The following is a 576,716-nucleotide window of genomic DNA, read 5'->3' as shown; positions in this document are numbered from 1 at the left end:
AGTATCTAAAAACATGTTCTGAATTCAGACTGATTAATCTGTCCTGCCTTTTCTAAGAACTGCATATTCATTAGTTGTTCATTAGCCCCAATGGGCCTGGGTAACATCAGTCTAAATACCAACCCTGTAGAACAAACTCCGAATTCTTCCATGGAAAGATACTATTACTTTAACAGAGGCTAATGTTTGTATTATGCAGTGTTATTGATTTCTCTGGATGAGCATCTATTTAGATTACAGGAAAAACACACACTGTTCAAGGCATTCCGAAGCTGAGAGTCAGGAAGTTGGAAATTGACAGATTACTGAACTTGCTGGGCAGGATTGCACACAACAGCATGATGGTTGCTTCCCAGAAACATTTCTTTTGGACCTGTGTGCTATATAAAACTCCATCAAAATCATTAGAATGACTTTGAATGTTGTCACCTCCAGTGATCTTTCTGGGTTGATCCACTGAGAAGGATAATGGGCTTCTTTTGAAACAGGGTGGGGAATGTTTGAACCTTTTTCATTTCCTTCCGGGAAACAGCCTGAGGCCCGCATACTAGTGGTAGGAGGAACTGGAGGCAAAAGTGGGTGAAACTATAAATGTCATACCCGCCAACTGCCCCAGAAAAACTGGGACATCCTCTTTTCCCCCTGCGAGAGCATGGCGGCCATTTTGGATGCCTTGTTCTCGTGCGTTTGGGGGCCAAGATCTCGTGGGTCATGTGACTTGTATGGGATTTTGGACCCGGAAGATGGCGTCCCCAATTTGGGCCGTGTTGTGTTGGAGGGTATGGCACGTAAACATTACCTTAGTAGAGTGGGCTACTTTCTAAACACACTCACATGCTCCTCTCTGTCATCCATCCAAACAAGGAAGAGGCATGAACAGAGTTCCATAATGCATTCTTGCCAGGCAAAAGCCTGGAGATGCCATTAAAGTACAGTGATTAAAGTACAGGGTTACATACGCTTCAGGTTACATACGCTTCAGGTTACACACTCCGCTAACCCAGAAATAGTGCTTCAGGTTAAGAACTTTGCTTCAGGATGAGAACAGAAATCGTGCTCCGGAGGTGCGGCAGCAGCAGGAGGCCCCATTAGCTAAAGTGGTGCTTCAGGTTAAGAACAGTTTCAGGTTAAGAACAGACCTCCAGAATGAATTAAGTACTTAACCCGAGGTACCACTGTAGCTTGAAAAAGGGAATACGGGATCAGAGGTCAGAAAGAGAGGTGCAGAGGGCTGGATTTGGCTCCTGGGCCTGTTGTTGCCTACCCCTGGCCGAAAAGCAGTGAATCATCAACTCCCTTATTGCAGCCCTAAAAGGAAACTAGGTAAAAGGAAATGTGCTTAAGCTCTTTTCATGTGATATACTGATCACATAGAGAAATGGAGGGGGTTCCTATACAGTGCCCCTGCCCTTGTACTGTGTGCATTCTATGCATTCCACTGACTGCATAGAAACGATGTTCATATAAGTGATTTGTGCGTAGGGCTCTCTTTATGTAGATGAGAACTGAGTTCTCTTTATGTAGATGAGAACTGGGAAATGAGTTTCCCCACAGAGGGAGAAAAAGAGCTGTACCTGCATGACCTCTAATATGTCTCTTGCTTCAGTCTTGGACTTACGGATGTCTATTTCAGATTCCCAATTTTTCAGATCTTCAGTTCACTTCTCTACATTTCCACTTTAGTTTGCATTTGAAAAGTCCTCATGAAAATTCATCTGCATTTTAGTGTGAATTTCTCCTCTCACACACATTTTGTATGCAATTTTGCATACTATGCACATTTTTGAAAAGTAATTTCCACTAATATGATGTAGTCTTGCATGCTGGCTTGTCATCTTGGATGCTAAGAAATTTTCCTCTAAGAAGTTGCCATGGGAAATTTCATATTTCCTAACTCCGTACGCTACATTCATGCATGCAGCGGGACTTTTCAAGTCAATTCAAATGAATGAAAAAAAGTAATTTAAACATTCTTATTTATTATGCTGTCTTCCTGACTAAAAGCCTACAAATTCTCTAATAACAGAAATAAGTGCCATCAATAAACAGTTAATAATCTATAGACCTTGGTTAGCTGAAAGCAGCCAAAACGAGATAAAGTGTGAATATTTGTCTGAGAAGTCACAACACATAGCCAAAAGCTCTCATACAGCATATATGTGCACAAATTGTAGCACAGAGGTCTCCTTTAAAAGTGAGGAGAGAAAAAAGGCACATCATTAGATCTGGGAAGTTTCAATTGCCCTAATGAATGTTTGTTGATTTAGCTCCTCTGGTTTTGCTTTCCTGCTCTTAAGAATGAATCAGAGCCAAGGCTAAATAGTGTCTCGGTCAATGTGAAAGACGAAAAAGCCAAGGTCTTGTGCAATTGGGTTTTTATGCACACACACACACACACACACACACACACACACACACTCCCTAGAAGTTACCAGGGAAATGCATTTCATTTCATTGAGAGAAAGAGGTTAAAAATATAAGCAGCAGCAGCAGCAACAACAACAACAACAACAACACACCCACCCACCCACAAACACACACACAGACAGAGAGAGAGAATCCTACAGTAAGGTCGAGATCTAATAAAGAAACTCAGTTATTTCCATCCTTAATATGGGGGTGGTCAACACTGTGCCTGCCAGATAAGGATGAGAGAATCTGTCAATACTGGTTTCTCCCCATGTCTCATTTTTCCATCTTGTTTTCTTCAGTTCCCCAACTGCCACATCGGTTTCTGATTTTTTTAAAAAAATCCACATGAAAATTCTCTAACGTGACAAGCCTTTGTAGGTTATTTTTCCCAAATGAACCCAGCGGGCAGCTGCAAGACACCATTTTAAACTGCCCCCAAATATGTGTAATTGACAATTGCACATTTGCATGTGGGATGGCCCTGGCCTCAAGCTTAGAGGAGAATGGGCCAGCTGAATCCTGAAGAACTAGACCACTTTCTTGATACCAACCAGGAGGCTAGCAGTCAATAACCCGTGGTACCCTTGCTAGGACCCTCACAGACACCTTCCCCTAAGCCCAATTTGTTTGAGGAGTCTACACCTGTCCAAAGGAGCAGAGAGCACATGAGATAGGAGCCCCCAGCCTATATCACTTTCAAGCTGGGGGCAGGGGTTGACCCTCTAAGGAATCACACTCTTTTGGTAATAAGGGAGGGATCATCTGGGCTCATAAGGTTCAACTCTACTCTTGAATGGAGGAAATTGCTCACTTAGAGCTTGTCATGGTATTGCCTTGCCTCAAGGGTAACTGCAGGGGGGAAAGCAGGATAGGAGCACAGGACAGGTAGCAATGTCCCCTCCTCAGGTGCTCAAGCTCCAGCATCTGTCTGAAGGTGCTGAGTCTTGTTATCAGGCCTGCCTGGGTCATTCTGGGTATTAAAGTGTGTAGGTTGATCATTAGGGAAGTTGGCGAGTAGATGATTCTGACTTAAGGCAGGAGAATTTGCTAGATGGCCTTTGGTTTCTTTCCAACTCTTATGATTCATTTTCTGAACACACCTGAAGCTGGAAACAAGGCTGTAAAGTTAGCCCTGAAGTCACAGCCTGAGCCTGCAAAAGATAAAGTGGTGGTGACAATAACTTTTTATTAGGCCAATCGATGGTAGTAAATGTGTACAAGCACTGGAGCAAAATGTGTGCTTTGAGGACTTCTACAGTCTAGCGTCAACGAGACTGCAATTCAGTGGATGTTGTGAGAAAGATTCTCAATCTTAATGATGAGAAAACTCGTTGAGAGCAAGCGCAGCCCACAGGAATGTTGGTAGGATGTGAAATATGGCCCAGAAGGGGTGATGGGAAAAGCTAGAAATATAGAATACTTCACACAGAACTTCCTTGCAAATTGGTCAGGGTCATTGCAGGTTAGGGTCAGTGACATTGAGGCCACACACACATTTAATGCACCACAATACTACTTTAAACAGGCATGGCTCCCCTCAAAGAATTCTGGGAGCCATTCCCCACCAGTATTTTGTTTTAAGCGGGACATCCCAGATCACGGAAACCAATCCTGGCTTCTGTTTGGATCCCAGAATGTCCTGTTTTTTGGCCTGGTACTCTGGTGTGAGCCTTCACCAGAGATGATCGCCAGAGCACCAGACTGGAAGGTGTACCCCTCCTGACATCCCGATTGTGGGGACGAAAATGTTGGAGAGTATGAGAAACTATAGTTTGCTGTGGTTGTTGAGAGACATTAGGAGACCTTTAATCCCCTCACAGAGTTACAATTTCCATAGAGGTTTAACAATCAATCACTCTTCACAGGGAATTCATGGAACTGCTGATTTGTGGGGGGGAATAAGAACCATGAATGTTTAAAGTGTATCATAGTGTTTTTTATATGCCTGTTGTTATTGTCCATTGAGTTTTTCTTCTTGGGAGAAAAGTGATGATAAACCTAGACAACATCTCAAAAAGCAGAGACATCACCTTGCTGACAAACGTCTGTATAGTTAAAGCTACGGTTTTCCCAGTAGTGATGTATGGAAGTGGGAGTTGGACCATAAAGAAGGCTGACCGCCAAAGAATTGATGCTTTTGAATTATGGTGCTGGAGGAGACTCTTGAGAGTCCCATGGACTGAAAGAAGATCAAACCTATCCTTTCTGAAGGAAATCAGCCCTGAGTGCTCACTGGAAGGACGGATTGTGAAGCTGAGGCTCCAATACTTTGGCCACCTCATGAGAAGAGAAGACTCCCTGTTGGGAAAGACTGAGGGCACAAGGAGAAGGGGACGGCAGAAGACGAGATGGTTGGACAGTGTTCTCGAAGCTACTAACATGAGTTTGACCAAACTGCGGGAGGCAATGGAAGACAGGAGTGCCTGGCGTGCTCTGGTCCATGAGGTCATGAAGAGTTGGACATGACTAAATGACTAAACAACAATCACAGTGTTTTAAATGTGTGGTGTGAATGTGGCCAAAATTTTTGACCCAACAGGTTTTGGTTCATCTGGGAAGGGTAAAAACACCCTTGAGGAATGGGTTAATCTTCAGGGGCCAAAACTGGAGCGATTTTGTGTGGACTTACCTTTAAATACGTGACACAAGTAAAATACAAGTAAAAATACAAGTAAAAACAAATGCTTGGTCAGTGCTTGGCTGCGTTTAGCCTCCTGGCGGTGTTTCCCCTTGAAATTTGGGACGGAATGGCCAATGACAATGGCAATGCAATGTCAAGTAGCACACTTCCTGGGAGAAATCTTGAGGAGGGTGGGAAGGTGGCTGTCCCCACTGGCTGCTGCCCTGAAGGTCAATAATATTCCTCTACTTTCAAGGAGGGGGAGTGGTCCTGTGAAAGTTGTGGTGGCGGTTTAGTCAGCCTTGAATTTATGTAGACTAGTGGTATTTCCTGGTGTGCATTGCGAAAAAGACACACAAGCAAGCGTCTGGTTCAATATATAAAGTGGAAAATAAGGAAGTGCCAAGGTACAATCAACCTTTCATTTCATACCAGGGCTGGACCGTCAGCAGTTTTAAACCAGATAAGCTCCATTGTCTGGATATCTCTAATCCCAGTTGTCTGGAATCCATCGTAGGGTGGATGGCAGCCAATAAACTGAAGCTCAACCCAGATAATGGTTATATCGTTTACCACAAAGCTAGGATTCATCATGGTGGGGTTACACTTACCTTAAAGGATCAGGTTTTCAGCTTGAGGAAGGGATATGGGGGTAGATGCTTAGATATCCTCTGTGGCTGATAGCACTTTCCTCCTCACAGCTTCAGCTGATTTGCCAACTGCAGCCTTTTCTGGAAAAGGAGTGGCCGTGCGCCTCCTTTGCAGTGCACAGGCCTCTGTTTGAAAGGCTGTCCAATCATGTCCAATTTAACAATAAAGAACAATAAGAAGGGAGACTTGGACTCTTGAAGTTGCCCATCTGGATAACAGACTGAGCAGGCATTCAGCTTATCTTGATACAGCCTTCCCCACTATGGTGAGATAGACAGTGTTTTTATTTCAATTCAATTGCATCCATACATATAAACTGGCAGATGCAAACATTATGCAAATCAGCATCTTATTTCATCATTTTTGTTGTTGCTTAGTAAGTAACCTGCTTTGCATGACCTGCCACAGTTATGGATCCCCTGACTGGTGCTTTTTTTCTAGAAAAAACAGTGCCAGTACTCACCATGTAGTTGTTGCAGTAAGTGCCACACTTTTTCACACACACACAATGGTGCCGGTACTGTGTGCCTATAGTACCCCCTGGGGAAAAAAGCACTGGCCCTGACAATGGCTAGATTGAGTGATGACAATGCACTCTGTATGGAGTGTCAACAGTAGATTCTCTCCCATCGCTAGCAGCAGCAGCCTTGACAAAGAGTCACATTTGTCAGTATTGTGGTAATGGAATTAATGTTAAACTTACTGTCCATACCTGCTGGATTCCATGTTTCCAATCCATCCACTAGCTGATTTTCTTGGCTTTTTTTAAAAAAAGAAATGCATGCAATGCTATGTCTAGTTTGGCTGTAAGTGAAATTCTGTGTACATGCAATGAAAAATGGATGTAAACATTGAAACCCTGTACTTCCCCAATCCCCTTTTTCATTCCCTCACCACAGACATCTTTTCTTTCTTTTGGTTTCCATTGGTTGCAGTATTGACCACTGCCCATTGCGGCTAATAGGGCAGAAAGCAGGGAGGCCAACAGTAGGTGGCGCCAGAGCCAATGGCAGTCAGAGCCAACTGATACTTCTTGGGTCCCCATTCTCTTCCCTGCTGAGTTCTACAACACTTGGACTAAGGAGGAGGAAACTGGTATCCAGGGCCACCCTCTTGACCGTAGGCCAATAGGCAGGTGGGGGCTGGCTAAAGTTGGCTGGGCAGTGCTCTACCAGCCTACAATGGTTGGTTGGTTCCCCTTAAAGAAGGGATGGAGACCCCTTGGCCCTCCAGAAGCTACTAAACTCCAGCTTCTATCTTCCCAAACCATTCTTCATGCTGGCCAAGGCTGATGAAAGCTGGAATGCAACGACATCTGATTCCCCACCTCTGCTTTCAAAGCACCAGAATTTTCTCTGAGAAATTCTCCTGTGGCCAGAAATCAACAAAAGCACCACTTTCCCTGCTGGGCAACGAGGTGACTGTGTGAAAAGCGGGAACTTCCCTGTAGTTCTGGCCATTCAATGTATTTATATTAACCACAGTTGGATTTTTGCGGCTACAGTATCATAACACAGCAGTGCCCAAGATGAGGAAACTGCAAACAGACCAGACAGCCAAGCCAAGCCCTGACTAAATAAACTGTCATAAATTGACAACGGTTGAATTTGTCATGTTCTTTTATTCTCTAGCCTCAATAGGGACCATATTTCCCTTTTCCTCTCTACCCAGCTTGCAATATTCGGTTTGTCTATAGGTGTGTTGTATTGTATGCTCTAGGTATCAAAGATACGCAGCCATAAAGCAGTGCAATTGCCTCCCAAACTGGTGATCGTTGTGGAGAAATTCTCCACCAGTCCTCATGAATTTCCTATTCAAAACTTCTCTGCCTGTGAAAAGCCATTTTCAATTCACTCAGCCTGTTTCTTCAACCTGAGAGTATGCGTCCCTTTGTAATTATGCCCTTTCCCATAATATATAAACAAACTCCTTCCCCACTTGGGGAAGTGAATCTGTCAGTTTCAGTTCCACTCGGTTTCTCATTCTCACTGTTTCAATTCAGTTCTTCACAGTTCCATGTTAGTTTGGGATTTTTTTATATTTTAAAGTTCTCATGAAAACCTATCTGCATGGTGTGAATTTCTCCTTTTCAACCAGTCCTTTTAAATGTGTTTGTGGGAAGGGATGGAGAAGGGGGTTATTGGTTTGGTTTGTTGTTGTTAGTTTTTATTATTATGCATTTTGTGTTTTTGTGTTGTATTTTTATGCTGTAAACTGCCCTGGGATCTATAGATGAACAGCAGTACAAAAATGTAATAATGATAATGATAAAAAAATTCTGCATGCAATTTTGCCTAATATAATGCATTTTGATTAATACAATGCATTCTAGAGAGATAAAAAAGAGGCAATAAGGCTGTTGATAGTTGCCATCCATGCACCTTCTTCACTTCGTGTTTGAAGAAGTATCGAACAAGGTTCAGTCTTGGAGATCTCATCCTGTATTGTATGGAGAATTGTACTATTTTCATTGTGGCCTTTGCTTGTTTCTCATGAAAAAAAGGTAAAAGGTAAAGGATCCCTGGATGGTTATGTCCAGTCAAAGGTGACTATGGGGTTGCGGTGCTCATCTCACTTTCAGGCCCAAGGAGCCGGTGTTTGTCCACACACAGCTTTCCGGGTCGTGTGGCCAGCATGACTAAACCGCTTCTGGCGCAAAGGAACACCGTGACAGAAACCAGAGTGCACTGAAACACCTTTTACCTTCCCACCACAGCAGTACAGTGGTACCTCAGATTACATACGCTTCAGGTTACAGACTCCGCTAACCCAGAAATAGTACCTCGGGTTAAGAAATTTGCTTCAGGATGAGAACAGAAATCGTGTGGCGGTGGCGGGAGGCCCCATTAGCTAAAGTGGTGCTTCAGGTTAAGAACAGTTTCAGGTTAAGAACGGACCTCCAGAAAGAATTAAGTACTTAACCCGAGGTACCACTGTACCTATTTATCTACTTGCACTGGCGTGATTTCGAACTGCTAGGTTGGCAGGAGCTGGGACAGAGCAATGGGAGCTCACCCCATTGCGGGGATTCGAACCGCTGACCACAGCGCCACCCGCGTCCCGATCTGTTTCTCATGTATATGCATATTAATACCACTCTTCATTGGGTTCCTGTGAGTTGGCCTTTGGGTTACCTTTAACTGGGGACCTCCTCTTTTGTTTTTTTGTCATAAGGAACCCTGTGCCAGTGTAATTTATGGGCATTTGATCTAGATGAATACTTGTCCTAATAAGAACATAAGAAGAGCCTGCTGGATCAGACCAATGTCCCATCTAGTTCAGCATCCTGTTCTCCTGGTGGCCAACCATATGCCTGCAGGAAACCCTTAAGGAGGATCTGAGTATGAGAATACCCTCCCCTCCTGTGGTCTCCAGCAACCAGTGCTTTTCTTCTAGAAATAAAGGTGCCAGTACTCACCACGAAGCTGTCACAGTAAGTGCCACACTTTTAACCAGTGCTTTTCTTCTAGGAAAAAAGTTGCCGGTATTGCATACCCTTGAATATCCCCAGTAAAAAAGCACTGTCAGAAACTGGTATTCCGCTGTGAAGGCAGAGCATAGCCATGGTGGCTAGTATAGGGTTACCAAACATCCCCGGTTCCCGGGGACAGTCCCCGGATTCACCAATCTGTCCCTGGAGAAAATCTGTCCCTGGAATGTCCCCGGATTTTAATTAATGTACCCAGATTTATGCCTGGGGACTTCCGGCGAGGCAACATGGCAGGCGCCATGGCAGGGAGCAGCACCAGAGGTCCTGGTTATGTCAAAGTTCCAGCCAGCCAATCTGGTAAGCCTATATTCTCTCTCCCCACCACCACCAATCTCTTTTTTGGGGGGACGTTTGTGTGTTTGTAGATGGACTTCTCCGCCTGCCTTGTGTCGAGGTGCGCACCCGACAGCTTTGGGGTTCCCCCCCTAAAAAAAGGTCAAGAACCTAAAATAATAAGGCATGAAATTAAAAAAAAAGTGTCCCCAGATTCCTTGAAAAAAATCTGGTAACCTTAGGCTAGTACCCATCAATAGCCTATCTAGTAGGTCTGTGATGTATCCACTGCAAGAGCCATATCAGGATTAGGTTTTAACCCTGAGTGGAGTGTGTATTCTCTAGCCTACAGCCTGTGAGGTCAGTTGCTTGTCCTGAACAAAATCTGTGATTTGCTGACAGATGTTGCAGAGTCTAGCAAGCAATAATAAAAGCTGCCACCCTTCATTTACGACTGAGAGAGAGACTGCTGACAACAACAGAAGAAATATGGGCTGCACACTCGCAATCAAATTACCCATAGCTTTGCGTCATGTCCAATTAGCAGCAAAATGTTATTCCATGAAAGCAAACTTCTCATATATCTTCATAATCATGCGCATTGAAAACATGCAGGCAGTAAGAACCGGTGAATCTTGATAGCACCAGCAAACCCCGCATGAGTTTTAGCGAGCTGGGAAACAAATAATAAAGCCAAATGCAAAAATAATAAAACAAAACTATAAAAACATCAGTGACGTCTTGCTGGTGTTGTATAAACATCTTAGCTCTGGGAGTTAGCGTGGCGATTCTTAACTTCGTGACGTAAGGAATGATAATGATTGGATAGAGCAGTTGTCATCACTTCTGCAATGGGGAAGTAAAGAGTGAGGTTACTGGGACAATCAATTTAATAAGATTCAAGAGTCACTTTTCATTGCAAATGACATTGAACAAATCTCACTCTCTAAATACATACACTGCCCCCCCCCCCGCAAAATGATAAGGGAATGCTGCTGTATAAATAAGAATGCATAGATATCTTACTATATATTTAAAATCTAAGGCTGTCATCACTCTCTGCAGTTTGCATGTCTGCCAATAGAGGGCCAAGCCAACTCCAGGGCAGGGGACTCAAGGGAGCTGTTTCATGGAGGGGGAGGGTACTTCACCAAGTGGTTTAGCAAGGCCCTCTTGGAAGTGGCACCCTCTATTCAATGCAGCTGCAGTGAGTTTTAACAGGGGGGGAGAGAGGTGCTTCACAGCACCGTTTAGCAAGTACCTCTGCGAAGTGCCTCCTATCTCCTTCAAAAGAGATTGGGGTGAGCTGTGTAGGCAGTGGCTTGGAGCAAGTATTTAGGGGAGGGGAGATTTGCGAGGGGTGGTGATGTGTAGATTGGTCAAGTGGGTAGAAAGAGTGGTTGGCACAGGGGTTGACAGACAGGCTTGGCAGGCAGAACAAACTATTCCTAGAGTGGTTTTACAATCAATTCCTCTTCCCCTGCAACTTTGGGGACTATAGGTCTGTCATATGTCTGGATGACCAGGGGGAATTTCTGAAAGGCAGTGCTTTGCCCTGGATCTTAGAGAAGTCAATAAAAAATGGTTTTTTGGCTTTGGGGCTTGGAAAGAAAGGAAGGAAGGAAGGAAGGAAGGAAGGAAGGAAGGAACTCAACTTTTCTTTTTAGGGAACTCATTGCAATGCCTATTGGAGGGTAACCCCACCTAACATAAACAACTTGAAAGCCAAGTGAGCTGGTGTAAAACCACTGGATTTCCCTCCCTAAAAAAGTGTACAACCAAAGATAAACACCACTCAAACAAGGGGGGTGGGGAGTTTCTGATCAAGCTGGTTGCTGTGAGAATTTTGGGCTTTCAGAACTGGTGTTCAATCCTGAGTTTGCTTGTTTTCCTCATCTCTTCTCATCCCTTTTTTTCCTTTTGTGCCATGCCTTTTAGATTGTTAGCTGGAGATCGGGGACTGCCTTGCTTGCTGTTGAACTTTTGTAAGCTGTTCTGCGAGACCTTTCTGGCTGAAGAGTGGGCGAAAATGTTCTAAATACGAGCTAATAAGTTATAACTGGGAAAGGCCTTAAGGTGAAGAAAATGATTCCCTCCCTATGGTCTCCATATCCCACTTGTAGGCTTCCTAGAGATATTTAGTTGGCCACTGCTGGAAACAGGATGTAGGAGTAGATTGGTCTAGTCTCCCATTCTAAAATCCTTTTGTCCACTTGCAACATAAACAACTCTCTCCCCCTGGCATAGATGCTGAGGCCAAGGGGAGAGCAAAATTAATTTTTACCCATGGCAGCCAGATAGTTTCAGCCAGACCTGGCTGCTCTACTTTTACATCTTTATTATTACTATCTGAAAGCACCCAGACTGTTGGGTTGTTGCAATTGAGATGCATGCTTGGCTTGTGGGACTTCTGCTATCTCTTCCAAACAATGTGGGCTTTTAAACCTTAAGCTATTAGTTGGCCATGGCGAAACCATTTCATGTGGTTTCTGCTCTAGCAGTTCTCTTCCCAAGCGATTTTCAACATGGGGCGTCCCTTTTGTGTTTCTGCTCTGATCCGTTGCCAGTCAAATTACTCCATGAGTATTTTATCCATTTGCATCTTTTATAGCCAGAGTTTAATATGGTTCAAAGCTGACTTTTCCAAGCATCATTCCACGAGTAACGGACCAATTATTATTTTTCAATTGTGTAAGAAAATACGCTACATAATGAGGAATGCTACAGAGTTCCAGCTGTTGGCTTTGGGAGAATCACCCCCACAATTATTTTATTTGCTGCGGTCATTAGCGTCATACCACTTTCATTTGCAGCTTAACTTTCGGGCTAATTCCTGCGAACAAATAGATTTTGCGTCCATTTCTCAACTCCATTCTGGCGACATTTCCTGTAACTGGACAACCCTGCGAATGTGTTGATGCAATGGTGCTGACAAGGGAGATGCACGTCTGTGATTCCCGTAATAGGAACTTGCATTTTGATTTCTAGGGTCATTGGGAATGTTGGACTCTCATCAGCATCACTTCCCATAATCTATCTGAACAAGAATCCCAGCATGGAAAATAAAAGGACAGAAAGAGCATATTACTTACACAGGCCTTAGCTTCCCGCTACCTCAAAGATCTTCCTAAAATTTGTGAAATTGGACTTCTATTATACTGTATTTTTTGCTCTATAAGACGCACTTTTCCCCTCCTAAAAAGTAAGGGGAAATGTGTGTGTGTCTTTATGGAGCGAATGCAGGTGGGAGGCTCTGCTCAGTGCGTCCTTTAAAGAGCTGCATGGAGCGTGTGTGCGGCTCTTCGGGGCTTTTCCCCGAGGAAGGAGAAGGGCTGCCCTTCTCCCTCCTCGGGGAAAAGTCCCCAAAAGCCGCACACACACTCCACGCACACTTTAAAGGGAGCACGGCTCTTGGGGGAACCTTAGCCGCGCGCAGCCTCTCCTGGGCAGGGGGATGAAGGCTCCCCTTGCCCGGGAGAGGCTGTGCGCAGCTATCCCATAAGCCAGGACGGCCAGTGGGATCGCTGCGCTGTGATCCCGTTGGCTGTCCTGGCTTCTTGCTTGGCCACACGCAGCCTCTCCCGGGCAAGGGGAGCTTCCTTCCCCTTCAGAATATTTTTTTTCTTGTTTTCCTCTTCCAAAAACTAGGTGCGTCTTATGGTCTGGTAAAAATATGGTAATTCTCAGCATACTCACCCAATCAGTTCCCAGGATTCTTTGAGGAGAGCCATGGCAGTTAGACTGGCATAAAATGGATATAAGTGTATATCATCAGTAGATGCATCAAAGAAAGGATCTAGTGCAGGGTTTCTCAAAACTGTCTCCAGCTGTTTTTGGACTACAACTCCCATCATCCTTAGCTAGCAGAACCAGTGGTCAGGGATGATGGGAACTGTAGTCCAAAATCAGCTGAAGACCCAAGTTTGGGAAACCCTGGTCTAGTGAAAGATGGCTCCTTAGTCACTTAACACTGTGTGGCCTTGTATATTTAGACGTATGAGAAGTGCCTGTGTTACTTGTGAAGGATCCTTTTTTTATTAACATAGACAATGCTCTAAGAGGACTCTAGAAAGAAAAGCTCAGGATACATATGACTGCATCAGTGCTGTGGCCACCATCTGTTTTTTAGCTTGTTTATCCATTTCTTTGGCATGCCGTCTTCTCCACCTCAAACTTTCTGGAGGAGGACAACGTGTTTGAAACATAAAACTCTTAAAAATATTAAAACATGGATCTGAACCACATCTGAATAGCGCTTGGGCTCCTTCTCGGGGAATGGCTACATCAGTCTTTTTCCAGTCCATGACTTCTAGCCAAAGCAGCACTAACTCACAATCTCGTAAGTGCTGTGGGTTTTGGTTGTGGACTTTCTCCCTTCTTCTCTCCAGACCACCACATGCTCCCTAAATTGGTTCTTGAGGTTCCCCCATTTCTGCATTAACCTGTGATTTTTTTAAAACAAACTCCAATTAAAAAACCCCCTATCTAGATATCATTTTATCACACACACAAATTCCTAGCAAAAAATGAGGGGGGGGGGACACACACTGGAAGGTCTAAAGTGGGTTTCTAAGCACATTCTTCTCCTCCTCCCTGAGCTTGGTGGGGGCAGCACTGAGAGGGAAAATAGGGACATTTCAGGATCACATCAGACGCAGGGGTGGCTTTCATAATTCTGGGACTGTTCCTGGAAAGTCGAGACACTTGGAGGGTATGCATTGTGCATTTCACTGACCATCGTATTATTAGTTTTGGCTCATAAATTCAGAGAAAGGTGATGATGTCCTAAGAATACAAGGCAAACAATTTTATACGTTATGGGGAAGGAAGAGAGGAATGAAGAAAAGTAGGGGTTGTTATTTGAGCTACTGTTGAATGTATAGGTAAAGGTAAAGGGAACCCTAACCGTTATAGTCCAGTTGTGGACGACTCTGGGGTTGTGGCGCTCATCTCGCTTTATTGACCGAGGTGGCGTACAGCTTCCGGGTCATGTGGCCAGCATGACTAAGCCACTTCTGGCATACCAGAGCAGTGCACGGAAATGCCGTTTACCTTCCCACCGGAGCAGTACCTATTTATCTACTTGCATTTTCGACGGGCTTTTGAACTGCTAGGTTGGCAGGAGCAACGGGAGCTCACCCCGTCATGGGGATTCGAACTGCCAACCTTCTGATCGGCAAGCCCTAGGCTCTGTGGTTTAGACCACAGCGCCACCCGCGTCTCTTGTTGAATGTATATTTTAGGTCTATTTCAGTACTTGAGCATGTACATAAATGGGAAACTTTCTCCCCGGGACACTTCTGTAAATAGGCCTTGGGTGACATACAATTGAGGAGATAGCATCGCTGTTATGATCAAGTTAATTAGAGTGCTTTAGTTTTCAATGAAGCAGTAGTAAATCAGAAGCGAGTGGTTCTGAGGATTGCAAATCTAGTGATCTGGGGAGTGGAGTACACTTAAACTTCTGAGTCATAGCAAGTTCTGGAGTGACAAGGGAGGTGCTACAGTTTAGCCTGCCAAAAAAAGCCTGGCGGTCTGCTGTATAGCTTGAAGAAAGAACTTTTTGTACAATCTAGTCCAATAATTTATCATCTGGCAGCTATACTGATGTGAATCTCAGTAGTCTGAACAAGCAGAGAACCAAAATATAAAGGAGAGCCAACAAAACGGCAAATGTTCCTTCACTTTTGGATCAAACCTGTGAGAAGCCACTGGGTTTCACAAGCTTCCATCCGGAAGAGATGAAGAGATTCCTGACTGCTCCCCATTACCCTCTTAACAAAGGGCCACACTCGCACACTTCCCTACGTGAAGATCACATTTGTGAGCACATCACTTTATTTGCTGCCTCATACTAGGTCAAACTATTTGTCCATTGAACCCTGCACTGTCTATTCCAGATGGCCCTTCCCCACAATCGCAGGGCATTTCTAAATAATAATAATAATAATAATTTATGTCCGTCCATCTGGCTGGGTTTCCCCAGCCACTCTGAGCGGCTCCCAAAAGAATATTAAAAACACCAAACATTAAAAACTTCCCTAAACAAGGGTGCCTTCAGAAGTCTTCTAAAAGTCAAGTAGTTGTTTATTTCCTTGACATCTGATGGGAGGGCATTCCACAAGGCGGGCGCCACTACCGAGAAGGCCCTCTGCCTGGTTCCCTGTAACCTCACTTCTTGAAGTGAGGGAACAGCCAGAAGGCCCTTGGAGCTGGACCTCAGTGTCCGGGCTGAATGATGGAGGTAGAGACGCTCCTTCAGGTATACTGGGCCGAACTATTTTCAGGTGGGTTCTAGACTCATTCAGGTTGCACAACTATAGTTGATTGGGAGTTCTGGCACAATAACCCCCCCCCCCCCAAGAATCTTGGGAACTGTAGCTTAACCCTCACATCACTACAATTCCCAGCACCCTTAACAAACTACAGTTCCCAGGATTCTTTGGGAGGGAGCCTTGTGTGCTAAATGTTCTTTAAACATATGACATGGATGTGACTCTGATTTGTTTATGCAATGTTTGTGGCGGGGCTACAACCCACCCCCCATTTATGGAGCATTCATTTTAAATTGTTTGTGCTTAAGTTATTCAGTGTCATTTTACCAAATCCATTTTACTGGCACAACCTGATGCCACCTGGCTGCAATTAAATCCCACCTGCAAAAATAGCAACAGTCTTGGAAGCAGCCTAAATTCAGAACATCTCAGCTCACACAGGCAAAGGGCACTTCTTGACGCACCTGTTTATTGACCATTCATCTTGATTTATTTGCAGGGAGATTAGATGACACTAGCTATTTATTGAGCAAAGGTTAGAAGAGGCTGCGTCAAAGCAAGCGTGAGCCTGCAATTCCCATTGTATTTCTCCCTCACTTTCCTTACTGCAGAAAGTCTGATCTTTGGGGCGTGGGGAGCAGGTTTATTGCAGAAGACCTCCCAATCAACTTTCATCACACAACCTGCATTTGCCAGAATACACTTGAATCCCACCTGAAAGCAATAACCTTCTGGAAGTGCCCTTAGCCATTATAATCTCCCAGTTGGCCCTGGGGAAATTTGTGCGTATATATAGATGTCTATTGTTTCAGTCTCTCAAAGTCTCCTCCTGTGTGTTTTCTCCTGGATCAAATAAAATAGCAGGCAGATAATCAGCTGTGAGATTCAGCCTTGGTCTGCACTCTAAAGTCTGGGAGTGGCTATTGAGAGTCCATCGGACAAAGCGATAAATGAGCAAACACGTCAGTGTGTTCATGTCACCCAAAGAACACACACTGCACACACAATGTCTGAGTCATTTGAGAGATCCAACCTTGTGATTGCCTCTCTGGTGTTGAGCTCAGCTGCACGAATATTCTCTTGGCTTTTAAAAAAAGAAAATCATTTCATAGGATTGTGTGTTTTTTAATGGTGTTTCCTATCTTTGCCAAGTCTTGGGCTTTCTGACACCCTCACTCCCAAATGGATGATACGAAAATTACTGTCCTAAACCATTTGCTGGCTAATAGCATCGGTGGCACCAGTCATAATAATTTTTAATGCCTTCCCTGCAGCTATTCTAGAAAAACACAAGCATTTGGGGGCTGTTGTTCTGATAATTTTGTAAAACAGATTAATCATAAAGCATTAACTCGAGGTGGATTCAAAAACTATTGATTTGGTTTTATGCAGTTGTATTCCAGTGGAATTGAAAACCAAATTATATGGGCGTGACTGATCTGCAGATGCATGAAAAGCTTTCCCTCTGTTCCCAATTACTTCATCCACCTAGCTTTCAGATGAATAGTTCAGCTCACAGAGCAAATGGTATCTATGTATTCTATACAATATGACCTGGTACATATGCACCAGCCCAATCCAAAATTTATTGGTCAATCAAGTTCAGGTTATAGCCAAAACAGAGAGAGGGGGGAAAACAAATGAGCAAAGAGATTTTAACAGACTAGCGTAGATAATAAAAACAGCATAATAAAACACATATAATACAAATGTGCCTATATCTCAGGCTAGACTTAGGATTCATCCATACTTCCATTTGATCCATAACTTCTAGGCACAGAACCTAGAGGTTTCTCTTTTGCCCCACAGCTCTCCCTGGAAAACCCCACTGTTTTCAGCTCACAGGTTTTCTGTGGGTTAATGTTTGTTCCAATTCAGTGGTAAGCAGCAGGTTTCCCTGGGGAAAGCAGTGGGACAAAAGTAAGACCTATCAGACCAGTGCCTGGAAATCTCAGGACAAACAGGAGTGTGGATGAGCCCTCATAGGCTTTCCTGTGTTGGTGTCAGGAGTGAGTCAGCAGTAAATCAAATGAAGTAAGTCTTCATTAGAAGAGAGAGGATCTGCACAGTGTCGGACCTAATGAGCACAGCAACTCATCTTTGGTACGTCTTGCCCCTATGAAGCAGTTGTGGAGACTAAAGGTCCCCACCTCCTCACAGCTATCTAAGTCTCCTCCTCTTCAATCTGAGACTGCGCTTACGTGCCTGTCTTTGCTCTTCCCACTTCATGCCTCTTCTGGTTCTGGGAGACCCAGGGGAAAGGGAGCTTGTCGCAACAGGAGGGGGACATCCCTGTGCCTCTTCACCAGCTGTACTCCTCTGTGCCTCTCCCCCCCCCCATTATTTTTATTAATTTTCCAAATTATTACAAATCAAATTAAATTAAATCAATACAATTTCTTAAAACCAGGTTTCCCTCTCCGGTTCCGGCCTCCTCTGTGCTTCTTGGCTTCCTTCCTCTCCTACTTCACCTTCTGATTCTGAACTGCTCTCTGCCCCAGACTCCCTCCTCTCACTAAGCCCTGTTACCTCTTCAGCTTCTGACACCTTCCTCTGACCACTCATCATTGTCCCACCACCAATCCCCAGGCTCTAAGCCTTCTTCCCCTGGGGGTTCTCCAGCTGGTTCTTCCTACCATTCCTCTGCATCCAACTCGCCTGTGACAGTCGGGATGCTTTTACAGCAAACCTAGTTGTATTAAACACGAAAGGCTCAGCCATGCTAGACAGCAGGTTTCAGTTTTATCAATGTCACTGAGGGTGGCAGCTGGCTCCAGAATTTTCTTTGAACATTTCCCCCTTGGTATTTCATATAGCTTGCAATGTAACATATAATGAATAATATCCACCGCAATCTGGCATCCACAAAGGCAGAAGGCTGTGTGGCTTTGCCCAGAATTACCTACAGATGGTCTCTCATTACAGTATTATCTCCAAATTCCTAGGTATGATTATCCTCTCATCAACTTAACTGCATTGGGATGGCACAAGCAGTGAATGTGTGAGCAAGAGGAACCAACTTCTGAGTTAATGTAAGGAGTTTGCCAGGGAGCAACCCAGAAGTTCAGATTGCCTGGGAAAATGAGAGGCATATATGTGCCGAAACATTAATGCCTTGAAGGCAGTCAGTTGCTCAGATGTTTTCCAATTCTGCTGCGGCCAGAGTCGTTCCATTATTTTCCAGTAAGTGGTCTGAGACTGATATCTTTCAAGCAGCAAACACTAATGCAATGCAAAAGAATATTAGATTATTCTTGCAGAAGGAAGTGTTGCCACGGGGCCAAATTAGATTATTATATTTTATCCATCATGACTAGCTCTTGCAAAACGAAGGGAGCGCAGCCAACATCGGAGCAGCAGCAGCAAATTGCCTAAAGTGTTTAATAGCACAATCCTACGCAAGTTTACTCTGAAGCAAATCTAGCTGTGTTCAATAGTTCTTAGGACTGCATAGTGCATCTCTGATTTTAATTTCTTTAATCCATTTGCCAGTCACTCAGTCATTAAAATTCTCTGGGTGATGTATTGGGGGGTTTTTGTTTTTGTTTTTATTGTGTATTTTGAGACCTGTGGGTATATGGCAGTATACAAATTTAATGAAAAATAAAATACCTTCTTCTTCTTCTTCTTCTTCTTCTTCTTCTTCTTCTTCTTCTTCTTCTTCTTCTTCTTCTTCTTCTTCTTCTTCTTCTTTGCCTTTTCAATATGCATTTGGGCACCTCTTATCATAGCCAAGCTTTGCATGGTGGTTCCTGAGATGAAGGGACAAGTTTCCATCTATGTTTGGACACAATTTGAATTCATTTTGAATCAAGATGGAGGACTGAACCTTTCAAAACTGCACAGATATTTGGGGTTTCTTACACTTGCTAAGCAGCACCAGATCAGAGGCTGTTATTTTAAAGTTCAAGGAGGATTATAGAAAATTCTTACCAAGATGTTAACATCAAAAGAGAAAAATTGCAGATAGGAGCACAGGAAATAAAACATCATACCTAGGGAAATGGGGAGGCGGATTGGAACTGCAAAATATGATTGAGTCGCACCCCAAACTAGCCACATTCTAGAACTGCTGTTTAACTGCAGTGGGCATGCTCACTGAAAACTAGACTTCCACCAGTGTTAGGCATGAGGCCTGTTTGTTCTCACTTTTATTGCAGAGGCTATTTATGGAATATGAAATATTTCAAGGACCAGGGCCATCTTAAGCATATCCGGCACCGTGGTGCAAAGCTCCCTCTGGCGCCCCCGCCCCAATTTCCCAGAGTTTTTTAGGGAGGACGGCGCTGCCAGCAGGGCTGGAGGAGGCGGGCAGCGGCTGGAGGGCAGCTCCTCTGGCAGAGAAGAGGTGGTGGCTGGACACGGCGCCTCCTGGCTCAGCTGGCCGCTTTGTGCCATGATGGCCATGGCAGACGGAGGCTCCGGGCGCGGCGCTGCTTTGGCGGCAGGTGGGCGAGGGCGGTGAGCTGATGCCAGGAGGCGCCGCGTCCAGCCTCCGCCTTTTCCCTGGCGCCCTCCAGAACTTGGCGCCCCGGCGCCCCGCACCACTAGCCTCTATGGGTAAGACGCCCCTGTCAAGGACCACCTCTCTCCATATGAACCTACCCAGACTCTGCCATAATCATTGGAGGCCCTTCTTCATATGACTCCTGGAGCAAGAGGCTTTGAGGGCGGCAATACAAGAATGGAGCTTTTCTGCACTGGCTCCCTGTCTGTGGGATGCTTTCCCCAGGGAGGCTGAAAAAGAAAGGAATGGGGGAAAAGAAAGGAATGGGGAATTTCCCCCCGTTTTTTACGCAGGAAGCCGTAAAAGTGTCTAAAAATAAGCACTGTCCATAACCGCTGGTGTATGTTATTACGCAGAAAGATTTATTGCCTAGATTATTCAAGGGGTTAATGTCAAGTACTCAGAGGACTACAGTTCATTAAATTTTAACTCACAAGTGGTGTATTTTGTCTTGCAGACAATTTCTTCTCCCTATCCTGTCTCCCAGCCAATTATAATTGCCCAATCTGAGTTTGCCGATATGTGATTAAATCCTACCTGAAAATAGCCGCAGACTGGAATCCCCCTAAGAGGATGGTATGGCTGGGTGCATGCATTAGTGGCCTGAAACAGCTAATAGTGTGATGAAATCCCTTTTTAAATACTTCACAAAATAACTGTATGCAATGGGGGGGGGGGGGGAAGGCTGGTTGCAATTTTCTGCACAATTCCCTATGAAGGTGCTGCTTTTTTCATGGTGAATATGGCTATCAATGGCTATGTTCTACCTCCACTGCCTGAGACAGTCTGAGTGCCAGCTGCTGGGTTCAAAAATGGGGAAATTGCTGTTGTGCTCAGGTTCCTTGTGGGTTTCCCACAGGTATCTGGCTGGCCACCATGAGAACAGGGTGCTAGACTAGATGGGCCACTGACTTGGTCCAGCAGATCTTGTCTTATGTTCATATAACATACAATCACATCCTGGAGCATTTTAAAAGACATTTCCAATGAAAAAGACAGTCCTCAGGCCACACGTAAGTAAAAAAACAGAAATAATTTTTTTGCATGAATTGGATTGTAGCTATGGCTAATTAAAGGTAAAGGTAAAGGGACCCCTGACCATTAGGTCCAGTCGTGGCCGACTCTGGGGTTGCGGTGCTCATCTCGCTCTATAGGCTGAGGGAGCTGGCGTACAGCTTCCGGGTCATGTGACCAGCATGACTAAACCACTTCTGGTGAACCAGAGCAGCACACGGAAGCGCCGTTTACCTTCCTGTCAGAGCAGTACCTATTTATCTACTTGCACTTTGATGTGCTTTCGAACTGCTAGGTTGGCAGGAGCAGGGACCGAGCAACGGCAGCTCACCCCGTCGTGGGGATTCGAACTGCCGACCTTCTGATCGGCAAGTCCTAGGCTCTGTGGTTTAACCCACAGCACCACCCATGCCCCTTGTGGCTAATTACCATCCCCCAATTACCAACGGGATGTAGAAGAAAGAGCTTTATGGCTGCGAGAAGGGCGCAGCAGGTTTGCTGATTTATTCCAAGGCCCCTGGAAGAGCATAGAAGGGGCATTGGTTCGATCAGATGTCCCTCTCTGACGTTGCAGCAGAGCTCCAATATTGGGACCACCATCTACATTAATATATCCTCTCTGCACTGGCATAACTGGCACCAGTGCTTAGATCTCAGTAGGACCAAGAAGGTTAGAAAGTGGTGTGCTGGCATGCCATGAGAAAACCAGGAGGTGCCTTAGATCTGAAGGACCGAAAGCATCTGACCGAAACCAGGACACAGTCAGGAGAATGTGTTGTGGTCTCACTGCTGAGCAACGAAGTAGAGAGCTCAGTGGAGACCAGCCAACCAGAAGAGTCTCTAAGGAGTACTTGCCTAAAGGCAGAGCCAGCGTCCAAAGTCAGGTCCAGTCTGAAGGTCGGGGAAACAGCAGTCCACATGGCCAGATGGTCCACGGGTTATGGAATCCAATGATCAAGGGTCAAGACGTGCCAGAAGCAGCAAGGTAGGGCCCAGGAACTACCAGCATTGTTTCCAGCATCTGACTGCTGCTGGAAGCTCTGCTTAAAAAGGCTGAAGTCAGCTGGTTCTCACCAGTGCCTTCTCATCTGTGTTCTTGAAGGCTGATCAGCAGCAGGTGGAATCACTCCACCTTCTCCCCCTTCAGGCTGCTGTTCAGCAGGCAAAGCTGGCCCATGACAGGATGACTAAATCCTTCCCTACCATTGTTTCAAATAGGAGGATAGAAATATTAACAGCCCATAAATGGATGGAAGAACTCGGCACAATCCTCACCACTGCCCAACATCACACATGATAAGGTGCCATCACTACTACCCAAACAAATGCTTATGATTGCAGCCTTAGTGATTGTCATGGTGAGTATTGTTCCACAGGTACAACTTTTAGGCTTCCCATTGGGGCATCTACTTGACCACTCTGAGAACAGGCTGCTGCTGGCCTTGGTGGACCTTTGGCCTGATCCCCCAGGTTCTTCTTGCATTCTTATGTGTATATGAAAAGAGAAGTACAAGGCCAAAAGGCTTTTAAAAATATCTATTTATCTCCACGTTTAGCCTGGAGAAGAGAAGGCTGAGAAGTGATACGATAACCATCTTCAAATATCTGAAGGTCGTCACATGAATGATGGAGCAAGCTTTTCGGCTGCTCCAGAGGGTAGGACTTGAACCAATGGATTCGAATTACAAGAAAGGAGAGTCTGACTGAACATTAGGGAGAACTTTCTGATGGCAAGAGCTGTTTGGCAGTGGACCGGATCACCTCAGAAGGTGGTGGACTCTCCCTTATTGGAGGTTTCTAAACAGAGCTTGGGTGGCCATCTGTCAGGGATCATTTAGCTGTGATTCCTGCATTGCAGAAGGTCGGCTTAGAAGACCCTTGTGGTCCCTTCCAACTCTACAAATATATGATTGTATTATTTAAAAGGCTTTTTGTACCACATTTTGGGCAAGAGTGCCTCTCCAACTGGTTTACGATCAAATAAACACACAACAATGAAACACTGAGCATTCAGAAAATAGCCAATTCCATCCACTTAAAGGATGCTGGATGGGAAAATCAGGACTGCAAAATTAAACAGGGGCTCATAACCTAGGAAGGATTTTAAAGTTTCTGAGACTCACTGAAAACATGTGCACACGAGCTGAACAAACTGATTTGTAAAAATGTTACATGGAAAAAATACAAGAGACATTACACATACTTCTGTAAAACAAGAAAATCTTTAATGATGATGATAATAATAATAATAATAATAATAATAATAATAATAATAATAATAATAATAATAAAGGCTATTTTTGGCTTCTGTCCATCATCTTTCTGATCACATTCTTCAGAGGGCGCCCCTACTCTTCTCAGGTGGTGGTGGGGTGAAGATGTTGAGAGAACGAAAGCAAAATCCCAGTTGATGTGCATGATTCGTCCTTGCAGACTCGGCAAGAAAAAGCAGCTTTCCCATTTTCTTTCTTTTTTAATACTTTTTAATTAAATTTTCACTTTAACCAAACAACAATAAATTTCCACATTCATTTGTACAACTCTCCCCCCCCCGCTCTGCCGAGTAATAACTTCCCTCCCTCCCGCCAACAGTTTTCTATTTCCAATCTACATCTCACAGTTTCCTCTTTATTCAAGTCCATGTCGTAAGATTTATTTTAATCCTGCTAGTGTCTTCAAACTTCTACAGTTCTTGTTTAAATAGTCAATAAATTTACTCCAGTCTCTTTGGAATTTTGATTCATCCAGGGTTTGGATCCTGCAGGTCAGTTTTGCCAATTCCGCATAATCCATCATTTTCGTCTGCCACTCCTCCTGCCTTTGTAACCTTATTAGGCTTTAGTCCTATTTCAAGTTTCATTTATCATGGACATGGGCTAAGTTGATTACCTGGAAGGCAGTAAGAAGTATCAGATCATCACACAGATGTTTATAAGGCTATTAACATGAAGCTAATAAGCTCATCACTCACCGGTCAATACACTTTTAGGTTTAGCTCTAGATACATCACCCTTGGTCACATGGACACCCTCGGGTCAGCCAGTTTGTGGCTCACCTAAACTCTATTATCTCCAGCCAATGTCATCAACATTACTGCTGCTGTCTCGGAATCAGTCATTTACGACTCTCTAAAATAAACACTTAAGAGAAGTATGACTTTACCCTGATTTGCAGCAGCTAAAGTGGCTCTCTCTCTAGGGAATTGCACACGGAGTAATTTTTTCAGTGGGACAGAGCTTAAGAAGTATTTGGGTTTACAGTGATTTAAAGCCAATTCCTGATATTGCTTTGAAGGCAGATGGTTTTCCAGAAGATCGGATCTTTGTTCACACATGACTCAGCTTGTGTACGGGTAGCATCACACAAGCCAGCAGCATGTCTGAGATGAGTCAGCTTCCCTCCATCAAAGTTAACCAGAGTATCATCTAGTTTACATATCTTCTAAGAGGGGCCTCGGAGAAGGTAAAGTTGCTGAGACCCAAGATTGTAAATTTCAGGATCTAAATTTCAGGACCTCTCCCATATGAACAAGTCCTCTCTCTAAGATAGCCCTGGGTGGAATTTCCTGCCCAGGAGATTTTGTTCCTTCGTTCCTGATTATCAATTCAGTTGAGATTAAATGCTTTCTGTTTCAAGAGGCATTTAGGAGCTGAGATCTCTAGAACTTTTGTCCCTGTGTTTATGTTGTGGACCAATATAGACGTATTAGGTGACAGAACGGTGAGAAGTGAATCTTTTTAGTATTACTTTAACCCACTGATTAAATGTTACTTTCAGTGGGCCCAAATGAGGCATGTGGATTCCGTGTGAGGTGTTTAAACCCCATCCCCACAAGGCAAAGAGAGGGCAATTGTTCCACAGTTATCAGGCTTGGCATCTGCAAGGGATACCCATGGGCAGCTATCGGGGCCTCAACATCTCAGGAGAGCCCACTGCTAATGCTTGCAGTGCCCGCTTTAATGTCCCCGCTCCCTCGACCCAGCATTCTAAGAAGTGCAAGGAAGCTATGCATGTTCTCCATTTTAATACCCTACTATTTTAATTTGTAGAAGGGACGCGGGTGGCGCTGAGGGTTAAACCACAGAGCCTAGGGCTTGCCAATCAGAAGGTCGGCGGTTCGAATCCCCGTGACGGTGTGAGCTCCCGTTGCTCGGTCCCTGCTCCTGCCAACCTAGCAGTTCGAAAGCACGTCAAAGTGCAAGTAGATAAATAGGTACCGCTCCGGCGGGAAGGTAAATGGCGTTTCCATGCACTGCTCTGGTTCTCCAGAAGTGGCTTAGTCATGCCGGCCACATGACCCAGAAGCTGTCTGCAGACAAATGCCGGCTCCCTTGGCCTATAGAGCGAGATGAGCGCCACAACCCCAGAGTCATCCGCGACTGGACCTAATGGTCAGGGGTCCCTTTACCTTTATCACTTGTAGGACATTGTGGGGAATTAAAATGGCAGCTAGACCCACAGGCCCTTTGCTGTTTGGAGTAAGCATGCCAGGGCCGACTGATAAAGGAGAGGCCCAACAAAAGGCGCCATCAGATCCCTCTCTGAAACCTGCTTACAGCAGCACCTCATGCAAGAGAAGGCCCAGATGGGCTATGCTAGTTTACTCACTGACATCCTCCCTGATGCTGAAGAGGTTTCTCTTTCTTCTGGCTCATCCTCTCATGTTTCGGAGAACAAGGATAAGATAAGGAAGTTGCCTTACACCAAGTGAACTCCTCTATTTTGTACCAGAGAAGAGTTTTTCCCCCCTCTAAGACAAAATAAGGGGTAGCCCCAAAAAACCTGAAATGTAGCTCAGAGAATCCTGTTTTAACTGATACAAAATTCTGCTGGGATTGTTTTCCTCCATGGATTATATGTGCCCTGTTGGCACATGCACTTTAAACTAAACATATTCTTAAAAATAATGTGGGATCTCTTTTTTATTTAATTTCTAGTGCCATGGGGGTGGGGAACCTCCCCATTTTAGAAAGAGGATGCATTTAAGCACCAACATAAGGGTGGATCTTATTAAACCCAATTCTCTTCCTTTTTCCAATTGCCATCCAGGAAACCAAAAGGCCTTCCATCTGTCTGAATAATGGACGGGGGCCATTTCCCCAGTTATTACCTCAAACTATCCTCCTCCATTATGACAACTTCATTTCTGAAGGCACAATTAAGAGGCTAACAAATATAAAGTTTAATACTCTGTCGAGGAAATAAGCAGGCAATTTCCTACATTTGATAGCCGATCTGGTTTATAAAAAAAACACATGACTTCATGTGCTTTGATGCCGGCACCAGCTCATTCTGCGCAGAACTCTTTGTCGCTGCTGTCAATCTGTGTTAACAACAGTATAGGAACAGCTTTATAGTATAAAATGACTCAGCCTGCCATGATGCGTCCTGGCCTGACCCTGAATTATTCTTCCTCTGACAAGGGTTCAGACTGCCCAGAATCAGGACAGCCCAGGTAGCAAAATGGAGACCCCTCCAAAAAAAAACTCTGGCATTGACCTGTAGAAAAACCCCATTCTGTGTCAGAAGAGGAGGCCAAATTGCCTCCCAACCCCAGGGAACATAAATGCCAGAAATTCCTAGAATTCTCTGGGAAGAGGATAGCTGAACCACTATTTTTTGTGACAGGGATAAAAGGTAAAGGTAAAGGGACCCCTGACCATTAGGTCCAGTCGCGGACGACTCTGGGGTTGCAGCGCTCATCTTGCTTTACTGGCCGAGGGAGCTTCCGGGTCATGTGGCCAGCATGACTAAGCTGCTTCTGGCGAACCAGAGCAGCACACGGAAATGCCGTTTACCTTCCCGCCGGAGTGGTACCTATTGATCTACTTGCACTTTGACATGCTTTCGGACTGCTAGGTTGGCAGGAGCAGGGACCGAGCAACGGGAGCTCACCCCGTCACGGGGATTCGAACCGCTGACCTTCTGATCGGCAAGTCCTAGGCTCTGTGGTTTAACCCACAGCGCCACCCGCGTCCCTCGTGACAGGGATAGGCAGCACTATTTTTCTAGAAAAAGAAGAGGTGCAAGAGCTCACTGTGAATGGCTATGGGGATAGGGGTCTCCTAACAACTCTCAGCACCCTTAACAAACTACATTTCCCAGGATTCTTGGGGACCGTTTAAAGTGGTATGACGTTGCTTTGGATATATAGTACAGACAAAAGCTTCCTCCAAACCGTTCTGTGCAAAAAGTCTCTTGATCCTTCGGATGATTCACCCCTCGAGTCTCCTGCGGGCCATGTTTTGCTTTTTCTCATTTGTACCTTTTACGATGCTAATGCCTGTCAGAAAGTGTTGCTAATATTTAAAATCTTAAGGTAACATTGTTTCATTGCCTTAAGCCGGGGGGCAAGTTATGCAGATTGACCAATGTACTGTAGCGGCTGTTGTTCTTCCATATGTCGTAACATGCCTGCAAACTTGTAAGTTATTTCTGGAATACGCTTTGTTCCTTTTCGTTTATTTATCCAACCTCTTGTTAAAAATGTGTGAGGGTCCGTCCCCCCCACCGTTCAGAACATCTGAACGTGTCTCACCACCTTCTGAAATAACACTAGCTTCTTTCTCTTTTGGTTGTGATTATAGCGGCACAAATCCTTTGGACTCATTTTTTGCTTTTATGTATTTTTTCATTTCACATATACCGCTTTGAGACTTTCTGAACACAAAGCCGTTTATAAACACAGTCATACCTCCGGTTAAATATGCTTCAGGTTGAGCGTTTTCAGGTTACGCTCCGCAGCGACCCGAAAGTAACGGAACGCATTACTTCCGGGTTTTGCCACTCATGCATGCACAGACGCTCAAAATGATGTCACACGAAAGCATCGTCCATCCAGAGGCATTATCAGTGTGGAAGGACATGTTCCACCCAAGCGAAAACACCCAAGGAACCCTCCAAGCAAGCCAGTGAAGGGGACCAGCCTGGGGAACAGGGGTGTGATGTGAATGAAGTCCCGCAGGCCAGATTCAGATGCTAGGAGGGCCACAATTGCCCCTTGGGCCCTCGGTTCCCCAGTATTTGGTGGACCACCTTCTGTTCACTTCCAACCATTTCCATACTGAATGGAGGGAGATCAGTGCAGACGAGAACCAACCTATTTCCTCAGTTGCACTTGCAGGTTTCTCCTCTGCTGCCAGGCCTTATTTCTCCCTGAAACTGATTGAGGAGGAGATTCTCTGTGTGCTTTCCGTCTGGCAGAACCTTTTCATCTCGAGTGAATGTTTCCAACTTCCTAATGTAAGTTATTAATGTAAGCCCTTTTAACCTCAGGACAAAATGCACAAGTGGATCCATTTTGCTGCTGCGGACCATTACTGGCAAGAATGCCCTCCTGAGGCAAGAATGCCCATGTATAATTAAAAATGGCTTTATTCATTAGCTGGTATATTTCCTTCTCGGATTGTCTGGGGTGATGGGAGGTCCAGAGGTAGCATTCACCTAACAAGCCCCATCAGCAATACATTCTGTTTATCCAATAGAGTTTTCCTTGTCCTCCCCCTGCACCCCCCCCACAAGTTGGTTGGGGGTGGGGGTCAGGAGAACCCCCAGAACAGGGGGAGGATAAGGGGAATTGTTCTGTCTGGCAAGCAGAAATGCTTATGCTGATGAAACGATCAACTTCGTGCAATGTTGAATTCCTCCCCAGGAATAGTTGGAGGGCCACACATTTCCTATCCCCTGGTGTTTGAGCAGAACACAGCTCACCATTAAACAACCAGTGTGGTGCAGTGGTTGGAGCACTGAGCTAGGACTTGGGAAACTGGAGTTTAAATCCCCATGAATCTCATCTTGGGCCAGTCTCTCGCTCATGCTCTATCTCACAGGCTTGATGTGAGGCTAAACTTGCAGAGGCGAAACGCAGAGTTCCTTGCAGGGTAAAAGGTAAAGGTAAAGGTACCCCTGCCCGTATGGTCCAGTCTTGACAGACTCTAGGGTTGTGCGCCCATCTCACTTAAGAGGCCGGGGGCCAGCGCTGTCCAGAGACACCTCCGGGTCACGTGGCCAGCGTGACAAAGCTGCATCTGGCAAGCCAGTGCAGCACACGGAAACGCCATTTACCTTCCCGCCAGAGCGGTCCCTATTTATCTACTTGCACCCGGGGGTGCTTTCGAACTGCTAGGTTGGCAGGCGCTGGGACCAAGCAACGGGAGCGCACCCCGCCGCGGGGATTCGAACCGCCGACCTTTCGATCGGCAAGCCCTAGGCGCTGAGGCTTTTACCCACAGCGCCACCCGCGTCCCCTTGCAGGGCACACATGCGCTAAATGGAAACATAGAATTGCAGAGCCTTCTGTCCCCAGGGCAGAGTAGCTTTTTCCAACTAGAGAAGTAGGTGCGCCTCGTAATGACTGCTTGTGCATTCAAAGAGGTAGAACCTCAGTTTAGAATCACTTAGACTAAGTGGTCCTGGTAACAACACAGCAAGCGCTGCAGAAGAGGCCTCATTAACACACTGTGGGCATATAGAACAAGACGTGAGAGATTTCCCATCAATTCAATGTTCCATAATTTCCTCTATTAATTCTGCCGACGCACCTCAGTCGCACACAATGAAAGGAGACGGGAACTCTTGCAGCACTATTTCCCGAGCAAACCAAGATTACATATGAGGATGAGGTTCAATTGATGCTTAATACTTGTGAATTTTCAGTGTTCCTTAAAAAAAAAATACTGCTTACCATTTAATTGGTAGCGTTGTGTTGCGGCACGTCAACGTCCTACTGCCCCCTCCTTGCCAGGTCCACAGTTCTCAGGAGATTCAATATCCTCTCCCACCAACTGGGGAGCATTGGGATTTGGTCTGGCTGCTCAATTGGCCAATGACAGCTGGACCAGGGGACGGGCATGCTCTGGGGGGCAGTCTTGACCAGGTCCCTCAGGACTTCACTCAGATCTGCTCCCAGATTATATATGAGAGCAGGTCCCTTACACAGCATTTCACCATTTTCATTTGTCCTTCAGGTCAAATGGCCAACCTGCTGGTTTGGGGTAAAAGCTTAGTCATGCTTGGTGAGGAGGCTGCATGCCTTGCCTGCTCCTTCGAGGACTGGCATATCCCGTTAAAGGGATCCTGGAAGAGGTCTCCTGTCCAGACACCCAGGCGGGGGCTAAGGGCCACAGCAGACCTCAAGGTGATCTGTGTGGGGTCTTTCCTACCTGATGTATGCCATAGGACTCCCTCAGCATGGATGGAACCCCTTGGGGGATCAACCCGCAAGTGGGTTGGTCGATACCAGTTATACCCAGTGCCTAAGCCAAAGCCACCTACATCTGAAATCAATAAAGTTGTGGTCTAATTTGAACCAAAGAATGTTGTTACAAGTGGTCATTTACTTCTTGGTATGGGAAGGAGGGCAGTTCATGGTGTATGGGCATGCAAATTGTCCTTATTATTATTGTTGTTTATTAAATTCATATACCATTCTACATCCATAGATCTCAGGGCAGTTCACAACATAAAATTACAATTTAAAAATACAAAAATAAAATAAGAACAAAACAAATGTCCCTTTCCCACAACACATTTAAAAGGGCCCTGAATTTCAATCAACCCAAGACTTGGTTGCATTTGTTAGAGATGTGTATCAACTTGTGGGGGCAATCCTGTCTGTTATCTGCATAGCTGTGTTGGTTGGGTTTTTAGTGGTCATTTGTTATACTTTATTTTAGTGTTTATTGTTTTTGTAAGTCACTCTGGGTCACTTTTTGTCAGTCATTCTTTCTTTTGGATAGGGAGAGCCAGTCTGCAGTAGTGGGTCTGACCTGGCCTGTAGCAGCACTGTGAACTTTATAGAAGATCTGGCAGAATATTTTCACACACCGCTGCTTACTTCCAAAGCCAAAGGCACGAGAAATTCCACACTTTTGTGTCATATCTCTCCTTGCATTTTGTACATACTGCTCTGGCCAAAGGAACCTCATACAAATTTTATTGGTTCTTGTGTTTGTTCCCAAAAGGCAAAACCAATGCCAAACTACCTTCAGACAAAAATTATGGGAAGAAATTTACTCCTTATTTTTCCAGTCCACGAGTACACAATCCATCTCTATAACCAAGAGGCCTGTAATTCTAGGTGGTATGGCATTGCTGTACATGCAAGGACGCAGGTGGCGCTGTGGTCTAAACCACTGAGCATCTTGGGATTGCCAACTGGAAGGTCAGCAGTCTGAATCTGCAAGATGGGGTGAGCTTGCGTTGCTCTCTCCCAACTTCTGCCAACCTAGCACTTCAAAAGCAAGTGCAGGTAGATAAATTGGTACCACTATGGCAGGAAGGTAAATGATGTTTCCGTGCACTCTGGTTTCCGTCACGGTGTCCCGTTGTGCCAGAAGTAGTTTAGTCATGCTGGCCACATGACCCAGAAAGCTGTCTGTGGACAAACACCAGCTCCCTGGGCCTGAAAGTGAGATGAGCGCCGCAACCTCATAGTCGCCTTTGATTGGTCTTATCTGTCCAGGGATCCTTTACCTTATTTTTACCTTTACATGCAAGGAGGATGTTGAGTTGTGTAGCAATGAGAAAGACAATGAGGATTCTGAGAATGCAGAAGTTGGTCCTCCCTAATCTAGGAGACAGAGGATGCTGTCTCCCATGGGCTTGTGACCCAACAACATTTTCTTGAGGGAAATTGGTGGAGAGTCTCGCTAACTGACGTCTATGAAGCCTGGGAAGTGATTTGCTAATGACTATCTGGGTTTTTTAACTGTTGCTGGACCACATGCACCCATATTATCATGCCTGCTCACTGAGAGCTCAATCAGGTGTGGTGATGATGATGACGATGTCCACCTCCTAGCCCTGTAAGATGTGTGACCACAAGAGGAAGAGTGCTTTTATGGTGGCTCCACACCTTTGGAATGTCCTGTAGATCTGTGGTTGTAATACAACAAAACCAAAACACCTAACCGGCTTGCAAATATAAAGGACAATTTCACTTATTTCAGCAAATTAAAGTGCAATGTGACCCTTTCTTGCAACCGTTCCCACTTACAGGACTTTGCGCTTCCAGTAGATAACTAACTGTAGAACGATTTGCTTGTTTCAACTGTGCTATGACACTATTAAAAAGGTAAAGGTACCCCTGCCCATATGGGCCAGTCTTGACAGACTCTAAGGTTGTGCACCCATCTCACTCTATAGGCCGGGGGCCAGCGCTGTCCGCAGACACTTCCGGGTCACGTGGCCAGTGTGACAAGCTGCATCTGGCGAGCCAGTGCAGCACACGGAACGCTGTTTACCTTCCCTCTAGTAAGCGGTCCCTATTTATCTACTTGCACCCGGGGGTGCTTTCGAACTGCTAGGTTGGCAGGCGCTGGGACCGAGCAACGGGAGCGCACCCCGCCGCGGGGATTCGAACCGCCGACCTTTCGATCGGCAAGTCCTAGGCTCTGAGGCTTTAACCCACAGCGCCACCCGCGTCCATGACACTATTACTATAATGTATATAGTAATAGTGTATATGGCACTATTACTATATACATTATTGGCAGAGTTGTGCCACTGGTTGACTGTATGTCTTTAAGTATCTCCAGGCTTTGATATGCACGTTGCACTTTAATTTGCTGAACTAAGTAAAATTGTCCTTTATATTTGCAAGCCGGTTTGGTGTTTTGATTTTGTTGTATTACAATCATTATAACACCTGATACTTTTTTTGTATACCCAGTCGATCTGTGGTGCGTGGCTACACTTCAGGCTTTTTTGGAAAGCCTCCAAGACTCATTCATTTCAACCTGAGTTATTTTCTGTCTCACCCGCTGAAAAGAGGCTGGGATTTTACAATGTCACTGGAGTGCTGAGTCTTTTTTTAATCTTTGTGAATTCTGTTTTATTTTTTGTCTTAGCTTTTTGTAGCTTTTATTGCAACCTACTTTAGATAGACTGTGCCCAGAAACGCAGCATGTATATATTTTTAAATAAAGGAGTGGTGGAAAGGGAGAGAGAGAGAGACCCCTAAATTGGGGGCCATCAACATGGTGCATGTGGGCAAACGTAAGCTTAAAGAGGCTGACCCTGGCACCAACAGGGTTCCTTTCCTCAGCCTTCCCTCACTGACATTCAGCTTGGTTGTGATGTGAATACTGAATTTTATTATTTCTGTCACAGACCAATTCCAGCCCACATACAATATCAAGGAAGTTATAAAACACGATAGGGATACATTTGAATTTGCAATTAGGTATAGCAGGGACAATACAAATACAGCAACAGTTAAAAAAATATATAAATTAAAACTCAGTCACTAACATATAACCTAAAATTATCATTTAAAACCTTAATCATTATGATAGCACAGCTTGTTCCCTAAGTTTTATGGCAATTGCACAGAATTTGGCTACCCTTAACATGAAAGGGACGCGGGTGGCGCTGTGGGTTAAACCACAGAGCCTAGGTCATGCTGATCAGAAGGTCGGTGGTTCGAATCCCAGCGATGGAGTGAGCTGCCGTTGCTCGGTCCCTGCTCCTGCCAACCTAGCAGTTTGAAAGCACATCAAAGTGCAAGTAGATAAATAGGTACCACTCCGGCAGGAAGGTAAACAGTGTTTCCGTGCGCTGCTCTGGTTCGCCAGAAGCGGCTTAGTCATGCTGGCCACATGACCCGAAAGCTGTACACCGGCTCCCTCAGCCAAAAAAGCGAGATGAGCGCCGCAACCCCAGAGTCGGTCACGACTGGACCTAAGGGTCGGGGGTCCCTTTACCTTTACCTAACGTGATCTTAGGATCCTTGTCCTCTGCCAGGGATTTTTAGACATTGAAGTTCGGATTCATTTGGAGATTTTTGCATAGCAGGGGTAATAAATACCGAGCATATATCCCCATAGAAATGGCAGCATAACAAGGCATAAGAGACAGTTTCTACCTCCATCAAGTCGCAGGGGCCTCATTCCGCGTAGTTGTGATGTGTTTGTGGTGCCGGCAAGGGTTTCTCCTCTTTACAAATGTGCTCACAGGCCCAAGAATTTTGCCTACCCAGGATACATACGGTAACTATAGACCTGAGAACTACAGATGCAGCACAGCCACTCACTGAAATATGAGAGACATTCCATGCAATATCCCAGTCATCTGGAGCAGCGTGCAGTGTGGTTTGCACAAACTGCAAAAACACAAATTTGAGTTGGACCAGATTTGTTCCTGAGGGTCGTTTCAGGAGTCTTATGTGCGTGTGTGTGTGTGTGCGCGCGTGTGTGTGTGCATTGCACCATCCCAGTATGTAAATATAAGAAAAGGTAGATGATAAACTAAATCTATGAGCAAGCAGTTAGAAATCTTCTAATAAAAATAGCTCAGCACAAGAACGGAATTGTACAAGGCAAGGGCAGATCGGCATTCTCTCCTGCTGATTAATTGCTTTGAGTAGGAAAGAAAAACACGGAGAGCATGCCAGAGAAAAGGCACATTGAATGAAACAAAGTTAATAAGACACCTCAGTGTCGATTAATTGTTCTGGACTCCCACATCAAATGACACAAGTTAATAGCAACTGGCTCAGATGACGGGAAGAGTCTGCAAACGAGGAATGTTGCATGGTGATAAAAGCTGAAGGGATAACAAACAGAAGAAAAGAACATGACTGTGTGTAACGGGGGAGCAGCAGAACACCCTGAAGACGCACCACTGCAGATGGAACAGATTTCTGTCCATTGTCTACCAGTCTCGCATTGCCAAAAATATCTGTGGTGATTGTCGCAGATTGACTAAATATGGTGAAAGTATGTAGAATGGACACCGAGACCCTCTGCAATATCACCACTCCTGGGTGACATGGAAAACCCAGAAAGCTATCATTTCTGGAACCGAAATGATGAGTCATTTGTCCCTGAGTACAAACACAATGGATCCGGCTTAGACATGCTTTGAGCAGCTTCACTGACATCAATGGGTCTTAATATAGTCGTGACCAGCCTGTTCCATTGACTGTATTGGGCCTTCTCTGAGCGTAAATGGGTCTGGATTCCAGACCCTGATGGTCACTGTCAGGAAACAACAACAAGCAACAATTCTTGAGCATTGCCAGCTGCTTACTTTAAAGACAGAGGTGACCCCAATGTTGTCATGGCAAATTTAAAGCAACCACCCAATTGGGCTGAGGTTCTCCCAAGCCCAACTTCTTTCACATTGGAGTTAAAATACCATCTGTAGCTAACACAAGGAGCAAAGTGAGAAAGCCTAACCTAGAAGCTTCACAGGGCTCAGTGTGAGTCATGTGACCACATCTGGCCTATTGTGATTAAGGATGCCATTCCAAGGTAGACCACATGAAAGGTCCCAGGTACAATCCCTAGCATATCTACGTAGGCCTGGAAAATGCTCCTATCTGGAATCCTCTGGAGCTGCTATCAAAGTATAGACAATGTCAAAGACCATGTGGTGTCTTTCAGATGTTGTTGGATTCCAACTCCATTAGCCCTAACCAGCATAGCCAGTGGTTAGGGATGTTGATAGATGGAATCCAACGGTCCAAGTCTACTTTAGAGACAAAGAACCCTAAGAAGGGAGAGCAGTGGAGTTGAAGTTGCTCATCAACACTTAGCACCTGGATTGCAGACTGACTAGACGCCCAATGGCACTCAACTTTTTATTCAGATTTAGACCCATTGAAATTAATGGAAACTTAATTGAATGCCATCTATATAGGTTACCTGGTAACAGTCTTCCTCACTGATTATGAAATGTGCTATACAGTGGTACGTCGGGTTACAGACGCTTCAGGTTACAGGCTCCACTAACTCAGAAATAGTACCTCAGGTTAAGAACTTTGCTTCAGGATGAGAACAGAAATCATGTGGTGGCAGCAGGAGGCCCCATTAGCTAAAGTGGTGCCTCAGGTTAAGAACAGTTTCAGTTTAAGAATGGACCTCCGGAACGAATTAAGTTCTTAACCTGAGGTACCACTGTGTTTCTAAAGTAATTGTTTGTAAATTTGTATATAAATGAATGCACTCAAAATTTACGCAAATCTGTGCCTTCTTCTGTCTGCCCACTAATAAATAAATAAATATTGGTGCATTGTTTCCATTGTGTGGAAGTAGCACAGTCAACAGGTTCCTTTCTGGGAAAGTCAATCATGGGAAATGCTTACCGTACATACTTCAACACCCTAGCCGGTTCCTCCCTTTACCACAGAGATGAGGAACCTGCAGCCATCTTGATGTTGCTGGACTACAGCTCCCATCATCCCTGACTGTTGACTGTATGGACTTGGGGCTGATGGACCTCAGAGTCCAACAACATCTGGACAGCTACAAGTTCCTCGCTCCTGCTCCCAAGGTCTTATTTTCCTCCATGTAAACCACTTTATGTGACTGTTGGCTATTAAGAAATGTATTGCGGGTATGAGGTGCAGGAATTGACACCCATAGGCCAGGAGCAGAGTCTGCCAGAGGAAGGAACCAGGCTACAGGTGGGTGGAAACTAGAGGCGGAAGGACCTGTCAATTTCAGTTCTCTCAGTTTTTCAGTTTTTCCAGTCTTGACTTCAGTTCTCCACCTTTCTTCTGCATTTTGCAATTTTATTTTACTTTTTAAAACCTTCATGGAACTTCCTCAGCATGTTTGCATGAATTTCCCCTTGTAAACACATTTTTTTGCAAGCAGTTTCTCCTAACATAATGCATGTTATTTCATTAATAAATTCACTTTTATAGACAATTCCCCTAAAATATGTATTTTTGTAAACACTGCTTGGTTGGAGAATGATGTCCCAAGATTTGGGTAAGTGTGAATTTCAACGGACAGCTGTGTTTCAGCTCTTATACCATTTTGAACAATGTGAACTTGATAGATTTGTATTTAAATGCAAACTGAATCGAATTTCTCCTGCATCCATACTAGAAACTAAAGATTGTCCTTTTCCAAACCTGCACAACAGTCAGCCATCAAACTTGAAAGTTCCTTAATTTCTGACAAATCAAGCTCTAAAGGATACATTATCAGAGCTGTGCATGATTTGGCACTGTGTGGTCCTTTGCAGTATAACAAGAACATTGTTCCTTCGGAAGTCAGGAGGAAGTGAATTGTTGGGCTAAAATCCTGTAATGAGGACAAGTTCTATCAGGACTCTGTCAAGACAAGGAAATAATTTGGAAACGATATTCTTTGTCCTGGATTCTTGACCTGACACTTGACATTGCACTGAAATTAGTGCAAGGAGCTAAATAATGCATCTCAAGAAAAAGAAATATTGACAATGCATGACTCAGCCCAAACATTAGATTAAGTCATGAGAAGCCAACCAAATTGCAGCCAGTGGCCTTTTCTGTTTCTATGCCCTCACTGTGGAAAAAGGGGTGATTGAAGCACACACAAAGGAGATGAATGACTGAGGCCCGTGTCCTTGGGTTACGTATTCCTAATTATATTTCAGATATACTGCAGGATGCATTTAGATTGGGCACTCAGTCACATTGTCTGCAAGCAGGCTCAGGGGTGTAGGCTGCTTAGCAGTGGAAGGGCTTGGAAGGCAACAAGCTCCGGTAAGGGACAGAATTTTGCAACACCTCTTCGGTTGCTGCAGGGAAACTAGTCACGGTTTAAAAACAAAAAGAAAGAAATCGAATAAAGCTGCAAACATAAATATATTAAATAACCCACCTAGTTCTTTAGGGGAAGCTTTATTGCAGCCTTTTGCAAGCTGTGGATCTTTCAAAAGTTAAGGATGGGCAGGTTCTGAAGTAGATTAAAGCATTTGACACTTACTGAATTTCTTCTCTTAAAACCCATGTCATAGCTCAATGGGAGAGCATCTGTTTTGCATGTACAATGGTACCTCAGGTTACATACGCTTCAGGTTACATACGCTTCAGGTTACAGACTCCGCTAACCCAGAAATAGTACCTCGGGTTAAGAACTTTGCTTCAGGATGAGAACAGAAATCGTGCTACAGCGGTGCGGCAGCAGCAGGAGGCCCCATTAGCTAAAGTGGTGCTTCAGGTTAAGAACAGTTTCAGGTTAAGAACGGACCTCCGGAACGAATTAAATACTTAACCTGAGGTACCACTGTACTGTAGAAGGTTCCGTGTTCAATCTCAGACACCTCTAGGTAGGACTGCGAAAGACCCCTGCCTGAACCCCTGGAGCAGGAGTGACAAGTGGGGGGCAGCCCCCCCACTACTAATGAAAGAGCTGCCCCTCCTATGTTCCACGGCATTTGCACATTTCCACTGATGTGGAAATGTGAAGAACTGCACATAAGATTGGAAAAATAAGGGAAAGAAAAGTTGATTGATTTACCAATCCCTTGCCACACATTGAACTGTGATCTCACCCTATAAAGTGCCCAGCATTTACAAAACTGTTTAATGTGAATAAACAGGAGAAGGTAGCCTTCTTGTCTTGCTTTCAAAGAGGGGGAAAAGGAATGGTCTCAGACTCAGTGTTATCCAAATAAATAATCAATGAGAAAGATCATTAAAAGGGCAATTGTTCTAGTAATCACACCAATTTTTTTTTAAAAAAGAAAAGATTAAAGATATGTTTGTAGGCTGGTTTAATCTAGAGCCTTAAAAGCTAAGTATAGATTTCTCTCATTGTGTAACTCAGACAGGTGAGAGTGAGAGATCAATGTGCTATAAAGCACATGAGGAAGGAAAGGCCATAACAGCTCATAGTAGAGAATCTGCAGAAGGCCCAGGTTCCAGCCCAGGCATCTCCAGAAAGGTCCGGGAATGTCCCCAGTCTGAAACCCTGGAGAGCCATGGGGCTCAAAAGGAGCTGCAACCACTGTCTGAGGTGGTTTGCTCTCTCTGCCTAATAATAGGGCTGGTTCCAGCCTGGAAAACTGGTGGAAAGAACTCATGCTCTATGACAGGCTTCCTCAACCTCAGCCCTCCAATTGTTTTGAGACTACAATTCCCATCATCCCTGACCACTGGTCCTGTTAGCTAGGGATCATGGGAGTTGTAGGCCAAAAACCTCTGGAGGGCCGAGGTTGAGGAAGCCTGCTCTATGACATGATATTTTTGCTGCTTGAAATGAAGGACAAGATGGTGGCCCCTCCTGTTTTACCACCTGAGGTGAAATGGGAAGATACCCCCCACCCCCATCAAAGTCTCGCTTACCAGGGTCATGTGGTGGCAGTGACATGTGGGGTGCTCACGGGGGGCATTGCCTCATGGGATTTTGCTACCCAAAGTGGCTGCTTCAATCCGTCTTTTGGGTGGACCAGCCTTGACGCCTCCATTCTCCCATACAAAAGTCTGCCAGGCTGGCAATTCAACACTGGTAATGGGTTACATTACAGTGGTACCTCGGGTTAAGTACTTAATTCGTTCCGGAAGTCGGTTTTTAACCTGAAACTGTTCTTAACCTGAAGCACCAATTTAGCTTATTGGGCCTCCTGCTGCTGCGTGATTTCTGTTCTCATCCTGAAGCAAAGTTCTTAACCCAAGGTACTATTTCTGGGTTAGCGGAGTCTGTAACCTGAAGTGTATGTAACCTGAAGCGTATGTAACCCAAGGTACCACTGTATCACTCATTATATCAAAGGGTAGCAGAATAGCTTTATCATTGAACAGCCAGTACACTTCAATTGAGGATTAGGAGAAATGATGACAGGAAACAATGCAGGAAGATAAAATATTAGAATTCCATTGTTTGTAGTCACATTTCAAAGGCATCCTCTCATTTAAGTAAGTATACTAATAACTCAGGTAGCACTCGGCTGCTTGGGGTCCATGGCTGCTTTGGGATGTGGATGGTGCTGTGGTCTAAACCACTGAGCCTCTTGGGCTTGGCGATCAGAAGGTTGGCGGTTCGAATCCCCGCAATGGCGTGAGCTCCCATTTTCCCAGCTCCTACCAACCTAGCAGTTCAAAAGCACACCAGTGCAAGTAGATAAATAGGTACCACTGCAGCAGGAAGGTAAACAACGTTTCTGTGCGCTCTGGCTTCCATCACGGTGTTCCTTTGCAGCAGAAGCGGTTTAGTCATACTGACCACATGACCCAGAAAGCTGTCTGTGGACAAACACCGGCTCCCTCGGCCTGAAAGCGAAATGAGCACTGCAACCCCATAGTTGCCTTTGACTGGACATAACCGTCCAGGGTTCCTTTACCTTTACCTTTTACTTCTGTGCATACTGCACATATCTATACATCCTTTCCTAATTCTGCCTAATGGTAGATCCAGCCTTGTTTCCAGCTACCATGAGCTCCTTTCTTCCCAGTTTCCAGTAATTGTCCTTGCCTAACCACAAAGATAACTCCGTTTTTGAAGTCTGGGTTTTCAATAAACTACTTCAGCACTGAATGATGTTCAAATAAATACCATAATTTTATTTGTCGTTCCCACCCCCCACCCCACCTGGGAGAAAAAAGCTTGCTTATTTCCCCACCCACCCCCTGCTCTTCCAGCCTTTCCAGAAGTACAAAATCTCCAGTCATGACTATCACCAAAAGCAAACTATCTGGCTGGCTGTAACTTCAGAAACCTTTGCATCATCTCTGAATCACACCATTCTTTGAAAGTTCTTTTCTGAAACAGTGCCAGGTTAATTTATTTAACCACTTGCAGAACATGACTAAACACTCAAAATGCAGATTATTTGATTCACGCTTTCATCACCTTGAGAATTTTCTGTCATGGAATCATAATGGATAGTTCTATGCCCCTTTGGCATCAGTCAGCAAAGGGTTTGTGTCGCTGAGTCAGGAACTGGTGCCTTAAACTCATGAATCAGCACAATCCCCCGGGTGTACAGTTAAAGACCTGTTAAAATCATTGGTTGCTTTGCTACTGACTTCAGTGGAGAGGAGATTAAAACCCATATTGGAAATGCTTTGCTTTGATTTTTGATTTTTTTGTAAAAAAAACAAGAAACAGTTTACTTCTAGTGCCATATGGAAATCTTCTCCTCTGTGCTATAATAATAATAATAATAATAATAATAATAATAATAATAATTTATTTGTACCCCGCCCATCCAACTGGGTTTCCCCAGCCACTCTGGGTAGCTTCCACAAAGACCAAAAATACACTAAGATGGCACGCATTAAAAACTTCCCTGAACTTCCCTTAAGATGTCTTCTGAATGTCAGGTAATTAATCAATTACAGTGGTACCCCGCAAGACGAACGCCTCGCAAGACGGAAAACCCGCTAGACGAAAGGGTTTTCCGTTTTGGAGGCGCTTCGCAAAACGAATTTCCCTATGGGCTTGCTTCGCAAGACGAAAGCCCATAGGGAAATCTCCGGGACAGCGGGGAAGCGCAGCGCGTCTTCCCCACTGTCCTCGGACCTCCTCCGAAGCCGGGCGGAGAGACCTCTTCCCGCCGCCAGGCTTCGGAAGGATGCTCCGAAGCTAAAGAAGCTAAAGCAGCCTGCCGCGACCCTCTCCCGGCTGGAGAGGTGACGCGCGCCTATGGCAGGAGCCTCCATAGCCGAGCGTCACCTCTCCAGCCGGGAGAGCGCGCGCAGGGCTAAAGCAGCCCCCCGTGACCCTCTCCCAGGTGACGCGCGCCTATGTCAGGAGCCTCCATAGCCGAGCGTCACCTCTCCAACCGGGAGAGCGCGCGCGGGGCTAAAGAAACCCCCCGCGACCCTCTCCCGGCTGGAGATGTGACGCGCGCCTATGGCAGGAACCTCCATAGGCGCCCGTCACCTCTCCAGCCGGGAGAGCGCGCGCGGGGCTAAACCAGCCCCCCGCGACCCTCTCCCGGCTGGAGAAGTGACGCGCGCCTATGGCAGGAGCCTCCATAGGCGCCCGTCACCTCTCCAGCCGGGAGAGCGCGCGCGGGGCTAAACCAGCCCCCCGCGACCCTCTCCCAGCTGGAGAAGTGACGCGCGCCTATGGCAGGAACCTCCATAGGCGCCCGTCACCTCTCCAGCCGGGAGAGCGCGCGGGGGGCTAAACCAGCCCCCCGCGACCCTCTCCCAGGTGACGCGCGCCTATGGCAGGAGCCTCCATAGCCGAGCGTCACCTCTCCAGCTGGGAGAGCGCGCGCGTGGGGCTAAAGCAGCCCCCCGCGACCCTCTCCCAGGTGACGCGCGCCTATGGCAGGAGCCTCCATAGGTGCGCGTCACCTCTCCAACCGGGAGAGCGCGCGCGGGGCTAAAGAAACCCCCCGCGACCCTCTCCCGGCTGGAGATGTGACGCGCGCCTATGGCAGGAACCTCCATAGGCGCCCGTCACCTCTCCAGCCGGGAGAGCGCGCGCGGGGCTAAACCAGCCCCCCGCGACCCTCTCCCGGCTGGAGAAGTGACGCGCGCCTATGGCAGGAGCCTCCATAGGCGCCTGTCACCTCTCCAGCCAGGAGAGCGCGCGCGGGGCTAAAGCAGCCCCCCGCGACCCTCTCCCAGGTGACGCGCGCCTATGGCAGGAGCCTCCATAGCCGAGCGTCACCTCTCCAGCCGGGAGAGCGCGCGCGGGGCTAAAGAAGCCATAGCCCCGCGACCCTCTCCCAGCTGGAGAAGTGACGCGTGACTATGGCAGCAGCCTCTGAAGGATGCACCGAAGCCTGGCGTGGGGGGGGGGTGAAGAGACCTTCTCCCCGCGCCAGCCTTCGGATGGCTGTCCTGAAGACTTGGGGTGGGAGAAGGGTTTTCCTTCCCACCACCAACATTCAGAATGCTGTTCTGAATGTTGGCGGTGGGGAGGAAAAACCCTCCTCCCACGCAAGCCCCGGGAACAGAGGGAAAGCGCTGCACGCCTTCCCCTCTGTTCCCTTACCTGTGCTGAAGGCTTGCGGTGGGGAGAAAAGCCCTTCTCCGCACCGCCAGCCTGGCAAGCGGTTTCCCTAGGAACGCATTAATTGATTTTCAATGCATTCCTATGGGAAACCGTGCTTCGCAAGACGAAAAACTCGCAAGAAGAAAAAACTTGCGGAACGAATTAATTTCGTCTTGCGAGGCACCACTGTAATGAGAAGATAAATTGCATAAATTCTCAGGCCCAAGTGCCATCTCATCCAACATTCTGCTCTCATAATGCTTATAGGAAGTCAAGAAGAATAAGTGCCAACTCTTTGCGGCCCTGGTCCCTTTGGTCCCCCAAAGAAAAAATTTAAGGGAAGTCAGCCCCCCCCCCCCAATATTTTCTACAAGTTGGCACCTCCTACCCTCCCTCCCCTGGGCAGCCACCTCCCTGCCAGCTGGGTGCCTCTCCCTCTTCTCCCATCATGTCTCCCATCTTTCTGCACAATTTCTGAGCACGTCTGAGCCAGCAGACAGGTAGGCGGGTAGGAGAGACGAGGGGGCAGAAACCGATTGTGTATGGACAGGGGGCAAGAAGCGAGTGGGTGGGTGGGTGGGTGGGTGGGTGGAGGGGAGGCCTGCACCCTGACATCTGTTAAGGTTTGGGAGGTTAAAGTGAGGCCTTTTTACTATTAAATAAATTAGTGCAATAATATTTTTTACAATGACAAAAAAGACTTTCCTTGGAAACAAGATCAGAAATGAGATAGAAACGAGATAGGAAGTGGCTTTGTTGGGTGTTATATTGAAGTGGATGAAGTGAATATTGTTTATATATAGTGGACAGATGAAGAATCGGAAGTCTCTTTCTGAATTTTATTTTTCTCTCTTTCTATTTTAACCTCTTTTAAATTTCTTTTTCTTTATCTCTCGCTTTCTCTTTCTTTATTCCTTTCTTCCTCTCCCCCACCCTTCTCTTTCTGGGTTTTTTTAAATATTGTATTTAGATCAAAGTCCAAGTCTGGACAAAAGAAGCGGAAAATATATTTGATATAGTTTTGCATTTTTCTCTATAAACCCTAATAAAATTTATTTAAAAAAACAGAGATCAGCGAGTGCACCACATCTCAGACAGGCTCTAACCTGCTTCTTTACCTTGATTAAAGTCTCATGGAAGACATTATGAGAGAATTCCCACGGGGCATTTTTCAGATCAGGAAGTGCAGGTAGACAGGAAAGCGCTAGAGTGCTGGGAAAAGGTTAAACGAAAACAAAAAGACACACAGTTCTGAGCTCCAGAGCTATCAAAATTCTAAAGACATTCTAAGGTGCCTTGTGAATAAGACAGAAAGACAGGATCCTCTTTTTCAGGGAAGAAAGTTTTCAGGAAATTGGAGGACAAGTTTCAGCACCCTGGTGAAACATGGTTGGTGGTGAGGTGGGGCTCAGCCTACACTTGAGTAGGACCCTGGCAGAGACACATGCCCGACTGGCATGTTCTCTCCCTCCTGGTTGATTGTTCAGGAGCTTCAAAAGCTTTCTTCAGCCCGAACATCACAGCGACCGATGCCAACAGACATCGGCACACTTAGGGTTCTGCAGAGTTTGCCCAGTTGTGTAACAGACCTCAGCAACTCAGCATTTTGGCTAATCTACTTTATTTACATATAAACACACACGGAGCACTGCAACATGGCTCCCTCCCTCCCTCTCTCACACACACATCAGACAGCAAAGAGAATGAGCAAAGGACAATAAACCTAGTAACACAAACATCCTGTCTCCATCACTTCCCACTCTGTGGAGTCAAAACATATACCGTTATGTGAAAGACAACAATTCCATGACTGCAGTCATGGAGCAGGAATTCTAAGAGAATTCTAACAGAAACAAGGTTGGTGGCGAGGTGGGAGAGATGGAGACATGCAGGCAGAGAATCTTGCCTGCACCACTTTCTTCTCCCCTCCTCTCCTTGCTGCCCAACCACCACAACCCCCTTTAGCAGCCCTGAATCACTCCAGTCAATAATAATAATAATAATAATAATAATAATAATAATAATAATAATTTATTATTTGTACCCCGCCCATCTGGCTGGGTTTCCCCAGCCACTCTGGGCGGCCTCCAACAAAGATGAAAAATACACTAAAATGTCACATATTAAAAACTTCCCTGAACAGGGCTGCCTTCAGATGTCTTCTGAATGTCAGGTAGTTGTTTATCGCTTTGACATCTGATGGGAGGGCGTTCCACAGGGCGGGCGCCACTACCGAGAAGGCCCTCTGCCTGGTTCCCTGTAACTTGGCCTCTCGCAGTGAGGGGACCGCCAGAAGGCCCTCGGCTCTGGACCTCAGTGTCCGGGCAGAACGATGGGGGAGGAGACGCTCCTTCAGATATACTGGACCAAGGCCGTTTAGGGCTTTAAAGGTCAGTACCAACACTTTGAATTGTGCTCGGAAACGTACAGTTATCTATGCTTGTTTTGGGGAGCCCATGTGATCGCATAAGACGGATCTGGAAGCAGATTGAAGGTCAGCTCTGAACATCCTCTAGCAGGTGGAAGGGTCCCAGAAACCCAGAACCACCAGCACTCAGGGTCCTGCCTGGCCCACTTACTCCTAGTTGAGTCTGCAAGCCATTATTTTAAATTTCCCACAATGCTCCTGACAGAGCATTGCTCCAGTGAATTGCAAGAAAATTCCAACGTTCTGTGGCTGCCCACCACTGCTGCTAAGGAATCTCATCACTGGGACCCAATCAGTGGGCATTTTGCCAAGTGTCTTCTTGAACTTAGAGCCAGCTTTGTCTGAAAGACTTGGTCATATTCTTTTTCTCTGCTGCAGAACAAGCAGGGATTTCCTGTTCACCTCATTGGAGAGGACAAGTGCAGAGATTCGCCTTGAAATGTCAGAGATTATCATTAGGGTGATTTTTTTTTAGCCCAAGCGCTGGTTGGTATAGCACATTCAGGGCATTTATTTGCTAATGCAGATATTCATTTCTTGCAATGGTAAGATTTCCTGAGGGTGTGTTGTTCCCCATTGAAAGTGCTTACCAGTGTGCTATTTTTTCCTGGCATCACGCTATTGTAAAAAAACCACACCAATTTGTTCCATATCCTTCCCCATTCTGTGCAGGGTATGTTGAAAGATTGGGGATGGGGGGAATGGGGTTATTGGTTTCGTTTCTTCTTGTTTTTATTGCATATTTTGTGCTTTTTATCATGTGTTTTTATGTTGCGAACTGCCCTGTGATCTTCAGATGAAGGACAGTCTACAAATCAAATAAATAAATGCCAAGAATGAGAAATGAACACCAAACGACATTAGTGGCGGTGTGAGCCCTGACCTCACCACCAATCTGCCCCAGCACCTAAGCAGCTCTATTGCATCACACATAGCAGGACTGTGTTCTGATATCTGAAATAAGAATAAAGCAAGCATTTCGGGGGAAAGCAGTACAACATCACAAGGCTGACCATGTCTACTCAGATGTAAGGAATTTGGAAAATTCTAATGAAAACAGAAACAACAGCAGAAATGGCAGGTGTTCACTTGTTCATCCCATGTCCAGACTGGGAATCAATGCAACGAATATGATTGGCTTCAATCCAGTTGTGCGTGCAGCACTCAGGAATTGTGTGCTTTCAGTCCACAAACAATACTTAGTTAATAGTGTGTGTCCCTCCATCTCCCCAAAGGCATTGTGTTTCCTTTGCACTGAAATGAATGGGGTAGAATAACTTAATGACCACATAACTTACGTAATTTAGGTAATTACAGTGGTACCTCGGGTTACAGATGCTTCATGTTACAGATGCTTCAGGTTACAGACTCCGCTAACCCAGAAATAGTACCTCGGGTTAAGAACTTTGCTTCAGGATGAGAACAGAAATCGCGCGGCAGCAGCAGGAGGCCCCATTAGCTAAAGTGGTACCTCAGGTTAAGAACAGTTTCAGGTTAAGAACGGACCTCCAGAACGAATTAAGTTCTTAACCTGAGGTACCACTGTAATGACATAAACTACGTAAGCTGTGAAATTTCACCACAGTGGGAAGTAAAATGAATGATGTGCTTTCGGGTGGAAGATGAACTGCAGCAGAATGGAAACATGTGATAAATACAGAGCAAAATGTAAAGCAATGCCATACACACACACACACACACACACACACACACACACACACATATATACATACATCTACTCAGGGCTAAATCCTATTTATTTCAATGAGGTTCAGGAAAGTGGAGTTGGGGTTCCAGTCCAAGTCAAGTCTATAGCCTGCATCTTTTGCATCACCAAGGGAGGCATTCAACTAACTTGTTAGATGCACAGAACAAGGTCTGCTTGAGCAATGGGACTTCCCCTGGCTTTCCTCCACCCACGCCCTCTAAATCTACTCTGGAGGGTTAGAATAACTCCAAGAAGAGATTTAGCAGGCAAACAAAGGCCACATAGCAGGAGGAGAGGGTGGAAAATCTCATTGCATCAGCAGACCTCATTACCCACATGCACACCCCCACGTAGGGCTAAGCTGAATTCTACCCTAAGAATGTGGACAGTCACACCAAGTTCTTCCCCAATTCACTGATGGAAAGGTCATTTGTCTTTATGGGGTGAAGTGTGCTTTGGCGCTGAAATGAGTGACCTTGATCTGACTAGCTGAAGACCTTCACTTGCAAGCACAAATAAAGTTTAATTCCATATTCCTACATAAGACGCCAACTTACGTGATTCGAACATGGGAACATTTTTATGTCCACTGGGCCTTATCAAAGTTAAAACGACTTGTTTGACATTTCTCTTCCCAAAACTAGGTTAGCCAAACATAGAAAGGAATGTGCAGGTTCTTTTGAAGCTGTCCCCTCCCCACCTCCAGCTACTAGTGGCCAAGTCCTTTCAGAAAATGAGGAGCTTGGCAAGAAAACCCTACTTTCAGAGAACGGGTGCTCTGTTTCAGCACTTCTAAGGCTATTCCCTGCAAGCTGGACATGGCAGCCTAGTATGGTTCTTCAAAGACAAGTAATGTAAAGGTAAAGGGACCCCTGACCATTAGGTCCAGTCGTGACCGACTCTGGGGTTGCAGCAGTCATCTCACTTTATTGGCCGAGGGAGCCGGCGTACAGCTTCTGTGTCATGTGGCCAGCATGACTAAGCCGCTTCTGGCGAACCAGAGCAGCGCACAGAAACGCCGTTTACCTTCCCGCTGGAGCGGTACCTATTTATCTACTTGCACTTTGACATGCTTTCGAACTGCTAGGTGGGCAGGAGCAGGGACCGAGCAACGGGAGCTCACCCCATCACGGGGATTCGAACCGCCGACCTTCTGATCGGCAAGTCCTAGGCTCTGTGGTTTAATCCCCAGCTCTACCCGCATCGTATATTGTAATGTCTGGAGAATGCTGAAAGGCCATGCAGTCAGGTACTGGTTGGCCACTGTGAGATCAGGATGATGGACTATATAGGCCATTGGCCTGACCCAGCAGATTCAAGTTATGATTCTTACATTCTTGTTTAGTTCATTTATATACCACATTTCCACAGTAAACGAAAGCAATCCACAATTGCTCTACAGTGGTACCTCTGGTTACGAACTTAATTCGTTACGGAGGTCCGTTCTTAACCTGAAACTGTTCTTAACCTGAGGTACCACTTTAGCTAATGGGGCCTCCCACTGCTGCTGCACCGCCACCGTGTGATTTCTGTTCTCATCCTGAAGCAAAGTTCTTACTATTTCTGGGTTAGTGGAGTCTGTAACCTGAAGCGTTTGTAACCTGAAGCGTCTGTAACCTGAGGTACCACTATATTTCACTAGCTCTACTGAAGAGGCTCCTCATGAGGCTGGAGGAACATCGCCTGGCTAATGTTTTATTGATTGATTGATTTGAATATGCTGTACAGAGCTTTGAGATTTTTGTTAAAAATATAAAGCGGTACATAAATAAATAAATAAATAAATAAATAAATAAATAAATAAATATCATTATTATCCCAATACACAAAGTGGGGGAAAGCCCATTTTATCGAATCATATAAATAAATTTAAAACCAGCAATTCAGCCAGGCCTGGTACCAGAAGTTAACCAGTTTGGACACGGAGTGGGGGCCACAAGAGCACAGGATTTCTCATTGACCCAGCCCAGTTATCTTACTTGCTGCCCTGTTGGCAGACTACTTTATAGCAGTGGATGGACAGCAGAGTCACTTTTGAATAGCAGCAACAGAAATATATAGTTTGACCACTTTGGAGGTGTGTGTGTGTGTGTGTGTTGGGGGCCCAGGGGCCCCTGAAATTAATAAAGTAAACAGAGGATAAATTCAATATTTCAATAATCTAGACCTTGTACACAGGGAGAACAAAAACAAAATTAACAATCCAAAATCATCATCACTCATGTTACAAGTCCTTGTCTTGCTGCATTCCAGAGGGCCACAGTATCCTGGCTTAAATGAAGCTGAGAGGGTCTTCTCACCAGGTTAGAAATTTCACAGTTGCTTCCATTATCTCTCTCTCTAGAGACTGGAGTGACAATGATGGTAAATTCGTCCTCTTCCCCAACCTTCCTGAAGGAGCGGCTCCACCCCCATCGTTCTGCCCGGACACTGAGGTCCAGCGCCGAGGGCCTTCTGGTGGTTCCCTCACTGTGAGAAGCCAAGTTACAGGGAACCAGGCAGAGGGCCTTCTCAGTAGTGGCACCCGCCCTGTGGAACACCCTCCCACCAGATGTCAAAGAGAAAAACAACTACCAGACTTTTGGAAGACATCTGAAGGCAGCCCTGTTTAGGGAAGCTTTTGATGTTTAATAGACTATTGTAGGGTATAAATAATAAATTATTATTATTATTATTATTATTATTATTATTATTATCCTGGTGTTTTGGCTGCCAGTGCTGATCATACTGGGGAATAAGCCCCATTAGACACAAAAGGACTTATTTTTGTGCAAAACACACATGAGATAGCACTGCTAAAATTCACCAGATCCGATTCAAAAATGAAATCGTCACAAGAAACATTCAGGGTCATCGTGCTATTACATCAAAGGCTAGAGTTACCGTAACAGCGTCTCATCCTGATTACCTTTATTTCAACATCACATCTAATGGACTTCCTTCCAAGGAAGTGATTAGTACTTAGGCTTGAGAGTTTCTAGGACTCGTGTTCCAGAAAGGCTAATATATTCCTTTGAGTCATTTCAGCAAGCGATCGTTTGACAGCCAAGTTTGCTCATCTCTTCCAGCGAAACATCTCAGGTGTGATGATGACAACATCAAGGGTCAAAAGCTGAGAAGAAGATCCTTGCATCGCACGCAGGAAAAGCTTTGATCAATGGAACAGTAGACAAACACATTAGAGGTATTAAGTGATGTGCTCTTGGATCATGACGCCACAGCTGGATGTGCCAGATGTTTGGAATGATTACACTTGCCGATATAAGGCACAATTGGCACGTGGTCAGTGTTTAATCAAAACACATGAGATATATGCAGGCATTATAGACTGGAACAGCCAGAAAAGGCTTCCCTGATACAATGTGGAGGGGTGGGGGGGGGCGGTGTTAATTCATAAGGAGAGGGAAGCAAGAGGGACTTGTATATGGAGTTGTGGCTTCTGAAGGTAGGGTTGCCATATTTCAAAAAGGAAAAACCAGAACACCTGCTTTTTAGGAGGACCCCGAACTTGCTGGAAGATCAATTTCACAGAGCTGAATAGCATGTGGTTGATGTAACTGCAGCCCATCAAGACTCCCGCAGAACAGAGTATGAACATATCAGAAACCCATCCAGAGAGAAAAGAAAGCCATTTTGTACAGCTTTACTATTTGGAATCCTCTGAGACTCTATGACCTAATTGTTGGCAATGCAAATACAGATTCATGTTCTGTATTAAGAATTTCCTCATTACTCCCTGGTGAGTATATGCCAGAGGCCATTAGCTTCCTCCTCTGTGCTTTGTTTGTTGTCTGAGGCCTAAGCTGTGTGCATTGGATAAAAGCATTGAGCGCACGCTGCTATTTTCTTCTCCTTTCTTTCTTTCTTTCTTTCTTTTTTTAAAAATTGAGTTTGGTATTTTTAATTTGTCAAAGAGTCTTTCTTCCAGGAAATCAGCATTGCATCTCCAAAAGCATCAAAGGATGTGAAGGCGATATTCCCCCAAAAGGAAATTCTGTATTCTTGGAGAGTGATACTTTCATAAAAGTGGCACTTTGGTGTTTAACAAAGAATGAGATGACAAAGAATCTCCAAAGAACTACTCCAGGGGTAGCTGGAGACAAACAGCGGGAGGTGACCAAACTTCAAATTCCATGTCTTGTGATTTGCCAGAAGCCTCTGGTTGGCGTTTTTCACAGGCTAGAGATTAACTATGCCTTGCTGAGCATTTCAAAGCAGGGGCAGAGGAAGGGGGCGTGGTGGGGGTGGGTCTCCCCAGGTGTCACCACTGAGGGGGGTGACAAAATGCCTGGTGGCACTCACCACAGGGCCTACAGCACACCAGAGCCACCGGTCTTTCCTGATGGTGACACATGGGCTTGGGTGCCCACAGGCTCTGCACTGCCCCAAACTGTCTGCCCACTGCCTCCCCCCCCCCCAGCTATAGGGTGGCTGAGTGGAAGAAGGCAGGTAGACTCCTCTGAGTCTCCGCAGAGCGTCCTGCCCTGGCTGGCCCCACCCCTGAGTGCAGGGCATGTGTGCTGCCCCAGGCACCTGATTGGCTTGCTCCGCCACTGTTTACAAGTTGTTTAGTGGTGGCCCATGTCATGTGACAGGCCTACCATTCCAACAATGGGATTGCTGAAGGTTACTAGGATGGGGATGAATGGGGATGGGTTGGGCAGGGCAGGCCAGGGATATACAGAACCATATTTTCTCCACTGTTGCACCAGCACAGCCCCAACCTTGCCACTTGTTGTTTAGTCATTTAGTCGTGTCCGACTCTTCGTGACCCCATGGACCAGAGCACGTCAGGCACTTCTGTCCTCCACTGCCTCCCGCAGTTTGATCAAACTCATGCTGGTAGCTTCAAGAACACCATCCAACCATCTCATCCTCTGTCGTCCCCTTCTCCTTGTGCCCTCCATCTTTCCCAACATCAGGGTCTTTTCCAGGGAGTCTTCTCTTCTCATGAGGTGGCCAAAGTATTGGAGCCTCAGCTTCAGGATCTGTCCTTCCAGTGAGCACTCAGGGCTGATTTCCTTCAGAATGGATAGGTTTGATCTTCTTGCAATCCATGGGACTCTCAAGAGTCTCCTCCAGCAGCATAATTCAAAAGCATCAATTCTTCGGCCACTGCCACCTTGCCACTGCCCTGCTTTAAATGGTGAAAACCTATGTATGTTGAAGCCATTCATGCATCATGGGTGGCAGGGATTCAAAAACTGAGGTGCTACTATGACACATACTTCCCCTTTGGGTCCCTACACAGTGAGCAGTACTCATCGGCAGAACCAAATAATCATAAAATCATAGAATGGTAGAGTTTGAAGGGATTCCAACAGTCATCTAGTCCAACCCCTAGTAATGCAGGAATCTCAACTAAAGCATCCATGACAGATGACCATCCAATCTCTGCTTACAAACCTCCCATGAGAGTCCACAACCCCCCAAGGGAATCCGTTCCATTGTTGAGCAGCTCTTACTGTCAGAAAGGTCTTCCTGAAGTTTAGTTGGAATCTCCTTTCTTGTAACTTGAAACCATTGGTTCAGGTCCTAGCCTCTGGAACAGGAGAAAGTAAGCTTGCTCCATCTTCCATGTGACAGCCCTTTAGATACTGGAAGATCTAAATCATATATCCTCTCAGTCTCACCCCACCCCTTCCCCCAAGGTCTGGAGAGATCTAAGCCACTTTTGAGGACCCAAGCCTTCATCAATATAAAGAATGATGGCACTAAAACAAAATAAGGCACCAAGACATAATATGATTTTTTATACTTAGCAATTGCTTCTCTGGCTTTTATTATGTACAAATGTCCTAACTACTGAGAAAAAATCTACCTTTCACACGGTGTTGATATTTAGCATGGCAAGCCCATTTAAACACCCATGATGCATTCTCCTTGCAAAGAAGCTGATCTTGTTAAAGAATATCCCAAAGTCACAAGGCATGGCAACTTTGCTGAACTGAAGTGAACTAGGTCTGGATCTGGTTAGTTTTCAGACCAAAGACCAATTGGGAACCCCACCTACAGCTCTTTGGTTTCTACTCTGGAGAAAAGGTGGACTATAAATGTAATATTCTAAAAGCCTGGCCTGGAACTTACTACCACGGTGTGTTTTTTACAAAGCCTTTTAAACTGAAGCAGGAGGGTGAAATTTAATTTTAAGGGAAAATTTGAACAAGATTGGGAAGCTTTTAGAGGATGTCAAAATGGAAGCTTCATTGCCTATGACAGACAGGGCAGCCCAGCACACTTGCAGAGCTCAGAAGATTCGAACGTGGATTAAATTATCTTCATTCCAAATAACCCAAAACGTTTTAGCATTTAGGATAACAATAAAAATAATGGTAAAGCAAACCTTCCTGCCCCGTGAAGCAGTGCTCTGTTACAGTTTAATTAAATGATCCCATCTTCGGCGGCGTTTGGGAAACCAATTTTGCTCTATCTTCCAATTTCCTGTGCTTGAAATTGTGCTGAGATAGCAAAACACAAAAAAAAATATTGAGAGAGAGAGAGAGAACACTACCTGACATTGTGCCTTTATGCCTTTTTATTGCATTATCTGTCAAACAGGGAACATGGAACCCCCCAAACAAACTCGATTTCCCAATCTCTTAAAAGTAACTGATTATTAATTAGATTCTGGTGCTGGTGGATGTGCGCATAATCATTTATGAAGCTTCTTTTGAAGAGAAACCAGAACCTTTTATTATTGCAATTATGAATGAGGGTTTGCTTTCATTTCATATTGCTATAGTTTATTACTAACCTTTCAGGCAGATGGTAGAACATTAAATTATTCTCTGCAGCACACTGATGGTCTTTTGTCTGCAGCCAAGACTTTGTGGATAAATATATATCCTCCTGATTAATATGTCTGTCTGCAAGGAGGGTCTGATATCTCTAACGTTACTGTAGGTTGCAGGAGTCATTGTGCATCACCCTTTGAGCTTACATCACAACCATCACCAGAGCCACAAATGTTTCCACTGATCCCTGGAGCTGAAACAGAAATTTCATTGCCTTCTGAGCTGCCTCTTACTGGGCATTTCTCATCAACAGGGAGGCAACCTTGCTTGATTTCATAAAAGAAGGAGAATCTTCTTCTAGGCTGGAGGTCTTCAGGGACAGAGCTGTAGCAGAGGGGGCATTGGTCTAATTTCAAATGGGTGAGAGAACCCAAAGGGAGTAAAGGCAGGAGGGAAGAGGGGGACATGGGGAGGTGCCTGAAAGGGATGGAATAAGGAGTGAGGGGAAAGCCCTCTGCAACCAAAAAGTTCATACCTCTAGCAAGAGTGATCAGGAAGGAAGAAGGAGAGAGAGGGAGGTGGGGGGGGAGAAGAGGCTGGAGCAGAAAAGAACAGAACAAATTGGCCTTGCCCATTGGTGGTTCTGATGCTGTGTACAAGTCAGCTAGATAGCTCAGTGGATTGGACCGTGGTGCTGATAATACCAAGGTTGCAGGTTCGATTCCCCATAAGGGATAGCTGCATATCCCTGCACAGCAGGGAGTTGGACTAGATGATTCTCAGGGTCCCTTCCAACTCTACAATTCTTTGATTCAAGTCACTTTTATTCTTTGACTCTGGCCTCTCCCACCACAAGCACTGTCCTGCTCCCTGCCAGCATGTGGTACCCAATACTTTACCCCTGAGGAACTGTAGAAGTTTCATTCAGAAGGATGCTCTGTGTTTGAAGGCCATTACTGTGCTGTGATTTCCTCTCCTCTCCTCTCTCTCTCCATCTCTCTCTCTTTGGGGGGGTGTTCTTCCACGGGACAAATCTCTTGATGCCAAAGAGCCCTACAGGTCCTTCAGCAATGAGGAAGGATTATGGGGATGTTAGCCTAGAGGAGAGACTGACTACATTTAAATGAGAAACTACCCAATTTACAGTTCTCTAACCAATGCATGAACCCAGATTCAGCTGTCCTGCAAAATTCACCGTTCACCGAATGTTGTGTCACAGTTGTTCTGCCAAATAATAGGTACATAAATACACAAATAAGAAGAAATGTGTAGAAATACTCATGTATGAGTGAAGATAGCACACAAAAATGCATTGTATTAGTGGAGGTTGCTTACAAAAATGTGTCTATCAATCATAAGTGCACCTAAAAATATGCAGAAGAGAAATTTTGCAAGTATCAAAAAATAAATGGATGGATGAGCTGTTAAAATGGGTTGAGCCGATCTGCTCAGTATGCACCAAACAGATTGTGACATCACTTTACCCTGCAGCCACCTGTCAGTGCAACTCATTGCTACCACACAATTGCTCACTCCACATTTGGCAGCCTCATGGTGGAACAGTAAATGTGACTTGAGCTGGGATTATGCTGTAGCAACCACCCCATCCCTTCCGATTCATTTAATGACATAGACACTGCTCCAGATGCTAAATGAGCCTAATTAAGGGTGGAAGTCAAAACAGGTTTACTTGCTTTGTTGAACGTGCATCGCTCTGTGTTTGTGAATGCTGCAACCCACAACACATCTGGGTTTAATCCAAGTTCAGACAATTTCACAGGAAGAACTGAGTCATAGCTTGGGCATATGCTGAATCCCGGACAAGATGGGTTCAATAAGTGCAAACTGGGCTGGGCTCTAATTTGTGATATGGCGTCCATACTCTGGACCTTGGTTGGTAAAAAAGTTCAAAATACATAATTACCAGACTAAATTTTACTCAGAGTAGGCCCCCTGAATCTGTGCCTATTGCTTTTTATCGGGTGGTATCCAATGAAGTGCTCCTGCTAGTGAAAGAAAAATTGGCTATGCTCTCCTTCTACTGTGTTGGGGTTTTCCCCAGCCTTTGAGGGAAGATTTGGAGAGATTGCAGGGGATGTGTGAGGAAAGGAGAGGGAAGAACAGCCCCATTGCACAAATGCAAAGCTTTGTGCTAGGGGAAGCACTTTGTTGCCCAATGGATCTACTCTATGACTAACATTAGCTACAACCTATTATTCTCATAATGTCACTTTTGTTTTTTAAGGGAATGGGATTATGATGCCCTTTCTTTAAGACGGGGTGCCCAAACTTTTTTCAAAGAAGTGAACATGTGTTCTTTTTTTTATGATTTTACCCCAAAGTTGTTGAGCTTTTACCCCTGGAAATAAACTGCCACAGGGGCTGGATTAGACCGACCGGCGGGCCGGATTGGACTCCTGAAATGAACTTTGGGCATGCCTGCTTTAAGATGAAGGACCTGTTTGGTTGCAAGGTGGGGTAGAATTATTAGGAGTAACTGAATAACCACACTCAGCCATTCTTTGAAACTTGCTGTTTCATTCTCTTTTCAGTGCTTGACATTGACTTTTGGGGAAGTTACCATAAATATAAGCTCCTCTTTTGGTTTCAAACATTTGGTGGTCTAGTATCTGAATAAGCCATAAATCATCAGCTTTTCCTGTCGGCTGTGGAATGGGGACCATGTTGCCCTCTGGGTGCTGAAAACCTTTCCTGCCCATTGGTTAATGGGATTTGGAGTACAACAATGTTCTGCACCCTTCACCAAAAAGAGCACCAACAGACTACAGCCCAAGAACATGGCTGACAAACTGTACCCTTGAAACATGTCTACAAATCAGTGGAAGTTCAACATTTATTTATTTATTTTCACAATATTTATATGGCTGCCCAATAACATATGTTCTTGAACCGGACTACAAAAAAATTGAAAGAGAAAAATACAATATTAAAATGCATCCTCAAAATGGCAAAAAAAAGCTACATAGAATTGTTCCATCTAGTAGAGCACAGTATCTGAAGAATATAAAAGGCATTTATTTATTAACTTCATCGAACTTAGCTGCTGAAAGTTACTTGCATGCTTAACTTTTGCACTGAAATCACATGGGCTTAAAGTGATTACCTTTTGCTGAATCATGCCCTGCTGATTTTGACTGTCATTTAGAAATCAAATGCTCAGGCTATGGATTTGTTTTGTGGGTTTCCCCCAGTCAATTTAGCGCCATCTGCTATGAAAGGTAGTTATTTTTATCATGGAATATCCCAGTCCACTGACATCGACTTCTAATGGGCTATTTGGCAAGTGTAGCGCACTGTCATGTAAGCATGGCATTAAAGCAAAGGTTAACATTGACAACATTAACCCTAATTGTTTATTTTGTGCTCTGCAAATAAAAGTCAATGTTTGGGATAAAAAATAATGGGATCTGAAACACACAGTGGAAATGTTTGCAGAAATTAGTGAATAGTGAATAACTCAATTTGAAACAGAAAGTCAAAAACTGGAAGTATCTGTACGCAAAAGAATGAGGAAAGTCTGGTTTGTAAAATAAAACAAAGCAATCGTGATGATTTGGGACATCCAGTGTCCATGAACCCTCTGAGGTTTGCAGAAGTAAAAAAAAACTTGAAGGCATGGGTGGGGTGAGACATCTCAAAATAGCCCAGTGAGAACTGAGCATGCTGACAAGTTGCTCTTTTCCGTGAAGTAAAGGGACTATTCTAGACTCCTTTCTGTCAACCCACATGGGCAGGCAACAGTTTTGGGTGCCATGGGAGCAACAGCAACAGTACCAACCCTTTGGTTAAGTCAGCATCCCAAGGGATCGCAGAGCCAATCTAAACATACAGTGGAATTGCATTGGTACATGGTACTCGTTGGACTATACCAGAAATGGGAGCAGATGATGGTGGCAGGGTCAGGGTCAAAGAAGAGGTCCTTGAGGTATTGTGGCCCTGAGTCATTTAAGGCTTTACAGGTCCAAACCAGCACTTTGAACTGGGCCCTAAAAGTAATTGGCAGCCATTGCAGTCAGGCCAGGATTGGTGTTGTAATGTTCAAACCATCTTGCTCCGGTGAGCAACCTGGCTGCTGAATTCAGCTGCGGAGGAAGCCTCTCAGGCACCTGGCACGCCCAGGGGTGGAGTGAACTGCCCATAGGGGTGGGGCGAACCACCCATAGGGGGCATGCTGCCCATAAGGATGGACCATGTGGCACTCTTAGGGAGGGACGGGACAGGATGTGCCGTGGGGCCTCCCTCATCCGCCCTACAGCACGGAGCCTGTGGCTGGTGCCCATTGGGGGCGATCGGCACCCGGGGGTGGCACAGCGATCTGCCCGGGGGGATTTTGTCACCCCCCTCAGAGATGACACCCGGGGCAGACTGCCCCCTGTCCCCGTTACGCCCCAGCTGAATTCTGCACCAGCTGAAGTTTCCAGATTGCCTCCAGAGGCAGCCCCTATTTCCTTGAAAGTAAATTCAATGAAACTTATTCCCAAGTAAATGTACCTAGGACGGCGGCTGCAATCGTTAAAATCTATCAAAGTGTCAAGAAATCCTATTTCACAGGGGTCTTAAGTTAGTACTTTATGCCCTCACTAATTGCTTATATATAGAAACACTTCAATCGTTCATGCTAGAGAGAGTATAGCATTTTCCTTTTTCACATAGGCTTGAGATGCCCCAACATCAGAAAAACTGGAGATGCTATAGGTTGCCTATTGAAATTAGGGGATGGATTGCAGCTCAGTTGTAGAGCATAAGGTGCAATCCCCACCATCTCTGAGTAGGACTGCCTGAAACCCTGGAGAGCTGCTGCCAATCTGCAAAGACAATATTGAGCTGGATGGACCAATGGGCTGACTCTATACAGGACAGTTTCCTATGGTCCCAAATTGTACAGCCTACTCTAGTTTCTGCCGTTAACAAGTGTACCTTGTGGACTGTTAACCAACAGAGGCCGCTTCCATTTCATTTGTACAAAGTGTGCTCCTTTGCATTAACCATAGCATCCTCTGATTGGGACAAGTTGTTTACCTCTGCTAATTTGCGAGCTGAAACGTCACTAAAACTGAAATGCAGCATGCATGCGAGAGTCTTTCCAACCACTGCGCGCTCGAAGCCATCTGTATACGAACACTTGTGGTTATTGTTAGGTAAACCAGCAAGTTGTGGATGAACAGGATAATCTACTGTGCGCATTAATGGTCGAGTGTATTTCCTGTGGCAACTACAACATTGCGTGCTAAAGGTCTTTAGAGGAAGCTTGCAGGTTTGCTGCTGTGCAAGGACTTCTGCTACATATAATGAATAAACAAATGCTAGCAGGGAAGGCTGACCAGACCCATGCCTAGATCTTGAAAGAGGACAAGGGCAAGGCCAGTGGAGAATTTTTCCAGGGAGCAGGTCTTTCTGTGGGTGGCCAAAGAGATGGGAGTGATATATGGACAGGTTTCCCAGAAGGGTTAAAAGGCCCACACACTCTCTGGTCAATTCAGATGCTCTGTAACCCTAGGTTTAAGCAGAAGTAGATCCAACTGACTTCAATGATGACTACGTACAAGAAGGCAGTAGGTGCTCAGCTTGTAGCTTCTTGTTCCTTCTTGGTGGAACACTGACTCTCTGGGTTTCTGAACCATTGTGCCTGTATCAGAACTTGAATTCTGACTAAAACAGGACTCGTGACTATAGCCTATCCAGACTAGCAGCATTCTTGCTTATCATAGGAGAAGGAAGGTCACTGATGCGGGCTTAGTAATTTGGATTTCCCCGTCTAGTTTTCCTGAAGACCAGCAGCCTGAAGACGTTTTCCTGAAGACCAGCAGCCTGTTCTGCTCCCAGTCCTAAGGCACTCTAAGCCACACTCATTGCAATTCAATGAAACCTAGAGTGGTCTTTGATGGAGGGGGTGCTTGAGAGAGGGGTTGGGCAAACCACTCCCTGAAGCACCGCCCCTCTCATGTTAACATTGCTCCAGCAAGGGATATTTGACAGGTTAACAGGGCTGCCTCCCTTTCTATGATGTCACATGATTGACATGCGTATGACCTTGCCCACCAAGGTCAATCCTGATCAGGATATGGCCTATGGAGCACAAAGAGTTCTGTATCCTTACTAATATGCACACTTTCCCCCCATAAATGCATTTTTGTGTGCGTTTCTTGGCTGGAGAAATGAATTGCAAAATTCAGAGAAAGTCTTGCTAGCTCAGTTGGTTAGAACATTGTGCTGATAATGCCAAGGTTGCAGGTTTGACTCTGTATAGGACAGCTGCATATTCCTGCTTTGCTAGGTGATCCTCATGGTCCCTTCCAACTCTACAATTCTACGAAGTGCAAACTTTGAGGGATGGCTGAGTTTTGGTTCACATATTGTTTCGGAACATGTGGATTAGGTAAACTCACCTCTAAACGCAAACTGATTCAAATTTCTCCCTCATTCCCTAGACCAGAATGACAGGTACAAACCAGAGCGAGGCAGAACGCAATGGTGTGGCTTGGGCTTGACTCATGAAGGAATGAGTGAGAACAATTCAGAGATAAGTAACAACAAAGGTGCTTTCTTTTCTCTTCTGTAATTGACACTTCCATAAATAGCAGGACTGCAACACCTGAACTTTCAAACTGAAGCAAAGATGTGTCTTCGTCTGTTTGCTCTACAAATCTTTCTTTGTTGTGAATACAAACTGTTACATCCGGGAAGAAGATACAAAGATTGCCTGCAAAGCGACTGACCTTTCTGAGGCACGGCGGATATTCTGAGCAAACAGAATAAACTCACATTATATCACCTGTTTGCCTGTAGCTGTCAGCTGCCTTGATTTTCTCTGCCAAGAGCTAGGAGTTCTGTACTTAAGAGAACAAAATTCTAGAGATGGGGCATCAGAAGCCATTTAGACCAACTCTTGCTTGCTCAATCTGTGATCCAGGATGCAATGGCGAGGAACATGGGATAATTAGGAAAGCAGAACCCAAATGGCTTTCCAAGACACTCAATTTCCATTTTCTAGATTCCCATATTTCTGGAACAGTGCTCCTGCTAAGGACCTGCCATTAATACCAGCAGAAATTATAAAGGAGAAGCTTTAGCATACTCACATTACACGTACCAGGGTTCCAAGATCTGGGGAAATGTTTGGATCACATCAGCAGGACATGCATGCCATGGTTGGGACTCAAAACACAGCCCCGCAACCTCACTCTACAGACTTTCCATCTTCACTTGAGTGGTATGGGAAGAGAACTCTGGTGTCAGGAAGGAAAACTGGAGGATTTAGACAGGTTGGGGCAGTGTGCCAAGACGACATTGGCACAGATCTGACGTACGGATCCAGTAATAAGAGCAAAAAAGTTGGTTATGAAAGGGATGCAGGTTTTAATAAAGAAGTGGTGACAGAACAGGCCTGGGGCAGCTGTGGAACCTGAAAGTCTGCTGCAGCCCAAGTGTCCTAAGGGGTTGCAAGACAGCCCAGATTGATGCCTCTTTTAGCTCAGGACAAAGTTAGATGCCTGGAAATCCATGCAGGGCACCAGCCTTGAGGGGTTCCTTGGCAAAGTGTCCACTGGCACCGCAGTGGACCTTGGCTACAAGCTCACTGGATGGGCTAAGCTAACTATTTAATTTTCCCATAACATCCCAGAAACACTACCTAAGGAGCCCTCTTTGAAAACTCAGGTGCTAAGTGATAATTTCCTTCTCTCCCTGTGGCAATATCATTTCTCTCTCTCTTTGAAGTAAACTATTTGGCAGAGTTAATGTGTCCCCTCTGTGTGTGAGGTGCAGAGCAGTTGTCTCCACTTCTCCCCAAAGCCGAATCCCCAATATCACATACATGTACAATATGCTAGAGGCTATCACACTGTGGCTGTCCATCAAACTACGAAGCCGAAAGGAACTTAAGCTTCACAGGGATGGTGAAGAACCTGCTGCATCTTCTTTTTGTATACTATGGGCAGATCTGCACCACACCTTTAAAGGGCATTCAATGCACACTTAGAGCACATGACTTCCTTCAAAGAATCCTAGGAACCATAGTTTTCGCCTCGCAGAGCCTCAACTCTCAACATCCTTCACAAACTACAGTTCCCACGATTCTTTGGGAGAAGCCATCAGTACTATTGTCACATTTCCCAAACATCCCTTGGTTAGGCTGATTGCTGGTTAACAGTCCTGAAGGATCATTTGCTATTTTGGCAGTGGGAGCTAATACCTAAGGAATGGTCTCCTGATAGGGGAAACCTCTCTGTGTCTTTCAATGAGACATCCATCTGGATTTGGAATTAGGTGACAGTGCTCTAGCTGAGAGGGAGGGCAAAGGCTTACTAGAGACAGAAAGAAGTAAATGTTAAATTTGCATCCTTGCCTCCCTACACTTGCATCATGCTTGCTGCAGGTGCAATGCTACAAATTCGCCTAGAGGTATTGGGTTTTTGGGTTTGTTTTTTCAAAAAGGAGGCTTGATATGAATGACAAAGGTTAGAAAGATAAAAACCAGGAAGTGTCAGGGCACAAGATCCTTGTTCCTTTTGTTTTCTTTTTTGCAGAGAAGCAAGCTTTCGCACAACAAAACCAGGAAGCAGAATGCAAACAGCAACTATTCATGAGATGTGGCAATATGAACACAGCATTGCCCGCACACACAATCAGCAGCTGCACACGCGGCAAACAGCTGGTTGCAGACATCTTCTCCAATCTTCTAGGGGAGCGTAGGCTGCATTTTGACATGCTGGCTGCATTCTTCCTGCAACCGACTGCATTTGACATGCTGTGGATCCCATCCCACTGAAGTCAGTCCCTCGGCAGTATAATGTACACCCATCGCTGTTGTCGTTATTAAGAGGGGGTTTTTTGTTTTTTTTAAATGATTAAGAGCTTTCGATGAAGCAAAACAGATGGGTTTGGGGAAAAGAAAGCTATATTCAGAGCGAGCATTCCAAAATTAAGTTTGGATCATTAGGTGCAGGATGTTTGCTGGACAAAGGCAGCTGGATGAAGCATCTGACTGCCCAGCTCATGGTTAATGATATCTGAGCAAACATCAAGTGTCAGTCATTTGGTAGTCCCTTACTTATTGAAATTGTGACCAGCAATGCCATTTCCAAAATAGTAGCCTACCACTGAAATGTGGGGCTTTTGCTTGGTGCCTTACTGCCCAGTCATATTTAATGTTTTATCCAAGCTCTTCTTTTTGTGTTCATAAAAGGTGGTGGCAGTAATACTCACAATAATCATATTAGGGTTGCCCTATTTCAAACAGTGAAAAGTTGATGTGCTTTTTTTAGTTTTGCCCAAAGTTGATGAACAAAAAAGAAGTAGTTGTTTTTGAGTTGTTTTAAAGGAAAATTGCCAAAGAATGGGAAAGCGTTATCATTGATTTAGGAGACCACTGTAGGCAGATGAAAACATTAGCAGGATTCTAATAACACTTGTAATGTAACAAATACTATGGGCAATCTGGAGAGATATAAAATATGGACGATGAAATAATATGCAGTTGAAAATGTTGACAATAGGACCCACGGAGGGGATGGTGGGAAGTCTGGAGATTCAGAGAAATCTCTAAATATGAATATGTATTTGGTACTGTTATAGCTTTATACTTGTAAAATCAAATACTATTATTTTTAAAAGGAAAATCACCCAAAACAACACTGCCAACTTGGGTTGCCATATGTCCGGGTTTTCCCAGACTTTTTGTTGTTGTTGTTGTTTTGTTTTGGGGGTTTTTTGCACTATTTCCATCCAGGCACTGCTTACAACTGCAGTATTCTGGATATGTCTGGAAAATTCCAGATGTATGCCAACCCTAATATCCTCACGGTGCATTTTATGCCCACCCTTCATCATAAGATCCCACAGTGGGTTATAGCAATATAAAAAGATGAGATTAAAGCCAGTTAAAATGATTTACAATCAGAAGAATAGAGTGGCTCTTAAAACACCTTTTTTATTATTCAAATTTTGGTGGGCAAAGCTGCCTTGTCCCCTATAAGTTGATGAGAGTTTAAGCAGTGAATGTTTTCACTGCTGTCTACGAGAAATGTACAACAGAACACAAATACCACACCTGGTTATATCTGCTTCACATTTTCTTTCTCTGTTTTAATCAAAATGCATTTGCTAAGGCTGGTGCAGCAGCAAAAAAGAAAGTAAAGTAAGGCTGCTGGAGATGCACACAAAACACAAGAAAGAGGAAAGAAACCTCAGATCCTTAGTATCTATTGCTACTCAGCAAAACAAAAGTTGTTTATTTGGTGTTGTTTATCTGTGTCTCCTAGCAGCAGCTGATATTGAAAACACTTCTTGTTTTCTGTAATTCCCCCTTTCCCAAGCCTTCACATTCGGAGTCAATAACATATTGCCACTTCATCATTAGAAAGCCATTTGCTAGAATTTAGAGCAAGTCACAGATCGGCTCTGCATAGCCATGTCCCTTGAGGAAGGGTTTGCAAGGCTCCACATCAGTTTGTCCACATCTCTAGGAAAGCATGTGGGCAACTATAGTGGTCTCCAATGTGGACTGTCTGATATGAAGTAATTCATTCATATGTAGTGGTCATCATCATCATCATCATCATTTATATCCCACCCATGTGGCTGGGTTTCCTCAGTCACTCTGGGTGGCCTCCAACTAGAGATTAAAAATACATTAAAACATCAGTCATGAAAAACATCCCTAAATGGCTTCTAAACGTCTTCTAAATGTCAGGTAGTTGTTTATTTCTTTGACATCTGATGGGAGGGTGTTACACACTACCGAGAAGGCCCTCTGCCTGGATCCCTGTAACCTCTGCTTCTCGCAGGGAGGGAACCGCCAGAAGGCCCTTGGCGCTGGACCTCAGTGTCTGGGCTGAATGATGGAGGTGGAGACGCTCCTTCAGGTATACTGGGCCGAGGCCATTTAGGGCTTCAAAGGTCAGCACCAACACTTTGAATTGTGCTCAGAAATGTACTGGGAGCCAATGTAGGTCTTTCAGGACTGGTGTTATATGGTCTCGGCAGCCGCTCCCAATCACCAGTCTAGCTGCCGCATTCTGGATTAGTTGTAGTTTCCGGGTCACCTTCAAAGGTAGCCCCATGTAGAGCGCATTGCAGTAGTCCAAGTGGGAGATAACTAGAGAAGGCACCACTCTGGCAAGACAGTCTGCGGGCAGGTAGGGTCTCAGCCTGCGTCCCAGATGGAGCTGGTAGACAGCTGCCCTGGACACAGAAGAGGCCATTATAACCAGTTGCTGTAACGTGTACAGCAGATCCATGCCTTGGTTCATTCTTGGGTTCCAGATTCTGGAAGAAAAGAACATCAGTCTGCATGTCACTGTGAGCGAGGAAAGTATTCTCAACTAACCCTCCTCAGCCTCAGTCCAGGTTCTTATTTATAGAACTCTGCTGGAAGCAACATAGATGTAAAACAGGTGAATGCCTGAGGGCAGGAAGGACACCTCACAATCTTCATAACAATAGATTTGTTTCTACATTACACTGAACAAATGTGCAAGCTGACTTCACACATGCAGCTAATGTTTGAGCTGCACTCGGTTGTGGGTTTATTGTGTTTGTTTTCCTGGTTATAATGCTAGTGTTTCTGTCCCAATTTCTATCATTCATTTTACACTGCAATACTTGGTTGTGTTATGGAACGGTGGCTTTTTGGTCAATAGATAGCCATGCCACTCTTCAAATTTCAAATGGTGGGAAAGAACTTTACACCAGGATACTGCCCCAAATTTCATCATGTGAAATTGCAGTGCAGAACTCCCACAAACAGATTTCTTTTTCAGGAAACAATTAAATAATCATTAGATATACACCGGATTCCACTAGGTTTCCAGAGGTGGTTTTTACAGCATGTGACATATCACATGAAATGCAGAAATGATCAGGTAAGGAAACATTGGGAAAATGCGACTTTTCCTACTCTAAACTTCTAAATGCTTGTTAATTTTTTTGATATCCTTGTTAAACAAATCCAGCCTCTTTATAATATTATAAATATTCTGTTTACTTCACTAGGTGCTTCATAATCCTGTCCAAATAAGAAATATTTCATCTTCAAATATCAGAACATCTGGTATTTTTGTCAAAGGAGAAAAATATTTTAATAAGTTTACTAGCGCACAGTATAAATGTGCTCACTCGCATGCACTTGAGGTCATCTGCCATATATTTTTAGAAGTGTTAGAGTGTCTATCTTTTATGAGAGACCTCTTAAACATTTAATGGCTATTTCTTTGGTATTCATATCCCAGAAGGGGAAAGTACCTTACTGGATAGAACTGCAAGTGTATTCGCTTAGCAAACAGCAAAAATGAAAATAGTGACATTTCTGGTATCTGTAAAAGCAAATGAACATGTAAATTGGTAACTCCAGACATATTTATGCCATTGCAACAGAGTTGGTTACTCCAGATATAATTACAATCTCTTCCATTGCAACATTGCTGTTTATGTCTGCAAGACAATGGTGGCCACAATCCAACAAAAAGTGAAGCTCACTTAAGCATGTTGCCATCAAGAGGCTTAAGAGCACTTAACTCTGCATTAGATTGTGGTCATCCCCCCCCCCCCAATGAGAAGATAGTCATCACTGTTTCATTGTTTCAATCCCCATAACGTCCCATAGCAAAGCTCTCTGAGAAGTTTACAATGAAGGACAATAAAATCCAAAAGTGAAGCAGAACAGGTACTACCAAATACAGCATAAAATAAACAACAAGAACAGCATTAAGAGACAGAAAACAAAACAACCCACCCACCCACCCACCCCAACTTAAAACCAGACTCAGTTAAACATCAGATTGAAATTATAAGGATTTCATCTGCCATTTGAAGGTCAGTAAGGTAGAACTTCTATGCTCTAACAGCAACACAGGCAGCAAAGAGGGAGAGAAGAAATTGTTGCCTCGGTCACTTCTGCAACCAGGTAAGGAGATTAAGGTCTATTTTATATAACATCTATTAGACCTCAGTAATATACTAGAAACACGAATTCCCGTCACCAAAACAGCTGCACTCACTTTGAAAGCAGTCTTCCATTCTAACAACGAGCAGCCGCCATTATTTGTTAAAATGTATGTCCTTCAATATAAGCATTTGTCCTTCAGTATAGAAAATATATGCATGTTGAGGTTTGGGGGTACATCCACATTTCTTTAAATGTAATAAATAAATACAGATCAGTCAACTAAAACCTCATTAATCTGTGCACAGCCGTAATGGTCTTCTCAGCTTGGCTGCTGAAGATAAACAAGAGAAAGTTTCTGACATTGAGTTTTGGGACAGAAACTGTCCCACTCCTGTGTTGTTTTAATAAAGCAATGGATTGCTGTGGAGGGAGGACACAAATTAATGAAGGCTTTTGCCCGACCTCAGCAGTGTTCTTCACAGTGGCTTTATAGTGTCGCATGGTGGGAAAGCAATAACATTCATTCGTGGCAGGGCATTTCAAGTTCAGCTGCAACGGAAGGCTGCCCACAGATACCACTTGTTTTTCCAAGCAGAGGAGGGAAAAACAGAAGAACAGATTGCAGGAAGAGGCATCAACCGAGCTTCTACAGTGCCAGGGTTGTTTCCCAGACAATGACTGGTTGGCAGACCTCTAGTAAGATGTTCATGGTGAATCGCTACTGCTGAATATGTCGGAGGGGAAATTGTAATGGGTGCAGGGGTGCATGCACCAGTCCAAGTGGTGGTTCCATTCACTTTTGGGTGTTCAGGACTCCCACTTGTGGGGAAGATTCTAAGACCACATGCACACCATGCATTTAAAGCACTGTGATACCACCTTAAAAAGTCACGGCTTCCCCCAAAGAATGCTGGTAGTTGTAGTTCGTTAAGGGTACTAAGAAGTGTTAGGTAAAAGGTAAAGGGACCCCTGAGCATTTAAACCACAGAGCCTAGGACTTGCCGATCAGAAGGTCGGCGGTTCGAATCCCTGTGACGGGGTGAGCTCCCGTTGCTCGGTCCCTGCTCCTGCCAACCTAGCAGTTCAAAAGCACGTCAAAGTGCAAGTAGATAAATAGGTACCGCTCCGGCGGGAAGGTAAACGGCGTTTCTGTGTGCTGCTCTGGTTCGCCAGAAGCAGCTTAGTCCTGCTGGCCACATGACCTGGAAGCTGTACGCCAGCTCCCTTGGCCAATAAAGCGAGATGAGTGCCACAACCCCAAAGTCGGCCATGACTGGACCTAACAGTCAGGGGTCCCTTTACCTTTCTTGTTTCATCAAGTGTAAATTTGGCATGCTTTCCTTTAAATGTTAATGGAATATAACTTCTCCCCCATCTCAACAAGGGAGGGAGACATTTCTCTCTTATCAATTTCTCCATAGCGTGGATAATTCCATACACTTTTGTCATGTGTCCCCTTATTGCCTCCCCACCACCACCAAATAAGAAAGCACCAAACACCTCACCTCTGACATGAATGCCATCCTTACTATACTTTAAAAGTGCAGGGCCTCCCATAAATAATCCTGGGAACTGCCGCTTGTTCGGCGTTCTAGGAAATGTAGCTCTACATGAGGTAAACTACAGTCACCAAGATTCCTCACTGGAAGCCATGTGCTGTAAATATATGGTGTGGGTGCAGGATTAATTTGTTGATTCCTTCACCGAGAATGCTGCTCTTTGGCCTTGCAGTGCAGCGTTTTGCATAACAAGCTCCCATCGTTTTAATCATGATTTGCCATTCAAACACTGTGGAGCTTCCTGATCCATAGGAATTGAACAACCAGAGACACGCCAGTATTTGCATTTTGTCAATTACATGAAAAACACGTCGCCTACAGTTTAAAGAATCTTCCACTGAGGAGGTTAAGCCGCTGCAGATTACAAACCTTTTGCTGCAGGTACAGAAACTTCTGTGAACCAGGCCAAATGCAAGCATCTGTCCCAGTTACCTAATTCCCCCACCCCACCCCACTTATGGACGTTTATTTCTCAGCATTGCCTTCAGATCACCAGCACAGAATGTATTTTAAGAATTATCCTTTTGTTGGCTTCTGAATTTGAAGTCAATGAATCACGCAAGCCAGTCACTTTCTTCATGAGCCATAGCCAGCTTTTCGGCCAATCCACTTCACCACATCCAGTCCTGCAGAACCAATTGCTAATCAGGTTCTGGCCAAGCTCATTCATTCATTCATTCATTCATTCATGTAATGACCAGTCTTCTAAAGACCAGTCAGCATACACATGCAAGTCATTACGTTATTGTGCAACTGTTCTATCTTCAGGTACACACGGGAAAGGGAAGTAAGATTCTTGCAGCACATCTTTCCGAGAGGCATGTGTTTCTGAACCAAGCTGCTTATACGAAGCAGGATGTGGTAGACTAGCAAACTGGCAGCGAAACCACGTGGGCCAGTTTGCAGGTGAGGTTTCCAAGTAAAGAAACTTATTGACCTTTATTATCTAATTTAAGCAACAACAACAACAAACAGGTTTTCTTCCAGCTTCTCTTCTCCGTAAATGGGAAACGTGTAACAGTTGTCAATTTTCTTACTTATGAAATAGTTACTGAATGTAATCACTATTGGCATTCATTGCATTACATTAATGTCATTACTATTTACTAGTTAGTTACACGTCAGTATAATAGTGCAATTAAGTAGTGAGAAAGTCTGGACTTAAATAGTTGTAGCAGCAGCAGCAGCAAAAATCTCTATACCCCTAACATTAATAAAAAGATTTTTAGTGATGAACAAAAAAAAAATCAAGAATGAAATTACATCCAGAGACTGAATACAAAATATGTTTGAAATCAGTAGATCAGCTTTAAACTTGTTTGTAACTCTTTATGATTTTATCGTCTTATGTTGTAAACCACTGTGATGTATATTGGCACCTATACTGAAGGTTCCATGGTATACAATTTTTGCAAACTTAACTTAGGAATAGAATAGAATAGAATAGAATAGAATAGAATAGAATAGAATAGAATAGAATAGAATAGAATAGAATAGAATAGTTGAGTTGAGTTGAGTTGAGTTGAGTTGAGTTGAGTTGAGTTGAGTTTAGTTAGCAGGACTGATTAGCAAGAATATCTTTGCATCTTTATTATTGTTGCCTGTTGCCGAACAGGCAAGTTATTTCCAAGTATTAACTGGTCCAAACCATTCTGATCGGTTTTATAGCCAGCATCTCTCCAGAGACAACAATGTCAAAAACCTTCTGACTCTCCTTCCTGTGTGCTATGAACAACAAACACTACAAACTTGTCAGAAATCAAGGAAGTTGTGAATGCATGACAGCGAATCTACTGTTCTGTAGTTCTCTGTGTTGGCATAAGCAGTGAAAGAAGCCAGGTAAAAGCTTCGCTGCTTCTTCCAAATATTAATTCTGTTTGCAATAAACCACAACCCTGCATAGCTAGGGGAGGGGATGGAGGGTGAAAGGAAGGAAGGTCACCTTGTTGGTTTTGCATTCTTTCCACTCAAAGGACTCCCAAGCCCTGCTCAGCCGAATCTCAGGTGACAGGACAAACAAAAACCATTTGCCTGTAGTGTGACATTTCGTAGGAAATGTTAAGTGTCATTCCATCATGCTGCAGCAGGAGAAACAGGGAACAGGACCACCAGCTGTTTCCATTGCAGCCAGCCATTGTAAGAGCTACTGTGTTACATTAAGAATTGATGCCTGGGTTTCTTGTTATCCTCTCCCTTTCTCCTTTTATGTTCGCATCCCTAAGGGCAGGGAGTATCTTTCAAAAACTGAACTTATGTCAGCCACCCTACTGACATAACTTCTGAACTTATGTCAGCCGCTTATGCTTTAAATAAGTAATGACTTTTAAAAAGACTAGCCGGTCTGAATAACAGCCTGCAATAAATATTCTGAAATATTTCTGGATCTTTTGCAATGCTCACAAACAAGCACTGCTCTCACTGACGCATAACTTAAATTTCCCAGAGTTTTAAAGAAGAGCTACTGACACCAATTGCCTTCCAATGCCAAGTTCCTAACCGACACAATTTCTCCCAAAATGTCTTGCTAGCTCTCTCTCTGAGACTTTGGTTAATCATCCCTCCAGTCAGCTCTCGCATACATGCATTTATTACTGTCTTTTTGCAGAATGCATGAGCGAAAACAGGCTACCCAAGTGCCCATATGATTGATGATGCCTTGGTCAGGCACAGGCTCATATTCATAATACAAGGTGAAGGTTGAATCATCTATTTATACAGCAGGGAGCACCTACTCAACAAAAGCTTTGGAGCTGCACCCTCATGGAAGAGAGGGATGGCAGGAAGGAAACAAAAGCAGCATACTCAAATATTAATGGGCATCAAATCCATTTGGCAAGGAACTCTTAAGTCCAGATGCATTACCAAGCAATATTATCTGTATTTACTGATGGCTCCCGAAACTGGTATCTTCATGCCTCGTGTCAGGACCATGGCAATTTCGAATATTTCCACAATACAGTAAGCCTGCTTATGTGGGGGTTATACATTCTGGGGATCGTGCCTAAAGCCAAAATTGTGTACAGTCAAAACACATTGGGTTCAGTGGTGGGTGGGATTGCTGAAATATTTTCCCCAAGATGCCTGCCCCCTTCCCGCACCCTTTTTATTTATTTTTCAGTTTTGTGTGTAAAGCTGAATGCGCACAAGTTAAATGTGTGTTGAGTCGCAGGCTTACTGCATGTCATCACAGCTTTTCGGTAACAACTGAAGGAGGATCCTTGGAAGATGTGCATCATTCCATGGTGCCTCCCAAGCAAATGCTCTCCATCTGTTCACAAACTTAAGAATCATAGAATTGTAGAGTTGGAAGGGACCCTGAGGAACCATCTAGTCCATCCCCCTGCAATGCAGGAATACATAGCTGTCCCATACTGGGGTCAAACCTGCAACCTTGGTGTTATCAGCACCATGCTCTAACCAACTGAATGCAAGAAAAACCCTGCTGGAGCAAATGAAAGGCCGAATCCAGCAAAGGAGAGTCATGAATACTATTGATACTCATCCTGATCCTTGTTGAACTTCATGTCCACACCTGAATCCAGAACCATTAGTCCTATTCAACACAGAATTGAAGAGTTGGAAGGGACCCAAAATGTCATGTTGTCCAACCCCCTTGCAATGCAGGAATCTCAGCTAAAGCATCCATGACAGATGGCCATCCAAGCTCTGCTTAGAAACCTCCAGGGAAGGCGAGTCCACCACCTAACAAGTGAGACCGTTCCACTGTCAAACAGCTATTACTGTCAGAAAGTTTTTCCATATCCTTAGTCAGAATCTCATTTCTTGTAACTTGAAGCCATTGGTTTGAGTCCTACCCTCCAGAGCAGGAGCAAACAAGCTTGTTCCCTCTTCCATGTGACAGCCCTTGAGTTATTTGAAGATGGCTATCATATCTCCTCTCAGTCTTCTCTTACCCAGACTAAAAATACCCAGTTCCCGCAACTGTTCCTCCTAAGGCTTGGTTTCCAGACCCTTGATCATCTTGGTTGCCCTCCTCTGTGCACATTCCACAACCTTTGTTCTAACTAATTAAGAGAATGGATCTAGCATCTTTGAGAGGAAGGACAAATTCATGTTCATTTATATGTAGATCCTTACTAGCAAAGGGTGTTCTCACTCCTTATTAGAGTGGGCAGGCTATTAATAAACGTAGGCAACATTCATTCTGGACATCTTTACCACCCAATAATTGGTTTCCGAATGAATCATCTGTGCATTAGGTCTCTCACAGCATAACAAGATGAACCAGTGTGGCAAGTTCATGTACAAATTCCCTGAACTTCTTGTCCTTTCTTCTAGGTTTGACTCACCACATTTTCTGCACGTCTGCAAGAAACCTCTTTATCCGTAAAACAAAAATGATGCAACGATTGGATGGGATGCAGCAGTGAAATCTGGTTAAATGTGTAAATGAGAACTCTCCCTTAAGATCAATGGCACTTTCATAGGTACAGTGGTATCTCAGGTTAAGTACTTAATTCATTCCGGAGGTCCGTTCTTAACCTGAAACTGTTCTTAACCTGAAGCACCACTTTAGCTAATGGGGCCTCCTGCTGCCACCGCGCCACCGCTGCACGATTTCTGTTCTCATCCTGAAGCAAAGTTCTTAACCCGAGGTACTATTTCTGGGTTAGCGGAGTCTGTAACCTGAAGCGTATGTAACCTGAAGCGTATGTAACCCAAGGTACCTCTGTATTCAAATAGCTGCATAATATGCCAATATTATCAAAGCTTCTCTTCTACCTAAGAAACACTGATGACATCTTTATTATCTGCACCCACAGTCCAGAGAATTGACCATCGATGTGAACCTGGACTAGTCTACACTACAAATCTGCTAGTCTCCATAGTTTCCATGAGACTTCTGTTTGTTCCTCAACATGGCAGCAAGGCAATTTTTCTCAACATATTTTGCAGCATGTACATTATACAATGTTTGTTTTGCAAATAACCTGTTTATTCATGCGATGCTCACATGCCATATTGGAAATAATTAAAGAGATGGTTTTCTATGGTCATTTGCACATGATTTTGTTGTTGTTGTTCTGCTATATTTATTATCCTATAAGAATACAGGACACAAAGTGTGACCTCGTAAAATATGTGAATGATATGAGTATTAATCCTAAATGACCGTCCTTTAAATGTGTTCGGTAGTTGAAAGGAGTGGCTATAAACAGCCAAGGTTAAGGTGACAGAGCAAACATGACTTCCAGGAAAGGTTGTGTTGGTTAACAAAATGGACTCAGCAGATTGTTTCACAAAGGGAAAACGTTCATGACAAAATGAAAACTATCTATTGATATTTAGCCAGGATCATGTGCAAGAGAATTTTCAGGTGTGAAGCATTCTTGAAGAAATGTGTTGAAGAATTTCACCTCTCCAAACTACCATTCCCATTTTGGAAACTTATTCTCACTCCTATCGGATTATTTGTCCATCTAACACAGAATGGTCAACTCTGATGGGCAATGGGTCTCAGGCAAAGATCCGTATGTTTTGCTACGTGATCCTTCTAAGTGGAGATGATGGGTACTGAACTTGGTACCCTTTTCATGCAAGGCAGCTACTCTGCCGCTAAGCTAAAGTCTCTTTCTGGACTGAAGCTTATCATCCTATTAGAAATATGTTTACAGTACAGTAGCAGGTACCTGATAGATACATCAGGAATGGAAAACCTTAAAACAGGCAAGTGTAGAAAATGCTGGGTTGAATTTGAACAAACCCCTTTAGAATGTACAGTTGCAATTGAAATTATTCAACACCCCCCACTGCAAATAGGGTTTATTATGAAACTTTACAGAATTTGGGGGAGCCACTTGAAGCATCCGTTGTGTTGAGCTATTTCAATTGCTTTTCTTTGATTTGCTCATTGCAAACAGCTGAAATTCTGTAAATCCAAAGTTTCAGTGTGCTGTTTTCAAATTGAAATTCAGATCTGTTCTGTCCACACCTTGTGCCCTCACATAATCATCATCAACATCATCTGGCCCAGGGTTCCAACTTGTTTTTTCCCCAGAAGTGATTTTCAGGATGTTGTAGGAAGCAAGACATGTTAGAGCCTAGTTTCACCAAGTCTAGAAGCAGGGTACTGAAAGGAAATGTCCAAGCAGATCATAACATGAAAGGAATAAATATTGTAAGATTGGTGAGGATAGGACAGGAGAGGGCTGAGAGAACTGCCTCAAAGCCTTAGCAAAGTTGCCAAGTGTTGACAGATTGGCTGATTGCTCTCAATAGCTGCTCATTTGGATGGCTAGGAAATATTTGAAAGGGGGATATCTCTTGCTGCAAAGTGTAATGTCACTTTACATTAATGGAATGCCATCTAGGTGATCATGTGCAAGGAGATGGGGGAAAACATTTTCATAGAATCATAGAGTTGGAATAGACCACAAGGGCCATCAAGTCCAACCCCCTGCCAAGCAGGAAACACCATCAGAGCACTGATGCTTAAAGCCTCTGCTTAAAGACCTCCAAAGAAGGAGACTCCACCACACACCTTGGCAGCAAATTCCACTGTCGAACAGCTCTTACTGTCAGGAAGTTCTTCCTAATGTTTAGGTGGAATCTTCTTTCTTGTAGTTTGGATCCATTGCTCCGTGTCCGCTTCTCACGGTCAGGTTTAAGACAAAGACACAACCAGAAGAAAGCACAGAGTTTGAGCTCTGTACACACCTTAGAATACTGCCTTATTTTGAGAGGTCTGATGTTGAAGCAGTGAACTATGGAGTGTTTAAACTATACCTCTTCCCAAGTGGAACGCATATATTGGGTTGTTGTTTTTCTAAGGAAACATTTCACAATGCCAATAAGCCTACAGTGCCCACCTTCCAAAGGAAGCCCAACCTGAACAAGTATTGCACCCCTCTAATTGCTCACCTCTGGAGATGAGAGTGGTGAGCAGAACAATATCACAGCCTTCTAATTAGGTTTCTCTGCCTCCAGCAGGGGACTGACTCACATTTCATACTTTTTGTCCAGAAAGGATATGCCATATGCATAAAGGACACGACCTTCCGGTATACCTAAATTGGCATTTCCTGCTCCTTAATTTGATTCTATGAATATAGAAATAGCAAATCTCCAGGACGGTTGTACTAGCTGCTTCAAGGTACATGGGAACAAATAGATGATTCATAAATCCTTAACAAGGCCTATTGCAGAGAAATTAATTGTGACAACTTCTGGACATTATTACGGTAAGTGCTAGGGAAGGGGTGATATGAAGGCTCTTTTATTATGAGATGTTGCACTTATGGAACATGCTAACAGAGACTGTGAAAAAAATAGGGATACATCAGAAATTGGATTCTGTTTACATTCAAAGGCAAACCTACCTAATCCTCACTTTACAAGACAATGCAAGAACCGAAACAAAGCCATCCTTTGAAAATTGCACTTCTGTGAATTTTGCAATGCAGTTCTCTAGCCAAACAGTGTGTACAAAAATGCACATGCTGATAAATAAAAATGCATATATTTGTGGCAATACTATACAGAAATGCATTATATATGGGGAATTTGCTTTGCAAGAAGTGTGCATTTGGTAAAAAAAGCATAGAAGCATGTGCACGTTGGGAGAACTTTGTACTAAAATGCTGATAAATAATCATGACAAAAATAAATAAATCACAAACTGATGTGGAAATGTGGATACCTGCTTTGTATCCTGTATCCTCATCCTACACTGTCTCATTGCTGTCACGCCTCTAGGAGGAGAGCTATGCACCCAGAATTGTACAGGATGCAATCTAAAACTTTGAAAATAATTTTATTCTATTTTTGGTTGCGATGACTGATATTCATAAATTCTGAAATCATTCAATCAGTCATGTCATTGCATGGATGCTATCCAGCTGACGTTAAGCACTTTTAAAGCCCATTAGTGCTGGAGGCAGGCGTACATCCTTAAAGGTTTTCATTAAAATCAATGAGACTTAAAGCTTTGACTGGATTCTGTCTGTCGTATATCCCCCATTTTCCTCTGGAAGCCCACTCAGCCTAAGCGGCTTGAGGACCAAATCTTGAGTAGCCATCACAAGCATTTTCTTTTGTGGTTAATCGACAAAAGGAGTCAATCATAGGAATGCAACAACACTCTTTATTTGGGGGGTACTATATATTCTAAGGGGACACGGGTGGCGCTGTGGGTTAAACCACAGAGCCTAGGACTTGCTGATCAGAAGGTCGGCGGTTCGAATCCCCACAACAGGGTGAGCTCCCGTTGCTCAGTCCCAGCTCCTGCCAACCTAGCAGTTCGAAAGCACGAAATGCAAGTAGATAAATAGGTACTACTCCAGTGGGAAGGTAAACGGCGTTTCCATGTGCTGCTCTGGTTCGCCAGAAGCGGCTTAGTCATGCTGGCCACATGACCTGGAAGCTGTACACCGGCTCCCTCGGCCAATAAAGCGAGATGAGCGCCGCAACCCCAGAGTCGGTCACGACTGGACCTAATGGTCAGGGGTCCCTTTACCTTTACCTTTATATATTCTAAGGGGTGCACATACTATTATATCTTGAGCTTTGCAAGGGAAGAGCCACGTCTGTCTCAAATTCCCCCCTCCCACTCAGTTCTACATTTATTTGGCACCTCCCCTTGAAACGCAGGTCAACGTCTCCTGCGCCTCCCTTGCCCTCGGGCACTGAAAGTTGCCGCTCCACTTTCTGAAAAGGCAAACCTAAGATGTTGCAATGTTTCCACTTAATAAGAGCATTCCAGACCAGGCATCCAGCAAACACCCCTCCAAGCCATGATAAGCATTCCATTCTCCCTCGTTAAGACTTTGTGGTATACAATAACGCCAGATGTGTCACACCAGCTATCATTTGCTTCTCTCCGCGCCCGAGGAGCAGTTCACTGTCTCAAGCAGGTTGAGTTGGCTTGGGAAATCAGGACAGTAGTTCAAAACGAATGTCAACCTACACTGGCAAACCTACTACTCAGTCCCTCACACTCACTTCTACTCCTGATGTTGTGCCTTCAACTTCTGAGCCCTCTTCCTATACCTGGCACCCAAGTGTAACTTGCCTTCTCGGTTGTAGATAGTTTGTTTGGATCTTTTAAGTTAGTTCCACCCCCATCGTTCTACCTGGACACTGAGGTCCAGAGCCGAGGGCCTTCTGACGGTTCCCTCACTGCGAGAAGCCAAGCTACAGGCAACCAGGCAGAGGGACTTCTCAGTAGTGGCACCCGCCCTGTGGAACGCCCTCCCACCATCTGTCAAAGAGAACAACAACTACCAGACTTTTAGAATACATCTGAAGGCAGCCCTATTTAGGGAAGCTTTTAATGTTTGATGCATTACTGCATTTTGATATTTTATTGGAAGCCACCCAGAGTGGCTGGGGAAGCCCAACCAGATGGGCGGGGTATAAATTATCATTATCATTATTATTATTATTATTATTATTATTATTAGTCTAGGGCAGGGGTCAGCAACCTAAGGTCCATGGGTCACTGCCCACGGGGGTCATTTTACCGGCCCACAAGCCGCCCCCGAACCAAGCCACCCACTCGGTGAGTCCCCATGCACTGCGCCAAACCGGCGCAGCGCGGCATGGGGACTCAACGAGCAGCACAGGAAATTGCATCTGCACAGACGCAGACGCCGGAAATCGGGGGTGCACACACTCACATGCACCCATGATCTGGCCCACGGAGGGGGCTCCGCGACAGTGAACTGGCCCGGGCAAGGTAAGCCTTGCCAGCCCCTGGTCTAGGGCCACCAAGCAACAGGATTTTTTCAACTTGGACACATAAGGGACCAACCATGGAGAGATGCACACCGCACCTCTTGTTACACTCCCACTGGTACACTATCCTTACTGGGAGGATGATGGGAAGGGGTGCCTGTTCCATGTGATGCAGGCATGATAGTTATACCTCCACAGCACCGCAGATCTACAAAGTCCAGCTTCCATGCATTTATCAACATTTGAAGAGCAGGAGGTGCCATTTCCATGCAATGCAGGAGTGTGCCTCCACAGGACCACAGATCTATGAAGTCCCACAACCACACACTTGAAAAGCAAGAGAGACTTGTATTTCCGGGGTGGGTGGGTGGAGAGATGTGCCCATAGGCAAAGCAAATACAGTGGTACCTCAGCTTTTGAATGTAATCCATTCCGGAAGACCGTTCGAGTTCCAAAACATTCGAAAACCGAAAACTCAGTACAGAAAACTCAAAACGGAAAACTCAATATGGAAGCCGCATGGCATGTTCGACTTCTGAGGCGAGTTCAAAAACTGAAGCATTTACTTCCGGGTTTACGGTGTTTGAAAACCAAAACATTCATCAATGGAGACGTTTGAAAACTGAGGTACCACTGTACTTGGAAAACAGTAAACTCTATAATGGAAAAGGTACCAATATTTAATCCATTTGGGCCCATCGTTCGTTCTTCCTTACATTGATACTTTGCTACCAATGCTAGCAAAAAAATAGAGATACCTGTGTTAGAGGTTATCTTTTTGGCACCTATTGAAAGTCTTCCCCTTTCAACAAGCCTTTGAGGTAGAAATGTTTATCTCAGTCTGCATCAGTATTAGATCTGAAATTGTTGTTGTTGTTGTTGTTGTTGTTGTTGTTATAGTTGGTGCTTTTATTGATAAATCATTTGATGACATGAAATAAGTAAGAAAAACTAATTTATCTATCTAGTACCCATTGATAGCCTTATCCTCAATGAACGTACCAATCTCCAGTTACAGCTGCCTGTGTTGGTGGTCAAGATCATGTCATTACATCTTGTTCCATAATTTATCTCCTGCGTGAAAACCTGCTGGACTCCTTTTATTAATTAATATAATGCTGTGTTGTATTATGATGAGCAAAGGTCCTTCACTTCCTTATCATTATAATATAAAACCAGCCCTCCCTCAACCCCAAAAACCTCCAAATGTCAAACGCACAATATGTATGATTGATCAAGCAAGATGGTGGAAGCCTGCCCATGGAACAAGGACAACTGGGAGAACAGAATCACTCTTCCTTGTCTTGGGGACAGCGGCCATCACTTGACAAGCACGTGTCCAATGCCAGACTTCATTCACTCCTCCCAGCATATGCACACATGCACATTTAGCTACTTATATTTCATCAAGAATCTCCAAGCAGTTAGAAAAACCAGGGCAACTAAGAGATTATGTTGCATCACAGCTGCTTTCGCACAAAGATCTGTAAATGAGGTCAGCCAGCCCATTACCACAAACTGGTAGCATTTCTTTCAGAAGATGTCTTCTGTAAACGCTTCTTCTGAGGTGTGGCCACTGATGAACATTGCAATGTCCTAATTCCATTCAGACTCAGTGTGTTCTGCTTGGGTTTCGAGGTTTGCAGGAAGGAACCACAAAAAATCCCAAAAGTCCTTCTATGTAATTACTTCACAAGTAGCTATTATTAGAATGACCCAAGAAACTTGGCCCTTTTCTGAGGAGCTCAACAAAGCTTAGCTTCGTTTCTGTTCTGTGGCTCAGATAGCTGCCATTGTTTCCAGACTTGTTTATTATGGCTGTGGGGTTGCCAACTGCTTTTACTGGCCTCTGCTCCTCTGCCTTGATCTTCAGACATTATCAAATGATAACATTTTTCAACTTGCCCTCCCACCTGGCAAGGTTGCTGGTGGATACCAGCTCAATGTTTAATAAGAGCCTGATTCATGATTTCATCATGGATGAGGCAGCTCACCTGGTGTGGGTTATGGAGACCTGGATAGATAAGATGAGTGGGCATGACCTGGCCCAGTAGTGTCTTCAGATACTCAGTGCAGCACCAGTACAGGTTGAAGGATTGGGTTGTCATCACCACTCTAAGAAATTCCAGCTCTTTCACCAGGAAGACATCAGATTCAAATGACCTCTACAACTAAGCAGCGGTGTTGCATCCTTCGCTGTTGGAGAACCTCCAAGCTAGGGCTGCCATACATCAAAAATGGCACTCGGGGGGAAATTGGCAAAATATCTGGAAAACAATATAGCCGTCATACTGGGGGAAGGCAGGGAGAACTGGCAAAGAGAACTAGGTAGTGGTAGGCACAGAGCAACCCCATTTTATGTTGACCCATCTCTAAAGGGGTGGGCCCTCCTCAAAATGGAGGCAGACTTTGCAAACTGGCAGTGCTTATATTCTCAGCTTCTCCCATTTACAGTCTGCATGCCATCCACAGCTACAGCTACCTCCTCTTGCCAGTGCATTAGGACAGGGTTGGGGAACCCACAGCCCTCCAGATGTAGTTGAACTACAACTCTCATCGGCCTCTGCCAGGGTGACCAATGCTCAGGGATTTGGCAGGCGTTGCAGTGCCAACAATATATGGAGGGCCACAGGCTCTCTAACACTGCATTAGGGGACTCAAACATAACTGGGCATCTCACTTGGCAACTGTAAAACTCTATGAACCGTTATAATTCTGAACAGGAGATACTGCAATGGCCTGGAAGACAAACTTCAGAGATGCAAAGCTTCAGAGATGTCCTCACATGGCAATGATTATATATTATTAGTGTTAGCTAACTTTATAGTAGCTTATACAGGATGTTATGCCAGTGCAGAGTTTTGGAAGATATCCCACAATGACCTGGATCACCGGAGGCAATGAGCACTTTTGCTGTAGGATGTGGGCCTAATGGTTCTGAATTATGAATGGTCTCTGGGGTTATTTGTTACCAGCTACAACTTTTTATATGTACTTGTTCCAAACACCCAAGGGAGAAAAAGAGCTTTATAATTCCAAGCAAAGCATAATCTATGGCCTTAGTGATGGTGAGAAACTGTCTAGATTGATCTGGAGAGCCTCTGAATTAAGTATGTTACCTTGCTTATTTATTAATACTACAGATGGGGAACCTGTGGCTCTCCAGATATTGTTGGACTCCCAAAATTCCTGACCACTGGCCATGCAAACTGGGGTTGATGGGAGTTGTAGTTCAACAACGTTTGGAGTGCATCAGGTTCATTATCCCAGATTTATGCGTGCCACTTATGCATTTCACTTTTATGAAACTTGCCCAAAGGCAGATTGTAAATTAAAACAATAAATGTTAACCTGGCACCCAGAAACAATTCAGTTGAAAATCGCAGCAACAAAAGATTAGGCACCAATAATCAGAAACCAGTTTTAACAGTCATATCAGTAAGAAGAACTGGAAGCTTCCATAACCTTAGTCATAGGTTATTTACATACCACATTTCCCAAAGACTAGACATGGAGGAGGAAATCAGTTAGCTTTTTAATGTAAACCTCCCTAATTCATACCTCCAAAACAATACCAAAACTAAAACTCAGCAATCCTTTGAATATTGTATTTGTCCAAAGTTTGTGGTACACTTCTCAGGCTAAAATGTGCGTTCGAAAATGCATATAGTAGGGGGAAGTATGTAAATAACAACAACATATATTAATGAAAGCAACATACAAAAATGGATTGTCTTAGGAAAATTTGCATCCAAAAATGTGTACATTGTGGGAAATCACAAACAAACAAAAAATATGCCTATTGGGAGAAATGCACAATAAATACTGGTGAATTTTTGTTGGGGGCAAACAACTGAAAGTTCAATTCATGGTCCCTAAACTTTCTCTGCAGCTAGGTCATATTCTGTTTGGCACTTGGTATCACATATTATTAGCCTTGTGGGCCAGAGCTTCTGAACCACTGTCCTAAATAATCACTCCTCTCTTGCCTATTGAGACTGCAGACACATCAGCATAGGAACCTGTACAAAACCATTTCTCCATGATCTGTCTCAAACTTGGGTACCCAGCTGTTGTTGGACTACAACTCCCATCATCCCTGGTGACTGGTCCTGCTAGCTAAGGATGATGGGCATTGTAGTCAACAACAGCTAGGGACCCAAGTTTGAGAAACACTGATCTATCTGAACAAAAAGGTACAAGTCACATTTGGTTTATATCAGGGTGGGGGGAAGCTTTTGAAAAGATTCATACTTTTTAAACAGAATTTCTATGCCATTTAATCATCAAAACCTCTCAGCAGTTTACATATAACAAATTTTCATTAGAAATACCAATAAAATCAGACAGTAAACACAAGGTGACCTAAACATTTTCAAAAAATAGGTAAAGTCAGCATTGATTTGAGATAATGATAGCAGTTGTGGCTCTTCTTCAGCCATGTTTATTGCCTGCAGCTTTACAAAGTCACTGTTAGTTGATAAATGGATAAAGAAAAACGTTGTCCTTGAAAGTTCAAGTGAAGAATTTAGTTTCTCGATTCAGCACAGATTACGTGAGATTTGGTAACTTGTTTACATTGTGGCTCATTTACTCCCTTCCAATGGCAGGGATAATTATTACCTCCCTCACTTGTAGGTGTTTTCCTGAGGGTAAGTACACGAAAGGACTGCCCCACGCTCATGCCTTATTAATGAAAAACACACACCAGAACCTAAAATGAGCAGGTTTGTGATAGGATTGCCTTGTTTAGACTCACAAGAAAGGGAGAGAAATCTAAAATTAATTGCTACATTTTGTCAGAGCGATGTCCAAGTAACTGCATTCATTTCTCCATTTATTTACTGCATTTATGAACAGGCTCCTAGCAAAAAATAGATGATACAGCCAAACTGAGCTTCGCTGAGCACACAGTGGAAACAGGTCTGTGGCTCTCCTTTTGTGAAAGTTGTTGAAATTAGCCTGCTTTAAAGTTACACAGAATTAGAATGAAGGAAACCAGAACCAGACGATAATTCATTCTGGTTTTAAATTTCACTATTTCCCATCATGATTTGCTTTAGTTTCTATATTTCTCATGTTCTGGTAAATCTTGACTATTCGTTTATTTAGAATGATTACATCCTGCCATGCAGCCCCAAGAGACTCTCAAAATGGCGTTAAAAAAATCTTTTACACAGTACAATCGGTAGTGGCTGGCGGTGGGGTGAGGGTTGGGATCTGTTGGTTTCCCAACCCAGCAGGTTGCTGCCACTCAGCGAGAGTAAGGGAGCAAGGTGTGGGGATCCTGGGATGGTGCATGGGGAGTTTGGTACAGTTTCAGTAGTCAACAGTGACTTGCTGTCTTGGTAAGCCAGGAGAGCAATGGAACCCCATTTGTGCCACCCCACCGGGCATTACTGAACATTATCATATTAAAATGATGTTGTCCATCAGCCCAGTGGCATAGCATGGGTTGCCAGCACCTGGCGCTGTGGGGAGGGGGTGGGGAGGGAGGGAAACGGATGAATTACTTGTGTGCATTCAACAGCCTAACAGCAGGATTATGAAAGAAAGTGAATCCCTCATTCCAAAGCCTTTGTACCTGCAATTGGGCAGACCTAATTCAAACTGGAGGAGCTTGTATGCCTGCAAATTTCATCCGCTTCTGCCAAACGGAGAAAAATTTGGCCATTAGATTCCCCATAAGGGTAACTGGAGAGAGAGAACTTCATTTTACACTGAGCAGCTTGGAACCTTGGTTACAGGTCAAACTGGACAGAGAACAGAGCAACTCAGAAAGAGATTGGATTTATTTTTTGAAAAGAAAAGAAGGAAACCACAGATACAGGTATAGATATTAGGTAAGTCTTGGGGTCCATACATACTTGTACTAGATATACCAAGCTCCAATTACTCGAGCTTAATTGAAGGACGCGGGTGGCGCTGTGGGTAAAACCTCAGTGCCTAGGACTTGTCGATCGTATGGCCGGCGGTTCGAATCCCCGCGGCGGGGTGAGCTCCCGCCGTTCGGTCCCAGCTCCTGCCCACCTAGCAGTTCGAAAGCACCCCTAAGTGCAAGTAGATAAATAGGTACCGCTTTATAGCGGGAAGGTAAAGGGTGTTTCCGTGTGCTGCGCTGGTGCTGGCTCGCCAGAGCAGCTTCGTCATGCTGGCCATGTGACCCGGAAGTGTCTTCGGACAGCGCTGGCTCCCGGCCTCTTAAGCGAGATGAGCACGCAACCCCAGAGTCGGTCACGACTGGCCCGTACGGGGAGGGGTACCTTTACCTTTACCTTTACTTGAAGGTTGCTCTTAACCATGCTGGGACTCAGTAGCAAGAAGTAGTGTTGCTGGAATGAACTTCTAACCTGATTTGCTTCTGGTGCAGGATTATCAGAAGCTAACTGCTGTGCCAAGAGTCAAATGTTCTCTGAAAAGAATTAGCCCTCAAGCTTCAATTCATGGGAGATCTGAAGGAGCAAGTTTGTGCTTTGCCTTCTGCAAGCCAGTCAACTCTGAACATGAAAACAGCATGAGCAGTGCAGATTATCAATTCAAGATCTCTAAATAACAACACCCTGACCTTCAGAGTCAAGCTAGATGTTATCTCAACGAATGCAGGGGCCCGATCTAATGCTGGCAAGATAACAGAAAATGTGGGGGTTACATTGATAGAGCAAAATCAACAGCTGTAAATACTTAACCCCTTCTTTGCCTCTGAATTCTCCCATGCAAAAACCCTCCCCGCTTTTCAGGTTATTTGTTCTCGAAGCTACAAACATGAGTCTGACCAAACTGCGGGAGGCAGTGGAAGACAGGAGTGCCTGGCGTGCTCTGGTCCATGGGGTCACGAAGAGTTGGACACGACTAAACAACAACAGCAAATCCTTAGCCAGGCTCACCTCTAGTTTCAAAGCATGGCTAGAAACAAACATTTCTTTAAGCCCATTAACTTGGAGGAGCATTTGCAAAGGAAAATGAGCAGTGGGGAGGTTGAATGTTCCTACCATTCCTCTGCTATAAATCCAACAACACTTGCCCCCATTAGAGTTACAGGGGAAATGTAAATTTAAGCTGGGAATTGCTGACTTTGCACATCATGAAACTCAAAACCCTGTACGATAGTAATTCAAGTGGCTGAAACCTGTAAGAATGATGAAAGCTGAACACATTTGCATCTTTCAAATGGGGAAGGGCAAGGGGGTATTGGAGTCTTCCCCCATGGTTTATTCAGCCAGCCCTCTGGCTTTTGAGATGCACCAGACATCACAGGCCGAGTCAGGCACAGCAAAAACAAGTCCATAAGATCAGGCTGAAAGACACTGCTATTTATCCATTCCTCAAACCAGTTGCTTTGTTAAGTAAACAGCATTGTCCAGGTCTGTTTCTCTCTTGTTATGTAAGCTTGGACAAAGGTGTTGCCATAGAAACTAAATAGCTGGAAACACTTCTGGAAGGTGAGCTTCCTGCCCGCTTGCCTGGCTATGGGTGATTCCATCCATCAAATATGTTTGTGAAAGAAACTGAGAGGCCTGACTTGCTTTCTGTGGAGACCCAAAGCCATGGTTTTGGTTATTGTCCCCGCTCCCCCCCCCAAAAAAAACCTAATAGGGGAACAGAGACTTTTATTATTTTGTTTTGAAAATCTGCATACCTCTTAATTGTTGGAACTAGCGGGTTCATCGTCTGCAGGTTCTCCTGGATCCATTCCTGACATAAAGGCCCAGATGGTCTCTGTCAACATGAGTGCCTTTTACAAGCTTCAGTTAGTAAGACAGTTACGGCTATTTCTGGATTGGGATAGCAATAGCCTGACCACTGTCACCAGTGCGCTAGTCGCCTCAAGACTGGATTGCTCGAATCCACTTCCAGAAGCTGCAGCTGGTGCAAAATGCAGTGGCTCAACTGCTAACTGGAGCTAAATGTTGTCATTTTCTGATGCCACTGCTGAAAGAATTGCACTACAGTGGTACCTCAGATTAAGTACTTAATTCGTTCTGGAGGTCCGTTCTTAACCTGAAACTGTTCTTAACCTGAAGCACCACTTTGGCTAATGGGGCCTCCCACTGCTGCCGTGTCGCCGGAGCACGATTTCTGTTCTCATCCTGAAGCAAATTTCTTAACCTGAGGTAATATTTCTGGGTTAGTGGAGTGTGTAACCTGAAGCATATGTAACCTGAATTGTATGTAACCCGAGGTACCACTGTAGTTGCTAATCTGCAACTAAGCTAAGTCCAAGGAGCTGGTACTGATCTACAAAGCCTATATAGCTTTACCTATATACAGGATACCTAAAAGATAATCTTATCCCTTATATAACCAACTGATAATTGCACTCCTACTGATACCATCTCAACAGAAGGTCCATTCCATATGATTCAATAATTGAGCCTTTAGTTTAAAAAAAGCATTTATTCTTTAAAACCCTCTCCTATTTAATATCAGGTAGGCACGTATTTGAACGGAGATTTTTAGCCCAGTCTGTACTGAACTTTAAATCCCCCCCTTTTTTAAAAAAAAAACTTTTAAATTAAATTCTAAACAATATTCCCAAAAAGGAGCTGCAAAACACCCAAACTGGAATTTCTGTACTAGCAACATGTACAGTAACCGATTTGATGTTAACCCAATATAACATGCAAAACTACAAAAGAATATGAGAACCAATGCAACTGCAATTAATATACACTAAATCATGATACACATGAAAAATGAAACAAAACGGTAGTGCAAAGTCTTAAAGTAAAGAATGGTTTTTCTATATGTTCTCATTGTTGAATCGCTTTGGGATATTGGGAAACAACTTGACAATGAAATGAAATGGATGAATAAATAAGCCTTCACCACGTAAACACCAGCAGTCTCGATGGTGTTCATTCCAAGGATGGCAAACCCAACAGACATGTTGATTCCCCTTAAAAATCTCTCACCACTCAGAGACTGGGGTGCTAATGATAACAATGTACGCTTACAATTAATACATTCATAAAGTATGTTTTTAATTGTAATTGCTTTCAGAATGTTTTTAAACTGTAACTGCTTTTAGATGTGTTTATTGCAATGGTTTTCAGAGTGTTTTAATCTGTTTAAGAATGTTTTTGTTTTACTTTTTGCTTGTTCATTGTATATCTGTTTGCTGCCCTGAGCAACTCGGAAAGGAAGGGCAAGATATAAATTCAATCCACTAACTAACCAAGCAATTAATAGTATGTCCAGTTCTCAGCATACTTAGAAGGGAAATGTCACACCGAGTGCGACTCTTTGATGAGCAGCACAATGAAGCAACCCAGTCAAGGGACCTTCCATTTCATTCTTGTTATGTGAGTCAACTCTGGCACATGTGCCATGTGACTTGACAGCCACTGACATACCGAACATGTTGAAACCACCAGTCATTGACAGCCCATCCCCTGAAGTCAACGCTGAACTAGTTTTCGACTTTGTTTTCTTGGTTTTCCAGGACTGTGTCAAACCTTCAGTTTGGTTTCATCATCGCATTGTGGTTTGGCTTACATGTGGGAGGACTAACGGTTTGGTTTCTTGGAACAGAATCACATGTGTGCCAGGATGCTACTGCTCCTGAATCCCCATTGGGGACTACCGTATTTTTCTGTGTATATGCCGCCCCCTATTTTGGGGGGACTCAAAGTTAAGAAAATATGAGGAGATTGCCCATAGTTGTTGAACTTTTCTGGGGGTGGTGGCGGCCCACAGTTGTTATGCCTTTTGGGGGGGTTTACATGCGTCTCAAAGGCCACCTATCATCTGTCCCCTCGCTGGCAGAAGCCACCAATCGCTCACCCAATTGCCACAGCAGCAGCCAATAAACACCAGCCCTTGCTGCAGCCACCAATAGTACATCCAATAGCCGATGACAATCTCCGGCTTGCACCAGCAACCAAACCCACGTCCCCACTTTGCACTATTTGTGTATAAAGGTAAAGGGACCCCTGAACATTAGGTCCAGTCGTGACCGACTCTGGGGTTGCGGCACTCATCCCGCTTTATTGTCTGAGGGAGCCAGCATACAGCTTCTGGGTCATGTGGCCAGCATGACTAAGCCGCTTCTGGCAAACCAGAGCTGCGCATGGAAACGCAGTTTACCTTCCCGCCGGAGTGGTACCTATTTATCTACTTGCACTTTGACATGCTTTTGAACTGCTAGGTTGGCAGGAGCAGGGACCGAGCAAGGGGAGCTCACCCCGTGGTGGGGATTCTAACCGCCAACCTTCTGATCAGCAAGTCCTAGGCTCTGTGGTTTAACCCACAGTGCCACCTGCGTCCCATTTGTGTATAAGATGAGCCCCAATTTTAAACATTATTTTAAAAGGGGGGGCCTCGTCTTAGGCACAGAAAAGCATGGTAAATGCCCACCTACCATTTCTAAGCATTGGTTTTTGTCTTTGAGTGTTCGTGTTCAGTTGTGTGGCTCTTAAATTACTTGTGCTTAGCGAAAGGATAAACTCCCACTATTTTGGATTTCCTGTCTACTACAAAAATAACAAGAGACAGGAGGAGAAGCACTTTTAAAACGGTCGTGTCTTTAATATAAAGCTACAAACGCATGCAATCAAGAATACTAATAATAATTAAGTTTTGCCAATTTAAGAATCTGCTTAACTTTACCGCCGAAACCATTTGAATTTCACCAGGCTGATTTCTGGCTGGAACACACTCAATAAACTCTGCAGCAAGGACTTGTGTTCTTGTCACATTAAACAAGCTGAGAGCATCAGCAAACATTTAGGCTATAGTGATAAGCTGAGCTATTGATTTGCTAAGGTGTTTTCCGACAAAGTTTTTCAGCAAGAGCTCCTATAGAAATCAAGAATTTGTCTGTATGGGTAATTTTCTCACTGCTGATTTGGCAATTTAGTGCCAAAATCAGAAGCACAAGAAAAGTTAACCCCCACAAGACCATGTTGTTATATGAAAGGGGCCTAACATCCCATTTCACCGCCTGAGTTGAAACAGAAAAGTGTCCCCCCGCCTTATGGCTAGGCCGGCTCCGTACGAAAATATCCCATGCTGTGGATCTTCAAACTTCATTGGTTTCCATAGCTCAGTGAAAGAGCACATGCTTTTCAGGTTCAACCCATGGATTCTCTAGAGAGGACTGGGAACAGAGCAGGAAAGAGCAATCAAAATGACACCCAGCTGAATTCAAGACTGAGTGCTGACCTTTCAGAGATCACAATGGAACAGAATCCGAATCTGAATTTCAATTTGCATTTTATTGTTGAAAAGTGCAATTAAGTTCAGCCCTAAATTTGGATAAGAGCTTAATATAAGGTCACACACATAGCTATTTGGTTGTAGTTTATTATGTCAAAAGTTGACACAGCACAGAGGTTATCTAAGGGTACTTGAGGAATCTGGTCTCAACCTCATTGTAAAATGAGCACCAGATTAATTTCACCCCATTTTCCATTTAGAGGGTCATTCCTTTGTGGGTGCTGATCACGTATACCACTCTAAAGGTTGTGAAACAATTTCCACCATAACTCTTTGTCTGAAACATCCTCATACCTGTGTCTGAAAGATTCACCTTAGGGCTCAAATGTTCCATTTTGAGTCTTCACCATTTAAAAAATAATAATACTGTTACATAAAAAGAAAAACTTTGACATTTGCATCTTAGAATATTTCTAAGGAAAAGCAGTTGTCCACCAGCTTAGAAATCAAATTTCCATTTAAAACAAAATTCAGGAAGATTCAGCTACATTTCTATTCATGTAAGATCTTTGAAGTTGAATGTGCTGAGTTTTCTGTTGTGGCTCAAAGACAATATCTTTTGCATATCTCAAAAATGAGATTGCTGCCCACAGTGGTACCTCTGGTTATGAACTTAATTCATTCTGGAGGTCCATTCTTAGCCTGAAACTTTTCTTAACCTGAGGTACCACTTTAGCTAATGGGGCCTCCCGCTGCCACTGAGCAGCTGCCGCCCAATTTCTGTTCTCATCCTGAAGCAAAGTTCTTAACCCGAGGTACTATTTCTGGGTTAGCAGAGTCTGTAACCTGAAGCATCTGTAACCTGAAGCGTCTATAAACCGAGGTACCACTGTATTGATTTAAAACAGAGCTGAGGAACCTGTGACCCTCTAGTTGTTGTTTCGGACTGCAACTCACACTGGATTTTGGACCTGAAGATGTGCCCCATATTTGGGTCATTTTGTGTTGGAGAGTATGCCATATCTGAAGCTATGAACCAATTCAAACCCAAAAAGTGCCCATGTTGGGGCATGGACCCCGAAACTTTGTGAAAATGTCCCATCCATGGATTAGATCCAAAGATCACTGAATGACATTGGATCACCCTAAAATTCTTCAAGTCTTTAATCTGCACAATGATCTTCACTCAAAGCTCTCCAGCATTAAGGGCATTAGTTTTTCTGAAGCCATCTCCTCTTGCCACTCCTCAATTCTTTCTCTCTTACACCCACACGCCGTGCCGGATATTTTAATTATGGAACTGTTTGCTGTGTTAATTAGCTGGGTGACAGGGAAAATCAATGTACTGCTGGAAAACAAATGGTATATCAACAGGACATGCTCTAGTCACTACATCCACAAAGGGCACAGGTTTTAATAAATAAAAAGTTCATTAGTATCAGATCCTTCTTCTGAGGGCTCTCAGCTTCCAGGAAAAAAAGCTGACACACACATATTCCGCTTTGCCATTTCGATTCCATTTTACGGCCTTTGATTATTCACCCTTTGGAGTAGAGGGAGTTTCCGCTTGCGCCAATGGGAGCTCGATTTCAATGCAAATAGCCAGCAGGTGGGACTCTCTCCAGATCTGAGCCACAACAAAGAGAAAAGTGTTAACCCCACCACCACTTCCTCCCTTGCCAGGATCCCAATCCAGATCAGGTCCCTGCACATACTACTGGCTTTCTAAAAGTTGCTGGTTGCATGAATGGCATTTCATCTGCCCTGGTTTCAGGCTTTGTAATACTGTGGTACATTGGTTCTCGAACAGCTTAGCTGTCGAACAAATTGGCTCCTGAATGCCGCAAACCCGGAAGCAAGTGTTTCGGTTTGCGGACGTTTTTCAGAAGCCATATGTCCGACGTGGCTTCTGCTGGAGGGCAGGAAGCTCCTGCAGCCAATTGGAAGCCGCGCCTTGGTTTTTGAGCAGTTTCGGAAGTTGAAGGGACTTCTGGAACAGATTAAGTTTGATAACCAAGGTACCACTGTATCATGTAAACTTTGTACTTCAGCCCCTAAGACAGGTCAAGCAAAAAAAAACAACCCATGGAGAAATATATATACTGTATTTATTGACTCTAGCACAAGCTTCATAAAGACTTATTCATCGTATCATATGTGAGCAGCCGTTGTTCTTGTACATTTCGAAAGAATTAGGTTGAAAAATATATTTGAAGGCTGCCCTGACCATAGCTGTCAACTTTTCCATTTTCTTGCGAGGAATCCTATTCGGAATAAGGGAATTTCCCTTTAAAAAACGGGAAAGTTGACAGCTATGGCCCTGACCATTATTAGTATGGTACAGGACTGCTTTGTCATAACAAGAATGCTGCTGACCTATAGTAGAGGCTGGGAAATCCCATGTGATCCCCTCCTCTTTTCAGTTCCTGGTTCCCATGACATACTGGCTTAAATATTTCCTGCTTCTCTTTACTCAAAGCCTCAGACGTTATGCTATGAGTCTTTGAGGATCAATAGTAATGAAAACGATGTAACTAGATCTCTGAACAAGCATCCAGCACTCTTGAGGATTTTAAAATATTTTCATTTCTTTTTTTAAAAAAACTGGGATTTTCAAATATTGCCTATATCCCTTTAATCCCTCCTTCTCCTTCCTTCAGACCATCTGCCCCCTTGAAAAAGCACTCCAAGTTGGGTTCCCTGATACAGGTTAAGACGGTTCACACTTTACCAGTAAAAGTTGTTCCTACTGTATGTTTCTAATTACCAGCACTCCTTCAGGGAGGAAGAAGAACATTGGGATATTCATAAAAACCACAGGCTGATGAATTAAAGTCAGGACAAAAGAAGTTGCAAAATGGGATGGAAGACTACAGGGAGCAACATTGTTTTTCGCCCCAAAACATACACAAAGCCAGAACAAAATGTTCTATGTATGCTTGCTTGCTGACATAACTCTAGGAAGCTATTTTTCCTGCTTCATAGACGTGCACCTGGGAGGTTGTGGACATGGGTGGGCAATGAGAACCTGTTGTTTAATGGACCTCTTTCCAAGACTATTTGATGCTCAGGCAAAACCAGTTCCCCATTCAGATCAGGTGTGTGAAGAAGAGAAGAAGAGTTTGGATTTGATATCCTGCTTTATCACTACCCTAAGGAGTCTCTCCAGCGGCTAACAATCTCCTTTCCCTTCCTCCCCCACAACAAACACTCTGTGAGGTGAGTGGGGCTGAGAGACTTCAGAGAAGCGTGACTAGCCCAAGGTCACCCAGCAGCTGCATGTGGAGGAGCAGGGAATCAAACCCGGTTCACCAGATTACGAGTCCACTGCTCCTAACTACTACACCACACTGGCTCTCAGTGGATCTATCCAGCTTTGCAAATACTTTGAATTAAATCAGTTGTTGGTTTTTCTCCCAGATTGACCATGTTTGGAGGATAAGGCTCTCCGTGGCTTCCAGCCATGATGGCATGCATGCCTCTGAACACCAGTTGTCGGCAATTGCAAGTAGGAAGAGTGCTATTAGGTTCCTCTGGGGATCTAGTTGGTCTCTGTGAGAACAGGGTGCTGAACTAGGTGGGCCTTTGGCCTGATCCAGCCTGGCTGTTCTTATGTTTGCATGCAACACTAAGCCAGTGTGTCTCGCAGGTCCCTAACAGTTGCGCTTGTTTGGTGCATGTGAGAAATAAGTACCAGTTGTTTCGTGGACCTATTCTCAAGACAAAATTTCTTAGGGTCCTCACTCAAAATCAGTTCCACATAGGGATCAGGTAGCTATGTAAATCTATCCAGGCTTGCACATTGTTGTTGTTGTTTAGTCGTTTAGTTATGTCCGACTCTTCATGACCCCATGGACCAGAGCACGCCAGGCACTTCTGTCTTCCACTGCCTCCCGCAGTTTGGTCAAACTCATGCTGGTAGCTTCGAGAACACTATCCAACCATCTCATCCTCTGTCGTCCCCTTCTCCTTGTGCCCTCCATCTTTCCCAACATCAGGGTCTTTTCCAGGGAGTCTTCTCTTCTCATGAGGTGGCCAAAGTCTTGGAGCCTCAACTTCAGGATCTGTCCTTCCAGTGAGCACTCAGGGCTGATTTCCTTAAGAATGGATAGGTTTGATCTTCTTACATAGTCTGCAATCCTTTATTTTCAAATTGGCCATGTGACCTAACACTAAGCCCCAAACCCTGGATTAATAAATCAGAATATACACAAATTGCATGCAAGTGTGCATAACTCTCTTCATGAAGTAGTGGGATTAAGCACTTAGCTGATCACATCTTACTGCCACATGTGAACCCAGAAACTATAGTTTTTGTCTTCTAAACAAGCCAGGACATCAAGCCAAGGTTTGAAGCTAGCTTAATGTCCTGGCTTGTTTTAAAGACATGAACTGTATTTTATGGGCTCTCAAGCAGCAGAAAGCGACTAAATGCCAGATCCTGGCTTGTTCAATCACTCACCCGAAGGGAGGAGTGAGGCACTTAAAAAGAGGCTCTGCGCACTCACATAGAATCATAGAATCTTAGAAGAGTTGGAAGGTACCCCAATGGTCATCTAGTCCAGCCCCTTAAAGTGCTGGAATCTCAGCTAAAGCACCCATGACAGATGGCCATCCAACTTCTGCTTAAAAACCTCCAAAGGAGGAGAGTCCACCACCTTTCGTGGTGTCTCAGGATGTGGCCTATATTTTGTGGGAAAGAATACAGTGATACTTTGGTTCTCAAACTCCTTGGTACTCAAACAACTTGGAACCCAAACACTGCAAACCCAGAAGTAAGTGTTCCGGTTTGCAAACATTTTCCGGAAGCCGAACGTGCTCAGCTTTGAGTGCCACACTTCCATCTTGAGCAGGGGTCAGCAAACTTTTTCAGCAGCGGGCTGGTCCACTGTCCCTCAGATCTTGTGGGGGGGCTGGACTATATTTTTTGGGGGGGAGGGGAATGAACGAATTCCTATGCCCCACAAATAACCCAGAGATGCATTTTAAATAAAAGGGCACATTCTACTCATGTAAAAACACACTGATTCCCGGACCATCCATGGGCCAGATTTAGAAGGTGATTGGGCTAGATCTGGGACGCGGGTGGCGCTGTGGGTTAAAGCCTCAGCACCTAGGGCTTGCCGATCGAAAGGTCGCGGTTCGAATCCCCATGGTGGGGTGCGCTCCCGTTGTTCGGTCCCAGCGCCTGCCAACCTAGCAGTTCGAAAGCACTCCCGGGTGCAAGTAGATAAATAGGGACCGCTTACTAGCGGGAAGGTAAACGGCGTTTCCGTGTGCAGCTCTGGCTCGCCAGAGCAGCGATGTCACGCTGGCCACGTGACCCGGAAGTGTCTCCGAACAGCGCTGGCCCCCGGCCTATAGAGTGAGATGGGCGCACAACCCTAGAGTCTGTCAAGACTGGCCGGTACGGGCAGGAGTACCTTTACCTTTACATTTTTGGGCTAGATCTAGCCCCTGGACCTCAGTTTGCCTACCCATGGTCTTGAGTGTTACGCTGAGGTCTGTCTGTTTTTGCTATTTATTTTGTTTTTTTTGTTTTTGCGGCTCTCTTTTTTTGTGTGTGACTGTGTGGAACCCAGTTCAGCTACTGATTGATTGATGATTATGTGACTGCAATACATTGTTTATTGCTTTCATTTTATGGATCAATGGTCTCGTTAGATAGTAAAATTCCTGTTGAATTGCTGTTTTAGGGGTTGTTTTTAAAAGCCTGGAACGGATTAATCCATTTTGCATTACTTTCTATGGGAAAGCGCGCCTTGGTTTTTGGAACACTTTGGTTTTGGAACGGACTTCCAGAACAGATTAAGTTAGAGAACCAAGGTGCCACTGTAATTCCTGTGAGAGGATATGGCCCTAATGGAAGTCACTAGCAAGAGTGGCTTTTGTTTCCTTCCTGTAGTTTCTTGCCCTAAAAGCACATAACTCAGTGCTATTTAACTGAAATATTGGATAACGCTGCCATTTATAGAATTATGGTGATAGTTGTGAAGAAGCATAGAGCTCCAGTATGGAAATCCAACAAGGTTTCTGGAACACCACCTCAGTTTCCTGTGCATCAATGAAGCTATTATCCCCAGTGCCAGATGCTCTTTTGTCGTTCGTATTGTTTTCTCGCTTCCCCTCAAGATCTAGTTTAAAGTTCTCCTGATCAGATTCTCAAGACTCTTGGCAAACACATTCTTGCCAACTGCTGTAAGTTGTAGCCCACCTCTCACCAGAAGTCCTACCTTAAGGTAGGCCATGATCCAAGAAGCCAATTCCTTCCTGACGACACCACCTGCGCAGCCAGTGGTTTGCCTCAAGTATTTCCCTCTCTCTTCTTGGGCCACGACCTTCAACAGGAAGGAGTGGTGAAAAGACTACCTGTGCCCCAAGTCTCTTCAGCTCCCTGCCCAGTGTCTCATAGTTCCTTGCTTTGTGTTGCAGGCTATGTGTGGTACTATTATTTGTACCCAAGAAGAGGTAGATGTCAGTGGGCTTTATAAGTAGTGGAAAGTGGGCTTGGCAACTTCTCCGTCACATCATGAATCTTTGCTCCCTGAAAATAAAACAAATATGGTTTGTTTTTTTAAGGCACAGCTGTTACACAGCTGTTACAAATATAAAAAGATTTACACAGAGATACCCAGTGCATTCATAATTAACCCGAATTTGGCACAAAACAAACTAAAACACATTGGATTCCACAGGGCTTTTTGTAATAAGTTGTGGCTTATTTTCTTTCATTGACCCATAAAAAGGCAATTACAAGTCCATCTAACAGAAGCTGTCTTCATATTTTGCTCATCCCTAAGGCATGAAAAAGCAGGCGAGGTGGGAAAAGTAAAACAGCACTCAATCCAAATTTACAAATTAAGTACCAGATCGTGCAAGTCTCCATCTGCCTCCTTTTAGGATAACATAATCCCTTCAATAAAGTAAGCTTGGATGCATCAGAATGTATGTAGCACACAGACAAAAAGGTTTTATCTGCTAATCTTAAAACTTTCATAAAATGCAGTTTCAATGATACCTTTTTCTCTTCGGGGTGGGGGGGTATGGATTACAGGGTATAAATTGCCATATTTAATACACACATTTTTTTATTCTCTTCTCATATCAAACCATTTTGGCAAAAAGCTGTGCACATAATTTAAAAATACCAGATATGGTAGTCTATTAAATATGCAAGAATTGCTTTGGAGACATTTGCAGGATCATATATCTTCTAGGAAAACTTAGCTAGTTCAACATTCTGTTTCCATGGTGGCCAACGAGACATCTATGGGAAACCTACATAAATGTCAAACATCACTCTCCCCTGTTACGCCTCCCAGCAACTGATAGGTAGGGGCATACTGCCTCTGATCTTGGAGGTAGTACAGTGGTACCTCAGGTTACATACGCTTCAGGTTACATATGCTTCAGGTTACACACTCCACTAACCCAGAAATAGTGCTTCAGGTTAAGAACTTTGCTTCAGGATGAGAACAGAAATCGTGCAGTGGTGGCGCGGTGGCAGCAGGAGGCCCCATTAGCTAAAGTGGTGCTTCAGGTTAAGAACAGTTTCAGGTTAAGAATGGACCTCCGGAACGAATTAAGTACTTAATCTGAGGTACCACTGTATAGCCATTATGACTAATTGCCATCAGTAGTATTATATTCCGTGAATTTATCTAACCCCCTTTTAAAGCCATCCAAGTTGTCATACGTCAATACATCTTGCAGCAAGGAATGCCATCATTTAACTAGGTGCTCTCTGAAGAAGTGATTCCTTTCGTCTGAATTTTCCAACATTCAGCGTCATTGGGTAATGCTGGGTTCTAGTATTATGGAGGGGGACGCGGGTGGCGCTGTGGGTAAAACCTCAGTGCCTAGGACTTGCCGATCGTATGGTCGGCGGTTTGAATCCCCACGGCGGGGTGAGCTCCCGTCGTTCGGTCCCAGCTCCTGCCCACCTAGCAGTTCGAAAGCACATCAAAGTGCAAGTAGATAAATAGGTACCGCTTTATAGCGGGAAGGTAACGGCGTTTCCGTGCGCTGCACTGGTGCTGGCTCGCCAGAGCAGCTTCGTCACGCTGGCCACGTGACCCGGAAGTGTCTCCGGACAGCGCTGTCTCCCGGCCTCTTAAGCGAGATGAGCACGCAACCCCAGAGTCGGTCACGACTGGCCCGTACGGGCAGGGGTACCTTTACCTTTACCTTTAGTATTATGGAAGAGGGTGAAGGAACTTCTCACTATTCACTTTCCCCGGGCCCAAGCACACTTTTATACGTTTCTCCCATGTTCCACCTAACTTGCCTTTTTTTCTCCCCTAAACTATAACTCCCCCAAAGCTGTAACCTTTCCTCATAGTAGAGGTGTTACGTTCCCTGGCTCATTTTGGTTCTCCTCATATAACTTCTCTGGAATAGTCTGGATAGTTGGCCTTGGTGAAGATTTGACATTTTCATCCCCCAAAAGTTTTTGATTTGAGTTTCTATTGAAATGAGGCTGCATTTTAATGTTGTGTTTTAATCTTGTTTTTAAGTTGTATTTTAATCAATTGTTTTTATACCTGGTGTTAGCCACCCTGAGCCCAGTCTTGGCTGGGGAGGGCAGGATATAAATAAAATTATTATTATTATTATTATTATTATTATTATTATTATTATTATTATTATTATTATTATCCTTGCCTCACTTTCCCCCAGGATCAGCCTGAGACATTCTGCTGCTATAGACAAAATTTCCCGATGCTACCCCCTCCCCTCATTCTCTTCTCTAACATGAAATTGTTGTTTAGTTATTTAGTCGTTTCCGACTCTTCGTGACCCCATGGACCAGAGCACGCCAGGCACTCCTGTCTTCCACTGCCTCCCGCAGTTTGGTCAAATTCATGCTGGTAGCTTCGAGAACACTGTCCAACCATCTCGTCCTCTGTTGTCCCCTTCGCTGTGTGCCCTCCATCTTTCCCAACATCAGGGTCTTTTCCAGGGAGTTGTCTCTTCTCATGAGGTGGCCAAAGTATTGGAGCCTCAGCTTCAGGATCTGTCCTTCTAGTGAGCACTCAGGGCTGATTTCCTTAAGAATGGAGAGGTCTGGTCTTCTTGCAGTCCATGGGACTCTCAAGAGTCTCCTCCAGCACCATAATTCAAAAGCATCACTTCTTCGGCAATCAGCCTTCTTTATGGTCCAGCTCTCACAACATGAAATTACAAGCTCTTTTAAACCTGCATTTTGTTTATGCTGTTCTGTAAATCCCTATGCACATCGAAGCCACTAAAGGCATTTTAGGATGCTATCAGCATGGTGCTCAGTTGCACTGAAACCTCCACTCAGTCATGATGCCCACTGGGTAACCATGGACCAGTTATTCTCTCTCGGCTTAACCCACTTTGCAAGGCTGTTGTGAAGACACAATGGGGCAAGGGGTAGAACCACACAACCTGCTCTGAGCTCCTTGGGGAAAGGGTAACTCCTATAAATCATCATCTTCAATGTCTAAACATTAAGTGGATTTTAATCACAATGTATACATGGGATTAAGAATTTCCCCCTCTCAATATTTTCCTAGCGCTTTTACTTTTTAAACATTTCCTTTTGTAACAGCAGACACTGAATCACTCTGGTTTCCACTGAATTAGGACCTGTACTTTCCCAAAATTAATATCCAGTTACAAATGCACTTTAAATGAAGGGAGGAGTTTTTCAATGAAAACAGCTTGCTTGTTTTCCTTCTTGGACAACACAAATGCATCAATACCACATTTCCAACAAATAGCCAGTGCATGCCAAGCTATTTATGAATTCCACCCGCTTGACCTTTCCATCTGAAAAACGAAAGGCATATGCAGATTAACTGCATTTTTAAAATAAATTAAAAAATCTGCCAATTCACCAAGCCATTTAGTTGGGGTGGGCTACAATTAAAGTCCAATTAAATGAGCAAACAGTTAAATCCAATAGAATGGTGGTAGTTTGGAGATTTCCATTTGTGTGGTTTGGCACACAGATCAGGAAATGTTCGCCATGTCCGTCACAGCCCACCAAAAAAAGGGGATATTAATTTCCCCAGTGAAACCTGAGGCTAAAGAAGTAACAGGCAAACGTATTTACATATGTTGGGGCACCGAGTTTTATTTGGACGTAAACCTCTTCTGAGTGACAATGCAAAGGATTAGGTGACTCTAACGTAAATCAAAGCCTGCATGGATTTCTTTTTTTTGCCAGCACTATAGATGCTTGAGGATTTCAATCTTTTGCTCATTCTGGTATGAATCAACCAGATCCAAACCTCCTAGGCACATGTACTATCAAAACTTAACTTATCCACTAGACTTCACCTCTCCATTGTTGCAGTATGGTTCACATAGTAACGTAGGAAGCTGCCATTGGTCCATCCGTCTCAGTATTGTCTATGCTGACTGGCTGCAGCTCCCCATCATTTCAGACAGGCAAGGCTAGCCCAAGACATTTTGGCACCTGAGGCAAACCACAAAATGCCCCCCCCCCACACACACACACATACTGGAAGAAGGGGTGGGTGAAGATCTACATCAAGAACAGGATGGGGATGAAATAAATCTTCCCTGACGGTGGAAGTGGGAATCAAAGGGAATCAAAGGAGCCTGCTCTGAATTCTGCTGGGTGGGTGCAAATCCCATGAGCCCCCAAATGCATTCTTTAGAGAGCTGGTTTGGGACACAGATCAGGAAATGTTCGCCATGTCCGTCACAGCCCACTAAAGAAAGGGGATATTAATTTCCCCAGTGAAACCAGAGGCTAAAGAAGTAACAGGCAAACGTATTTACATATCTTGGGGCAGCAAGTTTTGTTTGGACTTTTAATGTAGCTGGGACTGGGCATGTGTCTTCTTCTCCTTCTATGGTGATCACTCGTAGCCAAGGAAGATTGTCTTCCATAAACACGGTTTTGAAAGTGAGTCCGTAAGTGACTGTGGAGGCCAGTTCTGGATCCACACGTCCTTCCAAAGTGGGGATGTAGGTTTCCAGGTGGGACTTGATCACGGTGAGGGTTTGCCAAGCGTGCCATCCTCTTAGCACATTTCTCCCTTTCGTCCTGATTTCGAGCGTCTTCAAAACCCATGACCCCTTTGGTAAAGGCTACGCTTTCCGTTTTTAGGTTCGGAGTAGAGTAGTTGCTTTGGAAGACGATAATCAGGCATCCGCACAACATGACCAGTCCAACAAAGTTGACAGCAGAATGGGAGAAACTGTTTAATGAAAAATGAGCATGCTAAGTGGGCATGACATAGTGACTCTTATGTAAGACTGGGGGAGGTGGGGAAAGTGTGGGACCCCAAACAAGAGCACTTCACGCTGCAACATTTCATTTCACAGCCCCATATTATATTATTATACGGGGAGGCCATAACATACATAAGTATAATTAGATCTATATAGCCTAGGGGATCATTTTCAAGACTGCTGTACATGAAAACTGTCCTCTCCCTTTTTTGTTACAACATCCTACATTACATGGAGACTTAACTTGTATAATAGTTTCCCAAATGGCCAGAAACACCAGCCATTTGGGGCCCCAAATGGAAGAACTGTCAGCCACATTGTGAATGACGCATTCCGTACTGATGTTGATGCTCCAAAGCATCTATTATTGTCAATATTTTGGTCTGGCAGCACTCGTCTGGTTTTTTTACTGAGCCCCCAGAGTTTACTTAATCTGGAGAGGCAATGCGAAACATATTTATTTTATTGCTCAATTTATGACATTTTCATCCTTATAAAACAGTTTGCCACATTACCCTGCTGTTAGTATCAGTCATGTGTGCCCCACAGTTTGCTCAAACGTGCCATAGTTAGGCTCCTCACCACTGCGAGGGACTGCAGCTCAGTGGCAAAGCGCATGCTTTGTATGCAGAAGAACGCCAGTAATCTTTCCAAATCAAGAAGAAAGGGGGGTGTGCTGGTCCCGTGGGTTACCCGAGAGGCGAGGTCCAAGTGGTCAAAGGTGCAACGTGGAGGCAGTCCGTAGTAGCTGAAGCTGGGTGCAGGGCAGGGTGTTGGACTGGGGCTCACCGGCTTTTATCTGCCCTGAGGCATAGGGCGGCCCCGATCCTTAGGTGACTCGCCTCTCCTGGCCTGGAGGCGAGCACTCCTCCTACAGGAACTTAGTTCCCTCCACCTCTCTGCCCTGAGCCTCTGCAGCTCAGGAGAGGCTGGAGGGTTACCGGAACCATAGGAAACCTCAGCTTCCTCTGACAGGGCTGAGAGTGGAGCACCTGCAGGCAATGGGTCCTCCATCACCTCAGGAGCCAGAGCAGACTCAGCTGGTGCCTGTACCTGAGGATCCAGCACAGGTGAGGACCCTTCAGGCTCATGCCCCAGCCCCGACTCAGCTGGTTCTGGAGGCGGGGAATCCTGTGTAGGCTGGGATCCCTCAGGTTCAGCATCCGAGTCCGAATCCCAGGCCATCACACCGGGAAACTGAGAGCATCAGTAATGCGCCAAGTCACCATCAAATCTGTGAGACACCATTAGAGTTGCATCAAACTCCAACTTGAGAAGAGGTCCCGATGCTGGATTTTGTACCCACTCCTTTCATAGCCTGCTCTCCACAGGGAGGTGCACCTAGCATTGCATTTTATGTTGCACAAAAGCCAGGCAAAAACTTTTTCAAAGTTATATTTTCCTGGGCCTTTTCCAATGACCATGTTTGCACGATGCTCCCAGATTATGACCATTATTTATTAAATTTGAATACTGCCCTATATACCCATTGATCTCATGGCAGTTCACAACAGAGAATTACAATGTTAAAAAATGCAAAATACATAATACAAATGAAAACAAAGATGACTCAACAATCCCCCCCCCTCACATTTAAAAGGGCACCAGATGTTAATCAGCCAAAGGCCTGGTTGAAGAGGAACATTTTTCGCCTGGCACCTAAAGGTGTATAATGAAGGCATCAGGTGAGCCTGTTTTCTCCTTTGAAAAGAGGGACATCCTATTCCGTAATAGTGATAATAATAATGGTGATGATAATTTTATTATTTATACCCCACTGATCTGACTGGGTTGCCCCAGCCACTCTGGGTAGCTTCCGACATATATAAAAACATAATAAAACATTAAACATTTTTTTTTAAATTTCCCTATTCAGATGTTTTCGTACCTTCCAACATTTCTCCTATGAAAATAGGCAGGTCCTAAGGAAAAACAGGACATTCTGGGATCAAATCAGAAACTAGGACAGCTTCTGTAAATCCAGGACTGTCCCTGGAAAATAGGGACACTTGGAGGGTAAGAAAATTAATAGGTGGATGTTGTTGTTGTTTTAGATACCTGATCTGAATAGAAGGAAGAGCTGGTACGCTCACTTTCCCACATAGCATTAGTAGCTGTGAATTGCAGCACGGTCTTCCTCTGGAGTAAAACATTCATGATTCTTTCCGCCATCCAGATAAAGACAGCCCGCTTTATCACTTTTGAATACTCTACCAAGGCTTCAGTGTATAATCCCTAGAACCGCTTACGAAATTCACACAAGCAGCAAAATTTATATACTGACCCCTGAGCTGCTTAACATTTATTCTTGTAGACAAGGAAGCCAGGGAAAGTCCCCACCTGAATACGAGGAAGATCCCAGCAGGAAGGAATCTTGAACAGTTTGTGCTTTTAAAACCCCCAGAGCCGCTTTTGGGAATCTCAAGTATTTTCCTAGTAACACATCTCAATTTCTGTAGCTAAAGAGTACTGTGGGAATCGTTCATCCCAGTGCTCTTATTTATTTATTTCACATAGGGTGATAGATAGATAGATAGATAGATAGATAGATAGATAGATAGATAGATAGATATAGATAGATGATAGATAGATGATAGATAGATAGATAGATAGATAGATAGATAGATAGATAGATAGATAGACAGACAGACAGACAGACATATGCATATACATATATATATATATATATATATATATATATATATATATATATATATAAAATGTTTTTAAATATGTTTTAATTGTTTGCAAATTCGTGTTTATTTTGCTTTTTTAAAAGCATGGTCTTGCCCTGCTGGGTTCCTTTGGAAGGATGGAAGGGATGAGAAATGCAGTAACAGAGAAATAATATTTTACTCATTTAAAGCCCACTGAATACCATAGTATCTAAGTGGTGTGACCCTTGAATGGTTAAGTGCAGTCAAAGGCGACTATGGGGTTGCAGCGCTCATCTCACTTTCAGGCCGAGGGAGCCAGCGTTTGTCCACAGATGGCTTTCTGGGTCATGTGGCCAGCAGGACTAAACCACTTCTGGCGCAACAGAACACCATGATGGAAACCAGAGCACACAGAAACACTGTTTACCTTCCCTCTGCAGCGGGACCTATTTATCTACTTGCACTGGCATGCTTTCGAACTGCTAGGTTGGCAGGAGCTGGGACAGAGTTCACTCCGTCATGGGGATTTGAATTGCCGAACTTCTGACCAGCAAGCCGAAGAGGCTCAGTGGTTTAGACCACAGCACCACCTGCGTCTTGTGTGCTAGAAAGGGGATACAGAGCATTACATAGGGCCATCTGGCCTCAACTAGAATTCAGGGATTTTATTGTCGCTGGTCCCATGCTATAGAACACTCTTCCAGTAGAGATTCATCAGTCATCCAATCTGTTGACTTCTGGGGGTGTTCTGAAGACCTTGCTGTGCCAGCAGGTCTACACAACTGTTTAGATTTTCTTGATTAGTTGGTCATATAAATGATTACTTTGTATTGTTTTCAAGGTGTTTTATATTTGGTTGCATTATTATATACTTAAAAGTATCGCCAAACCAATGATTATTTCCAAAATCTCTAAGCAGTGTGCACATTACAAAAACAAACCAACCCAATTTCCATTAAAAGAAAAATGCAAATTAAAACCAATAAAATAAGATTATAAAAATACATGAAAGCAAATAAAACTGATTCAAAAGAGCATCCAAAATTCCAGGTTGGGGAAAGTCTGGGCAAATTGCCCTTAAAGATCTATATTTTCTATCCATCTTCTTGTACGTTGCCTTGATAATCTGGTGGTATATATGTTTAACATATGAAAAGCAACAATTGGCTCTAAAGACTGCAAGAATGTTTATAAGAAAGGGTAAAGGATAAGCTCCAAAAAGCAGAAGGTGAAGATTTGAAATAAGGAGTGAGCAATAAGCTATGGTGGTGTCACGGAGTAAGAGAAAAACAACACAATTGCATTATTTTCAGTTTAGCACTTCTATACAATAAACACTGTCCCAACAGCCTGGCTGAAAAATAGTAATAAAGAATCACAAGCTCATTTATTTGTGCATTTATAACATTTGGCATGAAAAACAACACATTGGTGGCTATTTGTCGTCCCTCCTTCCCTGTTAAATTTTTATTAAGAGACACCGCTGTTCGGCAACCCATATTGACAAAATAATGACTTTGTAATGGAAGTCCACTCTCTGCCTAAGCACCCAAAGTTGTTGGAAGATGTTCAAGAGATATAAATTGGTGTGCTTCGTAGTCTGTGAAGATCCCATCTGTTTTAAATTGATCTGTCTTGTTTTGCTCTTTTCCAGCTAGGTCTTTTTCCCAGCCAGTAAAAATCCTTAAATAATAAAATGCCATTCCCGGACCCAAAGCTCATAAAAGCTTACAAGCTACCAGAGCTACAAAACACAAAGACACAACCATGTGACGATGAAGCATAGACTTGCATGAAACATACCACGATTGTGCTCGTCTCCTCCTGATCCAAAGTTGATATTCTGTCTCACAAGGCTGTTGCAAAAAACAAAATGGGATAACCCCAAGTCATCTTGAGGTTCATAGAGAAAGGGCAAACCACAGGAGAAATAATCGTTGCACACATCAACCCTAGTTTTAAAGATACTGAGATATAGGGAATGTAGATGTCCTTCACTATCTGTCTTAATCTATGGCTGGATTTAGGGCTGTGTGATAGTGCGCATGCATTGGGTGCTGAGCCAAGGGGTTGCCGTCTTTTAAAGCCCGGTAAGCAAGGTGCTGGGCTTTGGGAAGGAGGTGTCAGGCTCTGGCAGGGTCCTAGAGTCCTCCATCTGCCTCCTAAAAGCCTAGTTAGTGCTTTCCCAGCTTTGGGAAGGAGGTGGAAGGGCTCTAGGACCCTGCCAGAGCCCTCCTTTCAAAGCCAAGTGCCTCCTTACCCACCTTTGGGAAGGTAGCACAAGGGCTGGCGAGGAACACCCAATTTTGGCTTCGCATGGGGTGCCATAGTGTCCAAGTCCACCACTACTTAACCCCATGTAAGACCCTCTTCTGCAAGTTGAGTTCCACCAAAATTTCCAACATTTTTCCTTCTATGAAGGCTACCTGAGAGCACCGTGTGTGCACGGGAGCTTTAACTGGCATCAGAGAAATCATACATGATTTCTGCACTTTATCAGATCCAGGGATTTGCAGAGGTAGTCAGAGAAAAGATGACTATAAAGGGTTCAATACAAACTGGAAATGTAGATTAAACCTAGCAGAGTCATTCATAGCTTCCTGGGCAGGTTTGCAGCAGCAACTTCTGCATCTTAAGTTTCAACTACTCCAGATTCTGGCACATTAAAACTACCACAAAACAAAGAAACAGAACTCATGCAGAAGGTTTATGAATATTATGCATGTATTTCTTAACTTGTTCGCTTTGGTTATCATGCTGAGTTTTGCACTAGATATTTTCTGAATAGGCCACTGTTTACTTGTAACTAACTGATGTGGCACATATATTGTTGGGCGAAAGCCAACAGGTCACAATCTATTTGAGGACAGCAGTCCTACTAATGCAGTTTGTCACAGCCCAAAATCAAACATCCTGTGTTGTTGGTTAATGGGCTGATAATGATGTGCTGGAAATTGTAGTCCAAAAAGATGAAGAGAGAAAGAAAACGTTGCTAACCTGGAAAGGACATCAGGAAGTCTGGGGGGAAAACCTAAGTCATCAGTTGCTAGTGGTTGCTAGGGAAGTCATAAAAGTGTTCCAAATGAGGGCCCTCATTTGCAATGGTCACAGGAAACAAGGTGTGTATGGAGTCATTTCTTTTTGTATAGCAGCACCTGTTCTGTGGAACTCCCTGCCTATTGACACAGGGCAGGAACCATCCCTATTCTCTTTGGGATGCCTGCTGAAAAGTTTTCTGTTTCAGCTTGATTTGGTTACATCAAACCCTCCATCTAGAGGTCATGGCCTAAAGAGAAGAATTCAGTGCCTTAAGGTTGTCATGATGAATTCTGAAGAAGTTCTGATTGTCTTTGGTGATTTTCTCTCCCTACCCTAAGCCAAGTAGCAAGGCACTGAACTGAAACGCTTATGGGAGAACAAATTCAGGCCAGACAGTTGTTAAATATCGAAATACAGATAAGCAATTTCTATGGTATTATCTCGCTCACCCCCTCTCTCTGTAGTGAAGAAACTATTTATGCAACGAGGCTGAAATATATCAGAATCTGGAGTAGTATCAAATTATTATTCTTTTGTAAAAAAAAACCAAAAACAAACCAGGTCAATTCAAGCATTGCTACATCTGGATATCAACCGAAATGTGACATTGTTTCTTGCTATAAATGAGACTGTTGTTAAGATAATGGAAAAGTAACAATAAAAAAAAACTGACTGCAATAAAGTGGTGTGCATGACTACCAGTAAGGTACAGGTAAAGCTATGTGCAAGATGAAGAATTCCATATGAAAATAAGCAGTCCCATCCACTGCAAGAGAGAGTTGGGATTGTGTGTCTGCATTTGCACTATGCAAGGAAGATGAGGAGCACATTTGGTCCAGGAAATGATCTGAGACAAGAGATGCATTGCTAAAGCTAAGTGGGTACCAAAGCAGTTACTCTTTTATTCTGGGTGCTGGGAATCCCATTAGAGAAATGTAGCTGGCTCACAAAACCACAGGATCCCAGAGGAACTGAGATGAGTGCACTGCTAAACCAATCCACATCCGTAGCATAGCTAATATGCCTTCAAATAATTCCCTAGTGTGGTAATTTTGGCTGCTTGAAAACCAACCTTCCTTCTTTACTAGAGAGAATGCACCGACCAAGCATACAGGGCCATCTTTACCCGGGGGTGCAAGGGGTGCGGGGCACCCGGGCGCCGAATTCTTGGGGGGCACCAGGCACCCGCCGCTGCAGCCGCCTAAGCTCTTAACTATCTACCTGTTATGAAATAATAAATCATTTTGATCAAGCTAGAAAAACAAAATACATATATACCTAGGTATTACCAAAATGTATACCTACTGTTTCACTAAAGGACTTTCGACTTTGTGCGCTCAGTTACCAAAGCCGCACTGCGGTGCTTGTCATTCACAATGGCGGCGCTTGTCAGACTTGGGGGCACGGGGCGGATCTTTGCACCCCAGCGGCGCATATGCTAAAGACTCCCCTGCAAGCATACATTATGCTCAAACAGCATAGCACATGCATGAACAAACAGGGTTTGCTTAGAGGATGGAGGTATCATGACTAGCTGTTTAGTGAGCATTTATATAATGGATTATCTGCCTAAATTTAGCCATCTCTTGGTTTGCGTAAATAAGGCTTACTGAGACCACATAAATGCGTTGGCTCGCAGAGTGGCGGTTGCAGCCACATTGCTCCTCCTCAGACTTTTTTCACATCTGTGCTGTGCTGAGCGAAGCCAAGATTTGGTTTAATGTGATGTGCAAACCAGGTCAATCTGTTATACAACAAACCAACACACATTAATAACACACCACTGTATATTCCACATATCAAATTTTCAAACAGGGGAGAAATTCCCATCACAGATCATGTTTGTGTCATCTGACGAGTGCCAACAAGTCAACATTTAAACAAAGATGGTCATTAACGTGCCACTATCAAGTCATCAGATTTGTAACGTGGCCATGTGGAATGGTTGCAACATCCGTAAAGCTCATTCTATGGATGAATAACAGGTCAGAATACTCTTCCTTATTCCCAGTGTGTAACAACAACAACAACACAGAGGAGATAATGAATCATGTCAAATGATCATCTTTGTGGTTGGCAAGAGTGTCATCAAACAATAGTGTTTCCTCAAAAGCCACCCAACAAAAACTTTCTCTGTTATTAAGAGGATAGAATCAAAATATTTTGGAAACTGTGTGGAAGTCTTTCTGATGGCTAATGTGGAATTTGGATCAGGTTCTTGATGATGATTACCATTTTCATGAAAAACAATTCTTAGAATGACAAAAGTAACAGTTTCATTTGTGGCAACATAGATCTTATGTACCAGTGAGAGTGATGTAGGGGTAAATCTTGAAGAACAGGAGCTCATCAAGATAACCACCACCATGCTCCCAGGAAGAATCACAAATGCAAACAGTTGTGTTGATCCAATTACACACACATCCCTTCAAAAGCAGGACTAAATAGTATAAGACCCAATGTCTTGAGCATGATTAAGAATTAGCATGATTGCAGTTCCATGCTTAGTTTCTTTGGGCCTGTTGAATGCAACAGGTCTTACTTCTGGCTGCACTGGTTCATCTTATAAAAACCCAATGAACTATGGGAACTATGTATGCCCCACGGAGGACCTCACGGTCTACAAATAACAACACCTTGAAGTTCCTGGGCCCCAGGGAGATTAGACTGGCCTCAACCAGAGCCAGGGCCTTTTCGGCTGTGGCCCCAGCCTGGTGGAACACTCTCTCACAAGAGGCCAGGACCCTGCAAGATTTGACATCCTTCCACAGGGTCTGCAAGACAGAGCTGTTCCACCAGGCCTTTGGTCAGGGTTCCTTCTGAATCATTTTCTCTTTGTATAAGAACAAGCATGAAGGAGGTTTCCCAGCCCACTCACAGGTCCTTATAATATCAGTGGAAACAGTTGGTCCTGGAAAGTATTAACCGCTTTCAATTTTAACCTGAGGATTGTCATTTGCTCAGTTTTAATTTTAATTTATTTGAATTAATTTTGGGGTGCATTTTAATCGATTGATTGCGTACAATTATTATTATTATTATTATTATTATTATTATTATTATTATTATTATATTAAAGTTTTAGCTTTTGATTAGAAATGTGAACAGCCTTGCAAGGAAGCATAATGATTAAACTGCTAGCATGAAATAGTGACCCCATCAAAGAAAAGGACAGAAGTATATAGCCTCTGCTTGATTATTTTCCTCTTTACTTCCCCTGTGCTAATCTGTCACAAACATATCGCCAGTGCCAGGAGGGTCTGTTAATGCCTCTGGCAGATGATGTCATCAAACCTACTGTGAATAAGTCCCAAGATGCAGTCCCCTTTGTTCCCCTTCCATTACAACCCATCTCCTCTCTTCAGTCTTTTGTGAGATTTATGCTGAATTCTGCATTCAGCATCAAACTAAGGGCTTTATTTATAGCCGTGCAGAATACAAGCTGACCTGACTTGGCTCTGTTTCATAAACCTCTTAGCTGGTGCTCATCAATGATTCTGCCCTCTCAGAATATATCAAGTTTTAAAAGAAGCAAATACTTCTGTAAACTTCTGCTTTTCATACAGTCATGCTGGCAAACTGAGGCTTCAGCCACTGGAACTAAGGCCTGAGGCAGCAGATTCATGTTTCCAATGGAGCCATTCCACTTTACTATCTAGAGCAAGAGGAAGGAAGGGGGAAAGTTGGAAAGAGCAGAGCAATTCTGTGGAAATACTAGGGGGACAGATGCAGTTCATGAACTCCCAGCTTAGTCTGAAGATAATGGTTTTGAAATCTGGAAACTGAACACATCTGGGCATTGAAAAAAATGATAGTTTTGCATGGTTATAAATCAGGACTCATGTGAAATTCAGTGCTCTGGGGAAGGAACTTGGGTCACAATCCTCTGCACGTGTTTAAGTCATCCCTATTGAGCTCAATGCAGCCTAAAAAGACACTAAACTTTGGGTCATACGTTCCTTTTCTTCAGACTTGTTTGGCTGCTGCTAGGAATGGAAGACTCTGTCTCTCAGTTTCTCATTTTTTCAATATTGAATTCTGTTCTTCATTTCGTTCTTTCTCTTTCAATCCCCGCGAAAATTCATCAGCATTGTAGTGCCCATTCCTCCTAATATACACATTGTAATATACTGTTTTGACTAATACACATATTTTCGCAAACAATTTTCCCTAGTAGAATGCATTTTGTACATCATTTTCACTAACATATGTGCTATTTAGAATGATTATTATTAACAGTAGTAAATTTATTACCTGCCCTCAACACGACAGTCCCAGGGCGGCCCACAACAATGTAAAATACAACATTAAAAACAGTTAAAAGCAAATTACAATCACAACTAGAGTGGGTCCTAAAATATAAATCTCTCAAGTGTCAAAGGCTAGGGTAAAGAGGTCATCAGCAAATGACAAAAGTTGTATAATGAAGGTGCACAATTTCTCCATATATATATATATATATATATATATATATATATATATATATTTGCTTTCGTAGATTTTCACGGGTACAGGAATGCAGGTTTTGGTGTCCTCGGGTATCTTCCCGTGTAAAAGTTGGGGTGTCTAGGCGACGTTTCGACGAGGTCTCACTCGTCATCTTCAGGCTGGTGCTTTCGGCTTCTTGTTACTGGAACAGAGCAGGATCTCAGTGTTTGAGTTCCTATAAATACTGTTGAGGAGGTGTGGCCTCCAATGTTCTGGGCAGAGAGGAAGTTCCCAGGCTAGTGTGCCTTTTCTTCTTTTGTTCCTTAATTGCTTGAGGGATATCTTGAGTGATTTCTTGAGTGATATCCTGAGTACCACTTAGGTGGGTCATTAGGTGTGGATTAGTTGCTAAAGCCTTTGTGTCTTGACCTCTTGAACTTTGTGAAGAGTTTTTCTGAGAAGATGGGTGTACTACATTTAGTTGTGCTCTGGCTTGGCTTCGTGTATAGGGGCGAGCTGTGGTTTTGTGGCCTGTGCCAGCCAGATCTGTGTAGGGATTGCAGGGGGGTGCAGCATCCGGAGGTGCCACCATGGTTTGGCTACTGGATGGTGTCTGTAATTTATCTGTGGAGAGGGTCTGGGTTTGGGTCTGGTGTGGTTGATTGGTGATGGCGTTCTGTGTGCCTCTGGATCTGGTGTCAGTTTTTGTGGGGAGGGCTAATTTCCAGATGTCTGGCAAGCGGGATGTGTCGTCACGCTTGTTCATGTTGTGAGGGTGTTTCTCTATCTCGATGGCTTCCATGATTATTCTCTTGTGGTGATGTTCCATGTTAGAGAGCAATTTGGAATCTGCAAAATTAATTTCGTGTCCTGTTTCTTTCATGTGTTGGAAGAGAGAGGAAGTTTTTTCTTCTTTTTTGACGGCATTCTTGTGTTCTGCGATACGTGCATTTATTCGTCTGTTTGTTTGTCCAATGTACGTGGCTGGGCAGACTTTGCAGGGTATTTCATAGACCCCTTGGTTTTCCAACTGGATTTTATCCTTGGGGTTTCTGAGGATATTGGCTATTTTTTGGTTGGCGCAAAAGGCTGTTTTGATATTGTGTTTATGGAGGATTTTGCTAATTTTATCTGTAGTGCCCTTGATATAAGGAAGGAGGGCCATGCCATTGTTTTCTTCTGTGTCTTGGTTTTTGGGGGGTGTTTCTTTTTGGATTAGCTTCGTAACCCTGTTTTGCTGGTATCCATTGGCAATTAACACATTTGAGAGATTCTGTAACTCAGTTGTCAAGTGGTCTTTGTCAGCCAGGCGTTTGGTTCTGGAGATGAGAGTCTTGGCTACGGAGTTTATTTGTGCAGGGTGGTGGTGTGATTGTGCATGTAAGTAGCGGTTGGTGTGTGTTTTTTTCCCGTAGATAGTGTGTCCTAGGGAGCCATCAGGTTTTTTGTAGATTAGGACGTCAAGAAAGGGAAGTTGGTTGTTGGCTTCTATTTCCATAGTGAATTGTATTTTGGGGTGTAGGCTGTTGAGATGTGTGAGGAAGCTGTCCAGTTTTTCCTTCCCGTGTGGCCAAATTACAAAGGTGTCGTCAACATATCTGAGCCAAAGTTTGGGTTTGTGTTCTGACTTGTCTAAAGCATTGGTTTCAAAGTGTTCCATGTACAGGTTTGCGATGACCGGTGAGAGGGGTGATCCCATAGGTGCTCCTTCTATCTGTTTGTATCTTTGTCCATTGTGGATGAAGTACGTGTTGGTTAGGCAGTGGTTGGTCAGGTCCAAGATGTATTCGGGGGGATTGTATTTGTTTTGAATGGCTGTCAAGGCTTCATTAATGGGCACTTGTGTGAAGAGAGATACAACATCGAAGCTCACAAGTAGGTCATTGGGATGTAGGTTTTGCTTCTTTATTGTTTCTATGAACTGGAAGGAGTTCGGAACGTGTGAAGAGATGGATTCTGCATAGGGCTGGAGTTGCTTGGCGAGAAATTTAGCGAGATTTTGTAGAGGTGAGCCTATGGAGCTGACTATTGGTCTGAGTGGTGTTCCTTCTTTGTGTATCTTGGGGAGGCCGTAGAGTTTGGGGCATCTGGATGATTTTTCTCTGGGGATGATTCTTAGCTGGATTTCTTCACTGATAGGAGAGGCTTTTATTTTGGATTTGGTGGTTTTTTCCAGGTAGGTGGTGGGATCTGTTTTTATAGGTTGGTAGGTAGGGTCTTGGAGTAGATTTGATAGTTTTGCTTGGTAGTCCGATGTGTTCATCACAACAGTGGCATTACCTTTGTCTGCTGGGAGAATGATTATGTTGTTGTCTTTCCTCAGGTTGGTGAGTGCTTTCTGTTCTTCTTTGTGTAAATTGCTTCTGGGTGGTTTGCTGGAGCAGAGGATGTTGGTGACTTCAAGTCTGATTTTATTGGCTTCATCTGGGTTGATTTTGGTTAGGCTAGCTTCGACTCCGCATATGATGTTTTCCGTGGGGATGCGTCTCGGGGCGACTGCAAAGTTGAAACCTTTGGAGAGTACTTTGGTTTCAGTTGAGGTGAGGATCCTGTCTGATATGTTATGTACTGTTTGTTTCATGGGTTGTTGTGGAGGGTGGCTGTGGAGGGTGGCCAAGATACACAAAGAAGGAACACCACTCAGACCAATAGTCAGCTCCATAGGCTCACCTCTACAAAATCTCGCTAAATTTCTCGCCAAGCAACTCCAGCCCTATGCAGAATCCATCTCTTCACACGTTCCGAACTCCTTCCAGTTCATAGAAACAATAAAGAAGCAAAACCTACATCCCAATGACCTACTTGTGAGCTTCGATGTTGTATCTCTCTTCACACAAGTGCCCATTAATGAAGCCTTGACAGCCATTCAAAACAAATACAATCCCCCCGAATACATCTTGGACCTGACCAACCACTGCCTAACCAACACGTACTTCATCCACAATGGACAAAGATACAAACAGATAGAAGGAGCACCTATGGGATCACCCCTCTCACCGGTCATCGCAAACCTGTACATGGAACACTTTGAAACCAATGCTTTAGACAAGTCAGAACACAAACCCAAACTTTGGCTCAGATATGTTGACGACACCTTTGTAATTTGGCCACACGGGAAGGAAAAACTGGACAGCTTCCTCACACATCTCAACAGCCTACACCCCAAAATACAATTCACTATGGAAATAGAAGCCAACAACCAACTTCCCTTTCTTGACGTCCTAATCTACAAAAAACCTGATGGCTCCCTAGGACACACTATCTACGGGAAAAAAACACACACCAACCGCTACTTACATGCACAATCACACCACCACCCTGCACAAATAAACTCCGTAGCCAAGACTCTCATCTCCAGAACCAAACGCCTGGCTGACAAAGACCACTTGACAACTGAGTTACAGAATCTCTCAAATGTGTTAATTGCCAATGGATACCAGCAAAACAGGGTTACGAAGCTAATCCAAAAAGAAACACCCCCCAAAAACCAAGACACAGAAGAAAACAATGGCATGGCCCTCCTTCCTTATATCAAGGGCACTACAGATAAAATTAGCAAAATCCTCCATAAACACAATATCAAAACAGCCTTTTGCGCCAACCAAAAAATAGCCAATATCCTCAGAAACCCCAAGGATAAAATCCAGTTGGAAAACCAAGGGGTCTATGAAATACCCTGCAAAGTCTGCCCAGCCACGTACATTGGACAAACAAACAGACGAATAAATGCACGTATCGCAGAACACAAGAATGCCGTCAAAAAAGAAGAAAAAACTTCCTCTCTCTTCCAACACATGAAAGAAACAGGACACGAAATTAATTTTGCAGATTCCAAATTGCTCTCTAACATGGAACATCACCACAAGAGAATAATCATGGAAGCCATCGAGATAGAGAAACACCCTCACAACATGAACAAGCGTGACGACACATCCCGCTTGCCAGACATCTGGAAATTAGCCCTCCCCACAAAAACTGACACCAGATCCAGAGGCACACAGAACGCCATCACCAATCAACCACACCAGACCCAAACCCAGACCCTCTCCACAGATAAATTACAGACACCATCCAGTAGCCAAACCATGGTGGCACCTCCGGATGCTGCACCCCCCTGCAATCCCTACACAGATCTGGCTGGCACAGGCCACAAAACCACAGCTCGCCCCTATACACGAAGCCAAGCCAGAGCACAACTAAATGTAGTACACCCATCTTCTCAGAAAAACTCTTCACAAAGTTCAAGAGGTCAAGACACAAAGGCTTTAGCAACTAATCCACACCTAATGACCCACCTAAGTGGTACTCAGGATATCACTCAAGAAATCACTCAAGATATCCCTCAAGCAATTAAGGAACAAAAGAAGAAAAGGCACACTAGCCTGGGAACTTCCTCTCTGCCCAGAACATTGGAGGCCACACCTCCTCAACAGTATTTATAGGAACTCAAACACTGAGATCCTGCTCTGTTCCAGTAACAAGAAGCCGAAAGCACCAGCCTGAAGATGACGAGTGAGACCTCGTCGAAACGTCGCCTAGACACCCCAACTTTTACACGGGAAGATACCCGAGGACACCAAAACCTGCATATATATATATATATATATGCTTTCGTAGATTTTCACGGGTACAGGAATGCAGGTTTTGGTGTCCTCGGGTGTCTTCCCGTGTAAAAGTTGGGGTGTCTAGGCGAAACCTCGTCGAAACGTCGCCTAGACACCCCAACTTTTACACGGGAAGACACCCGAGGACACCAAAACCTGCATATATATATATATATATATATATATATATATATATATATATTGCCTATTGTTCCACATACTGATTCAAGAAGTATAAATGAGATAGTTTCTCATTAAAGTGCAGACAATTTATTCCCTATCTCTAGCTAACACACTGGTGCTTCATCTAGTTCGGGTTTACTCTAGTTGTAGTCCAGGCCATATTAATTTCCTAATCCATACGTTGCTTCTTTCTTTAACCTGTTCATACCTTCACAGCCATTCTACTCTGAACCAAAAGCCACTTTTGCTCAGGACTTCCATGAGGGCCGTATCCTCTCACAGGAATTATTCTTTTCCACAAAGTATAGGCCACACCCTGGGACACCACAAGAGTTGGTGGACCCCTTTCTTTGGGGGTTTCAAAGCAGAGGTTGGATGGCCATCTGTCATGGATGCTTTAGCTGAGATTCCTGCATTGCAGAGGGTTGGACTAGATGACCATTGGGGTCCCTTCCAAATCTACGCTATGCCTTGTGTTCTGGATTTTATTTTTTATTTGTTTACATGTGTCTTCTGTGAGGTTTGCCTATTTGACCTCATCCGTCACTTCCCGTCTCTTGCATCTCACTGGGGATATTCCTTCTTTATTAACTTCCAGATCGCAAGGAATCCCGCCACTACAGAGTAATTTGTGGCTTGGCTAAATCTTACCCATTCAAAAGCTGCTCCTTTGCCAGCTTGGACTTTTGACAGTAACTACATGAAGGTACTTTTTTGTATCTTTTTAAAAATCTTTCTTCCGGTTATTTGTTTAAGGTGAACTTAAGGGCAAGTCCAGGAACACTGTTATGGAGCAAGGATGACCAACTTTAATTTAAAAACTGCAAGGAGGACGTACTTTAGACCATAGCTGAAACTGCCCTGTTCTTCTATCCCATCAGAGTTCCTCCTTCCTGTTCATTTCCTCCGTAATTTTCCTGGGATTTAAAAACGTTTCACCCCTTCATCTTTCTATGCTGTTTTGTAACAGCTAGAAGAGGCGGTGTTTTATCTGAACAAATTGTTTGATTCTTCCCCCTCCCCATTTGTATGGCTCGGGGGGGGGGAGAAGTCCCCTCTCACAACTGTCTCAGAACAAATTGGTAGGTTTCTATCATGTACTGTATGGCCAATGGTCAAGGATGATGGGAGTGGTAGTCCAACAACATCTGGAAGGCAACAGGCTTCCCATCCCTGTAAATAAAGCGTTCATCACAAGGCAAAAGTAAAGTTGCAAACAGATCATCAGTTGTTAATGCATGCTATATGCTGGTCATTATTCCAAACTTAAATTGCTGGATCATTGCCAGTTGAGTACTAGGTAACCGTAGACCAACTATGAGCTTCTGTAGTTGGGTTACTGGTTATGTAAATTGGCATCGGATAAATTCATTTTGCAAACGGCACATGCAGATCTGTAGCTAGATATTTTGCCCTCTTCCGTTCCTTACCCAAAGCCAACCTTTTCCCAGAATCAATGAATCCCTTTTCTCCAAGCTTCCTGGCAACACTTTTCCTGCAAGACTAAGAGCCCTACTTAGTGAACTGTCACTACGATGAATGTCAAGACGATGGAAAGGGAACGCAAACACCATGTCCTGAAATAAACACAGCTTCCAATCTGAAGTTAAATAAATGTCAGCGGAATGGCTTTTATGCAGATTGGAAAACTAAATATTACTAATTTATTGCAGTAAAGCTGTCAGCAGCTCTCTTGAAGGCTAAACTATTCCTCTACCTTCTTCATCAGTGATTATGATAAATTGCCTGCTATTTTATTTCAACAAGGGGGGAGGGAAATAAAGCAAGGTTGTTCTCTTCATTTGAAAGTTATAATTATAGTATTTTTGTGAAGGTGTCAGACTCTCTGCTCAAGGGATATGGGCAACCTTATTCCCAGATCTGGACAAGCCATTGATAGCAGCATGAAGGAAGATAGTGGATTTCTGGGTACTGAGCAGCAAGAAGCTTTAGCAGGAAAGAGAGCATTGATTGGTTACCGAAACAAATAGAGCCCACACCAACCCCAATGATCAACTATCAGGGAAGAACACCTGGTGGCTAGGTGCAATAAGCTCTTGCATTCACTTGTATTCACAGGAAACAAAGAAAGCACAAGCGGTTGGAATAGGGGGTTCGAGGGGGGAAGGAAATAAACAGCCAAAGAGGACTGCCCCACAAACTCCCCAGAGTGAGATTGGGAGAACAAGATTCAAGGATGCTTCCCATCTTCTCTACATTTAGGCAGCAATTTTCAATTTCTTCATTTAAAAAAACCAATCTCTCGAAAATTCAGCAATATTGCAAATTTCTCCTGATAAACATATTTTTGTTTGCAATTTTGCCTAATATACACATTATTTTGTATAGCAATTTCCCCATATGCACTTTTGTAAGTTACTTTCATTAATTTATGATGTTTTACACACACTTTACTCCACTGTATGCATTTTTGTACACATTCGTTGGCTGGAGAACTTCATTGCAAAATTCGGAGACGTGTGAATTTATAAGCTGACTGTGTTTCAGTTTGCATATTGTTTCAAGAAGATGAATGTGGTATGTTCTCCTTTAAATGGTAACAATCAATTTTCTCTCCCCATCCCTAGCTGTACCCCTTCCTGCTCCACTTGATTTGAGGGCTTCTTGGGCAGGGCTGTAGCCAGAATTTACAATGGTTAAACTATAAGCTCCATTGCTCTCAGATCTCAAAATAAAATTAGAATCAGTTCGTCTAAAATGCTCAAGAGAATAAAAGTGTCTTCAACTGGTGTCTGAAAGACAACTGTGTAGGAAATATATGAATTTCCTTGAGAGGATCATTCTACATTTGGGTCACCTCACCGACAAAGTGAAGCACTTCAGAATGTTCAACAAAGCATCATCTCCTTCAGGAGAACAGGCACTATCTGTGCTAAGCCCACTCCAGTCTCCTCCAGTGTTTGAGCGCCAGTGATTAGCAGGTCAGAATATGTCTTCTTATTTCCCAAGTGATCCAAACTGTTCCGGTCTTACTTGTTTACTGGCAATGGCGTGTTTGCTTGTTTGTCATAGCTGCAGATGCCACCACTACTGAAATAGGTGGTTACCTGGGCAACTTTAAAAAAGAACGCTTGGGAGACCAGCTCCAGCCTGCAGGCTGGCAGATCAGCACCCGTGATATACATAGTATTATTATTTTTGCTTTTGTTTGTGTTAACAGGCACTGAACACAGTGTGGTTTTGTGGGCTATTGATCTCTGCATTTGTTTAATGGGCATTCGGTTGTGCCAATCATTAAAAATCTCATTGCTCTCAAGCCAGTGAGCCTTGTGCATTGTTAATGGTAGACAACCTTGGATTCTCTGGCTTGTAGTTTGAAATTAGGTGTTCTAAAAGCATTGCTTCTGGTGCACAGCTATAGTATGCGATCCTTGTATTAATGACGTAACCAGTAACATTACCTGGTGCGTTTTCCAGGGTGCTGTCAAAAGTAATTAATTGCTCTTTTAAGGGAGCAAATTATTCTGAAACCTCAAAACAGCCGTCTCCTTATCTGCACCTACCGCTGTAAAGAGGAAGTCAAATGGCATCTATTCCTAGGCTGCTTTTTACAACTTCTCAAAATTCTAATATAAAGCGTAAATCACAGGAGATCAATATCTCCAGTGACGCCGATATTAACAAGAGCATTCGCCAGCTCCAAATTACAAGCTATATTGGTAGCCTCACTATGATTACAGGGACTTACGCACATAACTCCCATTAGAGGCGATGAAAGATAGCATGTGTAACTCCCCAGGCACCGCCGATAAGAACATCCACCAAAATCAGAGGGAGGCTTGATGGATTGAGATCTCCAGGCTGATAGTAGATTAAGACTGATGGACACTTGTTGGGGGCTTAAACCGGGAAAGGGGGGGTGGAGTTTGGGAATCCAAAGGGTTTATAATTACAATTTATTTTGTTTTTATTTTGTTTGTCATTGGTATGTAAATTGGGAAATTCGTGGAAGGGAATCTTGGTCGATCTTAGAAAAAATGTTTTAAGAATAAGAATTGATGTATGAGTTTGATGTTTAAGTTTGGATAAGGTAAAATTGGATTTTAAAATGAATTAAATTAAATGAAAATAAGGTTAGCAAAAATAAATTGAGGAAAGGGCTGAAGGAGAAAAAGTAAAATAATAATATGTTAAGATAAACTATTAAGTTAAAGTTGAGAAATAAGTAATAAGGATTTGCTGAGCTAATAATTAGAATTGGAATACAAGAAGGGGAGGTGTGAGGAGGTCTGAGAAATAAGTTAAAAGAAAATAAGCAATTGAAATTTTATGTGTTTTTAATTGTTTTTTAAGTTTTGTATTTTTGTATGTTTGTTAATTTTTGTTTTTGTTTTATTGTAGAAAATGCTAATAAATATTCATTTAAAAAAAAACACAGAGGGAGGCTTGATGGAGAAGTTGCCTAGAATTAACCTTTATGGAGTTTACGCAGTACAGTAAGCCTTCAACTTACGCGGGGAGGGGTGGGTGGGTGTGTTCCAGGCATTGTGCCTAAAGCCAAAACCGCATATAGTCAAAACACATTGGGTGCAAAGGCGAGTGGGATTGCCAAAGTCTTTCTCCCCGGATGCCTGCTCCAAGATTTATCTATTTATTTTTGCCAACCGCGTAAAGCTGAATGCACACAAGTTAAAGGTGTGCAGGTTGCAGGCTTTCCGTATGGCCAAAGAGCAGCAAATGACTCAAATGCCGCCCTCTAGGTAACACATCTGTCTGGTGGTGACTAGGTACATTTTGTCATGAGTCCCATGGAGATGTCTCAGAGGGGGAGGTCCTAAAGAGGAATGGGAGGAGCTCAGATAATTAGATCTGGATGACCTTGGGGAGGGTCCTAGTGGGATGAGGGGGTTGAAATCCAGACCCTGAGAAGTGTCTGGGCCCAGGGAAGAGCACAGTAGTCTAGGGAATGGGACCAAGTGGGTTGGCAGAGGAGTATTCCATCCCTGTAACATCAGACACCGCATGTCAGATATCTCCTGCTGCTGCTCGCAGTGCCTTCTCTTGTCAGTGAGGAACCCGACCCTTCGGGAGAGGCAACAGAGAGTGCATCAGATGCTGAATCAGCATTGACCCTGTCTTTGTCTCCAAGGACATAGAGACCTCAGCACAGATGAACCTCACAGATCCAACCCACTAGAAGGAGAATTCACTGGCTTGTCCAGCCTCAGGACTCTGGCTCCTTGCCACTCTATGAACTATGGCCACTTCAAAAGGAAGGTTCTGGGGACATGTTGCTTGTTGGGTCAACATCTTAGCTTGTATAGTGGTACCTCGGATTACAGACGCTTCAGGTTACAGATTCCACTAACCCAGAAGTAGTACCTCAGGTTAAGAACTTTGCTTCAGGATAAGAACAGAAATCGCGCAGCAGCAGCTGGAGGCCCCATTGGCTAAAGTGGTACCTCAGGTTAAGAACAGCTTCAGGTTAAGAATGGACCTCCAGAACGAATTAAGTTCTTAACCAGAGGTGCCACCGTACTTAGCTATGCATGGACCTTGTAACCTGTGCCTTCCCTGGGTACTCATCTGATTTACAGAGTAAAGTCTTTGGCAGAAACAGAGCTGGGACTTTGAGTACTTCATCAACAAGTGAAGGTCCAGGCACATTTTAAGGCAGAAGTGCCCAATCACAACATACCGTGTGAAGCATCTTTGTCCTGTTGGATCATTGAAGAGTATCTGTACCAATGGACCAGTCCTGACATACTGAAGATGCATCAGAAGGTTCCAGTAAAATATTGTGCATGTGTCCAGGTCTTTAGTTCCTTGCTGATCTTTGCCTTGATGGTATTTCATGGGTTTTTACTTTGCCCGTATCTCATTCTTGGCCTTGCAACATCCCACAAGACTTACAGCTCCTATCAGATTCCTGGGAGATATTCTGTATAAACAATTCTCTCTATCTTTAGATAGAGTTAGGTTTTCTTATTTATAGATAGCCTGTGCTGGCTGAGTCACCAGCAGGGATGGAATGCATTTTTTTGTGTTATTTTGACTAACATATGCATTTATAGGCACACTTTATATGCATTTTCAGACACACGGCTTGGCTGGAGAACTGCCCTACAAAATTAAGAAAAGATGACTGAGTTTCAGTTCACAGCCTCTCTGCATATTCCTCCTATATGTCTTCTCTTGCCTAGCCCAGCGGCTGTGATCCACATGCGTTCAAACAACACCCAATGAACTTCAGCACACCACGTCCAAAAAGTTTGTTACTTCCTGAGTGTTACTTCCAGCATGTTTGATGCTGGTTTATTGTTTTCAAAATGAAAATGCTTTTAAAAAGTTAATAGATTTTAAAAATGGATTTTGTGGAGGCGCTTAATGTTCCTTGTGGGACACCACAAAAATGTCCATGCTGACTCCAAAATCTAACATTGCAGAATGTCCCAAAACAAAAATCAGAACAAGTATTGGAAAACGACTCATTCATTTTAAATATTTTTCCATGTCCCCATAGAAACATGACACCATCCTCATTTCTCCCTCCCTAAACAGCTGGTCTTTATCAAAACATGTCCAGATCAGTTCAGGAGATGTTAATTTACAGCCACTTCTTCTTTTCAGACGGCAGTTCCACGGCTCAGAGTTCATCTTGTTAAAAGCAGATAAGCTTTCAAAGCTGCTGATAAATGTCCAGGCCTTATTGTTATTTCAAGTTTAGAGTCGTCTCAAGAAATATATATGTATCTTTAAAAACATACTAAAAACAATTATTAGCTGCTTCTTTCAGACTCAGCTTTTTCATGTAAACTTTTAATAACTCCGAGTTCATAAATATGTGTAGATATTTCATAGCAAAGATGGCAGCTCAGTTTCATTACTTTAAAAAACCTGACATTGGGGGAATTTCTCTTGTCACCTGCGGCAGAGATGACTGGCAGAATTCGAGACCGGGGGAAAGAGGCGGTGGATGAAGATTGGAACAAATTCAAAGTTTATCTTAAAAACTGTTGTAATTTGGAAAATTAGGGGCTCAGGGTAATAAGAGATAAAGAACTACAGTTGTATTAATAACGTATAGAAGTTAAATCTATGAAATATAAACAAGTTTATTGCGAAAGGGTTGCTGAAAAATCTTGAAACAAGAATGCAGAAAAGGGGTGGTACGGGGAAGTCGATTTTGTGTTTGTTTATGTTTATGTTTTTGCTTTGTTTCTTTTTTACTTATGGAAAACTAATAAAAATTTATTCAAAAAAAAAATTTCTCTTGTCACCTGCTACAAGTGGCCTCAATGATTATTTTTAAAAAGCATTTTTTAACACTGAGAAAGGGCCCTTCAGCCAATTTGTATAACACTATGGTAAGGCAACACACACACACACACACACACAGAGAGAGAGAGAGAGAGAGAGAGAGAGAGAGAGAGAGAGAGAATGTTGTAGAACTTCACCACTCCAAACTCTGGAAGCTCCCAGCAGAACCATCCACCATCCTTAGCAAATCACCTGAGAGCTTTCCTTTCTCTTTCATGACTAACTGCCAAAGTGTGCTATACAGTCATGTTCTAGACCACATAGCAATGAAGTTGTCTTCAGGGTAAGCTGTGATATCGGAGCCAGCTGGATGAGACAGCCATGGAGACCGGAGGTGTCCTTATGAAAACAAAGACATGTTTGATCTTTGGAACCAGATATGAATCTATGGCCACTTCCCAAAAGTGCACTGTCAAATCCAAGGTTAAGAAACAAGGAAGTGGAACGAGGTGGCAAATTAGAGGTTTAGATAAGCAAGGCCACTGCAGCTGACACTTCCTGAGATAGTCAAAACCACAATCTGTTGACTATTACAAATCATATATTTGAAACCCAAAATGTACCAGTTCCTGTACACAACATAGACACCATGTGGCCTGCTACTTCCACTAGTATGCTAGATGGACTAGGAAAGGGGGAAATTAAGGTCTCCTCAGTGGTGGTGCCCAAGGCATGGAATTCCTGACCTCAAGAGATCCAGATGGCCTCTTCTATCCATGCAGTTCAAGGAGAGTCGTTTCTGGGCCCCATTCAGGAGATTTAAAGGGGCTCTTGTTTCAGTCAGTTTGCAGTTTGTGTTGTTTTTTTAAAAAAACCAAATACTTTGACCAGAAGGGCTCACTGGCATTACAAAAGCCTCTCCTCTATAATCTTGCCTGTCTTAACATAAATAGCAATGGAGACGGCTCAGACTCCATTTGTGCCCCTTGCATCTGAAAAACATGCCTATAACAACAGGCTCTGCAAGAAAAAAAATTGACAAAAGCATTGCAGAAACACGTTAATGAAGAGTACTGTGGCTGGGTGGTTTATTGTATTAAAAAAAAAAAAAAGTTAGATAAAGATGCCAAATACAGGTAAACAAATTCAGGCTTGCTGAGCCTCTCCCATTCTACCTGTAGCCAGTGGGCATATTTTTGTTCTTCTTCAGCAGAGTTCTCAGAAATTAGGGAGCGGGGGAAAACAGGAGACATGCCAAAGAAATGTCAAGATATGGAAAGGTGGGAGAAGACAGAAAAACCTGTGGTACCTAAGAAATTAGGTTGTTCATGTTTCATGTTCTACCGCTTCCAGTCAGGCCTGCAGACCCTAAAATTTCCTGTTTTCCTTGAACATTCATTCATACTGTGTGCCATCACCACTAGGAAAGCTAAGAGAGAGAGAGAGAGGGAAAGGGTGGGAGCCAACAGATCAGGACATGTTTATTTCCCTGCCTCCAGTGAGCAAAGGATTCTTCTACTTTTTTATGGAGAGGCAAAAATAGATAGGCAAGGCCAACGCAGCCGAAACATCTGAGATTCATAGTTAAACAGGCCTTTGTACTGGTAGGCCTGAGCTAAGAGGATAAACCGTACCTGATGGTTACTCAAAAGATAAAAACTAAAAATAAGCTAAAATGAAGAAACACAGAGGGCTGAAGACATACTTGAGCAGATGAATGGGCAGATGTGTGATAAGGAAAGCAGAACAATGTGGATAGCCCCACTGGAGAATGAAGGGAGGAACGCCCAGGCCCTTTACCTCAGGTGGCATAATGGAAAGAGCAGCGGGTTTTTCCTGCATTTGCCCAACTACCAGCCAACCATCCATTGCCACTTTTCCACTGCAGCAAAGCAGTCAGTAACATACTCAGTGCCAGAGTCATGTCTAAGCTAAACAAGCTATAGTTTAGGGCCCCACTCTCTTGGGGGCCCCAAAAAAAATTAAAGGAAAAAAACCTGGATGTACATTTCCAAAATATAAAATAAAAAACAAACAAAATAAAACCGACACACAGCAATAGTGTTTTGTGTTGTATAGGCTCCTATGATGTCAGTAATGGGCCCCGCCTGCTAGCTTGCTCTATAAAATATCACTGGTTTGCTCATTTCTATATACAGGGTACCTACATTCTTCATGGATTTGTTGCATGGCAACATGTGCAAATGGCTTTAGATACCTATTAGGTCCATCAATTACCATATAGCATATATGACAGCTGGACATATAAAGGGCCCCATTACTTTCAGTAGCTTACAGCCTCATCAAACCTAAATCTGGCCCTGAACATACCCACAGGGTTCTCCACTAGTGAACATGCTAAAGCGCATGACTGAGAGTGAGGCATTTTGGGCGAGGGATGCTTTACTCCAATAGTTTCTCATCTGGAATGGCACCCACACCACCCCATATTTCAGTGGAAGTTTTAGAAAATCCCCATGCTTACTGGAACTGTGGAATTAGAAGCTGGAAAGGGCTTTACCTTAGAGGAAAGACTTATTCTGGTTGATTGCTATTCAAAATATACAAGGCTGGTTTGCTTAAGGGTATCACATGTAACTCAGTAATCAAAAACTGCCAATCTCTATTTCCAAGACATGGTATCCCAGAAGAAATTTCGAGTGACAACAGACATGAGTTTTCCTCCAGAGATCTCCGAATATTTGCAAAAGGATAGGATTTTGTTTATCCTATCTCAGCTCCACTATTTCCTCATTTCAGTGCCAAGGCAGACAGAGTGAACCAAGCACAAAGTAAGTTTCTGAAGAAATCTCGTAGGTGACTGGGCAGGATCTCCTGCCAATTTTTTACTGAGAGCATGTTTGAGAACAAGACTGTTTATCCCAGCACTGTTGTTATGTGTTTAAGCTGTTAAAATGAGATATAGACACATATCTGAAATTGAGACAATAAAAACATTAGTAGAACAAAGCCTTTATCTCCATGGGGAATCCGTTTAACACCTGTAACTCAAGAGTGCAGAAACCTGGGAACGTGTTTTGAGTAATCTATCACTCCCGAGATCATGTTTGGTTCAGGCTGACGGTGCAGCAGGCAACAGGAGGACTGCAAGAGATGCAGATGGATCAGTATCATAATTAGGTTCAGAGAAGACCTCTCCTCCTCCTCCTCCCAGAGGGGAGGAGTTGTGTGAGGGAACCGGCTCCCACGTCAGCAGGGGGGCGTATTCGGCCCCCTGCATCAGCCTTCCCTTAGCTGCCGCGCCAAGCCCAGCTGACAGCCAATAGGGCTGGCTGTGGGCGGGGTTTAGCCGCGCTTAAGAGGCAGCGGCGGCGCTGGGGCCCCATTCGGCTTCCTGCTTCCTTTGGATCTCCCACCCTCCCTGTCAGCATCGCCCTTGAGCCAGTGCCACAAACTGGACTCATACACTTCAGCCCTGACTGGGCTAGGCGAGCTGGGTAGCACTTCCAGAGACCACCTTCTGCACAGGAAGAGGTCAAAGTGCTATGGACTCACAGCTTAGAGTTGTGAGCACCGGATTCACTTCCACAAGAAGACAGTCGTCGCACAGCAGAGTTCAGCAGAGTCTAGCAGAGTATATAAACAACTCGGAGAGCAGCTCTGTAGAATATCTTCTTTATTCTACAACTACAACTATAATACAACTATATACAGAGCTAAGTAGGTCTAAGCATAAATGAATGCTGAACCGCACTGAGTGTCTGCAGCTGCTCTTAGCAGCAACCTTATCTAAACACACAATCTCTCTCTAACACTCAGTCTCTCTCCAACACTGACTGACTGACTGACTCTTTGATGTGGTGCTGGAGCAGAATAAGTAGAGAGCAGAACACACCTCCTCCTCTCTGGAGAATCAGCAGACTCCTCAGGAGATTCTTGGATATGGGAGGGGTGAAATCTCCTCGCTCCCTCTGTGTTTTTTGACCTTGCTATGGACTTCGGTTGGTTGCCTTGGTTTCCCAGGGGGCCTGGTAGGAATTTTATCCATTTGGTAAATTGGCACCAGCCTCTTGGTTTTCGCCTACCTCATAGCAAATCATCACAACTTTTCGGGTATTGGCGGTTAGGCATTGGAATTTGTGCGTTGTGTTGGAGGGCAGGTTGTGGCCATTGCCTACCCCTCCCCTTATTTGGGTATTCCGTTAAAGGAATCTGGTGGTCGTGGATCCCGTCCGATGCCCTGCTAGTGGCTAGGGCCATGGCATGACCCCCAGTGACGTCTGGGGAAGCTTTCAGTTGTATTTGCATCAAGAAGCTCCTACCATTGGCTGTTAACCCTTGATTGACCCCCGCTGAGCAGGGTGGTGTCATGTATAATTGTCTGATCCAATGCCTAAGCCAATACCTCTCACATGCTGTAACCAATAAGGCTGTGGCCTTATTTAGCCCATTAACCCAAATACATGTGTTCTTGTGTCTTTCTTATCTCCATGCGGGTGGCGGGTCCTCGACACACGTCAGAAGCTCGGAACTAGTCAAAAATATTTTTCTGCACAAGATGGTGCCTCAACTCCATTCCCTGCGTAAAACCCAGGCAGACAGGCAGTCTGACAGGCAATGAAGCAGGGTCCTTTGCTGTACCGAAGCACGGCAAGTTATGTGTAAGGCAGATCACATGGCGCCTGGAAGGCCACAGGTTTCCCATCTTCCCATGAAGTAGAAAGTCATTTCTATGGCTGGCTATTGCCAATGCATTTCAAATTTCAATAAGGAAATGTTCCAGTAGCAGAACGACATTTCATCTCGGTGCATTGCACAAGAAGGGAAAGAATTCGCCTTGATCAAACAGGAAGATCAAGCAGAAACATGCTTTGTTTTAATGGCTTATATTCATAAATATAATATTACATGTTTATATATGGTAAGGTGACTGTGTGATGCCATTGAGCAGTCTGAAAGGCAAGGGCTTTTATGCTAAACAAATAAGAGATTTCTATCATGCTTGCTAGTCATGCTGAGGACTTCGCAACCTGAAGCGTCTCTGGGTGACATGAAACTTGCATAACAATCTTTTCTGGCATTAAAAAAACCCAACCACCTATCCTTTCTGGCTGATTTCTGTTTCTCTAGAACTACACTGTAAATGTAATATAAAAAACAATACAAATTGGAGATAAGTTTCCTAAAAGCTCTCAGCACTCTTCACAAACTACTATTCTCCAGGAATCGGGGGGGGGAGGGGGAGAGAGCGAAAGCGAGAGAGAGCCATGACTGTTACAGTGGAATAATAGCACATTAAATGTATAGTGTGTGTGTCAGTGTGTGTCGCACCAGTCTCCGCTTCAAATGGATTGTGTGCTTTGAGAATTGTTGTTGTTGTTTAGTCGTTTAGTCATGTCCGACTCTTCGTGACCCCATGGACCAGCTTTGAGAATTAGGCACATAGGAAACTACCTGAAATATACTCGGAGCCAAGTGTGAATTTCATGCTCTTTATGCAGCTTGTAATAGCAATGAATGAATCTTTCCCCAAAACATCTGCTATATATACATTGTTTACACAATGGGCCCCACGTGATTGGGAAATTCCGGGCTGCTCCTGTAGGCCAATCAGGTTGCAGATTCACTTCTTCCAGAAGCCTGATTGGCTGCGCCTGCAGGCCAATCAGGTCGCTGATTCACTTCCACCTGGAGCTGGATTGGGTGGCTCCTGTGGACCAATCAGACTGCTGCATTCTGGATCCTATTGTTCTAGGATTCAGCTCAGTACATAACACTAACTATTGCCAGGTCAAATTATTTGCACCTCTCTTCTGGCTGACAGTTGGTTCTCCAGGGCCTCAAGCTAAAGTCTTTTCCTTCACGGACTGCTTTCAGTCCGCATTCTCTTTCACTAGGGCTACATTCATATGAAGCCAACTCATGAATTATCACTTTCCCTGTCTCTTTTTGGAAACCGAGCTCAGCCGAAAGGAAGTTGTAAATTTCCAGCCTTTCCAAAAATAGTACATAAAAAACCCCCACAAATCTAACAGCCAAACTTTCCATTCTGAGAAGTGTGAAATTAATTTACAACACAACTGTGAGTACAAAGAATGACACTAATTCTGGGGTGGTGTGCATTATGTAACTGATTTATGTCTCACTTATGACTAATTCACCTGCTAGACTTCAGCTCCGCTGCATCATAAAGTGAATGTTTATGTTGCAAAAAGAAAGGACATTAAATCATGCAATGCAAATGGAATCAATCTCTCTCTTTTGTATTTATAAGATTTTATTGCAATAAAAAAAATCCTAAAAGAGGTTCTCCAGTTATTTATTATTATAAGTAAAAGTCAGCAATAGTCTTTCTCCAATCCAGCATCACAACTTTACCTCCAAGTGACAGAGGCTCTCAAATTTCAGCAGCGCTCTCTGTAATGATAAATTTTGGCATGTTCCCACCTCTCGCACTCCATTCTACACCATTGTTGTGGCGCCAGTGCCCAATGCAGCCAAACTGGTCACGATGCCCTAAAGCCGCCTCTGTGGTGTTTAAACTTTTTATCTGCAGAGAATTCTTTCTCTATCATCAATGTTCCTGTTGAGGATCCCTTCCATGCCTCCAGTATGAACATTACAATAGAGGGCTGTAGCTAATGGTGGGAGGCGCCCGATTCAAAAGTGGGTGGAGACAAAGACAAAGATGAATGGAGTTTTCAGCACTGTAGGCTTGACCTGTTCTTTCCACCTTCGTTCTTTCCCACCCTTTCCCTATTTTTCACTAGAGATGGGAGAGAAAGTCAATTCAGTTCACACTTAAAGGCAACCCTGCCAAACCCACACATTTTACAAAACAACGCACAAACTGAAACACAGTCATCCTTCAACATTCTTGTTTCTACATATTTTTTAAATCCAGTTCTCCAACACAAGAATGTGTACATATTAAGTTAAAATGTGCATTAAAATGTATATATTAGCAAAAACAATGTTTTTAAATGTCTTATATTCAACAAGGTTGCGTCCAAAAACTCATAGATCATGAGACATTTGCACTAAAACGCTGATGAATTTTCAGGCATGATTTTTTTTTTTTAAGCCAATTGATGTGGAAATGTGCAGAGCTGATTGGAAAAGTAAGAAACTGAAAGCAGAGGAGGCAGCGATTCCCAAAGGGATAATCCAGAAAGAAAGAGGGGCATCCTTGCAAAGTTGCATAGACCACCTTCATTGTGTAGCTTCAGTTGCACCTCTTTACCCCGACCTTCATAGAGATATATTTTAGGGCCACCCTATTCCTTTAACTGTAATTTGTTTTACATGTTTGCAGTGCTTTAAAATATTGCATTTTTAAGTTGCTGCAACTCACCCTGTAACCTCATGCTTAAAGGAAGGGCATGCAAAAATCTAATTAATAACAACCGTAACAACCAGGGCCGGATTTAGGTTTGATGAGCCCCTTAGCTACTGAAGGTAATGGGCACTTTATATGTCCAGCTGTCCTTCGTCAGCAACAAATTGTCACTGTTTTGTGTTGAATATATGCTATATGGTAATTTATGGACCTAATAGCTATCTAAAGCCATATATAGGCACTCTATATATAGAAATGAGCAAACCAGTGATATTTTATAGAGCAAGCTAGCAGGCGGGGCCCATTACTGACATCATAGGAGCCTACACAACACAAAGCACTGTTGCTGTATGTAGGTTTTATTTTATTTGTTTTTTATCTTATATTTTGTACATCCAGGGTTTTTTTTCCTTAATTTTTTTTTTTGGGGGGGGGGGCAAGAGAGTGGGGCCCTAAGCTATAGCTTGTTTAGCTTATACATAAATCTGGCACTGATAATAACAACAGCAACAACATTTTTTTGCATCCTTGGAATTGCTCTCATTGAAAAATATTGTTTTCATGTGATTTTCCTTTTTAATAATGAATAGATAGATAGATAGATAGATAGATGATAGATAGATAGATGATAGATAGATAGATAGATAGATGATAGATAGATAGATAGATAGATAGATAGATAGATAGATAGATAGATAGATAGATGATAGATAGAGATAGAGATGATAGATTAGATAGATAGATAGATAGATAGATAGATAGATAGATAGATAGATGATAGATAGATAGATGATAGATAGATAGATAGATAGATGATAGATGATAGATAGATAGATAGATAGATGATAGATAGATAGATAGATAGATAGATAGATAGATAGATAGATAGATAGATAGATGATAGATAGATGATAGATAGATAGATAGATAGATGATAGATAGATAGATGATAGATTAGATAGATAGATAGATAGATAGATAGATAGATAGATAGATGAGAGATAGATGAGAGATGATAGATAGATAGATGATAGATAGATAGATAGATGATAGATAGATAGATGATAGATAGATAGATAGATAGATAGATAGATAGATAGATAGATAGAGATAGATGAGAGATTATAGATATAGATATAGATGATATAGATATAGATATAGATATAGATATAGATATAGATATAGATATAGATATAGATATAGATATAGATATACTGTATGTATGTGTGTATATATATATATATCTGTGGTGCTTGGTCTGTGGTGGTGGTTTCACATATGCAATTGAGCAATTCACATTGCAGGACTCATTGGCTGATGAGCATGTTTCCAGTGACCTTACCCTTGAATCTGCTTTTCAAATTGCTACCAAATGCCTTTGCAGATAGTCTCATGCTGATTGGCGTTTGTAAAGTGAAAGTAACCACTTCTTGTGTGATGGAGACCGACAAGCCAATGTTGGCAGAGATGATTCAAATCACCAAGGCTGAACACAAGCACTGAAAAGGAGAATAAGTTCAATGGGTACTTAAAATAATATTTTACTGAGAATTAAAAAGAAGAAGAGGGGGGGCAGAATCAAAGCCTATGAGCCAAATCAAACACCTATTACTGACTGATTTCCCACCCTGTCATTTCATTACAAAACGGCTTAGGGAAACGTTTGCTGGAGTTGAAACCTCAATCTAGATATGGAGTTGTGGATGCAGGAGAAATTCAATGCAGTTCATAATCAAAGGAGAACCCACACGTTTTCCAAAGCAATATGCAAACGGAAAAAGCAGATACTTTGTAAGTTTCACTTCTCTGAATATTGCAATGCCGTTCTCCAGCCAAGCAGTGAGGAATGTGTACAGAAAGGCATATGTGCATCCATGTGAAAGTGAGAAACTGAAACTTCTCTCTTTTTTTGTGCCACCCCACCTGGTGTGTTCCCTGCACTCTTGGGCGGACATAACGGTGTGGGATGAGCACTACTAGGGGGGGGGAAGGACTTATGAGGAGCCTGGATCCATTTTTATGGATCTAGATGACATTGGGCGAAGAGGTGCCTGAGGCAGTGCCTCAAATTCATCTCCAGAACCTTAGCAGCAGCCAGTGGGGAGGCGCAGGTGGTGTTATGTTGTCCACTCAGCTTTCCAACACCATGTGCTGTTGCCAATAACCGAGAGGAGGAGGAGGTGCAAGGGAGCAGGGCAGCCCCACCTACACCACCCCACCAGCTGCTATTACCTCTGCAGGTCATTCCATTTCCTCTCTTTCAGTTCTCCACTTTTCGTTTCCAATTGGCAATCAACATCCTTTGCTATGGAGACACTCAACCCATTGTTGGGCTCTATGATTCTTTTCGGAGCTGGGTTGTCACTTCAGGGTTTTGATTTAAAACAAAAGATTTGTCTGCAAACCCCAGGGGTCCCCTGATTATGCTGCCTCTTCTTTCTCGATTTCTGTCACACCACCTTGTAAGAAGGAATATATGTTATATGCTGTGCTTTATTTATTTAATATTGCATGCATTTATATACTGCTTAATACTAAGAGGGTCTCTAACAAATTGTGTGTGCGTGGTGATAAACTAAATATAATGCAAATGACCGTACTTTTCCATGTATAAGATGAGGATTTTTTTACTGTAAATTAATGGGGGTTGTGTTATACACAGATAGTACATAGAGGGGGACGGGTGATTGGTTGCAGCCGGGATTTGCGGCAATGGCTGCTGTGAACTGGCTGCCGCTGTGACAATTGTGCATGCGATTGCTGGCTGCAGTTGGCGAGCGGGCAGACAATGCAATATAAAATTGAGATGGGGTGAGAAAACAAAAACATAGCAGCATACATAACATTTTCAAAGCATCTTAAGAGCCAAGGTTCCCTAATTTTTATATATACAGTGGTACCTCCGGTTGTGGACAGGATCCATTTCAGAGCTCTGGTTGGATCCCAAGGTTTCCGCAACTGGAGGTGCCGCTTCTGCGCATGCAAGCGGCACGGTTTAGCACTTCTTCTCATGCGTGCAGCACATAGAGCGCTTCTGTGCATGCGGCAAAACCTGGAAAAATACTTCTGGGTTTGATGCGTACATATCCTGAAGGATACGTAACCAGAGGTGAACGCAAGTAGAGGTACCTCTGTAGTAATTTTATTGTGTATTAATAATGGATTCTTTCCCTGTGGAAGCCACCTTGGCAACATGATAAAGGCAGGCTTCGAACCGATTTATGCCCCTGGAAAAGCATCTAGCACACCTAAAGTACAATGGCTGTTTATTCAGGGCTGGACTTTGTCTCCTTTTGTCCGCTTTCTTTGTGGGAAGCCTTTTGTATTTCATCAAGCCAGAGAGTTAAATGGATTAGGAAAGGGCATGTTGCTTAACTTCAGCATTTCTCATTTAATCAACTGCTCCGCTTCATCCACCAACGCTTTTCACAACAGGATATCTATACCTTAGCCTTCGCTTAAAAAGAAAAGAATGCCTGCTAGAGGAAGCATTTTTAGCACCTATTGGCACTGTGACAATTGGCTTCTAATCTCCATGTTAACACTTCCCGCAGGTTGCTTAGCTCTTTACAAGAGAAAAGGACCCTTATCATTTGACAGTGGACCACATTTTGTTTCTTCCTCCTGAAAGTTAGAGACAGTTCTTACGGGGAGAGCTTTTGCTGTAAATTCTCAGCAAAACAATGGGGTCGGAGAGGAGAGAACAATGGTTTTGTAAACAGCTAGGGCAGAATATTGTGGTGGGGCTCCTCCATACCCTTTTGATTCCTTCCCACTGCCTCCAAAGGAACGGAATTAGCTGAAACTAAGCGCTGTGGGTTAAACAACAGAGCCTAGGACTTGCTGATCAGAAGGTCGGCGGTTCGAATCCCTGCGACAGGGTGAGCTCCCGTTGATCGGTCCCTGCTCCTGCCAACCTAGCAGTTCGAAAGCACATAAAAGTGCAAGTAGATAAATAGGTACCGCTCCAGTGGGAAGGTAAACGGTGTTTCCGTGCGCTGCTCTGGTTCGCCAGAAGCGGCTTAGTCATGCTGGCCACATGACCCGGAAGCTGTACGCCAGCTCCCTCAGCCAATAAAGCAAGATGAGTGTTGCAACCCCAGAGTCGTTCGCAACTGGACTTAATAGTCAGGGGTTCCTTTACCTTTTTACCTTTACCTTTAAGATTCAGTTGCCACTAGCATGCCTCCATCACCTTCCTACACCACCAGGGGCTGACTACAGCAGCAGAAAGCCCTACCACCAACCAGTGGGGTCTCCATTCATCACAGGAAGACCTCCCTCCACAATACTCTGTGCCCCCTGGGATGCCTTCCCAGAGACCCCTGGACTGCCCCCTGAATTGGTGAAAATGAATGTGTATAACAAGAAAGCTGATGGCTGCAAACTTTTTAAGGAGCATCTCCAGACAAGGTGGGGTCTATCCCTTGAGTCAGAAGCAGCGACACAGAACAGAAGCAAATGTTGACCGAACCTGGCTGTCTTGGTCTCCTTTTTTGCCCTTGTCATTGTAGCATTGGGGCAAAGGGGGGGGGGGAGACTATTTTAAGTATCCTAGACTGCCCTTCTAAAAAATTGACCAAAAAATAAATTGAGGGCGATATGCCTAACATAACTGAATTGTGACTAAATCAGCCGTTAGCAAGAAAAATCACTTCTAGCGTTCTTGGAAAGCATGCAAGTTCCTTTGAACAATTTAGCAACACTTCCCTTGTTTTAAGCCTTGCTTAAAAAGCTAACAGGCTATTTTTTTCCTGTTTATAGGGTGGGGTGGTTTTTTGGCTCAGATGATACCAGTTGGGTAAAAGAGGCTTGATCTAGATATGACTCCTGGCTTATTCTCTTAATGTGTCTTCCTGATCTGCGTTTAGGATGTATTTGCTTTGGATTAGTAAGCCAATAAGAGGTGTGCAGCTGGACAGTAAGATGATACGGGTCCCCTCACACACACACACACCCCAAGGTGGGACATATGTGGGGAGATCCAGCCGCGAGACTGGCAAAATCCTGATATTAGCAGGTTTATTTGATCAGCAGGTTTATTTGTTTGACTCTGTAACAATAGCTCAAGAACAGCCTGCACCATCTCATCTGCTTCAGGGACAAACAGCACGTGATGCAAGTAACGTGTTTAAGCAAGCATGCTTAACATGCCCGTTTTTTATTTTAAAGGGAAAGAAGCCACAAGCCCCTGAGCTGGAACATAGCCCTGAAGCAAATTAGGCCCTGCACCACCTTTCTGCTGAAAAGCCACTCTTCTTTCCTGGCTGCTTTTAGCTCCCAAACATGCTACTTACTGCAAACAGTGCCTTTGGATTTGATATCCCGCTTTATCACTACCCTAAGGAGTCTCAAAGCGGCCAACAATCTCCTGTCCCTTCCTTCCCCACATCAAACACTCTGTGAGGTGAGTGGGGCTGAGAGACTTCAAAGGAGTGTGACTGGCCCAAGGTCACCCAGCAGCTGCATGTGGAGGAGCAGAGACTCGAACCCGGGTCCCCAGATTACGAGTCTACCGCTCTTAACTACTACAGTCAGGGATGGGCGGGGGAATGTAGTTCATTTCTCATTTATAGGTGAATCTACGTAATCTACACTTTCCTGAAACAATACATGAACCAAAACCACCATCCTTCAAAATTTGCACTTCTCTGAATTTTGCAATGCAGTTCTCCAGTCAAGTTGTGTGTACAGAAATACATATACTAGTGTAAAGTGAGCATTAAAATGCATACCTTAGTGAAAGTAACATACAGAGATACATTAGGTTAGGAAAGTATGCTTTGCAAAAAAAAAATGTGTATATTGGATGGCCCCAACTTGGATGGCTTTAAAAGAGGGTTGTACCATCAGTGGTAGGGGCGCGGGTGGCGCTGTGGGTTAAACCACAGAGCCTAGGACTTGCCAATCAGAAGGTCAGCGGTTCGAATCCCCGCAACGGGGTGACGTCCTGTTGCTTGGTCCCTGCTCCTGCCAACTTAGCAGTTTGAAAGCACGTCAAAGTGCAAGTAGATAAATAGATACCGCTCCGGCGGGAAGGTAAATGGCGTTTCCGTGCACTGCTCTGGTTCGCCAGAAGCGGCTTAGTCATGCTGGCCACATGACCCAGAAGCTCCCTTGGCCAATAAAGCGAGATGAGCGCCGCAACCCCAGAGTCGGCCACAACTGGACCTAATGGTCAGGGGTCCCTTTACCTTTACCATCAGTGGCATCTAGCCACAATAGCTATGGTTTGCCTCCATGGATGGAAGCAGGAATGCTTCTGAATACCAGTTTCTGGAGACCAAAGGAGGGGAGAGCGGCTCTTGTGCCAAGGTCCCGCTTCCTGGTTTTCCACAAGCATCTGATCAGCCACTGTGAGAAAAGGATGCTAGATGGGCTATTAGCCTGACCCAACAGGCTCTTCTTATGACAGCACAGAAAGTCTTGTGGCACAGAGGTTGTTTCAATATGTGACTGCAGTTTGGCCCTTAGTCAGAACTTAAGAATGCAAAAGCCCAACTGTGAAGATCACCGGAAGAATTCCAAGAAGCTTTAATTAGCTCCTACTGACCCACAAACCTCGCTACAGCTTACATGTTCCATTCTGACCAGCAGTTCAGGGCCGGAGAGGAAGGAAGAGAGGGTGTTAGGTCAGCACTATCACCAATCCTATGGAGTAACTCATACAGAGGGGAACTCCAAGAATCTCAAAAACAGTCCTGTATGGACTGACCATGCTCAGTGAATGCAGAATGCTTGAATGGAATGGAGTACTGTGGAGAGGGGCATGACTGGCTGGCACAAGAAACACTCCACACTGCTTCGCTTTGCTGTAGGTCCTACTAGTGGCTAATAGCTGCTGGCAGAGGGAACATGGTAAAGGTAAAGGTACCCCTGCCCGTACGGGCCAGTCTTGACAGACTCTAGGGTTGTGCGCCCATCTCACTCAAGGGAAAATGGTAGTTACCTGTAAATTACATTTGGAGCCAAACTGCTTCTAAACATGGTGGTCTCCTTTAGCTAGCATGGTTGAGAGCAGGGAAGGGGGCCAAATCCATTCCAGTTCTACTTGATTCTGCAGCAGGAAGCATATTCATCTTGTGTGAAGACCGGACAACTTTCACACAAGCGCTCAAAACTCTCACCGATTTTGATTATTATTTTTTTAAAGGTCGGCAGACTTTATGACCTCATTAACAAAATCAGCTCCGTTATAATGCTGGTTTTCTTCCATTTTCATAAGCTTCTCCAGGTTTCTGTCACAACGTCACTAAAGGATACTGCTGTTTAGAAAAGTGGTGCTTGAAGCGAAAAGCCTGAGCACTGTGAAAGTAGCAGGGGTGTGAGGCTTGGGCCATTGCATAATTGGACTGAGAGAAACTGAAGCATAACAATTAACGAAATGTTCATCTGTGCTGGGGGACTGTGTGTTTTAAAACTGTTTACAAGCACGAATAACAATTACACAAACATTAAAATATGAATATTCATAATCAAAATATGCAATAAAACAGAAGATAAGTGCATGCCCTTATAATTCTAGTTAATTGTACTAGTCCTGAACATGCTTTTCTTTCCATAATGGCTAACTGGGCAATCCTGTACATATTTACTCAGAAGTAATTCCCATTATGTTCAATTGAGCTAACTCCCATTTAAGTCAATTAAGGGTTGCAGACTAACTTGTTTTTTATTCTACTGGTTCTCCCCACATGGAATAATAATAATAATAATAATAATAATAATAATAATAATAATAATAATTTATTTATACCCCACCCTCCCCAGCCAAGACCGGGCTCAGGGCGGCTAACAACCAATAATAAAAATTGGTTGTAGAATTTTTGGGGTTGGCTGGGACCCCAAGACTGACCTAGTCCAACCCCTTGTAATGCAGGAGTCTCAACTAAAGGATCATGGACAGATGACCATCTAACCTCTGCTTAAAAACCTCCAAGGATGGAGAGTCCACAACCTCCTGAGGAAGTCTGTTCCACATTATCTAACTGCTCATAAAACCAGATAAATCCTGTCTCTCTCTCTAGATCTTGAGGGAGTATTGCTTTCAGATAATGTATATTCTGTTATTAGGAAAATCCAAATCAATGTATGCTTTCTAACCATAACCCATCTTTTAGTCATGACTATGCCATGAAGCTCAACTTGTGATGGTTAAAAATTTGAAGTGTGTCTACCTCACAGGGTTGATGTATGGCGGCGGCTGGGGTGCTCAAAGACCAGTAAGTGTGTCACACACTCTTAAGAGTTAGATGAGAAGAACACAGTGCAGAGGTTGCAATCCAAAACATTGAACTACATATTTAGGAAAGTCATAAAAAGACAACAGAATTGCTGCTGCTGAAAATAATCAAGTTGGAGTTGGCATAAGCTTTCCAGTTGACCCCTTTTTCAGTGTCGCCACAAAAGATAGCTTAGGGTTTAGAGTTTCACCATTGCAAGACACTTAAAAAATAATTCTGTCCAGCTCTGCTCGTCTTTCATCTTCATCACCATTGGGACAGCGGAATCCAACCTTGTATGGCGCTTGCTGTCCTTTCATCACTCATGCCCCAGACAGACAATAACCCTGCAAGCAGATGGCTACTTGATGGGCAATTAGCTGGCTCATTGATTTGCAAATAGAAACAATCTGGAAACATATGGAGATAGCACCGGCAGCACTGGAAGTTATGTTAGATACATATGTAAGAAATCACTGAGCTATCCTTAGGCTAGACATCAGCATTCAATTCTGCCATTATAACTTGGACAGGAGGGATACTGAAGCTGTAGCTTTGTGGGTTGCAAACAGCCATGAACCAGGAAATAATAAATGGTGCATTAGATAGCACCTGGGATGAAAAATATATGCACAAATTCATTCCTAGATGAGATCTATTGACAGTCTTGACCACCCTGAATCTGTGCCTTTACTGAATTTGTGGAATCCTGTTTTAAACCCATCTAAGTTGAGGACCATTATCACATCTTTTGACTGTGTATGCCATGCAACTTGGCCCTCCAGCTGCTTTGGTACTACAGTTCTCATCATCCCTGACCACTGGTCCTGTTAGCTAGGGATGATGGGAGTTGTAGTCCCAAAACAGCTGGAGGGCCAAGTTTGGCCATGCCAGCCATACACTGTGGGGAGAACTACACACAAGAAGGGCTCAAGATGCCCCAATATTTGGAGCAACAACTCACTTTTTCTCAGATTAAAGTTTATTTATTTTACATCCAGGGTCAGGCCACCCATAAGTTAGGAGGAGGCAACTTGTGTCCCAAGGACGCCCAAAATTATGAACCCAACATTCTCCCCTCCTGCGGTTTCCAGCAGCTGGCATTTGGAAGCATTGGTGTATCCAGCTGTGGACATAGCTCTCAAAGGGCATGGCACGCCACAATGGTGTGGCAGGAGACTATGGCAAGCATGGCAGAAAGATTGAAGGACCATCAATATTACATTTTTGGAATGATTCATGTGCTCATGTAACTCCACTGTTTTATACTTCCTGGATGTCCTATGATCCTATTATAAAGTGGTTGTTTTCTAAGTTATAAATCAAGCACTGCTGGGAGCTGTTTCTTTTTGTTTTCCAATTGATGTATGAGAGCAAGAGGGGAAAAACTTTTCTCTATCCACTTTCTCCATTCCACACATAATTTTATAAACTTCTATCATTCATTTGCAATGACATACCTAGACATCATCTTAAAAAGCAGAGACATCACCTTGCCAACAAAGGTCCGTATCGTTAAAGCTATGGTTTTCCCAGTAGTGATGTATGGAAGTGAGAGCTGGACCATAAAGAAGGCTGATCACTGAAGAATTGATGCTTTTGAATTATGGTGCTGGAGGAGACTCTTGAGAGTCCCATGGACTGCAAGAAGATCAAACCTCTCCATTCTGAAGGAAATCAGCCCTGAGTGCTCACTGGAAGGACAGATCCTGAAGCTGAGGCTCCACTACTTTGGCCACCTCATGAGAAGAGAAGACTCCCTGGAAAAGACCCTGATGTTGGGAAAGATGGAGGGCACAAGGAGAAGGGGACAACAGAGGACGAGATGGTTCGACAGTGTTCTCAAAGCTACCAGCATGAGTCTGACCAAACTGTGGGAGGCAGTGGAAGACAAGAGTACCTGGCGTGTTCCGGTCCATGGGGTCACGAAGAGTCGGACATAACTAAACAACTAAACAACAACAACATCATTCATTTGGGAGGTGCAGATCAGGTCAGCTGGTATCAGAATCAACAAAGATCAAGCATCCTGACCAGCCTGCAACATTCATTTCAAGGAAGACCCTCACTGAGGTGGATGGATAGCATGCAACAGCAGTACTTGCCAGTTTTAACAGTAGACTATGTCCACTGTAGGGGCGCGGGTGGCGCTGTGGTTTAAACCACAGAGCCTAGGACTTGCCAATCAGGTCGGCGGTTCGAATCCCCGTGACGGGGTGAGCTCCCGTTGCTCGGTCCCTGCTCCTGCCAACCTGTTCGAAAGCACGTCAAAGTGCAAGTAGATAAATAGGTACCACTCTGGCGGGAAGGTAAACGGCATTTCTGTGCGCTGCTCTGGTTCGCCAGAAGCAGCTTAGTCATGCTGGCCACATGCTGTCTGCAGACAAACGCCGGCTCCCTTGGCCTATAGAGCGAGATGAGCGCCGCAACCCCAGAGTCAGTCACGACTGGACCTAATGGTCAGGGGTCCCTTTACCTTTATGTCCACTGTTGGATGTTTCTATGTTGGTAGCTTCTCACAAGACAATGATACTTTAACTTTGATTAACAGTGGTGATGCCTTGTAGAAGACTGGGTTGTGATATGAAAGCGGCTACTTCTTCCCATTTCAACCTGCTTGTACGCTGATCATTGGTGGAGGCCCTGCTTCAGGTAATTCCACTTTCAGAGATTGGTTGACTGGCAATCACAGATTGAGCATTTCCTCAAATGGAATTAAAACTGAAATTGTAGAAGCCAAAGTTTATTTTATTTTTTAAAAGTATATACTGCTTGATTGTAAAAGAACCTCAATGGAGTAGTTTAGTCTTCATCAGCCTCCACAATGTTCTGGTAAAACACTCTTTTCAAACAATTGTTAACCTTAACACCTAAGGACTATTTTTAAAACCAATCTCACACCAGTACATTAAGAACTAATGAAAAGATCTCATTAAGGCCACTGGCAATCCAGTCGTCATCAAAATGTCTTCTAAAGGTGCACCTACGATTTGGCACATGATAAAATTACATGATGTTAACTGTTCAAAATATATTTTTTAATAAATGAATGCAACTCTATGACCTCAATCACACCAGTGCTTGCTGCATATTCCAAAAGCTTGAAGAACATTTATTTCCGGAGCCGTGGCTATGATTGCACAAATCTGCCACTGGCAAAAATAAGCAAGCTACTTTATGAAACATTAAGATGGGCAGAATGTGGTTTTTGGACAGCTGGATGCGATGTTCTAAAAGCATCATTGCCCAGGATGAACATAATCATTTTTTATCAGCAGCCCCTTATTTTTATCCTTCTTTATCTATGAATATTTTTACCCTGCTCTTCAATCCTGAAAGAGCTCCTGGAGCAAATAACATTTAAAATCAGCAATTTAAAACAATAAACTTTCTAAAATAATCATTTAAACCTGAGCAATACACATGTTTAAACCGGGGTGTTCAAAAGGTAGGTTGGGAGCTGCTGATATATATCTAGGTCAGGAGTGCCCAAACTTTTTTCAAAGAGGGCCAGATTTGATGAAGTGAACATGCGTGATGGCTGACCAAAGTTGTTGATCTTTTTTTTAAGATTGAAGTTGTTGAGCTTTTTTGGGGATTGATGTTGTTCAGCTTTTTTTAGGGTTTTACCCCAGAAAATAAACTGCCATAGGGGCTGGATTAAACCAACCGGCAGGCCAGATTAGGCCCCCAAAACGGACTTTGGACATGCCTGATCTAGGTGATTTGGCATAGATTGGCAAGCATAGATTGAGAGCCAGTGTGGTGTAGTGGTTAAGAGCGGTAGATTCGTAATCTGGGGAACCGGGTTCACGTCTCCGCTCCTCCACATGCAGCTGCTGGGTGACCTTGGGCTAGTCACACTTCTCTGAAGTCTCTCAGCCCCACTCACCTCACGGAGTGTTTGTTGTGGGGGAGGAAGGGAAAGGAGAATGTTAGCCGCTTTGAGACTCCTTCGGGTAGTGATAAAGCGGGGTATCAAATCCAAACTCCTCCTCCTCCTCCTCCTCTTCTTCTTCTTCTTCTTCTTCTTCTTCTTCTTCTTCTTCTTCTTTCTGGGCATTTCTGGGTCCTACAAAGTCATTGCGCAAGCACAGTGCAACTTCCCCTCTTTTCCCCAGTGAGATGACCTCTCCTCCTCAAAATCTGCCCTGAGTTTTCCCCCAGGGACAGATGTATTGTGAAATTAATGAAGCTTAAGCTTCAGGGCCCCTGATTCTGGAGGGTCCCTTGAAGTGACTTTAGCCCACTTAAGTTTTTGGGGTCTAGTAGACCCAATCTGAGTCACACAACTCAAGTTGATTAGCTTTTTTGTTGTTGGTGTGTGTGTGTGTGTGTGTGTGTGTGTGTGTGTGTGTGTGTGTGAACAATCCCAAAGTTTGAGAGTCAGTAGGACAGATGTTGTACTTCCCTCCTTTTTAACAGAGGTCAAGACCCTAGACGAATAGCGATGAGTTCACGAAAGGACGTAAGTGCAGGGCTTTTTTTCCAGCTGGAGCTCAGCTCTGGCACCTCTCAGGTGGGTGCCATTGCCATTCTAAGAGAACAAGGGGAAAGCTCACGGTGAGCTCCAGCACCTCTTTTTCTAGAAAAATAGCACCGAGTAAGTTGATGCCAATAATACAAACTCAGGGGGAAGCGATCTGTCGAAATTTCTAAATGTCGAAAACTATTTTGCAGTGTCAAGTGTGTCAACACCGACCATTGAAACAAGCCAAGCCAGCAGCAGTGCACAAATGGTAGCAGCTCTTTCTAGGAATATTTAACCCACTTTTGATACAGATGACGATCACTAGGCTTGTCAGGAAAATTCCTGATAAGTCCTGGTCTTCGGGTGTAAAAATGGTGTCAGCGGGAATTTTGCTGAATGAGCAAAATGTCCGGGGGTGGGGGAGAGAGGAAGCATGAAACAGGAAGCAATCCAGTGTTTTCAAAGAATACAATGACCACGGACACTGGCCCATAACAGTTGATAATGATTTTATACAAAACTGTTTAATGCAAGACATAGGTTTTTGTGTGTGTGTTTTTCCAAAATAAAAAAAACCAGATGTACAGTGGTACCTCGGGTTACATACGCTTCAGGTTACAGACTCTGCTAACCCAGAAATAGTGCTTCAGGTTAAGAACTTTGCTTCAGGATGAGAAGAGAAATCGTGCTCCAGCGGCGCGGCGGCAGCAGCAGGAGGCCCCATTAGCTAAAGTGGTGCTTCAAGCAGGGTTTACAAGGAGCAAAAAATAAGTTTAAAAAATGGCCAGACTGTGAGGAGATCCTGGTATTTATTCTTGACTCTGTGCCTGACCTGACACATGTTGACCAGCTGGTAACTGTGGCTTGATAGTGCTATAATGGAAACCCCTGTGGGACATTTTTAACATTTTTACCGATAGAAAACGTTTCATCCACGACCTTGTTCAACAAAATGCCGCAAGTCCTGGGTGAACATAAGCTTTCACTTGAAAAGATCTGTGAACAGCTCTGTTCATAAGCCCAGATATTGCTCAACAGGAAACAGGGGGGAAAGTCTGATATCTACAAATAGTAGCCACAGAAGATATTTCTATTTTTTTTCAGGAATTGGAATGGATACTGGACCCATCAGCAGTTTTACCCTGATGACAGACATGAAAATATGACTTCATTTTGGAACAGATTGTAACGGCTGGGAACGAAAACAGTATTTCAGAAAGAGGCTTTTATGTAGAAGTGGTTTGGGGGTCAAGTTAAATCTAACAACTGTGGAATCTGGGGAAGGAGTGGGACAAACCTGCACTCCTCCATCAGCCACAGCCAGCATGGCCAATGGTGAGGGATGAGAGAAATGTTGAATATTCATGTGATGTGTTGTCTTTGTTTTGATAGCCCCGGAGGAAGGCCTTTGCACAATAACCTCATCCAGATGTTCTTGACAACTCCCATCAGCCCCAAGCCAGGCTGCTCTATATGGTCCAAATCTTAGGCATTCTTCAGCAAGGTAGAATGGATCCATAACAACCCATCTCCTTGTCTGGATAGGGATGCCTGCAGGGGTGCCACCTCTTGTTGTTCCGCCACCTGAGGCAGATACCTCAGACTGCTTCATGTCCCGGCCCTGCCAGCTTAACTGAATGAAGTTTTTTGTTCCTTTGATTTGAATGCAGATGCATTATGTTTAAAAACCAGCGGGTGTATGAAATATACTCAGAGTCGAGGGTGGATTTCATGTTCTTTATTCACCTCATAGTGGTGAGGAGGAATGGAAGTTCCCCCAGAATGTCTGCTTTATAGACACTATTTACACAATGGGCCCCACGTGATTGCCTAATTCCAGGATTCTCCTGTAGGCCAATCAGGTTGCGGATTCACTTCCACCTGGAGCTGGATTGGGTGGCTCCTTTGGACCAATCAGACTGCTGCATTCTGGGTCCTATTGTTCTGGGACCAATCAGACTGCTGAATTTTGGATCCTATTCAACTCAGTACATAATAGTGTAGTGGTAAACTAGGAAGTACTGATCCTCTTCACGACAACCCACAGAGCCATACCCTGTCCTAAGTCTATGCAACAAAAATGAACTTTTTGACTAATGCAGACAAGTAAGCCAGATATTTCTCATTCCTCCACCATGGCTTTGATTTACATGCAGCCTGATGGAGGGCTGTGGTGAACTCCAAAGCTTGCTCACCATCTTGTGACATTTTCGTTGCGTCACGATAAAGAGGTTTTGGTTTGTTTTTTGGTTTGTTTTTTCCAAAATAAAAGTGGCATGTTTAACCGCTCACCATGCATGCTACTGCCTCTTCCTCTACTGAACTTCTTTGGTGGGTTCCCTCTCTGAGAACAGCTTATTTTTGTGGCATCCAGAAGATTGGCTAACGGCTCCACAGAAGATGACATCATCTCCCTGCTGTGAGATAGATGTTGGCGCTTCCTTCCTTGCCCATCACTTCTCCATTGCAGTGCTGTTAAGAACTGTTTTAAAACCACAGGAAGTTTTGAGTTTAAAAAAAGAGAGCATGAACTGCTGGTTTCACTACTCCTTTTTTTGTTTCTGGGTGGGCACCAGCTAAAATCCTGGGTTTGTCTGTGGATTTCTTCGGACATTTCTTTCTTTCATTTATGTATTTATTTCATAAAATTTATACACCACCTGATTGTAAAACAACAACAACCTCAAAGCGGTTTATGAAAATAAAATTTTAAAAATCAGTAAAAATGGTTAAAAGTAGCAATTATCTTTTAAAAATTAAAATCAGCAAGAAGCGAAAAGGTGCCACCCTCGCTGCCCTGCCACAGAAGCCAGTGGTGTGTGGTAAGCCTCACTTACTTATCTCTGCCAGCTAGATCTCATGAAACACTTGTGAGATGACACAGAAGTTCTGCAAGATCTCACAAGATCTTGCTGGAAACCACTGCCACTTCTCTAGCAACTGCCTCAGTCCGTCTCATGAGAGCGTGGGCCCTGCTTGCTGAGATTCCAGTTTGTCTTTACTCATATTATGATTCTATATTTCTAAGTAAAGGAAACATTACAAAGACACTTTCAGTCTCTACTACTTCCTCATGCAAAGGGAACCAAACCTAGCCACTTTGCCTTAGAACATGGGTAGGCAAACTAAGGCCCGGGGGCCAGATCCAGCCCAATTGCCTTCTAAATCCGGCCTGCAGATGGTCCAGGAATCAGCGTGTTTTTACATGAGTAGAATGTGTGCTTTTATTTAAAATGCATCTCTGGGTTATTTGTGGGGCATAGGAATTCATTCCTTTTTTTTCTTCAAAATATAGTCCGGCCCCCCACAAGATATGAGGGACAGAGGACCAGCCCACTGCTGAAAAAGTTTGCTGACCCCTGCCTTAGAACAATGGTTTTCAACCAGTGTGCCACGGCTCCCTGGGGTGCCTTGAATGATGGTCAGGGATGCTGTGGACAACACTGGCCTCTGTCCCTCTTTCCTTCCCTCCCTCCTCTGATGCTCTCTTGCATCTCTGCCTCCCAAAGGCTTGCACAGCTGTTTGTTGCAGCAGCCCTGGCTACAAGCTCCACAGGCAAATGGTGCCTCTGGGGCTGGCCAGGGCGTGCTGGTACCAGGAGCTGAGACGGCCTCAGAGTAAGCAAGCAAGCGGGCGAGGGAGCCCAGCCAACCAGTCTGCCAGCTCTTGCTGGGGAATGGGCAGACAAGTACCAGGCCCCTGTGGGGCACTGTGAGGCAGCATCTCTCTTTGGGGCAGTGGGAAGCAGCTCAGAGACAAGGGGTGGCAGCAGTGGCTGCCTAGAGGATTCCCAAAGAGAAGGGAGAGGAGAGGAGGCTGAGGGAACACTCCACAAGGGAGGCTGTTCGAAAAGGGTGAGAGGCTGCCAGCTCTGCGGGCAAGGAATGACATAACTGGGCTCCTGAATCCCACAGGGGTGCCGCAGAAATAATGTCAGGGGAGCCATGGACTCAAAAAGGTTGAAAACCTCTGCCTTAAACATCTTACCATCACCACTCAAGGAAGTGAGAGGCAGAAACTATATAGTAAGAAAAGGCACTTTTTCATTTGACCATGGAAACTAAAGAGCTGGTAAACTTTGACTTACCTGTCACACCTCCCCCCATTGCCCTAACATTTGCACACAAAGACTATACAGTTTTCGAGAAAGAACATATATGGGAGGAATGAGCCATACGGTATCAAACGAATTATTAGAAGATTGCAGATGAGGTTTCCTAGGAAGTAATTCACACCTTGATCCACTGGTTAAACTGGAATCCAATGGATTTAAGGTGATTGAATTGGCTTAAATCCAAGCTCTTGAGTAGTTTGGAGAGCTGGCAACCCGCCTCCGATAATCAGCCAGTCTTTGAAAGGTATTATTATGTCAGGCAGGCCTAACTCTTTGTTTTTACTGAAAGTAGGTAATTCAAGCCTTCAGCACTATTCCTGTTCACTTTACTGCTCCAACTCAGTAGCTCTATCCCTTGAAGTGCTTTGCCAGGAAGAGGTATAGGCGATGACAGAAACCTGTGATATCCAGGCGCAATTTAGTATCACAAATAACTATTGGTAGTAAATAAAAAGAAAGATAGCCTGCCAAAGTACACACAGTAGGTGTTCCTTAGAAAAAGAAATGGAATTCTTTCTGAGATTTACAAGTCCATGATTTCGCAAGCTAAGGGTGTGTTTAAACCTAAGTCTGCCATTCTGATTATAAATTACACAAACATTCCCTCCCGTATATCAAACAAGTCTCTCTCTCCTTTTTTGGCAGCAGATTTTACAGGTGGGCAAGAAAATAGCAGTACTGGACATTGTTTAACTATCAAGCCTTTTTTAAAAAACAAAAGAAAACCTGAAATTTTATTTGTTCCAAAAATTTCTGCCTCGCTTTTGATGAAATGCAGCAAATACAACCAGGCTGAGCATTGCGCTCCTTCCCGTCTCTTCACCTCTGAGACACTACCTGCGGAAAAGGAGGAAGAAGAGGAAGAGGAGTTGCCACCAGCGGCTGCCGCAACGCGGACATGCAATGTCACATGCACTACATGCAGCCGTGTTCATGTGCCATCTCACTCCCGCATTGCAGTGATGGACACCCACAATCCTGAGGGTGAGATGGCAACCCTGGATTAGGAAAACGTGTGGAGAAGCCATCTGTCAACAATCCTTGGCGACAAAAGCCAAATGAAATCACTGTGTTCAAAAGCTGTGGACTTCTGAATATAAGATACCAGGGCCAAGGACATACAAACTCACACAAACAAATACACACACACAAACACACACAGAAGAGCTGTTGACTTCGCCTCCTCTTCGTAGGCTTCCCAGAGGCACTTAACAGCTGGCTTATATTGAAAGCAAGGTGCTGGCTTTGATCTGATATTGTGCTCCTCCCCTCTGAATGGAAGCCTTGTACCGCAAACAGCAAGGGAGACACATTTTGAATTTCCTGTCAGTTTCAGCATGGCATTCACCCGCCAACGTCTTCCAGAGCCAACAGGCATGAATCATCCCTCACTCCGCTGAAAACCACAACAGTTCTGAGGCCCACGGTGGGTGGCGCAATTCTTCTGCAACTGACGGCTCCCATTGGATTAGACTTTTCCACAAAAGGATAAACTGTAGTGCCCAGCCCAGAGATTTTGTGGGTGAAAAGTGAGCCCTAGAGTAAGAGGCCAATTACAGGCAAGAAGCCGAGAACAGCTTTTGCTGCACTGGGGCCTGTAATGTGCATTCCTATCCTATATGTTGGCCAGAACGCACATCAACATTACAAATGCCTCTGTCCTACTTTTGGCTTCTGCTTTCACTGGAAAAATCAGGAGTTGCAATAATCCATTCAAAAGCAACCGAAGGGTGATTTAAGACACATGTAAATAGAAAACACCCCAAACCACCAATGACGCAAGAAGCTCAGTGACATGAGCATGACTTAATTTGTCCATGGACTCACCCCTAGAACCAGTAAGGATGAGAATAGTACAACTGCTGTGTACAGAGTACCACTGACCATGTGCAGAGTGACTGCAGGGTACAGAGAACTTTCAAAGCGGAAGAGATGGCTCTTAGAAGTGCTTCAACATGGGGAACATTACTCTCAATGTGCATTATTCATTCAAAACATGAAAATATATAGATATATATAGATATATATCCAAAGTGGTCTGCAAAAGTAGTAAAGCACTAGAAAAACCAATGCAAAACTAAAGTACAGGATTTCAGTGCAGCATCTGCTGTAAACCATGGTTTGTGCCAAATCAGTATTATTAGTTATGCAATGCCTGGGCGAACATATATACTTTTTAACTAAATGCAGGGAACATAATGTAATTGTTGCATGCTTTATTATGCATTGCAGATGGCATGTGGCTCGGTGACTGGGAGTTCTCCCTAGACTGAAAAATATTCTTGTTACTGCTAAGCTAGCGACAACATCTGTGGGCACCTAGCTATCAAATGTTCCATAATAATAATAATAATAATAATAATAATAATAATAATAATAATAATAATAATAATTTATTATTTATACCCCGCCCATCTGGCTGGGTTTCCCCAGCCACTCTGGGCGGCTTCCAACTGAATATTAAAAACAGTACAGCATCAAACATTAAAAACTTCCCTAAAGAGGGCTGCCTTCAGATGACTTTTAAAAGTAAAATAGTTGTTTATTGCTTTGACATCTGCTGGGAGGGCGTTCCACAGGGCAGGAGCCACTACCGAGAAGGCCCTCTGCCTGGTTCCCTGTAACCTTACTTCTCGCAATGAGGGAACCGCCAGAAGGCCCTCAGCGCTGGATCTCAGTGTCCGGGCTGAACGATGGGGGTGGAGACGCTCCTTCAGATATACTGGACCGAGGCCGTTTAGGGCTTTAAAGGTCAGCACCAACACTTTGAATTGTGCTCGGAAACGTACTGGGAGCCAATGCAGATCTCTCAGAACTGGTGTTATGTGGCAGCTGTTGGTTCATTTCCAGGAAGGCGGATGAATTTGAGTTCTCTGGCGGTCCTGCTGTCATTTTAGCATTCTGCATTACCAGTTGTGCTATAATAACGGAAGTAGCTGCCCTGTTCACACTGCCTGGTTTCCAAGAGTAATGCTCTCTAAGAGTAATCAACACAACTGTATAGGAAACGATACAGTATGAGCGAAGGGAAGGCAGAATCTTTATGAATCTTCATTTTCCTCTATGTTAAGCTCAGTCTACTTTCCTCATTTTAATTCGTATTTGCTAACAGCCAGCATAATCTCTAAAGTGCTACTTTTAATCTTATGACTGTCCATGCATGTTTATTTACACTATGAATCATTTTTTTGTTACCTAGTTTCTTTTAACTTCATTAGAATTCTCTTGATTCGTTTAAGACTATGATTCATAAGAATTTGTTTTGCTGTATCCATCAAACTATTCAGTCTGTAACCATTGCCCTTAAGATAAGTCATTTTACATTTACATCCATTGTGATTTTTTTATATATTAAAAAAAGTATTTATTTTTAAAGGAACGTTATGGCTTGAAAGTTAAAAATTCCAATTAGTGCTGGGCCAAAATGTTTAACAGATATTTCTTTTCAGTATTTCTGAAATTGTGTTGAATCATAGAATTGTAGAGTTGGAAGGGACTCCAGGGGTCATCTAGTCCAGCCCCCTGCAATCCGGGCATCTCAGCTACATCATGCATGACAGATAGCCAGCAAATCTTTGTTTCAAAACCTCCATAAAATCATAGGTGTGATCCTAGCTTGATATCTGAATTGAGTGTTTCTTTGGCATGGCCTGAAAGGGGGAATTCAGAGTAGGGCTGGGATCTGGGTGGGTCTCAAGCCTATTCAGCATAAACTTATTTTCCTTCTGCCAGGCTTGAGCCAGCAGGAGCCCTGCTCCTGAATGGAGTTTGGATTTCGTGGCTTAATTTACCATCTTAATTTGTTTGGTTTGCTTTGTTTTCTTGTTTTTGTTATGCATTTTGTGTTTTTATCTTGCATTTTTATGCTGTGAACTGCCGTGAGATCCATGGATGAAGGGTAATAAATAAAACAACAAACAACAACAACAACAATATTTTTTTGCACCAGCTTTGGTCCTCCAGTTGTTGCTGAACCACAACTCCCATTAGTGCCATAGCCCCGTCCGAGTCCCGTTTCCAAGCAAGCAGAGGCTAGGAGTCTTCCAAGGAACACTAACCTGAGAGCAGACAAAGTCAGGCAGTCTAGAGGTCAGGGAATCCATATGAACACAGAGCCAAGGGTCCTGATGGAGTGCAGAAAGCAGCAAAGTAGTGCCAGGAACTACAGGTGCTGTTTCCAGCATTTGACTGCTGCTGAGAGCTCTGTTTAAGAAGGCTGGAGCCAGCTAGTCCCCATCAGCGCCTTCTCCTCTGTGTTCTTGAAGACAGATCAGCTGCAGGTGGAGTCAATCCACCTTCTTCCTCTTCAGGCTGCTGTTCAGCAGGTGAAGCTGACCCCTGGCCCATGACAAGTAGCCCTAGCAAGCATGGCCAATGGCCAGGGATACAGGGACAAATCTGCAAAATTTGGAGGCCCACAGGTTCCTCACAGATGGCATAAACTACCCTTTCCGTTTTTGTCTCTCCCGACCTGTGTTTAATAACAAGGGACACTCAAGATGGCTTGCAAGAGATTGTCCCGTTAAGACTCATAAGATCAAGTGGTACAATTTGAAAATGTTTAAGCAAACCTAACAGTAAACACCTTAATTAATGCAACATGAAGATTCAGTGGAGATTTCAGGGACAGTCATCTACCAGCCTGACATTCTGCAAGTTCTTCAGATGCTTCCCTTGCGAAATTGGAAGAGATTGAGCAATAAGGAGGTCTAGACCCCCTCCCTCTGTTATGCTCTCATTCTCTGCAAACACAGAAGTGGACTCAGCGAAGCACATTTGCTGAGAAGCATGGAGCTTGGATGAACCATCTTTCAGGAATGCCTGTCTTCTAGGGTGTAGACAAAGCAAATAATAGTACTAGTCTATTTGTCAGAAGCTATTTCTTCTTTCCATGAATGCATTCAAATAGCGGCTGGACAGTCGCCTGGTCAGGAAATGATGGTTAGGTAGCATGCCTTGAGGCAGGGATTGGACTCAATAACCTGTGATGTGCCTTCTGGCTATGATTCATGATGTTTCTTGTGAGCACCAGAAGAACACAGGTAAATGGACAACTAAGGAACAACGATTTTTCTTCATGAAAATTGGAACCACAGTCAAAACGATATATATTTCCCCCCCAGTAAGATTCCGCAACAATTAACAGTAAGTTTCCTCCCCAATGCCTGTATGTTCTTGTAATAATGGACAGCCAATGCTGCTGCAAAGCAGCTCAGACAATAAAAATCAATCCTTTGATCCACAGCTTTGTCCACTTCCCCAGCTCAGGAATGCTGGAGTTTGGAAAGAAAGCTGACATTTCAATAAACAAAAAGCTCAGACTGGAATTTTATATAGGAGGTGCAGGTTCCACCTCTTCTCGGTTGTCAGACATGTTCAGTTTCTGTTAATTGGTTCTCGTGGGAAACTTGCAGATTCTAGCTTCGCACAATTAACTCAGGCTGGTGTCAATTTACTCTTGGCAGAAAGCCCAGGTCTGCTTGACCTAGAAACTACTTACTCTGATTGGTTAACGACCAGCACTCTGCTCTGTTATCAAGGGATTACTAGCTCAGTTTGATGTGAGGTGTGTTAGGAGTAGAAGTGCTGTGTATGGTTTTGAGAGAGAGAAAGAGAGGGTTTATTTTGCTTTGTTTTGTATGCAGAAACTCTGCTGGTTTTATTTTTTCCTTTTTAATAAATCCTGTAAATAGTTCTTCTGAGTCTAGCTGACGAGTCATTACCGCCGCAACTAGCTTCTTCGCTGTGCAGGAAAACTCTGCTACGTTTGGGCTAAAGCCAATAGGGCTATGCCTGACACTTCAAAGTTCCATGAGGTTATGGGCATTGTGCTGCCAGCCTGAGTTGCGGTGGTGTCAGCATCAACGGCGTTGGTTCCAGTAGTTCCAGAAGTTGTTGTTCCTGCTGGTGCAGCAGATGGACTCTGGCTGGTTCCTGACTGTAGTGAGCTGGTGACGCAGTGGACACAAGGACAACAGCTGCAGCGTGTGAGTGCTGGGTGCTGTGGTTCCTGTTTTCTCTCTCGGTGGTCGTGAGTAGCTGGTTCCGGGTTCCAGGGACATCGCTCTCAAGATGGCCTCACAACCAGTTCAGATGGCTTTTGAGCGTCTGAATGACTCCAATTACTTGCTGTGGTCGGAACGCATGCAGGCAGTGCTGCAGAGGGATCATCTCTGGCAAGTGGTGAGTAAGTTTCCTGCGAAGCCTGATGATGAAGACCTCGACAAAGACCAAAGAGCAAGGGCCACAATTGTCTTGGGGCTGGAAGATTCCCAGTTGCCGTATGTGAGGGGAATCAAGACAGCTAGAGGTGCGTGGCAAGCACTTAAAGAACTCCATGTGTGTGAGACAGCGGTTTCCAAGCTGTTCATTCGCAAGGCATTGTACAAGGCAATGTTACAGCCTGGGGTTACAATGCAGGAACACCTACACAGTTTACAGTTAAAGTTTACTGCGCTACAGGAAAGAGACTGTGCGTTAGACCAGCAGGAGAAGGTGGCTATTATTTTGAGTTCTCTCCCGGAAAGCTGGGATAATTTAGTTTTGTCTCTAGAAGGCATGCAGGAGCATGATTTATCAGTCAGTTACGTTACTGGGCGTTTGATTGAAGAATGGCAGAAGAGGCAAGAAAGGTCGTTGGCTGCAGAGGTTTCTACAGGTGGGCGGTTTGGAAGGAGTTCTCATGCCGTGCCAGAGGTGAAGCAAAAGCAGCGTACCGGTGAGGAGTCAGCGTTTGCTGTTAGGCGTTGTTTCCGATGTGGGTCTTCAGCGCATCTAAAACGACAATGTCCGGAGTTGGTCAAGTCTCAGTTGCCGGTGCAGGAGCAGAGACGAGATCAGCAGCAGCAGCAGCGTAAAAAGAAATTCTTCAAACAAAAACAGTCGGCTCAGCTGGTGACCGGCGAGGTCAAGATTGCTGATGAGAAACAAGCGGTCTGGGTGGTCGATTCGGGAGCGTCTCGCCACATCGTAAATTCAGATGAATTGTTTGTTTCCAAGAACTCAGCACAGCGCAGCCAGGTGGCTCTAGCAGACGGAAGTACTTCCGAAGTGATTTCGGGGGGTGCAGTTTTTGTTCCTTGTCTTCGTGAATGCCTGCAAAATGTACTTTGTGTGCCGTCATTAAGGAGCAATCTGATGTCTGTAGATTGTTTGCTAAAAGCTGGGTTTAAAGTGTATTTTGAAGGAGACAGTTGCATTATTAAGAAGGCTGGTGAGATTTTAGGCACTGCTAAGTCAGAGGGAGGCTTGTTTTGGCTTAAAGCAGGATCTCAAGTTGCAGCAGTAGTCAGTAAATCTCAGCCTGCAGTGAATAACAAAGCTATACATGACAACTGTGTGCACTTATTGCATAGGAAAATGGGGCATGCTTGCTGGAAAAGTGTACTAAAAATGTCTGAATTGGCTGATGGGGGTAATTTAAAGAGTTGTAACAAGTACCTTGATTGTAATGTTTGTAAAAAGGTTAAAACCCACAGAGTCTCTTACCCCAGAAGCGACAGAGTTAGTGAGGCACCGCTACAGCTGGTTCACATGGACGTAATTGGTCCATTTGCTGTAAGTAGGGGTGGATCGCGCTTTTCACTAACAATTGTGGATGACGCCACGCGTTACTCCTGGGTTTTTCCCATGAAGAATAAGGGTGACGTGTTCACTAAGTTTAAAGGCTGGGTGGCATCTGTGGAAAGATTTCTGTCCATTAAACTTAAAAGGATTCAGACGGACAGAGGTGGCGAATTTATGTCAAATGCCTTTAGAGATTGGTTACAGAAGCGTGGCATTGGGCATAGAAAAACGAACATTTTTTCCCCAGAGGAGAATGGCGTTGCAGAGCGAAAAAACAGATCTTTACAAGATATGATGTTTGCCATGCTTGATGATGCTGATTTGCCCATGTCTTATTGGGGGGAGAGCATGCTCACCGCGTGTTATCTCCAAAACAGGCTCTTTCATCAAACAATAGGTACAACTCCGTACTTTAAATTGTTTCAGAAAAAACCCAAAATTGACCATTTGCATGTGTTTGGATCAAAAGCCTGGGTATTAATTCCAAAACAAATGAGGAAGAAGGGAGATCCTAAGACCAAACAGTTAGTGTTTGTGGGTTACCAGGAGCTGGGAAAAGGTTTCCGCTTTGCTGAAGGGACAAATGGCATTGTGATCTCCAGGAATGCCAGTTTTTGTGAACATAGTGGCTGGGAGAGACTACATGCCAATACTGAGGTTTGGTTTGAACCTTCCCAGGAGCTCCATGACTCTGAAGGTAGACACAGAGAATCAGAGTCTGAGGGGGAGGAAAGTTCAGATAAGAGCTCTCAAGAAAGTGGAGTTAGCCAAAGACCAGTTGCTAAGCAACAAAAGAGAGGTCGTAGTTCTGAGGAGGAAAGTGGGTCAGAAGAAAAATTTTCTCCCAGAAGATCTAAAAGACAAAACAAAGGAGTGCCTCCGGTGCGTTTTTCCCCAGATACTGCAAATGTGTTTAGTGTAATTGCAGAACCCAAGAGTTTTCAGGAGGTGTTAAAGTTACCAAAAGAGGAGGCAGAGCTCTGGAAACAGGCAATGGAGGAAGAGATGTCCTCTCTGAATGAGCACAAGGTTTTTACACCAGCAGCAGCGCCTGAGGGGGCAAAGATTGTAGGCTGCAGGTGGGTGTACAAACTTAAACCTCTGGTGACAGGAGAGTACAAATACAAAGCTCGTTTAGTGGCACAAGGATACTCTCAGAGGCCTGGAAAAGATTATGACGAGACTTTTTCCCCTACTGCCAAGGGGGACAGTGTAAGGCTGATTTTAACTCTTGGAGCAAAGAGAAAACTCCTGTTAAACCATTTTGATATCCAGACTGCATATTTACATGCATCAATATCAGAAGATCTGTATCTAGCCGAACCGCCTGGTTATGAGACAGGTTCCAATAGAGTGTTAAAATTAAACAAAGCTCTATATGGTCTCAAACAGGCTGCAAGATCTTGGAACAAATGTATCCATGAGGCCTTAGTGTCATTTGGTTTCAAGCAGAGTACAGCTGACAATTGTGTTTATGTACGTGGTACAGGCAGTGATCAAGAGTTTTGTCTGATTTATGTAGATGATGTTTTGTATGCCTGCAAAACAGATAAACAAACTAAAAGGTTTGCCAAGCAATTGTCCAGTAAGTTCAAAGTGAAAGACCTAGGCCCGGTTAGGACATATCTAGGGTTGGAAGTATGCTGGGCCCAAGATGGCAGCTGCCTAATGAGTCAGCAGAACAAAGTTAAACAACTACTGACTACATACAGGATGCAGGATTGCAAAGGGGCAGCAGTGCCTATGGATCCAGGTTTCATAAAAACACTTCATATAGATGAGAGTCCTGAATTTGAACATCCTGATGTATATCACTCTGTAATTGGAAGTTTATTGTATCTAGCACAGTGGTCCAGACCTGATATTAGTTATGCAGTAGGCATATTAAGTAGATTGGTCTCAAAACCCACACTAAATGCCTGGAAAGGGGTAAAACAAGTTCTGAGGTATCTCAAACAGACAATTGGCTATATGTTACAATTAAATTCTTCAGAGGATGAAATGTTGAGCTGCTACTGTGATAGTGACTGGGGAAATTTGCCGGATAGAAAATCTGTCACAGGACTAGTCATAATGGTCGGTGGAGCTTTAATCAGCTGGCGGTCACGTAAGCAAGACGTTGTAAGTGTGTCATCAACGGAATCAGAGTACGCTGCATTGAGTGAATTGTGCAACGAGGTGATTTATTTCAAGCATTTGTTAACAGATTTAAATGTAAATTGTGGAGAACCAGTACAAGTTTACATTGATAATCAAGCTTGTATAACCTTAAGTAAAACAGAGGGTTTCAAATCGCGTTCCAAACATATCTCTGTAAAATACCAAAATGTACGTTGCTGTGTACAAGACAATGTAATCACCTGTACTTATGTATCAAGTGAAGAAAATGTAGCAGATGTGTTAACTAAACCATTGGCAAAGATAAAGAACAAGCGAATGTGCAAGGGTTTAGGTTTGCTGGAAAAATGATCTCCTACATAGGTGTATTTGATGTTAATTGTTCAGCAGAATCTGTGAGGGGATGTTCAGTTTCTGTTAATTGGTTCTCGTGGGAAACTTGCAGATTCTAGCTTCGCACAATTAACTCAGGCTGGTGTCAATTTACTCTTGGCAGAAAGCCCAGGTCTGCTTGACCTAGAAACTACTTACTCTGATTGGTTAACGACCAGCACTCTGCTCTGTTATCAAGGGATTGCTAGCTCAGTTTGATGTGAGGTGTGTTAGGAGTAGAAGTGCTGTGTATGGTTTTGAGAGAGAGAAAGAGAGGGTTTATTTTGCTTTGTTTTGTATGCAGAAACTCTGCTGGTTTTATTTTTTCCTTTTTAATAAATCCTGTAAATAGTTCTTCTGAGTCTAGCTGACGAGTCATTACCGCCGCAACTAGCTTCTTCGCTGTGCAGGAAAACTCTGATATAGGCATGTGCTTCCATGCGCTTCCCCCTCCTCTAGAGTAGCCGCATGTGCAGCTAGCTCCTGCCTGCCTTGCTGTCTCATCTGTCCCTGTGGGAGATGTTTGAGTGTTTGAGAGGGAGCTGGGCTCCTCCTGGTAGACCTCAAGTTCCAGGTATAGGTGGGGTAGATCCCCGATTATCTTTCAGGAACAGGCCCTGCTTTCTGGGCTACAGCAATGATTTCTGCATTGACTTCCAACTCTACAATTCTATGATTCCTTATGCCAATGTTGTTGTTGTTTAGTCGTTTAGTCGTGTCCGACTTTTCGTGACCCCATGGACCAGAGCACGCCAGGCACTTCTGTCTTCTACTGCCTCCTGCAGTTTGGTCAAACTCATGCTGGTAGCTTCGAGAACACTATCCAACCATCTCGTCCTCTGTCGTCCCCTTCTCCTTGTGCCCTCCATCTTTCCCAACATCAGGGTCTTTTCCAGGGAGTCTTCTCTCCTCATGAGGTGGCCAAAGTATTGGAGCCTCAGCTTCAGGATCTGTCCTTCCAGTGAGCACTCAGGGCTGGTTTCCTTCAGAATGGAGAGGTTTGATCTTCTTGCAGTCCATGGGACTCTCAAGAGTCTCCTCCAGACCATAATTCAAAAGCATCAATTCTTTGGCGATGAACCTTCTTTATGGTCCAGCTCTCACTTCCATACATCACTACTGGGAAAACCATAGCTTTAACTATACGGACCTTTGTTGGCAAGGTGATGTCTCTCCTTATGCCAATAAAGACCAATAATAACAACAATTCTATGATTCTATGTTAACTGTTCTGCAGGTTACAACCAGGAATTCCATTAACTATAGCAGGGATGGAGTCTGTGGCCTTTTTGACACTATTGTACTACAACTCACATCATCCCTAACTATTGGCCATGCTGGATGTGGCTAATGGATCTGGAGTCCAATGACATCTGGAGGACTTCTAGTTCCCCATCTCTGGCCTTAAGGTAAACACCCAATTACGGTCAATAGGGCTGACACCCAGCTATGTGTGCATAAGGTTGAAGCCCTGCTATGCAAACATACATGGGAATTACCACAGTGGGGCTTTGTTCCATCCAAGCAAATATGCACAGGATTGGGCTGCAAATCACCTTAGAAATGTGGGTAAGTTTGAGCCACCACCAGCGTTCTACACTCAATGCAATCTTTTCATCCCAAGGGTCTGGTGTTGTAAAGCTGCAATGAGTGTGGGGACAGTGGTCTAAACCACTGAGCCTCTTGAGCTTGCCAAGCGGAAGGTCAGCGGTTCGAATCCGTGTGACAAGGTAAGCTCCCGTTGCTCTGTCCCAGCTCCTGCCAACCTAGCAGTTCGAAAGCACACCAGTGCAAGTAGATAAATAGGTACCGCTGCAGCGCTCTGGCTTCCATCATGGTGTCCCGTTGTGCCAGAAGCGGTTTAGTCATACTGGCCACAGGACCCGGAAAGCCATCTGTGGACAAGCACCGGCTCCCTCAGCCTGAAAAGTGAGATGAGGGCCATATCCCATAGTCACCTTTGACTTGATTTAACCATCCAGGAGTCCTTTACTCCTCAGGAGTGCAATAAGTGATGTTCACACTCAAACAAGTCTCAATTCTTTTCTGCCATGCACATCCACCCTCCTCATGTTTAGCAACACTTTACAATAATTAAAATATTCTTGAGACTCTGCCAAATGAAGGGGATCATTGAGTGCAGATGCTCACTCTGCAGTGGGAAGCTGATCTCATCTCAGCAACAGAAACCACCAAAGTCGACTGCTTGGGGCTTTGAGTATTTTTGCCAGGAGTTCTGCCACTTCTCTTCTTGGCAATCTTAGAAAGCTGAGATCACTTTTTTGGCTCTTGGGAAACGTTGAGCAACCTCGGTTTCCACATGCCCGTCTTTCCCTTTTATGGCACCCGCAGAAGTGGCATCCTCTCCACCTCCTCGTTAGCTAATTTCAAGGCATGTCATCGCTACCTGTACACACCTTTAGCAGCACACATTCCCCCTAAGGGAAATGGGACTTATTCCAGCATCGCCCTATGACATTTGTTTTATTCAACGCTGCAAAAGCACACTACCTGGACCCCAGTAGAAGGGGAACTGGTGCAATGTAGGGCCTTGCAGCCTGATCCTCATATGCATGTTCACTCAGAAGTAAGGTAAAGGGACCCCTGACCATTAGGTCCAGTCGTGACCGACTCTGGGGTTGCAGTGCTTATCTTGCTCTATAGGCCGAGGGAGCCGGCGTACAGCTTCTGGGTCATGTGGCCAGCATGACTAAGCCGCTTCTGGCGAACCAGAGCAGCGCACGGAAACGCCGTTTACCTTCCCGCTGGAGCGGTACCTATTTATCTACGTGCACTTTGACGTGCTTTCGAACTGCTAGGTTGGCAGGAGCAGGGACCAAGCAATGGGAGCTCACCCCGTCGCAGGGATTCGAACCGCCGACCTTGTGATCAGCAAGCCCTAGGCTCTGTGGTTTAACCCACAGCGCCACCCGCGTCCCTCACTCAGAAGTAAATGCCACTGAATTCAACCATAGGAACACATGGAGATGTCTTATAATGAGACAAACCAATGACTCATTTTCGCTTAGCAGCTTTCCTGGAAATGCAAGGGATGCGGCCTGGGTGCAAAGATGCTCTGCCACTGAGCATAGAATTGCAAGCTAACAGGCGGAGCTATGAACAAGGCAGGCAGCTATCAGCATGTCAGCAACCTAATGTGTGAGCAGGGCTATTGAGACTTATTGGGCACAGGGCAGGCTATGGCCAAGCCAAAACTTCTCAGGAAAGCTATGGGACGCAGCGCAGCCTTATGCATTGCTGGGAACAATATAAGAACGATAATATATTTATGTGCTCACATTATTACGTGTTTAATAATTTAATGGGTTGCAGCGCAACAGTACTGAGATCTTTTTCATATACTGTTTCCACTTTGGGGCCATTGTTTATTTTTACGGATTCAGCAGCATTTTACATCGTATCCGGGACGACGTCCTATTTAAATAAAGCTTATTGGTGAAGTGAAACTCATTAAAGGAAAGAAAAAAATTGCCGGGAAACCGAATTCCAGAAAACTCAAGTCAGGGGTGGGAGGTTCAGACCACATACAGTGGTACCTCGGGTTATAGATGCTTCAGGTTACAGACCCCGCTAACCCAGAAATAGTACCTCAGGTTAAGAACTTTGGTTCAGGATGAGAACAGAAATTGCACGGCGGCGGTGCAGCAGCAGTGGGAGGCCCCATTAGCTAAAGTGGTACCTCAGGTTAAGAACAATTTCAGGTTAAGAACGGACCTCCAGAATGAATTAAGTTCTTAACCCAAGGTACCACTGTACACAGATAGGGAACATGTGGCTGCATCAGGTAGCTTCACTCTTGATGTATAAACTGTGCCAAACCAGTGAGCTGGCCAGAAATATACCTGCCCTGGAGGAATTACATGACTGCCATTCCCACCCCTTCCCTAAATATCTGCTTTGTTTTCAAAGGTAATCCGCTCAAGCCTAGCCCTCGAAACTGCACGTGGATCAGGCGTAATTTGAACTATGCCTCAGCCCCGGAGCTTGCTTCAAATGCAGTGGGACATTTGAAATAAATAATAATCAGGAGTGTTCTTTCTAAGGGACACTCCCTTCATCAGCTATGCAAATTACATGGCTGTAAAATGTAACTACAGCCAAAATTGCCATCTGTTGGTATCTGTCAAGATACCTGTGCTTTTAATAGCTGTGTGGCACTCCATCACCAGCTGCATTTAAAAAAACAAAACTACTTTGCACCTGATCAGAATTCTTCATTCATGGTTTTCCATCGCCACCAGATCTCTGTTAGGTTTAAGGTCTCTCTTGCACTCTCTCTGCAGGAATGGGGATGCAAATGTCCCCCTTCTCACTTATCAGAGTTGGACAATGGTACTTCTAGATCTATATAATAACATATGATAGTGTAACTGATTCTATTTATTGCACTATGCTGTATCTTTTTTCTCTCGTGTTTTACTTGCACTTTATTTTCTATAACTGGAATTTTCTTACTAAAATATTAATAAAGAAATAAAACAAAAAGATCTGCACAAGGGAGAATTGTAGGTCCTGTATGTTTGTATGTGTGTGTGTGTGTGTTGTCCACACCCACCGACATGTAGGCCCCAGAGGGTTGGTCGAAGATGAACATGATCCTTGGGTCAAGAAAGGGCTGCTTGTTGTTTAGTCATTTAGTCGTGTCTGACTCTTCGTGACCCCATGGACCAGAGCATGCCAGGCACTCCTGTCTTCCACTGCCTCCCGCAGTTTGGTCAAACTCATGTTGGTAGCTTCGAGAACAGGGAAGGGCTAGCCACACCTAATTTAGGTTGCATAGAGACCATACATTTAAAGCACATCTACCCTCCCAAAGAATCCTTGGGGGCTGTAGTTTACTGCCCACAGAGCTACCAGTCTCAGCATCCTTAACAAACTACAGTTCCCAGGATTCCTTCTGTGTGTGAGAAAATATGTTTTGAACATGTGGTGTGTATGCAGCCTTAGTCCAAATCCCTTTTCCTGAATTTGAACCTGTGCTGGCCCCAGAGCAAGAGCTTCTAGTTTGGCCCCGAGGGTGTTCACATCCTGTGCACCTCAGTCCTTTCAACAGGAGATGCTGAGAACTGGCCTTTCGCATGCAGGGTATATGCTGCGGCCTTTGCCCTCAAAGTCTCAGGTTCAGCTTTTGCAGTGCGAAGCTTGGGGTGAGTGGAGTCTGCGCACACCCAAAGCTCAGCAACTTTAAGCCCCGTTTATTTCAGGGGGAAAGATTTTAAGCGCATGCCTAACTCTTCTATTGAAATCAACAGGACAATCAATCAATCAAAAGTGCTTATCTGTGGCTGGATCATGCCCTATTAAGAGAGGGTGCTGAAGGCAGCAAAGACCTATAATGTAGCACGGTATTCCTTGTAAAAATAAAGAGTCCCGTTTCTGGAAATTGCAGAAGGGGAATGTGCTTTTGTGTTTGGGTCCTGCTTATAAGACTTTCTGCACTGTGAAAATAGATGTGCCTTATCCAGCAGGCTCCTCTTATGTTTGCAGCTGAGGCTCCAGTACTTTGGCCACCTCATGAGAAGAGAAGACTCCCTGGAGAAGACACTGATGCTGGGAAAGATGGAGGGCACAAGGAGAAGGGGGCAACAGAGGACGAGATGGTTGGATAGTGTTTTCGAGGTTACCAGCATGAGTTTGACCAAACTGTGGGAGGTAGTGGAGGACAGAGGTGCCTGGCGTGCTCTGGTCCATGGGGTCACGAAGAGTCGGACACGACTAAATGACTAAACAACAATGACAGTAATAATAATAATGAAGCACCTAGAGTAGTCAGCTGTCTACCTGGACACACAAATTAAAGAACCTCCATCAGCCATGTCTGTTAACTTCAATAGGTCTACTCAGAGTAGGACTTGCGCTGAATATAACCACCCCTATTTCCATATTTAATACTTAAAAACAGGAGGCCATTGCTAAATGCCCCCAATTCTATATGGTGACTGTAAGGCTGCAGTCCTATCTGCACTTCCTTAGAAGTCCAGCCGAATCAAGACAAGCTAATTCTGTGACAGCTCAGTCGGTAGAGCATGAGACTCTTAATCCCAAGGCTTTGGGTTCGAGTCCCACGTTGGGCAAAAGATTCCTGCATTGCAGAGTGCTGGATTAGATGATCCTCATGGTCCCTTCCAACCCCACAATTCTGTACAGTAATTCTAAGTCCTGCTTATACTTGCAGGAGGAGAATCAAGCAGCAACACTTTCCTTGGACTATACCACTTCACCCTGCAGGGGGAGGATGGCATGTTTGAGTATTTCACAGGATCGGGGAGGGAGGCATTGCAATGACATTAAAAACCTCCGATTATGTGCGAAACTAGCCTGCCAGCGGGAAAGGTTCAACTTAGTGTTTGTATGCGGAAACCTTTTCACAGAACGGTACTGAAATAAAAACAAACTTGTGTCTGCAGTATGAGACAGTACAGACCAGGGTAGGGAAGTATTGCCGCTTGATTCTCTTGCAAGCTGCCTTTCCAAGTCAGCACGCAGAAGATTAAGCTGGCTGCGTTGCCTTTGCTGAACTGTTCAATCGATCACCAGGGCACAGGGAAAGGGGTATCCCGAAGCAAGCGGTAGCAATCATATGTTCCCTGGACTGCAGCACCTCAGGTTTAGGCGAGAGTCTGTGCATTTCAACGTGGCATGAAATCTCCATTCCCCGTCCTGTCTCTCCCTTTGTGTATTAGTTTGCGTTTGCGGGCACAGCTAAGTCTGTGTGGCTGAACTATACGGTACAGATGCTGGTGGATGGCAAACAAGCTTCTTTGTTGCGGGTAGGCTGAAGTCCCTTTGCATGATTAGAAAAGAACCAAACCTTTAAATAAGCTCCTAAAACCTTTCTTGCTGGCATGCTAGCTTTCTACGCGCAAAGTATCGTTGGAAACGTTCTCGCGCACGTGCCGAACTCCCAACTGCAGACCTGCGGGGGGGGGGGGTGGGCGGGTGCCGGAAAAACTTCGTTTAAGTGGAGGCCACAGGGGAAAAAGCAGGAATGCACCCGATCCATCTGCATCACCGACGAGGCCTTTACTTGAGAGTAAACGCGCAGAGACTCAGGCGCGCCACGGCCCTTGCTCGCCCTACACCACCGATTTCGCTCAGCTGAACGAACTCGCGGGACGGCAGGGCTGCACCCATCCTTTGCCAGGATGGAGGGTGGCGATCGGGGGCGGGGGGGACTTAGCTGGAGGGAGAGGGAGGATCCCACCCGCCCTCCTCCCCGTTTCTACTATCGAGGGAAGGCGCCCTTTTCGCTCTCCGGCGTCCACCAGCTCCCGCGCCCCGCGCCTTCTCCGTGCGCTTTTGGCAAGCCCGAGCGCGCCGCCTTCGCTCCTGCGCGGCCGCGGGGAAAGGCCCTCCGGGCGCTTCCCGAGGCGGCTGGGCTGCACCCACTTGCCCCGTGGCCAATGGGGCGCGGGGCTGGGCGGAGCCGGGCCGAGCTGCCTCCCCGACTGGAGGAGCTCGAAGGAGCGAACTTGCAAACGGCGCTGCGAGCGAGTGAGTAATCCGCGAGCCAGGCGGCGGGAGCACATGGTGGCAGCAGCGGCGAAAGGACGCGCGGGCGCCGGGTCCGGGTAGCGAGCGACCGTCTGTCCGTCTCTCTCGTCCCCGCGCTCCTCCTGCTCCTCGACCCGGCTTGGCTGCCTGGGACGCCGGGCTCCCAGCTGCCCTCGGAAGCGGCTGATGAATTCTCCCGAGAGAGAGACGCCCGGCGCCCCGGCTGCGCCTCTCTGCTCCCGGCACGCCGCTGAAAAGAAAAAGACGCGCAGCGGACACTTGAGTCGCCACCGCTGCTAGCGGCAGACGGACTTTCCGAAGCCACGGAAGGGCTCTGGGGGGCGTCGAAGCTTTTTGAATCGGCGATCGGCTTTGAACTTGGCAAAGCGTTTGGAGGAGATACAGTTCGGATTATTATTATTATTGTGTATATATATATTGGAGAGGAGGGGATTCATTTCATGTTGACATATTGCATATGCATACGTAGGTGAAGACTTGCATCGGAGTGACAAGTGAGGTGGGCGGGGACTGGCCGAACTAGAAGAGAGGGATGGAAAGTCCCACTGAGGCAGAAGGCAAAGACCAGTTTGCAAGCTGAACTTTGAAAAGCGCGAGACCTGGCAAGAAAAGAAAGCCAGCCTAACAGACAACTGAGAACGCTTTTATGCAAGAAAAAGCATCTTTTGCTGGCTAGCCAAATTGCACTCGGCTTCTAAGAGCTCTTTTTGCTATTACTGGCCACCTTTTTTCTAACCTCCCCACTTTATGAATTTCTCCGAAAAAGCCATCTGCTTTCCTAGCTCTGCCTTTGAAATGCAGGATTCTTCAGTTCTCTCCGATTTGGATTTCCATCCTCTTCCGGCTGAAATCTGGGACTCTTGACTTTTGCTGCTGTTTTGTTCTTCTTTGACCCACGCACAGTTGGCTCCTTGCAATTGTCCCACTCTCACCATGTCTTTCAACATGCTGCCTTCTGCCAACGGCTCCTCCAATGGGACCGGAGGGGCACCTGAGGGCAGCAAACCCTTGACCATCCCCGCTGTCATGTTCATCTTTGGGGTGGTGGGGAACCTCATTGCCATTGTGGTGCTCTGCAAGTCCAGGAAGGAGCAGAAAGAGACCACCTTCTACACGCTGGTGTGCGGCTTGGCCGTCACGGACCTCCTGGGCACCTGCCTGGTCAGCCCGGTCACGATCGCCACATACCTGAAGAACGAGTGGCCGGGCGGCCAGCCGCTTTGCGAATACAGCACCTTCATCCTCCTCTTCTTTGGACTGTCTGGACTCAGCATCATCTGCGCAATGTCCATTGAGAGGTACCTAGCCATCAACCATGCGTACTTCTACAGCCATTATGTGGATAAGAAGCTGGCAGCGCTCACGCTCTTTGCCATCTATGTTTCCAACGTCCTCTTCTGTGCCTTGCCGAGCATGGGCTTGGGCAGCACAAAGCTGCAGTACCCCCAGACTTGGTGCTTCATAGACTGGCGGACCAACGTCTCCACGCACGCCGCCTATTCTTACATGTATGCCGGCTTCAGTTCCTTCTTGATCATGGTCACCGTGGTTTCCAACGTCTTGGTGTGCATGGCCCTGATCCGCATGCACCGACAGTTCATGCGGCGCACCTCCCTGGGGACGGACAATACCGCCAGCCGTTTGTCGGACTTCCGCCGGCGCAGGAGCTTCCGGCGCATGGCCGGCGCAGAGATCCAAATGGTCATCTTGCTCATTGCCACCTCCTTGGTTGTGCTGATCTGCTCCATTCCTCTCGTGGTGAGTACTGTTGGCTTAGCCTTTTCTTTGTCAGTTTCATCATTGCAGCTACAGATTCCCCACAGCAGAAAAATCCAAAGCCTGCTTCTGTGGTTGGAAAGGGGGGGTCCTAACAGCGATATTTTCATGCAGGTGATCTATAATGTTCTCTCACACACACACCCCCCACTGCCATCCACAAGGGAAAAGAAGGAAGCGACTCTGTCCCAGCCTTCTTCTTTGACACTGTTTATTCCTAGGCGGGGTAGGAGAAGGCTGTGGCCATTTTCATAAAGAAACTAAGAAGCACCTTTGAACTTGCTCTTTGTGTCACATGTTAATGTTTTGTCACCTGCTCACGTGGGACAGGATGCAGAAGAGACATTAAATGCACATTGTGGGCCAGTCCAAATGTGAAATACACATTGCACTCAAAGTTAAGTGGTGGGTGTGTCTGTGGGCGTATGGTAGAAACTGATTGAAGCCCAGTTTCTGAAAAGTCCCTTTGTGGCCCATGAATTGCCAATAGCTCCCCAAATATAAAAGCAGCCCTGCACATGGAGTAGTTAAATAATACTTGAATTCTATACCAATGCGTTGCTTGAACTAAAGCTCATAGAAACAGACATGCACACACAGATACTTCCTAACCTCAAACTTACTGAAACTGCGAAGTTTGTGGCCAGCACGGGAAGTTGGGTGAATTTCTACATGTTTATAGGGCTAGCGTGAAATTTGCAGAGACCCTCACATGCCAGAAAATAAAATGACTGTTGAGGTGTTTTTTAAAATCCCCAGCTGTTAGTGATACGTGTGTTGCATAAATATTTCTGGACGGGGATTTCAGGCTGAAACCTTCACAGTCAGCGCCTTACAGTCTGCTGGTTTTAGCTGGTTCCAAAAAGAAGATCTCCCTTTGAGAAATGCAGAGATGTTATTGTTGCACAGATTGCTTCAGTAACAGTTGTGTGGTTGATGTCAGGAGGTAAACCTTCAACTTCTAGAAAAAAAGCACACTCTTAAAGAAAGACCAGTGCCTGTCTTCCTTTCCCCATTGACTGGGGTGGGGAGGGTGAAGGTGTGTGCCGGGGGGTGGTGGGGGAAACCAGTTGTGAGCTTAGCTGAGACTTGTACCAATAAAACAGAAAGCAATGAAACATGGCAAACCACTTCTTTCTTGGCAAGGGTACATTAAACAAACAACTGACAGCACATACTTGCTTATCGCCCCGCCCTTTCACCCCGGGAGCTAAGCCGTTGTTGTTAGGGGAGAAGTGTGGTGAATCCAGCTTGGTGCAATGGAGTTTATTGTAGGCGATAATCGTTCTGAAATAACTCCCTCTCGAGGGTGTAGCAAAACCAGGGAGGCTCATAATTAAGAGGGAAAGAGGACTGGGCTGAGCACAATCCTGAACTGTTCAGGTAAATGGTATACTTTTACAAGTCAGGCCAGTTTTGCTACATAACTAGCATAATCCAGCTGTGGTCTGGGTTACTAGCACTTGACAAGCTGTCCGGCTGGTGTTTTCCGGTGTGTAACTGGACACCTTTGCATGCGGTGCTGTTTACAGGGACTGTACCAGAGGCTGCGTTGCACAGTCTTTTTCTTACACCGAAACCATCTCCATTTAAGGGGGGGAAAGTGCAATCGACACATAGGAGAGGCATGCAGTCGGTGCTCTGCAAAGGTTGCCTCAGCAGAAGAGACACATGTGCCTTCTACCTTTGTGGGTGGAGATGGTCTCTGTGTGTAGGAAGAAGCATCCTTTTAAAACATGGAATGGATTGAGTCAAAAACATCTTAGGTCACAGGGTATTTCAAGTAGAATACATTCACAAACCGAGGGAATCTGAGCCTACCGAGTTGTGTGCTTTTGGACAAAAAGCAAACTCTGAACAGTGAAAATAGACTTTGTTTACTGCCCAGGCACTAGCCTGTTTTCGTTTCAGCAGCAGATGGACTCCTTGGGCAATAGAATAACCCAAGCATTTTGACATTGCTGCAACGTGTATTAATAGGCACTAATTGGAACGCCTGTTTGTCTACCTAAACATATTCTAAATGCCAGTGGTTGGTCCTAGAAGTTCAGCTATAGTGAGTGGGCCGTGCTGGTGCCTCCTACACATTTTGAGATGAGAGAATTCCGGACCGTACCATTTCAGACTGCATGCTGGGGACCGCTATAGTTTTGGATGCAATCCCTCTACAAAAGCTCTGTTGCAACTAGTAAAACTAGTGTTCTTGTTTTTAAGATATTAAGAAATATCTGTCTATCATCTATCTATCTATCTATATCATCTATCTATCTATCTATCATCTATCTATCTATCTATCATCTATCATCTATCATCTATCATCTATCATCTATCATCTATCATCATCTATCATCTATCTATATCTATCTATCTATCTATCTATCTATCTATCTATCTATCATCTATCTATCATCTATCTATCATTTAACTCTATCATCTATCTATCTCTTGGAAGATGTTGTTGATACCTATTTTATCAAAAATACAATAATCTGACTTGCCGCCTGATGTGCAACAGTCCAAAACTGTTCCAGCTCTTAAGAGGTATAGGCTCGTACTTTAATAGGCATCTGCCAGCTTGCCAGCTCCCAGGGCAAGTGTCCTCTTGCAGACACCTGGTACCACACTGATCCCTACCTCTCAGGTCTCGTTTATACTTTTCAAGCAGGTAAAAGACAGCATCAGAGAGTCCCACTGTTTCTTACCTCTCTCCATTTCCCACACAAATCAAGAGAACCTGCTTCTTCCGAAGCCCTCTGTGCATGCCGTAGGATGCAAGGGAGGGAGTGGGTGAGTTCCACAAGTTAGTGGATAGCAAAACCCTGGCAGTCCACTGGTGGGTCTACCGGGATGCAGAATATTGGGGGGCAGGGGCAGGGAAGAGAGACACTTCGGGAAGCACTGAAGGTTAAGATGGTTTGCCACTGTGGGAACAGGCTGTTTGGCTAGATGGACCTTTGTTCTGATCCAGCAAGGCTATTTATATTCTTATTAAATCCATCTGAGATTCCAAAATGAAACGGGACATGTGAAATGGTTGTCCAGATTTTCAATTGGAAACAGCAGTTGGATACAAAGATGGGATAATTGTGTAAGAGTCGGTGAGTTCTAAACATGGGTACATAAATTCTGCGGGGTTTGCTTCCCAGTAACTGTTTGGAGGTGCATACTTTATTTTCTTTCTTTTTTAAGGAAAAGATGCACTGATTGAGAATGTTTGCATCTGATTTAGAGGGGAACTGAGTTTACTCCAGTGCTAGCTCTATCTATCTATCCATCCATCCATCCATCCATCCATCCATCCATCTATCTATATCTTTCGTCTGTCTATGCTATTGGGCTAAGAGAAAGTGACTTACCTAAGACTCCCCTGTGTGCTTAATGAATGAATATGGATTTGAAATTAAGTATTTCTGGTCCAAACCCAACACTCATGCATGTTGATTGTATGTTGTGTTTGGGGAAAGTTGAGGCTGATTGTGGCATTGGTGACGCAACGGTGACTACATAGCTGTGAAGTTTGGTGAAATTATTTACTGTGTGAGGAGCGGTCCCACAGCGAAGGACAACTCTGCCCTCACAGGGCTGACACAGCCAGTCTAGCGCACAGTGCTTGTAGCAAAAAAGGGGGGGGGGAGTATGGGGAATAGATAACTAAATGAAAAACCACCAGACTAAGTTATGCCTTGCAATTTAAACTGGCTAATGAATATGAAAGTAGTTTAATGGTAAATGCATGTAATTAGTGGGAGAATCCCCCTACTGAGCTTGTTTCAGAAACTAGTGCCCTGTATTTATTGAAGCAATGGAAGAGTCAAGTTACTTGGCTAAAATTTGACAGAAAACTGGAAGAAATTAAGAGCATAATAATAATAATAATAATAATAATAATAATAATAATAATAATAATTTTCTTATTTATACCCCACCTATCTGTCTGGGTTTCCCCAGCCACTTAAAAAGAGCACAGAGACAAATAAAAGCATGCTGCTTCCACACATTTGGAATGGTTGTATATTCATGGTCAAACATTGAATGAAGGCCTTTAGTGTACCTTTAAAGTGAAGAGGCAAGTAATAAACTCAAAGAGGTGTATATTTAGCAAACAGCACATTCCCTGCTGAATGAGATCATGTCATAATAGGGTTTATTACATGTGTTTTTTGGAAACAGCAGCAACAATGTATTTGCATCATGTCCTCACTCCAGTAAGTTATGACAAGGAGTTTCTCGTGATTTCTATCTTCGACCTGCTGCCTTCCAAACATTTTGGACTCCAACTCCCATCATCCCCAGCCAGCAGAGCTCACTGATGGGAGTTGAAGTCCAACAACATCTGGAGGACCACAGGATCCCCATAAGAGAGAATGGCTAGCTTAAGACCAACTCAGGAATTTGAACCCAGATCCGCCCAGTGAGAGGCAGGCATTTTCTTCCACTAGGCTGAGGTATTAAGAATAACAGTGTCTTGCATTTGAAGGAGCAGATCTGATCCTCTGTCGAGCCATTCTTGGTTTGACCAAAAGCAGCTTAGTGATTTACACTGTGGTGACAAGTGATTTCCCTCCACTAAAGTGACTGTTTATTGAAGTTTGGCTCAAAAGAAGCCGTGATTGTCAGTTGGACTCTTGCACTGATTTTAGAGCAAGCAGTCTTTCCCCTTTTCACATCCTGCAACATGGAACTGACTTGAACGACTTCTATCATCCCTGTGCACTCAGGGCTGATAGGAGCTGGGAATCTACCAACATCCCTGCTCTGTTCATCTGTGATCACCTGGGGTCTCCGAACAAAGCCCCCCATGTTCTCTTTAGATTGGTTTCAGCTGGCACTGATGAGATAGCAGCCCAGATTTTGGAAGTGCACGGAGGCTGCGTAAGACAAGTACCAAGTTCTTCTGGGCAAAGGTTACTTCGTAAATATTAATATTAACTGGCTGGCTATATATAGCCGTGTATCAGAATGTGATAGAGGGACTTTTATGAGCACAGGTGAAGACTTGGTGGAAGGAGACTCCTTTGTTTGTTGTGGGAGGTAACTGCTATAAAAGGGCACTTTATGGTAAGCTTTGCTGGGTAAGGCGTATATAATGTTTGCCTTGAGTCAGGGCAGGGAAAAAGAAAAACCACCCTTTCCCTTAAAGTATTGGATAAAAACTAAAGCCCGTGCTTGCACACAACACATTTAAAGCATATCCCTCTGACCCCATAACAGAATACTGGGAACTATAGATTACCCCTCACAGAACTACAATTCCCAGCACCCTTAACAAACTGCAATTCCCAGGATTCTTTGGTGGGGGAATGTGCTTTAAATGACTGGTATGTATGTAAGCTCATTGTTCCGGGCTGGCTCACAATACTGTCTCTTCTTAGCATTGCAAAACCTCAGAATCACACCGGGAGCTAAATATCTTATCTGGATATGGAAGCTTTCCACGTGGAGGGAGATTTTGACACGGGGGCGTACTCTGTCACCCATTCTCATGTGCATTCTGAGGTGACACAGCCACGTGGAGGACTGTACCGCATGGGAGTCTTCATAGCTGAACTTCCCGTTTTGAGCTCCGGAGGGAGACGGTTCCACTGTCAAACAGTTCTTACTGTCAGAAAGTTCATCCTAGTGTTTTGTCAGAAGCGCCTTTCCTGCAACTTGAAGCCATTGGTTTGAGTCCTACCCTCCCGAGTGGGAGAAAACAAGCCCTTGAGATATTTGAAGATGGCTATCATATCTCCCTCTCAGTCTCCTCTTTTCCAGGCTAAACCACCACTGGAATGTGGCCTCCAAAAGGTTGTCTAGAAGGCATTCTGGCCCCCGAGCTGGAAAAGGTTCCCCACCTCCGCTGGAAAGGATTTCAATGGAAGCAATTCCCATTGAGCTCAGCTGAATTTGCTTCTGAGTCAAACATGGGTTGGATTGCACTGTTTTGAGTTTGATTTCCACCAGCAGCCCTGCTAGTAAAGAGGTCTGGGTGGAGCTTCCTTTGGGAATGAAGTCATTTGTTGTCTCCTGTGACCAGGTTCCAAAATATGAGCACCTTTCACTGTGTACAAAGAGTTAAGACTGGCAGGCATCACTAGCACACAGCCCCTACAAATATCCAGCAATTAATGCAGCTTTGCGATAAAAAGGAAGGATATCGAGTTAAGTGTCCTAGTTTGCTTAGTGACAGATTGGGGTTTTTTTTATTTAAAAAATCGGCATTAGTCAGGCGTGCTGTGTCAACTTCGTATGAGTTTTAGGAACAGCTGGATACACACTAATATTTCCCTGCAGCGGTCTCTGCATCAGAACGCTTTTATCCGAACAAGCTGTTCGTCTGAGAGTGGAATTTAGACCATGACTGCATTTCCCTGGAGTAGCTGTGTTAAAGCAAGAAGCAACTTCATTTGTGCAATTACAGGGAGGGTGGTGGGTGGGAAGACATTTGTGAATTCAGATAAGCTTATCTGGTTGTGTCTGGCACTTAGACTTGCATAGGAACTGCCCGGAAACAAAGGTTTTGGCATCTACCAGCAGGGCTGCCAGATGGCCATTTTTGGAGAGGGTTGTCCAGAACCTCGTCGGACAGCTGTTTCCAACCTGCTGCCCTTCTGATGTTGCTGGACTACAACTCTGGCTGTCTCTGGCCATTAGCCATGACCTCTGGGATTTGTGGACCAGCCACATCTAGTGAACATCTAGCTTGCTGCCAACTCACTCCTATTCTGTAGAAGTGGCACCACATCTCAGAACTGCCCATTTGTAAGATGTTCATTTAACTAAAAAGGTAAAGGGACCCCTGACCATTAGGTCCAGTCGTGGCTGACTCTGGGGTTGCGGCGCTCATCTCGCTTTATTCGCCGAGGGCGCCGGCGTACAGCTTCCAGGTCATGTGGTCAGCATGACTAAACCGCTTCTGGCGAACCAGAGCAGCGCACGGAAATGCGGTTTACCTTCCCACCAGAGTGGTACCTATTTATCTACTTGCACTTGACATGCTTTTGAATTGCTAGGTGGGCAGGAGCAGGGACCGAGCAACGGGAGCTCACCCCATCGCGGGGATTTGAACCGCCAACCTTCTGATCAGCAAGTCCTAGACTCTGTGGTTTAACCCATAGCGCCACCCGTGTCCCTCATACATTTAACTAGGGCTGAGCAATACCTGGTTTTCAACATTGTGATATATAACCAGCTGAACATCGCAATGTACCGATATATCACAATGTCTGAAATAAGGATGCAGCTATGTAGAGGCATCGGTGGGCTCCGCAGTTTTCCCCGCTTTGTGATTTTTGCCAGTGATTTGCTGCCCCCAGAAGGAGGCGGGGGGGGGGGAGCTGAGCCGGCAGAGTTAATGGGGGCTGCAGGAATCGAGAGATGCACTGGCTGGCTTCATGGTTTCCCCCACATTATGATTTCTGCATACCCCCCCCCCCTATCATGATTCACGATATATTCCCAGGTCAAAAATAATGAAATCAATATCACAATATGGACTTCAAACTTTGGTTTTAGATTATATCTTGCCATATCCCCTAGCCCTACAGGTAACATACTTTATGTGGGTGAAATGGATGCTTTCAACTATGTGTGCAACAGGTAGATTCCCTGGAGTATGTGGGATACATTTATCCATGACTGTCCTAGAATGTAGCCATGCATTTGGCACCGTAGAACACACAGCGAAGCTTCTAGGTTCCCTTGGGGGTGGGAGTGGCTGTCGGTCTGGCTGGGTTTTTTTTGGGGGGGGTGTTGGTCTCCAAATGGTTCTTAAAGAGAGCCAGTGTGGTGTAGTGGTTAAGAGCAGTGGACTCGTAATCTGGTGAACTGGGTTCGATTCCCTGCTCTTCCACATGCAGCTGCTGGGTGACCTTGGGCTAGTCACACTTCTCTCAGCCCCACTCACCTCACAAGAGTGTTTGTTGTAGGGGAGGAAGGGAAAGGAGAATGTTAGCCGCTTTGAGACTCCTTTGGGTAGTGATAAAGCAGAATATCAAATCCGAACTCTTATCTTGAAGTTTCTTTAGCTCAAGGGTGGCTAACCTGTAGTCCTCTGCTTGTTGCAGCACTACAGCATCCAACAGCAGAGGTAGCTTACTTGGTAGAACATGAGACTCTTAATCTCAGGGTCATGGGTTCGAGTCCCGGGTTGGGCAAAAGATTCCTGCATTGCAGGGCGTTGGACTTGGGGTCCCTTCCAACTCTGCAATTCTCTAATTCTACCCCATGCTGGCTGGGGCTGATGGAATCCATCAGCATGTGAAAGACAACAGTCTGGCAACCCTTGCTTTATATATTTGTTACCAAATAATAAAATATACTTCTTCTTTATTTAGAGGTGAATGTACAAAGCTGTGTACAGGGTCCCTCTAGCCCAGTATTGCCCTACTGTGACTGGTGACGGCTCTCTAGGGTCCAGGTTCTCTAGGGCCCTGCCTTCTTCTGCTAATTTTTTAAATATTAAACTGGAGATGTTTGGGTTTGAACCTGGGACTTTGGGCGTGCAAAAGCTGTGGTCTTTGGCTTGTCACCTGTGGTGAGCGAGATTTGCTCTAGGGGAGTCAGTCGAGGGAACAGTGCAGTTTGTTTTCCTCTCACACCACAAATGAATAACATAGGCATGTGCAGGCAGGCAGGCTCAGTCAATATTTTTGTGGGCTTTATTTGCAAGACTGCAGAACATTAAAGCATATGCAAAAAAAGAGGGCAGTGAATATGCAGTGACTTCACCCCTATGCAACCTATAACCAGGATACACGGAATTCAGCCTTAACAGAAAATTGTCGCAGGCTCCCAAAATATGCCAAGATGCATCCTTTGGTGAGTCACCAAGGAAAGGAGATCCAGAGTACCTTAAAGCAGTGTTTCCCAACCTTGGGCCTCCAGCTGTTTTTGAACTACAATTCCCATCATCCCTGACCACTGGTCTTGCTAGCTATGGATGATGGGAGTTGTAGTCCAAAACAGCTGAAGACCCAAGGTTGGGAAACACTGCCTTAAAGGTCTTTTGGAGGTAAGGGAATAAGCCTGGTTGATTACCATTTCCTATGGGATGGTGATTTTCTTCTTCTCCCTTAGCAGTATGAAACTGGAGAGCCAACATGCTGCGGTTGGATTTGGCACCTGAATTTCAAATCTGCATTCTCTTGAGGACTCCTGGCATAGCTATGGATAAACCCCTTTGTTGCTTGCCTCCGTTTCTCACTCTGTAAAATGGTAAATGCAAGGTAGCACAGATGAGGAAATATGGTTCCCCTCAGCCTTCCTCGTACTGAAACACTTGCCTGGTGGCTGCAAGCAACCAGGAATTGAATGTGAAGGGGCTGGGAAGCCCCTCCTCCCTCTTGGAAGAACATAGGAAACTGCCTTATACTGAGTCAGACCATTGGGTCTATCTAGCTCAGTATTGTCTGCACGGATTGGCAGCAGCTCTCCAGGGTGTCAGGCAGCCCTACCTGGAGATGGCAGCAATTGAACCTGCATGCAAGGAAGATGCTATGCCACTGAGCCATGGTCCTTCAATAAGCAGGACAGAGCTCCTTATTCCTCCTGCTAGGTTGCTTCTTCTTCTTCTTTTTGCAGGCTAGTAACTTTTGTGGGCTTATTTACAAGGCTGCCTTAAGCCATCAGCCTTCAGACTTTCTTCTTTCAGGAAACACTTTCCACATCCATTTGTCTGCTAAGGATTTCTTTTGCATCTGCTCTGTATTGCAATAGGTACTTGCAAATATTTGAAAGCTCACATTCTGCACTACGTTGGCCAGCCCTGTTGGTTTGAAAGTGCACACCCAGATCTCACCTGAGATGCCCTTGAATTAACTGCAAAGATCAGAAGTGGTGGGCAGCCCCTGAGCTTCTACAATGGCCAATCTTCTCACTGTAATAAATAGAGAGGTCCCTGAACAGCTTCTAAATAATTAGGGGCAGCGTGTTTGTTGTCTCTAGCAACAAAACCAACAAAACGTCTTGGGGCACCCTAAAAACGAATACATTTTAGTACGGCATAAACTTTTGTGGACTAGAGCATCTGATGAAACAGAAGGCTAGTCCGCAAAAGCTTATGCCAAGTGTTAAAGGTTAAGTTTCCACAAGACATTTTGTTTTTTTAACTCCTATGCAGGTAAGTGGTGAGCTCCTCATTAGATGCAAATCCGATGCCTGTGATTTTAATTTTCACAATCTAATTTTATTTGACTTTTGCCGCACTTTCTTGCTTCATATGAAACCAGCTTTCATTTGGGGCTACAGCCCTCCAGAGTCAAAAGCAAATTCTAAAGGCAGCATCGGGAAGCATAGTCTCTCTGCCACCTAGTGGTCTAAACTGAATGCGTCCAGTTGAATTCAACCGGCAACACCTTCAGGCCAAAGAAACTACGCTCCAGCAGAGCTGAGGTGCTTCTTGGTGGGGGCTTATTCTGCAAACAGGTCGTTGAGAATTTGCAAATGCAACACTGGCACAGATTTGCCAGTTAAATGGGGCGAAATTTGGGCTAGTATTTTGATGCCAACAATGCTGTGTGGATGCTGGGGGGGGGGACCCCCACTTTGCATACGCAAAGAACACCAATCCCACAATGAAACATTTGTCTGGAAGCATCCTTGTTTCCATAGAATGAGAAGCAGAGCGAGTGAAAACCTAGGGCGTAAGATGTGAGCCTGCTACTTTTTCAGGAAGCTGCCTTAGACCAGCTAGCCCAGTGCTGTCTACACTGACTGGCAGCAGCCCTACAGAGTTTAAAACAGGGAAATACCAGAGACTGAGCCTGGGACCTTTTGCAGACAGAGCAGATGCCCAGCCATGGAGCCAAATCCCTTCAGGTGGATGTTTAAGAAGAGTTTGTGATAGCGGGGAATGGCTGCTTTTATCTACAAGGTTATGTACAATATGTGATATCCATATTGCCAAAAGTTCGATATAATAGCCTTTTGTGGCATTGCAGGAAGTGTAAGATAATTTACAGTGCAATAAACAAAGGCTGTTATTAAGTACTATTATTAATCAGCTCTTACTCATTATTAGAAGAAAGCTTAACTATTTTCTTTCATTTCTCATTGCAGTCAGATACTAGAATCTGCTCTCAATCACCACCACCAAATTGTCCTTAACTCTCTGTCCCTTTTATTAATTTTTGTACCCACCCATTAGTCAACCGAAACTTTAGTTTATTAATCTGACAAATGGAAGTTTGCAGCTCTGCCTAATACTATCTGGAATTTATATAGCATTTCTTGAGTGTTGAAAGCTTCAACTTTTCTGCAAATCCCGCCTGTATGGTAAGGCAAATTGGGGCAAGTGAGGAGCTGAGAGTGACTTCCTCTCTATAACAAGAGGTGAGATTTGAACTGCAGACTTTCTTGATTTTGCAGCTCAGTTTCTTAGCTGCTATGCTGTAGCAGCTCATTCCTAAATGGAAAGTGCAATCGCGTAGGTCACAGGGATGCCCAAACTTTCAAAGAGTTTTGATGAAGTGAACATGCGTGAGGGCCGACCAAAGTTGCTCAGCTTTTTTTAGGATTGAAGTTGTTGAGCTTTTTAAAGGGTTTCCCCCCAGGAAATATACTGCCACAGGGGCCGGATTAAATCGATCGGCGGGCCGGATTTGGCCCCCGCAACGGACTTTGGACATGCCTGGCTTAGGGTGCAGCTCAAGCCCAAAGTTCAGCGCTTTCAGGTCTTGTTGACTTGAATAAAAGCATAATTATCTCACAGTTAAAGCCAAGCAGGACTTTACAAAGTGATTACCGGTTTTTTTGCTCTATAAGACTCACTTTTTCCCTCCTAAAAAGTACAGTGGTACCTCGCAAGACGAATGCCTCGCAAGACAAAAAACTCGCTAGACGAAAGGGTTTTTTGTTTTTTGAGCTGCTTCGCAAGACAATTTTCCCTATGGGCTTGCTTTGCAAGACGGAAACGTCTTGCAAGTTTGTTTCCTTTTTCTTAACACCGTTAATACAGTTGCAACTTGACTTCCAGGAGCAACTCATCGCACGCGGTGTGGTAGCCTTTTTTGAGGTTTTTAAAGACTTTGGTGATTTTTGAAGCTTTTCCAAAACTTTCCCGACACCGTGCTTCGCAAGACGAAAAAAATCGCAAGACGACAAAACTCGCGGAACGAATTAATTTCGTCTTGCGAGGCACCACTGTAAGGGGAATTGTGTGTGCGTCTTATGGAGCGAATGCAGGCTGCGCAGCTATCCCAGAAGCCAGAACAGCAAGAGGGATTGCTGCTTTCACTGCGCAGCGATCCCTCTTGCTGTTCTGGCTTCTGAGATTCAGAACATATTTTTTTTCTTGTTTTCCTCCTCCAAAAACTAGGCGTGTCTTGTGGTCTGGTGCGTCTTATAGAGCGAAAAATACGGTAACTTTGGCTGGTTCATGCCCTTAGGGAGATATACAACGAAAAGGTTGTGCTTGCATAAGGATTAGCACAGGCACAATGGGATATTCCCCCTTTCCTCCCCACCTTTGGGGTATCCCCCAGATCTGCTCCAAAGGGTTGGGGAAACCCCAGAACAGATTTGGGGGGGCACCCAGAGGGAGAACATCACATTGCACAAGGAGAAATCCTTGCACTGACAGAACATTTTGCTTAGCTCTGTGTGAAGTACAGCCCAAAGCCTTTAAGACCTATGAACACCTTTTAAGTATCTGGCCATCATTCTATGCCATTGTTGTTCAACTTTAAACTATCTGTCCAATTGCTGCCAGGATTTGTGTAAAACATTATAAATAGGACATCACCAGATTCACATGGGAAGATTTCGGCTGCATAATTTGATGCAGCTCATCATTTTAAGTGGTGTACATTTCTTTTTTATTATTAAAAGAAAAGGTTCATTCCAGGCAAGCTGTTGTTAAAGCAGAATATCTTCCGACAAGCTTCTACAGGCAAAATTTGGAGGGTATATATCTATAAAAATCCTGGAATACTCAAGTCTTGGAAGATACTAGCAAAAGTTACTTCTAACCTCAAAGAGCATACAGTTCCAGGCTTGTCCCTAAAAGAGAATTTGCCTGTGAGGTGGAAGTTTGGGTCCAATTTTTTTTATTTTTTTTTTTGGAAACATATATTTATGAGGAGGCTGGCTGGATTAGGGCGATTGGCTGGATCTCCCGAAATGACTCAAGGCCACATTCTGCAGCTCTTACGCACCCAGAACAGTTAATAGCAGAGTTGGTTGTAGAAGGGAGAGAAAAAGAAGGCAGCTGAAATAACAAAAACAAAACTGGGAAGAGGCTTAATTGTGAGCTCTAAATTAGGGAAGAGAGATGAAACGCCAGGGAGTGCAGAGAGCATCAGAAATAATTCACAAAATATTTGATATAAGAATTTTAAGGTCTCAAATATAGAATTAATATTCATAAATGCACACATATCTAAATATATGAACCATGTGTCTGAAAAAGTAATGGAGAGCAATCCTGAAGCCATGTTGTCTCTCCAAATGACCTCAAATATTCCTCTGCAGTAAGGGAGGCAAATGAGGGAAAGCCTTCCCGTTGTCTTTTTGCTTGCAAATCCTGTCTTAAGGGTGCATTTGTGTATAAATAGGGTGAGCCTGTGACCTGGATTCAGGAACTAAAGTATTAACCATCCCAAAAGAATGGCCAGGCTACCCAGGTAATACAATCAGTGACCATTATCAGGTATCCTGGCAGGCAGGATTTCTGCTGTAGACCGCCTCCTTCTGTGATGTATGTATGATGTTTTAGGGGAGTGGTCTTGGGCTACAGGGTGGGCAATTTCAAAAGTCTATATAAGGGGCTTGTGCACCGTTGTTCAGGGTTCTCCTCCCTCCTGCGTGCAGTAAGTGGGGACCCTGTTGCAACTACCCGCTTTGCTTCTCAATATACTCTGGTTGGCCTCTTACTTTCTCCTACCGATAGGGAACCCACTTAAAGACTCTGTACAGTGGTACCTCGGGTTAAGAACTTAATTCGTTCTGGAGGTCCATTCTTAACCTGAAACTGTTCTTAACCTGAGGTACCACTTTAGCTAATGGGGCCTCCCGCTGCCACCACACGATTTCTGTTCTCATCCTGAAGCAAAGTTCTTAACCCGAGGTACTATTTCTGGGTTAGCGGGGTCTGTAACCTGAAGCGTCTGTAACCTGAAGCATCTGTAACATGAGGTACCACTGTACAGGCTCTGGAATACCCCATAAGGGAAAGGGAGCAGTTTTTCTTATACAGTGGTACCTCAGGTTTAAGTACTTGATTCGTTCCGGAGATCTGTACTTTACCTGAAACTGTTCTTAACCTGAGGTACCACTTTATCTAATGGGGCCTCCTGCTGCTGCCGCGCCGCCGGAGCATGATTTCTGTTCTCATCCTGAAGCAAAGTACTTAATCCGAGGTAATATTTCTGGGTTAGCGGAGTCTGTAACCTGAAGCGTATGTAACCTGAGGTACCACTGTAACATGTTTCATTGGCCTGCTTATATGCCAGTATTTTAGATAGCACGGAAGGCGAGGCACAAAGGTCTTTTTATCTCTGCACTGGAAATCTCTTGGTTCTGAAAACAGCTCTCTTTTGACATGACACAAACCTTCGCTCTGCCCATCACTCTGCCTGCTGTAATATGCGGTTGCTAAGCCAGCTGTTAGCTTTGAAATGTCAGCTTGGCCCTCGCTCATCAACTTTATATTTCTCTCCCTCCCTCCCCGCAATCTCTCTTCAGGTGCGTGTCTTTGTGAATCAGTTGTACCAACCGCCTTTGGTGAAGGACATTCAGCAAAACCCCGACTTGCAGGCCATCCGCATCGCTTCGGTCAACCCCATCCTGGACCCCTGGGTGTACATCCTGCTTCGCAAGACGGTGCTGAGCAAAGCCATCGAGAAGGTCAAGTGCCTTTTCTGCCGTATCGGCGGAGGCCACCGCCAGCACTCGGGAAGCAACTTCAACTGTGCGGACGGTCGCCGGGCTTCCTCTGCCACGGCCACCCATTCGCCCTCCTTCATTTCCCGGGAGCTGAGGGAGGTCAGCAGCACCTCGCAGACGCTTCTGTACCCACTGGAGCCGAGCGAGGGGGCCGCTGGGGACCGGATGCTGTTGCCAGGGGCCAGCAGCCGCCCGGCCCAGTCAGACACTACGTCCATAAGGACACTGAGGAGCTCAAACACCTCAGAGTCGTCCCAGGGCCACGAGTCGGAGACGGTGTTTTTGGTGAACGAACTCAGGCCCGGCGCTGCTCAAAAGGGCAGTTCTCTTCAGGTCACCTTCCCCAGCGAGACACTGAACTTGTCGGAGAAGTGTATATAAAGGAACGGAGGATGTTTGTGAGGTGCAGAAGGTCCTTTGGAAGAGGACCGGAGAGGAACTCATACAGCGGACATATCAAATGCCATCCGGTCTGCTCTGCCCATTGTGGTTAAGGCACACCAGAGGCCAAACAAGGCCGCCTTGCTGATCTAATGGGACTGTGTAGCCGTTTAGGGCAAGGTGAGGTGTAAATGGGCATCTAGTAAGAGAGCTCATTTGGGTACGAAATGGCAATGGGGTGGAATTAAACATCCTGGCTGCAAAAGATGGTATGCCATCTTTCCTGAAAAGCTGGGCGGTGGAGCTGTAACTTTGACCGGATGTGCATTTGAGTGTGATAAGCACAGTTCTTGCAGGTGACTAAGGATCACTCCACAAATGCATCAGACTCTGTCGATGTAACAGGTGAATTTATGGCGGTGGCAGGTGTGCAGGCTGCTGCTTGTTGCCTTTCCTTGCCCTGTGACCCAGGACTGTTTTGCAGAAAATCCAGGGTTTGGAAAGAGTTGCTGATTTTCCCCACCCAGACATGACCGAAGCATACTTACCCCCTATTCCTCTCCCCTCCCTTATTACTTAATAAGGTTTCGAGAGAACTAATTCAGGCAGTTGCTGGTAACTGTGTAAACTGCTCCAGTCAATGGTGAAATTGAGAATCTCTCCTGTGGCGTGGAAAAAATAATAATGTGAATTTCTCTGGCTGTGTATAGCGTGACTGAATGTATTTAAAAAATGCTGTATTCTTCTCTGTGAGAAGGTTCGTTATTAATACAAAGTATATAAAAAGAAATATTGCCAGCCCTCTCTTCCTCCTTACACCTGCTGATAGATAGTTTTACGTTAAATTTATTTTTCAGATATGCAAACTCAGCAGGCCATAGCAGAGCGAATTCCTAAGGCAGGAGTGGAGGGATTTGGAATCAAATGAGGAAAATGTTATGAAACCACTGGGGGAAATAAAGGAAAAGGCTTTTATGTTTTTAAAAATGTTCCTTGTATTGTATGTGTGTGTGTGTGTGTGTGCGTGTTCTAAGAAAGAAAGCGAGCAAGAAAGCAGAGTTTATGTGTTGTGAATGTCTTCTCAAAATGCAGCGGCGTCAATGTAGGCCAATAATCCAGTCCCCTAAACATTTTATCCGAACTTTCGGCACAATCCTACTCAGGTTTACTCAGAAGGAAGTCCCGCTGTGTTCAGCGGAGCTTAGTCTCAGGCAAACAGGAAGAAGCTTTTGCAGCCTTAATTATGATAGTGGGAATTCTTGCAATCTGGAAAACGTTTCCCGGATCATGGCTCAAAACATCCATCTCTGGCCCCATTTGCTCAACTTCAAACTTCTTTCCTCAGAAGCAACTTCTGAGTGGAGCCTAAGCAAATATGTTTAGGGTTGTAATCCTAGGACCAGCTCATGTAGTTAGCTGCTCCTTTGCCGGAGGTTGCAGGGCTGTCAGCGGTCTAACAAGCATTGTACAGTGGCAAGTATTGTGGCAAGTGCTGCTTCCACTTGGGATATGTATTTGCAGCTGTTGCTGTGTGTGTGCTTGTGGCAGCTTTAAAAAAAAGGCCACTGTCATTGCATATATTTTTGGGCTGCAGGTATTTGGGGGCAGTAGATGGAAGTTCATACAGCCGTGCCATGAACATCAGTTAGAGGTGACCAAGTGCATGAAGAAATGCATAGCCTTGAAAAAAGCTGCTAAAATATTTTGACTTGTTAAATGTTTTACCATTGTACAGTGCCCTTGGCTTACAGGATTGTACTATTGCCAGTTGCCTGCACAGAATACTTTTTCGATTGTCAATAGACGGCCCCTTCCAATTCTACCGTTCTAGTTACCATTGCTTTCTGTATTAAGGGTTGGACCACTGTACGAGATGTGGAGCAGCAGGGAAGCACAGGACCGGGTGCCGTATTGTGTCCATGTGCATGTTTTAGGATTGAACCTAGAGATGATCAGTATTCCACCATGAGCAGCCTGGTGTGGGGGCAGCATGCCAGAGGTGGGTGGGGTCAGGGCCAAAAATAGATGGAGCAACTGATGCAAGTCTTACCTTTGTTGTACAGTAGTTTTATATTCCACCCACAGGAAAGTGAGAGGCTTCTGATATCCATACACATTTCTCCATCTGGCAGGCAGGCAAGCAAACAAGCACGCAAGCGTGCGAGGGGCATCGTCCTAATTCAAGGGCATGTTTCTGACAAGTGAAGGAGGATGTGAAGCAGGACTAGTGAGAAGTGTGGCCTGAGGAGAGTCCCGAGGACCAGACAAGGAGGGCTTGCAGGCCTGTGGTTCTCCATCCCTGCTCGACACCACCCTCCCCAGGCTCGGGTGTGGGTCTAAAGCAGTCTCTCCCAAACTTGGGTCTCCAGCTGTTTTTGGACTACAACTCCCACCATCCCTAGACAACAGGACCATGGGTCAGGGATGATGGGAATTATAGCCCCCAAACAGCTGGAGACCCAGGTTTGGGAAACGCTGGTCTAAAGGCACATAAGGCCACTACCTTGCAGAATCTAAGCAGGTCTAGGTCTCCGTTTGGTTGGTGTCTGGATGGGTGAGTGCCTGGGAACCATAGTCTACCGCCTTGGGTTCCATGATTGAAGAAGAATGTAAGAAAAGAAGTTTCAGCTCATCTGAAGTTAGACTGCTCAGTTTGGCCTTATACACTCCACTTGTTATATGGGAGAAAGTAAGTTTGCACTAATACATGGGGAAAAGAAGAGTGCCTCACATTTAAAAACCAATACACTGATTTTTAGACCTCAACAAAAAAAGGGAGACACGAAGTAATGACCAGTAAAATACTAGGGGGACTATTAGCCTTAAGATTTCACTTCACTAGAAATAACAGGTAAAGCTAGAGGGGATTTTATGTCTGTGTGCCATGTTCAAAGGGTTACACTTTGCCTCCTGGTGTTATCCTGTACAGCTATTTGGGAGGCCTGGTTTTCGTCAAGGAAAATATTAAGCATGTTATGTTGCTCAACATGTTTTCATGTGCATTGCTTTCTGTTGGAATTAGAATTCTGAGCCTGAATGTCAGCGATATGTTTTACAAAACTGTTTGTACTGGCACAAAATCTCTTCTGGCAATCACCATTAAATGCAGGCATGCCACTGGAGTACAGAAGTCTGTGTCTGTCTACTCAAAGTCTTTTATTATCTTGCCTTTTATAACACAAACACCACATTCAACAAGTATAAATGCACACATCTAAGTCAGGTGGGTGACTTGTGACCCTCCAGACTACAACTCCCATCACCCCTGATCATTGGCCACACTTGGCTGGCTGGTGGGGTGAGAGGAGGGCTGATGGGAGTTGGAGTCTTTGAAACTACTGAAGGCACACAGGTTCCCCATTCCTGCTTTAAGGGATTTAGCTATGTCCAGACAGCCAATGCAAGACATAGCTAAGCAGTCCTTTTCTTGATACTCCTAAGTTTTCATGTAAATTTATTGCCCCAAAGAATTGTCATAAATCTAGGCTCAGGTGTGGAGGGGCAGGCTAAGCCAAACTAAGCAGGCAAAACGTAAGTAGTTTTGCATATTTACATCATAGAACTCAGCTCTTCATGGTTCAGAACTGCCTGGATACATAATTTATTTAGTGTGGAGCACACACACACCCCTGGGCACAACACTCAGTGACTACTGAATGACAACTCAGATTTTAAGCAAAGACTTCGTTCTCATAGTAAGCCAACTTTAATTACAACACAGGAATATTCAGTGACAAACCTAGGCATGCAAAACATAATCAGGGATATGAAATTAGGATAAAACGAATAAAGCCAGTAGAATGGATAAAATATCAGTAGCTAAAGAACAGTGACCGACGGCTACTTCTTCATGAGACTATCTGATGAAGTTACATATCTGAGAGGGAAGTCTTGATCTTCTATCCTCTTTGCTATCATACTGTGGTCCATATATGAAAGTCACAACACTGAAACAAAAAAGTTCTGGTAAGTTTAAATTAACTCAGGATGACACTTTCCATGTTCAAGCTGGCAGGAACAAGGACACCACCAGCAGCTTAGATTCTCCTGAGGTCGTTTTTGCAAACTCACTGTAGCTCCCAGGTTCCCAGTCTCTCATAGGGTACAATCCTATGCATCTTTATTTGGAAATAGGTCCCTTTAAACTCAATGTGACTTACTCTGAGTGATCATGCACAGGAATAGGTGGATTAAAGTGATGGCTAGGTAAATTAGAAATGTGGAACTATTATGGGAACAAGGTGATTTGAGTTGAAGACTTCATTGATCTGTGGGAAACTATATGAAAAACCTTTCATATGAATCTTATGACAATCAATGGACCTTACAAAAGCAATTTTTTTCAACCTGTTATGCACTTATTCAAAAGATTATTAATTCAGGTTTGTATAACTGAGTTTATTCCAAATTTTACTGTCAAACAATTTCTTAATAATGGCTTTTTAAAAGAATTTTAAATTAAGCGTGGCTACCAAGATTTCATGGGATGACCTGAGAAGTGCTACTGTGGTGCAGATCTCTTTACAAAGAAATTTGGTTCCCAGTTACAAGGAAATTTACAGAAAAGAGCACACTTACACATACACCTTATTCAATATACTAGAATTTCATCAACCCTGACCCAACAACTTGGACAAATGGCATGAACACAAGGGCAAATATTATGGAGGGCATTGCATTTTATCTTGTTTCGTTGCAGATTCTATTTCATTTCATTTTAAAATTACAGTAGTAAAAGCTAGTTGTTTCCACAACCTAGTGCCCAACTTGTTCCACACCCTGGAAACAAGCAGATGGGCAGGACAATCCAGTTTATGAACATATTTGGGTAGCCATAACTACAATATATGTACTTCAAACTTCTGTTGACCGTTACTTTATAGTGCACTACTTTTTGTGAAGAAACAAACCTGTTTCTTGGAAGGGAACAATTTGCACCCTGTACTCCTCACGTGTAGCCATTCAACTGCAAACAGGGAATTCTTCTGTAACTGGATTTTTTTTAAAAAGAAAAGAATTGAAGCATCTTGTATCAGAAGCAACATCTGATACCATAAACTGCTGCAGTAACAGTGGAATCTGATTAAATCAGATCTTGTCGCCAGAGGCTTTAAGTTGAAACATGTTTGGCATACCACGTACTGCGAAAGGGTTTTTTCCTAAGCATCATTTTGAGGCTCGGCCTCCACCCTTTCCCCTTTCTTTGTTTTGTGTTCCTGTCCCTTTGGTGCTGCCTCCTTTTCCCTCCTGCTCATGACAAGAATAAAGTAAGGCAGAGGAGGAAAACCTAACCAAGGGCTGTTTATGGGACCAGGAATGCACATTTTCCTAGCTTCCAGCTCAAAACCATCATCTCCATCTCTGGAAACCCAACATGTCCAGGAGAAGCCACCTCTGTCTCCATAGTGCTCTGTCATATTTCCAGGGCACTGCTGTGGCCCTTAGGCCCTTTCTCTCCTTCCTTGAGATATCGGTAGCAAGGGGTTCAGGAAGTAAAGTGAAGCAACTGCAGCTACTGTAGCTTAACTTGTTGGGGGCAGATGAACTCCAGTGCAAGATGATCCAAAAACAGGCTACAGCATGGGGGAAAGTTGGAAATCAGGATTTCAAAGGCACAGCTGTCAATCAGCAGAGTCGGTGCCCTTTACCGTGCTTTGATAAAAACGGTACCGTCAGGGGTGGTTGTTGCACATTCCTTCTTTTCAGTTACGGTCTCAACCTCGCCGGAAGCAGAGACGATGACAACAGTTTTAGAGGCCAGTGTGGCTTTCTCTTTCTCGGCAATGGCTGCACACACCGCTAATATCTCGTCACTTTCAAAATCGTAATCCGGGATTGCTTCCTCTGAAGTCTCTCCCTGAGATGCCGTGCTTTGCATCCCTGTCTCAGCTTTGGTTGCTTTCTTCTGCTGCTGTAATTTCCTCGCCCAAGACAGATCTTCATTCCACAGTTCAGGGCTTAGTGGACAGATATGCAAGGCAACCTGGAAACTTCGGATGGCCTGTAATGATGAGCAGGGACACAGCACAGTGAGAATTTGCCCACGTGAAACAGACACACTGGGCTCAAGAGATTAAGTCACATCATTGAGTAAAACACAGGTGATGTTTCATAAATGCCAACAGCAGTTGTTACAGAACCTGATTATTTTCAAAGAGTAAGGGTCCACAGAACTGACTGCTGAACTTATGGGATGTGGCCAAATCCTTGCCACAAACTCACTGGGGGCTTTGGATAAGTGTAATAACAATTCTTCACATTTATAAAGAGCAATTCAAGTCTTAGGGCTGATGCCCAAGGTCAGCTGCAAATAATGGGAGAGCTGCGAATTCGTGTGAGACTGTGATTCTGAAATCTGCTATATTCCCAGATCATAGAAGGGAAACCACAACCTGCACTTCTTACCTGTAAAAGCTGAATAAAGCAGCAAGGGTGAATGAAAAATTTAAAAAATGCATTACAAAAATAAACACATCTTGCACATGCATCTGCTTCTTCCAGTTTTAGGGTATAAGCACCAGCTGTTTTGGATACTTCCTTACAACGCAAAATAAAGAAGGCATTGTTTTGCATGTTGGTACACTGGCATTTAGCAGATTTATACTGTTTGGTGACTCAGAAGCTTCCACACATAGACATTGACAGAAGGTATTTCATTGTACAGGCCTCTGTTAAAGCTATTGGAACTGCTTATAACAGAGCTTTCCTTCTGTCACTCCAAAGGCAGAAAAACAGAGCCAACTAATTCCTGCCCCAGTTGTCATTGCAACATATGCATTCCATATGGAGATGGATTGGTCCCAGCAGAAAAGAGCTGTGAACCTTGTGACTTCTGTGAAAGAAATGCTGAATCCCAGATAATAACTATGGCATGTTTGTTTTTCGTCTTGATCAACTGCCTTTGGTTTCCAAGGGAGAAAGGAAGAAAAGTGGGCGGCAGGGATTTGCATTTGAAGGCTACTTGCCAGCACTCAAGTTTCTGAACATGCTTGACACGCCAAATGTTTGAAACAGTGTAGCTTAATTATTTCAATGTAGCACCAGTCAACAGCTGTTAGCATCAAGAGGCTGCGGAACTGTGAGTAAATATGAAAATATCCGAAGTATTACAAAACAACTCAAGAACGCTTTGATTTCTTTCTTTTTTAAAAGTTCCTCAGGGCATAGGTTTGTCACTGTATAACTTGGTCAGTAAAGTACCATTTGCTTTTATGAGGCTATAAATTGTATTGCTAAGCACCTTTGTTCTAACAGCACATTCTAGACTAATGCCTGCTATTGGATAAATGGACATTTCCATAGTCAGATGTAAGTCAGCCAAGGATGCTAAAATGTAACAGGATTAGCATAGCATTAAATAACCTGACTCCCACGAGTCAATTAACTCTAGCCCCTGCCAAAAACATCCTGTAAAAATCTGAATTTTCAGAATGAAGAAACTTTGTTTCAGGGCAATGCCTGAAAGCTAAGATACATCACAGAGAAGGGCTGATTACAAAATCAAAACTGGGCATCATTTTGAGAGAAATCCTGAAATTATATTGATAGGGTATCTACAAGAATGAATTAGAAGAGCCAGGTGCTTTATTGCAAATTTACCAGCCGCGGCAAAAGCAATCCTTGCCAACGGTTGAAAACGGAGAGACAAATTTGGTGGGGAGACAGAGTACAGTTGGCTACGTGAATGGTAAAATTGCTATCTGTTCCAGAATTCATTCCTGCCATAATTTAATGGAATTTAGAATCCTTAAAATTAAATGGCCAATTCTCTCTCTCACACACACCACCCACTTTCAGTTTCAGGAATAATATAGGAAGGGAAAAGCTATATAACATGGCCTGATGCAACATCTGTGTTTGAGCACCCAGGACTCTGCTTGGCACTACTAATCCATCGGAAGTCACACTAGTTACCTATTTCATAGGGAGAAAGACGATCTCCTTGCAGCTCTATCTCCCCCTACTTTCTGCTGAACTACTATCAACTCACCATTTCCCCAACAGTTCCAAATGTGCGTGACCCGCATGGCTGGGTCAGAGGATGGGCTCCACACAAATGGCCACACCTGTCTGCATGAGAGATACCTCATAGAATGTATTCAATAGGGAGTGTCTTTTGCACAGTGTAAACAGAGCTAGGAGACTGATTACTAAATGGCTTTGTATGCATCACTTACAACAATATGTTTACTTGCATCTGCAACTCAGATTATTTAATGTACTGTTTATTATTGTTCGTTTATTATGTTTATATCCCACCTTAGTAAACTATTTCTTCTGCAGGACCCCGAATAACCTGTACAGTGGCTATAGATCTATCAGTAAATGGCTCCCCGCAATACAGTGGTACCCCGCAAGACGAACGCCTCGCGAGACGAAAAACTCGCAAAACGAAAGGTTTTTTCGTTTTCGAGTTGCCTCGCAAGACGAATTTCCCTATGGGCTTGCTTCGCAAAACGAAGCTTGCCCAGGGGACAGCGGGTCTTCTCTTTTGAAGCAAGGGGCGGCGGGGAGAATCGATCTTCTCCCCGCAGCCCCAGGTCCGGGGACAGCGGGAAGCGCTTCCCGCTGCCCCCGGACCTCTTTTGAAGCAAGGGGCTGCGGGGAGATCACTTCTCCCGGTGCTCCGAAGCCAGGCGGGGGGGAGGAAACACCTGCCCCCACCGCCCGGCTTCGGAACGCTGCCCCGAAGCGGGGCGGGGGGGCGGGAACACCTGCCCCCGCCGCCCCGCTTCGGAACGCTGCCCCGAAGCGGGGCGGGGGGGCGGGAACACCTGCCCCAGCCGCCCCGCTTCGGAACGCTGCTCCGAAGCGGGGCGGGGGGGCGGGAACACCTGCCCCCACCGCCCCGCTTCGGAACGCTGCTCCGAAGCGGGGCGGGGGGGCGGGAACACCTGCCCCAGCCGCCCCGCTTCGGAACGCTGCTCCGAAGCGGGGCGGGGGGGCGGGAACCTCTCACCCCGCCGCCGGGCATCGGAACGAGGTCCTGGACCTCTTCTGAAGGCAGGCGGGGGCAAAAGTCTTTGCTCCCCCCGCCTGCCTTCCCGGGACAGAGGAGACTTCTCCGCTGCCCCGGGCGATCTTAAAATGCTGGCGGGCGGGAGCGAAGCGTTCGCTGCCGACCCCCAGCATTTTAAAATCTCCTCGGGGCAGCGGAGACTTCGCTCCCGCCCGCCAGCATTTTAAAATCGCCCCGGGACAGCAGGGGCTTTTAAAATGCTGGCGGTCGGCAGCAAAGCCCTCCTGTCCCCGGAGCTTGCGGGGCGGGAGGTGGGAAGAAGGGCTTTTCTTCCCACCGCCAGCCTTCAGAACAGCCTTCTGAAGGCTGGCAGTGGGAAGAAAAGCCCTTGTCCCCCCCCCCCAGCCTTCAGAAGAGGTCGGGGGACAGACTGTCCCCGGACCTGGTCTGAAGGCGGTTTCCCTAGGAACGCATTAATTGATTTTCAATGCATTCCTATGGGAAACCGTGCATCGCAAGACGAAAAAACCGCAAGACGAAGAGACTTGCGGAACGAATTAATTTCGTCTTGCGAGGCACCACTGTACAATGGTAATACGGCCAAGCAATTTTTCTGTTCTCTATGTTACTTCGTTGTCGTAATCTCTCATCCCCCAATCAGTATGATTAGTTTTATCATGCTGTCAGATTAGCAAAACTTGACAACATGCACATTTGATCTGAATCATTATTATTTTTACACACGCACACACACCCTTCAGAGTTTTCATTTATATTTACAAATACAGAACCACAGAATTGTAGAGCTGGAAGGAACCCTGAGGATCATCTTAGTTCAACCCCCTGCAATGCAGGAATATGCAACTTGTGCCATACAGTGATCAAACTCGCAACCTTGGCATTATCAGCACCACACTCCAACCAACTGAGCTATCCAGCTTGCTTATAGATAGTAAGACAGTCCCCTTTGTGCACAGACAACAGATTTTAAGACAATTATGTTTTCCTGCGGTATCTTTGCAACATGTAATGTGTATGTGTGGTTTGGGCATCAAGCCAGGGCATCGAATTTGACTCTTATGCCGGTGTGCCTATTTTCACCTGTGAAATATTGTATGGCATGGGAAATTAAAGGTTTCTGAATCCAGAGTCACCAGCCAGGCAAATGGATCAAGTTCAAGACTCTGAACCAGCTGCTGGAGATCAGGAGAGCACTGCACCTAAGACTATCAGGCAGGAAACTCCTGGACCAACAGGGGCTGTAGGGCTAGGGTTTAGACCCAAATTGGAACTTTCCCATGCCACCACACGCCTCTTCATCACACTTCACTAGTCCCTGCAGGGCAGAGGACACACTGGGAGGGAGGCTATGGAAAGAAGGAGGATGGTTAGTCTTTAGACCTGAGGGTTGGCCCTTTAAAGGGTGGAGCTCAAATGAGGCAGTGCAGATAATGTGGTTTAAAGGGTCTCAGTTTAGTCTCAACCTCAGCGAGTGGCTCACTTGGAGCTATCCATGGTACTGCAACTTTTGACCATCCTTGCCTTGCCTTGCCTCCTCCTTCTCAGTGAGATCCAGTGTGGGACAAGAAAACGATACTTAACATCCAATATATATTAATAATGATAATAGTTGAAAATCATAACTTGACTAGGAATCCCTCATGTTATCATGTTCCAAATCTGCTGCTAGGGAACTGCACTCAAACTGATGTGAAGATGCTATTCAACTTCCTGGTTTATGCTGACTTTTTCTTTTGGCCTACTTTCACACTTCTTCCTTTAGCTCTACTACAGCAGAGCCAATGCAAATAAGAGGACTGCCTTTACATCTGTTTCTTTCTAACCTGAGTAGCTTCCCCCCCCAAACAAAAACATCCAAAAGGGTTCGTCAACGATATTAGTATAAAAATCACAAGATGCTGAAGCTGATCTCTATCTGTTCCAAGAACAGGTCTGACGTATTTTGAGAAAGCATTTTTATTTCGGATAATTTCCAAGTTGCTGAAACAAATAAAATTTCCTTTGTTCTGCTTGCCTGACAAATGGCAGAACAAATAGCATCCATTTCTTCGAATAATGCATACATTACACTGAAGCAAAGTGCTTCTTTGAAACACAAGGGATATTTTCTTATTACTTTTCAAATAGATGATCAGCAGAGAACTCTGGGATTGTTTTTTGAATTCTCCCATAAAGGCAGCCTTTGTCCCAAAAGCTTTTGGCTATTTATAAAAATGAGAAAAATTGCTACATTTCATCAAAAACATCAAAAGCCCTCTCCATTGTCGCCCAAGGCTGATTAGTGGAATCATCTATCTATAGTTCTCAACTTGCTTGCTTTTAAAGTTTTTTATTGTTCTCTTTGGGATATCTGGCATTCTGATCTAAGGAAGTTTAAAGATGATTTCATGCACTGTGAAGGCCACAGCAAGATATAGCTGTATGTCTGTAAACAATTTGGAGTGGAAGATGAGCCTTTCTCCTTTTTCATACTTACCAGTGTGATTTCTCCTAATCCAAGCTGGGCACGTCCCAAAGTTTGCCATGCCTCCCAAGAATGGGGATCTCTTTGGACAGCCATTTCTGCAGCATGCACTGCAGGGAACATTTCATGCAGAGACATCAGCACCTAGTAAGGAGATACACAACAGAACAAACCATAAACTAACCAATTATATTGCAAAAAAAAAACCCCACAAAAAGAGTCCAAAAGGCGAGTATGCAGAGGGCTTGCAATGTAGATGGTTCTGGAGTCAGTTATGAGCTAGGTAGAAGGTAAAGGGACCCCTGACCATTAGGTCCAGTTGTGGCCGACTCTGGGGTTGCGGCGCTCATCTCGCTTTATTGGCCGAGGGAGCCGGCGTACAGCTTCTTGGTCATGTGGCCAGCATGACTAAGCCGCTTCTGGCGGACCAGAGCAGCGCACAGAAACGCTGTTTACCTTCCCGCTGGAGCGGTACCTATTTATCTACTTGCTTTCAAACTGCTAGGTTGGCAGGAGCAGGGACCGAGCAACGGGAGCTCACCCCGTCGTGGGGATTCGAACCGCCAACCTTCTGATCGGCAAGCCCTAGGCTCTGTGGTTTAACCCACAGCGCCACCCGTGTCCCTTATGAGCTAGGTAGTTACCTCCAAAAGAACTGTCACAGAATCCTAGAATTTTAGAGTTTGAAGGTACCCCAAGGCTCATCTAGCCCAACCTCCTGCAATGCAGGAATCCTGCTCCCAGCCATCCCTGAGTGGGCTTGAAGCACCAAGTTTCTGGTTCAGTAAGATGCACTGGCCCACTGCGCCACAGGGAAAAGGGTTGACTCTGAACTGCACTGATTTTTAAAAGCACATAAATGGAGTCATACTTATGCAATTTGCTCTTGTTCTAAATGCTCTCTTAAACAGCAACACGGTAGTCAGTTTGACAATCCGCTTCATCAACCAGTTTTGTAAACAACGTAAACCCAAACTCATTCCCATGCAAATACCAGTTGGGATTCCAATGACCACCACTCACAGAGAACTCTGTATTTAGCCTGAACAAGGGACTATCAGAATGAACCACCTACCCAGAGGAAATTGGATAAAGCCTGGAGGAAAGAACCAAAAATTATCAGTATATTCAAGATAATTAACAGGGCAATCTCAACCCTTGCTTCTCTTGCACTGAACACATGGCTGACAGCATATGAATGGTTAATGAAGACTAAAATGGAATAAAGCAGATATTAAATGGGTCCCAGGAGTTGTTTTTTTTAAAAAGATTTTTTTTAAAAAAAATTTATTATACTGTACATCTTAAAGATATGCTCAGTTAAAACGAAATTTGAATGCAAGACAACCATACGGAAATCTACATCACAGTCAACAAAAACAAAGGAGGCAGAAGGTCAGCCCCTCAGTCCCCAGCCCTTAAATCTGAGTGCAAGTCCTGTTGCCACAACCACCACAACCTTAAACATATCTCTCCTGCCTCTAAGTTAGCAACTTGAAGATCAAATGGATACTTGTCTAAGGGCTACTTTTGCCCCTGAGGAAGCTGGTTGCTTACTGCCTATCTTAACGATTTCTCTCAAAATCAAATCTGGAATCTTCAATCAAACTCACTGAGCTTAAGAATGCTGGCCAAAGAAATCTGCATGCTGAGGTCAAGAATGATCACCAGTATTGTACAATACAGTGGAACCTCGCGTTACGTACTGTCCGCCTTACGAATGCTTTGGGTAACGAGCTCCGCTAACCCGGAAGTAGATGCCCCTAGTTGCAAACTTTGCCCCAGGATGCAAGCGAAGTCGCGCACCAGTCACGTAGCAGCGGGAGGCCCCATTAGCGAAAGCGTGCCTCATGTTAAGAATGGTTTCGGCTTAAGAATGGACCTCCGGAATGAATTAAGTTCGTAACTGGAGGTACCACTGTAGATCATATATAATGTTATGGATGATACCGTGGTCCGAGAATTAGCTAGTCCTCACAAGTATTAGGATTAAGCTCCTGGGTCTACAAGACAACATCCTCTGTTTCATCAGGATTGATTGGTTGAACTCATAGTCCTAATTTTAGACAAACTACTCCATTACTCAAGTTCTACAATATGCCTAGCTTTTAAATTTTTGAATATTTAGGATTGTTATCAACATGGATATATAATTTCCATCTCACACAAAAACACTATATCTCCCCAGTAACTACCAGACCTTGAGTTCTATCCAATTAAGTCATTCCCCATACCCTCTGGAGCAAATATAGGTGTACAGGGGGAGGAGAGGAACAGGAAGTTCAATGAGGGACCACAATGTCCTAATTGGGTTCAACCATTTGTTTCTGGAAAGTTCTGGTCTCATTTAGCAATGAGGAAAGAAGCGAACCCTATCAGATTCCCTGTCGCTTTCACTCAGGCTCATTTTGTTTGCTCATCTTGTCCAAAGAGGACTTGCGCAGGAACGTTGTACCAGCTGTCAAGAAGAAAAGACTTAACAGAAGCTTCTATTTCATTTGGATGTTTGCAGAGTGTATGGTAGATCCAAGTCTCTGCCAAGTATTAATTCTTCCCACAAAACATTGGGAAATGGGAACAAATGGGAACAATTGCAGGATACTGCCGGTTGTAAAAACTGGAATGTGGGAAGCTCTTCCCAGGACTTGTTTGTTCATCATCTAGGTCAGAACAATGAGCTCAGAATCAGAGTTCTTCTACATTAAAGCCAAAATTGGAAACCAGCAGCTACAATAAAACTTTCGCCGTCTGCAACAATAATTTTTTTGCTGATTCTTCACCTTTGCCTTCCGATTATATCTCCCATGAGACAGATGCAGCCTTGGACACAACAATTCTATATCTGATCTTCTGCACACCAAGCAGTCACCTTAATGTTGTCAGTAACAAATAATGTTATTGTGGCATATTGCTTGGGAGAAACAACTCATTCATATTTATCCTGTTGATTCAAAATTCTATTGATGCTAATGCAGTTGCCAACAGTCTTGTTAAGTCAGGAGCGAGGAACCTATTTCCCCCCAAGACGAGACTGGTAAGTGAGAAGGCAGTGAATACGATAATGTGTGGATGCAGGCACTGAAAATGCGCTTCAGTGGGTATGGAGTTGCACTTGGATATGTGCGCCCTTGGACAAAGCTACATGCCTCCCATGGTTATGGTGAAAGATAACACAATAAAAGCACTTGCCGCATTACAAATGCTTCATAAATTAAAACTGCAGGCAGGGCAAACAAGTAGGTTAGGATGACACCATCTGGCAGGTTTACTAAAACAGAGCGGGAGCCAAAGCCGTGCAGACACAGAGGCAGCCAGAATGTTTATGGCTGAGCACTGGCTTGATTCAGAAAGTTGATACAGCATCGCCTGAGCAATCGAGATGTGGTCAGACATCAAGAGATGTGGTCAGGGAGTTAAAAAGGGTCTCATGGCTTCCGTTGAGGTGGCTGTGAAAGCGCTCATATATAGATTTAAAGATCTTGCACTCTATGATTCTTCGATGCTGGTACCAGCTATTAATTGAAGAAGCTGCCTGTGTACTCAGGGATCTATTCCAAGTTTGTGAGTAGTGAGAGGAGTCATTTGTAGATAAAACAGCCATGCAAATAAGGTAGGAAGAGGCAGCTCAGGGCCATCATATTCTGATGAACCACTGTCCCCTCGCCCCACCATCCCCTCTAAGCATAGAAACCAACTGCCTGCCACTACCAGGTGCCATGCATCCAGCTGGCTCCTAAGGGAAACATTGGCAGCATACCAGTCCCTGTCACCCTCCTGCCCTACACACAATAAGAATAGAGAGGATGCTGCATGTGCAATAAACCCAGAAAAATGTGTACAGACTATGCGGGCTACTTTTAAAAGTCTATCTGCTCTGTGTTTTACTTGCATCATGGCCTATGGTCAGAAAAAATAAATTCACAAATTCTTACTCTGCCGAGGCTCTGTCATGCATTACCTGTGATTTCATCTCATAGAGAGTAGCATCTTCTGGAGTTAACTGAAGTGCTTCATCCCACTTCTGAATAGCCTCCCGGTACCTGCAAGTTGTTAAAACAATAGTTCATTCTTACTAGATTTATGGTTGTTTCAAAGTCCTGGTATTCTTACCTTTTCATTAAGGGACCAACATTGCTTTGACTAGATATTCATTCCAAGCATCTCACAAATATAAATTAATGTTCCATCCCACCACCCCATGAGACACAGGGGGTTAAAAAAAAAAAAAGACAGCGCAATTTCAATTTCTTATTGTGTATTTTGCCAAACATGGTTTAGTATGCATTTGAACAGATGCACGTAACTGGTGGGAATAAAGTAGGCCTCCGCATGTGACCTCTCAGCCAAATCTGGAGCTTACTCTACATGTTTTAGCCATTCTTAAATTAAATTTTAATAATAATTCCTGGGGTCAATGCAATAGCAAGTTCTCCTATGTCAGTTGCAGAAAATAACAGACTGTTCCCCTGCTCATGTGTATGCACAGAACCCCCGTGCAACTATGCTCATGTCTTCCTTTCAACTGAAGCAACTAGTTCATGTGTGAAAATCTGAACCTGTGGAGATATGCACATGATAAAGTGCACAGAGAAGCCCTAATGGATGAATAAAACTTTCTTTTGGACCTTGGAAACCCCATCCTCAGAAGGGGCAGCAGAATCCGGATGACTATGTCTGAGGGAAATACGCACTAGAGAAAAATAGTGAGCAATCGTTTAACTGCATTTTGTTAGCTTCAAGCTGTCATCATAGAATCGCAGAGAGAACTCTGAGAGTCATCTAGTCCAACCCCCTGCAATGCAGGAATCTCAACTAAAGCATCCGTGACAATTCGCCATCAAACCTCTGCTTAAAAATGTCCAAGGAAGGAGAGTCTACCACCTTCCGAGGGAGTCTGTTCCACTGTCAAGCAGCTCTTACTGTCAGAAAGTTAAAACAAAAAAATTCCTTCCAGTAGCACCTTAAAGACCAACTAAGTTAGTTCTTGGTATGAGCTTTCATGTGCATGCACACTTCCGTCTGCCATAGTCACACGAAAGCTCATACCAAGAACTAACTTAGTTGGTCTTTAAGGTGCTACTGGAAGGAATTTTTTTGTTTTGACTATGGCAGACCAACACGGCTACCTATCTGTAACTGTCAGAAAGTTCTTCCTGATGTTTAGTCAGAATGGTGAAACAATATTTTGATGAGGCAGTTCTTTTCAAAACTTGGCAACGAAAGTGTGCTAGTGTGGTACTGCACCACCTTTAAAATTATGAAGGCATCCTATACAACTTTTTGCTATAGCAACTGTATAAATAAAAACTAATTTATAGCCCATCTTAACATTCCACAAGTGCTGTTTACTTTAAATGGAAGGAAAAACCTTACAAAATGAATAATTATACAGTTTCATGAGAGGTATACAATGCATTATAAAGTGAGTTTTCTATTTTGAAAGTATGTTTTTTTACAGAATTGTACGACTTTTACATTTTTTATTAACAGCTACCTCACAATCATATATCACATTCAAACGTAAAACATGCAATCTTGCAATTATTTTTAAAGAAAGAAAAAAACCACAGGAAAAACAGATATTCTTTTTTTAAAAAAAGGACAGAACACGTAGAGAACTGAATGTTGGACGTGCTACTGAAAATATCTGGAGAACAAACAAACACCACAAGGCTGCAAAATTGTCAGGGCAATGGCTGATTAAAACCATGACTTTTGAGCTGTAATAAAAGTTAAACTCTTTGGGGGCTTATAAAGTCAGCAAAATGAATGAAAAAATGCAGGCCATAATCCATGCCGAGCAAGAAGACAACATATTTTTCCATGAATAGGGAAAAAAATATTTGCATACACTTTTTAACAGGGACAAATTCAGCACAATGAATGAAGTGCTGCCCTTCCCAGGTCAGAATCTGAAACTTTTGGGTCTAGAGGCTACTACAGAGGCTTCAAACATTTTGCCAACACAAATGATGTGGAACCTAGGGCTGTGAAAGGAATTTGACATAGCATCTCCTCCTTTCCCTGCTGCCTCCCAATCATATGATAAAAATAGGGTTTTGAAAACCCTTGGCACCTCAGCGAGGCACCGAGTTCTGCCCAACATTGGGGCTCATCGTGTTATGACATCACACATGTGATATCATGAGCATTGGGAGGAGGCCTGCTGCCACTGCAGGAAGGCTTTGAAGATTGGGGGGGGGGGCTCAGCCCTGTCCCCACATATTTTGCAATTCCAAAGCATATCAAACACTGCGAAAAATAAAAAATAAAACTGGCATCAAAAAGTAAGGAAAGGTTTAAGCTATCTTTTCTAACCCTAAATTTCAAGCATGGTTCACCCATAATGGGGCAAACATGTCTAATGGTGAATGCAACTATTTTGCTTCATATGCACACAATGACTCTTCACATCTCAGTCATTATGTAGAACTAGCAGAGAGGTTTGTGAGACCTACATCATTGCCCAACTTGTTATTTAGAGGAAGAGGGTGATGGGAGAGGATTGGTTTATTTGCCGATGGTATCACAATGGCCTTTAAATCTATAATACAATAGCATTTTCCTTTATGCTTGTTCCCGGGGTGCTAAAGGCACACTTTACCAAGAAACGTTGGCGGGTTCGCTTTATTTCTGCTTTCTAATGGAACATCTCCTGATCACAATGGTGGAAAAGTTCAGGGGAAAGACCCTTTAGGTTCCACAATACAGTCATACCTCATGTTACGTCCACTTCATGTTAGGTTCTTTCAGGTTACGTCTCGCGGCGACCCGAAGTGCTGGAGAGGGTTATTTCCGGGTTTCGCTGCTCGCGCATGTGCAGAAGCGCAAAATGACGTCATGTGCATGCACAGAAGCAGCGAATTGCAACCCGCATGTGCGCAGATGCACCGCTGCGGGTTGCGCTCTTTTCATGTTGTGAATGGGCCTCCGGAACGGATCTCGTTCGCAACCAGAGGTACCACTGTACCATCTCCATGCCTCTGTAACATTACCATCTGCTCACTACCAGATCCAGAAATCACCACATGGCAGCAGAGAAATGAAAGTGGGTTACGTCTCCATTTTGTTGCTTAAGATCAAGGAAACAGGCTGAGGGACCTCACACATACACAAGGAGAAATTGTGCGACTGAAGCGAACCTCATGTCAACACTGTTCTAGCCCCACATGAAAAGAGAAGGCAGCAAGGGGGGAACTGTGCCAGTTATCTCCTGCTATCTATGGAAGCAACTCAAGTCATCTTTGAAGTGCTGCTGCTTCCCAGGCCACAAAGATAATATCAGAAGCCAAAGGACACATGAAGCTCCTCTCCACGCCAGCCTCATCTCATCCAGAAACAGGTCCTTCCATCTGCACTGAGTTTTTTAATGTTACCTCTGTGATGTGCACAGATGAATTCAGACTCCTTTGAAAGGAAGTAGTATGAGAAGGTTATGAAAAGGGCATTAATTGGCTTTGCTCTTACATAAAAGGAAACATTAAATAACATTTCCTTGTGAATAAGAACCAATTACCACCTCTACCAGCAAGCTGGAAAATTAGAAGCCTGAAAAACTCTCTCTAAAGGCCAATTTCTCTCTCTCTCTCTCTCTCTCTCTCTCTCTCTCTCTCTCTCACACACACACACACACACACACACAAACAGCAACTTGTCCATTAAGATTTGTGGATGCATGAAAACATAGCTTTGCTGGATCCAGTCACAGGCCTGGCTAGTCTAGCAGTTTGTTCTCACAGTAGCCAACCATATGCTTGTCGGAAGGCCACAAGCAGGACACAAGAACAACACTCTCCCACTCATGATCCCCAGCTACTGGTATTTAGAGGCATACTGTGTTTGACATAGTGTTATAAACTCAGATATATAGGCGTCAATTGGCTCCTTTAACCAGGGTTGTAGTCAACTAAACAGAATGTCTAGTTGCCATTTTTGGACTAGACGGCTTGAAAGCTGTATTTTTCAATACAATTTTTTGGTTCCTGAAATTCATTCCGACTGCACTGCGCAGATAAAATATAACAGATAGAATTCTACAGGATGTGTTGCTAGGCATGCACCTCCAGATGGTAAAGATGTCAAGTGGCATCCTGGCACCCGAGTACCATCACTTAGTCACAAGCCTTGCGCCTGGTGAATTTCGAACGCTGGTCTGGTATGAGAAACAGTGTGATGCCATCACAACTGATAGTCATGGATGGATGACAAAGAGCATAGCAAAAGCAACTCCCACTTCTTCTCAGCTCAACAGATAACCCAAATCTTGAAAAACCAAGGCAGACTGCAGTTCTGAAACATACTCAGACCTATTGTTGGAAAATGTTTGAGGGAATTTGGAGCCTTCAGTGCACACATCAGCATTCATGGTGGAACACTGCCAACAGGAAGCAGACTAAAAAACACAGATCAGACAGCATTTTTGCTAAATTTTAAGATACACAATATTAATCTTCTTTCTTTAAAGTAAGGTAGCAGATAAACAGACATCTCTGGAGACTATATCTGGAATGCCTGAAGTTCTCGTGCTTATAAATATACAGGCAATCTACTTAACTCCAGCGGCGTCAAACATTTCAAACCATTTACACATAATTCCATGGACCTAATATTGCAGTAAGAATTCCATGAGCGCACACTGGACTACATATTATGTTTTAGTCGGTTATATTGATGTAGCTGATATATTACCTTATATAATTATGATTCATCTACATAACACTTTATGTTTATAGCAACAACTGTGATAAACATAACAATGATCTCTGATATATTCCCTTGGGGGGGGGGTCAAACACACTCCAACTAAATCATAGTTGCCTGGGAGTCTTTGGTACTGCTGGAATTTTGAAGATTTCTTTCAAACCACTTTGAATATTTTGTTTTTATGCCACTTTTTTATTACAAAGAACTTCTAAAGTAAACTAAAATAAAGTAGACCAAATATCTAAAATATTATGCTATTACAGTGGTACCTCGGGTTACATACGCTTCAGGTTACATACGCTTCAGGTTACAGACTCCGCTAACCCAGAAATAGTACATCGGGTTAAGAACTTTGCTTCAGGATGAGAACAGAAATCGTGCAGCGGCGGTGCAGCAGCAGAAGGCCCCATTAGCTAAGGTGGTACCTCAGGTTAAGAACAGTTTCAGGTTAAGAACGGACCTCCGGAATGAATTAAGTACATAACCAGAGGTACCACTGTATCACTAAGAACTGAAAACATTTCTTCCACTCTTCCAAAGTTCAGGCTTTGGTGAGCCTTAAGATGTTGGGAGCCACTGTAGGCACAAAGGTTTGCTTTATTTATTTAGAAAATTTGTAATCTGCTTTTGTTTTCCAAACTGAAACTGCCAAGTTATAAAACAATAAAAGTAAAATAATAGTAGTAGAGCAACAAAACAGCAAAAATCCAGCAGAAAAAAGAGATATACTCCCCGTTTCAGACATTTAGTATACCTGCTTTGAACACCTGGTCTGATGCTCCGCAGATGGGAGGAAACTCCATAGGCACAACAGCCACCTCTGAGAGAACTCAAACAACTGTAGATGGCGAACTTGGCTCTGTACCACATTGTTAAGAAGTTGGCCAGTCATAGTGCCCTGTCTCCCGCCCCCAAATACACACATAAAAGCTCTTGTAAGTAAGAAAGAGATCTTTATGCAAGCAAATAATGGTAAAGGCTCAGCAACAGGCACAAGGCTCAGGAGCCATGCTTCAGGAGTTCAGGAGCAGGGCAAAAAGTTCAGAACTGGACAGAGACAACAAAGCTGTCCCAATAAGTTTCCCATGCCCCACCCACCAAGGTGTGGTGCACTCGCTCGCCTTGTGGGAATGTTGGAATAACAAATCCATGTTCCTTCACGTAGTCTGCCCCATCTGCAAAGGTGGCACCTGATTCTAGGTGACAAGACTGCACCCCCTTGTTTGGGCTCCTGTTAAGTTATTGACACCTCCAGTTCCTCCCTGCCGCCCCATAGCTGCTTCAAACCTTTACCAGATTCCACTGGGCTCTCTGCTCCACACATAGGAAAGTTGGGGGGAGGAGCCAGTAAGGTTCCAACTATTCAGGCCCCGCCTTCTGTTTTTTGCCCCTCCTCCTCTTTCGAGTCTGCAAATCTAAAGCCAATCCTGACATCATTGCAGGGCTTGTGTCAACAGCATCCAAAGGAAGTAGCTTGCCCTGTCCCGCTTGTTAAAGGGAACTATTGTTTTTCTGTTTCAAACTAGTGCTGCTATATTTCTATCTGACAAAGAAACTGCAGTATAATCTCCATGTCCAATACTCTCATGTATAGGCACACAATAAATTAATGAAAAGCCGGGTCAAAGAACATTGTGTGAAGTTTATCACTCTTAAACTCGTCATAGTATCTGCTACCCGATAAGAATATCCTGGTACAACCTTCCCAGGTCGATAAGAAGAGCAATATTATTTCCATACAAGTCAAATCTACTCTCAGAACATTTATAAACAAGGAGATCTCAGGAGATATCGAATTGCAGATGTCCGACCTGACAATGTCTGTGGGCGTCGGGGGTGGGGGTGGGGCGGAATGAGGTTTCCTGGCAAAACCAGACCAAGACATTCATAGTTAGCATGTCAAAGGTTGAAAGAGAACAGGATAAAAGACCCCCGTGAAAAGGAAGCTGTTTTCTTCCTTTTATCTCTCACAAATCATAGGTTCGCCTTTTTGTTACTCATTTCTTTTTTTAAAAGGACCTCTGAGAATGATCTAGCCAGATTTCCTTCTATAAAACACAGAGACACTGCAGGACTTGGAGAAAAGATTTTTTTACTGAAGGGGCTTATCTTTTTAATTGGCCATTGATTATATACATCAGTGAATGAATGGCCTGTGGCCACACCACAAAAACGAAACACCAGCAAAAAAAATGGTTCCAAAAGTGACAGGACGTGGTACTGCTGATTTAGCTGGCAGCATTCTTCCATCTGAATCACAATTACTTATTACAGCGGGGGTGAACTGTGATTCTGAGAAACACAGTGCTGTTGGAGGCGTCTCTTGGCTGAAATAATGGACAGCTAAGTCTTGGGACGCGGGTGGTGCTGTGGTCTAAACCACAGAGCTTAGGGCTTGCTGATCAGAAGGTCGGCGGTTCGAATCCCCGCAATGGGATGAGCTCCCATTGTTCGGTTCCCAGCTCCTGCCAACCTCACAGTTCAAAAACACGTCAAAGTTTAAGTAGATAAATAGGTACCGCTCCGGCGGGAAGGTAAACTGCGTTTCCATGCACTGCTCTGGTTCGCCAAAAGCGGCTTTGTCATGTTGGCCACATGACCCGGAAGCTGCCTGCGGACAAAGACTGGCTCCCTCGGCCAGTAAAGAGTAATGAGCGTTGCAACCCCAGTTGTCCACGACTGGACTTAACCGTCAGGGGTCCCTTTACCTTTAAGTCTTGGTACTTTGTTCATATTCAGTTGTGGACAGGAAAAAGGCCTCTCTTAAAGGGTGTGAACTCAAGATCATTTAACACATCAGGGTATGTGTTTTTTGACCTCACAAATGAGGAGGGTAAAAAAGAAGAAGTAAAGGGATGGAGACTAATCTTTTCAGTGCATGCTTATGGGTGGAAATGGGGTTTCAACCCACATTGTGTGGACTAAGGAAAGGCAGTTTTATTGCTTTGATTTGATATCCGTCCTGCACCTTCCATTTCTAAGCTGTTGGTGGCAGTTGATTAAAAATGGCCTGGCAATGTTTTTTTGTTTATTTGTTTAAGGAACAAGAAAAAACCCCATAAAGCATATACAAAAGTAGTACAAAAATTAGAAATATATAAACATGTATTTCAGAAACAGATTGTGATACAGCATAGCTAGATTATATCACAAATGATGTCACCACTTTTGCAGGTCTGTTATAATACACAATGGACAATAAGTTGCAATAAATCTAATGATGCAATGATGCTACAATACGGCAACAGGCACACAACAATCCTAAACACACTTGTTTGGAAAGCAAGTTACAATTAAATTAATGATGCTTGACTATATGGAGTCTCATGGAGCTATACAGCAGAATGTAAGCATTCTAAATAAATAAAAACTGTCTTTCACTGAATGTCATTAGTCTATCCTGAACAGTATTTTAATCTGAATGGAAACTGCTCCATATTTTAAAAGGCTACTGTCTACACATGCATTAACACATCGGGAATCTATAATATTTGGTGTTTTAAAGAAGTTTTCATGTCACTGGCAGATGTAAGAGAGGAGTAGGGAAATCAAGGATATAGACCCATGGTCAAAGGGAGGGTTCAAAACCTAGTTTCTCCTATTTATTACTGAATCACAATGACAATGAACCCATCTATCAGAAGACAAGAGCTGCAACTCACAAATGGAGTCTGTGCAGAAAACAACACTATCAAACATATTATGAGAGGAGGCACTTGTCACATGAAAACCAGCCTTATGCATGGGAGAACCTTGTAAGAACAAGTCCAGAGATATCATAGTAACTGCTGAAATGGACTGGATCAAAACAGAAACAAAGAAAAATCAGAAAATCCTGAAAAGATGAATTTATATCCCAAATAATCCATGTCTTTGAACCCAATATTGATGGCGTAACTCTGGCTACAGTCACAACAATGGCCTCTATTGTCTGAAAAAGGAAGAAGATTCAAATGCAAGGCCCAACACAGATAGGATGCTTTCTCGTCCAGAGTCAGATTACTGGGTCCATCTGGCGCAGGATGATTCACACTGATTAGTAGAGGGTCTCCAAGGTTTCAGAAAGGTGTTTCTCCCCACCCAGCTTAAGGTGCCAGGAACTGAACCTGAGACCTTCTGCATGCAAAGCAGGTGCTCTGCCACTAAGGTACAGCCCCTCCCCTTCCACCTATGGGGACAGACACTCCTGATTGCTCCACAATCTTTCCACAGATCACTTGAATGGAGCTGGCAGACCACCAGGGGTCTGTGGACTATAATTTGAGAGCCTCTGCCCTAGACCCTGAATTCTATCCACAGGGCCCTGCAGAAAAGCTGTGAAACTTATATTGGTTTAGACTAAAGCGTAGTATGGGGGGGGGACCTGGCTTTCTCTGGACAATGACACACACTTCTTTCTGAAAGATACATATGCCCCCACTCCCACTTAGCTCATTTCCCGTTCACTAACGATGGTTCTCTTGGGTATCATCATGCAATTTAAAGCTGTGTGCGATTCAATGACTTCTACTTCTGTACAGAGGATTTGGCCATTTAATTTCTCCTGAAAAGAGAGATGGCTCATTCTTGATTTCAAGAACTTTTAATAGCTGGGGGCAGGGAAAGCTGCTTTGCAAAGGTGAGCCGCAAATAAATGTCCCACCCTTCATCTCTTTTGTATACATTTAATAGTTTAGTTCCCAGAAGGTATTTCCCCCCGACTATATTCTGCTACTGCCATGGTAACCAGTAGCACTGCAAGTGCATTTCATTTCTACTTAGAAGCAATTGTTGCATTTGTGCTTTATTACCCTGGACAAATGCTCTTTGGGGACCCACCGCATGAGCTCATTCTTACTCTTCCTTGGAATCACGGAAGCTGGAAACAACCAAGACTTGTTATCACCATAATAATCAGGGGGTTGAGTCTCCTAATGAACAATTACTGTTCATTAATCAAGTGCTGCTCTGAAACATCTTAGGTGACGGGATCCCTCATCATCTAGTATAGGAAACAATTCCCAAACACTTACAAGCATTGTCTGGACATGTAACAGGCCATGTATAATATCCAGGTTTGCCTTCAGAAATAATGTACTAGCTTAGTGGGCTCCAGTGATGTTAGCGCCAAAGGTTGTGCAGTCTCCCCATTTTATGCCATAGAAAGAATTTGCAGGTTTTACAGTTTACAGGCTTACAGATTTTTAATGCCTGAAACTACCATCCTTACGCCCTATCACTTACACAACAACAACAGCAACTCCCCATGTTTGCCATGAGGTAGAAGGTGGGCTGCTATTCAAAAGAAACAAGGGTCCAAAAAGCATTATGATTAATATGGATACTGTACAGCTGACTTAGAACATATGCAAAAATCTGTACATCACTGCTCTTTGTTGGTATTGCTAATGCTGTGTTTTTATGGAATGAGATGTAAATGAACAAGAAAGAAAGAAAGAAAGAAAGAAAGAAAGAAAGAAAGAAAGAAAGAGTCTACACAATTGGTAAAAATCACATAGTAAAGTTTTTACCTCTTCAGTCTCCAAGAACAAAAATCTCTACAAGACACAAGGCACTTTTTGTGTGTGAGAGATTTACATACACACGGGGGGATAAAATAAAATATTTTGGTAACTAAGCAAAATAAAAAAAATGTATATAAATATATGTTACCATTGCAACAATCTGTGCAAACCTAAATGCTGATGTGTGGAGGATGTTCAAGTTGTTTCTAAAAGTGCTCCATGTTTTCCTGTAAGCACACTAAATAAAAACTTTTCTTAATGTCCAAAGCCTGATATTTTGAACTCAAGTTTCATTCTGATAATGAAAGCTATTAAAATCAGAAAAGATAAATCCATAAATTATTCTGATGGAAACCTTTGATTGCTCTACAAATTACAGTGAAATGAGATTTCTTGTACGGCTTGTAGAATCTCCAGAATTATGTGTATTCAAAAGCAAAGCCCAATATGTTCAATGGGATTCCTTCTAGGCAAATGTATGACTACGGTACTGCTCCAATCTTATCCTTGTGGGCTGGCCCAGTTTGGTATTCTTTGCATACAACAATCTAACAGGCCTGTTCTCCCTGCTTCTGCAGATCACAAGGTCTGAATAATCACTCAAAATGGCACTCCATCTTAAATCTACTCCCATCTTCTGTAGAAAGTAGTATGGCATTCTCTTCTCCAGATATCATCAACCTTTTCCTTCAAACAGCAGCCAATGAAGTGGGGTTGGACAGGAGAGAAAGTTCTCCAACATATAGCGGAGTAGATAGGAGCAAAACCTGACACAAGGGCTCTGCTTTCTGAAGCAGAGTAACATTTCTTCTAATGAGTGGCTTGCCCAGATTGCTTTAACCACTTGGGATCCAAGTCACAGTATCCTATTGAAATTGCAACTTAAACTACGCTTAAGCCTGCATGCAACTGCATGCCATATTCTTAACTGCATAACATTATTATGTGCTATTAAACAGCAAGTACGTTTCTCCCGAGATTATTTGGTTCATATCACATTTTCATATTACACTTGTGCAAGAAGTGTCAGCTTCCTCAACTGATTAAGCAACTCTAACAACTTTGTACTCTGTCAATGTTCCCCACATTTAAAAGTAATTGGTATCCAGGAAAGAACATAATTTCGTTACTCTCAAATGATCCGGCATCTAATGTACCTTTAAGCCAAGAGATAATGTTTTATTGGTATCATAACATTCTACGGAAGGAAACACGTGCTTGGAATTAGCAACCATAATGGCTTCAGATCTCAAGAAAAATGAAGTTCTTTGCGCTGTTCCTATATCAAATACAAACTGATTGCATAATGTTAAACAGCTCTGACCTCCATGATAATTTTTTAATAACCTGAGCAGCAATAAAGTACACAGGAAGCAAAGCTGTTAACAGCGTTTATGTCTATCAATAGCCCAACAATTACTGCAACACACTATATGTGGGGTTTCCATTGAGCTTAGTCTGAAAGCCATGGTTAGCACACCATGCTGCAGCATGATCACTGACAAGATGGTCTTGCTCAGAGAAGTGTGCATGCACACGAAAGCTCATACCAAGAACTAACTTAGTTGGTTTTTAAGGTGCTACTGGAAGGAATTTTTTTTGTTTTGACTATGGCAGACCAACATGGCTACCTATCTGTAACTTGCTCAGAGATGTACACTATATGTTATTGGGACAAATTTAAAGTGTTCCTATAGATATATAAAGCCCTCAACGGCTTAGGGCTGCCTCACCCCATCTGTGCCCACCTGACCACATAGATTTAAGGATCTGGCATTTTACAAATGCCGCATAATATTAATTCCACATTTGCAAGAAATCAATCTTTCAGCGTGGCCACACATACACGTTGGAATTCCCTGCCCATGGGTGTTAGAGAGAAGTCCTGGCAGGGCTCTGATGGGTGTGTGATGGAGGCAGAGGGGGCAGAAGGCTGACCCAGGAGAGAGGCCAGCAATTTATGGAGTTTGGTGCCGCCCGCAAAGCAGGAAGCAAGATGGGGGGAAGGGGAAGGGTCTGAGCAGTCAGAGACATAATCGAGGGCACAGGACGTGTTAGAAGTGGAGGAAGAAGGTGATCTTCCAAGGGGTGGGTTGGTTGAATCCCCACCATCTCCCACCCCACTGTCTCCTAGAACCAGGAAGGCCTTGAAGAGGGAAGTGCAGCGATGATTTCTGTGTAGAAGTCTCAGGTTACATGTGTGAACTCCATTAAGTGAGGTTAGAATATAGGTCAGTAATGTATCCACAGCGGCTAAAATAAATCTCTCAGTTTATTTCTAGGCCACCTATCTCGATGACTTTCTATTCTTTTCAAAGATCTCGTTATTCAAGAAATAGATTTAAAATTGATCCTACTGTATTTCTAATCCTCAGACAACACTGTATTAAAGAGGTCTTTACCACCATCTAGTGGCTAGTCAACACTACTACTACTAGATCATGGCAAAAAAAAAAAAATTTTAGATCTGTACTCTTTTTTTTTTGACCATAGACAATAGAACTTCCCCCTCCTCTCCCCGCTATGGTCCCACAGTCTCCTGAAATCTGCTCCAGAGGGTTGGGGGGACCCTCAGAACAGATTTAGGTGGCACACAGCAGAGAGGAAGTTTTGTTGCCCAGCCAACACAACCTATACACCTGGAAAAATCCATCATAAGATTTAAATTTTTCAAAAACCATCATCTTTACCTTTCATTCTCAGCCAAAAGTGCACCTTCATCCTTCAGATGTTTACTTTTGGCTACGCAGTCTTCCAGGAGAAGCCCCTTTTTTCTTTTAGTGTCATGGAACCATTCAGCTTCATCACTGTCGGCAAGATCCTGCTCATCAGCAGCCTGAGCTTCAAATTGCTGAGATGTTACCTTCGACACCTTCTCACCAATCTTCCTCTTCCACCCAAAGGAAGCCATTTCGGAAAGCTTTTGGAAAAGAAGGTAATTTCAACCATTGGCACCATTTTGTTTTAACACAAACCATAACAAATGACAACTGAAATTAGTTGCGACAGGGGTTAACTTGCTCAAAAGGGACTGATTTGTACAAATGGATTCTGGCCATGATGTGACTTCCACATCAGCCTTGTAAACTTTAAAGACTTGTTGAAAGAGGAAGGTCTTCAATAGGCATCAATAATAACATTAGGAATACAGTGGTACCTCGGGTTACATGCGCTTCAGGTTACAGACTCTGCTAACCCAGAAATAGTACCTTGGGTTAAGAACTTTGCTTCAGGATGACAACAGAAATCATGTGGCAGAGGCGCTGCGGCAGCAGGAGGCCCCATTAGCTAAAGTGGTGCTTCAGGTTAAGAACAGTTTCAGGTTAAGAACGGACCTATGGAACGAATTAAGTACATAACCAGAGGTATCACTGTGATAATAATGATAATGATAATAATAATAATAATAATGGCAGCAGAGGTATTGCCCCATCTAATAATTAATGGGAGGGAATTCCAAAGGCTAGGTTCCATCAAATGTAATAATAATTGTGACTATTACAAGGATATTTGGGCCACCTTCCAAGCAAAGGCTGAAAGGGTGAGGGAAATATCTACATCAGGAACAAGGGGGTAGGGAAAGGAAGACCAACACTGGGATTGCCTGGGGGTCCTGCCACCCAAGGCAGTCGCCTCACCTTACCTCATGGGTGGGCCAGCCCTGTCCCTACAATACAGCAATACAGTGGCAGTGAAGTATCAGTAAATGGCAATGGCTATTATGGGGTGGGGTGAGTGAAAAGAAGCCTGCACCTCCAAACTTCCACTGCCTCTTCAACCTCCCTCACAGAAACTAAACCAGAGACGAAAAATGGAAGACTTAGGAAGGCGCTTCTCTCCTGCAGGAGTCAGAGAACAAGGTGCTCGGGCAGCCATTTCTCCCTTAAGAATATTCTATCCACGTTTAATTGCCTTTTTTAATGACACCTCGCCTCGCCCCCAAACCGCGCGCGCCCCCTATGCTTTTAGCGGTTCTTATCCGTAAGCCGCCTTGAGTCCCTGTCAAGGAAAAAGGCGGGTATAAATAATAATAATAATAATATAATAATACAGGGGGAGGAGCGGAGGCATAATACCCAACTGAACAGGGGAGGCGATATTTACCTGGAGCCCCCTCCCCTCTCCAGCTCTGTCACAGTCCGAGCCGGGTCACATCTGTTTTTTCAGCTCCCCGGAAGCGGGGGAGGGAAGAATCGGAAGTAGTCGCGCTCAGCCGGTTTGGGAAACCAGTGTCTATGGAAGTCCACTTCCGGTCTAGAGAGCGTTCGCTCTCCCCTGACGCTCTCTTTTGCCGCAAGGGCTTCTAACGCGACTCTCTCCCTCCCTCTCAGGGCCGGGAGAGACCATAAAGATTTCCATGGTAGAGCGGCGCCGCTCGACCTTCGCCGTTGCATGTTTTATTTACCTTCCTAACTCTATACAGGAGCGGGCGGAACTGAGAATTCCACTCTTCCGCCCAAGAGCATGCTGGGTGTTGTAGTTCAAGGAAGGCAGCAGCGCCCTGATGCCTCCTGCAGTTTGGTCAAACTCATGCTGGTAGCTTTGAGAACACTGTCCAACCAGAATAAATAATAATAATAATAATAATAATAATAATAATAATAATAATAATAATAATAATAATAATAATAATAATAATAATAATAATAATAATTTATTATTTATACCCGGCCCATCTGGCTGGGTCCCCCCAGCCACTCTGGGCAGCTTCCAACAAAACACATCTGGTGGGGAGGCGTTCCACAGGGCGGGCGCCACTACCGAGAAGGCCCTCTGCCTGGTTCCCTGTAACTTGGCTTCTCGCAGCGAGGGAACCGCCAGAAGGCCCTCAGCGCTGGACCTCTGTCCGGGCTGAACGATAGGGGTGGAGACGCTCCTTCAGGTATACTGGGCCAAGGCCGTTTAGGGCTTTAAAGGTCAGCACCATCACTTTGAATTGTGCTTGGAAACATACTGGGAGCCAGTGTAGGTCTTTCAAGACTGGTGTTATATGGTCTCGGCGGCCGCCCCAAGTCACCAGTCTAGCTGCCGCATTCTGGATTCAGTTGTAGTTTCCGGGTCACCTTCAAAGGTAGCCCCACATAGAGTGCATTGCAGTAGTCCAACCATCTCTTCCTCTGTCGTCCCCTTCTCCTTGTGCCCTCAATCTTTCCCAACATCAGGGTCTTTTCCAGGGAGTCTTCTCTTCTCATGAGGTGGCCAAAGTATTGGAGCCTCAGCTTCAGGATCTGTCCTTCCAGTGAGCACTCAGGGCTGATTTCCTTCAGAACGGATAGGTTTCCAACCCCAACCTCTCTCACCACCAAAGGAACACAAGTCATAGCTGTCAACTTTCAGATTTGAAAATAAGGGATCAGCAGCCTCAAATATAAGGAATCAGCAGCCTCACCTTTCCCGGGGACAGTTTACAGGATATCTAACAATCCAGAATAGCAGCGGGAAACGGTGCTGGAATAAGGGAATTTCCTGCAAAAAATGGGAAGGTTGACAGCTATGACACAAGTGAATAGCAAAGAACCTGTACAAGCAAGGCTGACACAAAACCCCACATATATTAAGTAAAATAGAAACATCGCCACCCGACCCCACCCCCACTCACCTCTCTCCCCCTTTTCTTCCTAACGTCTCAACAAACAAAACTGATGTGCAAAAAATGTTACTTAAAAAGAGAGAAAGACATTGCACATGCTTTTGTAGACCAAGAAAATCCTTAGTAAAAATACATCTTAAAAAAAGAATGGATAGGTTTGATCTTGCAGTCCATGGGACTCTTGAGAGTCTCACTGCCTTGTTGCGGTGAAGGGGCTTGAATAACTCGGAGAAGCTATGAGCTATGCCCTGCAGGGCCACCCAAGACGGACAGGTCATAGTGGAGAGTTTTGACTAAATGTGATCCACCTGGAGCAGGAACCGACAAGCCACTCCAGTATCCCTGCCAAGAAAACTCCATGGACAAAGACAACAGGTTTGATGGATGCCACAAAAAAGGGGTTATGCGCACACCAGATATCTGGCCTGGGGACAGTGGAAACACATCAGTATATGCAACCACGCTGATCTTAACCTTCTGAAATCATGTGCTCTCTGAAAAACTTTACTCACTTATTGTGAAAGGGGAGGTTTTTTTACGACTGATTTTAAACTGTAATGCTATCTCTAACAGGTTGTGTTGCTTTGAGTTACATTGACTTTTTACAAATGCTACTAATAAATAATTCATTTATACATTTATATTCTGCACGATTCAGCACAAATGCTCTCAAGGTGGGCAATATAAAGGATGCACCTAAACCATGGGTAGGCAAACTAAGGCCCGGGGGCCGGATCTGGCCCAATCGCCTTCTAAATCCAGCCCGTGGACGGTTTGGGAATCACTGTGTTTTAACATGAGTAGAATGTGTCCTTTTATTTAAAATGCATCTCTGGGTTATTTGTGGGGCCTGGCTGGTGTTTTTACATGAGTAGAATGTGTGCTTTTATTTAAAATGCATCTCTGGGTTATTTGTGGAGCATAGGAATTCCTTTTTTCTTTTTTTCAAAATATAGTACGGCCCCCCACAAGGTCTGAGGGACAGTGAACCGGCCCCCTGCTGAAAAGGTTTGCTGACCCCTGACTGAAATGGCAGCACATCTTCTGGTTGCACAATGTTTCACGCCACCTCACTTGGTTTCATAAACCCATCCCCTAGAATATACTGATCGCAACAGCAATAATGGATATTCTTGAGGGAAGCTTGTCTGGCGTTATTAATGTCCTCATTAAAGAATCTAACAAATGCCTAGAAACCCAGCAAATGCTCAGGAACAGTTGAAATAAATGGCTACTGTTGCATTTATTTAATAGCCATTTGTGATTTTTTAAAATAGTTTTTATATGAACTCAGTATAACTACCACATTCTACTTATTGTTAACTATATTGTTGTAAGGGCTGTTCAGATATTGCTGTACTGATAATTTCTGATTCGCTGCTTTGGGCTTTTGGGAAAGAAAAGCACATGCTGGATATTAAGCAGAAGTGAAGTGGAACTCCATTGGTGTAGTTTTTATACTTTTACCACTTTTGTAAGCCTGAAATCAAGTTTAACAGCTTCCCAAAGGGTTAAGATGTCAATGTAGAGATGAAGAAAGCCAGAATGGTTATTGAAATTAGCCGAATATGCAATGTTAGTCAAATTAACCGAAAAATTGACCGACAACTCAAAACAAGTCTTTATTGCAAAACATTTCTTAAGAACAACTGTGGTAGTCTGAATTCAGTTGCTGGCTTTGAATAACCTCTGTAGCTGTACTAAGTAAAAAATAATGATATGGAAGAAATAATACTTTATTATAGAATGAGTGGATAGGTTTATGCAAAAAGTTAAAGAACAAGAAATGAACTATGGAGAAAACGGAAAGTTAGAAGTATTTTAAGAAAATTTACTGTCAAGTATATGAACCTATTTTTTTCTTTTTTGGTGACTTTGTACTTGGTGTGGTAAATGATGTAAATGATTTTCTTTGTTGTGTTTTGTTGATGCGTAAGCATAATAAAGCATTATATATATAAAAGAAAGAAAGCCAGAACACCGTGCACACAAATACATTTCACAGATTTACTTGCATACAATTTAATGTTTATTAAAAGTAACAAGTCATATACAGCTATCACAAGCATTTTTGTTTCATTCAGTATTGCCGAAAAAGAAAAAAGAAATCCGCAATAGAAGTAGGCACATCTTGTTTGTAAGAGAAGGTGGTCATCCATGTCATAAGCTATACAATGGTAAAATCAATTGACAAAAGAAAGTATCTCAAAAGCTTGTACTGAAACACATAAAATGTCAGAACACATACGAAAGTTGGTCTTTTGAAAATATTGCACCACAAAGATGGACTTCTACCCTCTCACCAGTGTTAAATTACATTGCACGTGGACAGTTTTATACACACACACACACCTCGCAACTGATTATGAATTTCAGTAAAAACAAATCATTTGACGGTACTTGGCCAATTAACATGATGCTCCCTATTGACTTTATTTTTGAAGTTGCTGTTGAGAAAGCCCTTTTTTTCCTTCACAGTTCCATGGCTGTCTCTTTTACAAAGCAGTTCCTCTTGTTGCATGACCATCTATTGCCCTATCCTAACATACCACTAAGAAAAGTCAACTGTAAGGTGACCTCACAGGGTCACACAAAAAAGAAGTAATTACAACATCAATATTTTACTGTAAGTGTAAAAAAAAACCACACACTATGAAAAAGGGTTGTTTTTTGCTTGAATAATACACACTGGATAGCCTGCACTTTGGGGAGGCAGGGGAAAGTAATTTTTAAAAGAATGGAATAGAAAGAGAATGTTTCATGGCCAAAAACTATTTTTTTAAAAAAAAATTTAAAACCGGCCATTTAAGATTAAATAACGGTACCCTTCTGCTATGTATTTAGTCCTAGGGACCATGATAATATAAAGGATGTATCCAACCAAGTTAAATTTGGGAACAGACCCATTAGAATTAAAGGCCCCAAATTAATGCCCATTAACTTCAATGGTTCTGCTTTATGTAAGAATTAACACTGGATACAACCCAGACAACCTGGTAGCACAAAACCAAAAATGACATATATTGTTCCCAGTGCAAAGACAGAGGTTGCTGGCATATATCTTCCCAGTCCCATCCCTCTCAATGGAGCTTGTATAGGAGTCTCACTGAAGCTGTAGTCCTAACGCAAGCAGAATTAGGAATAAGCCCCATTGAGCTGAGTGGGACTTCCATAGAAACATGCATACAATTGGGCTGCATATCCCACAGAGATAAGAGAGACGATGTGCAGCAGCGATGCTTATGGCTTGTGCCCACTATTGTCTGACGTTTGCCAAAGAGAGCTTTCGGGTTGGTTTCTGAACACATCCTAGGAAAGCTACCCAGCAAATAAAGGGGCGGGGAAGAGTGTGTTCATATCATTTTGCCAAGTGCACTATTAACAACAACAAAAATAAAATCACAATTACTGAATAGGTGCAGCAGAACTAGACATAAAAGGTATTTATATAAAAGGTAGGACTGTTGCTTGGTCCTCCAAGACAACCTCTCTCTCTTACGGCATCGCAGCAGCAGTACATACCCCTTGTTCCTTTAAAGCCCCCTCCCTTCTGACAACACACACACACACACACACACACTCTCTCTCTTTCTCTCCTTTGGGAGGACAAATTACAGATCGCTGCTCAAGTTCCACTCTAAAGACATTGCTGCATTCTGGAAAGTTATGTCACTGTTTGAAAATAGGCGGAAAATGTGATGTGAAAAGACCACTCAATGTATCTGGCTCTGAAAGACCAGGGCACGGCAAGATTCCCAAGTAGCTGGAGTTTATGGGCTTTTGACACCATAATAAGCCATGCAATGGTCCAACTTCCTTCTAGTTAAACTACCGACAGTCGACAGTGCATGAATTCATGCAGCAGATGTGAGCTTAAGCAGCTGCATGTTTATTCTAACTCAGTGCATATTCAAGCGCAGATATTGACTATGTTGGGACAATCATTACCTTGGTTTAAAGGCAAGCTGTGAACAAGTGTTACAAAGCCCCTTCGCATCAGCTAGCAAGGAAATCAGGAAGCTTTCCATTAAGTATAGTTTCCCATTTTGTCCTAATTGGAAAACTACGGATAACCCAACAGGCCAGGTATTAAACCACTGCTTAAATTTGGTTGAAAATAGTGCCTTGTTCTGAAGCTGTTAACCATGGTTTCTCTGTTCATACAAAACAGGAAACTATAATTAATTGAAGGCTTCTCGTTTGGTTTGTTCCTATCACAAAGCAAGGAATGAAGAGGCAGCATAAAAGGCTTGTTCATATCTCAGCTCATTACGCTGAGAAATTATTGTTATAAATTCTCCCATTAGCAGATCCAGATTAATAATATATCAGTTCAAACAGGATTGTTCCCTTCGGTGGTTTTCTACTTATTGCTGGCGCAATACATTTGGAAGATTACCACCAAAATGAATGAATAAGAGATCCGTTTTCTGTGATCTGCAGGTACTGTGCAGCAAACATAACACTTAACATGGTTGTGTTTTCCTTAACTGTCTGAACACTTAAATCATACTTAACCAACTTGATGCCCTTTGGGTGTTGTTATCGACTCCAAATCCCATCGCCCCCAGCCAGGAGACAATGGTCAGAGATAATAAAGTCATAATACAATAACATCTGAAAGGACACCAGTTTGGGGAAGGCTGACCTAAATCACGGTTAAGGATCGGCTAGAAACTAAGGTGCAAAAACAGTTTGCGTTAACCATGGTGAAAGTGCTACATCCGCAAAGCACCATAGGCAAGGCAGTTTCCACTACCTGCTTGCAAGCTGAAAGGCAAGTCTTCTGTACCTTATTATTTGGGGCGGGACTTAGCTTGGCAAGCTAAGATGTATCTTCACTGTGTGTTTGGTATGCTTGAAATCCTAACCAGGATTAAGGCAACAGACCAAACTATGTGTTGATCATGATTGGTATGTCTGCACTGGGCAATGATTGGGAAAATGTAGCATTTCCACTGGCATATCCTTCTGCAATTCTTTACCAAAAAAAACGCACACAAAAAAAAAACATTTAAATCAATGTGTTCTTTGGAGTAAATTCATCAAATAAACATTTAAAAAACCCACAGCGCACCCAGCTGCTTTTTGCTGTTGCTGGCCATTCTGTCAACACTTGCAGTTCATTACTGAAAAGCACACTTGCGTTTCTAGCAGCCAAACCTGCTCGCTCATTTTTTTTAATCAAGAGGTTCCTGTACATTTCAAAACTGAACCAAAGCTACTTATTATTTTTTAGAAATCTGAATTCAGTATTTAAAAAGTTGTGTAAAAAAAGTGATTTATGCAACACAGGCCATTACCAGAAGAGTAATCTGCCAAAAATCTGTATATGAAAGCCGTATGAAAACAGGGCGCCAAGGAATTCTCAGTGCAAGATTCTAGAACTGCATGCACCAATCCGCTTGGGACTGTCTGATGAGCCACATGCTCATTGGGTGCAGGCACAGGAGCCACATCCTGTAAGTAGCATGCAGGAAGCTGTTCACTAGCTACCGGTATGACACATGGGTCGCTGAATCTACACAGTTGTGAACCTACCAAGTCTATTCTTGACTTTAAAGATCGGTAGCACCAGAGGCTGGAGAGCCCCTTTCCCTAAGTCAGGGGTGGATAATATTTTTTTGGGGGGGGCTGAGGGCCGCATTAGCTGTTGGGGGCCACATTCCAGCAGATCTATTTGCAGAGGAAGGAGCTGGAATTGCAGACTTTGCACAACATCAAAGGCCTTTTCTCACCCTACAGAGCAGCTGATGGTCAAGAGGGGACCCACGGGCTGGATGAATGAGCTGCATTCTGGTTATGAGCTGCATCCAGTCCATGGGGCTAAGATTTTCCATCCCTGCTCTCTGCAGTTCTTGACTAAATCCCACAAGCAAGATCTAAGCATCCAATTAGGCTCAGAGAAAGAGCCTGCACTAAGTGTGGTGAGAATTCTGAATTGCTCCCCCAACTAAACAGAGGTCCCTGAAATGCTTCTGAAAGATGTGTGGCATATGCAGTGGCTGCTCAAGAAAAGTCACACCTAAAACCGCCCTCAAACTCAAAAACAGGTTCCGGGATTCTTTAGATCCCGACCCATTTCTTCCACTCTTATCACAATATCGAACCCAACACTGCTTTGACTGACTCTATTTGGCGTTACAATTTTCACTCTTATGCTTTATGCAGAACTCAAATGCATAAGGTTTCTGACTAACTAAGGTTTACTCAGAGTAGACGCTTTTAAATCAATGGCTGCGACTAACTTCAGTCCTTTCATTTTAATGGGTCTACTCTGCGTACAACCTAGTTGCATCTGCCAACACATTGACTAGCAAAAGTAGAAGTTGCTTTAGCCTTTTTCATCCCAGCACACCACCGGCTGCCAAAAACCTGAGACCAGTGCCACAAGTTTCAAGAGCTGTTTGACAAAGAGAACGCTTATACTGACAGAGGAGGGTGCAGCTGAAGGCTGGGATCCCAAGAGTCACCCCTCATCCAGAAAGTGACCACTTATACTGTAACAGGTATATAATATCAGCAATAGAAATACATACTACAAAAATGATCCACACAGTTAATACTCCATGAAGCCCCAATGTGCGTACATTGAAAGATAAACTCTTGCTGGAAAAGGCTGTCATATATTTTTTTTGTACCTGTTATCACAACAGTGACTGTCTAATCATAATTTGCTTCATTACGTTAAGAGGTCTAGACTGCTTTTAAATGTATGTTCAATTCCTGTGCAAATTGCAATGTGGCTAGTCTTCTCAGCGCCGAAGTTAACTACAACTTGATTATAACTGGAAGCATCAGACTATGATTTTTTCTCTCTTTTTTTAGGCATGCTTATTGCTGTAAAAAAAAAAGCCAATCTTACAAATCATTGTGCAAGTATTTTAATAAGATTTGCACACATCTCAAAAAATTCTATCGTGTGGCTCCCTGATCTTGGGGTTAACTCGGTTGCAGAGGAATCAAGGGAAGAGGTCACTGATGAGGTAAGAGACATATCAGAGGATTTTCCTTGAGCTTCAGTGTCCAAATCCTTCTGACAAGATCTGTAGTTCGTCACAGAGCCTGACCTCTGGGGAGTGGTGGTCCCCGATTTTCCTTCGGTAATTTCATCTGGTGCAAGAAAAGAAAACAATTTAAGAGCCGCAGTGACAAGGCTGTACAATGGCAAATGAAGCTGAAGCTGTTACAACACCAAGAAGAAGAAGAAGAAGAAGAAGAAGAAGAAGAAGAAGAAGAAGAAGAAGAAGAAGAAGAAGAAGAAGAAGTAGTAGTAGTAGTAGTAGTAGTGGAGGAGTTTGGATTTGCTATCCCGCTTTATCACTACCAGAAGGAGTCTCAAAGCGGCTAACATTCTCCTTTCCCTTCCTCCCCCACAACAAACACTCTGTGAGTTGAGTGGGGCTGAGAGACTTCAGAGAAGTGTGACTGGCCCAAGGTCACCCAGCAGCTGCATGTGGAGGAGCGGGGAAGCGAACCCGGTTCACCAGATTACGAGTCCACTACACCACACTGGCTCTCAGTGTGGATTATTATGGTCACAGCTCACTAGCCGAAGCCATTGTGGTTCAGTGGAAGAAGTGCTGACATCTGGTTCTGGAAGTAATCCTATGAACTCAATGGGGCCGTAAGAACTGCCTTGCTGTTCAATCTCCCCCTACCATTCTGTTTCCACTAGTCACCAGCCAGGAAGCTCGCAAGCAATGGTGCTGGCCATTCCATTCATCCCCCAGTACCTGGTCCTTAGAAGTATACCATCTCTAAACCGGAGTCTCTCATACAACTATCATCACTATGATACCCTAGTACCTTTCCTCCATGAAAAGTCATGGCCAGTATTCACCTCCACATGTGGTAACAGTAGAGAATGTGGCGGCACAACTGCTGACAGGCTTGAGGTGAACAGATTGCTTTAATTCTGCATTAATTAACATTATTTTTAATATATTAGTGGCCATGTGATAATTTTAGCTTATAAATTTTATTGTTTAATGTCTTAACTTGTATATTAAGGTACTTTTATAGCTCTGTTTAGAGTAGGTAATGTCTTGATAATATAAATGTTTTAAGTTTTTTGTATCAATTCAGTATATTTTCTTTCAATTGTTGAATGATTCTGTGTACATTGCGGCAGCCTTTGGCTATGTGCAATAAAACTAAAAGGAAGAAAAGAAAGCTCAAAGCTCTTTACAGCTTAGGACCCCAATTTCTCCTGGAAGGCCTCTTCCAGATGCTTACACCAAGGGTAGCTCAGAGGGTAGGGACACTGAGACAGCCTTTTCGGTGGTGGCTCCCATTCTGTGGAATGCTCTCCCTAGGATGGTTACCTTTGTTGATATCTTTTCAGCAGCAGGTTAAAATTTATCTCTTTCCCCAGGTTTTTAATAAGAACTACAATTATGTTGTTTTGCTACTAGTGTGCTGCCAAAGATTCCTATGGGTCCCTCCCCCCATTTCTGATGGAATAGTGTATTTATATTTATGTTTTAAATGTGTTGTAAATTGCTGGAAGACCTCCGGGTAAGAAGTAACTATTAAGTCAGAATTAATAATACAGTGGTACCTTGGATGTTGAACTTAATCCGTTCAATTCCTGGAACAGTTCAAAAACCAAGGCACGGCTTCCGATTGGTGGCAGGAGCTTCCTGCACTCAATTGGAAGCCATGGAAGCCCCATTGGGCATTCGTCTTCAGAAAAACGTTCGCAAACCAGAACACTAACTTCCGGGTTTGCGGCGTTCGGGAGCCGATTTGTTTGGGAGCCAAGCCGTTCGACAATCAAGGTACCACTGTAATAATAATGAATTAATAGGTTAAACCCGCTGCAATAAATCTCATAGTGTTTTTAAGCCATCCTCAGATCCCACGTGTGGAATAATAGCGGTTTGCCTCACAGATTTGAGGGCAGGATAAGCACAATAAATGTTTTGCAGCACTTTGGATAAGAAAGAGGTTGCTGGCAAATGATCAACATGACATACCATCAATGCTACGAAAATCCAATAGGTAAGTCCTACTGTCGACCTGGTATAACTGGAGGCTCATTTTGGAATACGTGCCGGTCACTGGATTCTTCCTTCGAACACGCAAGTAGTATGGATTCACCACCTAGGAAACATAAAGGTAAAGGTAAAGGGACCCCTGACCATTAGGTCCAGTCGTGGCCGACTCTGGGGTTGCGGCGCTCATCTCGCTTTATTGGCCGAGGGAGCCGGCGTACAGCTTCCGGGTCATGTGGCCAGCATGACTAAGCCGCTTCTGGCAAACCAGAGCAGCGCACGGAAATGCCGTTTACCTTCCCGCTGGAACGGTACCTATTTATCTACTTACACTTTGACATGCTTTCGAACTGCTAGGTTGGCAGGAGCAGGGACTGAGCAACGGGAGCTCACCCCATCACGGGGATTCGAACTGCCAACCTTCTGATCGGCAAGTCCTAGGCTCTGTGGTTTAACCCACAGCGCCACCCGCGTCCCATAGGAAACATAGTTGAAAGTGAAAATCCCACCTTTTAAAAAATAAATAAATTAAGGTACTTCCAAAACAGTAATGGATAGGTTGGTGCCAATGAAGACAGACATGACAAGTCCATTGAGTTGGGATTCAACCCTAAGCCAATTTTCGAACCACCGCCTGTTAGCAGAAAGTAATCATCTCACCTTCCACTCGTAATCCAGTTGTTTGATTGCTCGACAAACTTCTGCCATGATGTCGTTGGGTCGACTCTGGCTCCGGATCCCCAAATGCCACTTAGCTCTCCTGACCCCTTGATGTTTGGACTTCTGTGGGTTTAGCTCGTCGAGCGTATGGCGCTGCCTTGGCGTTTCAGCCACTAAAAATGGCACTCTTTCGGGGTGGGGGCGGGAGAAGTGATCGTCGAGAAAGGAATCTGGTGGGCTCGTAGCCAAATAGAAGTCTTTCGCTTCATTCATTATTCTCCTGTTATCTATAATCAGGTGGTAGGCGACCGCTAAAGGATCCTGGTGGTTCCGGTTATACAGGCAGCCCAGCACCTCCTCCTCTGTGCATTCGAATTTATCGCAGACCTCTTTTAAGGCTTCGTCGTCAATCATCGTTGAACTGTAAGATGGGTCCTCGGGAAAGAGGTACTTGGGGAGGTCTTGCTTGAACCATTCGTGTTCCCTAGATGCCAAACGATCCAGTCATTTCAAAAGCTAATTGGTGTATTAGCTAGAAAGCCTTTTATCAACAAAACATTGCAAATACGGATTTTAGCAGCTTAAGACCTTTCAGTTCGCACTTTGCAGGTGGAATTTGATGTGGCTCACAGCAGAACACTGTGATAATTGCTGCAACTGCGGCCAAAGTAGTTATCAGGCTAGGATGTAAGCCTTTTTAGTATTCTCTCCACCCAACATACGCCTTCTAGCTCTTCTTACAGAGTCTAAACATGAGTACTTCTCTTACACTGCAATCCTAACCAAGTCTATTCAAACGGGGCTAATTCCCCATTCTAAGTGGGGCAGCATTGTTGCCTTCATCTCATATTGAATTGTGTCTGATTGGATTCAATTGAGAGTAGCCCCATTGAAATTAATGGACCTAAGTTAGTCATGTCCAGCAATCTCAGTGGGTCTACTCTTGAGTATGACTGATGTACGATACAATTTATAATCTCTGACAGATATTTAAAAGTGAAGCTAGAATAAGATACAACACTCTGTTCACAACTTGATTTAAAACTGACTTAATCTTTTCTATGTATTTTATAATATGAGTCTATTTTCCTGTTATTTAAAGCTTATTCTCCTGTACTTGAATGGTGGTTGCAAAACGTTTGAATTACAATGAAATCTAATATAAAAATCAGCATATGATAAAGCTAAATATATGGTAGGGACTTAATACATTACTATAACTAAGAAAAACAATGCAAAAGCAAAGAAATGAATCCTGCAAATACTGTTTTTGAAGCATCAGCGTAGGAAGTTATTCAAACCTCTAGGAAATTAAAATGAAGGTTATGTTAAATCTATTTTTTAATACACTAGCATAAAAAATTAGAAAAAGGGGCGCGTCCTGGTCTCTGTTTTATTTTTTACTCCAAGTGAAAAATACCTTATGTCTCTGATTGTAGCTCTCTTCATGGGATCCACCTGCAGCATGTGTTTCAAAAGGCTAATTACTGCTGGATTCAGGTACTGAGGCGTATAAAAGATACCATCACATATCTTCTTAAAAAGAGTTGGCACATGATCATCATCGAACGGAAGTGTTCCACATAACAAAGCATAGAGAATAACGCCACTGCTCCATATATCCACTTCAGGACCTGCGTATAACCTGAAAAATGAAGCTCATAATTAAATTTTGTTCAGGTAACACATACACAAAGCACTTCTTGATCTGGTTTGTCAGTCATTCAGCAATTAATGGAAAAGACCACACACAGCAGTAAAATTCAATATGCTTTTAACTGTTGCTATAAAATGGACCAAAAAAAGTGTGGTGAGCTTTTAGTTAGCCACCATGTCTATGTCAAGAACCTGGTTAGAAGCAAGCCCTGGTTATTCATAACCATGGCTACTATTTGTCTCCCTGCTTTTTCTATAAATGGATGCCTCTGCTGGCATCACAGTGCTAGGAATATCACCCAATACGATTCCCACTAAGGCAGAATTGATAAAACCAAAACCACATTACGATAATTTAAATTCATATGGCAAAGCCTGAAAACCCTCCTACGATCATAGTCACCTTGGTTCTTAAGACACTGAAATTATTTTCCCAAGCATGCCCCAAATATATGAGTTTATCATCTTCATTAAAGCCAAGCACTTGCATATTTTCAGCAAAGCTGAATGACTAAAATTGGCAAACTGTTTTTTTTTTTAACCACAATGACAAGTTATAGGCAGCGTTAGGATGACTGTATCTTGTTGGACTGTACCAGTTGGACTGCCCTCCTGACAATGGCATGATGAAGGGGATGGTTAGGGCAGTGGCATGGTTGGGTACAGCAGTGTGCGCAATGAATGGCTCCCATGATGCACCTGTGCACCCCCAACATCACTGCTCTCCTGCTCCTACTTCATTCTAATAAGTTGTAGTGATGCCACGGTTTGCAGGACAACTGCATCGAGGATACAAGTTAGCATGCATGCAGCCCCTCCATTTTCCTTTCACATAAACAAGCCAGAAGTCTTGCAGTTAACTGTACTTTCCCAGTTTGGACAAAATGGTTTGTGTAAAAGGGAGAAATGGAATGGCTGCAAGTGCAGCCAAAGGCTCACATTCAGACCTTGGCTTATGATGATATGACTGTCCAAATGCCAACCCCCCGAGAAAGTCTTATACATAACAAGCATTGAAAGGAACCAAAAGAAGTCACTAAAGTCAGACATTTCAAGTTTCCAAACCTGGAAGTTCAGCAATCTACCTTGCGGCTTTAACACTGAAGAGCAGGGCTTTGTTTTTGACAATACATATTATACATTTATCCAAGAAGAGAAACTACCTTCCTGAAATTACTTCTGGAGCAGCATAGTTAGGAGAACCACAGCTTGTTCTTAAAAATTCTCCATCTGACATCATATTTGAGAGGCCTGAAAATGCACAAAAGTTCAAATGAAGAGGACGAGCCCCAGAACATATATTAAAGCCTCTCACAGTGCTAAAAAAAGTATTGGCCTACCTGCACACTGTTACCTGGGCTTATAAATTACAGGCAGAAAAAATAAAATGATGACACCAAACATATAGTAATGTAAAGAAATAGGTTTTATGGTTGTAATCTGAACAGAAATTATACACAACAGGGTAAATGAGTCCCACCCTGCCCCCCAAGCTAAAGTTTTAGGAAAAACTGAATTGGCTATTTTGAGGCTTGCACCAGAATGTGGCAAGACCAAGAATTCTGAAGGGAGTTTAACAAAACAAAACAGCAGCTGTGTCCCAGAAGATAGGGAGGAAATGTTCCTCTGCATCAGTTTTAAGAACTTGCTAATATAATTAATAAGGAACTCAATCGGCAACTAATGACAAGCATATTTTATAGATGTCACATCCAAACTTCAAATCACAGGATGATATCCAGCTAAGTGGAAGCCAAACTTGACCCTCCAGCTGTTTTTGGACTACAACTCTCATCATCCCTAGCTAACAGGACCAGTGGCCAGGGATGATGGGAATTGTAGTCCCAAAACAGCTGGAGGACTACTGATAAGGCAAACCCTGAGTAGACCACTGAAGTCCACTGATCTCAATGAGCCTACTCTGAGAATGACTTAACATTGGACCCATAAGAGGAAATGCTGTTTCATGTACCCTTCACATAAAGAAGAACAGAGATAGCATGCTGCTATCATTCATTGCTAAGTCTCCTTCAGTTGATGCACCACCACTTCAGCATGACCCCTCAACCACCTGCAAGTTGTAGCTTATTTTTGTTTTCGCTTCTGCAGGAAGGAAGGGGACAAGACTGGGAAGCGAGCAGCAACGGCAACCACAACCCAGATAACATCATGCTTCTCAAGTGTGCGTAATTAGATGAAAAGGTACAGCTCTGCTGAGGTGACATGCAATGGTGGCACAGCACAAATTTGCACAATCATCTGTGTAGCACAGCAAAGTGGGGAATCTCTGGCCCACGGGCCAAACCCGGCTCACCAGAGTTTCAAAGTACAGTGGTACCTCGGGTTAAGAACTTAATTCGTTCTGGAGCAGAGCTGTCAACTTTCAGATTTGAAAATAAGGGATCAGCAGCCTCAAAAATAAGGGATCAGCAGCCTCACCTGTCCTGGGGACAGTCTATGGGATATCTAACAATCCGGGATAGCAGCGGGAAGCAGCAGGAAATGGCACTGGAATAAGGGGATTTCCCTCAAAAAAAAGGGAAGGTTGACAGCTATGTTCTGGAGGTCTGTCTTAACCTGAAACTGTTCTTAACCTGAAACACCACTTTAGCTAATGAGGCCTCCTGCTGCGGCCGCGCCGCCGCTGCACGGTTTCTGTTCTCATCCTGAAGCAAAGTTCCTAACCCGAGATAATATTTTTGGGTTAGCGGAGTCTGTAACCTGAAGCGTATGTAACCTGAAGCGTATGTAACCCGAGGTACCACTGTAGCCATTTCCCCAAACCGCAGTCACCCATTCCACACCTTACGTCATATGTGACGCTAGGTATGGGGCAGGCAGAGATGCAGTCGCCAGTTCATAAGTGTGTAGTTCCCAGTTGTACAGTGGCATGGGAAAGGAGGCTTTGGCTCTATTGCCCAGCAGCAGCTGATGGGTGGTAAAGTTGAAGCCTGCCAGATCAGCTGCAAAGGGCATACAAACTGCTTTGTGCTGGGGTCTCCAAGCCCTCCACAGCCAGCTGGCTGTTGGGCCCTTGGGAACCATTATGCAAGGGGTTTTGGCAGGTTAGCAGGACAACCTAGGTCAATCATCCAACAGCATGATGCTGTTCTGTGATTGGCGGGTGGGTTGTCCTGCCCACCGGTCAAAGTTGGCCTGCAGGGCTGTGGCCAGATAAGGATCTGGCCTGCTGAGCCAAAAAGTTTCCCCACCTCATCTCCCCTTAAAGGACAGCTCATCTCCCCTTAAAGCCAACCACAGGCAAATTACTTACTCTACAGTGGTACCTCAGGTTAAGAACTTAATTCGTTCTGGAGGTCCGTACTTAACCTGAAACTGTTCTTAACCTGAAGTACCACTTTAGCTAATGGGGCCTCCTGCTGCTGCCGTGCCGCCGGAGCACGATTTCTGTTCTCATCCTGAAGCAAAGTTCTTAACCTGAAACACTATTTCTGGGTTAGCAGAGTCTGTAACCTGAAGCGTATGTAACCTGAGGTACCACTGTATTTGCAAAGGGCTGGCAGAAGGGGAAGGGCCATATATCAAGCAACAGAGAATATGCTTTGCATGCAGAAGTCTACAAGTTCAGTTTCCGGCTTCTCCGGCAAAAAAGGGGTAGGATATCTGCCTGGGAAAGCCATTGCCAGTGAGAGCAGATACAGTGGGCCACTTGGGCAGCAATCCAGCTTGGGAGAAGGCAGCTCCTTGTGTTAATGCTGTTCTAAACCATATTTAATATTGGAAAGTTAAAACGACATCCTACTTTAAAAATAAGCAAGCAAAGCTGCTTGCTGTCCCAAAGTGTTTGGGCATTGAGATGTAGCAGTCCACCAGAGAGGAAAGATGCGGCAAGATGGTGAACCTCCAATTATACCGTACCTTTGAAATACCTAAATATTTAGCATTTGCACAGCATCTTTCATCAGAGACCTCAGAGCTGTTTACAAGAGCAGGTGCTAAAACACCATGGGAACAAATCCAAGGCCAGGATTACGCAGCCATATATTCAAATTTATATGCCACAAATTATTTGCAAGGACAATCCACAGTGCAGGTGTTTGTGGATTTGCTTTCTCTAGACTCAGTTTTTTAAAAGCCAAAGCAGCATACAAATAGCATGGATATATGATATATTTAGGGATTGAGTGGGGCGGGGCAGGCTCTTCTGTCTAGAAAACAGGTTCTTCACTAAAAGGATGGAGTAGGGAGAAGGGACTGCAGGCTGACACCGTGGGCGGCTGGTGGTAAGGTGCCAACTCACATAGTGAAGCAGGGAAGACGGAGGGTGCAATCCTACACACTTACCTGGGAGTAAGCCCCACTGTGGGAGGTTACTTCTGAGTAAACATGCATAGGACTGCACTGTTAAGGATGCAATGCTTATGAAGGGTTGCTTGAAATGTCCCCATGGAACTCGTGGGACTTACTACCCAGTTAACAAGCACAGGATTGGGCTGCAAATTCACATTACATAAGCTTGGTCAAAGCAAGTTTTGGCACCGGCTTTGATCACCATATAAACAGAAAAGAAGGCAGAGTAAATAGGATTTAGTAAGACATTTGCTTTTCCTCTTGGGTGGTTTAATCACCAAGATGCATGTTGAGCGTTCAAATTTAAATCCAAAGTAAACAGTCTGCATTTGATTTCAAACAGCGATAGGCAAGTATACAGAATGCACTGCAGTGCTGTTTTTTAATCCCACTGGCTTTCACTAAAGTATATTATACTGAGGTTTTTAAATACAAAATGTGAGCATCATCTGGATGTAGGAGCTAATCTTTCACATCTGTTAGTCTATATAGAATTAAACATTCTGCAGACCAATTTTACCTGGTGAGGGAGACTAATTATTGAGTTGTTGAATCAACATTTGGCATTTTTTTGTTTCGTTCTTATTTGTTTTAGTTACCATTTTTTCTGAAATTTTCAAACAATGTATTTTGTTAATTAAAAAATAATGCAAACAGCAGCAGTACTGAGTTAAATGTTTCCTAAATTGGCAGAGCCTTGATAGCATTTTTCTGCAGTGTTCCAACAAAAAGAATTGCCCCCCAAAGAAAGAAAATAATCAATGCATTCTAGAAGTTAATAACTACAAAAAAATTGAGGGGCAGACCTTAAGAACCCTTCTTTCTTTTGCTTCCTAAATAGGCAAAGGAACACCTTAGCACCACAAGACCCAGATCTCTGTTTAGTATCAGAGTTCAATGCAAGCACCAGGAACTCAGTACAACATAAATGTTCATTGTACACCAAAAAATAAGAGACATTCATCAAAGGAAACCTACCAAAATCGGCAATCTTGGCATTCATGTGTGCATCAAGCAGTACATTTTCAGGTTTCAAGTCTCTATGCACTACCATATGCCTATGGCAATAATCCACACCAGAAAGGATTTGCTGGAACAGACGTCTACTCTCCTTTTCATCAAGCTAACAAGAGAGGAAGGGAGAGAAAAAAACAAGGAAAGGGATACATTTTTAAACAAACAAACACACACAAACACACAAGCAATACTGCAAGACATTTGAGCATTTCCAATTTTTTAATGGCAGAGCATGTCAGCTTTGTGGCATTAGGATGCCAAATATATTCCCTTTTTTGTTTTTTTCAAAAACAGGGTGGGGAGAAAAATGCTGGGGTACAAAAGAAGTTGGAAAAGTTAAACAAGTCTTGCTTACTTAGTGGTAGTGGCAAGAGCTAGATTAAGAACTTTGCTGTCTCCAAAAAAAGAGAAAAAAACCATTTGGTCCTTGAAAAGCGTAGCTGTGTCAAAACCGATGTTTCATGATTCAGAAAACAGCTTCTTAGATGCTTTGTCACGTTGACTTTACTTAATAAGGGTATTTAACATGGTTTAAAATGTCAACACACACACACAAATCCTCAACCTCTCCGACCCACAACTAAACCAAACACTTTGGAAACTGCGACACACTTTTAGCAATGCTAATATGTGATTTTGCAGTTTCCCTAGTGAAGAAGTAATAATGCAACTTGACAAATGAAAAGCTATCAATCATTCTGATAAGAAAACCACAGGTCCATCAGTTCCCGCTTAAGGTGGCATTCTAAACAATGCCAAACATTGTTTGGTTTTGAAAACAATACTAAGGATCCCTTTGGGTAAAAACTCCGGTTTAATATAAAGACAATGGTACCTCGGGTTAAGAACTTAATTCGTTCTGGAGGTCCGTTCTTAACCTGAAACTGTTCTTAACCTGAGGTACCACTTTAGGTAATGGGGCCTCCTGCTGCCGCCGCGCCTGATTTCTGTTCTCATCCTGAAGCAAAGTTCTTAACCCAAGGTACTATTTCTGGGTTAGCGGAGTCTGTAACCTGAAGCTTCTGTAACCTGAAGCGTCTGTAACCCGAGGTACCACTGTATTGACGTCTTTTGTCACTGACTAGACCAAGATCAAAGACATCACACAAAGCTTCATCAGACCATACCTGCAGTTCTCATATGAACCAGGGCATCTCGACTGATTGTAGCTCCATGTTGGCAATGAAAACGGATACTTAAAGACCCCCCCCCCCATATGAAACCAATGGAAAAGCTCTTGCTCTCACAGGAGCTCAAATAAGCACAAGGAAAACACAATGGAAGCTGTCATATATACGGTCAGACTACTGCCCACCTTGCCCAGGCTTTATCTGCCTGAATATGGCTAGCAGGGTCTCATGGCAAAGGCGGCCTCACACTTCTAACTGGAGATTTCAGGATTTGAACCTGGGACCTTCTGCATGCAAAACATGTACTCTTACCAGTGAGTTACAAGACCAAAGATCAGCCTTGATCCTTGAAGCTACAAGTTAGACTGCAGCCTAGCCAAATGCCTTTTCGTGCCGCTTCTTACCAGTGTGCAACCATTCATCCGTCATACAAATATATCAATAACGAAGGGAAGGAGAAAGTTGCAGACACAGATACATGACTAAGTGTATTCACTGGGAGGAAAAAGAATGCCAGTCATTCTCCTTTCCAGTTCATTGTCCATTATTCTGCATCTGCTTCCAGGAGAATATATACATTGAGAAAAATTACTTTGGAAGGTGATGGGTCTCTCCTTCACTGGATGTTTTTAAACAGAGGTTGGATGGTCATCGGTCTGTGATTAGCTGTGATTTCTGCAATGCAGGGGGTCAAATGCCTTTCTCATGGGGTCCCTTCCAACTGTACAATTCTATGAAAAAGCACTGGCATACAATACTACTACTATTAGAAGAGTGGTGTTAATGATCAGAAGTCCTTATTGTGGATACTTTCTTCGAAAGCTAACCACAGAAATGGGGGGGGGGGGGGGACGATGACACACCACTGGTATTTGTTTAAATGTATGTGTACATTTTATGCATCCTATCACCCACTACTGCTGATCTACACAGTACCAGAGTTGATGCCATTTCTAAATAAGCCAGAGACTGGGTCCTAGAACTCAAGGTGCGCCGCTCTGCACAAAGACATGGGTCATAAAAGTGATTGTGGGAACGATCTAACTTGGGGTTAGAGAACAGTCCAGTCACTTGCTCTTTTCCATGAACTGTGAAATTGCAATTTTCTAAAACAGAGAAAGTTCATATAAGCCGACTACTCCAATGTGAAGTATACTTTTCGCATACTTCGCTTTCAACGTCTAGTCTGAACCAAGGAACTCACAATTCTGTGCCGCAGCCCACCCAAGGATGAAAAATATAGGGAGGACTTTGAAAAAACTGGGTAGACTTACCCTTCCATTTTTACAGATGTAATCAAACAGTTCACCTCCTGAAACATATTCCATCACCATGAATATATCGGATGGGGTGCTGATAACTTGGTACCTGAGAAAGAAAATATATTATTTTACTCACTGTACACACTTACTTGAGCCGTACAAAGTGAGCAGCTTTTCCAATTGAAGGGTGTGTACGGATGAGCAACCAAATAATACATGCGCTTATCTAGAAGTGAAGTTTCATCAGGTTCAACGGAGCTTACTTTCACATTCAGAGTGCAAAGGATTTGCCTCTGGCCTTTCCTTTACACATGCAGCTATCACAGGATTTTCTGAGTCAGTAAAAAATGCAGAGCAGACCTGTGGCACCTGGAGGGAATTCCATGGTAGCTTTGATTGATGCCCCAGACTCCTGAAAGTCTTCAGGGACTGCTTTGGACTATCCTGGACCAAAGAAAATATGCAGTACTACTGTCTGGAGCTGGGGGAAACATTTCAATCACCAAGTCTATTTTACCACACATCACCAAAGAGGCAGTATGACTTGACTATGGCAAAAGCTTCCATAGCTAGGGACAGCATCAAAACAAGGAGAGGAGATTCTGAGAAAGCAGGTTCATGATCAACTAGGTTATACCTTGGATGGGCCGTGTGTTGTAAAAGGATGAAGCAATGCAAATATACAACTCCCGGTGTTTTGAACCATGGTTACAAGATTTTTAGGGGAACTCAGGATCATGCAATCCACTATTTCTGAAGGAGCATCTCCACCCCCATCGTTCAGCCTGGACACCGAGGTCCAGCTCCGAGGGCCTTCTGGCGGTTCCCTCACTGCGAGAAGCCAAGTTACAGGGAACCAGGCAGAGGGCCTTCTCGGTAGTGGCACCCTCCCTGTGGAACGCCCTCCCACCAGATGTCAAAGAGAACAACAACTACCAGACTTTTAGAAGACATCTGAAGGCAGCCCTGTTTAGGGAAGCCCAGCCAGATGGGCGGGTATAAATAATAAAATATTATTATTATTAATATTATTATTATTATTAATCTCCCTGACCCTTGCCATACCTCACAGGACTCCCTCTGCCTTAACCGTGATGGTGCATTACATCAGCATTGAGTGTTACTGCTAAAGAAACCCATTCTTAACATTGGGAGCTGTTTCAGATCCTGGTTGCAAACCCTGGTTAAGAGAGAACCCTGGATAAGGCTTGCGGAAGAAACTGGAATCAGAGGAAGGGAAAAGAGGAGTCTTATAGCCCCTGATCTTCTACGGAGTGATCTGCTGCTTGCTGGTTTTCCATTTTAGATTGCACTTTGTCTTGTTTATAGGTTGAACTTTTGTCTTATTTTGTACTGTGTCATTTTTGCGTAAGCCACCTTGTATACATTTGTAGAAAGGTGGGGTATACATTTAATTAAAAATCATGATGTTGGCTCCTAAGACCTAATGCAGTTGCAACACAAGCAGGTAGTCAGAAGAGGATACACACCATAATAGGTAGACGTTTAACTGCTTGCCATGGGGCAACTGCATTACCTAGTACTAAAACACCCCCCCCCCCCACACACATATTCAAGCCTTGCTTCCACTGACTTCCCCAAGGGAGTTATTTTCCATCCTTGTTATTGTGCGACTAAAAAAGCCTTCACTCGATGTTTTAGCCAAGTGCCTTCCGGCTCCCTGTGAGTTATAAATGGTTGCTTGCCATGACTGGTTTATAGCACAAAGAAAAAACAAGAATCACACCAGAAAACCTGCCAACATTCATTTTGCCCATTGAACGGGAGAGCTCCATTTCTCAAGGAACACCCAGCGTCAGAGAGATTATTCTTGAACGGAAACATCCGTGAACTTACAGCTTGATTATGTGCGGATGCCGGAAAAGCTTCAGATTCTGAATCTCTCTGCGGATTTTCCCCACCACATCAAGGCTGCGAATCTTCTGCCTGTTCAAGATCTTCACGGCCACTTTGTGCCCAGTCAGCTCGTGTTTGCCAACTGAAAGAAAGAAAGAAAGAAAGAAAGAAAGAAAGAAAGAAAGAAAGAAAGAAAATGTTTAGCCAGGGTTGGCAAATATTTCTTCAAAAAACTCCAGGGATCAAGGGGCTCTCAGACTACAGTGGTACCTCGGGTTAAGTACTTAATACGTTCCGGAGGTCCCACTGCCACCACGTGATTTCTGTTCTCATCCTGAAGCAAAGTTCTTAACCTGAGGTACTATTTCTGGGTTAGCGGAGTCTGTAACCTGAAGCGTATGTAACCTGAAGTGTACATACTGTACCACTGTATTTCATTGATGCTGTATCAGGTGCCTTTACCCTAAAAGAGGTTGGGGGAGGGGCCTTCTTTCAGATGACTTCACCTGAACAAAGGCAAGCAACACTGGTTACTTCTGCAGGAATTATTCAGCAGGACACACCTTACTTCCTGATCATTCACACACAGTTCTGCTTATTTACTATATACTGCCTTCCAGACAAAAGAAGAAGAAAAATGACCCGGCAAGTGAGAACTGCTGCCAATCAATCAAGCAGAGAAGCTTTTGTAAACATCAAGAGGGTCGAGTGATAATGCAAAAACAAAACAAAACCAAAAACCAAATAGAAGGCACCTGTGGGAAAAGATGGGATCATAAAACAAAAGACTTTTGTGGGACAGTAACTTGCACAGACTTGGCTGCAGGACTGTTTCGGAGCAGCAATTTTTAAAAGGGCAAGAGAATGTACCTTGCAAACAGGGTCACAAGACAGTCTATGGTTGAAACTAGCAACAGTTTTGTGTTGTTATGGGAGAGGTGCAGAGGGTCGTAAATTTCATTGCTGTGAAAGGAGGTGATTGGAGGCGGTATAGTTGCACAGTTGCCCCATTCAGGACAAGGGAAGTCTCCCACACCTGCCCGCCCCCTGTCCCCCAAAAAGAGTACTTCTGTCTTGTCAGGATTCAACCGCAATCGGTTAGCTGCCATCCATCCTCCAACTGCCTCCAGACACTCACACAGGACATTCACCGCCTTCACTAGTTCTGATTTCATCCGCATACTGATGAACACCCAACCCAAACCCCCTGATGATCTCTCCCAGCGGCTGCATATAGATGTTGAAAAGCATGGGGGAGAGGACAGAACCCTGAGGACCCCACAAGTGAGAGCCCAGGGGTCTGAACACTCATTCCCCACCACCACTTTGTGGGCACGGCAGAAGAGAATGGAGAGGAACCACTGTGTAACAGTGCCCCCAGCTCCAATCAAAAGCATTGTCTGACTAACACAACAGTTAAGATGTCTGGAGGCAGTAACAAGTTAGGAAATGGAAAACGGTCCAGAAAAACCCAACACAGAAACATTTAAAAGAATTGTAAAATGTGAAGCTTAGTTAAAGGGAAGCAAAGGAGTAGATGCTAAAAAGGTAAAATCCATTCAAGAAACCTGGGAGTTATTTAATCCTCAGTACAGTGGTGCCCCGCAAGACGAATGCCTCGCAAGACGAAAAACCCGCAAGACGAAAGGGTTTTCCGTCGCAGAGGCGCTTTGCAAGACGAAGTTCCCTATGGGCTTGCTTCGCAAGACGAAAACGTCTTGCGAGTCTCGCCATTTTTTCCACTTTCCCCCCCTTTTTTCAAAGGGGCTAAGCTGTTAATAGCCTTTTAACAGCTTAGCCGCTAAGCCCGCTAATAGCGCTAAATCGCTAATAGCGCTAATCCGCTTAGCCGCCAATGGGGTTGCTTCGCAAGACGAAAAAACCGCTAGACGAAGAGAATCGCGGAACAGATTCTTTTCGTCTTGTGAGGCACCACTGTAGTTAAACGAAGCACATTACTAGCTGAACACTGGCCAGTTCTCATGTAACTCTAAGCCAAACCATGGCTTTCCTTGCTTGTGCTAACATGCAGGTTCTTGGAGCAAAGATCAGAGCACTTGAGCTCTTCCCTCAGTCCTGATCCTGCTGCGCTACCCAGTCCTAAATTATGGCTTGACATAACCTAATGCCTATACCAGGATTTGATGTTTGTCTTACTGCAGACAAACCATGAGTGGCAAACCAGTAACAAACCTTGGTTAAACTGTATGGTTTCTCTGCAACAAGCAAACCACAGGCCCAGGTTCAGATGTACCACAACCCCAAGCCGTGGTTTAGCCCCGGGTAGTATAGGAGGACCAAGGGAAGACACAGCAATCATGATCTTTGCTCTGGAAATCCATTGTTTGCTTGCTTGTGCTAAGGCATAGTTTGGCTTGCACATAATGCTAAGCCAAAGTCTGTGCCAAATGAAAAACACAGCGTACCAAGGAGAAAGATACTGTGGTCTTAATGACTCAGAGAAAACAGTGCACTATTCAAAGGTACTGAAATCTATTATTGCTTTTTTTCCTTTTAATGTTTGACCACTTATTTTGCTTAGACAGGAGTTCTGTGAAACAAAAAAGCTTCCAGCACATTTTGAAACACTTAGTTCATTAAGAGATGACACTGCCCCCCCCCCCTTTAGGATGGTGGTTCTGTTAATAATTTACCATCAATTAACACATCTTCACACAGGGAGGTAAGCCAAACAATCTAGATGTTTAACTATGTTATGTCCCGGAATATATAGGCAACCTCCCAGTGAGGTTTTAATGCCTGTTCCTGGTTTCAGCTTACCTTCAGTATATGTTTTGCTACAGAGTCAGCAGGTGTGCGCAGGGGGTCTCTACGACACAGCATCGTGCGGCAAACAATTGCAATGGAGCATGAGAAAGAAACTGTGAAGCGTTCACATCACAACAACACTGGAGGGTTGTGGCCCAGTAGTAAGAGCACATGATTTCCATGCAAAAGGGCTCTGTGTTCAATCCCTGGCATTTACTATGAAAAATACCTTAGTTAGTAGGTGCTGGGAAAAACCTCTGGAGAGCCACTCCCCATCAGAGGGGTCCCCAGACTTTGGGGGCCTCAGGCACATTTGGAAATCTAAGGTACTGTTGTGGGTATACAAAATACCCATTTCCCAAAAGCAATACTGGTGATACTGTGGTACCACCACCCCACACCCCAAACAATGGCAAAACCTACACACTCCAAAGCCAACAGAAGGCAACCCACCAACAAACAACTCAAAAATGCACCAAAAACCCAATCTTCAGTTTATTTATTTTTGAAGGGACAGGTGACCAAAGGGGTGTCTGAAGGTGCTGTGATACCACAACTGAGATCTCAGGAGACCGCAATGCTGAGTTACAAGGAGAGATTCATTCACAGTAAGCCATAATTATATGTTGCAGAGGTAATGAACCATCTTACTGGAACTTTTTCTCTCCTCTGTCCTAACTGTGTTATGTGCAGGATTACGGTTTGTTTTGCTCCAATGAACCACAATTGGTAAAGTCACTAGTGGCAAAAGATTTAGATGCAATGCAAAGCCAGGGATTGTGGTTTGTTTCTTACTGGAGTGAATAGGAAGGAAGATTTGTTTGTGCACAGCAAACTATGGTTTATGGCTTACCATGACATGCAAAAAATGGTCAGAGGCAGGTTGGTACATTCAGCACCTATATAAAATATGCTTTCAGTGTGGAGAGTTAAGGTGAGGAAGCAGAGTCTTTTCAGCAACTGGCGCCATTGCTGTGTTAAGTTCTTAAATAAATTCATCATGTTAGCTCTTCTTTCCCTTTGAAAAACCTTTTTATTCCCAGTTACAGATAGGTAGCCGTGTTGGTCTGCCATAGTCAAAACAAAAAAAATTCCTTCCAGTAGCACCTTAAAGACCAACTAAGTTAGTTCTTGGTATGAGCTTTCGTGTGCATGCACACTTCTTCAGATCTTCTTCAGTATCTGAAGAAGTGTGCATGCACACGAAAGCTCATACCAAGAACTAACTTAGTTGGTCTTTAAGGTGCTACTGGAAGGAATTTTTTTTCTTTTTATTCCCAGAAACTTTTGAGAAATCTTATTACCCATGATTAATGTAGTTTTTAGGGTTTTAGCATTTTGCCTGTAATGATTAACACCCAAAGTTGTGTTTTACTGCGCACACACACACACACACACACACACACGCCCTGGGAGTTCTGGGGAGCAACTGTAGCAGGAACATAAGTGTGCAAGCATGAGAGAGAGAGAGAGAGAGAGAGAGAGAGAGAGAGAGAGAGAGAGAGACGCACTGATGCCTTTCAGATTAATTTTCCCTCTATATAAAACCCTGTATCATGTAGGAAAGCAACTACTCCAAAGCTTACTCACATTTGGCGAACACTCAAAGAACAAACAGGTTCTACCTGAAGTACTGTGGTTTTCAAGGACACACAGAACAAGGTACTTGGATGTGCTTGTTTTCCATTGAATTCAATGTTTCAAACAGGGGATAGGGTTCCTGCTGATTTCAATGGAAGATAAGGTTCACCTAACTTTCAGTACCTATTCAACATGTTGGAAGTCTCCCCAAAACATCCACTGTGCAGCATCGCCCCCAACCCCCAGATATCGCTGGGTTCTATTCAACCCCAAAACCTATTTGATAAATATTCTACTAGAAAAGAATGGCTACAATCAATTCTGAACAACCTGATGTAAGATTGCTATGTGTCCAGCAGGTGCCTTCTCTGACTGACAGCAACCCTCCAGGATCTCAGTCAAGAGATTTTTTATATCAACACTTGCCTCCGCCACCCTTAGCATGGTATCCTCCAAATGTTTTGGATGAAAACTCCCATTATCCCTGACCTTTGACCATGCTGGCTGGGGCTGATGGAGGCTATCATCCAAAATATTAGGAGGCTGAGCTACCTTTTTAGCCAAAGATGCTAGGGATTGAAGGTGAGACATTCTGCATGCACAGCATACGCTCCATGGTTGTGCTATGGCCTTCCTAATAATAATAATAATAATAATAATAATTTATTATTTGTACCCCGCCCATCTGGCTGGGTTTCCCCAGCCACTCTGGGCGGCTTCCAACAAAGATGAAAAATACACTAAAATGTCACATATTAAAAACTTCCCTGATGTCTTCTGAATGTCAGGTAGTTGTTTATCGCTTTGACATCTGATGGGAGGGCGTTCCACAGGGCGGGTGCCACTACCGAGAAGGCCCTCTGCCTGGTTCCCTGTAACTTGGCCTCTCGCAGTGAGGGAACCGCCAGAAGGCCCTCGGAACTGGACCTCAGTGTCCGGGCAGAACGATGGGGGAGGAGACGCTCCTTCAGATATACTGGACCGAGGCCGTTTAGGGCTTTAAAGGTCAGCACCAACACTTTGAATTGTGCTCGGAAACGTACTGGGAGCCAATGTAGGTCTTTCAAGACCGGTGTTATATGGTCTCGGCGGCCGCTCCCAGTCACCAGTCTAGCTGCCGCATTCTGGATTAGTTGTAGTTTCTAATAATAAAGAGTACAAACGCTAGCAAGTCAAACATAAAACCGATTCAATTTTCCCGTTTGAGAACACATGCACGTATCCAAGTGTTTGGAATGGAGGGGTATATGGTGGTACCTTGGGTTACATACGCTTCAGGTTACAGACTCCGCTAACCCAGAAATATTATCTTTAAGAACATTGCTTCAGGATGAGAACAGAAATTGTGCAGCGGCAGCGCAGTGGCAGCAGGAGGCCCCATTAGCTAAAGTGGTGCTTCAGGTTAAGAACAGTTTCAGGTTAAGTATGGACCTCCGGAACGAATTAAGTACTTAACCCAAGGTACCACTGTATATTTTGTGTGCCTTTCTGCAATACAAAAAAACCCCAAAGCCTTGTATGTTAATTAATACCTTATAATAGAGGCTCACATAAAATGTATACCACAATTAGAATTCAGCGCATATCACAATAAAGATTTAAAAACATTTGTCTAACTGAAATTTAGAGCTACAAAGCTCATAGGCCCAATTTGCACATCACTGTAAACTATGGACAGTAAACTTGGTTTGCAGTGGACAATCGTTTACTGTGAATGCCAATTTTTCCCTTTTGCTTCTCCCTTAAGCGTGAGCAGCAGCAAACCAACCACGAACTTTGATCTCTTGCTGGGCTCTCTAGTTTATCAGTAGGAGCTGTATGGCGCAGCCTAATTTACAGACAAGATCACTCTCTAGAGGACCTAATATCAAGTCCTGAGATAAGTCACTCATTTCCTCTGCAAACGCCCGATTAAAAAAAAAAATCATTTGCACTTGGCCTCCCCATCCCAAGAGAGAAAATGTATGAGGAAGTTATGACGTGATCGCATGAAAAATATGCTACATGGATTATCTGCACTGGTAAACGAAGCTGCAACTGCCAGAGCATGGCCAAATATTTAGATAAATAGAGAACGCCTTAAAATCAATAAGCAGCTTTTTTTCCAAGGGTGACTGTGAAACGTTTGCAAGGGAATATCTTTTTCTATACAGAACTACTAATACACTTTGACAGATGGAAAATCAGAAGTCCTTTTCATCTCTCTTTCTGTTTTCCCTTTTGCTTCTATTCTTTTTATACTCCTTCTCCTCCCCCCCCCCCCCGTTTTTCTTGGTGTCCTCTACTCTGGGAGTTTTATTGGGATTATATACACAGGAAGGTGATGGCTGGCTGGTGAAGGACCCTTTATGAGGGGCAGAGAAGGGAAGATCTCCCAGGGTGGGCGATTGGGAGAAGAAAGGAAAGCTCACCCCTTTCTATGTGAGACAAGGGTTAAGATCGACCTTTAAGAGAGGACTCTGCATTTTATTTTCTCTTTCTCTTTTTGTTTTTATTTAGGTTACTTTTTCTTGTACTGTATTATGAAAAAACCTTAATAAAATATTATTGGGCAGGGGGAGAGAACTGCTAATAAGGAAGGGAAAAAACACATCTCTTGGTGCCTAGTCACTCTTTGATCATTGGTATCTCCTCCCTCTTCACCTTCACAATTTCTTCTTACAGTTTCTCAAACAGAAAGCAATTTAGCTTTATTGTTTAGTTTCTGGAAGACCTCAAGACAAGCCAGGCAGCCAAACTAAATTTGCTAAATTGCATGCTTTTAATACAGAGAACAAGAATCTCTGGTAAGCAGAAAGTGTTCAAAGGACCCGACGAAAAATTCATTGGCGACAGACAGTTGGCTGCTTCCACCTCTGGGACTGAATTGCAAAGTTCAAAGCAAGCTTGAAGAGTTCATAGCATTGCCTTGGTTTCTGTGGGAAAGGAAGAAAAGGCAAAGCAGACTTTCCTTCCTTATCCCATCAAGTTATTTCCCACACAAAGCAAGGACACAAAACACAGCTTTTCTCTAAAATCAGAACACAAGATACTCAGATGCAAAATTCTAACTATCAAAGTGAAGCAAGTTTAGTTAGCGTGCCTAATAAGTTCACAAAAAGTTACTAGTTTTTATTTTTACTAGCCTGCCTGGTCTCAAATGCCTGTGCTGGTCATTTGGTGTAGACGGGCTGCAATCCTAACTATGTCTACTCAGATGTCAGTCTCACTGAATTCACCGTGGCTTACTCCCAGGTAAATGGGATTCAGGTTGCTGTCTAACAGATTTGGACAAGCAGGGAAGATTTTGAAGCCTGCTTATCAGGAAGGTGTTTTGTGTTTTTTTAGTAGCTCACCGTGGGCACCACCTATTTAAAAACATGAATCAAACCAGGGAGAAGAGTTGGTGGAAGAAGACTGGAAGAAATTTAAAGACTATTTGCAGAAATACTGTAAAATTAATGAATGCTAAAATGATGTTGGATTGAAAATAAGTGGTATTGGTATTAAGATTAACAAGAAGATGCAAATATGGATTGATAATGGATGAAAATATATAGTTATAATAAGTTAAGATATAAAGATGGTTGAAAGAGGGTAAGGATTTGCTGAAATGTCTTTGAGAATGGGAATACAAAAAGGGGAGGTGAGAGGAGGTCAAGGAAACAAGTAAATGAGTCCTAAGATATTGAGAAATGGATATATATTTTTTAAATTTCTTTTTCAGCTGCATGTTTTTTGTATATTGTACCCTTTTTATTCTTTTTTCTATGTGTGTTTTTTTTAGTTTGTTAATTGTTGTTATGATTTTCTCTATTTTGTAAACTTATGTTTTCTTTTTTGTAAAATTTGAATAAATATCTTTTTAAAAAAAAAAACATGAATCAAGTGGTTTAAAATGGCCTAAACCTGGATTAAGGTGGGCTGAACCAGGAAGTTGCAGATTCTGAGGACTGAATTACGATAGCCAGTTTTCAGAGGTACTGTGTCCAAATTAAAGCATAGAAGGAAAGTTAGCATGGTACTGTATTCACATTACTCCCAGTTCATCATACCATACATAAAGCACAGTAACAAAGTCTGATTTGATACTGGGATGGCTCAGCTGGTACAGCAAAAGACTCTTAATCTTACGGTTGTGGGTTTCTAGACCCACATTGGGCAAAAGATTTGTGCACTGCAGGGGGTTGGACTAGATGACCCTCGTGGTCCCTTCCAACTCTGCAATTCCACGAGTCTATTTTTTTTTAATAAATTTTTATTGGTTTTTCCACATAGATTAAAGACAAAACAATACACAATACAAAAACAAATAATACATATAAACACGTATAATTTCGAAACCTCTTTTTCATAGACCCTACTTCCCTGACCAATTCCACGATTCTATGATGCTCTGGAGAATATGTTTAGCCTGGCACATGGCCTGCACAACGAAGCCCAATTTCAACAAAAGTTTAAAAGCTGTGCGTAACAACTAGATGAGAAAACAGAAATCCTAGAACATGAGTATTATTTCTCATAACAAAGCGTGGGCAGAATATGATTCAAGAACCACAAAACATAGCAGTGCCGTTGTCCCGGGTCAAAATAGTAGCCTTGAGAAGACTAGGTCTTGCACTGTTATGAAACATAAAACATACAGCACAGCATGCTATAAACGATGATAGCAAGAGGCCTTTGGGAGGGGGAAAAATGGATTAGCCAGCCAGGATTTCTATGTGAGCTACGGTTCTTCAGCAACTCAAGCAGGTTATTATTATTTTTAAATTTTATAGATCACCTTAGCAGTTATGCAACCGCCCAGGGCAGTGTAGAGACTATAAACACATACAATAAAACCAGTAACAACGATCATTATCATCAGGCTATCAGCTCACTCTAAAACTAGCAGCTAAAATGTCAATAATTTCAAAGGTCGGGCAAAATGCATTGGCTTCTGTCATTTCCCTAAGGGCAAGGTAGAGTCCTCTAGGGAGGATGTTGCAATGAAACTGAGATACAACAGGAAAGGTAAGTATCATGTACCCTCCTGGAACAAGCCTCCCAACCAAATGGAACAAAGACCATCACCTTCAGGTCTATAAACATTTATTTCCTTAACATCTACAATTCATCCGCTGTGAAAGCTGACATGCTGAGGGATTAGCAGGGCAATAAAATAATCAGATTATTTTCTTTTCTGCCCCAGTGGGTTCTAAGCTTATTTCACAATGTGAAACCTTTGGAAGTTTGGGGTGAGGACGGACTCCACGCTTCTACAAAAAGTTACACTCACATGTACACATGTGGGATTCACCTCCAGGTAAATATGCACAGGTTCAGGCTGTGTGTGAGAGCACCAGCAGGAGATAGCATCTACCCACCAGGCAAACACTTTACAGAAGAGAAATGGGATGTGCAACAAAATTTTGCCGTATACAACATGCCGGTCCGGGATATTCCACTCTATTCCCCTTCCTCCCATTTTTTCCCCACCCTGCCCCGTATAAGTAGTCAGTATTCCATGTCCACTGAGCACATTTGAACCATACAGGGCCCCTTTCCCCAACCCAGACGTGTACTTCTGCAAATCTCAGGGCTCCCCAAACCTGCTGACACTTCTCTCTTGGATGTGGATGGTATCACATGAGGACCGTTATTCTGAGAACTGAAATCGCTTTTAGTATAGAGGGGGCGGAGCAGAGATAGGCAGCTTCCGAACTCTCAGGGGCTGTGCTACCCTAGAGCACAGGGGTCAAACAATCCAACCCACAAAATTGGTATACCCAGAAGTAACTTGTAATGCAGACACCTTACTGAGAGATCATCAACAGGACTGCAAAGGAACAAAAGTCCCTCCTCAAAGCTCTGCTCACCAAGTAGATCTGCTGCTGTCCCTTGTCTTAACTGAGCATGGCTCCTTTTTCTGCGAGAGGGAAGGGGGGGAAAACCTTAAACCACACCTTGAATCAAATTTGGCAGGACTGCTGGGAGCCTCATAAAGTTATTTCAGGCACTTTATGGCCTGCAGACTTTAAGCTGGCCACCTCCGATATGGAGTACAGAACAGAAAATAATAGACTCAGGAGGAAGATGATCTTGTTTTTAAAACAGAAAGACTGTATTACCAGTTATGTTCTGAGGCTGCTAGGAACACAGGAAGTTGCCATAGCAAGTCAGATCATTTGTCCATCTAGCTCAGTGGTGTCCAAACCTTTTTCAAAGAGGGCCAGATTTGATGGTTAGGATTGAAGTTGTTGAGCTTTTTTTATGATTTTACCCCAAAGTTGGAAATAAACTGCCGCAGGGGCTGGATTAAACCAACCGGTGGGCTAGATTAGGCCCCAGAAACGGACTTTGGACATGCCTGATTCTAGCTCAAGCATAGGCAAACTCGGCCCTCCAGATGTTTTGGGACTACAACTCCCATCATCCCTACCTAACAGGACCAGTGGTCAGGGGTGATGGGAGTTGTAGTCCCAAAACATCTGGAGAGATGAGTTTGCCTATGCTTGAGCTAGCTCAATATTGTCTATAGCGATCAGCATAGACTCTCCAGGGTTTCAGACTAGAGGGCTCTCCCAGGCCTACTTGGAGATGCTGGGTCCAGGTTCTGCTACCTTCTGCATGCAAAACAGATGTTCTGCCACTGAAATGTGGCCCTTCCTGCCGAACCACATAGCTCTTGAAGGTCTCCAGCTCCTACTAAACATGATCAGCACTCGAAATTAGCTAGCGCGTTTTGCAATGGAGGATTGTCAGAATGCGAGCACTTCCAGAAGTCTTGCTGCCATGTATGGTGACTGAGACTCGATAATAAAATTGCCACAGCTGCCACTGACGGCATGGGAGGAGAAAAGCCTTCCTGTCCAACTCCAAAGTAGGAACACTGCAGCGCAGTGAAGTACCGCTCCCCCTGCCACAGCGCAAGTCACTCTTGTAACAAGGACAAAATGGCGACTAGACTTTCTGTTTTTGCGCCCGTAACCTAGGTTCCAGGAGCCATGTGGCGAATAATTTTCTATCCAAGTTTCTAAGACTGTAAGCGAATGTAGTGCTATATAACAGTCATGCAAGGCCCAACAGGACTAAAAACTCCCTGAACTCCTCCCTGAAGGTGCTCAATGCTCCTAAAGATTTAGTTTGGGGCCAAAGAACTTAAGTAATTGCCAAGCTCTAATTAACATGGGCTGGGTTGACAGTGAAATTCTCATTTTAGGGAAGACCTGAATTAAAACGGTTGTGCAATGTGGAAGAAAATTATTTCCTTGCCGATAACTGATTTCTTCTTTGCAAGACGGAACAAGACCTCACCCAGATGTAATTGGGCTGCAATTTCCTGTGAAGATACACAGGAAAAGAACAAAGCATCTGCCGCATGCTATCCAAATATTCACGTGATGATTCTGATTCCATCAGCTGTTCAAGCCCCAAAATAAAAATGCTTGAAAGCCTGCTGGAAAAGACAGGGTAAAAAGTTCCACAAATACATACATGTATGCATGACCTCAACACACACTTACATTTCGGAAAGGCCCCCTCGGTGATCCTTTACACAAGAGGACTAAAAACTTGCCCAGTTATTACCACACCAACATTCTCCCCTCTTGTGTCAATTCAGCCCTGCTAGTATTAGTCAGAGATGCTGGAACAGCATTCGAAATTGGCATTTTGATTCGTACATTTAGTGATTCATCCGACTGAAAATCCTGTCTCAGACAGCAGTAAGCAAAACAGCAGATGCTTAATATATTTCTTCGAATTGCCCACAGAGCAATTGCTGCAAGAGAGATAATTTCTCCACTGAGGTTTGCATTAACAGCTTATACCACCTTTAAAATAAATTTTAAAAGCTACAAGGCGGCCTTGTTACAGACATTGTTCCAGTTCTGTTTGTTTTAAAACAGGTCTGCCAATTATTTGACTTATTAATGGTATCAAACTAATCCCACCTGCATCTATCCGGAATACAAATGGATACCTGCTTTTAGTAACTTCATGAAAAGACTGAAAATAGGTTGCAAAACACTATTCTAAGTCTGCAACCCTATGCACACTTTCTTGGAAATAAGTGTCATCAAACTTCTCCAAATTTCTACATAAATGTGCATGGGAGGTTCAAGCTGCAAGGCCTTGTTGACTAGAGTAACTAGAGCACATTGCAGTTACACAGCAAGTACTGAATGAGAAAGAAAATAAACAACTTGGGTTAGGACTTTGATTTTATGTTCATCTTCGATAATCACCTAATCCATCACAATTATTACTTTTGGCAATTGCCTTACAAGGTCCTCTAGAAAATCACAATTCATTAGCTCCTAAACTTGGTTGATACACATTATACAGTCTTAATGTCTACTATTCTGTTAGCACAGCGCCGATTACAAAGTATTCCACTCTAGTACACGGGTCCAAATTAGGCAATGCCATTTATTTGACCAATGCATTCTGAACAAGTGACACAGAACTTTGTCAGACAGACTAGAAAGCCAGTCAGCGCTCCGCGACAAAACAGTACCAGTTCAAAGTTTACTGTCAAGTCCAAAAACCAAACATAATAAAGAGCAAACTACTGTTTTGAATATTTCTGTGCAATTTAGCAACAGTAAGAAGATCCATTAACAGCTTTTTAACATTGCTTGCAAATACATGCAGAAACTTCTGCAGAGTAGGTCAATAAGTCATTTTAGCAAGCAGTTGGAAAAGGTATCTGCACCTTATCTTTTTCAAGACAGAACATTTGGACAAACAGTAAAGAGTATCTTCCTCTACATTGTCCCCGCAAATGAAGAGTGATCATCTGCTGTGCAGAAAGCTCTTCTTGTCAGATAGTAGGTGCCAGCCAACAGATCACAGCTACTTACTAATGCAAACAAAACTTTAATGTGCAGTTGTGCAAGATTTATTCTGTTGCATCTGGTAAGCAGTCTGCCACCAGTCCCTGAAGAAAATGGTTTGCCACAGTCACTTAGGCTCTTGCAACCTCCAAGATCTATTCCTGTAGAGGTAGTGCTCTCTAGCCGAGATGCAAACAGATACAAAATTCTACCATCCAATTGCTTGCCGGAAACATGCAAAGAAGACACACTGCTCTTGTTAGCACATCACTTTTAAATATAGCTAACCTTATGGTTGCCATGCAACTGAGAGCTAAGCCACTGTTTGGCTTAGAAGTCTGAACAGATGCACATGGTTAGTCTCTGTCAAACAAACCATGACCCTGGGTTTGGACACATTAACTCAAGACATGGCTTAGTTCTTGATAGCACAGGAGCAGTGGAGGAATGAAAAGGCAGCAATTTTTTTCCTATGTACACCAGCATGCATTAAGCCATAGTTAAGCTTAACTGTGGTTTAAAGGGATGTTATGAACTGGGTGATTCTCACTTTGGATCACCTACACTTTGACTGACTAATTCAAGATACTAGCTCGATTACCTTCAGAGCATGAAATCAGCAGGGCCACTATATTTGAGGAAACGTTTCCCCCCATATGAGCTTCAGGAGGAGCACAGCTCCAGGTATCATCCTAATGGGAGGTTAAATAAGGGCCAGCCCAAGCCAACAAGCAGTGCAGAAAGCTACCTTGAGAGTCAAAATTCAAGAGGGTGACATGTTATGAAAAGCTATCAAGGGGCAGCAAAACATCCTCTGATTAGCCTTATTGGAAGAGAATCTCTCCATGTTTCCACTTGAAAACACCCTTGAGGAGGAAAGCAAATCAATCCACCCACAATTTGAAGAAAGAGGAAAGTGATGCAACAAAGTTAATTTTTATCAAAATTAAGTGATGCTTGGGTTAATCCATCATCTTGATGCACAGCTAACCATGGTCTGGCTGTTGGGACCATTCCTTGGGATCACACTCTCACTCCTATGTTCCAGATCCCCAACCTCAGCTCCTGGTTCAGGAAAACTATGACTTCTAGTTCGCCTGGCTGAAATGCAAAAGTAGGAACCGGGAAGCAAGGGAGGGAACTGAAGCATGCAAAGAAAGAGCAAAGGAGTCTGAAGTACAATCCCATGGGCCAAATCATTGTCTAATTGTTACAAGTGGGTGATGAGGCCGGACACTTTCTGGCAACACCATAATTTTAGAAAATGTTCCCAAAGTGAGTCTGCCAGACTACAAAACTATTAGGATTCTGAAGACGAACCAAATCCTTATTTATTTCAGCTAGTTTTAAATGTACAACTACCTACCCTGCCTTTATTACTTTAATGTGCATAATTATTTTATGATGCTGAGTTAATTACTGTGGTATCTGTATCTGTTTTGTTTATTCCTCCAAGCCATTTCTTTTGTGAAGCCCCTGAGACTTGCATCTAAGTAAACATGATTAAGATTGGCTTGTAAGATCCAAGACCCCATTAGCAATATCTCCAATGGTGATTTTAGAGCAGTGTTTCCCAACCTTGGGCCTCCAGCTGTTTTTGGACTACAACTCCCATCATCCCTAGCTAGCAAGACCAGTGGTCAGGGATGATGGGAATTGTAGTTCAAAAACAGCTGGAGGCCCAAGGTTGGGAAACACTGTTTTAGAGGGATTTTTTTTTTGCAAGAAGTAACAGAGAAACAAATTCCACCCTTGCCAGCTTTTAGTAAGAACACCATGAACTTGAGATTCCATGTATACACATCAATCACCTCGGCTTTAGCACTCATAACTAGCCTGTTCTTTTTAGAAAGAATTTATAGACTGTTGATTACTGCTGTAAAGTTTTCCAGACAGAGCACAATTCTCTACCTGACCCTATTTACCAACACTCTTATTTTAACATATCACTTTCAGGACAGATCCCAGCAAAAGCTGCTTATGGGGAATGGGAGGGGGGGGAACATGCAGCCCTGGACTGGTTGAAACTGGTTAGGGCAAGAACAAGGAACTTAGCCCTGGCTGCAAGCAGCAGGAGGGATTGCAAGGTGACAGTAACAGAAAAGAAGTCTGAAGGTGAGTTCACAAAACTACACATCAACTGCTCCACATCAACTAATTAGGAAAAAACACAAGCTGTCACTCCTGTGAGTCATCCAAGCCATAAATGCACATACCACTTCTTGGAAGTAAGTCATATCAGAGTCAGTTGGGCTTACTTCCGTCTATAAAGTGCAGTGGATTGCAACTGCAAGGCTGCCAGCAACCCAGAAACACAACGAATTCAATGGGACCTTGTGTCCTGAGCGAGTAAGTTTGTTAAGGATGAGGTTGTCAGGACACAAACCCTAAACTCTGGGAGCAGAGCCTCACTGAACTGAATGACCTCTTACCTCTGAGTAAACATGCACAGGTTTGGGGCTGCCCTGCGCGGTTAAGCCTTGCAATCCTACACCCTCCCTTCCATAGAAGTGAACTTGCATCCGGATAGGCAACATAGACCATCTTGCATTAGCAGAGCCATAAGATATGGGTTGCTGGGAGGTTTTGCAGGCAGATTTTTTTGGGGGGTGGGTCTTTTCACACCCAATCCTGATATTCAGCTGGAAGACCGAAAGGTGCAATCAACCTACCTTTTTCCCTACCTCCCGACCCCCCAAAAAACTAGAGCCCCGTTTTGCAAAACTGGGGGGGGGGGCAAAGCTACTACTGATGCAACCCCTCCCCAGGTTACTAAGCAACGCCCCCTCCCACCATCGCCTCTCCCACCCCCCAAAAAATTCTCCCCGTTAGGAAAAGGCGCCAGCAGCCTTTGGGGTGGAAAGGACACAACCCCTTTCCCCCGCCACCCTGACCCCAAATGATCCGGGAAGGGGGTCCACCCCGCTGCCGCCTCCGCCCTCCCTGCCCCGCGCTCACCCTTGACTTTGCCGAAGGTGCCCACGCCCAGCGTGTCCCCCAAGATGTAGTGCCCTATCTTCACCCGCCCGTGCTCATGTTTCTGTTTATCCGCCGCCGCCATCTTGCGCCGAGAGCCGAGCCTGCGCACAAGGGAGCGGGGGAGCGAGGCGGCCCGGTGCCCTCCCTCCTCGCCAATAGGAGAGAGGAGCTCAGGCGAGGCTGTGCGGGTGCGAGGAGCCTCAACCACACAAGCGCCCGCCCGCCTCGAAAGCCCAGAAGCGAGACTCCGCGGCTTCTTGCTTTTACCCCGCATTTACCTAGGGGCGGGAGGCGGGTGGACAGACATAGGCAGGGGGAATCATTATTCCAAATAATCCCAGACCCTTCAAGTGTCCCCGTTTTCCAGGGACGTCCCCGATTTAGAGAAGCCGCCCCGGTTTCTGATAGGATCCCGAAACGTCCCGCTCTATGTCCCTATTTTCATTGCAGAAATGTTGGCGGGTATTGAGTTATCCGACCCCCAGACGACTGATGGCAATCAGTGTTTGTGTTTTTTTGTAATGTTTTTTAATGTTTTTTTATGTATGTTGGAAGCTGCCCAGAGTGGCTGGGGCAACCCAGTAAGATGGGGGGGGGAGGGATAAATAGTATAATTATCATTATGGAATGGAAAGTCCCTATTATCATCGGTGAAATGTTGGAGGGTATGTAATTTCCTGCTTGGGAAATTATGAAACGACAGAAAGCCTTGCTTCTAGACCCTAGAGTGAGCCTGGTTGAGTTCAAGGGGACTTGTTTTGGAGGTACAGTGGTACCTCGGGATGCGAACAGGATCCGTTCCAGAGCCCTGTTCGCATCCTGAACAGAATGTAAGACGCGACTACGCATGTCACGTTTCGCTGCTTCCACGCATGCACGTGATGTCATTTTGACCGTCTGTGCATGCGCGAGTGGCAAAACTCGGAAGTAACGCGCTCCATTACTTTCGGCTCGCTGCAAATCACAAATACTTATCCTGAAGCATATTTATCCTAAGGTATGACAGTAGATGCTGTTTGGATTGCAAGCCTTTTAATTAAGCTCAACAATTCGGTTCCTGGGCTATGAACCGACTTGAGTCCATGGCGGTGGGGAAAGGCATATAATTGCCTTCTGTCGTTTATGATCTAGTTGAAATCCCTGGACTAGATGACCCTTGCATATATATAGTCTTCAGCACATGCAGAACTAAAAGACCACAATAAATCCACAGTGGCGTAGCGTGGGTTGTCAGCACCCGGGGCAAGGCAAGTAATTTGCGCCCCCTAACCTGTGGATTTTGCGCCCCCTACCCTATGGAGCGCGCCCCCCCCGATGTTGCGCCCGGTGCAGCCGGCCCCCCCTGCACCCCCCACGCTACGCCACTGCGTGCAGCACGTTGCCCTATGGGACTTGCTCCCACAGAATATAGTGCTGGCAGGGCTGGCCCAAGACATCTTGGCACCTGAGTCAAACCACAAAAGTGTCCCTCTCCCACCCTGTGCCAGGGAAGAAGTGGGGAGTGAAGATCTACATCAGGACCAAGATCTGCATTCCTTGGAGGCTGAATCTGCTGCCCCAGTGAATCCTGCTGCCTGAGGCAATTCCCTTCCCATCCCTCATGGATGGGTTGACTGCCACCACCTTGCATGGCTTTCAAAGTGGATTAGGCAGATTCATGGTGAATAAGGCTGCCCACTGGCTCCTAACCATTCTGGACGTTCTGCCCCCACTGTCATCTAGTAAGGTGAGCTGGAGGCATGGTTGATAGTGTCTGCTCCAATATTGTGGAATTCCCTCCCAAGAGATGTTAGACTGGATTCCTCCTTGTTATCCTTTTTAGACTGGTGATGCTCACCACTGGTTCAAACATATTCAAACATTTCCTAGCAGATAGTAAGATATTTACCTGTCTAATTGTTGCAGGCCACGCTAAGATTAAAATACTTGGCAGTAATCAGTTTTTTAGAGTTACTAAATGTATTCCAGAATAGCTCAAACATAGACACACAGAGAAGAGATTCTCTCTTCAGAAATGAACCTGGCCAAGGGCCAGATCAAGGGAGGTGCAATAGGCGGAAGAAAGGCTGACTCACAGTTCTCCTTCTCTTCCGTTATAAAAACACACCCACTATTTCACACAGAGAGAGGCTGGATTCCCTCCAAGGTTACTCAAAACTATGTTGCTCTGTATTAAAAGGTAGATGTTTCAAGTGTGCATGCACAGAATTGCAGCATTAATATGCCAAACCTGCATTAGCGCAGGTGAGTAGTCAGCACTTCAACAAAACAAAGAGATAACATTCTCTGGAAAGAACAATCAAATGAGTACCTGCTATTGGGTCTGGCTTTGTTCACATTATTGCAAATCACTGGCTACGATTCACCCATGCCTATAACAAAATAGCAGCCACCTCATCCAATTCAACTCATGAAATCAGCAACACAAATGAAGTATTTTCTCCAGTTCTGGCAGCAGTGCTCCTTCGTAAAGGTGGAAGGGAGCCTTTGGAACTACAGCCTTTTGGTTTGTGGGTACAGCTAGAATTTCTTAAAATGTAGACATGACCACAGAGTTTCTGCGGTGTGGGACATGGCCACTGACAAAATAACTGCTGCAGTGGTACATGGTGGGGAAGGCACATAATGAATCACAAAATACTGGGTGTATACCAGGAACAAGTGCACACACCTCCATTGACCTGCATGCAGGTGGTGGGAGATTGTCTGCAAAAATGGCTGCTGGATGAGACCTTCTGCATCTGATTTACAACTCCACTGAAAAAAATGCATCTGCTGCTGAACTGTGGTCTCTCCCAATTATGCTCAAACCCATCTTTTACATGCCTAAACATTAACTTGAGCATCAATCAGACCATTCATAGAATCATAGAATCAGAGTTGGAATAGACCACAAGGGCCATCGAGTCCAACCCCCTGCCAAGCAGGAAACACCATCAGAGCACTCCTGACATATGGTTGTCAACCCTCTGCTTAAAGAGCTCCACCACACTCCTTGGCAGCAATTGGTTGATAAGAGATCAGTACTGCCTGCACTGATTAGCAACAGCTTTGCAGGCTTTTGGACTAGAACCAGAGACGGACCCCCTCTGAGCTATGGCAGAATTTGATCCCAGATGGCATACTTTACAGACCAGATCTCACCAAGGCCCTACTCCACTGTGTCCGCCAATGACCACACGGTCAGATCTTATGCCAACAAATGATCTAGAAGGTAATCCATAATTACTGAGAAATATGCATTTTGCTACTTTTCTTAAGTGTTGCTTTTAAGCTCTGTGGTCCAGAGTTGTTGAATGTGCCAAGTCCCAGTTATGCTGAAATTTTTAAAGTTGCTTTTTCTTGAAGCTATCAAAAATCTGGTTCTGTACATTAAGAGAATATAGCATTTCATGTTTACATAGTGCTTAGTATTAACTACAGCAGTTAATACTCAGAGCAACCTGCCTTGTAAACCTAATTATTATTTTTTTGCCCAATGCTATGTTCTGCTATCTTGGGTTTATGTGTTGGAGACCAATGTGGAGACAGCAAAGAAATCAATGCTCGTGGCGCTCTCAAAATTCCAAATTTGCCCATGTGCCCCAAAACTTTGGCCATGTAAATACTATCATATTTAGCACAATCCTTACTTTATTGGACCCTTCCCCTTACAATGGACAACTTTGGCAGTATATTAAATGCAAATACAGTAGGTGATATCCAATGTTAGTCATACTTGTAGTAGAATCTGACGCTCAAGTTATTTCGATTTCAAAGGGTCTATGCCGCTACGTCAAGGATACCCAACACTGAATATCTCATAATATGCCTTTTTTTAATTCGCTATATACTGGCAACTCAGCAGTATAATAAAGGGCACATGCCCTCTGACAAATTCAACATTTGAATTGTAATAAAATACTTGTACAGGCTAAAATGTATGATGGTTTAGGTCAAGACTACGAAGGCAGCTCCACCTCTATTAAACCAAAATGAAGCTGTTCCTAGTATCGTTTTACTAGTGAACTTGCAGAGGAATGTTTCAATAAATTTCAGATGTGAAAGCCCCCACTTGATGTGCCAATTTCAAACCTCAGGCAAGACCTCGGTGGTTATAATCCCATTATTTGGAAGTCATAAGTAAAATGAAACCTGACATGGCTATTTTGAAGGTAAGCCCAAAATGCTGAGATGTTTGTCAAATCAAGTCCTTCCCCTTTGCAACAATAAAGCAATGCTTGTTGTAAAGACCAACAAAGCAAAGTGATAAAACAAGTGCTCAAGGAAACAAGAACCTTAGTAAATATCTGGCATCAGGAAAAGGTGCATTTTTTTCTATGCAGTTTGAGTTTTTGTTTACCATTGCTAACCACATTAAAGTACAGTTGCGATCTTCTTTATGCAGTATTGCACTTCAGAACATTCCTGGAACAATTTCATTTTGGTGCAGCACTGGGACTGCTTTGGAGCAGGTGGAGAATTATACCAAGTACTTTAAGGATTACAGCCTAAATTACAATCTTCTATATGTGAATATACAAAGCTAGTTGTGGACACTCCAATAAAACGTATTTATGTTATAAATTTCTGAAGCAAGCTTTCTCATGACACATCTTCAACATATCCAGCTGTACCATACCACCAAAATGAAGCTTCACACAACCAGTACTAAGGTTTTGGGTGTGGTTTGTTTTTTTTTGGGGGGGGGGGGTTGTATATTTGAACATGAGATTTTATATATTTATCTCTAATTTCAGATTACTTTCCATCAGGAACTATCTGAACAACCAAGCTTGAACAAAGGTCTCAATGTGGAAGAGGATATACTGAGGAACATGTAAAGATGACAAGCGTTCTTGTTCAAGCCATTTATTTTAAAAACACATTTGAGTCCTTAAGATGAGCTGGATGCTGCAACAGCAGCTCTCTTGGGCTTTGGCGCTGTTCCTTCACGGAATCCATTCCTGTGTATACAAGACGAAGTGGAGTTAGTGATTACTACAAGTGTTCTAGAGCGAACATTTCCATTTAACTGATTTTAGTGTTCTTTTTAATCAGCTTATCTCAGTTTAAAAATGAAATCACTTATGAACTCAGATGTTCAGACTTTTGTTTTTTGTAGGCATCATAGATAAGCTGCTAAAATGAATAAACACTTCTCAACATGCTGAACATTTTAAAGTACCCTTTAATGCCCCCCAGGGGTAGTTGTGTTTGTTGCAACACAAACCTGTCTTAAAGACTAACCAATTTATTATGTCATAAATCTTCATGGACTAGCATCAGCTTTGTAAGATGAGTCAACTTTAATACTCAGTTTCAAGTATATACATTGCATGTGTGTATGTGTGTTGGGGGTGGGGGTTAAAGCAGTAAGATTTAAATACCCTGGTAGTGTTTTCAACAGTATAATGGACTTCAAGATGCACTGCTGGAAATATATCAGCCATTGGGGCTGCTCTTTGTTTAGAATACACTGCCAGGTTAAGACTATTTACAGTGCAATCCTACACAAGTTTACTAAGGAGAAAGTCTCACTGAGTTCAGTGACGCTTAATCTCATTTAAGAGATATAATTGCTTTATTACCTATTAATGTTGTAATGGACATGACTAACAGGCACATTAATCTAGTTAGCTAGAACTCATTACTTCTAATTTATTAATATTTATACCCTGCCCATTAAAAAAAAAAACCCACCATGGTAGCTTACAGCATATATACATATGGATCTTGCATTAAATAACCCACATTGCATTCCAGAACACATATCTGTAATAGCAAGGATATACTACTGTACCTGAATCTGCGGTAGACCTTTTTCAGATGCCTCATACGGCCAGTTCCGGTAGTATTGCGCCTCTTGGCCTTAGCACTCCAGTTATCTAGAATACAAAAAAGCAGATTATGTGATACATTACAATCAAGAAGCAAGTTTATTTGATCTGCATATCAGCTTTCCTCCACGGGTTCTACTGCCCATTTTTATGCTCACAGATAAGGCATAGAGAGTGACTGGCCCAATGTCAGCCAGTGAAACACATGGCTTGAGTAAGGATTCAAACCTTGTTGACTTCAATACTAGTCCCTACACTTTAACCATTCTACCCATGCTGGCTCTCTTTGAAAAGGCCAAGGGCAGAAAATATGAATAGCAATCTCAGAAAATGTGATAACGTTTTGTTCTCCACATGTTAAAACTGAAACACGCACACAAGTAATTAGCCCGCCATTTTTACTAGTGTGCTCAAGCTAGTAGCCTGAATTTCTACACTGGCGATGGAGTGAAATTGCCTCTATCAAAGCAGAAAAAGGATAGCACAACCTGTTACTCCTTCCTCAGCCCAGTCACTTGCCTGCATGAAACCTCTGATTGCCTATAGCTACGAGTCGTTAAATCCAAAGTTATATTAAACTTGCTACACTGTTTTTCTCAGGCAAAATATTTTCACAATAAACTATGTATTTGCGTTTATATGATGCAACACCATGGATCTCAAAGCAGCAAGGTATCACAGAACCAGTCATGTGAAAGTCAGATATGTTCCTGCATTTGGGAAGTTCTGCACTTACACTTTCTCTTGCGCTTAGCAGGATATCCACATTTTCCACAGGTGGACTTCTGGAGATGATAGGCCTTGGACCCACATCGACGGCACAAAGTGTGCGTCTTATTGCGACGTTTTCCAAAGGAGGATGTTCCTTTCGTCTAAAACATAAATGAAAATGTTTATGCAACTACTACGATTATAATAATATGCAGTGTTATATTATTAGAATAAACAGATGTAAAACATTCTTAATCCTACACTTTGATAAAGCATTAACGAGCAACAAGCGTTTTATAGAAAAAAACCAAGTGTATTTTGCATACATAGTATAAGGACAAAAGTTATTGGGTTGGTACAGCATATGAAGAGTGTGAACTACAAGATACTCAGCTCCCATCTCTGCTATGCCATTCACTTTGTGGTTTCAGAAAAGCAATTCTCCCAGTCTTTGTCCCAGCAAGACAGAAACAATGCTGGCCCACTGTTGGGATTACTAGGATCTTTTTAAATGTTTCCTTGAAATGTACTATATACATGCTCATCATCCCATACCAGCACAGCACAGCTGTGATGACTGGAGGAAATAGGAGTTGCAGTCCAACAAATTAGGAGGACACTAGTGAAGGCTTAACCATACAAAGGACGTGAAACATTTCTAAAGTGAAACCAAGGGTCTCTCATTTCCACTGAATGACAAAACTACTGAAAATTTATGGTGGGTTTACAGGCACTGTCAATTTTCTGTGCTCTTTCCCAGACCACCTTATTATTAAATGAAAGGCATGCTTTTCACTCAAAACGGCAATGCATTTCAGATTTTAAATGAATTTCAAATCCCTCTAAGAACGAGGGGTGCCAGCCTCCCTCAGAAGGTGCCCAAAGCCCCTTACCCTTTTGCCAACCTTTTTGTTTTTTAGTTCACCTTTCCATTGCTGTGGTTGTGCTCGATTCAGCTGCTATACTAACAAAACCCAATAAAATATTATAGCAATGTGATCCCCGAGGCCTCTGTCCCATTGAAACTGAGGTTTTAATCTGAGTCTGCATGAGTAGGATCCGGCTGTAAAGCATTTTCAAACATTCACAAAGTTCACTGAGACACCCTTAGGCATTTTAATACCGATTGGTATACTGGCCAAAGCATCAGTATTAGGGGACCCATGTGTACACACTCACACATAAGCTATTCAACATAATGTATGCGATATATATTTTAAAAAACCAAGAGCTTTCACTTTTCTACAGTACTTTAAGGTGATTTTATTTATTAAGAAACACGAGCATTCTGCATCCTTCACAGCCCAGTAGCATCTTTTCACTCCAGAAATCAGAGCGAGCAAACACACACGCCTAACATGCTAGTATACCTGCAACCGATCAACTTTGCAGCCACACGTTAGGTCACTCCTATCCCTCGCCTTAAAGCAACGCTAGAAACAAGACAACGGGTCGTGGCTCGAGCCAGGACTAGGCCTCTGCACGGCTTCCCCCTCTAACCTCTGCCGAACCAACCCGTGGCGCTGCCGAGACAGACGGAGCCCGCGGGTAGGCCCAACCGGGCCTCCTCGTAGCAGCTCCCCGCGCTCTCTTCGCGCTATGGGACTCGAGGCTCCCGCGGCTGAGCGCGGCCGCAACGCCTGAGGGACGCGGCCAAAAATACACGGCTCCCCGTCTTTAGCAGTCTCCGGGGAAACGCTTCCCTACGCGGCCCCGGCCGCAGGGCCCTAAACGGCGACAGATGGCAAAGGATTCCCCGCCGCCCCCAATCCCGCACTCACCATCTTCCTTCAGCCGCCACAACGAAAGAGGGCTGGCTCCGCCTCCGACTTCCGCAATATCCTCGCCGCGGCTTCCGGCGAAGGAAGCGCAACCGCTTAATAGGCTCCCTTGAATAGGCATGAGGAGGGGGAGCGGAAGGGGAAAAGGGTGACACGAGGAAAGGGCTCGGGACCGGCAGGGGAAGTGATGTCAGTGGGGGGCGGGACCAAGTTTCAGAGCTCTCTTTTCGCTACTCAGCTTCCCCTGCAAATAGTAACTTACAAATAATAGTATAACGACGCTACAATTTCTAGAGGTGGCAGCGGATATAGAGTTGCAAATTCCTTTTATTTTTATTTTTTTGAGGGGATCCAAAAGCAAACGGCCCAGATGCTTAGAAATTCTGCCGTGAATTTTAATGGGTTCGATAACTTTTTTGTACGTTTTTAAACTGGTTTTTCTCTCTCACCCCGCCCAGCAGTGTATAAATTGTACTGGTTTTTCTCTCTCACCCCGCCCAGCAGTGTATAAATTTTATGAAATAAATGGACCACCTGCAAAACTCTTGTCTTGCAGCACAACCCTGTGCGTGTTTACTCTCTGCTCTTTTCAGTAAGGCTTACTCTCAGGGAAGCGTGTGAAGACTGCAACCCACAGATCACAATTCTAGCAAATGCTGGTTTTGCAGTTACATTACAGAACAATTTAAACAAAAGCTCACGACAGTACTCCAGAGTAAGCCCATTTAATACAGTGGGACTTCTGTGAACATACATAGGGCTGCACTGTAAACCTCCATTTGGAACATAATCCTGAGAGTTGAAAAGCGAATTCTTTATTGTTGGCTCAACTTCAGTTGTGCAGTATCTAATTTCATAGATGAAAATAGGAGCTTGCTTTCCCAACATCCTAATTCTAATGCATTGCTACAACCTCTTCTATATTACATTGCCTAAAGTTTTATACTATATATATATATATATATATATATATATATATATGCAGGTTTTGGTGTCCTCGGGTGTCTTCCCGTGTAAAAGTTGGGGTGTCTAGGCGACGTTTCGACGAGGTCTCACTCGTCATCTTCAGGCTGGTGCTTTCGGCTTCTTGTTACTGGAACAGAGCTCTGTTCCAGTAACAAGAAGCCGAAAGCACCAGCCTGAAGATGACGAGTGAGACCTCGTCGAAACGTCGCCTAGACACCCCAACTTTTACACGGGAAGACACCCGAGGACACCAAAACCTGCATTCCTGTACCCGTGAAAATCTACGAAAGCAAATATATATATATATATATATAGTATAAAACTTTATATAAAACTATATATATATAGCATTTAGAAGGCAGTCTCTCATTACCAGAGGCCTAGTGTGCTTCCTGGGGCAGAACATGGACAGGAAGATGAAGGCAAATCACTGCCCCACTTATAGGAGCAGATTCAGACCAGTGATCTATCTAGTTCAGGGGTCAGCAAACTTTTTCACTCAGGGGTCCGGTCCACTGTCCCTCAGACCTTGTGGGGGGCTGGACTATATTTTTTTGAGGGGAAATAATGAACGAATTCCTATGCCCCACAAATAACCCAGAGATGCATTTTAAATAAAAGGACACATTCTACTCATGTAGATTCCCGGACCATCTGTGGGCCGGATTTAGAAGGCGATTGCGCCGGATCTGGTCCCCGGGCCTTAGTTTGCCTGCCCATGATCATGGGTAGGCAAACTAAGGCCCGGGGGCCAGATCTGGCCCAATCACCTTCTAAATCCAGCATGTGGACGGTCCGGGAATTAGTGTGTTTTTACATGAGTAGAATGTGTCCTTTTATTTAAAATCCATCTCTGGGTTATTTTGGGGCCTGCCTGGTGTTTTTACATGAGTAGAATGTGTGCTTTTATTAAAATGCATCTCTGGGTTATTTGTGGGGCATAGGAATTCGTTCATCCCCCCCCAAAAAAATATAGTCCAGCCCCCCCCCCCCAAGGTCTGAGAGACAGTGGACTGCCCCCCTGCTGAAAATGTTTGCTGACGCCTGTTCTAGTTCAGTATTGTCTACACTGACTTGCAGCAGCCCATTTGGGGTTTCAGGCATGTCTCCCTCAGCCCTACCTTGAAATGCCAGGGATTGAGCCCAGGACCTTTTGCACTTAAAGCTCACTGAGCTATGTCCCTTCCCCAAAACTGCCTGAAACTGGTGCAACAATTGGGCCCGATGCCCTCATGCAATGGTGGCAGGGCCAGCTTTGAATTCTGTGGATGCTGAACCCCAACAGTGAGGCTTGGGTGGCTGCTGCAGGCAAGAATCCACCTAGTGGCACTTAGGCTTGCCTGCATGTTCAGTGGGTGAAAACTCCACATCAGTGTTAGGAAAACTGCATTGCTGGAGGCAGGCAGAGGCCAGCAGGGCTGAGCCCCACCAAATCAAGCACAGCCCACGATTCATGTATGGCACACATCAGGGATTGATAAAATTCTTGGTTTCGCTGCTTGTCTTAGATTGCCAAAATACGAGTGTTGTCAAGCAACTGGTGCTCTGCTAGTTACATTGTGCAGGCTTAATGTGGACAACACAAACACAGATTGCCGCTAGAGGTCAGTCTGCTTCCAGTTAACTGCTTGTATCTGCCCAATTAATTTTGGGGTTGAGAGGGAATAAGTGATTGTAACTACTGTGATTTTCAAAAGGTCAGCAGGGAAATTGAAATTAAAGTGAAGTGAAATTAAAGAGAATGGTGAAGTCGGACACCCCACTATTTCTTTAAAGTTGAATCCTACAAGATACAGATATTCTGAAGGGTTTTACTGAGGCATCTGGGCATGTTTGTTCTTCCAGATTTCATTCCACGGAGGGATTATATTAGAAAGGCTACCTTGTGACTCATTTCATACTGCTAAACTTCATATGGCTAAACATAAGGGGTTTTTTTGGGGGGGGGTCACTATCGTTGAGAACCCTGCTCACAAAGACAGATGACACCAAATGCTGCAGGTGGACGACTGCTTCATTTGCCAATTCTGGGTATTCTTTACCATCTGAAATCCAAAACTGGTACTGTTAGTTGCTGAAATTGCACTTTTAAGGTTGAGAGCTTAAGGAATGGTTCTGCAACTCGTATCTTAATTTCAGCGACCCTGTGTCCACAGTGGATGATGTTGTATAGAACCTGCTGCATGAATGTGAAAAGAAATCCTTTGTTTTCCTTGGAGGCAACAGAAGGTTGAATGAAAGTTTGCTTCCATTAAGCCCCCTGGGAAAGAACCATTTGTGCTGCAGAAAATAGCCAAACACTGTCGTTTGACACATTTCCAAAAGGCACGTCCCTAGGCTCATTCTATTAGTCCCTGAAATGTGATAAATACTTTAAGAACTTTGGAGCCAGCTAATTACAGCTAATTAGAAAAAGTAAATGACATTTGCTAACAGAAGAAAGTCCAGAAGCTCTCGCTGACAGCCAATTTCCCAAGCTAAGAACATATCAGCCCAATGTTCTCTCTCTCTCTTTCCAGCCGTAATTTGACCATCACCATCTGCAGAAGTAATAGAGAGAAAGGGTTGGCATCTGGGAACATAACAAATAATGAATGGAGAGGGGGAATATTTGGACATTAACAGGGATGGTGCATCAAGGGATGAATTAGGTTGTCTGTCAGCTGCAATCTTCAGATCGAGATCAGAGGACCTCTTAAGATCCATGACTTAAAATCAATTTTAATGAGTGTGATGTTGTTATGCTCCAAAGGCATTTGAAATTTAAGGTGGAACCTGAATATTTGTTGCACAGAAAGCCAAAACTCATAAGGAAGTATAATAGACTCTTTGGAACGCTACAACGCTTTAGGAAGAAGAATTAAAGCTTTCTTAGGCAGTATCTTGTTTTGTTCTAGACGACAGATGGAAGTAGCCTGAAGGGACCCAAGTAGAAACATCCCATTAGTCCCTAGACATTCAGTTCCAGTACTGTCTATTTGTGAAGCAAGTTTTAAATTACTTACTGCACTGAACAAAAAAGTTTGGGGAAGGCTGAAGCTCATGGCACCATATTACCTCATCTTCCTCACTTTTTCTTTTCCTTGGTTCTTCGTTCTGTTGTCCATTCCTCAGCTGTTCTGTTGTCCAAGCAGAAATTCTAACACAGCTTCCTCCAACCATTGTGCAGGCCAGAACTGATGGAAGTTGTAGTTCAAAATGTCTGGAGGGCACTGGGTTGGGGAAAGCTGTTTAGTCCTATCATTGTCCAAAGGAATACTTAGTCCTGAAAAGATTATACCTTTTCTACAAGATTTGCGAAGCACTTTGAAGTCAAACTTGCTTGGAACTATGCTGAACGCTTCTTGGGAGAAAAGCAATGAGAAACCTAGACAGCATCTTAAAAAGCAGAGACATCACCTTGCCAACAAAGGTCCGTATAGTTAAAGCTATGGTTTTCCCAGTAGTGATGTATGGAAGTGAGAGCTGCACCATAAAGAAGGCTGATCGCCGAAGAATTGATGCTTTTGAATTGTGGTGCTGGAGGAGACTCTTGAGAGTACAGTGGACTGCAAGAAGATCAAGCCTATCCATTCTCAAGGAAATCAGCCTTGAGTGCTCACTGGAAGGACAGATTGTGAAGCTGAGGCTCCAATACTTTGGCCATCTCATGAGAAGAGAAGACTCCATGGAAAAGACCCTGATGTTGGGAAAGATGGAGGGCACAAGGAGAAGGGGACGACAGAGGATGAGATGGTCAGACAGTGTTCTCAAAGCTACCAGCATGAGTTTGACCAAACTGCGGGAGGTAGTGGAAGACAGGAGTGCCTGGTGTGCTCTAGTCCATGGGGTCACGAAGAGTCAGACATGACTAAACGAGTAAACAGCAACAATGCTGAACAACGCCAAAATTAGTTCAGGCCTGTTGAACAGCCATGGAGCACTGCCAAGTTACAGACTGTGGATGTTGTCGCAGCCTGGCGATGTGAGCAAGAGGCTTGTAGTGGTGAAGCTGACTGCCTGCCCATCATGGCTGGTTAAATCTAGTAAGAGGTGCTTGACAGGATGGATCGAGGGAGTGGTTAATGCCTCACAATGGGAGGAAGTTATTCCTGCCACTTTGAAAAAGGCAATGATGCAGCCCCTCTTGAAGTGGTCCTCCCTAGAGGAAGCAGGTTATCCAAACCCATCAGAGTTTCAGTACCAAAACAGCCTTCGTCACCTTGATTGAAGACCTTCTTGCAAATCCTCCCCACTATCTGCTGTGTTTCAACTGAAAATCCTAGTGATTATATCTAACTTTGTTTTTCGTTTTCTATATGTACATATGCTTTCTTGGTTGAAAACTTTATAACAGAAATGTACAATAGATGTTATAGGCAAAATGAGAAATAAAAAATAAACAATTATTCATACTTGCTTTGTGTAAACATTTGTGATTAAATTATACAAGGATTACGATCTTCCCCTTGTGTTCCCAAATTAAATTCCTTAAATACACGCATAGACTTTCTCCATGTTATTTAACTTACTATCAATTTTATTTCATAAAATTATCCTAATTGCATGCTGAAGCTCAATCAAGGCCTGCCAAGGGACTGATCTTTTGACAATGTTCTTTTACATAGACTCTGTATGTATCCCACTCTCTGATAATTTTTTCATCCGTAACATCTCTTAGCCTTGCTGATAATCTCACCAGTTCAGTGTACTCTCTTATTTTGTTTTACCAGTCTGATTTAGATGGGATATCTTCTCCCTTCCAGCCTTTTGCGATTAGGATTCTGGCAGCAACCGTAACATACATAAAGACTCTCCTGAACTTTTTTGGGGATTTCATTACCCATAATTCCTAGCAGGAAGGCTTCAGGGTTATATCTAACTTTGCACCTCTATGTCTAAATTAGCATGGGGTCATGGAGAGGCAATGGGATCCTCCCTTACTTCTGCTGCTACTTTGGGCAAACTCTGGCTCATCCTCCACCCTGAGCTCAGTGGCGGCAGCACTGGCGGATGAAATCAGAAGCTTTCATAATTCCAGGACTATGGTTCTGATACTGAATCAGACTATTGGTCCCACTAGTTTAGTGTTGCCTACACTTTCTGGCGGACGCGGGTGGCGCTGTGGGTTAAACCACAGAGCCTAGGGTTTGCCGATCAGAAGGTCAGCGGTTCAAATCCCCGTGACGGGGTGAGCTCCCGTTGCTTGGTCCCTGCTCCTGCCAACCTAGCAGTTCGAAAGCACGTCAAAGTGCAAGTAGATAAATAGGTACCACTCCGGCGGGAAGGTAAACGGCATTTCTGTGCGCTGCTCTGGTTCTTCAGAAGCGGCTTAGTCATGCTGGCCACATGACCCGGAAGCTGTACACCGGCTCCCTTGGCCAATAAAGTGAGATGAACGCCGCAACCCCAGAGTCGGCCACGACTGGACCTAATGGTCAGGGGTCCCTTTACCTTTACACTTTCTGGCAGTGACTCTCCAGAGTTGCAGGCAGGGGACATTCCCAGCCCACCCCTACCCAGGGGTGCTGGGGATTGAACCTGAGATCTACCTTCCAATCAGATGCTCTGTCACTGTGCTACTCCCCTAAAGGGCCCAGAAAGCAGACGCCAGTCAAAGTCGTAGACAACGCTGGTCTAAATGGATAAACAGTCTGGCAAGTTGCAAGGCAGCTTCCTAGACTCTTAAAAAAAAAAAATTCACGAGGGCTAGATTCCACTCCAAGCCAAGCTTTGTTTTATAATCTAGTTCTTACTATTTTAAGATACTTGGGCAGTTACAGGAACAGGCTGTTAGTGTCCCTAGAGGAGAGGAGATGGGTTATTGTTAACATTCCTCCGTATTGCTTAAGGCCTCTCTTGTGAAAGAAAAAGCAGAACCGCCAGGCAAGCTTAGTCTCCAGAAGTTTTGAGACAGACAGACTGACGACGGCTCCTCCTGGTTCTAAATTGCCTTCTTCTCCCAGAGGAGGAATGTTTTCTTCGCTGCTAGTTGCCGTGTAGCTTGAGCGTTTCTCCCAACATGAAGGTAAGGCAATCATTGAGCCAATTTCTGTAGATGAAACCAAGTCTAATGCAAAATTCATTTACACAAGGCATATGGATGCAGAACTACCAGGATGTGGGGGGTGGGTGTCGATGGGGACATTGTGAGTTGCAATAATTGGAACCTTTAAATTCAGCCCTACGACTTTCACAGCTTCTTGCCTTTGAGTTCTGCCTGATTTGGATGCAATCCTAACCCCATTTGCCTGGGATTTAGCTCCCTTGCAGTCAATACAAGTTGCTTCTGAGTAGGCATGGTTAGGCTTATGCTGTTATACTTGGAAAATCAGTCCAAATGTGAGCCAAACGATAATCCGAGCCTCCCCTTCCTTCTTTTTAGGCCCTTGGGACATTCATTCTGATGGCAATTGTGGGCTCCTTTCCTGCTTTTTCAAGGTGAGAGGTTATTTGGTACTTTGAAAAGGGATGAGCATATATATTCAGCATGTATTTTCCCCTGTTCAGCGGTAGGGCTTGAGTAGCTAGTATAAGTTTAGGATTGAGGATGATCTTTCCTTCTTCTTATCTAGGTTGGGCTCTCTGGTAGGGCTCCTGTGCATTTAACAGCTGCACGATAGGCAGGAATTCAGCTGGTAAACAGGTAGACAAAGGCTATTGCAAGGGAGGGGGTGGAATCACAAACTGAATTCCTGCTTTTTATGCAATTGTGGAAGTCCTGGACATTGACGGCTGCACAAAAATCAGAAATTCAAACCTGTGATTTCCACCACCCTGCAGGAGCTCTATGGGAAAAAAGAACCCCATAGCTATTGCATGTGCAATCTCCATATGAGATTTTTCATATTACGATAAAATCATAGAACCATAGAGTTGGACGAGACCTTGGAGACCATATCTTCTCACTCCAGCATCCCTAACAGATCACATCCACACCTATACCACTTTAGCAGTCATGGCTCCCTCCAAATAATCCTGGGAACAATAGCTTTTAAGGGTGCTGAGAGTTGTTAGGAGACCTACAATTCCCTGCAAACAAACCACCGTTCCCAAGATTATTTGGCGGAAGCTGTGGCTGTAAAAGCAGTACAAGTGGTACCACTTCAGTTTCTTCAGAGTAAACATGCTTTGGTACTCGCTGCACATTTCCCAGTGCCAGGAAGCGCTGCTGTACTTTTGTAAAACCAATTGCTGGTGAAGCTGCAGCAACCACGGGCTGCTCCAAACTTCCATATGATCTGCTACATAAAAAGCATGGCCTTGTGCAGTAACAGAAAGGGGAAGAGCTGTGGCCAGGCAAGCAGAGAACTGGAGCAGCCCAGCAGCAAGGGAAGAAGAACAAATGGCTTTTCTCAATACAGTCTTATAGTGAGGATAGCAATCTTCCTGCACCTCCATCAATTCTCTGTTGTCCGTAGGACGTTCTCCTCCAAATCACTGCCTTCCCACACTTTCTCCTATATCAGTCTGGATTTTCTCTTACCAGGGATACTCCAAAAGGAGAGGGAATGAGAAAATCTGGATTGAGGAAGGAGAAAGTGTGGGAAGGCAGTGATTTGGAGAACGTCCTACAGACAAGGAAGAATTGATGGACGCACAGGAAGCTTACTATTGGCATCATATGACCATATGCATGAGCCCCTCATCAGCAAGATGTACAGCCTAATAATAATAATAATTTATACCCCGCCCATCTGGCTGGGTTTCCCCAGCCATTCTGGGTGGCTTCCAACAAACTATTAAAATACAATAGTCTATTAAACATTAAAAGCTTCCCTAAACAGGGCTGCCTTCAGATGTCTTCTAAAAGTCTGGTAGTTGTTTTTCTCTTTGACATCTGGTGGGAGGGCGTTCCACAGGGCGGGTGCCACTACCGAGAAGGCTCTCTGCCTGGTTCCCTGTAACTTGGCTTCTCACAGCGAGGGAACCACCAGAAGGCCCTCAGCGCTGGACCTCAGTGTCTGGGCTGAATGATGGGGGTGGAGACCCTCCTTTAGGTATACTGGACCGAGGCCATTTAGGGCTTTAAAGGTCAGCACCAACACTTTGAATTGTGCTCGGAAACGTACTGGGAGCCAGTGTAGGTCTTTCAAGATCGGTGTTACATGGTCTCGGCAGCCGCTCCCAGTCACCAGTCTAGCTGCCGCGTTCTGGATTAGTTGTAGTTTCCGGGTCACCTTCAAAGGTAGCCCCATATAGAGTGCATTGCAGTAGTCCAAGCAAGAGATAACTAGAGCATGCACCACTCTGGCAAGACAGTCTGCGGGCAGGTAGGGTCTCAGTCTGCGTACCAGATGGAGCTGATAAACAGCTGCCCTGGACACAGAATTGACCTGCACCTCCATGGACAGCTGTGAGTCCAGAATGACTCCCAGGCTGCACACCTGGTCCTTCAGGGGCACAGTTAGCCCATTCAGGAATCTTAACCACATTTACTCAGAATTTTCTCCCAAGGAAATGTTCATAGGGCAGTAGCAGCACAGGGTTGCAGCCAATGCTAATCCTGCTCAGAGTAGTCCCACTGATGTTAATGGACATGATTAACTTAGGTTTGTTACCTGGATCTGCTCTGAGCAGGACTGACTATAACTCATAGTTTATATAGGGACTAGGTTGGAAGGAGCAGTGCTGAGCAGGATGATTGAGATGCAGGCCATCCACTAACTCTGGGATTCCTTGAGATTACTTTGTTATGGAGGAAATCAACAACATTTCAAAACAGACAGCTACAAGATCAAATGGGAATCTTTCCGAGACCTTCCCACAGATGCCTGTGATTGAATCTGGGATCTTCTGCATGTTCTTTACCATTGGCCTATGGTCCTTCTCCCAACGTTGAAACCTTGACAGTATTTTTCTTTCTCCCCATATAAAATCCAACAGGGCTTCTCCAGTCGATTGCAGCTGGAATCCATTTGGTCCTTGGTCAGAATGTGATGGCTGCACTAAGACTCAGGTACAGTATTATAAATGTGTGCCATTTGTATGCTACTCAGGTAGTAATATAATAACAACAACAACAATCTTGTTGCCATTATTTTGTTACCCAATATTTTGAGGATCATATGTTTATTAATAATCATGAATTAATTGGATTATAGAGGTAATTTGTTGATTTTAAGTGATGGTTATGGATGAAGATCTAGGACAGGAATGGGCAGACTTGTGTGATGCACTTAGTTCTTTTATTAATACTCCAGTATCCACCAACCAGAACCAGGTGCAAATAGCATATATTTAAATTTTAATGACACATATACACACATGGTGCTTTGAAGTACATTCTGAACCCTAGGGGATATATTTTCAGCACCAGAATAGAACTCAGCTTAACCCTTTCATGGGAAATCCTTTTAACTTTCCTTCATTTCAGCAGTCTAACGGAGATGGGAAAATCATTTTGTTATTACTGTTAAACGACTAAAAAATTGGAAACCCTGGCCAATCTATTGCAGATCTCCCACAGATCTACCAGTAGATTGCCCACTCTTGGTCTAGGGCACAGTCGTTTGGGAAGTTCTCCTGCTCAAGTGCCTTGGAATGGGAACTGCACAGCAACACTGCTGAGCTTCTGCGCAGCCTGTTATTTCAAAAGGGTTTTCACAGGAGAACTTCCCAGAGGATCGTGCCCTAGATATGGGTTCCCAAACTGTGGTCTTCAGACCAGCAGGTGACTGTGGTGTATCTGTGGATTTGTGGTTGAAGATGGGAGATGGTATATCCATCATATTAAATTGGTGTTTGATTGTATTTTTGTTGTTTCTTTTATTTCTTATATTGTATTTCATGGCAATATGAATCCCACAATTATACCTTAAGTTGCAATACAATGAAATGCAATATATTCTGCTCTGGTCAGACCTCACCTGGAGTACTGTGTATTCTGCTCTGGTCAGACCTCACCTGGAGTACTGTGTCCAATTCTGGGCACCACAGTTCAAGAAGGACACTGACTAACTGTAACGTGTCCAGAGGAGGGCAACCAAAATGGTCAAAGGCCTGGAAACGATGCCTTATGAGGAACGGCTAAGGGAGCTGGGCATGTTTAGCCTGGAGAAGAGGAGGTTAAGGGGTGATATGATAGCCATGTTCAAATATATAAAAGGATGTCATATAGAGGAGGGAGAAAGGTTGTTTTCTGCTGCTCCAGAGAAGCGGACACGGAGCAATGGATCCAAACTACAAGAAAGAAGATTCCACCTAAACATTAGGAAGAACTTCCTGACAGTAAGAGCTGTTTGACAGTGGAATTTGCTGCCAAGGAGTGTGGTGGAGTCTCCTTCTTTGGAGGTCTTTAAGCAGAGGCTTGACAACCATATGTCAGGAGTGCTCTGATGGTGTTTCCTGCTTGGCAGTGGGTTGGACTTGATGGCCCTTGTGGTCTATTCCAACTCTATGATTCTATATAACGGGGGGGGCGGGACCCCAATAAAAATACACTTAGTATCGTACTAGCACAACACATTAAAATTGCTACATTGGGCAGAGAAACCATTACAAGGTCCAGCAAGAAGACACTCTGCCATTTGCAAGTGGTCTGTGAAGAGAACGTTTGGGAACTGCTGCCCTAGATCTTCATCATTGCTTAAAGTCATCTTAGCCAAACACTACAGTTGCATCCAGAAGTCCTGTTTATGAACATTTATTCATTTATTTTAACTTGGAAAGGTTAAATGATGCTGGCTATTTCAACATTCACTCTGATTTGTTTGTGGGAAGATTAGACAACATTGTGTGAAGGATAGCTCAGTTGTCAGAGCATGAGACTCTTTAATCTCAGGGTCGTGGATCCGAACCCCATGTTGGGCAAAGAGATTCCTGCATCGCAGGGGGTTGGATTTGATGGCGCTTGTGGCCTCTTCCAGATCTATGATGCTGTGATTGTGGCAGAGCAAGTGTTATCCCACGCTTTCCAGTGTATCTTTCCCTACAAGGCATCTCTAACTGTGCAAAGTTAATTTGCCAGTACAGTGGTACCTCGGTTTTCAAACACCTCCGTAGTCGAACATTTTGGAACTCAAACGCCAAAAACCCGGGAGTAAATGCCTCAGTTTTCGAACGCGCCTCAGAAGTCGAACAGGAAATGCAGCTTCCATTTTGAGTTCTCCATATTGAGGCTTCCATTTTGAGGCTTCCGCTTTCAGTTTTCGGTTTTCAAACGTTTCAGAACTCGAAGGGACTTCTGGAACGGATTACGTTCAAAAACTGAGGTAGTCCTGTATATAATTGAATCCCACCTGAAACACCCTATACAGTGGTACCTCAGGTTAAGTACTTAATTCGTTCCGGACGTCCGGACTTAACCTGAAACTGTTCTTAACCTGAAGCACCACTTTAGCTAATGGGGCCTCCCACTGCTGCTGCGCCACTGGAGCACGATTTCTGTTCTCATCCTGAAGCAAAGTTCTTAACCTGAAGCACTATTTCTGGGTTAGTGGAGTCTGTAACCTGAAGCGTATGTAACCCGAGGTACCACTGTATTTCACACCTCAATCTTATTTATCTTTACTCATAAGTAAATCCTACTGAGTTAAGTGGGACCACATGTGCATAGGATTGCTGCCTCACAGGGCAATCCTATGCGTGCCTATGCAGGCACAAGTCCCATTGTGCTCAATGGTGCTTACTCCCAAGGTATAGGATTGCAACTTCAGCTAGCTAAACTACACTACTTTAGCTTTCCTATATTGATTAATTTCCTCGCATCTGAGTTCTCTAGCAGAGGATATATAAATCCAGGAACAGACAGCCTATAAACCAAACCGCTGTTTTTCATTTGCTGCTGATGTGGCCAAATAGAACTGCCTGTTTTCCCCACAACAATAACTCTCAAATTAAAATGCAAATTATTTCCGTGTTTATATTCTTCGCTGATTACTTTTACAAGATTCATTGCCTGAGTAGCTGAAATGTTTCTCTATTAGGGCAGCGCCAGTGAACAATCCAAGTTTTCTTACCAGATTATTAGTTAATTTTCTCTTTAAGCAAACTTCCACACCATAAATGGTGAACATGTGGTCTAGCAATACAGAGTTTTTGGCCTTCAGTAACCAACGCAGGGAAACCTAATAAGGTTTTCTGCTTGAGTGACAATTTGAAACTGGGTCTATCGTATCCAAATACAACACTTTTGAATATGCGGCAGTATAAACACACATGGGTACGGTTGCCAGCTTTTAAACCAGGTCCTACTCCTACGCCTTATAACAGCAGCTTGTTCTGCAGACAGGTGCACATGTGATGTTGCCAGTGACGCAATTAGGACTGCACTTTGGGGATGAAGTTCATGACCCTACATCTGACCACTGAGAGCGGCAGATGATAGAAATAGAGGCAAAAAGGCCCAGCATTGACCTACCTGCCTCCACAGGAAATTTGTGACATTCCCCTTTCTTTGAAGGGCACAAATTCAGAGCTAACATATCATCTGCCTTGCCCCTGAGAGCACCACCAGAACCTACCTTCTTGCCTAAAGGATTGTTTTTGGATTTAGATTCGCAGACGGACCGTAGCAGTTTATGGGCAGTTTGGAGGACAGCCATGTCCAGGAAGTTCCTTTGAATCCCGTCCTTGTGTTCCCACGAGAGGGTGTCCAACAGAAGATGGATGTGGCAATCGTTTTAGATGTTCATCGGGTACGTTGCTTCAGGAATCCAACTGACCTGTTCATTGTCCTTTCCAACTCTATAATTCTATTATTCTATGACTGTTCCACAGCAGAATCTGATAGGACCAAAAAGGGGGAGATATGGGAATGCAATTTCGTTGTCCCCGAGAGGGGGCAATGACAATAAAGATATTATTATTATTATTATTATTATCAATTGTAACTCTTTACAGCGGTACCTCGCAAGACGAATGCCTCGCAAGACGGAAAACTCACAAGACGAAAGGGTTTTTGGTTTTTTGAGCTGCTTCGCAAGACGAATTTCCCTGTGGGCTTGCTTCGCAAGACGGAAACGTCTTGCAAGTTTGTTTCCTTTTTCTTAAAACCGTTAATACAGTTGTGACTTGACTTTGAGGAGCAACTCATAGCATGCGGTGTGGTAGCCTTTTTTGAGGTTTTTGAAGACTTTGGTGATTTTTGAAGCTTTTCCAAAACTTTTCCGAAACCGTGCTTCGCAAGACGAAAAAAATCGCAAGATGAAAAAACTCGCCAAACGAATTAATTTCGTCTTGCGAGGCACCACTGTATTATGATTTTTACTATTCATATACACACAGAGAGAGAGAGAGTTCTTTATGCAGGGTCTCTAGAGGGACTCACAGTAAGTGACTTATACACTGGTAAATAACAGAACTCTCAGGCATCAGGTAACGGCACATAAATATTGTTGCCTGCACCCCAATCTCTGAGCTTTGAGAGACCCCAGGAGTTCCAGTGCTTACCCAGGGTACAGTTTCCTTGGAAGGAAGGTTAATGGAGACTTGATGTCTTTAGGATATATGGTTTTATTTACACATATATACAACCTGAGGTTTCCAGAAAGCCCCTAAAGGGCCTGCCAAGGAGATTTGTGCCTTGTCACAAAGGACAAATAACTAACCCAAAAACTTGATGGGAGGTGGGGGCTGGCTTTCAGTTCCAAATACCAAACCAAAGCAACCCATTTCACAGAAAGAAAATTCCAAGACGCTTGGAGAAACATTTCCATCCACAAAGCCACAAAAAAATGGCAAAAATCTGCTGATCCATTCCCAAACATAAAACAAAAAGGAAAGAAAGAGGACATTTGAAGGCTGAAGCTTTGCTTTCCACTCAGCCCAGCATTGTCAAAGAAAAGGAAAACCCAACAAAATGTAAAATAAAGGAAAGAAAGAAAACCAGGAGAGGACAGGGGCCTCCATAAGTACCAAGTGAGTTATTTTGTGGCATTGTGGTAGGTGATCCATGTGAGAGCCATGTAGGGTCCCCACCTTTCCATGATGGAGGAGGAGTCTCAGAGGAATCAGTTCTGTTCTCTAGGTGGGTGCAAGAGTTTCTTCATCATTCCTATGTTACCTGTCTTTATGGCCATAGGGCAGTGCATTAGCAAATCCTTGGTGTGCAATGGAGATCACGACTGTGAGGAAGATGGCGCTGATGAGGACCGATGCGATGAGATCAAGACGGTGTGTGAAAATACCAAGCCACCTTTGAAGCCACCTCCTAATGTAGAGCTTACAGGAGCAGGGTGTGTTCTTTGTCGTTCTTATTCATTTTGATGGTTATCTATGAGTCACAACAACATTTAGCTTCTATATAGGGCGAAGCGTTTATGTAGTTTCAGGTCTTCAAAGCATTTCGCATCAATTGTCTTGTGGCCATATGAAGCGAGAAGGTTATCTTTTCATGAGCATTGTAGCTACTTCTCAGACAGGCCATTTGGCATCTGTTTTGGGAGGTCCTTAGGGAGGGAATTGCTCTTAAGGGGCCCTCCTCCCAGAGCACAAAGACCATTTCTTTCTTGCCATTGTTGTTGCTACTGCCCATTTCCCTGTCTCTCCCACTGAGCCTTACCTTCCTTGCCCTCCTCAAAAAGAGAACAAGGCACCTGGGCCGTCTTTAGCATATGCGCCGCCAGGGTGCAAAGATGTTGCAGGTGGGTGAGGTATACTCTAGCACCTCCCTACAATGGCTCATAGGAACGGTCACAATGAACTACTGCTGCTATTCCTTAGCTCTCGGTGGATTTACCAGAACTTCAGCATAAATGGCAGGTGATTATTTCAAAGCAAATAAATTACAGGCTTTATGTGTCCCCGTGGCCTTGTTGGTGACCTCAATTCTGGCTGAACACAAGAGGAGAAAAAAGATGCGAGGAGATTGACCATTGTTGTTTGTCAAGTTGCATTAATTTTACCTGGAAATGTAACATAGCAGGGGCAGTTGCCATAGAGATAAAATGCATTAGAATTATCAGGTGCTTGCTCTTTTCTGTTGACACACTCCAGGGGAAACATTTTGTTTTATTTTCCCTGATGTAACTTGCAATGGCAGGGATTTGCATCGTAGCTCTGCCAGTACAAAATCTCATTACAGAGTGCCCTGTTCTTTGCATAATTTAGTTTTGGAAGTAGTCTGCTGATGTATGCTAACATTTAGTTAACAACTGATGTTTCTAAATCCTGTGAACTTTGCAATCTGTGTCCTGACTCTGATTGGTTGCAGCTTTGACGCTCTTACGGGTGAGAGCAGAGGTGGAGTCATCCATACTAAGAGCTTTGGCGGCCAATGCAGAAAAGTGTTCAGTGGAGACCAAAGAGAATATTATCGGCTGAGTGACAGTGTCCTTGCTTACACATTCCAGGTGTGTTCGATTGCTTGTCTTTCAGTCACAGTATCATCTGAGGATAGGAACAGAAGCAGCCCACTGGCTGGGGGGGGGCAGAACTTTAGCATCCTGGCAGCTGGGTCTCTGTTGCCTATCAGGCAAGGCGAAGAGTTTGGTGCAGTGCAAACACACTGGCAAGAGAGCTGGATTGGCTCGGCTGTTGCATTTGCACCTTGTTGAACTACTTCCGCTATGTTCCTCCCGACGACCAGTATGGAAGCTAGTGTAGTGGTTTTGTCCCACACTGCAAACTGCTTCTAGACAGGAACATAAGAAGCTGCCCTATATTGAGCCAGCCCGTTGGCTCATCTAGTTCTCTTTGTTCTACACGGACTGGCAGCTGCTGTCCATGATTTCAAGCAGGGCTCTACATGAACATGCTGACACCTGAATCTGGGACCTTCTGCATGCAAGCAAATTCCCTACCACTAGTATACAGTCTTTTTCATGGGTGGCTCAGTCTGCTTCCAGTCAGAGTCCATTTTTCATGTGTTCATTCACAAGTCTATGCCAGTTCTTTTTCTCAATTTAAAAACGACCGAAAAACTTAAAATATACTCATCACATTGTTTTTTTTATCATGGATTCTGTTTTTTGTTTTTTTATGCTGTGAATCGCCCTAAGATCTACGGGTATTGGGTGGTATACAAATAATAATCATAATAATAATAGGTATACAAATATAAATGTTTTATCTCAATGCACACATTTTTAAAAGCACTTAAGCTGAGAACTGTATTGCAATGTAGAATGTGTGAAACCCATAGCATAATTATTTTATGAACCAGTGATTAGTCCAGGTGATGTGAATTAGGTTGGTTTGCTTAAAAATACAAGCTGAACAACGTTTTTTTAAAATGCAAAGGTGTGTTGCGGGAAGCAAGAATGTACATTATCTTTAGGGTTCAGGTTCAGCTATACTGCATGGACACAGCATTTGTCCACACTTTCTAGGCAGAGGTCCACAAATGCTCCGTCTCCGAGTGGTTTTTTAACCTTGGCTTTCCCCACTAAAACCCACTCTTTAAAGCTGAATCGGAGCAGTCAATTTGGGTTTTCCGTGGATGGATGTTTACTCCAATTGAGCTTTAAAGAGCGGTTTTTGTGGAGAAAGCTCCAGAGCAAAGAGAGGGGCTTGGAGACAGAGCTTTAAATTGCCTGGAAGGAACAGAGGAAAGGCAACTCTGAAGAACCTGCGGTACATCACAATAACTTTAAAGAGAAAGCATGTATCTGGCAGTCACGACAGAATTGCTGGTGCGGGGGACAGGTGCTTTATAATACACTAAATTTTGTGTAGTTTGTGGATTTTTAGGTTTAATGTTTCACACACAATTTTGGGTGGCATGAGTTAAATTTGTACCTTTCCTCAAGAAAATAGCTAGCATGGAGGTACCTAATGACTGGGCTGAGAAACAATATAATTGCCAATATTTTATTTATTTCCAGAGAATTTTATATATAGATACCTTTTGCTTCTTTTTAATAGGTGACCATTCAGAATGACTTCAGCGCTGAATTTTACAACAGTTCCTGGGCTTATAGAAAACACACAGAGAGGCTTGCAACTGGAAAACATTACCGCCGGGAAGAAAAAAATACAATTGAAAATAGCCGTTCAAAGGTACCCAGTGTTCTGCGTAATTTCTTGCAAGCAATTTCCCCAAATTTAATGCATTTTTAATGTTATTTTCACTATTTGTGTGCTTTAATACAGAGTGTCTATTAATATACACAGTTATGCATGCATATCGTAAGTTGGAAACGTGCAAAATTTAAAGGATCGCTGTGCTTTGATTTGCGTTCTGTTTTGCACATCAAATTCACGTCAAAATGTGAATAGAACTGAATTTCTTCCCCATCCCTCACCATCCATTACTGCAGTGGTTTTCAACCAGGGGGCCGTGGCACCCAAGGGTGCCTTGAATGATGGTCAGGGATGCTGTGGACAACACTGGCCCTCTTTCCTTCCCTCCCTCCGCTGATGCCCTCTTGCATCTCTGCCTCTCAAAGGCTTGCACAGCTGTTTGTTGCAGCAGCCCTGGCTACAGACTCCACAGTAAATGGTGCCTCTGGGGCTGGCCAGGGGGTGCTGGTTGCCAGGAGCTGAGGCAGCCTCGGGGCAGGTGGAGCAGCTCAGAGACTCAGAGACCCAAGCAGAGCAGAGAGGAGAGGAGGCTGAGGAAACATTCCACAAGGGAGGGTGTTCGAAAAGAGTGAGAGGCTGCCAGCTCTGCAGGCAAGGGGTGATGTAACAGAGCTCCTGAACCCCACAGGGGTACTGCAGAAATAATGTAGTTGCTCAAGGGAGCTGTGGACCCAAAAAGGTTGAAAACCTCTGCATTACTGGATCGGGGAGTTTGAAATTTCAGTATTTCCCTGTTTGCTGAACTCTGACACCAAATAGCTAACCAGCATGTGGAATTCAGCAGTTAACAAAGAATTCTTTATCCAGGAGATATCAGCTGTAAATTGCTCTTTTTTATAAACATTTTCCTACTATTGTAAAACAACTGCCTGAGTTCTATATATTTTTTGCTTTCCTAGAGTAATCTGCTCATGGTTATCGAAAACAGTGTGGAAGTTGCTCAGTTCATCAACAAACAGCCGGAACTTCTAAATCTTGCTGAGCCCTTCTGGAAAGAGCTTGCTAACCTCCCCACCTTCTATGAATATAATGCCTACCAAAGGCTGATTGAACGTTTCGGAACACATTTCTTGCACTCTGGATCTTTGGGAGGACATTACAAAGTTCTGTTTCATGTTGCTTCAGACAGTGCAAAAGCACAAGGTAGTGTACCGGTGCACTCATTCCCAAATAGTAAAGGTGTGAGGTAAAGGTAAAGGGACCCCTGACCATTAGGTCCAGTCGCAGACAATTCTGGGGTTGTGGCACTCATCTCGCTTAACTGGCCGAGGGAGCCGGCATACAGCTTCTGGGTCATGTGGCCAGCATGACTAAACTGCTTCTGGTGAAGCCAGAGCAGCGCACGGAAACGCCGTTTACCTTCCCGCCGCAGCGGTACCTATTTATCTACTTGCACTTATGACGTGCTTTCGAACTGCTAGGTGGGCAGGAGCAGGGGCCAAGCAACGGGAGCTCACCCCGTCACAGGGATTCGAACCGCCAACCTTCTGATCGGCAAGCCCTAGGCTCTGTGGTTTAGACCACAGCGCCAACTGCAGTATAAAGGAGTGAGTTTGGGAATAAAATGCATTCTATTCTTGCATGCAAGCAGCAGAGAAACCCCAAAACATTATTCTCTGTTTATATGAAATGCGGAGGAGCCCTTAACCTAGTAAGCAAGAGTAGAATCTAGTTCTAGACTGTCGCTGTTTTGCTGGTGGGATACAATGGTGTAAGGTAAAGGGGACCCCTGACCATTAGATCCAGTCGTGACCCACTCTGGAGTTGTGGTGCTCATCTTGCTTTATTGGCCAAGGGAGCCGGCGTACAGCTTCCGGGTCATGTGGCCAGCATGACTAAGCCACTTCTGGCGAACCAGAGCAGCGCACGGAACTGCCGTTTACCTTCCCGCCGGAGCGGTACCTATTTATCTACTTGCACTTTGACATGCTTTCAAACTGCTAGGTGGGCAGGAGCAGGGACCTAGCAACGGGAGCTCACCCCCGTCGAATCCTCGTCACGGGGATTCGGACCGCCGACGTTCTGATCAGCAAGTCCTAGGCTCTGTGGTTTAACCCACAGCGGTGTATCAGCCATTAAATTCACTCTCTGTTTTCCCACTCCCTCCCACCCCCAGAGGACCCTCAGAATGCGACTATACTCTTACTACTGGTTGGAGTTGTTGCTACAAGAGCTCAGACCCCCTTTAAATCACTGGAGTCCTTGGCATTGATCCTGTTTCTTACCCCTATTAGCTGTATGATCCACAGATCTCCTGTTACAGGCCGCCACTGGTATATCCAAACCTGTTTTTCTCCTCCCACCTTCCTTTGGATGCTGCTGTCACTCACCATTTTTACCTGATTTCCTCTCCCTCTTCCAGAGTCTGGGATACTTACCTCTTTTGTTAGCCTTCCTCCCCCAAGATGGTAAAAGATTCATGCAGCTAGCCTATGTAGGTTGTGACACTACCCATCTAAATGGCTATTCATCTGCCTCTTCATCTACAAATATAGGTGATGTCAGCATCTTCATCTCTGCTTGCCAGCTGATTCCTGGCAAGTTGTGCCTGGCCTTGATGGAACCAGAGACTGGAGTCACCTGTTGATGGTTCCTTTACAGTTCTGTTTGAGACCTTAAAAAAATGTGTAGGCTGCCTTGAAGCCTTTCGCTGAGGCAGAAAGGTGGGGTGCAGCTCTTAATAAACAAGCAAATCAGGAAATAAATCCATCTTGCTTAAGAAGTTCCAAGCTACCTTGGGACCCAGTTCTGTGGGACATTTTCCTGCACATTGAAAATTATTGCATCGATCGTTCATTTATCATCAAGGTTAATGCCCATTTCTTGGCCTAGGTTTGAGCATGCTGGACATGCGCAAATGCACTTCATCAGGCTGGAATTTTCTGTTCGTAAAGAAGAAGAAAACAGAATGCAACAAACTAGATCAACTGCTGAAACAATCTTCAGGTAAATAGTTGTGTGTGTGTTCTTGGAGAGGCTTCCTGATCAATAGCAGTCGTCCGGCTTAACCGATTGGAATGTTTCACTAAAGCAAACAGGAGCCGGCCGGTCCTACTGTATTCAGCTTCGCAGCTCCCTTGTCTCCAAGGGCACAAAGAGGCAGAGCAAAGAGCACACGGGGGCCCTTCTCTGAAGGAGTTTAAGACTGCTGGGGAAACAGGTGGATGAGGAGGAGATGCAGGGGGAAGTGTGAGGCTCTGGCAACTGCTTAACCGAGGCCAGTCTTGCCGTACGTTTCTCTGTTTGTATTCTGTTTCATTGAGCAAAAAATCAACTTGACTGCTTGTCTCTGAGTCTCTGTGCTGACCTGCAGCTGAACCAGCCCTGACCCAATGATGGCCCCCAACCTGGTGTCAGGAGTTCAGCCTACACTCGAGTACGACCCTGGTAGAGACACATGCTTGACTGGCATGTTCCCTCCCTCCTGATCGATCGTTCGGGAGCTTCATAAGCTTTCTTCAGCCCAAACATCACAGCGACCAATGCCAACCGACACCGGCACACTTAGGGATCCACAGAGTTTGCGCAGTTGCATAACAGAACCCCAGCAACTCAGCATTTTGGCTAATCTACTTTATTTACATATAAACACACACAGAGCACTGCAACATGGTTCCCTCTCTCTCTAGCATCAGACAGCAAAGAGAGAGAAAACAAAGGACAATAGTCCCACTTCACGGAACGCAGTAACACAAACATCCTGTCTCCGTCACTTCCCACTCTGTGGAGTCAAAACATAATAATAATAATAATAATAATAATAATAATAATAATAATAATTTATTATTTGTACCCCTCCCATCTGGCTGGGTTTCCCCAGCCACTCTGGGCGGCTTCCAACAAAGATGAAAAATAAACTAAAATGTCACATATTAAAAACTTCCCTGAACAGGGCTGCCTTCAGATGTCTTCTGAATGTCAGGTAGTTGTTTATCGCTTTGACATCTGATGGGAGGACGTTCCACAGGGCGGGCGCCACTACCGAGAAGGCCCTCTGCCTGGTTCCCTGTAACTTGGCCTCTCGCAGTGAGGGAACCGCCAGAAGGCCCTCGGAACTGGACCTCAGTGTCCGGGCAGAATGATGGGGGAGGAGACGCTCCTTCAGATATTCTGGACCGAGGCCATTTAGGGCTTTAAAGGTCAACACCAACACTTTGAATTGTGCTCGGAAACGTACTGGGAGCCAATACGTACTCGGAAACGTACTGGGAGCCATATACTGTCATGTGATAGACAAAAATCCCATGACTGCAATCATGGAGCAGGAATTCTGACACTTGGATGGCTTTACAAGGAGAGTTAGAAACATTCATGGAGATGGCTGTGCTCTGCCTCCAAGGTGAGAGGCAGCCATGCTTCTGAATATCAGGTGCCACATTAGGGAAGAGGGCTCTTGCGCTTGAGTCTTGCTTGTAGGTTTTCTATAAACCTCTCATTGGCCACTGTGAGAATAGGTTGCTTGACTAGATCAGCCACTGGTCTGATCCAGAAGGCTCTTCTTTTATGTTCTTATACTATACAGTCGTATGTTGGAAGTCGAACGGAATCCGTTCCGGAAGTCCATCCGACTTCCAAAACATTTGGAAACCAAAGCTCGGCTTCTGATTGGCTGCAGGAAACTCCTGCAGCCAATCGGAAGCCCCGTCGGAGTTTGGGTTCCAAAGAACATTCGCAAACTGGAACACTCACTTCTGGGTTTGCAGCTTTTTGGAGCCAAAACATCAGAGTACCAAGGCGTTCAGGATCTAAGGTACAACTGTACTTAATTTATATGTTCTTAAGTCCATTTAGATGTCAGTTGTACGTGCCACGACACAACTGTTTGACAATATAAAACGCTTGTTTTTAAAACGCTGTGCTCTTTTCGTGCTTCCAGGTACCAGAAGCAATCAGATTCGAGCTGACCCGTTAGTAGAGGGAGGAAGTCCCGGAGCTGTAGCTGGGCTAAGCTACATGGACATAAATGATCCTGTGGCAAATACGCAACGGTACTCCTTCTGGGCTAGATCGGTGTCCTATTCTCCTAGAGTCATTAAGCAAAAGGTAAAACTCTGATTTGTGTGATTTATTTTTTTTATCAGATGAATCATTCTCACACAGTTAAACGCCAGGGATTTTCAGCACATGGAAGTGGGAATATGCTTCTGAATACCAATTGCTGGAAGCCAGAGGAGGAGAGAGAGCTCTTGTGCTAGAATCCTGCTTTTAGCTGTTCAGCCCCTGTGAGAACAGGATGCTGGACTAGATGGGCCATTGCATTGACCCAGCAGGGCTATTCTTATGTTCTTATCATGCTTTTTGTCATTGTTTCCAACCTTCAAATGTTGATCTCATCTTCTGCACAGAGCTTACACACATACCACTTGCATGCTGCATGAACCCTAGAGATAGGTGCAACTGTTTCAGCTACTCTCATTTTTCCAGTCTTGCATTCAGTTCTCCACAAAATGCCTCTTTATATGTTCTCCCAAAAATTAATCAGTGTCTTAGTACACATTTATCCCAATGTAAACATTTTTGTATGCCTAATAGACACATTTCTGCAAGCAATTTCTCCTAATATAATGCATTTTTGCATTATTATTTTTTAAAGAATGCTCACAATTTTATGCACACTTCCCCTCAGATATGTGCATTTTTCTACATATTATTTGGTTGGAGAATGGCGTTGCAAAGTTCAGAGACGTGCAAATTTCAAAGGATAGTTTGGTTTCAATTTGCATCTTGGTTTGGGAGTTGCGAATTAGATCGGCTTGCAGTTAATGCAAACTGAACCAAATTTCTCCCTCATCCCTAAGGTGTGATCTGGTGCACTGCAAAATGCAGGCTTCACCCATCACACACAGAGAGCTTATGTGGATATCATGTGTGCATGCAGAGGCTCTGTTTTTACAAAGGAACAATCAATGCTTGGGTATCAGGAGGAAGGCAGTGGGCATGATGTTGAGCATCCTTGAGTCGTGACCATCTGAGAATGTCTATTGGCTTCTTATAAGTGCAAAAGGAGGACTCCTACTGGAAGGCATCCTGAGAGAGGCTTATGCCTTCAGTTCAATATCACTGAAGCAGCTCTACCATCACTGTCCCTGACATGGCTACTGCCACCCAGAACTAAACAAGACTTCCATTTAGTGTAAGTTACTCATGCCCACTTTTTAAAAAATCAAATAAATCTCCTTTCTTTTTCTCCTTCACTGCAGTTTCCCCAAAAAACGCTATTCAAGTGAAAGGAAGTTGCTGCTGAGCTTGCTAAGTCAAATAAATCAAATAAAAGCAGAAATCCCTGTGAGCATTGTACCTTGTTTGCAAGTTAATTAAGGTCCCTATACTCAGTCTGAGCATCTAGTTTGCTCAGATCCAGTGAGTAAGCAGAAATTTCGAGATGTCAGATTTAAGCAAAGCAATTCAGTGTTATTGCATTTGGCATAATTAAGATTCATGTGCACAATGCTTGCCAGCTGTGTAGCCCACATGAGCAAGTTTGGTTAGGTATAGGCATCACACAGCAAACATTATCCTGGGTGACTGGCTAACTTCATCTAATGAATGAAACACGCACCCCCCCCCAAAAAAACCAAAAAACCTCAACAGATGCACATGTCAATACTTACTCACTGTAGGTAGCCATGTTGGTCTGCTGTAGTCGAAACAAAATTAAAAAATTTCCTTCCAGTAATTTCGTGTGCATGCACACGAAAAGTGTATCTGAAGAAGTGTGCATGCACACGAAAGCTCATACCAATAACTAACTTAGTTGGTCTCTAAGGTGCTACTGGAAGGAATGATTTTATTTTATCTGCCAAAAGATGGACTTGCTTTAGATTATTCAAAGAAAAAAAGAATGTAAACCAGGTTGAGGCAAACACGCTGCATCTTGCACGCCACATGCAATTTTAATTCTTAAAGCAATTCCACTGGCAATTAAAATAGTTTTAACTACTGATTATTTTGGGCTGTTTAGTCATTATTGTTTTCTTTCATCTGTTAATTTTGCTGCTGTCCTTTTGGAAGTTGCTCTAGAAACATGGCAAAAGGCAAAGTTAAATAAAGAAATAAAAATAAACAATAGAAGTTTTCCACTCTGATGTCCAAGGGATGGTCTGAGGATGCTCAGATTCTTTGTCACCCTTAAGCAGGTCTGAACCTACTCACCTCTTGAGCGAAATGCCACCTGGAAGCCCTGTTATCAGGATCGTAACAAATAAAGGTCATTTAGGTCCCACTGATTTTAACAGGAATGTTAATCACACAGGACTGACAAGCATTAATGTTGGCTGCATTGAACATTGTTCCTAGTTTCTTGAGGCAAGAGTAGCATTAATACTGTGCCAAAATTTGGCCTCCAGTTTCACAGAAGTTTTCTTCCCCTGCAAAAAGAAAATAGGTTTCATTTTTTTTCCCTGCCTAATTTTCAGGGCAGTTGAGAATTCCTTTAAAATTTCTGGGGTTTGGAGCGTATTCCTCATCGTTGCAAGGTGGCTAGGCATTGGGGTGGGGTGGGGGTTCTACTTTCCAGTCAAGATTGGACCAGCATTGTGCAGCCTCCCCAGCTGTCCACACTTACTGATTAAAAAAACCACCACCATGGGAGGAATTGCCTCCAGGTGTCTTTTCCTGGGTTTTAATTGAAACATGTGCACCTTACTCAAAAGTAAGGGAAATTCAACAAAAACCCCACACGTTAATTTCGTCTTCTCTCCCTTTGAATAATTTTTGAGTGCAATTTCCCCCTCGCGGAGAAAAAATGGGGAGCCAAGTAGAATGTAAGAAAAAAGTAATGTTCTTTGAAAACAAACAAACAGTTGGACATGTTAATTATATATATATATATATATATATATAGCTCACACCACTGTATGAGTTGGTGAAGGAGGTACCTTGTGCATCCGTCAAAAGGCATCACCTGAAACGAGCCATCGAAGAGTACCTGAGTGAAAATGATCCCTGCAAATGCCGCCCGTGTCGAAATGGCGGTGAGCCGGCTGTTGTGGAAACTCAGTGCCTATGCTTCTGCAAACCGTACACTTTTGGAGCAGCTTGCGAACTGGGAACTCTTGTGCAAGACCAGCCAGGCAAGTCATTTCTCTCCTGTTTTAGAGTGGAAGTGTTTAAAGCAGGTAGTGCAATGTGTGGACACTACAGGCCCTCCCCTAATGCACACACACACATGCACACATGATGTTACTGTGATTTGAAGTTACTTAGGGCTTATCCACTCTACATTTCTCCCACTGCTTCCCCACCCCAAGGGAAACCTGATATTTCAGGCTTCCTCAACCTCGGCCCTCCAGATGTTTTTGGTCTACAAGTCCCATGATCCCTAGCTAGCAGGACCAGTGGTCAGGGATGATGGGAATTGTAGTCTCAGAACATCTGGAGGGCCGAGGTTGAGGAAGCCTGTGATATTTCATGCTGACTTGGAGCAAATAGCAATGGGGTTTTCTGCCAGTTACCTTTTTGTTCTGATTTAGTGCTAAAAAGTGGGGTTTCGGGGGGGAGGGCAGTGGGGCAAAGGCCAAGTGGACCTCTGCCTACAAAGCATGGGTCAAGTAGAAGACCACCCAGACTCATGCTTTCTAGGCATGGCTTAAGTGAAAGTGTGGCTGGGTCCTTAGATTGCAAAAGGACCAGCTCTTGTCCCTGGCCTCTTCAACGCCAGAGGCAGGCTTGCAGGATCGACTGTAACTTGCATTTGTTTTACTAGAACCTCAAGGTAAACCTGGTTTCAACCAAATCTGGTTCTAGTAAACTTGGTTTCAACCAAACCTGGAAGCCAAAGAGTGGTTCAGGGGGAGGAGCGTCTAATGCAAAAATGATAGCTGAGCGGCTGGAGATAATAACCCACCACATTCTGTAAGTCACATACTGGAAGGTACACATCTGCTTTCCATAGGCATCCACAGGAATTTTTAAAGCAAAACACTGAAAAGGGGAGCAGGCCAGTTTCTCACAACAGCAGCAGCAGCAGCAACAACAACAACAACAGCAACAACAACAAGAATAGTGGCTGTGCATTTCCTCTCATATCTCAGGTTATACAAGTCCTGGAAGCTTGCTCTTTGGAGGAAAAATAAAGCTGGGAATCTGGATTATGATTCACCAGGGCAGTGGGGACAACAGTCAGCTTTTCTGTGAATTGCCATTTGCTCTGATTCAGCGGTAAAATGCAGGTTTTCCCGGGGAAAGTAGTAGGACAAAAAAAGTGCTTTTAATTGCTGATCTGTGCCTAGAAAGCATGATGCAAAAGGCAGTCCGGATGAGCCCTTAGTCAACGGCAAGCAATTTTGTACCCATAATTTACGTGTGAGGAACACTGGTACTGAGAGACAAGGAATCAGTACATCAGGATTTCTGCCCCCTCCTTACTTGCGATTGTCAAACAACTGGGAGTCATGAACTCTTGCTGATTTACTGTAAATCACCTAGGGCTCTGCCATATGATCTCTGTTGGTCTTCTGTGCAGTTGCAGCAATGTGTGAACTGTAGGGCCACTGTAATAGTTAACAGCAGGGATCAGCAAACTTTTTGAGCAGGGGGCCAGTCCACTGTTCCTCAGACCTTGGGGCAGGGGGCTGGACTATATTTTGGGAGAAAAAAATGAATGAATTCCTATGCCCCACAAATAACCCAGAGAGACATTTTAAATAAAAGCACACATTCTACTCATGTAAAAACACCAGGCAGGTCCCACAGATAACCCAGAGATGCATTTTAAATAAAAGGACACATTCTACTCATGTAAAAACATGCTGATTCCCGTACCATCCGCGGGCTGGATTGAGAAGGCTATTGGGCCGGATTCGGCCCCTGGGCCTTAGTTTGCCTACCCATGGTTGACAGCTTAGCTATTTTCACCTCTAAGATGGGAAGCAGCTGAAACTGAAGGCTGGTGCATAGACAAGGGTGCAGTTGGCCCTCACTCCTTAAGGGGAATCAAATATGTCAAATTTCCCAATATTGTCCAGGTTTCAAGCTCTTTCCTCTGGAGGAAGGAGGGTGCAGGTGAATATCTTGTGACGGTGAGTTGCATAGTATCCTATGCATGATGCATGACCTTTCCTGCCATTATGAAGGAGTCACTGATGGGAGCTGGAGCTGCTGGTCCTCATGGAGTTCTTGTACAGGAGGAAGGAAATCAAGAAGTCGAAGCTGTAATAATCCCAGTCCCAGTGGCGGTGGAAGGTCCTGCATCGGAGAAGCAACTGAAAACCGCCCATGTGAGGATGAGGATTTGCAACATTTTCGGTAGGTGGAAATGATACTTGCTAAGAGGAAATATGGTTTGGCAAGTCCTGGAGTCACCTGAGACTTGTTGCAAATTATACATTGAAGAGAGAGTCAATGTATTGCTCTCCAGAAGCTGCTGAGCTACAGTTCCCATTATGCCTGACCACTGGTCATGCTAAATGAAGCTGATGGGAGTTGTCATCCTACAACATTTGGAGGTCAGCCCATATACATGGTGGAGTAAAGTGGTTCTCAAACAGTGATCTTTGGACCACCAGTGATCCACAAGGTTCATTCAAGTGGTCTACAGTGCATCTGTGAATTTGTGGTTGAAGACAGAAGACAGGACATCCATCACACTGAATATGCCTATTGGCTTTTAATGGTATTTCAATTGCTTCTTCTATTTCTTATGTTGTATTACAGGCATTCTGTGTTGATTTTGCCACACATCCTACCATTTTTACTTTGTGCTCATAAAGTAGTATGAATAATTATAAAACAACATGGAGGCAGGGAGACCCAGTTTTGGTGCTAGGTGAATGGGTGAATGGCTTGGAGCTTTGAAACTACCACAAATGTCTAACAAGTGTTTAAGATTAAACTTTTCAGTGCCTTCAACAAATGGTTTGGGAGGACCTGAAATGGCAACATTGCAGAAATTGGGCAAGCACAGTTCTGGATGGAAAATCTAGTTGTATGATCAGGATATAAACACTTTTTTAAAATTGCAATTTTAAAATCTCATTAGAGAATTATTTGTGACCTGGAAAAAGTTAGCTCAAACTAACTTTTTTTCATGCAAGGATTTGGAGCATTTCATTTAGGCTGGGACAAGAAAGGGACAAAAGTTAGTGAGCATCCATAAGCTGCTTTTTCTCTATGAGTGTGTTTGTGTCCCTCTCCAGATGCTGATAATTTAAATTTGATAGAAGTTTAATGGCCTTGCAGAAACAGACCCCTCTGAGAAGTAAAGTGTTTTGAAATGAAAGGTGACAAATCTCTTGAACTCTAAAATAAATTATAATCAAAATGTTTTGCTTTATAGTTCAATAGAACCACACTGCTTTGATGTGTCTACGCTGGGCACAGAATCCTGCCCACCACCTCCTCCCTTGGAAAATGGATATGTGCAGGTAAGTGAGGCACAATAGAATTCCCACCTCATGCAGGTTGTCTGCATACATAAGAGTAGTAAAATTTAGGTTGCAGTTCTGCGTACCTCTAAGGTAGCCCATGTGGTAAGCTCCAGATGTTGTGGAACTACAATTTTCATCAGCCAGCATGGGCAACAGTCAGGGCTGATGGAAGTTGTAATAATCCAAACAGGATCTGCAGGCCACCTGTAATTCCCACTTGCCCAGGAGTAAGCCCCATTGAAATCAGTGGAACTTAACTTCTGAGTCCATATGTGTGTACTTTGATTGTACTACAGTGGTACCTCGGGTTACAGACACTTCAGGTTACAGATGCTTCAGGTTACAGACTCCGCTAACCCAGAAATAGTACCTCGGGTTAAGAACTTTGCTTCAGGATGAGAATAGAAATCACGTGGCGGCAGCGGGAGGCCCCATTAGCTAAAGTGGTATCTCAGGTTAAGAACAGTTTCAGGTTAAGAATGGACCTCCAGAACGAATTAAGTTCTTAACCCGAGGTACCACTGTATATGGATTTCATATATGGATTTCATTGCTGGTTCACTGGTTTATTTAGGCAGTAAACAAGTTTACCTAGGCAGAAATATCCATGTCCTGGGCCACGATGCTGATCATTCAAAAATGCAAATATATAATTCTATAACACTGTATATTTCGAATAATTATGTCAGAATTATTCAAGCATGTAAGAATAGAGAGCCATCCTTACACTCAGTGACCCTCAATTTTTCTACTTTTTAGGATGCCGATTCATCCTATCCTGTGGGGAAGAGCATCATTTACACCTGCAATAGTGGATATGCTGTTGTGGGAGACCCAGTGGTGACCTGTGGCGAAGGCTTGAGGTGGACCGTTGGACAGATGAGCTGCCAGAGTATGTATCTGTAAGCCTGGCTGCAAAGTACAATTCACCATTTACATTTGCGAGCCCAGGTGGAGACCTCCTCCCCCAACCCCAGGCGACACCCGGGTGGAATAACGACTCATGACAACGTGTTATGGGGTTAAAATTGGCCACAACTTTATTAAGCTTTCAGATGTAGGAAGACCTTGGCTTAGGCATTGGTCGTTTATCCCTCCCAGTCCCCGGTCAGGGATCTGGGGCACATCAGGGTTAGCCAATCTGTCTGGGGACTGGGCTGGCTCTGGAAGACGTATGTTTAAGCAGAGAGCCTGTCCCCTATTTCAACGCAACACAGGGTATGGCCAGTGACTCCCCTCAACACCTTTAACTTCTTCTTTAATGTCTCTCAGCTCCACTCACCTCACAGAGTGTTTGTTGTGGGGGAGGAAGAGAAAGGAGAGTGTTAGCCGCTTTGAGACTCCTTAAAGGGAGTGAAAGGCGGGATATCAAATCCAAACTCTTCTTCTTCTTCTTCTTCTTCTTCTTCTTCTTCTTCTTCTTCTTCTTCTTCTTCTTCGTGACTGCTGAGAGGGAACATTTGTTTTCACCTCACAGCCCTCAAGGGCTAGGGATACAAATGTGTTTTCATTCTTCCCTCTCTCCAAGGAGCTCTGGCTATAGCTGACACGGCTCTCCCTTGACTAGTTTATCTTCAGGGCAGGGCCTTAATGTTCACCCTAATGAACCAGCCCCCACAGCTTGCTTCTCCTCTTTATACCCTAGACACGGCTTGTGTCTTGCCTGTGTTGGAAGGAGGACTGAGTGCAGACCCAGTGAAACCGTTGTATCAGATTGGAGAGAAGGTAAAGCTGTCGTGCCCAGAAGACACGCAGTTGGAAGGAGCAGCTGTCCTTTTGTGTGAACCCACCCTGAAGTGGTCTCCTAACGTCAACAATATCCAGTGCCGGAGGAGAGGTACGTAGTTCTAGGGCAATTTTTTTGGTGCACTTGAAGCCTGATCTTTCTTTGGAAACTTCAGAGCAGCTCCTGTGGGCCTCCAGAGAAGCATTCCACTACCCAAACTTAACTGAGCATGTTAAGACCAGATCAGTTTCAGCCATTTAACAACACCCTGCACCGCAAAAGCTATTCACTGGGTCCAGAGACATTAACTGGATTTCAGAGAGTCTTCTCCCGTTTGAAGGAAGGCAAGTCTTGTCACTTTTGCCTGTGTGCAAGAGCTGCTTCCTGCTACAGTGGTACCTCAGGTTACATACGCTTCAAGTTACATACGCTTCAGGTTACAGACTCTGCTAACGCAGAAATAGTACCTTGGGTTAAGAACTTTGCTTCAGGATGAGAGCAGAAATTGCGTGGCGGCAACAGGAGGCCCCATTAGCTAAAGTGGTGCTTCAGGTTAAGAACAGTTTCAGGTTAAGAACGGACCTCCAGAACAAATTAAGTACTTAACCTGAGGTACCACTGTATTAGGAAGGGTGGGAACAGTGTTGTTTTTCTAGAAAAAGACGTGCCAGAACTCACTGTGAACACCTTTGTTCTCTTAGAATGGCACTGAGAGGTGCTGGAATGGAGTTCCTGTGAGTTCCCCCTGAAAAAGCCCTGGGTGAGATGATGATGATGATGATGGTGATATAATAATAATAATAATAATAATAATAATAATAATAATAATAATAATACCACCACCTATTTGGAGTCAGCTGGTAGGCTTAACTCCTCTCTTTTGCAATGGAAATGAGTACTATAGTGGGCACTTGCTGCAGCATCCAAGGGAACTACATTTCCTCTGGTTCCCAGCATTACGAAATTGTGCAGCAAAAATGCACCATAGCACCCATGTTCTCAATCCCAGCTATGGCATCCCTTGGACGCCCCCCCCCCAAACACTCCATGCCTCTTTGCACTGGTAAGTTGCACAGTGTGAGAGGAGGAGGATGGGGAGAACTCCAGAGAACGATGCAGCACAGAATGGGGGAGGTATATTATTGGTTGGTTGGTTGATTGATTAAATTTCTATACCGGCCTTCCTCTGAAGATCACATGGTAGTTCACAACATAAAAATACAAAATGAAAATACAAAATACAGAATAAAATGAGAACAAAAACAAACCACTGACCCCCCCCCCCAACACATTTAAAAGGCCATAGAAAGTCCAATCAGCCCAAGGCCTGGTTATGGAGAAACATTTTTCACCAAAAGATATGTAACAAAGGCACCAGGCAAGCCTCCTTGGGGAGAGCATTCCACAAATGGGGAGCCACTGCAGAAAAGGCCCTTTCTCATGTTGCCACCCTCCAGAACTCTCACCAAGAAGATGGGCCTCAGATGATGATTGCAGGCTCTAGGTCACTTCATACGGGGACACGCAGTCCTTGATATATTGCGGTCCTAAGCCATTTAAGGTTTTATAGGTCAAAACCAGCACTTTGAATTGGGCCGAGAAATTAATTGGCAGCCAGTGCAGTTGGGCCAGGATGTTTCAACCATCTTGGCCACTGAATTCTGTACCAGCTGAAGCTCCTGAACTTCTAACTCAGTGCTAAAGCCCCTGCTTTGGATGCAAAAGGTCTCAGGAAGGACTCCAGCTTGAAATCAGCTTCTGCCATTCAGTGTCAACGATACTGAAGCCAATGGACTGACTCTGTATGAGACAGCTCCCTCTGTTTCCAGTTATGGATCCAGTTCAGAAGGTTTGGGATTCAATTCAAAAGTATATTGGGAGGAGGAGATACCTATAATTTGGCTCCAAACTTCCCCTCCCCTCCTCATTTTGGAATTTGCCCCATGACCGCTGCTATATCAGGGTTAGCCAACGTGATGCCCTCCAGATGCTGTTGTACTACAACTCCCATCAGCCCCTGCCAGCATAGCTAATGATCAGGGGTGATGAGAGTTGTAGTGCAGCAACAACTGGAGGGCACCGCGTTGGCTACTCCTGTGCTAGATGGTTAAATTCAACCCAAGGTTGTCAGTTGTTAATCCTTTCAGTACCGTGTGGGCAGAGAGAAGCATCAGTGATGAAGAAAGAGAATGCCTTTTTTAAAAAAGTTCACAAAAGAAATGAGTTGCCTTAAAACAGGTATATTAAAAATGATTGGGCTGCATTAACTGTGTTTGTGAGAGCTTCTAAAGTAAACATAATTGGCCTTTTTGAGTCACGGTACTGTGAAGGAAAAAAATCAATAGATTTTCCCCTCATTGTAAAACCAGAGGGAAAAGACAGGTCTAGTCGCTCCAGAGGCTGCAAAGGGGGAGGATTTTAATTATGTTTTGATGGATTGGGATTACATTTCAAGTAGAAATAACTCAGGACCGGAGGTTCAGTAACAGAAAAGGCCACAAACAGGCCAGTCGTCAAGCATCAAATTTGTGCAGTTTCTTTTCCTGGTCCTTTGGTGGTTGTTCTTTTGTATTGCTATGTGCGCCCCCAATCTCCAAGAAATCTCAGGAGTGGGGACTCAGCACGCATCTCTTCTTGGAGCAAAGGTCACTGGAGTCTTATGGCGTCTTTCTGATAGATGGTTTTGTTTACAGGCTGAGCGTAGGCTGGAAGGTGCACAGCATTAGCATTCGCAGCCGATCTTCCTTTCCCATCAGGTTTCTAGCAGGGCCACCAGTGCCATTTCTTTGGATTCTTGCAGAAAGCAAATCAGACCATTGTTTGTTTTGAGCTGGCTGGCTGTTCTTCTTCCACACTTGCTCCCAGCCCAGGGAAAGAGAGTGAAACTGAGGCCCCATTCCCAAACGGCTTTCCTTCCAGCAAAGCCCATCAACTGAGAGGAACCTAGAATGCTGCCTTATGGCGAGTCAGACTCCATCTTGTTCATTGCGCTGATTTGCAGCTGGTGTTACTATCAATATATAAAGGCCTTAAAAACCGGGGGGCCAGTTTACCTGTGAGATCGCCTTGCCCCATATGTGCCTCCTTGGCTGCTTCGATCAGCGGAATTGACACAGGTACCACAAAACACCCTTTCCACATTTGCGAGAATTCAATCTTTTAGGGTGGTTGCATCTACCCTTTGAAACTCCCTGCCTATGGAAATCAGGCAGGCACCTTCACTGTGCTCTTTTTGGCACCTGCTGACAACACAACTTGAAGGAGCATCTCCACCCCCGTCGTTCTGCCTGGACACTGAGGTCCAGCTCTGAGGGCCTTCTGGCGGTTCCCTCACTGCGAGAAGTGAGGTTACAGGGAACCAGGCAGAGGGCCTTCTTGGTGGTGGCTCCCACCCTGTGGAACGCCCTCCCATCAGATGTCAAGGAAATAAGCAACTATCTGACTTTTAGAAGACATCTGAAGGCACCCCTCTTTAATGTTTTTAATGTTTAATGCTGTACTGTGTTTTTAATATTCAGTTGGGAGCCGCCCAGAGTGGCTGGGGAAACCCAGCCAGATGGGTGGGGTATTCTTATTCTTATTATCATTAATAATAATAATATACTATTGTTTTGACAAGCCTATCAAGAGATGTAGGAAGTTGATGTGTGTTTTGGTCCGCTTTTTAGCCCTATTGTTGTTTTAACTTTTCAAAAGTTTTGCATCAATTTTTGTTTCCTCGGGGATCGTTTTATTGTTTTAACTCTTTAGTAAACTGCTTTTAGGTGATTTTTTTTTTTTTACAATCAAGCAGTGTATAAATTTTATGATATAAAAAAAATATATCATTGTCTTACTTACTGCGTTCCATCATACCTCTCCTCCCTTTCAACTGTTGCCCATAGACTGGCCTTCACCAAAGCGAGGTTTAACGTTTTTCCCTCCAATGTCCTGAGACATAGATTCTCAAAGGGCCAAGCCCCCGCCATGTGCGAATGTGATAAGGAGACGCCGGAGTCGCTCCAGCACATTATGTTCACTTGCCCCTTGTTCAATGTGCCACGGGCAAATTTGTTGGGATCAATCATACAGAAACTAGAGAGTACCCCACCAAAATTCCACCTTGCCCAAATCTTGCAGGATAAGGATACCCATACGACCCTGAAAGTGGCTAGGTTCCTGGTCGCTGTCCTTACCCAAAAGCGACGCCAAGGAGCACTACAAGCTAATTAAGGCGTAGTATGCCATTCCATCTTATAGTATTTTATTGTTATAGTGGTGTTTTAGCGGCTGTTTTTTTCCCACGTGCACAAGCTGTTATTTATGTGTTGTTTTTACCTGTATGGGCCTATTGCCGTAATAAATAAATGGTACTATCATTGTCTACGCTGACTGCCAGCAGCTCTCCAGGGTTTCAAGCAGGGGTCACACTCCCAGCCCAAATTTGGAGATTGAACCTGAGGCCTTCTGCATGCAGATGTCCTGCCACTGAAATGTGGCCCTTCCTGCCGAACCCACATAACACTAGGAGGGTCTCGACGTCTTACCAAACATGCTAACAGAGTTAAAAGGGCAGCGTTTGAATATAAAAGATATGTAATCACTTGAAAGAAACAATTAGGCCTAGGATAAAAATGGAATTAAATTTATAAATAAGAAAATGTACGATAAGGAAAGTTATGTAAAATTATTAGGACTGTGATAGGGTCTTTTGAAACACTGAGATTGGAAACTGCTACATATAATTACTAAGAAACTCAGATGGAAGAGATTTGAGGAAGTCATATACTAGGTTTATGAAGATGGATGGTACTTAATTTTAATTAATTAAGTGGTAATAAGTTGTATGCACTTTTTTTCTTTTTCTTTTTCTTTCTTTTTCCTTTATTTTTTGTATGTCTTTATCATTGTTAATCTTTTCCTTTTTTTACTATGTTCATTTACTGAAAATAATAAATATTATTAGAAAAAAAATAATAAAAGGGCAGCGTTCGAAATTAGCCAGGCGCTAGGCTCATTTTGTGACTGGGGATTGTCAGGAGGGGAGAGTGCTTCGAGAAGCCTTGTCACCATGTATGGCTGCAGAGACTCGATAATAAGTTTGCCGCTGCTGGCACTGAGATCGCGGGAAAGGACATGCCTCGCCACCCAACTCCAGAGAAAACAAAGCAGGAAGGAACATTGTCGGCTCTGCCAGGGCTATCAAGATAATCTCTGGCCTGTCCGCTCATTCCATTCTAGATCTTCTGTTTCTTCTTTCTCCTCAGTTCCCAGCACAGATACTGGGCCAGCTGCCCCAGAATGCCAGCCATGGGAGAAAGCCCAAGAGGCAAAATGTGTGTGTAAGATGCCGTATGAATGTGGGTGAGTAGCCACAGGTATCTCATTTCTGTTAGAAAGCTAAACCTTCCAAGGGCATGAGCCCATGACAGATTAGAAAGCTTTGGAGAAATAAAGCGAGCTTTGCTAGCAATAAAATACCGTTTTCTCAGCCCTGTCCCACTTTAGTCCGTTTCATCTTTTTACCTGCCTTGATGGAGCTGTCGTTTGGTATTAGTAGAGATATAGCTTGGCTAAAAGAACAGAAAGGGGAAAGAGGGCTTTGGTTGTGTAAAATAGGGAGAGAAAAGGAGACAAAAACATATATTCTGGAGATTTGGAAGTGTGGCAGCGAGTTACCTTAGATCCTGCAGGGACCTTTTTCTAACAAAGGCAAGTGAGCATGTGAAATAAAAATGGATGGTTTTTATTTAGGGGGTGCTAGTCAGATAAGTAATAAATAATTTGATTCCCCTTTTCCGCTGAAGCGCTGGAGAATCCGTCCTGTGATATTGGGAATCTCTGTCAAGTAATGTGTGCCCAACCTGACATTCTTCTTTTAAGTTTATTCCTAAGGGCCCCTCCAGACTGCTGGGTCTATTTTTGTGTGTGGGTGTATTCTGCAACATGTCGTTGACGGGTCTATACTGAACTTTCCACACATCATTATTTTGCTGTGTGGACTGTAGAGAATTCTGGTTGATGGGAAGCATCTGGCTTTGTGGGTCACAAATTGTGCAGGCTCTCCCCATAAAGCAGGGATAGGTAACCTGTCACCTTTCAGTTTTTGTTGGGCTACAACTCCCCTCATGCTGGTTGGTGCAGACTTAGCACAGGGCCTTTCCAGTGGTGGTCCCCCAATTGTGAAATGCCCTCCCTATCGAGGTGTGCCTGTTTCCCCTTTTATCAACTTTCAGGAGGGATTTGAAAACATCCGTGTTTACTCAGGCATTTGGTGACTGAAGAATACTGTTCCTGCCAACCCTGGGATCATTGTTTTTAACCACAACTGCTTTTAGGGTGTTTTAACTTGTAGGTTTTTAATTCTTTTCTAACTGTTTTGAAATGTTTTTGCTTTGTTGGTTTTTAGAATGTGTTCCGTTTAGGAGGTATAAATTCAAAAAAATTCCCTCACCATTTGCTACTCTTGTTGGGGCTGATGGGAGTTGGTGTCAAACAACATCTTGGAAAGCTGCAGATTCCTGCTGTAAATTTCAGCCCCCTGTCAATAGTGTGATTTCCTGCTTTTCCTCCCAGCTCTTCCCTGGACATCTGTGCTACAGACCAAAGAACCAAGAGGAGCACATGGCTAACCATCTGCAAGCTACACGCATTGGAGTGCATGGGCAGGCAATATGCTTTGGTTAGCAAGGAAACCTGCAGGACTCCTGCTGCATCCACAAGACCTTGTGGCTCATGCCAGCTGTGGGAGACATGTCATGGTAAGAGGTTTCCCCAACATCCTTCTGCACCCAAATTCCCGACCAAATAATTCAATTTGTGGGTGCACTTGCTTCCCATCCCATCGCGGTACTTCTAAATGTGATTTACTGGGAATAGCATGGAACAAGCTTGGATTGAAGAAAAAAAAATGTGGTTGACCTTCTAGATTTAGTGCAGAGTTACCTTAGGGTTGGGACGCAGGTGGTGCTGTGGGTTAAACCACAGAGCCTAGGGCTTGCCGATCAGAAGGTCAGCGGTTCGAATCCCCATGACGGGGTGAGCCCCCGTTGCTCGGTCCCTGATCCTGCCAACCTAGCAGTTCGAAAGCACATCAAAGTGCAAGTAGATAAATAGGTATCGCTCCGGCGGGAAGGTAAACGGCGTTTCCGTGCGCTGCTCTGGTTTGCCAGAAGCACCTAAGTCATGCTGGCCACATGACCTGGAAGCTGTACGCCGGCTCCCTCGGCCAATAAAGCGAGATGAGCACCGCAACCCCAGAGGCGTCCATAACTGGACCTAATGGTCAGGGGTCCCTTTACCTTTACTATCTTAGGGTTACCCTCCCCAGATTTAGCTGGGGCATTTCCTCTGTTTCTGGCAGTGAGCTTCAGAACTATGGAGAAGGAAAATTATGATTTGTTACCACAGATGAGAGCAAAGGTTAGCATTAGGAGGAAGTTTACAATGGTGGTCTTCAAACTTACTTTTCTCATTGATTTGCTTGCTGAGGAATTCCAATACACCCGCACTGCAGGGTTCTAGGGAACATTCTTTGAACCAAACTACAAATTATGTTCACTTTAAAGAAGGGGGTGTTTTTCATTTAAAACCCAGTTGCCTGATTGGACCCTAGTATGTACAGGTAAGGGAGTTGTTGTTGTTGTTTTATTTGCATACTTCTCTATACCCGAACGTCTCAGGGTGGTTGACATGAAGGATCACATACATAAAATCAAAATACAAACAGCAACCCAATTAAAAAAAAAAAACCCTAAAAAGAGCCAGCATTTTAAAAAGAGTATAGGATGTAGATCAGGTCAGGCAAAGGCCTGGTTAAAAAGGAACGCTTTTGCCTGGTGCCTAAAGGTGTATAGTGAAGGCACCAGGCGATCTTCCCTGGGGAGAGCATTCCACAGACGGGGAGCCACTGCGGAGAAGGCCCGTTCTCTTGCTGCAGGCTCAGCATAGAAGGGGAGGGTGTTAAAGAATTATTTATTTTAAAATATTTCCAGGATGCTTTGATGAGTAAAACTTACCCAAGGCCGAACAACTTACTGAGCAGCAGATAAAATACAGCTTACAACAATTTTAACTCATGAGCTATTCCTGCAATCTGCTCCGATTGTATATTTTATCTTTATGAACGCTGTTTTTATTGGGTTATGTTATGTGAGCTGGTCTTTGACCGTGATAAATTATCTATCTATCTCAGTTTACAACAGTAATAAAATAGAATATGACACAAAACACCCACTGCACCCATGTAATTCATTGATGACTTCTTGTACCCCACATGAATTTCAGTCTAGATTGCTCCCTCTCCTACACACATACACTGGCAATTTGTGCAAAACCAAAACTTAACTGCAACCCTGCACTTCAAAGTCGGGGTGGCTCAGGGCTAGATCTGTCCTGGCAAGCTGCAGTGGCCTGCCAGCTTTGTTTGCTTATCATTTCAGGAGATAATGCACTGCATGATATTTGCAGAGTGATCTTTAAATCAGCACCTGGGGCGGACCAAAGTTATTGAGCTTTCTTTTTAAGGAAATCAAAGTTGCTCTGCCGCACTGAAAACTCCCATGCCGCCATACTGACCCCCGTGGTGCCCAACGCCCCCCCCAACACAGTGCAGAACTTATGAGTGGGCTGTGTGACTATGCCAGATTCTAGAGCCTGCGAAGTTGGCTTCTTTTGGTCTTCCTGTAGCTGCTTGTTAATCCAGGTCGTTCAGTGAATTACAGTCTCATTCACTATTGTTTATTTTTTCTCATTTGTGGCGGTTGTTTAGATCCAACCAACCAGTGCACATGCAAAGAAGCTGGACAATGCGGCAACACAGGAATAAGCATTTGCGTTGAAGTGGAAGGAAGGGTCGCGCAGCAGACCATGACTGAATGCGAGGCTGGGGTCCTCAAGTGCCAGGGGGAGAACATCACTGTTGTTAGCATAAGACCGTGCGATGTACAAAATCCCTAGTCTATGTTTGCTTATTGCACTAGGATAACCACTCGGTTTTCCAGTGTGTTATGCACTGTATTACATTACTGCTGCAACCTTTGGCCAAGTCTCTCTGGGCATATAACTCAGTTCTGTATACTTGTTGGTTTTTGTTGATTACATTTGTATATTATTGAGAATTCTTTTATTTTGTTTTATCTACCCTGCTTAGGAATCATTTGATTAAGCAGTTTATACGTTCTTCTAAATAAAAAAGTAAGGGGTCAGGAGAACGGTGGAATGAGGATTATTAAAACTAGCAAAATGGACATAACTTTGTAGGTGATATGGGAAGAGAAGGCTTGTTTATTTCAAGGACATATGGGGGGAGTGCATTCCCCGCCTCCAATGGCTGTCATAGAGGAGCAGCCCACCCAGTGTCAAACACAGGATGGATTTTATTCATACTTCAGATGTGTACTTAAGGATGGCACTGTACTTTTTCCTGTGGTGGTAAATGGCAGCTGTTCATTGGTATGGGAGAAAGTAAAGGAGGGCATATGAAGAAACTAGTGATGTGCTACTAAATTGTTCTCTGCACTTACTGACTCACCCATGGAAAACCAGGCCTCCCCTCTCTTCTTCTCTGGTTTCCTTTGGGAGGAAGGTTCAGATATAAATTTAATAAATGCCCAAGAATATCTCCATTGGCTCACAGTTAGCTCTGCTTCTTGACTATGCCAGATTCTAGAGCACTTGGACGTCAGCTGACCAATATGCCTGATCACACAGGTGGCAACTCCACCATTTAACTGGCTTATTTACTGAAAGGTTTACTGTCTTTTAAGAGAGTAAAGAGGGAGAAGTTGGGTGGGGAAACCAAGAAGAAAGAGAGTGAAAGAGGAAAACAAAGAAAGTTGGACATACAGGAGTTCCATGATTGAGATTACTAGAGGACCCTTCTGCTGCAAGCTGAAGCTTAGACTGGTTTTGAAGAAGTTGAAGATGACTGTGTTAGAGTACGGCAGTGCATTTTGCTTGGTAGGTCTTTAGCTGTCTCAAGCCAGCAATAACCCAGAACACTTATTTCATATTGTCTTAAAGCAAGCAGATGGACTGTACAGAGCCAGACTTTGTCAGCCATCCTGAAATACCAGTACTCAAAGATCATGACTTATCTTGTATTAATAAATAATGGTTGTTGTGTTTGTTTGTTTTTTAAAAAAGGCTGTGGTGTGATTCCTGTTCATAATCCCCTTGGAATTATTTTATCACTTGTTGTTTGCCACCCTGGGCTCCTTTGGGAGGAAAGGTGGGATATAAATTAACTTCCCAGAATGCCTTGGGGGTGATGCAACATGATGTAGCCTTACTCTTAAGAGAGTACAGTCGTACCTTGGATCTCAAATACCTTGGCTCCCGAATGATCAAAAATCAAAAGTGAGTGTTCCAGTTTGCGAATGATTCTCGGAAGCCAAACATCCGTCACAGCTTCCGACGGGCTGCAGGAGCCATGCTTTGGTTTCTGAATGTTTTGGAAGTTGAACGAACTTCCAGAACAAATTCCGTTTGACTTCCAAGGTACGACTGTAAAGGGAATGTGGCCTGTGGGAAGCAGCAGAGAGAGAGCATTGAGCTTAAAGGAAGAGAGAAAAACTTTAGCTACATCCTAAGTTTAAGTAAGGTAAATGGCAACTCCATCTCATATCCCTCAATATTTTTGGGGAGGGATTCATTTCATCACACACACCCATTCCACCTAATGAATGGTTGAAAAAGACAGTTCTGAAATCTTCATCAATGCTGTACTCTTAGGACATATGTAAAGCACTCCTTACTTCAGTGATTGTCATATATTGATACCAAAGTACTAACGTCCATTGATATTTATTCTGAATATACCATGCTACCGAAATATGTCTGTCCGTAAGGAGATGAGTTTTGATGTCTATTTTAAGGCAAGCACTTCCCAGGATGAAAGGATTCCACCCTCATCTTGGTGCACTTCATGGCCCCCAATGCACAGAGGGTGTATGTCCTCTTTGGACGCCCTCTTCTGGTCTGGATGCAGTAAAGGTGGCCCTCATCCTTTGGGCACTGGTTTGGAAGCAAGCAGGTACACCGTGATTCCGTCTCTGTGAATGGGAAATGGCTTAGGGTCAGCTGAGCATGATTTCTGTTTGCTTGTTCAGAGCAGGGGTGGATCACTTTCCATCTTTCCATCCCCCAGATGCTGTTGAAATACAAAAGACATCGTCCCCAACAAACATGGCTGATGGCCGGGGATGATGGGAGTTGTAGTTCAGCAGCATCTTTCAGGCCACAGGTTCTCCACCACCTGATCAAAGGTTTATGCAGTGCATCATCCTGTTTTCTACAGGATGCTTATAGGAAACCCACAAACAGGAGAGTTAAAAAAGCAACAGTCTTTTCTTGCTGTTGCTTAGTTATTGGTTTTACTTATATCTGCTTTTCCATCAAATGGTACTCAGAGTTGATGAGCCCATATGCTCCTCACTTCTCTCTATAGCATGTATAGAAACCGCCTTCTTGACTGCTGGACCTACTACTGGTTTCGTCTGCTCCATCCTCCAGAGCCTGTCTTTGCATACAGGGAGAAGTCCTAACTCACTGAGGGTTTGAGACCCATCAGCTAGCCTCACCTGGTTTAGCTGGCCAGTCAAAACCATTCCCGGGTTGTGACTGCTGTCACATGCTGACAGCTTCTAGGAGCCACAGGAGAGAGCTGAGTGCAGGTTGGGGACCAAAGATGGACAAATTACTCCAAGGAGCACAGTGTTCTCCATGAGAGGTAAAGGTAAAGGGACCCCTGACAGTTAAGTCCAGTTGCAAATGACTCTGGGGTTGCGGCTCTCATCTCGCTTTACAGGCCGAGGGAGCCAGCGTTTGTCCGCTCCGCAGACAGTTTTTCGGGTCATGTGGCCAGCATGACTAAGCTGCTTCTGGCGCAATGGAACACTGACAACAGAGCAGCACACGGAAACACCGTTTACCTTCCCGCTGGAGTGGTACCTATTAATCTACTTGCACTTTTTGGCATGTTTTCAAACTGCTAGGTTGGCAGGAGCTGGGACCAAGCAACGGGAACTCACCCCGTCGCAGGGATTTGAACCGCCGACCTTTTGATTGGCAAGCCCAAGGCTCAGTGGTACCCCACACACTACATAAAGTGTAAAAACTAGGGGATTACACCACGTCAAATATGATCTTCGAATTGATTATAACATAATAATGGAAATGGTGTCCGTAAGCTCCTTTTGCATGACAAGGCCTCCTTCCAAGCATATATCACACATTCATTTTGACACATTGAGGGCATTCAATTGCAGTGCCAGCAGTGGTGGTTAATTTAGGAATACCAGCTAAAATACACACCACCTATTTCCGGAATAAATCAGTTGCACCTCCATTAGCAGAATGTTTTTAATAGAATTCGGGATTTTGCCTTTGGGGCCATTCAGACACAATGCCCTCACTGCAATCTGACATGACAAGAGTACGCCAGCACAAGCTTCAGGGTCCTACACTCCCTCCCTCTTCTCGCTGCACATGGTGCAAAAATAACAACAATAGTAATAACAAAGTCTGACCATAGCTTGTGATAAACCGTAGTTTGCTTTTGCATCCAAACCTGTTATATTCTTTGACAACAATCCTCCATCTGACTCAGAGGCAGACTCAGAAGAAGGTGAGGCAATCACTCCACCCTGCTCCCAGATCATCCAATGTCAGATTATCAGGCTTTAACAGACCCTTCCAGGCCAGAGTACAGCCCTCCAATTCTATATTATTATTATTATTATTATTATTATTATTATTATTATTATTAGGATTTATATACCACCCTATACCCGGGGGTCTCTTAGCACCTCCTTACCACCTCCATGCCATAGAAGTCAGAATAGGGCAACTGCTCTTTAAATGAAAATATGGTTCCTCAGAAGGGGCAGGGCAAATAGGAAGTTAAGGCCAGCCAGCCTTCATAAGAACTCACTAAGGTGTTGGGGCAATAACTCTCTGAGTGAGTACTCCCTGTGAGCTCTCCAGGGTGCTGACAAGCTACCTTTTTGCCCTGGTTGGAACATGGTAGCTCCCTTTGCTTTGCAATGGCCTTGCTTTTGGGGATGTGACCTCTGTCGTATCAGTAAGTGCCTGGTGTTCACCTGACCTCCGCTAGGACCCTAAACTGGGAGAAGGAGAGAGAAAAATCCAGCAGAAATGGTTTGTTTGGCTACAAACCAGGACTGCAAACTATGAGTACAGGCAAAACAGCAAACTCCTATCTGCTGCATAATATGGCTGTATCAGACATTAGTCTTACTCAGACAAGACTCACTGAAGGTCAACTAATTTCAACTAAGTTGTCAATTAATTTCAGTGGGTCTACTCTGAGCAGGGCTGGCCCACAACATTTTGGAACCTCAGGAAGACCCCATAATGGCTCCTCTTCCCGTCCAGGGAAGAAGGGTCGAAGGAAGATCTATATCAAGAACAGGGGGGTTGGGAAGAAAGATTGACATTGGGATTGGCTGCCCCAGTGAATCTTGCCACCTGAAGCAGTTGCCTCACCTTGCCTTATGGGTAGGCCGGCCCTGACTCTGACTACGGCTCAGTTGGATACAGCCCCATAACTAGAGCTTTCTAATATGTGTCTACATTTGAAAGAGGCAGCACTGTGTCTGCTCACTCTCCTAATGCAAAATCATTAGCACTAGCTGCTTTAAATCAGGTGTCACCTCCCTTGTCAAAATTTTGAACCACCACTTGTAAATAATATATAATGTTTTGTTTTTCTAATCTCTTCTGATGCAACTGGAAGTTGCTTCCATCAATGAAACAGTCTAATGACAGTACTGAGACCAAGCCCTTCTACCTAGGGTTGCCTTGCCCTGTAGCAGTCAGATTGTAGCTGCAGAGGGGATATTATTTCTCTGCTTCCAATCACTATATGTTATTTTCATAAAGAAAAATAGTTCTCATCCAAATTGGAAGGATGAGCGAGTGCGGTTTTGCTTCAGGTGTGAAAGCGTCTAGAGTGGTTTCTGCTTCTGCTTTTGGCTAAAAGGAAGATGATCGTCTTGGGGGAGGGGGGAAAAGGGAGAATTTAACTAGACAAACCATCTTTTTCCTGGCAGAAAACTTCTTCATGTGTTCTCAGCCAAGGCAATTTACGAGAAAACCCACAATTGTTATCACCCTGTTGCACAGTGAACAAGAAGTTGCATAACAAACATTGACACGAGGTTTCGTTTTTGCAGAGATCTACTAACCAAAAAGGCATTTTCTTGCAGCCACTTTCCCCCTGAAATACATGTTCTCTCCCCCCCCCTCTCATTTAAGAATATGATTTTGAAATGTCTTGGAAATGAAACAGCATGACCCTCTCCACATTTTTTTCCTACTCAGTAATAAGCCCTCTAGATTTCAGTGACCTCTCAGGAAGTATGTGGAGGAGTGCAGAGGCATTAGCAAAATTATTTCAATAGTTGTAGGTTGATCGCCCACTAGCAAACGGACAAATCAAAAGGCAGGTGACTTTTGGACCAAGCTCGACAAGGTGAGAGCACTTTTAAATGCCCAAGTGACAGCAGTGGCTAGAGGAGGTTAATCTCTTACCACCTCCAGGTTAGATTAATGTGCTTTGCAAGGGGATCCATTGAAGACGGTAATAATAATACCTTTATTGTCAATGTACAACCTGTGTACAGTGAAATTAACTGAGCCTCCCCCACAACACAAACACTCAATCTCATTGCACTCTGTGTGCTTGTCACACAACACACCAACCCCGAAAGTCAGTTGCACTATATTATATTCCGTTCAGCAGCCTAACAGCCCACGGATAGAAACTGTTTTTTAGCCTGTTGGTACAACTGATTATACTTCTATATCTCCTGCCCGAGGGTAGAAGATTAAAGAGGTGCTAGCCGGGGTGTGAACTGTCCCTGAAAATTTTTCTTGCTCTCCTAAGGCAACGATCCCTTACAATGTCATCTAGCGGGCTCAGGGGACAGCCCATGATGTCATGTGCTGTGTTCACCACCCTCTGTAAAGACTTTCTGTCTGTGGCTGTCAAGCCAACGTATCACACTGTGATACAATATGAGAGAACACTTTCTATTGTGGTCCGGTAGAAAGGTGGTGCTGTGGTCTAAACCACTGAGCCTAGGGATTGCCAATCGAAAGGTCACAGTTCGAATCCCGACAACAGGGTGAGCTCCCTTTGCTCTGTCCCAGCTCCTGCCAACTTAGCAGTTCAAAAGCACATCCAACTGCAAGTAGATAAATAGGTACCGCTGCAGCGGGAAGGTAAACGGTGTTTCTGTGTGCTGCTCTGGTTTGCCAGATGCGGCTTAGACATGCTGACACAGAAGCTGTATGCCGGCTCCCTCGGCTAGTAAAGCAAGATGAGCGCCGCAACCCCAGAGTCGTACGTGACTGGACCTAACGGTCAGGGGTCCCTTTACCTTTTTAGAAGGAGGTCATCAATTGTTGTTTAACATTGTTCTTTCGCAAGACCCTGAGAAAATGGAGTCTCTGTTGGGCCTTCCTAACCAAGTGATGCTTTTCCAAGTGATGTTTTCATTAAGGTAAACTTCCAGGAATTTAAAGGAAGAGAGCCATATGGGGACGCATAGTCCCATATGGGGATTAATATATCCCATATCAAATGGCAGAGAGGCAAGGAGTGGGCCTGCAGCAATTAGTCCCACCCTGACATCACGTTCTCCTTCCTGGATTCTCAAGTTTACTGCACAAACGTCTGCAGGGAGTAGGCTTCACATGTGTAGTTGCCTAACCAGAGGCAACCTCAGATTCTACAACTCTAATTGTTCATTTTCCAAACTCACGGTTTGCAATCCTGGATTGTGGACAAACCACAGTTTGTAAGAATTGGATGCAAAGGCAAACTTTAAGTTGCAAGCTAATTTGACCAAACAGCAACAGGAAAATTAGTGATATTGTGATAATCAATTAATAAAATTAATTGTTACTATATGTGTGCTTGTGTTGCACACACACACACACACACACACACACACACACACACACACTGTGATTGCTTGGATTTATATTCTGACCAGTCATGGATTTACGTATAAGCTAAACAAGCTATAGCTCAGGGCATCACTCTCTTGGCTGCCCCCCCCCCAAAAAAAAATTAAAGGAAAAAACACCTGGACATACTTTTCCAAAATATAAGATAAAAAACAAACAAACAAAAAAAACCTACATACAGCAACAGTGTTTTGTGTTGTGTAGGCTCCTATTTGTTATGTGCAAATGACTTTAGATACCTATTAGGTCCATAAATTACACAAAAAACAGTGACAATTTGTTGTTGACAAAGGACAGCTGGACATATAAAGGGCCTCATTACCTTCAGTAGCTTAAGGCCACATCAAACCTAAATCCAGCCCTGATTCTGATGATAGAAGCATGCATCTATAGTGTTTCATAATTTATGTATTAGCTGAAATTGTATATTTTCTCTTAACACTTAACTGTCTCTTTTCAACATGCCTTTCAATTTACGTTTAAAAAGTTCATCCTTCCAGGTCAACAAACTTACCTGAACATGTTTCCCAATCATAACACACATCATATCCACAAGGTTCTTTCTTTGTGCTGTTTGATGAAAAGCTTGCCCTCTCGATGGCCCAGTTCAAAGGCGTGTCATCGCGGCAGGGTCCAGAATGGAGGAAATGGAACTGTTCGGAGCCATTGCACCTTTCAACCAGATACTGGCAGCTCGGTTTTGTAAGGGCTTGTTCAGATGCCCCATCCAGCACACAGATCTCTTCAGAGTAGAGACTGTCAAGAGATAAGGGTGAGGACTGGGAGACAATATGGTCCCACCGTTCGTTGCTTGCTTTTCTGAGGTGGCCTTTTAACAGTCTAATGCATCCCCAGAACACCTGAGCTTCCTTTGCTGCTTTAAAAAAATTACATTGAAAAGAGCAGTACACAGGCTTTTCACAGCTATTCCAGAGTTCAAGAGATGCCAAGGACTTTGCTGCTTCGTATCTGCGCTTGTGTTGGGCTCCAATTTATGCCCTTAATCTATTATTAGGATGAAACTAAGTAATCATTACTCTTGACAGGTCCATTCATCTGACACATCTCACAATTACACAATAATTATTGTATTTTTATATTTTGTTGGCAGCTGCCCAGAGTGGCTGGGGAAACTCAGACAGATGGGTGGGGTATAAAATAATAATAATAATAATAATAATAATAATAATAATAATAATAATAATAATATCCTACTGGATAGAAATGCATCTCCCTTCACAACCATCTAGTTCTCCATAAAGTCCTTATTTAAGCATGAGATTGCAGGTATTGGGAATTTCAGAGTCCTCCAGAAAGTTGATGTGCAATTATGCCTGCATAGATCACAGAGCTCCAGGCTCCCCCGCCTCCTGTTCCACTTGTTATGATCTTATCTTTAACATCAGCTTATGGCCACCATAAGGAGGAGTCAGGACTTTGAAGGGAATCATTAAAATATTTATTTATTTTATTTATTATATTTGTATACTGCCCTTTATCCATAGATCTCAGGGCGGTTCACAGCATTTGAAATACAGTGTGTGTGTGTGTGTGTGTGTGTGTGTGTGTGTGTGTGTGTGTATGCTGGTGGCTTACCCTGGGCAGACCCTTTTGAACAATGGCATCAACACTTTAACAGAGGTCGCCAATGTGGTGATCACGTACCCACAAGTGCCCACCGTGGCCTTCCCTGATGCCCGCAGGGTCCTCTCTCCATATTGAAATTAGATCTGAAATAATTAGTCTATTGTAGCCAAGAGAACAGGTAGCAGTGTGTGTGCTTGGTTGCAGTTTTGCAGCCTATGAAAGTTTCACAGGTTTGCAATGCACCCACAGGCCCCAAAAGGTAAAAGGTTGACAACCTCTTCTTTAGAACAACAGCATCAACACATTTACCCTGTTTCTTTTGGCATTTTGACATCAGGTTGTTGTTTCAGAGAGCTTTGAGACCTCCCAGAATCTGAGATGGTTTTCCTCCTGGCTGTTTTTCTTTGTGAAGCATCTTCTGCCAAATTGCTTTGCCGCTTTTCTTTTTCTTGCTGTTGGTTTTACCTGATTGCTGCTGTCTAATTTGATTAGGTCCAGTTGATTAATTTTTTAAAATACTATTAAGCTTTGGTTATGGTGTGTGTGTTTGTTTGTTTATTTAGGGCAATGCAAAATTTGCTGGACCCAAAAGGTAGGATATGAATGTATTAACAAATAAATATGGGTGCACAAAGGATGGAGGGAAGACAAGGACACCCCTATTCTTATCACCAAATAACTTTGGTGCAGATCATAATCTGTGAGGCAAAATGCACAACATCAGACGTGTATTATGTAGTCCACCAGAAGCTCAACAACCCTCCTGTTTTTGCTGTCCTGCAACTACAGGAAGATTGCTGAGCAACCGCCAGGCCACAAGACCAGGCTTATGGTCAGAATTAACTTCATCAGGCTTACTTACTCACAGTCCTCCTCAGCAGATATACAAACGCACTGAGACTCCACCTCTTTTTGTCCAAGTGGACAATTCCCTCTTGAATTCATCTGCCCATCTGAAGAAAAAGAATTAAGCAAGCATCACATATTGGCAGTTCACAGCTACAGGCTTTACGGTGGACTGCCAAGTAGGTGAGCAAAGTTTCATTATCCTAGCTAGTCTGGAAGAAGAACAGAAGTTAGGGATGTCAACAAAGACCACCATATACAACCCCCTCCCAACACAGCTATTTTTAGATGATGTTTTTCATCTCCATTTAGAACAGGCCTGGACAACCCACAGCCCACCAACCTATTGAAGGTTTGACAGCCCATCAGGTCCCAGCTGGATAGCAAGCCAGACTGAATGAGCCCTGAGTGGGACACCATATCCTGGCTGGTAGACTGTGTTTGATTTATCACCTCACAATTTGTGGATGCTTGATTCAGAGCCAGTGGTTGTCCCCTGCTAAGCCTTCAGCACAGGGTGAGGAAAATACAGTAAATGGTGAATACATAAGAAGCCTAATGTCATGAGTGCAGAGACTGGCGTTGGTAGAGACTTACCTTCCTTGCAAGTAAGTGATGTCAAAATAGGAGGTGTCCATGATAGATCAGCCCCACAAGTGTACTTCTTTTGGCCAGTAACAACACTGCCACCTGGGCAACTCAGGTGGATGATGTCCCCAATCTGGTACTGGAATTTAAATGGGGTGATTCTGATATCAACGGAGATGGGTGGTCTGGAGCAAGTCGACACTGGAGTTTAAGAGATAAATTTGAATGTCTGAATAAATAAGTTGATCTTTGGATGACGGGAGGTAAGAAACATCTCACTTCCTGAAAATGTAATGGGAGAACTGGGATAAATGTTGCACCCAATGCTGTTAAGTGTGTGTGTGTGTGTGTGTGTGTGTGTGGAATAGACTTCTGCCTACACAACGGGACTTCACATTCCTCTGTGCCCAAAAATCTGCTCTGCAGTGGGGGGGGGGCAGCCTCTGGATCAGATTTTGGGTGTGCATGAGAGGCTGCAGGTGGTGGAGAGGAGGAATGTGAAAACACATTGTCTGAGTCCGCTTCCACAATGTTGGATTCTGCCCATAGATGATAAGGAGCTTCACTTCTATTCTTTACACCACAGACAGGGAATCTGTGGTCCTATAGATATTGGTGGCCTGTGATTCCCTTCACATCTGCCCATTGGCCATGCTGGCTGGGGCAGATGGGAGTTGTGGAGTCCCAAAGAACATCTGGAAAGCCACGGGTTCCCCATCCCCACTTTCCATCCAAGCTATTCTGCTGCTTCTTACATTGGCACTCGACCGTGTGTTGATTCCATGTTTTGTCCGGCAGGCACCTGAGGAACTGGTACCCAACAAGGTTATAGCCACTCAGGCAGACGACTTCTGCTTCTTCTCCAATGGAATAGTGTGTTTTCTCATTCTGCAATCAGGGTAAGAACAAGTCATGAAGTGGGTGATTCACTGGCTAAATGACAAAAACTAGATGACCCTGAGGTCTAGTGTTGGGGGAGAGAGGTAATGACACTTAATTAAGTATAACATGCAGCTCCTTCCTAAGCAGCAATGAGAAGATTAGGAGCAAAGCTGGGTTGGCACACACACCTCCTGGGGAAGGACAACACACTCCCACAGGTGGCAGTGATGGCCACAAACCTGAATGGTTTCAAAAGCGTATTGGCCAAATTCATAGAGGTTAAGGCTATCAGTGATTGCCATGCTCTGCTTCCATGACTGGAGACAGCAAGGCTTCTGAATGCCGGTTGCTGTAAACCACAGGTTGAGTGGGGAAAGAGTGCTTTTGTGCTTGGGTCCTATTAGTGGGTTTCCAACAGGTATCTGGGGGAGCCAAGGTGGGAACAAGATGCTGAACTAGGTGGGCCATTGGCCTGATCCAGAATGTTCTTACATTCTTAATCCAGGTCTTTTAAAATTGTGCCATGTTGCTACTGAATGGTCTCTCCATCTTTGGTTCTGGTGAACGTCTGGCACATTTAAGTCTGTAAAGGTAAAGGAGGTAAAGGGACCGCTGACCATTAGGTCCCGTTGTGGCCAACTCTGGGGTTGCTGCGCTCATCTCGCTTTATTTGCCACGGGAGCCGGCGTACAGCTTCCGGGTCATGTGGCCAGCATGACTAAGCCACTTCTGGCGAACCAGAGGAGCACACGGAAACGCCGTTTACTTTCCCGCCGGAGCGGTACCTATTTATCTACTTTCACTTTGACGTGCTTTTGAACTGCTAGGTTGGCAGGAGCAGGGAGCAAGCAACGGGAGCTCACCCCGTCGTGGGGATTCGAACCTCCAACCTTCTGATCAGCAAGTCCTAGGCTCTGTGGTTTAACCCACAGTGCCACCCGTGTCCCTATTTTAGTCTGTACATGCTCACAAAACCATTTCAAAAAGGCGATTCTCATGAACATGTTCCAGGATTAGTGCCCTGAACCAAAGCCTTCTGCCAGATGGTTTGAGACACTCCCCCCCCCAAAAAAAACAAAACCCTTTCTGTTGCAGTTTGTAAAATGTTCCTCACCCTGATGAATCCATTTTCTGGAGGTACAGGAGTCAGGCATCCCAAGTCTTGTTCAGGTTGATACATATCTACTTCTCTTACGGCTTCATCATCATTTATGCAAGGAGCCCCTCTGAAAATGCATGAGTTAGGAGCTTATTAAACAAACAAGAGTAATAGAGAAGACATTCCAGCCTTAGAGTGCAGTAAAGCTGTCACACCCCTCCACATCAGCATGGCTTCATTAGTGTCAGATTCGTTTCTGTTTGTGTACACACCAGGTGGTGTTAACCGACTGAGGGTGTCCATGGAGAAGATCCTAGGTCCAGCTCCCAGCATCTCTAGGTACAGCTGGGAAAGACCCTTGTCTGAAACCTTGGAGAGCCACCTCTAGTCTGTGCCTTCCCCAACCAGATTTTTGGACTACAACTCCCATCATCCATTACCATACTGCAGCTGATAAGCATTGCAGCCCTAAAATCTAGAGGGCTAGATAGACCAGTGGCTTAACTTGGTATAAGACAACTTCCTGCATTCCTATTTACCATCCACTTCCTCCAGACTTGGGGAGGGCTCCAAAATGCTAGTGCCAGCACTATTTGGGTTGCACCTACACGGTGACCTTGAAAAGGGACTGCTTTGTTTTTATCCAGTGCACATTCACTCCCTCTGGTGCACTCACTTGTCTTTATCACTCAGCACTGCAGGATCAGGGGATGGGGCAAACTTTAGGGTACAGTAAGATATGTAGCTTGAATTTGAGCAAAGGACTATGTGCACTGGTGGCACTACATGGATGATGTGATTCTTACTTGTCTTCAAACAGTGAAATATAGCAGTCTTCCTCTCCTTCTCCATCACCTTCACAAGGTTTTCCTCCACTTGTGGGCGGGGGGTTGTTGCACAAGCGAGTTCTCCTCCTCTTGAAAGATGCATCACATGAACTCCAGGCAGACCAGCAGCTCCAGAAGCCATCTACTGCAACTAGCATTCAACACAAGGTGCAGATGTGAGCTCATCTAAAGACCACGAGTATCAACAGAAAGCCTGTTACCAAACTCAGTGGCTGCATCCATATTTAATAAAACCAATTTCCTGCTTTATGGTTTAGTGTGAACAGACAGAAGTGTACTCTCACATTGCCCGATCACCCCAGCTTCACTTCTCCCCTGGTGTGAGCAGAATAAGCAAACCCTAACAGGCCATCACCTCCTGGCAAATAGAAGGGGAAGAAATGGAGGCAGTGAAAGATTTTACTTTCTTGGGCTCCATGATCACTGCAGATGGTGACAGCAGCCACGAACTTAAAAGACGCCTGCTTCTTGAGGGAGAAAAGCAAACCTAGACAGCATCTTAAAAAGCAGAGACATCACCTTGCCAACAAAGGTCCGTATAGTTAAAGCTATGGTTTTCCCAGCAGTGATGTGTGGAAGTGAGAGCTGGACCATAAAGAAGGCTGATCGCCGAAGAATTGATGCTTTTGAATTATGGTGCTGGAGGAGACTCTTGAGAGTCCCATGGACTGCAAGAAGATCAAACCGATCCATTCTGAAGGAAATCAGCCCTGAGTGCTCACTGGAAGGACAGATCGTGAAGCTGAGGCTCCAATACTTTGGCCACCTCATGAGAAGAGAAGACTCCCTGGAAAAGACCCTGATGTTGGGAAAGATGGAGGGCACAAGGAGAAGGGGACGACAGAGGACGAGATGGTTGGATAGTGTTCTCGAAGCTACCAGCATGAGTTTGACCAAACTGTGGGAGGAAGTTGAAGACAGGAGTGCCTGGCGTGTTCTGGTCCATGGGATCACGAAGAGTCGGACACGACTAAACGACTAAACAACAACAACAACAACAACAACAACAACAACAACAACAACAAACAGGCCACTAACACTAGCCAACTTCAAGAGATGACTTGCTGGTTGTGACTTCCAAGGGAGGAACAAATCCTGATCTCTGGTTCAGATGCAATGGGACACCAAGGCTTCTTGGATGGTTTGCCCTACTCATGCCAGAGGAGGAGGAAAGCCTTAGAAACTGGACAAATTGCAGAAGCACAGCGCTCATTCCCAGTAAGCCATGATAAGCAGAAAGTCTGGCTTATTGTTCTGGAAAGCCAGTGTGGCAGTGTGGTTAGGAGGACCTGAGAGACCAGGTTCAAATCCTCCAAGGTCACTGCCTCTCAACCTAACCTACCACACAGGGTTGTTGTCGAGATTAAATGAGGAGAGGGATGAAGCATGTACCATCACCTTGAGCTCCTTGGAGAAAAGGTTGCGGATCGGTGGAGTAAATGCTTTGCACGCAAACTATCCCCACTTCAGTCCCAGGCATCTCCAAGCAGGAGAAACCTCTTTTCTGAAACTCTGGAGAACTGTTGCCAGACATTGTAGACATTGCTGAGTTAGGTCTGGCTTAGCATAAGGCAGCTTCCTATGTCTGAATGCAGCAACTGAGTTTGGGCTCTCTCTCTCTCTCTCTCTCTCTCTCTCTCTCTCTCAGCACACCTTTTGTAATAATGTTGTCTCACCCCTTTCTGAAACCATCAAAAACAGTTCCACAGCCAATTCCATGATTCATTCATCCAACCAATCTGTATATTAGTCATCCGACAACAAGTGTTCTCAAGGCGACATGGCACACGAAAACAGATTTTTTAAAAGATCACGGTCCCATTAGAACAATGATTGATAAAGCAACTCTATAAACAAAGCGAGCACTTCAAAGCTAAGATCTATAGAGTGACAGGCGACATGTTTGCCTTGAGCCAAGTGTAATCAGGAGCAGAAAACCTAACAAAATAATAATTCTCAGCCTTTCCATTGTCGCTCTTCTTTTCTACTCCATGGCCCCATTAGCAGGTCAGATATGACCGACTATGCAGGCACACCAAGGACTATAAAACTGCAAATAAAACATTTTAATAGTGTTGTAAAGTGCATTGTACAAATGTGATACTAGATGGCGATGGTGAGCTATGGCAAATTCAATATATTTATCAAAACATTTTTTAAAAAAAAGCATTTTTATGTTTTTTATATGTGTCTAGATTCCACTCAAGAAGCTTCTTGGGCAGCAATATTTCTTATGGCTATCTACAAAGTAATGCTTTTGGGGGGGGGGGATTTCCAGGATCCCTTGCAACACTGGGTTTTAGATGGCAACCTCTTTCATTGTGTACAGCTGTTGTCCCTGTGGCGATCACACAGGGTCCCCAGACGTTTCACCATCTATTGATCCCTGTGCCACCACTTAATTTCTCGCTGCCACCACCCAGGCCCTACCTGGTACAATACTGAGTCCAGTCAGGGTTAAATTGGAACATAAACTTTTGTTTATTTATTGCAGTTTAACAAGCGTGTGATTTCATAAACGATATCGTTCAATTATAATCATGGGGTGCCTATCCAGACCTATAACTTCCGCTACCTGCTCTCACTCACTAAACCACCTCTCAGATATTTACTTGTCTTCCTAGCCCCTAACTATTCCTAACTCAGCTTATTTTGCTGCAGTAACTCAACCTACCTACAAACTCTATCCCAATTCACTCCCACTCCAACCAACCACCCCACTTCCAACGAACTCCTCCCTTCACCCTTCCCAGAGGGGGTTTTATAGTCCCTCTGACTCCACCCCCCTGGGTTCTGATTGGGTAACCTGTTTAACTATTTCACCTCCAGCACTCTCATATGTTAACGTCACAGTCCCCCTGCCCCCAAGATAGCACTTTTCACAGGACTCCAGGAAACACCCCAGAGGCTGTGTCCTGCAGCTACATGGGGCAGCAAAGAATGCTGCTGGCCAACCATTCTGATATGTTCACTCTTACTTTCACCAGCTTGTGTCTCAACCATTTAGCACTAGCACCAACATTCCAGGTGAGACTGCTGCAGTGCGTTGTACCTGGAGCTGCCTTTGAAGACCCCATGATTACTTCACTCAGTACAAAATGTAGCAGATGGGTAGCCAAGGCTCAAATGCTACAAGACACCATATACATGCTGAATACCTGACTGGTAGTCTGGGGCTCGTATCTCACAGTTATCACCGTAAGTTCCAGCTTTGCAGATACACAGGCATTCGGTCCCAGATAAAACAGGGCGACCATTGTTGGGGCATGGGGCACATCGGCATGGATCGTATTTCTCCATATATTCTGAAAAAGCCTTCCTGAGATTCCTGCGTTTGGTCACAGCACATGGGAAGTTCTTCACCAAATCCAAAATGGGGGTCACCTAAGAAAGAATTACACAGAGTTTCTCAAATGTTGTCCTGGTGAAATCCCCTAGGTCTTGTTTGGCCCTTCTCTATACAACCAAGAAAAAACAAATGTTTCTCTTGTGTTTTCTGCTTTTTCTGTACAAGGGCAGTTGAATTACAGGATCATGCCACTGGAAGAGGTGTCTAGTCCTATTGCCTGTTCAGAGGAAGACCAGCCAGGTGCCCCAGCATAGATTAAATGAAATGGGAAGAATCAGGACTTGCACAGACAAGGAACAATTTTACATAAATCAGCACATATGCAAATGGAAAAAAATAATAATCCTCACTTCTTCTTTTTTGTCTAGGAGAGGTGAGTATCTTACCATCACAGTAAGACCTGTTTTTCTTGTATCTACTCTTTACTTTGCTTTCTATCTCTTACCTCAAAGTCAACCACCACTGGGTTTTCCTTGGTTGATTCCATCCAGTCGGTAAAGATAGTTTGTCCCGGGAAAGACCCTTTTTTCTCCCAGCCTAGCGCTGCAGCATACTGTGCCCTTCCACCCTCGACGAAGGAAATAGACCGTTCAGATGACTTCAGCATGGAACCTAGGATGGATATGAAATCAGCAAATGCAACACACACACACACACACACACGAGTAAGGTGATGAGGGAGGGTCATGAACTGCAAGTTCCAGCTGCCAACTGGGGGTGCCAACTGGAGGTGCCTTACTTCCTATAGCCTTCTTGGTCTGGGCTTTGAACCAGTCAGTTAGAGGAGGATCCATAATGGAAGAGTGGCCTCTCAGCTACAGTACTGACATGAGTGATGTCAGCTGACCCCACAGCCAGAAAGTGATCAGCTGACTCCGCAAACCATTGGAGGGGGACCAATACCTATTCCACCCTCCCTCCCTCCCTTCCTTTCTGTCTCGTCTGAGCAACTTGTTCCAATGGCTAGTAACTGTCCTAGCCCCCACTGGATGCAGAACTTGAACTTGGATTACTTTTTCGTCCAAAAACTTTGATGTTAATTGTTAGTGTTTTGAATTTTATTGTATTACTTTCTTCCTTAGTGGGTCATGCAAACCACTATTCTGAATAATGCTTTTCATAGGGTAAAGGGGCACTGGGGGCGATATTATAGAACCAAGTGTGGGAGGCAGCCTGCAAAAGTTTAGATACTGGTCAGACTTGGCCAGTGGTAACCAATGTGGTGTCTTTTGGACTACACTTCCCAACAATTGTGATCATTTGGTCATGCTGCCCAAGGTTGAATTTCAACAGCTCCGAGAGGGCACCACATTGACTACCCTTGAACTAGTGTCTTGGGAATCTTGAATGCAGAATATGGGGAGCCCTAGATGCGGGTGGCGCTGTGGGTTAAACCACAGAGCCTAGGACTTGCTGATCAGAAGGTCGGCGGTTCAAATCCCCGCGATGGGGTGAGCTCCCGTTGCTCGGTCCCTGCTCCTGCCAACCTAGCAGTTCGAAAGCACGTCAAAGTGCAAGTAGATAAATAGGTACCACTCCGGCGGGAAGGTAAACAGCATTTCCGTGTGCTGCTCTGGTTTGCCAGAAGTGGCTTAGTCATGCTGGCCACATGACCCGGAAGCTGTACGCCGGCTCCCTCGGCCAGTAAAGCGAGATGAGCGCCGCCACCCCAGAGTCGGTCACGACTGGACCTAATGGTCAGGGGTCCCTTTACCTTTACCTTTGGGGTAGGATAGCTACCTTCATAGCTCTCAGTCATTTTACTTCTGACGCAATCGTAATGAATATCTGTTTTCTTAATGAAGAAAATATAGGTTCTTGTCGTTTCTGTTCGCACACAGCCTTCCATTTGTTGCTGGGTTAAGCCTAGACACCATTCAACAGCAAAAATAGCAAATGACATTTCGCAAAGGAGAACTGAGCAACCATGATATCAAGCACAATGGCATCTGATCCTTGAAAGTGGTGGTTGTCAGGCTGCGGCCAGCAGCTCACACTCAAACCACAAGGCACGTTTGAAATATTCTACCACTATGAGAATGTCACGTTTTTCTTTCTTTCCCTTTTTCAAGAGGAAGATCCAGTATCTCATGGCTGTGCAGGAAATTTAGCTTTCCCGTTGTTCTAATTTAGCTTCCCTGCTAAAGCTAAGAGGGTTTGGAAGAAACAGCTCTATCACTTTAACCCATTTCTTGCCAAAAAACGCATTTCCTTTATATCCATTTTTCTCTCCCCCTCCCACATGGGAGTGTGGTTAGAGGAAAAGCAATATTTTACGCTTTTCCAATACACGTTGAAAATCACCCCATCCCATTTCACCCCATGTTTGAGGCTGGGGCAAACAGGACTCACCACTTCCTACAAAATGTTATTTGGACTTCACTAGTCTGGAAGCAGAGTTGCTATCTCACTTCCAGCTTAAAGCAGTCTTAAAGTCTGATTCTTTAATGTCTTGATTCCAAGCAAACTCCACAAACCCAAGGTAGAGAAATGTTCCCAGACTCATGTTTCCCCATTCCATTCTCTGTTCCTTGAAAAAGTACCAATTATTGTCTCACGATGTAGATAGGCATACCTGAATTTTTTGTCTGCTCTTCACTGTACTGGTAAAGAAGGTCGTATTTGCCTCCCATTGAGCCAGATTTGTAGTAATGAGTCCCAAAGTCATCAAATATCCGGCTGTAAAGGGCATAGTTGTATTCCAGAGGCAGGCTGTTGAGGGCTTGTAAAAACACTCCAGAGAGGTGCAACCCTGACTGCTTCACTGTGAAATTCGACACAGCAATCACCTTATGGACCCTAATGAAGTTGGAATTCTTGGAAATTGAAAAAGATTGATCATGATGAGAATTACTATGTCGTCTCTCCCCCACCCCTCTGCCCTGGCCTTAAAAACAACAACCCTATTTATCCTCTCTGGCCTATACAATGAACAACTTGGTCGAGGGTGGGAAACTGGTGGCCCTCTAGATGTTTGCTGGACCCCAACTCCCAACAGCCATGCTGTCTGGGGATGATGAGAATTGCAGTAGTAGTAGTAGAAGAAGAGTTTGGATTTGATATCCTGCTTTATCACTACCCGAAGGAGTCTCAAAGCGGCTAACATTCTCCTTTCCCTTCCTCCCCCACAACAAACACTCTGTGAGGTGAGTGGGGCTGAGAGACTTCAGAGAAGTGTGACTAGCCCAAGGTCACCCAGCAGCTGCATGTGGAGGAGCGGGGAAGCGAACCCGGTTCACCAGATTACGAGTCTACCGCTCTTCACCACCACACCACACTGGCTCTCAAACCTCTGGAGGACAGAGTCCAAAACCTCTGGAAGGCACCAGGTTGGCAAAGGCTGTCTAGCACAGAGCTTCCATTTATCTGTGAGATCATCTTACCCCGTATATGCTCATCGGACTGCTTTGATCTGCAGAACTGGAACTGTTATAGGTGCCACATAATAGTCATTCCACACTTGCAAGAAATCAGCCTTTACATGTGGCAGTCCCTCCCTGCCACATCAAGCAGGCAACTTTACACTTTTAGGTGCCACCTAAAAGCATTTTTGTTTAGGCAAACCTATGCAGATATGTAAAATATTTGCATGTGTTTAAATCTGTGTTTATCGACTTCCGGGTTGGCGCCATCGCCAAATGGCGGATTCCCTCCGAGCTCCGGAGGGAATCTGCTCAACAGGGGTTGGGTTCTGCCGCGCCGGCGACACGGGGACCCTCAAAAACCACGGGCGCAGATGCCCGTGGACCTGGTGACTCGGCGGGCACCGTTTGCGCCCTCCCGACCCGCGAAGGAGCCTTTTTAAAGGCTACGGAGCGGGGGACGGGGAGTGGCGCGGTGCTGTGAGTCTACTGCTTCCCCTGCCGAGCGAAGCCGCATGCCATTCGTCGGAGAGTGCTGACTTCTTCTTCTGAAAATTTGGACTTAAAACTAAGAACAACAACCCATGAGTAATTTGGAAATTGGACTAAAAACTTTTCTTTTTTTGGATTCGGTACGAGCGGGGGAGGTGCAAAGAGGAAGTCCGTCTCCCCCCCATTGTAAACATTTTAAAGCAAGGATTTGACAACTAAGGTCGAGAGAAGAGTCTTTTTCTTTTTGGATAAAAGTTATTAATTCCACGGATTGAAAGTATAAGTAACTGTGCTGGAGGATAAGAGCTAACTTTCTGATTAAAGTGCCACCCCTCCCGGGACCAGGAGTGATCCGCGAGAGGAGCCTGCTGAGGAGACACAGAAGATTTTGACAGCTGTCAAATTAGCTGTCAAAGTCGGAAAAAATAGAAAACTTTATTTCTGATGTTTTTGCCGGTTATATTAGATACAACATAGCTACAAGTTGCTGAAAATAAAGAAGGACTGAAACAAATTAACTTGACTTTTGGATTGGAAGTGAAAGGAATACTAAATAACCAGAATCCCTCTAGAGGGGGTTCAGGGACATTACAAGAATGGAAATAGGTCGGAAAATACTGGCTGACCTGGATGAGGTTGCTTTTCTCATGGGAAAGTTGCGAAGGATGTATGAGCAAGGTCATGTTTTGTCTACAAGTGCCATAAATTTGAAGTCAACAGCAGATGTATCTACTGAGTTGGAAAAGGACTTGATGTACAAAACCCAGGCAGCTGAACAAGAAAAGAAACTAGAGGAAACTGAGGAAGAAGAGGAAGAGATATACACTGAACAGGAGGAGCAGAAAGGAGGGGCTGCAGTGCTGCAGAAGGCAAATGAGAAGCGGAGGCCTGTCAAGATGGATATAAAAGAAAATAAGGACTGGAAGAGGAAAACTTGGTTTGAACTTAGAAATGAGGAATGGAAAGATCTCCTTTTGTGGGGATCTGAAGATCTATGGACTATAAGTTTGATCAAGGTGGAAGCTGGAGCTCTTGGGACATTTGGACTTAAAAGGATTAAGAAACAAGATTTGAGCTCCACCTTTAAACATGGAGGTCTGGCTGGAAGGAACATGGACATTATAGAGAGAGTGCCCCTCCGAGACTTGGTGTTAAATATAAGGGACTTTCAAAGAAACCGGCAGAGAGGGATTGAGAGAGACTTAAGGGCCTCGGACATGAGGTTGCCAGGCTGATAGTAGATGGACTAATGGACAATGGTTTTGGGATCGAAACCGGGGAAGGGAGGGTGGGGTTTGGAAATCCAAAGGGTGTTTGATTTTTTCTACTCTGTTTTTAATTTTGTGTTGTTATTAGTATAAGAATGGGGAATTCGTGGAAGGGAAACTGGGTCGACCTTAGAAAAAGCTTTCAAATATAATATGATTGAGGTATATAAGTTAAAAGTTGATATATAAATTGAATTAAATATAATAACAAATTAAGGTTAAAAATATAATATAATAAATATAATAACAAATTAAGGTTAGAAATTTAGGGATAAGAACTTGTTGGATAAATATTTGGACATGGAATACAAGAAGGGGAGATGAGGGGAAGTTGCGGAAAAAAGTTATTGAAAATGGGATTGTAAAGGATGAATTCTTTTTTCTTCTTTTTTTTCCTTGTTCTTTTTCTTTTTTGTATTATTTGAAACTCTAATAAAATATTATTTTTTAAAAAAATAAATAAATCTGTGTTTATCTTATCACTGATTTCAATTATTATTTGACAGTTTTAAATACCTGTTTTTAACTGTCTTTACCAATAATTTTATTGTTTTACTCTTTTCGTAAACCACGCTGAGAGGTTGTTTTTTTCCAACAATCAAGCAGTGTATACCTTTTATTTAAAAAGCAAACAGACAGACAATAAACAGGAAGCAGCCTACACAAAGGGCTACACATTCTCACCATTTTGTGCGATGCTTTGATGGCTTCGTGGAAGGAACTCGATGCCGTAGTTTTTGTGTTTGACGTTGACCCCCATAAATACGGGATTCCCCAATTATCTTTCCCGTGTCCCCTGAAATACTGCATATTGCTAGAAGAATATACCAAGGATGTTAAATCTGTATAGTAATTTGTTTTCAGGTCATCTTCTTGATGCTTCACCTGTCAAGAGAGATCCACAGATTCATGTTTGGGTTGGAGAAGAACAATGGAAATAAAAGCCTCTGGCGTACAGCCAAGTGAAATAAATGTGTTGCTTTGCCAAATTGCTTTAAATATAAACTATGTGATAAGTTACTTTTAAAAAGCCATTGTTTACAAAAGAAAAGAAAGTGAACATGGATTTCAAAGAAAAACAATATTATGAATTGGTGCTGTTCAGAATTTTATACCATTCATACAGAATTTGACTTCACCCCTGGAGGCTTACTGTCTCACAAGACAGACAGATGCCAACAACAAGAAGTCTACAGAATTTTGGACAACTTTATATACAAGTGCTGGTATAGCACAGAGGCGAAGAGATTGAAGGCCCGCTGGCCACCTTAGTTGCTAGTCCTACAGAAGGCCTTGCCAAGCCACCTGAAAGTGGACAGACTCAAGGTTTGCAGGCACACGAAATGTGCTCCTTTTGTCTTCACTCTTCAGAAGGACGCAGCTCCCGCCATAGAAAGAAAAATCCAGGACTTCTCCTCGGCTCTCTCCTGCCAGAATATGGTATCTAGAACGAAAGGTGGATTAAGCAAAGTTGTGATTGAGCAAATAAAAATTAGATTACCTTGAAATGATAGAAAGCCTTTGTTGCTGTCTTGCACCTAATTTGACCAAATCACCAAATTTGTTACATGTCACCCAAAAAAGTCCCACAAAAACAAACACCTCAGCACTCCAGGGTGGTTTCACCTTCATGGATACTCTGGTGCGGCCCTTGCTTAAAGTTTGATTACCCTATTTCATAATTTTATAATGTAAATATACAGCAAATCCCACAAGTGTCCCAGAAAAACAGAGACATCCCGTTTTTTATCACAAGAGAATGGCAGCCATTTTGGTTGCTGGGATCTTGTGCAATTTTGTGCTGTCTTTTCACGGCCGCAATCTTGCATGGCAAGCCAAAACAGACAATTTGGGGCACTGTGCCTGAGAAAGTACTTTGCGGGGGGCAGTGCAAAATCGTGCAAGATCATGGCATCCAAAATGCTCTCACAATAAACAATGGGAAGACGGCATCTGGGAAGACGACACCACAGATTTTTCTTCAAAGTGTTTGAGTCTTCCACTGGTCGTGTGCTATGATTTAGTACAAACACCCCTCCCCCCGTGGCATCACATTCACCAAAATTGCCCCTATGAAGCCCAAGTGAAAGCAATATACAGTGGCACTTTGGTTGTGAACGCGATCAGTTCTGGAGGCCCGTTCACAACATGAAAAGAGCGCAACCCGCAGCGGCACGTCTGCGCACATGTGGGTTGCGATTTGCCACTTCTGCGCATGTGTGTGACATAATTTTGTGCATCTGCACATGCGTGAGTGGCGAAACCCGGAAGTAACCCTTTCCGGTACTTCCGGGTCACCACGGGACGTAACCTGAAAGAACATAGCATGAAGCAGACGTAACATGAGGTATGACTGTACCCCAGGCCCATGAGCTGCACACTGGGTATGGTCTTGACTGTCGAGCGGCAGGTGTTCTTTATCCTCCCACAGTGCCTTTCATCTGAATTGTCTCCACAGTCATTGTCTCCATTGCATCTCAGTTGTCTGGCAACACAGCGACCTGTTTTGGGGAAAGAGCAGCAGCATGACGACTTTCAGTAAGCCTCCCTCACGGCACGACTCAGGTTGCGCTAGCTAGGACTAATTGAACAGCCCAGCGGTGTATTTAATGACTACTTCAACAGAGCATAACCATATGTGGGAGAGAGGTTGTTTTTCGTTCTTATTTTCATTATGAATTTTGTGCTTTTAAATATTGTATTTTTATGTTGTGAACCACCCTGAGATCCACAAATGAAGGGCGATATACAGATTTAATAAATAATAAAATACTAACAAGAAGAAGAAATGTGCTGGTTTAAGAACCCGCAAAAGAGCACTCAAAATTGACAGGCCCTGAAGTAAAACAGCATCATAGAATCCCTGTTCCAACCATATATATAGGTGTGTTTTTTTAATTGGGAAAGGGTTGCTTTTGTTTGTTTTATTTGTTTTGAGGGCGCTAAATATGCTTAGAAAGTTTGTACGAGTTTAAACTTGTTTTAGTCTTTCCTGTTGTAGTTTTAGCTTTCTGTATGTTTTAAATTGTGGTTGCAAATCTTTTAGCGATAATTGTTTCATTTTTATTTTTGTAAATCGCTTTGAGGTATTTTCTACAATCCAGCAGTATATACATTTTATGAAATAAACAAAACAAATAATACTTTTTGGAGTAGTGGTGGTGGTTCTGAGCATCATCAGTTTTTCTTCTGTGAATTGGTTATTTTGTGGTGGGCACAGCAGTCTATTATTTCCAGATGTGTCCTTTCACCCAGAAAAGTTGGTGACCTCAGGTCTTGAGGTTCAGAATCCATGAGATAGAGATAGAGATAGAAATAGAGATGATAGATAGATAGATAGATAGATAGATAGATAGATAGATAGATGATAGATAGATAGATAGATAGATAGATAGATAGATAGATAGATAGATAGATTAGATAGATAGATAGATAGATAGATAGATAGATAGATAGATGATAGAAATATAGATAGATAGATGATAGATAGAGATAGATAGATAGATAGATGATAGATAGATAGATGATAGATAGATAGATATAGATAGATAGATAGATAGATAGATAGATAGATAGATAGATAGATAGATAGATATAGATAGATGATAGATAGATAGATGATAGATAGATAGATAGATAGATAGATAGATAGATAGAGATAGATGATAGATAGAGATAGATGATAGATAGATAGATAGATAGATGATAGATAGATGATGATGATAGATAGATAGATGATAGATAGATAGATAGATGATAGATAGATAGATAGATGATAGATAGATTAGATAGATGATAGATAGATAGATAGATAGATAGATAGATAGATGATAGATAGATGATGATAGATAGTTAGTTAGATGATAGATGATAGATAGATGATAGATAGATAGGTAGATAGATGATAGATAGATAGATAGATAGATAGATAGATAGATAGATAGATGATAGATAGATAGGTGATAGATAGATAGATAGATGATAGAAAGGTGATAGATAGATAGATAGATAGATAGATGATAGATAGATAGATAGATAGATAGATGATAGATAGATAGATAGATAGATAGATAGATAGATAGATGATAGATAGATAGGTGATAGATAGATAGATAGATGATAGATAGATAGATAGATAGATGATAGATAGATAGATAGATAGATAGATAGATGATAGATAGATGATAGATAGATAGATGATAGATGATAGATGATAGATTAGATAGATAGATAGATAGATATAGATAGATAGATAGATAGATAGATAGATAGATAGATGATAGATAGATAGATAGATAGATATAGATGATAGACAGACAGACAGACAGACAGACAGACAGACAGACAGACAGACAGACAGACAGACAGACACAGAGAGATGTATAAATGCAGAAAATACCATTTTCACACTGGAACTTGTTCCCACAATTGACTTCCTCTATCCTGCATAACTTTGTGGGGAAGCATCTCCGGAAATCTGTCATCTGCTCAGTACAGGGTTGACCTCCAAACTGAGACGGCTGTACCAGAGACCTGACACGAAACTGAAACAGATGGAAATACAAGGGTGGAATCTTCCCACCTATGTTCATTTGACTTACGAGTCATATATGTGCAGGGCTGACTCATGCCAGAGTGCTGGAAAAATGGGACACCTCGGGATCCAATCAGAAACCAGGATTGCCTTCTGTAATTCTGGGATGTCACACTTAAATCAGAATTACAGAAGCCAATCCTGGTTTCTGATTGTATCCCGAGGTGTCCCGCACATATATGCAGTTGCTCCGGGCTTGCCTCAGCGGGTTGGATCTCAGCTGAGCCGGGAAGAGGAAGTCACAACTGTGTAGCCAATGCCAGCTCAATACATTTTGCTGCCTGAGCCAAAGGGCAAGATGGGGGTCTTTCCCGAGGCAGAAACAGAAGCCAGTGGAGTGACATTTGAACCCTACTTTAGTACTGGTGTCTTCCACTGCACTTGAGGGCAGCAGGCTAGCATAGGGGTTATAGGGCAGGCCACATGGTACTCACAGCTCTGGCCACTCCCCGCACCTCAGTTTCTGCCGCCTGAGGCGCAAAGGCAGATTACAGAGTTCCCGTTTTCTCACGTGTCCCTGCAATCAAATTGCTTACTTGCTTTTTAACGCATGGGTCACACTCTGACCAGGAGCCCCAGTCACTGATCTGGCAGTTGATGGGGCAGACTTGCTGGTTGCAGGCCCGCGTCTCTCTCCAAGTGCACAATCTGTTGCAAGAATTCTTATAATAGTAGGCATCGTAGTTGCTTTCCCTGCAAGATGAAGGTGCTGCAAATTAGTTCTGATTCTTATGTCGTGGAAATGGTGGAGCGGGGAGGGGAGGGTTTACATACAGTCCCAACCCTCTCATATTCATTCCAGGCATGGACAGGGCCCTCACTTGCTGGCAACAAGTACCGTATTTTTCGCTCCATAAGGCGCACCTAGTTTTTAGAGGGGGAAATCAAGAAAAAAAAAATTATTATTATATCCCGCTGGCTGTCTTGGCTTCCTCTTTAGCCTCACGCAACCGCTCAGGCCGGGAGAGGCTGCGCACGGCTATGGCAGAAGCCAAGAACCTCTATGGCAGAAGCCAAGACAGCCAGCGGGAATTCCCCCATCTCCCACAAAAGCCCACAGGAGCCGCGCACCCTTTAAGGAGCAAGCGTGCGGCTCTGCAGGGTTTTCTAAGAGGAGGGAGAAGGGACTGACTGGCCGTGTCAGTCCCTTCTCCCTCCTGGGGAAAAGCCCGCAAGAGCCGCACAGAGCTTGTGTGTGGCTCTTGGGGGCTTTTCCTGACTGCCTCCTCCCCCCTGCATTTGCTCCATAAGACACACACATTTCCCCTTACTTTTTAGGAGGGAAAAAGTGTGTCTTATGGAGTGAAAAATACGGTATCTTGACCACCCCCTCCAGTCACATGGAGAGCATGAGAAAGGGCCCCATACAATTCTCCACTTATGTGCATAGGACTCCTCAGCATGAGGCAGGAATCCTGGGCCTGTCAGGATGCCCTTCCCATGGGAGAGTTCTATATATGTCATGGAATCGTAGAACTGCAGAGCTGGAAGGAACTCAGAGGGTCATCTCGTCCAACCCCCAGCCATGCAGGAAACTCAACACATGGTCTTTCATCCAATTTGAAATCGCACTGGACCCTGCTTAGCTTTGCAAATGTGCTAAACGTTTTATTGCTGCACCACAGTTCTTTACTGCATGAAACCCATCATTGGTGCTGCCCCCTCCACTGCCCCCTGGAAAGCTGTGTTGGGGAGGGGTAGTTCCAGCGGATTCCTTGTCCAGGATCCTCTTGAATGTGGCCCTTGCCAAAGTGTTGATTACTGATGGAAGCAACTAATGTGGGAAGCTTTTGCTTCCTTCCCTAACCCTCTCCTTTCTGGTTTGTCAGACAAAGCAAATAATAATTATGAATGGATGACTATATAAATTCAAATTATTACTATTAAGAACTTCATGACAGTAGGAGCTGTTCAATAGTGGTACAGACTATTGGAAGGTGGTGGACTCCCCTTCATTGGAGGTTTTTAAACAGAGGTTGGGTGGCCATCTTTCAGGGATTCTTTAGCTGTGATTCCTGCATTGCAAGGGGGTTGGACTAGATATGGTAAAGGTAAAGGGACGCGGGTGGCGCTGTGGCCTAAACCACTGAGCCTCTTGGGCTTGCCGATCAAAAGGCTGGCAGTTCAAATCCCCATGTCAGGTTGAGCTCCCGTTGCTCTGTCCCAGTTCCTGCCAACCTAGCACTTCGAAAGCACGCCAGTGCAAGTAGATAAATAGGTACCACTGCGGCGGGAAGGGAAAAGGCGTTTCCATGTGCTCTGGTTTCTGTCCTGGTGTTCCGTTGCACCAGAAGTGGTTTAGTCATACTGGCCACATGACCCAGAAAGCTGTCAGTGGACAAATGCCAGCTCCCTTGGCCTGAAAGTGAGATGAGCGCCGCAACCCTATAGTCGCCTTTGACTGGACTTAACCATCCAGGAGTCCTTTACCTTTTTACTAGATATGGATTCCTTCCAACTCTACAATTCTATGATGATGATTATTTCTATAGCATAATTCTGGAAATTAAGTATGAGTTTGTTATTAATGAAGGTGAGATCTTTTCCCGCTCTGATGTTCTAAAGGTGGGGAGGAGATCTTGTGATTGCTAATACCAACCTTGATCTGGTTTGCGTCCCATGATTACAAGTCTGTGAACAGCTGGACCAGGAGCTCCATGGGTAATGGTCACAGTAGCACCCAAAACCTTTCCTAATTACAAAGCTCAGTAGGATAAGGAATACCAAGCTGGTTCTCTCCATCGCCTGAAAGTGTCCAGTTACAAAGAATATGCAAATAAGTAGTAGTAGTAGTAGTAGTAGTAGTAGTAGTAGTAGTAATGTAAGAATAATTTAATTCACTGTTTTACTTGTAAGAATAGTCAATAAATACACTATCCTGTTTCCAAGAACCAATAGTATGTCCTGGATAATCTTTTACACACCAGTAAGGACGCAGGTGGAGCTGTGGTCTAAACCAGTGTTTTTCAACCACTGTTCCGCGGCACACTAGTGTGCCGCGAGATGTTGCCTGGTGTGCCGTGGGGAAAATTGAAAAATTCGAAAGATTTAAAAATAAAGTATTTTATAATTTTTCATATTTCTGTTTACTTACTATTTCATAATAAAGTAATTATAAAATACTATCTTTGTGTTTATTGGATTCCTATTCAAGAGAATTACTTTATATAAAGTCAATATAGGCACAGAGTTAATTTTTTTAACATTTTCTAATGGTGGTGTGCCTCGTGATTTTTTTCATGAAACAAGTGTGCCTTTGCCAAAAAAAGGTTGAAAAACACTGGTCTAAACCACAGAGCCTAGGGCTTGCCAATCAGAAGGTCAGCCATTCAAATCCCCATGACAGGGTGAGCTCCCATTGCTCAGTTCCAGCTCCTGCCAAGCTAGCAGTTCGAAAGTACAGCAAGTAGATAAATAGGTACCGCTCCAGCGGGAAGGTAAACAGCATTTTCCATGCACTGCTCTGGTTCGCCAGAAGCAGCTTAGTCACGCTGGCCATATGACCCGGAAGCTGTACGCAGACTCCCTCGGCCTATAAAGTGAGAAGAGTGCCGCAACCCCAGAGTCGTTCGCGACTGGACCTAACATCAGGGGTCCCTTTGACTTTACCTTTAAGGGTCTTCATTGGGCTGTGGTGTTGTTGTAAACCCTGAGCATGCTGACACCTCCACCATTTTTCTTGTTGTCTCCATTTCTGTCTGTACTCACTAGTTGCATTTGCAATTAGGGAGAGTGTGGTGTATGGAGTGTTAGGGGAAGGGTAGTACCTCTGTTGGCTTCATGTTTTTCTCCTCTTGGGGTAGTTTGTCCACCTTTGCTCCCCAAATTACCCTCAGCTCTCCCCTGTGGCTACTAGAATCTGTCATCATGTTACAGTGGCCACATGCCAGGAACAACTTTGATTGACCATCTAAACCAAGTGAGGGTCGCCAATGAGCCTCAAAACCTCAGTGAGTTAGGGACTTCCCCTGCATGCAAAGACAGGCTCTAGTGGATTGAGCGGATGAGACCAATAGTGGGTCCAATGGTCAAGAAGGCAGTTTCTGCACATACTGTCGAGGGAAGTGAGGGGCAAATGGGGCTCCTCAACCTGGGAAGGTAACCCATCTAGGAAAATGCTGATCCTAAACCTCCACTGCCTTGTGAGATATTTTCAGAAGGAAAGGCTAAGACGTAAACCCTACACAAATCCAGAGTGGATTTCCTAAAATGGTTGGATGGTACCTTGTATGCCTCCTTCCAGCAACTCCTGCAGCCAAGCAGGTGCCAAAAGCATTGCTCTGCTTTCCTGTGGACCACATCACCGAGGCCGAGAGGGAGGTCTTGTCGTCTGGGCAGCCCAGGACCTCTCTACACACCATCCAGGCTTGTGTCCTGGGGAGGTCACTTTGGTGCTGCTAACACAGCAGTTTCACTTCACCCCTGGAGAGGCACTCGCAATGTCGCTCGAAACAGACAGATGTCAACCAAAACCTTAACTAAATGGAATCTCTGTGTCCAGAAGCAACAGACAGAAAGCCATTTTCAAGCCATTTTAATTCACAATATACATTTAAAGCATATTCATTCAACGTATGTTTAAAGCACATGACTTCCCCCAAAGAATCCTGGGAACTGTAGTTTGTCAAGGGTGCTGGGAACTACAGCTCTGTGAGGACGAAACTACAACTCCCACGATTCTTTGGGGGAAGTGAAGAGCATTGAATGTGCTTTAAATGTACACTGTGGAGCAGTTCTAGAGGCATTTGGATGTCCTTTGTTAATAAAAGAGGTTGCTGATCTCAGTAAATCTTCATGTGACCCAACATGGCAATTTGTAGATTTGCATATTTCCCCGAATTAATGCACATAAAGCCCAATATGCAAATGAATCAAGCATCTGTCAAAGAAAGAGACTTACCCTGCTTGGCCAAAAACCATGTATAGGAAGCCACAAATTGCCAAATCTGCTTGGTAAGAGAAAGAGCAGATTTGCAGATTCAGTCCCCCAGTCTACTCACAATTAGTATTGAATTATTTTCTTTTCTTTTAGCTAGCTATCGAAACAACAAACTGGGTTGGCCTTTCTGATGAGACGTTTATTTGTATTAGTTAAGTTTTAACAGAGCAGAAACTTTATTCCCCAAATGTATGTCAAGCGGACTCGAGGTTATGGTCAATCAATGCTGAACACAGAATGGTGAGGCAACAGGCAAATACATGTTGTACTACAAAATAGCCCAGTGCACCAGTGGGGATTGTCTGAAACCAGAATTACATAATAGCCCTAAAACTGCCACTTTCTGAAGCTCTGGACTTCCCAGGGAAGTTCTCTGAAGCTGGAGAAAGCTTGCATCATCCAGACATATCTGGAGTGTGGCCTCCTACACTCTTGGTCGAGTTCTGAAGTCAAATTTACATCTAAGGCTGCATTCACATGGCAGCTCATTCCATTTCCCCACATTCCCTGTCAATTTCCACATTGCATTTGATCTTTCGCACAATGTAAGAGTCACTTCTGAGAATCTAATGGAAGTTTAGTGCTTATTTTCTTGTTAACTGGTTCTGGAAATAATCTGTTTGCAACCTCATTAGCCTAGAAAATTGATGGAGTAAACATGATGGAATTCAGGGTGGTATATACTGGCATGCTGTTCTTTCCTGTTCTCTTCGTGGGCGAAGAGAGAAGCAGGCATGTGTGGAAAGGGCAGGGGAGTAGAGGCATTGTCCAAAGGCTTCCATTGTTGGACCACACCACGCCCACTGGTGTGAGTGAAATTTAGTGTGACATGCCGGTCAAAAAGCCACAGCATGCAACAGGTTCTATGTGTGAAAGGAACATTAGAACATAGGACAGAAGTAGTGGCATTATAAGCAGGAAAACAAATACAACATTCCTCGCATCTGAGCAGTGCTGGATTTATGTATAAGCTAAACAAGCTACAGCTTAGGGCCCCACTCTCTTGGGCCCCCCAAAAAAATTAAAGAAAAAACAACTGGATGTACATTTTCAAAATATAAGATAAAAACAAATAAAATAAAACCTACATACAGCAACAGTGTTTTATTTTGTGTAGGTTCCTATTTTGTTATGTGCAAATGGCTGTTATGTCCATAAATTACCATATAGCATATATTCAACGCAAAAAACAGCGACAATTTGTTGTTGACAAAGGACAGCTGGACATATAAAGGGCCCCATTACCTTCAGTAGCTTAGGGCCTCACCAAACCTAAATCCGGCCCTGCATCTGAGGAACAAGGAAGCAGCTGAGGGAAAACCAACGGCAACCTTGAGAATTTGTGGAGCTGCAAGTCATGCTATTGGGCTGTCTAGCCCAGACTTGCCTGCTTCAGTAAGTGGTGACTCTCCAAGACCTTTCCCAAGCCTACGTTCTGAGATTCATTCTATTGGAGGTGATGAGTGTCAAACCTGGACATTCAGCATGCAGAACATGTGCTCAACCCGACCACTGATCTTCCATTGAGGCAAAAACACTCAAAGGGGGTGCAAGGCAGAGCCAAGGAGTGGGGTGGCCTGAGGAGAGACAGAAAGGCCCAAAGGGTCACATTTCGCCCTGAGCCTGAGGGTCCTGTCCCCTGGAATAGATTGCCAGCTCATGTCAGCTCTCTCTAGACTCATAGAGGGATACCTTTGCCAACTGGTAGGGCCGGCCCTGACATGCAGCAGTTGAAGCAGCATCCTCCCAGAGGCACTAGGAAGGGGATAGAAGACAAGAAGGTAAAACCTAGTGTCTGAAGAGTGAAGTAACACTTTATAAAACTGTAGTAGGGAGGCATCAGTTGTGACCCACTTCTGGCAGCAAAATGCATCAGGTTGACACTGCCCACCGTCCCTAATTTTACTGAATTCTTACTGTTCAATATTTTTATTTTTATTTTCTATATTTTAGCATTATGATCATGTTGAGAGGCACTGTCATAGGATTTTCATAAAGCGGCTTCTTGGGAGAGGAAAGGCACTCCACGCTAGGACTATGTGCGTCTTGTAAGTAGAGAAGCTGGCTTCCTTCAAAAGAAGGACACTCTATGCACGGCCAGAGAAAGTCAGATAATGGAAAGCAGGATTGGCGTGGCCTTGAACCCCCATGCGTATTTGAGCTATGAGAAGAAATAGCCCTGAATCGGAAAGCTCAGCCTTTGAAATCCAAGCTGCATGTAGAGGCCCAGAACGAATGCAGCCACGCAAGCTGCGAACCTAGCAGTGACCCCCAAAGGCTCTTAGTCCAAGCAGTGTCCTTCATGCACTACTTCAAAGTTCATTTTGGAGCATTTCATGGCCCCCAGTGTGCAGAGGTTGGCTGTCATCCTTCTGTGCCGAACGTTGAGGCAGAAGAGCTGCTCCTCACTTGGCGGGCACTGGCTAGGGATCAGGCAGAAGCAGGTATTGTGCGTCTCTGCAAGAGAGAAACAAGTTTTTGTTTCACTCAAATGGTACCCAGAGAAGAAGAAGAGGAAGAGTTTGGATTTGATATCCCGCTTTATCACTACCCGAAGGCGTTTCAAAGCGGCTAACATTCTCCTTTCCCTTCTTCCTCCCCCACAACAAACACTCTGTGAGGTGAGTGAGGCTGAGAGACTTCAGAGAAGTGTGACTAGCCAAGGTCACCCAGCAGCTGCATGTGGCGGAGTGGGGAATCGAACCCAGTTCACCAGATTACAAGTCCACCGCTCTTAACCACTACACCACACTGGCATGTTAAAGGCTGGAAATATTATAGAAGCAAGACAGAAATACAGTGTCTGGCTGGAGTCTCTTCCAGCCCAACTTTGAGATGCTTGGGATTGAACCTGGGACCTTCTGCATGCAAAGCAGATGCTCTACCACTGAGCTACGATGGTTCCCTAGGAAGTTCACAGCTCCTGAATTAGGAGCTGCCTGGTCAAAAATTAAAAAGGTGTCTTCTTTTCCTGGTCTTCTGGAGATGTGTTCAACTCACCCACTGAGAAACAATGTACTAACTTGTGTTAGCTTATTATACTTCAAAGAAAAGAGTCGATTCTCTTTCACACGCCAGCCTCATCCTGACCTCTCTCCACACAGCCATTGTCCTTCCCTTTCTTGGCTGAACCGGTCGGTGCAACAGGCCAGCCAAGAAACATTTCGTAACCTTACGGGAAAAGCCATGGTTATTTCCCCCTCGTTGCACAATAATGCTTGAGCAAACAATCCCACGGGGATTTCACTTCTTAGCACAGGCACGCACTCAGAAATATACCAGATCGTTTTCATAAGACAAACAGCACTTTCCCTTCCCAGCTGCTGCTGTTTGTACAAGATGGAGCTTTCGACTGTGTGTTGGGAGCGGGAAGGGGATCACAGCTCTATTGGGACCACCCTGGGATTTCCAAGATGGATAACGTTCTTTTCCACTATTGGCCATGGCTGGCATTGGCAGTTGGCCGTGTTGGGTGCTAGCTGCAGCTTAGTTGGTACAGCAACCAATAATCTGGGGTGGGGAACCTCCAAGTCTGTGGGCCAGTCCACATTAGCCTACAGAACCATTTCTCTAAACTACACCCACCCACCCATCAACTGATATCACTAGTGACATTATCCGACGGCCATGAGGGTGGGTTGGCTGTATACACCTCTGTTCCTGGGCAGCCAAATGAGCAGAATTTAACCACTCACTCATTAGCTGATGGGCAGGGGGTTAACTCATAGAAGCACAGAATTGCAGAGCTGGAAGGGACCATGAGGGTCATTGAGTCCAGCCCCTGCCCAAAGGAGTCCAATCTTTTGCCCAGCTCGAACCCATGAGATTAAGAGTCTCATAATCTACCAGCTGAGCTATGCCAGTGCTGCTCAGTTTGGCTGAATTCCATGCCATGGAAGGTCCTGCTAAAACCCAGGTTTGGCCCATGGAGCCACAAAGGTTCTTGCCTCTGTTTTAATTGGTTAATCAAATTAATTGACTAAAGATGCAACTGTAATTGCTGCAAGTGCGATCACAGTGCTGAGCATTAGCCCAGAGCCACTGCAGGACTGAGGAGTCATGCTTACCCAGACAGCTCTCCCAATCATAGCATGTGTCGTAGCCGCAAGCTTCTTTCTTTATGCTGTTTGCAGACATTTTGGCCCTTTCCTTGGCCCACCACAAGTCAGTGTCACTGAGGCAAGGGCCAGCATGCAGGAAATGGAGCGAATCCTCTGCAAGGCATTTTTCTGCCAAGTAGTGACAGCTGGGCTTTGTAAGGGTTTGCTCAGAAGCTGCATCCAGGACACAAACATCTTCAGAGAAGTGGCTGTGAAAGCACAAAGAGAAAGAATTTGGTGGACAGTAGGAGGAGTGAAGGGACGCGGGTGGCGCTGTGGGTTAAACCACAGAGCCTAGGACTTGCCGATCGGAAGGTCGGGGGTTCAAATCCTTGCGACAGGGTGAGCTCCCGTTGCTCCTGCCAGCCTAGCAGCTCAAAAGCACACCAGTGCAAGTAGATAAATAGGTACCGCTCCGGCGGGAAGGTAAACGCCATTTCCGTGCGCTGCTCTGGTTCGCCAGAAGCGGCTTAGTCATGCTGGCCACATGACCCGGAAGCTGTACGCCGGCTCCCTCGGCCAATAAAGCGAGATGAGCGCTGCAACCCCAGAGTCGGCCACAACTGGTCAGGGGTCCCTTTACCTTTACCTTAGGAGGAGTGAAAGGAGAAGCTAATTCTAGTTTTGTCCCCATATTCCTCCCGCTGCACAACAAAAAGAAGGAACCTGACAGCTAGTGCCACCTTCTGAATTGGTTGCAAAAAAGAGGGCAAGTTGAGGTTAGTGGGGCAGTGCCGTGTTTGCCCGAATGAACCAGTCTCTGATGGATGGAAGGAAGGAAGGAAGGAAGGAAGGAAGGAAGGAAGGAAGGGCAGCCTAGGTTCCATTATCTTTAAAGGGGGACTGTAGAACAGTTGATTGTAAATAACCTGAAGCCTGCTCAGCACATTGGAGTGATTCAAGGAGACAATGAATCTAAAGTCTGGAATGTCCCTAGGCTTATCAGACAGCTTTATGAGACCAACATAAATCTGACATGGAGGCAGATGATGCTTTGTTTGTTCTTCAGAGTGTCGAAAAGAGGTACATGAGGAGCATTGTTGCTCTCTGTGAGTACAGTAATCTCTTGCCAAACAGGTTTTGTACTGGGTTTTCTTTTTGGGTGGGGGGCAGCAGGGTAGTGTTTCAAAAACTTATTTGACCAAGGATGGCAGTGGAACAAAAGAAATGTGTGTGTGCATCAACACCTCTGTCATGCTGCTTAATAGCTATTGTCTGTTTCTTTATTTACATATGTAGGGGGAATCCCACAAGCATTGAAATCTCATTGAAACTTCCCACTCCAGCTAAAGAAGTTTAGAACTATACATATTTCAACATGTTACATTGTGCGGGGGGGGGGGGGGGAATGAAGCTTTCCTTACCCACAGTCCTCTGTTGGTGACAAGCACACACACTGGGATCCAGCCTGCTTTTGGCCTGGCCTGCAACTGCCTTGAGCTTGAGAGTGACCATCTGGGGGGGAAACAACAACCAGCAAATCATGATTTTCATGGGGCTCGGAAACACAAATCCTATTGCAGATAACATAACATATGAAGCTATTTTATGCTGAGTCAGACCTTTGGCCTATCTAGCTCAATACTGTCTGCACTGACTGGCAACAGCTCTCCAGGGTTTCAGGCAGTGGTGTCTCCCTGGACATGCCAAGGAGTGAACCTGGGACCTTGTGCAGGCAAGGCAGATGCTCAGCCTCGGAGCTGCAGTCCTTCGCCTGCATTGAACATTGGCAGACGTAGAGACTTGAAAGGATTAAGTTTGAATGTGGTATGAAATGAGAGAAGAAGGCTTTGAAGAACTTTGAAGAACATATGGAGAACTGATATATTAGAAGCAAGAGAGCACAGCGGCAATGAAGCCTAAAGTCACAAGGCAGGACCGGAAAGGACGACATACTATATCAGAGAGGTGCATAAAAAGTGGTTTAGGTGGGTGTCCATTTATTTATTTGTTGCATTTTTATTTCTCCCTGCTCCTAGAGAGCTCAAGGCACCCTTCTTCTTCTTCTTCTTCTTCTTCTTCTTCTTCTTCTTCTTCTTCTTCTTCTTCTTCTTCTTATCACTCGTAGCCAAGTAAGACTGTCTTCCATAAATATAGTTTTAACAGTGAGTCCGTAAGTGACCGTGGAGGCCAATTCTGGATCCACACGTCCTTCCAAGTGGGGAGATAGGTTTCCAGGTGGGACTTGATCATGGTGAGGGTTTCCCTTAGCATGTTTCTCCCCTTCGTTGTGAGTTTGAGCATCTTCAAAGTCCATGACACCTTTGGTAAAGGCTGTTCTCCAAGTGGAGCACTCACAGGCCATTGTTTTCGAGTTGTCAGTGTTCATACTACATTTTTTTTTTTTTTAGATTTGCCTTGAAAGAGTTTTTGAGCCTCTTTTGTTGACCACCAGCATTACACTTACCGTTTTTAAGTTCAGAATAGAGTAGTTGCTTTGGAAGACGATAATCAGGCATCTGCATAACATGACATGACATATGTAGTCATGCACTTTTATCTTCACAACAACCCTGCAAAGACTGAGAAGCAATGACTGACCCAAGGTCAACTAGTGAGCTTCATAGCTACATGTGAATTTGAACCTGCACCTCCCCAGTCCTGGTCTGGCAGACTACTAGCCACTGAACCACATAGAATCAACTTGCTTCCCTTTACCTTTCTCACAGGTGAGCAGGCTCCAAACAGGAGGCTTCCAGGATGGGCCTTTCCCACAAGTGTATTGTCTGTGGCCACTTAGGGTATAGGTTGCAGGGCAGCTAAGTTGGATGGTTTCTCCAATGCTGTAGTCACTTTTAAATGGAGAAATGGATACACTAGGAGATGCTGATGGTCTGAGACAAGAGGATGCTGTAGCAAAATAAAATAAAATAAGCATCTCGTGATAAAAAGCCTGAGGTTAAATGTGCAATTAAAGATCCACTCATATGTTTAGTTATCCCTTTGCTCCAGATTCAACTAAACAGTTGCACTAGCAGAAGCGAGAGCAGCAAGTCCCACTAACACAATGGGGCTCTCCCCCTTCTCCTCCTCCCCATAAATTGGCTTTGCAGGGGTTGGGAGAACCCACAAAAGGTCACACAGAGGGAGGGGGGGATCGTTCTATCTGGCAAGGGTTTTTCTGGCTCTTACGCTGGCAATCGACAGGCCTCTGTGCCCACGTTTGATCTGGTAGGCAAAGAAAGAACTGATACCCCACAAGGTTGTATCCACTCAAACAGACAACTTCAGCTTGTTCACCAACAGCATAATAGTTCTTTTCATTCTGAAATCAACAGGGAGAATTGTTTTTACTCGCTGAACAAGTTTTAAAAAGTTTTGGAATCACAACTTGGATTGGTAACACAAAAGCTCCTCCACAGAACCTTTCTTCAGGATATCGCTAGCTCTTCTATTTATTTGGGCAAATGCCATCCCATCCTTCTACACAAGTACTCCCAGGGAAGCTAGTGTATCCAAAAAGTTCTCCACTGTTCCTTTATCTGTGCAACAACCCTGTAAAGTAGGTGAGGCTGAAAGTAAGCAAATGGTTCCAGTGAGCTCCATGCCTTAGTAGGAATTTCCAGGAGGATCTCCCAAATCCTAGTCTGATAATCTAATCTCAAAAACATTAATGTTTTATCTCCTCCACATTCCCTCTGAAGAATTGTGGGAAATTAAAATGGCAGCTCTCAGCTGCTCATAGAACACTGCTGGTCCTGCCACCAACATGGATGAGAAATCCCAAATTGGTCCACTAAGACAAGAAGGGGCCCTTCAGAGGCCTCTCAGGCCATCTCTTTGCTGAAGACAGGAGCAAGAGCAAGCTAGGCATTGAGATAAAGGCTTTTACCCATTTAGAGAGAGACAAGCTCCAACACTCACCCTGATGAACCCATGTTCTGGAGGATCTGGTCTGAGGCATCCAGAATCAGGCTGCTCAACCAAAATATCCCTCTCCTTTTTCTCGTCACCATCATTGAGACACAAGGCCCCCCTAGAAGAAAAGAACCACGGAATTCAGACAACCTTTATTTGCTTACTACTTACTAGAACCACCAGAAAGACTCTAGGGCTCTTCCAGGTTCTTAAATATTAATTTAAATAATTGTCACAAAGACACCAGTCTTCAGTAACCTTCATTCTAATGAAACCAAAAACAAGGTAGGTGCTTCCTGCCAAAAAAATCCTCTCACTTCTCAGAGATTTGGGTGGACATAAGAATGGAAGTGAGAGCTGGACCATAAAGAAGGCTGTTCGCCGAAAAATTGATGCTTTTGAATTATGGTGCTGGAGGAGACTCTTGAGAGTCCCATAGACTGCAAGAAGATCAAACCTATCCATTCTTAAGGAAATCAACCCTGAATGCTCACTGGAAGGACACATTGTGAAGCTGAGGCTCCAATACTTTGGCCACCTCATGAGAAGAGAAGACTCCCTGGAAAAGACCCTGATGTTGGGAAAGATTGAGGGCACAAGGAGAAGGGGATGACAGAGGACGAGATGGTTGGACAGTGTTCTCGAAGCTACCAGCATGAGTTCCACTGCGGGAGGCAGTGGAAGACAAGAGTGCCTGGCGTGCTCTGGTCCATGGGGTCATGAAGAGTCGGACACTACTAAACGACTAAACAACAACAACAACAACAAACAGGCCACTAACACTCAACAACTAAACAACAACAACAAAGAATACAGTCATACCTTGGGTTATAGCTGCTTCAGGTTGCGTTTTTTGGGGGGGTTTCGGACCACCGAAACCCGGAAGTACCAGAACGGGTTACTTCCAGGTTTCGGCTGTTGCACATGCGCAGAAGCGCTAAATCGCTTTGCGCATGCGCAGAAGTGCAGAATCGCAACCCGAGCGTCACTGTACTGTCTTCACTGAGGAGCAATCGCTTTTCAGGGTTCTGGAGCCCTGTCTGGAGATACCAGGGGTCGAATCTGAGATGTAAAAAGGCATCATTTTCCATTGTCTCTTTGTCTGTCACATGCAGCACTGTTTCCGTTCCACTATAGATCATCTTCTGCCAAAGACTACATTCTTTGCCTCGCTGCCTGCTGTGGTGGACTTATCTGACTTAATTAATTATGTAGATTATGTAACTGACATTGTCATTACATTATTCTACCTTTTCATTTCAATGCAAAGGAGACATAATGCAAATTGTGTGTGTAATAAATGATGTATTGTTTGTGGAATGAAAGTAGCAACAAAACCAATCATATGCACCAGATTTATTTCTATCCCAGACATGGAACAATTAAGTGAGCATTGGCAATTTCCACTCCTGGCTCCATTTTCACTGAAATTCTGCAAATAGGGAAACTGCAGAATCCTGACAAATGGAAATCAATGTAGCTACAGCCCTTCCCACAATTAGCCCTTCTAGTTCACTCTTACTTGTCAGCAAATATGGAGAGGTAGCATTCTTCCTCTTGGGCCCGTTCACCTTCACATGGTTTCCCTCCATTTAGCGGTGAAGGATTGTCACACTCGCGGGTCCTAGATCTCTTATGGCCAGCATTACAAGGACCCCATTGAGACCAGCAGTTCCAGTGACCATCCACGGCGACTGAAACAGACAGGAAGAGAAACCCCTAACAAGCCTGGAATAACCACAAGGTTCACTGAAATGTTACATAAGGTGAGCACAACACACGCCTATACCCAGGGCTAATAATAATAATAATAATAATAAATGATAACAATAACAATAAATAAATTAAATTAAATTAAATTAAATTAAATTAAATTAAATTAAATATAATAATAATAATAATAATAATAATAATAATAATAATAATAATAATTTATTATTTACACCCTGCCCATCTGGCTGGGTTTCCCCAGGCACTCTGGGTGGCAAAATATTAAAAACACGATAAAATATAAAACATCAAAAGCTTCCCTAAACAGGGCTGCCTTCAGATGTCTTCTAAAAGTAAGATAGTTATTTATTTCCTTGACATCTGATGGGAGGGTGTTCCACAGGGCGAGAGCCACTAAGAAGGCCCTCTGCCTAGTTTTTTTTTAAAATGCAACACCGGTACTTATGTTTTCTTAAAAGTGTCGTGGGTGCCAGCACAAAATGGCTACTACAGACAGCAAAAGAAGAAGAGGAGGTGATGGTACCCTGTACTAGTGAGCACTGTCACACAAAAATTCTTCTTCTAGGTATTATAGTTGTATCTGCACTTCCCTGCATTTCTGCCATGGTATCAGGACCATGCAAAGCTGAAATGTTGTTATAAAGGTTGTTGCACATTGTTATATTTGCTATGACATTGTTGTTTTATTATGTTATTATGAAACTGTTCTTGCAGTGGTTGCCTATGAGGTGCATCCCTTTTCTTTGAGCATGATTCTTTTTGCGGAAAAGCAGCATGCAAATAAAATTATGAAGGAATATACCAGATTTGTAATCAGGTGCTTTCATCTCACAGTTGTCACCATAAGTACCAGCCTGGCACACACAGAGGCATTCGGTTCTGGAGAGCACAGGCCTGCCATTGTTGGGGCAGGGAGCGCATTGGCACGGGTCAAATCGCTCCGCATATTCCGCAAGAGCTTTCCTGAGGTTACGCCGTTTAGTCGCCGCACACGGGAAGTCCTTCACCAGATCCAAAATGGGAGCCAGCTAAATGAAAAGAGCCTTGTGGTAACATCAAGTCCTAACAAGTGCAGTGCATCTTTATCTCAGAAACAGGGGACATGTGGTCTTCAAGATGCTGTTGGAATCCAATGCTCATCACCACTTGCCCAAATGGGCAGTGTTCAGGATGATGGGAGCTATTTGTTTGGTTCATAAAATTTATACAGTGCTTGATTGTTTAAATTCTAACACTAGAGAGCCAGTGTGGTGTAATGGTTAAGAGCGATAGACTCGTAATCTGGGGAACCGGGTTCGCGTCTCTGCTCCTCCACATGCAGCTGCTGGGTGACCTTGGGCTAGTCATACTTCTTTGAAGTCTCTCAGCCCCACTCACCTCACAGAGTGTTTGTTGTGGGGGAGGAATGGAAAGGAGAATGTTAGCCGCTTTGAGACTCCTTCGGGTAGTGATAAAGTGGGATATCACATCCAAACTCTTAAAAAAGTGGGGGGGGGGGACAACTCAGAGTGGTTTACAAAGAGAATAGTAATGTGGTTGGAGTTCCACAACACCTGAAGAATTGCATCTCTCCTTAGGTGCTTTACAAAGTTAGAAGAACATAGGGAGCTGCCTTAAACCAAGTTGGACTGTTCTTCTACCCACTTCAGTAGATACCCACCAATTGTCTATACCACTGGTCTTCATCTGGTGGGTAGGTGCCTCCTATTGAGTTGTGGGCTGATCCAATAATAATAATAATAATAATAATAATAATAATAATTTATTTATACCCCGCCCATCTGGCTGGGTTTCCCCAGCCACTCTGGGCGGCTTCCAACAAAACACTAAAATACAATAGTCTATTAAACATTAAAAGCTTCCCTAAACAGGGCTACCTTCAGATGTCTTCTAAAAGTTTGGTAGTTGTTTTTCTCTTTGACATCTGATGGGAGGGCATTCCACAGGGTGGGTGCCACCACTGAGAAGGCCCTCTGCCTGGTTCCCTGTAACTTGGCTTCTCGTAGTGAGGGATCTGCCAGAAGGCCCTCGGCGCTGAACCTCAGTGTCCGGGCAGAACGATGGAGGTGGAGACGCTCCTTCAGGTATACTGGATCCAAGGTGAGTGCCAAGAGGAACTCTACCACCATGCAGATGTCTGGCCTAAGATTAAGAAACAGGTCTCCCAAAAACATGTTTGGGCTAAAAGTAGGTTTGAAAAGGTTGAGGAAACCTAGTCTACACTGCCTGGTTTCAGTCCCGGCTTGAGATGCAAGGGGTTGAACCTGGGAGCTTCTGAATGCAAAACAGATGTTCTACCACTGAGTTACACAGCTCTTCACCTATCTCTTTAACTTTATTTTGTGACCAGACTATCCACAACCAGACCTATGTTCATTTCTTTGTGGGCTAAAAGGATACATTGCTTCATTGCTTCTGCTTTCCTACCTCAAAATCAACAACGATTGGATTGTCTTTGGTCGATTCCAGCCAATTTGTGTACACGGCATGCTCTGGGAAAGATCCTTTCTTTTCCCAGGCAAGCGCTGCAGCGTATTCCGACCTCCCTCCTTTTACTAATGAGATAGACTTTTCAGAGGACTGAAGAAAAGAACCTGGAACAGATTTGAAAGGAGTGGTCTTTGGTTACCAGAGCAATGCTCAAATTCACAGCATCTATTCAAAATCGACGCAGACGGTGGTTTGCAGAAAACCACCTGAAAGAATGAATGATATACCGGCCATGACAAACCTCCAGCCCATGGGCATAATTAGGTCTATTAGGTCTCTCTGTTTGGTCCATGAAGCCATTTTGACCAAGCCGTGCCCGCCTGCTTGTTTCTGTCATCATATATTATGTCAAGCGTGAGTCAGCTTAGCTGAAAATGAGGTTTGTTTTGAAGGCAACTCTGATGGTCAGTGCTTGAGCTACATAGCCATTGCTGGCATGATTATTGGCACTTGTGACGACACAGGGCTTTGCATGCACCAACTATCATCTGAACGTTGGCAAATGCCATGCCCTGCAACTTGCAAGCTGATTGTCGCCGCTTGCAGAAATGCTGTTTCTTTGCCCCCACAGTTTAATCCCAAACTGTGTGAGCAGAGAAAAATGGGTTACCTAACATCACTGAATGCCACCTTAGTGAACTAGAGAAAAACCCACTTAATAGTCCAATGAGGTCAGTGGCTGTGGAATGCTGACCGACTGTTGGAGGGGAAGTAATCAGAAAACTGGATGGGAGGGGGAATGGAATAAGCTTGTCCTGAACAAGAGCAGAGCAGACTGCAGTATTACATCAGTGCACCAGAAGAAGAGAGACTTATACACCAAGGAAGGTCACTGGGTAGGGCAGATGTAAGTTCATTTATTTTTCATATTGTATGCAAGATGCAGGATGGAGCTTTCGCCAATACATTTCCATTTCTTTACTTATGTTTCTTCCTTTATTAGCCACTTGTCAGCTGAAACTGTCAAAATCAAACTAGAGTCGACATGCATTTGACACTCTTTTAAAAATAAATAACTAAATATGCAAATAGCATCTGCTAAGGGAGGTATTAGGGACGTGGGTGGCGCTGTGGGTTAAACCACAGGTCGGCGGTTTGAAGCCCCACAACGGGGTGAGCTCCCGGTGCTCGGTCCCTGCTCCTGCCAACCTAACAGTTCGAAAGCACGTTTACCGGCGGGAAGGTAAACGGTGTTTCCGTGCGCTGCTCTGGTTCGCCAGAAGCGGCTTAGTCATGCTGGCCACATGACCTGGAAGCTGTATGCCGGCACCCTCGGCCAATAAAGCGAGATGAGCGCCACAACCCCAGAGTCGGTCACGACTGGACCTAATGGTCAGGGGTCCCTTTACCTTTATATTTACCTTTACCTAAGGGAGGTATTTCCTCCTAATGAAAATAGCAGCTACAGAAAAAAATGAGATTTCCAAGGACAGCAGCAGAGAAAGGGCTAAATTCCTTGACCATGTCTGCTTCGGTTAACCCTCCCCAAAAGCAATTAGTCTCTTACAGTGCTTTGAAATTGTGAACATTTAGACTATTCTAGTGCAGAATTTAATGGAGGTTATTTTTTAAAGAATGAAAACAGCTGAATCCCTGGACATCAACATGATGCACTCCTTGCAAGTATTTGCCATTGGAAAAACAAAGGATATTGAGGTTATTGCTTATTCTTATTATTCACCACGACACACTCCGAGACAATAGGATCGCTAGAAATCCACTATCCTTTATAGCTACCTTCATGCTTTTCACTCATTCTGTTGTTGACACAATCTGTACGCACTTTCTTTTTCTTCTTGAAAAAGACACGCCTCGTTGTCTCTGTCCGGACACACTCATTTGCTTCTTGCTCTGTTAAACCTATAGCGGGGAGAGAAATCATGTCCCCAGTACTTAAAAATTCGCAAAGCAACTCAGCGTTCATGTTATTTTTACTTATTGTTCTGCCTAGCAAACAACACTGTGGGAATAGCTCACTGTCTCTTTCCGAAGTGGAGAGCAAATGTTGTTCATCAGAACTGGCTGAAACTGGTCAGCGCATCTTAGTGAGTAAGCAGAAAGGAGCAGCTTCTAAGTCTCATGTCTGGCAGCATTCTGGTTTGGAATCAGAATTCCAGCAATCTTAAATAATACAAAATAACACAAACCCAGGGTGGTGCTGTGGGTAAAACCTCAGTGCCTAGGACTTGCCGATCGTATGGTCAATGGTTCGAATCCCCGCGGCGGGGTGAGCTCCCGTCGTTTGGTCCCAGCTCCTGCCCACCTAGCAGTTCGAAAGCACTCTTAAGTGCAAGTAGATAAATAGGTACCGCTTTCTAGCGGGAAGGTAAACGGCGTTTCCGTGTGCTGCGCTGGTGCTGGCTCGCCAGATACAGCTTAGTCACGCTGGCCACGTGACCCGGAAGTGTCTTCGGACAGCGCTGGCTCCCGGCCTCTTGAGCGAGATGAGCGCGCAACCCCAGAGTCGGTCACGGCTGGCCCTGATGGGCAGGGGTACCTTTACCTTTACCTTTAACACAAACCTAGGCTGGTTCTAGACACATCAAATAAGTGCTTCAGGAAAAGGCATTGTAAACTTTGTATGAGAAATCGTGTTGGTGCCACAGTGTTATAATGCATATAAAACACATATAAAACGCTTTTTCTTTACCAATCTAGCTGAGCCCCTAATGAGTTCTAGGGGTATGCTTTGACCACAAGATTCAACTTGCATCTGTATGTGCAGCTTTGGGGAGCAGTAGGATCTGTTTCAATGGTGCTCTCTGTCTTTCCAAAGCAAATCACTTAGAACCAAATTGGATCCACTCAATTAACTACAATGGATGATGTAAAAATGCCCCCACTCGCCTTTTTGTAGAAGAGGGTGAAATTTGTAGAGAGGATGAAATTTGTAGGTACAGCAGCCCATCCAGAATGGATTGCTTACCAAATTCTAATCTAGGCAGATAAATCCACAGGGGTCTTGTGCAGCCAGCTTTGATTTTTCAAACAAAGGAAAAGTCTATACATTTTTCATTTCTATATTGCCATAATTGGATGTGAGAGGATGAAGCATGCCAGAGTTCAGAAACCTAGCTGCTATGGTGTTCCTGCAAGGGCAAGATTTACAGGTCTGTGATAGGAACAATAGTAGTTATAGGGAGATGTTGTTGGGGAAGAGAGCATGGAACCAAGGAAATGTCACACAAACATGCCCACAACCAAATTTACTCAGTTACCCAAGATGTCATTGGTCAGAGTAGGCATAAGAGAGGAATTGCACTGTCCATAATCTAAACATTCCTCTTCGTGCCCTCTTCATGAGAAATCTAAACAAACATTCCTTCAGACGACATCTGAAGGCAGCCCTGTTTAGGGAAGCTTTTAATGTTTGATGCATTACTGTATTTTAATATTGTGTTGGAAGCTGCCCAGAGTGGCTGGGGAAACCCAGCCAGATGGGTGGGGTATAAATAATAAATTATTATTATTATTATTATTATTATTATTATTATTATTATTATTATTATTTTCAGGTCCCCTGCCCCCAACATTTGGAACAATATTCCCTCATGCATATCCTATTTCATTATATCGCTAAAGAGACTTCTGGAAAAGTTTGGTTTTTTAAAAAGAAATTGTTTCATATGCTCTCCCATTCTCCCCCAAACAGGGCCATTTACTGCTGTTAGAATGGTGGTGTGGGCTTATCTTCCCTAGCTAACTGCCACATACCTGAATTTCTCAGCTCTTCAGCACTGTATTGATAGAGGAGGTCATACGTGCCCCCCATTGAACCAGAAGTATAGTAATGAGTCCCAAAGTCATCAAATATCCGGCTGTAAAGGGCATAGTTGTACTCCAGAGGCAGGCTGTTGAGGGCCTGTAGGAAAACTCCAGAGAGGTGCAAGTCCGACTGTTTCACTGTGAAATTCGACACAGCAATCACCTTATGGACCCTAATGAAGTTGGAGTTCTAAAATGGAAGAATTAAAGTTAGAGTCTGTTCCAGTTGCTAATAAGACACTTAGTTGATTTTTATGGCCATTCTTCACCAAATGCTCCCAGGGCAGGTTACATAAAATGACAATGGTTTTAAAACAACATAAAATTCATTAAAACCATGAATTAAAAGCAAAAAGCTCAACAAGATCACATGAGCAGCAAAACAGGAGTGCAGCAACATAAAATAGCAGGAGGGGAAACTGCTACTCATCCAAATGCCTAGGACAGCACCTTGATCCAAGGCCAAAAAAAGTATATCAATTGCCAAAAGATACACCTGGAGATGGGTGGGCATTCCAGAACACCTTGGAGCCACCACAGAGAAAACCATCTCATGTGCTGCTGTCACTTGAATTGTAGTGTTTCTCAGGGCTGAATACATACCCCGTAAGTGCCCCCCCCCCAAAAAAACCTGGACATCCGATTTTTTTATCACAAGAGAACAGCAGCCATGTTGCTTGCTGCGATCTCACAGTGCAATTCCCCCCTAATTAGCACTTTTGGGAGCCATGCTTGAAAAACGCATTTATTATTTTTTTGCCTGGGGGGAACTGTGGTGTGAAATTGCGCAAGATCATGGCAACCAAAATGGCCGCCGTGCTCTCATGATAAAAAATGGGGAAGATGGCATCCAGGAAGATGGTGTCCCGGATTTGGGCTTCAAAGAGGTGGAGGGTATGTGAATACAGTGGAGCAGTTCACAGGTGAATACCTACATACCAACACACACACGCAGACACCCTAATACCTCTAGTTTATCAGTTGCCCAATTCTGGATGAATTTGTGTCAGCACTCAACATCTGAGTTCACCATAAGTGGGAGTGATGGCTAATAGCAGCCAAAAGGACTGTCCCTCCATGATTATGTCTCTTCACTTTTGAAGGCCAATAAAACCAGCCACCTGTGCCACATCTTACAGTGATGAATTTGTTGGTGAGAAACTTAACTTTAGTTCTTTCTTGGTTTTTGGTTCCTTTTATTGCAAATTACAACAATTCTGTCCGGAATGTTCTATATATTACATGCTATCAGTAAATGGACAAATCACTACCTCCAGCACCAACAATTTATTTCTTTCTAAAATCTTTTCCCATTTACAATCCCTGGCCGCTGTTTCTACTGTGATATTTTATACAGTATATGAATGAATAAATAAACTGGTTTAAGAGAAAAGCTTATCTCTACACTGCAGACACTAAAGTAATTATGTTCATATTTGTTTCACTTGGGAAAGAATTTTTTTACTTATTAAATAAATGCTACCAAGAACATTATTTTAAAAAATAAATATTATACCCCATAACACCCACACATTTACTGAAACATAGGCTATTATGAATTCATTTAGAATTTACAAGTATACATTAGAAAGAAAGGACAAATGTTGCACCATGATAAAAAACGCAACTCACCATGCAGAATATGCTTTCCAGAAAAAAAAGAGAGATTTGCTCATTCCATTTATATGGCACTTTTCCTTTAAAGAATTCAAGCCACAGTGCAAAAGGTCCTCCCTCCCATTTTATACTCATGACAACCCTGAGAGGTAGGCTAGATTGAGATGTCATGATTTGCCCAAGGTCATCTAGTGAACTTCCTGGTCAAGTGGCAAGTTAAAACCAGGTTGCCTGAAATCTACTTCAACGCTTTAGTCCCTGAACCACACTAGGTCTCATCTTAACTGCTGCCAGATATATTAGGGCAAAAAGGCATCTAGATTTAGCACCAGTGATATCTGTGCAGAATAGGTATGGGTGAATCTGTCAATTTTGGTTTCTGCCATTGAAAACTCATCTCAATTCTCAAAAGATACATATTTTTACTGGACAATCTCCCCTGCTATGATGCATATTGGCCAGCTATTTTTCACCAATATATGCACACTTTATCCTAGTATATGCAGTTTGTACACATCCCTTGACTGGGGAACTGCATCGCAAAATTCAGACAAGTGCAAATTTCAAAAAACGGCTCTGTTTGTATTGCTTTGAAAAGTGTGGATGTTTGCTTTTAAATGCAACTCGGATCTAAATCCTTCCCTTTCCCTAGTGCAGAATAAATATAATTGGTTTGGAAGTAAATTCCCTTCGTTTTTTTGTCAAGACATGAAAAGAATTGCCTTGCTTGATCAGATGAAAAGTCTAAACCAGCATCACAGCCTTCAATAGCAACCTCAGGCGGTGAGTGCCGGCAAAAATGGAGTCCCAGAGACAAGAATATTAGCATTCTCAGGGGGACTTCAGTATTTGCAGAAGTACACAAAACCTAAAACAAACAGTAACACACACCAAAATTACAGCCCAGTGAGGGCTGAGTAGTTTCAGCAGGCACAGAACATTGATAGTCAGATGGGAAACAGAAAACTGGTATTGCAGGTAAATGCAATACACCTTCCTGAGTTCCTTACACTGATATTATCCTGGAGATGGGCATGGCTGGGTGGCAGGAACCCTGAACAGGAACACCACTGCTAGGAAGCGAGGATACATCACACCATTTTGTTGCAAGCCTCACTTGCTCCAGTGATCTTTGGTTGTTAGGTTTAATACACATGGTTGTTGAAAGGGTGTGTGTGTAAAAGTTGGCATTAAATAGCAGTGGAATGCAAAAGCTTAGTCTGCGGTTAATTTCATAAATGTATGCAAAATGAGCATGGTGATCTTCCCTGATAAAAATAGATTCATCTCAGCATCGCTGCATAAACTAACAGCTGTAGTGAAACAGGAAAAGCATTGTCTCTGTTCAAACACAAATGAATAGAATTGAAGTTTTTGATCAGATGCAATCAGGTCTACTAACCTTAATCTCAGTACAGAAACATTCTCAAATGACACGCATTAAACTTTATCATCCCGCAGCCCTGATTGCAATGTATCTAATATTATCTATCTTTCCTGCACCACCAGACATTGATAAACGAAAAGATTGCTCTTATTCCAGTTGTATTTTAGTGGTTTCATTGGGCTTAGAAAAAGTCTAATTTCACCCATCAGGAGACATTTAAAAAGAAAAACATATAAGCTGTATATGAAATATAATGTCTCTTCCATTCCCTTTCAATGATCTGAATGGACTCCTCTAAACTAATCTGCTTTGATCAACACTTTCAGACCTATGATACAATTTTCTGCTCTCTCACAATACAGATACTTCAGTAGAGGAAAGGTTTTGTGTTCCCTGGAAAATAAACCATATCCTTTTCCGCTTCTGCTGGTCAAGACTTGAATTCAGCACTAGTGGACAGAGACTGAAAAAAAGGAGAGAACAAAAACATAAGTACCTTTTTATATGAAGCTTGCACAGCCTCTCTGAAGGAGGATGAAGACGTGACCTTCACTTTAGTCTTTCTGGAGAAGAGCAATGGGATTCCAGAGGATCGTCTGCCTGAGCTGGAGGAAGAGCTGCCTCCAGAGGAAGAAGACTCTAAAGGAATTAAATCACTATAAAAATCAGATGCCACATCATCCTCTTCATTCTCTGTCTGTGGAGAGGGAAAACAGAGATACCCTTATTAATGATATGCACCCATAATAAATATAAGGCATAATTCTATTCAAAAATTATGTCTCCTACATCCAGATCAGCATGTCACCAAGGAGGACTCAGGTTCAGATGTCCCAAAAGTCACCCCACTTGGGGGGAAGAGAGCCTTCAGCAGCACTTTCTTCATCATTTTGGCCTAAGAACATGGTTTCCCCTTCATCTTTGGACTCTGGGGATAACTCCACTATAGTGTCTGCAATTCTGCAGCCATGTAGGAACATGAAACTGCAGGGAAAAAATTACACGACTCCCAGAGAGGGTAGAACCACAAAAAGCCTTCAGATGATCAGATCCTTTGCTGCGACAACATCTACCATAGCTCAAACAGTGGGGAACTGTCCAGGGTCCTGATTTGCCTGCTCTGCCTGTTTCCACCTATTCAGTAAGCATCAAATCCCAATAGAACAGGATGAATATTTCCTGAATATACATAGATTTCTGGTCCAATACTCTGTTGCTAAAGTATGATATAATTTGCCTTATAATCACTGTAGAGCTTCTGTATGCAAGATCTGGTGTTTTGTATTTTTTGACCGGTACCTGAAAGCTGACCGTCTCTAAGTTTTCAGGAACCCGAAATGTCTTCCGCGTATCATTATTTTTCACAAGTGTACATTTGCCTCCATTGAAAGAATTGCCAAGGACTTCTCCTCTGTTCTCCTGTGCCATAATATGAAATCTGGAGAAAGGGAAGATTCCAGAAAGTTTGGTTGGTCACAAAAAGCACCAAGGGCCAACTTGTCAGTCAGATAAGATGGATAAATGACTTGACTGAATAAATAACACTGTGTGCCTATGCATACTTACTGGGAGGAATAACCTGAAAACCAATGGGACTTACCTCTGAGTAGCTAGGCTGGAGTATAAACTTATCCCTCTCAACTTGTCCACTGTTCATGTCTATCCTAGCTAGGGATGGGGAAGAGAATTGTTTAGTTCACATTTTAATGTGAATCTACATAATGTGTACCTCCCAAACCAATACAGGAACGAAAACACAAACTATCTTTCAAAATTCACGCTTTTGCAAATTTTGCAATGCAGTTCTTCAACCAAAGAAGGAGAAGCATAGGGAAATGTGAGAAATGTGCACAAAGATGTGTACATTTGTGAAAATAATGTAGAAAATGCAATATATCAAGGAAGACTGCTTGCAAAAATGTGTCTATTAGGCAAACTTGTGTACAAAAATGATTATATTAGGAGAATGGAAGATGAAAATTCATACAATTTTGCATGGAGACTTAAAAAAAAATCACAGACTGAAGTGGGAACGGGGCAAACTGAGCATAAGATTGGAAAAATGAGAAACCAAGAGAAACTGAAACTGACTAGGTGCATCCACCCCTAGTCCCACCTTTCCCATGTATTAAGAATGCCTGTTTATAAAAGCAGAACCTGCTCCTTCATAGCTAAGCAGAAGTAAAGGTAAAGGACCCCTGGACGGTTAAGTCCAGTCAAAGGTGACTATGAGGTTGTGGAACTCATCTCACTTTCAGGCCCAGGGAGCCGGCGTTTGTCCGCAGACAGCTTTCCGAGTGGCCAGCATGACTAAACCACTTCTGGCACAACGGAACATCATAACGGAAGCCAGAGCATGCGGAAACGCCATTTACCTTCCTTCCGCAGTGGTACCTATTTATATACTTGCACAGGCATGCTTTCAAACTGCTAGGAGCTGGGACAGAGCAGAGAGAGTTCACCCCGCCGCGGGGATTTGAACCGCAACTTTCTGATCGACAAGCCCAAGAGGCTTGGTGGTTTAGACCACAGCGCCACCAACGTCCAGCTAATCAGAAACCAGCTTTAAAACCACCTCCTATCAGCTCATTCCATCTTTCTCAGAGTTAACGCAATTCATCGGCATGAAAGTTAACCACAGCTTTTGGATTTGTTTAAACATCAACTCCTCTTCCCAGGGAACTCTAGGAATTGTTGCTCTGTGAGTGGAATTCTTCTGGGTTTTAGATCGAGGGTTATTCTGATCAAGTGAAACTTTTGTAGGAATTTTGAGGTATCTTAAAAATAATTTAAATGGGATCAGCAAGATTTTTCAGTTTGCTCTGCTCCACCTTGTGGTGGGGAAAGTGTGAAGGCAAGTGGCTTCATTATACGGGGGGGGGGGGGTAGAGTGTCTGCTGCAGTTGAACTAGACATTTGGGAAATCCAGTCATTGCAGAACAATTGCAAGAGGATGCAATTTGTAGAAGAGGGAGGGATTAATCCTTTCTCTGCCTGTCATTTGCTCCTTGTAATTCCCCCTCCAGTCAAATAAATCCCCCCAACAAATACAAGGAAAAGCAATGTAAAAATACAATATTAAAATCAGTTAAAACAAGTTAAATTATCAGTCATGTTATGGTAATCAATATATTTTTCTGTTTACAACAATTTTTAGGAAAACACAGTGATAATAGTGCATGCAGAAAACATACATGGATGGTATATTTATATTCTGTTTGTAAGGTGTTCTTTTTAACTTATTCAATAGATGTGAGCAAGCAAAAAGCATCTAAGAATAGCTTCCTTACCCATGGCCTATTAACTGCACGCTAGGAATGCTCTCATGCCTTCTGTTGCACACAGCCTTCACACGGCGACAGTTCCTTTCATCTGAATTGTCCCCACAGTCATTTTCACCATTGCATTCCAAGTTTCGGCCGATGCATCGACCTGATGTCAGGAACATAAGAAAAGACCTGCTGTATCAGGGCTAAAGACCCATCTGGTCCAGTACTCTATTCTCACACAGTGACTGGCCACAAATTTATCTAGTTCACTTTCAAAGCCATCCACATTAGTGGCCATCCAACCCATCAAGATGCCTGCCAAGATAGATTTGGTAGGCATGAGCCCTGCCTTTCACACCATAGTTTTAAGAGTTAGAAGCTATTGTTTTAGACTATTAAACACACACACACACACACACACACACACACGAATGTATTATTCACCAAGTCAAGGATGGGGAACCTGTGCATGGCCCTCCAGATACAGATACTAATCTGGAATGGAGAACTGCTTAGAGAGGTTCACTTTGCCAATATGGCGTCAGAGCCTAAATAAATAAATAGGGCTGTATCCAACAAAATTATTGCACAAGTGGAGCAGCTTCAAGTCATGCAATGGAACTTCTCCTCCTTCTGTTCCTTCTGTTTTCCCCACACCCTCCAAATTCACTCTGTGTGTTCCCCCAACAGATTGGAAAGGAGTGCAGAAGTGCATGGGGGAAGGAGACAGTCAGCTGCACACATGGAACTTGCTTCACCGCTAAAATGGTTGCAAATTTTTTTATGGTGCATCTAGATTGAAGGAACCAAGATACAAATATGGGTTACCATTTTCACACTGGAATTTATTCTCGCAGTTTACTTCCTCTATGTTGCATTGGTTGGTTGGGTAGCACCTCCGGGAATCTACCAGTGGCTCATTGCAGGGTTGCCCCTTAAACTGAGAAGGTGTGATAATGGACCTGACACGAAACTGAAAGGCAGAACAAGGACATCACCATCATCACCACCGTCAAGTAATTTATATTCTGCTTAATTGCCAAAATGGCTTCTAAGTCATTTACGAGTATAAAACCCATGGCCAAAAAATAGAAACATACATTATTAAAATACACAGAAAGCCATTCCACCAAAACATTAAAATAAACACCCCCAATGTGCAATTAAAAAGCCCATTAAAATAGTACAGCAATTAACAGTTACAACAGGAGCTTTAGGCCAGGAGATCAGAGGACTGCTTGTATAACGGTGGCATGCCAATACTGATGGGGGTCTATTGTAGTTCACCAGGGAGAACATTCCGTAACACTGGTGCCACTAGTGAAAGCAGAGTATGAGGAGAGGGCAGTGAGATTTTGCCTCCCCTCTCCAGACAAATTTAAAGAAACAGTGCATGTCTTGAGTTGAATAGTTAGTGGGAAGATAGGAAGGAGCCTTAGATTGAGTCAGACCAATGGTCAGTCTAGCTCATTATTGCTTACAATGACTGGCAGAAGCTGTGCAGGGTTTCAGAAGGAGAATCTTTCCCAGCCTTACCTGGAAATGCTGAGCATTGAAGCTGGGACTTTCAGAATGGATAGTGAGCTGTACTTTGAATGGATCAAAATAATACAAAAGGCTCACTCGCATTTCTCATTGCCTGTCAGGCTTCAGGGACTCAGTCCCCCCCCCCCCTTTGCTCGTAGATAAGCAGAACAAAGAGAAAGGAGTCTCTTACCAGTTAGAACTTTAATGATCACAGCTAGAGAACAAAGAATCCATTTCCAAGGAATGAAGGTGCTCCCAAGTAAGGGTTCCACCCACTTCCTCCCTAGTCCGCCCCCCCCCCCCGGGTCACTTCCACGTCTTGCATCCTGATCTCGCAACGACTGTGCTTTCTGTGCTGCCACCTTATCTGCTCTCTTTGACCTTGGGCTGAGCGGCTGGACCAGGCATAGGCAAACTCAGCCCTCCAGATGTTTTGGGACTACAACTCCCATCACCCCTAGCTAACAAAGCCAGTGGTCAGTGATGATGGGAATTGTAGTCTCAAAACATCTGGAGGGCTGAGTTTGCCTATGCCTGGGCTGGAAGCTTTCCAATGACAGTGAGTCTGTTAATTCTCTCTCCCTCCCAGTTCTCCTCCTCCTAGGTGTTCCTCACCCAGTACTTCCCAGCTTCTGCCTTCTGAACTATGTCCCTCTGCAAACCACTGTTCCAAATCTATTCAGGATCCTGATCAGGGGGAGGGGGAGGCTCCCACCATTCTTCCTCAGTGCAGCCCTCCTCTGCACGGTCCCTGACATTGACTTCCTTTTGTGCCCACCTCCCTTCAATTTTTGCACTTACTTGTTTTCTAACACAGGGGTCACATTCTGACCAGGGACCAAAGTTTCCAAGCTGGCAATTGATAGGGCACATCTGCTGGTTGCAGGCCCTGGATTCCTGAGTTGTGCAGAGTTGGCCACAGAGGTTTTTGATATAATAGTCATCCATCCTGATTTGCCTAGAATACAGGGGGGGGGGGGACATGTTCGTGGTCAAGGGTTCCTGTCAAGGGAAGCAAAATAATTCCCACCTTGGAACCTGCCGGCCAAAGAGGACAAATGAAGATGAATTAATGTGCAATTAGTTGCTGCAAGGAAGCCTTTTGTCTCAAGGACGCCTGAATGGACCTGGAATGCTGCAAGTCGCACTGGCTCTGCCACAAGGGATGGAGGATTGAGATGCCTGCCTTGTCTGATAGAGGGCTGATATAAATTAAAAGAAAAAAGTTTATTTGAAGCAGTTCAGGTTTTCCAAAACTTTGGGGAGGAGGATTAGCAGTGAGTCGCAGGGGCGGGAATTGGCAGATAAAGGGGAAACAACATGGGTTACTGTTAGTATATAAAGCTCTTAACAGCTTGGGGGCAGTTTACCTGCAAGATCTCCTTACGCCATATACACCCACTTGACCACTTTGATTTGTGGAACTGGCACTGTTACAAGTGCCACATAATACAGGCAATGACATTGGTGGCACATAAGCCAACTCCCCCCTGTTATGCCTCATTGTGCCCTGTTACTCCCCCGTCCCACCCCATCATACCCCCCCCCCCAGTTACACTTCCGGGTCCCCCCGATGCACAGGTGTCCAGTAGCACATCAACTGGTCATTGCCTGTACTCGTTCTACATTTGCAAGAAATTGATCCTGCAGTGTGGCAACACCCACTCTTAGACTGAATCATAGAAACGTTGAGTTGGAAGCAATCGTGAGTGCCATCTAGACTGGAACTCCCTTGTGACGTTAATATATGAGAGTGCTGGAGGTGAAATAGTTAAACAGGTTACCCAATCAGAACCCAGGTGGGTGGAGTCAGAGGGACTATAAAACCAGCTCTGGGAGGGGTGAAGGGAGGAGTTCATTGGAAGTGGGGTGGTTGGTTGGAGTGGAAGTGAATTGGGGAGAGTCTGTGGGTAGGTTGAGTTAGTGTAGCGAAATAAGCTGTGTCAGGAACAGTTAGGAGCTAGGAAGACAAATCAATATCTGAGAGTGGTTTAGTGAGTGAGAGCAGGTAGCGGAAGTTATAGGTCTGGATAGGCACCCCATGGTTGTAATTGACCGATACCGTTTATGAAACCACACGCTTGTTAAACTGCAATAAATAAACAGAAGTTTATGTTCCAATTTAACCCTGACTGGACTCAGTATTGTACCAGGTAGGGCCTGGGTGGTGGCAGCGAGAAATTAAGTGGTGGCACAGGGATCAATAGACGGTGAAACGTCCAGGGACCCTGTGTGATCGCCACATCCCTGTCTACAGACATCAGGCAAACACCTTCCCTCTATCCTTTCTCAATGCCTGCTGAAAACATTTTCGTCTAGGCGTATTCCTAACAGACAACTTGAAAGACAAAAAGGTATCAGTTTGTGAAGTCAAAGCTGTCATGTCTCTCCTACCTTTGCCTACTTTGAGTGCCATAATTACAAGTCCTTGAGCAGCTAGACCAGGGAGACCATGGGTAATGGTCACAGTAGCATCCCACGCTGCTGTCAATTGTGGCATGGAGGAAGAGGAGGAGGAGGAGGGGGATGAAATTCATTTTTCTCTCCATAGCTATAGGCAGGGAGTTAGCAAAAGTCAGCAAAGTCTGCAATGCAGAAAAAGAAGTTGTCATTAGAACAGCTCAACATCCGTCACTATAATATGGCAGCTTAATAGCTAATCTACCATGCGGTGCCCTGCAGTGAATGACCGAAGCCGAATCAAACTGTGATAATCACTGGAAGTGTATGGTGAAAGCAGGATGGGACCCCAAAGCCTTTAATATGTACCACTGTGCAGTAGCGTAGCGAGGTCAGGTGGTACCTGGTGCGGAGAATTTCTTGTCAACCCCCCACAATGAAATCTAGTTGGACTCCCAAGAGACTGCGATCTACTCACAGTATAAAAAGACTGCCTGTGATCTACCCATTGCTTTTTGTGGGGGGGGGAGGGGGTTGTCAAAAGTTGTTGAACTTTTTTTGGGATTCCAGGGTTTGGATCCAGAGTTTCCTCCACCCTCGGCTTGTTTACTTACCTGCCTCTCCCTACATGCCTGTATGCCTCCTCCAGCAGCCCATCTGTGCGGGGCTGTCAAAACGAAGGGGGAAGGAGGGAAGACTGCAGCTCCCCCCCTTCCCCAGACAGATGGGGAGTCGCGGGTGGGTGGCGTGCCGAATGTCACCCCCCTCAGAAATGACACCGGGGCAGTCCACCTCCACTGCACTCACCTTGCTCCACCCTGCCACTGTGAACAAGCAGTGAGGAGAACTCAGGCTGCAATTCTAGACGATCTTGTCTGAACTCAATGGGACTTACTTCTGAGTAGACATGCCTAGGATTGTTCCATTCATGAGCAAAATGTGGGTGGGGGCAGCAGCTGCATGCAAGCCACCCTTCTCGTGCACACATTATTTCCACTCAGACATCCACCTTTCCCGTGCTGAAAAAGGAGCCATACAGCCCTCATTTTTCATTTCCCCACTGATACTAACATTCAGTCATCACATTTAAAGCACATGACTTTCTGGGAACCAGAAATCTTTTACTGACTCTTAAAGGAATAATAAAAGAGCTTTCAATGTTCTTTCACATCCGAGAATAATTAGCCTCCTCAAGAAATATCTCTGCAATGCTAATTCCTCTCGAATACAGCCCATAAGCAACGCACAAAGCATCGAAACAGTTGTGAACCTTATAAACATTTTAACAATTATATTGCAACAGCTCCTCTCATCATTAAACTTCCCAATTTATGATAATATTCACCTCATTTTTAAAACAACCCCCTGATCCTTTATATATTTAGCTTTCACATGATGTGACAGAATTTTCTAACCATTTATATCCCCGTTTACAACATTTCAAAACATTTCGTCCATATCTGCTAGAATTACTACCTATTTCTTCATTGACCAGAAAAAAACAGCAAAGCTCCAGTCCTGCCTCAATGCTAGAACAGTTTTACTGGCTTAATTTTCATGAATCAGGACTCTTTTAAAGGTGCAGAAGCACAACAGGGAAATAAAAAGGTTACAACCCAAAGAACAACATTAACAGTGCCATGAATAACACCACTGTTCTTCCAAAAGTTGCTAAAGGACTGCCATCGAATTTCAAAGCTATCATTCATGATACTTGCTTCACTCCTTTTAACTAAGCCCCTATTTCACATACTCAACAAATAGCATTATAAATCAGTTCCTACAGAGCTCGTAATTGCAGTCCTTGGGATCAAAAAATAATTCTCAAAGTTCTCCTCTGTGACAAAGCATTCCCTGCAGGAAGCAGAAATCACACCTCATTAGCAGCTGAACCAGATTAACAACTTATCTTATTCCCTAGAGTTTTTTTTCAGCTCTGAGACCTGAAGGGGTTTGCCACACCCCCATAAAGCATTTTTGGTGCATTCCTTATTTTACTAGGAGGATATCAATTGGATCTTTTAGAAGAGACACCCAAACTGGAGATCTGCTATGTAGGTTTATTCACAGTGACCACGGGTCACCTTGCATACAAATACAGCAAAAACGTACCTGTGCAATTTGTGTGAAAATAATAATTCACAGAAGGCTTCTGCATGCAAAGTGAATCCCTTTGGCGGCATCTATCAACCTAAATGCAATGTGGACATTAGCCCATCAGAACAGGAGTCTTTATACGGCGATGGTGCAACTCATAGGTTTTGTTTGCATTCAATTAAAATGTAACCCAGGGATCCAATCCTAAACCTGCTTAACTATGGGAGCAAGTCTCATTGACATTGTGCTGTATCATGACTCATGAGTAGACATAGTTGCAACTTGTACTTACAACAGTCGCATAAGTGTCTGTAGCTTCCACAACAACAAAACCACCAATGAATAAGTAAACCAGTGGAATTTATTTACTTGCCGGATGTGTACCTTACCTTTATTGCTATGAGTTCATATGCCAATAGATTCTAAATACAGTAGTGGCCAAAATTGTGGCAACCTTTTAGGGAAAGTGTATTTCCGAGGTTTGATGGCTCATAACACCTGATTGGCTCTCTAAATGCTCATGCTCATTGGCTACATTCAAATGAAGGAAAGCTACTGCCTATCAACCTAAGCAAGTTGTGCTCCCCTTTTCTGGTTATTTGGCTATAACTTTTGATAGAATACAAAGTTCCTCTTGCTCTTCCTTTCTCCAAATGCCCCAGTGCCATCTCTAGATCTGCTCCAGAAGGTTGGGGAAAACCCTGGAACAGATTTAGGGTGACACAGTGGGGTGCATGGGATCAGGAGAGAGAGGAGAAGTTCCTTTGTGTAGATCTGTTTCGCTGGATACTGCCCACAACCCCAAGTTTTGCCTTGCAATGTTATCAAATTTTATGTGCTTTCAATTTAAGAATAAAATAAAATTGTTCCATATATGTTTTTCTTTTATTTCTAATGAACATGTTTTATCACAATTGTGTTTGCTGCCTTGGGCTCCTTGGGGGAGGAAGGGTGGGATGTAAAATTTCATTAAGAAGCTATGTTAGTCGAATATTATTTCGCTATGGAGCAAATAGACTTTGCAGGCACTTTGAGGGAAAACAAAACTGCATATATAAATAAAACCTTGATGAGTCGGTGCAATTTCTCAGGGCAGATTTTGCATAGTTCCAGGTTTGTTTGTTCATTAAATAAAGAATACCTGGAATGCTACACTTTCCTGGAACATGTTTCTTGCAACCACAACCACTTCCTGTAACATTTCTAAATCCATTACTGGAAGCCAATATGTGTGGGTTTTTGCGTGTGTGTGTGCATCGTGCTTGCGCACTTGTATGTGTGTTTGTGTGGAGTTCAGCTAGATCTGGAGAGCTTAATGTTACAACAGCTGCTATAGATATAGGCACACACAGAGACTCACACCTTAAATAATTAAGCCGCAGATTCACTGGAGTTAAATATAGATATGTATATTGAGAGCTCATTATTTTTCTTCCATTTTTTTCTTCAGTTTCTTCTTCAAACTTTCAAGAAACTTTGCCTGAAAGGACTTCCGCAGATCCAAGGACTTCAGCAGATTCAGAAGTCATTCTGCCTTCTTTCCTTTTATTAGGAGATGGGATGCAGAGTTTGTGTGTAACACTGCTCTTCAATTCTGAAAGAGGTGCTGTCAGGTGAAATTCATAAAGCTGCTTTTCAGGAAAGCTGAAGGGTGGGTTCTGAGAAGTCTAACATTTTGAATAGATAAAGAAATTTAGAGTGGTTCACAATTCAAGGCGAATCTACCTAAATCGCACTTTCCCAAACAATTTGTGAACCAGAAATATAGATTCCAGCTCTAGAATTCTATGATTCTATAGACATCCTTCAAAACATGCACTTTTCTGAATTTTGCAGTGTCAAGTAATATGCACAAAAATGCATATACTAAGGTCATGTGTGCATAAAATGCATACTTGCAAATTATATTAGTGAAAAGAACATACAAAAATGAATTGGGTGGAAAGGAATGTTTGCAGCAGATGCAGACATGCTTGCCAGTCTAAGCTTAAATGTAATATATTCTGTGAAAAGCCATGAACACAAAGACAGAATTAGCTTGCCAGTTTAAACAAGCTCACAGCCAAATGCCCATCTGCTATAGTAACTGGGCAGCAGGTGGGGAGAAGTCGCACCTTGGATTTGTATAATGACATGATGACACCTGGTGTTTATTAAAGTTCCTTTTTCACACACTGCCTGCCTGTCAATCTCACACTCCCTAGGTTATAGACAGTCAGAGCATGGCAAACTGCCATGCACTTGAATAAGCCCTCTGTTCTGTGACCTCTCAGTAGCTTCCAAATTCATTCAGCTGTGTTAGTGTTGCAGTATCAGCACATGTTGGTGTCATCATATAAGCAGCATGGAGTACCAATAGGAGGGTTGCTGTCTGGTAATGCATGGTCATTTTTCGTTTTAAACACATGCTTTTGGACCACAGGGGAAGAGCTGCAGATCAGCCTTCTTTGTGGTCCAGCTCTCACTTCCATACATAACTACAGTACTGGGAAAACCATAGCTTTAACTAGACAGATCTTTGTCGACAAGGTGATGTCTCTGCTTTTACTTAAAAGGCAAATGGACCCCTGATCATTAAGTCCAGTCACAGACTACTCTGGGGTTGTGCGCTCATCTCACTCTATAGGCTGAGGGAGCCGGCGTTTGTCCACAGACAGCTTCCGGGTCATGTGGCCAGCATGATTGAGCCACTTCTGGCAAACCAGAGCAGTGCACGGAAACGCCGTTTACCTTCCTGCCGGAGCGGTACCTATTTATCTACTTGCACTTTGACGTGCTTTCGAACTTGCCATCCCCACCTGGGATCTTCCTAAGGTGGGCTTGGAAATAAGTCCTGACCATTCAAAGCCTGGTTGACATCTGTTACATTACCAGGGTCTGCAGCATAGGTGATTCTGAAGGAGCAGTCAAGGGGTTCAACAGGCAACGGAGGCAGGATCCTTTTGCTACAGAAGTTCCTAAAGGCCGACGCTGGCATCACTCCTGCCTCTTGTGTCAATCAACCAACACAACACAAGAACAAGGACGTGTTCATTGCCCTACTTCTCCACTAACTTTTTTTCTAACTTTCTTGACATGTGCTGCTAATTCAACAAATTTGCATGCTTCCGGTGACTGCAGTTCTGCGAAACTAAACTTCCAGCATCAGTTCAAGCTCAAAGGTTAGAAAGTTCGATTGATAATTCAACAAAACATCGAATGGGAAAAGTTTCCCCTTCCCCCCAATTTCCTAAGGCTCTTAAAATTTGTTATTGATTAACCAACTGATGGTTTAGAGGTAGAGTTGCACCGGCTGGGAGCCACTTCAATCTTCCCCATGTATCTTTAATGTTTACTATTGCTTAAGGATTAGTCCAGGCAGTAAAATCTCTCCCTGATGGGGAAATACCCAGCCTTTCCTCTTTCATTTCTAATGCAAAGTAAGGCAATCACTTCCTGATTGAGTATCAAAATGTTCATGAAGTCCATGTTCTTTGGTGCTCTGCCAGATTCAGGGTAGGACTTCCCCTTTGCTCCCTGTGATGTTCTCACAAATGTGCCAGTAAGGACTGGTATCAGATTCCATCATAGAATGTTGTTTCATTTATTTAACCATCAGAGGGTAGTTTCAGTGTTTACTTGGTCCTGTTCTGTGCTAGCTGCCCCCCCAGCTAAGGCTGATGGGAGTGGTAGTTCAGCAGTGTTATGTACTGAGTTGAATCCACTCTCGACTCCGAGTATATTTCAAGCAGCATCTGTAGGGCCAAAGGTCCATAATAATAATAATAATAATAATAATAATAATAATAACAACAACAACAACAACAACAACAACAACAACAACAACAACAACAACAACTTATTATTTATACCCCGCCCATTTGGCTGGGCTTCCCCAGCCACTCTGGGCGGCTTCCAACCAAATATTAAAATACAGTAATACATCAAACATTAAAAGCTTCCCTAAACAGGGCTGCCTTCTAAAAGTTTGGTAGTTGTTGTTCTCTTTGACATCTGGTGGGAGGGCGTTCCACAGGGCAGGCACTGTTATGTACTGAAGTTCTCATCCTGGGCCAGCAGGGGGATACTGTAGATAGTTATGCAAATGAAGGATCGAAAGTGATGTTCAGTGATTGGATAGTTTTAGAAAGTTGCTACAGTAACGTTGTACTGGAGCAGGCTGACTGAGCCCTTCAGCTCAGTTCTGTTCTGGCCTCTGAATAAACAAGAGCTGTTTGGAGAATCGCTGTGTTGTCTGATACGTTCACCCACATCTTAATAGGCACCACTACCCCATTCTTGAAATAAGGGGTGCATTTAGGTAGAGGATGCCTTCAGGAAAGGCTAGTGGCCAAATGGGGATGATAAAGCATATTTTCTTGACTCACTTCATTGCTCTTTCCCTTTTCGTCTGTTTTTCTCACTGCTTATTATGTGCTGTTTAAAGGTACACTCAGGTAGATTAATTATTTATTACTGCAATTGCTAATTCCAGGGAATAAAGGGTTTCAAGATTATGGACATATTCATGATTGTGTTAATGGATGTTTTCAGGCCATTTGAATTGAATCAACTTATGTAAAGATCTGTGAACAAGTTATATTACATTGTCAATGTTTCTGTCTGCCATGGTGAACGATCCTCAATAAAACATCGATAACAAAAAAATCAACCTTCCCTAGATGAAAATATCTTATATGAGTGACATTTCCATATTCACCACTCTGAAGAAAGGAGTTCATATATTTTCTCAATATGAATTTAATTGCATTTCGACCACAGGAAGTCAAAAACATTCTGGACAGCCACTGAGTGAATTTTTTAGGCTTGTGAATTCTACAGGGCTGCTAAGACTCCAGTCTCTCTCTTTTTTGGTCATTAGAACCCTTAATTCATTTACTGCAGAGTTTGGAGGACCTTGTTTTTAATCAGAATTGTAAAAGATTGTTCCAAAAGGACTTGCCATCCTCACCTGGGGTCTACCTAAGGTGGGCTTGGAAATAAGTCCTGACCATTCAAAGCCTGGTTGACACCCATCTGTCTTGGGAGACAATGGAGGAGTGTGCCTTTGGGGGTGAAGTCAAACTGTTGGAAGGTTCCAGCACTTGCTGTGGCTGTAGAGACATGTTTTGTTGCAGCTGGGGCAGATGAAGGCATCTGATTGTGCTGCTGCAGGTGTACCATGGCATTTCTTATTTCCACGCTCCTCCCAGTGGTCATTCCTCCTCTGGTCACTGCTGCGGATGCACAACCAGGCACTGTGGTTGTCTGTCAGGAATCCCCCCATGGCAGGGTTAATGCTGCCCGCCTTCACGTCACATTTGCAGACATCTTCAGAATATAAACAAGCAACTATGCAGTCCTATAGATGTTTACTCAGAACACTGTGCTTAGAAAGTGTGTTTAGGATTGGAGCCTCTTGCACTTATGAGTGAACAGAGGGACATTAAAAGTTCAGACCATTGTATTATCTCTGTATTATCTGCGCTGCCCTGACTGATCACAGCTGTCCAGAGTCAAGCATATTAAGGCAGCTTCCTGTGGGTTCCTACACATACTGTATTGAGCATCATACAGTGGTACCTTGGGTTAAGAACTTAATTCGTTCTGGAGGTCCGTTCTTAACCTGAAACTGTTCTTAACCTGAGGTAGCACTTTAGCTAAGGGGGCCTCCCGCTGCCGCCGCCATGCGATTTCTGTTCTCATCCTGAAGCAAAGTTCTTAACCCGAGGTACTATATCTGGGTTAGCGGAGTCTGTAACCTGAAGCGTCTGTAACCTGAGGTACCACTGTACCATTTTCAGACTGAAAGCAACAGTGAATAATGATAATAGTTGCTAGATTGATGTACATTCTGCATGCGGGTCAAATGTCCAAACACTGGCAATTTCTTCTCTTGTTTTCATTTTTTTGTTGGAATTCTCCGACATCTCTAGTCTAAGTCTAATTCTCAATCTACTGCACCTCCTTGGCTCACAACCTCAAGCTCACTTTAGAGAGGGTAGTGGTTTGTTAACCTCCTGGATAAGCTGCAAAACAAAACAAAAGTTAGATGTCCTTCCTGATTTCAGCAAAGCCAACTGCAGTTTCCATTCCCTTGTGGAGTCATCAAAGCCTACAGAAATGGGCAAATCCAGGAAGAGAGGAGCTCCATCAGTGCAACTCTAAAGCTCTCAAACATTGCATTTTAAACACCAGTCAGTCCCAATCATACGTATTATTTCAATGCCTGTCAGTGGCGTAGCGTGGGGGGTGCAGGGGGGGCCAGCCGCACCGGGCGCAACATCTGGGGTTAGGGCAAATCCACAGGTTAGGGGGCGCAAATCCACGGGTTAGGGGGCGCAAATTACTTGCCTTGCCCCGGGTGCTGACAACCCACGCTACGCCACTGATGCCTGTGATTTATATTTGGCTGAGCCAATATGGCTCATAAGATTTTTATCTTGCAAGCCCAGGAAATGTTCGGCTGTAATGAAAGGCTTCGGTTATTCTGAATTGGTTTTTCTTCAGCATTATATTAAACTGACGGACTTAAGCACAGGAAAATGCTAATATGTCTCTTTCATTTGGCAGCAGTAGATCTTTAAGCAAAGATTGGTTTCCTTTTTTGAGTGCAAAACCTTGGTTTTTGCTTGGTTACTATAGCAAGTTGTCATAGTAACAGTCACTATTAAAATCCTTTAAACTATTTATTAAAGCTGGGGGGGGGGGGGAGAGAACAGACTTCTAAGAAGTGCCATTTTCTCACTAAGTACAATATACTTTATTTCCTTTTAGACAACCTCCCCAATTTTGGCCCAAATCTAGTGTGGCCATAAAAAAGGATCAAAGAAGATAGAGATGTGTATGAAATCTGTGTCTGCTAATCTTCTGTATATTTTACTTGGGTGTTTTAAAGAGGTTTTAAAAAGGAAGCATCTGGAGTTAGCAGGAAGCCTTTTAACAGCAGCAAAAATACTTATAGCTACTAAATAGAGATTATTAACCCATTGCTTTAAGGTAGGAACGCTCAAAGTGTGGTAAATATAGCTTCAGCAATCACCTTTGTGGTTCCCTTCCAACTCTACAATTCCATGATTCTATGATTCTAATTAGACCATGAACTGTCCTACGGAAGAAAAAACATCAGTGGAAAAAACATCAGAAAAACATCACCCCTAATTCTAGCAGGTATTCCATATAGAGGTCATGCTTGCAACAGAAATGGTTCCTTTAGAAACCATGGATTATGAGTAAACACATTATTGTAGCTCCTTACTACATATACAAATTGTGGGAGGCAGAAGTGGCAGCTTCTCAGGGTGATCAAGAAGATGCGGTGTTCTGACATCTTGTGCACAACGTCGTCAGGAGCCAGGGGCTGGAGCTGAATGCCCTCTGAACATTGAGGGGGCCTGATCCCCTTGGGGGGGGGAACCATTGCCCCCCACCCAAGTGCTTCAGTCTCTGGGAGCCAGCACCTACAGTGGGAGGCAGCCACAGTTCAATACAGTGGTACCTCGGGTTACAGACGCTTCAGGTTACAGACACTTCAGGTTACAGACTCCGCTAACCCAGAAAAAGTACCTCGGGTTAAGAAATTTGCTTCAGGATGAGAACAGAAATGGTGCGGCGGTGGCACAGCGGCAGCGGGAGGCCCCATTAGCTAAAGTGCTACCTCAGGTTAAGAACAGTTTCAGGTTAAGAACGGACCTCCAGAACGAATTAAGTTCTTAACCTGAGGTACCACTGTACATAATAGGTTATGCCCCCCTGTCATTTGCATTGTAAAGAATGGGGTTGAATTGTTGTTGTTGGCATCTGTCTGTCTCAAGAGACAGTGGAGTGCACCTCTGGGGGCGAAGCCTAACCGCTGCGTTTGCAGCATCAAAGCAACCTCCCCTTGACTGCAGGAGTTGCTGGAAGGAGACATACAAGGCACCATCCAACCGCCTTAGGGACTCAGCTCCAGATTTGTGTAGTGTTTATCCTTAGTCTTTTCTTCTCCAGAAAATATCCCGCAAGGGAGCGGAGGTTTAGGATCAGAGTTTCTCTTCTCCTAGATGGGTCATCTTCCCAGATTGACGAGCCCCATCTGCCTCTATGGCATGGAATATTATCATAAAAATAATGTATGTAAGTTATGTCAGTACCTGCTAAAAGCATTTTTATTTAGGCCAGCCTACCCTGATACATGAGGGACACGGATGGCGCTGTGGGTTAAACCACAGAGCCTAGGGCTTGCCGATCAGAAGGTCAGCGGTTCGAATCTCCGTGATGGGGTGAGCTCCCCTGCTCGGTCCCTTGCCAACCTAGCAGTTCGAAAGCACATCAAAGTGCAAGTAGATAAATAGGTACCACTCTGGTGGGAAGGTAAACGGCGTTTCCGTGCGCTGCTCTGGTTCACCAGAAGCGGCTTAGTCATGCTGGCCACATGACCTGGAAGCTGTACGCTGGCTCCCTCGGCCAATAAAGCGAGATGAAAGCCACAACCCTAGAGTCGTCCACGACTGGACCTAACAGTCAGGGGTCCCTTTACCTTTACCCTGATACACAGAATGTTTACATGTGCCATCACTTATTTAAATTATTGTTTGATTATTATTTTTTTGAGTAGCTGTTTTAAACTATTATTACAGCCAATTTTATTGCTTTATTATGTTTGTAAACTGCTTTGATATTGTTGGGTTTTTTACAATCAAGTCGTATATAAATTGTATGAAACAAATTTAAAAATACATTATGTAATTAAATTACATAATTTTGCCGCAGCAGACAGAGATAAACAAAGTAGCTTTTTGCAGAAGGTGAACTGCAGCAGAACAGTAACAGTGTTGCATGCAACAAAGCTAAGCAGGGTCCAATATGGTTTCAGATTGGATAGGGCCTCCCCACATGTTGAGATTCCTGCATTGCAGGGGGTTGGAATAAATGACTCTCTACAGTTCTATGATTCTACGAAATACATCCCCTTCACTTACTTCTTCTAACTGAGCTCTAAAGACTCCCAACTCTCATCAGCTCCACCCTGCATGGGCAATAGTCAGGGACAATGTGAAGTCTAGTCTAGCAACATCTAAAGGGTCACAGGTTCCCCCATCCTTAATCATCAGTGTATACATTATGTATAGATAAGGCTTTAATAATTTAACACCATCTCTGTGCATCATGCTGGTCTAAATGAGAAAACAAAAATAATAGTTTCTTCATTCAATTATAAGGTTGCCCTGTATTTTTATCAGCACCCTGACACACAGAAATTTAAGGATTCCTCATTGTTTACCTCCATACCAGCAAAAACTGCTTGACTGGTAATTTCTGTTGTAAGGGATATAAGTTCAGGACTAGCAAAAAAAAAGGCTGGTAACACTTTGCTCATGGGGGAAGACAGAATGCTAGTACTGTTTGAAATCTAAGGTCTTCTGGTTGCTCTATAGTGAGGCATCAGATCTGCAAATATGCAAAACTCATGCCATGTTTTAAAAAATGCATAATTGCCTACTTATACATATTTGGTTGCATAACCCTGAGAAAAATTAATGTCCTATACTTCAAAGCAAACTCCACCACTAGGGAGCACCAGCATACTAGATATTCAGGAGGTCTTCTTCTATCAAAAGCAACAAACACAAATACCCATTGGAATAGTTTAAAGTCAACATATTCAGGTAGCTTCAAGCTTCCATCAGGCAAGCAGCTCAGTGAGCTTTGTCCCATTGATTTTAAGGAAACTGACACCATAATCAACATGCCACATATTCCTGAATCCTGAATCGTCCAACTGGTTTAATAAAAAAAAAAAGCATTGAAACTCATGGATTACATCCTGAAATGAATGAATGCAATATAGGATACTTCCACATTACCTGTTTCCCTGCTGGTATTGACCTTATTTACTTACTCATTTACTATCTGGATATCTCAAGATGACTCACCTTTTCCAGCTGAGGGCCACAGTTGACTCCTGGTCAATCTGCCAGGGGCCATGAACTGATAGTGTAATCCCAATCCTGCCTAAAGGTAAAGGGGACCCCTGACCATTAGGTCCAGTCGTGGCCGACTCTGGGGTTGCAGCGCTCATCTTGCTTTATTGGCTGAGGGAGCCGGCGTACAGTTTCCAGGTCATGTGGCCAGCATGACTAAGCTACTTCTGGCGAACCAGAACAGCGCACAAAAACTGCCAGAGCGGTGCCTATTTATCTACTTGCACTTTGACATGCTTTCGAACTGCTAGGTTGGCAGGAGCACATGCTTCTCAAAAAAACAGATGCAATTTGACACTGGACCGAAGCAGCCAGCAGCTTTTCTGCAAAAATCTTCTACACAACAGCAAAAAGAACTTGGAATTTTAGAAAAATATTCCTTAATGGCCCACCACTGTTCTTAATTTGCCCAGGTTGTAGGAAGGGTGAGTTAGGATTGGGACCTCTCTCCTACTTACATTATTGTTGTGAATGAGAGCATAAAATGAGTTAAGTTTGGCAAAAGTATTCCACCAGGTAGGGCCATTAGAGATGGGGTGAACCTCAAGTCTTTTGTACAGCTCCCCAGATCTTCTACCTCTTCCGGTCTTTTGAAAAATTATTATTATTATTATTATTATTTTTTAAAAAAGCTTAAGATGTTGTCTTATGGTGAGTGAGACAATGCGTCCATCTAGCTTAGCATTGTCAACATTGATTGGCAGTGACTGTCCCAGATTTCAGGCAGGGAATCTTTCTCAGCTGTGATTGCAGATGCCAGGAATAAATTTGCAAATGGGCCTGTGCTCTGAGTGGCTGACAACACCCCAACCGCCAGTGTTATCCATCAGACTTGTATTGTTTGCAGCCAATGGCCAGAAAACATGTAGAAACAACCTAATCCAAGAGTAAATTAAGCATGGACATACAGTGGTACCTCGGGTTAAGTACTTAATTCATTCCGGAGGTCCATTCTTAACCTGAAACTGTTCTTAACCTGAAGCACCACTTTAGCTAATGGGGCCTCCTGCTGCCACCGCGCCGCCGGAACACAATTTCTGTTCTCATCCTGAAGCAAAGTTCTTAACCCGAGGTACTATTTCTGGGTTGGCGGAGTCTGTAACCTGAAGCCAATGTAACCTGAAGCATATGTAACCCGAGTTACCACTGTATTCAGAATGGCAAGTCACCAATACAAAATGCTCAATTCGTTTTTAAAAGGCAGTTGACACCATCTGGGGTCAAAGCAGTAGCCTGTCACTTTCTGACCACCACAAGGGAATATAAAGCTATCTTGAAGGTAGCAAACCGGTTTGCATCAGCTGGCAGCCATCTAATTTTGAAGTCACCTGACTGACCTTCTAGAAAATTATGAACCTGTTTGTAGGTGAGTTGTAGAAAAGGCAATACAGGCACAGTGGGGTGATATCTCATGCAACACAAGCAGAGTTCCAGTCAAGCCACAAGACCTCCCCTTCCTCTCCTCTCCCCCAAATATGGTCCAGACGCACCCCCTCCAAACCTCTGGAGCAGACTTTGAGAGTGCATGGGGTGGGGTGGAGCTGTAGGGGAGATGAAGGGGAAGTTCTACTGAGCAAAGGGACATCTGCTGCACCAGAGAAACAGCAGGCTTGGCTACAACCCAATATCTTTGATCTGATCTTTGCTCTGATCTGAAATCCCAACTCAAAGATGGTCATTTGATAGCCTGTTAAAGAACTCACCAGCTGCTAGTAGAGAATGTTGGTGCATATGGGGCCCAGCAACTTAGAAGTCTCTGGGTGGAAATGCACTAACTTATCGCTATGACTTCTGGCAGGCATCTCCCACCCACTGGCTCGGCAGCAGAAATATCCAGAGGACCGTTTCCATAATGCGGCGCTATAAAAAAAGTCACGGTGGCATCTGTGCTTTGTTTATGGCTCCATTAGCCTTTCCTGAACTGCAAATTATTTGGCAGCAGCTGGGGAAGTGGAGGAAAACAACGCCAGAACATCACGACCAATTCAAGCCCTTTCAGGCTTCACTATCTGCAAAGGTATACGCTTACCTCTTGCCATTTAGAAAAGAAGAAGAAAAACTCATTAGCGGGGGAGCCGCCGCATTCATAGCACCTAGATTAATGCAGTGCAATGAAACATGGAAAAGCTTTAGAAGGGTTTTAACAGCAAAAGCCGTAATCATCTTATAGGGATGTTTGGCGTGTAAATTTTTTATATTATTATTGCAATATTCAAAATAAGCACACTGATTGCTTTTTTCTTTTTCTTTTGCTGAGCAGACAAGAGAAGGAAGCACAGTGAAAGAAAGAAAGAAAGAAAGAAAGAAAGAAAGAAAGAAAGAAAGAAAGAAAGAAAGCTGCAGACCGAAATATCAGAACTTCAACAGGTACAGATTTTCCTGGCATAGAGATAAGCAACGTGAGAGAGGAAGTCATCTGCTACATTTTTGTGTGTCAGACAGCTAATAAAGGCACAACTTAGCAGTATGAAAGCACGCCAGTGCAAGTAGATAGATACCACTGTGGTGGGAAGGTAAACACTGTTTCTGTGTGCTTTGGTTTCCGTCACAGTGTTCCATTGTGCCAGAAGCGGTTTAGTCCTGCTGGCCACATGACCTGGAAAGCTGTCTGTGGACAAACGCCATCTCCCTCGGCCTGAAAGTGAGATGAGCGCCACAACCCCATAGTCACCTTTGACTGGACTTAACCATCCAAGGGTCCTTTACCTTTTACCTTTAAAGGCACAAGAGCAAGGCTGGGTCAGGTGGGGTGGAAGTAGTTGCCAATCCTAGAACCTGGCAGTGATTTTTGAATTATTACATGGCTTTGTAGACTCTTCATTCATAAAGTTCATGCAGAAGGCCCCAGATTTAGTCCCTGTCATCTACAGCCCAAATAAGACCTGTGGTTCCTGCATCAGGCAGGGGGTGGACTACAAGCAGAGCTGGCCCGCCCATGAGGCAGCCCCCTCAAGTGGAGGAATGCCAAGAGGTGGTCCCCTGAGGATAGCTGCCCAGCCTGCTGCCTCTGTCACTGGCGGAGTAGAGGCGAAAGCAGTGGTGGCTTCCAGCAAGATCTCAGGAGATTTTGTGCACTCCGTGAGATCTCACAAGAGCTCTGTGAGATCTCATGGGATTTCACCAGAACCCACCACCACCACTTTGCCACAAGACCCAAGTAAAGGAACTGTGTGTCTGCTCACGGTATTAATTGACACTTTCATATAGGGTTCCAAGAGTAAAATTAGAGAGTCCATACATAAAATATAGTCAGTCATTACTTCAATTTCCATTGCTCTGTCTTCCTAGAATTTTTAAATTTGGGGTCACATCCAGAATATATGATTTTCTACATGCATTTCAATTGCGATTTTGGCACAGAAGCTGTTTTGGTTATCCTGTGTGATGGCCTCCGTTGGGGCAGAGACAGGGGAAATGTGTCCTTGTTAATTCTCCTCAACCTCTCAGTGGCTTTCAATACCATCAACCGTGTTATCCTTCTGGAGCAACTGAGTCAGAGGAGAGGAGAGTGATCTTTTACTGGGTGCTGCATTAGTGATGGATTTATACCAAATAATCCACATGTCATTCTGCTTTATTAGTTCTTATACTATGATTTCCCCAATGTCACTGCATTATTGCTGGTCTGGAGAGGCGCTCTTGCACTCCGGTGCAGTAAAAGCGGGTTGAAAAATAAAATGCACCATCTGTCATGTTGCGGGTTTCAGCTGGAAGTTCTGGGACATTCACTGAGTGGAAACAAAGCAGTATGTGTTAAGTTGTGGGTGAACATATCAGACGACACAGTGATTCCTCAAACAGCTCTTGTTTATTCACAGGCCAGAACAGAACTGAACTGAAGGGTTCAGTCAGCCTGCTTATATAGAGCTCCAGTACAATGTAACTGTAACAATTTTCTAAAACTATCCAATCACTGAACGTCAATTTCGATCCCTTATTTGCATAACTATCTACAGTATCCCCCTGCTGGCCTAGGGTGAGAACTTCAGTACATAACAGTATGTCTAAACCAAAACATCTGAAAGCACAAATGGCATTGAAAGCAAGACAGCATATAACTGCCCTCATGAGCACTAATGAAGAAAAGGCCTTCTAGAGAGGCCCTAAGATCATCAGTGACTACTATAGCCAAGTTGAATGGGCCCAGGAGCTGAAGGCCAAATCTCTGTCAAATACATTATTTTGACTAATGATAGATAAGTCAGCTTCATCCTTTGTAAGTAAATTTCACTTCTTACACCAACCAGCCTATATTTTATTAGTCAATTTCATTATTTCCCCCTTTTTTGTCAGGCTGAGAAACTATTCAAATAGACCTCCAAGACCTTTGGAAAGAAGATTGCAACTGTCTCTTTAAGGAAACTTGAAGACTTATCAAGCTGAGGTTGGAGTGCAGTAGGAGCTCCCTCTTTTTGCCCCTTTAGGCCCCTGTAAAGAAGCAGTCTGCTGCTAATAGCATCAGGAAGCATCAAGCCCTGAGAGCATCTGGAGCATCACAAGTAACTCAGCCCCATGTAATTATGTTAATTGCCTTTAATTGCGCCCAGAGACCCACACACACTGCTTCACAGATTGCGACAATCAAATAGTAGTGAGTTAATTTAGAAAGAACTTCAACGAGCATGTAAGCCAGAATACAGCATGGTGGTACCCTTACTTACTGGGCTCACAGAATTATCTGGGAGCAGTTGATGCCAAAGTACCTGGGGAAGAGCAATGGGGAAGCATCAGTTTTGAATGCTCTACCAAGGTCCTAGGTTCAATTCCTGGCATCTCCAGGTAGTTCAGGGGGAAAGCCCTGCCTGAAATTCTGCTGCCAATCCATGTAGATCATACCGAGCTGGATGGACCCAAGGGGTATAAGGAAGTTTCCTATATTCCTGCATCATTAGGTGGAAATGTCTGATGGATCCCTGTGTGGTAGATAACTGGGAGCCCCATGTAAGCTGCTTCATCCTAAGGAAGTGGAGGGTGTAAGCAGAACTAATAAATTACCTGTTTATATCCTATACAGTGGTACCTCTGGTTGCGAACGGGATCCGTTCTGGAGGCCCGTTTGCAACATGAAAAGAGTGCAACCCACAGCAGTGCTTCTGCGCACGCGGGGGTTGCGATTCGCCGCTTCTGCGCATGCGAGTGACGTCATTTTGCGCTTCTGCACATGCGCGAGTGGCAAAACCCAGAAGTAACCCTTTACAGGACGTAACCTGAAAGAACATAACATGAAGCGGATGTAAAATGAGGTATGACTGTATTAGGGTAGCCAGTGTGATGTTCTCTAGTTATTGCTGAACTACAACTCCTATCAGCACCAACCAGCCTGGCCCAAGGTATTATATGTCTAACAACATCTCAAGGGCATCTTGTGGGCTATGCCTGCCATAGACTGAGGGCAGCTTACAATACTTGGGTGCAATATTAGTATGGAAGGGCTTTTTTTTCAGCTGGAACTCACTGGAACTCAGTTCCAGCACCTTTCAGGTGTGCACCATTGCCATTCTAAGAGAACAAGGGAGGTGTTCATGATGAGTTCTGGCACCTCTTTTTCCAGAAAAATAGCACCGACCGGAATGAATTTGGCCTGCTATTGTATTTCTGAACTCACACACTGCTCTCTTCTCCGACCCTTCTTCGGTTTGTGTGCTCAATTAAAAACACCTCAAGCCTTGCCTTCACTTTTCCTCTCTTGCCTCTCTCTCTTCACCGCTGGAGTCACCTCGTCCTTGTTAGGATCCCCACATGGAAGGCTCTTAGGCAGTTGTGGCTGACAGTTCTTCCCAAGCTGTCTTGACTATTAACTTCTCACATTCTTGAGCCCCATAGTGAGAAGTGGGAATTGGCAATGTTGCCTGCCTGCCTTCCTTGTCATCTCCTGTGACATTTCTCTCTATTTTGATTGCAATTTTTATTTTAAAAAATATTATGCTCTCTCTCTCTTTCAGCTCAAAAAATTGGCTGATGTAGGTATGATCTGGTTAGGCAGTGAAGCAGGGCATGGAGAATTGTAGACTGTGGACCCCAATACGCCTCCGTTTCTGTATGAGCTGAGCACACCAATTTATCAAAATGCTATGCAGATCGTAGGCTGAGAGCGCAGGTGTACACTTGGCTACAAATGCCCACATACTGCATAATTAGAATAACTTTGCCATTTCCCTCTTCAGTATAAGCAAACCTCAATAGTTGTCTTCATGTTGTTTTCTGGCAAGCAAAGCATTTTCGACATGTCTGGATGAAAATTGCACAAAACAGAGTTGCTCTGGAAAGGACTTGGGTGAACTTGTTTCATTCAGGGTCAAGTTCAGACTATTCCCTTGTTTCATGATTTATTTATTTTTAGTTATTATATCTGCGTTGCTAGGGTTGAAAAGCACCTTCCATTTCTAAGATTTTTGGTCCATGGTGTTCTGACTGGCATGATCCTTCACATTTTCCTCCTTTGTTTCAGCTCTGCTAGGCTATCACAGATGTTGCCAAGCGTGCCTCATCATGCAGGGCAAATGCTGAGCTGAACTGTGCCAGATTAGGAGGAAAAAGCAACTGACTGCCATCTCTCTCCCACCTTTTGAAATGAGAACTCTTTAACGCTGGGAGGTTCTGCTGCCGCTGCCAGTATGAAACACAGAAACAGTTACACAAACTGGCACCATCCCCAGTGCATTCTGAAGAACTCTTTCATCAATGGAAATGGTTTTATATTCCTTAATCAAAATTGCTTGAAACAAACGTGTGAGCCACAACACACCAAACCAGAGCCGGGCGGTTTTTGTGCCCTGCCACCAGGGCACCACTGTAGGAGCACAACATTCATATGTGTTCATATTATCTTGCATTGACACTGCATCATGGGTTTAGTGGAAAGCAATTCTCCCCAGGCACGCTCTTCAACAGCAGAGATGCAAAATTTGACCCCAAATCCATTTTAGATGCAAATAATAATAATAATAATAATAATAATAATAATAATAATAATAATAATTTATTTATATCCCACCCTCCCCAGCCAAGACCGGGCTCAGGGTGGCTAACAACCAGTAATAAAAACAAGTTGATTGAAATACAACTTAAAACAAGATTAAAAAACAACATTAAAACATAGCCTCATCACAGGAGGAGAAAGGAAAGAAAGAGGGGGGAGAGAATCAAATTGGCTCCAAGCCAAAGGCCAGGCAGAACAACTGTCTTACAGGCCCTGTGGAAAGAAATCAGATCCTGCAGGGCCCTGGTCTCATGAGACAGAGCGTTCCACCAAGCCGGAGCCAGTGTTGAGAAGGCCCTGGCTCTGGCTGAGGCTAATCAACTTCCTTAGGGCCCGGGACCTCTAGGGTGTTGCTATTTATGGACCTTAAGGTCCTCCGTGGGGCATACCAGGAGATTCAGTAGCTTCTGTAGATTGAAATATATCACAGATTCAGGATCCTCTTTTTCATCCCCATTGTCAGTTCACGACAGAGCATGATTAGGAAACCAACAGCGATAATAATTGCAGCAGTGGCGGTGACAGGAAGACAGCTCTGCCCCACCACACTGTCCCTCACTGTTGCTCCCTGGAGCCTGTGCCATCTCCTGTAAGGCAGCCCCTCAAGGGTTTTGAAGATGGCTGCAGGAAGCCACACTTCTGCACCACCTTGCAGCGCCCGGTTTTGTACATGGCTAAGAAATGCCAAAGCGCCACGGCCAGAAGATTAAATGCTTAAATATTATTTCGCTGAGCTGTTTGGGAATTTATGAATTTGAACAATGATCAATTTCCTCCCTAATCCCGGGAGAAAGCTATAAAACCAGGTTTTAATTAATTTAGTCACAGCAGAACATTGTTATCGACGTTCGGCGGCCTCATCTGTATGCAGCACCACCAGCCTCCGTGCGATAAGAAGTGGGCAGCCAGGCCGCTTTATTAGTTCGCCTTCACCTTTTGCCACCAGAGCTAATTTGCATTGAGATTGCTTGAATCAATGCCACCAGCAAATTGCCGCATCTCGTAATTCATAACAGAGCCGTTCTTAAAGCGCGGCCTGAAACCATGAACTCGAGAGCACAAACAGGGAGTGAGACCCATCACTTCGACAAAAGCAAGCGATGGAAACAATTCAATTACATTTTGTGCAATGACCTATAAAGCGCTCTCTCTCTCTCTCTCTGTGTGTGTGTGTGTGTTTCTGTAGATGTGCATTGCGAAGGAGAGCATACAATTGTTCTTGTGCTCCAGTTCTGCTGAAGTGGTTTTCCTCTTGCTTTCAGATAATCTTCGTGCTAAATGCTTGCTACGTTTTCCATTTGCTCGGACAAAAATGGCAACCTAGATTAAAAAGTGGAAAGTACAACAGACGAGGCTCCGTGAGTTCTCTGCAGAGCATGTGGCCTGTGTGTGCAAATTAGCTTCACTTTTGCACATTTTGCGTGTGCATCAAATTGTAGTCCTCATGATTGCGGGGGTCAGTTGGGAAGTATGGGGACAGAAAAATGAGGAAACCATGGTGTGCAGTCTGCAAGAGGCATATGAAAGACTTTGGTGCATTCGTGTTTTCAAAGGTAAAGGACCTTAAACACCCAGAGTGAAAGGCACAATAGATATATGCAGCATACAAAACCTTTATCTGCATTTTGGAAACTTGTTTGTTTTGTTTATCTGTTTGCTAGGCATTTGGACACCCCATAACCAAATTTGACAGGAATCATTGCTTGGAAACAATTGGACGCCATTTTGAATCAAAATGGTGGACAGAACCTTTCAAAAACCTCAGTTTTCAGGGGTTCTTGGAATTCTGGAGCAGCAGTCTGGGTAGTAACAAAGAAAGAAAGAAAACAATACAAATACAGAGCAGATCACCTGGTGTAGACTTACCTTTCAAACAGAGCTGGAAGATCTCAGTCAGTAAGAGGACTCATTTAAACATTTGGCCTGTCACAGAGAAGATTAGAGACACACATGAGAGGTGCCTTCCAATATCTGAGGGGCTGCCATGTAGAATATGGCGCAAACATATTGGTCCAGAAAGGAGGGCTAGATTGAACAGGTGGAAATTGCAGATGAAGTAAAAACATCAAGTTAATGTTAAGAGAAACATCCCAATGGCTTTCTGACTGTGGAACAGGCTGTTTCTCCTGCAAGAATGTCTAAACGGGGTAAAGTGAAGTGTATTGTATATTAATATGGACTTTGCTGTGTTTAAGAACTGAAGAAACACCCAAAACCATCTGATGGGTACCAGGGCTTTATTAACATTTCACTGAATACAAATAAATCCGGTTGTCGCCGTTGTCTTTACATTAAATACACATTCTTTTAATAAAAATCCACATTTGCTATACAGAACTGTAGGCGCTTTTTTTGTTTTTGTTTTTAAGAAATGCAACATTTACTAAAGCACCCAGATTCTGAAAGAATGAGAAAATCAGGTGCAGCCGCGTGAACCTTTGGTACACATTTGCAATTTGAGCCAACTTAACACATCCAGAATTCTCATCCAAATAAAATCCAGTCACTCTGATGCTTTGAGTATGTGTTTTCTTGGAGAAAGAAGGAAAGTAAGGGGTTTAGGGATTAATGCTGTCCTGTCAGGGGGAAAAAACTCCATTTGGATTTTCTTGTTGACAATAATTAGTACTGCGTGGTGCAATGTATAGTTTATTTCTGGTCTGTTGACTGCAATAAACTGATGATGGTGTCAATCATTATAACCTCAACCCAGCTACAGTTCATTGCAGCTGCGTCCCATTGAATGCAATAAACCAGTCACAAGATGTGCAACTGACATGTCTCACCACTTTCAATGCAGCACTTGGCCTGATACATTTAGTTGGAAGCAAATCTCAATAGGACTTACTCCCAAAGTTCTTGTACATACATGTCTTTAACTTGGCCAGGACCATTGTTCTTAATGGCAATGAATGGTGGTTTAGAAGGTATTTCTGCCTGTAATAGTCCCATCGTTTTCAAGCATCGGCTATGCTGGCTGAGACTGGTGAGAGTTGGAATCCAGCCATGGAAAAGTCCTGCTTTGGAAATGGCAGCTCATTCGGTAGGGCATGAGACTCTTAATCTCAAGTTTGTGGGTACAAGCCCCACGTTGGGCAGAGGGTTGCACTAGATGACCCTTGTGGTCCCTTCCAACTCTACAATTCTATGATTCTATCATCAAAAGCGTGGCAGCACCACATAATTTCCTGCTTATGAAGCAGACCCATTTAAGAACCAGGCCACCACCCTCCATGAACTAAGACTTCCTTAAGGTCACTGAAAGCAAGGGTACCTGACTAGGTGCGGGAATGGGGCTTCAATCTGCAGCTTACAGTTGTGGTCAGCCATTGGGGTGGTGGTTAATTCCATCCTAGCGCATCCCTTTATTTTCATATGTTTCTAATAGCTGGGGAGAAGATTGCCTGGCACTCGTCCGCAGCCCCACACAAAGTACTTACCTTGTGACAACTGCCGCCACCTACCGAAATTTGAATTGGCCTCAATGAACGCTTTCACAATAGGACTCATCTTGTTTCTGTGATTGTAAGGTGTTTTTAAATTGTTTTTAATGTTGTATTCTAATTGTTGTAACCCACTCTGGGACCTTAGGGTGAAGTGTGGGCAATAAATAAAGATGATGATGATTTGCAAATAAGAATGGCATTATCTTCAGTTGAATTTTGGTAGCAGGACTATATTTACCCCTAACTCAAGAAGTGGGTTGTTCAGAAAATAGAAGGTGTACCACAAGCCTACACTCAGAAGTAAATCTCAGAGTCTTCTCCCATGTGAATATGCACAGGATTGTAATCTTATCCTTAGTCATGTCTACTTAGAAGTGGATGTTTATAGAGAAGCAAGTCACACCATGTTGAGTAAGTGAATTTAGGATTATAGCCTGAATCCATTTTTCTCCCTGTGAAAGAAACACCAAACTCAGTTTTCACTTCTGCTCAGAACTTCAGTGAAATGGCTGGCCAACTGACTTCCACTCCCACCCATTCCAGACTTGATAACGTTGGGTGGGGGGCAGTTGGCACTAAAATGTTGCTCGAGTACTTGAATTAGGTAAAGAGAAGTTAGTGCATACTGTGGGGTAGTTAGTGGTACTTAGAGTAAACCCACTGAAAACAACGAAGTTGTCTATTGATTTTAAATGGGTCTACTTTGTATATGATTTGGTTGGTTATCACCCACTGAAGGAGGGGCATGGGTTCAATGGTGAGGACAGAACACCAGTGTTTGATATGTGTCAGAATGAAAACTGCTTCCTTTTTTGTTTGGTGATTCCCTTCATTGTTTGTGACAAATGCACCATCTGAATTATTTAAAGAGCTTGTGTGAACTGGCCGTATAAATCAGAGTGGAAGTAATTTTTTTCCATTCAATTTGAAATTTGACAAATCCCCCCTATCTATAATAGCTATAATATTCAGAACATTGAAGAACAAACCTAGCATAGTGTAGGCATGTATTTATGTTTGTTTTAAAATATTATATCCCAAGTTTCAGGAATAAAACTAGAATTTTTGGTCTCTGACTTTGGTTTCAGTGTCACAACACCTGTCCTCCCCCTCTCTCCTTCCTAGGTTTGAAACCTGGCAGTGAAACACAGATTATGTTGAATTTCAGATTTAATTAGCATGAAACCTGCAAATCAATCCTTGCAAATTCATTCCATTGTAAGATTTGTGGTTGTATATTTGACATTGTTTTGTTTTTTTAAAAAAGCAAACATTCATTTTTCTTAAATCTTTACAATTAAAACTTGCGTACTAAGAAGGAAAGCAACCAAACCCTAGGAGTGAGATCTAGCGAGCTTCAAGAGCTCCATGCACTCGTTGGTTTTTAAAGAAGTCTTTCTATTAAAGAGCTCTCTGGATCTCAGCCCAAATACATTAATCCTCAAGCACACATGAAACTTCAAGATTTCACAAGCTGGAACATTTGTAGCATTAAGGAAGATAACACAACTACCCTTTCCATTGAGGCTGAAGTTGCTAATTCTCATATATTGTACAACGTAGTACACACCCCACACCCCTGAACACATACATACACACAAACACAAACGTGAAAACTTACAGGAACACTGGCACAATTTCAAAATTATGAGCTGGGGGAAGAAGGAATCACTGAACTCTTAACAAATTGGTAATCAATACATTTTACAGAGTATACAGCGCATTTGATCTTTCTTTCTTTTTTTGTCGGCAGGTAAACGGGAACAGTTCAGAACAATGTAAACACAGAAGCTACTGCAGAGTTATGCCACACATACTGTATAATACACAATTAGCTTTTGCTTCACTGTAAAAGAAGCTAGACTAGTTATTGGCTGAGCTCTTACGGTCCACACAAAGGACAGCGTTCAGGCAGCTGGGCTTGTCCCTCCAGGTGTCCTATTTGAAATAAAGTACACTGAAGCTGTTCTGTAAAGCAGACTGACAATCCATCTTCAGAATTGCTTGCTCTAAGGCTGTGTACACACTCCTGCTTTTACTCTGCACTCAGTCTGCTCCCACTGCTGGTTGGGGGAGCAGTGTACACATGATCCTTATCTACCTTGCCATTTCTAACAACATACTGTGTTTTGAGGCATTCTCCCCCAAACCAGCTTCAATCTACATTGAGAAAAAGAATGACTGGCAGCGTTCTAAGCTGGTAATGTGTGCACAGCCTAAGGCAGAAATGGAGAACCTGTGGTCCTCTTGATGTTGTCAGGAGTCAGTCAGCCCTGACGTTGGGTTGATGGGATGTCTGGGGCTGATGGGAGGCAGAGTCTGGCAACATCTGGAGGGCCAAAGGTTCCCCAAGCTCTCCTCTAAGGGGCACAATAGACAGCTGTGTTTTGTTGTCGTACAACACCAGAAGGGAATATTTATGAACATTCCACTGAACCAGTAAAAAAAACCAACACACTGGATTTGAATGGGTGTTAAAATGGAAATACAGGATTCGGCCAAACAAACACAACCACACAGAGAGATACCCATCCCTAAACATACTGGCTTTAGCCAGTGCTTCTTTTCTAGAAAAAGAGGTGCTGGAACTCACCATGAACACCTCCCTTGTTCTCTTACAATGGCAATGGCGCCAGCCTGAGAGGTGCCGGAACTGAATTCCGACAAGTTCCAGCTGAAAAACAGCCCTGGCTTTAGCTATGCTCAACACCTGATAATTCTGGGTGCAGATTCCTAATTTGCATCCGGTGATGTCTCAACGTAGGTGTTGGATATGCATGACAATGTGGATGGAGAAATCCATCCAGTTGTACGTTTGGTAGCATATCTGCGTCAGCAACTGTTATGGAAGGCTGCTTATCCTCCTGTGTTGGATCAGAATAATTCTTGCTTCTGGAAAGTTTGTTCCCAATAGATTTTTTTAAAACAACAACAACAACTGACCCCCCCCCCCATCACTTCTTCCCATGAAAAATTGGTGTCAGATGTCGGTGAGATGTTTCATACGCTCCATTCAGCAGACAATGTTGGATGATTAGCCATCTTTGAACATTTGACAGTATTAGCCCATAGATGTTCAGCATCTAGTCTCTCTTGTCATCATTAACCTAAGGCCAAGGTTTTCTCAGACTATGATTTGGGGAGCCATGGGATTCCTTGGAAGTTTATCAGGGGCTCATCAAAAGACTAGTCATGGTGGACTTGGGGAAACTCCCCCTTGGCAGCTTTCCCACCAGCTCCATAACTGATATTTGCTTGCAGTGCATGAGCCCAGGGGAATCCTGGGCACTATCCATTCATATATGGACTAGGATACTCTCTACTGTCACACCATTGGTCTGTCTTTCCCAGTAATGGGACTGACAGAGGCTCTGCAGTGTTTGAGGCAAAGATTTCTACCAACCCTTCTGATCTCCGTAACTTGGGACTGGGGGAACCTGTGACCCTGCAGCTGTTGTTGAACTCTGACTCCCGTCAGTGCCAAGAAGCATAGTCTGTGGTCACACCTGCTTTTGCCAGAGATGCCAGAGACCAAAATTGGAACATTGTGCATGCAAATCCTGTGCTTTGCCACTGACCAATGGTACCACCCAATACTCCATCACACAAATGAGCTTAGACAGGTGGGAATAGAAGCAAGATCTGGGGATATTACTCCAAGAAGGATCCTCAGGGAGAGAAGAAACTTGGAATCTTGCTACCCTAGAGCACAATTTGCTGAATATGGGAATATTGCACACCCATTACTGTTGTCCTAGCAGAAATGGAGGTGCAGTTAAGGCTGGACTTTGGAGCAGAAATCTAGGGTCCCCTTCAGCAGAATGAGAAGTAGGACCCTCAGCTGACATTTTGAAATAAGTGGAATAATATGTCTTACCCCACTAAACAACATCCCTGTAAGACCACTAAGCTGAGAGTCTAGAATTACAGCTAACATTTCACCACTGAGTGGGGACAATCCAAGTGACTTGGAGGTTTTCCAGTCATAGTGAAGCAAGGGAGGCGAGAGTTAAAAGAGGAAAAGGGATGAGATTATAGAGTAATGTGGGATCCAGAGGTGAAGAAGTAGAGATAGTTGAAGTGGGGCTATGATTGTGAAAGATCTGATTTTATGTATGGTGTCCACAGTCTGAGAAGACCCGTGACAGGGCAACAGCTGGTAGATCAACTAAGCTAGGCTGTTTCTCAGGTTTCTCTGAAAATTCAAATAAATTATCAGACCTCTTCTTCATGTTCTGTTATGAGGTCTTGTGATGATTTCAGGTACTTATCATGTGCTCTCTCTTTTGGGGGGTTAAAAAAAGAGGTGCTGGTATATATTGATAAAAGTACCATGGGTGCCAGCCCAAATTGGCTGCCATGGGCCACAAAAGAAGTACTGGTACTTCATACCAGTGAGTACTATGAGGGAAAATGCCCAGGGGGGGGGGGCGAGATTACATATCTTCCAACTGTATCTCTGAATTCTAGGATATGTTTATGTGTGAGGTACTTCCTCACATGGTCAAGTATATAAACATTTTGGATATTCCTTTAAGAACAACATGGGGCAGTCTTCCTTTGTAACTTTCTCTAGAACAGTGGTTCTCTCCCTCCTCGCGGACCACTTATTGTTTTTTCTGCCTGTTGTAGCAACTGCAATGTGTGGTGCTACTTGTTGTAGCTTTTAATTGTATTTTTTATTACTTCTTTTGTTTCTTCTATATTGCAGCTTACAGTACTATAAATTGAATTCCATAGAATGCAAACAATAAAATCCAATATAAGGAATAAAAGAAGAAACAAAAACACAATTAAAATTCAGTACCAGTATTTAATGGGATAGGTGTGCCTTCTCCCATCTTAAACCACAAATCCACAGACATGCTGCAGACTACCTGAATGAAGCTCATGGACCACATTTTGGAAACTCCTGCTCTAGAAAGAATAGCTTTTCATCATTCATTCAGACAAGAAAAGCTTATTTTAGCTTAATAAGTGGGACTTGCAACAGAACGCTGCAGCATGGAGTGCTTCCATTCAAGATTCCAGTCATGCCATTTCCCTGGATACTCCATTGCATTCCTATTCCCCAAAGGCAGTTAATACATTTTATAACTAACTAACTAAAGTGACAAATCAATATAATGATTTTTTTTTAATTGACTTCTCAGGAAGCCATGGTTCCAAATGGTAATGTAGAGTCAACCTCTAAAACTGCATAATGAAACTCTGTGCATAAGTCTATGACAGGCCTTCTGCCCCTCACAGGAGAAGACAGAATTATCCTCACAATGGGGAACTTCTTTTAAAAGCAATAGCAACAACATATTTGAAATGTTTAAAAATTTCAGGAAATCTGCTCGTTATTAGGCATTGTAACTGCAACTGTTAACTTTTGACTGGTCTTTTCTTTATGATGCCACATCCTTCCCTCCCACCTGAGTTCCAACAGCACCTGGATAAGACTATACAATGTTCTTGTTCAGCAGCAGAATTACTAAAGACAATGAGAATCTACTGCACAGACGAAGGGCAATTCATGAATGCCAGTTACAAGTTAAGCATAGCGAATGATCCTCAATATGGCCAAAACCACATGTGGTTGTTGGAGAAATATTTATGAATGGCTTTCTTGAATAAGATAACTGTGTAAATGAAACCTGGTTGGGTTTCATGAGACACAAGCTAATCAATGTCAAGAAATGATCAGACCAAGTAGAAAAACAACAACCCATTTTCTTTCTCTCCCCCCCTCATCCTTTCTAAGTCCTCAGCATGTCCAAAAGAAAAGAATAATATTCAGCATGTGCTTGCAAAATCTGTGCCACAAGATTACAACCTAACACAACTAAGGGAGATAAGTTCCACTGTAGAGCATGTCGGACACATTACGGTACTATCAAGTCGTATCAGCTTCGCCTTCAGCCAAGATGTAGTTCAGTTTTATGATCGTGCTGATAAAATCGCCAAGTTCTACAAAGTCCGCAGTGACAATGTTGACACCACTTTCGCCCGGTGTCTGAGTCTGGACCCACTGCATCATGGCGGGGAGAGCTCTGGGGAGGAAGAAGAGAAAAAATTACCCACCATTGAAAGCATCAAATGTTCAGGGACATAAGAAGGCGCCTTACATTGAGTCAAACCACCAGCCCATCTAGCTAAGTGTTATCTACAATGACCAGCATTGGCTTCCCATGGTTTTAGACATGGTGACAACTCCTGTCGATGTTGTTGGGCTCCAACATCCATCAACGTACCTCAAGATGCCGAGCAGAGAAGAGAGAGAGAGAGAAAGGATTTTATTCTCAGCATCTTGAGAAATGTTCTTTTTTGTTTCCTGTTTCATTTTGGATGCTCTGGGTTTTGATGTTCTGACTGAAGCTCAGAAACATCAGGAGGGCCAACGGTTCCCCACCCTAATGGGTCAGGTCTCAAAAATAAATAAAAATGGAGGTAGCAAATACAATTGGAAAACTTGCAGCAGAGAATCCAACTTAACAAAATTCTACTTGATTTAATTCTCCTCAAGAAGAGAAGTTCACAGGTAGGAAAGTATATTTTTCCTTCCACAGATAATCTTAAAATTCAAATCACAACCAAAATCTGAACCATTTTAATGAAAATAGTCCACATGGACATAGCAACAAGAAGAAAAAACCCAAGTCGGTGTTTTCCCTGGGCTGGAGGTGGTGTGTCTTGTTTAAGGATGGACAAATTTGTTTAAGGATATATAGTTCCATTAGTTTGGGTTTCTCAATTTCTCAAACATAAATTCAATTCTTCACATTCCTGCAGCAATTTTAAAAAAAATTAGAAACCAGACACCTCATGTAAATGTGTTAACATTTTAGTGCAAATTTCTGCCAATAAACTACATTTTGTATGCAATTTTGACTACTATACACATGATTGCTATCAATTTTCACTATTATGCGTTTTAAAAGTCATTTTCACTAATACATGCATGTTATGCACACTTTCCCCTAATATGTGCATTTTTGTTTGGCTGGAGAACTGCAACGCAAAATTTGGAGAAGGGCAAATTTCAAAAGACAGATGTGTTTTGGATCACATATTGGCTTGAGAAGTGAGAATTAGGTGGTTCCTTATTAGAATTCAAACAAAATCAAATTTGTCCCTTGTCCCTTGTCTTGTTTACCATTCCTTGTAATTCCCAGTGCCTCCATCCCTGTAATTGGCCTCATTAAGCAGTTTATTCAGCGAAAGCACAGCCCATGTGGCATGGCAGATACCCACATGGCTGAATGCTCTTAGAAACATAAAACAGCTACATTATACACCCTGACATTAGCAATAAACACCTTCTGGTTAGCTGTTAAAAAAGAGGGGGAGAGGGGGAGAGAAAGTGGATTATGTGTCTGGCCCAATGTGTTTCTCTTTCCCAATACAAAAACCTGCAGGTAGCCAAGGTCTTTGGAGAGTCAGAGAAAGATCTCTCTATCACAGTGTGGTGTAGTGGTTCAGAGCAGTGGACTCGTAATCTGGTGAACCGGGTTCAATTCCCCGCTCCTCCACATGCAACTGCTGGGTGACCTTGGTCTAGTCACACTTCTCTGAAGTCTCTCAGCCCCACTCACCTCACAGAGTGTTTATTGTGGGGGAGGAAGGAAAGGAGATTGTTAGCCGTTTTGAGACTCCTTAGGGTAGTGATAAAGCGGGATGTCAAATCCAAACTCTTCTTCATCATCATCCCTGTAATGTTCCTAATGATTCCTCAAGTTTGCATCAAAATACCCACCCACCCCAAGCGCCAGTACCAGTTTTCCTCTCGGGATAAATAACAGGGCTGTGGTTCCAATGCTACAGAATGGCCCTGATCTGTCCCAAGACAATCTGGAGCTTAGAGTATGCAGATCTGAGTCTCGACGCAATTTGGGGGCCTTGGGCAGTCATGTGGTAGAGGGACAGGGAGAAGGAGACAAATGTTTCCTTCTCCCCCCTGGACCACTTAAACATGGTGAAACATGCAGTTGCAGGGGGAGAGGAAAAACACACCAGTTGCCTGCAAATCTCCTTCTCCCCTTCCTCTCCTCATCACAATCACCCCCAGCTCTTTTGACATCCCCCAATCACTCCAGGCGAACCTGACATGGCCCAGGCCAATCTTGGGCTGCCTCAACCCAATCTGGATGAATCCTGGGTTGCCCCAAATCAGCCCACTCCAGTTCAGGATCTGAGAGCCAGCCAGATCCAGTACAGCCAGATCCAGATCCAGACCCTAGTAAGTAACAGCTACCAGTGGGGAGATTCAGATCGGTGCCATGGCAGGCCAAGTGTTATGTCTCCTGTCCCCTTACACTGTGGGCTTGGCCTGGTTTGGTGACCCAGTGTCATGGACTAGCTGGATGCTGAAGAGTGGTGGGAGGCACCAGCAGGGGGACCCCTAGGGGGGAAAGGCTCAGAGCCAGGGAACTGGTGGTGGGACAGTGATGAGTGAGAAGAGGGAGCAGACTGGGAGGAGAAGGAGTCAGAAGCCGAAGATGCAACAGGGTCTAGTGAGCAGGAAGAGGCTGGGAGAGCAGTCCGGAAGCAGAGGCAGAATCAGAGGTTGAATTGAGGTGGGGCAGAGAAGCAGAGAGGAGGCAGGCCACTGAAGAAGCCTGGGATGTTCTTGGGTTACAACTCCCATCCAGCATGGCCAATGGTCAGGCATGATGGGAGCTGTAGTCCAACAATATCTGGAGGGCTACCACTATATTATGCTGTTTGCTTATCTCTCAGCCTGGTCTTTGCAACCAGAGAGAGGAATTCAGCATAGTGCTAGCAGACTGCTCTATCACTGGAAGCACTTCTGCTTGGCTGGTGGAATGACCTGACCTCTCTCTCCCCCTGCATACTGCTCAGGGGATCTTCTGCCCCCCTCCCGAAGCCTATTTGAGAGATGCAGGGGACATGGGGGGGGGGGAAAGGGAGAGGGAGGCATTGTGTTAGTGGAAGTGCTTGCACAGGTTTCCACTGGCTGAGCTTGTTTGTTGTATCCCACCAAGAAACACAAGTCCTCCAAGTCGGTGGTGGTTCCTTATTAAAAGGAACTGATCACATGGGGGCGAGGAATGGGGGAAGTAATCAGCTCATGATTGTTGCCAAGAAACTACCGGGTAGTGATCAATCATATTAAAATGTTCATCCAGCCTCAAAATGTTAAACTGTGCCATCTGATTGAATATGCTTCCAAATTTTATCCAGCAATTGGAGAGTGCTGAATTATAGATAAGCATTTCAGCAGAATGAATTCCACGGCTGCCGAACGGCAATTTAGAAAAGCTGAATTCATAAATTTGTAAAAGTTACTTCCACTTGTTTCCAATGAGCCTGATGCTTATAAGAATGAAGAACTTCCATGGCTGGTGCCCTGAGATCAGGAAAGAATCTATGTCAGGGACAGGGAACCTGTGGCATTCAAGAATTTGTTGGACTACAATTCCCATAAGCCTGATTTTGGCCATGTTGGATGGGGCTGATGGGTGGTGAAGTCCAACATCATCATCCATGTCACCAAGAAGCTACTTGCACATTACTTTCCAATGTCCTGTTTTGTAATGGAGTGGGGGCTTTTCCAAAAGCAACAGACCCAGAAGTACCCCCAAACTATGTATCCGCTCCTCCAGATCAGCCAGCCCCCCAACCATCTGGTCTAGGGAACCACCCACTAACAGTGCCCAAGTCTTTGTTGGCTCTCATCCAGTCCATTACTGAGGCAAGACAACAGTCCAGCACATCCACTGCCTCACCCACAGATGTAAAGGAGAAGCAGAGCTGTGGGTCATCAGCAAATTGCCGACAGTGTACTCTAAAACTTTGGATAAACCCACCCAGTCATTTCATGCAGATGTTAGACAGCATAAGGGATAAAATCGAACCCCAAGGAACCCCAAATTGAAGGCTCCACAGGACTGAAGAACACTCCCCAAGCAACACTCCCTGGAAGTAACCATCAGGCAGGATAGCAACCAGCTCAAAGCCACCCACCTCTAACTTGGACACCCGCTCAAGAAGGATGTCATGGTCAATGGTATCAAAAGCTGTTGAGAGGTTGAGGAGAATTAACAGAAGAGGAGGAGGAGGAGGCGGAGGAGGAGTTTGGATTTGATATCCCGCTTTATCGCTACCCGAAGGAGTCTCAAAGCGGCTAACATTCTCCTTTCCCTTCCTCCCCCACAACAAACACTCTGTGAGGTGAGTGGGACTGAAAGACTTCAAAGAAGTGCGACTAGACCAAGGTCACCCAGCAGCTGCATGTGAAGGAGCAGAGACGCAAACCCAGTTCACCAGATTACGAGTCTACTGCTCTTAACCAGTATACCCCACTGGCTCCACACAGGGACACATTTCCCTTGTCTCTCCCCAACAGAAGTCATCACACAGCGCGACCAAAGCAGTTCTTAGAGCAGGGCTGGTGAACTTCAGGCCCAGGGACCAAAATGGCCCTCAGGATTCTCTCTAGGCCATGCCCTCCCCAGTTCACACCCCTTTTCAGGACACACCTATCACTGACTCTGCTCCAGACGCCCCGAAGAGCTTTTTACAGGCTGGAATGTGCCTTTAGCCTGTGATCACGGCTCCTGCTGCTTGGATGCAGGATGAAGATGTATGTGTGGGTTGAAACCACATCCACTTTTAGCTCCTGCCCCACCTACCCCTGGCTTGTGCCCACAATTTTGCAGCCCCCAAGCAGGAAAGTGTTCCCTGCCCCTGACTTATAGTAACTGGTCTGTGTTCTCATTTCTCCATGACTAAAGAAGAGTCGTATTATTAATGTTGTTAATTTTAACGACAGCTGAACATTTAGATGAGCGGTAGTGTCGCTGGAAGGGTCCAGGCCAGGAGTACGTCTAGTTACGCATGAGGGAAATGGTTGGCTTTTGCAGGAAGCTTCAAAACACACCAAAGGTTTAATGAAGGATGGCTAGCTGCCTAGTCATCGAGGTCTGTTGTGTTTCCCAGACAGATGGGCTGCCAAGGCATACCTTCTGTTTCAGTCAGCCAGTCTCACGGGAGACCACAGAGGGCCTGACTCTGTGGTGTCTATTCCCATCGACCTTCTTTGGTGACAAGATAAACCCTCTGTTCAAACTCCCACAGGCGTGAGGGAGAGGCGTTGGAGGCGACATTGCATTTGCATGCCGTTGTGAAAAACCCTGCACTCCTGCTACAGATACCCTTCCCACCATTTATATTTGCCGGCTGAGGAATTCGCCTTCCTCTCCCATACGGAGTCTCAGCCCCTCTTTTAATTGGATCCTTTGAACTGGCCTCTGCTATAGTAGAGAGATCGCATCAAAAGCCTCCTTGCTGGCTGACTATATTCAAAGCCAGCAAGTCCTAGAATTCCATGTGGAGCAATTACGGTAATTTCTGTCAATTTATTGGGCTGATGTGGTTCGGTAGACGCCGACAAGAGCCAGCAAGCACCGTGGGCCTCGGGACGGAGGTCATTTGACACTGCTACCCAGACTTATTAAAAAAGTTATTTAACTGCCTTGCTGTTAGATAATTCATCCATTGTAAGAGGTTGTAACAAGCATTATACGCTATTCATATTCAGGGAGGATTCAGAGAATGATTTAATGAAGGTGGCATTTATATTTCCTCTAAGCCCCACATAAAGGTTGCAGCATCTGGGACTCTTTAGTTTAGGGAAAAGGCAAGTCAGTGGTATAAGGGGGGATTATGAAGATTTGCCTTTAAACCAACCTGGACTCTGAAATCATGATCTGAGGCCCTTCTTCAGCGCCCCCTCCACAAACGGTCCAGAGCAGGGGTCGGCAAAGTTTTTGTGGCTTGGGCCGGTTCATGGTCCTGCAGACGCCGTGGTGGGCTGGAGTGCGCATGCGCAAACGCTATTTCCGGTGCTCCTTCCAGTGCAGAGGAGGCATGCACAGCTTCCCATTGGCTGCAGGAGCTTCCTGCAGCCAATGGGAAGCCGGCCAGTGTTGCGGAAGGCGGTCCCCACTCTTCTCTGTGCCGGTTTAGCACAGCACATGGGAGTTGACCGAGCAGGCAGTGGGGGTCCCCGAGAGAGCGGCAGGGGTCCATGGGCTGGTTAAACAACCCCCATGGGCTGCTTGTGGCCCATGGGCCTTAGGTTGCCGACCCCTGGTCCAGAGGTTGACAACATGAGAACAACAACTTTCCTGCTCTGTTTGTGGAATGCTCTCCACAGGGAAGCTTGCCTGGCGCCTTCACTACATATCTTTAGGCACCAGGCAGAAACCTTCCTCTACAACCAGGCATTTCACTGATTGAACATGCTATGGCCTTTTAAATGTCTTTGTGGGAGAGGGATTATTGTTGGGTTGTTGTTGTTGTTGTTCTTATTATATGTATCTTGTGTTTTCATTTTCTATTTTTATGCTGTAAACCACCCTGTGATATTCTGATGAAGAGCAGAATATAAACTTAATTAATTAATAATTTTAATGCGGACCGAATTGAATTTGTCCCCTAGTCCTCCATGCCCCCCCCCCATTTTTTCTTATCAATCAGGAGGAAATGTTCATCAAATTTGTCCATTCCAACTTTAAAGGTATGTTATAGATTAGGGAGGGACCCCCCCAACCCTATAAATTAATAAATGATAGGAATTTGGTTATATGGGATGCAAAGGGAGAAATACAAGCTGCAGATGAATCCCTGAGTTAGCTTATGCAAAATGACCTGGCCAAGCGAGGGCCATTGAGAGCCATTGGCAATGCAAGGGAACTGTCCTTTCCCCCCTTGCCCTGAGGTGTGAACAGAGACTGTGGTCTGGAAGGTTGCCAGGATAACTGGGTGCAAGGTGACAGGAAAAGAGAGTTTTTAGCGGGGTGTTCTGTGAAGGAGGAGGGGGAAGAAATACTGGGATCCATCTTGGGCAGGCTGGCTGAAGGCTGGCTAGGAGAGATGCCTTGGACTCCATGGCTGCACTGCTGTGGGGGACAAGCTCCTCTTGAAATGGCCATACTGTAAGACCTGGACTCCCTCCATGGAGACTGAAGGTCTAAATAGGTGAAAAAACCATATTTCTTAAAGATACAACAGTCTCTGAAGTCTCGGTCCTCCAAAAGAACACAGACCCTGGGTGAGTGCCTGAACCCCCCTGGAATCTTGTAGGTATGACACCCAGCTTTTGTAACAGCACCTTGATTGCACATTTCCCCACTTTTCTAATATATAAGGGAACATAAAGGCAAGTGTATGATCCTTGCACAAGTGTATGTGACCTACCTATGCAACAGAAGATTCCTTACAGCTCATACCCCAACACAAAGGCTGTTTGCTGATGCTGAATTTCCAGCACCAATGCCTGTGGCAGTTGTGTATCCACTGGAGATAACCCAAGAAAATACTGACCAGGCTTACCCTCTGTCTCCGCTTATGATATCTGACAAGAACACGGCTGGAGGTAATTCAACTCCAGGCAATTACAATAGCCCCAATCTGCCCTTCCTGTACACAGCATATGTTATCTCCTTAAATAAAACCACATCGAACAGGCAGCGTTTTCTCTGCAGCGGGAGCCAGTAATGAATTGATACATCCCAGCGCTGTTGGATGCATTTCCCCGATGGAATATTCAGCGAGTGTAACCAAGAGTAGGAGCCAAAGTGACATGGTTAACCATGCAGCTGTGAAATGGAGCACTGATGTGAGAATCCAGGAAAGTGAAACTAGCTAGCTCAGGGACCGAGGCATACATGTCACTGAGCAATCAAGAGCTACATAAAGAAACAGCAGGGGGACGAATGATGAGACAAGTGACATGAATGGAGAAAGGGAGAGCCAAGGTAGCCTAGATTTTACCCAGGGACAATGGTGCAGCAAAAGAAAAACCTTAAGGTGGCTTAAGGCATTTCTTCAATGCTATAAATCTGGTTCTTTGCAATGTAAGAACCAGTCTTGAAGCAATGAAGAAATCCCTTGAGACACCTTAAGTTTCTTTGTTGGGCCATTGCCACTGGGTACAATCTAGCTAGCTTGTTTTTGCTAGGGCCAATGGGTAGGGACGCGGGTGGCACTGTGGGTTATACCACAGAGCCTAGGACTTGCCGATCAGAAGGTCGGCGGTTCGAATCCCCGTGACGGGGTGAGCTCCCGTTGCTCGGTCCCTGCTCCTGCCAACCTAGCAGTTCAAAAGCACGTCAAAGTGCAAGTAGATAAATAGGTACCGCTCTGGCAGGAAGGTAAACGGCATTTACGTGTGTTGCTCTGGTTCGCCGGAAGCGGCTTAGTCATGCTGGCCACATGACCTGGAAGCTGTACGCCAGCTCCCTCGGCCAATAAAGCGAGATGAGCGCGCAACCCCAGAGTCAGCCACGACTGGACCTAATGGTCAGGGGTCCCTTTACCTTTACCTTTCTGATTATGCTTAGACATGCTGGTATCTTTAGATACTTGGAAAAATAGGTGCCCCTGGGCAGGGCACCTTTTTAGCACACCCTTGCCCCAACCTGGTGCCCTCCATATGTTTCTGACTTGAATTCCCATCAGTCAGAAAGTTTTTATCTTGTAAAAAGTCACCATCAACCTGGCAACAATTTTGCATGAACCCAGCCTCGCAGGCTGAAAGCTGGTACTATTTAGCACACAAAAGAAACAAACTCAACAAATCAGATTTTCTCCTCGTGGCAAAACTGACCTGACCTAAGTATATAAAATACTGCTAATGCAATCTGCTGCACTGCCTCCATTTTGCACATTTCATTTATAGATATTATAGCATTTGTAAACTTGGGAAGTTGGATAAGAGCATAGATCTCTCCGCTCCCTCAAAAACTTCTTGATAAAATGTCTGATAATAATGCTCAGTAAAAAATGGCTAGATTTAATACATGCTTGCACCCCATTGCAGCTGAAAAATAACACTGAAAAGTATAATCAGCACAGCTTTTCTTCAAGACAGCTAGAAATGGGAATGACTCGGGTTAGATTAATCTTTGTGATCTCTGGAAGGACACATTCCTACATTGTACAGCAAAATAATTATTGTTATGCCACAGCAGCTACAAAGTAAAATACATGATAGAGACACCATAAGTGATTCTCTTAGCAATCATATCTAAAAGGTTCTAATGTGGGAAATAGGCAGTCCAATCAAAAGTGTCCAGATGGAGATCATGAACATAGCTCCCCCATGAAAATAACACCAACAGTGATTTTTTTTCTCCCCCTGAAGTAAGGTATAACTAGCAAAAAAAAGAGGCAGCCTTTGAAAATAAGGAACCCATTGTGGCAATCCCACATTAAGGAGCTGTTGTGAATTTATAGGTGGATTCCAGATTGTGTTGATCTTGGGCGTTTAATTCTTCACACCATGCATTACTGCACAATTGTCTTAAGGCTCTTGAGGCGAAACACTCCTCTCTGATGAAGCTCAGTAAACAAAGGATGGACCTGGCAGATCTCCAAGGCTCCAAACTGCTCATCACCAATCAGTTTTGCTTCAGTCCTTAAAGCCACTTTATCAAGCAGTAATATATTCTACATGACAGTTGCTTAGCTACCAGAACTCTAATTTAGATGGCTCTACAATTTTAAAATCTCCCCAAAGGTCAAAGCCCATTGTGTGCTCAATCCTTCGGTCACTTTAAACCCATCTTTACAGCCGCCTCTTCCTCATTCATTCCAGACCCTCCAAGTGTCCCTGTTTTTCAGGAACGGTCCTGGATTTACAGAAGACTATCCTGGTTTCTGATTTGATCCTAGAATGTCCTGATTTTCCTTAGGACATCCATAATTTCTTCAGAGAAATATTGGAGGGTATGGAGCTATGCAACCCCAAGCCAAGGAGATAAGTATAACTATACAGTGGTAACTCGGGTTAAGAACTTAATTCCTTCTGGAGATCCGTTCTTAACCTGACACTGTTCTTAACCTGAAGCACCACTTTAGCTAATGGAGCCTCCTGCTGCTGCCACACCGCCAGAGCACGATTTCTGTTCTCATCCTGAAGCAAAGTTCTTAACCCGAGGTAATATTTCTGGGTTAGCGGAGTCTGTAACCTGAAGCATCTGTAACCTGAAGCGTATGTAACCCGAGGTACCACTGTACAATCTTTGGAAGACATCTGAAGGCAGCCATGCATAGGGACTTTTTTTTAAAATGTTTAATGTTTTTATATATGTTGGAAGCTGCCCAGAATGGCTGGGGCAACCCAGTCAGATGGGCGGGGTATAAAGAATAAAAATTATTATTATTATTATTATTATTATTATTATTATTATTATTATTATTATTAGATAGGACGCCCCATTTTCATCAGAGAAATGCTGAAGGATATGTCATTCTTTTACCAGCTCAAATCATGAAGTCTGGGGGAAGCATCATTATAGTAGCTTGTGCATCTGTTTTGGCCCAAGCGTAATGTGTCTTCCCAAGCGTAAAGTTATCCCATCTCCATTACAAACTCCTCCTAGACCCCCTTTTATTTCTTTTGCTATAAAATTTGACTTCCGACAGTCAAGTGGGAATGCACAAGGCCTAACACTGAATTTGCCCGCCTTTCCCCCTTGCAAGGAAAGTACAATCAAATCGGAATAATGGCTCTTAAAGGAACAAAAACATCACCGCCTGTAATAATAATAATAATAATAAAGAAATCACTGTGTTTTATCCTACTGCTCAAAATGAAGTCTGCAGAAGAATCATGGAAAGTGCTTTGCAAACATTAATGAATTTAGCCTCACAAATCCTCAATGAGGTATTATAATAATTTTCACAGGGAAGAAAATGAGAAGTGAATCGCTGGCTCCAGAGATATTTCATGAACTACTGAGAGGCAAATGCAGTGAGGCAAAATGTGAGTCTCTGTCTTGCCTGCTTTTTATTGATTTGCTAACAAAATGACTGCTGTCATGGTGGGTGGGATGTATGTGGCCATGAACTGTGCTCTGGTGTGAGACTGGATGGAACAGGGGAGTTGATGAGAGGATGGAATGTGTTAAGGTAAGAGGCAGGAGGAGTCTGCAGAGGGACGGGAAGTTGGGAAGAAGCAGTTGCAGTTGTTGTTGTTGTTGTTGTTTAGTCATTTAGGTGTGTCTGACTCTTCGTGACCCCATGGACCAGAGCACGCCAGGCCCTCCTGTCTTCCACTGCCTCTCGTAGTTTGGTCAAACTCACGTTAGTAGCTTCGAGAACACTGTCCAACCATCTCGTCCTCTGTCGTCCCCTTCTCCTTGTGCCCTCAATCTTTCCCAACATCAGGGTCTTTTCCAGGGAGTCTTCTCTTCTCATGAGGTGGCCAAAATATTGGAGCCTCAGCTTCAAGATCTGTCCTTCCAGTGAGCACTCAGGGCTGATTTCCTTAAGAATGGATAGGTTTGATCTTCTTGCAGTCCATGGGACTCTCAAGAGTCTCCTCCAGCACCATAATTCAAAAGCATCAATTCTTTGGCGATCAGCCTTCTCTATGGTCCAGCTCTCACTTCCATACATCACTACTGGGAAAACATCACTACTGGGAAAGCCAGTTAACATACCCTCCAACATTTCTCCAATGACAATAGGGGCATCCTAAGGAAAAGTGGGACATTCCAGGATATAATCAGAAATGGGGACGACCTCTGTAAATCCAGGACTGTCCCTGGAAAATAGGGACAATTGGAAAGTCTGAGTTAAAGGAGTTGATTGGTCTGGAATTTGGGCAGAGAGTGCGGGTCTCTTATTAGGAATAGGTCTAGCAGATGAGCTCTGCTGCTTTGAACATTTTGAACCTGGAGGGCACCAGCTTTGCGAAGTCTGCTTCCAGGCGCTACAGGACTCTCTGTTGTTTTTCTTGCAATAGACTTGGGTTGTGAAGATGAAACACAGTTACCTGAGGCTAAGGCTCATAAAACTCATTGGGACTTCTGAGTAGATATAGGTCAACATTCACAGCATACATATAAAGCACCATGACCCCCACGTTAAACTTTCATAGCTACCCCCACAGGATTCTGGGAACTGTAGTTTGTTAAGGGTGCTGAGAGTTGCTAGGAGGCCCCTACTCTCCCCTCAAAGAGACACAATTCCCAGAGTTCCCTGTGAAGAAGAATTAATTGCTAAACCATTCGGGGAACTGTAGCTCGGGGGGGGGGTAATAGGGGTCTCCTAACAATTCTCAACACCCTTAACAATCCACAGCTCCCATAATTCTTTGGGAGAAGCTGAGACTGCTTAAAGGTAAAGGTAAAGGTACCCCTGCCCGTACGGGCCAGTCGTGACCGACTCTGGGGTTGTGCGCCCATCTCACTTAAGAGGCCGGGGGCCAGCGCTGTCCGGAGACACTTCCGGGTCACGTGGCCAGCGTGACAAAGCTGCATCTGGCGAGCCAGCGCAGCACACGGAAACGCCGTTTACCTTCCCGCCAGTAAGCGGTCCCTATTTATCTACTTGCACCCGGGGGTGCTTTCGAACTGCTAGGTTGGCAGGCGCTGGGACCGAGCAACGGGAGCGCACCCCGCCGCGGGGATTCGAACCACTGACCTTTCGATCGGCAAGCCCTAGGCGCTGAGGCTTTTACCCACAGCGCCACCCGCGTCCCTTGAGACTGCTTAAAGCACTTTAAATGTATGGTGTATATGTGTGGCCATACCTAGATTGCACTGTTGTTGTTTTTTTTAAATCACAAAATGATGTGGAAATGTGGAAAAGTGAACTTACATTTGTAAAAGTGTAAAGATGAAGGAAAGCAACATTCACAAGATTCGCCCATCCCTGTTGGAGATTTTGACTCCATAATCCATGCCATCTCTCAATTCTTGCAAATTACTCCTCAAAATCCCACTTTTTCTAAAGTCTAGGTTTGGGCTGGGCAAAATCTTAGTGGCGGTCTCAGCCACACTACTGCTGGCCTAGAGCTATTCCCAACTGCTTCCACAATGGTGATGACCCCCGATACTTCACATTTAATTCCTGCCTCTGCTCCAAGCAACTCAGGATAGATAGCTTGTGTGGAATTCTCTTCATTTTATCCCCAGCACCCAAAATCCTAGAAGGTTAGTGGGGGCTTTGCGGCCAAGTTGAACAACTCTAAGCTCCTTTAACTCACTGGCTCAGTGAGAGCCATCATTACTTAATCCTCATCGCCAACTCTAAAAATACAGCTGTACCCTGGAGCAGCTAACACAAAGAGATATAAGAACCTTTGAAGATAAAAACCAGTGCATACAAAAGTTAGAAAATCTGGGCCAGAGAGCAGATACCTCTGGAGAGAGATCATCTCTGCCTGTTCTTGTAAGAAGGCTCCAACATATCCGGGAGGCGTTTGGAGCAGTGTCCTGAGGACTGAAGTCGAGAGCTGGGAAAACCCGTGGTAGGGCTGCCATATTCTGAAAAGTGAAAACCAGGACACCTCCAAAGTTGAGCTTACAAAAAAAAAAAAAAGCCAAAATAACACAATTTTTCAATTGACTTGCCAGTAGAAAGCAATGGGGGAAATTTATAACTTATCTTAAAGGCGACTGTAAACAGTTAAAATCGTTAGTAGGATTGGAATATCACTTGTAGTTTAATGGGAAATTTAGGATACAATGGAGAGATAAAGATCTGGATTGTTATAAAAGATGCAGAAGGAAATGATTAACAGTGGGACCCACAAAGGGTAGGGGGGGAGTCCAAGAGATTCCTTGTTGTGTGTTGTATGTTGGATAGGTGACTGCAAAATTTCAATCTGAGAAACAAAAAAACCCCAAATTTCTGGGGAAAAATAAGGTCCAGGAGAAAGCGCCACCTTTTGGAAATCCACCCCCCACCCCTGGACGTCAATTCCACCTTTGAAATCCCAGTAATGTCCAGGAAAATCTGTGGGAACAAGTAAGTGCTTTCGCTTTTTTCATGCCTTTCAGAATGGGGTTTTTCTACTTTCAGAATGGAGTTTTCCTCCTGAGTTCAGGCCCCTAGGCTCTCTCCTCTGACTTGGTTGGAGTTGTGTTGACTTCCCAGGCAGGCTATGTACCTATAGGAGGTACATAGGTGAAGCCAGGCCAGCTCATTTGGCCAGGTCTCAGTTCTGCACAGCAGGTCAGAGCTCCCTCATTCATTAGGTGACAGATGGCTTCCTTTGGACAGAACCAGCATTCATCAACCGCTCCACCAGACTGGGGAAGGGGAGGGGCGTTGACCAATGCTCATCCCAAATTATGAAACATTACAGAGTGAGGGCCTCAATGTACCTGGAACTCCATCTTGCCCCTGGGAGTTTTAGTGGGTGGGTGGGTGTGAAACTTTGTTGGTTAGATTTAAGGAGGATCCATTCAAACGAATTAAGAGCGTAAGAACTACTAGCAGCTTTTATTTTCAATAATGGCCCCATCAGATCCCCTTTAGAACTGAAAAGCTGAACACACAACTGACTGCTGTTTATCCTCCAGCCTCTGGTTCCAGCCAATGCTGAATTTGTAAAAGGGAGAAGAAAGGCAAAGAACAGGATGGAAAGGGAGGGGAAAGAACAGCAGGATTGTGATGAATTTGGCACAAACTGCCTGCTAGTCGAAGAAGCTTGGCATGTACACCCTGTACAGGAGAACATGCAAAGTCTGATGTTGCCACAAGCCTTCCATGTTTCTTAAGAAAACTGAAAATGACAAAGTAACAGGCAAGTGCCCACCTGAGTCATCCCATTTCCCCACCCATGCCAACCGCTGCTGGATACAACAGTAATCCAGGTTGGAGTTGTGAATTCAGAAAAGAGCTTCGAGGAACCTGACATTATAACACGCCCCACCTTCTTTTAGACACCAGGGACTAGCTGCCTCTGGTATCAAGCAGCAGAGTTCTTCAGTGAACATTATCAGCCAGAAGCAGACAAGACGTATTTGCTATTGAGCTGTGTTTGAGGGGAGGCCTGCAGCCTCCTTTCGCTTTTATCTGGATTACAACGGCGCTGCCTTATTGTACATTTGCTGTGTTGCTCGAGGGAAGGGGTCTGGGGAGGAGAGCAGAGACATTTTTCATTCTGAGGAGGACAGATGAACAGCGCCCTTGTAATTCCCGTCTGCATTAGAGAAATAGCTTTGTGGCAGGTGAGACGGTGTTTGTGCGTCAATGCACGGCGTCAGCACAAGCTGCTTTGTTGTGGGCATGCACTCATGCGCCACATCAGTGAACTCATCAGTCTTCAAAGACCTTATGGCTGGCTGCATATATTTCCAGCCTCCAGTGGAACATCTCCTCCTGAAGAATTAACATTTGGAGGGTTAGGGTCTGAATATGTACCTTTCTCCAAAAGTCTGTGTGTGTGTGTGTGTGTGTGTGTGTGTGTGTGTGTGTGTGTGTGTACATGTACATATACATATACATATACATACATATAAACATACACACACACACACACACACACACACACACACACATATACATATAAAGGTAAAGGGACTCCTGACCATTAGGTCCAGTCATGGCCGACTCTGGGGTTGCAGCGCTCATCTCGCTTTATTGACCGAGGGACCCAGTCTACAGCTTCCAGGTCATGTGGCCAGCATGACTAAGCCGCTTCTGGTGAACCAGAGCAGCGCACGGAAACGCCGTTTACCTTCCCGATGGAGCGGTACCTATTTATCTACTCGCACTTTAATGTGCTTTCAAACAGCTAGGTTGGCAGGAGCAGGGACCAAGCAATGGGAGCTCACCCCATTGCAGGGATTCGAACCGCCGACCTTCTGATCAGCAAGGCCTAGGCTCTGTGGTTTAACCCACAGTGCCACCTGCGTCCCTACATATACATATACATATACATATACATATACACATACACAAACACACACACATATACATATACATATAAACATATATGAGACAGATCACCCAATTAAGGAAATTGGAGCTGATTAATTGTATGCATTTTAATCAATGCATCCATTGTTTAATTGTATCTGCACAAATTTATGCATGCTTTTAACAGTACGTAATTTAGAACGGGTTATGGAACCTTGAGCTTCCAGATATGACTGGAAGACAACTTCCATCATTTGAGGCCGATGAGAGTTGAAATCCACTGATTCCCCACCCCTATTTTAAAAGGTGGGGGCGGGGGGGAAGCATTGTATAAATAATAAATTTTTATTATTATTGTTCCTTTGTTAGATGGTGCATGCTGTGTTTCATAGCAGACAACATCTTAAAAGAGTCATTTCCATCTGTAACACAATATTAGTTTAAAAGATATATTTTTTTATAAAGGTGCTCATTATAAACACATAAAGCAATAAACCCATGAATATATTCATTCTACCAAACTGGGGGGAAGAGGACACACCAGCTTTCACTTTTTCTTTAAATGTAAAAAAAAATAACCATAGGTGAAGAGAAAGGGTTGAGATATGTTTTTAACTGGACTCAAACTTACAGCTTTTGGGGAATGGGGGGGAGGGGAGAAAGGGGTATGGGGGGGGGGAGAGAGTTAAAACCTGAAGTATCGGTTACTCCAAAGCAAGTCCAGGTCTTCAGATAACCATTACACAAATATTCATTAGGATTTGTAATGCACGCATTAGCAGTAAGATCAAATTTCAGACTGAAAACATACAATTAAGTGATACAATGCAACCCTCTAAGGCTTAGATGTTTTCCAACCCAAGCTAGGCAGCTGAACTTTTATCATTGCCCTATTTTCTTTGAATAATATTTCAAGTGGGAAAGAGCAAAGAAGGAAACTAATCCCCCATGGTAAGAAAAAACTAATCCCTCCGACAACCTTTGTATGAATGGAAATATATTTCAAGGTATTTTCCCAAGAGAAGATGCAGAGATGGGCTTTGCACTACTTGAATGATCAGGTTCAAAATAGTCCTTGAAGTGAATTGTTTCAAGGAAAAAAAAATAATTACTCCTAAAACAAAGAAAAAGAAAACAAGAAAAGTGTTTTGAAAATAAATCCCCTTTGACAGAAGTAAAGCATGTGGTAAGAAGCATCCCTGGAGATGCATCTACACTTAGAAAATAAATCAGTTTAATAATGATTCCTTCTTTGTGGGGAACTCTGGGAATTGTAGTTCTGTGTCAAGGGCTAGGGAGCTCTAACAGAGAAATTTCAACATCCTCACCAAACTACATTTCCCAGGATTCTTTGGGTGAAAGCTACTGATGTGATATATAATATAAACAATATAAATTTCTGAAGTTGGACGCCCTTTAGCTCACATCATTTTATTGTGACTTGCAACTTAATACAGGAATAAAAACTATTGGGAAGAATCATTTTTGGAAATAAATTGGTATTCTTCCCCATTCCTAACTTCAGGCAAGAAAATGTCATGGGTTGGCTCTGCCTTGGTGCAAGAGAACACTGTGTTGTGTTGTGTTGTTATGTTGTGTTGTGTTTTTTATGCTCAGTCCCCACTTCCCTTTCTCATTTCAGAAAGGATCACAAAGTTGGGTGAACTGCAAATCTATCCCTACATATTTACATCTGGGTCACCCATTCCTTCCTCTCTGCATGGTGGCCACACCTAATCTTCAGACCCAGACTCAAGCTGCACGAAGGACATTAATCAATACTTAAAGCCATCACCTGTAGATAATAAGCATGCATGTTTACAAATATAGACCAAAAAAGAGGGAAACAGTCATTATCTGATTTCTGGCCAATTGCTCCCGTCCACAAGTAACAGTAACAATTGTTTCTGCATTTTTTGACCATCATAAATGAATAAGAGAAGACAACTCTAATAGGATCTTACTTCCATGTAATAATAATAATAATAATAATAATAATAATAAACAACTTTTATTTATATCCCACCCTCCCCGGCCGAAGTCGGCCTCAGGGAGGCTAACGTCAGATATATAAATTGGTATAAGATCAAACAATAATTAAATTACCTCCTAAAAACAGGTCAAAATCAAATTAAAGTCTAATTAGATGGCTTTCCGCAGGGTTAGGGTTGGGAACAGTAAGTGCTCATCGGCCCAACTGTTTACACTGATCTTATATGGGCCTGTGAGAATGCTGGGAGGCCTCTTTCATATTAGTTCTTATACAAAAAGAAAAGGGGAGTCAGGCTGAGCCCTGACCAAAGGCCTGGTGGAACAACTCCGTCTTGCAGGCCCTGCGGAAAGATGTCAGATCCCACAGGGCCCTGATCTCTTGTAGCAGAGCGTTCCACCAGGCCGGGGCCAAGGCTGAAAAGGCCCTGGCCCTGGTCAAGGCCAGCCTAATCTCTCTGAGGCCCGGGATCTCCAAGGTGTTATTATTTGCAGACCATAAGGTCCTCCGTGGGGCTTACCAGGAGAGGCGGCCCGTAGGTACGTATATCCTAGGCCATATATCCAAGCATACCTGGATTTGTAAGGCACTCACCTTTCTGTGATGGTTTCTCTGAGACCACTAGTGACGCCTTTGACCACAGTGCTAGCCTTTGGGGTCAGCACCACCTGAGATATAAAAAAGGAGCCCTTCTTCCTCTTTTCAATGATGGATGCCTGGAGAAACTGGATCAGTTTTTCAGGATCTGTTGTGTTGGCCCACGGAGCTGGCATCATCTGCCCTGGCCACAAGAAGGAAACCTCCAAAGCCACTGGACTGTGATAAAACACCAGCACTTGATAATCCTTCTCCCACAGATACTGGAGAGAGACTTCGTGAGCAAATATAGCCGGGCACATTTTATTCCCAAAAGTGTCTTTGAGCATTTGGACCAGTTTTTCATGGTGGCACATTTGCATCCCGTAGAAGTGGTTGAAGTCCAAAAAGACCACTTCCTTGTGGTGGTCAGCAAGAAAGGCACTGATCTCCTCGAGGCCCTCATTGACTTTGGCACTGAACAAACCGTGAGCAAAGTAGAGTTCATTGTCGGGGTCTCTGGGCTTGGTGGAGATTCTAAGATCAAAATACCGTATGCCTGCTCCAAGCTGGCTTGTGAAGTTCATCGTCTGCGTCGCCAACCATTTCCTCATCAGCTTTTTAGCCACAGTTCCAAACACAGAGACAAAATTCTGGACGGTGTCAGGTTGTTCAGGTCCAACGGGTGAGGCTTCATCAATGTAGAAGCTAAATGAGTCATGAGAGCCTAAAAATAACACAAAACAACACATTTGCATTTTTTTTAATTAAAAAAAAAGCAAGATTTGAAGACTGATACTCAGGGTTGCATGAAAATATTCCAGAGCTCAAATTACAACACAAATCACTTATTTCCTCTCTAACTGTTTTAATATCAGTTATTTTAGCATTGGAAAGATGTCGCTAGTAGTATCCAAATGGGCTACCTATGTAGCAAGAGAATCACAAACTATGTTCTTTTCAGAAGGCACCTGATTGCTTCACACTTGTGCTGGTGTTCTGATAGCATTAGTTTGCACCTCGCAGAGTCAATGAAAGGGATAGCTGTGTTTGTACTATGTTGAGTGTTTGGAGGTCAAAGCATATTGTTAGCTGGGAGGGGGAAATGACTTAACTTTTCAGGCTCAGTCAGTGGTGTGCCGAGTCCCTGCCGGGTCGTGCTTCTTGCACAGAATATGACTCGGCACTGGCAATTGTTTGGTTTTCATTCTGCAAGTCCTTGATGTGTTTGAGTTAGTCTTGAAGGAAACACACTGTTAGTCTTGAAGGCTGACAATGAGGAATAACTCCAGCTGATATCAGGCCAAAATATATGAATCCAATACCTGTTTAAATTATATGAGAGAGGGCTTAGTCCTAACACCTAATCCTGACATCTGTGGCGGGGCCAGAGGTAAAAGCAGGCAAAGCCACAAATGTACAGTGGTACCTCAGGTTAAGTACTTAATTCGTTCTGGAGGTCCGTACTTAACCTGAAACTGATCTTAAGCTGAAGCACCACTTTAGCTAATGGGGCCTCCTGCTGCTACCATGGCGCCAGAGCACGATTTCTGTTCTCATCCTGAAGCAAAGTTCTTAACCTGAAGCACTATTTCTGGGTTAGTGGAGTCTGTAACCTGAAGCGTATGTAACCTGAAGTGTATGTAACCCGAGGTACCACTGTAAATTTGCAGCAGACTAGTTTTGACACACACTCATGCACCCTTCTCTATTCTCCATGAAGAGAAGCCACTGAGATGTGTAGCCCAAGGAGAGTTATGAGGGCTGGATGGTGAGGCCATATTCAGTCCCTGGGTCTAAGCTTCCTCAACCCTGACCCAAATGTGCACTCAGTTTGGATCATCACCATCACTGTGTCCTTGCAGCAGCACAAACTGTAGCATTGTGCAGACACTGTTCAGATGATGGGGCAACGTGCCAGGTAGACAGAAGGATGGCATGGGAATGGTTGTCATTATGGACTCATAGGATGAGAACCTATAAGAGTACCACTATGATGCAACTGGACCCTCTCAGATGACGATGAAACTGCACTATTCCTTTGGATTTGGATGGATGAATCAACTGACTCAATGGCAGGTCTATCACATTTCTATTCCACGCATCCTCAGAGGAGCAAAGAATGTGTCAGTTTCCAGGGCAGAAAAAGAGTGCATAACATTCAAAAACCAATAGCTGTAAATGAAAGGGCGCCTGCCATGATTATAAGAAGGCTTTGAGTGATAATACGAGAAGACCAGTAACATTATATAAAATGAAACTTCAAAAGACTACAGAATAGTGAGAGCATGGAGGCAACAAGCTTACCTCATCATAAACGATATCACGGGTTTTATCCAAGAGAGTCTTGGGACACGTCTGCCACCGTATTCCCTACAGCTCCCCCCAAAATGCAAGGATGACACCACCCAATACACATGCATGCATATACATAGGGATCTTTTTTGTTTCAGGTACAAAATATTGCTGTTTAAAGGTTGAAAAACATAATACCCCAGTGCCATAGAGCAGTGTTTCCCAACCTTGGGCCTCCAGCTGTTTTTGGACTACAACTCCCATCATCCCTAGCTAGCAAGACCAGTGGTCAGGAATGATGGGAATTGTAGTTCAAAAACAGCTGGAGGCCCAAGGTTGGGAAACACTGCCATAGAGGATGAATCTGACAGAGGATAGGGAGGTTTGTTACAGGAGATGGATAGCTTCAAATCTACCTGTCTCACAGGATACCCAGGGGAAGGCATCCCCCAGGAAACAGTAGTGCATTTTCTTGCACAGTCTGAGGATGTAGCTCTTCCCTCTTCTAGAACTCTGAGCAACCCCTCAGAAAACCTGCCGGTGAAGCAGGAAATCCCATAGGCAGCAGAAGGCGCCCTAGTCCCATCACAGTCCAAGCCTAAGCAATAAGGCACAGCCCCTTTCAGCCCTGATAGGATTCTCCTTGGGAGTGGAGTTGCAAACAGCAGCCCTCTCTTGATTGCTCCAGATAATTGCTGAAGCGGAATTCCAAGTTTGCGACGCCTGAGAGCCATGTTTCCTGCCGGAGTTGGAACCTTGCTCCCCAAATGTGCTGACCATGGTCCTGATCTCCAGCGACCTATCCTAGGATCCAGCCCTAACCAAAAGCAGAGTAACAAAGGCTGAGGCTCTCTTAAGGAGCAGGCATGTGAAAGCGCCAGCAACAAATAGGAAACATCTGCACGTTATCTGCATGGCAAAGAGCCCTAGAAAGACTCTCATTGTGCCACACTCTGTTTAAAGTGTAGCGTCTTCTGTTCTCTGCACTCACACTACCCTGCAGCTCATTTATTGAAAGGGGACTAGACAAATTCATGGAGGACAACATTATCATTGCCTACTACTTATTACCAATGGGTAGTCAATGGCTATACATGACCTCTGGGATCAGAGGCAGTACTCCTCTGAATTTCCAGTTGCTGGGAAATACGGACGGACTTCCTGTATGGGGGCCTCCTATAGGCACCTGGCTATAGGCACGGTGAGAACAGGCTGATGGACTAAATAGGCCTTTGGCCTGATCCAGCACAGCTCTTTTTATGTTCTCAGCTCTTTGCAGTGATGCTCCCAGTCCAATCCTTAAAAGGAATCTGAGTGGCTAGAGTGCTTTTCAAGCCCAGGGGTAAGAGAAAGGGTTGCATTCAACGCAGTGCTAAGCCTAAGGCTATCCTTGCACAACAGAATGTTCTCCCCACCCCGAAATCTATTCTGGGTGTTCTCCAAATCCTCCAAGGCAGATGGCCTGGGGGGCCATGCAGGGGGAGGAAGGGAGGGAAAATCTCATTGTTTTGCTGTTTTCGTTTTAATGACTTATTTGTGTTTTTATTTTGTATTTTTATCTCGTGAGCCGCCCTGAGATCATCTGATGAAGGGAGGTATATAAACAGTAAATGAAATAAAAATTATACTAGTGGCAATCGCAGAACTATCTGGTATTCTCAATGTGAGAGGGGAAAGGGGAGGACCTGTAACTTTGAACTCCTTGGAAGAAAACCAGTAAAAGGGAGGGGAAGATAAGATTCCATGCAGAAAAATAGCAAAGAAAGGGTTAAACCAGCTGACCACTCCACCCCACCCAAGTCTCCTACCTTTAGAACATCTGTGTGTCCTTTGAAGACTACAGATAGAGCAAGGTGAGATATTGAGCAATGGCTTGACTTAGGAATGAAGCGGATTCCTATGTTCCTAATTCCACTTGCAGAAGAACTCTATTTTATCCAGACCTCAGAATGTTTTTGAGGGCTGATTCACTCACGAATGTTTGTCATATAATGACTGAAGCACTGAGCAGTGGATTGCCATCATAAATCAAAATGCCACAGATTATCACTTCACTTCACCTCAAATAGAGTGTCTTTTATTGGAGTTGGATTAGACATATTATGGTGAATCATCAAATGCTGGCTAGCTAAGAGCGTGCATGTATGAACCGGCACTCGCTCTTCGTGACAACAAATTTCACCAGTGTTTAAGCCGCCGTTGAAATAGTTCCTGCTAAAAAGTTCTCTTAAAAAAAAATTAAAAAAATACCAATCTTCGATGTTTCCTGCAAGCGTTCTTACTCAGATCTTACTACAAAGGCAACCATGTAAGCACATAAAGTTAAATATATTTGTGCCTGGGTGGAAAATAATCTGGCAGACTTCACTATTCTCTCAGTTAATTATCTGATGATCTGAGATTTTCTTACACCCACAATCATTATGTTTTGCAAACCCAGGTCTGTTCATTCATGTGCAAATACTGTCTTCTGTCAATCTATTCTTGCCTTAGTCACTGAAAAGAGGTCCCCTGTTAGGAGAAATGTCTGTGTTGATTAAAAGTAAATAACTAGTTTCTATGTTGAAACCAGGGATGTGGAAGCTGTTGCCCTCCAAATGTTCCTGGACTTGAATTGCCATCTGTCCTGGACAGAACGGGCAATGAGCAGCAATGATGACAGCTCCCCAACCCTGATCTAACCCAATTACTACGTCATATGAGATGTTGCTTTTCATCATGAGCTGATTGTGGTGTTTTGTGCCCACACCTAGTAAAACGTGCTTTCTTCACTGCAATCTCATGATGTTGTGTCCTCACAGCAATGCAAGGATGGACAAGCATTTCTGAACTGCAATGGGAGACTTCACTTACTCTAAAGCCCCTTTCTGTTTTGCAGGCCCTGCTCGGAATGGCAGTCTTTGGTCCGCAAAGACTTCCCCTTTGAAGTTGAACGCAATCCCTGCTTCTCTGCAAAATTAATTAATGAACCATTTCCACCATCGCCTTGAAAAGGTCTGCAACCCGATTGTCTGCATTTCCACTCAGACGTGAAATCCTGCTGTATTTAGTGGGTACAGAGTTAGAGCCTGCAAAAACCTACCCCCCCCCCCCGAAAGAACCCAAGTTAAGGGGCAGGAGTTAGGCAGAGACCACTCTCCCCTACTCCTTTAGAAGTTCAGCCTCAATCCCAGCTGCACTTCCACAAGATGGGACAGCAGTGCCACTCTGGCTCATGGGCATAGCCAACGGGGGACGGGTGGGGGGCAGTGGCCCCCTCTAGATCAAGTAAAACAATAGAAATACTTAACTAACTGACCAATCACATCGGTTCTTCCCCCTCCTCACACAAAAATCCTCCCCTCCCCACAACCAAGTCCCCCCCCAAAAAAAAATCCTGGCTATGCCCATGCTCTGGCCGAGAGGTTGTCCTAATGTCATCCTCTGGCTCAGAGGACTAAATTTCAGGTGCTCCAATGAGATCCGAGGGCAGGATTCAACTAATGAGTCCTCTCAGTGGAAGCCATGTGCAATGACTTCTGCTTGTGCAACAGCCTTTCCCCCTCTGTTTGCCCCCCCCCCAAATGGAGGGAGGAGTGGGGGGAACAATCTGTCTGGCAAGCTCAAACGCTTGAACTGTGCATGCTACTGAATTCCTCTCCGGGTCTGCCCTGCTCCATCTGAGTGAAAGACGGCTGGAAGAACCTGGTCTCCTCTTACTGAGGAGGAATCTTTCAGTGTAGGTGAACACAGGACAATCGCTGCTCCTATAAAGGGCTCGGTCTAAACCTGGCTGTTGCTGAAGCAACATCCACCTGCTGTTCTTTGCTAGTACAGTGGTACCTCGGGTTAAGTACTTAATTCGTTCCGGAGGTCCGTTCTTAACCTGAAACTGTGCTTAACCTGAAGCACCACTTTAGCTAATGGGGCCTCCCACCGCGCCGCCGGAGCCCGATTTCTGTTCTTATCCTGAAGCAAGGTTCTTAACCTGAAGCACTATTTCTGGGTTAGCGGAGTGTGTAACCTGAAGCATATGTAACCTGAAGCGCATGTAACCCGAGGTACCACTGTAGTCAGGCTGAGCTCTCTGCTCCCTGCAGAACAAGCTGTTCTCATCTTGGCATGAACTGGGTTGAAGTTCCCTTCCACAACTGGTACCATCAGGGTGTAAGGAACCAGTACCTGGTCCACAGGACTTTCTTGTTCAAGCTTGAGGAGGTGCAACTAAAGTTGTTTTATTGCAATATCAAAATATACAATGGCATTGCTTTTGGTGGGGCCGGGCGGGGGGAAGATACCATTTGCACACGCTTCAATTTCCCCCTTCCCACCTCTTGTGAGCACTTAGGAAGGATATATTGCACCGGAGACCTTTTTGTGATGCAAATGGTATTTCTATTAAAGAAGCCATCAGTCAAATGAAAGCCCTGGTTTAAATAAATCTATTTACCCAGCGTAAAATGCTTGCATTGTATCATCAAAACAAAAATAAATCAGTGGTTAATAGCTAATTCTTTCTCCCAAGTCACATATATAAAGGCAGAGAGATCCATTGCCAGGCAGTTAATCTGCTCAGGGTTGCCCATATTGACTGCACAGCTTTTAAAAACTCATTCTTCAAGTACAGGAAGCCAGCTTTTTTTTTCTTTTTTAAAAAGAACTCTTTCCAGGATAAATTAGTCTGCAACGACTATGCAAAGATAAAGATATTTGGAAACCAATATTCAGCACAAAGGCAGATGTTAAAATATTGGGTGTGTTGTGCTATGATCATGAACAAAGCTGGAGTTGGATGCTAATGGATGGAGATAATTTTCTCTCTGTCTTTCATAATCTAATACTTGAACACAGAGGGAGGAAATGAAACCAAGTGGCAGAAGGTTTGGGACAGGCAAAATAACTTATTTGCACAACACACAATTTATGGAGTCCACCGGCACTTGCCTCGTATACTGAACCGTGCTCCTCAAAGGCTGAGTACCCAGCGTGTTCCCCTCCAAATGTTGCTGGACTCCAAATCCCATCAGCCCCAGTCAACATGGCTCATTGTCAGGGATGATGGGAGTTGTGGTCCAGCAACATCTGGCTACCCTACGTTGGCTATTCCTGCTCAAAGGTATCATTTGGACTGCACCCGTCACCCATTTTCATGTGGCTCAGTGGACCAGTCTGGCTGAAACACACCTCACTCTCTGAGTTTTATCTTCCATTTTCACCACTTGACTCAACCTGATACCCCTATCTAGATTTGTTCCTGTTCCCTTCCGCCATATTGCTACCTGCCTTGAATGAGTTTACTTGCTTCTAAACTGTTTTGTTTTCTTCAGCTGATGATTCTGCAACTTGACCTTCATGACCTTCTGCCTGGTTTGGACTACATTACCCAAATCCATTGGGCCTTCACTCTTGGGGTTGCTTCCATTGACCATTCTTCATTCTTCTAGCCCTGTGAAACTGAGTCAGATCCCCCAAAAATATGACTGCCAGCAGATCCTCCCATCAAGCACGCAGCACCCCAGAGCCAAAACAGCCACAAAAATAAGGAAGTGAGCCCTTAACTTACAGCACAAATTATTAATCAACTTGAGCTTCAGTTGATTAACCTACCAACTAAATGGTCTAGCAGCTCTTGTGAGAAAAGTGAATAGGGATTCCATGCAAAGAAGGAGATCCACACACAATTTAATCAATGACCAGCATGCTCAGGTGAAACATGTCAAACATTGCTGGGCAAAACCTGGGGCTTGATTTCCGCCCCCACCTGCAATTTCCTCCATAAAGCAGAATTCCTTGAGCACTTTCACGCTACTGAGCATGAGAGACAGCATCTTTTCTACGCAACGACGTCCCCATCACCATTTGCGTTTGGAGTAATCCTGGCACAGCTACTGATAAAAGCAATTTAAGAAAGGGAATCGCTTGTATTAGAAAAGAAGATGATGAAATTTCCAGACGGTCCCTGTTAAAGGTCTTTGTGGCACACAGCATTAAGTGAGTGAGGGCAACACTTTCTAGTAAAAGGAAGTTGAAATCAAAGTGTTCCCTCTCAGCCCTGAGCAGTCTCTTGATTGATGTTATCTGTAACAACAACAATACTTAATAGATTTTTTATAATGGGGAGAAACCTTTCTTTGAAGTACAGTGCTTCACAGTACTAACACGATTGCTGGACGAAAAAAAGAAAAGAAAAAGCAGTCTTCATGCCAATTACCGGAGCTCATCAGCAAAAGAAGCCTTCTGGATCGCTGGCTTATTTTTCCACTATAATTTTCCCCCAGTACAATCCGTACAGTCCTTCCTCAGTGCAAGGCGGACTTGGATGTATATTTTTAGACTCCCTGCAGACTTTTTCAATGTTACTTTCACCCGCTGCTTGTGTAATAGGTTTTATTAAGACTGTAAAAAAAAATAAAAAAAATCCAGAATCCATGCTGGGGTTCCATATTCTATCCTTTAAAAAAACAACCACCAGAAACCTACCAGCCCTAGCATTAGTCAGTTTGCTGCCACTGCCTCAGGCTGCAGATTCCAGTGAGGGGCAGTGGTGCTTCTCCTGGGGGGGTGGAGGGGCATACCCTTCTGTTGGAGGACAGAGCTGTTCGTGCTATATGGCGTCTCCTGCATCCCCATAATTACCTTTACAAACTGCCATTAGTACGAAAGCTATGGCCACTCCTGGTGCAGGAAAGTTTGACCACAGTAATTTATGCATCGATTCCTTCAAGCCTGGGCTTCCCTTCCGCTTGATCTGTAAGCTGCAGTTGGGTGCGGGATGCTGCCCAATTTAGAACCCTGCTCTGTATCCACTCAGCCACCCAGTCCCCGGTCCTAACACCAAGGACCACTGGCAGAGACCCCTACCCGACTCTGCACCATATACTATATGTTTGTTTACTCTGCAATAACCTGTCCCCCATGGATTTAAAAGCTGGCAGAGGCTGCTTGTTCTTTTGCCTAAAGATACGCGGGGCAGGGGGTGGGGGGACCTGAATTTGCCTTCAGTGTCTTCTCTATGCTTCAAAATATACCTCAGCAGCTGCAGTGTGTGACATATCAAGCTGGGCACTGCACGGTGCCTTAATGTTCATGCCCAGGCAAAGACATCGGAGATTGTTAGAGCCCAAAACACCATGGTGGATATCACCATTAGAGGTATTATCTGCTAAAAAGAAAAACACAGAAGGCAAATGGGTCAGATATCAGCAATTAGTAAAAGAAGATGAAGGCCAATTAAGGTTAAGATCATATGAAGAACTTGGCCAGTATTGTAACACATGGCTACAATATGGAGAGGTGTTGAGCCATGCTTGCTCTTGCGTTTCAACAAAAGAGAGCTCCTGCGAGTGCTTTTGCTTGGCTGGACTGTATTGTTGAACTGTGTTGGTACCTCTTCCTGGGCAATGGAGAGATGAGCATGTGGGTTGTGTGTAGAAGATAATGGCTTTTGCATGGAAGGAAGGTAGCCAAATTTACATATGTTGGCCCACCACTTTTGCTTCTGGTTTTGCTGACTTTTGCCTCTGCCCTGCCCTGCCAACCTGTGGCTTGCAGCTCTCGGCAGGTTGCACACAAGGAAAAACGGCCCCCTCAGACTGAAAAAGGTGCCCTTATTGCATGGGATAGCCCAGTTTAGGAGCTATATAAAGGGGCAGGGCAGACTAAGACTTGGGGCTGCAAATTGTCTCTTGCTTCAACTTGTGATGCAGCCCTTGGAGTGTGTTTGCAGCATCTGCATGCTAACAAATATATGCTGGTACAGCCATAAATCTCCCTCCACAACAAGTGCATAAAAAAAATTTCTAAACAGTTCTTACAAAATATGAGTTACGGCTAATTAGCGCGTGCCAGTAGCACAATTAGCAAAATGGCTTGTTGCCAGAAAGGAAGGGAAGAGAGACTTTGTAGGCATTTTAATTCCTTATGCAACAAAAATGGGAGCCACAAAGATGAGAGTTTCTAAAAACCAGATCAAGCAGTATAACAGCATATAAATCCCAGCCGGAGGGATGATGATGACAATGACTGCAAAAAGACTGAAAATACAAAGGTCTTCACCAGGTGCCAAAAAGACGTTTATGTAGGTATCAGGTCCTTAGTAACCTCCAATTTCATCTCTTTAAGTGGGGAACCTAACAAGGATCTCTGGTGGTAATAATCTGAAGGTCCAGGCAGGTATATACGAGAGGATACCTGGCCCAAACCGGTGTAAACAATGAGTTCTTGAGTTGTCAGAGTGAACCTTCTGAAGGTCTCCCTCTCACATGCAGATGTGCAAGGCTGCTGTGTTATGACTGTGTTATGACCAGTTTATATCTTTAGGATAATGAAAGGTACAATTACTGCAGGCTGACCATAAAGAAGGCTGATCGCCGAAGAATTGATGCTTTTGAATTATGGTGCTGGAGAAGACTCTTGAGAGTCCCATGGACGGCAAGAAGATCAAACCTATCCATTCTTAAGGAAATCAGCCCTGAGTGCTCACTGGAAGGACAGATCCTGAAGCTGAGGCTCCAATGCTTTGGCCACCTCATGAGAAGAGAAGACTCCCTGGAAAAGACCCTGATGCTGGGAAAGATGGAGGGCACAGGGAGAAGGGGACGACAGAGGATGAGATGGTTGGACAGTGTTCTCGAAGCTACCAGCATGAGTTTGACCAAACTGCAGGAGGCAGTGGAAGACAGGAGTGCCTGGCGTGCTCTGGTCCATGGGGGTCACGAAAAGTCGGACATGACTAGATGACTAAACAACAACTACTTCAGGCTACAAAGTGGGGGGACTACTTGAATGTTTGAATGTTCAGCACTTTCCTATACGTTGAAGTAAGACATGTAGGAGAAGTCTAGGCTGAATTACCCTGACATGCTGAGTTTCTACATGCAAGGAATTGGTTCCCAGCTAACAACTACTTACAGTATTAATTTGCTTCTCAAATCTATTGTGGTTTTAGGAAACAGGTAAAAGACACACCTCTTCCACAGCAGGCTTTGGAATGAGGGGACAGCGATTGCAGTAATTTATTAAATGGTTTGACACTGCGGCTTTTGATATGAGTTATACAGAAATAATAGTTTTAAAGTTCTTCTCTTGCATGGTTATTACATTGCAAAGTGGCCTGTGCACCAAATAAAGCATACAATCTAATACAGCATCAAAACTTACCTACAGCATCAAATAGTATGATACAGCTAAAGCTTGATCTCAACATGCCTACTTGCATCATTGGCAAGGTAAAGGTAAAGGGACCCCTGACCATTAGGTCCAGTCGTGGCCGACTCTGGGGTTGCGGCGCTCATCTCACTTTATTGGCCAAGGGAGCCGGCGTACAGCTTCCGGGTCACGTGGCCAGCATGACTAAGCCGCTTCTGGTGAACCGGAGCAGCGCACGGAAACGCTGTTTACCTTCCGGCCAGAGTGGTACCTATTTATCTACTTGCACTTTGACGTGCTTTCAAACTGCTAGGTTGGCAGGACCAGGGACCGAGCAACAGGAGCTCACCCTGTCGTGGGGATTCGAACTGCCAACCTTCTGATCGGCAAGTCCTAGGCTCTGTGGTTTAACCCACAGCGCCATCCGCATCCCTTATCATTGGCAAAGGCAGAAGCAAATTAAGCAAGGCTTCCTGAGACTTTTCTCAGCTAAGCAATGTAAGGAGTGTGCTCTCCAGCTTTCCAGTATAAAGTATTACCCAATTTTCAGAGTATTCAAAATAAAATGGCAATAACAGTTATGCCCCAAACATGCATATATTGTATTGATTCATTTCATTTATTTTGTACACAGAATTCAACTTGCTGTTTCTTGGGGTGTGTGGTATGTTTTGCTTTGTTTTTTAAAAAAAAAGCATTTCCATTTTACAGCATTTCCAATTTTCAGCTTTAGTGCCAAAACATAAACAAATATATTTGCCCAAAGCGCCTATCTATGGTGCATATGATCACTGTAATTATCTAAGCGCAATGTTCTGCTCTAATATAGACTGTTTACACATCTTCCTTACATCAGTTGGGGAAAATAGCAGAATTTCTGCATAATTTAGACAGCATAATGTAGACTGCATAATTTAGACCCAATTTGCATAATGTATTATATGTGTGCATATGTGTGTGTACACACAGCATAATCAAACTATCTTCCGTTTCTATAGTGCAGAAGTTTGCCAGTTCTACCTCCCAGCTTAGTTACTATGCAGACCAGGAAGCATGTGGCGCCGGGAAGTGGGGGGCGACCTACAGACTGGGGAGCGGGGCACAATACAGTACTTAAAATTGCCTTTCTGTGCGTCATAAAAATGATGCTCAGAATAATTACTATAATAGGCACGCTGAAACGCTGTTAAGCCAAGCAGTTCTCTGCAGAACATGCTGTTTTGATTGATGCGTCGGCTAGAATGCAAACTTTACTTAGCAATCTCTTATCTGCTGAATCAAAGTACTTAATCAATGTGGTTGGATGAAATGGGGTGTTCTCTCTCTCTCTCTCTCTCTCTCTCTCTCTCTCTCTCCTGCTTGATGCCGAACCAAAAGGAAGACATGCTCTTGCACACTAGGCTGGGTGAGTCCAAAACAGATGTTTATAAATCCACAGCTTTCAAAAGTGGGTGGATCTTCTTGCAGTGGTCAAATATAGCAAGGAAGTTATGGCACTATCAAAAAGGTGCTGGCAGGTAAATAAAGAACCTCAGAGTAAGCTAAGGAGGTCAAGCTGTAGATATGATCACTCCAGCTAGAAAACTTTGCACAAAGGCATACAGAAAATATCAGATCCCAATAAATTAGATCTAATTAAGAAGGTATGCAACCAGTTAAATATGGTTAAAATATTTGAGGAGGAAGGGAGGCTTAAAGAAAGCAAAAATAAGAGGAACCTGGTAACTTCTTATATCTCTTTTCAGTGTTGGGAAAGCCAGGACAGGGAATGGATAATACAGTGGTACCTCAGGTTACATACGCTTCAGGTTACAGACTCCGCTAACCCAGAAATAGTGCTTCAGGTTAAGAACTTTGCTTCAGGATGAGAACAGAAATCGTGCTCTGGCGGCGCAGTGGCAGCAGGAGGCCCCATTAGCTAAAGTGGTGCTTCAGGTTAAGAACAGTTTCAAGTTAAGAACGGACCTCCGGAACGAATTAAGTACTTAACCTGAGGTACCACTGTATGTAATTATGAAGACATGAAATTAATGTTTTTAAGGAAAAGTCAAAAGCTTTAAACAAAACGAAGAATAAATCAAATGCCAGTCAAAGTATCTGCCCCAAAGATGTAGTATCTTCCCACTCCACAGCACACAGGATTTTCTTATCTGTACTCACAATACCCAGAAGGAATGGGTGCCATTAGCTTCATGGCAATCTGCATGTATCTCTGAGCAAAACTACACATTACTTTTTTTAAGGGGCACTACATTGTTTAAGGGACGCAGGTGGCGCTGTGGGTAAAAGCCTCAGCGCCTAGGGCTTGCCGATCGAAAGGTCAGCGGTTCGAATCCCCGCAGCGGGGTGCGCTCCCGTTGTTCGGTCCCAGCGCCTGCCAACCTAGCAGTTCGAAAGCACCCCCGGGTGCAAGTAGATAAATAGGGACCGCTTTATAGCGGGAAGGTAAACGGCGTTTCCGTGTGCGGCTCTGGCTTGCCAGAGCAGCGATGTCACGCTGGCCACGTGACCCGGAAGTGTCTCCGGACAGCGCTGGCCCCCGGCCTCTTGAGTGAGATGGGCGCACAACCCTAGAGTCTGTCAAGACTGGCCCATTCGGGCAGGGGTACCTTTACCTTTTTACATTGTTTAGCACGGCAGCAATGGCGCTTTTGAACTCCCAGCTTATTGATGCCAGGCAGATACCTTAACTGTATTCTTTTTGGCACCTGCTGAAGGCATTCTCATTTAGACAAGCCTACTCAAAGGTTTGGGGATGTGGGTGGTGCTGTGGATTAAACCACAGAGCCTAGGACTTGCCGATCAGATAGTCGGCGGTTCGAATCCCCGCGACGGGGTGAGCTCCTGTTGCTCGGTCCCTGCTCCTGCCAACCTAGCAGTTCGAAAGCATGTTAAAGTGCAAGTAGATAAATAGGTACCACTCTGGTGGGAAGGTAAATGGCATTTCCGTGCGTTGCTCTGGTTTGCCAGAAGTGGCTTAGTCCTGCTGGCCACATGACCCAGAACTGTACGCCAGCTACCTTGGCCAGTAAAGCGAGATGAGCGCCGCAACCCCAGAGTCGGTCACGACTGGACCTAATGGTCAGGGGTCCCTTTACCTTTACCTTACTCAAAGGTTTATAAAGTTTGTGTGAGTTTTAATTTATTTTAGTCTGTCCTATTGGAGAAGGGGACGGCAAAGGACGAGATGGTTGGATAGTGTTCTCAAAGCTACCAGCATGAGTTTGACCAAACTGCGGGAAGCAGTGGAAGACAGGAGTGCCTGGCGTGCTCTGGTCCATGGGGTCACGAAGAGTCGGACACAACTAAATGACTAATCAACAATAATTGCGGTTTTAACTTTCTGTTACTTTCTGTATGTTTTAAAATTACGGCAGTTTTATTCCATCTTCCCAACGTTTCTCAAACTGCTGATTTTGTTTTATCTTTTACACAATGCAAAAGTCGCTTCTCAATGCTGTAGATCAAAGCATACCCTGTGGATGTGAGCTTAATCTGTAATGTCGTAAAAGATTTTCCAAGCCTGCTTTGATGCCATATGGATCACTGCATACAGAACATAACACTGCTACTTGTATTTGTCCTGAAAGACAATTCTCAGTGTTTGATAATTATTAATTTTTAAATTTAATAGTGTTTGTATTTTTGTAAGTGACTTCTGGAAGTCTAGCAGGATATAGCGGAAGCCTAGTGCTCATTTCTGTGTTATTTGCTGCCGGGAAAAACTTCTGCTTGTGATCCCATTAAATCACAAAACCATGGCAATTTTGTCCCAGTTGTTTTCATGATCACACCACTACTACTCTCATGATGGGGTAGCATCCTTGGCTGGCCAAACCTCCCCCCGCAACACACTCTTTCTGAATAAAGCTGCTCTCTCTACTTGTGCTGTTACAAATAACCTCTAACTCTGAAATTCAAAGACATTCATAGGTCTGTTATACTGTGCCTTCTGCAGACAATGATGTTGGGTGTGTGTCATGCACTGCATAATGGAGTGTATCTTCATGAGGGTAAAAAAAAACCACAACTATTTCCAAATACAGAGATCTATTTATATCAATTGCCGGAGTTTGCCTCATTAAAATGGCTTGCCAATTGTACCTACCATACATTTGTGCTGATTAGCTCAAGGCCAGAAATCAGAACAGGCAATGCGTCTCAAAAGGCTTTGGGCATAATCTGCTACTTTGTGCAGGAAAACTTCCCGCTAGATGAGCTTTCCCCATGCTGGAAACTTTAACCTAGTCAGGGCTGATGGGAGTTGTAGTCCAATACATTGGGAGGTCGCCAGCTTGCAGAAGGCTGTGCTAGATGGTGTCCATTGCCTGTCTTTGTCCTGGCAAGATTTCCTGAATCACTACCTGAATTGTCAGCAAACCCCTGAGCAGTGCAATCCTTGATACGTCTAATAATGTGCCGTGAGAATGGAGAGCAGGGACAGACTTGGAGGTTGCCCACTGTCAGGCTTTGGGGGATCAGATCCCTCCCCTGGTGGCAGTAAATAAGCAGATCAAACGAAAGGAGCATTCTTACCAGTTAGTTTCTTTAATAATCACAGTGAGAAACAAAGGAATGCATATCTCTCTAGAAATGGTGTTGCTCCCAGTAAAGGTTTACCCCCTCCACCCCCATTAATCTACGTCACTCCTACGTCGGGTAATCTGAGCTTGTTGCCGCTGTGCTCTCTGTTCTATCACTCTCAAAGCCCGTCTAGTCTTAGGCGAAGGGGGGTTAGGAATGCTGTCCAAGGGCACTGAATCTGCCAGCTGTCTCTCTCCTGGTGTTTCTTCTTCTAGCTGTTCCTCACCCAGTATTTCCCAGCTTTTCCCTTCTGGACTATGCCCCTCTGCAAACCACTGCTCTAAATCAATACTGTCTTCCTGCCCTTGGGAAGGTTGAGGAAAAGGGGGGTGGCTCCCACCATCTCCTCAGTCCAGCGCTTGACACCCACCAATACTTTCCAAATCCTCCACTTGACGACATCGTCTGCTGTTGGGACACATGGACCTCCAGGGGCAGAGAGAGGCAGGCAGCAATGTGAGAGCTTGCCCCTGTGTTGCCATCTTCCACCCAAATAACATGTGTAGAGAATTAGACATTTTGAAAAGTTATTATTGCATTTTGAGTTGACTTGTAAGACACCTTAGAATGATTTTGGTCCTTCAAGGTGAGATACACGTGATTTCAAAAATAAATAAGCAACTAGATTGCTAGACTGATGCAATGCTGAGAGCAGGGAAGGAGGGGATTTTCTGATGGCAGCCAAGAACTTAGCTCTGCTTCCAGCTGGATCTTACTCCCCCTCCCCCCCCCAATCTCGCCATGCATTTATAAAATGTGCTAATGAAGAAAATGTGTTAATCGATCTAAATCAAGGATAGGCAAGAGGGGTTTTCTGGTGGCAACAGAAAACAATGATCAAGATAAATCATGGAGGAAGGGATTTTTTTTTCCTGGTGGCAACTAAGAACTTATCTCCACTCCCAGCTGTATTGAGATCACTTTGCGCACATTTATAAAATGTGCTAATGAAGAAAATGACGGATTTATCTACGCTGTGTTAAGCTAAATTGTGGATGGGGGGGCGGGGTTCTGGTGGTTCCAGAAGCTATGTTTAAATCTCTCCATTTTAATTGTTTTAAACTCTTTTTAATTATAGTATGTGTAAGTCACCTTGAGACAGTGGTTTAGAAGGGTGATTAATAAATTAAGCGTAGAAATAGTAATTATAACGATACATTTGTAAAATGTGCTAATGAAGAAAACGAACAATTCACCTGCCCTGTGTTAATGAAGCTGAAACTAAACGCACGTGAAAATGCTTTCGGCGTTGCATTTGATATTCATGCTAACAGCAAGACGGTCTCGGAAGGAAAATAAGTATCCCTGAGACAATTCTAGGCACATTTTTTCAAGTTTGCCAAGTGCTGGCTTCCAGGTGATGGCCCTTGTTAGGGTTTGCTTGTCTTTTCCGTGTTATTTTTGGGCTTCCTCCTTCACACAAACATATACCCTTTTGGATGTACACACACAGAGGCAGACAGAGATTTAAGACGGTAAAAATTTAGCTGAGTTTATTCTCCAGTGACTCATAGCAAAGAGCAAAGGTAGAATAGAATAAAAAATTGTAGAGTTCAAAGTGATCCCAAGGGTCATCTAGTCCAACCCCCTGCAATGCAGGAAACTTTTCCCCAACGTGGGTCTCGAACCCACGGCCCTGAAATTTTGAGGCTCCTGCTCCAACGACCAAGTTATTTCAACAGAGGAGGAAAAAAGAATGGGGAGCTGTTGATTCCCCCCCCCCCCCGTTATCAAGATGATCAGGAATATCTAACCAGCATTGGTCAGGACTAAGACTGGAGTGGTTCTATACACATATTCACATAAGAATAAGGCCTTAGAATCATAGAATTGTAGGGTTGGAAGGGAGCATGAGGTTCAACCAATCCCACCCCATGCAATGCAAGAATCTTTTACCCAACATGGGGCTTCAACACACAACCCTGAGATTATGAGTATCATACTCTACTGACTGTCAGGGACCGTGCTGAGGAGCGCTGCACTGAGGAGGAATGGTGGGAGCCATCCCCTCTCCCTGTTCCTGCTCCTGAATCTTCCCAGGAGCAGGAGGACAGTATAGATTTAGAAGAGTGGTTTGCAGAGGGGCATAGTTCAGAAGGCTGGGAAAGCTGGGAAGAACTGGGTGGGGAACAGCTAGGAGGAGGAGAACTGGGGGGGAAAGAGTTAACTGTCACTGGGAAGCGTTCATCCACTCAGCCCAAGCTCAAGAAGAGCAGATAAGGTGGCAGACATTTTGGGGGTGGTGGTGAAAGGCGTACATGGGGGAAGGAGAGAGAGAGAAAGCCTCATTGCACAGATAGAAGCCCTTGCGAATGGCTTCCGCTTATGTGGTTCACTAGGTAAATCCCATCCTATTTATGTCTTTCCTTTCAAGGTAAATAGCAATTGAGAGTTGTGTGTGTGTGTAGACTTGATGGAGAAAACAGATGACTAGGGAGGAAGTGGGTGGAGCTACCCCCTCTCCCTGCTGAATCTTCCCAGGAGCAGGAGGACAGTATAGATTTGGAACAGTGGTTTGCAGAGGGACATAGTTCAGAAGGCAGAAGCTGGGAAGAACTGGGTGGGGAACAGCTAGGAGGAGAAGAACTGGGGGGGGGGGGAGAGTTAACTGTCACTGGGAAGCGTTCATCCAGGCAGAAGCTGGGAAATACTGGATGGGGAACAGCTAGGAGAAGAAACACTGTAAGAGAGAGAGTTAACGGATTCACAGTCGTTGGACAGCATTCCTCCACTGCCCTCCGCAAGGTCAAGAAGAGCTCAGAAAGTCTCGGAACAGAAAACACACAGAATGGCAAATTAAGCTGTTGGAATATGCCGAAAAGGCAAAACTGACTGGAAGGCTCAGGAACTTAAAGAATGGGAAAGTTTTATAATTCATTTAGGAGACCACTGTAAACAAATGAAAACATTACCAGGATTCTAATAGCACTTGTAATGTAACAAAGACTATGGACAATATGGAGATACACAAAATATGGATGTTGAAATATTATTGTCAAAACTTTCGTTTTGACAATAGGACCCAAGGAGGGGATGGTGGGAAGTCTGGAGAAATCTCTGAACATGAACATGTATTTGGTATTGTTATAACTTTACACTTGTAAAATCAAATAAAAATTATTATTTTTTTAAAAAAAATGGTTTTGCTTATTAATCAAGCACAACCTACGCCTTTACATCTAGGACACATGACACGTCCTTTCAGCACTAAACCCTGGCTTTTGTCCTTCTCACTCTCTAAGAACTGGAGGAGGGGCCCCACCCATTTGTCATCTGGTCCATAGCCCTCTCTCTTGCTTTCTTAATGGCCCCTTTGTTCTCTGAATACTTTCTGAATCCAGGGACTAAGTGTCTGGTACCCAGTTTAACACCCCAAGTCTTGATTAAACTCTAAAACTTACTAGAGGCAAGAATTTAGAGGAGTCCGGCACCCAAAAACTCATAAAACTATACTTAAACTATACTTAAAATACTGGCTTTCACCTGTCTATGTATACCCATTTCTCTGTGTTTATACAAACTTACATAAAGTTAATAATTCACCAACAGATGGCTAATCAGTTAAAAGGATTTCATCAGTTGACAGCCCTAATAGAAAAACTGTACTGCTGAATCATTTCAACACAGGTGTTCAATTCTTAATGATTTTTTTAAAATTGCCTGTAACATGTAGAAAGCTCAGTATGTGCATTTTATTCTTTGCAAAACAAATCTAAATTATCCTGCTTTTAATTGCCCTTTAATTGTTCTTCAGTAACATTTGCACCGCCGCCTTAGAAATCGTCCGGCTTTCGGTTCTGTGTTGCACACTGCATTGTGCTTTTATGATATGTAAGCCACTTTGTGTGGGCAGTGCTCAGAATGGCAGACTATAAATGAATTTATAATAACAATAATTAAAACCAAAGCATACTAAAATCACAAGCCCTCTGCCATTGTAATCTCAGGTCCTCAGACTCACATCGTGCAAAAATGTCCCAAACCTTCTGCAAAATGGCTGGATTAGAAAAGTTTCTCTGTAGAGTTCTGGTAGTTCTATTTAAATAGCCAGGGTGCATTAATGTAGGCTGGGATGGGAGGAAGCCCCTATGCACCTTCTACTGAATGTCTGCTTTGGAAAGCTGGGTTACAAGTCAAAAGCAGGGTGTAAAGGTTCCAAGTGGTTGCTCGAGAGCAAGCAGGCAAATACCTGCCTGCTAGGCTGTAAAGCCTTGCTTTAGCTGCAAAAATAAACTTTATCTGTCCAGCGCGCCACTCTCCCATGGCTGGCTCATCCACTGGCAGAATCCGTGAGTGGGCGGTCCTTTAACTTTCCCCAGCAAAGTAATTTCTTGACGCCCAGGCTGCGCCTCCCCTCTCGGCGCGGAAGCTTACTGCGCAAGGAGGGCGTAGGTAACGGAGGACCCCTCTCCTCCCCGCTTTGCCCAGGCAAGGTGTCCTGGCACCACCTCGCCTCCTCCGAGCCCTGCAGCTCCTCTCCACTGGAGGCGTGGTTACTCTCCTCCGCTGAGGAGGAGCTGCTTCCCACGATCCTTGGAGGCTCTCTGTAATCCATTCGGCTTTTCCTCTCTCCCTCCTGAACCGATGGCAGTTCCCTGACACAGGGGATATGCAGATGTGCTCAGACTTCTGTCCTGGAGTAAATTTGTGAGTCAGGAAATAATAATAACAATAACAACAGCAACAACTATAACAATAACAACAAATTCTTCAGATACCGAAGATTCTTCAGGTATCTGAAGAAGTGTGCATGCACATGAAAGCTTATACCAAGAACAAACTTAGTTGGTCTCTAAGGTGCTACTGGACAATTTTTTTAATTTTTTAATATATTTCTACTGCGTCAGACCAACACAGCTACTTACCTAAAGGTAATTTAAGTTATTTTGGAGTAGGACAATGTTTGGTTCATCTTTACATTCATTCCTGCCCCCTTCGCTCCAACAGGAGGGCTGGACTTTCAGCTTTCATTTTAAAAATAAGTAAATCAATCGCACATATATAATGAAAGTTAGAAAGCAAACTGTGGAAGGAATGTTCCAAGGTTTATTAGGCAGGCATGGGGCCACTACTGCTGCTTTACTGCTGCTAAGGATGTTTGGTCCCTAAATCACTGTTGCTAAGCAATCAGAAAGAAGGAATGTGAGCACTGTTGGGGACACTGATAAAGTACAGGGTGTTCTACTCATGTTCAAACACACATGGAACACGCTATTACACTGAACATGCAAAGATCCTCTCATCACTCACCCTGGGTATGACTTCTGAATAGGGTTCTTGTTGTAAGCAACCAACAAGACCAGTTCTCTATGGATCCTGTCCATCTTTGTTTCACCCTTGCTTTCTAGGGGGACAGTGGACATGATTTTCACCGCTCGACAGCCTCAGGAAAAATGGAGAGAGCAAAACCAACCTCTGTATATGGCGTTTATTGATGTGACTAAGGCTTTCGAGACTGTCCTTCTGAAAACTGGCTGCCCAGATAAATTTGTAGACATAATTTGGCTCCTCCATGATAATATGACAGCAACAATTGCAGATAACAATGGCTCTCAAAGTGAACCATTCACAGTGGGATCTGGTGTTAAACAAGGTTGTCTTATTGCCCCAACTCTATTAATTATTTTCATTGCCATGATCCTACAAGGGATCAAAGGGGAACTCCCCACCAGAGTAGAAATCATATCTTGAACAGATGGAAAGCTCTTCAATCTGAGCAAGCTGAAAGCAAAGAGTAAGGTTACTGAAACTTCTGTCATAGAGCTTCAGTATGCTGATGACAACGTAGTGTGCGTACGCTCAGAGGATGACCTCCTAACCATCCTAAATATCTTTGCAGAAGTTTACAGAAAGCTTGACCTATCACTCAACATCCAAAAAACCAAAGGGCTGCACCAACAAGTACAAAATAACCCCTCTGCAGTGCCACAAATCCAACTCAATGGTGTAACATTGGAAAATGTCAATCACTTCTCCTACCTAGGCAGTTATCTTTCCACAAGGGCCAACATTGATGCCGAAATCCAGCATCGTCTAAGCTCTGTGAGTGCGGCTTTCTCCCTATTGAAGTGCAGAGTGTGTGAGGACCAGGACATTCGCAGGGAAACCAAAATGCTTGTTTACAAAGCTATTGTACTACTATTGTATTGTATTACTGTATGCTTGTGAAACATGGACCACTTATAAACGCCATCACCAACTCCCCGAAAGATTCCATCAACGGTGTCTCTGAAAAATTTTACACATCACTTGGGAAGACAGGTGAACTAATATCAGCGTACTGGAAGAAGCAAAGATCACCAGTGTTGAAGCAATGATTCTTCAACATCAACTTCATTGGACTGGTCATGTTGTGCGGATGCCTGATGATCTTCTTCCAAAGCAACTATTCTATTCCGAACTTTAAAATGGAGAGCATAATGCCGGTGGTCAACAAAATAGGTTTAAAGACTGTCTCAAGGAAAATCTTTAAAAATGTAGTATAAACACTGACAATTGGGAAACACTGGCCTGCAAGCTCTCCAGTTGGTGAACAGACTTTACCAAAGGTGTCATGGGCTTTGAAGACACTCGAACTCGGGACACAAGGGAGAAACATGCTAAGAGGAAGGCACGCTTGGAAAATCCACACTGTGATCAACTCCCGCCCAGAAACCAATGTCCTCACTGTGGAAGGACGTACGGATCCAGAATTGGCCTCCACAGCCACTTACGGACACATTGTTAAAACCGTGTTTATGGAAGACAATCTTACTCAGCTATGAGTGATCACCAAAAAGAGAGAGAGTAATATTTTATATCGAAGACGTATCAGAGTCTCTATTGCTTACAATATATCTGTATCTAGCTAGCTAGTTGGGTATGTTATGTGCCATCAAAAATTGTTAGCTCTCCCCCCCCCCTTTCTGAAACAAAAAGAAGAAAATACTGAAACTAACTGTGTTCAGCAAAGATACCAAGCATCTGTTAGGTCAAAACCACCCAGTTTCCTGCTGTGGAATCTTTAAAAGAATGAGAGCTGAAAGGGACTTCAGAGTCCAGTACTTTGCTTCTACCACAAGTCCCAGAAAACTGTAGCATGTGGCCAAGAAGACGCACTGGGATACAGCCAACTTATTTTAAGCCACTTTGAAACCTTTATGCTTATTCTTAGCAATTGTCTGAAAACCTTACCTTAAATGTTCGTACAACTTATTCTTTCTTTTTTTGAAAAATATACTGCAGAGAATTTATATTAACAAAAATGCCTGGTGCCAATAAAGCGAGATGAGCGCCACAACCCCAGAGTCGGCCACGACTGGACCTAATAGTCAGGGGTTCCTTTACCCTTTACCTTAAGAGGTGACATTATGCGTGGCATGGAGAAAGTTGATGGAGAAAAGTTTTTGCCCTGCTCCCATAGCACTAGAACTTGTGACTATCCGGTGGAACTGAATGTTGGAAGAAGCTTCAGGACAGATAAAAGAAAATACTTATTCACACAGCACATAATTAAACTATTGAACTTGCTCCCACAGGAGGAAATGAAATGATGGCCATCAACTTGGATGGCTTTAGAAGGGAACAAATTCATAGACAATAAGGCTTTCAGTGTAGGGTTACCAGACGTCCCCGGTTCCCGGGGACAGTTCCCTGATTTGCAAATCTGTCCCCGGACAAATTCCGTCCCTGGGATGTCCCGAGATTTGCAAATCTGTCCCCGGTAAACATGGCAGCGGCAGCCTCAGCAGCCCAGAGCCAGCCTGTTAACGCACTTGGCTCTGGCTAGCTTCAGGAGCTGCCCGCTGCTCGCTGCCGTGGCACCCACCATTTTCCTGCGCCACGGCAGTGGATGGAGCAGTCTGTTAATGTGGAAAAAGCACAAAAGCAAGGGGAGAGGGCTGTGCAGAAAGCCATGTTTTAATTGCTCCCCTTATTAGCCTCCCAACAAAAGCAAAATAAAACTGTGAAAACAGATAAACAAACAGAATATTTCAGCAGACACCTGCAGTGTCATATTGTTCTGCAGTCAGGTTGGTGAATAAAAGAAAGCAGGAACCTAAAAACTTGAGGTGGGTGGGGAAGAGACACTGCTATCTAATTAAAGCAAGGAAAAAACCCAAACAGATTAAGCTGAAGCCATCATGTTTCCTACATGCTGTGCTGGGAATAAATTAAATGGCAAAGTTTCAGCCATTCCAGGTCCTGGTGCACAACTAAAATAGAACCATAGAATTGTAGAGCTGGAAGGAACTCCGAAGGTCATCTGGAAATGGAGTTCTTTATTGCAGGGTTGGGAGGAGTTGTTTGAAATGGGTAAAGGTAAAGGTACCCCTGACCATTAGGTCCAGTCATGACCGACTCTGGGGTTGCGGCGCTCATCTCGCTTTATTGGCCGAGGGAGCTGGCATGCAGCTTCCGGGTCATGTGGCCAGCATGACTAAGCCGCTTCTGGTGAACAACAGCAGCGCACGGAAACGCCATTTACCTTCCCGCCAGAGCAGTACCTATTTATCTACTTGTACTTTGACATGCTTTCGAACTGCTAGGTTGGCAGGAGCAGGGACTGAGAAACGGGAGCTCACCCCATCGTGGGGATTCGAACCGCTGACCTTCTGATCAGCAAGTCCTAGGCTCTGTTGTTTAACCCACAGTGCCACCCGCATCACTTCTTACCTTTACTCTAAACTAAAAAGTCCCAATAAGCTGCAAAAGTAACCCTTTTCTGAAGCTTTTCCAATTTTATAGTCTCCTTTTTGAGGCGAGAGGACCAGAGATGTATTCCAGACATTGTTACATATTGACATCACAGCATTATGATATCAGTGGGGGGAGAACCATGAGCACTTTCAAGGAAAGGTGGGGAACAAATGTTAAATCAATACATAAAATTCAATGTGGAAGGGGGCATAGTCCAAGCAGAACAGAGTCATGTGTCTGGAAGCTGAAAAGTCAGGTGGCACATCAGAGATAAGCTATTGCCACAGCAGCTTTTGTAGGAAATGGCTTATTTTATTGACTGTTCAAAGTGGTCTGACCACAGCAGTCTGTTTATACTGCAGCTGTGTACTGAAACATTCACCTGGTAGCTATAGACACCAGGGAATTCCATGCAGGTGAGAGCACTGAATTCCATGCTGGAGAACTGAACGGGCTGGAGGAGGAAAGCTGGAGCATTCTGCTGCTTTTCTGCATCCAGCATAGCTCATTTACTGCGCGGTTGGAGAACCTCCAGACTAATTTGGCCCAGCATGGGTCTCAATTTGATTCATAAGGCCATATTCCCCAAACCACAGCTGCTTCCCCTACACCTAATCTGGTGTAGACCTGGTCTTTTCCTCAGAGCAGACTAGTAATACTCCATTGACTTCGGTGGAGTGGGGGTGGGGCTCTGTGCTGGTCCGGGGGGGGTGTTACCGTGAGGCGTGGTCAAAGTCCAGTCCTGGGCCGAGGGTCTGGAGACTGTCCACCAAGGGGGAAGCGGGGTCCAAAGCAAGGAGCTGGGCGTGATCGGGAACTCCGGAAAAACAGGTCTGGGTGCTGGCAGAAACAGGTTTCCAACGTTGTTGCTCCTGCCACCTGGGACTGGGCTGACTGGCCTTTATCTCCTCTGAGGGCAGGGGCGGTCCCGGCCCACAGGTGACCTGCCTCTCCTGGCCTTAAGGCGAGCACTCCTCCTGGGAGAACCCAGTTCCCTCCGCTTCTCTGCCCTGAGCCTCTGCAGCTCAGGAGAGGCTGGAGGGTTACTGGACCCAGGAGCAGCTTCACCTTCCCCTGACAGGGCTGAGAGAGGCGCACCTGCAGGCAATGGGCCCTCAATCACCTCCGGAGCCAGAGTGGATACATCTGGTGTCTGCTCCTGAGGACCCGGCACAGGTGCAGGCCCTTCAGATTCAAGCCCCTGGCCCGGCTCAGCCAGCCCTGGAGGCGGGGACTCCTGTGTAGGCTGGGACTCCTCAGATTCAGATTCTGAATCAGATTCCCAGGCCATCACAGGCTCAGTGTGAGTCACTTGTCATGGATAGACCATTCCCTGGTAAGGTTTAGGCTAAATGTAGCTACTCAACTCCGCAGGAGAGACTCAACGAGTTGGTGCACTCTCAAAGACTGATGGAATCTGATGGATTCCTGAGTGTTCTGGGGGATTTTCAGGCTGGCGCACTTATCAAGACTCTTGTCTCACCGTGGAATGTGCTTCTTGAGAGACAAAGCGGCCTTTTCCATAACCACTGGTTCAAACAACCTAGCTTTTCTTTTGCTTTTTTTAAAAGATCTGTCCTTGCTTTCCCTTTTTCTTTTGCATTAGCAGATGAACTTTCACTCTGCCATACAATGCGCTCTAACACACTCTTCTTATGAAACTAGATTATCGTGCTCGTGGAGTGCCAAATAATAGAAATCACAGAGTTCTTACACACACAAAAACATGCCATCCTGTGTACATAAATGTCAAACTTTCATCACAATGCAAAATGCTTTTCAAGATCTGCAAGGCACAGGGAGTATACTAGGGACAGCATGTCTGTGTAGGCAGGATGAATAGCAGGAACATTAACGCATGCGGAGTGGTAATGGCTTGGGTGGGGCTTACCCCCTTTTTATTTTCCACAAAGGCAGGGGGGGGGGGAAGGTTACCATACGAAACCAGGGAGGGAAGGGGGAGGATGGTAATGTGATCCCACCCATTAACGACTCCCTGCTAAGCACCAGCATAGCAGTACACACTTTCAAGAATCCGTGCAAATTAAAAATGAAAAGGAATCCTTTACTGCTGCAGCCAAGAAATTACTGCATTAATTGGTGTTTAAACGATAGCAACACCCCGCCGAACCTCTGTTTTCTACATTACGGCACAAAGAATCACTATTGTCACTCAGAGAGCTAAACAGTGGCTTCTAACTCAAAAGAAAATTATACACGGGGAATTCCTGCTTTGAACAGTTTTTTGAAAAAAGAGCTGTCCAAAGCGAGCAAGTTCTTTAAAGATTGCTATTTTTGCTGCTCATAGAATTTCTCAGCAACAAGGAAGTCTTAAAGCAGAGCCAGGCAGCTGTGAGTTGCAGCCAGGAGCCTGAAGGAGCTGCCTAGAACTGTGACGCTCTGCCATAGGGACCACCGCAGCTCACTGATCAAGCACCAGCTTCAATATATGGAAGACCCCTGACTTGGTCTGATGTTCCCAGTTGAAATGACTCAGGCAGCTGAGAACGTAAGAAGAGCAGAATCCAGAGTTGGGTTCATAAGGTATTGTGAGCCATTTTCTCAGCGATGTGTTTCACCAAGAGGCAAGGAACCTCATGCCCAGGGGGTCAAATGTGGCCCTCCAGGTCTTTTCCCTGACCTCAGGACACAGGACATACCCCCCCCTCCCAAAGCCACCTTCTCTTGGAGTGATTTTCCAGGGCGCATTTTGGATAAGAGGTTGTCCTGTCCTTCCAGGAGGCTGTGGGGGCATTAGAGACAGGTTTGAAACTTTTACAAGTATTAAAATGAAGAACACCACTCAGCCACCTCACAATGTAGGAGTGGGGAACCTCCTTCCTGTCAGCCAAATTAGGCCCCTGCCATGCTTCCTCATTTGAACTGTGCTTAAAGGCAGCCTACTGCAGCCTAATAATAATAATAATAATAATAATAATAATAATTTGTTGTTGTTTAGTCGTTTAGTCGTGTCCAACTCTTTGTGACCCCATGGACCAGAGCACACCAGGCACTCCTGTCTTCCACTGCCTCCCACAGTTTGGTCAAACTCATGTTGGTAGCTTTGAGAACACTGTCCAACCATCTCGTCCTCTGTTGTCCCCTTATCCTTGTGCCCTCAATCTATAATTTATTATTTGCACCCCGCCCATCTGGCTGGGTTTCCCCAGCCACTCTGGGCAGCTTCCAACAAATATTAAATATTCATCAAAATGTCACACATTGAAAGCTTCCCTAAATAGGGCTGCCTTCAGATGTCTTCTAAATGTCAGGTAGTTGTTTATCTCTTTGACATCTGATGGGAGGGTGTTCCACAGGGCGGGCGCCACCACCAAGAAGGTCCTCTGCCTGGTTCCCTGTAGCTTTGCTTCTCGCAGTGAGGGAACTGCCAGAAGGCCCTCGGCACTGGACCTCAGTGTCCAGGCAGAACGATGGGGGTGGAGACATTCCTTCAGGTATATTGGGCCGAGGCCGTTTAGGGCTTTAAAGGTCAGCACCAACACTGGAGTTCTGGTATCAACACACAACGTTAACAGGCTGTTTTTGACTATGTAACTTCTATTTCAAACACAATTCAATATATAATATCTCACAAAGTGTAATTCCATAGACCAACACATCATGCAAACAGAACATATATATGTGGAACATCATAAGATAAGCATACCATATTGTGGTTATTGCCAATCTGCCAATTTAGGACTTTATCTCCTGACCAGCCATTGAACTTTAATTTCTCTTGGTATGTTCTGTTTGCATGATTTGTTGGTCTATGGAATTAGTTTGTGAGATATTATATGTTGAATTGTGTTTGAAATAGAAGTTACATAGTCAAAAACAGCCTATTACGTTGTGTGTGTTGTTACCAGGACTGTATTTACGTAATCTAAGGTTTAGTAGTGTTTTGCCTCATGGAGTTCAGCAAGACTAGCGGCAACAACTGAAACCTGATTCTCTGTTCAATTTCCTTTGCTCAGTACTTACATAGTGAAGTCTACTTTCGTTGGACTGGTCATGTTGTGCAGATGCCTGACAATCGTCTTCCAAAGCAACTACTCTATTCTAAACTTAAAAATGGAAAGTGTCATGCTGGTGCTCAACAAAAGTGCTTCAAAGTCTCTCAAGGCAAATCTTTAAAAATGTAGTATAAATACCAACAACTGGAAAACACTGGCCTGTGAGCCCTCCAATTGGAGAACAGCCTTTACCAAAGGTGTCATGGGCTTTGAATGCACTCGAACTCAGGATGAAAGGGAGAAACATGCTAAAAGGAAGGCACATTTAGCAAACCCTCACCATGATCAACTCCCACCCGGAAATCTATTTCCCCACTGTGGAAGGATGTATGGATCTAGAATTGGCCTCCACAGTCACTTACAGACTCACTTTTAAAACCATGTTCATGGAAGACAATTTTACGCAGCTACAAGTGATCACCAAAGAGAAAGGGTTTCTTTTGTAATACGGAATTTACTCTATGTTGGTTCCGTTGTTGATTTTTGCCCTGCTTGAATTTATGGATACGTTTTGTAAGCTGGCTTATCTCAGCTACCCCCAATGCTTGCTTTTTTGATAAGTGGATGTTTAGGGGTATCTGCTTTGGGGCACAGCTCACTGTGAAACGGCAGCATGTAATTAATGAACTAAGCCATTCTGCCCACCAGGGCCATTTCAGCCAAGCCGCCACCACTTGCCCTATACCTAACATCAAATATGGCATCAGGGATAGGGAAGGCAAGGACCAAAGCAGGTTTGTAGGCACTGACAATCTGCTGACCAGTGGCACCCCTGAAGTCCTGCACACAGCGTTTTGTGATTGGTGGAAATCAGCACATTGCAATACCAGGTGACTGACAGGTGGGTGGCCCTGACCCTGCCAAACTTGCCTCATGAGGAGCAGGAGAGGTAAGGATCTGGTCCACCAGCCTAATTCAGGCTGAATCCACACAGTATCTTTTCCCTAACTGTTAATTTCCACATTTTAATTGAGGTTTCACACAAAATAGAAGCCACCTGCAGAAATCTGGTGGCAGTTTAGTGCTCATTTCCTCTGCTCATTGCTTCCATTAACTGCAAGTCCATTAAGTTAGAAAACTGCAGGAATAAAATGATGGAATTTGGGGTGGCATACTGACATATAGGACGCGGGTGGCACTGTGGGTAAAAGCCTCAGCGCCTAGGGCTTGCCGATCAAAAGGTCGGCGGTTCGAATCCCCGCAGCGGGGTGCGCTCCCATTGTTCGGTCCCAGTGCCTGCCAACCTAGCAGTTCGAAAGCACCCCTGGGTGCAAGTAGATAAATAGGGACCGCTTACCAGCGGGAAGGTAAATGGCATTCCGTGTGCTGTGCTGGCTCGCCAGATGCAGCTTTGTCACGCTGGCCACGTGACCCAGAAGTGTCTCCGGACAGCGCTGGCCCCCGGCCTCTTGAGTGAGATGGGCGCACAACCCTAGAGTCTGTCAAGACTGGCCCGTACGGGCAGGGGTACCTTTACCTTTACTGACATATAGTTCATTCTTGAGGTTTTCCCGGGTGATCTGTGGGGGAATAAGAAGCATGCATGTGGGGGGGTGGGCAGTGACAATGTCCAACAGCACCCATTGTTGTGTCACAGCACAACTGCTGGTGTGAATGAAATTTAGCATGATATGCCAGTGTATTGATCAAAGAGCCACTGTTCCATAATGCAACAGGCACAGCAGTGAAAGGAACATTAGAAAATGTGCTAGCATTATAATCAGGAAAGTTTAGACAATATTTCCCAGGTCTGAATGAATTCTCAAGTCCCCCACCTCTCTCATGATGCAATTCAGCAAAAAACCGACAGGCCACAGGGCACTGAATTTCTCCCACTTTTTCCTAATATGGGCAAGGGAGCTATTTGCTTCTGCCCTAAATGGGCAGGGGAGAAATGTCTCCCAAATATCAGGTCATTTCTAGTCTTGACACCTGGCCACCCCGAACAACGCTCCCAATAGTATGTTTTTATTGTGGTAAATTCTAGGATTGGCAATCTCCAGCTTTTAAGTCAATTATTAAGGCCTTTCCTAAGCATCCATGTCTCAGCTTTCCATTGCAGGGCAACCATCAAGGTCACCCAGATCTTGGCACAGCCTCAAAAAACATTTAGCACAAAGCTCTAATGGAGGTGGAGAGAGGCAGCTCTTCTAACACAACCCTTGCAAAGGGTGTTTTGCAAAGAACTTCTCCATGCTGAACAATTTGCATTTGTTTCCCTCTGTTTTCTGAACAATGGGCTAGCAGGAAAATAACCTGGGGCATCATCCACCACTTTTCTCTATTAGATGATCACATGTTTGCTCATTACTTAAATGTTCCACCACAAATGCATAGCACATTAAAAAAGAAAAGAAAAAAGTTCACAGTAACGACAGCCCAGCTCCAGGTTCAATCCACTGATCAGAGAATGTCCTCCAAAAATATCTATAAGACATCCATTAAAACTCCATCTGTAGTATACATTTTGAGTGGTGTAACACCATTTTCCCCTTCATGGACCACTGCCTTGTCGTGGTGAAGGGGCTTGAATAACTCCAAGAAGCTATGAGCTATGTCGTGCAGGGCCACCCAAGATGGACAGGTCATATTCGAGAGTTTAGACTAAATGTGATCCACCTGCAGAAGGAACTGGCAAACCACTCCAGTATTTTGCCAAGAAAACTCCATGGACATAAAAAAGGAGAAGCTTTGAGAAGAAAGTGAGAGGTTCCAAGGCATGCTCTGGTTCATGGGGTCATGGAAAGTCAAACACAACTAAGATGACTAAACAACAACACCACAATTTTAAGCCGTCATAGCTTCCCCAAAGAGAATCCTGGAAGCTGTAGTTTGCCAAGGGTGCTTGTAGTTGTTAGGAGACCCATATTTCCCTTACAGGGCTACGATTCCCAGAGTAGTTTAACAATCAATCCCTCTTCCCAGGGAACTCTTGAGTACTGGAGCTCTGTGAAGGAGATAGGGGTCTCCGTACCAGACACTTAACCCTAAACCTAATCCAACAAACACAGAGAGACAACCACACTCTCACTTCCACCCCAGCAATTAAGTTTGAGAGGTGATCTTGTGGAAGGCATCGAGGCATCATTCCTGGCAGTTGTAGGTGGCCCACAACTCTCTACCATAAAGCCATGTGCTCAGCATGCAAGCCTGGTAGACCTGGATGTTAAGAATCACATTGTCCCATACCCTTTCAGAGAGGTAAGCCATTGCTGTAGCTGCCTTGCCAATATGCTTGTCTAGCTCAGCATCGATTGAGAGGTTGCTGGTTATGGTGGAACCCAGGTGGACAAAATGGTGTCGGTAAAGTCAAACTCCCCCCCCCCCTCAGTGTGCAGGGAATGAGAGCAGGGCCACCAATTTCCAGGGATATTGGAAGCAGAAGCAGGAGGACATAGTCTCAAGCCCTTTTTTTGCATGCATATGAAGGAACAACTGAATATGGCTTCAGACTGTAGTCAGTGGGTTGGAGTATTCTGAACACAGCTGGAGATTTTAGCCCCCAACTATCAGGCTTGTCTCTCCCTCCCTCTCTCATATATATAGTTAGCTAATTATTTGTTTCATAAATCTGCTGTTCACAGTATTTTTTTAAGAGATTCTAGATGTCAGCTTGACATTCGTATCAAGATAATTATGTGCAACATATTATTAATTTTTGGTTTTATGCAAGTTGTACGCTGGTGGTTTCCTTGTGACTGTTATTCAGACTTTTTTTTTTTTTTGACAGATTCATAGCTCTGTTCTTACATTGATTTTACTTTCAGTCCATTGACACCTGCAGCTGCTTCTGATGAAAAGAACTGTTGATACACTAAGCGATCCTTTGTATTAATACATTCTCTTTAGGCACTTGGTTTAGATTCACCACTCTTCTCACTCCTCTTTTTTTCCTATTCTTTCTTTTCTGGCTCTCTTCTCACCACTGCCAAATCTGTGACACCAAAAACATTTGCTACAGTTATCCCTATCAGGGCCAGAGTCAAGCTCTTCTTGATGTGTGTTACTGGCACAAGGTCTGTTGGTCAGTGGGAAGGATCTTATTAGCACAGGAACAGAGTGACTGCTTGCATGTGGAAGTTCCCAAGTTCAAAATAATAATAATAATTTATTATTTATACCCCACCCATCTGGCTGGATTTCCCCAGCCACTCTGGACGGCTTCCAAGCGAATATTAAAAACAATGCAGTGTCAGACATTAAAAACCCAAAACAAGGCTGCCTTCAGTTGTCTTTTAAATCCCCAACACCTTCAGGTACAGCTGAGTATGTTCCTGGTCTGAATAGTGGTGAAGAAAGGCTCTCTGGCACCCGGTGCAGCGTGTTGAAGGGTGGGGCAAACCACCCACAGGGGCGGGGCAAACCACCCGGTGGAGCATGTGTGGCACTGATACAGACGGCGCCAATCGAGCACGACCGATATGGACAGTGCTCGAGCAGCGCCCATAACGACAGTGTGCGTGCGCCCTTGGCCACCCTACAGTGAGCGTAGCCTTCGGCCAGCCACCATTTTGTCATCCCCCCTCAGGGTGACACCTGGGGTGGGCCGTCCCCCCACTCCCCCTTCCTACGCCCCTGGGTCTGAAGCCATAGAGAGCCACTGCCAGGTAGTATTAGGAGCTTCCAATATTCCTAAGCTTTCTGATAAGAATCACAGAATTGTAGAGCTGGAAGGAATTCCAAGGGTGTTCTAGTTCAACACAAACACACCCCATAAAGTGATCCACAAATCTCAGAGGCCATCCAACCTCTGCTTAAAAGTCTCCATGGAAGGAAGATCCACAACCACCCGTGGGAGACTGCTGCATCGTCAAACAGCTCTTACTCTCAGAAAGTTCTTCCTGATATTCTTCCTGATGTTAAGTCGGAATCTCCTTTCTTGTAAGTTGAAGCCATTGGTTTGAGTCCTATCCTCCAAAGCAGGAGTAAACTAGCTTGTTCCCTCTTCCATGTGACAGCCCTTGAGTTACAGTGGTACCTTGGGTTGCAGACGCTTCAGGTTACAGACTCTGCTAACCCAGAAATAGTACCTCAGGTTAAGAACTTTGCTTCGGGATGAGAACAGAAATCATGCAGCGGTGGGAGGCCCCATTAGCTAAAGTGGTACCTCAGGTTAAGAACAGTTTCAGGTTAAGAACGGACCTCCAGAATGAATTAAGTTCTTAACCTGAGGTACCACTGTATTTTAAGATGGGTATCATATCTCCTCCGAGTCTCCTCTTTAACAGGCTAAACATACCCAACTCCCTCCACTGTTCCTCATAAGGCTTGGTTTCCAGACCCTTGATCATCTTTCTTTTTTTTTATATAATAATGTTTATTAGTTTTCCAACAAATTAAACACAACACTACAAAAAACAAAAAAAGAAAAAACATACAATAATACAATACAAAAAAACCCACTGCAAAACACTAACATACAACTAACAAAACAAAACAAAAACCATTTAAAACACAGTCCAATTTCAATATTTTATCCTTCTTTCACTAATTTCCACGACCTCCTCACACCTCCCTTTTTGTATTCCACTTCTATTAATTGTTTCAGCAATTCCTTTCCATCTTCCTCTATTTTCTATCCTATAATTGTCTTAACACATTCTAACCTTATTTTTCCCTTTAATGCTCTAATAATCTATTTATACTTAATTCTTTATAACATTTCTACTAAAGCCATATAACTTCATTCCAACATTTTTCTAACATTCATTAATTTTACAGTATTTCTGTAAATAGTCTTTAAACTTTTCCCAGTCTTCTTCCACCGACTCTTCTCCCTGGTCTCGGATTCTGCCAGTCATTTCCGCTAATTCCATGTAGTCCATCAGACCCTTGATAATCTTGGTCACCCTGCTCCACACATGTTCCAGCTTGTGACCCACTTTCATCTTTCTATCATGATTGTTGTTGTTGTTTAGTCGTTTAGTCGTGTCCGACTCTTCGTGACCCCATGGACCAGAGCACACCAGGCACCTCTGTCCTCCACTACCTCCTGTACTTATAAAATTATAGTAACATGGTTCCCGTTCCATTTATGCATGCCACTTTATAATGCTTCCCTCCTGGTTTGGGAGATTACCTTAACCCCACCAAAGTCAGATGCAAGGGAACTTTCTTATTATAAAAAGGTTTACTCTGTTCTTCTATGGTTTATAAGCCATCCAGGGAATGGTGATGGTCACTGAAGAAGCGGGTATCAGTTTTAGAAATAAACACATTCCTTCAAGGCTTAATACAAATACAAATGGGAGCCATTAGGACAATTTATCTTAGTGGCTTATGAAAAATGTACCCAACCCCCCCAAAAAAACCTGAAATATTTAATAAAAATATGCATGCACCCTTTGGAATGTTTTCACCTCCAGTAACTCTCTCCCTCCTTGTCTTTGTACACAGTAATATTGATTGAGAGATTGATCACTTGGTGTGTGAGCCATAATTTGCAAAGCTGTTTTATTAAGTTGAACGTGATAATGATTTATGGACTGTTGTGTCATTATGCTGTCTACGTTTGAGAAAATACGAACCTAACAATCAAATAGCTCCTTGGTTCCTTGCCCGTGTATGGTTTACCTTAAACCAGCAATGGGCAACCTGTGGCCCACCGGCTGCTTGTGGCCTTCACTCAAATTTTATGTGGTCCTTGGCTGACTTTCAAAACTCCTCTGCAGGTGATCTCTGCTCAGACATCTGGAAAGAATGATCTGTCCCTCCTGCGACAGCCCATTGGATGAGCAGCAGGGGGGAGAAGGAGTGGGAGGGAGGGAGGGAGGGAGAATGAAAGAGAGGGAGAGAAGGATGCCATCACCTACTTTGGGCTCTGGTCATTTCCACCATTGTCTTCAGGCCCATCTACAATCATCACAAGCCCCCTAACTTACACCAAAGGAAATTGGGCCACCAACAGCAAAATAAAGTTTGCCCACCACTGCTTTGACCATCTCTCCAGGAAGTACATCTTTAGGTTGTAAGCATGGCTGCTGTTCCACTCAAACAATAGACCTATTCTTGCACAATGGAGCTCCCACTCCTCCTTCACTTTGCAGTCCCTACTCTGTGCACCTTCAAAATCTGCTCTGATGGATTTAGGGACCCTCCATAGCACATTTCATGGGCATTCAAGTGGAATTCTGCTTGCCCAGCAGGATACAACCCTCTTGATTTCACCTCGCAAAATGAGCCATTCTGAATTCCACCCTAGCTTATTGTCCTGTTTTGCGCTTGTGCTGACAGTATGCCGCCACTAAACTCCTCAAATCTCTTGTTCACACAAAAGGTCATCTTGCAAAATGAGAGTTAGATTTATATATACTGTCAAAAGGCAGGAAAATAAAGCCTAGCTTTCCACCAAGATCCCGAGTTCAGATTCTAGCTCCCCGGTGATTTTGAGCCACAATCAGTTTCTTTTTCCAGCTACACCTTGCTTCAGAAAATTGTATTACAGGAATTATTTCGAAAGCTGGAATAGCTCCACTTCCTCCCGGTCTCATTTTTAAGAGCAAATTTTGTAATCCAATAAACCTCCTCAACAGGCTCTTCCCTCCCTAGCAACAGCAGCCTGTCTGTATGTCATACATCTCAGCCAATCTGCAGATGTAGTGCCACGTATCAAGTGCAGCTTAGTCTGAAATTGACACCGTAGAGAGTATTTTACTCTTCCCAGAGTGCTTGGAGATAGGCAGTACTGAAGGTTAGGTGGAAGAAAGATTGAACAACCTTTACACAATAAGATGGGGGCACTTCAAGCCACCTTAATGGCCCCTGAGAGCACAAGAGGCAAGCAAGCCTTCTGAAGCTAAGCAGGTCTGCATCTGGACTGGGCTGGATGGATGAGACACCACAACAGACCCTCCAAGTGTCCCTGTTTTCCAGGGACAGTCCTGGATTACAGAAGCTGTCCGGGTTTCTGATTCATCGGAATCAAAGAAATGTTGGAGGGTATGCCACAATTGCTTGGAAACTCTTAGGCAGCAATTTGAATTCAACAGAAGAAAGGTGGAACATAAAACAAAATAAGTAGGTATAAAACAACTCTCAAGGAACTAGACAATATAATGAACTGGGCTTAATCTGGATTTGTGGCTATTGTTACTATTTTTTATTAAATTTATCTTCTTCTTCTTTCTTTTGCAATCACTCGTAGCCGAGTAAGATTGTATTCCATAAACATGGTTTTAACAGTGAGTCTGTACGTGACTGTGGAGGCCAATTCTGGATCCACATGGTGGCGACATTGGTTTCTGGGCGGAAGTTGATCATGGTGTGGATTTGCCGCACATGCTTTCCTCTTAGCACATTTCTCCCTTGCGTCCTGAGTTTGAGTGTCTTCAAAGTCCATGGCACCTTTGGTGAAGGCTGTTCTCCAACTGGAGCACTCGCAGGCCAGTGTTTCCCAACTGTCAGTGTTTATACTACATTTTTTAAAGATTTTGTTTTTAGATTTGCCTTGAGACTGACTTTAAACCTCTTTTGTTGACCACCATCATTACGCTTTCCATTTTTAAGTTCGGAATAGAGTAGTTGCTTTGGAAGATGATATCAGGCATTTGAACAATATGTCCAGTCCAACAAAGTTGATGTTAAAGAATCATTGCTTCAACACTGGTGATCTTTACTTTCCCATACCTGCAGGTCTCAGGGTGGTTCACAAGCTAAGTAATGATTGTGTGTTGGCTGCAATTTGTAGCTTAGCAGCCACCATTCCTTAGCAAATCATTAGCCCAAAGTGGAGACTTCAGCCTGCTTTGCTAAGGAACAGTGACTCCTAAGATACAAACTGAAGTTTTGGTTTTATCTTCAATGAACCTCAACTAAAGGGGTACCTAGAGTGCTGGGTTCCTTATTACTTATACACAACATAAATGCTGGACTCCCAATTTTCCCCAATGCCAACAAGCAAGAATGTCTAACAACAATTTCACATATAGAAGGATCTGGCAACTTCTGTTTCAGTGTATCTGAAGAAGTGTGCATGCACACGAAAGCTTATACCAAGAACTAACTTAGTTGGTCTTTAAGGTGCTACTGGAAGGAATTTTTTTCGTTTTAACAATTTCACAGGAAGGCCTGAGCTCAAACTTTTGAAGCGTCTCCAGGTATGACACGTTCACAGCTGTGCAACAAGACAGCAAAAATGGCCTTTGTAAATCCCTTGACCGTTTAGCCAAGTGGATGTTCTTGGCTGATATATAGTCTCAGCTGCTATGAAAGTCTGTGATGAAATGTAAAAGAGAAAATGGTCTCTACATGGTGCATTTAGAAAATCCTGTAGTTGCAGGGAGAGAGGGAGAAGATGGGGAAAGTTTTCCAGTCAAGACTTAATGGTATATGGGAAATGAATGAAGTAAGAGATATAAAAGAATAATTCCATATATTTTGTCCCCCATAGAACCTATCAATAGCAGTGGGATTTTACTGAAAGGAGTAGTAATGGGAAAGACAATGCAAAACTATCTTAATTTGCACTGAAACAACATGCAAATGAAAATGCAGGTTTTTGGTTTGGTTTTGTTGTTGTTGTTTTTTAAAAAAACTTCTTTGAATTTTGTGCTCCAACCAAAAATGTTTGCAAAAGTGGGGGATGTGTGTGGATTTTGTTCTCCAACCAGCCACAGTTTCCACCCAAGAATCTGGAGAACTGTAATTTGCTAAGCATGCTGAGAGCTGTTAGGAGACGCCTCTTCCCACCACAGACCTCCTCTGATGATTCCCAGAGTGGTTTAACAATCAGTCCTCCTTGCCAGGGAGCTCTGGGAGTTGTAGTTCTGTATTGGGAATAGGGTTCTCTTAGCAATTCAAAACAAACTACAGTTCCCAGTATTCTTTGGGAGGAAGCCATGGCCATTAAAGTGGTATAGTACTGCTTTAAAGGCATGCTCTTTCCAATTTTTTAACTATTTAAAATTGGTTTTTAATGTCAAGTAACAAAACGTACTCATACAGAGCTTAATACAGAAAAGATAATACAGAAAATAGCAGCCAATGGTTGTACAGTGGTACCTCGCAAGACAAATGCCTCGCAAGACAAAAAACTCGCTAGACGAAAGGTTTTTTTTGTTTTTTGAGCTGCTTCGCAAGACGATTTCCCCTAAGGCCTTGCTTCGCAAGATGGAAACGTCTTGCAAGTTTGTTTCCTTTTTCTTAACACCGTTAATACAGTTGCGACTTGACTTCGAGGAGCAACTCATAGAACGCGGTGTGGTAGCCTTTTTTGAGGTTTTTAAAGACTTTGGCGATTTTTGAAGCTTTTCCGAAACTTTCCTGACACCGTGCTTCGCAAGACGAAAAAAATCGCAAGACAACAAAACTCGCGGAACGAATTAATTTCGTCTTGCGAGGCACCACTGTACAGTGGTATCTCGGGTTAAGAACTTAATTCGTTCCGGAGGTCCGTTCTTAACCTGAAACTGTTCTTAACCTGAGACACCACTTTAGCTAATGGGGCTTCCCTCTGCTGCTGCACCACTGGAGCACGATTTCTGTTCTCATCCTGAAACAAAGTTCTTAACCCGAGGTAATATTTCTGGGTTAGCGGAGTCTGTAACCTGAAGTGTTTGTAACCCGAGGTACCACTGTAGTTTGAGACGTTCCAAGAAAAGCAGTTCCAATGAAAGCGCCTTTCCATAAGGTTCCATGAGTCAATGGAGGGTGAAAATCATGTTAATTGTCTTAAGAAAGTCAACAAATTGGCATCATATTGCAGTGAGAGCTTCACAGCTGCTGGTCTCTGAACCTGCATGCAGACACCACATGGATGATGCTCAATCCATTCCAACCTCCTGCTCAGTAGAAGCATCTACAGTATCTCTAACAGATGTCCAACCTCGTGGGGTGGGATTCAACTAAGTTCCTACTCCAAGTAGACCTAAGTCATGTCCATTAGTTCAAATGTGTCTACTCTGAGTAAAATGCATATCTGAATTCTACTCCTTGTTCTACCTTTACAGGCATCCCGGGTCTTTTTTCCAGGAGAAATTAAAATCAAGAGCTACATAAGCAACAGGCAGATGTGCTGCTGGCAGACGGATTTGTAAATGTGAGAAGAGCAATTAATCACTCAAGGTTAAGCCACCAAGGTTGCTATTATTAAAATCAAGCAGCCATTGAAGTCAGAGAAGTGCCTCCTTGGAAACTGGCTGGGATTGGGTCCGAGACAAGAGACAGACAATAACTTTTAGGAGAGCTGAAAGTAGCACAACACGGATGTTGTCCCTCATGGCATCTGCAGAAATGTTTCCATTGTCCAACTCACACATCTGGTCAAAAAGGTTTTCAAACAGTCCTGCGGAACCTCAGGCATCTTTTATCTGTGGTTTATGAAGTTGGCTGGTTGTAGTAAACCATAATTAGCTGAACAACAGCCTAGAGTTTAGACAGAAAGCGAAACTTGGATTAACTGAAAATGGAAGCCTAGGCTTCTGAACTCTTCCTTGTGCCCACGCCAAAACTGGAGATGTAAGTAGGAGGCCATGATCCAAAGTAACATTTAGCATTTATGTCTAAATTGGCCTATAGTGGCTGGCCCAAAGTCATACTGCAAGATTCATGACCGACCAGGAGTTTGAACCCAATTTTATCCACTCCGAGCCAGACTCTTCATACCTGCAGTGGCTCTCAGAAATGGAATATTCTAAGGTGCAGAATAGTAGCTGCAATCAGGATAGAGAGAAAGGAGAGAGAAGAGCCCCCAGAGGAAGCCCATTTTGAAATTCTCAGTTATTGCATTTGATCTATTTTCTATTCATGCCCGTGCTAAAATAGGAAGAAGTACTTTAGCAAAATTTAAACAGCTGAATAGTATAATTTCTACATGCTTCAATAGCCCCCAAATGGCTAAACAGATGTTCCTAAAACTTTCCAAGAAAAAATTGATCTTGGCCAAATATAAGCATATAGAAATGTCAGCCTAAGAGGTAATATACACCAGCAATTTGTAGATGCCAAGAGGAGGGCTAGAATTAAAATGTCATTAAGAAAGAGAGAGAGAAAACACACCCATCATGATGCTAGGATTTTATACAAAGAAAAATATTCCACTGCTATACTAATATGCAGGGTAATAAGCCAATAGAAAACAGGTGTTGGAATACACACCACGTACAACATTTGCCGCACATTTCAATGCATGTGCAACATTTTCTGGGCATTCCAATGCATGTTTACCCAGAGGTAAATCCCAGTGAGTTCAATGAGACTGACCGCTAGGTGTGCACAGGAAGAACCTTAAGAGGCCTTCCTGGTTCCAGCGTTCTGTCCTCACAGTGGCCAAGCACATACAATACCTATCTATAGAAAGCCAGGAACACAACAGTGCTTGCCCTACTTGTGACATCCAGCAACTGATATTCAGAGTTATACCACCTCTGACAGTAGAGGCAGAACACAGCCATTGGACTAGGAGCCATTGATAGCTGTAGCCTCCATGAACTTGTTTAACCCTCCTTTAAAGCCTGCAAAGTTAGTGGTCATCGCTGCCTCCCATTGGGAGTGAACACCATCATTTAACTATGCACTGTGTGGCATAGTCCTTTATTTAGTCTGTCCTGACTCTTCCAACATTCAACTTCCTCAGAGATCCTGGACTTAGTACAGTGGTACCTTGGTTCTCAAACTTAATTCGTTCCGGAAGTCGGTTCCAAAACCAAAGCGTTCCCAAACCAAGGCGCGCTTTCCCATAGAAAGTAATGCAAAATGGATTAATCCATTCCAGACTTTTAAAAACAACTCCTAAAACAGCAATTTGACATGAATTTTACTATCTAATGAGACCATTGATCCATAAAATGAAAGCAATAAACAATGCACAGTACTGCAGTCACACAATCAATCAATCAGTAGCTGAACTGGGTTCCACACAGTCCCAAAAACAAAGAAAAAAGCTGCAAAAATAAAAACGCAAAATAAATAGCAAAAACAAACAGATATCAGTGTAACACTCAAAATGGAAGTATGGCACAACAGAAGTGTGGCACTCCAATCAAAAGCATAACACTCAAAACGGAGCATGTTCAGCTTCTGAAAAAAGTTCACAAACCGGAACCCTTACTCCTGGGTTTACAGCCTTCTGGTTCCAAGTTGTTCAAGTACCAAGGCATTTGAGAACCAAGGTACCACTGTATTATGAAAGAGAGAGAGAGGTTTCCTATTAAGTTTCTCCACACAGTGCATCATTTCAAACAACTCTATCATGTCCTCCCTTCCTACCTTAGGCTGCAATCCTATTTACCTGGAAGTAAGCCCTATTGAATTTAGTCACACTTACTTCTGAGAAGCCGTGTTTAGATTGCGCTGCTAGTAGTTTGTAAGCAATGATAACGATAATGGAGATGATAATAACCAGATCAAATTTAAGACTGCACACTTACCTGGGAAACTTACTCCCCTGACCAATGGGCTTAACTTTCAAGTAAACAAGCCCAGACCTGCACTATTAGACATACTGTACATGCTTAGCATGGGCTGTACCAACTAATTCAGCATCGCCAGCCAAATATAGCTCTTAAATCTCTAATGTTCCACAAGCAAAGTCAGGCTCCAGTGGATTGAGTAGACAAGACCAGTAATGGGTCCAAAGGTCAGGAAGGGGGTTTCTGCACGTGTTGTGGAGGGAAGTGAGGAGCAGATAGGGTTTGTCAACCTGGGGAGGTAGCTCATCTAGGAGATCGGCTGGCTTGTGGGACATCTTCAGGAGAAGGAGCAAACCCTACACAAATCCAGAGTGGAGTCCCTAAGATGGTTGGATGGCACCTTGTATGCCTCCTTCTAGCAACTCCTGCAGCCAAGCTGGTGCCAAACGTATTGCTCTGCTTTCCTTTGGACCACATCAACAAGGCCAAGGGAGGGGTCTTGTTGTCTGGGCAACCCAGGACCTCCAGGCTTGCATCCCTGAGAGATCACTTCGGTGCTGCTAATGCTGCAGTTTGACTTCATCCCTGGAGACGAACACCAATGTCTCTTGAGACAGATGGATGCCAACAAAACAATGTTCCACATTAAATGTAAGGCTGGACCCTATATTTGCCTTTTCCTTTAAGGGCCAGGAGGAGAACAATGCTTCATAGGGGAGGCTATTTTCAGAACTCCCTCAAACGTTCTCTCTCTCTCTCTCTCTCTCTCTCTCTCTCTCTCTCTCTCGGAAGACCATTGATCCATCTGGCTCCCCAGGATTTTAAACGAGAGTTTCCCAACCATACCAAGATATCCCAAGGATTGTACCTCAGGCCCTTTGGGTTACAGCCCTTCTTGCTAAGATTAATCCATCCAGACAAGCAAGGATCATTCATTCATTCATTCATTCATTGCATACCCTGCCTTTCCTCCCAAAGGAGTCCAGGGGAGGCAAACACATCAGCCATAACACAACCTAAAATGTAATGAAGTGAACAACATTGCAAGACAATAGGATTTGGCTATGTCAGAAAGGCAACTGAGAGTGAGGGCACAGTGTCCTGGGTCAGAATTGCCTCCACTCCAAATGAGCTCATAAGAATAAGAATATCCACAGGCCACCCTTCAATTTGTGGAGATAGTTATTTATCATGCCCTCACTGTGCATGATGATTTACAGAGTAACAGAAGCCAAATATATGTCCCTGCTCTAAAGAGCTTTACAGACTAAATTTAGACAGTGAAGAAGAGATTGTAGGAGCAACACAATGGAGAGAGGAGAATAGTAAGAGATAAGTGCAAGGAAACGTGTTTCTGTCAAGGACCGAGGGCTTTGCAGAAGAGACAGCAGTGGTTCCATGCTGGAATTGCAGGAACATATCTCATGCAGCCTCTTTTCAGAGAAATCTGTGTGACTGATTCGTGTTTGTTCAATTTTTGGATTATCATTCTGATGCCCTGCCCCCCATCTCCCAGGCATTCAAGAGGAGTTGCTCAAAACAACACGCAGTTTGAAATGTTATTATGGAGATGCAGCCAGGAAATAACATAAGGAAAGAATTCCAAAATGCTGTTAATACCATGCAAACAATACTGGGATTTGTGACGACTTCCAAACATGCTTCACATTCTTGAAATCTCTTACACACACACAAAACAACGCTGGGCTGCTATTTGGGGACTAATTGAACATTTCACTGGCATTTCAAGCTGCTCATGAAATTACACACTTATTGGTATGAGAGGATGCATTCAAATAACCCATTATTCACATTGTGTAGCAGTTTTTCATTCTGGTTCATTTTCTTTGCAATAGCAGCAAGGCGAAACCTGCTTGAAAATCAGCAGTGCGAAGCTGTCCAGCATATGAGTAACATCTATGCCCATTTAGGTTTAGCAAACACATGCAGTAATCTTATCCATGGACACAGCAATTCTTGAAAAATGTAGCACATTCCAGAAAGGAAGGCTGCCTTACTTTAAAATGAATTCCACATTCCTGTCCCCCGGTCAGCAGTATTTAATGACTGAAAACAGCACAATCCGGCTCAGGAGGAAGACCCACTGAACTCAGTAGGCTTAACTCCCAAGTTAACTTATTTGTTTATTTCATATGATTTAATACATCACTTGATTGCAAAAAGAAAAAAGGACCCAAAAGCAGTTTACAAAGAGAATAAAACAATAAAATTATCAGTAAAAACAACTCTTTAAAACAGTCAAAAGACAAAATCAGATTAAAAACATACGCCAACATTCTACATGTCAAGGCAAGCTCGTCTAAACAAAAATGTTTTTATCAGGCACCGAAAAGTTTTTATCAGGCACCGAAAAGTGAATGCAACTGCCTGGTGTAAATAGGCAGGGAGTGTAAGTTCTGCCACACTGAAAGATTGATTTCTTACAAATGCGGAATAGGTATTATGAGGACCAGTTGCTGTGCCAGTTCCACAGACTGAAGCGGTCAAGTGGGTGGATACAGGAGGAAGATGATCCTGCAGGTAAACTTGCCCCCAATTGCTAACTTGGATAGCACCCTGAATGTGTTTTACTGTGTCAGGCTGCAGTCACAGAGTCCATTCTGAGCTGCACTGCCGCTTTGCCAGGCCTGCTGCCCCCACTAAACCCTGGAATAAGCTGACACCTGATATCAACCAACTTGAAAACATTTGTAATCATTTCCAAAATCAATTGATAGTCCAGAAATCCATCCTTGATGCTCATTCTGCCGGGTCCAGGTGGCACCCATGGCAGGACCCTCTTTCCACTGACTCTTGTTACATTGCTGGTTATCTAGTATGGCAGCACTCGCAGGGCAACTGTTAGCAACCACCTTGCTTTCTGCAAAAGAAGCTAGCGAATGAGGGCCAAGGGGGCACTGCCCCACCAACTTCTGCTCACCCTCAGCCAGCGATTCCTGTCTTTTTACTTACGACCATTTCCAGCAAGGGGCACTGCCTGCCACATTCCTCCTCTCCTTAGTTTCAGTGTTGCCCCTTGAAGAACTCAGCTGGGAGGAAGATGGGGTCAAATCCGGAGTTTTGGGCTGGGCTGCCATCAGTATGCCGATGACACCCAACTCTATCTGTTGATGGATGGCCATCCTGACTCGTCCCACAGAGGAATTTATGGTCTTCAAACAAAAACATCTTGGAGGTCCCAGGCCACAGAGAGGTTAGGCTGGCCTCAACCAGAGCCAGAGCTTTTTCGGCTGTGGCTCCGATCTGGTGGAACGCTCTGTCACAAGAGACTAGGGCCCTGCGGGACTTGACATCTTTCCGCAGGGCCTGCAAGACAGAGCTGTTGCACCAGGCCTTTGGTCAGGGCGCCGCCTAACTCCCTCCTTTGGCAATCTTCACAGAACTCTAGCCCAATGGTTGCCATCAATTTGATTTGAATTAATTTTATAATGAAATGGTTTTAGAATGTTGTATTATGTTATTGTTGTTAGCCACCCTGAGCCCGGCTTCGGCTGGGGAGGGCGGGATATAAATAAAAATTATTATTATTATTATTATTAAATCTCAAATCAGTCAGCTCTGAGAGTCATCGACTCTGGGTCCACCTACTGTAGGGCTCTCTGACTTCTGCCCAGGGGGTACCAGCTTCTTTGGGACATTGTCCTCAGCCTGATCCAGGATCTGCTTCCTTTCCTGCCTGCCTGCCCACTTCCCAATTTTTCTGCATCCTGCTTCCAAGCCCCTTCAAATGGGCATCATAGCCCTAATCCTGGGCAAGTGACTGGTCCTTGCACTGAATTAACCTTTTGCTGAGGATGTCATCCCCACCCCACTTGCCTCCTTCTGGGTCCAGACTGCCCAGGTTATTGTTTCAATGATGAGTGTCAAGGCTGATGTCTGATGTATTAACTTTGATATTGAACTCTCTCGAAGAGCCAATCAAATTATTTCTATTGCACACACGCACACAAAAAACTCTCCTAGGAGCTGCAAATCTACTCCTCTCCCGCTCAGCACTTGACATCTGCATCAACTGAATGGGCAATTAAGGTACTGGACATCACAGAAATGGATCCATTAACAGATAATACAGGCAGAAGAAATGGACACGTTGGGGAGAAATAGGCTCTAAGTAGTTCTTATTGGCGTAATCATTGCAACTAGAACATAAAAGTGGAAAGAAACATGTTCTTTCTTTTGCAGTTAAGTTCAAATTTCAAGTCAAGGGTGATGTAGCAGCAAGAGTATCAGACTAGGGTTAGGGAAGCCCAGGATCAAAACTCCACTCTGCTACAAAGCTCACCATAGGTGAACAATTGTCTCTCAGCCTGGCCTACCTGGGCTGCTTCGTTATGCCAGTCACAAAGCAAACCACACAGGAGCACAGAATAAAATTATTTCATGATAAATCTCATTTCTCAATTGCAAGGCTATTATATTTTGGGCGCATCGAAATCACGTTTTGTTACACGTATGGGAATTGTGAAAAGGCGAGATGTGCAGTGCGGCTGGGCTAATTATGAGCCTCCACAACGTCACTAGCAGCAGATCGCCCCTAAAAGCAAACATTAACTCGAGCCACGTGACTCTTTCTCATTCTATGCGCAATGAACAAGCAAAACATGTAAGCACAGTGAATTATCAGGAAACCAAGTATATCTGATTACCCTAGGAACATCTTCAATATTGAATCAGTCAAGACAAATCCATTAGGAAACTGAAGATAAGTTATTGTATGAATACACACACACACACACACACACACACACACACACAACAACAGGTGCAGATAACATTCTGAGCTCAAACTCTTGCTATGCCAATATCAAGATCAACATTCTTCCTACTGGGGGGTGCGAGGAGAAAACAACAAATTTAAATTCTGCCATTGGTCCAGACTGATTAATATTTCAATGAAGGCGATAAGAACAAGTTATACAAAAAAAATCTACCCACGGGCGTAGGTATTTATTTCTGGAGAAAGGCTTACACATAAGAATTGAATGCAGTGTTCCCAATTAATATACAGCACTCACTGATTTCCCCAAAATGGTGCCTTGAAGCAATTTTGAGAAGGGTCACCATGTGAGCAGTGAGTGGGCCTGGCAATCAACTCACCAAGATGGCCGCAGAGGAGAGAAGTAAACACAGACGTGCTGTCAGAGCTCTGTCAAGCTATGTGGCCACACTAGGCGCACCCTTGATGTCAGGGATGTGGAACCTCAGGTCCAAGAGCCATATGGGACCCTCTGTCTGAACTCTACCCAGGTCCCATGCCCTTCCCAACCCTAAACATTTTTGCCTGTCTGGAATGTGTCCTTGAACTCAGATAACACTTGCATTGCTAGATGGAGGAAAGAAGGGGAATCAGTGTGCAGAAACTAGCCTACTACACAACCTTACATTCATACACATGGCCCCGCCCACTTTTGCATCTGGCCCCACCCACCACTGGCAGGTGGCCCTGAGAAGGTTACTCAGAAGGGAATGTGGCCCTCAGGCTGGAAAAGGTTCTGCAGCATCGCTCTAGAGCAGGGATTCTCAAACGTGGGTCTCCAGCTGTTTTCGGACTACAATACCCATCATCCCTAGCTAAGCAGGACCAGTGGTCAGGGATGATGGGGAATTGTAGTCCCCAAACAGCTAGAGACCCAAGTTTGGGAAACCCTGCTCTAGCGCAAGATAAAAGAATTTGGGGGTATGCCGGTCATATTGTCCACTGCTTCATTAGCCCGTCTTTGAAATTGACATATGGAGCTGCCTTAAAACTGAGTCAGGCTGGCAGCTCATCTAACTTGATAGCCTCAGCCTGCTGCACTCTATCAACATGAGCTACTACAGCAGGGTTTCCCAAACTTGAGTCTCCAGCTGTTTTTAGACTACAATTCTCATCACTGCTGACTACTGGTCTTGCCAGCTAGGGATGATGGGTGTTGAGGTCCAAAAACGGCTGGAGACCCAAGTTTGGGAAACACTGTACTATGGCATTGGCTCTTATCCAGCCACAAAAATATACACTGCTGCCAAGATTACCCTGCCATGCTTTTAACTGATTGGTGTATTAATTAACCAATTAAAAGTAACGTAGGAGATAGTTGGGAGAATTATGTAATGAGGATGGAAGGCTTTTCCTAAACTGACACTAAGTTTTTAGTGTGTGACATTTTAATGTATTTTTAATCTTTGTTGGGATGTGGGTGGCGCTGTGGGTTAAACCACAGAGCCTAGGACTTGCCGATCAGAAGTTCGGCGATTTGAATCCCCACAACGGGGTGAGCTCTCGCTGCTCGGTCCCTGCTCCTGCCCACCTAGCAGTTCGAAAGCACGTCAAAGTACAAGTAGATAAATAGATACCACTCCGGCGGGAAGGTAAACGGCGTTTCCGTGCACTGATCTGGTTTGCCAGAAGCGGCTTAGTCATGCTGGCTACATGACCCGGAAGCTGTATGCCAGCTCCCTCGGCCAGTAAAGCGAGATGGGCACCGCAACCCCAGAGTCGGCCACAACTGGACCTAATGGTCAGGGGTCCCTTTACCTTTAGCTAATCTTTGTTGGAAGCCACCCAGAGTAGCTGGGGAAACCTAGCCAGATGGGCAGAGTACAAATAAATTATTATTATTATTATTATTAAAGGTAAAGGTAAAGGTACCCCTGCCCGTACGGGCCAGTCTTGACAGACTCTAGGGTTGTGCGCCCATCTCACTTAAGAGGCCGGGGGGCAGCGCTGTCCGGAGACACTTCCAGGTCACGTGGCCAGCGTGACAAAGCTGCATCTGGCAAGCCAGTGCAGCACACGGAAACGCCGTTTACCTTCCCACCAGTAGGCGGTCCCTATTTATCTACTTGCACCCGGGGGTGCTTTCGAACTGCTAGGTTGGCAGGCACTGGGACCGAGCAACGGGAGCGCACCCCGCCGCGGGGATTCAAACCGCCGACCTTTCTATCGGCAAGCCCTAGGCGCTGAGGCTTTTACCCACAGCGCCACCCCCATCCCATTATTATTATTATTAGTTGTCAACTGCTAAGTTTGGTCAACTAACCTTTGCTGGTTCTCACTGGGTTTAAACTCAGTGGATCTGAGCCAAATCAGAATGATATACTTAGCATGTTTGGGCCTTTAGATCTAGGTGCAGAGCAATCCTGTAAATTTTTACTCAGAAGGAAGTGCCACTCTGCTCCATGAAGTTTGTCTATGTGATTTCAGCCCCAGCCTAAACAGCCCTCGTGCATCTCTAATTCCCTTTCCTCTCCTTATCTCTCATTTTAATGGCATGAGTTCCAAGAGTTCTGAGCATTTGGGGATACTAATCCCCTTGCAACTCCTACAACAAAAGAATATTATCTTTTGCCACCTTCCAAGAAAGGGAATTGGAGTGTGTTAATCAATACTGCCAAGGTCATTTCAGATTAAGCGGTGGCAAATAAAACCCTAGTGGCAGGCACTGAAAGAAAAAATAAACTCCCTCTATATTCTAGAAGGTAGCATGGTTGAGATTTGCAGGAGGGGTCCCAACATTCCCCAGCAAGATATGGAAAGAAAACCCAATGTCAAAGGCAACCTGAGGGGGGGGGGGGAATCCATTTGCACACACACACACACACCCCAATCTCTTTCAATTAGATGCCTCTGTGAAGCCCACTACTTGGAAAAGGTCTATAAAAGAACAACCAAAATGATCTAGGGGGTGGAGCAGCTCCCTTAAGAGAAAAAGTTGCAATGTAAAGAGATTCTTTAGCTGTAGTTTCTACATTTCCAGGGTGTTGGGCTACATGACCCTTCCAACTCTAGAATTCTGTAATTCCATCATTTGGGGCTCTTCAGTGTAGGAAAAAAGTAAGAGGGGGTGTTCCAGGGGCACCTAAGATTATGCACGGTGTGAAGAAAGCAGATAGGGAAAGGTTTTTCACCCACAAGAGGTGCCGTGATGACCGCCAACTTAGATGGCCCTGAAAGAGGACCAGACCAATTCCTGGAGAGCAAGACTATAAATGTCTAACAGCCATGATGTTTATGTTCTACCTCTACTGGTTTGGGAGGCACTATGCCTCTGAATAGCAGTTGCTGGGAATTGCAAGTGGGGAGGATGCTGTTGTGCTCAGGTGCTGCTTGAGAGTTTCCCATGCGCATGTGGTTGGCCGATGCAACAAGAGGACATCGCATGTTCCCTAAGGTTACCTGCCCAAAGTAAGCCCCCCAGAAATTATGGATCCAGCCGTCCACCTACTGCAGGAAAGGTTGGGGAAATCGGTCCAGAAGAAGAACAAGAAAGCAAACAGCATTTCTCCCATTGCAACAGCAAAGCACAAGTAAGCAATCCCCTGTATTTATTTAATTTTGCTTGATTCACACGTCCACCCTTATCAATACTAAATCAGATCACCACTGAGCTGCAAAGCACTTTGTTCCGAAGGCAGATCAAGCCTACATTGCAGCTCTAGGAAACTGCTTTGTACTGAGGACATTGGCTTGTCTTGCTCTCTATTGTACTGTACGCGGACTGCCAGAGGCTCTCTAAGGTTTCAGGCACGAACCCAAGACCTTTTGCATGCAGAGCATGCAATCGACCACTGTGCTATGAAGCATCTAGAGCAGGATTAAATGCCATCCACCCACAGATAGCCATCATCTGTTATTGCAAGAGCAGTTTGCGCTGTTCCATAATCTTGGCCCTACACTATGGGTTCTGGCTTCTGCCTTTAAATTGCTCAGTATAACAGGAAAGCTTATCTAACCACAGGCATTCCAACCCACTTCCCATGGCAGATCCGCTCAGCACTCAAGGTGCTTGAAAAACTCAGTTTGAGTGTTTGTGTGTGTGTGTGTGTGTATAAAGAGAGCAATAATTGTGTGTTTTTGTTTTTAAATTTAACTAGCCAGATAAACACATCTCCAATCAGCAAGCCATCCACTTTCTATGTCAGAGCAATTAACCTATTTGCATGCATTAGTTTTCAATTAGCATATATTAGATTTCAATTAGCAATTAGCAGAGAATCCATTTCTTTGTACTGCAGAGAATACAAAGGATTTCTCTCTCTCCCTCCCTTTCTCCCCCTCCTCTCCAAAATGTTATTTTGGGCAAGTTATTTTCATATCAGACAATTATGGAAAGAACATATTAGAATATATTTTCCCCCCAAGAAGCTGCCTGATTTTTACCTTTGTTCTGTCTCATGCTGACACCCTAAACACTAGTGCAGTCTTCACGAAACCAGGGTGCTCCAGATGTTGTGGTTGCAACTCCAGTCAGCTCCAGTCAGCGAGCTGTGCTCACTGGGAACAATGTGAGCTGTAGTCTAAAACATCTGGAGGGCACCAGGTTTGCAAAGGCTGAGCTAGGAATTCAGAGGCAGACAAATTGATCATTGATTCCTGCAATGATCAGGCACCACCTCTCTATTGCTCTTGTAAATTCCAAATAACCTTGGCAATCTGCACAGACGCTCCTTCGCACAGCAGCTTCAACAATGTCCCAAAATTAGAAGATATCTTTTGTTCCACAAAGCAACTCCACATTTTCAAGTCGTGTCCTTTGTCCGAGGCCATCCAGAGCCAAGTGGTGTCCCCACAACCGCTTCCTTTGCACACACACCTTGCAATCCCAAGACTACAGGCATTAGGATGCATTTGGCATGTTGGTCTAGCAACATGAACACGGAGCGTTTTCACAAATGTGGCTTAGAGCACAATCTTCTCTGTAAGCCCAACTGAGTTCAATGGGACTTGGCACATTTACTAGGGAACAAGTTCCACTGAGCTCAGTGGGGCTTGCTTCTGAATAGCAATAGGGTTGAATGGTTAAACACATTCCTTGCTTCTCAGTTTGCAATGAAAATATGAAATCTGCCATGGCTAGAATGCTCATCTGCTTTGTCTTGCACACAAAAAACTTCCAGGTATCCACATGTACAGCATGAAATAAGTTGAAAGGCAATGTAAGTCTTGTGTAGGAAAACAGCACCAATATGACAATAGAGGGTTGTTGTTATTATTTTTTAAAAAAATCTTATTATTAATCCCAATCAATAAATTTATTCTGCTTTTCCAGAGAAAGGTACTTTTTCTAAACTGGATTTTTTTTGGGAGGTGGGAGAAATCTTTCATGTGTTCTACAGTAGTGGCAGTGGCTGTTTCCTCCAAGGACATCAAAGACTTACACAATTTATCCTCACAATGCTGAGAGGCAAAGTCAAGGCTGAGACAACTTTCTCAATATACACCCTCCGCCCCAGATGAGATGCATGGCTGAGATAGGCTTTAACCCTTCAGTTCTCCCTATTACAACCCCAATTCTGCCATCCATTGCAAACTATTGACTCTGCAACAGAGGAATAAGGCAGATCATTTTGAAAAGTTGCACTGTGTCAATGGCTCTTGGGTAGATTTCAAATGATAGATGAGTTTCCCACTTTACAAAGCAGGAATGGGGAACCTGTGGCCAGATGTTGCTGGACTCCATCTCCCATCATCGCTGCCCATTGACCATTCTGGCTGGGGCTGATGAGAGCTGAGAATCCAACATACGTTAGGACTAGGGCTACCCAGCCCATTATAGAGCAAGGCTATCAGCAATGCAGAGTGAGACACATCAACCCCAACAGACTTCCCTCTACCTGCTGCATGCAAACATCTTGACCCCTGGATCTTAGCTCTTGGTCTTGAACTGTCCATTCTCCATGGGTCTCTGATGGTTGCTCACACATGTACGCACACACTCCTATCTACAAGGGTCAGCTCCTGCATGAACACCCATCACCCTTTCCCTGCAATGCCAGGAAACATATTGTTGCAGGCATGCAACGTCAACGATGCAAAAACCACCCAGGCTAAACATTGGTTTCATCTCGCATCACCTGAAAGGTGCAATGCTTTGCTGTTTAGGCAGCTCACAAGCTTGGGACCACTAGACATGATGGTGGCCATTCTGTGGATTTGAAGATGAGAACTATCTCAACAATGCAAACAGAGAGGGGTGGGATGTGGTCAGGCATGCATGCCAGTAAGGTTTAGGACTAGGAACTGGGGAGACCCAAATTCAAACTCCCACTCAGCCATGAACCTCACTGGCTGAATCTGGGCCAGCTGTTGTGTCTCAGCCTAATCTACCTCACAGGGTTGTTTGTGAGGACAAAAACAGGGGGAGATAGAACCTTGAGCTCCTTGGGGAAAAGTCAAATAAAAAATAAAATGTAGTAACAAGCATGTGTGCCCGATTTTAACATCAAGAGGTTGGTGGTGCCAAATATCTAAACTGACCTTGCTTGCCACTCATCAGGATGCAGCAGTCAGAGGCAGAGAATGAAGAGAAGGGCATGCATGTGTGAACCAAGCCAGACAGATCTGCCACATGTATGAGATCATGGAAACGCATGATCTATGGGACACACATCAAGGTGCCATTGAGCTTCTAACAGAAGGTGGAATGGAAGAGGGAGAGAGAATAGAACGAAATGGTTTCATTAGTCTGAACTTTTGTCCCTCCTTTTTTTGGAACTAGAGATTCATTTTTAGAGACTTGAGGAGAATATTAAGAACCTGGATGCCAGGCAGTGGGGGAATTATCTGAAGCCATAAGCCTTCCAATGCAAGTCAAACACAGACCTTCTGGCCACAGAGGCAGGTGGAGAAGGTGAGGATTTTTAGTATTACACACACATTTCCAGAGGGCGAATTCCTTGTTGCGGTAACACTTTATATGCCTGTGGCACCCTAAGCAAAAGCCAATTTTATTGCGGCATAAGCTTTCTGGGATTCAAATCCACTTTCTTCCCATATGCCATATATATTATATACGGTCTCCAGCCTGTGAAAGATTATGCCTCAGCAAGGCTGCAACCTCTAACCACACTTACTAGGGAGTAAGTCCCGTTGGCCACAACGGAACTTACTCCTGAGTAAACAATGTACGAGATGGCGTTGCAAATGCACTCGCCTTCAAGGAGCCACGAGAGTCTTTGTTGTTTGCTTGGTGCAACGCGACTGATACCAGCTACCCTTCTGGAAAGCATGTGCACAGATGCGCACGCAATACGCACACACACATGAAACGCCGAGGGGCTCACATACAAGCCAGTTTCTCCCAGCCCTCCATCAAACACGCCAGCCATTCCCCAGAAGAAAAGCCGTTATCTCCCTGCAGGCGAAGCGAAGAGATTCTCTGGCAATGTCACCTTTCCCATGTCTGGTGGCTGCTCAAGAGCTCATGCACATTTTATAAAGGACTTTTGAGGCAAAACCAACCAGTCATCCCCAAATCCCAGCCCTCGAGTCGCCTACCTGGGATCGCCAGATTCGTCAGGGGCACGCTGTGGATGCTCTCGGGCAAACTTGCCATCCAGTCCGCGAATTTCAGCTCCAGCTTGCCTTGCGACGAAGCCATGCTTGCAGGTCGGAGAGGGGCGCAAAAACGCACTCGCTCACTCAACCCCGCAAGCTGCGGTTGCGGCTGCTCTCTGGTCCCAGCCGGCGGCAGCAGCGGTACCAAGAACAGCGACCTCCTCCTCCTTCTCCTCCACCTGACTCCCTGAATCCCAGACTGTTCGCTCCTCTCCAGCCTCCGCTGCGCTCGGGAGTTTACGCGCCACGCTGCGCCACACCCACCCGATGATGGCGCAGGCACAGGCGAATTCGAATCGGGCTGCGCGCAACAAGAGAAACAAGCTGCGGGCTGGCGCGCTGCTGCTAAGCGCGCTCTCTCTCTCTTATTTTTGGTAGCCTGCAAAGCAACCGCGAAAGCCTTTGGGCTGGAGGGAGGAAACCCAGCCCGGAAATGGGAGACTTCGTTCTTCTTTTGAGTAGGGCCCGGGTCGCAAAACAACGAAGGCTGAAGCCACTCCAATCAGCCTGTTTCCCTGCCACCCCCCACGCCCGGGCCAAATCACAGCCCCGGAGTGGGAATTCCAACGAGATCATTAAGAAAGGTTGGGGGACATCTATCTCAACCCCCTTTTCTCATTGAGGGGACTGGTGTGCAGTGCTGACGTGACATTTATTTCTAGCCTGCTTAATATATATATTAAAAAATCCATGCGGCTTAAGTATTTCAGGCAGGATACATCTATCAGCAGCTACTACCCACAGTGGCTATGTAGCCTGTGTGCCTTTGAATACCCCATGTTAGGAGCTGTTGGTGGGAAGAGTGATTTTGTGCTCAGGTCGTGCTTGTGGGCTTCCTTTGGGCATCTGTGAGCTTCATGGCTGAGCTAGACAACTGATGGCAGCAGATAGCCACAAATGTGTGACACAATTGTTTCAGCATCTGCATTAACTTCCCATCTATGAGCCAGGTCTAAGGTCCTTGTCCTCAGCAACTGAGGTAAAAGATACCTTAAGGACCTCCTGAACCCTTATATTTCAGCTGAGTCACTGAGATCATCTGTAGGAGCATCTCTGGTTGTCCCGAGTTGGCAATGCTCATCTGACATCAGCACAAGACCGAGCCTTCAGCCACTATAAATACACAAGAAGAGTCCTGCTGAATCGGGCCAAATGCCCATCTAGTCCAAGTTCCTGTTCTCACAACCAGGTGCCTCTGGGAATCCCACAAGCAGAATTACCGTCCAACCACATTCTCCCCTCTTGTGATCCCCTGATATTCAGAGTATATGGCCTTCAGTAATGGAGGAAGGACATATTCATTCCAGCCAGTAGCTACTGATAGCCTTATCCTTCATGAATTTGTCACTCCAGTTCCATAGTTTAAGTAAGTGCTGCTTGATGAAGTACTTTCTTTTGCCTGTTCTGAGTCTTTGAGAGTCCAGCTTCTTTAGATAGCACCCAGTTTGTTATTTATTTTATTGCACTTATATCCTACCGTTTTTTTACTCCAGAGAGCTCAAGGCAACATATATGGTTCTATGCCACCTCATTGAATCCCCATAACAACCCTGAGAGGTAGGTTAGGATGAGAGGCAGTGAGTGGCTCAAGTTTACCCAGCGAGCTTCATGGCTGAGCATAGATATAAACCCTGGTCTCCCAGGTGCTGGTCCCAACACTCTATCTACAACACCACACCAGTTCTCAAAACTCTTACACTGTCCATAGTTCTCCTCTGAATCACTTCAAACACCTCAACTTTTAAACATTTATACCCCACTTTTCTTCCATGATGGAATTCTGGGTGATATACATGGCGTATCCAGAAGGTCTAGCATCATCCAGGCCCTGACCAGACCCACATCTGCTTTGCCTCAGCAATTGTTGCTGCATCCTGCGCTTAGAGCCACTGCCTTCTTGCACCTGTCGAGAAGATGCTATGGATCTCAGCAAAGTGCGACTCTGACAAAAGCACCAGTCCTTGCTAGTCTTCATTGCCGTTTGGGGGCAAAGTCAAACCTCATTTGGGTGTTACTAAACAATGAGCTGAATTCTTCTTTCTCTCTCTCTCTCTCCTTCTTTTTTTCAAAGCTGTGTTGTTCAGCACAGCTAAAAGGAACCCAATGAAGTATTTTTATCTCCGAAGTGTTCGGCTAAACATGAAGGTGTCACATTTAAACAGTCACCAAGAGGATGTGTGAGATGGGACTTGGAGGAAGTTGTGTGTGTGTTTTCTCTCCACTGTCTGTTTCACATTTCACTTTCACTCTGATATCAATACTTCAGGTAGGTTTGCAACACTTGGCTCACTCCAGATTTCTTTTTCTAAAATAATAATAATGTGTGTTTATTAAGTGAAGCAGCAGAAGGAAGCCATGAAGAAGAGAATGGGTGGCAACTAAAGCAATCACCTAAATATCCCAAACCAGATCTAAGCCTATTTGCTTACTTGGAATACCAGATCTGCTCATCCTTCCATAAGCATGCTTAGCATTGTAGTCTGAGGGCCAAACATAGGCGCCGACACCATGGGGCCTGAGGGGGCTCGAGCCCCCTCAAAAATTTTTTTGGGGGGGCTCAGCCCCCCCAATAATCTCGGGCGCCCTTCCAGCAGAGCGCCGCCGCCGTCCCCCGCCTCCTCCCCACCTGCTCCCTCGCCAGCCAGCCAGCCAGCCGCGCGCCCTAGTCGGAGAGCCCCGGCCGTCCCCCGCGAGATTAGGGAATCCCCGGGGGCGGGGGCTCCTGCCTCGCTGCTTCGCAGCACCACCGCCACTGCCAAGGCACTGCCGGGGGGAATTTCCTTCCTCCTGGCCCCCGCGAGAACAGGGGAATCCCGACTGGCCACACCTCCCAGCCAGCCGATTGGCTGGCTGGGGGGCGTGGCTTGCCCTATTTAGGGCCGGAGCCACTTTATTTGCATATTCATGAGCTTATTTATTATTCATGAGCTTTCCCGGCCCCCCCAATATTTTTTATAAGTCCGCGTCCCTGGGGCCAAACTACATCAGATGAGAAATATGTGACTCCATTTCTGTCTTTTTAGACTTCTAAATATTTGTATATATCAGCTAGAGGGGACCTGGATCCAGACTGGGAGCATGGCACAGCTAGAAGGAAGATTTCACATTTCCTCCCTCTCTTTTCCCCCATCAAGTCCACACACATCCCCAACTCTTAATTGCTATTACCTTGGAAGGAAAGACATAAATGGGATGGAATTTACCTAGCGAACCACAGCAGTGGAAGCCATTCGCAAGGGCTTCTGTCTGTGCAATGAGGCTTTCTCTCTCTCTCCTTCCTCCATTTACCCCTTTCACCACCACCCCCAAAATGGCTGCCACCTTATCTGCTCTTCTTGACCTTGGGCTGAGTGGATGAACGCTTCCCAGTGACAGTGAGTCTGTTAACTCTGTCTCCTCCAGTTCTTCTCCTCCTATTTGTTCCCCACCCAGTAATTCCCAGCTTCTGCCTTCTGAACTATGCCCCTCTTCAAACCACTGTTCCAAATCTATATTGTCCTCCTGCAAAGATTCAGGATCCTGACTAGGAGCAGGAGGAGGGGGAAGTTCCCACTATTCCTCCTCAGTGCAGCCCTCCTCAGCATGGTCCCTGACACCAGGAGACTAAGAGGGAGACCCCTGCCATTTCCTCCGCAGGGGTGGGTGGAGAGCAGCAGCATCTCCCATTCGCCGAGAAGGCCATTGTGAAGGGGCTTCTGAGGAGGAGGCAGACCCGGCCTCAAGGAGTGGGCTGCAGACACCACTGCCACTGCAGTAGCAGTGGTGGACGATGTGTTGCTTGGAGGCCAGATCTGCCACCACTGTGGCTCTGTTGCCTGAGGGGGTCATCTCACCTTGCCTCATGGATGGGCTGGCCGTGCCTGCCATGCAGTAAAGAGATGTGCTTCAGGCTGCACCATGAACAGATGAAAACAGGAATTGGTACCTGGGTGTCCTTCAATTATTTTTTTTAAGGGTTGGTCCTGGTAAGGGTTGGGCAGGTGCCATCTGGGGTGTGCTTCAGGCAGCAAAACGTCCTGGGTTGGCAGCAACAGGCAAATGGAAATACTCTAAGTCTGTGTTCAGGTGCCCTAAGTCTATACTCTGATTGATCCACTGGGTCCCTTTTTCCAGAGCTGTAATCGATAGCATTAAAGCTTAAGTGACAAAAGTCCTTTAAGAAGAGACTTTGCTTTGGACAGAGGATTTCTCTCCTCCAAAATAAACCTATTAAATTAAGCTCAAAATTGATATGTTCTCCATATTTATGGAAGTGGCACTCTTGATATACGAGAGCCATTGTGGGTTTTATCACAAGATGTTTGCTGCCACACCTTGTAATTTATCTTAATTAAGGCTGAATGCTGCTTAAGCAGTGATTATTTATGCATTTCTGATTGCTTTATTGGAGGGTCATTGGAAAGGCAGTTCCAAACCTCCAGAGAAATCCTTGTTTTATTACCTTAGTTGTGAAATTGTGGAGGGAGAGAGGCTTAGCCAGATGGAGCCTCAGCGCTGCCAATAAAAGACACTTGACATGGGATTCACATATACGTACTAAATGTTATTGAACGAAATGGCGGACCCAAAGGCCGCTTAATTAATAACAAAATGGATTGTTCTTCCTTCTTGGTCTTTTGAGGCAGGATTGAAGGTCCATTAATGAAAAGGCTGCCTTGTACTTTTCGGAGCAGTGAAGATCAACTCTCTGGTAAAAATAGATGCAGACCATTACAGGCAGCTGCACGCGCTCAACAAAAGCTGGAAAGCTCTCACTACAGATGACAATTGATTGGGGAAGGGTCATAGCCCACTGGGGGGAAGAGCAATAGCTCAGTGGAAGTGCACATGCTTTGCATGCAGAAGGTTCCAGGTTCAATCCCCAGCATCTCCAGGTAAAAAAAGTCAGGAAGTGGGATTGTGGTACCCTGGAAAACTGCTATCGGTCAGTGCAGACAATACTGAGGTAGAGGCAGCAATGCTCTCAACTATGCATAAGGTATAGGAGCCTTAAAGGCTTGAGGAGCGATGCCATTATTTGGCCTTGATGTTGCTGTTTTGGGGCTATCATTGCTCCTTCATCCCTGCTCAACCTGTATGTTGGCAACTACAGTGGTACCTCGGGTTACATACACTTCAGGTTACATACGCTTCAGGTTACAGACTCCGCTAACCCAGAAATAGTACCTCGGGTTAAGAACTTTGCTTCAGGATGAGAACAGAAATCGTGCTCCGGCGGCGCGACGGCAGCAGGAGGCTACATTAGCTAAAGTGGTGCTTCAGGTTAAGAACAGACCTCCAGAACGAATTAAGTACTTAACCCGAGGTACCACTGTACTGCAGACAGACATTACAGAAGCAGGAAATGCTGCCTATCCCCCACTCCACCAACCAGTTGGTGTAAAAAAGAAAAAAGAAGGAAAGGAGAATTCCTAGATGCCAAATTCCAAGTTTGGGGCAAGTACTCTTTGGTGAGAAAGCCCCAGCAGAGAGTTAAAGTCACAAAATATACAGCAAAGTAGAGCATGGAAATACAGGCTTTAGACTTATAAAAAATGAGTTCCAAAATTTCCCTCCCAGCATAGGAAAAGACCACACCTTTGGTTAAAAATCGTTTCCTTACAAACTCTCCAAAGGTCAGATTCATGTGCTTTTCCACACCTTAGTCAAAAAAGTTGCACAGGCAGTAAAACATAGCTTAGTTACAAAGTGGTAAAAAAATCCTAGATTATTGGTATAAGAACTCAAGGGTGGCGGGTGAGAGCCATGTGACTGAGCTGGAGCAAGCAGCTCAAGTCTCTTCGCATGCTGTGTTTCTCGGTAAGCAATAGACCTGATTACCTAATTCCTCCCAAGGTAAGAGGAAGTGGCATAGCTAAGCCTGGCAGGACAGCTTACTCTATGATTTTAACTCCTTCATGCATTAATTAGACTTAAACATGTTGCTTCTATGAGGCTGGTTATCAGACACAACCCTCTCCCTTTATATCTCACCCAAACCCATTATCACCTCACAGCTCCTTTAACCACCCCCCATTCCTGCTATACTTCCTTCTGTTGGTGGCAGAGAGCAAAGGGAAGAAAGACTTTCTTATCTTCATTCAGGGAAGTGGGAAAGCTTGCCTGGGCCATCCAATTGCCTGCTCACCCGCTCGCCTGCTCACTCATGCCACCAGCCTGCTAGCTTCACTCTCTTGCTCCAGCTGCATGACAACTCTTCTTCTTACAAATATATCATATAATAATACAAGTCTCTGTTGTTCTCTCCTCCAAAAAGGAAACTGACCCCTGAGGATCTTCCCTGGAAGTTCTCACCCACGTGTATCAAACATTACAGAGACAGCTCCTTCTTATCTCTTCTGAAACAACGTAAAGATTGTAAAGAGTTTGGGGAATTCAAAACGCAACACATGTAGATGCTGGGAAGCACAGATTGCCGCAATAAATCTCATTTTGGTTTATTGGTACCTTTCCACAGAAGCTTTCCTTCTCGGCTGACGAGCTTCCGCTGTTTCTTAATTTTGGATGCCCAAAGGAGCTATCTCTATTTACATGGTAATGAAGCACTCCCCAAAGGTGTGGAGAGCCGTCAATGAGCCTAATGAGATTTTATGAAAATTACTTAAATCAATATGCTGGTTTCGGTCCACAGCACAGTTTGCGGGTTATGTTACCATCTACAATGCACATCTTGCAGGCCTGAAAACCAGAGGGACCTAATCAAGTTGATTATGCAAGACTGTAGTTTGTTGTGGTGGTGATGGTTAATATATGCATCTATCCAACTCCCGGAAATGGGGAACCTGACTTCTGCTTTGGCAACCTCGAGGCTGGATTATTGCAACACACTACATGCAGCAGCCCTTGGGGCTGGCACAGAAGCTTCAGCTGGTGCAGAATGCAGAGACTAGACTACTGAACCCTTATGCCAGAAGCTCGGCTCTGCCCTCACCGGTCCTGGAAGAATCCTTTTTAAAAGTCCCATATGCTCAGAGACTTTGCGGCTGTTCATTGGGGGAGATAGGAAGCCCAGAGCACTTCCCTTTTATGAAGAGGCACGTAGTGAGACCATTGATCCCCTGCTGGAGAGGCTCGCTGACCTCCCAGAAAAGCAAAAATTTGACCTTTTCCTGTTCTGCAAAGATCATAAAACGACCTGGATGGTCGCCAGATTCTGTGTACACGCAGATTCTGTGTAGACGCAGACCATCCCCCAACCCGTTAAGAAAATCCCCAAACTCGGTTCCATGGGTGATTCTGGGTCATCTCTCTGCGGTAGTTTATCTTAAAGTTTTAAGTGTCTATACGCTTATCACATTTATAAATTTTAAATTTATTGTTGCACATTGTTTTAAATGTTTGTTTTCCTTCTGGGGTTGTACCCCCAAGTGTGTTTTATAAGCTGGTCTCCGACCGTAATAAATTATCTATCTACTTGACCCTTATATTTCAGCTGAGTCACTAAGATCATCTGTAGGAGCATCTCTGGTTGTCCCCTGAGTTTATTATTTTTAAAGAAAAAAATTATTCGATTTTACAAATTATCGTTTACATTCACAATCATAAATAAGAACAAATAAACAAGATTCTTCTGAATCTTTAGACTTCCCTCCACCCTTCCATGGGTTCTTTGCTTAACCTTTTCTACTGCATATCGTGTGTCGCTCCAATTTTTCTGTTTTCCATTGTATCCAAAGTCCTTGTTACCTTACAATAGTTATTTTAGACCTGCTAAAGAGTTCAAATGTTTACAGTGGTATTCAACTTTATTGAAATTTTGATCTTCCTGATTTCTAATTTTCCTGGTCATTTTTGCCATTTCTGCACAGTCCAGCCATTTAGTCTGCCATTCCACTCTGGTAGGGACCTTGTTGTCTTTCTAGCTCTGGGCTACCAGCATCCTGGCGGCAGTCGTTGCATACATGAATAGTTTTTTCTGCTCCTTCGGTAATTCTGCACCCACAGTTCCTAACAAAAATGCTTCTGGTTGTTTTTTTTAAAACAAATGTTATTTTAAACTTTTCCCCCCAATTCCTTATATATCATGTCTCAGAATTATTTTATTACCTTACAATTCCACCACATATGATAAAAAGTGCATTCCTTTGCTATACATTTCCAGCAGATATTTGAACTAGTCCTATAGATTTTTGCTAATTTACTCAGAGTTAAGTACCAGCAATACATCATTTTATTGTTGTTGTTGTTTTGTGTTTTTTTTAAAAAATTGCTTTATTGAAATAAACAAAAGAAACATTCTTCACCATCCATTAATACAAAAATATAAAACAATTCAACTCAAAGAAAGAAAGAAAGAAAAATTATCTAATATAATAGAATAAGGAATCTCTTCTTACTTTACATACAACTTCCCATCCACTCCATATTTCACATATTCATTATTAACTTATTGCCAAAACTTGCCAAATTGTTATCAAAGTCAGAAGTATAAATAAATATTTACTTATCTGTGGTCTTGATTCTTACTACCAACTACTACAGATGTTATTCAAATGCTACAACAGAGTTTAGACTGCAACAATTATTTTTCAAATATCTTTAAACTACTTCCCACTTAGAAATGAATACATGTTTTGGTTTATTTTTCATTTTTCCCGATAAATTGTCCAACTCCACATATTCAACCAGTTTTTGAATCCATTCTGCCCTAGAAGGAGCTTTGTCACTTTACCAATTTGATGCAATAAGCATCCTGGTGGCAACTGTGGCATAAAGGAAGATCTCTCTAACATTTTTGGAAATATCCGTATCTATGATTCCCAGTAGGAAGGCTTCTGGATGTTGTTTTTTAAAGCAATAGTTAGCATTCTTTTAAGCTCTGAATAAATGTCCTCCCAGAACACCTCTATTTTCCTACACTGCCACCACATGTGAAACATTGTGCCTCTTTCTTCTTTACATCTCCAGCATGTGCTAAAGACATTTTGTACATCATTTTCATGTAATTTCTTTTAATGTGAAACATGCAGTAAATTTAAAATCCTCTCTCCATAGTTTTTCCCATGCTGACAGATGTATATTATATCCAAAATACCTCGCCCATTGGATCATTACCGATTTAACTTCTTCATCTTTAGTACACCATTCCAATAAAAATTTGTACATTTTAGAAAGCAATTACACATTATTTTCCAACAATTCCTTCTCAAACCTTTTAAAATTCCTTTAAATTCCTAGGTGTTTATCTTAGTGAAGACCTTACTTGGAAAATAAATACAGCCCAGGTGGTTAAAAAAGCCCAACAGAGACTCCATCTCCTCAGAGTATTGCGGAAGAACGATGTCAATCAACATTTGATGATCTCCTTCTACCAGTCAGCAATAGAAAGTGTCCTTTCATACTTCATCATGGTGTGGTACGCTGGTTTGACATCATCTGATAGTGCCTACAGAGGGTGCTGAATACAGCACAAGATATTATGGGCTGTCCCGTGAATCCGCTGGATGAAATAGTGGAAGAACGTTGCCTCAGGAGAGTGAGGAAAATCCTCAAGGATGATTCACACCCTGGCCGGCACTTTCTTGATCTCCTGCCCTGAGGCAGAAGATAAAGAAGCATGATTAGTCGCACCAACAGGGTACAGAACAGCTTCTATCCGTGGGCTGTTAGGCTGCTGAATGAAAAGATAACAACGGGGCAACTGACTTTCAGGTTTGGTGGGTGTGCGTCAGTAAACGAGGGGAATTAGGACTAAGAGTGGGGGGGGTGCTTGTGTAATCTCACTGTATACAAGTTGTATAAGTGACAATAAAAGGTAAAGGTACCCCTGCCCGGCAGGGCCAGTCGTGACCGACTCTAGGGTTGCGCACTCATCTCACTCAAGAGGCCGGGAGCCGGCGCTGTCCAAAGACACTTCCAGATCACGTGGCCAGCGTGACGAAGCTGCATCTGGCGAGCCAGCACCAGCGCCGCACACGGAAACACCGTTTACCTTCCTGCTATAAAGCGGTCCCTATTTATCTACAGTGGTGCCCCGCAAGAAGAATGCATCGCAAGACGGAAAACCCGCTAGACGAAAGGGTTTTCCGTTTTGCTTCGCAAGACGAATTTCCCTATGGGCTTGCTTCGCAAGACGAAAATGTCTTGCGAGTCTCGCCATTTTTCCCCCGCTTCCCCCCCTTTTTCTAAGCCGCTAAGCCGCTAATAGCCTTTTAGCAGCTCAGCCGCTAAGCCTTTAATAGCCGCTAAGCCGCTAAACCGCTAATAGCGCTAATCCGCTTAGCCGCTAATGGGGTTGCTTCGCAAGACGAAAAAACCGCTAGACGAAGAGAATCGCGGAACGGATTCTTTTCGTCTTGCGAGGCACCACTGTACTTGCATTTAGGGGTGCTTTCGAACTGCTAGGTGGGCAGGAGCTGGGACCGAACGACGGGAGCTCACCCCTCCGCGGGGATTCGAACCGCCGACCTTACGATCAGCAAGTCCTAGGCACTGAGGTTTTACCCACAGCGCCACCCGCGTCCCATCTGTGTGGTTGTCATCATATCTCTTGTGCTGCACAAATTAGACCAACCACACCAACGCACACACACCAGCTCTAGCTTCTCCTTGTTAGCATCAGCAGAAATTTCCATGCTCCCTGTTTCCTGAACCATGGCTGATGATAAAGTTATGTGCATCTGACTCTTTTAATTTTAAATCCTGCTTCCTTGAAAACCGGCTATTTATTTTCTGTAATAACATTTGCCTGTTCATCCTAAAAATAATTTATGTGCACGTTTCATACTGAACTTTGCCTTTTGCATTCCTGAAAAAAAGGGGGGGTGTTGTCATTATATGCAAAAGCTCCGATGAATATGTTAAAATATTTTCATTACATGCAGAATAGTTTTGGATTATACAGATAATTAGGTGTTGAAACTGTAATAACATTGTACAAAATAAGGGATGAATTGCTAATAAAGAGCTCAGACCCCATGGGATTGGATCTCATTATTGTTTCTCAGTTTGAGCTACAAATTGCAGCTATCGGTTCCTGCAAAGTAAACTTACCGCTATTAGCAGGCATGGATTAAATAAGAAGTTAACCTTTGGAGACATCTTCAGCTTTCCCCTGGAAGCGTAAGAATCTTGCTTGGAATTTTAAAACAACAGAAGGAGAACAATAGAACTCAGCAGCTACACGATGAATAATACAGCACCGGTCAACTAAGAACCCGTATCTTAAGCTAACAGCAAACTCATTCTCCAGTTGCGGATACCTAAATGATCAGTACATCACCATCTATACCAAAAAGGGGGTATCAGCAGGCTCTGAGAAGCCTCAAAGTTTGTAAAAGTAGAGAGAGCGTTTATCACTTGGGTTAGTGATTTTCGGCATTTCCCCCCCCCAAAAAAAGCTCAACAACTCTGGGGCATCTCCCCCCATTTTCTTAAATTTGAATCCCCAAAAATAGGGGTTGTGTTATAAATGGGGGGGTATACACAGAAAAATACGGTATTTATTTCAGAGTAAAAAATGTTAGACTTCTCTCCCCTGCCCCCGCATCATGATGATGTAAGATCTATTCGGTTTTGTAGAGAAAGTTCTAACTTTATGGCTCATGGTAAGTTCGGAACAATTCAAATGAAGAATCCTGTTATTTCTGATAGTTCTAATAAGAACTTGTACAATGACAAGAGCATCGTCCTTGATGGTTTGCAGACTCTAAACCACTCTTCTAACACACTGTTTTGAAAGCTCAGGTCCTCTCTGTAGAAATCATCAGAAAATAAAAGGCTTGTCTTTACAATGACATTCCATAGCACCTTCATTTAATTAACCACATTGTTTGGCATTCGGTTTCTTAAGTGCATTCTAACTCTGAATGTCTCTATATTGCCCATGTCATATCCACCATCGTGTTCAAGTATGTAATGGAAGCACGTGCAAAAAGAGGCACGGGGTGTTCTTAGAGAGCGGCCATCCAAAGGTTACTTGTAAAACATGTTTGGATACAGTGGATAATGTAGAGTGGATAATGGCCTGAGCTGTTTGTGGGGCTGCCTCTGAAGATGGTCTGGAGGCTACAAGTGGTGTAAAACAAGGCTGCAGTTAGAGGCCAGGAGATACCGAACACATAACTCCAATTCTGCACCAGTTGCACGGGCTACCAGTAGTTACTGGAACCAATTTCAAAGTGCTAGACTTAACTTTTCAAAGCTCTAAATCAGAGAGTCTTGAACTCTGCAAATCTCTTTTCCTGTCCCTCAGGACCAGACACTCCAAGATACGATTTTCCAGGGACATCCCTGATTTAGAGAAGCCATCCCAGTTCTGATTTGATCCTGGAATGTCCCAGTTTTTCTTAGGATGTCCCTATTTTCATTGGAGAAATGTTGGAAGGTATGGAGTTATCTGACTCCCAAGCCATCTGAAGGCAATCCTGTATAAGGAAGTCTTTTAAAAAAATAATTAATGTTTTATTATGTTTTATATATGTTGGAAGCTGCCCAGAGTGGCTGGGGAAACTCAGATGTGTGGGGTATAAATAGTAAAATTAACATTGTGGAATGGAACCTCCCTATTTTCATCTGAGAAATGTTGGAGGGTATGCAAGCCTAAATATATTCACTGGTCTAAATATGCAACCTCCTTGAGAGTTTTTGCTGGCACCTCCAGAACAGGGTGCAGGTTGGATGAGAGGGAAGATCGCACCATCAGGCAAACAGAAATATTTTCACTAATGGAGTGGTCTCCTTAGTGCTACATTGAATTTCTCCCCTTGTCTTTCATGCCTTTGTACTTTGCTTAGTTAAAGCGTAGCTCTAAAGAGAAGTGTCAGACGTGTTATATCAATATACTCTGCAGAATTTTGAGACATCAGAAATTCCAACAGATGTTCGGGGACCAATTTGGCAATGCAAGTTCAGATGCAGGTTTCACTCCCAGCCTTCCCTGCACTAAGGGGAAAGGGAAAGGCGGAATGCAGTGCAGCTGAATGCCGTCTCAGTCCAAACTGAGATGGCAGATTGAATCTGTGTGCGCACATGCAACCTAAGAATGAACCCCAATGCTCTGTCTAGTTTGGTCCTCTGGCCCTTCTGTCAATCAATCAAACCTTTGCAATGAAGGGAGAGGTATGGGAAAGACTATATCTAAGTGATGGGGCACTGAGGGCTACTGTGCTCATATCCTGCTTGTGAGCTCCCAATCAAGCTTTGGCTGGCCACCATGGGCACAGAATGCTAAACTAGATAGGCTTTTGTTTAATCCTGCAGAATTTTTGTAGTCTTATTTATCTTGGTATGCAGAAGATCTGAAGTTCCACCTTGGCTACCACAAGTTAATAGGACCAGGTGACGGGCAAAAGTCTGCCTGAGACCCTGGAAAGCTGTTGCCAGTCAGAGCAGACGTTACTGGGCTATATGAACAAATAATTTGACTTACCTATCTTGCAGTGTCCTGAAATGGCTGCACTGAAGAGAGCGCCCTTGCTTCAGGACCATTGCTCAGTGGTGGAGCATCTGTTTTGGATGCAGAAAGTCCCAGGTTCAAAATTTGGCATCCTCAAGCAATGCTGGAAATGCATCCCATCTGCGTGGGAATGTTCAGGGATGCAGGAGAGGATATATTGTCTGATTATATCCTTATCCAACTTGTGTTAACAAGTTCCACAATTTCAGCAGAGTAACATTCCCCTTATTTTAAACTTTGCCACGGATACGTTTGCTCAGGCTCGCTAAAGCCTCTATAATAACTGTTCTGGTATTTTCCCCTTATTCCCTCATAAAATATAAGAGACGACACAGTCTTTTACAAAAGTATAAAAAGAGTTTACTCACATTCTGTTCACAATCAGATCCCAGAAGGCAGACTTAGCTTAATGAAGTAACATACACTTGGAATCTATCCCATAAGAAGGCAGTCCCTTTGTCCTCTCTTGGCTGGAAGCCAAGAGGGCATCTTTGGCTCAGTAGATGTTGTTTCTTCGATGCATGTGGTGAAAGAGAGAGAGAAATGGCTGCCCTGCCCTGTGCTTTTTGTCATTACCTGCACAGGTGAGGCCACGCCCACCTCTAGTCACATGCAGAGGAAGTCTGTCCCAGCCCAGAAGGAAACAGGAAGTTTACCTGCTGGCTGGACAAACATTCCTCCCCATGTGTAAACATGTTCACTCTAGGAATGTTGTACTTGACTGCTCTTGTGTTTCACATCCCACAATCTGAAGCCCTGGTGAGCAGCTACCAGTTATTGTAGTCACAATACTGGGCTACATGGACCAATGGTCTGACTCAGTATAAGAGAAATTCCTGTGTTCATGTTCCTAATGTCTCTGAGGCGCTTTAAAAGTCTTTTCTCAATCAGAAGGTCGGTAATGGCAGAGAAGCTAATGGCAGAGAAGTAATGGCAGAAGAGAGCAACCTTGCCTCAGGACCACAGCTCAGACCTCAGCGTCTTCATGTAGGGTTAGGAATCTCTGCTGAGTCTAAAACCCTGGAGAGCCACAGCCATTACTGAGCTAGATGGACTTGAAACAAGGCCGTTTCCTGCATTCCTTCTTTCACGTGGCCTTTGTATTTCCCTTTTCTCATTTCTGCATTTCCCTAGCTAAGAATTGTGTGTTCAAGTTTTCTCATTTGTTCCTTCATAAATTCTTAATGTTGCCTTTGCATCCAATAAATGTGATGCAGTTGGAAACGAGAAAAGTGGGGAGCACTGGGAGGGAGAATACAACAGCTCTCTTCTCCCTGTATAGCTCCCAGCGGAGGTCATCTACCAGGATGGCTGAAGTTGCCTCTTTCCCCCCAAAATCATTCCTGAAGCTGGACTGGAATGTGCATCTGTTTCATCTGGCAACATTTGAAGCTGACTTGCTACCACATAGCCAGACACCTAGTCCAAAAATGGAACACTGGCAGGGAATTCTTCAAAATGGAGAGTCTACACAATAAAGATCTAACCAGAGGCACTTTAAGGCACGATGGAACTAGAGTTTCCTCAAGGGAGAGGCATTAGCTGCTCTCCTGTCCCAAACTTCCTCCAGCTCTTATGTAGCCAAGACAGGGAAAGATACTTCCCCTGTGCTGTGCTGAAACCTGTCCTAAAAAAATTCTGCCTTCCTGTGGCCTTGGACCCATTGCAGAAGTTGGGCTAATAATACGTAGAAGGCATGAGTGAAAGTCAGGAGTAATAAGCAAGAGTGAAAGTTGGAGTGAGTTTTTGCAGCTGTGCTAGAGAATCAGTGGTTTCCTGATATATGATGTGCCTTTATCTTAAAGCAACCGTTCATGGTATTGGCCCATTAAAGTGGCAAATTGCAAGCATATTTTCAAATGCTTTTGGATCGAAACTTGCAGCAACAATTCAATCACCAAGGCAGACTGATATGGTTTAGTGGTATCTTTCATGGAACACATGGTCTCCGAAAAATGCCACAGCATTCCATTATTAATCCAGCTGGCAGATGTGGAAAAATACAACACAGTTTCTCTCCATGTTGAGAACCTTTCTCTTCTTCTTCGGTAAAGGACAGCTCCCCATACTGAAACAGAGGCTTACAGAGCGTGCTTTGAAGGATTACCGCCTTTAGATGTTCCGAGTTTTGGAAGGAGTGATATAGTGGAAAGAGACAGTTAAGGGGATTTTGCTATGATGAGAGTGAAATATTTATAAAAACAGATTTGTACCTAAACTACACGAAAGCCGCACAAGGGAGTTATAAATCAATGCTTGCAGCATGCGCAGTGAACTCCACTTATACTGGGTCTGATGTAGAGCTCAATCCAGAAAAGACAAAAGCCCCTTTTCAGACATTAAGGTTCCAGAGAGAAGAAACGAACAGGGCAGCCTGTCCCACTGCCATCAGTATACCCAGAGCAAATGTCTGAAGCAGCGGCAAAGGACCTTGGACTCAGTAACTCTCCATAGATCACGCCCCTCAAGTGCTTTCGCTGGTCGCTGGGCTGCAATAATGCCTCTTGCCTGTCCGGATGGGAAAATGTGCATGTGTAGAAATCATATGACTTTTGCATGGCTAGGAGGTAGCCTAGAATCATAGAATCATAGAATCATAGAATCATAGAATCATAGAATCATAGAGTTGGAAGAGACCACAAGGGCCATCGAGTCCAACCCCCTGCCAAGCAGGAAACACCATCAGAGCACTCCTGACATATGGTTGTCAAGCCTCTGCTTAAAGACCTCCAAAGAAGGAGACTCCACCACACTCCTTGGCAGCAAATTCCACTGTCGCACAGCTCTTACTGTCAGGAAGTTCTTCCTAATGTTTAGGTGGAATCTTCTTTCTTGTAGTTTGGATCCATTGCTCCGTGTCCGCTTCTCTGGAGCAGCAGAAAACAGCCTTTCTCCCTCCTCTATGTGACATCCTTTTATATATTTGAACATGACTATCATATCACCCCTTAACCTCCTCTTCTCCAGGCTAAACATGCCCAGCTCCCTTAGCCGTTCCTCATAAGGCATCATTTCCAGGCCTTTGACCATTTTGGTTGCCCTCCTCTGGACACGTTCCAGTTTGTCAGTGTCCTTCTTGAACTGTGGTGCCCAGAACTGGACACAGTACTCCAGGTGAGGTCTGACCAGAGCAGAATACAGTGGCACTATTACTTCCCTTGATCTAGATGCTATACTCCTATTGATGAGGCCCAGAATTGCATTGGCTTTTTTAGCTGCCGCGTCACACTGTTGGCTCATGTCAAGTTTGTGGTCAACCAAGACTCCTAGATCCTTTTCACATGTACTGCTCTCAAGCCAGGTGTCACCCATCTTGTATTTGTGCCTCTCATTTTTTTTGCCCAAGTGCAATACTTTACATTTCTCCCTGTTAAAATTCATCTTGTTTGTTTTGGCCCAGTTCTCTAATCTGTCAAGGTCGTTTTGAAGTGTGATCCTGTCCTCTGGGGTGTTAGCCACCCCTCCCAGTTTGGTGTCATCTGCAAATTTGATCAGGATGCCCTTGAGTCCATCATCCAAGTCGTTGATAAAGATGTTGAATAAGACCGGCCCCAAGACAGAACCCTGTGGCACCCCACTAGTCACTCTTCTCCAGGATGAAGAGGAACCATTGATGAGCACCCTTTGGGTTCGGTCAGTCAGCCAATTACAAATCCACTGAGTGGTAGCATAGTCAAGACCGCATTTTACCAGCTTCTTTACAAGAATATCATGGGGCACCTTGTCAAATGCCTTGCTGAAATCAAGGTAGACTACATCCACTGCGTTCCCTTCATCTACCAGGCTTGTAATTCTGTCAAAAAATGAGATCAGGTTAGTCTGACATGACTTATTTTTCAGAAATCCATGCTGACTATTGGTGATCACAGCATTCCTTTCTAGGTGCTCACAGACTGTTTGCTAGTCTTCAGAGGTAAGAGTCTCATCTGTTGTTCTATCCACTTACACCTCTAGCCCTCCACACTGTTGGGAGTTTGGTATAAACAGCAGTCTTGTAAGACTGCTGGTTGAAAGGATGAAGTGTCTTAAGGTTTTTTCCCCCCACTCCTGGCAAAGAAAGCCAGTCCAAGCGCAAGCTTCCTTGTGGCCATATCATGAAGTCAATGAGGGGAACAAAAGGAAGACCCAACACAAACACTGACGAAGAGAGAAAGGAGGGAGGCCTGGGCGCGAAGAGCAGGTTGCTTTTCTGTCTGTTGACCCCAACTGGTCCAGCTAACTCATTGCAAGATGGTTTCTTCGCTTCCATGTGTTCTGTTACTTGGAGTCCCTGACAGAGAAAAGGGGGGGGTTATAAATAAATATATTACTAACACAGTGGACGCCCGGGTTGTGAACGCGATCCGTGTGGGATGCATGTTTGCAACCCACATCTCTGCATCTGCGCACACACGGGTTGTGATTTGGCACTTGTGTGCATGCGCAAAGCGTGATTTAGTGCTTCTGCGCATGCGTGACCGCCGAAACCCGGAAGTAACCTATTCCGGTACTGGTTTTGGTGGTCCGCAACCTGAAAAGATGCAACCTGAAGAGGCTGTAACCCAAGGTATGACTGTATTATAATCCGGCAGGGTTCTTACAATATTACGGTCTGATTCAGAATGTGGTAGTAGCTGGTGTGTTGTTCTTGTTTAGAATTTATTGTTGATTTTTTCACAATGCGAGCGAAAGGAGAAACTAATCTACAAGAAATAAAGAAAAGAAAGAAACCAAAGAAAGAAAAGAAAGAAACTACAAGATCCTATCTCATCACTTTCATCCTCTCCAGAGGAAGGTACCCCCTTCCATCTTTCACCTGGGCTCAGCCCTCTGTTTTCACAGCCTCTCAACCTGTGAGATCTCCCCGTACCTGCCTCTCACACGGGGCCCTCTTAACTGTGTGTTGTTGTTGTTTGTGCACTGACTGTGAATTGTTTTTGGGTTTTCTCATCAAGGTTTGACTCCTGTGTCTGAATAAACAGTGACTTTCATAGCAGTGACTTTCATAACAACAGCGACAGATTTTAAGCCATATGCATTTTGTCAATTCATCCATCAGCTACGGCTTTCCGCAGCCATCAGCAACCAGATCCTACCTAGTTTTATTGTCCCCTAGTTGTAGTAAGAACAAGGACCCGTAGCAGAACTTTAGCCAATAAAAGGCCATAGAGGCTCTGCTTAAAATATCCCTGGGCAGCACTAAAGCATCCTTCTTTGCCTTCTTTGTAATTCTATGCATCTAATTAATAGCCTTCATAAATGCACTAAACTGGCCCATTTATCTGTGCTTTTAACACAAGAGAGGAATAATTTCCTTTCTGATCCTCTCGTCAAAAGGCACAGAGCTGTGCCCGCTGCCTCTTATTAGTCTTAGCCCGAGTAGTCAATAACATTGTATTCTTTCACCAAGCTAATATTTTACCTTCTCTGTTACACACATCCTCATTTAGCAAATCAAATCAATGGATGCCCATTATTGATTGATGTCATTGCTGTATTTAGATGTCCCCCGCAAGAGACATTCAAACGATACCCCATGGAATCATAAGGTATCTTGTTTTATTAAGGGTGAAAAGGCCAGAGAAAGGTCTAATTTTTGGCAGATGCTGTTTCACAGCCTGTCTTCATCAAATGTTTCTAATGGTATTAAGAGCTGCTATGGATCTGTGGTCAGTTGGTAACAGCATGAAACTCTTTTTTTTCTCTTTCAAACTTTAATGGTTTATTTGCTCATGACATCAAAGAGAAAATTTTGCTACATCAAACATTAAAACAAACGAAAGAAACATATATAACACATACACACAAAAAAGAAATACATAAAAAAGAGAAATAATAATAAAGAAAACAAAAAAAAAATCTCCTAACATAAGATACCAACAAATTAGGTTACATTTACTAAATAACACACAGCACTAATTGACTTCCCTTCATCTCGGTTTCAGAATATATTATATGATTTTTTATCTGCAGTTTCTTTTCCTCAAAAAACTCTTTACATCACAAGTGTTATGTCACACTACTGTGATTTTTAGATTTTTTTTACCTCTGTTTCCATGTATGTCATAAATTTATTCCATTCTTTGTTAAACTTTATGTCTTTTTGATTTCTTATTTTCTGTGTCATTTTTGCCAATTCTAAATAATCAAATAGTTTGGATTGCCACTCGTTTATAGTTGGGATTTTTGATGTCTTCCAATTCTGCGCTATTAGAGTTCTAGCAGCCACTGTCGCGTACTGAAACAGCATGAAACTCTTAATCTCAGGTTCATGGGGTTGAGCCCCATGATGGGCAAAAAGATTCCTGCATGGCAGGGGGCTGGACTAGATGATTCTCATGGTTCCTCCCAACTCTAAAATTCTATAAAATTGAGTCTGCATCATGAACAGCTAGTGTGTACTGAGTAACTGACCATAAGCAAATCATGATTGCCTGGCCTCATTTCCTATTCTTAAAATAAGTTATTCCAATCCACAGAACTGGTATGAGGATGAACTAAATAAACATAGTTATTTAGGATGCAGCCAGACCACTGGAAGCCAGAGGTAATGGCAACATTAATCTCTTGTGGGGTGTCTACGATCCAGGAGTGTACAAGCAGCGCACACAAATAGCTGAACACTTGTACCCTTCTACTTTACATGTCACGTTCAAAAAATGTTCAGTGTTTGCGCACCATAGCTGAGCTGTACAAATGAACAAGTGTACACCTTTTCACACAAATGCTTGCACACGTGTCGCGACAGTTTGTGCTTGTGTTCAGTGTAATGTCTGGACAATCCTAGAGTCAAGATATCCAAGGGCTAAAATAAAGGTAAAGGGAAAGGGAAACCTGACCATTAGGTCCAGTCGTGGCCGACTCTGGGGTTGCGGCACTCATCTCGCTTTACTGGCCGAGGGAGCCGGTGTACAGCTTCTGGGTCATGTGGCCTGCATGACTAAGCCGCTTCTGGTGAACCAGAGCAGCGCATGGAAATGCCATTTACCTTCCTGCTGGAGCGGTACCTATTTATCTACTTGCACTTTGACGTGCTTTCGAACTGCTAGGTTGGCAGGAGCAGGGACCGAGCAATGGGAGCTCACCCCGTCACGGGGATTTGAACCGCCAACCTTCTGATCGGCAAGTCCTAAGCTCTGTGGTTTAACCCACAGCGCCACCTGCATCCCAAGGGCTAAAATAGAAGAGTTTTAATCCAAAGAAGTGAGAGATGGGACAGAATCTCATGCATAGCCAGAGTTTTGTTGACACTGGGACAGAGCGATCCCCACAGCTGAAGAGGCAAGCCATAGAAGAGTGTAAATAGTCCCTTCGGCTGTAGGAAGTACAACAGTACAAATTGCATATATAAGGGCCAGGGTTCTTCTTTGTTTTGTTTTGTTTAAACCTGTTTTGTCAATCTAGCATGGAGAGGGCAGTCACCTTTCAAGTGGCAAGCCTAATGCAACGCATAAAGGTAATTTCAGTGCTCTGGATGCCCTCTGCAATTTCCCTTAAGTGTGGTTTTAAAAAATAATAATAATAATAATACAAGAAACATACTTGTCCTTGGGGACTGCTCTTTGAAAACGTTTCCCTGGGCTCAAACACAAAAGCAAAATCAGGACATTTGCCATTCTTTAAAGGTGTCACTTTAGAATTTACCCCATGATTCTCTATACCCTGCTGACAGTGATGAATAACAAGCAGTCTCTCCATTCAGGTAGAATGTGTTTAGGCTGGGTAGGGAGCATTTAGCATCAACAAAGAAAGACAGCACGAAGCTGTTGTCATGTTGTGCTATTGTGGTCTGTGAATACATGATCCTTTAAATTTCTACTAGCAAGAGTGGGGAAAATGTCATTCACACAAGGTTTGTGTCTTTCTTCATTTCATGGAATTGTCTACTCGGATGCTCACTATCCTAGAACTGTCTTTGCCTTCTATTTTTGACAAAAATATTTTCATTCATTCATTCATTCATTCATTCATTCATTCATTCAGTATACCACCCTAAACCCATAGATCTTAGGGTGGTTCCCGACATAAAATCACAGTATACAAAACACAAAACACATAATAAAAACAGACAACCCAATAATCCGCATTTCCACCACACATTTTAAAAGGACAAATATAGATTTGTCCGTGTTGAGTAGCTAATTTGGACATCTCCATTCCAAAGCACAGGATCTTAGAATTAGAGACATCATGGGAATTTGCCTGAAGAAGAACTCTGGGAGTTTGGAAAGCCTGCCCCACAAGGAGTGGGCAATCTCCCAACCCCTGGCACTGTTCCCCGGCTCAGATCTAAAACTGTAGCACTGAGGGATGAATCCTTGTCTCCTGCAAGTCTCCACTCCTTCTGCACACCACCAGAGGACCCGTCCCTGCAGTGCTTCCAGGCCCACAGAATGCTCTCCCCTCACACATTGGATTGTCCTTGTCTGTGGCAGAGAAGCAGTGGTGGCAGCAATTGAAGAATTAAAAGGAGAAGGATATGGTCTTTTCATTCCCTCAATTGCACAGACAGAGAAGAGTGCTAAGGAACTACAGGTCCCACAATTCACCAGTTCCCTGCCCTTTTTTTTCTGGGCCAAGGGTGGAACTCTTAACAGAATAAGATGGTACCCAGACACACACACACACAGAGAGAGAGAGAGAGAATGTGAGGCACCCAACAAATTAAACAAATTGCATGATATTGTGGCTCTTTGAGGGGGGTGTCATTCGGTGTTAAGCATCTTAGCCAAGAGATAAGCCAGACAAGCATATGAACAAAAAAAGCTCTCTGCAGTCTGCATAACTGTTTGTGTGCCTATCAATCTATTTTAAGGATTTATAAACAAGTGTTTCTGAACAACAGAAATATCCCAAAACAACAAGTATACACACACACACACACACACAAAAGAGAAAGAATGTGAAATATACGTAACAGTCTAAAACGCAGATCAACTTACTTATATATCATATACAATACAAAATGGCTGAGTTTCTTCAGGGGAAGCCCTTTAAAAAAACAAAAACAAAAAAAAGTTGTTAATCACTGCCTAAAAGCAGTGATTCTCTGTGTTCAGCCAGAAGCTGATTCCATCGAGATGGAGTGCAAGCCTAAAGGTTTGGTTTCCAGCTGATGTCAGTGGTACCTCTGGGGCATAAAGAACTCCTAATATACCCCATCAGAGGAATGGCATTGCCAGGTTGGGGTACACGGAGCAAAGGTACTCCCTCAGGTAGACTGTCAAGTAACCTGTCCCCAAGATGTAAAGGAGTAAAAGGAAAACCTTGAACTGAGCCCAGGAGCATCTTGTCAGCCAGTGCAATTCTCCCAGCAGAGGTGTCCTATTCTGTCTGGGAGACATCCCAGCCGGCAGCTGGGGTTCTTCGCCAGCTGCAGCTTCCAGGCTGCACCCAACAGAGGAACTGAAAGGGACTTTTTAAAGTACAGTGGTACCTCTGGTTGCGAACGGGATCCGTTCCAGAGGCCTGTTCGCAACATGAGCAGAACGCAACCTGCGTCTGCGCGTGAGCGGGTCACAATTTGCCACTTCTGCACATGCACGTGATGTCATTTTGCACGTCTGCACATGCGCAAGCAGCGAAACATGGAAGTAACTCTTTCCGGTAGTTTTGGGTCGCTGCGGGACGCAACCTGAAAACACTCAACCTGAAGCAAACACAACACGGGGTATGACTGTATTTCACTTGCCTTCCACAAGAGACAGTGGTGGCCACCCTAGTTGAATGGCTTTAAAAGAGGATTGGACAAAATCATGGAGGATAAGCCTATTAATGGCTCCTAGCTATGATGGTGACAGTAGCCACGAAATTAAAAGACGCCTGCTTCTTGGGAGAAAAGCAATGACAAACCTAGACAGCATCTTAAAAAGTAGAGACATCACCTTGCCAACAAAGGTCCGTATAGTAAAAGCTATGGTTTTCCCAGTAGTGATGTATGGAAGTGAGAGCTGGACCATAAAGAAGTCTGATCACCGAAGAATTGATGCTTTTGAATTCTGGTGCTGGGGGAGACTCCTGAGAGTCCCATGGACTGCAAAAAGATCAAACCTATCAATTCTGAAGGAAATCAGCCCTGAGTGCTCACTGGAAGGACAGATCCTGAAGCTGAGACTCCAATACTTTGGCCACCTCATGAGAAGAGAAGACTCCCTGGAAAAGACCCTGATGTTGGGAAAGATGGAGGGCACAAGGAGAAGGGGACGACAGAGGACGAGATGGTTGGACAGTGTTCACGAAGCTACAAACATGAGTTTGACCAAACTGTGGGAGGCTGTGGAGGACAGGAGTGCCTGGCGTGATCTGGTCCATGGGGTCACGAAGAGTCGGACACGACTAAACGACTAAACAGCAACAAAGCTATGATGAAGGTTTCTGAGTACCAGTTGCTTCAAAACCACAGGAAGGGAGACTGCCTAGGTCCTGCTTGAAGGCTTCCCACAGGCATCTGGTCGGCCACTGTGAGAACAGGATGCTGGACTAGATTGGCCAAGAGCCTGATCCAGTAGGCATTTCTTATGTTCAGAAAGTAATATTACTCTTCTCTAGTTCTGAAAATGTACAAACACACCCACCCACAATGTTAAAAAATGGTGTTGGTTTTTTTAAAAAATAATATTCCATTTGTTCCAATGGCAATAGGATAACTTAGCATCTCAGCTAAAATAGGCAGCCATCCTTAATGCCAAGACCCTATTAAATCCAATAAGCATTACTTCTGACATGGTTTGGATTGTGCTGTTAGTCTGTCAATCTAAACCTGCAGCAAAGTTGTCATGACCGCTTTTGACACCAAAGCCTTGCTCTGATTTAATTCCCTTGCCTCTCTTCTCATTTTTTGTCCTGTATATTCAAAGCTGCAACTGAATACTAAATAAGTCTTTTCAGTTTTTGAATGAAAACATGTTTAAAACTGTTGTTATTCATGCAAAGCAGCTGCTATTTCTTCTTTGATCTGCTGAACATCACACCTTCCTGGCAGAGAGGAACGTGTTAGGACTAGAATATTAATGCAGGGCCCAATCCACCGGGGAACTCCCCTGCTGCAAGCCCATTTCCAAAGGGTTTTGCAGCACACTTCAAAACCATTTTTCATTAGGGTTGCATAAGAGCAGATCTTAAAGGCTGAGAGCTATGGATACTTCCCACACTGATTATTACCCTTGTGTTTGCAATGGATTAAATACATCCACTTATTATTTTTCCTTTCCATTAGCTAGCTTCATTCCTGGCTGCCAAAGCTCTTGTAATTAAAGACTATAGCACTAGTCCTATTTTGTAAAATAATGGCCAAATCTTTCTGCAGCTCAGCTAGAAATAATATAATTATTACAGAAATCCCTCATTACTACCAGTTCTAAACTTGCTCCTTTTTAGGTCAAATATATTATCAAGAGCATACTTTCCCTTTTTTTAATTTAATGAAAACACCCAGTTGCATAGCAACCTCTCTTGATCCCTCTTTTACTTCATTTCCATAAATGAAGCCTAAGTTTGCATATTTCATTTTGTTCATTTATGGTAGGCTTTTCCACTAGCCATAAGAACATAAGGAGAGGGTGCTGGATCAGGCCAGTGGCCAGTCTAGTCCAGTGTCACAGTGGTCAACAGGATGCCTGTAGGAAAACGGTAAGAAATAGCTCTGCAAATACTTTACTCACATGTGTAAATAGCTACTTCCCCGCTCTTCCACATGCAGCTGCTGGGTGACCTTGGGCTAGTCACACTTCTCTGAAGTCTCTCAGCCTCACTCACTTCACAGAGTGTTTGTTGTGGGGGAGGAAGAAGGGAAAGGAGAATGTTAGCCGCTTTGAGACTCCTAAGGGTAGTGATAAAGCGGGATATCAAATCCATACTCCTCTTCTTCTACTACTTTGATAACATGCAGTGCCTTTCTTCACTTGCTCACCTATCTGGAGAGAAGCACTGGAAATTCGTGCCAAAAACCAACTTGCCGTTAGTGTTGGGAGTACATCTCTTGGCTCAGCTTGAATGAATTAGACCAACTATTCTGAGCTTCCTGAATGAACAATGATAGGTGGTAGTTCTGTTTTCAGAGGACCATAGGAAGGACCATTGGTCTAGCTTAGCTTAATATTATCTGCTCTGACCGGCAGTTTCCTGCTACCACCATCCCCTTGAAGGTGCTGCTATTGCCCCCAGAGGGCAAGAAACAGTCAAGGGGATTTCTGCACACAGCCAATGCTGAGCCCCAATGAAGATCAGGAACACATCAGTTTAGGCGCTCTACACCTGCATTTTTCCCCAGAATGAAAATGGCCAGTTTAAGCACACCTTTTTAAAAGGCGTGCAGTGGTACCTCGGTTTAAGAACAGCCCTGTTTACGAACTATTCGGTTTACGAACTCCGCAAAACCTGAAGTAGTGTCCCGGTTTATGAACTTTACCTCAGTCTAAGAATGGAAGCCGAACGGTGGAAGGGCACCGGCGGTGGGAGCCCTAATTGGGGAAAGCGCTCCTTGGTTTAAGAACAGTTTCGGTTTAAGAACGGACTTCCGGAACGGATTAAGTTTGTAAACCGAGGTACCACTGTATTTACCATAACATGTTGCTGACCCAGGTGCTGAATCCACTCGCCCTCCTGTTCTCTCCAACATTTTTTTTTCCAAGTGCTTTGCTAAAATCTGTCCTACAGTTTTTTAAAAGCCCCCCCCCCATTTTTTTCTTCATTATTTTCAGGACAGGAGTCAGCTAATGAGATGCATCAGCAGGAACCCTATGCAAAGGCTGCCACTGGTGCAACAGGGCTTTCCCCCTCTCTTCACCCCATGCACCCCTGCAACCCACAAAATTTGGGTGGTCAGGAGATCCCCTAAAACCGTTTGCAGAGGAAGGAGAGGGCGGTTTCTCCTGTTTGGTAAGCTGGAATGTTTGCCCAGATGGAATTATCACTTTGAAATTATTTGCAACATTGAAATCATCCCTGGTTCATTTCTTTGGAATTGGATTGATGTGAGGTTTACCTTATTGTTGCAAGGTGGCCAAGGTTGGTGTGTGTGTGTGTGTGTGTGTGTGTGTGTGTGTGTTTTTTTTCTTTCCAGTAAAGATCTCTTCAACATTCTGCATCCTGCCCAGCTGCCCATGTCTCCTGATCTGAAAAAAAGCCCCATGGGAGGAATTATTCACGTGCTCCAAATAAATCTCCATGCTAGATTGGCACTCTCTATATGTTAAGAAATCTAAGAAACTGATGTGGGCACCACAAAATACTCATTTCACTGAAGAAAAACTGGCAATTCTCTGTTGTTGTTGTTTCTAATTAGCAAGGAAAGCCCCTTCACACACACACACACACACACAGAGAGAGAGAGAGAGAGAGAGAGAGAGAGAGAGAGAGAGAGAGAGGGAGGGAGGGAGAGGGAGGGAGGGAGAGGGAGAGAGAGAGCGAGAGCGAATAAAGTATAGGCAAAAAAGTAGGCAACACTCCCACCCCATACACAAAACAGACACTTTCCCTGTCAGACAACTGAAAAGCTATTTAAAAAAACCACTCCAAGTTTTTAAGATTTATAAGATGCTAGAATTTAACCCACTGAACTCAAAAGCTTGCTCATTTCTTGGGCGGTTTTTAGCTGGCCCTTTAAAAGGCATTGGTCTATTGTCACTTTTGCACAAAATGTGTGGAGGCTCAAGGTGTGGCTGGGCTTCCATCAGCTCATGTCAGAATACCTAAAATCCAAGGGTGGTTGGATTTATAATCCTGCAATATCAGAAGTGTATTTTAGTATTTAGCATTCTTATTTGTGAGCTTTGTTTGTTTAGATATTTGTGAGGCGGAGGCTGCTTTTTTTTTTAATGAGTGGAATGAAACAGCTTTTTAAAGTCTCAAGCATTGACTTGACCCAGCTTCTGGACCAACCCTACTTTCTCCTCATTAAATCATTCATACATTCCATCCACACTCTATTTATAGCACCTTCCTACAATAAATGATTGCACACACAAAGCGAAAAAAGCAACAGCGGCTCTCTTGTATTCCCTCCAGGAGTCAGCAGTATGTTAATTGGCACAGCAAATTATAGGCCTGGCTCTATCTATCTATGTATGCTTTTTAACCTAGCTTGTGTCCTTATTTATTTGCTCATGAGAAAATAGCAGCAGCCAGGGATTTGCAAAGGTAAGTGCCAGATCTCACGGGGGACACCTTGTGTTCCATGAGCTGCAGAAGAAATACAGTTTGTGGCAAGTGACCTTTTTCTTTCAGCAGCCTAGGAAAGGGGAAACTTCAACGGGGATTTAGAATAGCTTAAAGAAAAGTATCCTCTTGGTGAGCGGTACTGAGATAGATGACAACTTTGACAATACACACACACATATTCGTACAGAAGGCTTGACCTATTGCCAAATAAAATCCCCTTACAATCAAGAAGAAGAAGAAGAAGAGTTTGGATTTGATATCCCGCCTTTCACTCCCCTTCAGGAGTCTCAAAGCGGCTAACAATCTCCTTTCCCTTCCTCCCCCACAACAAACACTCTGTGAGGTGAGTGGGGCTGAGAGACTTCAAAGAAATGTGACTGGCCCAAGGTCACCCAGCAGCTGCATGTGGAGGAGCGGAGACGCGAACCCGGTTACCCAGATTACATGACTACCGCTCTTAACCACTACACCACCAAGCTCAAGGACCGTAGCTTGGTTTAAAACCAAGAGCTGATATCAGGTGCTCTTCATATTTGGTGCATGGTCCGAATTCCCCAAATACTGAAATGTTCAAAAGCTTTCAGCAGCAGGTCTGTCACCCTGTTGACAGAATTGTAGCCAATAAATCATAACAAGCTCACACCAACTAGCTGTATACATTTGCAAGGAATAAAAAGATCATTTCTGCTTTGCTCTTACCTGAGAAGAACATAAGAGCTCTGCAGGATCAGACCAGAGGACCATTTCATTTAGCATCCTCTTCTCCCAGTGGCCAACCCATAGGTGCCATTGTGGAGGAGGCCAGACCTCCTGGGAAAGAAACAAAAATAGTGAGTCTTTTTTAATGTGGCATGTTAAAATTCTGCATGCTCTTGTTGCAAGAAGCATTAAAAAAAAAAAGTTGCATGAATCAGGATGTTGGACTAGAGAGATCCTTTGTCTGATTCACAGGAGCTCTTATTCTGTTCCCTTGCAAACTGTGCATACTCCCAAGCATGGATGCCCAAAACCTAGAATACATGCCTGCATTATTCATTTCCATATTATGTTTTTAAAGAAGCCAAGAAACAGGAATCAGAAGGCATAACCCGTGAATTCCTTCCCCTCCCCCTTACTCATCACTTCAGCTTCCCCTCCCGCCTTTTTATACCTGCTTCTTATTTCTCACTCCAAAATTGGCTCCGGTGCCCCCCCCTTCCTTTCACCCTTCAGAAAGGTGAGGAGAAAATATGATTCAGAGTATAAATACAAATTGTGCTATTGCTGTGAAGAGAGAAAATAGAAACATAAGCGCTGCAGTAACATAACAAACCTTTCTCTAATCTGGGAAATGGTATGACACATTGTACAAACACAGTGACTAATATGTTTCTTTGGTCCCCAGATATATTTCTTTTGTCCCCACAGGGAAGGAGCTTCACTGTCTGTGGGGACCACCTTTTCCCAAAATAAAAATAAAAATGTAAAGGTGATGTCCCCGAGAGAGAGAAAAGAGTTGATTCTTATTTCTAAAGCTCATTGGCCTGTTGACCTTAACTAGTCACTCACCCACATGCCTCTGAACCCATGTTAGATCGTAATGTGTTTATCGCCTTGCATTTTCACTTAGATTTAGGAGCAGGCCAGAAAAAGTACAGTGGTGCCTCACAAGACGAAATTAATTCGTTCCGCGAGTTTTGCCGCCTTGCGATTTTTTTCGTCTTGCGAAGCACGGTGTCGGGAAAGTTTTGGAAAAGCTTCAAAAATCACCAAAGTCTTTAAAAACCTCAAAAAAGGCTACCACACCGCGTGCTATGAGTTGCTCCTCGAAGTCAAGTCGCAACTGTATTAACGGTGTTAAGAAAAAGGAAACAAACTTGCAAGACATTTCCATCTTGCGAAGCAAGCCCATAGGGAAAATTGTCTTGCGAAGCAGCTCAAAAAACAAAAAACCCTTTCGTCTAGTGAGTTTTCCGTCTTGCGAGGCATTCGTCTTGCGAGGTACCACTGTAGTGTGTAGTTAGCTCTCAGGGATCTGTCCAGGGTGCTGAAGGACCTGTACCTGACAGCTGCCCACATTCTCCAGGCCATGGCTTCTGAATCTGGACTACATGCAGCCCTTGACCGCTTTTGCCATCTCCTCTTCATTTGTCACTATTTTTTTTTTTATGGCCTCACTATTTTTCTTTGCAAAATGAAGTTTGAGTCACACCCCACATCTGTGTGCATGGTGCTCAGAGCGCTGTCACAGTTTACAGAACGGCCTTCAAAATACAAGCCCAACATTTCCCTGAAGCTGATTAGCACAACCTCTGGCAAAGTGCCTCGGCCATCTCTCCCCTCCAACACCACCAAGAGTCTGCAATATGAAGATAAGAATAATGTTTGTGCAAGAGGTTCCTGTTTACTAGAACTGTCCCTGTCGCGCGCACCACCACCCCATATTGTCCTAGGGTATTGTCTTCAGTAGGCACTGGAAATTCAGCAGGGAGGGGCCCTGTCTAACCTCAGCTGGAAGGCAGTTCCATAAAATTGGTTAGTGGCTGCTGGCAGCAGCAGAGCTGATTTTGTCAGATACCATTTTATTTCCCCATAATACCCCTTACTTTCCAAATTCTTCCCCTGCCTAATGCCCCAAGAATGAAGAAATATTCAAAGCAATCTGGGAAAATAAAATAGCATGCACCAAAATCAGTTGTTCTGCTTGCCATACAAAGTAACCCAGATATATAGATAAGATACACAACACACACACAAACACACACACACGACATTGAATGAGTGGCAAATGAATACAAAAGGAATAATAACAAAATAAGAGTGTGTGAAAAGATGAGCTCAATGGGCTTCACTTGAGCCAACCTTTATTTGTTGTGAAATGGAAGGGGCATGAACCCTGAAGGCACCCCAATATTGATACTGTGCAGTGTTGTAAGAATTACTGGCGTAAAGTATTACAATACAACAGAGGCTGGGAATAATTCCACCACCCATCAAGGATAGGAGGTTGGGGGGGAAAGGGACATTGTTCACAGTGATGTGTTACTATTGACCTTGGGCATATTTAGAAGGTAGTTATTCTTGACAATTGAGGAACAAAGTGCAGGCAGGGAAATAATATATGTGGCTGTTCTGTGTTAGGTAGGGATGATTCATCATTAGCAAATAACCTTTAAAATAAAAAAAACCCTGTACGATATTAAAAGCTTCACCCACACTAAGGTATCTATCTGTATCAGGATAGTCGGGCTCACACCCCTGGCAGGCACGGTAAGTGTCTGAAAAAATAACATTTAGTGGCAGTCTTCACTAGATCCGCTGACAACTACCTATGCATGCTGATGGTGGGTTTGAACCAGGGAATCTGACAGCAGGGACCAGGTGCGTTCCTGTTCTGTGCCACCAGAACAGCTTGTAGGCAGACAGAATGTTTGGCCTGGGCTTCGCTGCTCCTCAGCATCACCTTGATACTGGCAGAGAAGGAAATGGCAGCTGGTAAGCTCAGAGGGGTCAGGTGACCTGCAGAGCCAATCATGGCCCCTCTGACCTTATATAGCAGGCATGTACAACCTATTGATTGCAATATACCTGTTGATCGCAGGGTGTCAGTGGTTGATTGTGGGATCCTGATCGATTGCCTCCCCCCCAAAAAAAAACCCCGGGGGGAGGGAGCTCAACAACTTTGGTTCACCCTCCCCATAAAAATCTCAAAAAGCTTTTTTGCTCGTCCTCCCCCCAAAAAGCTGAACAACTCTGGTCAATCCAATGGGTAGATCACTGCCAGTTTATTTATACAGTGGTACCTCAGGTACCACTGGACGCAGGTGGCGCTGTGGGTAAAAGCCTCAGCACCTAGGGCTTGCCGATCGAAAGGTCGGCTGTTCGAATCCCCGCGGCAGGGTGCGCTCCCGCTGCTCGGTCCCAGCGCCTGCCAACTTAGCAGTTCGAAAGCACCTTCGGGTGCAAGTAGATAAATAGGGACGGCTTACTGGCGGGAAGGTAAACAGCGTTTCCGTGTGCGGCTCTGGCTCGCCAGAGTAGCTTCGTCACGCTGGCCACGTGACCCGGAAGTGTCTCCGGACAGCGCTGGCCCCCGGACTCTTGAGTGAGATGGGCGCACAACCCCAGAGTCTGTCAAGACTGGCCCATACGGGCAGGGGTACCTTTACCTTTTACCTCAGGTTACCTACGCTTCAGGTTACAGACTCCACTAACCCAGAAATAGTACCTCGGGTTAAGAACTTTGCTTCAGGATGAGAACAGAAATCGTGCTCCGGCGGCGCAGCAGCAGCAGGAGGCCCCATTAGCTAAAGTGGTGCTTCAGGTTAAGAACAGACCTCCGGAACGAATTAAGTACTTAACCCGAGGTACCACTGTAATGGGAGTAGATCACAGTCTCTTGGAAGTTGGACGTGCCTGTTATATAAGAATGACGTTAGGCTTGGCCTAGCTCCTTTGCTGCCAGAGTAGCCAGGCTCTTGTGGGTAATCTCCACCTGCCTTGCCTCTGCCGCCTTCTGAAATCTAGGGCTTCTTTGCTTCGCACCCTAAATCTGGCCCTTGGGTTATACATGCCTGACTCTGGCCTTCCAGACTCTCAGTTGCTGCTTTTAACCTGTTCCTGCAGCAGACCAGGCAGCTGGCCTTCCCCAACCTCACTTGGTCCTCTCGCTTCCGTAACGGCAAAAGACAGTTTGCATTTCTATTTTATTTATTTCATTTATATCCCACCTTTCCTCCAAGCAGCTCAAGGTAGAGAACATGTTTTCCTCTTTCTTTCCATTTATACTCACAACAAACCCTGTGGGGTAGGATAGGCTGACAGGCACTGTGACTGGTCCAATTCTCTTTGTAAACTGTTTTGGTTCTCTTCATGGACTGCACTGAGGTGTGTTTTTTTAAGCATTCAGGCAGTGTATAGATTTTGTGAAATAACATAAATACAGTGGTACGTTGGGTTAAGAAGTTGGGTTAAGAACTTAATTTGTTCTGGAGGTCTGTTCTTAACCTGAAAGTGTTCTGCTGCCGCTGCGCCGCCGCTGCACAATTTCTGTTCTCATACTGAAGCAAAGTTCTTAACCCGAGGTAATATTTCTGGGTTAGCAGACTCTGTAACCTGAAGTGTATGTAACCCGAGGTACCACTGTAAAGTCACCCACGGCTGAGTGGGGATTTGAACCCTCTTCCCCTGAAGCACCACTTTAGCTAATGGAGCCTCCCGCTGTCCAACACTCTAATTCATGGGTAGGCAAACTAAGGCCCGGGGGCTGGATCCAGCCCAATTGCCTTCTAAATCCGGCCCACAGACAGTCCAGGAATCAGCGTGTTTTTACATGAGTAGAATGTGTCCTTTTATTTAAAATGCATCTCTGGGTTATTTGTGGGGCACAGGAATTGGTTAATTTCCCCCCCCCCAAAAAAAAAAATATCCGGCCCCCCACAAGGTCTGAGGGACAGTGGACCGGCCCCCTGCTGAATAAGTTTGCTGACCCCTGCTCTAACTACTAAACCACACTGGCTCTCTAAGTAAATATCTTGCATTTAAACCACTTCAGCTGCACAAAACTTAATTTTCAGTACGTGCTTGAATCCCTCCCACAAAATACTGACAGTTTGGAGTTGCCCCTGCTCTCTTTGAGATCTGTCATATTTGTTGAAAGTAGAGCTTATCAGGCATGTGTTTCTTACCAAGAGAAATAACCCACCATTCATCACCACTGTGATTGGCATGTTTCAGAACTGTTGGTATACACTGAAGTCTCGCTACATGAACATAATGCGTTCTGAAGAAATTGTTTGTTAGGTGAGCATTTGCATAATGAGTCAGCGATTATCAACAATTCCCACGGGAAAATTTCTAATAAGTTCCATACCACAGAATTTTGACACCAAAATGATGGGGGCGGGGAGAGAACCAGGAAAACCCTTTGAAATTTTGCAAAAGGCAAACAAGGAAGGAAAAAATGCTGCCTCTGTATACTCACTCACATCATGGTTTCTGGCAAAACAGCTGCTTCAGACCAGCAATACACAAAAATGTAATACTTGTTTAAGGTTTCCTATTTGTTTCCAGTATTACTTGCAGGTCTGGCTGTTTGGGGTATCTGTGGTGTGTATGTATAATGCATAATGATTTTTTGTCTAATGAGCATTTCGATATACTTTCATTTGACTCTACTGATCTGATTTTTGCCCTAATAGCATGCTGAGAAACTGAACTGGCCGGGTGTTTGGGGGCAGAGACAGCACACACTTCAGCCGAGAAATCAGGATACCAATTAGAAACAGAAGTCCACAGGTGAGCAGCAGGCACACTCCATGCCGGCCTCTGGTAAACAGGTTTTGCAGGGGTGTTGTATCTTTTCAAAATCCCCCAGAAGCTTTTGGACTTGCAGGTGCCCGAGGGGCCAAAAAAATAAGTGTACACAACATGGAAGGCAATGCTTCTCCCAAACCATCTTCAATTTTATCTCTTAAAAACAACAGCCTTTCTCCAGCCAGAGAGATTGCTCCTGGCAACAGACTGCTGGACTTAGGAGACACCTGTCTGATCCGCTAAGACCATTCTTTGAAAGGGTTGCAGAAATCCAAATCAACACGGCCCGGTGCCAATTAAAAAGACCGGCTAGCCGGGTGCCTTCTTTTAGATAAGGCTGAATCTAAAGCAAAAGGAGACCTGGTTAAGGATCTTCTTTGCCAAATGTCGCTCCAGCTGCTGACAGGGGACTGTGCCTGAAACATAGTGGTCAAGGACAGTTCCTGATGTTAAAGGATATAAAGAGAAAATGATGAATAGCAAGGTTGGGGGGGTGGAGGGTGCGGGAGGTCCAAGCCGGAGGCTTCTGTAAGGAAAATGAGGTTGTCTTGGAATGACTGGGAATTCAACTTCTCAAGGGCGACTTGGGTAGCAGTAGCTGCATTTTAATGAATTGGCATGCGGGGAGGAAGGGGCGGTCAAGGATGAGCCATCAAAGCATGTCAGCTAAGACTGTTAGAGCTAGGCTGTTCTGTTATGCAAGGTGGAAATAAAGAGACTTCTCTATTGGGTTGGTGTAGGCACCAGGTTGGGGGCGCGGGTGGTGCTGTGGGTTAAACCACAGAGCCTAGGACTTGACGATCAGAAGGTCAGCGGTTCGAATCCCCGTGGCAGGGTGAGCTCCCGTTGCTCAGTCCCAGCTCCTGTCAACCTAGCAGTTCGAAAGCATGTCAAAGTGCAAGTAGATAAATAGGTACCACTCTGGTGGGAAGGTAAATGGCATTTCCGTGTGCTGCTCTAGTTCACCAGAAGCGGCTTAGTCATGCTGGCCACATGACCCAGAAGCTGTACGCCGGCTCCCTCAGCCAATAAAGCGAGATGAGCGCCGCAACCCCAGAGTCGGTCACGACTGGACATAATGGTCAGGAGACCCTTTACCTTTAGGCACCAGGTTGCCTCCAAGATTGAGGGGGCCCAGTGCGTGTCACATGCATGTGACAGACGTCACGTGCAATGCGTGTGCGACAGAGGAGGCTGAGCACTCTAGAGGAGCTGGCCGATGGACCTGCAACATGAAATGCACACCACACGCATGACATCACACACACACACCAGGTCCTCTCAACATTGAGGGAGCCAGGCCCCCTTCCAACAAATATTGATGGGGACAAGGTGTCTTCAGCCCCCTAGAGTTGATGGATCATCAGTGTTTGTCTTATGGGGGCAATATAGTGACAGCAACGAAATCCTGGCCCTAATATAAATGGAACTTGATACTTGAAATCAAGTTCTATTTACAGTATATAAATGGGACTTTAAGTAACTGTGGGTGGCATTCAGCTATGCTTTATCCAGAGAGAACCCACTGAAATTAATGGACCTAATCTAGTCATGTTCATTAATTTCAGTGGGCCTTCTCTGAGTAAAACTTAGCTGAATACCACCCCATGTGCAGGATCAAGTTGCAAGACCCATCAAAAGCACCTGGATTTCTGTTGTGGTGAGCTTGTTCCCTTGGTTTCTATGGGACTAATTGGGACTAAAATCCACCAGCCAATTAAAAACAAATACACATGAAACCATCATTTAACAATATGAAATCAAGATGAAATCAATTACAAAAAAAAACAAGCTAAAGATTAGGTGATGTTTGAGTATGAGTCTTTTCATCTCATTGAAAGCTGTGTCTTGTTTGATATACACAGGTGGGTACCAGTTTTGTGTCAAAATGCAATTAATGAATAACTTATTCAGTAAAAGGATGAGCGCTTTAGGACCGTGCCTCATCATGCACCCAGCCTGATCAAAATCAGATTTCTGGTCTCGGTCACTGGCTACTTTCTTCCTCACAACTATTTCTCTCTACATCCTTTCCAGGAACATAGGGGTTTGTCATAACCAGAAACGACCAAGGCTCATTAAAAGCTCATCTTCAAACTAGGAAAAACCACTGAAGAAGAATCCTTAGCTATTTTGAGGAACATCAACTGACCATCAGTGCCCATTAGAAAGCAATCAAAGAGGCAAATAATGGCCCTCTTTACTTTATTCCACACAATAGCTCTTTTGCTACAATATTACTTTATATTTCATCCGTGTGCACCATCTATTCTTTTCAGTGTTGTTCATTCTTAACAGCTCGTTTCAACATGGCCGTTTTTTCCTCCATGGAGTAAATGAGGAGCAAAAGACCCATTTTTATTGCCAGAAGCTGGCACACAAAAAAAGAAGACTCTGTAGGTTGGGATTCTAAACGGAGCACTTGTGAAAAGCTAGGTGGCAACTTGTCAGCTGTGATTCGTGCATTGCAAGATGGCCGGACTAGATGGCCCTTGGGGTCCCTTCTGTGATTCTGTGTGAAAAATAATGTGTGTCAAGAACATAAAATCCACATCAATTTTGCAGAACTTGTTAGCACAAGCGGGCAGAAAACTAAAGGGCAAACTGCAGAGATCTAGGGATATAATTTTTCTCCCAAAAAGCAGCCCCAGGGGAAGGGTGATTAATACAGAAGCCGCAGCATGAAGAGGCAGTGTGGTGTAGTGGTTAGAGTGTTGGACTATGACCTGGGAGACCAGGGTTCAAATCCCCACTTATCCATGAAGCTCGCTGGGTGACCTTGAGCACTGCCTCTTTGCTTAAACTACCTTGCCGGGTTGTTAGGAGGATAAAATGGAGAGACGGATGACAGAGAAATCACACTGGAGGGATTAATTAATTAAAATTAAGAAGAAGATACCACACAGAGAGAAAGGGGGAAAATACAGAGGCAACTGCCCTGTACAGCTGAAAACAAAGCGGCTTAGGAAACATTTCTAAGTGATTAGGAATGAGATGGAAAGAGGAAGCTGTCCTGACCAAAGAAGACTGGCAAACCCAGTTAATGGACTGTGCTGAAATGGCGAAACTAACTGGAAAGCTGAGAAATCAAGTTTAATAGAAGTTTAAAAAAGAATGGGAAATGTTTATTATGTATTTGCAAAAGTATTGTAAACAGGTTAATACATTGGCAGGATTTTAAGAACACTTGTAATTTTAGAATTCATATAGGAAATTTGAGGTAGAAAAAATAATTTAGAATAGAAATGACATGCAGTTGAAAAAGGAATTAAAGGAACCGGGGGGGGGGGAGTCACAGGATTCGGAGAATCCCATTTTATCGATCTGATATTATTGTTGTTGTGTATAATTTTCTTTGTGGTGGTTGTTTGTTTTTTATTTTTGTTATTTTCTGTTGAAATTTTAATTTAAAAAAATTAATAATAAAAAGGAATGAAGGTGAATTGCATTGTGACATCACTATGCAGAGGCAAAGGGTTGAATGCAATTCAGATCCCTCCTCCCCCACCGCACCCCAAACACCAGGTGTTTGGCCATGGTACCCTTGAAGATTTTGAATGCAGATATACTGTTGTTCCATGGATATTGCTCCATGGAAGGAAAGCATCTGCCCTGGAATCTTTTTCAGCAAAGACCTCTGTGGTGGAGGTTCTGCAGTGAGAAACACGGCGTTCCCAACAGCTAAAAAATCTATACCACAGCTAGATTATCCGAAAGTGCAGGATTATTTTTGAACGGTCTGTAGAGGTAGCGTAGTCCCTAAAGTATCTCGGTTTCAATCCATTAAGAACCATGCAAACTGGGATTGGGCCAAGCTTATTTTTAGACCTGCAAGTGTGTTTCAGTGATGATTGTTTCAATGCTGAACCCATTGCTAAAAGCCCCTTTTTTGCCCTGGCTGTTTATTCTGCATCAATCGGTTCGAGACTGAAGCTTTGGCCTGTGGTTGTACGAACCATTTACTGCAAAATACTTCTGTGTTTCTGCCAGCAGTTGGTGTGCTACCGAAAAACACCTTTTAAAAGGACGAAGCCTCTTGCCGCAGAACAAGACTAGAACAGGAGCTTTGCAAGCAAAACGTCCCTGGTTCATTTGTAAGGCCAGCCCTACCATTAGATAGAGAATGAGGTGGCCACTTCTGGCAGCTGATGCTGGGAGGTGATAGTGGCTGGCTTTGAACCATTCATCATCTCCTCTCTTGCCCAGCCATTCCCCCTGAGGCTCCGCAGCTACTCCCATTCTCCTGAGGTTGGAGTGAGGCTTCCTTATTGCAGGATCAGGCTTGCTGTCTGTCTCGCCTAGTCATCTTCTCCCAAAGTGTCACAGATAGTGTTGGAAAATCCCATTCCACCTTTAGTTGCAGACATGGAACTGTTGCATGTCACATGTCTGTTTACATACCAGCACAGCTTGCTGGGAACTTCTGTTGTGTGTATAGCTTTTGCTTTTCCCTCTCTCTTTGAGAAGACGAAGAGAGAGACGACATGTTTCTTTGTCCTGATTTATGATTAATAAATCCATAGTTGTAGTATGCTTCCACAAGCCTCAAGCCTATTCTGTGTGCGCAGTTCGCTCTGCTGACATAGTGTGCCCTGGCTTTGAAGCCTGGGTTGCTGATTTATGTCGGAGCAGAGGCCGATGGGTCTTCGCAGCGGGACGGCTGGGGCTAGCCAGCTGGCCTTGCAATCCTCTGCATGCCGACAAAAGATACCACCCTTGGGTCAAGAGCAGAAGGGGGCATCTATCCCACATCCCCGAGCCAGATCATCGTAAGGGCTTGGATGCCTGGCCGCAACGCCACCCACCAAGAGAGCCGAGTGTGCTGCCAAATACAGCAGTTCTTTCCAAGGGTATCAGGACAAAAGGAATGAGGAGGTGGAAGGGGAACCAAAACAGTTTTATTAACAAATAAACAGCAGGCATGCAAAGCATAAAATAAAACATACCCAACAGGGGCTACCCAATCTCCCCTTCAGCTGCCCAGAGCCCCAGGTAGAGCAGCAGGAGAAAGACCCTGAGTGTCAGTCTCCCAGCATCAGGTCCTTTGATCTGGGTAGAAGCTCCCTGGGCCCCTCCCACCTATGGCTTTTATAGCCTGCCTTGATGTAATCAAGTGCGCCTGGCATTACTCATGATTAGCCCAGGACCCTGAGATGGGATTAATACAGAGCGGCTGAGAGTCTCCCACTACCTGCAGCCGGGCATCCAGCCACCAGCACTTGCAACACAGAAGAACCCAAGAAACTCCCGACAGGTGTGTGAAACACAAGAATCCGGCAAACCTCAAACTGGGGATGTTAAAGGGAACGGGACATGCCATCTAACTCCTTGAAATACAATTGTCTTCCGCATTTCCGCTACAGTCAGCGGTCCTATAGGAAGGTATGCTTTAGAGCAGGGGTTGGGAGCCTTTTTCAGCTGAGGGCCACATTCCCCTCTGGGCAGCTTTCTGAGAGCCACATGCCAGAAGTAAGGTAAAGGTAAAGGGACCCCTGACCATTAGGTCCAGTCGTGGCCGACTCTGGGTTTGCGGTGCTCATCTCGCTTTATTGGCCGAGGGAGCCGGCGTACAGCTTCCGGGTCATGTGGCCAGCATGACTAAGCCACTTCTGGTGAAACAGAGCAGTGAACGGAAATGCCGTTTACCTTCCCACCAGAGCGGTACCTATTTATCTACTTGCACTTTGACATGCTTTCGAACTGCTAGGTTGGCAGGAGCAGGGACCGAGCAACGGGAGCTCACCCTGTTGCAGGGATTCAAACCGCCAACCTTCTGATTGCAAGTCCTAGGCTCTGTGGTTTAACCCACAGCGCCACCCACATCCCAACATGCCAGAAGTAGGCAGGGGCAAAGGCAAATGTGGCTGGACAAATCAATGTGCATTTTACATTTCTACATAGAGGTAGTTTCTACACCCCTCTGTGTCCTTCATCCAGACAAGCAAGCAAGAGGCACTATATCCAAGTTCAGGGACCCATCCCAGCTAAGCAAACATGCTCCAGGTTAGAATCAGGGCCAGTGATAGGGAAGCCTAGATAGGGAAGCCTAGAAAAACACAGAATTGTAGAGTCAGAAGGGACCAAAAGGGTCATCTGCAATGCAGGAATCTTTTGCCCAACGTGGGATTCGAACCCACAACCATGAGATGAAGAGTCTCATGCTGTACCAGGTGAGTTATCCCAGGGCTGCAGTTGTCCCCTGGGTCTGAGATTCCCCTGCCCCTGATTTGCAGAGAAAGAGAGAGGAATCCGTTTCTCCGAGACGGCAGGCATTCGTGGCAAGGAGCATGCCAAGTAGCCCTCTGCCATGATTAGACAAGAGCTCAGCAATGAAGGGTGTCAAACGATGGAGCATCCGAAACTCCACACGGCTCTGGAGTTCAGTCCATTTCCATCGCATGCCCCCCCCTCTTCCAACTCTGCTGGCGCTGACATTTCCGAAAGGTTGCTTGGGCAGCTGAGCAGGCTCGGTTTCATGCTGTCCGTTGCGCGTGAGATCCGTTGTGCTTAATGCTTCTGATTTATCATTTTAAATAGAAGCTGTGAGATCTGAGCGCCCCGGCTTCCAAGGGAAGGTAGCAGAGCAGAATAATGAAAAGAGCACTCACTTGCGGGCATGTCTCGCCCCCTCCTCTCTCCCGTATCTGATGCAGCTTGGACGTACATTTGTTTTGTCACTGCTGTTTATTGTTTGAAAAGATCAAGTGGCGAATATCAAGACAAGAGCAATGAAAGGACCAAATGAGGCTTTTATAGAAGAATCCACATTTGATCTTCGCAAAATAAGTAGCCGTCTCCCTAAGCATCTTCTGGACCATGAAGGGAGAACCAGAAGCCCTCCAGGTGGTGCTGAACTTCAGCTTCTGACAATACTGGCTGGGGGCTGATGGGAGTATCTGCCAATATGGTGGGAATCAAAATGCGATGGGCAGGAAAGGGCCTTTATTTTTGCTCCAGGCCAACATCTTCCGATCTCCACTCCATCACGTCCAAGGGTCCTTCCATTACAGCACTGTTTCTCAAACTTGGGTCTGCAGCCATTGTTGGACTACAACTCCCATCATCCCTGACCACTGGTCCTGCTAGCTCGGGATGATGGGAGTTGTAGTCCAACAACGGCTGGAGACCCAAATTTGAGAAATAATGCACTGCACCATCCTTCACCAATGTGGTGCCCTTCGGATGCTTTGGACTACAACTCCCATCAGCCATATGCATAACCATGCTGGCTGGGGCTGATGGGAGTTGCAGTCCAAAACACAAGTGAAACCACTAGGCAAACTCCAGCCCTCCAGATGTTTGGGACTACAATTCCCATCATCCCTGACCACTGGTCCTGTTAGTGAGGGATGATGGGAATTGTAGTCCCAAACATCTGGAGGGCCGGAGTTTGCCTATGCCTGCACTAAATGCATCTGCTCCTGCATCAGATCCTGTGAGCTGCTGCCTTAAGTGGAGAAGCCCTCAGAAACAAGATCTTGGTTCTAATGAGAGCAAGCTGGCTTAAGTGGAAGTAATCCATTGTCAAGGGCACTCCCTGGCACACAGCAGATAGTTAACGCTTTATGTTCAAAGATGACACAGTCATTTCTATGGCTCTGAATACCTCCCCACACCAGTCTAGGCAGCTGTTGCCAGGTCTGTGCTCTATGGAGCAGGTTACAGTGACAGGGAGCTACTCCTCCTCCACCAATTTATGTACCTCCCCACCCCCCGACAGTCTGCACACATGAAGCCAGAGACTTTGCCTGTGTGGAAACGTCCTCTGCTCATCCCTCTTCAACCCCCTCCTGGTACTAGGAGACAGTGGTGCAGGAGAGGATAAGGAAGCACCCAGCCCTTCACTCACTCAACCTGCCTCTTCAGCCAATGTTCCACCCTCCCTCCATCTCTGAAGCTTCCCCTGCCTTTGACTCTGGCCTCCTGGCTGGTGCAGTTCCCCCACAACTCAGTGGCCCCCTCTCCCAAGTCAGACTCCAGCCCCCCTTCCCCGAGTCCACACTCGTTAGCGTCCTACCATTCCCTGACATCCGTGCTGATAACTGTGGTCCACAAATTGTTTGTTTCCTGCCATGAATTAAGACAGTTCTTGTTGAGCTCCAGATGCGACATAATCAAATTGCTGAGATAGGGAAAGAAACCATTCAGTCTCTTTGCTTTTCTTTTAGAAATCCAGAATGTGGGTTTGCTTTGGCAATTCCTTAACTTCAATGGATCTTTACAAATTTCCTCTCCTTGCCTATGTCTCCCCCCACCCCACCCCACCCCGTAAGATTGCTTAAACCCACTGCCAATCAAAAAACCCAGGTGTTGTGTACATTAGTGATCATGATAGAGTCAGAACGCTTGCTGCGCAGTGGGAAGATCATTTGACAGGTTATTACTAAATTTATTTTGCACTGACACATAATGTCAGACCTCCTTGGCTATATTTTCAATCACTCTTGCTCACATGCTCTTTGAGGAAATTGAAATACCCCCTTTTTTCCCTATTCCTAAGTTTTCAAGTAAGTTATGACTGAAATATCAATATATCTTGCTGCAGTTCATGAGTAAGCTGGAGTTTTCCACTGTGGATGGCTCTACAAAGTGAGTTGTCGAACCTGGCCTGTTTCCTAGGAAGTGCTGGTCTTATTGCAAAATGGACCCCTTGGCTGAAATCCTGGATAAAGGTAAAGGTAAAGAGGCCCCTGACCATTAGGTGCAGTCGTGGCCAACTCTGGGGTTGTGGCGCTCATCTCGCTTTATTGGCTTCCGGGTCATGTGGCTAGCATGACTAAGCCGCTTCTGGCAAACCAGAGCAGCGCACGGAAACGCCGTTTACCTTCCCGCTGGAGCGGTACCTATTTTTCTACTTGCACTTGATGTGCTTTTGAACTGCTAGGTGGGCAGGAGCAGGGACCAAGCAACGGGAGCTCACCCCGTTGCAGGGATTCGAACCACCGACCTTCTGATCGGCAAGTCCTAGGCTCTGTGGTTTAACCCACAACGCCACCCGCATCCCTTGAAATCCTGGATAGGTGCTGCCAATTAGTGTCCATTGTTTTTCAACCTGAGGTTCCCAAATGCTGTTAGACTACAACTCCCATTAGCCTTAGCTGCTGGCTAAGCTGGCTGGGGGTGATGGGAGTTGTAGTCCAAGAACAACCTTTGCCAACATAGTGCTGTCTAGACATTTTGGATTTCAGTCTTATCAGCCCCAGCCTGTACATGGGGGGGGGGGGTGGGCAAGTTAGCGAAGGCTGCTACGGGGGTAACGTCTGTCGCCACCTTCAGAACGACAGCTTAATAGGATCAGAGACCGAGTTAACATGACAGCTGCATCTGGAGAACGTTGGAAAAGGTAAGGAGAGGTTTAATGAGGTCAGAGAATGCCAAGGCAATGAAACTCTTGCGCAAGTTTTTGTCTCCCTGGGTGGTATGTGTAAATGGCAAGGCAGTTATGAGGAGCATTACACACTGACATGGATGCCTGTATTTTTCGATATATCAAGCGACAGACATTGATGCAAATGCCACCATGTGGCTAAGGGACTCTGGTATCAGGGAAAAAGGCAACTGATACATGACAGTTATAATGAGTCACGATCTCTGTTGCTTCGTGTCCTAGGAAGAAACCTGAAGTCCAGAAGCAAGGGCCCTTTTTCAGACAGAGGGCATTCCCTTCTGGGTAGCCTCCCAGGGGTTGTCTGCAGGTGGGCAGCGCTAGAAGCAAAAGTGACTCCAAAAAGGAGATTTATTTTTTCCTTTGTGCAGTAGGTTGTACACAGTCACACACCCCTTTCTATCCTCCCCCCAGGCAACCAAGAATTCAAGGACACACTCCAGCCAAGCCAAAACACTCAAGGAGGATATGAAGTAGGACTGGTGAGAGGTGTAGCTATGGAGAGTTCTGAGGGCCAGATAGAGAAGTCTTGAGGGCCACATTTGCCCCCTGGGTTTGAGGTTCCTCAACCCTGCTGCAATCCATCCAGACAATAGCTTGGTTAGGGCAGTATTCTCTCCACATCCTTAGGACTGCAATGAGAGAGAATAGGGCTGTGCGTACAGGCTGCTCCACTCCATTATATCCCTTGCCAATCCTGCCCACCTCACTCTTTACAAATTGGGGGCTGAATGCAAACAGGTTCTCCCTGTGATTGGCAACCTTGATCATGCAGTGCATGTAAAGGAATCTTGCGTGGTGTCTGACAACGGAGCATCTTTAGATTTGGACTTGACTGAAATTTGGCTGAGCACACCTAGCTCCTCCCATGTGATTATACATTTTACGTATGCATGTCATGCTCAGGGCTGGTTGTCATGCCACTTCTCGTCACTTAAAGATCAATGCATCTGTTCTAACCTTCTTCTTCTTCTTCTTCTTCCTCTTCTTCTTCTTCACTCCTATTTAGAAACCATCCTACTTCCTCTAAACCAATGGTTCCCAACCTTTGTTTGGCCATGCCCCACCTAAAGGTAAAGGTAAAGGTACCCCTGACCATTAGGTCCAGTTGTGGATGACTCTGGGGTTGCATGCTCATCTCGCTCTATAAGCTGAGGGAGCCAGCGTTTGTCTTCAGGCAGCTTCTGGGTCATGTGGCCAGCATGACTAAGCCACTTCTGGTGAACCACAGCAGCGCACGGAAATGCTGTTTACCTTCCCGCCAGAGTGGTACCTATTTATCTACTTGCACTTGATGTGCTTTCGAACTGCTAGGTGGGCAGGAGCTGGGACTGAACAACGGGTGCTCACCCCATCGCGGGGATTCGAACCCCCGACCTTCTGATCGGCAATCCCTAGGCTCTGTGGTTTAGACCACAGCACCACCCGTGTCCCTATGACCCACCTAAGCATTTTAAAATCCTGATGCCCGCCCTCCCCAGTGACATATAATACTTATTATTCAAAAAGCGAACTCCTATTCATGTGGTAAGGTAAAGGTACCCCTGCCCGTACGGGCTAGTCGTGTCCGACTCTAGGGTTGTGCGCTCATCTCACTTAAGAGGCCGGGAGCCAGCGCTGTCCGCAGACACTTCCGGGTCACGTGGCCAGCATGACGAAGCTGCTGTGGCGAGCCAGCACCAGCGCAGCACACGGAAACGCCGTTTACCTTCCCGCTATAAAGCGGTACCTATTTATCTACTTGCACTTAGGGGTGCTTTCGAACTGCTAAGTGGGCAGGAGCTGGGACCAAAAGACGGGAGCTCACCCTGCCATGGGGATTCAAACAGCCGACCATACGATCAGCAAGTCCTAGGGACTGAGATTTTACCCACAGCGCCACCCGCGTCCCCATACCTATTCATGTGGAGGAAGCCTAAAAGGCCACTCGCTGTTAATAATTCATTCTCAAATTACCCCCCTTAAAAATCAACTTTTCTTCCTGTGGGGCATGTTCCCCATGTTGGAAACCATGGCTCTAAACCCATCTTGCTTCCTTTTCTCTCTCACTTTGGTCTTTGAATATATGCATTTCCTTCTCTTGACATTATTTCACTACAAAATTTTAAACCGGTGATGGGGAACTTATGGCCTTGCAGATGTTGCTGGACTACAAGTCCCATCGTCCTGACAATTGCCCATGCTGGCTGTGGCTGATGGGGATTGAGGTCCAACATCATCTGAAGGGCCAAGGGTTCCCCATCCATCTTGCTTAAACTATGCTATATCAAATATTCATATTATGGAATATCATATTATCTGGAGGAAGTGATGTGCGTCATGTGGATTAAATGTGGAGAGCATGTTATTTTAAATAGCAGATAAGTGATTCTATATCTGAAATCATCATTTGACTTGGAAAAACATCAACAATCTCTGAAAGGTGATAGCCAACTCTTCCTTCCTTCTAGACATTTATGACATTTAGTCCTCCAGCAAAATATTTCCAGCAGAGCACAATGTGGTGAGTTTGTCTTGCAAGCATTTACTTTTATAGATGAGATGTGCCATGCTCATGTTGCATGCCACCCTAATCTCGAGCAGTGTGAGAATCCAGGGGTTCTTCCAGGCGTGTTTCCTTTTGAAATGAGACACAGCAGAGACTGTGGTGTCTTTATGATATATGCTTTATTATTTACACAATACGTCATTGTGGTGGTTGCCCTCCTAGGTGTGTGACATCATACTGGGTCATAAGGAAAGGGTTAACTACGGTAAGTGTAAAATGATTAACCAATAGGAACCCAAGGGGAGGAGTTAGAGTTGTTAAGAAGTCAGTCTGGAGTTAGAGAAGGGAGAGGGAGGATAAGTCTGTGGGTTGCGCTAGTTTGATGTGAGAGAGTGAGAGAATCTGTTAAGAGGAGTCAGTTAAACAGTTGGAACAATCACTTGGAAGGTATTAGGAAGGTATAGGCTGGTAAAGAAACTAAGGTAAAGAAACTGACAAGAAAAATTATCTGAAACCATCAACTTGCTAATGCTTATAAAATAAACTTGTTTATTTGGTTTAATGTTAACAACTGTCTGGACTCCGTGTGTACCCGAGAGAAACGGGTTGGTGGCAGCGGGGAAGCGATCACAGTGGTGGCACAGGGATCAATAGACCGTCAAATGTCCAGGGACCCTGTGTGATCGCCACAGTCATCTCTGGTTGTGATGTTGCACCAGTGCCCCGCACCAGAGTGTTGCACCTCTGCAACATATCTATGCAATGCGTGAGCAGCAAAATGGCAGGTCCAGTGTGGATGTTATGGTAGCCAGATTGTGGCTGTGCCCAGGAATACTAAGGCATACCGCTCTGGCTATTGTTCCAGGTGTGGCCCTCCCTAGAGAAGGCCAATCTGGACACATGGCTTGGTCACGTCCAGGATAAAGTATTGAGACACGCTCCACACGGGGCTGTCTTTGAAGAGTATTTGGCGATTATAGCTAGTGAATAATGCTGCTGTCGGGTGTTATTGGAAGCTTTCTTTGGAAATTATGACTCTGAGATCAGTATTGGCTGACGGCCTAAGTGTATGGAAGTTGGAAGTCGAACAATGAGGAACAACAAGATGGAGTTGTGCAAGAAATTTGATTCAGTTTGCACTTAAAGGAAACTCTTTCTAATTCACACTTTACAAAATAGGAACCAAAATGCAATCTTTCCCCAATTTTACAGCACAGTTCTCCATCAAAGCGATGCAGGCAAAGGTCCATATACTATATATTTATATTTATATAATTTATTGCAGTTATATCCTACCTTTTTTCTCCAAGGAGCTGAAGGTGGCATGCATGATTCTACCCTCCTGACTTTATCCCCACAACAAGTAGGTTAGGTTGAGAGGCAATGACTGGTCGAAGGTCACCCAGTGAGCTAAGTGGCTGAGTGGGGATTATGAACTCTGCTCTCCCAGGTCCTGCTCTAACACTCTAACCACTACACCACACTGGTGTGATGACAATAACATACAAAATATGCATTTTGCTTAGCAAAAGGCTTCTATTAGGCAAAATTGCATACAAATATGTATATTAGGATAAATGCAACAAAAATGCCAGTGAATTTTCAGGAGGACTTTAAGAAACCCTTTGCAGACTGGCTTGGAAATGTACGGAACTGAGTTTAAGCTTGGATAAATGAAAAATTGAGAGAAACTGGCATTGACTGATTTGACCATCCTTAGCCACAGTTTCCCTAACCCTCTCCTGAAACGACTCGCTTCTTCGATGTAGGGAGTGCATAACAACATAAGAACATTTGAGTGGGCTAAATGATTTATCAATAAACATCCTGGACTTTATTATCAGAGTCACTTGTGATGGACTGCTCATATCAGAGTCACTTGTGTGCTACCAGATGAATGCAGTTTTGTTTATATTGATTCCATTAAATTTTGTGAATCATGCTGTCATTGGCCTGACTTTCCCATTGCAATCTCCTTTATTTATTGAATCTGCCTCCATAAATATGTAGATATGTCACCCCAATCTCCACAGCGGCGCAAGATTCCAGGGATTCCAGGCACACTTACCCAGGGTCTGTGTTTCCTTTTGGAAAATAAGGCACAGCGTAGACTGTGGTGTCTTTATGATATATGGGAGGGACACAAATTATCCTAATAAAACAATGAAGGAACACACCATGCATAATTGCGGGTAAAACTGCACGTAAAAGGGGTGCAAGTTATGAGACAACTGCCAACGCTCTGTCTGAGCTGTGAGAATCCGGCCAATAGGGAGAACAGCCTGCTTGGTTAAAATGCACCAAAGTGGGTATTGCAAAAGATGCAATAATTCATAAGTAAGATGCCTGTCAACGGATAAGTCCGGCAGCTGCTATTCCTGGCAACCTTATGCTCTCACAATTATAGCAGCTCGAATTGGATCCTTGTATTCCAGAAAGTTGATACGAGGAGACAATCTGACAATCTGCACTCCTGATAAGGAATGCCATGTTTCTTGCAATGCACATCTATTGGAGAACACAAGAAACATTAATTTGAACCTAACACATGCTCATAATCAAAACACCCCTTTTTTTTGGGGGGGTGTAGCTCTCAAGTAGAGAGAGTACAAAAGAGCAGATAAGAATATGAAAGTGACCTAAACAAGCAACAAGGTGAACCCATTCAAACATGTGTTTCTTCTATATAAGTGCGAAAGGGGAATTGAGCAGTCATAGCTGCCTCCCGGGACGCGGGTGGCGCTGTGGGTAAAACCTCAGTGCCTAGGACTTGCTGATCGCAAGGTTGGCGGTTCGAATCCCCGCAGAGGGGTGAGCTCCCGTCGTTCGGTCCCAGCTCCTGCCCACCTAGCAGTTTGAAAGCACCCCTAAGTACAAGTAGATAAATAGGTACCGCTTTATAGCGGGAAGGTAAACGGCGTTTCCGTGTGCGGCGCTGGTGCTGGCTCGCCAGATGCCGCTTAGTCACGCTGGCCACATGACCCAGAAGTGTCTAAGGACAGCGCTGGCTCCTGGCCTCTTGAACGAGATGAGCGCGCAACCCTAGAGTCAGACATGACTGGCCCGTACGGGCAGGGGTACCTCTACCTTTACCTTTAGCTGCCTCCCACCACATCAGACCATTGGTTCATGTAGCTCAGAACTGTCTACACTGACTGGCAGTGGCTCTTCAGTCTTTCCCCAGCCTTACCAGGAGATGTGGGGGATTGAGTGTGCTATTTCTAATCTTAAACAGAAACACACCAATATACACCTTCCAGCAGCAAAGGTCGTTTTCTTCTGCATTGCTGTCATCTGAATGGTGGCCTGCCAACCAGCTCTAATGGGTAAGATGGATGGTTCACATATAGGAAAGGCATTTTTGAGTCATTTACCATTCAGCTCAATATCAGTTCTGCTGTATTGACTTCCAGTGGTTGTCCAGGGTTTCAGAGACAGGACCACAACAGATCCTGCCTGAGAACTGCAGTTTCTAAGGAGAGCCAGAGGGGCGCCATATGGATGAGCTAATGACCAGAGCAGATCTCATGGGGATACCTGGGGAATGCCAAGTCTGAGTGTTATTTTAGCATCTGTTATAGAAATGGTGGGAGATCTGCATTCAAACCTAACAATGCTAGTTAATAAGGGAAGGGGTTAAGGACCACAGAGTTCTAAATTTCTAGAGTAGGCTCAGTGATGCTATGTCCCCTTTTCTCCTGAGAGGAAGTAAGGCTTGTTTCCTTTTCTATTTTCTCTCTCTCTCTGCATGTAATGGAGACAGACATGCCTCAATTTAGCTCCCTGCCTCAGACATGTATGTGAGGCTGCCTTTGTATTTTTATACCCAAGAACATTTACCTGCATATTCATATTGCTGCATAAAGGATAATGCATGACTGTGACCTTGGATTAAGTAAGTAAAATATTTTTAAACTTACTTCGAAGTGTAGTCTGTTTCATTGCATTAGGGTAGAAAGGGGGCCAGTTGCCTCAGATGGAACATCATGGAGGTTTGATAATCTATTCCTATGTGTCAGGGCCGCCTCAGGTCCCAGCTCACAAGAGACCAACGCCAAGTCCACTTTATTTACAAAAGTCTTTATTGAAGTACATTGTTTGTTCCACAGCCGAGGCGCGCAGCCCCACGTCTGTTACGCTTAGACCGCTGAAGTCCCCTCTGAATCAGTCCCGCCTCTACACCAGTTTAAGAGGCTTGTGCTGGTCCACCTCTTCCTGTCCTTCCTTTTCCGCAGGGTCTTTCTGCCCCCCTGGGTTCCTTCCCTCCTGCTTTCCCCTGACGCAGAGTCCCCAGACGCCTGTTCCCCCCTCCTCCATGCTTTGGGACCAGGCTCCTCCTCCGGGCTCTCCGCATTTCCGCGCGCCTCCACATTTGAACTTGGCGCGCGTTCGCTACCCCTGACCTTCCTCTTGACAGTTACACTACTCTCTGTACTACTCTCCGCCCCTTCCGGCAGGACGTCTTGCCCCGATCTCCTTCCCCTCTCTGCTTCCTGCTCTGCTTCATCTGTCACACTGGGAACTCCACCCTCTTCACTCCGTTCCGGCGGGGAAGCCGGCCCCGATCTCCAACTCCCACTCGGGGTTTCCCTGCTGCTCCCCTGCTCCTGACGAGTCCCCCCTGTGGCTCCCCTTGGCCTGACCAGGGGCGCCCCCTTTTGGGAATCCTCCGATTCACTTGAGAGACTCATGGAAGCCCTCAAGTCATTGTCATCCTCCTCCTCCTCGTTCCTGGATTCTTCCCCCTCGCTCTCAGTCTCCTCCCTCATCTGTGCCTCTCCCCCTGAACCCCTGACACTATGCTTCATTAATCTCCCTAACGATGGAATGTGCTAGCCCCATACTTTTAAAACAGGCACCAGCCATTTTTCCCCCCTTGTTAGTTAACCCACACATGTGGGTCTGTAGAGGATTAAATGTAATTCGTTTATGTCCTCTTACCCATCAGAAAACCACCAGCCTTTCCTGACAGGCTTGAGTTCCTGGCTGAGACAAGTAACCAAGTAACCCTGAGTTCTCCATGCAGTCAGGGTGGGGTGGAGTGGGAAGGGAAGGTTTTTAAAATAAGTGAGTGACAGATGAATCTGACACATGTGCATACCACTGCTCTGCAGATCTGCCTGCCTGCTCTAAGATTAAGATGCTGGGACTTTGACAGAAGAGGAGCATCTAATTCATTAATTATATTTGGTTTGATGATGGACTTGGTTAATCCAGCCTTCCTCTTGCTCCATCCTGTTTCATTAATAGATGAGGAATATATATAGATCCCTAATAAAAAGGCTAACAAAGTGTATTTCATTGTTTATGCAATCTTCATTTATTTATAGAGCCAGCCTGCTTGAGATAGATTGTGGCTTTCATGAACCCTGGGGACCTGGAGGCTCATAAAACTGCTGGAATCCCACCTTCTAAGAAAAGACTATTAGTCAGTTGGGTAGTCTCAGTTTCTGATGGGACCTTCTGCATGCAGTTCATGTGTCCTGCTGTTGAGCTATGGCCCGTCCCCCAAACATGCTCATTGGTATTTCTCTGTTGATCTTATTGTGTTTATTGTATTTCTACTGATATTCTGTTAGCCATCCTGAGAATATAATATGTACTGAATATAATGTGAATGCAGAAATATATAAATAAGCAAACAAGCAAATAATGCCGTTAGCCGCTTGCAAAACAGCATCATGTCACAAGATGGGGTAAGTAATCCTAAAATTGTAGGGAAAAGAATGGAATTTCATGTGGGGTGCCATTTTGATTCACAGCACTATAACCTAACAGGGAGTAGCGCTTTGAGGTATATTCAAGTACTAACTGAATGGGGAAAATAACTGTTGGGGGAAAATAATAATTTTATAAACTGTATCATTTTGATGATTCCTTTTTCTTTTAAGCCTATGGCCTAGCTAAGCTAAACAGGCCCCTCTGCCTGCCTTTTTTGTAGTACAAACTAGCTGCTTTTAGGTACTGTACATAGCGAATGTCCGTTCCTGGAGACAATCGTGATTAATGTTGAATTGTTTTGTACACAGATGAAAGAGGATATTGGGAGACATTTAATGAATAGGAAAATTAGTCAAAGTCTTCATACGGAAAGGCACTGAAAAATGGTTATGTGTAATCACATGATTTTATGACGAGGGCTGATCAATGATTTTGATTGGTTCAGGATGATGCCATTGCGTTGCAGCTATTAAGGTTGCTGTGATCCTTTTATGGGTGGGTAGAAATCATGTGTGTAATCTGGAAGTGTATAAAAAACATTGGTTTGGATGTGGTTCTTTGCAGCCTCCTCTTTATTTTTGAGGCCGTCACTATGTGCATTTGTGTTTCAGAAAAGGCCTATATTTTCACTTGAAGCCTGCATTCTTTTCTTTTGTGTTTCAGGGAGGGATACCTCCAGTCTATGACCCCCCTTTTAAATTTATCCAACACAACAACTTCCATCAGATGTGAGGGTGTTTAAATAATACTACAAGCCCTTTTCCTGGCATTTTCTCATTCGGGTAATAGAGTTCAGTGGTCTGGGCTCTTTGTATGATGCAAATGAATTCAGGATTTGCAATCTAATAATCACTTCTGGAGAGAAAGAGAAAACCCATTATGATTAATCCATTAAAAAATAGTAATAGCAACATAATAGACAAAGGAGCACAGGGTGACATTTTATTTGTACTCAAGAGCCTTTTGGAAAATTACTCCGAATGATATTATTAAGGAAACAATTCCCCACAGAGGGCGTGTTAATGAACCAAAACAGACACTAGTTACCCCAAACAGGAATGAAGTATTAGGATTTAGATCCAAAGTCCTGAAGAACATCAGACTTGCTTCTCAAAGAACAGCTTCTAGTGGCCCTTCAGATGTTGTTGGGACTACAAGTCCCTTCATCCTTGACCATTAGCCATGCTGGCTGGAGCTACAGAGAGTTGTGGTGCAACAACATACTGAGAGTCGCAGATTTTCCCCACCCCTGTCATATGCAATATAGCAATCTTCCCCAACATGGCATCATCCAGGTATTTTAGAAATTCAACTTCCAGCAGCTCCAGCCAGCATGGTCAACAACATCTGGAGGGCACTAGCATGTACACGTTTCTATACGACAAATCTCTTTGGAAACTGAGAGGTGTTTGAGAGCCAATTACAACGTAGCCCTGGGGCATGCCAGACTACAAGAAAATGTCAAGTTCCACCAAGCACAGCAAGGGCATGGGCATACCTTAGAAGGGTCTTTGGCTCTTAGCCTACAACTACAAAAAAAAACCACAACCACACACAGCAGAATGGTGCCGTATTTCAAAGTCTGGTGCTAGAAACACTGCCTAGTAGAGGTGGAGAGCGGCCAAGTAAGGTAACAAAATTTGCATTTGATATCAAATGCTTGTGGTAATCAAAGCTTAGCTCTGCTGAGAAACTGCTGGATGAGGGATTGTATTTCAGCCTGCTGCCTTTTCGTCGAAGTTTGTTAAGGTCACTATTGACCGCTGCAAGATAATAGCAAGTGAATTGAATGATTCAAAATTACTCGTTCGCATTACTGGGTTAGAAATTAAATTGCAGATTTGTTCAGGAGAGACACGGGCAATCCTACAACTTGCTAATAGTGCATGCATGCATACTCTGGGAACGCAACGTTCTTATTTAGGGAAGGGTCACAGCTAGTAGAGAATCTGTTTTGCTTGGAGAAGGTTCCAGGTTCAATTCCAGGCTCTTTCCATCTAGGTCACATCACTGAAACTCAGCTCCAAACTCTGGCTTCGTCCTTCTAACTAACCACCCATTTGCCATCTCCCACAGAGCCCCTTTCCTTTCTTTCCCTTAATGTCCCGTCGCCCAGGCTATCGCCTCAACATAGAAAGCTAGAAGAATCTTGCACACAGCCTCCTTCCGCCCCCACACCAAACTCAGAAACACACACACAAATAGTGTTGCAGTAGATGTTCCTGCTCACAAATATTAAACTATAAAGAGTTTGGGCACAGTGCTGAGTCCAATGGAATCCTCTGGAAGCTTTTGCGACAGAAATAATACTTAACAATGTGACCAGCAGTTGAGGTAAACTGCAGGAAACATGCCTCTTTGTGTTTTATCATTCCTCACCTTGCTGGCTCACTTTTCCCAATGAAAATCAACCAGCATTCATGTCTGTGTGTTCACAGCTTGCTGAGCAGCGTGCGTTTGAGAATCCAAACTTGCATCATCAGGCTCCTGGTAATTATGCAGATGAGGCTGCGGTTTGAACTGCTTGAGAGCTACTCAAACTGGGCGCAGCCAAAGCAAGCTACAAATGGTGCTGAATGCTAAAACAAGGCAGGCGGTAAAAGGAAACTGCTTTCTGTTTTTACTTGCTAGAGAGGTGCGGCTGTTACCTGCAGGCGTCGGAAACACTGGCAAGAAAGCAGAATTTTGAGGGCAGAATTGCCTTTTTCCTTGCTGTACCCGCAGCAGTTGCCAGGCTGCCCCTTAGCTCAGTGGTAGAGCATCTGCCTGGCCCAGGTTCAGTCCCCACCATCTCCAGGTAGGACTGGAAGAGATCTTAATCTGAAACCACAGAGAGCCACTGCCTCTCCTTGTATACTGTACTGAGCTAGATTGGCCAACAGTAAAAAGGTAAAGGGACCCCTGACCATTAGGTCCAGTCGTGACCGACTCTGGGGTTGCGGCACTCATCTCGCTTTATTGGCCAAGAGAGCCGGCATACAGCTTCCGGGTCATGTGGCCAGCATGACTAAGCCACTTCTGGTGAACCAGTGCTGCACACGGAAACGCCGTTTACCTTCCCGCCGGAGCATTACCTATTTATTTACTTGCACTTTGAACTGCTAGGTTGGCAGGAGCTGGGATCGAGCAACAGGAGCTCACCCCGTCGTGGGGATTTGAACCGCCGACCTTCTGATCGGCAAGTCCTAGGCTCTGTGGTTTAACCCACAGCGCCAACAGAATATGCTCTTAATTAACTTGCCATCAAGGCAACTGCAGCCTACCAACTGAAGATGCTCAGCATTACCTCCCTCGCCCTATTCTTGCAATGGCAGGCAAGCAACTTCCACCCACTGCCTTGGATTAGGACTAACTTACAGTTTGCTCAGACTCTCTTCAGCTGCGATTAGAATATGTATGTATGCACAAGGTATGGGGTCCCCATCAGTGCCTACCAAATACGGCCAACGCTCAGGGAAGACGAGAGCTGTGATCTAACAGGCAGAGGGCACCATGTTGGCTTTTTACTGGTGTGGACAACACTGCCCTAGGTGGACAATGATCTGACTAAGTTTTTTCTTGAGATCCTGCTTCATTGCACAAGTCGGATTAAATGTGGGTTCTCCTGGCTCCCTATTTCTACACTGGGGTGAGGAAGGTGGTGCGTCACCTCTGTTGTGAGTCTAGCAAGAAGCAAAGGTTTCATAGCCCTGCTCCAGAGGGAGAGGCTGCAATTTCTATAACAACCACCACAATTTCTCCTTGTAACATTTTAGAGCCGTCCTCTACATAGCTTCCACCAAAGACACCAGCTCACCCATGAAGACAGCCAACTGCTTATTTTTGATATTAACACTACCAAGCCTTTCATTTTCAGGGGGTGGTAGACAATACAGTGCTTAGTAACTTGTTCCATTAGTGCAAGCATGTACACCTACCCCCGACATTTGTTAGGGGGGTTCACACAACTCTCCAGAGCCAATTTGGGAAGCGCATTGAGGCGCACAGGGAAAGTACCATTGCTCAAGCATAAATCCTTGCACTAATGGAACAAGTCCATTAGATACCTCCTCCTAACTCAAATAGCCACTTTCAAGCACAAAGGAGATTCCGCCTACATTCCACTAAGAAGCAGGTGGCTCCGCCTCCTGATATTAACCCTCACCTCACTGCAGTTCTGCTTCTATATTTTTTACTGCTCTGTTTTCCAAGCGGAAGGTGTTAGAAATCTTCATTTCCCCCCTTATTTGAAATGTCAAACTCTGCTGGGGGTAGAACTGCCTGCATTTTTGTTTGTTTTTTAAAGAAAGAACTCATCTCACTTGTTTTTCTCTATAAACCCCACCCCACCAAAAAAAACACACCCACCAACAACAAATGTCACTCCACATCCTTATGGAGATTTAGAGAAAAATGAAGCTGCGCTGTGAAATCATCTGCGTTGTGAAATGTGAAGCAGGACGATAACAAAATACAAAGTGTTTCATGATTGCCCCGGTTCTCACAAAGCATGGATTACACGTTGACATGATGATCAATAGCGCAGCAAAACAAAGGTTCCTTTAGCATTATTGCTTGACAAAGATTCTCCCTCATGGTAGCCCTTTCGTTTTTATTGCGGTCTGAATTCATCTCCCTGGATTACAAGCCTTGAACGCATTCTACCACAAATTTCACCTGCTTGAGTAAACAGAGGGCAAAGGGAGAAGAGGATTAGCCGCAGAACCTACTAGAATAATATATAATACAGGAAAAGGAAGGGGTTCTTCAGCAACATCATGGAAGAGTACAGGGAGGAACCATGGCAGTGAATCCCTGGAGGCAATGCTGCATTTTTCCTAGGCCACATTCACACTGTGGGTTGTATTCAAAGTAGCACTAAGGGTTCCATTGTGCAATCGGACTTCTCCCCCTAAATATGTTCTACGGGTTCCCCCAACCTTCCATACCGGATTTGGGGAGGCCCTGTTGCCCTAGTGCAGTGCTTTCCAAACTTGGGACTCCAGCTGTTGTTGGGACTACAAATCCCATCATCCCAAGCCAGCAGGACCAGTGGCCAGGGATGATGGGAGTTGTAGTCCAACAACAGCTGGAGACCCAAGTTTGGGAAACACTGTCCTAGTGGTAATCAATGTGCTATTGCGATGAGTTGGTTGAATGCCACCCTATAAGCATTATGATACCATTTTAACATTTTAACAAAGAATCCTGGGAACTGTAGTTTGTGAAGGGTGCTTAGAGTTATTAGGAGACCCCCTGTGCCACTTGAAGCTACAATTCCCACTTTCCTGGGAAGAGGTGTTGTTAAACCACTATGGGAACTGTAGCTCTTTGAAGGGGATAGGAGTCTCCTTACAACTCTGTGCACTCTTCACAAACTACAGTTCCCAGGATTATTTGGGGGAAAGTCCTCCAGCACCATAATTCAAAAGCCGAAGAATTGATGCTTTTGAATTATGGTGCTGGAGGAAACGCTTGAGAGTCCCATGGACTGCAAGAAGATCAAACCTCTCCATTCTGAAGGAAATCAGCCCTGAGTGCTCACTGGAAGGACAGATCGTGAAGCTGAGGCTCCAATACTTTGGCCACCTCATGAGAAGAGAAGACTCCCTGGAAAAGACCCTGATGTTGGGAAAGATGGAGGGCACAAGGAGAAGGGGACGACAGAGGACGAGATGGTTGGATAGTGTTCTCGAAGCTACCAGCATGAGTTTGACCAAACTGCGGGAGGCAGTGGAAGACAGGAGTGCCTGGCGTGCTCTGGTCCATGGGGTCATGAAGAGTCGGACACGACTAAACAACAACAACAACATGACTGTTTAAAGTGTTGTCGTATTGCTTTAAATGCATAGTGTGGCTGTGACCCTACAATCCTTAACCAAAACATGGAAAATATGAGCTGACAGATAGGTTAGGGCTGTTTAGAGATGGAAACAGCCACCTTGTACCTGCATTTCCAGCAGTAGAAATTCAACTGATGTAGCATCGCCAAGCACAGATGTCCAGTGACTGATAATGCACCCTCATCTGAAAGTGAGTGCCATTGAACTTACTGCATGGAAATGCATAGGATTGCATTGCATAGGATTGCATTGCAACTCACTGGATCCTCACAGGCCGCAGTCCTTTGATAACTGCGTTGATCAGGAAGAATTTTGACAGTTGCCAAATTGTCGGGCTGGAGTAAGAAAGAGCATACATACAACGGCGGAATACAAGACAGTTAAAAATAAAGAAGCACTGACACTGGGTATCCTGGGCTTATGGAGAGGTTAAATAGTATCTTTGGAGACAATAACATCAACCTTGGACTGCTCTTAGATAAGTGACATTAAGTTCAAAGCAATGAAACGCACTTTCTGCCCATCTCACCTCGAACATTTTGTGCCCTTTTATTTTTTAAAAAAGGCTTTCTAAATCACTCCGTCCAAGTCGCATAATCACAGGAGAATAATGCAAAATGGGCCTTTTTTATGTGATAATGGCAGCCATCAATTGTTTGCTAGAACAGGAGAAATGGTGCCCGTAAAATGAGTTCTTCACAGTTCTCACTGTTCTTAACCAACAAATTGAATAACGGGGCAGCAGACTTATCTTCACACAGATACCCAGGCATAAAATTGCTCTCAGTCATTTCAACAGGATAGGAGAGTTCTCCCTATCCACACACACCCAGTACAGATCTATTAATACTGATAGCAACGAGGCATTTGTCTTTATTGTTGCCAAGAGTCCACTTGGTACCTCTTTCCTCTGGAAAGAGGCATATCTGGTGTATAGCTTTTCTCTATGCATTTAGAGAACAGCCATATTTCTCTCAGCGATTTTCTATTAGGCATCGGCTTGTAGCTGGAATGACTTTGTAGTGTTGGTAACCCTGCACAAAAAACCTCTACCAGGGAACTATTGGAACTGAAAATGCTAATTTTTTATGCCTCGTGAAATTTCTTGTTCCCAAGGATCTTTGCGGTGTGTCACCAGTTCTTTTTACACTCAGTAACTTGGATCCAAATGAGCCCCTTGTGCAACGCCGCCAGAAGGCATTTCTGCACACATAAGCAGGGAAGGGGGGGCGTTTGCCGATTTCCTCTCCCATCTCATCCTGCATCATATTCTATTCCAGGACAGTATCCACAAATCCTCAAGAATTGGTCAAGTGTCTTGTGTGAGGTTGTATTGTTGTATATGCTGCATTGTTTTTAACACTTGATTGGATGCCGCCCAGAGTGGCTGGGGAAACTCAGCCAGATGGGCGGGGTATAAATATATGATGATGATGATGATGATGATGATGATGATGATGATGCAGTGGGACAGTGGCAGGAAAGCACCATGGACCAAGCAGGATGCCTTCAGTTCTTTGAATGTAACCTTTTTCTTTCAGAAAGTAATTGACTTTAGGGTCACCAACATGGCACCCACAGTATGTGCCTGTAGCCTGCCAGTACCTCTGGCCCCAGAGAAAGCTCTCAGTAAATATTTTCTCAATGATCCACAATGCAGGAAAGACTCGGTTCCTGTTTGCTTCTCCTGCACACACAACCAGCAGCCATTTTGTGCCGTGCCACACTCCCACAGCAGCCATTTTGTGACTGGCACCCACAACACTTTCTCCACATCCCAGATGTGCGCACTGGCCCCTGGTTTTCCTGCCTCTTTCCTTCCATTTAAATGTGATTCTAAATAAACTATTAGCTTCTAGGGCAGTTGGGCACATTGGAAAGCGCAGGGTTGGTGGGAGTTCAGTCAGCTACTGTCTGAGGTGATTGAGAACGGTGGGAGCCTCCCCCTCCCCCTGACCAGGATCCTGAAGCTGCCCAGGAGCAGTAGATCAGTATAGATTTGGAACAGTGGTTTGCAGAGGGACATAGTTCAGAAGATCGAAGTTAGGAAGAACTGAAGGGTGAACAGCAAAGTGAAGAACAGGAAGAGAGCCCTCCCATCAGATGTCAAAGAAATAAACAACTATCTGACGTTTAAAAGACATATGAAGACACCCACTTTTAGGGAAGTTTTTAATGACTGATGTTTTAATGTATTTTTAATCTTTTGTTGGAAGCCGCCCAGAGTGGCTGGGGAAACCCAGCTGGATGGGCAGGGTATAAATGATATATAACAGACTCTCTCTCTCGCTGGAAAGTATTCAGCCTATCAGTCCAAGGTCTCGTATAGCAGATAAGGCAGGTAGCAAGATCAGGTTGCAAGATGGAAGTGACTAGGGGGGAAGTGGGTGGAATCCTTAATTGGGAACACTTTTATTTTGAGTACGGATGTTTTGTTCTTTTGTTGTGATTATTAAAAACCCTTCAAATTGTAAGGAGCTCTGATCACTTTGTCCTGCTTATCTACAGCCAAAGTGGGGGAGGAAGCAGAGTCCCCAAAGCCTGACACCTACATCTGTATACTAGGACCTGCTAATGTGTGTCATGATGGGCCTGCATCTCGTTTAAGTATTTAGCAATTCCCATGTGTGAAGGACAAATGAAAAATTCTAGGTCTCCTTTTTTTTCCCACAGGAACATAGGCGGTTGCCTCAAAAGTCCACTTAGTTCAGTCCTGCCCACAGCACTCTAGGATTTCAGATTTCCCAGCTCCAACTGGAGATACCAGGGAATGAACCCGGGGCCTCTTGCATGAAAAAGAGATGTCCTATCCATTGTCATTTTCGTTGTTACCTCCTCCGATGGCAGCTTCATTTCCTTTCCCATTGATTTTCTTGAATCAAAATGAGAGTACCCCCAAACATTTTTTTAAAGAAAAAAAAGCACAGGATATTGGGGAAGGAGGGAGGTCGACATGGATCAAGGCATGGAAGTCTGAACTCACGCAGGAAACTTAGGGAGTTAGGACACCATTGTGCTTGATGTAACCTTTATGAGAAAAAAGGAGGGGACCATTAATAAAGGACATCACCCATGGCACTTTTGTGATTCCCCACCGCTGCCAAAGTTTGGGCAAGATGAGACAGGGTGGTGATTGAGCCTTACTGAGGAAACGTGCACGTGTGTGTGCATCATAAAACAACCAACGTCCTCAGAGACGGAGCCAAACACCAGCACATCAGAGCCCCATCAATGTGCCTCCAAAGTACTCAGGAATGGCACCTTAGCCCACAGCCACCCTTAAGGTAGGTTAAGCTGAGAATGTCTTGCCCAAGGCCACCCACTGAGCTTAATGGCTAAACAGGGACTTGAAACTAAGTCTTCCACGTTGAAAACCACAGGCATAGGCAAACTTGGCCCTCCAGATGTTTTGGGACTACAACTCCCATCATCCCTGACCACTGGTCCTGTTAGCTAGGGATCATGGGAGTTGTAGTCCCAAACATCTGGAGGACCGAGTTTGCCTATGCCTGCTATACCACATTGGTTCTCAGTTGCCCCAGTTCTAATATGTAGCTTTCATCCAGTATTTTTTTTTTCCTTTTAGGAGTCTTTATTAACCAAGTATTAGATAAGATCTTTACCATCCAATTCGTACATTTCCACCATCTTTGGAACTGCTAAGGGCAAAAAGAGAGAAATGTGACCTGCTACCATTTTAAAGTGTGAAGGGAAAGGTCCACTTTCGGGTGACATAGTTACTATACAAACAGATAAATGGCACAGCAACTGCCGTAAAAAGGCCCTACCTTGCTCCCACTGCGTCGCTAGATATTTGTGTGAATGATTTGTTGATATCAAGGGGAAGACAGAATCCAGACACTAACTGTACTCATGCAACTCTGTATGCATTTATTAAGAAGTCAGTTTTTTAAAAAAATTAACCATGAGAGCAGGACAATGGCTTCCATTTCAACAAACTTCCATTATCTGAAAGCTTATCAACTCACTGTATGTTTCCTATGCAACCTAGGGCTGTCTGTACTCAGAACTTAAATAATGAAAATCCTATGCCAAGGTAACCCAAATTTTGTATAAAGTACGACTGCATTCTGTGGCCTGCATAATTTATGCAAATTAAATTTCCATCCCTCTGTTTATTTTGCATACCTCATTCTGCTAGCATTTCATTTACTCCTACTCTGAAAATTCAACACAAAAGTGTTCTAAGTGCTATTTATGAAGAAGGGGAAGGAGTTAGTTAACGCAGAGCACAAAACCCAATTCCCTTACTGCTGGAAATCTCAAATGCCAATGTCTCTCCTTGGTTTCTGAGGTTTCAGCAGGAAGAGCCCACAGACTTTCAAGCCTGTCTTTGCAGCCCTGAAGACCAGAAACATGGTAGTTTAACAAAACACGGACTTTCAATTACAGAATATAAACAGCTCCCCCTGCCCAGGTTTTTAGCTATGCAAACTTCTGTAAGTAGAACTCCTGAATATCCAAACATCTGATTATTTACATGTTTGAAAACCAACAACTTGTCCTGTACCTCTTTGTGTGTGCGCAGTTGCAGCCGACCGTACAGGCACTTGCAAATTAGCATGTTCTGTGCGTGGAAGTGACCTCTGCCTCCATACAGAGTTACAGTATTAACATTCACATCTACAAGGGATTGGATGTGTTTGATCCTATCTCGGCTTAAGCAGAGATCTGCATGAGCCTGTTGCCCACACCTGCAGCCCATTTGCGCAGCAAAGCATGGAGCTTCTATTGAACCACAGTCACCTGTTTAATCCAAACCAGGAAACTATGGCTACCAGCTTTGGAACAACTCAAGGTCTCAAGCCATGCTGTGGCTGAAGATCCTGGCTTGCTCATAGGAAGGAAACTTTGGCTAACTAAAGACTTTCTGGGTGATTTGTGGCTTGCGCATGCTCCAAGAAAAGGCTTGTGTGTTTCTCCGCTTCATAAACCAAGATAGGATCACCCAAAACAGGCTATTGTCTCTTGCCAGCGTTTATTTGCAGTCAAACCTGCAGTGTGGCAATTATAAATATCTAGGTACCAGCTAGGATTTATTTTTGGAAACTGCACTGTTGCTTGCGAATAAACATTTACATAGTTCTAGTTACATAGTCAGCCTGAACGCTAACTACCAAAGAAACTACTTTACAAAGACCTCTTTAAAATGCATAATTGCAAAACAGACATTTGATTCCCCTTCGCTGGAAGCGTGGATGTTAAGCCCAGTCAACTTTTCAAGTCGAAATCTGCTTCATTGGCGAGAGCTTTGGCGAAACCTAGTGATGAAAGAAAAGAAAAATCAACAGACGAATAATGCAGCTTGGTGCCATATGCAGTATACCTTCTAGCTGAACATCTAGAGTGTATTTTGGAGAGATATGACCCTCTCCATTTTGCCTTTCAGCTTCCTTTTTAATCATTCCCCTCCTTTTTGGAAGTTTCTTCTTTCGAAATCAAATGTGACCATGCTGGATTTTCTTGGAAATTGTCCATTTATATAGATGCTGAATTTGACAGCGCCATGATTCCTGTTCCCAATGAGATTTCAGAGTATTAAGGGCAGGAATGGTGAATATGTTATTTCCAGATGTTGCTGGACAACTGCCCAAGTCCTTCAGCAATGACTATGCAGAAACCAAGGAGAGACCATGCTGGGTGAAGCTGATGGAAGCTGAAGGCTATCAAGATCTGGACTGAGATGGTTCTCTGTCTCCTGGTTAATACGATACATCACTTATGTCTACCAGAATACTCAGGTAATGATTTACAGGAGAAATCCATGCACACTTTCTGGTCTCACAGTGAGCTCAGGATTGGACAACATGACATCCTATGTCTACAGAGAATACACACACAGAAGATCACAGGTTCAAGCCCCGGTGTCTCCAAGCTGAGGGAGACCCCTGCACCTGAAATCCAGGAAAGCTGTTGCCAGCCAGCGTAAAAAAGGTAAAGGTAAAGGACCCTTGGATGGTTAAGTCCAGTCAAAGGTGACTATGAGGTGCGGCACTCATCTCGCTTTCAGGCCGAGGGAGCCGGCGTTTGTCCACAGACAGCTTTCCAAGTCATGTGGCCAGCATGACTAAACTGCTTCTGGCACAAAGGAACACAGTGAGGGAAGCCAGAGCGCATGGAAACGCCATTTATCTTCCCGCTGCAGCGGTACCTATTTATCTACTTGCACTGGCATGCTTTCAAACTGCTAGGTTGGCAGGAGCTGGGACAGAGCAACAGGAACTCACCCCGTCGCAAAGATTTGAACCGCCGACCTTCTGATCGGCAAGTCCAATAGGCTCAGTGACCACAGCGCCACCCGCGTGCTAGTTGGACCATTTTTCTGACTTGGTATAACGCATCTTCCTAGGTTCTGTCCTGCCCCTTTTGATTTGTACCAGGAGTGAGAAAGACTTTTCTTTTTTTTACAGATTCAGTTTCCATTTGCCATTTTGCCCCAACATCAATGTAGCCATGTCAAATGCCATTTCCAACTCTCTGAAATAATCATCTTTTCTGTCTCCTACTATGGCTGATCTATGAGCCACAGGTGTGCTAATGACAGATGATCGATGCTAGCAATTGCAAAGAAGAATGTGATGATTACATGAGAAAGAGAACAGCTGGAGGAACTAAGGATTCTACTGCACACACCAAACTTCTCCATCTATGTTCTGGAAGCCAGCGTAGTTGGCCTTGCAGTGCAGTCCTATACACCTACTTGGGAGTAAGCCCCACTGAGGTTAATGGGGATTGCTCCCACAAAGTGAGTATAGGCCTGCAGCCTTAATGGTTTTTTGTGTCCCCTGACAGAGAACCAAGCTTCCACGGGAAGATAAAGCAGTTGAATCTTGCTGTTTGTGGACTTGCTTGCTTTAAAAACAAACAAAACATATCCGATTTATCCAGGTACAGCTTTCCATTCCGCTTGATTTTTTCCCCCATGGTGGCATTGTAATTCAGATGATAAATTTGACACGTACAAATGAAAATCGTCCTGGTGGGACAATCTGTCTTGAAGCCAAGCTGTAGCAGATCTGATTTAAGGGCACAGGGAAAGTCAAAGTTTTGTCTTTGGGGCCCAACAAAATCCCGAGCGGACTGCTTATAATATCAGCTTCATAAAAAAGACAGGAGGCTGTAAATCACTCCTCCCTTGTTATGAGGCTGCTGTGCATGCTGCCTAGAGGATGCTCTTTCTAATAAAGCTGTGAAAATCAGAAAGTTCAGTCACAGGCTTCCAAAGAAGCCACAATGCTGCTGCGTGGTTTCTCTTCTTTTGAGGGGAGCCATTTTGGTGCAAAATGTACAGGCCCTGCTTCAAACAAGACATATAAATTAAGTTTCACAGGGTTCTAGCAGTAAGCTAAGTTTCCAGGACTTCCCTGAGGCTTCTCTCTTTGAAGCAGTCCCTGAAGTGAGCAAATTGCTGGTTGGGAACCGAACGCTCCCAGCTTAAAGCAAGATATTCACTTCATTCCACTTTCAATCTATGCGTGAATACAGATACACACAGAGCAGGCCTGAAGCAAAGCAGAAGATGGTGTCTCCTCCATTCAATGTACAGCAGGAGTAGGAAAGTAAATGTAGCTCAGGAGCTAAATGTGGTACCCACTCTGAACTTTCCCCAGGCCACAGTCCTCACTGGAACTGATTTTGCATCCTGGGTGTTTTTGGCTGGACGGAACACGTCCTCAAATTCCGTCCACTCATGCAAGAATCAGTCGGGATATGTGAGTGTATGAAGAAACTAAGAAAGGTAAAAATTACAACTTAGTTGGTCTTTAAGGTGCTACTGGAAGGAATTTTTTTTGTTTTGTAAAAATTACACTCAGTGCTCCACCCACTTTCAATTCTCTGTTCAGATCTATGGGACATACGGGACCGCCTCTCCCGGTATGCCCCACGGAGAGCCTCAAGGTCCATAAATAGCAACACCCTAGTGGTCCCGGGCCCTAAGGAAGTTAGATTAGCTTCAACCAGAGCCAGGGCCTTTTCAACACTGGCTCCAGCCTGGTGGAATGCTCTGCCTCATGAGACCAGGGCCCTGCAGGATCTGATTTCTTTCCGCAGGGCCTGTAAGACAGAGTTGTTCCGCCTGGCCTTTGGCTTGGAGCCAATTTGATTCCCTCTCCCTCTTTCTTTTTCCTTTCTCCTCCTTTAATGAGGCTGCATTTTAATATTTTAATGTTTCAATATTTTAATTGTTGTATTTTAATCTTGTTTTTAAGATGTATTCATTCAATTTGTTTTTATTATTGCTTGTTAGCCGCCCTGAGCCCGGCCTTGGCTGGGGAGGGCAGGGTATAAATAAAAATTATTATTATTATTATTATTATTATTATTATTATTATTATTATTTAAGAAATAAAATCCTACCAAACAAATGGAACCTGGTGTGTGTGTGCGTGTGTGTGTGTGTGTGTGAACCTTTTTTCATACTTCCCTCCCCAAAAGCACCAGAAACCTCTCCAGAACAAACTCCTGCAGCAGTCTTTTGCACCTGCAGCATGGACAAGCCGCGTAAATAAACCTTCATTTGGGCTGATCTTTGCTTCCTTAGCAAGCTCCCTCAGAGCAAAGAAACGCAACTGCAATGTTAGCCACACAATGACTTACTGTGAACTCAGCCCCAGTGCTTTTCTTGATGTCATCCACGGACAGCCCTTCCCAGATTTCAATCAGCGTCAGTCCCTTTTTCTTGTCGACATCAAACACAGCCTGCAGGTTTGGAAAGAAATGCAAATTGTTTCGGTCTAAGAAAAGGAAAGGAAGGGGGCCTTACTAGCTGAATGAAGCCAATGCTTCGAGTTGATAAATACCAATTCCCTCCACCTTAGCACTGATTTTCGGGAGCACTTTTGGCTGGATGGGGTTATAAATGCCTTAAATAAAATGAAGTAAGGACTTAAGATTGCCATGCAAACTGTAGTATTTGGGAAATATGGCTTGACTGCTGCACGGTTACAAGAGCTAATAGCGTGTGAGAGACATCTGCATCTTCTTCCTGGGCCAGGTTTGCAACATCCCTTCTCATCAAGGGAGCCGGGATATTAAAATCCAAGAGTTAGTCATGGGCAACTCAAACCCTCATTACAGGATTATCGAGAAGATAAAAATGCCCCTCCCAAGCCGCTCAGCAAAAAAGATGGATCAGAAATGCAACGAACGTAAGATAACCTACCTTTTCTGTTATGATGCGGTTCACACACTGTTTTCCCGTAATTGGCAAAGTGCATTTTTCCAAAATCTTGTGGGCGTTGCCCTACAGTGAACACACACACACATACAAACGAATGATCAGCTTGTCGGAGAAAACCGGTTGCTTGAAATTCAAAAGGACTTGCAGTCAGGGACTTCAGATTGAGACAAATATATGCTACCACCAGCTCAGAAGCTTCCACTGTGTTTGGACCTGTTGTGGAAGGCTCACGAATTCATTGCTGAAATATTCCGAGGTCCTTAGTGACATGGGTAACAATGACTTACTCAAGAAGGCATACACAACAGGACTGGCATACACTCAAGTGAATCGTGTGCCGAAAAGTTCACCTGGAGCCTTCATTATACATCTTTATATTCCTCTTCAACCAGTTTGCAACATCCTTATCCTTTCAAATGTGTTTGTGGGAGGGGGTGGGAGTTATTGGTTTGTTTTGCTTTTGTTCTTGTTTTCCTTACGCATTTTGTGTTTTTGTCTTGTATTTTTATGCTGTGAACTGCCATGAGATCTATGGTTGAAGGGTGGGGTGCAAATTTTATAGATAAAAATAGCAATACGATAATAACGTCTGCACTCCCTGTTCCTGCTCACTTCCGGGACACCATGAAACACAGACATAGGAACCACATGGGTTTGGCAGATCACTGAATCAAAGAGTTATAGAGTTGGAAGGGACCCAGAGGGTCATCTAGTCCAACCCCCAGCAATGTAAGAATCACAGCTAGACCACATAGCTCCTTTCCATGCTTGTGATGTCCCTTCTCAGGGGAGGGAGCAGACAGCAACATTGGTGTTAAAAGGAATCATGTTGGCTGCCTGGCCAGAAATTATTGGTGCATTCTGGGATTCACCACACAGAAGCAGGTTCTAATACTATCAGTATATTTCTAAAATAACTCTGTTAATGCCGCTTCACTTTATGAGTAAAAACAGCATTTCCCCCAGTAATAATAATAATAATAATAATAATAATAATAATAATAATAATAATAATTTATTTATACCCTGCCCATCTGGCTGGGCTTCCCCAACCACTCTGGGCGGCTTCCAAAAAAAATATTAAAATACTGTAATACATCAAACATTAAAAGCTTCCCTAAACAGGGCTGCCTTCAGATGTCTTCTAAAAGTCTGGTAGTTGTTGTTCTCTTTGACATCTGGTGGGAGGGCGCCACTACCGAGAAGGCCCTCTGCCTGGTTCCCTGTAACTTGGCTTCTCGCAGTGAGGAAACCGCCAGAAGGCCCTCGGTGCTGGACCTCAGTGTCCGGGTAGAACGGCGGGGGTGGAAACGCTCCTTCAGATATACTGGACCGAGGCCGTTTAGGGCTTTAAAGGTCAGCACCAACACTTTGAATTGTGCCCAGAAATTGTGCCCCAGGAATATTGAAGTTTCCTTGTAGCATTGCCTAGAACGATACACAGCTATTCTCTGCTCATATTTTTTGATGACAATCTTAAAAATTGCCCCAATATACTGTTGCAATGGTATGTCCTCCTTTATATGCAGGGACAGGCAAAGCTGTAAAGGACAGGGGCATCTGGGATTATCTTAAAATCTTTCCTACTCTTGCCCTGTTGTTCTCTTATGATTGGCACATAAAAAACAAAAAAACTGTTGCCTATGTTTTTTTGCAAAATTGAGCCCTCTCTCCAACTCCTTGCAGGTTGCCCCAATTGCAAAAAAATAAAATAAAACTGCTTTCCTGGGTAGTCCAGCATTGTCCCTTTAAACTGTGATGATTTTACGAATTTTACAGTGGTGTCGACTCTGCCTACCAAAATGGGTTTTTAATTTATTCTCCCCCCTCCCCACTTTATGTCAGGGAACAATTGCTTCACTCCAATTCCTACCAGTTAACATCTGTTTCTGCATTCAAGGCAGCTAGCCCCCCCCCTGAGTGAAACTGACAGGTATTTAAGGGGAAATGACAATGCTTAATTCAAGGACCTTCCAAGTTCTGTTCCCGGGAAAGGAACAATTCATCTGTGCTATTTTTATAGAAAAGTGTTCATCAACCCATCAGGTATACCTTTAAGGTCATGCAATATCTCCTTCTAAGCATCCCGGGGAGATTGAAATGCTCAGGCTTGAGGAAAGAAGACTGCTTTCCAGGCAGCCGCTGTGACCCCAAGCATTGCAGAATGCTGCAGTTAAATATGATCTTGCTTAACTGCAGTTAAATATGATCTTACTGTCACTGGTTAAAACCTTTCTGAAGCCGCATCTACGGAGGGGGGGGGGGGAACCACCAGAATGGGAATAGAAGAACAGAGATATTGGCCAAGGCCTAGCCTTTGTAACATAGACCTATCAAATCTCCCCACAAGCAATTAATAAGGGAAGACTCATGCTTAGCCCAAAGGTTGAAGGTCAAGGGTCAAAGCATTATTATTTCTAAAATGTGTATTACACAGTCCCATTCTGCAGCATATTCCCATTGGTCTATTTGCACAAATACCAACACACCCCTCAACTGTGAAGCATAAAAGGTAAAGGGTCCATTAGGTCCAGTCGTGGCCGACTCTGGGGTTGCAGTGCTCATCTCGCTTTATTGGCCAAGGGAGCCGGCGTACAGTTTCCAGGTCATGTGGCCAGCATGACTAAGCCGCTTCTGGCAAACCAGAGCAGCGCACGGAAACGCTGTTTACCTTCCCGCCGGAGCAGTACCTATTTATCTACTTGCACTTTGATGTGCTTTCGAACTGCTAGGTTGGCGGGAGCAGGGACCAAGCAACGGGAGCTCACCCCGTCGCCAGGATTCGAACCACCGACCTTCTGATCGGCAAGCCCTAGGCTCTGTGGTTTAACCCACAGCGCTACCTGCGTCCCTGTGAAGAATACCATACTCTAAATCACGTCTATCTATTTTGGGGGTGGGGTGGTTTTAACTCAAGCCTGTCCCAAAATGGCTCCCTTCTCTCCTCACCCACCTTCAGGACAATATTTAGTAATTTTCCAGGGATTGGTTTGTGGGTGGGGGTAGATGAGAGAGCGTAAAGCCTACCAGTGCCCATTTTATTTCTGACATTTCCCCCTGTGAATCGACATTACACCACCATGTAAACACCATTCCAAGGGAGCTCACTCATGGGGAAGGGAGGAATGGCGGCTGCAGACAGTAGCTAAGGAGGCTGGAGACTGGGAAGAAGCATATGGATTGCTTATGGTGGCAAGTGAAGAAGCAGCAAAATTGGGAAACCCAGCCAGATGGATGGGGCATAAATAATAAAAATTATTATTATTATTATTATTATTATTATTATTATTATTATGACTTTAGAAAGTTTCAGAAATGTGGTCAGGAAGGCAAGCTTGTGTGTTGTTGTTGTTGTTGTTGTTTTAAGATACAAGTGAATTAGTGAGATGAAGAAAGAGGACATCTATTCCAGGATAAAAACAGCACAGCAAAGGTGTGGGGAACTTTACCTGTCCAGATGTGGCTGAACTACAACTCCCATTAATCCCAGCAAGCATGGTCAATGGCCAGGGGTGGTGGTAGTTATAGTTCAGCAATACCTGGAGGGTCATAGGGCCCCCACACCTGGCAAAGTGCTAAACACAGAGACAGGAGTTTGCGAGAAAGCAGGCAATGGACAACCTCATACAGAAACAATGGGCCACATTTAATGCCGCTGTTCACTAGGAAGGCAGAAATCTGGCAGATCCACACCACACACTGGTGTTCAACAAACGTTTAAAGCACATGATCTCCCCAAGAGAATCCTGGGACCTGTAGTTTCCCACTTAAAGAGCTACGGTTTCTAGCACCCTTAACAAACTACATTTCCCATGATTCCTTGCGGGGAGTCAGAAGAACATGAGAAGAGCCTGTTGGATCAGGCCAGTGGCCCATCTAGACCAGCATCCTGTTCTCATAATGACCATTCAGATGCCTATGGGGACCCTGCAGGGAGGACCAGAGCACAAGGCCACCCTCCCCTCCTGTGGCTTCCAGCAATTGCTATTCAGAAGCAATTGCTGCCTCTTGACTGTAAAAGGTAAAGGACCCGGACGGTTAAGTCCCGTCAAAGGCTATGGGGTTGCAGCGCTCATCTTGCTTTCAGGCCGAGGGAGCCGGCATTTGTCCACAGACAGTTTTCCAGGTCATGTGGCCAGCATGACTAAACCGCTACTGGCGCACAGAGGACCGTGACGAGTGCCAGAGCGCACAGAAATGCCATTTACCATCCTGTCACAGTGGTACCTATTTATCTACTTGCACTGGCATGCTTTCGAACTGCTAGGTTGGCAGGAGCTGGGACAGAGCAACGGGAGCTCACCCCGCCACGGGAATTCGAACCGCCGACCTTCCGATCAGCAAGCCCAAGAGGCTCGGTGGTTTAGACCACAGAGCCACCCGTGTCCCTTTTGACTGTAGAGGCAGAGCACAGCCATCATGGATAGCAGCCACGTGCTTTTAAATCTGCTCTTCCACTCATGCAGCAAAACTTTCTCCTCCTCTCCACAACCCGTGCACCCTGAAAACCTGCTCCAGAAAGTTGGAGGAAAACAAGAGAGGAAGAAGCCCCATTGGGTGGCTGGAACTCTGTGCACACAGAGTGCACAGAATTGGACAGAACCCAGGGTATGTTTCCAAGTCTAAGGAGAAACCCACAGAAGAGAATATTTATGAAAAGATTACCTTTGCAGAGTGCTCCATAGTGACGACCACTTTAGTTCTTGAGCTGGACACCAAGTCCATGGCGCCTCCCATGCCTTTCACCATCTTACCCTAAAAACACAAGATTTCACACACACAAAAAAGAAGAACAGGTGTCAACAGCACAGCTCAGTACACTCTTTCCTTTGATGCATTTAATCTACAGATTTTGGAAAACAAGCATCAGACCCGCACAAAATGCAAAATTAAGCCAACGGTCCCTTTAGTTTCTCTCTGAATAACTGATTCTTCATAACATCTCCAAGTCTCTACGTATCACAAGGATACCATTTTGAGAGTGTTCCCATATTATTTATGGGGAAAGAAGATTGATGGGGGAAAACGAGGAACTGCATCTTGTCTCTAAATATCTATAATTCTTCAGCACACATGGGTTGTGTGACCAAAAGTTTTGGATTGTATTGCTAGGCCATTGAAAGGCTCAATTTAGTTGCAAACCTGATAGCAACCACTTAGCGTGCATGGTTGTTTGGGAAATGCAGTCATTTCAAAATGGCAAACTCGAATTTAATTTAATCCACTTTATTTCCCAGGATCCTTCAGGAGGAAGGACTGAGTGCTTTCCCAACATGGAGGTGACAATCCCACACATTCACTTGAAGGGTAATTCCCATTTGTTTTATGTGAAGCAGAAGACCGCCAAGCAAGTGCTGCTGCCGAAAGCCTCGTGTGACTGCCTTGACGTATCTAAACAGCTGATCCTTTGGATTGGCCCAATTGTGTGAAAGTTCTGCAGGGACAGGATCAGCATTGGTCCATCAAGCTCAGTACTGTCTAAACTGCCTGGCAGCAGCTCTCCAAAGTTTGTGGTAGGGATCTCTCCCAGCCCTACCTAGAGATACCAGGGACTGAACCTTGTTCATGCAAGTAGATGCACTACCACTGAGACAAGACCCTTACTCAACGAACAGGTACACACCCAAATAAACCTGTTTAGAACTGAGGCAGCAGCTAACCAGAGCTGGCTCTGCATTGTATAAGCCAGAGGTTTTCAACCTTTTTGAGTCCACGGCTCCCTTGACCAACTACATTCTTTCTGCAGCACCCCTGTAGGGCTCAAGAGCCCAATTATGTCACCCCTTGCCTGCAGAGCTGGCAGCCTCGTTTGTTGTTGTTGTTTGGTCGTGTCCGACTCTTCGTGACCCCATGGACCAGAGCACGCCAGGCACGCCTGTCTTCCACTGCCTCCCGCAGTTTGGTCAAACTCATGCTGGTAGCTTCGAGAACACTCTCCAACCATCTCGTCCTTTTTCGTCCCCTTCTCCTTGTCCCCTCCATCTTTCCCAACATCAGGGTCTTTTCCAGGGAGTCTTCTCTTCTCATGAGGTGGCCAAAGTATTGGAGCCTCAGCTTCACAATCTGTCCTTCCAGTGAGCACTCAGGGCTGATTTCCTTGAGAATGGAGAGGTTTGATCTTCTTGCAGTCCATGGGACTCTTCGTGATCCCATGAACCAGAGCATGCCAGGCACTCCTGTCTTCCACTGCCTCCCGCAGTTTGGTCAAACTCATGCTGGTAGCTTCGAGAACACTGTCCAACCATCTCGTCCTCTGTCATCCCTCTTACCAGCCTCTTACCCTTTTTCAAACACCCTCCCTTGTGGAGAGTTCCTTCAGCCTCCTCTCCCCTCTCCTTGGAAGTCCTCTGGGCAGCCGCAACTGCAGCCCCTGGTCTCTGAGCTGCCCCACTGCCCCACAGGGACTTGGAAAGCACCCCCTGGCCAGCCCCAGAGGCACCATTTGCCTGTGGAGTTTGTAGCCAGAGCTGCTGCAATAAACAGCTGTGCAAGCCTTTGGGAGGCAGAGACGCAAGAGAGCATCAGAGGAGGGAGGGAAGGAAAGAGGGACAGAGGCCAGTGTTGCCCGCGGCACCCCTGACCATAATTCAAGGCACCCCAGGGAGCCACGGCACACAGGTTGAAAACCACTTGGGTAAGGTGTTAAAGTGAGATTCTACTCATGCTCTCCTTCCGTGGAAGAAATTGCAAAGATTTAAAAATAGCAGCACAAAAACAAGTGTTCGGCAATATGTTATTTTTTGCAGTTTTAGAAATCACTGAAAGTCATGGAGAAACTAACCATAAGGACGCCTTGAACAAAATTTCCTTCTTCCCCAAGTCAGTATGTTTGAAATATATATATTTTTTTGTATTGTATGTAAAGTACTGTGTGTAAAATGTAGACAATATTAATATCCACTACCTGCTACCGCAGCTTGAGTTATTTTTTTTAAAAAAACAACAAAAGCAATCCCCTTGTGCCTGAGTACTTTGTATTCCCATTTCCTCAATAAAAAGTACATGACTGGATAGAACCAAAGATGAATTGCCCTGAAATATATTTGCTGTGTCATTTTCCCCCCAAGTGACTACCAGCCTCAGAATGGTACAATTACAGAACTATTGTCATCATATTGCTATCTCCGACAGATAGATTAGATCTGGAGGAATGCAGAGGAGGAAAGAAGAGCCCAATGAACTTTACCAAGAAATGCAAGGAAATTACTATGCTGACATCCCTCCCCCCCTCCCCCGGCAGTACAAGGAATAAAAGCATAAAGTTGGTTCAAAAATCCTTCAAGTGCAATGCAGAAAGATATACAAACGCCAATCTGAGCACATGCACGCTTAAAGCTTCCAAAAGATGGGTATATACCGTATTTTTCGCTCCATAAGATGCACATGACCATAAAACGCACCTAGTTTTTAGGGGGGGTGCAAGAAAAAAAAATTCTTTAAAGGGAGCGCTGAGCAGAGCCTCCCGCCTGCATTCGCTCCATAAGATGCACACACATTTCCCCTTACTTTTTAGGAGGGAAAAAGTGCGTCTTATGGAGCGGAAAATACGGTATCCTATATCCACAATGTGACACTTCCCTCCCTTTGTCGCAGTGCTGTCTGATAAATCCTGCTTTTGAACCAACAGTTATTTACAGAGACAAATATATAAGGTTCATGCCATTTGCCACTCTTGACATACACCACAGACCCCAGAACTGACTCGAAATTGTGCCTATGAAAATGGCAGGCTCGCTCGGACCTTTCTGCCACCCACGTTCCCATGGGCAAAGATGCAAGCCACAGTCCGGTCTTAAAAAGGCTTCCTTTAGAAGAAATTATCTGCTGGATCAGTGGGGAAACCTCAAATGATCCATAGGGCGGTCACCTTTGGATGCATGCAGCTTATCCTTCTGTAATAGCTCAGTTGGTGGAGCGTGAGACCTAGGACATCCCCAACAGAGCCAGGCTCTGCTTGAAGACCTCCCCATTATGGAGTGTAGAACATTTATTTATTTTCTAGTTATTAAATGTATACGCCGCTCTTCATCCAAGGATCGCAGGGCAGTTTGCAGCATAGAACCACACAAATGCATAACGTAATAGCAAACAAAACAGTAATGCCTCCCCCTCCAAAACACACAGAGAGAGAGCGAGAGGGCGCATCCCTTTTAGGTAATTGGTTCCACTGCGGAATTGCTCTTTCTTTCACGCCAATTTGGGAAATTAATTCCTCCTTAAAGCTTCATAGTCCAGTAGGAGAGCTGAAAATAATGCCAATATATTTCACATCTGGCAAACCATGCGCCCCTTGGGCTTCAGATAGTACATAGGGAGACAAATCTAACAAGCCCGGGACACAAATTTCTGTGGCCCTCTGCTGGCCCATTTACCAGAAGCAATGTATTTAGCGTTAGATCTGGAAGTCATAGAATCATAGAATCATAGAGTTGGAAGAGACCACAAGGGCCATCGAGTCCAACCCCTTGCCAAGCAGGAAACACCATCAGAGCACTCCTGACATATGGTTGTCAAGCCTCTGCTTAAAGACCTCCAAAGACGGAGACTCCACCACACTCCTTGGCAGCAAATTCCACTGTCAAACAGCTCTTACTGTCAGGAAGTTCTTCCTAATGTTTAGGTGGAATCTTCTTTCTTGTAGTTTGGATCCATTGCTCCGTGTCCGCTTCTCTGGAGCAGCAGAAAACAACCTTTCTCCCTCCTCTATGTGACATCCTTTTATATATTTGAACATGGCTATCATATCACCCCTTGACCTCCTCTTCTCCAGGCTAAACATGCCCAGCTCCCTTAGCCGTTCCTCATAAGGCATCGTTTCCAGGCCTTTGACCATTTTGGTTGCCCTCCTCTGGACACGTTCCAGTTTGTCAGTGTCCTTCTTGAACTGTGGTGCCCAGAACTGGACACAGTACTCCAGGTGAGGTCTGACCAGAGCAGAATACAGTGGCACTATTACCTCCCTTGATCTAGATGCTATACTCCTATTGATGCAGCCCAGAATTGCATTGGCTTTTTTAGCTGCCGCGTCACACTGTTGGCTCATGTCAAGTTTGTGGTCAACAAGACTCCTAGATCCTTTTCACATGTACTGCTCTCAAGCCAGGTGTCCCCCATCTTGTATTTGTGCCTCTCATTTTTTTTGCCCAAGTGCAATACTTTACATTTCTCCCTGTTAAAGTTCATCTTGTTTGTTTTGGCCCAGTTCTCTAATCTGTCAAGGTCGTTTTGAAGTGTGATCCTGTCCTCTGGGGTGTTAGCCACCCCTCCCAGTTTGGTGTCATCTGCAAATTCGATCAGGATGCCCTTGAGTCCATCATCCAAGTCATTGATAAAGATGTTGAATAAGACCGGGCCCAAGACAGAACCCTGTGGCACCCCACTAGTCACTCTTCTCCAGGATGAAGAGGAACCATTGATGAGCACCCTTTGGGTTTGGTCAGTCAGCCAGTTACAAATCCACTGAGTGGTAGCATAGTCAAGACCGCATTTTACCAGCTTCTTTACAAGAATATCATGGGGCACCTTGTCGAATGCCTACTTGTCGAAGTGTATACTAGATTCTGACCAAACTAAGGCTCATAGAGCAAAATATACATAGGCGGCCTAGTTTGGTCAGAATTGGGTATACACTTCCAGAGTTAAATCTAAATACATCACTTCTGGTAAATGAGCCACCATAGCTGCTAGAGGGCTGTGGAAATTTGGGTCCTGGGCTTTTTCGACTCTTCTCCCCATGTACTACCTGAAACCAAAGGGGCGCATTGGTTGGCAGATGCGAAATTCTTTTCAGCTCTCCTACCCCCTATTTAGGGTCTCGGCTTACACTGACCTCTAAAGATACAGTGATACCTCGGGTTTATAGATGCTTCAGGTTACAGACTCTGCTAACCCAGAAATAGTACCTTGGGTTAAGAACTTTGCTTCAGGATGAGAACAGAAATTGTGCGGCGACAGTGGGAGACCCCATTAGCTAAAGTGGTACCTCAGGTTAAGAACGGACCTCCGGAACGAATTAAGTTCTTAACCTGAGGTACCACTGTAATAAATTGATGCATTCATTAATGTATCTGACTTTGCTTGTTTTGTAGCATCTATGGAAAACCAAATGCAAATACACACCCTGGAAAGGAGCAACATTTTTGACCACATCTGTGTCTTCTGGTAAGCCGCACCATGCATTCTTTCTTCTGACTCTGATAATAACTCTTAAGATAAGTAATCTCTAAAAGAGTTCCTGATACCCTCTTCCTCTCCGTTTACGGTAGCCAATGTGGTGTCTTTCAGGTGGTATTGGAATGCGACTTCCATCATTGTACCCACCCCACACAAATGGGAGGCTCTCAACGCCTGAAAAATACCATGTATAATGTAACCCTATTTCTAGTTACTTGGGATGCAAGTTTAGTCGTTTAGTCGTGTCCGACTCTTCGTGACCCCATGGACCAGAGCACGCCTGGCACTCCTGTCTTCCACTGCCTCCCGCAGTTGGCCAAACTCATGCTGGTAGCTTCAAGAACACTGTCCAACCACCTCGTCCTCTGTCGTCCCCTTCTCCTTCTGAAGCGGAAGAGTCACGATGAGGTGACTTTCCCCCCACCCTGCAATATTTACTGCCCCATGGGGTTGCTGTGGAGATAAATAGGAAAGCAACTTTAAGGCCCTTTGCCAACAAGCACTACAAAGAAGCATTCAAGGAGGCTAGAAATGGCTCTGCCTGATTCCTTGGGGTGCCTGCCGCCATGGTAGGTAGCCTCGTCATAAGGCATCTTCAGTAATATGGTTTTGCCCAGGAAAAGCAGCTGCCAGGAGCAGGCATTTCGCAAGAACCCCTTTCTGAATACAAGGAGAGCTGATAAAAGTTGGCAGAAAGTTTCGAAGCGTTTGCATGCCGACTGTAGAACTTTCCCCAAATTTATTCTTCAGGATTCATCAACAGTTAGCCTCAGGGCATCTGTCACCGGTTCAGTGGTTTATTTGCTGTTGCATCAGATCAGCACCACCAGTATTTATGGTATTAATATTAATAAATCCCTAGGAGACCTCATCCATCACTTTTAATCTCTCCTCCAACTCCTACCCCATTGCTCTTAAAGTGTGATCTTCAATGGCTCAGGGCTATTTTACCAATATAAAAGCATCATTAGTCAAAGAAACTACAGCCTCATATTCAACATTTCTGTCGGGGGGGGGGGGGGAGTTCCACCCAGAAGAGCAACATAATTCATCGCAAAATGTACTTCTTGATGCAGCCGTTCCAGATCACAAAAGAGCCAGTTTAAAATTGTGCTTTGTGTGTGTTTTTTTACAAGATAGAACCAGCTAAAACCCAAAAAATTAATCCACAGTAATTAGTGCTTCAAATACTATTAAGGAAAAATTGCTAGTGAAAGTCAAGTCTTTTCAAAATGGACATACTACGGGGTTGGCAACACCTCCCGCAAATCATAAAAATGATGACTTGTGCATGTTTTATGTCAGAACGTATTATTTTCCTCCTATTTCAAATGAAGGTGTATCTCGTCTGAAAAGAGAGCTCCTTCAGATGCACGAATGGGCTCAATTATAGGGAAGCAGAGTTTTGACTATTCTCTTTCAAAATGGAAGCTCCTGGTGCTGCTGTGTTGCAAAATGGTTTGGTCTTTCAAATCTGGAGGGTGAGGGTATAGGGGTAGGCTGGGGTCCCGTCCCCCCATTATTTCAAAAATAATAGCCCCACTGTTCACATGGAGCTTAGTAGAGTATGAAAAGAATAATTTCATTCAAACCTACATGCTTAGTCAGAAGTAAACATCACTGAGTTCAATGGGACATACGTAGGACTCCAGCCCAAGGCAAACTTTCTTTTAAGAAACTAGACTATGGTGAGGATATTAAACACTAACAGCAGGTTTATAGCAGGATGAAATTGTGGCCATTCAGATCTTGCTGGACTCCAAGTCTAATCATCTCTGACCACTGGCCATGCTTGCTGGGGCTAATAGGAGTTGGACTCCCAACAAATATCTGAGCACATTCAAAGGATAGGTTAACTCTTAAGAAGCCATTGCTCTTTCGGATTCCAAGCAAAGCAAAGAGGGCCTAAATATTATGTTACATTCATCATTCGTTGGTCAAGCCTCAAGAGTGAAGCAGACTATTTTTTCCAGGATCCCTAAATTGGTGTCAGGCGAGGCTGCATGAAAAGGCTTAACTGCTGAGAGTGAAATATCACAAGTTGCAAGTTCTCAGTGGGAGGTGAACAGACTCTGAACTACACTAAGAAAAGGAAATCCTTGCAATAAGAAAAAAACAGTTTTTTAAACAGCCCATATTATGGTGATGATGATGGTGACTACATTACATGTGTGTTTACTTCTGGAAATTGATTTAATTCATTCTGTCACCTACATTTTAGGCTTTTGCCAATTTCTCTATGGACAGCTGGATTCCTTGCTGAAAAAGCCAACGTGCCTAGGAATGACTAGATTACAAAGTGGAGAACCAAAGATGTTTAGGGAAGGGCTGTGGCTCAATGGTGAAGCATCTGCCTTGCGTGCAAAGGGTCTCAGGTTTGATCCCCAGCCCCTCCAGGTAAGGCCATCTGAAATCAGGAAGAACTACTGCCAGTCATTTTAGACAATACTGAGCTAAATGGGCCAGTTATAAGGCAGCGTCCAAAGCTCAATTAGTAGGTGAAGATTACTAGCCCGTTCTCTACTTTGATTACACAATAACATGTTTTGTTAGAAGGAGTCGTGAGCACCCACCCTGCTCTTGGGAGAACTTATGAACTGAGCTGGAATTTTTTATATGTAAAAAAAAGAAGAAGTTCTTCAATTACAGAACAAACAGAAAGCATTGGGATCACTGCGTGCATCCAAAAGGAGTCATTTTTACTACTGTTGAGAACACATCATTTCAGTGAAATGAAAAGACGCTTCTAATCACTTCGAATAAAATGCATGATGCAAATATATAATAAGGACCCTTCTCCATCTACTTACAGGAATCATCCAGTTGGCTAGATCACCATATTTAGACACCTGCATCGCTCCAAGCATTGTCAGATTAACATGTCCCCTGATAAAAGGAACAAAGAAAGAAACGAGCACGCTTTTAGCATCAGAAATTCTGGCACAATTTTTGTTTGTTCCATCTACAAGCCCTCTAACCATTCCTGAACAGTAAAAAGGTAAAGGGACCCCTGACCATGAGGTCCAGTCGTGGCCGACTCTGGGGTTGCGGCGCTCATCTCGCTTTACTGGCCGAGGGAGCCAGCGTACAGCTTCCGGGTCATGTGGCCAGCATGACTAAGCCGCTTCTGGCGAACCAGAACAGCACACAGAAACGCCATTTACCTTCCCGCCGGAGCGGTACCTATTTATCTACTTGCACTTTGACATGCTTTCGAACTGCTAGGTTGGCAGGAGCAGGGACCGAGCAACGGGAGCTCACCCCATTGCAGGGATTTGAACTGCCGACCTTCTGATCAGCAAGTCCTAGGCTCTGTGGTTTAACCCACAGCGCCACCCACGTCTCAACAGTACCTCTCTATAAAAGTACTCTCTATAAACAGTACCTGAACAGTAAAGGTAAAGGTACCCCTGCCTGTACGGGCCAGTCTTGCCAGACTCTAGGGTTGTGCACTCATCTCACTCTATAGGCCGGGAGCTAGCGCTGTCCGCAGACACTTCCGAGTCACGTGGCCAGCGTGACAAGCTGCATCTGGCGAGCCAGCGCAGCACACGGAACGCCGTTTACCTTCCCACTGGTAAGCGGTCCCTATTTATCTACTTGCACCCGGGGGTGCTTTCGAACCTCTGTATAAAAGCAGGGGCAGAAAAATAGCTTTAAAATCAAGCACCGCCGGATAGCTGCAAGACTAAAATCCCAAGCACGTTGAGGCTGCCATCTTATACCCACTTACCGAGGAGTAAGATCCATTGAATTTTAAGGCAGATATAAGGGTAGTGTCGTTACCTTGGATTATGTCCCACTGAACTCAGCGGCCTGGGATAATTATCTACATGTCAAACTTGGGACCACTCGTCATTCGCTAAACAACACACCAAGGCGGTAACGGTAAAAACAGAACATCACTGCACAGCCTGTGCCACAAAATCACCCTTAATACTCTGTTCATACAACACAAAAGATTAGTACAAAAAAAGTGTTGGCCTGACAACTGACAGCACCAGCCGAGTTGACTATTTTGAGTTCAATACCCAGCTGCTAAATCTATTGAGTTCCAACACCCAGCTACTAATTATTTTGCTGTTTCGCAGAAGACTGACGGATAGTCACTTTGGTGTGGGTTACTAATAAGTTCAGGCACCAGCTGGGCCTGTGCTCTTGACATTTAGCAAATTAGGTTTTTTCATTACATACCCTCGAATCATTGCAAAAGATTCATCGCTAGAGAAGTAGGAAGCCCCTGGAAGCACGGTGACCGTCTCTTTGCCTGTAGAAGAAACTCGGTGTTAAGTTTGCTATGGCCAACGGGCAAAATCCCAGGGTGGTGCTGGGAATCAATGTTGTCTGTGTCACACAACAAGGCTTCACAAAGCTTCTACTCTTTTTTTCGGGGGGGGGGGAGTGAGGAAAACAGAAAGACAAAAGCAATAAAACACAAATGACAAGAGTCCCTCCAAACTTCAAGTAGACTCTTCCAAGGGAGAATGCTTGCGAACGAAGATCCTTGCCAGCGACTCTGATAAAATTTTGTGACATTCCCTTAGATAGGTAGATAGGTAGATAGATAGATAGATAGATAGATAGATAGATAGATAGATAGATAGATATATGAATGTCTCTGGCATGCTGGCTCTTAAGTAAGCTTTAATTTCTCTGCAACCTTTTAAAAATATATATATTTTTGAAAGTTTGCAGATAAATTAAAGCTTATTTAAGAGCCAGCATGCCAGAGACATTAAAATGCTGCACAGTTGTACCTTGGATCTCAAATGCCTTGGCTCCCAAACAAATCAGCTCCTGAATGATTGAAACCCGGAAGTAAGTGTTTCGGTTTTTGAATGATTTTCAGAAGCCGAACATCCAGGGTGGCTTCTGATTGGCTGCAGGAACTTCCTGCAGCCAATCAGAAGCCGCACTTTGGTTTCCAAACATTTTGGAAGTCTATCTGAAGCTATCTGAAGCTGTCCATGGTTCTGTTTCTCTGCTTTCCTCTCCCACCTCCCCATTAACTTCTTGAAGGAAGGGCAGTATAAATATGTGAAAGGAAGACAAAAATCGGGTTTAACCTGCATTGATGAGGTCGGGGTCAACTTCACTTTCAGATGGGTAAGGTCCCTAGTTAAAACACAAAACAAACACTTGCATTAACTTTCCAGTCAAACGGTTGGGTTGTGTACTGATTCCCGTTGCCTGTGTCCCATTCTTACCAAGCCAAGGACTCCATTTTCACTCTGTAGATGAACAGTTATTTCTGGACTGATGAAGTTGCTGGCAAGCAGTGGGATTCCAATACCCAGGTTAGCTTAAACGGTTCGGTCAAGGTTAAACGGATCCGAGTTCTTTATTCTGTACACAAATTTATTGAATTCAAATGCGCCTTGAAAATATTTTTTTTAAAAGCGACTGCATTCCACACAGCCAAAGGATACCGTACATGCCATCCTCGAATTCAAGGGCCGCTCGCCTGATGATCCTCTCCCTTACGTTATCGCTATCTTTCTTCTGCTTGCCTTTGCTATCTTCAGCTTTGCGTAGCGACAACCTCTAGAAAAGCAAGCAGAGTGAAAAGGGTGGCGACAGCTGCACTCTTTCGTGGAACATTAAGGACCAGCATATATTATATCACAGTTGGTAAAGGCAGACCTCAGACACCCTGAAGCAGTAAGAAATATTTTTAAGATGGCCTGGGTTGGTTTACGCTAAACACTGGCCTGATCTGCGCATAACGTAAACGAAGAGAAACATTTGCAGTAAATAAGAGAGGCGACCTGGAGGTCCTATATTTACGGTAAGCTCTCTGCTGGTGTCCCTTTGCCTGTTTGCACTCAGAGTCAAACCAGGTGGCAAATTCCGTTAACCTTTTTGTGGCAGTATTTTTGATCACAGTTGTTAAGTGTAGTTTCAGCCTTTCTGTGAGTGTCTTGAATAGTTTCATGGCTTCAGCAGCAGAGTTAGCCGATATAATCGCAGTATGGATGTCCTTTAGCTCAGCTGTTTGAAGAAGGTGAGCCAGGGCTGCGTTCAGGAGGGGGGACCCTCCTGAACGCACGGAAATGCTGTTTTCCTTCCCGCCGGAGTGGTATCTACTTGCACTTTGCCGTGCTTTCGAACTGCTAGGTTGGCAGGAGCTGAGACAGAGCAACAGGAGCTCACCCCATCACAGGGATTCGAACCGCCGACCTTCTGATCGGCAAGTCCTAGGCTCTGTGGTTTAACCCACAGCACCACCCGTGTCCCTGTGCCTACTTAGGGGTGTACAAATTTGCCATTTTCGGTTCTCTAAGTTTCCCCTTTCCCCTCAGTCTTAAACTCAGTTCTCTAGATTTCCACAACAATTTGTGCATTAAAAAAAAATCCTCATGAAAATTTCACCAGCATTCACTGCTTATTTCTATGTTTGTGTGCAGTCCTGACTCAATACACACATTCAGGCAAAGCCATCTTCCCTAACTTACTGCATTTCTTGCACATTGTTTCTTTATTTCGCATCGCAAAATTCGGAGAAGTGCAAACTTCATAGGCTAGCGGCATTTCCATTTGCCTATCCGTTCAAGAAATGCAAATTAGCTTCTCATTAGAATGCCAACAAGATCAAACACCTCTTCCATTCCATAGCACCAGCCACTCACTTACATGATGAATTATACTCTACCTTTTAGGGAAACTTTCCAAGTTATAGAAAAACACTGAGCTATATGGACCCTCCCCAAACCAACTGCTGTGAACACAGCCTTTGGGTGAGTGAACGACACACTTGCCTGGTCCTTCCTCGGGTTATGCCTGAGCAACAGAAGCCCATTTCACCAAGGCAGCACTGCTAAGGGAAAGTCTCTTCCAGCTTCTGCTGCAAAACCAAAATGCTGCTCCAGGTTGCCATCTGCTGTTACCGTTTCGTACAGCATGCCAACTCCTTCCTAACCCAAGGAAGGGCTGACATTAAAAAAAACACACATTATCAATGGTGGATCAGGGCAGGTAAGACACCACCACTGGTACTCCCCATTATCCGAACCCACATGTGCAAGAAGCCTTTTCCAGAGTGAAACTGAAGCAGACTTGCCAAAAGAGCAGAAGAAACTATTTATGTACGCTACAACAGCGGCTAGGATATTACTAGCCCAAAAATGGAAAGACGACAAGATACCAATGAAAGAAGGATGGCAAGAAAAACTGATGGAATATGCTGAAATGGTGAAGCTAACTGGAAAACTTAAGAGACAAGGACAATAAAGATTTCAAAAAAAGACTGGGAACCGTTTATGTTGTATTTACAGAAACACTGTAAAGAAGTGGACTCGCTAGCAGGGTTTGAGTAAACACAATTAAGAAAACAAACACAGAAGCTAAGATGTAATAATTGGAAAATAATGAAGTGTAAGATGTAATGTGAAAAGAATTATGGTATAAAAATGATAAGGATATAATAACATTTAATTTAAAGATTACAATATTAAGGTAGAATAAAATAAGCAGAAGAAGCATATATTTAAAGAACCAGAAGAAGAAGTTAAGGGAAGTCACAGGAGGGGGGAATTATATGGTTTTTTTCCTTTGTGATAATGGTGGTTGTAATGAATCTAAAATTGTAAAATTAATAAAAATTATTTTATTTTTTAAAAAGTGTGAAACTGAAGCAGAATGAGGCACTAAAAGTTAAGAATTCTAAGATCAGTGAGAAAAAAGAATGAAAACCAAGAAAAACAATGAATCAGACACAGAATGAATGCTAAGTAGCAACAGCAGCAGTGCTTTATTAAAATTAATAATAAATAATCAGCAATGCCGCTGATTTCGTCTTCTTCTGAAGATAACGCCTCTGGCGGTACACATTTGCATGAATTCACAGGAAGTCTGGAGTAAACATTCAGCAGCTCCCAAGCCAAAAATGGACTTGGCTTGGAAAGATGTGAATTGGCCCAATAAGCAGAGCTCAGTACTTCAATTGCAGTCGGAATAAGCTCCCCAACATCCGGGGGGAATCGGTACATTTGAAGCGCTTCTGCTTAGGACTGGTGGTTTTAAAAATCCTTCAGAGTTTTTTCATTTATCTACGTTGTTTAAATAAACCCCTGCCCTATTTCACTTTCCAGGCACATGGCTTTTATTTGGCAGAACAGATTTCTGAAAGAGAGAGGGAGAAATTACACATCTTTACATTCTCCCTCCAGGGCACTCCTGCATGCATCTTAGAACTGGACGTGGAAGCCTGGAAGCAGCCAGACTGCTACCAGGATGCTTATACAGTGGTACCTTGGTTCTCGAACAGAATCCGTTCCGGAAGACCGTTTGACTTCTGAAAATGTTCAAAAACCAAGGCACAGCTTCCGATTGGCTGCAGGAGCTTCCTGCACTCAATCGGAAGCCATGGAAGTCGCGTCGGATGGCTTCCCAAAATAGTTTGCAAAGCGGAACACCTACTTCCAGGTCTGCGGTGTCCGGGAATCAAAACATTTGAGTCACAAGGTGTTCGAGAACCAAGGTACGACTGTATACTGTATCCATGAAGCACCAAGGCTTCTGAAACTAAAACTCTGACTTGCATCTTGGCCCAAGTCTCTGCTTCTTCTCACTTTTGAAACTGAGGCATAAAGAAAACGCGAAGATATGTTTAATAGCAGCTTAAATCGGAATTAGGCTTCCCTTGGGATGTTTTGCTCTCCCAGCCAGAGCCAGGCCAGATATTACAGCCATAATTATTCCTCTCCTAATATGATAAACTATCTTCCTTTTCCAGGCACTCTAAGCTAAATCTGCTTTATACTGGAACCCTCACTCGGCACTCGGGTGGATAACCGCATTCCGTCCAAGACCAATTTACGTTTGAAGAAGCGAGCCCAGAGCCTCCAAGGTAGATGCAATTTTTATAGGCACTCTCACTCTTAAGACAGTAAACAGAGGAGCTTGCCGTTCCATCGCCTGTTTTGACAAGGCAGATCCCTAGAAGGATTACAAAACTCAGCAGACCAAAATTAATCCCTGCTGTAACTTTGGTCTAGACGATATAAAACACTTAAAAACGAGGTTCGGGGGGGGGGGGGGAGTGGCGTCGAAGGGAGGGAGAGAGGGGAGAAGCCGGTCTGGAGAACAGGAGAAAAACTGAAAACAATCATGGCTTGGCTATGCAGTAACGAAGATCTATACCCAGCCACCTATCGGGCTGAAGAAGAATCGGGAATAATATTTGATGCTTAGCCTCAAAAGGAAAAGGTAAGCAGTGCTATCGTTCAGCACACGTAAGATGCATTTAATTATTTATTATATATCTCTCTCCCTTCCTTCCTTCCTTGAGCTCAAACTGACATATATGGAGGTTCCAAAATGGTCTCCTGTCCAGGTACCGGTCAGACCCTGATCTGCTTATCTTCAGCAAGGTGGCTGCATCATATGCCCTTAGGACCTTGCCTTGGAACCAAAGCATTAAAACAAGAGTTTTATCACAAGGGTCGGTTTTTCAAGTTTTCTATGTTCAGTTATCCATTCTTAAGGAAATCAGCCCTGAGTGCTCACTGGAAGGACAGATCCTGAAGCTGAGGCTCCAATACTTTGGCCACCTCATGAGAAGAGAAGACTCCCTGGGAAAGACCCTGATGTTGAGAATGATTGAGGGCACAAGGAGAAGGGGACGACAAACGACAGAGGACGAGATGGTTGGCCAGTGTTTTCGAAGCTACCAGCATGAGTTTGACCAAACTGCAGGAGGCGGTGGAAGACAGGAGTGCCTGGCGAGCTCTGGTCCATGGGGTCACAAAGAGTCGGACACGACTAAACGACTAAACAACAACAACAACAAATGTTCAGGCAAAGCTTTCCCTATGGATATGCCTGCTGAGGAACGGTTCCGTATCTGCCACAGACCCCTTGTGCTCTGCAAAGAGTTCTGAGGCAGGTTATATAGAGGGTGTGCAAATTGATGTGAGACACTGCCCTGGTGTTCCTTCCCAATTCAAACTATCCATGGAGCTGCCTTATACAGGGAGTCACAACATGGGTCCGTTTATTTTTTAATTATTTTACATTATTTATTTCCACCAGGTAGGTCTCAAAGCGACTACCAACAATAAAAATATACACTGTGCAAAATTTTAAACATAACTTTAACCTCCAAAACACAGTTAATACTGACTGGCAGGGGCTTTCCAGAGTTTCAGCCAGGGGTTTCTCTCTCTACAGTTGCTGGAGATTGCCATGGACTGAACCTTTTTGCATGTAAATCATGAGCGCCAGTTCTGAATCGCAGCTCTTCCCTAATCTCCGCGTTCCTCACAAAACAGTATGGAAACCACTTCTAATAATAGGTCAACAGAATCGTAAGAAATGACAGCCACCTGGCCCCACAACCAGCAACACGAAAAACAATTATCTGCTCAACAGGCTTCCAAAGGATCCCCTCTTGGCATGAGGTAGTCAGGAGGGTACCCTCCAAAATATCCTGTTACTCCCGACCATTTGTCATGCTGGCTGGGAGCAACTGAAGTTGGCTACCCCCACCAAGGTCACTCAAACGACACCCATTCTCCAGAGAAGAGGCATGCACTTGCAGAGACAAGAGCTCTAGCTGGCTTAAGTAAAGGTAAAGGTAAAGGGACTCCTGGCCATTAGGTCCAGTCGTGACCGACTCTGGGGTTGCGGCGCTCATCTCGCTTTATAGGCCAAGGCAGCCAGCGTTTGTCCGCAGACAGCTTCCGGGTCATGTGGCCAGCATGACTAAGCCGCTTCTGGCAAACCAGAGCAGAGCACGGAAACACCGTTTACCTTCCCACTGGAGCGGTACCTACTTACCTACTTGCACTTTGATGTGCTTTGGAACTGCTAGGTTGGCAGGAGCAGGGACTGAGAAACGGGAGCTCACTCCATCGCGGGGATTCGAACTGCCGACCTTCTGATCAGCAAGCCCTAGGCTCTGTGTTTTAACCCACAGCGCCACCCGCGTCCCAGCTGACTTAAATAAGCCAAGCTAAAAGACTGAGAGATGCTTGGGCACACATGCCCACACACAACATACCAGCCAAGCATCTTCGCACCCCCAGAGCCCAGGGCGGCAGGTCAGGGTTCTTGCCAATGCAAAAATATGGTAATAACCGGATTCTAAAAATGAGCTCAGAATTCATCCACTCTTTCTCACCAAAGGATGTTGGACACAGCTGCAATTTTGGGGGCTATTTAGTGAAATTCAGATGTAATTAATGAAGTGCTGAGGATGCGTTCTGTTAAGTGGGTCGCATTGGGATTCAACCTTCATTTATAATTGGATATGGAAACGGCATGGTGTCTGCTGAGGTCCACAGAGGCACAAAAATGTTTTATTGCTTATACATTCAAGCTCCGATGAGATTATCAGCTTTTGTTTTTTTCAAAAAAGAGTAGGAAAAAACAAGTTTCCAGCCCCTCAGGATAAAGATATGCTTGGGTGGGTGTATGTGGGTGGGTGTTGAATTTTTTTAGAAGTCAGAGAGGTGGCTAAGCAGTATCACCCGTGATTGGGAGGCATCACTCCTTGTAACTAGCAAAACCCATAATTATGCAAAATAAGAGAAGCAACACAAATGTGCCCAGGCTGCATGGGCAAACACACAGGATGGCCCCAAACCCGTTAAAACTTACCTCGATTCTTTTTTCATACTTTCCCCCTTTGATGAGACGATGGACATAGATCTTGGGGACATGAATATCTTCTGGGGCAAAGGAACCAACGTCCACAATTTCTTCTACCTGAGCAGATGTGGAAAACAAAAAGGGTAAAAATCAGAGGGTGCACACAGTACACAAAGATTAGCAGATGGCAACATGCAGCGCCCTTCAGTTCCTTTTGAAGAGGTAAGTCCCCAGGTCCTCCAAGAGCTCTCAATTTATGAAGTGAGGTGAGGGCTTGGGAGAGCCAGTGTGGTGTAGTGGTTAAGAGCGGTGGGCTCGTAATCTGGTGAACCGGATGCGCTTCCCCGCTCCTCCACATGCAGCTGCTAGGTGACGTTGGGCCAGTCACACTTCCCTGAAGTCTCTCAGCCTCACTCACCTCACAGAGTGTTTGTTGTGGGGGAGGAAGGGAAAGGAGATTGTTAGCCACTTTGAGACTCCTTAAGGGAGTGAAAGGTGGGATATCAAGTCCAAACTACTACTCCTCCTCCTCTTCTTCTTCTTAGATCCTTTAACTGGAAGTCTGACTTTCTCTACTACCCACTTCCTGGTTCTGAAAGCAAGTGTTGCACAGATTGAAAGTAAGTGTTGCACACACTGAGCGCCATGTGCACAGCATGCTTTTAAGTCAAGAGCGTCAGGTGGTTCCCAAGAACAAGCGTGCCACCCATTCTCCAAGGTAGTTTGCTGTCCCAAGATCACCCACTGAGCTTCACTGCAGAGTGGGGAGTTAAAATCCAGTCTCTCCTGCCCTAGTCTAGCAGGCCAACCACTATACTACACTGACTCCTGACACCCCACCAAAGCGTCCACACTGAATATTCTAGAATAAAAGAGCCTGAAGCCAAGCAGGTAACGTTTGCATGTTTATGCTAGAGGAGAAAGCCGCCTCGGCTGCCTACTCACACTCTCAGCACTTCAAGGTCTTGCTATTAATTGCCAGATGGGAACAGAATGTCCCCTGCCAGTATTTAACTTTCTTGCTCTCTCCAGCAAAACGGTGAGGTACTGTGCAATGGTCCTCTCTTTAACCAAAGAGTCAGCCAAGGCGACGGCTTAGAAGTGCAATCTGAAGGTGCAACTGTGCCTGTAGCTGCTTTGAGAACCAGCAGCTACTACAGTCACTAGGAGGCTTCTCTCCATACGACGCCTTTCCAAGAGGAAAATATTTGAGCAGACACTATTTTCTCTCTCTCTTCATATACCCATGATCTTTCACTTTACTTCTTGGAAGCAAGGAGCATTTTACAAAGCAAAAAAATATATATATGAGCACGCATTTATTCTGAGCGTATAGTTTGGGACACCTCAATTCATAACATGTGCAGAATGCACATGTTGCCACCCCATGTGCTAAGAACACCAAAGACATTTATTTAAGCAGGTGGGTTGTCCCCATGGGCTTATAAAAGAATAAGCGTTTTGAAATGCCAGTCGGAGAAACTCATCATAACTCAAGATGCGCATTGCAACATAATAGTCGAAGCACAGCAAGACTCTTCCCCACAGAAACTCCAAATAGGATTGAGGAGCACCGTGGGGGTGGGGGAAGCAACAAAACGCACCATTTTCCAATTTGACAGAAGCAAGCAAACAGCCAAGCCTCTCTCCATCCTGCCTTACTTTGCAAAACAGCAGTAGGTACCCAGCAGAACACCAAAGGAAAAATGTCTTCCTATTCTAGCCTTCTAATAAACCTTTCAAACCATTAATTCTACCCCCCACCTTAAACTATGAAAGAGGAAAAACAGAACCAGAGCTCTAGATGGATTCCTAAGGCTGAAATGTGGAAGACCAAGATGGCATCATGGCCAAATACATTGTTGTCATTGTCGTATTTATGTATCGATATCCTACTTTTCTCCCAAGCTGCATGAAGCACTGCAACCTTGTGCATCTGGGAATCCTGGGTACAAACCTTTGCTCTTGGCAGTAAAGTGTGCAAAGATTCACTACTAGTGACAATTGCCACAGGAATTTCCTGGACACAAAATGCTAATTCTTGGATCCTTGCAGCTGGGAAGCCACTAAAGACGGATGCCCAAGTTCATCCATTCAGCAGGTGCAAATTCATATCTTACACCAGTATATAAAAGCATTTTTGAGTGGCCAACGCTGCAATGTTTAATGCGGAAAAGTGATTGTGTGGAAGCTTGGACACGATCCAGGAAGCAACCCTTGACCCTCCAGATGTTATTAGACTCCAACTCCCATCGTTCCCGACCTTTGGCCATGCTGCCTACGGCTAATAGGAGATGGATTTCAACACCATCTGGAGGGTCTCAGGTTAGCTACCCCTGAATTAGAAAAAAGGGGCAAGATAATAATAATATTATAATAATTTATTATTTATACCCCGCCCATCTGGCTGGGTTTCCCCAACCACTCTGGGCGGCTCCCAACAGAATATTAAAAACACGATAAAATATCAGTTATTAAAAACTTCCCTAAACAGGGCTGCCTTCAGATGTCTTCTAAAAGTCAGATAGTTGCTTATTTCCTTGACATCTGATGGGAGGGTGTTCCACAGGGCGGGTGCCACCACCGAGAAGGCCCTCTGCCCGGTTTCCTGTAACCTCACTTCTCGCAGTGAGGGAACCGCCAGAAGACCCTCGGCGCTGGACTCAGTATCTGGGCTGAACGATAGGGGTGGAGACACTCCTTCAGGTATACTGGGCCAAGGCCGTTTAGGGCTTTAAAGGTCAGCACCAACACTCTGAATTGTGTTTGAAGAAACTCACTGGCAGGCCAAAGCCCCTATTGCAGCTTCCTGGCTGATGCGTAGTCAGTGTGGCGCATCTCGGAATTCAAATTTGTGAGGTAGAATTAGAATTAAGCGGAGTTTCTGGGATGCAAGAGCCAGGACTGTTATCGGCAATATAAGAGTGTGCATTTATAAGCATGGCCATTTCTCAGCGTCTCATCGTTAACAATGAAAGCAGCACCACAATTTTTGGTGACTAATGGAGCTATTCATTCCTGTCCCACAATGTAATGAAAGTCCATTGTACCTGCGATAGCAGCATTCTAATGGCGTTGCTAAGTAACCAAAGATACATTGCAGGGGTTTTAATTACATTTCCTTAATTAGTTGTGGGTGAAAGAGCATTTCTGCACTCAGATCAGAGCCCCACCCCCACCCCTTTGTTCCTCTTCCTTGCTAAATCAAACCTCATCTTCCAGTCTCCCAACTATTCCATAATGAATGACGATCTCAAAAATCAGGAGGAAAACTAGGCTTCTGTTATCCTAGCTTTCGTTTTTCCCTTTGGTAAGGAACCATTCCACTTACAAAGTATTCTACAAATGGGATATAAAAAGAAACTAATGACATATGAAAACAGCACGCTCAATTTTCACTGGACTGCATTGGAATTTTTATCTCTATTTGCCATTTATATCCTGCATTGGGGTTTGTCTCTTCGTTTGAGGCGGGATGGGTATTGTTAAGTCGTGGGTTGACATAGCAGCCGGCACAGCGATTTCTTCAAGTAGCTCTTTATTCTGGTAAGCTGGAATAGAACTGACTGCGAACAGCTCAGCCGGCCTGTATTTATAGGCAGCCGGCTGTCAACATTGTAACCACAACAGCCCAGAGTTCCCGCCTAAAATAACTGCCGCGGACCTGAGTGAAAACTATCTACAGACCTGAGTGAAAACTATATACAGTATCCCCCTGTTGGCCCAGGTTGAAACTAGACTACATAACACCCCTCCCCACCGAGATAAGGCGTTAGTTACAATCGTAATGGTTTCCTTATATACAGCACTACGCGTAATGGTTCCATTAAGCACAAAAGCATATCGGTTACATTTCCCATACTTAGACCAACAGTGATACCTGTCCAACAACATAGTCCTTTAAATAAGTTGGGCGCTTGGAAACCCTGCCAGACCGCCGGGGACTGGTAGCCAAGTCCGGAGGGCCACACAGTTCTCGCTGAGGCTGTGGTGCGACCCTAGGTGGCGTTGGCACCAACTCCCCTGGATCCGCTGCTGTGGGTGGAGCCTCCGCAAGTGGAGTGGTCTGAGTCTGTTCTGAAACGGCTTGGTTCGGCTCCACGCTGGCAGTTTGCGAGGGAGGTGTAGGTGGGGCCTCGCCATCTGTACGTGTCTCTTCTGGAGCCGCAAACGCAGTTGGGGGCACCTCGGTAGTGTCCAAGTCCCCAACCCTGCGCCTAAGCTGGTCTATGTGCCGTCGCCACAAGCGTCCGTCTTCGAGTGCCACCTGGTACGAGCGAGGTCCAGTGACTCCCACTACTGTGGCTGGCACCCAAGGGATGTCCCCCACATAGTTCCGGGCAAAGACCTGGTTTCCTGGGACAAATGACCGTGGTGCGTTGGCACAGCCTGGGGGTTCAGCCACGGCAAAGTCTGGGTGTAGCCGGTCGAGCGGTGACCTGAGGCGGCGGCCCATAAGCAGTTCAGCAGGACTCCTCCCTGTGGCCGCATGAGGGGTGATGTGTTGCACGAACAAGTATTCGGCGACCCGCTCATGCCAGTCTCCCCGGTCCAGGCGCGCCAGTGCCTCTTTTGTCGAGCGCACCATTCTTTCCGCTTGCCCGTTGCTGGATGGATGAAAGGGTGCCGTTAGGGCATGGCGGATGCCCAGTCCCAAAAGATACCGCTCAAACGTGCCTGACGTGAACTGCGGTCCGTTGTCAGAGACAAGGACATCAGGACACCCATGCGTTGCAAACAGGCCTCGCAGCACCCGGATGACAGCTTCGGTAGTGGTGGAGGGCATCAGGGCGACCTCCAGCCATTTGGAATAGGCGTCCACCACTACCATAAAAGTCCGGCCGTGAAAAGGGCCAGCCAGATCGATGTGCACCCTCGACCAGGGTGTCTTTGGCGTCTCCCAGGTGTGTCCCTTAGCTGCCGGTGGTGCAGGCCTCGACTCCTGGCACGCTTGACAGGCAGACACCCAGGCAGTGATGGCATCGTCCATATTAGGCCACCAGACGTAACACCGAGCCAACGCCTTCATTTTGACAATTCCCGGGTGGCCAACGTGCAGAGCCTCCAGGACGCGCTGACGGAGTCCCTGGGGAATCACGACGCGGTCTCCCCACAGCAGACAGCCGCGATGAGCTGAGAGTTCATGTTGTCTGGTTGCGAAGGGCTGGAACTCCGATGCAAAGGGCCCTTGTGGCCACCCCCTCCACACCCAGTTGAGCACCCGGCTGATGGTGCGATCCTGGGCAGATGCGGAGGCCACAGTGGCAGCTGATACAGGCGCTTCCGGAAGATCCTCAATCAGAAGGAGCGATGAAGCTGGAGCCGGGTCTTCCACAAATGCTGGAAGAGGGCAACGGCTGAGGGCGTCGGCATGGCCCATCGATTTCCCCGGGCGATGGATGAGCCGGTAGTGGTAGGCAGCCAGGAAAACAGTCCATCGCAGCATGCGTGGTGAGAGGACCGGTGGAGTTGGACGATCACCGGCGAGGAGGCCCAGGAGTGGCTTGTGGTCAGTGATGAGGTCAAAAGTCCTGCCATAGAGGTATTCATGGAACCTCTTCACTCCAGCCACAAGTGCCAGTGCCTCCTTGTCGAGCTGGCTGTAATTCCGTTCCGTCGGAGATAGTGTCCTGGAAAAGTAGGCGAGCGGTGCTTCTCTTCCATCTGGAAAACGGTGACTAAGGACAGCACCGATGCCAAAAGGTGAGGCGTCGCAGGCAAGGACCAGCGGCCTGGATTCACTGTACTGTACCAGCACACTGTCCGAAGAAAGGAGAGCCTTGACCGCGTTGAAGGCCGCCGTCTCCCGATGACCCCAGGCCCAAGGCGTCTTAGTGCTAAGGAGTCGGTGAAGAGGCTCAGCCACTGTGGCTTTGTGGGGCAGGAACATGTTATAAAAGTTCAGCAGCCCCAGGAACGCCTGCAACTCCGTTTTGTTCTTTGGAGTGGGGGCCTGCTGGATAGCGCGGATCTTGGCTGTGGTTGGATGAAGACCGGAGGCATCGATAAGATAGCCCAGGAACTCTACCTGTGGAACGGCGATCTGGCACTTCTCCCTTTTTACCTTGAGCCCGGCCTCCTGGAACCTGGTCAGCACGGCACGGAGGCGCTCGAACAGCTGCTGGTGTGAGTCTGCAGACACCAAGACGTCATCAAAATATGGTACCACGCCCGGAAGCCCTTGCAGGAGACGCTCCATAAGGCCTTGGAAGATGCCAGGAGCCACACTCACCCCGAACTGCAACCGGCGGCAACGGAATGCCCCCCGGTGGGTGACGATCGTCTGGGCTTCAGCAGTGGCATCATCGACTGGCAGTTGTTGATAGGCTTGGGCAAGGTCCAGCTTAGCGAAGACCTTACCCTCACCCAGGGAATGCAGCAGGTGTTGGACAACAGGAACCGGATAAGCGTGCTGCTGAAGTGCCTTGTTGATCGTGCACTTGTAGTCAGCGCAGATTCTCACCGACCCATCTGGCTTGACAGGCGTGACGATGGGGGTTTCCCACTTTGCGTGGTCAACCGGCTCCAAAACTCCTTGGGCGATCAGTTTGTCCAGTTGTTCGTCCACCTTAGCCTTGAGAGCAAAGGGAACCCGGCGTGGCTTTAGCTTGATGGGGGCGACTTGTGGATCCAGGCTAAAGGAGATGGGCGTACCTGTATATTGGCCCAAGGTGCCGTCAAAAACCTCGGCAAAGTCTTTGACCAGACCCTCAGTCTCTGCGTTAGAGATGCAGTTGATGCCGGTGACTTCCAGGCCGAGGGCATCAAACCAGTCTAGCCCTAGGAGGCTTGGCCGCTGACCTTCGACCACCACCAACCGGAGCAGGCCCAAAAAATCCTTGAAGGCGATCCGGAACCGGCCAACGCCTACCACGGGAACGTCGTTTCCCTGGTAGTCTCTCAGGTGTACGCGGTGAGAGTCGAGTTGCCTTTTGGACACTCTGGGTACCAGTCTTTTGATGGTGCTCCATGACACGATGGACAGGGCAGACCCGGTGTCGATCTCCATGTCACATGGAGCTCCTTCAATGAGCACCGTGACGTTCAGCTTGCGTCTCGTAGGCGAGTCGGTTTGGCCAATCGTGGTTCCAGACGGGCAGCGGCAGTTGGTGAGAGCGAAACAACTTTCCTTGGCAGACTGGAGTGAAGACTTGGACTTGCGAGTCGATGAAGGGGGGGTGTCAGACGGAGCCGATCGGCAGACCTTAGCGATGTGGCCCCTTCTGGAACACCTCCTACAGATGGCGTCTCTGAATCGACACTTGGCACGGGAATGGTTGCCTCCGCAGCCAGCACATTCCGGTTGGCCCTTGGACTTCTGTTGGAACTTCCTGCGCTCCCGCTTTGTCTGGTGCACATCATCGTCTTCACTGGAGGATGCCTCCTCACTGCTGGCCTCTTCATGATGCACCGGAACGGGCTCCCTAGCAAGACGCAGGCTGCTGGACTTGCGGATCTCCTGAGCGGAGCGTTCAGCAGCTTCTGAGGCCACAGCCTCCTCAATGGCTTTCTGTAGCGTGAGGTCTGGCTTGGCTAGGAGACGCCGTTGCAGATGGATGTCCCGGACCCCGCAGACGATTCGATCCATCAGGGCATCGTCTAAGTCTCGGAACTCACAGTGCATTGCAGCCTGTCGCAGGGCGGTGGTGTAGTTGTTGATTGACTCCCCCTCTGCCTGGTTCCTGTGGTAGAACGCATGGCGGGCAGCAATCTTGGACGGCTTTGGTGCGTAGTGGTTGCGGAGCTTCTCTTGGATCGTGTCCCATGGTGATGCCTGGACTGCTTCAGGCGCAACCAACGCTCGGGCCGTCTCAAACACCTCAGGCCCACAGAGGCTGAGGAATAGGCCCCGCTTCCGATCCTGTGATACTGCTGTCAGTTCGTTGGCTTGGAGGTAGCAGTCGAACCGAGCGAGGTAGGAGTCCCATGATTCAGAGGCTGGCGCAAACGGCGGTAGAGGCACAAGTGAAGCCATGATTCCGATGCCGGCGTGAAGGGCGATGGATGGAACACAGTGCTCTAGCCAGAACAGTCAGCTCTGAACTGGTTCTGCCCAGTGATTTCGCTCAGTGATTTCGCTCTGTGATTCAGCTCAGTCGTTCGGTCCCAGCGCCTGCCAACCTAGCAGTTCGAAAGCACCCCCAGGTGCAAGTAGATAAATAGGGACCACTTACTGGCGGGAAGGTAAACGGCGTTTCCGTGTGCTGTGCTGGCTCACCAGATGCAGCTTTGTCACGCTGGCCACGTGACCCGGAAGTGTCTCCGGACAGCGCTGGACCCCGGCCTCTTAAGTGAGATGGGCGCACAACCCTAGAGTCTGGCAAGACTGACCTGTACTGGCAGGGGTACCTTTACCTTTATATTGATTTTTGGACATATTACTTGACCAGATGACTTCATTGTGAAGTTTGGAGAAGTGCAAATGTCAAAAGATGGTTGTGTTTTGCTTCACGTATTGTTTTGGAAAGGATGAATTAGGTATAATTGCAAACTGAATTGCATTTCTTCCCCATCCCTAGGACTTCCTTCCCTTACTGTTGGAGAGATAATGCAGAGGGCTACACTGTAGATCTGTGTGCTGCATTCTAAACTGCCTGGGCCCAATATGCCTGAAGGAGTGTCTTCACCCCCATCATTCACTGATGTCCAGCTCCAAGTGTCTTCTGGTGGCTCCCTCACTGTGAGAAGTGAGATTATAGGGAACCAAGCAGAAGGCCTTTTCAGTGGTGGCACCTGCCCTGTAGAACGCCCTCCCATCAGATGTCAAGGAGATTGTTGTTGTTGTTGTTTAGTCGTTTAGTCGTGTCTGACTCTTCGTGACCCCATGGACCAGAGCACGCCAGGCACTCCTGTCTTCCACTGCCTCCCGCAGTTTGGTCAAACTCATGCTGGTAGCTTCGAGAACACTATCCAAACATCTCGTCCTCTGTCGTCCCCTTCTCCTTGTGCCCTCCATCTTTCCCAACATCAGGGTCTTTTCCAGCGAGTCTTCTCTTCTCATGAGGTGGCCAAAGTCTTGGAGTCTCAGCTTCACGATCTGTCTTTCCAGTGAGCACTCAGGGCTGATTTCCTTAAGAATGGAGAGGTTTGATCTTCTTGCAGTCCATGGGACTCTCAAGAGTCTCCTCCAGCACCATAATTCAAAAGCATCAATTATTCTGCGATCAACCTTCTTTATGGTCCATCTCTCACTTCCATACAGTACATCTACTGGGAAAACCATAGCTTTAACTATACGGACCTTTGTCGGCAAGGTGATCCCTTCATGGATCACTGCCTTGCTGTGGCGAAGGTGCTTGAATAACTCAGAGAAGCTATGGGCCACCCAAGATGGACAGGTCATAGTGGAGAGTTTTGACCAAACGTAATCCACCTGCAGCAGGAACTGGCAAGCTACTCCAGTATCCCTGCCAAGAAAACTCCATGGGATGGGTATACTTGTGCCCAATCCTACCTACACAAAATTCTTCAACTTCTCTCTAGATGCGTAAGGGCAGCTTTCTCTTCCATCCCTGGGGAACAATCAAATAATTACGGCCTTCAGAACACCCGCTGTTTTGCAGAAGGGTTAACAAGCGCACACTGGAAACTCAGGTTTGTGAAATTAAAAGTGCCTCAAAGTTGCTCTGTTTGCCCTGGCTCAACAAATCTGTTTTAAAAAACCACCACCACCACCGAATCTTTTGGGGCTAGGAGAGTAACCAGAAGATCAGGATGAATGCTGACAGTCATAAATCTTCCCTGCAAACAAATCGGATTGAAAGCTCAAGTGAAAAATTGGACATATACCACCCTGGGCTCATTCGGGAGAAAGGGTGAGAAACAAATTTTATTTATAAAATAACCTCTGAGTAAGTTTTGGACAAGCAGATCGGAGTGAAAGCTCAATACAGTGGTGCCTCGCAAGACGAAATTAATTCGTTCCGTGAGTTTTTTCGTCTTGCGATTTTTTTCGTCTTGCAAAGCACGGTGTCGGAAAAGTTTTGGAAAAGCTTCAAAAATCACCAAAGTCTTCAAAAACCTCAAAAAAGGCTACCACACCGCGTGCTATGAGTTGCTCCTCGAAGTCAAGTCGCAACTGTATTAACGGTTTTAAGAAAAAGGAAACAAACTTGCAAGACGTTTCCGTCTTGCAAAGCAAGCCTATAGGGAAAATCGTCTTGCGAAGCAGCTCAAAAAACAAAAAACCCTTTCGTCTTGCGAGTTTTCCGTCTTGCGAGGCATTCGTCTTGTGAGGTACCACTGTAAACAGGCTGTCTGGGGGAGTCCAAAAATAGCTTCTCAGTGTGAACCAGGAACTGACATCCAGAAAACAAGATGGTTATATAGATCTCTATATAAGCTATATATTCACATAAGCCTGTTCTGCCCAGTCTATTCTATTCCCTTCTGCTACCTAGTTCTCAGTTTCCCCATTTTTCAGTCTGTCAGTATTCTACAACATTTACTTTTTGTGTGGCTGCTTCCCCACCCTCTAGGATATATTTTAGCTATAGATTTGCTTTTCTGTCTGTGTATAATTATTACCTCAAGTCTGCTGGGTACTTCTTCTCTTGAGCGTCAGTGAGGTTTTGGCTACATAAGCACAAGCACGGGAAGACTGGTATGCCAGCATACAGCTGCTGAAGATCTCATCTGCACTATACCTGAAAGTGGTATGATGCTGTTTTAAAACAGTCATGGCTTCCCCCAAAGAATCCTGGGAAATGTAGTGTGCTCAGGGTACTGGGAGTTGTGAGGAGACCCCTATTCCCCCTCACAGAGCTACAATTCCCATAGTTCCCTGGGAAGAGGGACAGACTGTTAAACCACTCTGAGGACTGCAATCGTCCCTGCTGATATCGCTTTCTATGCAATGGAATTTTAATATAGTTTAGTTTAGTTGGTGGAGGAACATTAAATCTTGGGGGTCTCCACCTTCAGCCCGCAGGCCTCAGGTGAGCACTAGGCCTTTCGTAGTTGTATACCAGAAACAGGTGTTCAGGTTTTACGTTTACGCAGATGATACCACAGCTTATCATCATTTGGGTTTTTCCAAAATCCTTCCCTCTTCTATCCCTGCTGCAGGTAAAGGCATATCATCTTCAACTGGAGCAGAACATCACACCTGGTTTCAGTTGTGCATGTATACAGCATCTGTCAACTTCATCTGAGCAATTCGCAAAGATCTGTAAGGAGTCCTTGCAAGCTTTCAAGTACAAGTAAAAATTGTTTGACCTTACCTCTACTACAGTTGTTCTGGCAGCTTTACACATGGGCTGGTTAAAGTTTCTTGCCGTTTTCCTATTTGAGGCAGAGAAAAGGGGAAGGGGAAGTTAACTGAAAGCAAAAGATAGGAGAGTATTTTCTGCTCACATTCAGGCTGTCATATTACTGTAATATCAGGGAAAGCACTGGGTCAACCTAAATTTAAAGGAATTAGGGAGGAGGGAGAAGATAGCAGTAAGGAGGTAACATACAGACCTTTGCATACCTAGGATATGTTTAAGAACACATTTAAAATTGCAGGCTTGTTTACCATGCAGTGTGTGTTTGTGTGCATGTGTGCTACTGTTTAAAAGAAGGGGTGGGGGACTTTGCAATGCGCTCCTTCTAAGTGTCAACTGGGAAGCAGGTTCCACTGAGTTCAGCAGTGTTTACTCCCAGCTAAATAAAATGGGCAACAGGGTGAACATCCAGGGCACATTTTGCAACGTGGAGGGGAGAAAGGAGATTATCCAGGTGGCACATCATTTGTGACACCTATTTGACCACTGAATGAGGGAAGAGCAAGACTTAGCTGCAGAAATACTTCATTGCCTTCTACCCAGAAGATTCCCACTAGCAAACCAAGGCCCATGGCAAACACAATATTGGTTGTTTTTTTCTGGGGAGGGGGGGGGTGGTTATATAAAAATCAGACATGTGTTTAAGAATATAAAAACGTAAGAAGAGCCTGCAGGATCAGGCCAATGGCCTATCTAGTCCAGCATCCTGTTTTCACAGTGGCCAACCAGATGCATGTGAGAAACAAGTGCAAGAGCAACTCTCCATTCCTTGAAATGAGCTGTCTTTGTTTGATTATGTTGTACATGGGTGAAGAAGGGGAAGGGAATAGGGGGGGAGGGTTGGTGAGCAGAGAAAACAGGGGGTCAATCCCATCGTTATACGGGTGTCAAGTTTCTCTGATAATGTGTCTCAAATGATGGTCTAAGGCACAGACTCTAAGCCTTGGTAGAGCGGCCTCAAAACTAAATCAAAGGATCCTATTTTCTAGATATTTCTCTCTATCCTGAGCTCATCATACAACATAAAAAAATGTTTGGGCTTCTACTGCCCCCTCCTGGACACCTTTGCTTTATTAAATGCTAAATGAGTCCCTGTGGTCGCCAAATTTGGGTGTTGCATGAAGCAAGAAATGCAGATTTCTTTTTTAAAAAAATTCAGATCCACCCTATTTGTTTTCTATAGCATTATATGTTCATTCTCCATCTATTCAATCCTTATGTTTCCTAAATCTCCACTTTTCACAGGTCATAAGAAACAGAGTCAGACCATTGGTCCCTCTAGGTGAAAACTGTCTGCATTAACACACTCAAAACCTAAACATAACCAAAAAAAAACCCAACCCTGTAGAGTGGGCTACACAACTTTTAAATTAAACTTTTTAAATTTAATGTGAGCTGCAGGTGCATCCCAACACAAGGGGGGGGGGAGGGAGAAAGCCCCTTGGAGCTGCGCATTACAGGGGAAGAACATTTGCACACTGACGGGTCAGCTTTGTCCAACATGACTGATCTTCTCTTTCAGGATACTCTGGTGAGCTTCCAAAGGAAGTCCAAGATTTCCTGACGAACCCTTTGAAAACTGCTGCTTTGGAGAAAAGCATATCTGCTCCGTGTGCAATACTGTACCTGAAGATAATGTTCCCAGCACGATCAGATTTCCACGCCTTCACTAGCGCAAAATCCCCCGTTATCGACTTTTCCATAATATAGTGTCGCCCATCAAACTCCCTCACCTGTGAGAAGCCAGGAGCGGGAGGAAATATTTGAAAAGTTTTTCATCTTGAAAACCGTTCCCTCCCATGTTGGCATTTTAAATTATTCCTTTGCAGAATGCCAAGCAATAGGGTTGGGGGCATGGCTGATGCTAACTGGTCAAAAGACTCACATGGTTTTAATAAATAAATAAATAAATAAATAAATAAATAAATAAATTATTATTTATACCCCACCCATCTGGCTGAGTTTCCCCAGCCACTCTGGGCGGCTCCCAATCGAGTATTAGAAACAATACAGCGTTCAATATTAAAAACTTGCCTAAACAGGGCTGCCTTCAGATATCTTTTAAAAATAGGATAGCTGTTTATCTCCTTGACATCTGATGGGAGGGCGTTCCACAGGGCGGCGCCACCACCGAGAAGGCCCTCTGTCTGTCTGTTATGGACTCTCTTCCCAAGAACGATGGTCCCCTACCGCTGCCCTAGCTCCACTATTAAAACACACAGGCATGATCTTTTACCTCTCTGGGCTCGCTGGCAAGGGCAACAGTACCGTCTGTGTTGTATTTGATCGGAGCCCCTCCTTCTTGCACTAAAGTCCCGTACCCCGTGCTGGTGAAGAAAGCTGGGATGCCCGCTCCTCCTGCTCGAATGCGCTCAGCCAGGGTGCCCTAGAAGGAAAGAAACTGTTAAGTACAGAGACCGATAACAAGAGAGATTCCCGGGTTGTTCAGGACGTAAGTGGAGCCAGCAGGATCAGGCCAATGGCCCTTCCAGTCCAGCATCCTGTTCTCAAACTCCCTACTTCTCCTGCTTTCTCTCCTTTGACTTCTTCTGCCTCCTTTCCACCAAACAACTCCAATTTCCCTCAAACGGCATTTACTGCCATCTGAATACAAAAGTATGCAGAACAGCACTCATGAAGGGATTTGGTTTCACGGAAGGTGCACATGGGCCTTAGGCTTTCGAATCTCATTGGCTGGCCTGCTCTGATGTCACAGGCTCTCTTAGCACTCTGCAGCCTGGCCTGGGGAACCACTCCTGCCTATCCCACGGTGACATGAAAGCTGATTATCCAAAGGCAACAGAGAAAGGCAGAAAGGTCCATGAAAGTATTTTATGGGAGAACATCCTGCCAGAGCAACAGACAACTGCTAATCTGGCTAGAACCCGCTTTATTCCACCTTTGCAACAGTGGCCTATTTTATGGATAGGATACAGTACTTTTTGTTGCTAGGAAATTCAACATGCCAGCAAACCTTACAAAAAAAATTTGCTTGATCTCAGAAAGGCCTGAATAAATTCATTCCATACTTAAGTTTGATCCACAAGATGGCAGCATCTGTACTTTAAAAACCTGTCTCTGACAATTCTTATCTACCCACCCAATTTGTTGTGGTTGTTTAGTTGTTTAGTCATGTCCGACTCTTCGTGACCAGAGCATGGACCAGAGCACGCCAGGCACTCCTGTCTTCCACTGCCTCCCGCAGTTTGGTCAAACTCATGCTGGTAGCTTCGAGAACACTGTCCAACCATCTCGTCCTCTGTAGTCCCCTTCTCCTTGTGCCCTCCATCTTTCCCAACATCAGGGTCTTTTCCAGGGAGTCTTCTCTTCTCATGAGGTGGCCAAAGTATTGGAGCCTCAGCTTCAGGATCTCTCCTTCCAGTGAGCACTCAGGGCTGATTTCCTTAAGAAAGGATAGGTTTGATCTTCCTGCAGTCCATGGGACTCTCAAGGGTCTCCTCCAGCACCATAATTCAAAAGCATCAATTCTTCGGCGATCAGCCTTCTTTATGGTCCAGCTCTCACTTCCATACATCACTACTGGGAAAACCATAGCTTTAACGATACGGACCTTTGATGGCAAGGTGATGTCTCTGCTTTTTAAGATACCAATACCTATTGGTAAAAGTGTGCCTTATGGACTATCTGCTCTCTATGTAAGTTTCCTCTTGTTTAATTTTGAACATCTGACTCTTCCAAAAACACCCAGAAGCGGCAGTAACGTTTCTGTCCAGCCAGTTAGAACTGTCAGCCCTAAGATCTCCCACAAATAAGATGGAGCTGGGGAAAAGCCTCCAGGTTTGGGCTTAGAATCGTAGAATTGGAAGGGGCCACGAGGGTCATCCAGTCCAACCCCGTGCAATGCGGGAATCTTTTGCCCAATGTGAGGCTCAAGCCCACAACCCTGAGATTAAGAGTCTCATGCTCTGCTAACTGAGCTACCCCAGCTTATGATTTCTTAGCCGCCCTTCGCCATAAGGTTTCAAAATACAATATGAAGAATGGTTTAAACCAAATTAGTTAAGAGAATGAGGTGTCTCGGGTGTCAAAGACCAGGGTAAAGACATCTCTACACTTCTGTGATGCTGCGATTCTTAGGTAAATAATGGAAGTGCCAAATACACCTCTATGGGGAGGGAATTTCAAAGCTAAGGGACTGCTGTGGAGAATGTCCTCTGAGCCTCCAAGGGTGGTGAACACCAAGAGGGGCCCCTTCTGTCAACCTCAACTCCTACAAGGGTCTGTGGAGAAGGAGGTGGTCTTTCAGATATGATGGCCTAAGCCTTCTTCTTTGGCGATAACTTGTAACTGAGTAAGATTGTCTTCCATAAACACGGTTTTCACAGTGAGTCTGTAAGTGACTGTGGAGGCCAATTCTGGACCCACACGTCCTTCCACAGTGGGGACATTGGTTTCCAGGCAGGAGTTGATCATGGTGAGGGTTTGCCAAGCGTGCTTTCCTCTTAGAACATTTCTCCCTTTCGTCCTGAGTTCAAGTGTCTTCAAAGCGCATGACACCTTTGGTAAAGGCTGTTCTCCAACTGGAGCGCTCACAGGCCAGTGTTTCCCAGCTGTCGGTGTTTATACTACATTTTTAAAGATTTGTCTTGAGAAAGTCTTTAAACCTCTTTTGTTGACCACCGGCACTACGCTTTCCATTTTTAAGTTTGGAATAGAGTACAGTGGTGCCCCGCAAGACGAATGCCTCGCAAAACGAAAAACCCACTAGACGAAAGGGTTTTCCGTTTCGGAGGCGCTTCGCAAGACGAATTTCCCTATGGGCTTGCTTCGCAAGACGAAAACGTCTTGCGAGTCTCGCCATTTTTTTCTCACTTTTTTCTCCCTTTTTCAAAGCCGCTAAGCCGTTAATAGCCTTTTAACAGCTTAGCCGCTAAGCGTTTAATAGCCGCTAAGCCGCTAAATCGCTAATAGCGCTAATCCGCTTAGCCGCCAATGGGGTTGCTTCGCAAGACAAAAAAACCGCTAGACGAAGAGAATCGCGGAACAGATTCTTTTCGTCTTGCGAGGCACCACTGTAGTTGCTTTGGAAGACGATAAAGGCAACATGACCAGTCCAATGAAGTTGATGTTGAAGAATCACTGCTTCAACTCTGGTGATCTCTGCTTCTTCCAGTACACTGGCATTAGTTCGCCTGTTTTCCCAAGTGATGTGTACAATTTTTCAGAGACACCTTTGATGGAATCTTTCGATGAATTGGAGATGGTCTTTATAAGTGGTCCATGTTTCACAAGCCTTAGTCATTCAGGGCTTCAAACACTGATGCTGGGCCTGGAAATGAACTGGAAACCTACACAGCTATTTTGGAGCAGGGGCTATGCAAGTTCCAAGAGGAGCTCCCATAAGTTCCTTGGAAGCCACATGTTGGACCAGGTGGAAGCTCCAAGTTGTCTTCAAGGGCAGCCCCACATGAAACACACTGAATCATCTAGTCTGGAGTAGTATGGTAGCCAACTCATTTCTCTCCAAAAGGGGGCTTAGCTGGTGAGGATCTGAAAACAGACGTTCCGAGCTTCTGGTGAAAATGTTGGATCCAGGATAAACCTCAAGCTACAACTTCCAGGGGAGTCTAACCCCACCAAGGACAGGTCAAGAAGCCAAGGTTCACTCTATCAGGTATATTTAAATGGCCACAGCTAGCAGGCTGACATCTGGTGACAAAGCAGAAGCAGTCTCTTTCCAAAGCAGCGATTCTCTGGAACACCTTCTCCTGCCAAATCCAAGAGGAGTCAGCTGTGATGTGTTCTACAGGCCTGTTAAAAAATGTATTTATTTGTTCAGGCATTTCCTGTTGTTAATTTTAAGATGGCACTGCTCAGTGTCTTGTTTTAGTATTCCATTTGTGTGTGTGTGTGTGTGTGTGTGTGTGTGTGTGTGTGTTGCATGCGTATCTATAAATTCATTAGCTAAATAATGAAACACATTTTCTTAAAAGATATTTAGCCCCTTAAGAAAGGTGTTCTACCTGTGGCGTAAGCTCAACCTCCAGCTCTCCAGATAAATACTGCCGCTCAAACTCTGCATTCTCCCCAACGTAGGACGACACCATGCGCTTGATTTGCTTCGTTTGGAGTAAGAGTCCCAGCCCAAAATTGTCCACCCTGCACAGAAAAAGTTGTTGGGTGACGGTTACAACGAAACGAATGCCACAGAATATCATGAAAATTCCACACTGGGGCACACGCCTTCCAAAAGTGAGAATAAGACAGATATGCCATACTTGGCATCACCCTTTGAGTTTTGTATGTAATAACCTGCACAAGTGCCTCTGTGCCAGAACTGCAAAGGCCCATCACTAGGTGGCACTAATTGTATCGCACAGCTGGACCGGCCATGAGGCAATCAGTTTGTGCTTACATCTTGTCAGTAACAAAAGGAAGCTGGCAGACCATTCATGCACCTAATTCATTTGTCTATACAGTCGTACCTCAGAAGTCGAACAGAATCTCTTCCGGAAGTCGGTTCAACTTCCAAAATGTTCGGAAACCAAAGCGTGGCTTCTGATTGGCTGCAGGAAGCTCCTGCAGCCAATCGGAAGCTGCAGAAGCCCCATCAGACGTTCAGCTTCCAAAAATAGTTCGCAAACCAGAACACTCACTTCTGGATTTGCAGCATTCAGGAGTCAAAATGTTCAAGAACTAAAGCTGTTTCAAAACCAAGGTATGACTACTAGGAGTGGGGGACCATTTTTTGCCTCTTCCCCTTCTGACAACCTTCCAAGGGCCACTTGCCAGAGATGGGCAGCGCCAGGGTCAACAGCGGGTGGAGAATGAATGTAAATATCACTTTCATTAAGCTAGTTTCTCGCCTCTCTATCAGGAGACCAAGAGTTCATGATCAGAGTTCAAGGCAAAGAAAATCAAGGAGGGGATGAAGCAAAGACAGTAATTGGTGTCAAGTCGCAAGAGAAGGTGTGCCCTGGTGAGAGTCCTGAGGTCCAGATAAGGAGGGCTGGAAGGTCACCTTCTCCACCGTCCCACCCTAGTCCTGAGGCTCCTTACTTTTGGTCTATACAGTGGTACCTTGGGTTAAGTACTTAATTCGTTCTGGAGGTCCGTCTTAACCTGAAACTGCTCTTAACCTGAAGCACCACTTTAGCTAATGGAGCCTCCTGCTGCTGCTGCCGCGCCGCCGGAGCACAATTTCTGTTCTCATCCTGAAGCAAAGTTCTTAACCCAAGGTACTATTTCTGTGTTAGCGGAGTCTGTAACCTGAAGTCTATGTAACCTGAAGCCTATGTAACCTGAAGCGTATGTAACCCGAGGTACCACTGTACCAGTGTTTCCCAAACTTGGGTCTCCAACCATTTTTGGACTACAGCTCCCATCATCCCTAGCTAGCAGGACCAGTGGTCAAGGATGATGGGAATTGTAGTTTTTTAAAAAATAGCTGGAGACCCAAATTTGGGAAACAATGGTATACACCAACTGACATTATTCCCCCACCCCCCAAAAAAATATCTGGGGATGCCAGGAATGGAAATTGTGAATGTATTATCTTCTTCAGCGCTAGGACACCAGTTTGGATAGAGGACACACTGTAATTCAGAATTCAATATATATGGAATTTTTCAGTTTGCTCTCTTGCTCTTCCTAGGTTATAGGACTGGCCCATCTGGCAAAATATCCTGCAAAGCTGGCTCCTGCATGCCCAGCTTCTGCTCCTTCCAAGCCATAAAGTCATAAAAGTCACCATAAGCCACTTGCTTTATGGCCAACTGGGACAACTGTCCTCAATCCATTGTGAAACGGACTTGGCGAATGATGGCAGGAACAGGAGTGGGTAGGATAGGCAAGATTTAATGCTGCCCAAGGCTTTTAAACTGCCCGATGTGAACTACAGGGAAATTATCATCCAGTAATTATCAGATAGGAAACAGGGCTGGAAGGGGTCATTAGACAACGCTGCAAAGCTGAGCTTATGGAAGCCGATAAGATCACAGAATCATGCTCCTAAAGAGTTGTCGGTGCCCCGAAGCAAAGCCATGCCTCCATCCACAGAAACAGACACAGAGAGAGATGAACCATTTTAACTCACAGGCAGGGACAAACCTCAAGCTTTTAGGGGTCCCCTCCTTATGTTACACATTATGGATATCAGGCAGTCAGTCACAATACTCACAACACAAGCCTAGCAAATGACATCTAATAGGGCCTGGAAAGAAAATAAAAGTCCCGACCAGAGAAGAATGCAGACTAAGTTGATGGATTGTGCTGAAATGGCAAAAATGACCAGAAGAATCAGAAATCAGGAAGACCAAAATGTTAATAAAGAATGGGGGAAATTTATAATTTACCTTAAAAACCATTCTAAAGAGTTAAAATTGTTAGCAGGATTGGAATAATGGTGAATTTTGGATTTAATGGAGATGGATTACTATAAAAGATTCAGGAAGGAATGGCTAACAATAGGACCCACAAAGGGGAGGAGGGAAGTCCAGGAGATTCTTTGGAATCTTGTTTCTATGTTGCATGTTGCATATGCGATTGTAAAACTGTAATTCGAAGAACCAAATAAATAAATAAATAAATTTTAAATGACATCTAATAGGGGCTGCAAGCCAAGGTTAATCTTTGTGTCTCTCCTGCATGACAGACTGTTCCAATGCAGTGGCTGACTTCAGGGTTGGAAACCCTCCCGTGTTTCCATTCCTCGTTTGTCGCCTGAATAGCAAACAACCCTGTCGACAGTGTGAGAATATTCAGAGCCTCTGTATGTTAGGAATTATTACCGGGACTGTCTGACTTGCCAGAATGCTGAAGTAACCTTCTCCCTATAAAAAGAAAGTGCTGTTCTGAAGTGTGTAGGGTTGACACTGTCAGTTCAAAAATACACACAGTTAACATCTGGTGAAATATGCTAAAATAATTTAGGACCAGTTGGGCTGGTCCAAATATGTATTTCCATTTATTTCAAGGTGAGAATTGGGTGCCGTTGTGAGGTGAAATGAAAGCAAACAAATCCATAGGCAAGCCAGTGTTGCATAGAAAGAGGCTGCAAACCAACATGCAGTCTTATTTTTTGGAGGTGGGGAGAAGGAAGAAGACGAAGATGAAGACGAAGAAGAAGAAGAAGAAAGAAAAAGAGAGAGAGAGAGAGAGAGAGAGATTGAGAGAGAGAGAGAGAGAGAGAGAGAGAGAGAGAGAGAGAGAGAGAAGAGATTGTGTGTGTGGTTATAGCACCTGTGCTTTCTGATTTCACTCATTTGCAAATGTGCCCACAAGCCCAAAGAAGTTGCCAACCAGTATACAAATTTAATTAACAACAATAAGAACCCCCATCCAAAAAGCAGGAACCCAAGCCCTGGGGAAATGCCTCAGTGAGCTTCTTCACAGGTGTAGCGTAGGGCAGCAGAGAAACTGGTTGAGCCAGGCACTCAGGAATGCTGAAACTGGTGCCAGCATCAAGGGATGCAGAATTTAAAATAGGTCGCCCAGGAACTTAGCCAATATTGGTCATCATGGCCCCATATACCCTTTGTCCCCTTTTGACACGCATTAAGAAAATATACGACTGAAGTCAAAAGAAAAGTAATAGATCTGACACACAACTGGGGGGATATGTAAAGGACTGCAGAAGATTAACACTGGGTGCAACAAGCATAATTTTCTTTGTTTCCACAATTTGCATGACGTCCCATAACAAAAGGTTATCTGGACAGTGTGCATAGCTATAGATATATGTATATCTTGTGCATATATATTCTTCAGCATCACCAAAAAAAAACTTGAGCATTTCATGTATTCCAAGTACTGTGTCAAGTTTCCAGCAATGACATTCAAATTGGGTAATGAAAAAAGACTAAAAGTGTTTTGATTATAGAAGAAATCAGCATGATCTTATCATTTAGCTACACTGTAAATAGCAGTATCAGGGAAAACCTTATTTATTAATTAATGTTTAACCAGATTCAGGTCTTTTACACCAAGCATCCAAATCCCTCTAGTGTTTTGTAAACACTCGCTAACACTGATAACATGGGACAAAGTTAATTTAAATGAAAATGCAGGTCTCGGTGCTCTGCTTATGTGAATGTAACCAAGCACGGCGGCCACTGGCAGCTCAGCCCTCATTGCACTTGTATATACAATGGTGCCTCGCAAGACGAAATTAATCCGTTCCACGAGTCTCTTCGTCTTGCGGTTTTTTCGTCTTGCGAAGCACGGCTATTAGCGGCTTAGCGGCTATTAACGGCTTAGCGGCTTTAAGAAAAAGGAAACAAACTGGCAAGAACTCGCAAGACGTTTCGTCTTGCGAAGCAAGCCCATAGGGAAATTCGTCTTGCAGAACGACTCAAAAAATGGAAAACTCTTTCGTCTTGCGCGTTTTTAGTCTTGCGAGGCATTCGTCTTGCGAGGTACCACTGTAATGCATTTAGCGTAGTACCAGCCTCATCATTTCAAGTTATTATTAATTACAGTGGTACCTTGGTTGTCAAACGCCTTGGTACTCAAACAACTTGGAACCCAAACACTGCAAACCTGGAAGTACCGTATTTTTCGCTCTATAACACGCACCTGACCATAACACGCACATCGTTTTTAGAGGAGGAAAACAAGGGGAAAAACATTCTGAATGAAACAGTGGATGTATCATTTTTGTGCTTCATGCTGTGGCCACAGACATGTGATCTGATGGTGAATTTGGGGTGACCCAATGCAAAAATCCTGAGAATTCCTGTGGATCCATGCTTTGTAACCACATTTTTGCACCATTGCAGCCCCAGGCAACAGTGGGTGCGTGCTTTTTTTGGTGCAGGCTGTAGCCATGGACATGCTATGTGATCTGATGGTGAATTTGGGGTGACCCAATGCAAAGATCCTGAGAATCCCTGTGGATCCATGCTTTGTAACCGCATTTTTGCACCATTGCAGCCCCAGGCAACAGTGGGTGCGTGCTTTTTTTGGTGCAGGCTGTAGCCATGGACATGCTATGTGATCTGATGGTGAATTTGGGGTGACCCAATGCAAAGATCCTGAGGATCCATGTGGATCCATGCTTTTTAACCACGTTTTTGCACCATTGCAGCCCCAGGCAACAGTGGGTGCGTGATTTTTTTGGTGCAGGCTGTAGCCATGGACATGCTATGTGATCTGATGGTGAATTTGGGGTGACCCAATGCAAAGATCCTGAGGATCCATGTTGATCTATGCTTTGTAACCACATTTTAAGTGGGGAGCGAAGGAAAAACAAAGAAGGGACATGAGAGGGGTGTGCAGAGAAGCAGCTGGCTAAGAATGCTGCAGAGGGATTTAACGGGTGGGAGGAAAGAAAGGCAAAAGTTCCCCCCCAAGCCAGCCATCTCTCTCTCTCTCTCTCTCTCTCTCTCTCTCTCTCTCTCTCTCCTCACCCTCCCCCCTCTCTCTCTCCCTCCCCCCTCCCTCTCCCTCCCCCACTCTCTCTCCCTCTCCCCCAGCAGCACCGGAGCACAGAGAGGAATTAGAAAGAATGACACTCTGCTTGCCTGGAGGGGAGGGGCTTTCCCTGCTCTTTGTTCCGTTTCAGCAATCACAGCAACGAAACAGAGGCAGGTGGGCAGTAAGACCCTGAGGCAGAATGCAGGAAAGCAACCACTTCCTCTTTTCAGGTTTCCCTTCTCCGTGACTCGCGATTTGACTTTTGCTTGATTTTTTGGCTTCAGGGACCACACATTCGCTCTATAACACGCACAGACATTTCCCCCTCCTTTTTAGGAGAAAAAATCTGCGTGTTATAGAGGGGAAAATACGGTAAGTGTTCTGGTTTGTGAACTTTTTTTGGAAGATGAACGTGCTCCGTTTCAAGTGTTACGCTTTCATTTTGAGTGCCACACTTCCGTTTTGAGTGTTACGCTGAGGTCTGTCTGTTTTTGCTATTTATTTTGCGGCCCTTTTTGTTTTTGTGACTGTGTGGAACCCAGTTCAGCTACTTACTGACTGATTGTGACACTGCAGTACATTGTTTATTGCTTTCATTTTATGGATCAATGGTCTCATTAGATAGTAAAATCCATGTTAAATTCATGTTTTTGGGGTTGTTTTTAAAAGTCTGGAACGGATTAATCCAAGCGTGCCTTGGTTTTGAAACACTTTGGTTTTGGAACGGACTTCTGGAACGGATTAAGTTTGAGAACCAAGGCACCACTGTATAAATGTATATATCGCTTTATGCCAAAACAGTCTTCTATTTTGAAATGTGGGTTCCTCCGGAGGGAAAACCAGGGTGCTTCCTCACTCATACTGGGGTCCATCACCAGTTGCATAAAGAGAATCCCAATTAAATTTTGTACAAAATCTATTCCAAGAACAGATGCACACGTACCCTGCATTGTTACTGACAGCGGTTATCCCTTTTACACCAGTCTTCAACAGTGCTCCTATGAGGTTCTCAGGGATGCCACAGAGCCCAAAACCTATGCAACACAAATTATTCAGCAGTGAACATCTCCATTGCAAAAATGACCCACCATCAACCATTCGTTCACCTCAAGCAGGGACCTTCTTTAGCAGCACATGATGGACCCTGCCTTCCAACCCAGAAGAAGGGATCTCTCCCATATTACGCTGGTCTTCAAAGCCAACACAACCCCCATTTTTGTTTGCATACCCAGAAGATATGGGGAATGGGAAGGGCCAATGGAGACCACAAATTTCAGCCCACTAGTAAGCTGACCCAAAACACACGGATCCTATTAAATCTGTTGTGATCAAATGATGTGGTTTGCCAAGCGGCAAAAAAACCAACTAGCACCTGAAACCATGGGTGCAAACGCTCAAACCTGCAGAAAGCAGCAGTTCAATTCTCCCTCACCTCTGCGGACTAACTTTGACAGGTGGGCAAGACCAACACAGCTTCCTTCTTAACTGAACTCTGCACTGGTCTCCCTTTTGTGAAATTACTGGCCTATATAACGACTCTCCCTCCACAACAATAAAAGAACGTACACAATGCTTCCTTTACTTATCTCTGTATTGCCCTGGGCTGTTCAACTTCTAGAGCAATTCTCTTGGTGATAAAGGTACAGTTCTGAAGTCAGCAGAGACCAAACCACAGCCCTTTATAGTCTTAAGAGCTCTCAGCTTTAAGTATTTTTAATGCCCTGACGTGAGAACTCTGCATTCTGAAGCCCTCACCCTGCCCTAGAAACGTTACTCGTAAAAAGTGTTTTATGCTTGCTTCCCCATCATTTTAACACCATCCCTGAAAAGCCCATAGATACACAAACCCACTGAAGACAATAAGTCTGAGTAGGCGCAGGTGTTTTTTGCGGCTCTAAAGCACTAGGTGTGTCTCCTAGGCTGGTTCCTTGAAGCCAATGATGGTAGCAGCTCCTATTCAGAGGCCGAAGCCCAACTTCCTGGTCCAATCAAAGTGGAAGCCCTTTTTCTCATCTTCTAAATCACATGCATATTGAATGTGCGGAAGGGAAGCAGTTCCACACCCACTGTCTGTACCCCATGATCTTCACACAATTGGCAGAAGGTCCTAAAAGGGCCTCTGTTGACATAGGCATGTAGCCGTTCCACAAGGTCAGAACCCAGTTTAATCGGATTCCAAGTTGTGCAGTGAACCCATGTATGCAGAGGTTCCTTCCAGACCTTTGGCCAAATACATATGGGGCAGAACCCCAAGGCACCCAAGGGTTGGAAATGGGGCTGGTAAGCCCAGCTCTACTCCTTGTCCAACCTTGAGTGCCCAGATGGTTGTTGGCCTCCAATCATCCTTGGCCAATCTGGCTAGGGATGATGAGGATTGCAGTCCAACAATTTGTGGGGACCCAAGGTTGGAGAAGGCTTCTATAGAAGACTGCAAGGGAAAAGGAATCCGGTTAAATCCTATTACACAGGAACATAGGAAGCTGTATGGGATTACCAGCACTGACTGGCAGAGGCTCTCCAGGGTTTGAACCTTGGTTTTCTGCATGCAAACCAGCTGTTCTACCACTAACCTACAGCCTTTCCCCCATTTTACCAACTGCCTAGAAATCCTTTACAGTGGTACCTTGGGTCCCGAATGGCTTGGCTCCCAAACAAATTGGCTCCCGAACATTGCAAACCCGGAGGTAAGTGTTCTAGCTTGCAAATGTTTTTTGGAAGCCAAATGTCCGTTTTGGCTGTCGGCATTGTTTCCGGCACCAATCAGAAGCCACGCCTTGGTTTGCAAATGTTTTGGTAGTCAAGCGGACTTCCAGAATGGATTGAGTTTGGGAACCAAGGTACCACTGTATTATGTTCATTTATGTTCATGGAGTGGCAGAAATGTTTCCAATTTATAGAACTGAGCAAGTAATTCATTTGGCGACGAGCAAGAAGATTCCCAAGTACTTACCACCAACGAGGAGAGTGGCCCCATTGGGTATGTCTTTTATTGCTTCCACCGGATCATTATAAAACTGGGTATTGTGGCAGCTGCTTGTTGAAAAATAGCAGCCACAGCTCTAGAAAGAGTAGAAGAAACAAAGGGGAGACAGCGTCAAGGTACAACCTTAGGTGCTCACTCACAGTAACAAAGGATATCCCACCAGCAGTTTTTAGAAAGACATGCACAAGGAATTTGTGCTGATCAGAAAGTGCAAAGAATGCATGCTAGAGGCTCATGAGTAACACTAGATTTGAAGGGTGTACGTCACCATGGTCAAAACGACACGTATAGTGGTACCTGAGGTTACATACGCTTCAGGTTACAGACTCCGCTCACCCAGAAATAGTGCTTCAGGTTAAGAACTTTGCTTCAGGATGAGAACAGAAATCATGCTCTGGCGGCACGGCAGCAGTAGGAGGCCCCATTAGCTAAAGTGGTGCTTCAGGTTAAGAACAGTTTCAGGTTAAGGACGGACCTCTGGAACGAATCAAGTACTTAACCTGAGGTACCACTGTATGCTGCCATTTTATACAACCAGAAATAATAAAATAAATGTGATGCTGAATTTCCCAATAATCTCTGCTTGCTTGCTTTCCTTCCTTTTTAAAAGAGCAAATTTCTAGCCACTGTGCTTGAAAGTTTTGAGGCAATGCACCCTGAAACATCAGAAGGAACTGCAGTTCCAGCCATGCTCTGCATAATATGAGCTCTGAATCACTTTAGCAAATACTGTATTTAGGTGAAGGACAGTAGGGGAAAGATTTAAATTCTTTGTTTATTCCTTGCAGCTTGGAAGTAAGGGTATTATTACAAATACCAATACTCTTAAGCAATTAACATATTGTGAACTTGAATTTCCAAAACCACATTTATGGGGTCTGTCCTCGATATGTCTGGTCACATTTTTTAATTAAAGAAAACAGTGTCTGAACAGACAGTACTACTATCTTAAGCAACTCCTAGGAAATATATTTTCTCTAGACATGCAACTAGGGCAAGGGTGAGTATATTTCAGATTTCAACAAAATGCCTGAGCTTCACAAGCTTGCAGAATCAGAGTTAAGAAACTTTATGCTCCAATCCTAAAAAGACTAACTTAGAAGCAATTGCCACAGATCACAGGCTAAAATCCTGTAGGAAGTAAATTCCATTGAAGCCATTAAATTTCATTCTGATTCTGCAGACATGGATACTTATGGATTTTATTTTATTATTTTATTTTATTTTATAAATTCCATTCATATCCTATCTTTCTTCAAAGGAGCTCAAGGTGTCATACTTTGTCCCCCACCCCCTCCCCATTTTATCCTCATAGAATAACAACCCGGGGGGGGGGTAGGTTAGTGACTGGCCCAAGGTGACTCAGTGAACTTCAAGGCTGAGTGTTTTATTTTAAATAGTAAAACTAATGTGGTATATCTTATAAAGAACAATATATAAATATTTTTTAAATAAACAAGGATCTGTCTAGTCATACTAACATATACTGTATTGTAAAATGACATACAATTGTTCCTATTTAAAATTTATTTACAATTCTTTATTATTTTTGAAAATAATTTTGCCATCTGAGTAAACAACACAAAGTCTTAAGTTATCCAAGGTTCTAAGGCTGCAATCATAACCCTACTTACCTGGAAGTAAGCTCCATTCAATTCAACAGGACTTACAGTACCTCTGAGTAGACATAGCTAAGACAACACAGTAAGATGTTGATTTTATTGCAGTTAAAACCCTTTCTATTGGAATTTCAACTACGTGTCAGTCACCTTGTGGGTGTTTCTAAATGGCAACGCCAGGTAAACCTCTTAATACTGGCAGTGCAAGTATATTTAGTCAGCAGCAGGTTCTACTGAATTCTATGAAACATACAGTAAGGTAAAGGTAAAGGGACCCCTGACCATTAGGTCCAGTAGTGACCGACTCTGGGGTTGCAGCGCTCATCTCGCTTTACTGGCCAAGGGAGCCGGCGCACAGCTTCCGGGTCACATGGCCAGCATTACTAAGCCGCTTCTGGCGAACCGGAGCAGCGCACGGAAACGCTGTTTACCTTCCCGCCAGAGCGGTACCTATTTATCTACTTGCACTTTGATGTGCTTTTGAACTGCTAGGTTGGCAGGAGCAGGGACCAAGCAATGGGAGCTCAACCTGTTGCGGGGATTCGAACCACCGACCTTCTGATCAGCAAGTCCTAGGCTCTGTGGCTTAACACACAGCGCCACCCGCATCCCTTGAAACATACAGTACTCCCTAATAAATGATCTTAGAAATGTAGTCTTAGGCTGCATTCTGATACAGCAAGGTGGGGAACTTCCAATCCATGGGCCAGTTTGGCCCAGCAGGGATTCCATTTTGGGCTCTGAGGCCATTTTTCTAAAACCATGGTCAATCAAGTGACATCACCCAATGGGCATGTGATATCAACTGATTGGCAGGACTTCAATCCAGCTTGGTTTGGCTCTACGTGTTACTTCGCTGCAAGAAGTGGTTGGCCCAGAGGGTCCAATCCTGTTTTGTAGCTAGGAGTAAATTTGGTTAACAACAACAACAACACATCCTCCATGTAATCCTATGACATCTGCACTACTCTTTACCTATTTACAAAAATCTGAGATGTCTCCTGGCCTGACCAAATATGTAAAATTATGTCATATTTGTAATCTGATTATTAAGCAGATATACAACATGAAATAGGAGGGGGGAGGAACTCATTTTCCTTACTATTAAAGCCCAGAAATAATGAGCAATGGAGCACGCAGGATTTCTTAACCAGACGCTTCTGACAGCCTTCTGCACAAGATACTTTAAGAAGAACCAGCCAACAATTCTCCTCAGCATGGAAAGTCACATGCTATGCTTCATCAACACTGGCACAACAACAGAAACCCCAAGCAACCCTTTCTCCAACAAGGACACATCTCTCAGCCAGTCAAAGTGTGCCGACTAGGTCAAAGTCATTTATCCTTTGACACAGAGCTACAGCTAGTCTCCAATTTATACTGGAGGAGTAGTCCACATTTCTGCATATGGAAACTTTGTGAGCCAATATTATGCACATTGAGAAAAGTTGTGTCCAGCATGTTAAAAACACAGGGTGACACTGAATTGTGGCATGCAATGAAGGACTTCTACTTAACCTTCCTCTGGGGAATCCTCCAAGAGCAGAATGAGGCAGTAGGGAGGGGAATTCTGGGGCATCTACTGGTGTGACATTAAATCTGGCCTACAAGGTTTCCATTGCCTTGTCAGGAAATCTAGAACAGGGCACAACACCTGAAGCAGCGTCCCAATAAACAAGAGATTGCTAGGTACTAGCACAGGATTACATGCTCACTTGCAGAACAGGGATGCCCAACCTCCAGCGCAGACAGCTGAAAGTTGTGGCACTCCTAGACAAGAGCAGAAGAGCCCAGAGGGCCTGAGTCTATGGCACAACAGAGCTAAGCCTATGCTATTGCTTCCCTCCCCAGTGACACACCCTGTCTTCCTTCCCAAAGCAGGAGACTAGAACCAGAGCCATGGAACTTGCTCTCACAAGAGGCAATGGTAGCCTCCAAGTTGGATTGCTTTAGAAGAGGATTAGACCAGGGGCGAACTTTGGTAATAAATACGGCGCCCTGAGCAAGGACAAAAAAGCATTGCTTATTTTCACAATACAGTGGTACCTCAGGTTAACAACTTAATTCATTCTGGAGGTCTGTTCTTAACCTGAAACTGTTCTTAACCTGAAGCACCACTTTAGCTAATGGGGCCTCCTGCTGCCGCCACACGATTTCTGTTCTCATCCTGAAGCAAAGTTCTTAACCCGAGGTAATATTTCTGGGTTAGCGGAGTCTGTAACCCGAAGTGTATGTAACCTGAGGTACCACTGTAATGTCTTTAGTACAGTTGCTTTCTTATGGAACTTCTCAGTAGGTACCCATATAAATATAGGGTTGTGGTTGCTGTTTTGCGCCCCCTCGGCTTGGCACCCTGGGCAGGGGAACTACCTGCATCCCACTAATTCTGGCACTGATTAGACAAGACAAGGCTATCCTCTGCTCTGCCTCTGCTCGAATCGGGCCTCTGAATACCACGTGTTCCGCTCATGTCCCACTGGCATCTAGTCAGTGGGAAGAGGATGCTAGACTGAATGGGCCTGATCCAGCAGGCTTGTATTATGTTCTTATTCAAAAGGTAGCATCTGTTTTGCATGCAAAAAGTACCAGATTCAGTCTCTAGGTAGGGCTGGCACAGTCCAGACCAGAAACACGGCCAGTTAGCCTAGACCAGCCTTTGCCAACCAGGCCCCCTCTCCAGATTCCCTTTGGGGGGTTAAATGAGGAGAGAGTACCATATACACCACCTTGAGCTCCTTGCAGAAAAGGCAGGATATAAATGCAACAAATAAACGAATGTTTAGGACTTTGATTCCCATCAGCCCCGGGGAGCAAACGTTCTAAAAAATATATATACCGTATTAGAATTTCACTGCTTTCTTTGAAACTTTTTTAATTTAGTTTTTCCCAGTTTATTTAGGGGGACTTTTCTTGAAGGGCGTGGAGGGGTGGGCGTAGCCAAGGAAATAAATAAAAACACTTAACTAAAAGCAGAAATTGTAGAAAGATTTTGACAGGTGTTCCCCCCCCCCCCGAGCACTTGGGGTCAAAAGAAAGTTAAAACAACTGTTGTTGAGACATTTCATTCCAAATCGGCTAGGCAGAGTCAGACAGAGGGTGATGACAGGTGGGTGTCCTGCCGCCCCCCACCCCACCCCCCAACATAAATCCTGGCCCCACCTGACTATACCAGTTCTATTTGGAATGTACCTGTTTCTGTGTTTCCACATCTTCCAAGAGGCGTAAGGGAACGCCTTAATGAAAGATGCAAGAAGACCTCTGGCTAGGCCTGTCTTACCGCCAGCCAGCCTGATCCTATCCTAAGTCACTTAGCCAGCCAGGCCCCTGGGGATGGGGACAGAAAGGGACAGAGAGCAGGCCTGCAAGCGAAGCTCGCTCCCTTCCTTCTTCCTCAAGGTCAGCTAAACAAACAAGCGCCTCTGTTCCGCTGAAGGACGCGCGCTCAGCAGGTAGGGATCCCCTCCGGCCTGGTCAGCCCAGGGGCGCAAGGAGAGAGGCGCGCCGCTCCTTCTGCCGCGCGTCGCGGGGGAATCTTTCCGCCTTTGCAAGGGAACCTTCGCGCGCAACGAGCCTTGAAGGGAAAGGCGAGCAGGAGGTTCATCCACGGTTCAGAGCCGGCCAGGGGCCAAAGGGAAGGTAGCCAGGAGGCCGGCGAGCGGATTAGAGAGCAAGAGGGCATGAAAATGTCAGTGGGACGCGTTGCTGTTTAGGGGGGAAGGGGGCGAAAGGTTGCCCAGTGGCCAGGAGAAAAAAGAAAAGAAAAGTGGGGCAGGTGGCGGAGAGAAGCAGCCTGGCCTGCTCTTGCGCCTTCGTAGGGGAGGATTTCTGCATCACATGGAGCGAAACCCGATCTCCTGCTAAGGCTCAAGCTGCGCCGGCGAGCCGGTCCAAGTTGCAGAGGCTGCAAAGGCTTCCTTGCGAGTAAGCGCGCACCAAGCCGCCGCAGAAGGGTCCTCTGCAACCATCGCCGCGCGCTTGCTTACCTTGGCCGGGGCTCGACGGAGGAGCTGCGCCGCGCCGGAGCCGGGGAGGCAGCGAGCAAAGCGGGCCAGGAGGCTCTGAGCCGCCATCTTCGTGCGCTTCGCGGCGTGCAAGGCGAGCAGGAAGGAGCCGGGGCGAGCAGCGGCCTTGGAGAAGGAGAAGAGGAGGAGGAGGCGGTGGCGGCGGCTGATGCCCAACCCCCTCGGCGCGAGGCTGCCGGAAAAAAATGAGAGAGCAGGGCGCGCCTATCAAATGGGATGCGAAGCTGGGGGAGGGTTAGGGGGCTCGGCGTCTGACGTCGTCTTTAACCCCTTGTGAGACCAAGCGGGAGGCTGGAGGAATGCACCGGCTCCTTGGAGGAGGCGCAGAGGCGCCTCTTGGCCTGGGAGTTGGAGATGCAACAGGGCGCGCTCTGTGCTCCGTGGCGCTTGCTCCCAGGAACGGCGCCCTTACAGATTAGCAGACTGTGTCCTTTTAAACGTGTTTCTAGGATGTTTGGTTTGGTTTTCCTCTTGTTTTCGTTATGTACTTTGTGGCTTTATTCTGAGATCTTCGGACGAAGGATTGCATATAAATTTAATAAATATACAATTGTACTAATGATGTCCCCGACCGAGCCGAATGTTTTGGTTGCTTAGTGGATTTGACTTATCTGCCGCTTTTCCACAAGGAGCTGCGCTCAGAGCAGCAAACTTTCGGAACGGCACAACGGAATACCCTGGGAATACAAAATGCAGATCATGTCAGTAAATTAGAAATAACGAAAATCAGCCATTTAGCAAACACAGAATGAATTCAGTGATACAAAGAAAAAACTTAATATAGGCTTAAATACTACAGAGCAAAAACGAATGGAGCTTTCACTCAATAAAGCAGGCTAAGGACGACTAGGGATGCAAAAGGTTAGACATAGTTTACTTGGGAGGGAGTAAGCCATATTGGGCTCAGTAAGACTTCCGAGTACACACTGCAATGACTGGGATGTAAGATCCAATGAAATCAGTGGCGCTAATTTCTGAGTAAATTGGTTGTAAAGTGATAGGGCGAACTTCCAAAGGCAAAATAAAATTAAGGAGTGGATTTTAATGGATCCTTGTGGTTTGGTTTTTTTAGGTTGCCTGCTTGTGAACTGGCCCCTGTAGCTGCTCCCTGTAGCAGCACTTTTATTTCTGCAGAGATTAGCAGGTTTTCATTTTACCTGCATCCCATGAAAATTTTTACTCCTGATTTCTGCATATCAAACCTCAGCTAAAAGCAGTGAAGTTTTTGGCTTTTCCTGTACAGTTGGCTTTGTTCCGCTTTGTCATGCAAACTCAGCAAAATCTGCTCTCAGAAATCATAACTTCCATTTGTTCCTGCAGATTGCATTAAAACAACAAAGAAACAGACCTTTATGTAACTATTCTGCCCTGGAATATGCTTCCTAGTGAGGTTGTGAAATAAGAACATGTCTCCTTTTGCAC

At 44.4% G+C, this 576,716-nt stretch overlaps 9 protein-coding genes and 1 non-coding gene across 10 annotated transcripts; 2 read left to right on the top strand and 8 right to left on the bottom strand.

Annotated features, from left to right (window-relative positions):
- The first annotated feature begins 164,082 nt into the window (after positions 1-164,082).
- Positions 164,083-184,307, top strand: PTGER4 (prostaglandin E receptor 4). Its single transcript, XM_028748218.2, has 2 exons — positions 164,083-165,924; positions 180,604-184,307. The coding sequence occupies exons 1-2, from the start codon at positions 165,100-165,102 to the stop codon at positions 181,183-181,185; spliced, it is 1,407 nt and encodes a 468-aa protein (XP_028604051.2). The 5' UTR covers positions 164,083-165,099; the 3' UTR covers positions 181,186-184,307.
- A 561-nt stretch (positions 184,308-184,868) lies between these two features.
- Positions 184,869-211,100, bottom strand: TTC33 (tetratricopeptide repeat domain 33). Its single transcript, XM_028748220.2, has 5 exons — positions 210,941-211,100; positions 209,527-209,756; positions 196,588-196,669; positions 192,642-192,773; positions 184,869-187,186 (listed from the first exon to the last, which is right to left on the bottom strand). Exons 2-5 carry the CDS (start codon positions 209,745-209,747, stop codon positions 186,830-186,832), a joined length of 792 nt encoding a protein of 263 aa, XP_028604053.2. The 5' UTR covers positions 209,748-209,756; positions 210,941-211,100; the 3' UTR covers positions 184,869-186,829.
- Positions 211,101-214,432: 3,332 nt separating this feature from the next.
- PRKAA1 (protein kinase AMP-activated catalytic subunit alpha 1) lies at positions 214,433-249,734 on the bottom strand. The gene is made up of 9 exons (XM_028748151.2): positions 249,425-249,734; positions 233,319-233,460; positions 231,474-231,567; positions 229,031-229,175; positions 224,905-224,992; positions 223,506-223,730; positions 222,086-222,569; positions 221,408-221,534; positions 214,433-219,539 (listed from the first exon to the last, which is right to left on the bottom strand). The coding sequence occupies exons 1-9, from the start codon at positions 249,717-249,719 to the stop codon at positions 219,295-219,297; spliced, it is 1,845 nt and encodes a 614-aa protein (XP_028603984.2). The 5' UTR covers positions 249,720-249,734; the 3' UTR covers positions 214,433-219,294.
- A 4,546-nt stretch (positions 249,735-254,280) lies between these two features.
- On the bottom strand, positions 254,281-257,906 carry RPL37 (ribosomal protein L37). Its single transcript, XM_028748634.2, has 4 exons — positions 257,757-257,906; positions 256,001-256,136; positions 255,228-255,312; positions 254,281-254,391 (listed from the first exon to the last, which is right to left on the bottom strand). The coding sequence occupies exons 1-4, from the start codon at positions 257,757-257,759 to the stop codon at positions 254,322-254,324; spliced, it is 294 nt and encodes a 97-aa protein (XP_028604467.1). The 5' UTR covers positions 257,760-257,906; the 3' UTR covers positions 254,281-254,321.
- Positions 254,484-254,565, bottom strand: LOC114606948 (small nucleolar RNA SNORD72). The gene has a single exon (XR_003709022.2). It is a non-coding gene; the product is annotated as a small nucleolar RNA SNORD72 (small nucleolar RNA).
- A 6,605-nt stretch (positions 257,907-264,511) lies between the features above and the next one.
- Positions 264,512-298,359, top strand: C7 (complement C7). Its single transcript, XM_077936406.1, has 18 exons — positions 264,512-264,729; positions 265,087-265,142; positions 267,588-267,660; positions 271,198-271,339; positions 272,725-272,878; positions 273,856-273,994; positions 275,508-275,642; positions 276,566-276,809; positions 278,499-278,612; positions 280,543-280,709; positions 283,510-283,738; positions 285,740-285,911; positions 286,942-287,029; positions 287,792-287,924; positions 288,678-288,869; positions 294,005-294,101; positions 295,314-295,498; positions 297,508-298,359. The coding sequence occupies exons 1-18, from the start codon at positions 264,724-264,726 to the stop codon at positions 297,693-297,695; spliced, it is 2,514 nt and encodes an 837-aa protein (XP_077792532.1). The 5' UTR covers positions 264,512-264,723; the 3' UTR covers positions 297,696-298,359.
- A 1,168-nt stretch (positions 298,360-299,527) lies between these two features.
- On the bottom strand, positions 299,528-329,387 carry LOC114606727 (complement component C6-like). The gene is made up of 18 exons (XM_028749241.2): positions 328,552-329,387; positions 326,251-326,396; positions 324,188-324,344; positions 323,457-323,601; positions 321,417-321,558; positions 320,363-320,501; positions 319,742-319,942; positions 316,511-316,751; positions 315,676-315,801; positions 314,381-314,547; positions 313,745-313,970; positions 310,545-310,716; positions 309,754-309,865; positions 308,513-308,645; positions 307,767-307,958; positions 307,186-307,276; positions 305,251-305,492; positions 299,528-299,791 (listed from the first exon to the last, which is right to left on the bottom strand). Exons 2-18 carry the CDS (start codon positions 326,391-326,393, stop codon positions 299,610-299,612), a joined length of 2,811 nt encoding a protein of 936 aa, XP_028605074.2. The 5' UTR covers positions 326,394-326,396; positions 328,552-329,387; the 3' UTR covers positions 299,528-299,609.
- A 292-nt stretch (positions 329,388-329,679) lies between these two features.
- On the bottom strand, positions 329,680-356,977 carry LOC114606764 (complement component C6-like). The gene is made up of 18 exons (XM_077936405.1): positions 356,847-356,977; positions 354,729-354,919; positions 353,136-353,292; positions 351,636-351,780; positions 350,829-350,970; positions 348,838-348,976; positions 348,035-348,235; positions 344,484-344,724; positions 342,507-342,629; positions 340,707-340,873; positions 339,082-339,307; positions 338,071-338,242; positions 336,555-336,666; positions 335,823-335,955; positions 335,349-335,540; positions 334,055-334,145; positions 332,658-332,899; positions 329,680-331,047 (listed from the first exon to the last, which is right to left on the bottom strand). Exons 2-18 carry the CDS (start codon positions 354,881-354,883, stop codon positions 330,872-330,874), a joined length of 2,814 nt encoding a protein of 937 aa, XP_077792531.1. The 5' UTR covers positions 354,884-354,919; positions 356,847-356,977; the 3' UTR covers positions 329,680-330,871.
- An 18,994-nt stretch (positions 356,978-375,971) lies between these two features.
- On the bottom strand, positions 375,972-456,240 carry PLCXD3 (phosphatidylinositol specific phospholipase C X domain containing 3). Its single transcript, XM_028748806.2, has 3 exons — positions 455,759-456,240; positions 401,454-402,162; positions 375,972-383,235 (listed from the first exon to the last, which is right to left on the bottom strand). The coding sequence occupies exons 1-3, from the start codon at positions 455,859-455,861 to the stop codon at positions 383,079-383,081; spliced, it is 969 nt and encodes a 322-aa protein (XP_028604639.1). The 5' UTR covers positions 455,862-456,240; the 3' UTR covers positions 375,972-383,078.
- A 60,686-nt stretch (positions 456,241-516,926) lies between these two features.
- On the bottom strand, positions 516,927-575,481 carry OXCT1 (3-oxoacid CoA-transferase 1). Its single transcript, XM_028748002.2, has 17 exons — positions 575,256-575,481; positions 569,621-569,729; positions 567,614-567,704; positions 561,279-561,414; positions 557,531-557,680; positions 556,921-557,027; positions 555,250-555,310; positions 544,037-544,144; positions 537,865-537,979; positions 537,643-537,737; positions 537,502-537,550; positions 536,630-536,702; positions 535,246-535,321; positions 526,928-527,017; positions 522,245-522,325; positions 521,680-521,781; positions 516,927-518,342 (listed from the first exon to the last, which is right to left on the bottom strand). Exons 1-17 carry the CDS (start codon positions 575,340-575,342, stop codon positions 518,301-518,303), a joined length of 1,572 nt encoding a protein of 523 aa, XP_028603835.2. The 5' UTR covers positions 575,343-575,481; the 3' UTR covers positions 516,927-518,300.
- Between the last annotated feature and the right edge of the window lie 1,235 nt (positions 575,482-576,716).

This window comes from Podarcis muralis, chromosome 11 (genome assembly GCF_964188315.1).
Source record: "Podarcis muralis chromosome 11, rPodMur119.hap1.1, whole genome shotgun sequence".
NCBI classification, from domain to species: Eukaryota; Metazoa; Chordata; class Lepidosauria; order Squamata; family Lacertidae; genus Podarcis; species Podarcis muralis.
This window is presented reverse-complemented; position numbering and strand designations above follow the sequence as displayed.

What these genes read in the sequence shown, in the direction of transcription:
- PTGER4 (XM_028748218.2), top strand. Translation starts at nt 165,100, where the DNA reads ATGTCTTTCAACATGCTGCCTTCTGCCAACGGCTCCTCCAATGGGACC. An exon ending in TCTGCTCCATTCCTCTCGTG is followed by an intron (nt 165,925 to 180,603) that starts GTGAGTACTGTT and finishes ATCTCTCTTCAG; the next exon opens with GTGCGTGTCTTTGTGAATCA.
- TTC33 (XM_028748220.2), bottom strand. Translation starts at nt 209,747, where the DNA reads ATGGCTTCCTTTGGGTGGAAGAGGAAGATTGGTGAGAAGGTGTCGAAG. An exon ending in CTTTTGGCTGAGAATGAAAG is followed by an intron (nt 196,670 to 209,526) that starts GTAAAGATGATG and finishes AACAACTTGCAG; the next exon opens with GTACCGGGAGGCTATTCAGA. An exon ending in TCTATGAGATGAAATCACAG is followed by an intron (nt 192,774 to 196,587) that starts GTAATGCATGAC and finishes TCTCCTTACTAG; the next exon opens with GTGCTGATGTCTCTGCATGA.
- PRKAA1 (XM_028748151.2), bottom strand. Translation starts at nt 249,719, where the DNA reads ATGCGGGGTAAAAGCAAGAAGCCGCGGAGTCTCGCTTCTGGGCTTTCG. An exon ending in CACCTTCGGCAAAGTCAAGG is followed by an intron (nt 233,461 to 249,424) that starts GTGAGCGCGGGG and finishes TCTTTCTTTCAG; the next exon opens with TTGGCAAACACGAGCTGACT. An exon ending in CCAGAAGTAATTTCAGGAAG is followed by an intron (nt 223,731 to 224,904) that starts GTAGTTTCTCTT and finishes TTCATTTTTCAG; the next exon opens with GTTATACGCAGGTCCTGAAG.
- RPL37 (XM_028748634.2), bottom strand. An exon ending in TGCTAAGCGCAAGAGAAAGT is followed by an intron (nt 255,313 to 256,000) that starts GTAAGTGCAGAA and finishes TTTGTATTCTAG; the next exon opens with ATAACTGGAGTGCTAAGGCC. An exon ending in AAGGTCTACCGCAGATTCAG is followed by an intron (nt 254,392 to 255,227) that starts GTACAGTAGTAT and finishes TTGTATACACAG; the next exon opens with GAATGGATTCCGTGAAGGAA.
- C7 (XM_077936406.1), top strand. An exon ending in TGGAAAATGGATATGTGCAG is followed by an intron (nt 287,030 to 287,791) that starts GTAAGTGAGGCA and finishes TCTACTTTTTAG; the next exon opens with GATGCCGATTCATCCTATCC. An exon ending in TGGACAGATGAGCTGCCAGA is followed by an intron (nt 287,925 to 288,677) that starts GTATGTATCTGT and finishes TTTATACCCTAG; the next exon opens with ACACGGCTTGTGTCTTGCCT.
- LOC114606727 (XM_028749241.2), bottom strand. Translation starts at nt 326,393, where the DNA reads ATGGAGAGAACCAGCTTGGTATTCCTTATCCTACTGAGCTTTGTAATT. An exon ending in TCAAAGCATCGCACAAAATG is followed by an intron (nt 316,752 to 319,741) that starts GTGAGAATGTGT and finishes TCAATTTCCAAG; the next exon opens with AATTCCAACTTCATTAGGGT. An exon ending in ACACACGGTCGAGTGCCAAT is followed by an intron (nt 307,959 to 308,512) that starts GTAAGAAGCAGC and finishes CTTAAACTCCAG; the next exon opens with TGTCGACTTGCTCCAGACCA.
- LOC114606764 (XM_077936405.1), bottom strand. Translation starts at nt 354,883, where the DNA reads ATGGAGAGAAAAATGAATTTCATCCCCCTCCTCCTCCTCCTCTTCCTC. An exon ending in TGCAAGCTTCATATAAAAAG is followed by an intron (nt 344,725 to 348,034) that starts GTACTTATGTTT and finishes CTTCCATTTTAG; the next exon opens with AACTCCAACTTCATTAGGGT. An exon ending in AATGAGTGAAAAGCATGAAG is followed by an intron (nt 340,874 to 342,506) that starts GTAGCTATAAAG and finishes AATCTGTTCCAG; the next exon opens with GTTCTTTTCTTCAGTCCTCT.
- PLCXD3 (XM_028748806.2), bottom strand. Translation starts at nt 455,861, where the DNA reads ATGGCTTCGTCGCAAGGCAAGCTGGAGCTGAAATTCGCGGACTGGATG. An exon ending in GACGAATCTGGCGATCCCAG is followed by an intron (nt 402,163 to 455,758) that starts GTAGGCGACTCG and finishes TGTTATTTTTAG; the next exon opens with GCTCTCATGACTCATTTAGC. An exon ending in AGAGAAACCATCACAGAAAG is followed by an intron (nt 383,236 to 401,453) that starts GTGAGTGCCTTA and finishes CTTCCTCCCCAG; the next exon opens with AGCTCTCCCCGCCATGATGC.
- OXCT1 (XM_028748002.2), bottom strand. Translation starts at nt 575,342, where the DNA reads ATGGCGGCTCAGAGCCTCCTGGCCCGCTTTGCTCGCTGCCTCCCCGGC. An exon ending in CCCCGACCTCATCAATGCAG is followed by an intron (nt 536,703 to 537,501) that starts GTTAAACCCGAT and finishes TTTCTTCTACAG; the next exon opens with GCAAAGAGACGGTCACCGTG. An exon ending in TCTTTTGCAATGATTCGAGG is followed by an intron (nt 535,322 to 536,629) that starts GTATGTAATGAA and finishes TCCTTTTATCAG; the next exon opens with GGGACATGTTAATCTGACAA.